This window comes from Lissotriton vulgaris, chromosome 1_1, assembly GCF_964263255.1.
Source record: "Lissotriton vulgaris chromosome 1_1, aLisVul1.2, whole genome shotgun sequence".
Taxonomy (NCBI): domain Eukaryota; kingdom Metazoa; phylum Chordata; class Amphibia; order Caudata; family Salamandridae; genus Lissotriton; species Lissotriton vulgaris.
This window is the reverse complement of record NC_141685.1, coordinates 829,177,240-829,743,919: the sequence shown is the minus strand read 5'-3', so window position 1 is coordinate 829,743,919 and position 566,680 is coordinate 829,177,240. Positions and strand designations below refer to the sequence as shown.

The 566,680-nt window shown below is 45.2% G+C and overlaps 1 protein-coding gene across 2 annotated transcripts; it reads left to right on the top strand.

Moving 5' to 3' along the window:
- Positions 1 to 101,310: 101,310 nt before the first annotated feature.
- On the top strand, positions 101,311 to 390,056 carry TLCD4 (TLC domain containing 4). Of its 2 annotated transcripts, none has more exons than XM_086957321.1 (7): positions 101,311 to 101,756; positions 202,947 to 203,119; positions 205,132 to 205,221; positions 236,172 to 236,230; positions 248,099 to 248,193; positions 260,381 to 260,454; positions 388,557 to 390,056. In XM_086957321.1, exons 2-7 carry the CDS (start codon positions 202,965 to 202,967, stop codon positions 388,870 to 388,872), a joined length of 789 nt encoding a protein of 262 aa, XP_086813447.1. In that variant the 5' UTR covers positions 101,311 to 101,756; positions 202,947 to 202,964; the 3' UTR covers positions 388,873 to 390,056. The 2 variants fall into 2 exon arrangements, with proteins under 2 accessions (XP_086813447.1, XP_086813440.1); XM_086957314.1 differs by lacking the exon at positions 101,311 to 101,756 and adding an exon at positions 123,535 to 123,866.
- Positions 390,057 to 566,680: the final 176,624 nt, after the last annotated feature.

Here is a 566,680-nt window from a genome sequence, read left to right as displayed (position 1 = left end):
TATCTTCTACTTGATACACTGCTACACTTTGTTTGGTGTGTTAAGTGTTCGTATTTAGATTGGGGTAACCCGCTGAGGTAATATATATATTACCTACTGGCGGTCGCCAGTAGGTAGTTATAGTTAGGATTATTTTCAATGCAAAATCTCAACATTCTATTGCTTTGGCGCCGGTTCAGGAATCTGCCTGAAAATGTCCTCAAATTTGCCTCGCGGCGCTCCGGTCCTTCCATGAAAGTTTGGGAGGGATTCGTCAAGCGGGGGCCGAGATAAAAGGGGGGTCCCAAAACGTGTTTTCCCCATGTTAATTTCCATAGGGCAGTCGACCTCACTTTTAGCCCGAACGGCTGAATGGATTTCCACCAAACTTGGCAAAATTGTAGGGACTGGTAGCCCGATGTGCCTTTGCTATGTCTCAAGATATGTGCTCCAGTGGATTATGAGTAATTTAGGTTAAAAAAAATATGTATATCTATGGCAGCGCCCCGGTACGCGCACCGGGGAGCGCTCTGGGCGCGCCACTCGAAGTGCGCACGGAAAGCTGATTGGCTCTCGGGTGTCTGTCAACATTCGAAACATTCCGGAGCGGCCGCCATCTTGTGTCTCGGTAGGATCGAGACACAAGAGGTGGGAAAAACAAAGGGGGAAATGACCATAAGGGGGCAGAGTAGACCCCCCTTGACCCCTAGGTTTGATGTGGGGGCTATAAAAGGGCCCCGCGGGTGAAAAAAAATAATTTTTTTTTGATTTGCGCGGGGGGAGCGCCCGGTACGCGCACCGGGGAGTGGACCGGGGAGCGTGCCATGGGGAAAAATTAATGATAGAGTTTTTAAATAATGTAGCCTTTTTTTAGAAATTGGAGGTAGTTCTAAAAAGAACTGTTTTTTGTCTTCTTTTTGTTGTTTTATATTTTTTTTATGTTTTTTGAACATTTTGTACTTTGTTTGGCTTTTATGAACTATTTTGTATTTTTTTTGGTTATTTTTATGGGGAGAAACACAAAACAGGGAATTGAAAATGGCTCAATGTTAGAAACGGGACCCTGGCCGGCCAAGACTCGCGTCGAGGTCAGTCAGGGATCACCACCTCTAAAGTCAGGGCAAGGGAGTCACACACCAAGGCAACCCCCACTCGCCCTCTAGGTAGCGTGGCGCGAGCAGTCTAGGCTAAACTTGGAGGCGGTATGAGTTAAGTATTTGCGCACGCACCCCAGCAACAACACCCAAGGCCCACCACAAAGAAAGACTCTACACAAGGATATATATCAAAAATAGCCTTTGTATTTATAGAAAACAAAACACATTAGATAACACACAAACTGTACAATGTGCCAGAGGCACGGGCAGAATTTACAAGGGGAATTATGTACAGGACAGGGCCACATGGACCGCTGTCAGGGGTAGGCACTTGTTAGATAATAATACTGGTAGATATACACTTATGTCGTAAACATAGAATGAGTAGCACCAAAATTACAAATGCAACACACATCCAGTAATCACTGGAACAATAAGGACCTCCTACGCAACCCTAACTCACTGTAGGTAAATCACGCAGGGAACTAGGACCTAAGGAAGGAATACCAACACCTAAGCAGTTCACTCTTAGCAAAGGGAAGGAAACCTAAACATAACATGAACCATCAACAATCTACTATGCAGGTCACATTTAGCATAATGGATAAACATAAACAATCCTCTTTGCAGGTCACATTTAGCAAAAGGGGATAACCATAAAAATACCTAATCAGGTCACTTTTAGAAAAGGTACAGGTTAGAACACATGCGCAAGAATTACATAGCAAGAAATAATGCGCGGGGTGCACAAAGCACAACACTCATAAAGGTCCCTCAGGCCAACTGGCCTCGAAAGGGGCGGAATGCCCTGAGTCTCAGTGTCAGGGAAGCTGCGCAGGCAGCACAGCACACAAACCTAAACGTGGCAACTGTCCACTAAGTGCTGGACAGTTGTGAATATGAACTGGGCAAACGTTGGAGCCAGGAGGGCTCAAGAACAAGGTGGGGAGACACAGTGTGGGAGCCTCGGGGCTACAACCAACTAGCTACCTGTGTCCCCCTAGAGCCTCTTAGGGCTCGCTGAACAAAATGTGCAAATTAGAGCTCAGCGCTCTAAATCCATGAAGATGCCCCCAGAGCCTCCCTCAGGGCTCCAACTCGATGTGTGGGCAATGAGCCTCGCTGGGCTCCTAAAACCAAAGTGGGCGCCTCGAACCTTCTCTGGGCTCGCAAGGCACAAATACGGGGTTGTTGGAGTCCCTCACGGGGGACTCAGGAATCAACCAATGCCCCTGGAGCCTCGGGGCTCCCAATCTGCACAAGCGCGAGGTCGCGCTACGGGGGAGGGGCGGACACCGGCAATGTGTCCCGACGCCCCTCTCCCTCTCCAGGCACTCACCGGGTCTCTGGGGCTGGAGGCGTCTCCTCGGCGGCCGGCGCGAGGCTCTCCTTCCCTCGGGGAGCCTCGAGGACAGAGCCGGCTGCTCCTCTCGCCTGGCCTTGTCTCCTCCACACGCCGCCTGACTTCCGCCGGGGCCGCCAATGGCAGCGCGGCCCTGGGGGTCAGGAGGCGGGACTTCCGGGTCGCTGCAGGCAGAGCGGCGGCCCGGCAACAGCGTTCAGTGCGCCCGGGCTGCGGCGGTGATTTCCTGGGCAATGCCGGGTGGGCACCGGCTCAAAAATGAATACAGACCACGGGGCAATGCCGGGTGGCACCGGTCTCGAAAATAAAGGCAAAGCGAGGTGGCACTCGCTAATGCCGAAAATCGGCAAATCTGGGTCCCAATGCCGGGTGGGCACCGGCCATGCAAAATACAGCGCTCCCAAGCGCTCAGGGACACAGGAGAAGCGCGCTCAGCGCTAAAAATACAAGCAAAGCGCTATTGAGCGCTGGGGCACCAGGAAAGCGCTCCTAGCGCTATAAATCAAATCAGGGTGCCTCCAGGCACAGGAAAGCTCCAGCAGGGTCGGGAGGCAGGCAGGGGGGCAAGGCAGGGCCAGAGCCAGCACACTGGGTCTCCAGGCAGGGAGACAGCCCAAGTGGCGGTCCTCTTGGCCCCAGCAGCAGCAGAGCCCCCTCTGGCAGGATCCTAGGCAGAACCAAGAACAGGACAAATTGTATGGGGACACAGCCCCTTCTTATACAGACAAACCCTTTGTCTCAGGGTGCAGGGTGGGGGAAAACCAGTCGCAGCTGGTTCTGAAGTACTCTGTTTACCCCAACCACCCTCTCTATTCACTGGCAGGGCTAGGGCCATCAGTCGCACTACAGGGGGTGGAGCCAGCATTGTCTGGGGAAAGTCCAGGCCCAGCAGGGACCAGGTGCACTCCTCCCAAGCCATCAAGCATGCTGATCTCACACTCACCACCGGGCAGACCCATCCAGCCTTCCTGGAGCCAGGCTCACCAGCCAGCTCCAGCCAATCACACTGCAGACATATTTTACAGTAATATGCCAAGTCCCAGAAATGGCATTTCTACACATGCCACATTCACGCAACATACATCATTGGAAAGCATTCATTCCCACGAACACGCACATACCAAATTCGAGCATGCACTCCCCACACATCAGGAATTACTAGGGACACAGACATTCCCCATGCATCCCTATGGGAGAGCAGGCCAGCCTCACTACATGCACGCACTTTACTCTGGGACACAGAGAAAAAGTGCGCACAGACCAGAAAATCATACATACATATCACAGATTAAAAGCGAAAAGATTAGGGGTGAACCTGCCATAAGGGCCAAGTCCAACACTCAACAGGAGCAAAAAAAATCAGGAAAAAATTAGGGGTTTTTTGGGGCAATTGTGGTTGTCACCAGCAAGGAGGATGAGCTTTAGGCTCTGCTCACCATAGGAGATGGTCTTACCACAAAAAATACAGGTGACCCTAAATTCTCCAAATCGTGGTTGAATGCAAGGGATTGTCTCCCTTGTCTCTGGTCCCGATGGAGTGGGTTGTTTTCGTTTGGAGGTGCTGGGTGTAGATTGGGGAGGGTTGCTGGCCAGTTCTCTCATCTCTGCGGCAGCATAGTTGTTAGGATGTTTGCGCTGCATGTGCCTTATCATGGTATTGTTCCCAAATTAATACTTTTTATTTGGGTTACCCCTTAAGAGTTCCATGTCACAGATAAGGCAAGTCACCTTTGCCACATTCACTTTCTTTTTTCCCTCAGCGATGGAAAAAAACTCCCATACAATGTGTGGCTTGGGTTGGTATGGGGTATTGTGTTCTTCCAGCCACCTCCTCCTCATCCTCTCCTCCTCTTCCTCCTCCTCCTCTTCTTCTTGACCACCAATGTGATGTTGTGGTGGTCCTCTTGGTGGTGGTGGTGGTGCAGATGCTCCAGCTGATGCTGCAACTGTAGCCATTTCAAAGTACAAAATATACCTAAAATATTTCAAAACAGGTCTTCCTCAGTCAAAGGACAAAGTCAGAATAAGGAAAAAAGGTGGGGTCATTCATCATTTGGAGAAAAAAAATGTCCTGAACCAATGAGAATTGTTATTTTCAGGTCACAAGACTAGGGATTTCATCATTATGAAACCAAAACTGTTCTGCACCAATTAAAAGTGTTATTTTCAGGTCACATGACTGGACGCGCTTACGCGGCGCGTAAGCGCGTCGGATGTTTACGTTGCGCGATCGTATTCGCTCGAGTGCTTCCGGGTGCGCGGCAATAGCGCTAACGGGACGCTCTCCGGAGCGCGCCCTGGGGCGCTTCAAAAGACTACGCTTTCCGGGGCGCTCAACGGGGCGCGCCCCGGGAGCGCTCCAGGGCAAAAAAAAAATACAAATATAATATAGGATTCATACATTTTCAAAAATATTAAATTTCATAGCTATAGACATTTGCTATTAACAAAATTTTGAAATTTACTGATAAAAACATAGGTTTGGGGCCTTATATATAGTTAGGAATTAGCATTTAAAAAACCTATGAAATTCACTGAAAAAACCATAGGTTTCACACCAGTTATAGTTAGGAATTAGCATTTAAAAAACCTATTAAATTCACTGAAAAAACCATAGGTTTCACACCAGTTATAGTTAGCTGGAAATTTTACTGACATAAAACCATTGAAATTCCCACGTTATAGTTAGTTGGACTCACTATAACTTGCGCGCCTGCGATGCACTGCTGATGACGTCACATATTACATCACTCATGACATGGTCAGTGACATCACTCATGACATCACTGATGACACCATCCTTGTGACAGACTGACAGACCTTCTTTGGGTGTAATGTAACCCTTGAAACACATATTCAAAAATAGAAACTAACATTTTCAAAAAAATTGAGATACCCAAACCAGTTACAACAACCAATTCAGTAATTCCACCATCTATATACACATCCTCTCATTCAGCAACAGTTCTATATAGTCACTCATACATATACTCACTCATCATATGTAGTGATACACATATACATCCTGTTACACACCGACAGTCATCCAAAAGTTACTCACACACATACTCACACATGCAAATTAACTATTGAACATCCATTTATTTGCATATACAGCTATACACACACTAGTACATTACTTCTAAGGAAACTTACTCTCTTAAACAATCACTGATAGAAACACATACTTATTTAAACAGGAACTCTTTCAATCTCTCACTCTCACATATACTCACTTATATACATCAATACTCACATATACTAGATTAAAACATATGTAGTTACTCATAAAAACACTAGTGAGGCAGGCATTCACTCACTAACACACACATACTCACACTCATCCACCCATACAGTCCTGCACATACGCTGTCTTAAAAACACATACAAACAGTGAGTCAGTCACCAACCCATGCAGCTACTTATACACAAAGTGAAACACTGATACATATATTTAAAATATTTGAAAAGTACTCGCTAATATATGTATTCACTAAGATACTCTTTATAAGCCAGGTAACCAATCAATATTTTATTAAAAATAAACATCCATTTACACACTTATTTAAACATTTATTCGTCCATCGACCTTTACAAATACATATATAAAACATATTGATATTTCAGAAAGACACAAATTCACTGGATGGTGTCATCAGTGATGTCATGAGTGATGTCACTGACCATGTCATGAGTGATGTAATATGTGACGTCATCAGCAGTGCATTGCAGGCGCGCAAGTTATAGTGAGTCCAACTAACTACAACGTGACAATTTCAATGGTTTTATGTCAATAAAATTTCCAGCTAACTATAACTGGTGTGAAACCTATGGTTTTTTCAGTGAATATATATATATATATATATTCAATGAAAAAACCATTGGTTTTAGGCCATATATAGTTAGGGATTTGCATTTACAAAACCTTATTTTACTCGCATAAAACCATTGAAATTCCATATATAGTTAGATGCGCTAACTATATATCGCGCACCCGCAATCCACTGCTGATGATGTCACATATTACATCATTCATGACATGGTCAGTGACATCACTGATGACATCACTGATGACAACATCCAGTGACTGTATGTTTCTGTAAAGTTAAAATAGGTCTTACATATTGAAGAATGAGTGGATGTATAAATGTCTGGATGAAGAATTTAGTAGGTGCAACTGATTGTATGAGGGAGTGATTAAATGTGTCTCACTGAGTGCATGGGTTAGTGATTAAACTGTATTAATTTGTGCATCATTATATCTGTTGTTCTGAAAACTGCTGCATGTGTTGATCAGTAGCTATATGAGTAACTATATGGGTTATTGATTGGTTGCCCAAGTATTTGTAGGGGAGACTGAGTATGTGTGTGAGTGGCTGGGAAATGTGTGACTCTGTGCATAGATGTGTGAACAGCTGATTCACTAGATGTATGGGTTCAAAACTGCATGTGGAAACAGCTGTATGGGTGGTTGACTGTGTGCATGAGTGTATTGGTGAGTGATTGGATATCTCAATGCTACATGTCAAAGTAAGTACATATGTAAAACACAGTACATGCGAGAGTTGACATATATAAATTACTGTGTTTAAGAGCCAGTGAATGTGTGAGTAGCTGCATGGATCATTGAAAACTTGTATCAGTGATTGTATAAGAGAGTAAATATGTGTTAGAATATGTTTCAATAAGTAAGGTGTGTATAACTGTATAGTTGAGGAATTGGAGGTGTGATTGATTCTTTGCATGACTGTCTAGGTGTATGAGTAACTCCATGGATGAGTGACAATCTGTGAGTGTCTGTTTTCACTGAGTGTATCTAAGGTTATATCAGAGTCTGTAGAGGTTCATCGTATTAACACATGAATGATGTCATCTGTGATGTTGTCAGTGATGTCATTTGAGTTGTCATCAGTGATGTCATCAGTGATGTCACTGACCATGTCATGAATGATGTAATATGTGACATCATCAGCAGTGGATTGCGGGTGCGCGATATATAGTTAGCGCATCTAACTATATATGGAATTTCAATGGTTTTATGCGAGTAAAATAAGGTTTTGTAAATGCAAATCCCTAACTATATATGGCCTAAAACCAATGGTTTTTTCATTGAATTTTCAAGGTTTTGTAAATGCAAATTCCTAACTATATATCGACTATAACCTATGGTTTTTTCAGTGAATTTCAATGGTTTTTTAATAGCAAATATGAAAAGCTTTAAAATGTCAAGTACGTGATAGATAAAAACTTTTTCGTGTTTATGCACGCTGATGTGCTTTGAACGCTGCCCCCCTCCCCTCTTTTCTCTTAGTAGTACTCTCTCTTTGCAGATAGTGAAGAGTAGTTAACGCAGGCCTTTACCCCCGTTGTAATCCGTCCTGCCTGCTTGTCTCTCCATTTGATTGATTATTATCCAAGCATTTACTGTTTTACAATTGATTCTCTTTGGTTCATTCTCTATTTACAAACAAGCACAAAGTCGCAATACTCTGTTTAGTCTTTGCAGATCGTGAAAAATCGTGTAAAAAAATAAAAGTAATCGAGCAAAATCAGTAGGCCACTAATTGGATCTCTTTTTGACCTCGCTAAAATAGAAATATTATAAACAACCCTTCATGAGAAATACGAAAATAGTGAGATGAACTGAGCTCCACACCATGAGGGCTGCAAGACAGCTCGGCTCCGTCACCCATCCCGCCCAAAATAACGACAAACCCTATGCAAATATTAAAAATATAGACAACACACCAGCAAAGAAACAGGGTAAAACATTTTATTAAATAACTATTTACATAACGTTGGTTTATAAGATGATGTCAGTAGTGGACCGATGTGTGAATAGGTCGGAAGCAGCACAAGGCGCCAAGATCCAGATGGCAAGTCCTGGATGTTGGGTGCCATAGTTCAGAGTTCTGAGTTTGAGCCTTTTTCAATGCCTGTGCTTTGTTGATTCCCCTCCATCAAAAACAAAAAAAAATATAAAACTGCAAAAATACAAAAAAATCAAAAAATGTTTACAAAAGCAGTGCTTGTAAGACTGTCTGAAGCTTATTTCCACCTACTGCAGCTTCACTATTCTCAAAGTAAGTGAGGGTCGTTTGTGGACCTGACTGCATTTGAAAACAATGTTATATGGTACCTCCCTAAACCGCTTGACGGAGGCCCCCGAGGGGCGGTGTGATGGCACGGACTCGGAGAAGACGCTTGGCTCCGACCCCCTCCCCAAGTCTTATAGCACTGGTGTAGCCTGAGATCGCCCCCGACATAGGCGGCCGGCTCCCGGGGTCCGGCGGAACTTTTTGCCTTTTGATGACTCTTCTATTCTGGACTTTGTCCCACAATCCGTTTGACCTGAAGACACGCTGTAGTGGGGCGCCCCTTTACCGTTTTAGTTGCCATTCCGCCCGCTTTTGCTACACTGTGCCTCTTCCGCCATTCAGCTGTTTTCCGCCCGCTCTTGCAACTACAGCGTCTCGCTCACCATGTAGTTAAGTTGCTCCCGCTCTTGCGGTGCAGCGATAGGCGGCTGCCACAGGACTCTCAAAATGGCGGCCGGCTCTTCGGTTTTGGGCCTGGTCCACTAAAATGGCCCTGGGACACCTTGAAACTCGGACGCTTCCATGATAGGGCTTGGGTCCCATTCTCGAAAGCGTCCCCTCAGCCGTGAAGATTCTACAAAAGTCTTGGGGGCCCCCGACTCCCGCAGGCTTCTGGTGGGGAGCGGCTGCCATGTCTGCTCGTGGAATGGCCACGACGGAGCTACGAGATGGTAGTGCTCTCATGCTGACGCCAGCTTCAGTCTGAAACATCCAGAAACACTGTAGACTACCAATTCGATCAGTTCCGGTAGCGCCCCAACATGACCCGGAAGAGAAGAACTTGCCCTCCCCTCTTTGACTGATGGTTCTTGTTGCCTGTCCCCTCTGTTGTCATTTAACAGAACTTTTTGGACTTCTGAAAGGGGTTGTGTTCCGAACGCTGGTTGGTGGAGACATTTTGACTATATTCTTGACCTACGTTGTCGCGTAATGCGTTATATGACACGCCGCGTTAGCGCACTCGGAAGTGATCCGGGGCGCGGCGCGCAGCGCGTAACGTAAGCATAACAGGTCATGTGACTTGTTAATAAAACTTTTCATTGGTTCATTTTACTTTTGTTATTTTAATGATGAAAAGCTTGATCATATGACCTAAAAATTACGCTTTTTATTGTTTTCGAACATTTTTTTTTTTAAACATATATGTTATAATATTCCAGGCTAATGTACTTTCCCGGAAAATTTACAACTGTCCTGCAAGTAAAATATATTCCTTTTTCGAGAAAAAGGGCGTTTCTTCGTTCCATGACGGAGCCGTTGAGTAAAAGAGACTCGGCCTGCTGTCTTAGTCGCCGATACGCCTGATTATCAGATTCTTATCGATCACTTTATGTTGCAGGAGTGGAAAACACAACTGCCCTTGACCATTTATCTTTACTACGTTCCTACATATTATACCTTTTATCCGTCATGTAATTGGACTGCTTTATTTCACTTGCCTTTTACTGATTCGAAAACAGTGACTAAAAGTAAAAACTTTACCAATGTAAATACTACTACCGTGTTTTGTTTTAAAAACCTTTATTGTGAAAATGTCAGTATACAAATACGGGCCTATAACCACGTGGGCCGGCCACGGAGCAAACTGAAATCGTATATGATGAGGAGACATTTACACTGTAGAGGAACGTAACGAGCGGGCCATTAGGTACAAGAACTAAGGTGTCTAACAGTTGCGGAATCGGTGGACGTACATTTTGTAATTAAAATAAGACAGGGCCACTTACAATAAAATTTTCTAGATATACATTTGCGGGCAAGGAGTTACGAGTCCCATTTATACCGGCGCCATTTTGGGCGAGGCCGGGCAGGTCCAAGATATAGTCAAAATGTCTCCACCAACAATCGGCCAGACCAGAACCCCTTTCGGCCCTTTATGCTACAAGATGGTGTCTTCCATTCAGAAAATATTGTTGGCAGCATTTTGAAAGGAAAGATAAACAGCCGTTCTCCTAGTGAGTCTCACATTGTTACATTTAGGAAGAATGTTGAAGAGTAATATGTGGAAAATCTGAAGCCATTTTTCTACAAACTCTCAATCAGCCTTGGATGGAAAAAAAAATCCTGAAGAATGTACAAACTGAAAAACAATTTTAGTCTGTATAGCATCAACAGCAACGCTTGAGTCAGCTTTGTGTCAAGCCGCCATTTTCATTCAATCAATAGCGTCCCCTGCACACATTCAGGAACCTGGTCGTGTCTTCAGGTGAAACGGATTGTGGGACAAGATGCAGAAAGGAAAAGGAAAAAAGTTCCGCCGGACCTCGGGAGCCGGCCGCCTATGTCATGTGCGACCTTTGGCCACACCAGGGCAATAGTGAAGCTGCAGCAGGTGCAAAAGAGCTTCAGACAGTCTTACAAGCACTGCTTTTCTAAACATTTTTTTGTATTTTTGCACAGTTTTATATATTTTTTTTTGTTTTTGATGGAGGAGAAACAACAAAAAACAGGCATTGAAAAAAGCTCAACAGTGCAGGGCGCCTTGTGCTGGTTCCGACCTATTCACACATCGGTCCACTACTGACATCACCTCATAAGCCAACGGGACACCCCACACTGACTTTCGGCGCAGCATTGTAGGATGGCCACACCAGTGCGGCAACTTGCTGGACACCACCTCGGTGCCATCCGGATCTCGGAGCGTTCGAGTCACTGTACCGCAAGAGTGACCGGAACTCAGCTGGTCACGCCGTCTTTCGGCGCAGCATTGTAGGATGGCCATACCAGTGCGGCAACTTGCTGGACACCACCTCGGTGCCATCCGGATCTCGGCGCGTTCGAGTCACTGTACCGCAAGAGTGACCGGAACTCAGCTGAACACGCCGTCTTTCGGCGCAGCATTGTAGGATGGCCACACCAGTGCAGCAATTTGCTGGACAACACCTTGGGCAATAGTGAAGCTGCAGCAGGTGCAAATAAGCTTCAGATAGTCTTACAAGCACTGCTCAGAACTCTCAACTATGGCACTCAACATCCAGGACTTGCCATTCGAATCTTGGCGCCTTGTGCTGGTTCCGACCTATTCACACATCGGTCCACTACTGACATCACCTCATAAGCCAACGGGGCACCCCACGCCGACTTTCGGCACAGCATTGTAGGATGGCCACACCAGTGCGGCAACTTGCTGGACACAACCTCGGTGCCATCCGGATCTCGGCGCGTTCGACTCACTGTACCACAAGAGTGACCGGAACTCAGCTGGACACGCCGTCTTTCGGCGCAGCATTGTAGGATGGCCACACCAGTGCGGCAATTTGCTGGACACCACCTCGGTGCCATCCGGATCTCGGCGCGTTGTGCTGCCTTCGGCCTATTCGCACATCGGTCCGCTACTGACGCCGCCTCACGTGCCAACGGATTTTCTACGCTTTTTGTAGCCCTATGCCGCATAACAGGTCATGTGACTTGTTTATAAAACTTTTCATTGGTTCATTTTACTTTTGGTTTCCTAAAGATGGAAGGCTTGGTCATATGACCTAAAAATAACACTTTTCATTGGTTTAGAACATTTTTTTTTCCCAAACGATGAAAGCCCCACCTTGTTTCTGGATGATTCAGACTGAAGCTGGCGTCAGCATGAGAGCACCACCATCTCGTGGCTCCGTCGTGGTCATTCCGCGAGCAATCATGGCAGCCGCTCCCCACCGGAAGCCTGCAGGAGTCGAGGGCCCCCAAGACTTTTGTAGAATCTTCACGGCTGAGGGGACGCTTTTCGAGAATGGAGCCCAAGCCCTAGCAGGCAAGCGTCCGAGTTCCAAGGTGTCCCAGGGCCATTTTAGTGGACCAGGCCCAAAACCGAAGAGCCGTCCGCCATTTTAAGAGTCATGTGGCAGCCGCCTATCGCTGCACTGCAAGAGTGGGAGCAACTCAACAACATGGTGAGCGAGACGCTGTAGCCGCAAGAGCGGGCGCAACTCAGCTGGATGGCCGCCACCTGGGGAGGCCCGTTCACGCCGCCTCCCCCACGCCCCCCCCCGGGCCGCCCCACGCCAATTTTCGGAGCAGCATTGTAGGATACCAAAACCAGTGCGGCAGTTTACTGGACATCACCTGGGTGCCATCAACATCTCAGCGCGTTCTGCTGCCTTGGGACTATTCGCACAACAAACCGCTACTGACGAGGCCTCCCTCCGCACCACCCGGGACGCCCCACGCTGTTTTTCTTTGCTGCATTGTAGGATCCCAAAAACCAGTGCGGCACCCAGGCGACATCACCTGGGTGCCGTCCAGAACTCAGCACGTTGTGCTGCCTTGGGACTATTCGCACAAAAGACAGCTTCTGACAATTGTTGCTTTTTTTGGTGAAAAATGTTTAAATGTTTTTACAGTTTTTGTTCCGTTCATTATATTTAAAAGTTAATAAAGTTTTATAATCTTACTTTGTTGGAGTGTTATATATTTTTTTAAAAACGGGTGAATGGGGCCTTGAATCGGGTTATTGTCATGTGTGGGCTTTGCAAGTGTACTGCTACAGGATCGGACATTTCAAACTCAAATGCACGTTCTTTTTCTTACCTTTCCGAAGCATGGAGCGCAATAGCAGGCAGAGAAAGGGTGATGCAAGTGTTGAACACTGCCTAGCCTGGAAGTTGCTGGCATTCCCCCCCCCCCCGCCCGCTCCTGAAAGAGGACACACACTCACCGCCGCCCCGAGTACTTCACAGATCTTTAAAAGACCATGCGCTTGTTTATGAGGCTTAAATGGTTTATCACCCCTTCTAGAACCCCTGCATCGACCCTCTGACGTTTCCTGGACGAATTACCACGTAACACAATACCAAGCCCTGTCAGCTGAAACCCCCGAGGAATCATGGGGCATATTATCAAGGGGGTTTATCTCCGCTTTTTTGGCTTTAAAAGCCAAGAAAGCGGAGACAAAATTATCTCCCTATTACCAAGCTGTCGCTAACACCAGTTAGTGACAGCTAAAAGGAGATAGCGACCATCATGGGCCCCGCTTTGCATGTCAGTGATAGTGCCCTGAGCAGTTCTTAGCCATGTTATCCAATGGGAGGTGGATAACATGGCTAAGAGCATTTGCTCGATAATACATGAATATCGCTGACTTTTCTGCGATATTCATGCATTGCGGCCGTTTTTTATCGCATTTGCGATAAACCTTGCTAATAGCAAGGTTTATCTGCGATAAAAATCGCCGATGTGCGGCGATAATTTTTGTCTCTAAACAAGTTAGAGACAAAAATTATCGCTAGTTGTTGGTAATATGCCCCCGGGTTTTTGCTTGCAGAAATCGGGAGGCGGGAGACTAGCACTGAAATCAGTAGTCTCACGCCTGAATCGGGAGGGTTAGCATGTCTGGATTCTCTACAGCTGGGGCCATAAACTACATCCGCAGGGGTAGGTGATAGCCTGAGACCAGCCTGGCATCTAAAATGGCTGCCGTGCACGACAAAATTGTGGCATTGGAAAAAAGGCAAGATGGCGCAGACAATGTTTATCAATAAGGATTCATTTATAACAAAATATTTTATCGCAGTGACAAATTGGCGGTCAACACTTCCTGATTTCCATCGAATCGAACGTTAACAGACGTCACGCAGCAAAAAAAATAAAAAGCTCACGCACAGCCGCTGGAAGAGATGTATCAACATATATGAGCCTCCTCAGCCACCCTCAGAAAACATAAGGGATCAGGATACGTCTCCCGCACCCCCTTATACCTAGTAATTTAATTAAAACGAAGCACAAAATGGCGAATTCCCGTTTCGCTACCAGTTTGCGGCCCAGTTCGCGGCCCGTGAAGCGCTTCTACCGTGAAAAATCATTTTTTTTTTATTTTCCCCACGGGACCCTTTAATAACCCCAACAACATTCCTAGGGGGTCAAGAGGGGTATACCTTGCCCCCTTTCATTAAATTCCCCCTTCGTTTTTCACCTCTTCTTCTCTCTCGATCCTACCGAGAGATAAGATGGCGGCCGCTCCGGACTGTTTAGAATGTTGACAGACACCGGAGAGCCAATCAGCTTTCTGCGCTCAAAGTTCCGTTTCGCGAAAAGTAAGCGAACCGGAGCGCAGCCTGGAGCGCTGTTACAGATATATATCTTGTTTTAAACGTTAATTTCTCAAAAACTACTGGACCACATATATTGAGACCTAGCATAGGCACATCGGGCTAACAGTCCCTACAATTTTGCCAAGTTTCGTGCAAATCCATTCAGCCGTTCGAGCTAAAAGTGAGTCCAACCGTCCTATGGAAATTAACATGGGAAAAACGCGTTTTGGGACCCCCTTTTTTCTCGGCCCCCCCTTGACAAAACCCCCCCAAATTTTCAAGGGCTGCTCAGAAACAAAATGTGCCATTTTCCTGAAAATTTCAGCCGATTCCGTCCACAAACGCCAAAGTTATTAGACATAGAATTTTCAAAAATCCCATAGGGAATAAATCCTAACTATATATACCTACTGGCGATAGCCAGTAGGTAATATATATATATATATATATATATATATATATATATATATATATATATATATATATATATATATATATAGAGAGAGAGAGAGAGAGAGAGAGAGAGAGATATATATATATATATATATATATATATATATATATATATATGTATGTATGTATGTATGTATGTATGTATGTATATATATATATATATATATATGTATGTATATGTATATATATATATATATAGATACACCAACCTCCGTTCTCCTATCGCAATCGCCTTTATTCTCGATCGCGCTGGAAACAGACACGGACCAAACGTGAGATGCTGGTTTTCAGAGTTTATTCAGCTGTCGCCATAACGTTTCGGCACAAAGCCTTGATCACATATATAGATATATATATATATATAGTCAGATGGTGTGGCCTGTTATCGTTGCTGCAAAAGCGAACGGTTTGTTTCCTGTGTTTTGAGGTGTCTGACACACCTGTAAACAGGCCCACAATCCGCAAGGTAGCGGCGTTCCTGTTGTCAGAAATCTTGGGACAGAAGCTTGGAGCTTATTAAAGGGATGCCCGCCGGCTGTGACATTGAGCAGTAACCGAGCTGCGATGGAAGAGGCTGCTTTGAGAGGCCCGCCTGAACTTGGGAATTGAACTATGAAAACAGCTAGGATTTGCTGTAGGAATCTTTCCAAAGCACTTCGTGACTCCAAATATCTAAATCAAAGCTGACCGGAGACTGCAGGAAAACGTGGTGGTAGTGTAACTCACCTTTGGAAACTGTGCTCGAGGTATGGAACTTTTCCTTTTGATGCAAGTTTGCACTCGCGCACAGTGTAAATGGGGAAGTTGTACCGAAATCGACATGGGAAACCAGCAAAAGAATGAGGACAGTCGTAAAGCATTGTGGGGGATGCAGTCCCTTAAACACTGAGAAGAGCTTTTTGAAATCTACAACGATGGAATACATGAATATGAAGCCAATTGGAGGTTAACTGCTTTAACCTTTATTGAAAATTGTACATTTCCTCGTTGCACTAAAGAGACTGAATAACACTCTATTTAAAATGAAGAAATGCAAATCGACTGGTCCTTTAAATGACTGGATTAATGTCCCTTTTCCATGTCTAATAGTTACGTATTTGAAATCTAAACGAACCCACCGCAAACAGCAGTCAGTGGCATATGATTAAGAGTCATGGGACTCGAAACGCGTAATGCCTGAATCGGCTTTCATTCATGGAATAAAGACCTTTTTGAAGTCAGATGGTGTGGCCTGTTATCGTTGCTGCAAAAGCGAACGGTTTGTTTCATATATATATATATATATATATATATATATATATATATATCGGTTGCTGCTCGAACATTCACCTTCTATTCCTCAAGAAAAGACGAGCGTGGACCCGATGTTATAGCGCAATTTTTATTTTATTTCAGCCACCACTGCTTCTGTCATTACGCGCTTCGGGCGATCCCGCCCTTGATCACATGATATATATATATATATATATATTCACTGAAAAAACATAGGTTTCAGCCACGCTATAGTTAGGAATTAGCATTTAAAAAACCTTAGAAATTCACTGAAAAAAACATAGGTTTCACCCATGTTATAGTTAGCTGGACATTTCTCTCATACAAAACCATTGAAAATTCCCCCGTTATAGTTAGTTCAGCTAACTATAACTCGCGCACCCGCAATGCACTGCTGATGACGTCACATATTACATCACTCATGACATGGTCAGAGACATCACTCATGACATCTCAATTGGCATCACTGATGACAACCACAAATACACACACCTACTTCCTACCATTCTTGCCTAAGCTTATCAATTATTCTTCTTTAATTCAAATTCAAAGTGCAGGCCCTTTATTCAGCCTTCTTGGTAACTACTACCCATGAATAGCAGTGGGTAATTTGCACACTTCTATCCTTTCTTGCGTCTTTTCTACCACACACTGCGGCAGGTTTACAAGACCCTTGCGCCACTTCTGCATCATTTTTCCCAAGACCTTGTAAATCTGCCCAACTGTGTGTACTTTATGCACTAGCTTTCTTCCTTAGTTGTTGTACTAGTTTCTCTTGCTCCCATTGCACAATCCAACACCCTATCTGTGAAATGACCTGGAAATCCAAAGATCCACTTCACTGACAATGCAGTGGGTAGTTTTCATCTCTCCAACCTTTCTTATTTTTCAAATTTTTCATCTTCCACTCAATCTACACATCATCCACACATACACACATCTAATTGCTGCATTCCTTAGCTGTGATTATCAACTATTCTTCTATTTTATATTCATATTCAAAGTGCAAGCCCTTTATCAAGCCTTTTTGTTGTAACTACTGTTCCAGGAATTCTGCTCATACACAGAACTGTGCATAAAGACTTAGGACCTCAGTCAATTACGGTGTACCAAAACCCACCTTACTACACAAACCCCCTACCAAACTAGCAATCAGTGACTCATTGGTTCTTCGCCCTCGAGCAAAAACACCAATGACCAGTCAACCCACAACATCCGACATAGATTACATGAAGTAAAGTGGATAACAAAAACACTCTTTCAATATACTCTTACACCAGTCAAAAACAAGATGTAAATAAAGACATGTGCAACTTTTAAATGTTTACTTCTAATGCCATAATCTCATCCACAGTACCTTAGTAAATACAACCAAACATATTATCAGAAACAAGGTTGTCAGCATTGTTACTATTCTATGAAATACAAACGGGAAAAGCATCCTATAATGCTAGAGGTAAACACATTTAAAATATACCTACATTTCACCCTCCCTACCTAGCAGATTAGGTTATAACTACTGAAAGTCTCATAGGATTACATGGGCAGACCCATACATCTGGTACTCAGCAGTAGTGGATCCCATTCAGTGCTCCACAAACTATCAAGATACGAATGTTCTTCAACTGTGTGTAACTTTGCCTCCACAATGGATTATGAAACGCGCAAGTATCAGAGGTGGCCACAGCTCCATATGTATTATGGCTCAAACGTGCGAGGATCATTCTGAATAACAGACACAGTATTCAAGATAACCTTGATGTTCCGTGCTCTCACTATACACACAAAACTAGAGAGGCAGTTTACAAATCTAGCATACCAAATTATTCTCATATAAAGCAAAATACTCAGCCTTCTCTAAACAATATCACAAGTACGTGTCGTGTGCAAAGGAGAGCGGGAAAGCAAAAATAGCGTGTAAGCTTCTAATAAACCCATACTAATTTAACAGGGTGTGAGTGAAACGCTCAGCCCCACGGCACCCTTTCTTGATCAAAGCAGGTGATATAAACGTGGGCGAATTAGGAACGCAGAGTCCAAGCCTAAAAAGCAGAGTCAAGTTCACATTTCCAAAAAAAAGTTATTCGCTCTTTGATAGAAAGCAGTAACTAAATAATAAAGAATACGTAGAAAAATCAAAGAGCCTTACTCCAACAGCGTATAAGCACAGTATGTAGCAACAGCCTCCAACAGGAAGTCATTGTTCTCATCTGAAAACATCCAATTCAATAGTAGGAACGAACATACATGTTCCTCAACAACCGGAGCCTCTATCACCATCGGAGCAAAACTCGGGTCATCTTCAATGTAACTGCGTGCCAAGAACTTAAGTGCCACTGCAAAAACATTCCAACGTCTCATTATTCCATGTGTCGCTGCTAAAGCCATAATCCCGCAGCCAGAACAGAGCAAGTCATGAACCACTAAGGGGCTCATCAACTGGTCATAATCCGCGTTGGGAGACACCGTACTGCAGAGACACAAATCCAGGGCCCAGTTGAAATCGCAGCTCAGGCAATTGAACACAGTTTGAATGCATGTGAAAAAGGAGAATCATAACGATAATCCATAAACTGCACTCAACGTTGCAAGAGGCAGCGCTCCATAGTAACTAAGCATTCAGTTGCGGAGCAACAACCGGCGAGACATATTATCGTCTGCTGCAGGATGTGCATCTATATTTATGTAACCAAATTAATAAAAGCACACCGGCAACTAATGTGAGTATTAAGCGCAATCCACCAAAGATGCTGGAAAAATCGAATTAAAAATCCCAAAAAGACACCAAATATATATATATATATATATATATATATATATATATATATATATATATATATATATATATATATATATATATATATATCCATACCACGCCCCTCTCCAAAAGAAAAGAACGAGCCACACCTGTAGCAGGTCAGAGACACGCTTTATTAAGCATTCCGGGCATGACGCGTTTCGACGTGTAGACTTTCTCAAATGCCCATATCCATCAGAAGTGCTTGCATAACTCCACCTTTAACCCAGCTTGCCTCATTACGATTGGCTGAAACCTGCTGGCCGGCGCTAGGGAGCATCAAACAAACTCGGACCTCCGAGTCTTGCAGCAGGCAGTCTTGTTACGTCAGTACTCCCCCCAGTGGGCGGTGACTGCCTATCACTCCACTAGCGCTGAGGTCTTGGTGGCAAAAGCGGCTGTCCTGTAACAATCACCCACCCGCAGGGCACATCTGTAACCTAGGAGCGACACATCAGTGTGAGACGCTCCCTCGTGTATTCACGATCCAGTCCATTGGCAGGTCACAGCAGCGCGATGCGGTGGTTCGGCAGCATCCCCAGGCGATGAGGTAAACCAAAACTCATGTTTGTTTGCCACTGCTTGCTCCGAACAACTTGGTTGGGTGGGGGGCTCAGTGTGCTGTGGCCGCACACAATATCTCCATACCACGCCCCTCTCCAAAAGAAAAGAACGAGCCACACCTGTAGCAGGTCAGAAACACGCTTTATTAAGCATTCCGGGCATGACGCGTTTCGTCGTGTAGACTTTCTCAAATGCCCATATCCATCAGAAGTGCTTGCATAACTCCACCTTTAACCCAGCTTGCCTCATTACGATTGGCTGAAACCTGCTGGCCGGCGCTAGGGAGCATCAAACAAACTCGGACCTCCGAGTCTTGCAGCAGGCAGTCTTGTTACGTCAGTACTCCCCCCAGTGGGCGGTGACTGCCTATCACTCCACTAGCGCTGAGGTCTTGGTGGCAAAAGCGGCTATATAAATATATATATATATACATCTATAAATCTCTTCTCACTTGGAAAGGAATTGGATCGCACAACAGAACCTTCTTTTTTGCAATATTTGCTTTTATTTTCAGAAGAAACTCCCAAACGCTTCAAACACCGACGCGTTTCGATCTCCCACTGAGATCTTGTTCACGGTGTCGCCCTTCTCATCTCAATAGGTTATAAAGCATTTGTTTGTCTTAATGCCCTCCCCCTTCCCTCCAGGCAAGGCATTCTGGTCATTGTGGTGCTATTAACAAAAACAGTGAGTATTTACAAGTGGTGAATTATTCAACCTAATTTGCATTTAAAAAACAAAATTGTATACTGTTGTGAAACATTAATTGTAAAGTAACAAATTTATGCTCTAATGTTGATTTCACATTAATTTAAACATATACTTTGCTGACTTAGCTCAAATTATTTTTTGGCAAGTTTATATATATATATTACCTACTGGCGATTGCCAGTAGGTAGATATAGTTAGGACTTAGTTTCCTTAGGAAATCACCAACATTATATTTGAAATAACTTTGGCGACGGTCAACGAATCTTCGTGAAATTCTTCAAGAAAATGGCCTGCTCCGCTCCGCTCCTTCCCTGAATGTTTGGGGGTGATTAGTCAAGCGGGGGCCGAGAAAAAAGGGGGGTCCCAAAACTTGTTTTCCCCAAGCAATTTTCCATAGGACCTTTAAGACGGGCTACAGCCCGAACTGCTGAGCAGGATTACACCAAATTTGGCAAAAAGGTAGAGTTCGGTTCACAGATTACGCTTTTTGTTAAATGGTGTAAATCCGTTCAGTAGTTCCTTAGAAAATGAAAAGTAAAATCATAGATATATCTATAGACGAAGTACTGTACGCGTACCGTCCGAGGACAGTACGCGTACCATTACGAGCACGAGCTGCATGCTAATTGGCTGAAAACTGTGTGTCAACACTCCAAACCAGGAAGTGTTGGCAGCCATCTTGTATCTCGGTAGAACTGAGGCACAAGAAAAGTGATAAACAAGTGCGCAAAAGACGCAAAGGGGGCAGGGTAGAAAGACCCTGACCCCCTAGGCCTGCTTAAAAATCGCGGGATACGCGTAGGGTACGCGTACCCAGCCGACCCCAAAAAAGCAATTAAGGCACCACTCTGCAAACGCGCCAGGGGGCGGGTTTGCAGAGGGGATTGTAGATAAAGGTCTAAAGCTAAGTCAGTCAAACTATTGACTGAAGCGATTCTAGGTCTGAAAAAAATTATTATGTATGCCACACCACTTGATTATCCAAAATTATACCCCATAAACCAAATGTGTAAAACCAAGATATTCAAAATTCATATCATTTTATTTAGTAATAGTATTTTCAATATTTTGTTTGTTTTTAAATCTAAATTACATAGTGTATATCATGATTGAAGATATAAAGCATTGATATTCGATCAAACATTAATTGTATAAAAAATAGAAAACAGAACATAGACAGAAATTAATGGAGGCAAAACGGTAGAGTGCGTTTGCAGAGGGGGAAATATTTCACCTTGAATACTGGGGGTCCCTGGGGACCAAGTAGCCCACCAGGAACCTCCAGTATGCGCCAGGAGGCTGCCTTGCAGAGATGTGTAAAGTGGCCACGCCCCTTTTTACACCTCTCTGCAACGCATACCCCTGGCGCATACTGGAAGTTCCTGGTGGGCTAGTTGGCCCCCAGGGACCCCCAGTATTCAAGGGGAATTAGTTCCCTCTCTGCAAACGCTCCAGGGGGCTGTGTTGCAGAGAGGTGTAATGAGGCCACGCCCCTTTTTACACCTCTCTGCAAGGCAGCCCCCTGGCGCATACTGGAGGTTCCTGCCCCCCTAGGCCTGCTCAGGGGGTCCCACAAAGACCCCTAAGGCCCCAATTTTTTTTTATTTTTTGTTTATCCGCGGGATACGCGTAGGGTATGGTACCCTGCCGACCCCCCCCAAAAAAATTAAGGAACCGCTCTGCAAACGCGCCCCCCCTGGCGCGTTTGCAGAGAGGGAAATAATTCCCCTTGACTACTGGGAGTCCCTGGGGGCCAAGTAGCACACCAGTAACCTCCAGTATGCGCCCGGGGGCTGCCTTGCAGGGACGTGTAAAGAGGACAAGCCCCTTTTTACACCTCTCTGCAAGAGCCCTTCAGTCCAGAGGTCCCCTAAGGGCCAACTAGCCCACCAGGTACCTCCAGTAAGCGCCACAGAGCTGGGTTGCAGAGTGTTGTAAAAAGAGGGCGTTGCCTCTTAACACCTCTCTGCAACGCAGCTCCCTGGCGCATACTGGAGGTACCTGGTGGGCTAATTGGCCCACAGGGGACCTCAGGATTGAAGAGGAATGAATTCCCCAACTTAAAATGCACCACAGGGCGTGTTTGCACACATGTCACCTCAGGCCCCGCCCCTTCCTTCACTATTCAGCAAAATATTCCTCTAAAATGAGGCGAACTACGAATTCCAATTTACTTACCTGTTATCAGGGGAGACCTTGGTGCTGCATCTTTCAGACCACTACTGATCCTGAAAAGTAATTCTAACCATACTTACAGTAACTTGAATTTCCTTCCGTAGGCTAACATTGACTGGTTTCACTTAGAAATTCTTCTAAGTGTGGAGTGTTGGAACTTTAAAAAATTCCTCTAAAATCAGCCGAACTAGGAATTCCGATTTACTCAACTGCTATCAAGAGAGACCTCAGTGCTGCATCTTTCAGCCCAGTACTGATCCTGAAAATTAATTTTAACCGTACTTACCAGTAACTTGAATTACCTTCCATAGGCTAACATTAACTGGTTTCATTTGGAAATTCTTCTAAGTGTGGAGTTTTGGAACTTTAAAAAATGTCTCTAACATCAGCCGAACTACAAATTCTGATTTACTTACCTGTTATCAGGAGAGACCTCAGTGCTAGATCTTTGAGCCCAGTACTGATCCTGAAAAGCAATTCTAAAATTACTTACCAGTAACTTGAATTTCCTTCCATAGGAATCCATTGTCTGGTTTTCACCAGAAAAGTTTCTTAGGGGTCCATTAGGATGGCGGGCGGAAAAAGTCCGCCCGCCACCCTAACGGAGATCGGGACCGCCCGTCTAAAGGGCGGTGGTCCCGACATTGGCATTAGGATGCGCCCGCCATGGTGGCGGGCGCATTCCTCAATTTAACATTGTGGCGGGCGGTGCTCACTGCACCGCCCGCCACAATGTTATAAACAAATGCTATAAACAAATGCACACCCCCCTTTGGCCGTCACTCTGGGGGCCCACAGGGGCCCCCAGAGTGAACACTGCATGCCTTTCCGTGGCGGCATTGCCGCCACGGAAAGGCATCGAAAAATGCCTATTCTAATATGGCTGGCGGTGTCTGATAGACACCGCCACCATGTTATCCCTTTTCCGCCCCGGCCGCAAGGCGACCGGGGCGGAAAACAGGCTGGCAGTGTTTCCCACCGCTGCGGTCCCCTCCGCCATCGTAATATGGCGGGGTGAATGCAGGGAAGGATGTTGGGCGGATTGCCTCCGCCAGGGTGGCGGTGGCCACCGCTATCCTGGCGGAGGCATTCCGCCCGACATTCTAATGGGCCCCTAAGTGTCTATTTTCACAAACTAAAAATATTCCTTAAAATTCGCCTGTATGACTTAAACACATTCTTTCAACTGTTTACAGGAGATGCACCAGTGCTGGAACCAGGATCCACCACTGAGTAAGAAAAAGTAATGATAACACTACTTACCTGCTAAGTGAATTTTCTACCATAGGATAACATTGGTGATTCTATGTGAAGAAATTTCAAAGTGTCAACTTTTAAAATACAATAATATTCCTTAAAAATCACTACTGCAACAAAAACACTTTTACTCAACCGTTTACAGGAGATGTCCAAGAACTGAATCTAGGATTCAGTCCTGTGGTTAGAAAAGTAATCCATAAAGTAAATAATTGCATTTAACTAGAAAACACATTGAGGTCAATGTTGCATTGTGTTTGAAATTGTGTTGCCCGTTGCAACAACTTTAACTACTGTACTTAAAAGTCTATTGCCTATTTGCAAAGTATTTAAACTAAAGTAATTCATTCTGAGAAAGTTTATTTTTTAATGTAATGTATAATGTAATTACAATGTAATTTATAAAATAAAATATCTAAAAATGGTTTAAAAAATGTAGTAAATTAGTATCAAAATAAAATTTTACAATAATACATTTAAAAATGGTCATTTACAAAACCTTCAAAGTTCACTGAAAAAAAACAAAGGTTTCAGGCCTGATATAATTAGGAATTAGCATTTAAAAAACCTTTGAAATTCACTGAAAAAAACGTAGGTTTCAGGCCTGATATAGTCAGGAATTAGCATTTAAAAAACCTTTGAAATTCACTGAAAAACCATAGGTTTCAGGCCTAATTAAGGGCCTCATTACGATTGCGGTGAATCCGCATACTCCGGGCTGGCGGAAGCCACCGCCGGCCCGGAGTATGCGGATTCACCGCGGCGGACACACAAATGACCCCCAGCCCGATTAGGATGGCCGGGGGGTCATTTTTACGCCCTCCGCTTTTCCGCCGCGGTCGCCTTCCAACCGCGGCGGAAAAGCTCTAACATGGCTGGCGGTGTCTATCAGACACCGCCAGCCATATTAGGATGGTGTGACAGACATGCTTTTCCGCGGCAGCTTTTCCGCCGTGGAAAAGCATACAGACTTTTACTTCGGGGGCCCGTTGCAGGCCCCCTGGGTGAAGGGGGTGTGGGGGGTGCACATGGGGGGTACCTATGGTACCCCCCTGCATTTGCGTGCACAAAGCAGCAGGCACTGCGCGGTGCCTGCCGCTTTGTGCATGCAAATGCGATGCATGCATTTTCAGCCTTGCAGCGGGTGCAGCTTGAAGCTGCACCCGCCGCAATGTCAAAGATAGAGGATGTGACCGCCAGGGTGGCGGTCACATCCTAATCTGCATGGAGGGACCGCCGCTGCCCCTGCGGACGGTCCCTCCTACTCTGGGGTGGCGGACAGATGCAGTTCTGTCCGCCATCCTAATGAGGGCCATAGTTAGGAATTAGCATTTAAAAAACCTTAGAAATTCACTGAAAAAACGTAGGTTTTAGGGGTGTTATAGTTAGCTGGACATTTCACTCGTACAAAACCATTGAAATTCTTCCGATATAGTTAGTTGTACTAACAAAGGGGCCGATCAGGATTGCGGTTTTTCCGCATCCTCGGGGCCGGCGGAAGCCACCGCCGGCCCCGAGGATGCGGAAAAACCGCAGCGGACTGACCAAGGACCCACCGCCACATTAGGATGGCTGGTGGGTCCTGGTTTCCGTCCGCAGCTTTTCCGCCGCGGTTGGCTTACAACCGCGGCGGAAAAGCTCTAATATGGTGACGGTGTCTCTCAGACACCGTCCACCATATTAGGATGGGCAGTGAATTATGCTTTTCCGCGGCGCGTTTCCCGCCGTGGAAAAGCATACGGAACTTCACTGCGGGGGCCCGTTGCGGGCCCCCTAGGTGAAGGGGGGGTGGGGGGTGCACATGGGGGGTACCTATGGTACCCCCCTGCATTTGCATGCAGAAAGCGGCAGGCACCGCACGGTGCCTGCCTCTTTCTGCATGCAAAAGCAATGCGTGCATTTTTAACATTGCCGCGGGTGCAGCTTGAAGCTGCACCCGCCGCAATGTTAAAAATAGAGGATGTGACCGCCAGGGTGGCGGTCACATCCTAATTGCACAGGAGGGAACTCCGCATGCCATGCGGAGGTTCCCTCCTGCTCTGGGGTCGCGGACGGACGCAAGTCCGTCCGCGATCCTGATCGGCCCCTATATCTTGCGCGCGCGCAATCCACTGCTGATGATGTCACATATTCATGACATGGTCAGTGACATCACTGATGACATCTCAGAGGGAGCTGAATTGACTTCTGACTGCACCAACTGTTTGACAATACATTGCTTCTGTGTTTTATATGTGGCTGTGTTGATTGTGTGAGATACTGTTGTTTGTGGAGGGTTGGTAAAGAAAATTCTTGAGGGGCGGTTTCTATGTTTCAGATGCTGGTCGGTCCTGTTTAGGTCTCGACTGGCGTACACTGCGCAGCAGTGTTGCGCCGCTCGAGAAATTTTGTTTTCCAATACTGGGGTTGAACCCGCCTCTCTCTTCCATTGGCTAGCTCCATAAATGGAGGCTAGCCATTGGAAGAGAGATGTGGCAATCATTCTAGGAGCAGATTCGTGGGCGTTTCTGTGTTTTTTAAGCCCCGCCCCCTTTGTTTCGTCATTCAGAGGTGGGCCATTGTGGGTGTTTGCTTTTTTTTTTCCAGGGCTGTTTTTTCGTCAGTCTGTGCCAGCTCCGCCGCTCGCTCGCAGCCTCCTCCCTGTGCTCCCACGGGTGCTTCTTATTACTCAAAATGTTGTAATTTCTGATATTGATCCATTTCCATGCACTTTGTTTGCTCGGTTTTACTCGCGAGAAATTATCATATATTTTGGTCCTTGAATGTCACTCATCATAAGTAGACTGCAAGCATGGAAATGTCACACGTAAGCAATCTGAAAACTTGGCACCTAAGTAAAATAGACTAAAATGATGTTTCTTAATGTGTGGGTTGAGGGACTTGGTTGTAATGTACTTCTCATACGTAAAATAGTCACTCGTGACAAATAGTCCACTGTATGTAGAATTATTTTTGGTCCGATAACAATGACGTAGAACCACGCAAAAAAAAGTTTAAACTTGAGAGTAAGTCGGTGAGGTCAGCGCTGTATTTAAACGCATACTGCGATAAATTGGACCACTAGAACCGTTCGAAGATGGCGCTCGCTGCTCTGCTTCTCTACGAACGCCGGTAAAAGGACCCATTTCAAGAGGGACGTTTATCAGATGAACGGACGCAAATCCCTGCTCAGGCATCGGCCCGCCCCCTTCAGCTAGTAGATCTGCTGATTGGTATATGGCCGGCTTTCCTGATGCATGGCGATCTATTATTTGTCACAATTCTTGGAGTTCAACGTGACGTTTCTTCCAATTGGTGGAATCGGCTTGTGAAATAAACACGGACGGTTTCGGTTGGCGGATCCGCGCCCGAGTTGACTACAGCTAGTATCTGCTGCAGGGAAGCGTTTGTGGCAAATTGCCCGCCGTGGCGGCACAGAAACCAGAAGTTAGCAGGTCAAGACCGGAAGTATGGTTAACTAAGGGCACCTGGGGTGCTAAAAGTGGCCGGTGAGGACGTAAAAAAGTTGGATTGGGGACCTTTTATGGTGCAAGTGCCTTTAGAGAATGATCTCTCAGCAGTTGGTACACGAATCAGTCAGCGCAGGACGAGAATATCGGGTCCCTTCATGGAAAAGGGAATAAGCTACCTTCCAAAGCGAGAGGGAGGGGTGGTTAACGGAGGCACTAGAAAGACTTCACACGCGCTGAGCGCAGTATGTGGTGTAGGTTGTAGTCCAATTGAGTAACTCCGGGACCTAAGGGGCGGGCGAGCGGTTAATACGGGCGCGTACTGAAGGGACTCGAGCATATCTGGCAAGTAGACCCATGTCCTGTCTCACACGTTTCACAGTATTGGCTTTTTGCTCCTCTTCATACTGGCACACCAGACAGTGGTTTATAGTGCTACGAGTGAGTCCCAGAAAAAACATAATGTGGGATACGAACAGAGCTGTGAAATTCTCTAGGTTCATGCTGGGGTTGCCTTCATTACACGAACTTTAACACTTTTATAACATTGCATGTTTAAAGCATGCCTTACGTGTAATCCGGAGTACGTAAATATGTATGTCAAGTGCATGTCCCACTATACACTGTCACACACATGGCTACTATGCCTTGTATATAATGCTACAACATTATTCCCGTATTTAAATTTCATTATTTGTGTATATACCTTTAGTCACGTTTGTAAAAACACACACTAAGAGTGATTACTACACACAAACTCGCAGACAAATATAGGCAGCTGTGGGTTACTCTAGGTATAACATGCAGCATGTCTTTACAAAAGTATCTGTTTGCAATATTTCATGAAAGTGCACATTATATATCTGATATATGTATGTGATATTATTATTATTATTATTATTATTATTATTATTATTTGCTGTTTTATAACGCGCTCCAGAGTATCCTGGCGCTAAAAAAGAAAACAAGCAAGTGGCCGGCTAAAGGAACAAGCATTTGCAATGCAATAGGTCTCGCATTAGGAAAGTTTGAGCTATTGGTCTTGTAAATGACAATTTTTTTTATTTCATGTGTTGATTTTGAAAATAGCTAAATTAATAGCTTTGTCATTTACAATGCCAATAGTTATAACTTTCGCAAATGTGACACCTATAGCATTTGTAATGCAACATGTTTTGTATTTACGTGACTTAGCGGTATTAATATTACAAATTACAATGGCTTTTAATTTTTTTAAATAATTAATACTTAAATAAAAGATTTTAATTTATAATGGCAATAGCTTAAACTTTTGTAAATAACTTTTGTGAAGATTATGTTCAGTGTATTTTATTGTGACGAAAATCCAAGAACAGTAGTGAAATATTAACATCTTTTTTGTGACATTTGTAATAAAGTTTGAAACATTGAGACAACATATTTGAACCAGTTGTTGTTGAATGGTTGCACAGATTGATGCTGGGGTGGAAATGTACTATAAAAACACGCTCAGAGCATGCCATAATATAACACACTTTGTGATGTGCTGTAGTGTAGGTGTACTGCGTGTCTGCTTGCGGTTGCATGTGTGTGTTGCAGCATAGATAAACAGCAACCGTTGCTGTTTATCTATGGAATCATATGTCTGTATTTTGTGTTTTCTCTGTTTGTGTCTCCGTTTGTTGTCTGTGCGTGAGTGCTTTTGTGCACGTTATGTCAATTGTTACATGTATCTGTCTGTCTTTGCTTTATTTTTTTTATATCTGTACATGTCTGAATTAGCTCATATGTGCGTGAGTGCTTGTGCGGTCATATATGTAACAGTAATGAATGTAACTGCATGAACGTGTGGGTTTGTGCTTGTGTGTGTGCGTATTGGGGTAACTGTGCATGGTGTGAGTTGCATGTTAGCATCTGTATGACTGTATGTATTTATAATTGCCTGTGTGTGACAAGTCATTGTGTGTGCATGCATTTTACCTGTCTGTGTGTGTCGGTGGATTTGTCGTGGGCGCTGTTTTTATTTTATTTTATAGTCTCAAGCAGTACTGGCTCGAGGGGACTGCTATTTGCTAGTCCTGTAAGCTGAGCAGAAAGGGTGCAGTTTAGGCATGCAGGGTCAATTAGTTCGACTGAAGGAAACCCAGCCTACAGCTCCCACAATGCAACTTGTTGTTACATGAAAATATTGCCCAGGAGCATTGCGTGTCGGTGATATGGAGTCTTCTAGTGTTCTTTCATGATGTAAGGGTTCAGCCTGTGAAAACTAGTTGCACTGTACCCTCATTGAAACTTTGCTTGCGCCTGCCTCAGACACCATTGTAAATATTCAGCAGATTTTTTTGTAGAAACGCACCTTTTGTCAATATCTTCTCTTCTCCACACCATAAATGAAAGTTTGCCTGTTACCTTTAGAACAAAGGGAAACTACTCCTGCAGTACACGTATTTTCTCGGGAACAGATTCTCTTTTTTTTATAGTCTTACATTAAGAACCTCGCATAAATATACAATAATATAATATCAAAAAACAAAATCAATGTAACTAATCTGATTTACTTCAAAATTCCAAAGCTTCAGAAACGACCCTAAGCAAATATAGAACAACTCAACAGCATATTTTATTTCATAAACCGGAGAAATGGAGTTCGTGTCAGTTCCATTAATTTTTGCAGAAACGCCTAAATAAAGGTGACAGGTTCACTTTACATGCACATTGTCTCGGGACACTCCGAGCACGCAAGCAAAAACTGGTACACCGAGGAGCAATTTATCAGTGATCGCTTGATGCTCAGCTTAAAAATATATATATTGTTCAGTGGTTGTAATGGAATGCCTGGACCTGGCTCAACAGCCCATTAGCAGCACACAAGCAAACTCACCGCCGCAGCCCGGCTTCAACAGGAAGCCAGGCAACCTTTGTTGGGACGGGGGCGGGGCCGGACACGCGACCGGAGCTTCCCAGGAGGCAGGCTGCAGTGGCTGGCGCATGGCTCCGGTGCAGAGAGAGGAGAGCCCTGCGTGCAGCCGGCGTCCGCCCGGGAAGCCAAGGAGCGGAGTGCCGGTGTCCCTGTGCTTGTATTACGTCGGAGTGAGCAGCCCCGTAGCGGGACGAGTAGAAGTCCGGGTGAGTTGTGCTCCATGCTTGCGTGTCTGTGTGTATGCAGGGGGGAGGGGGGAGGGGGAGCGTGCGTGTGCGTGTGCGTGTGCGCGTGTGTGTGTGTGTGCGTGCATGCAGAGGGGTGGGGGCTGGCTGTGTGTGAGCAGGGGCTGTGAGTTGATCTGCGCAAGCGCGGCTTAGACGCGCGCTCCCGCGGTCAAAACTGAGACTGCAAAAGCGCTCGTCTGAGTCGTGTCCACTCTCCTAAATACGGGCCACATTAGGTCTGTAGCAGACACTCTCAATGCTCACGCATTGAGAGTACGTCTGCTCGACCTAAAAATGACACAAATAGGCTGTTCTAAAAAGATGAGTTTTTAGTGCTTTCTTAAATGAAACAAAATTTTCAGTCGATCTCAGGGAGAGGGGAAGGGTGTTCCAAGTCCTAGCTGCGACAACAGCGAGCGAGTAGCCTCCTAGTCGTACTCGCTGAAAGCGGGGCACACTCAAGAGATTACAGCCAGCTGAACGTAGCGGCCGTGTGGGGACATAGCGGCTGAATCTTTTTCTTAGATAGGATGGTCCCATGTCATGGACTGCCTTAAATGCTAAAGTAAGGATTTTAAAAGTTATCCTTTGAGCGATCGGCAGCCAATGAAGTTCCTTTAGGTGTGATCGCATGCTTTCTCTGCTTGGAATGTTATACAGCAGCCGTTCTGTCGCATTTTGGATAATCTGCAGTCGGGCAACTAAGAAAGCTGGAGTGCCGCTAAAAAGAGAGTTGGCATAGTCGAGCCTAGATAAAATTAAAGCTCTAGCAACCGACTCTCTAGCTGATGATGCCAGGTACGGGAAGAACTTTCTCATGGCTTTTAGAGAGCCGACGCACACAGCAGTAAGTTTTTTTATGTGTGCCTCGAATCTCAGATCCTCTCCGAACCAGGCTCCCAAATTCTTGGCAGCGATAGTAACTGAGCCTGGCTGGGGGAAATCAGACGGCCACAAGAGTTCTCTGAAGTTGGATGGGAATTGTCCATACAGCAAAATTTCTGTCTTGTCTTCGTTGCACTTCTGCTGTGCAGCTGCTAACCAGTTAAACACAGCGGAAAGGCACGAACGGACAACCTCTGTGTTAGTTGCTGCATCCTTCCAGGTAAATAAAAGCTGCGTATCATCTGCGTACGCTATGATGTTTGCTCCCATTTGTTCAGCCAGCACAATAAGGGGGGTAAGATAAACATTAAAAAGCAGGGGACTCAATGTGGAGCCTTGAGGAACCCCGGTAGTGAGGGGCCTGACCGAGGATGAAAAAGGTGGGATCCAGACCTGCTGAGACCTGTCGATAAAAAAGATTCTACCCATTTCAGTGCTGAGCCCACCACACCAATCTCCGCTAGGCGGGTTAGAAGGAGTGAATGAGGGACAGTATCGAACGCGGCAGAGAGGTCTAATAAAATCAGAGCCGCTCTGCCGCCACTGTCCAGACACTCCCTAATGGCCTCAGTAATCTCCACCAGCGCCGACTCAGTGCTATAAGCTGCACGGAAGCCAGACTGGTCAGGGTGTAAGACCTCCGAGGTTTCTACAAAGGCATTAAGCTGGGCGAAAGCAAGTTTCTCCCCAATTTTTGCCATAGCTGGTAGTAGTGATCTGGGTCTGTAATTACTAGGCACAGTAGGATCTGCACCCACCTTTTTTAACAAAGGAAGCAACTTAGCCTGTTTCCATTCGTTAGGAACCCTGGCTGATGTAAAAGATAGACCCATTATTTGAGAAACCTCAGGTGCCACTGCTTCTGCCACTTCAGCCAACACCCTGGCCGGGCAGGTATCACCAGGGGCACCAGATTTTAACGATTTGATTGTCACTAAGGTGTCCTCCACCGAGGGTGGGACAAAGCTCTCCATGGTGTGTGTGGGTTCAACGTTAGATCCAACCCTATCCTCAGTCCAGCTCCCCCTACCGATAGCTCTGAGACTTTGCTGGATTTTGGCAATTTTAGTCAAGAAAAAGGAGGAAAGGCTTTCGCACCATTCCGTAGAGGGCTTGATAAAAATTTGTTCAGCACATGGAGAAAGGAAACTTTTTACTATAGAAAAGATCTTGCGGCTATTGTTATTCGCCTTCTCAATTCTTCTGGCAAAATATTCAGTTTTGGCCAGCTTGATATTGGCAATATTCCCGCTGAGCAGAGCGGTAAGCTGCCTTTGCTTGTGGGCAATAAGCCACCCTCCAGCTCGCTCAAGCTACTACCTGCACAAACTCATATAGCTACATAAAATATAAAAAATATTGCAAGTACGAGTAAGCACATGAACACGTGCATGTTTCGAATGCATGTGTGTTGAGAGGTGGCGGTAGTAGGATAGATAGTGTGTCTGTGGCTGTGTGTGTGTATGTGACTGTGTGTGTGGCTCTGTGTGTAGCTCTGTAGGTATGTATGTGTGCGGGACTCTGTGTGGGTTTGTGTGTTTGTGAGTGGCGTTTGCGAGAGATTAAGCTATTTGCATTGTAAATGACAATGGCATTTATTTATCTGTTTTCAAAACCAACACATAAATAAAAATGTTGTCATTTACAATGCCAATAGCTCTAACTTTTTCAAAGGCGAGACCGTTGCATTGTAAGTGCTTGTTTGTTCCAGTCTGCCCAGTCTGGGGGCGCACTCTAGTTATCTTGTATATTTCTTTATCTGGGTAACCATGGTCTGTCACAAACATCTGGTCAGTCTGGTCATCCTGTCAACAGCTGGGGTTGGAATTTATGGCACTTTTAACTTCACTGAGGCTAGAGAGATCCTTTTCCAAGTTCTTCATCAACTCTTCTCGATTTGCATTTATTTACTGGGGAGTACAATTTATTTCATGTTGTATTAAAAATGCTTCTGTCCAAGCGGGATATATTTCTCCTTTTCTCACCTCAACTGCGGACTTGTGTTTATGTTTCAGAGAAATAAACGCTCAATGAATGTGTTACATTCTCTCAACCAGGCGAGTTTTTTCACATCTGTTGACTTGTTTTTATTTTATAACAGATGGTCTATGAATTTTGTTTGCATTGCATTCTTTTATCCAGGAGAGTTCCAAAACTGTCTCACCACAATTTTTGCAGTGAGTGTGGGGGGGGGGGGGGGGGGGGTTGTTTATTTATGCTGAAAATACAGAGCTTTTATATAGTTTATGATGATTTTTATTTTATTTCAGTTAACTAAAACCATTTCATATAAAACAACAGTAAAAGAGAGTCTCTTATTTTATTGCGTTCAAGATAAGAAATGAACACAAAAAAGCAATATAATGACTTTAAAAAAAAAAGTTTAGGAAAAGTAGTTTGGAGTTGAGAGTTAAAAGGTAGGATGCCAGAAACGTCGCTGATCCTAGTTTAAAAGATAGCAGGAAGAGAGCACCCATTCACTGCATTAATTGGTTATTAGTGACTTGCCACAAGGGGAGGTAGCAGTCGCTTGGGTAATCTAGCTAGCAACCTGTCTAGTCCCCACTTGAGGATACTGTCCTTGCAGACGAAAAGTAATGGCATGATGGAAAGTGCCGATCCCGAACTGATTGAAAAGAGGCATCACCACAACCTGCTCTCATTGAGTAGGACTGACCAGTTATATAGTGTATGAGCCAAGGTTTCTTGCTGCACGTTACAGAGCCGGCATTCCTGCAAGGCTGTGTGGTCCCCATCCAATAGGGCAGAAAATTAAGAGAAGGGATAGTCCAGAGCATGCTTATATTAACCTTATTTTGTAATACACTTGAAAAGTATCGCTTAGTATTTCTGAGGGTGTGGGGCTTTATAGGAATTGATTTACTGACCATGCGTGGCATCTTTTTCTGAAAGTTGGCTTATCTTTTTGTTTTGCCTGTTTATTCAGGTTCTTGCAAGTGGTGTATGGGAGATCAGATACCCTTCAGATCTTTGGCCCACAAGTATGTTAGGGTGGTGGTCACATAAAGCGTTCTTGAGTTGCTTGTGTTGGCGAGTCCTGGCTTAATTTCCTCCCAGATGTCGTATTTGAGGGAGGGGTTATGAGCATGTCTCGGTTTTTGATAGTATTTTAGAAATTATGTTTTTAAAGCCTTGCATTGGCCTGTCAGGCCTAGTTGTAGCCTAATCTACACTTGACATGAATTTTGCAGTAGTTTCAACACTATGTAAACTTTGCATTGAGAAGTGTTTAAGTAAGAGCCAAGTTTGGCAGTGAACACTTCTGCGACAAATGCGAGAGAAGGGAAGAGCTTTGGTTTTGTCACTTTAAAAATAGGAGTTAGTGGAGGATTTCTGGTTTTGTGCATCAACGTGAAAAGGTAAGGCATAGTGAGGATATTGTTGGTGGCTCTCCAAAGCCTCCAAACCAGATGCCTACAAATCAATATTTAGAGATTTTATTTAGTGCAACGTCCACTGTGTCCAATGACCCCTTGGCCCTGCTTGAAGTTTAAGCATGGTAATCAGTCGACCCAAACTGCGATTAGGTCTCGTAGCCATACATTTCAACCTATGCCAGTGTTCGTACAGCTACTATCAATTCAATGTTATTGTAATTTAGACATTTTTTTATGTAACATCTGACAAAAAAATCACAATTCTCAATATTTCATTAAAATACATATAAAAAACGTTTACTTGTGCGAGCTGATCCTGACCCCATTTTCCCATATTCATCTAACGTGTGTGTCTTGCTCTGTTTGAGACTTGGTAGTTGGTGGTATGGTCTCACACTTGTTCACCATGAGGCTTTCTCCCAGTGGCTGCAGTCTTCTAGTTGTAGGTTATTATAATTGAGATTCCCCTGTGGGCTGATCTTGTGGCTTAGAAGCAAATCAGATGCATGCGTAGAAATCAGAGATTCATATTGTTTCGTAGGTTTTGTCACTGGTATGTGGTGTGCATGTAACTGTACCTGGTTACGTGAAGGCTCTATGAAACCCAGTCTTATTTTGGGATATATTTCTTCCACTGCCTTGAAAGCAGAACATTAGTGGAGTAGTGCATGCTACAGTGTACACATCACCTAAAGAGCTCAAGATACTTCCTCAAAGAACCATGGGAAACAGGTTCAAAATTGATTTGCATATGTCTGGGTCCAAGCTGGGTTGGCATGGTGAGCAAAAGAACAATGGATTTAACCCAGATCTGTTGACTGGGAGTGAGTTTGTTTTTTAAATGTTTCAGCACTCTGTCCTTCATTTTTGTGTGTTTGTTATGTATATATAGAACACGACAAGCAGACACATATTTGGTAAGCTGTGGCAGCATCGACCTGCCATGGGGTATTCTTGAATGTCTCAAAAATATTACTTTCACTAAATGTCACTCAAGTCGGCGATATAATCGTATGTACTTGAGTGACTTGGAAAAATGTTAAAAAATACATTGTTTTCATTCTAAAGTGTTTATAATATACTTTCATGCCATTTGTTGCCTGGTTTATACCTTTTGATGGCTTGGCTCGTTGGCACTTTGAATCAAGCTAGACCGCTGGCTCACCTCTCTGAAAGCCGAACCTGTTACTTCCCCACAAAAATGTAGTGTTTCCAACCCCTTTGGTACGTATGCAGGCGCACAACGCCCATTGGGCTGAAAGGGCTTTAGCCCCCGGTTGTGTGTCTCAGCTTGGGCTGATGCAGCTTGATATGCTGTCGGCTCGGCTGGGCAGTGTCTGGAGTCTTATCTCCAGCACCCCCGAATTTTTCACAGGTCATTAAAGACCATTTGCATATTTACATTCCTTTGTAAAACTGGATACTGAGGCTTCATTTCTTTTCTATGCCTATTCCTTACATTTGTATTTTACATTTACTGCCCATAGTGTGAGAATGGATTTCATGAAAAGAAATATAAAGTAGTGTTGCTAAAAGAAAAATGCCAGCCATGTGTTCTTTAAAGAGCACGCAAAGACCCGTCTTGGCACTAAATAGGATTTTAAATAAAAAAGTATGTATTCATTTGTAATGTGATTTTTCTGTCTTTGTTCCCTGTGATTATCAGTCATGGATCATTCAGGCATTCCTAGAACACAATTAAAAGTGATTTCTATTTATATTTTCGGTTCGAAGTATGCACAGATAAGTAATGAAAATACGGCTTTAGGTGACTACTTATTTTTGTACCGTCTGGGACATCAAAACAATGAGCTGGCAACACTAATCATGAGACTGGAAGTTTGTTCCAGGATCAGCACATTATTTATTTCCTCCACCATTGATCCCTGATTAATGCCAAAATAGCAATAGTTTAACTTTTTTGTTATTGATGCCACCATCAATAACATGCTGAGTTACTTCAAGTGTCTGTTAAGGCATTGTACATTCAGACAACTCACTCCTCATTCAGGCCCTTCACTTTCACGCTTACCATGCACTTGCTGCGATCACAATGCACTCACACTGATCACCATGCACTCACACCATTCATCCGTTCCCCCAGCACTCGCAGTGATCCCTCCACTCACAATGCACTTGGGCTGTTCACCCTGTACCTCACCCTGCAGTCACACTAGCACACTACTTACCAGTTGTGGCCGGCATGGCTCACGGGTGCGGGGGGGGAGGGGAATTACGGGGGGGTTATTATGAAACAAACAAAAAAACATAAAACTTACCTCGATGCTGGGTCTTACGTCTTCTCTGCTCCTACTGTCCTGCCTCAGTTAGGCACAAGAAGCAGGCAGCCAGGCTCCCTCCCCTAAGCCAATCACAATGTTGCAATGTAGCATTGTGATTGGTCTGAGCTCCGTGACATGGCACTCAGCCGGGGTCTGGAGAGGTGGGCATGTTCTCCATGCAGGCTGCAATGCAAACTGCTGCATATAGAAGGGGAAAGTGCGCATTACTGGTTTGGGCCGCCTAGGAGGGTCGACCAAACAGTCATGGCGCACTCAGGAGTGGGCAAACAACTACTCCCCTGCCCTGCTGTGTAGGCAGAGCAGCCCGCCCACCCGCCCTCCGGCAAAGTAAACTTAAAATAGTATTAACTGAAAGTTATTACCATTTTATATTCTCGCTTCTCGCACTGCAAGAAAGCAGTGGGGTGACGCTCCTCCGCCATAGCTTAGGAGCCACCACTGCTACTCACCCTGCACTCATGTGACACTTAACTCACCTGTCCCCCTCACTTCTCAATCTGCAATCTCACTCAAACAAGCCCATTACTAACCATTCATTCATTCGTCCCACTCTGCACATATATCCGCATCCAAATTCATATGGTCACCAAACTCACCCTGCAGTCACTCCTCTTACCCTAATCTCACACTGTCGCATTAACCACTGTGCACTCACTTTTGCACTCCTGCCACCGAAACACAGCTCAGAGGGTTAATATGCCTGCTACAAAGTACATGTACCATGCAGATCACAGAACTGAGTGTGAGTAAACTATGAGTAGCGCTATAAAAAAAAGGAAGTGCTTGTCAGAAAGGTGTTATAGAGAGATGAGGTGCATTGTTGGTGAGTGGCAGTGAGGGAATTCATGGAGAAGGAGGAATTGGGGGAGGGGACGCCAAAAAAGACTGTTGCACCGTGTCTGACCAGTGCTACAGCCCTGGCTGGAAGTGTTAGTGCCACCCCTTCCCTCTCCCCCCCCCCCCCCCCCCCTCCTCCTAAGTAGAGGTATAGCTGCGCCTTTGTACGCATGTAAGTACGGGCAACAAAACTGACACAAGGCACTCTAACGTGAAATCCTGATGGGTGAAAAATCTAGGAGAAAATATTTTTCATTATAATAATTTGGTAAAATACAGATTTAAATTTTATGCAAACGGGTGCTGCCACCCACCGTCTTCCCTATTTTATTTGGTCTGAGCACACCGCTTGCCTGCCAGTGCCATCCTCGTGACAGAACCCAGATGCATTTCACAGCCTCTGTCACAGAGAGAAAACTCTGTACCCAGCTCTGACCATTCTGTTTCCTGACAGACCAGAAGAGTGGCCTGCGCGGACAGACAGGGAGGTTGTCCCTCTTTCTCATCACAGCAGGCCTACTCGGCCACACTGTGTTACCTTGTTCGCCCTGTCCGTGACATCATCGAAGCTTGTGACCGCACTCCTGGTGACGTTCGCGCGCGGCTCCCTGGCAATTCTAATGTCCTCTGGCTCTATGACCTCACGCGACAGCAGCGCCGTTGCCGTGGAGATGGGAGTTTTAGTGGGGGTCTTGGCAGCATAACGCTCCGTGGTTGCGTACAAGCTGCGTCCGCATGGACCGCTCCACCATGGGCCTGGAGAACAAGCTGGAGGCACTGAGGATGGGCCCGAGCAGCGTTCAGGGTAGGAGTGTGAGTGCGGCAGGCGTGGGCGGTGCCAGTGGGACAGAAGCAGGCGTTTGTAGGGTAAGAGGCCCATGACCTTCACGGTAGGTCATGGGAAGCTCTGGGGGCCGAGGTAGAGCCAGGCCCTCCGGTGGGGGAGAGCTAATCCGAGGGGTGGAAATATCCCCCTCCGGTGTTAAAAGAAGGGTTTTCGTACAGGAGCGTGTAGACTAGAGACAGAACTCCATCCAGTGTGGAGCCACAGGTCGAGGTTGCGGTGAACAGAGGCAGTCCATGGTAAAGCTTCAGGTCTGGGGTATATCAAATCCGTATTTCATCGTGCTGAAGAAGATAACGTAAATCATCTCAATGAGTTGCCAAATAAGTAATCCATTTATTTATTAAAGCGACAAAAGGCAATTCACTTGTTGCAAAGTGCCATGGAAACGGCTAATACAGGGAGATGACTGCACCCAAAGTAGTCCCACGGTGACATAACATCTATTCCTTTCCCCTTTTTCTCTCATCTCTGTTAACTCATTTGGTTTCTTCATCCATCCATCCATCCGTGTTCCTCTTTCCTTATCTTCTCCTCCCTTTCCTTTCTCCCTTGCTCTCACCCACTTCTGTAATCTGAACAACTCATCGAAGCAGCAGTTAATGGTTTTGCAGAAGGACCAGGAGGGTAGCTGCCATTCGTGCAGCAGGTTCAGTGGCACCGGGGCCCAAAGCCCTGATATGCACATTGAATCCTGATAAGTGTTGTAGTGGACTACCACAACAGTAGTCAGTGCTTGAACCGGGAGCAAGGTATCCTGCCTATGCTACTGGGAAGGCCTAGGCCATTCACGGGCACACCAGGGCTTCGTCGGCCTAATGAGCACTGCCCAGACTCCTGAGCCTTGGCTGCAGGTTCACGTCGACTCACTAGGTTATTATGGGCTTGCTATAGAAAGCCAGTATCTCACCTTTAGCGTGATCAAGAACGGCCTCGCAGCAATGGGGTGGGAGGGAGTGTCTGTGCGTGGTATCAATGACTCGAAGTACAGGGAGAGAAACAAAACAGACCACGAAAATGGCACAAGCAAGCTAAATAGTAATGGAATAGAATTCACTTGTGAATCAAATGAATGCATCTTTGTTTGCTGCCAAAGTGAGTGCAATTCAGTATATTCTTGCATGTTTCAATATATGGAAACTTTGGAATCAGGCCCCCTTACAAGAACCTCGACACATACAGGCCACTAAGTGGTGTGATATTTATCGCACCTGATTAAATCTGTATCCTTTGAGTTAGAATGTTTTTAGTGTGATTTTTAGTGTGATACTAACAGTCAATTACGACTTCTTTGGGAATAGCTTGTAGATTTTGGTGCTTACTGCACCAGTTTATACTGGGCGTTACCCTAGGGTAGCTATTTAGCCTGTGTGGGAAATACCTCCTCTTTCAAGTTTTTCTAAGCCAGAATTAGGCATAGCGTGTGACATCAGATATTACTGCCCGTATTTCTGTGCGTTTTCCCCATTTTCCAGCTGTTTGCCCGTAGACTTCTTTCGTTATTCGTTTTTCCTGTCAAAATCTGTCAGGGAATAACATGCTTGGAGTGCGATAATTAACTCTTGCAATAAATACCTCAGTCTGTTGTAAATATCCTGTGCGGTAACAACAGGACAAATCAGAATTATAACCCGTCTGTTAACTCCTGTTTGCTATGGCTTTGATTAGGAGCAGCTGGCTGAGGATGAGGTACTTAAAGCACGAGTAAATACTGATACACCAGCCTTTTGTATTTACTGGGTGCAATAAATAACTAATATTCCAATTTATCGGCCTGCAAATGAGGAATACTATGCAGAGGCTGTACTTACAAAGCCACATTCTCACATTTTGCCTTTTTTGCAGACCTGTTTCTCCATCACATTTAGGCAGGTTTCCTCCCTGAATTTGTTTGAGGAAAACTGTCTAAAGTTCTGTAATCGCCTCATGTGGTAAACAACCCACCCTGGGTTAAATAACCCATGTGGTCAAAGTCCCTTTGCTCAAAATTCAGATCCTTGCGGAAGGGACCAGAACTTAGCGTGCACTTATAATCAGGACCTCTGTCTTTCCAGCAATATGCTGCCTCCCTCATTCACTGCCCATTCAGAGGTTGGCACCTTGGCCTCAACAACTGTGCTCTGCAAGTCTGAGATTGGTAATGTCTCAAAACTAATAAACATTGATGAGCAGAAAGTCACATTAAAAAAAATGTTGGGGTGCCATCATGTTTTCGCTTGGAGTCCTAAAATGAGCTGAAGCATTATGCAAAAAAAGTTTGCCACAACTTGAAATACCAGTGCAGGCACTGAAGTTGAGACAATCTGGACCAACCCAATGTGGTGATTCCCTCTGTGGGATGTGATACCGCATAGTGTACCACCACACTGTGTCATGTTGGATAATCTGCATAGTTCCGGCACTCATGACTCAGAGCAGGGAGAGGCCGGGCACTGGGAAGCTCCAACTGATTTTTACTTACTCCCCCAAAGCTGATGAAGAAATCTCTAGGATTTGGAACTCACTACCTAAGGAGCTCGGCTGCCTGCAACCCCTCCTTCTCTTGCTTCAAACGAGACCTCAAACCTCTACTACTCAACAACTACTTCAACACGCTTCCAAACTGAACAGTGTTTCCCAAGGATCCAACCCCAATCGACAAGACCCTTTGATGAGGCCGCCTGACTCGCTTAGTCTCTAATCTGTCACAAACGCCATTACCTTAATGCTGGGTTTTTATATACCTTTGTGATTGTTTTGACTACCTCTGTGTTGTATTGCTCAATACTCTACATAAAATTAAAAAATAAATAAGAGTAAGGGAACAGCGCCCTGCTTCACTTACGTGAAAGGGGAACCATTGGCCCTAATGCTAACATGGTAAATGGGCCCACCACACTGCACGTTATAGAGTAATAAAACAGAGTCATAACTAGGGTGTGGTGGGCAGCACTAACCCGCGTGCCCGGGTACCACTGCACCGTCTGCACCGCTGATAGCTAAATCCTGCCCTGCTTTCCATGTTCTTGAGGTCTTCCCTTAATAGCCTTGGGCCTCTCAGGTGTGACTGCGCCAGGCACTACTCCACCCTGCACGTAGAGCCCTAGAATCACATTTATTTGTCCATGTAATGTCTGAGCCTTGCATTAGACAGTGATTTAGAAAATGGCCAAGGTTTTTGGAATATCCTTTGAAAACTACTTCAATTGGCCGCATTCAGTGGCGGTTTTACCATATGGGCGGTGGGGCGTTGCCCCACTAATAATTATTGGGGGCAATTTAGCGCGCACAGTTGAAGTGACAAGTTTCTATAATAATATTAAAATAATCTAAACTGCGCTCCATCGCGCTGAGGCGCCAACGTCATCAAATCACGTGACACTGAAAGCCTGCATTCACTCTGTGTCTGACTCACTGTCGCACCACTGCGCATGTGGTGTTTGACCGGCTGCCTTTCTTGAGCTACTGAAGCCTGTGGCCTTTGAAAAGCAAGCACCGCTGAGTACGGTGTTTGCTTACTGCCATAGACCCCAGTAGTTGAAAAAGGCGCAACGTTTTTTTCATGCTCAAACCTATCCTGACGCTGCTCTCTTTAGAGAGCAGCTCTCCTCTGAAGAGAGCAGCGTCAGGATTGGCTAGTCAGTGCAGCATCATTTAGTGCTTCTAGTCACTTGTGGTTAGCAGCAGCAGTCTAGTGTTGCACCGTGGGGGTGGGAGTGTCCAGCGTGGCAATGCCCAATCACTGTAATGGCTTAGCGTTAAGCCATTCAGTGATTGGACATTCTCAGTTGCTGGGCAAATCGGGCCGGCCCACGTCCAGTCAGTCACCCTTAGAGCACGTGCAGTCGACTCGAGGACGAGGACGGAGTGTAATCGTTTGAGACTACTCTGGAGATTAATCAGACATCGAGAGTCTGACTGTGTGACCACAGACCACTACACTATGAGTGACGACGCATCAGGTAGGTGTGTCACACGTCTTGCGACATCCACATCAGTCTGTCTTCCCGCAAGCCACCTTGATGTATATCGGCAGCTTTTAGGGCCTTGCTGTGTTTGTTACTATATGCACTTATGCAACGTTTTTCATATCACCTAGGTCTCTCTCTTCAAAGCCTTAGCATCTAACCCATTAGAAGCACAGAATACAACTCGATGTCCATTAAACTGCGCTAGAGCGCCCTTGCATGTGTTCAAGGTGCACCTGTTCTGACGGGCCTGAGGACTTTTCTACTGCCAGGGTCTGGGAACAGGGCCATGCCATTTATATATAATTTTATCGCTCTGCTGGTTTACCATCTGTAGAGCTGGAGAAGTGACGGGCACGTAGAGCGGCCCTGGGTTTTCAAAACCGCCTTTCAAGGTCTCCAGCCCGCCGGTAAAATGCCAGGTGAAATAAAAGTCCTTCGGGCCCTGCCACGGCTTGCCTTCTGCCTTGTAACTCTGGCTTTACATAGCTGCGTCGTGTGGGTTCGTACATAATGCGCCTGTGGTAATAACGCTTCTTTGGCAGTGCCCCGACCACGTGACCCCGGCCACGCCATGTTGGTATCTAGTAGTGCGCGTGTTATTGAGGCCGCAGCGGGGGTACCATCTCGTCCTGCTTTTATCAGAAAAGCACACAGCTCTTTTACAATGGGATCAAAGATGCCTACTCCACTCAGGTGACCCGTGTTTGCTCGGCAAGACATGTAAATAAACTAATACAGAATGAATGGATACATTTTGGCAAAATCGCGTCGTGGGATTAAGGGGCCTGCCTGCTATGTTCTATAAATATCCGGTTCTAAGCTTTGATGTCCGCTGACTTAAGAGGGAGTTTTGGTTGGGCAGTGTTTCTTCACGGGGTGGAAACACACATCTGTCCTGCCACTGTTTTTGGATAACGGGATGGGGCAGAATTGGGCAAGCATGGTTGCATGTAATGACTCGAGGCAGACATGTCCTGTGACTATTGCATGCATCGGATTCTAAAACAGCAAAACAAAGAGGTCAATTGTATTGCGATCCTTTATTTTTGCTATTTCCTATGTCCCTGTCAGACCGACTATTACCTTCAAAAGAACTGCCGTCGAATTTCATAAAGATTGAAAAACGATTTTGCTTCGAAGGCCGACATACCAGTATTTGTCAATCGTGCACAGGTGAACATAAACGGAGTCTGTGTGTGTAACATTCCATATTAAGCTATCAAATACATTTAGCATCAGAGCTCATATAGGGGATGAAGCCTGCAAAATACCTATATAAAAAAAATGTGTAATGTAGAACGTGGTAACCTACAATCCATTTATAAAATGTCCCTGATTTCCTTATTACAGGTGACTTGGGTTTTTATGGGGGGGGGGTGCCTCCGCTGAGGCAGTGAGACATGGTATGTCAAGAGACCATGTTGCTCACCTACTCCTTCTTGGCCGGGTTGCTCTCCTCTGGGATGCTTTGCTTCTTGCAACCTGCGGTAGGGCGCCACGTGCTGCAGTTGGTGGACACTACTCCAATGGTGGGCTCTGTGCCTAATCCAGCACAGCTCTCAATAAAACCCCTTACAAATCCTGTTGTTCTTTCAAGTCATAATCAACATCACCTCAGGTTTTCACAACTGTTCTCTCGCATCTTCCCTGGCTTGTGCCCCTGCCACCACTGTCCATACTAAGATGTTGTTGGCCTGCAATCTGCTTTCTCTTAAGGCTAGATTTTTCTGTCACATGTCCTTATCTGCCCCAAGCTTCCTGAATTGTGCCTCGAGAGACCAAAAGTAATTGCTGAACTTAGTTAAACTGTCACCTCATACTTGCCAGATCAGCTGCCCTACAAACTGTGAGCTAAACATCTATCCGAAGGGTGGGGGATTGCCTAATTTGCTGTAAAATATTTTAATTCATTATGTGTTTTGTGACTCAATATCAACTAAAAAGAAACAATGTCATTGAGAAGTTTGCTTCCATTAAAAACAGACGTGCTGATTTTAAATACAAAAAGTGAACACTCTGTTTGAATGCTGCTGGTTTGCGTTCTGTTTATTTGTTTGTTATTAAAATACATCTGTGAGATACTCAGCAATGCATTGTGTTTCAAAGTCTGTTATGAAGCTCTGTGGTTATGCTGAATAAGCAGCTACCTATGTTATATGACACCACTTTATTAATGTAATAACTGCACTTTCACAATTGCTTTATTAACCTTCCTGCTTTCTCAAATTTGCTTGAAAATGCACCATTTGTCCACTCTTTTTTCAAAATTTTCTCGGGGAAAAATCCCCCTGAACCCTCGTTAGGGGGTTCGGGCTCGCTCACTACGCTCGCTCGCTACCGTGCTGTATGATTATCATTTTACGCCTCACCACTTTCAAATGTCACCAGCCGCCACTGGCCGCACTCGTGAAAATATGGCTCAGGGGTTAGAGGCGGCAGACCCGGAAGCTGAGATCGGCCCTGGACCAGGGTTCAATTCCCCGCCTCGACGGGGGTTGGGCTCAATAATTCCACGGACTCGATAATTCTCGCTCCGGTGCCTACTCGACTCACGGGTTCACACTCTGCGACTCTGGGCAATAGCTTGCTTAATCTCCACAACGGCCCCTCGCGGCGGGATGCCTGGCTTTCACCTTGTGGATACCCTGCTGGGGTATCTCACAGGGGAATACCAGGACGGGTTCCCTAAGCAAGCGCATAGATGCCTGCGATGTGGGCGATTTGCGCTATATAAATACATGTACATTTACATTTACATTTACAAGATTTTGTCTTGTATATATCACTGTTTAATGCTAACAAAATGGTTCTCCCTAACATAACGTGTGTTTGTTGGTGTTCTGTGCAATGCACTGAGCACCGAAAACCTCAGCAAAATGTAAACTTGTAGACAAAAAAGATCCGCATACATTTTCTTGCTCGTGTCGGTTGGATTACAGTGAAAATGATCTCACTAGGCAAAGGTACATTTGAAAATTTGCCTTGGGATTTGACTTTAGCCTACAGTTATAATCTGGGCCTGAGTTTGCAGACAGGAATTTGCGAGTGGATGGTAATTCCAGGTTATGGAATATTTTTCGCACTCTGCTGTTTGCCGCTTTCAGATACTTGCAGTGTAAATGTACTAGTAAAAAGTCAAAACATTTAGGTATTGGTGCAATTAAATATCGAATCCACAGTTAATGCCTCATTTCCAGGGCTAAAAAACTGAGAATACGAAGCATTTTCTATTCATAGTAATACTTTAACCCATGGTATTGAGGTTTAGAGGATGCAGTAAACGACCCATCCTATTCTGTCCCCAGAGTGTAAGAAATATGGCCCAGTTGCTGGAATTTGGTGCCCAATGGGCAGTGCCACAGGAATAATTTGAATTTGTGGCTGCAGCGTTTTCCGCATAATTATAGATTTGTTGTACTTTCCGAATAATCCTGCTGCATAACATGCAGATTTTAATAAAAAAAGAATTTCTAGCTCAAATGGATCTAAAGTTACAAAACGCAGGGGGGCGCTAGAGGGCGCTCTGCAGAATGGCCGCACTGCCGTGAGGCTCCTGCCGCCCGGAGCTTATATCCGAGTATTGATCCTCTTGGCCATCGCTAATCCCTGCTTTGACCCCGGATTCCGACTGTGGTAGCTGCCGGCCACACTCGGTCCAACTCCTGTGGAAATCGGAGCCTGCTGACCGAAGATACGGGGACTTGAAGTTTCCCCCGCCAGACGCTTTGTTATGTTATGTTAATAAAAATTTAATAACGCGCACATACACCAATTGGTTTCTTGGCGCTCAAAGACAGTGGGCTATGGCGTGGGGGGTGTAGGCAGCTAGCCGTGGGCAAGACGAAACAAGTGAGTTTTTAGAGATTTACGGAAGGTGGGGTAGTCAGAGATGAGTCGAATAGGGAGGGGAAGGGAGTTCCAAGTGACTGAGGCAAGAAAGGAAAAGCCAGCACCGCCGTGCTTCTTGCGTCTAAACCTGGGAGTGACCAACAGGTTGTGGGCAGAGGATCTGAGGTGTCGAGGGGGAACATAAGGGTGAAGGCAGAAAGAAATAAAAGCTGGAGCAGAAACAAAAAGAGATTTAAAAACAGTGCAAGCAAGTTTGAAAATGCAGCGTTGCGCAACCGGGAGCCAGTGCAAGGTTTTTAACAGCGGGGAGACATGTTGATATTTGGGTTGCTGGAAGATTAATCTGGCTGCCTGGTTTTGCACCAGTTGAAGCCGTTGAAGATGGTAGGCTGGAATCCCCACGTATAGACAGTTGGCATAGTCTAAACGTGAGGTAACCAGGGCCAAGATGACAAGAATAAGAGCCTCTGGAGAGAGGTACCTTCGGATCTTACCGATCCTGCGAAGGTGGAAAAAGCAGGCCGAGGTAACAGCATTGATATGTGGCCGCATAGAGAGGTCGCTGGAGATGACGACACCTAGGCTCTTCACGGAGTCAACTGGGCAGGGGGGGGGGGCCGAGGGCAGGGGGCCAGAAGTTGGAAGTCCAAGGATGTGAAGGCCCACCGATCAGGACCAGCTCTGTCTTGCTAGGATTGAGCTTCAGCTGGCTGAAGTTCATCCACTCGTAGATGGAGAGCATGGTGGTTTGGAATTTAGAGCAGGAGAGAGGAGAGGAGTCGATAGGGAAAATGAGTTGCAGATCATCTGCATAATTAAAAGTGGTAACAGAAGAGTGGCGGAGGGAGACCAACAGAGGCTGCATATAAAGATTGAACAGAAGGGGAGATAAAGCAGAACCTTGGGGGACACCGCAGGAAAGTGAAGTGCAAGGAGCAGAAAAGGAAGATAAGTGTACAGATTGGGTCCGGAGTTGGAGAAAGGACACAATCCAGGACAGGGCCAGGCCCGAGATCCCAGCATTTCTGACACGGTCAACCAAGATGTCGTGGTCGACCGTGTCGAAAGCGGACGAGAGATCGAGTAACACCAGGGCCTGGGCCAAGTTCTTATCGGCCCCCTGTCTCAGCGAGTCCATAACCGCTATCACCACCGCCTCCGTGGAATGGGAGGGTCTGAATCCGGCCTGTTGGTCATCGAGGAAATGAGGAAGGGTGCTCCGTGGTCCGGCGTCCCTGTCTACTCCAGACCGCGGCTTCGCACGTGGGGTGGAGGCCCTGTCCCCCTCCCCCTCTGAATGTTCCTGGCGGCTGGGCGCTCTGCTGGGCACCCTGCCGCAACGGACGATTGTGGCTGCTGCCTGTGACCCTGGGCGGCTTGTTTGCAGCAGCGGTGCAGGAGCCACACCGGACCCTGAAGGTGGAGCGCGAGGGGGCCACGTCTACAGCCCGAGGTGAGCGGCGGCCGTTACTCAGGCGGGTGTGGCGGGGTGATCACGCCTGCCCCCGGCTGTGGTGACCTTCTGATTGCTGGAAAGCTGCCTGCACCATGAAGCGGTGAGCACGGAGGGGACTGCGGGTGCTGGTGGCTACTGCCTGGACATTTCTTGGCGCCCATTTTCGTCACTGCGGTGGCTGGGTGGCGGAGCTGCCCCGCTTCGACGGCGCCTGTTGTTGGAGCGCTGCGTTTTTTCGTGTGCATGGTGGCACCTTCCTGCTGTCGGGCCTATTGACTGTTGTTTCGTGCCTTGGACCACAGGCCAGGTGGGCCGGGGTGTGCTTTCTACTCTTCTTGGGGGACCTTGCTGGTGCATGCCTGTGCACGCCGCCTTTAGCGCATCATTTGCGTAGCGCTTCTTGCCCTGCACTGTGGAGTGCTATGCTGAATTACTATTGTGCCCCCCCGGCCTGACCCTGCCTACGACTGGGGTGCTCTCCTCTGCCACTACAGGAGCGGCTGGTTTTGTGACTGTTGGAGGGGGTTGACCCCATAGTAGCGCTACATCTCTGTGTGGCTGGCCGGACACTACACGCCGGTTTGGGGCTGGTGAGCACTGTGTACTCTAGCTGTTGGATCACTTCGTTGGTGGCCTGTGGCGTTGGGCCCTGCAATTCCTTGGCCTCTCCCCTGACATCGCGTTGGGCACTGTCCCACGCCAGGAGCGTGTTATCATGGGGAAACCTGACAACAAGCAGCCCAAGCTGTCCTTCGACTCTGTGGCGGCCAGGAGGGGTGCACGTCTGGTGCAGGAGGCCGGGAGTTCGCGTTCCCCCCCACCTGTCGCTGATGCTGTGCTGCAGCCTCCCACCCCAGACTTTCAGCAGATGATGCAGGAGATGAGGCAGGGATTTGCTACTATTGTGGATAAAGTGGACAAATTGTCCTCGCGCATGGACGCAGTGGTGCAGAAACTTGATGTGCATGAGGAACGCCTGACCTCGGCGGAGCAGCGCATCTCTGATCATGACGATACTGCCGCCACTCATACCACCCAGTTGGCGAGAATGGACAATATCCTGCGGGTAATAGCCGCTAAGAACGAGGAGTTGGAAGCGAGGAGTCGGCGTAACAACATACGCGTGGTAGGCGTGCCGGAGACGACGAATGTGGGTAAAATGGAGACGTATGTGGAGAGACTCCTGGTTGGCGCGATTGGCGCGGAGGCGTTCTCTACGCAGTTCATTGTGGAACGAGCGCACAGCTCCCTCGGGCCGCGCCCGGCCACGGGGGCTACACCGCGCTCTATCATTGCCCGTCTCCTGAACTATCGGGACCGAGACGCTGCTCTCCGGGCGGCTCGCACTAATCGTACGCTTTCCTTTGAGGGGGTCAACTTCACCATATACCCTGACTTTACGCCGATGGGGCAAGAGCAACGTCGTAAATTCCTGGCGGTCAAGAAAAAACTACATGATCTGCAGGTAGACTATGCTTTGCTTTATCCTGCTAAGCTGAGGGTGACCCATCAGGTGAAGCAACATTTTTTCACGAACCCGCAGCATGCAGAGGACTTTGTGAAGCGCCTCAGGAGGGAGCGGTCTGCGCATGACCGGCAGGATGTGGAGGAACAGGAGGGCCACAGATCGGCGGGAGAGGAGGAGGACGCTTGATTATGTTTCTTTCAACGCGGCGAATGTGGTGCACGCTGTGCGCAGACACTCGTATTACTGCCCTGGTGGCCTGGGCACTTTCAGCCTTGTACTGATGGAGGTGGACATGAGAGTCACTGGTTTGGTCTGAGTGGCCGCTATTGAGGGTCACTGCGGGGGCGATGGTTGATGACATTGATGTGCTCCGGGCACTCACCCCCACTGCGCCTGGGCTGTGTGTAAGCCCTGTGGGTCGGAGTGCGGCGTAGTGTGTGGGAGTGGTGATGGGCACCCCACCGGGAATGCCCCACTACTTTTCAGTTTCTTAGTGCGATTGACTTGTTGGGTGAATGGACGGATGGATGGGGGGAGGGGGGGAGGGTACCTGGGGGTCCTGATAGTTGGGGGTTGATCAGGTGGGTGGGGGGGGGGGGATGCTGTGTTGGCAGCGCGTGTTCCGCTTGCTCCTTGGGATGCTGGCGAGATTGACTGCGCCTGTGTGTTTGTCCTGGCGTTGCCCTGTGATCGCTGCTCTGTTTTGTCCTCGGCCACACCAGGCCTGTGCTGTTCTACTGCGGGTGGAGGAGGGACTGGTTTGCCCGCTCATTGCGGCCATTGTCGTAAGGGAAGGGATGGAATGTGGCGGGCTACTCTTGGGGCGCTCATGGTCGGTGCGGATGGGTCATGGTATGTGTGCTGCGTGTTACATTTTGTATTATCTGCGTGTCTGTTGCACGGTTGTTGTTGTTTGGGGCTGAGAGGGGGGTATCTGTTTTTTAGGATTGGGGATGGCAGGGATGAATGTGGTGTGAGGTTGTTGGAGAGGCCGTGGTGTGCGATGGTGTCGTTCCGCTGCCTTGAGCCGAGAGAGTGGGATGGTGCACTGCTTGCATATGGCCCGTTGTGCCTTGACCATGGGTAATGTCGATTGATACTGTGGATAAGATATCGCTCTTGTCTTGGAATGTGCGTGGGCTTAATGATGCCAGGAAATGTCGAAACGTACTACAATATTTGGATAGACATGCAATACAAATAGCTTTCCTGCAGGAAACGCATCTGCGGCGTTTGCCTGCTCCTACGTTTGGTGGGAGGTGGGCTACGGTGAGGACATTTGCATCATATTCCTCGTATGCTCGTGGAGTTGTTATACTTGTTAAGAAATCGCTCTCCTTTCAAGAATTGGGGACACGTGTGGATCCTGAGGGGAGATATGTGTTATTGTGGGGGAGGCTTGGGCAGGTCACTGTGCTCTTTGTGAATTGTTATGCACCTAACATTGATACGCCTGCTTTTTTTCTTACACTTTGGGGTCATGTTCTTGCTGTGGAGGCTTCACATATTGTATGGGGGAGGATTTCAATTTAGCGTTTCAGGCTTTGGAGGACAGATCGGAGGGGAGTCCTCAGTACAATACACAAGCCAGGGATGTCTTGCGGGGTATTGTGGAGGAGGCAGGACTGATTGATAGCTGGAGGTATGCTCACCCGGCGGTTAGAGAGGGCACGCACTTCACTGCACAGGCTCGCTCATGGGCGCCACTGGACTATATCTTCCTCTCCAGAGGGTTGGTAGCGGGGTTGCAGGAGGCGGTACACCTGGCCAGAACGTACTCTGATCATTGCCCAGTTAAAGTTGTGTTTTCGGTGCCCGGGCTACATAGGCCGCGCCCGCCCTGGAGGCTCTTCCCCTCTGCCTTATTGGACCCCGTTTTTAAGGCGGAACTGGGCGAGGAGGTGGAAGCTTTCTTTCCAAGGAATAAAGGATCTGTTGATAGTGTGGAGGTGATATGGGAGGCATTTAAGGTTACAATCCGGGGTGTCACTATCTCCAAGAGCTGTGGGGTGCTCAAGTCTATTGTTCGGACTCTCGAGGGTCTAGAGGTTGACTTAAGACAACTGGAACGCAGATTGCAGGCTGATTCGGATCCCGACCTCATTGGTCAGTTCAGGGGTAAGCTCTCAGAGTACGAGGAGGAGGCTGCCAGGGAGGCTAAGCATAGGGGGAAGTACTGGACGGCGAGGAGGTACTGCGAGGGTGAGAGGCCTGGGAAGGTACTTGCTACACTCACGAGACATCAGAGGTATAGTACGGATGTGTTGGAACTGGTCTTGCCGGATGGCACACGCTGTAGAGATACAAAGGAGATTCAGGAGGCATTTATCAATCATTACGCCCACTTGTACACTACTCAGCAATCGGAAGATGTGCGATATGGGGGATTCCTTGATGATTTAGTGCTTTGCTGGCTGTCAGATGATCACAGGGCGTTCTTAGGTAGGCCCCTTGAGGAAGGGGAGATCAGGAGTGCCATCATGTCCCTGAACAACGGGAAGGCTACGGGTCTGGACGGCCTTCCCGCCGAATTCTATAAATGTTATGTGGATATTATGGCTCCTGTTCTTAGTGAGGTTTTTGAAGAGTCCCTTGAGGTGGGGAGACTACCGGGGTCTATGAGGGAAGTTGCTATCACGTCGTTACTCAAACCGGGCAAGGACCCCCTAGACATGGGTTCCTATAGGCCTCTTTCGTTACTTAATTGTGATGTCAAGATTCTGGCAAAAGTGTTGGCGGTTCGGCTTTCGGAGCTCATGCCTGTTCTTGTCTTGCCTGATCAGTCCGGGTTCGTGCCCGGCCGGGCGACGTCTCATAATCTTCGGACATTGTTTTCCCTAATCCCGACTATAGCTCCGGAACTCCCGGTAGCCGCCGTTTTTTTGGATGCTACCAAGGCGTTTGATTCCGTGGAGTGGGGTTACCTCATTGATGTTTTGTGCAGGATGGGGTTTCCTCGGATCTTTATCTCGTGGGTCAAACTATTGTACACTGACCCGGTGGCGAAGGTGGTCGTGAATGGTGTGCTCTCCCCCCAGTTCCCTATTACAAGGGGGACCAGGCAGGGATGTCCCCTTTCTCCCCTCCTGTTTGCCATTGCCATAGAGCCCCTTGCTTGCCGGATTCGCCAGCTGCACCAACAGAGTGCGTTTAATTGTTTTCAGCGCCAAGTGGGAATCTCTTTATATGCGGATGATGTCACTCTTTATGTGAAGGATCCACAAGCGAATCTTAATGCGCTTTTGCGAGAGCTGGTTGCCTTCGGAGGTGTCTCTGGGATACATATCAACTGGCAGAAATCCCAAATCTTCCCGCTCACTGCAGCGGTTCATCGATTTCCGTTGGACTACCCTTTGGAGTGGTGTGACTCGGAGCTGCGATATCTTGGTATTGTGGTCTCTTTGAACAAGGAGGAGACTATTAGGCTCAACTATGGCGTCGCTATCACTAAACTGGCGGATAACATCACGAGATGGATGTCGTTACCTTTATCCATGGCAGGTAGGGCGTCTCTGATTAAAATGGTGGTCTTACCCCGCTTTTTGTATCTTTTTCAAAATATTCCATATCACCCTGGAGCGTATTTTTTTAAACGTCTCTGCTCGGAACTGATTCGTCTGTTCTGGGGGGGTAAAATTCCATGAGTGGCTTGGGCTACCTTAACGTTACCCTATGTCAATGGAGGATTTGATGTTCCTGACTTTGAGCTTTATTATTTGAGCGCTCAAACACACTATGCATATCACTGGATGCGTCCCACGCCGTTTATGCCACAGATCGCGGCTGAACAATGGGTCGCCCATCCTCTCCCGTTGGAAGGCATGGTGCTGGGCAATGTGGGCGATGTGGATACACATCAGACGACGTTGACGTGCGCGGTGGATGCTTGGAAACGTGTGGCGAAATTACTGGGTCTTTCCTTCCTCTACTCACCTGCACTACCCCTAGCGTATCATCCTGCTTTGTCCCTATTGCAGGAGACAGGTTTCCAGCGTCTTTGCAAGCGTCTTGGGACACTTACGTGGGGAAGCCTTTTTCGCGAGGGCACCTTTCGTACCCGGGACCAGTTTTTTGGTGCTGTGAGTTGTTCCCCCTTGGAGATGTTTTATTATGTTCGCTTGCGACAAGGCCTGCGTACCTTACTGCCGGAGTTCCCTAGGGAGCCGGACGTGACCTTACTGCTCCACGTTCTGTTAGTCTCCGATGGGCGTCATTTGGTTTCGAAACTGTATGGTGCCATTAGACGGCAACGGGTTGCGCCGGCTAGTCGGGTACGGGAACAATGGAATGCTGAACTTGGAATTACCATTTCTGACGAACAGTGGGCGTACTGTTGTGGTGTTACGGCTAATATCTCCTCTAGTTGCCGTTTGAAAATCATACACTACAAGTTCATCCAAGGTTTTATTATACCCCAGCCAGGAAACTTAGATTTCGATTGTCGGAGGACGATAGGTGTATCCGTTGCCGGGCAGTGGGTGCCAATTTCCTGCACCTGGCATGGGAATGTGCGACCGTCTTGGAGTACTGGGTGCAGGTTCATGCTGCTCTTCAGACTATGACCGAGGATGGGATGTTGTTCGACCCCGTGGTCCTCCTGTTGGGGTATACTAAGGAGGTGCCAGCCCTCCACCGTAGATTTGTGGATGTGGCCTTATTGTTGGCCAAACGACGAGTGGCTTGCTGTTGGGGAAGGGGCAGAGTACCACAGTTTAAGGACTGGTTGAATGATATCATTTACTGTCAGGACCAATACAATGTATATGCGGAAATGATGCCCGTGCGCTGTAGGCCTAAGGATTTCTGGAGCCCATTGCTGGTGTACCTCCTCACTAGGGCGGTGCAGGACTCTGAACCTGAAAGTGAGGACCGGGTTGGGGTTGGTTGAGTGATACGTTGTTTGTTTGACCACGCTGGCGCCTGCCGGACCCCATACCCTGCTATACATGGGGTTGTTTCTTTCTTCTGGTGCTGTGCTAATTACATGCGTCACACTGAGATGTCCTTGTGGGGGATGTGGTGGGCCAGTGACTGCCTTCCTGTGGTGTTTGAGGGTGTCCCTCCTCTGACCAAGTGTTGCATGGTGGGTGGTCATCCACTGGGTTGCTGGTTGTCTCCCTTCCTTACCGAATGTGAGCTACGGGTCTGTACCCCTACAATCTCCAACTGTTTGTACGGATGCGTTCCACGCAGCCCAATTGCAGATGTTATGAGTTTCTTCACTGATGTCTACACTGTACTATCCCTTGACATGTAGCCTGGCTATTTCAATCCTATTGCTGCATTGCACTGTCTCTGACTATTTGTATGGTTTATGAATGTACCACTGCTGTCTTTTGCTTGTCCCCAAATAAAGGTTTAAAAAAAAAAAAAGTTTCAAAACGCAGATACACATGTTGCTGTGAAGTGGACGCTTTCACAAAGGTTTACTGGTCCTCTTTCTGTTGCTTTTTGCTGCTTTTGGTTGTTAAAGTTAAACTGGCATTGATTGATAAGGTGAAACCTTTGGCCAGAAGTGTTAGCATGTGTAAAAATAACAAAATAATAAAGTAAAGCTATTAGAACATGTGCCACATTACGCCGGATAATTTACCCTTTCCTGACACATAATTTATGCACTGTCCTATTTTGTTGTGGTGTTGCTACAGGTCAATGGCAGCCCTTATAATGTGTGATTTAATTGTTATACCGTGTCACACGGTTTTGTATAGAACATATTGACCAATTAGTGCCCTTTTGGAACTTTCACGTAGAGCTTGTCCAGGGTTGTATAGTTCTTTATTCCTTTATTGAGTTGTTTTGTATAGCACCTACTCATCTTGTGATAGTTTCAAGTGGTACCCTTATAGATAGGAGCAGGAAGAATATACACATAGTGCATGCAGTAGGGAGAAAAATACCAGGGTTGTTAAGGTCCAGTGGAAAGTGATGGGCTTCATACCCAATATTCCTCAGTTTCTTACCCTGGTAATGCCCTAAACAAATGTTGTGGAACCTGAAATAGCTTGGTTTGGAGGAGTTTTCTGAGCTGCAGGTAGTTAGGTTGAGTTCTGAACTGGATGTCCAAGACATTCCATAGAAGTTGACCCCGCACTCCTAAGAAGCATCCTCTTTGCTTATGATGGCCAAAGGCATGGTGAGTAATCAAGTGTGATGTTGTGTGATGTTTCTGACCACATTTTTCTAAAAGGGATAACAGGAGAAGCCAATTTTGTATTATGTGGGCCTTCATTCCAATACATATTTTGGATTATAAACAGTGACTTAAATTTAATCCTCGCATCCACTGGAAGTCAACAGAGCACTTTCAGACACAGCTTGGAATGGTCAGACATACCAAGGCTTAGGCACATCTTGGCGGTTTGAATTTGGAGTCTCAGGAATCTGTCAGACAAACTCTTTGGCAGACCTGCCTAAATCACTTCACAGTAATCCATCTTTCCCAAGACCAGTCATCTTGTTGGTTCCATTTGACAAACGATTTGTAAGAAAGCAATAGTTTTGCAGTTCAAGGAGATGTGCAAATTGACCTATTTGACCAAGGAAAGGGGAATCAGAGGTTTGAGTCAAATCCATTCTCCAGAGTCTTTGTTTTCTGATTTGTTGGAGGCAGCAGGCAGGGTTGGAAGCCTGCAAAGCGGTAAAGATGTGCTGTCTTTTCCTCCTAAGAAAGGATTTATATTTTCTAGGTTTCTTAAGCAATGGACACCTTCTCTCATCCATTGTTGTATGTGGTCTAAACAACTGATTATGTTGTCATGGCAATCTACATTTCCTCCCAGCAGATGTAGATTTATCTGTCATCTCACTCCATCTTAAAGAGTATTTTGCAGTGATGAGAAAGGGCTCACTTGGGAGAATATAGAGCCTTAGGAAACCATGCAAAGAAAGTAGTAGAACCCATACTGACTTGTTGAGTCCTACCATGAAGGAAGGAACTCATCCTTTTCCGAGGTGATGGGAATCTCCTGCCACTTTGTCAGGATAAAAGAAAAAAATAAACAACAGCACTACAGGCTCCCAAAATAGGAACCCAGGTTCATTGCTTGCCTTTGTCAAAAGTTCATGCCATTTTCAGGTCAAAATAGTGACTGGGGGTCATGGAGTAGAGGATTTTGCTCGATATTCACTTGCAATTGATTTATTGCCAGTTTTTTAGGTATCGACCTGCCATGGCTGCGCAAATGCGCAGTCTCGCCGGCGAGACTTAATGACTTATAGTGAGTTTCACTAGCGAGGTTAAGCCCCACCCCTCTTTTCCATTGGCTGGCGTCATCGTTCATGCTAAACGGTGATCAGCTATTGGAAAAGAGGTGTTAGTGACGTACTTCTTTCTCTTTTAGCCCCGTCCCTTTCAGACTGGCTTCCTTGACTTACTGCTGTGGTAAAAGGTTTCTTATCTTCTTTATGGGTCCAAACAGATGGCCCCATGAAGAAAATAATGAACGTTTTACGTCAGCAGCCAGTTAGGCTGAGGCCGCCTGAATGGGATGGCTCTGAAAGAGTAATTTCTTTCATTTTAGTATAATCGCGGCACCCGCGCTTTACTTTTAAAATGTTAGAAGTAAAGTGTGGGTGCCGCGATCATACTAAAATGAAAGAAATAGAAAAAACATCTATTTCTTTAATTTTAGTATAATCGCGGCCCCCTTGATTTACGTGTAACATTTTAAAAGTAAAGCGCTGGTGCCGCGATTATAGCAAATTGAAAGAAATAGATGTTTTTTCTATTTCTTTCATTTTGGTATAATCGCAGCACCTGCGCATTACTTTTAAAATTTTACAAGTAAAGCGCGGGTGCCGCGATTATACCAAAATGAAAGAAATAGACAAAACATCTATTTCTTTCATTTTGGTAAAATCGCGGCACCCAGGCTTTACTAGTAACATTTTAAAGGTAAAGCGCGGGTGCCGCGATTATACCAAAATGAAAGAAATAGATGTTTTTTTCTATCTCTTTCATTTTGGTATAATCGCGGCACCCGTGCTTTACTTGTAACATTTTAAAAGTAAAGCGCGGGTAAATTTGCTTCCATGCTTTGTGAACAGCCTTCTGAAGTAAATCACCATCAATCCTAGTTTTCATGGCCGCCTTTCTGCAAATCACTTTCACCGCTTGTGCCCTTCGTCAGAAGTTCCAGAAACATCATGTCCACTGTTGGGCTATTTCTGTTTTTAGTTAAGTGTGAATTTAGAGGGATTCAGGCACATGGAAGCCACCATCAGAAATGTGATACAACTGCTTCCACTTTCTAAAACCACCTAGCAAATATAAACAGTATACAAGAGAGATGTGGAAACACAACAATCACAAGCCATGGCCCACATTGTCTAATGGCTTACAATGCAGAATGGCTGCTCCAAAGGGGGTTGTCTCCTTGCACCTTGTCAAGAACTTGGAAAAGTTGCTAAAGGAAGAAGTGTGAAAAGTGCACCTTCATAATTGACTTATTTCATGAAATGCACATTACTAATGAATCTTGAACAGGAAGTGTGCCAGAGAAGCCAATATAATGGTCCAAAATGGTGTAACCTATTTGCCGAATGACTGTTAAAGGAAAGAGGACAGCAAAGTAAGGTGTTGAGAGATGCAGGGAAGTAGAACACTGGTGATTGCTTCAGTACTTAAGTGAGACATTTTGATAGCCTTCGAACTTTGAATAAACTCGGAAGAGGGGGTCTGGGAGCATGGAGCGCCGCACCGTGGGAAGGCGAGGATGGGGGACAGCCCTCCTAAGCAGGGCAGAAACCTAAAGGCCGTCTTGCTGCGGGATGCAGGGCTCCCCTTCTCTGCAGGCACTCTGGGGCGTTTTTACGGACCGTCCCGGGGGGTGGGGGGGACTTAATAAAACTGGATTCCAAAGCAGGCTTTTTTTCTTCAATAAGTCCGCTAGCTGCCGGCAGGAGGCCAGGCCCAGAGTCACTGAGATCCAGTTAACAAAGGAGGGCCCCGGAGAGCATGGAAGAAGGGCAAAAGCCTACGCCTTTCAGCAAACAAGCACTGTCCGCTGGCAGCAGAGCCTGGCTTCTCACCCCCCACCCCTGCGTGGCGCTTCCCAACACACTCAAATGTCACACTTGCAAACGGTCGACTGTAACCGGGGAGATCGTACTGCCATAATTGTACCCCCCAAATGCTTTATTTGGTGGAAATTCCAGTCCAGCAATTACAGCTGCATCCAGCGGCGAATTTTCGGAAACTGCATTATGTCTCGCAAAACAGTTCCAGGGTTCAGCACGAGCCAGGAACAACCTTGTGTAACTCGCGAGCTAGCCTTAAAAAAAATGTGAGCTAGCATAAAAAAAAGATAACCCTAGACGAGAAAAGTCCACAGAACAACTTCAAAAATGGCCAACAAAAATGTGGGAGAGCAAGAGTGTTTGCGCTTCTTGGCGTGTTTACGAGGCTTGGATTCCTGAGAGGAGTCAGCCTGCGTCAGTCGTGGTGTCAGGGACAGTGCTCAGTGGGGTGGGAAAGGGAGTCGGGACGTCCTTTGTGGCCTGTTCTTTGGATTTGTATGGAGAGGAGTAAACTTTAACGTGAGGCCAGGGGAAACCCACTGGTTTGGGGTGTGGGAGGGGGGCTGGAGCAGGGCTACCAGAGGGGATGGGCATACCTGTAACTAGTTTTTCTATACGTTGGCATAATGGTAAGAGGGCGGAGGACAGGACCTTGCCCAGCTTAGCATCCACATTTTTATCAATAATCTCCTCCATGGATTCATCATAGTAGTACCCTGCATCCTCAGGGTCATCACAAGCAATTACCTCCTCTTGATAGACTTCACAGTCCAACATATCAGCTCTTTTAGCTAAGAGAAATCACAGGTCCCCAGAGGTAGGCTTAATTATGCAGCCCAATAAGTTCACACGACCAAGGGCGTCAAGTAGGAACAAAAGCTGGAGCAGAGGGGGCCAAAAAGGTACCAAAAGTGCTCCTAGCCGATAGGACAAATGGAGGGTGTGGCCCCTGATTGCCTAATTGGGCTCAGGGCCTCCAAAAATTCTTATATGCCACTCCTGGGCCTGAAAGAGTTAACGTTTAAATGCTTGCAACTGCTGTGAAAAGCGCTATGAAAATCGGGCCCTGGTACCGGCTCCGCCGTCTGCAGGCGTGTGGAGAGCCAAATTCAGCCCGGGAGAAAGGCGTCACACCAGCTAGTATGATCAGGGCCTCATGGGTGCACAGACGTGTGCAGGATCCCGAGACGCACGCACAGATCCCGGCCAGGTCTAAGCGTGCGCCTCGCTCCTTCGCAGGGGGGGTAAGCAATCCCCGATAACACGCAACAAAAAAGGTCGCAAGCGGCAGGGGGCAATATCTTCAGAGGGAAAATGCTAACAGCGCAACACGCACTGTGAAATCAAACTAATTAACACCACGATAGAAAAGCGCCTATGACGCCGTAATAAGGTAAATGAATCATGATACAAATTCGTATGCAATACAAGCATTAAAACTATTACAAATCGTAAATACCAGCAAAAAGGCAATTCGAATCGGAGACAAAATAATAAGGCACTTATCTTGCCTGCGGAGCAGCAAAGAAAGAGGAAGCAAAGATGGTGCCTCATTATTTTGTAGAATGTAATGTGTGATTATTGGTTGTTACAGGAGGCGTGGTTCAAAGCCTCATGGGAAATTAAGTTTTTTACTAATGTTACTGTATTTTCATGGGCTGCTGTGAGTCAGTAAAGAAATTGAGACAGCATAATCTGAAGCCTCCGCTCCTGCTATAGAATTATCAAATGGGAGGCTACGACCAAGACAGCAATATAGTGCACCAGGCACAGTGACGAATGCGGAGACTAGAGTAAGATGAGAACGGAAGTTCTTCTGGTCACCGTGTCAGGGGTTATTACATCATCACCGCATTGCCTAGATCCTGGATTAACATGGCCTGCCGGACGATTTAGCAAGTGATTAATCGAGCGAGTTACATCTTTAATCTTATTTTCAGTTCTGGACCACCACTAGCTGGAGAAAAAAACCTTTAGGCCTGGCCCTTTAAAATAAGTGCTGGTGCTGAACACCAGAAACCACAGGCTCAAATTAACCACTGGCCACACCTAACTTCCTTCCACTCCCTCTCACAATCTCCCCCTTACTCATTCCTACTCACTCACACTGGGTTTTCTCACTCCCCTGCCTTCACTTCTTCATACGTAGTCAGACTCACTCACTGGTTTTCAAGCTTTTTCCCTCTCAAACATGCTAAATTAACACATTACCTTGTGAGTGAACTGCTTCCCTTCCCCACAGCTCTGCCTGGTAGCTGCTACCCTGAGGCCCTTGCAGGTCTGTGTGTTCGACTGCCTCCTCCACCCGCAGGCACCTGCCTGCACCTCATAAGTGGTGGTCCAGTGGGGAGCATCTCTGCTCAGCTGCTGCTCTGCCCTCTGTCTGTCTGCTTTCTGACCTTTCCTCCTCTGATCTCTTTTTTCCTTTCTTTTATCTTTTCAGCTTTTGCCATTTTTTTTCACTTGTGTCACGTTCTCTTTTTTTGGACCTTTTTACTCTAGGTGTCCCTGCGGCCCGCCCCCTCCAACTCCGCATTCCCTCCTCCCAGCTGTCCAACCTTCCTGCTCACACTACTTATTGATGGCTGCTGGCAATGAAAGGAGCAATCTCACTTACCTTGTCAGTGAACTGCTTCCTTTTCTGCACAATTCCGCCTGGTAGCTGCTGGCCCTGACCCGTACAGATCTGTGAATGTTCGAGTCCCTCCTCCACCCGCCAGCACCTCATCCCTGGTGGTCCAGTGGGGAACATCTCTGCTCTGCTGTTACTCTGCCCTCTGTCTGTCTGATTTCTGCCTTTTACTCCTCTGATATCTTTTTTCCTTCCTTTAATATTTTCTGCTTTTTGTCACTTTCTTTCACTTTGGTCACTTTCTCTCTTTTTGCTCCTTTTTTCTCTCCATATCCCTGCCATTGCTCGTCCCCACCTCCCTCCAGCGCAGCTTTCCCACTTTACACTTTGCCACCTCCCAGCTGTCCAGCCCTCCCCTCACACTACTTAACCCCTTCTGTGCTCATGACGAGCTCAGCTCGTCATGAGGCACAGTGCTCGTGTGCTCATGACGAGATGAGCTCGTCATGACCACACCCATTTTCATTGACCTCCAGCACAGGGGAAGGATATCGTGAGCAGCCAAGGTGTTAATGGTGGCCGCTACGCGGTTAAAGTAGTAATCTCACTGACCTTGTCAATTAACTGCTTCCCTTCCTGCACAGCTGCGCCTGGTAGCTGCTGCCCCTGACCCATCTGTGCCTGTCTGCGCCTGGTCCGCACCCAGTGCCTCGGACCATCCACTGGTACGACACCAGCATCCTGCATGCCCTCAACACCAGACGCCACTCCACCTGCCATCTCGCGTCACAGAACGACACCCAGGGCCCCTTCCCCTGCTGCAACTGCACCTTCACCGGACTCTGCACACCAGACCCACCAACCGCACGACCCTCAAGAACTGGATCAGACCACCTCAGATGCATATTACTTAACACCCACTCCCTCAAAAGACATGCTGTGGAGATCTGGGACTTGCTTGACTCCATTTCCCCTGATGTGCTCCAGCTCAGCCCCAGATATTGCAACTGCCATCCGTGACAGATAAAAAACCATCCACAAAGAAAGCGTTAACCGACTGAGAGGAGGCATCATCCTTGTACACAAAGACACCCTCCGCCTTACGACCTGCTCCAACGACCACTCACCCAACATGGAGCACCTCCACTTCCAGATCCAGACCAACCTGAATGCCAGCCTCTGCAGCTCCCTCGTCTACAGGCCTCTCGGACCCCCCCTTCAGCAAAGCCATAATCGACTTCATCGCTCACCGTGCTCTTGCCTCAATGGACTAACTCCTCCTTGGCAACCACAATTTGGACCTGGACAACCTCGAAGACCACAACACCTCATCCCTACTGGAGAACCTCACCACCATCAGACTCAAACAACTGGTCAAAACACCAACACACTCATCAGGACACACGCTCAACCCCATTTTCCCCGCAAGCAACAATATCTCCATCAGCCACACCTCTAAGCCACACTGAACTGACCACCACTGCATCCACTTCTCTTTCGAAGGTTCAATCACATTTCAATCTTTATTTCGATCTATTTAGATCATAAAGACATACAAGCAATTTAAAATAAGCTAAAATAGTATCAAGTATAACAGAGTTTAAAAGCAATACAATTAGCCTGTTTAAAATTAGTTACAGTACATTACATTTAGGAGTCGTCGAAACAATTAATTTATCACAGATCTGTATATGACTTAATGCAGCGGTTACGGGTATGCCACATCGCTGTTAAAAATGTTGCCACTGCAAACACAATTGGGGGTAATAGTTCTGTCTTTAGTATTCTGTAAGCTGGGAGGTAATGCCTGAAACCAAGGTTTTTAAGGAGTGGGACAAGCCAGTACTTCCTAGATCTTTGGTAAGCTTTACAGAAAAATATAATATGCAGGTCATTTTCCTGGGGGTGTGAACATGCCGGGCACTGTGTTGAAGGCTGGGACTTAGCCCAACGATCAGTAAATGCCCTGAGAGGGAGGGTGCCATATCGCCACTGCATAAATAGTTTTCTTGTCAGAACGGGACTGATTCCATCAAGGACAAGCTCTAGATGGTATGAGTCTTTAGATTTAATAAACAAATTTGTTAAAGACCCCTCGCGAGTACTCTCAATTGAGGCAAGTAACTTTTGCTCGTAAAAATCCCTCAAAAGAAGTTTGCGTGGGATCCTACAGCATGCGTTTCCCAGATCAAGCCATAGTTCTGGTCTTCCTAGGGTCTCACATGTTTGTTTAATACATCTCAGCCATGGAATTTGTGTTACATTAGGTAGGCGTAGGATCTCTTCGAGCTCAACCCTATAGTTCATTAGTTCTGGCGTGCTCCAGATTCTGCGCCAAAATATTATTGGTTTAAGTCCCAACTCTTCTGTAATAGGTCTGAGACCCAAGTCTAATCTCAGCGGGAGAAGGGGGGTGCTAGGTGGTAGGGCTGCCAGCTGCCTAATGAAGTTGTTCTCACTAATCTGTAAGTTCTGGGCAATTGTGTTACCCCACAATTCTCCACCATAGGTAACTGCCCCTCTTGCCTGCATTTTATAGATTTGGAGGAGGGGACCAAAAGGCTTGTAGGTCGACCTGCTTGCCATCCTACAGATGCCACCCGTTAACTGAACCAGTTTCATATTGGCCTTGGTCCGATGCGAGCCCCATGTCATGTTCTGGTTGATAGTTACCCCCAGGTATTCGAAAGTGAGGACCCTCTCTAATCTCAGTGGGCCTATGGTAGGATTGGGGTGGGTTGAGGAGGTAGGGTTTAAGATCATATATTTGGTTTTCAGGGCGTTGATCTCTAGCCCACGCTCCACACAAAAAGTCGAGAACCCGTCCAGGACCCGTTGTATACCCATAGGGGACTTGGACAGCAACAGGGTGTCGTCCGCAAACATAATGGCGGGCACCCTGCTGCCGTTGAGCTTGGGAGCGTCAATGTCACCCAACCTATTCAGATGGTCGATTACCCCGTTGACAAAGAGGCAGAACTGGGTCAATGCAAGCACACAACCCTGTCTTACCCCTCTGTCAAAGGGGAATCTTCCTGAAAGTGCCCCGCTTCTGCCACACCTGACCCGAGCGAAGTTCCCCTGGTGTAGTCTTATCAGAATTGACAGAATGTCGGCCGGGATCCCTAGCTCCGCCAAGACGGTCCATAATCTGTCTCTTGGCACTAAATCGAAGGCTGCTCGCAAGTCCACGAATACCGTGTACAAGCTGCTGCCCTCGATTGCCGCAGTCTTCCAGAATAAACGATTCAGACTGAAGATCTGGTCCGTGGTTGAGACCCCCCTTCTGAACCCAGCCTGGTAGGGACTCAAGATGGCGAATTTCTCAATCCAATTTTGGAGGCGATCAAGTATCAGCCTACCAAATATTTTCTGGGGTACATCGATGAGACTGATGGGCCTGTAGTTGGCTGGGAGCAGAGGGGATCCCTTCTTATATATGGGAACAATCTCTGCGCCCAGCCAAGTACCGGGCACCTCCATACCCCTCAGAACTGCGTTGAATATCGTCATCAAGTAGGGCGCCCATACATCAGGCTCCTGTTTGAATAAGTCGCCTGGTAGACCATCCAAACCAGGCGCCTTACCTGATGTCAACCCTGCAATGGCTGCTCGTACCTCCCTTTCTGTGAAGAGTTCCCCTTCTAGTAAAACGCTGGTGGTTGGTGAGGAATTATTTTGGGCCCCATTGCCAACCCTATGAAGGGACTGGAAGTGATCTTGCCAAGCCTTGGCTGAAATATTAGGTTCAATTGCCGAGGCTAGCTCCTCAGACCCCGTATTAACAATACGCCAGAATTTGCGAGAATCCCTAGAAGCTAGTGAAGTAGTGAGGTTTTCCCATTTCTCCTGTTCCCATTCGCTCTTGGCATGGGTAATCAGGCGCTTATAGACCCTTCTCCTGGCCTTAATCACAGATCTCTGTCAGCCTTCCTTGATCGAAGTCAGCAGGTCTGATTTAGCCTTACGGCATGCAACATTATACCAAGTGGGGCAGATATAACGACCACCACCACTCTTTCCTGTCGAGAAGAGAACTTCAGCCACAGACTTGATAAGGTCCTCGTGCGTCAACCACAGCTGTTTATTTGTGCCCTGAGTACTGGGCTGCTCCGTTATTGCACAAACCTTTTCGAGTGTGGGGATGACCCGGGCATAGAGCCCTGAGACCTTCTCTGGATTTGAGGCTAGCTTCTCCCACCTTACTCTTCGTCTATTGTTCGTCAGCGCTAGCCCTTGTGCGGGGGCACCTGCCACCTCCCCTCTATCGTCTAGGCCAGGAAGGGCATATTCCAATTCCAGTGCGTTGTGGTCGCTGTCCTCCCTAGGTGTTACCTGGAAGTCGCTGACCACAAGGAAAGTGGGACCAGAATGTAATCCAGTCTTGACTCCCTACCCACTCTGTTGTATGTACATTTAGGAGGGATGTCAGAATTTATACGTCCATTACAGGCCCGCACGCCATGTTTCAGGGTAGTGGCAGTAATTTGGACAGCCAGAGGAGTCCAGGCTCTGGGCGCGGGCGCTGCCGTTGGAGGTACAGACCATACTGCTTCCTCCTCCTGGGAAAGTCCATCCAGTAAACCTGAAAGGGGCTCAAAGTGGCAATTCAGATCCCCTCCTACCAGGAAGGGAATGCCCTGGGGAATATCGCTGAGAGCGACCGAGAGTTCCTCAATGGTGGGTGACTCTTGTGTAATGCTTACCGGCCTAGAGTATACATTTACCACCACGAGTCTACTCGAGTTCGGCCACTCCAATAAAACACTGTCAGGGGGTCCCCTGCTCGGCCCCGGCTGGGCTAACTGATTGTCGGTCTCCTCAACAGGCGGACTACTACTGGCCCTTTAAGGATAGCCTTTGTGTTCGTGACGAAGGCCTCGCCCCTGGACCACCTGACTTTTTGGACCTATCAGGAGCCACCCCTCGCCATATGGGGGAAGACCCGGAAGACGCTGCGTCTCCGTCGTGGGAGGAGGACGTGAGACGCCAGGAGAACAACGCGACTTGGGAAGCTGAGAGCAACGCTGCAACGGAGTCCTTGGAGAGAGCCGACACCGGGAGCAGAGAAGGTGCCAGGACGGAAGCGGAGGATAAACGGACGGCGGCAGCTGTAAAGCCAGGAAGCCAACGTCACCGCGATTCGCCCAGCCACGCGAAGGAGGACGCGTGGCTTTCCCAGGTGCGTGCTCGTTTGGGTTCAATACTGCGGTTGAAGAAGGGAGGGACCGGGTAGGAGACAGAGCAAGCAACGGGGCACCTCGTTTCTTAAAACGTTATGCGAGTCACTGTATGTGGTGGTGGTTCTTGCTTTCCCCTCACACCCTCCCTATTTCCAAGAGTCTCTAGAAAGTGTCCAGTACACTAAAAGCCTTGTTCTTTTCTTTTCCTTCCATGCGCTGGAGTATCCCGAACCTCGACCCAAGAAGTGTCCCGAGGACCCTAAGCAGGACCCTGGATTCTTGTTAAAGCGGCTGACCCAAGAATTTCTTTTTGTGTTAATTATTCTGAAGTACGCAATAAAAGAGACCAATAGTCGCCCTCTAGTCTTGGCTCCTTCCCTTCTTGTAACCGAAAGGTGACAAACACCAAGAATGTCCTCTGTAGCTAGGGGAAGTACGGTGGCCATGCATCCCAGGTCAACGGCCACCCAGGTTGCAAGACCTCCCGAAGGACACCCCTTGCCCCCCCACTTTGCGGGAATGGAAAATGCTGCAAAACCTGTACGAGAGACATCCTCTCTCGCCCAGGTTTCTTGCAACAGGCATATATCTTTACCCTCAATGAATGAACTCCAGTCCGGGCAGTTCAATTTATTCCCCAGGCCTGCCACGTTCCAAGATAGTATCTTTAGGAGGGGAGGTCTGAAATTCGGGATCGGAGGGGGAGGAGTGCCCATGTTGAGTGGAATCATCAATGGTGTCTTGCTGTGAGATCTTTCACCTTGTTCGACTGTGGGTTCACTCAGACTGGGTGAGGACCCGGCAGTAGTTATGTGAGCCTCCCTGGTGATATGTTGCTCCTCGAAGTGGACCGTCCCCCGTGAGTTGACAGTGGATAGTAACTTTTCTTTCCTTAGAGCCCCTGTATCGACCAACGGCCTCCCCCCTCTTGGTCCCACTCTGTCAGTCCACTGTGTCCAGGGTACTGTACCTGTTGAAAGTTGGAAAATAAACAGGCTGCTGAGGTCTAGGACGAAGGGAGACTCCTCTCTCTCTGTCACCCCAGCTTCCCTCCCTCCTGTGGACTGTTTCCCATCCCTCCTCTTCTCGTGCGTGGGTCAATGGTGGATAGAAAAAGGATAGAGGTAGGGGCAGGATGGATGTCCCCTGATCAGGATATGACCATCTGCATATATGTGAGACGGTCATGGGATCCCTAAAATTAATTAGGTCACAATCTCCGTTGATTGATTTCCTTGTGTTACCTAGCCATGGGTCTCTCCTCACCATAAGGACCTCACTCGATATTCCTTGGGGAAGGGGCCTGTTAATGGAGAGCCAGTTCACCACCTTGTTTTTCAGAGGAGCAACAGGTTCTAGCTGATTTTAGCTCTGGAACACCCGCTAGGATAACTGTATATGGGCTCGCCTCCGGCGGCAAGTTAACTGGCCTATGTTTTTTGATAATGCCCTGTGCTCCCTGTATGGCTACAGCTGTCCTCTCAGGAAGACTGGAAGTTGCAACATAATCAGTCAACTGAGGGTTTGCAGTGTGAGGTGTGGGCTGTTGGATTTGTAATGACTTGGGGGCTAAACCAGCTTCCTTTACTAGTGGCGCTGGTGTAGCCTTCTTGTTCCTGGGCTCCACCCCACCTCTAGCAGCGTTGTTATCTTTTTTAAAAGTGTCTGCTAGATGCACCGTTGCTTTTTCTATGGTCACTAATCTGGCTTCGATCTTAGATAGGCGTGCTTCAAGAGGGTTTAGCAATGTCCTCAGGAGAGCGCCGATGTTAGAGAGAGTAATTTCTTCGTCACCTGTAGTTACACTGGGACGAGAAGGTGTCTGATCTGATGTCTGTGAAGGTGGATTCGCAGAAGGTAATGTTGTGTTTTTATTCGGAGTTGTGCGTCCCTTGTTGCTTGATCCTTGTTTATTACCCTCAGCCATAGGGTTGTGCTTTGCAACCTTGGCCTTACGTCCCCGTGGATTTTGTGCTCCTCTTTTCCTTTTTGGAATGGCTCCTTCCCTTTCCCCCTGAGTTGGGCGGCTATCTTTATTGGTAGTGTCATCCATGTTAGCCAAAGTTACAGTGACAGTGGGTGGGGGAGGAGGAGGCTGGGGTAGGGGTAGTAGGCTTAACTCTTCAGGGGTGCTGGTGTCAATTTCATTATTATAAAAGGTAGAATTGGTTAGATCAGGAAAGTCTAGCGTACCACTGGCCCCATTATCCCCATTATCTGACACTATAGAATCCAAACTCTTTTCTGGGGCCTTTGCATGCGCTATGGGACCCATGGAGGATCTCTTTACCCATTCTATTTCTTGGGAAATACGCCTTTCAAGAATCGTGATTTCATCTATAAGAAGAGACCCCGCTTTTGCAAAATAAGTGTCCAGAGTACCTTTTGCCGTCCCCGCGGCTAGCGTGCTCTTGCTCCTTGTCTCTCTCGTGGCCATAGTTCGAGGATTTGAAGGGAAGAAAAGGAAATTTGGGATAAAGTCAAAGAGCAAGGGGGTGGCCCGGTCCCGGTCTCTACCGTTCTCGAACGGCCTCAAAAGGCCCACCATTTGCCCAGGCTTAGCCCGGCGCCCGCCCGCATCCCGCGATCGCGGTGGTGGGAGTGGTTATATAGTTGCAGCAGGGGGCGGGAAGAGACACCAGGTGCGCTGTGTTGCTAAAGCACGGTGAACCCTGGGTCTCGCAGTCCCGGCCCCTTGCAGCACGCGGCGATAATCCCAAAAGTCAGCAGCTCCACCCGATGTCAGGCTCCTTTGAAGTCCGTGAATGTAAGGATTGTAAAGCCCAGAGTCCTCAGTCCAGCAAGACGGCTGCAAGCGGCACTTCTCTTTCACTAAATCCACCGCATGCCACCATGCCCACCACATTCCTCGCAGAAGCTGGAACAAGATCAGCGAAGACCAGCTCACCACCTCCCTCAGCAAGACCCCACCATAGATATTCACAGACAACAACACCTCTGTACGCAACCTCCACCATAGGATCACCAACTTCACCAACACACTTGCTCCACTTAGGAAACCCTCAGACAAGCCGCCCTCCAAGAAAGCCAGCTGGTTCTCCCCCACCCTCCAAGAGTCCAGGCGCACCTGCAAATGGCGCGAGAAAAGATGGAGGAGTAGAAACATCAAGGCAGACCACATAGCCTTCTAACCCGCCATCACAGCCCACCACCACCTCATTAGAACAACAAAGAAAGCAGCCATCGAGGAATCAATTAATGCCAATGCACCCAACAGGAAAGAACTCTTCGCCACGGTCAAAGAATTTGCTAAACCCAGCAAAGAGATATCCTCCATCTCAAGACCTCTGCAACAACCTCGCCACCTTCTTTCACCGCAAGATCAAGGAAATCTATAACAGCTTCACAATCCAAGACTCACCCTCAACCACCGCACCCAATGTCTCCAGCCCCCAGCAGACCCTGACCAACTTGACAACCCTCACCTCTGACGGCACCCTCAGGGTCATGAAGAGCATCCAATCCAGAGCCTCCTCGGATGCCTGTTCTCACCACATCTTCAACAGAGCCAGCACCTCCATCGCACCAAACTCTGCTGCACCATCAACTGCTCTATCAAGTCTGCAACCTTCCCGGAAGACTGGAAGCATGCAGAGATCAATCCCCTGCCGAAGATACCTTCTGCCGACCCAAATGATCTCGAACTACAGACCCATCTCTCTCTGATCCCCTTCCCAGCCAAAGTCATTGAGAAAGCCATCAACGCCCAACTCTCCGAGTTCATCGAAATGAATAGCATTCTGGACCTCTCCCAATCGGGATTCAGAAGCAACCACAGCACCGAGACCACTCTCCTCATCGCTACAGACGATATCTGCACTCTCCTCAACTGTGGTGAGACTGCTGCACTCATTCTTCTGGACCTCTCAGCCGCCCTGGACATAGTCTCCCACCACACCCTCTAGGCAAGACTCCATCATTCTGGCAACCGTGACAAAGCCCTAGAATGGATTTTTTAAAAATAATATTTTTATTCAGTTTTTTCATTGAACATGACGTCACAAAACAGCATATTCATCAACGAAGCTACATAGGGTAGAGCATGCAGAGCCTGTAGTAATTCAGTGATACAGTACATTGTCAGTATAAACCCAAGTGTTCTATCTTCTGCACGTACACGTCTCAAAAAGCTATGACCTTGGCGTTCAGAAGCCTGTACCGCTGAAAACTCTGTGTCACCTCCATTCATATTGAGGTTATAGTATTTAAGCCACGGGTGCCACCTTTGCCAAACTTCCTAGGACAGCCTCTTGCCTGATATGTAACCCCCTAGGCAGCCATGTACAGGTCCATTCCCAGCTTCCATTCCTGATGGGTGGGTTGTTCAGGGGCTCCCCAGTAACATGGCGCATCCTGTTTTACCACTACCATACCCAGATTTTCAAAGAGGAGCTTTCTTCTGGGTATGTCCACTTCTGTGTGTATTCCTAGGAGGATTAATTTAGAGTTTATCGGTAGGGTGACTTCTAGTATCTTGTTAAGTTCCTCTGCTATCTTGTGCCAGTAGGTGCTTATCTCAGGGCATGACCATATCGTGTGTAAGAAGGAGCCTGTCTCATCTCCACATCTCAAACAGTTGGGTGTGGCAACCCTAGCAAACCTATGCAGTTGGGTCCCAGCATTGTATTTTCTGTAGAGGACTTTAAATTAAATAAGTTACAGTCGGGATTTGATTGCCACCTCACTAGGGTGCATCAGGTCGGCCTCGCAGTCTGTGTAGTCCAATTCTCCCACCTTGTTTTCCCAGGTTTCTTTCAGTTTCGCCAGGGTGTCAGGGACATTATTTAGGATAATCTTATATGTCCAAGATATTGCCTTCTCAGTTAATTCCCCTTGAAGGAGCCTCCCTTCAAGGAGGGTATTTTCCTGGAGGTCCTCTATCACTATATTTTCTGCCTGCTAGGCATGTTTTAATTGCAGATATTTAAAATATTGTGCAGTGTGTTAATAGTATTCCTGCTGCAGGGTGATCAGAAAATCAGTGTACCCTCCTCTATAAGGTCCCCAAGTTTGGAGATGGCAATCCTGTCCTGCCTTCTGAAATCCTTTAACTTTACAAATTCTTTAAAGCGTGTTCCTACCCATAAATGCATTCCTTGTGATAGCCACTTATCCCATTTCATTAGTCTTTCCGCCGCTTTCCATGCTGCTATGGTCACTTGAGTTGTTGTCAATAAACTATTGGACCCCTTACCCCCATAGATGTAATGTAAGTATGAATGCGCCTGAAATTGAGTCCTCTCTAGCACGTAAGTTGGGTGATTTCTGGGCTGATATCCCCACTCCTTGACCACTATTAGATGTGCTGCCAAGTAATAGGCCTATATATTCAGGAGTGAAATGTCCCCAATGCCACCCCAGGATGTTTGCCATTCCACAATAACATTCGAGTTTCACTATCAATCCTAGCAAAAACGTCTTTAGGGAACGTATAATAGGTGTTTTGTAGGACATACAAGAATTTCAGAAGTAATACCATCTAGAACATAGTCGCCTGTCCCAATGTCGTCAATGGCAGCATTCTCCATCTTTCTACATCCTTGTGGAAATCCTGAGTCACTCTCCGAATATTGTGGTCTAGACTGGTTTCAGCATCAGAGGTCACATGGACACCTAGATATTTAAATCCCCACCTGTCAATATGTAGCTGTCTGGGACAGCTCTGTTCGTTGAAGGGACAACTGCTAGGTATAGTCTAGACTTATCCCAATTGATTTGGTATCCTGCATGTCCCCTGTTGCTATCAAAGATATGGAACATAGCTGGGAGAGACACTGATGGTTTAGATACATATAGAAGGATATTGTCCGCATATAGCGATATCCGTTCATCACTTAGGTCATCCTCTGCTTGTCTGAAACCTCTACACACGGGTGGCCCCTGACTATGAGTGCCAGGGGTTCCAACATTAGGGCGAATAAAAAGGATGATAGCATGCACCTCCATCCTGTGCCCCTCTCTATGGAAAACTTAGCAGACATTTCACATTTTACTCTAACTTTGGCCACAGGGTTGTTATAGAGTAGGTCAATCCAGGCTATGAAGTTGTTGCTGAACCGAATTTTACCAGTACTCTTCTCAGGAACGGTCAATGTACAGCATCAAATGCTTTTTCAGCATCTAATGACAGGATTATGTGGGGGCCTTTCCTGTATCAGACAGTCTCAATCCAATTGTACAATCGGCGGAGATTGAGTCTGGTTAAACTCCGGAGCATAAAGCCCGATTGGTCCAAATGTATTAAACCACTGATCAGTGTTATCTGTCTAGTAGCCAGTATAGTGGCTAGTAGTTTGGTCTCTGTATTGAGGAGAGATATTGACTTGTAAGAGCTGCATTGCATCGCCATCCTGCCTGGTTTATGAATCACTACAACAGTGGCACTATGCAGGTCCATAGGTAGAGTTCCCATTTCTTCACAAAACATCTTGAGTAGATGTGGGCCCAGGACTTTCTTTTTAAAAACCTTCCCTGGTATACCATTAGGTCCTGCAGTTTTCCCAGGCTTTAATTGACTAAGAACAATCAATTTAACCCAGATCTTTTGACTGGGGGAGAATTTTTGCATTGTCAGCATTCCGTCCATCATTTGTTTGCTGTAACACTTTTCACCCTAAGTGGGATGGGTATGCCCAGACATGGGTCCCTTGCTCACTGTGCCACTGGAGTCAAGCTAGCCTGGCTGAAGAAGGGTGACATACCCTGAAACCGGTCCCAGGATGCTTGTTTCTGGTCCGGAGAGGACCTGGCCTGGCAGTTCCGTCTGGACTGTTCCCATGGGGCACACGGTAAAGACTGATTTGCATATGGCTGGGTCCAAACTGGGGTTGTTAGCGGGCAAAAGAACGATGGATTTAACCTAGATATTTTGAATGGGGGAGAATGTTTGCATTGTCCGCATTCCGTCCATCATTTGTTTGCTGTAACACTTTAATTGACTAATGGCAGCCAAGACGTCTCCTTCTCTAATGTTTCCCTTTCATCTCATGACCGAGTGGGGGTCCGGACCTCTGCTAGGTATTCCACTATTTAGATATCTGCTGCTAGAAGCTGCATCTTATAGAAGGCTGTGTAATATCTTGTGAACCTGGTTGCAATGACTTGGCTTGTAGTAAAGGATTCTCTAACCTCTCCTATGATCTCAGTAACCCATCTACCCTCAACTGCCTTCCTGTCCTGCCCAGCCATGCCAACAATGTCCTGCTTTATTCCCAGTGTCATACAGACGGTGTTGCTGGGATAGGATCATAGCCCTGGTTTCTTTCTGTGCCAATGCCAGGTATTCCCTACGTGCTATGTCAATCTTACGCAGGACATTTGGGTCTGAGTGGGCTCCGGGCCTCTCTTTTAATTCCTTAAGAGTATGCTAAAATTCCTCAATCTCTTGTTTTTCCTGTTTCTTTTTCTGGGCTACGATATTTTTGTGCCCTGTCCTTAAGCACCAACTTGTAGGCCTCCCAGAAGATCACGACGGACGTTAATGAGTTCTTATTTTCAGTGAAGTACAGTTCTGTGTCCTCTCTAATTTCTCTAGCGACTTTGGCGCCTTTGAGTTACCAAGCATTTAGTCCCCAAGTCGTCACCCTTCTATCTTTCTGCACCCCAAATGTTAACCAGAGTAGGGAGTGGTTGAAGAGACCCGCAGCTGGTTATTCAGTTCTTTCCACCTCTCTTATTTCACCTGCTGTTGCAAAAATGTAGTCCAATCTGGAAAACACTCTAAGGGGTGCTGTCAAGGCCAAAGGTCCGCAAGGCCCATGGTCGTTGCAAAGGTTTCCAGCGATGTTTCTTTCTGCGGTCCCTTTGTAAGGCTAGTGCATCAAGGTTTGGATTGAGCGCATCATTAAAGTCACCCCCAATAATGTGTAAAGAGGAGTCCGCTCCCAACACGATCCTCGCACTGCCTCTCTCTGGTGTCTTGGAGGGGCAAATACATTAATTATCATTACAGCCTTCCGATCCTAGAGACCCTTCACTGCCACGTATGTCCCATTTGTATCAGCCCAAGTTTTCTCTATGTGAAAAGGGGGAGTTTTCTGGATTCAGAGAGCCACCCCACCGGACCCTGTGTTAAAGCTCACAGGTGCCAGAGTCGTGTAGGCCCCCCTCCTTAGGAAACCACACTGAGTGCTTCTTAGATGGGTCTCCTGTAAGAAGAATACACCAGGTTTATGCCTCTAATCTATCTGGTCACCAGCCCTTTCTTGATCTTATTACCAAGACCATTTGCAATCCATGACATTATCGAATACATACGACTATCTAATCGGCTTGGTCCCGCCATTCACGTTTCTTGGTGATATTTGTGCTTCGTACGTTGGGTCTCCCTGTCTCGTCTACATAGCTTCAATGCATACCCCGCTTGTAGCCATAACTTACCCTCCTTAACAAACATTTCCTCTTTCCCCCACCCCAAAATTACTCTCCCCACCTCCTGTACATTCCCCCAACTCGCCAACATGGCAATCATGTTATGGCACAAGCCATAGAGGTCTGTAGCCCCTCCCACAACCCACTTAGTTTCTCCCCCTTACTACTTCAAAACTGTAAAAGTAGTGGAAAACAGTAACAATAACAATACATCTCACCACAGCTGCTCTGAGGAGTCTCTGCAGAGTCTGATGGGGGGAGGTGAAGGCTCAATTATCCCCAACCCTTGCAATATTGTCTCCATGCCACCATTTAGTTGCCAGGTTCATCTTCTTTTGGTGTGTCATTCCTTACCGGGGACTCTGTCCCAGTTTAATCCCCTTCCAGCAATGTAATTGCTTGAGCCAATGAATGTGGCCTATCTGTGTCCGAGGAACAACCCCGTCAGAATCTTGAGAAGGGCCAACTACAACAATCTCTCAATGCTCTGCTCTTTATTTTTTACGTATTAAGGATGCGTCTCCTTCCATGTCCGAGAATATTCCATGTCTTTGTTCCTGTTGGGTCACTGCCAGTGGGATCCCTCTTCTCCACGTCCCCTTCCCCTCTATCTTCCATATCGGTGCGTCATGGGCCTTGCATCTCCCGGGTATGGGATGTCTCCACCTCTCTCCGGCTATCTTCTGTGTTTCGCTGGAGCGGGCGCTCATCCAGCCAGGTCCAAACCTCCTATGGACAGTGATAGAAGAACACTTTACCCTCAAATATTACCTTAGCTTCGCGGGGAACAGCAGCATATATCTAAGTTGTAGGGCTCTCAGTTTGACCTTGACAGAATCACAAGTATGACACTGTCTTTGAATCTCTCGAGAGTAGTCATGAAATAGCATGATTCTGCTGTTCTCATGACATACTTCTCCCAGGCATCTAACCGCTCTTAGTATCATATCCCTGTCCAGGAAGTTTAAGAAGCATGCTATCATTGGACGGGGGAGGTGCCAGGGGGTGGTTTGGGAGTAAAGGCCTTCTGGGTGCATTCTATGATAAAGAATGAGGAGAATTGTTCAGTTGAAAGGGAGGCCCATAACCACTCTGTCTGGAAGGCCCTGGCATTGGATCCCTTGACCCCCTCCGGAAATCCCACGAAGCGGAGGTTGTATCGTCTAGCTCGGTTTTCCAAAGTCCACTCTCCAGCTAAGGGCTTTTACCACCGCTCCAAGTTCCGAAACCTCCTTTCTTAGGCCACAGGTTGTGTTCTCAACCTCAGAGATCCTTCTCTACGCCATGGTCACCCTCTCCGACACCTTCCGCAGATCATGACATAGGAGAGTCACCTCTGACTGGACCTCTCCCATGAACCCCTCATGGGCTTCCTGTGAAGACTGGATTGCCAATAGTAGGGCTGTGTTCTCTGGTAGGGCTGAGGTATTCTTCCCCGCCTCCATTATGGGGGTTAACACTTTCACGTATCGATCCAGCTTATCTGATCTTTCGGGTTTGGGCTCCTTATCTTTAGCCATTTTGATTCACACTATAGGTAGTAAGTATATCAAAAGAAGCCTGATGTTGCCAAATAATGTTGTGTCAACTTCACTTATCGGGTCCACCTTTCCACTTTTTCTGCAGTGTGAACTGCTGTCAATAACTGGGGCTCGGAAAAGACGCAGAGGCTCAGTCACTGTTTTTTGAGACTCAGTTCACCTCGCTCGCCCGCAAAGATACAGGCACCATAGGTTGGCCCTTTTCCCCATCTCTGACAGTAACGAGGTAGTCTAGGCCTCGAGGGTGGGGCTGGACTGGGAACCACAAATGGCCCTGGAAAGTGCTCGGCCAGCCCCCTCCTCCCCACTCGGAGGGGGGGCTTGGGGGACTTGGGTTGCCGCCGAGCTCTTTGCCGGTTTTCGGCCGATTTTGGTACAGGGTCGATTTTGCAGCTATGCTGCAAAAACGCCCCTGTAACAAAAATGGCCCGCAGGGGCCCAAAACTGGCCCCCACCCGTGCGGTGCACCGGGGGATTGCCCGGTGCCCGCTATGGCCAGTCCGGCCCTGCTCGAGGGTGTATCTCTAGCCACCCGTGTAAGAGGGTCTGGTGGGGTCTCCACAGTATTCATAATGCCGCTGAGGTTAGGGGGTGTCGGCCCGTGCTCCAGGTGGGCCGACTCAGTCCATACCTGTGAGGCCTCCTGACAGTATAGTTTACCAGCAGGGTGGCCTACTGACGCTCACCGGTATTGTTGAGCATGTAATGTAGCGTAGCCCCAGGTAGCAAGACTCAGCAGTGTTCCTCCCCTACCAGCAGTAAAGAGTGGTGGGTAATGATTCTTACTTATCCAGAAGTTGTGGATGCGAGAGATGTCCTTGGCCCCAGTGAATGGCAAATTAAAGTACCCTTACTCTGTCAGGTAGTAGAATACCCTGCTGGGGTAGTCCTCTCATACCAGGCACTCCTCATTGGTCACGGACCTGATGAAACCCACCCTGGCCACACAGTCTCAGGCATTGGAGAGGCAGGTCCAACAAGGCCTCCAAACAACCATCTGCTGCACTCCTTTAGTGTGGGTCTCCTGGGGAGTGCTTTTCCCAACGCAGGACTCTAGACCCAGATGGTGTTGTGCCACAATAGGTATTCAAGGGGAGGGTCCTTTCCCTCCTTCGGGCATACCCGCTTCAGCAGACCGCCCTATATGAACAAGGGGCCACCAAGTTGCTGCCTCTCCCTCTGTATGAGTGGCCACCAAGTTGCTGCCTCTCCCTCTGTATGAGTCTCGCATTCATTCCTATGGGCTAAAAGGCCCATAGGAATGAATGAGGATACATTCTCAAATTGCAATTGTCTATGAGAAAATCGCAATTTGAGAATCGCAATTCCAAGAGTGCCAGGGTGTCCAAAGGACACCTGTTGCACCCCTGGAATGTGCTTCGAAGTACATGTGGCGCACATACATGCCCTAAGGGCACTTTCAATTTAAAAAAAAAAAGCATTTTGACAGGAAATCGCAAAATACCATCTACTTGGAGTAGGTGGTATTTTGCGATTCCTTAAGCCACAATCGCATTTTAAAATTCACTCCTACATAGCATTTAAGGAATCGCAAAACAAACAAGCACCATCACTCACCCTGGGGTCACAGCACTCACCCTATACTCCCTCCTCTCACCCTGTACTCATACGGACAGATCTCTCAGCATGCACTCATACAGGTACTCTGTTCACCCTTCCTGAGAACAGGCACAATAGTCTGCCGGAACTCATAGGGACACACCACTCACCCTGCACTACTAACACCTCTCACCATGCACTCACTAGGCACTCTTACAGTTCACCCTTCACTCTTGCAGCTCACTTTACATTCACACCATGGAACACTACTCACCCTGCATTTACACTGCTCACACCATCCTGCACTCACTCCTCTCACTCTGCACACACTCCTCTCACCTGACACTCAACTGGGCCCTCCTCTCATATTGCATTCATGCACCCAGCAGAAGACAAGAGATACCAGGGTGAAGCATGTGTAGTGGCACCAGGGCCCAGAGGCTGGAGGGGCCTACTGAAACCGGATTAATGCTCTATTTCACAGTTCAAACATGGTACCCGTTTTGTTTCTTGCACGTGAGCCTAAGACACACAGGCTATGCCACTGATAGCAGCCAGAGATGAAGGCTCTGGGAGGTGAGGCTTTTTACGTTTGTGTTTCGAGTTTAATATTATAGCCAAATACTGTAACTTCTTCCTTAACTGTTTGAGGCCTTGTGACATGAGAACACAGTGCACCTTTCTTAAGACCGCAGGGGGTCGGCAGATTGGTGTGGGTGGATCGCCCGGACCCTGATGGAGCCAGATCATTCCCAATGGCATAACCTAAAAAGATTAGGGCTCCTTGCAGAATGTGATGAGCGGCCCCTTGGCTGCCCATATCTCGCAGATATTCGTTGGCTTTCGGATGACCAAGGCCCTCTGAAGGGTTGAGGTTCCCCCTAGAGAGTCAGTGGATCCCCCTTTACCGAAAGGCTGCAGAGGCCTGCTTACACCCCTGAGCATTCTATTGTACACTATAACTAGTGTATAAATATGCAGAATTAAGGTGCTCTGGGACACAGCTCTCAAATGTAAATTACAAAAAGAAAATTGGAGTTTATCAATGAAAAGTTTAACATACTGTCATAAGTAGAACATACATGTTTGAATCACCTCTTTAGGACTTTGATTGGTGGAAATGCACAGATCATTTAATGCATTATCTGTGGTCACCATTTGTACTTTATTGTGTATTGGGGTGGTTGTGAACCTGGAAGAAGAAGCCTAGCTCCTGCTTAGGGACATAGGGTTTAATCTCCGCATTAAGTGGCAACCAACTCTTGTGAAAGAGGCAAACACATTAAAGCTGATGTACGCTGACCTGTGAGCCAATTGCAGGCCTGGTGCTTGTGTTGATGAGTTGCTGTTGCTCTACTCGACAGCCAGCATCACTGCAACATTTTTTGTGTAGTTGCACTAATAGACTAAATGAGAGATTAGCCCAGAGAGAGCTACCATGAATCAGAAGGCTGTGTGCTACGCTGACCGCAACCAGCTTCCATTCTGTCTGGGATGAAAGGTGGCATCTTGTTGAACAGCCTAATTTTGAAATTTGATTAAATGGCATCCTGATGAATCCGGAGTCTCTGCTTTGCCACCAGTTCTTGTAGCCGGAAGAAAGAAGGAAAATGAGGTTTCTCCAGGGAGGGGGAGGCACACTGTACAAAATGCTCACCAAAAAACTTTGAAAAAGAAAAACAAATCACAGCACTGGGCGGGGAGCAAATGGGGGCAAAAGGAAAAAGAAAGTCCTAAAGACAAATCTAGAGGAGGCGGAGCGCCCAAATAGAGGAAGAAATTAAAGGAAAAAAGGCAGAATTAAGTGACTTCCTTGAAACAATAGTTAAGGACAAGTGGGAGGCCAGTAAATTATCACAATACGAGTACCGAGAGGGTTGTGGGAGGATCCTGGCATGGAAAACAAAAACCGAACTAACACAGAACAGGGTCACAAGGATACAGAAGGAAGACCAACTTGGATACTGCTTGGAAAATTCCGAAATCAGGCAAGAATTTTCAGAATTTTCGACAAACTTTACAGGGAAGAAGTATTTTGCTCCAAAGAGCAAACACAAGTTTTTTTTGATAGAATATCGATCCCTGCTGCCTCTCCGGAACAGGAAGTAGAGCTCACGAGGAGATTTCCAGAGAAGAAGTTTCAGACGCAATAAAAATCCTAAAGAGAGGAAAAGCGGCAGGCCCAGACGCACTACCAAATGAAATTTATTGGTCTTTAAGGCAAGTACTATTACCTCCCCTTACAGATCTCTTAAAGGAGGTCTTCCTAGGAAAGAAAGATGGAATGAAGCAATAGTGAGTGTTATACTAAACCCAGGAAAGGATCCAGCCAAATGTGAATCATACAGGCCCATTTCTCTTTTAAACTCAGATTATTAGATCTACACACAGGTATTGGTCAAAAGGTTAGGGGCAGTGGCAGGGTCCCTGATCCATTCAAATCAAAAAGGCTTCATTAAAGGCAGACAAATTTACAAACTATCGCACAAGCTCATTAGTACCATAGACATCGCAACCCACTATCTCACACCACTGGCATTTATTACTTTCGATGCTGCAAAAGCGTTCGACAGAGTTAGCTGGCCTTTCCTGAACGCCACCCTAGGCAAGTTTAATCTTGGGGATAATTTTGAGAGCGCAATAATAAATATATATAAAAATCCTGTTGCCAGAATCTTGGTCAACGACGCTCTTACAGACAGCATACAGATTAAGAGAGGTACAAGGCAGGGGTGCCCCCTCTCCCCTCTCCTCTTTAATTTGTACATAGAACCCTTAGCGTATCTCTTGAGAAAGGAATAGGGGATTGCACCTTTTAAACATCAAGATTGGGAAAAAAAAGTCGGCTTGTATGCGGACGACTTAATGATTTTTACTGCTAACCTAAATATCTCACTCCCAAAGATAGAGGAGATTATAGACCAGTTTGGGATAGTCTCTGGATATCTGGTGAACCAAACAAAATCCGATATACTAGAGTGGAACACACTTTCTGGAAACCCTCTGGTGAAGGATAAAATAAAGTACCTGGGAATAAAGTATATAAAAGATATAGAAGGGGAAACACCCGTTACAACGAAAGTACTGCATCACGATGCTATCGCAACGCGACTAGTACATCGCGGCCGGCTGCACAACGCATGCTAGCACGCTGCATGCTACGACGTCGCAATGACATGTACATCGCTAGCGATGACAACGTATGGGATTTAGAACGTGTTCACATAATATATTACATATCAAAGCCAAAACCACACCAATGTAACCACCCACATCAGTGCTTACTGATTTTGCCGACTTTGGTGCAGGAAACGACGTCGCATTGACATGTACAACGTGTGGGATTTAGAACGTGTTCACATAATATATTACATTTCAAAGCCAAATCCACACCATTGTAACCACCCGCATCAGTGCTCAATGATTTTGCAGACTTTGGTGCAGGAAACCAACGTTAATGATTGCTGTAAACTGCGTGGCCCCACAACAGACGCTCACATAATATATAAATATATGAGAAATGCATGTATGTGTTTAGGATTGCTGTAAACTGCGTGGCCCCACAACAGACGCTCACATAATATATAAATATATGAGAAATGCACGATCACAGAACAGGAAACGATGTGGTCTGAGGTGAAGCGCTGCTGACTTTGGTGCAGGAAACTAAGGTTTGAGCCTCGGTTTAGGATTTAGAACTTAATACTTTTTATGTGTTTACTACATTTTAATATATATATATAAAATATATAAATATATGAAAAAAATTGATACCAAAAAAATACACTTACTACTGTTTATGTGTTTACTACATTTTAATATATATATATATTTATTACCTACTGGCGGTCGCCAGTAGGTAGTTATAGTTAGGATTGTTTTCTATAGGAAATCTGCAACATTCTATTGGGAATAACTTTGGCGCCGGTTGAGGAATCTGCCTGTAATTTTCCTTAAATTTGCCTCGCTGCGCTCCGCTCCTTCCCTGAAAGTTTGGGGGGGATTCATCAAGCGGGGGCTGAGATAAAAGGGGGGTCCCAAAACGTGTTTTCCCCATGTTAATTTCCATAGGGCGGTTGGACTCACTTTTAGCCCGAACGGCTGAATGGATTTCCACAAAATTTGGCAAAATTGTAAAGACTGGTAGCCCGATGTGCCTTTGCTATGTCTCAAGATATGTGCTCCAGTGGAGTTTGAGTAATTTAGGTTCAAAAAAATATATATATCTGGGCGGAGCCTGACCACACATCTGATCTGATTGGCTGTCAGCACTTCATCCAAGAAGTGTTGGCAGCCATCTTGGGACCAATATACATGATAGCACCTCATTAAAAAGCATTGTAGTTAATAGAGGGTTTTAGGACTTTAGTTACATTATAAATCATTTGTTGATGGTACCATACTCATTTTAGGAATTGTGGTGTGTTCTAAGGTGATTTTACCATGTGAAAAAGCCTTCTGCTGTGATATCATGAATCATGTTTGAAAGAAAACTAATATCTCATGATTTTCCTACAGTGGTTTGGAAGGGGATCTATAAGCTAAACTGAAAACATATTTTCTGTAAATTCACATTATCTTTCTCAGTCATGTGAGAATGAAGTCTGACATTCTCAGTAAAACATGTACATCCAACAAGGACAGAGACTGTCAGTTGATTCCTTTGTGTTCTACTGCAGCCTCCTAGAGTGTTCTAAAGAACAACTAGAGCACTAACAGTCCTACTTATTACAAAGGTATAGCACACCTGAAGCCATTGTGATGGGAATAAAGTGGTAACTCTTAAAACGTTTAATTTAAAAAGGAACAAAATGAGGGGGTATATTATGTCATAGAAAGTATTATTAGTGCTGCAGAAAGAAAAATTAGGGCACATTTTGAGTGACTTCTCAAATCCTCTTCTATTTCATTAAAAAATTCTGACATGCAGTCTCCCAAGATGGCCAACAGAGACAAAAGAGCCCAAATGTAGCCCAAATATCACCCAGAAGTAGCCCAAGTATAGCTCAATGACAGAATGTCCCAGAGTGCTCTAAAGAACAACTAGAGCGCTAACAGTCCTACTTATTACAAAGGTATGGCACACCTGAAGCCATCTTGATTGGAATAAAGTGGTAACTCTTAAAACATTTAATTTAAAAAGGAACACATTGAGGGGGTATATTTTGCCATAGAAAGTATGATAAGTGCTGCAGAAAGAAAAATTAGGGCACATTTTGAGTGACTTCTCAAATCCTCTTCAATTTCATAAAAAAATTCTGACATGCAGACTGAAACATCAATCAATCAATCAATCACGGCATTTGTAAAGCGCGCTACTCACCCGGGAGGGTCTCAAGGCGCTGGGGGAGAGGGGTATGCTACTGCTCGAACAGCCAGGTCTTGAGCTGCTTCCTGAAGGAGAGATGGTCTTTGGTTCGCCGAAGTTGGGTGGGGAGGGAGTTCCAAGTCTTGGCTGCCAGGTAGGAGAAGGATCTTCCTCCGGCTGTAGCTCTGCGGATGCGTGGTACGGTGGCGAGGGCGTGGCTGGTCGATCGTAGCTGGCGGGTGGGCGTGTAGAAGGTCATGCGGTCGTTGAGGTACTTGGGGCCCAGGTCGTGGAGAGCCTTGTGTGCGTGGGTGAGGAGTCTGAACGTGATTCTCTTGCTGATGGGGAGCCAGTGCAGGTCTCTCAGGTGTCCGGATGAGGCATGCGGAGGTGTTCTGGATGCGTTGGAGTCTTTTTTGAAGTTTGGCTGTGGTTCCGGCGTAAAGGGTGTTCCCGTAGTCCAGTCGGCTGGTGACGAGTGCCTGGGTGACGGTCTTCCTGGTTTCAGTGGGGATCTATCTGAAGATCTTGCGGAGCATGCGCAGGGTGTTGAAGCACGAAGATGAGACGGCGTTGACTTGTCTGGTCATCGACAGGGAGGAGTCCAGGATGAAGCCCAGGTTGCGTGTGTGGTCCGTTGGTTTGGGAGCGGTGCCCAGGGCCGGGGGCCACCAGGAGTCGTCCCAGGCGGAGGGCGATGATCCCAGGATGAGGACTTCAGTCTTGTCTGAGTTCAGTTTAAGGCGGCTGTTCCTCATCCAGTAGGCGACGTCTTTCATCCCTTCGTGTAGGTTGGCTCTGGCGGTGGTGGGGTCGTTGGTGAGGGAGAGGATTAGCTGGGTGTCGTCGGCGTAGGAGATGATGTTGAGGCTGTGTTGGCGTGCGATGGCTGCGAGGGGGCTCATGTAGACGTTGAAGAGGGTTGGACTGAGTGAAGATCCTTGTGGTACGCCGCAGATGACTTCAGTGGCCTCGGACCTGAACGGGGGGAGGCGGACTCTCTGGGTTCTTCCGGCGAGGAACGAGATGATCCACTCCAGCGCTTTCTCTCTGATTCCGATGTTGCTGAGGCGCTTCACTAGGGTGCGGTGGCAGACAGTGTCGAACGCCGCAGAGAGGTCCAGGAGGATGAGGGCCGCTGTTTCCCCGTTGTTGATCAGGGTTCTGATGTCATCGGGGGCTGCGATTAGGGCGGTCTCTGTGCTGTGGTTGGCCCGAAACCCGGACTGCGAGGGGTCGAGGGATCTGTTCGTCTCGAGGAAGGCTGAAGCTGTCTGTCGACGGTCTTCTCGATGACTTTGGCCGGAAAAGGAAGGAGCGAGATGGGCGGTAGTTCTTGAGGTCGGTGGGGTCCGCCGTTGGTTTTTTCAGGAGGGCGGTCAGCTCGGCGTGCTTCCAGCTCTCCGGGAAGGTGGCGGTGTGGAAGGAGGAGTTGATGATGTCTCGGAGATGGGGTGCGATGATGGCGTCGGCTTTGTTGAAAATGTGGTGTGGGCAGGGGTCGGTAGGTGATCCGAAGTGGATGGAGTTCATCGTGCGGGTGGTGTCTTCGGTGCTGATCGGGGTCCAGTTGCAGAGGGTGGTGGTGGCGGGTGTTGGTTTGGTGGTAGGGTGCGTGGTCTGCGCGTTAAAGCTGTTGTGTATGTCGGCGATCTTGCGGTGGAAGAACGTGGCGAGTGAGTTGCAGAGGTCTTGCGAGGGAGTGATGTCGTTGTTTCCGGCGCTGGGGTTGGAGAACTCTTTGACGATGCTGAAGAGTTCCTTGCTGTCGTGGGCGTTGTTGTTCAGTCGTTCTTTGAGTGCCGTCTTCTTGGTGGCGCGGATCAGCTGGTGGTGTTTGCGGGTGGCGTGCTTGAGGGCGGTCCTGTTGTCTGTGGTCTGGTCGAGCCGCCAGGCTTTCTCGAGGGTGCGGCAGTTCTTCTTGGATTCCTTGAGTTCGTCGGTGAACCAGGGGGTTTTCTTGCTGCCGGGTCTGCTGGGAGGGTTCTTTAGTGGTGCAAGGTCATCGGCGCAGGCGGTCAGCCACTTGGTGAGGTTGCTAGCTGCTTCGTTGGGGTCCGTTGTGCTGGTGGGAGTGTTCTGGCTAAGGGAGGCGGTGAGCTGCTCGGCGGTGATCTTGCTCCAGCTTCGGCGGGGAACCTGTTGCGGGTGGTGGTGGGTCGTAGTTCTTCTGAAGCTGAAGTGGACGCAGCTGTGGTCGATCCAGTGGAGTCCGGTGGCGTGGCTGAAGGAGATGTGCTTGCTGGACGAGAAGACGGGGTCAAGCGTGTGGCCGGCGTAGTGGGTGGGGGTGTTCACCAGTTGCTTGAGTCCGAGGTTGGTGAGGTTGTCCAGAAGGGTGGTGGTGTTTCTGTCGTTGTTGTTCTCCAGGTGGAAGTTGAGGTCCCCTAGGAGGATGTAGTCGGCGGAGGGAAGGGTGAGCGGGCTGATGAAGTCTGCGATGTCTTCGCTGAATTCTGTGCGTGGTCCCGGTGGTCTGTAGATGAGGGTGCCTCTGAGGGTGGTCTTGGGGTCAGTGTGTAACTGGAAGTGCAGGTGTTCGGCGGCGGTGAAGGTTTCGTCGGTGTTAGTTGAGATGCGGATGGTGTTCTTGTGTACGATGGCGATGCCTCCTCCCATCAGGTTGACGCGATTCTTCCGGGTGATCTTGTATCCGTTCGGGATGGCTACGGCGATGTCGGGTGCTGAGGAGGCGTTCGTCCAGGTTTCGGTGAGGAAGGCGACGTCCGGTGCTGTCGCGTCGAGCAGGTCCCAGAGTTCCACGGCGTGCTTGTGGATGGAGCGGGTATTGAGCAGGATGCACTTCAGGTGGTTGCTGCTAGTGCTTGACTTGGCGGGGGTGGTGCAGGTCCGGTAGCAGGTGAATCGGCAGGCTTGGCAGGAGAAGGGTCCGTGTGTGCGTCTCTGGGTGGCTCGGTGGCAGGCAGGGTTCCGGCCGGCATTGAGTGCGTTGAGAGTGGCGGCGTCGTAGGTCAGTCGGGTAGTCTTGCATCGGCGGCGGGGGCCAGGGGTTCTGGCGCTGGGCGCGGTCCAGGCGCGGACGGGCGCAGACGGGCTTGCCTTTGGCACGCCTTCGGCGCACAATCGGCACACCCGCTGTGCGTATGCATGGGCGACATAAGAAGGAGCCGGGAGGGAGGAGCAGCTGGTTGGTGGGAGCGGGGCGGCGAATGGGCAGGAGGGGGGCGTGTCCGCCGGGAGGCAGCGGCGGGAAAGGAGGGCAGGGGGCGGCTCAGCGGCGGCTGGGTCGCCCTGTGAAAAACGAAGGAAAACGAAGGCAGCAGAGGGTAAACGAGGGCAAGCTTGAGCAAAACAAAGGCAAGTGAGGCAGTAGCAGGGGTCTGTGGGGGCGACCTCGCCTGGTTACAGGCTCAGCGGTCACTCAACATGCACTTTGAATACCAGCAGCAGACTTCCCTGGTGAGCAGTAGCTTTACTACAGTGATCTAATGAGCAACTAGAGTGCTAACATTCAGAATTTATGGCAAATGTGTGACACATCTGAATGCCTTCTTGATGGAACCAAAGTAAACAAGCATTGAAAATGCAATAGATCTCGCCCTCGTTTAAGTTAAAGCCATTCTGTTTGTAATGAGGTGGCTTTTTAGCTTTGCTTTTATTAGTGTTTTTTAAACTTTCATGTAAATAACATGCATCTGTATGCATATATGTATATGTATGCATGCATTTATATTTGCATTTATATAGATATACAGATTATATATGTTTATATATGTATGTATATTATATATATATATATATATACATACACATACATATATATAAATGCATAAGCATATATAAGCATATATATATGTGTATATGTGTGCGTGTAGAGAGAGGTAGAGAGGTAGAGGTGTAGAGGTAGAGAGGTAGAGGTAGAGGTAGAGAGGTAGCGGTAGAGAGGTAGAGACTAGTAGAGAGAGAAGTAGAGAGAGGTAGAGACGTAGAGAGTAGAGAGAGAGTAATAGAGAGTAGAGAGTGAGTAGTAGAGAGTAGTAGAGAGCAGTAGAGAGAGTAGCAGAGAGTGAGTAGTAGAGAGTAGTAGAGTGAATAGTAGAGTGAGTAGTAGAGAGTGAGTAGTAGAGAGTGAGTAGTAGAGAGTAGTAGAGAGTAAGTAGTAGAGTGAGTAGTAGAGAGCAGTAGAGAGTGAGTAGTAGAGAGTAGTAAAGAGTGAGTAGTAGAGAGTAGTAGAGAGTGAGTAGTAGAGAGTAGTAGAGAGTGAGTAGCAGAGAGAGAGAATAGTAGAGTAGTAGAGAGTGAGTAGTAGAGTGAGTAGTAGAGACTAGTAGAGAGAGAGTAGTAGAGAGTGAGTAGTAGAGAGTAGTAGAGAGTGAGTAGTAGAGTGAGTAGTAGAGAGTGAGTAGTAGAGAGAGAGTAGTAGAGAGTGAGAAGTAGAGAGTGAGTAGTACAGAGTAGTAGAGAGTGAGTAGTAAAGAGTGAGTAGGAGAGAGAGAGTAGTAGAGAGTGAGTAGTAGAGAGTAGTAGATAGTGAGTAGTAGGGAGTGAGTAGTAGAGAGAGAGTAGTAGAGAGTAGTAGAGTAGTAGAGAATGAGTAGTAGAGAGTGAGTATTTGAGAGTAGTGGAGTAGGAGAGAGTAAGTAGTAGAGAGTAGTGGAGAATATTCCAAAGTTTGGCACAGCACCACTTGCACAATAAGTCCAATCAAATCATATCACTTAGAGTCCTTATTGAAGCGCTGAATCTTGGTGTATATTCAAATGCTTTTATTTTCCTTAAGTTTATGTACCACAGCCAGCCGAAACATTTCGTTCTGTACAACAGAACTTCTTCAGGGCGTTCTTATTTCCTTCAAGTTATGTCGGTATCCTATAACTAGATATTTCTTCCAAATGTTAGACGAGACGTAAGTACATTCTTATTCAAAGTGACTAGTTATCAATTTTACCCACACAATTCGGGCAGACTTGAGTAATTTATAGCATCCTCAAAGTCAGTCTTTCAAAAATTACAAAGTATAGGACTTGATAATCCAAATCCGAATGTTTCTCAAGAAAAGTCATTTTCAATCGTTCGGAATATCGGTGTTTGGGCAGATATGACCCAGGGACCCCAGTATGCAAGGGGAATTAGTCCCTCCTCAGCAAACGCGCCAGTGGCCTGCGTTGCAGAGAGGTGTAAAAAGGGGCATAGCCTCATTATACCTTTGTGCAATGCAGCCCCTGGCGCATACTGGAGGTTCCAGGTGGGCTAGTTGGCCCCCAGGGACCCCTAGTATGTAAGGGGAATTAGTTCCCCCTCTTCAAACATGCACGGGGGCTGCGTTGCAGAGAGGTGTAAAAAAGGGTGTGGCCTCATTACACCTCTCTGCAATGCAGCCCCCTGGCTCATACTGGAGGCTCCTGGTGGGCTAGTTGGCCCACAGGGGCCCCCAGTATGCATGGGGAATTAGTTCCCCCTCTTCAAACATGCACGGGGGCTGCGTTGCAGAGAGGTGTAAAAAGGGGCGTGGTTAATCAGTTTAATACTTTGCTCTCCATAGCAAATTGTCCTTCCACAAAATTTGCAAACAATTTTGAAATCTCCAAACTGGGTTGGATGGGTGGGTGGCTGGGTGGTGGATGGATGCATGGGTGGATGGTGGGTGGATGGATGGGGGGCAGCCTAGCATATAAATGGCGACAATGTACTTCCAGCAACACAGCCAGTCTGGGAGACCACCCTGCAACTACAAAGCGGTGATGACTACATATTATATGTTGTTTGGTGTATAAAAACAATAAAAACTATTTTGAAATTTAAAAAAAAAAAAGAGATTTGTAACCAGTTTGCTCAGAAGGGCTAGTAACGGCTAACTCTGAAGCACTACATATGCATTAGAAAATTACAGTTTCGAGTTACAAGCATAACAGGCAGAGCCCCTGGCTCCTAGCTTGATTGCTTTACCTCCTAGGCTCATAACATAAGCATTGAAGAAGCAAATAAACAGGGCTGAGTTTCATTTACTCAAGGGCCCCACAGTTCAGCACCCCAAAAGGAACACAAACGAAGTCCACTTAAAACAAACTGGGTACCCAGCACAGCGTGGCGCTCAGGATTCGGGGGTGGGGGATGGTGGAGGGAGGGGGGATGGAGGGTGGGCTTGCTCAGTGAATAAAGGTATGTTATCAGCACTAGGCCTTATCCCTGGCCTTGAATGGTCCCACTCTGAGGTGAAGTTATCGCATAGCTATGTCAACAATGCAGAGCCGCACCAGGGCGGGATTGAAAGAATAACAATCAGCTGGTGGCTGTGGAATGATCGTTAATCCAACATTCTCCTTAATCTTGAAAACATGACAAATACTTGACATCCAGAGAAGTGCAGTACACCGGGGTTTTTCTTATGTAAATAGGGAGCGGGCGCTGAATTCCCAGCTCAGCCCAGAGTGCCAAGCATGCGGGAAACACCCTTTACAACGAACTGAACAACGAGAATGCAAAGCACGCATTGTGGTGACGTGCGATGTAGGCGCCTACGATATTGCAGCCTTGCCAATAGGAATGCACTCATTCGTGTTGTAAAGCTGTGCGATATAACAGAGGGCGAAGTGTTGCCCTATGTGATGTCTTAGCAGCGGTGTTAAATCCCGCGATGTGTTGGGCACGATGTAGGACCGTACATCCATATAGAAGAGATGGCCAGCATAAACTTTGCTAGAATCCATAAGGATGCAAGGAAACTTCTCAAGGCCTGGTCAGGTTTACAACTATCTTTCTTAGGGAAGTCTAATTTAATTAAAATGAGTACACTGCCAAAATGTACATACCTATTTAGCTCTATCCCGTTAGATTTTAAGACAGAGCAGATATATAAGCTGCAAGGGGAGCTATCTAGCTTCATATGGGCAGCCAAGGGGGTAAGAATTCAATGGATAAAGCTAAAAAGAAACAAGGCCCAGGGAGGTATTGCCAGCCCAGATGTACTTGAGTACTGCAGAGCCTTCCAGTTCAAAAATATAAGGAGACTTCTGGTTAAATGGGAAACATGGCCAACATACTTGAAAGCCCTAACCGGCCCTGACGGGGATCATTATCTCTACAAATTTGGACACCCCAAATACTTCAAAAAGATAAAACTAAAGACTTTGAAATCAGCAGCAAAAACCTGGTATGGAATAAGGACGACTCTAAAAATCCCCTTCTACAGCAAGTGCGCACCAATGTGGGATTCTCCTGGCACTCCCGACTGCCTAAAAGACGCTCTAGTGACCCCCCTGAGGGATGGAAATATAAACTACTGGGGCCAGTTGATAGAAAATAACAAAATCATAGAATGGGAGACCCTAAACGATAGGACTCAGGGATCGCTAGCCAGATTCAAATACTACCAATTAAATAGTTGGATAAAAGACATAAAGGAAATATTGAATGGGGATGACGACATTGAGCAAAGGCTATTGAACACACAAAAAATTTTAGATGAAAATTCCAACTTGGTACTGGGCCCTTATAATAGCTGGCGAAACAGAATACAAAGCCCCACATGCAATCTGGGGAAAAGCCATGCCAGGGCTAGACATTTCACACTACTGGAAAACCTCAATGGAAATTTTTGGGCGTGTAGTAAAATCCGCCCCATTGAAGAAAAAACACTTTTTCACGGTGCATAGATCATATTGGACCCCAAAAAGATTATCAAAGTTCAACAGCAACAATGCAAATAAGTGTCCTAAATGTGGGGATGAAAAGGCAGATTACCTGCACATATTCCGGGACTGCATCCAATTGGAGGAATTCTGGGAACAGATTGGTAAGACTTTCTCGGATGTTTTGGAACAACCCATAGAGGTAAGCATGGAAATGGTTATCTTTGGGATTTATAATAACACACTCATTCCTAGAATGACTAAGGACCAAGAAAACATCACTTTCTTACTAACATTGTTAGCCAGAAGGGAAATATGTATCAACTGGGTAAAACCCTCACCACAATTACACAGTGAATGACTAAACTCCATACTAAGGTTTTATAAACTAGACAAGCAGGGGAAGGATAGTAAGAAAAACAAATTTTGGAATATTTGGGAAAGGTACATCCACTTGAACGTCAGGGCGTCCAATGATTAAGACAAAGGTAACAACGATTTCAAGCTGTGCCTTGAATTGAGTTGTCTGCATGACTTCGCACCCCCCCCCCCTCCCCCCCAAATCGTGTGCCTGAAGATGGACAAAAAGGGCCCCCAGGGGACAAGGATAGTTTTCCCATACTGGCCACCTTATGGTTGCAGGGTATTTGGTATAGAACGGATAAAGGGGCCTCTGACTCCTCCAAACTTCTATACTTACTGCTTGATGAGGACAAAAAAAATATATAGCAATCCAAACTGTAATTGTTGCACCAACTAAGAAAGTTGACAAGTGTCTCAGAGTTTGTGAGCCTACTGGAACCAGGAAGACCTACTTGCCTCCTGGTTCACTGCCGAAATCAGTAGGTGCTTTTCTGAAGTTTGAAGAGTCACTCAATCAAACTGGATCTTTCTTTGACTCTTCAAAGGGGAATCTGGGAAGGTCATCTTCTCGCACTTCACTGTACTGGTCGCTGCCTACATACACTCGACCAGGTACATCTGCCTTGGAACTACTCTAATGGAAAACTATATGAACTCCCGCAGCAATCCTGTAACAAAGAAGAACTCGGAGGAAAATATGGGCATGTTCTCTGTGGGCAGCATCCATCTTACATCTTGTAAACGCCATTCTTTCGCACAGTAAATGTTCACAAATTATGATGGCTTACTCTAATGACAGGTGAACTGGCAATAGTTGTTTTAATGTGTGTTCTTGGTCTAATTATCACAAAGTATGTTGTAGCAGTGCCGTATTCAATGATGAGATGCGTTGCATTTCTTAAAAAATAAACCCCAAGGGTCACCCACCTGCCCCAAAACTCTGGTCGTAATTTATATTGGAAAGCTTGTAGGCATCTCTTGTGGACGCTTCATCCAGCCAGGGCATGTGAAGAGGGAGTTACAGGTGGTTTGGCTTCCATGTTGAGACTACAGGGTGATGAGGGTCACAAGTTTGCGTGGTACCTCTGTGTCAGACAGCCCACAAAACGTTGGTAAACTAAAAAGTCAAAAGGCTTTTTACGGACAGAGTAAAACATGATGGTTATATTTGTCCGTACAAGGAGAGGTACCAATTTGAAAATAATCAAAAAAAGAAGCAGACCAAGGCCAGGAAGCATTTCATTGTAATTTCTGAAACTATAAACCACGATCCGACATTATACAAAAAGCATAGCAAGGATAACTGCTCATGGGGGTTAGCTGGGGCACAGTGGTCTTCCCTATGTATTCAGGTAGAACACTGGGAGCACAAAGGGGGGGATGTCTCCAGAGGCTTCCTGTGTGGCGCTCAAGAGGGTACGCACAGAGGATGGGATAGTATAGGGATTTCAACGCTAGGGAATATCACAGCGAAAGGAAAGTTGAAGACGTTCCCAGCCCTTAGGAGTGAATATCGCATGCGCTCTACGTAATATCTTAAATATGCCCAACTGAGCCATGCGCGGCGAGTGGAGGATATCCAGGTGGACGCACTTCTGGAATATGCGCCTTTAGAGGGCCGTCTACTACAGGAACACATACCTCAGAGAGCGGTGTCGCTTACATACAGGACCCTTATGAATAATATGCCAGAAGATTTGGGAGCACTCAGAAGGAAATGGGAAAGTGAAGTGGGTGACATGGATGAGATAGACTGGGACACGGTCCTCATGCATCCCAGAGAAGTAGCGATTAAATCCCGGTTACGGTTGATTCAACATACTCCATAGAACCTATTTTGACAGGGTGCGCCTGTATAAAATGGAGAGGATAGGAGACACAAATTGTCTGAGATGCGGTAGAGAGGGGGGAGATTTCTTCCACGTACTCTGGCTGTGTTCACAGATACAGGCATACTGGGGAGAGATACTAAGTGAACTAGGTGAGGTACTGGAAACCACTTTACCAGCAGACCCCAAACTAGTACTACTTGGTATAACTAATGATATTGACCTCACCCGCCCATTGTTGATTTTCTTGACCCTGACACTAGTGGTAGCAAAGAGAGATGTGGCAAAATACTGGGGGGCAGCCACGACACCGGGGAGTGAGGAATGGAGAAGAGGCCTCGACCTATACATGACGGCTGAACGGGTGACATACAAGGCGAGGGGCTGCCCGAAAAAGTTTGGCAGGGTTTGGAATAAGTGGAGAAAATATCATGGTCTTGATGGGGGCTTGTGAACGGGGGGAGGGAGAAGGAAGTACACTCAGCTGCGGGGGGGGGGGCATGGGAACAAGGGAGTCATGGAACGACGAGGCCTACAGATTGTGAAGGTGAAAGGGTGTGTGTTAAGCATTGAAACATTGTTTTTCCTGGGTGGGGGGGGGGGGTAGGAAAGTGGAGGGGGGCAGGCGGGGTATTGGGGCCGATGATGACATGACTGTTTTACTATACCATGTTAAAATGCAAATAAAAATGTTTATATAAAAAAAAGAGGGCACGCACAGAGTGAAGGTCATAGGCGGTCTCCACGATAGCTGGTTACACTAGGCAGCAGGGACCAAACAGTCTTGAACCATGGGAACTTGAAGCCGATTACAGCAACTGGCAGAACCAGGGACATACATAGCTGGGACTGGGAGCAGGAACTTCAGGAACTTCACATGGTTACCATTTATGCGACATTAGCAGAAAATAATCTCAACAATGCATCTACCTTAATAAACATCCCTGTTCCTCTAAAATAAATTGTTTGCTATGAACTTAGAAGAGAGTTCAAAAGAATAAAACGGGTACGCTTGAGGTGGGAGATCCTGGAGCAATCATTAGATAAGGGAGGTCTAGCAGTCCCTGACCTAGAAAGAGTTCAAATGGTTGCCCGAGGTTACTTTAAGATATACTGGTACCTGCACCAACCCTCTCTCCCTCACCTGGTAGTGAAAATAGAAACAATTAAAATGGGCTCCCTGAAAACATGCTTAATGCAACCGGCCAGACACCACAGGCAAGTGAACTGGCAGGGCTGATTACTCTCTACTGTCCCTACATTCCTTCGCCAAAAATCCTGCCAATCCAAAAACCTTTAAAGAACTAGCTATGGAAACTTTGCGTAAACATGGAATGGAAACTATGGGTCAGCTTTTTGATAACAGTCAATTAATTTTCCCTGGCTGTCACCGTCCCTTGGAGGCCTCTCAGGATCGGTTTGCTGCTCAAAATGGTCCACCTATTGACACCCTTAATTCCGACATGCTATCATAGCACGGAAGCTTAAGGTGGTCAATCGGGGGAAGGAAAGGAAGGGGACAGCAAGGAGCGAGACCTGAGGAAAGAAGAACACCCTATTACAAAACTATATATTACTATCGCAATGCAGTTCTCATAATTTTACAAACGCTACACTTCTATACCTGTAAAGAAAAATAACACAATCCTTGTAGTGACTTCATAAGCAGAAGGATCAATTTTCCTCCTAGCCTCTAACCTTTGCGCCAGGCTTACTGTGAACATAAACCAAATGATTAGATCTTACTCATAGAAAAAACAACAGGCAAACTCAAATGCCCCCTATCTTTCACTAAGTACCCAACACAGTATTTGCAAGGATCCACGTCACAAGGGAGGGAGGAAGGATTCAATGTTCATCCTCTCACTGTCCCCTTCCTACATAAATAAATAAACACACACATGCACCATAAAACAGAATTCCAGATTAAATTGAAAGATCACTTGTTGTACAATAATGTTCTCATAATGCAATGTGTGTAATCAAGCCGAATATCTTGCTGAAAGGGTATGATTTAAAACATAAATTCCTTATACCACCTGGTAAAAAAAGTTTCTGTGTCCAGTTACCAGAACGGGTATAAATTTGATAAGCCTCTTGGTCGCAACTATAAGCCCAGCAACCCGGAAAGCAAATACAAATGAAATTACCAGACTACATTTTGCTGTTACTGAAATAGGCGGCGGACTCTTTCTATTATGGTGCACTCAAAAAGCAGGAGTTGGTGTCTGCGACACCCTTACCGCACCAGGCGTGGACCCAGCACCCCACTCACGAAGGCCTGGGCGAAATCCTGATACCGGTCAGGAGACTGCAGCATCTTCACGAATAATCTGCCCCGATCGTCTCTGATTCCCAGCATTCATAGCGTCTTCAGCGTGCCGTGTCGTCACTTCCTGTGCGTGCATGCAACGCGCCGCACAGGATTCTGGGGATTGTAGTCCCGCTTCCTATGTTCGCCGCTCCACCATGCCCGTAGCGCCCGACTTGCGGTGGCTTCTGCTGGCTCCTCGCTCTGCTTCCCTGCGGCGCCTGACACCCGCTGCGGTACGAGTGTTTGAGGTAAGTGTGTAACACTGGCATAATTCACAGCCCCCAGACACAAATTCCCCTAGACACATTCACATACAACAGAATCAGAAATGTGGTGAAATACTGGTGTCAGACATTCCCATGGGAACCCATAGAATGTACCTTGTTGTCGAAGGTGATTACAGTGGAATATAGTGGGAGGTGGATTTTGCCATCAAAATATATCCAACAACCTTAGAACCCTGACGAATGTTGCGGCAATGGCTCTATGGGACAAAGACCTTGGGCACCTCTGGTACGTACACAAATGGGCTTACTGCTGTGCGCAGCTGCAAACCATCTCAATAGCCTACAGACAATAAGCTGCTGCACCTTAATTTCTGGGCAAATAATAATAATAGCAGAATTTATAGGAGCGTGAACAGTTACCTCAAGCAGAGGTGTCCCGGCGCTGAGAAAGAAACATGGGTGCGACAGCTAGACCTGCAGGTGTGGTCCTGAACTAAGGATCCAGACTAAAAAGCCACGTCTTCAGGACTTTCCTAAAGACGGGCTCCGATTTGATCTGCCGCAGAAAGTTGGGCAGCGCATTCCAGAGCTTTGAGGCCACGGTCCCAAAGGATCCGCCTTCTTGAACCTAGGGACGCTCAACAGATTCAAGGGTCGTTACATCTCAGGGTCCTATTTTGTTTGTAGCTACACAAATGTAGTTTCAAATAATTAGGGCAGTTTCCATTGAGAGACCGGAAAGCAAGGGTAAGTGCCTTGAATTCTATTCTCCTAGCCACGGGCAGCCAGTGGAGTTTCTTAATATGTGGTGAAATGTGTTGCCGGAAGGGTCCTCTCCTTATCATTCTTGCTACTGCATTTTGGACTATTTGCAGTCTTTTAATCTGGTAGGCTGGCAGACCTACATATAGGCTGTTGGCATAATCCAGTCTTGACGTCACCGTGGCATGTACGATCACCCGGCGGCATTCCTCAGGCAATACTTGGATAACTTTACGCAGGCTTTTTAATTTCCCAGAACAGGCCACAGACACCTGCATAATCTGGGCTGAAAGGGAGAGGTCTGTCTCCCATTTAACCCCTAGATTTTTTTCCGGTGCTGCCGGGGTAGGTGGATGGCCCATTTCCTGGGGCTACTAGAGCTCCGTGGGTGGAGGGCAAATATTCCCAAAGAATAGTACCTCCGTTTTACTGGCATTGAACTTCAGCTTATTATTGTTCATCCAGTGAGAGATGTCTGTCATGCAACCCTTGACGTTTGCTAGGGCTGTGTCTTTTTGTTCTTTAAATAAATAAGATAGACCCCTCCAGATCAGATTAATACCCTAGATATCATGTGACGCAGGCAAATCTTAAGTACTTAGCATGGGAATGTTTACAAAATAAAACCTTCTGGATGGAGGGATTCCAAATACTTGAAAGTGGCGTTGGACAGCGGGCTTGCTCCGTGAACATTGCTTTGCTGGGGTATGTTGAGAAGACTCCGAAAGGAATCCGAATTCTGATGGCAGTACTGTTTCTACTAATCAAAAGAGAAATTCCAATGCACTGGATAAGAGGTCTGGGACCTACTGTCGCCAGATGGCTAAAGAATGTTTCTGTGTGTAATACAACTTAGGAAATATGTGGAGACATGCAGCAGTTGAAATCCAGGGCAAAAGATATTTGGCCCCAACTGAAAATATTTAGCTACTGTAGACAAAGCGAATTGACTCAGCAGACTTTTTCAAATACACGGGCAGAATCTCATGTCAATAAAGATTTATGGACAAGCAACCTCCCTCACTAGATTATCTGGTATGGCTGTAACAATAGGGAATTTTAAATATGAAATGTGCAATGGTATGAAAGACAGATGTTGAACAGATCAATGTAATCACTAGGAGTAATTGAGGCACCTCGAGAAGTGTATCAACTGCAGATGTAATTAGTACTGTATTACTATCATTAAATAAAAGCTTTAAAACAGCCATTGCATCTATAGGAGCAGTGGACAATATGGCACATCAAAATCAACTGGATTCACAAAAGCATTCCGGTACCAGTGCACATTGTTATGGGGGCCAGGATATGGCCTTTGGCCAAGCACTGTAACCAATGCACATTGGGGCCAGCTCAAACTATCAGTGTGTTCAGAGTATGGCCTTAACAGGTGCTCTTCACGCCCTGAAACTAATGGAGTTTATGCTGGAATCAGAGACATATTTTAGGTGTATAGGCCATCAAAATCTCAACTGTAGTGTCTGTTGCAAAGAATGCAAAACATGAACCCTTCACTGCAGATGAGAGACGGAATCGCTTACCAGTAGCAAATCTTAAGTATTTTTTTTTGTTTTAAAAGACCATTCTCCACATCTCTGTGATAAGGCTGGAGCTGGGTGATGAGAAATCTGTAGGCCAGGGAAAGAGAAAGATCAGCTTCATGGTTCTGGGGAGCGCACTCTTGTCTCGAGTTCACAATAGTAACTTTTGCTCTTTAACCTCTGCCTCAGCACATTCTATGATCATGTGTCTGTGCTGGTTAGATTTTAGTGACCAGGATTGAGAACTAGAGCCGAGCTCTCATGCTTGAAGGGGTACATCGTGTACTTTCTCTTTACAAAGTGTCGCTAATGTCAGCTCACCAGGCTGTAGAGGACTGACAATGGACTGGCAGTGGTGACAGCGATACCATTTACATTGGTAAAGGGAGCCTTTATTGTTTTGTCCCTGCCTGACAGAGTTACCTCCTGAGCCATCCCACCTTGTTAAAGTGGTCTGCCAGTCCCATGCCACTGGGTCCTTTGCCTATTCATGGCAGAAATAGATCTTAAATGCGTTTGTGCACCTGTCTGTGTGTGTAAAGGATCTGGGTGTGGAGCAAGTGGAACACAAGTGGGCATATCCTCATAGGAATCAGTTTTGTTACTTGCTTCATTCAAGTGGTGCATAAGATGCTGGGTTGGGGAGAGCCCAGATAGCAGATGTGAATTCAATGGCTCCTCCGGGACATTAGAGGGGCATCTCTCACAGGATTTTTCCAGCTTCACCCCACCTCCTTACTAGTACACTTTGGCAAAGATCTTGGCTGGACTAGTCAGCGTGGAACAAGCAAAATGGTCAGAATTGCTCCGAACCGGTCTCAGAGCACACTGTTGTAATTCACAATTTGTTAGACCTGTCAGCCTTAGGGTGGTGTTCCCCCAAACTCTTTGCCTGCTTACCTCCTCTTTTTGCTGATTCCTTTTGTTGGCCTTAGGACTCTGAGCACTTTACTACTACTGACCAGTGCTAAAGTGCATGTGCTTCTCCCCTAAATGTGGTAACTTTGGTGTATACACAATTGGCATATTTAATTTACTTGTAAGTTCCTTGTAAAGTTGTATACCATATACTCAGGGCCTGAAAATTAAATGCTACTAGTGGGCCTGCAGCAGTGATTATGCCCAACGTGCCACCCACACAAGCAGTCCTTTAAACATGTCTCAGACCTGCAACTGCAAAGCCTGTGTGTGAAGTTTTACTGCCACTTTGACTTGGCATTTAAAACTGTTTGCTGAGCCCTAAACTCCCCTTTTATGACGTATATGTCACCCCTAAGGTAGACCCTAGGTAGCCATAGGGAAGGGTGCCATGTTAGTAAAAAGTAGGACATGTACTATTAAGTTCTGCATGTCCTGGTAGTGAAACCCCCCTGAATTAATTTTTCACTACTGTGAGGGCTACTCCTCTCATAGGTTAACATTGAGAATTTCTTAATGCACTTGTAAGCTGTAATTACTGGTTAGAAAGGAGTAGCTATATCATATGTCATATCATTAGAATGGTAATAAAATCCTCTTTACTGGTCAATTTGGATTTGATATTACTATTTTAGAAATGCCACTTTTATAAATTGGACATTTCTCTGTTCTGTGTGCCTGCAGCCTGTCTCAAATACACATTTGGAGTGAGTGACAGTTACACTTTGTGCATTCCCTCTAGACAGCCACAAAAACAAGAAGGTTAGATGTGTCTGAGTACTCCCTTGTATTGTAATGGCTCTTCCTTGGCAGGAAGGTAGGGAAGGGCTGACGCTTACACCTGAATAGGCAGTCCCAGTCCCCACACAAAGAGCTGATTATCCCCTATAGCTAGTCTGAGGCCAGGGCTGGGAAGAAGGGGCTTCTGTGGACTTCAAAGACCCTTCTTTGAAGTCACCCCACTTCAAAGGTACTACTGAGTATAAGTACTGGATCTCTGACCCCACCAAATCAGACACTTCTGGACCTGTAAAAGAACCTCTGACAGAAGAACTGCAATGCTGCCACATAGACTGTCACTCTGCTGGACTACTTCTCTGGAAGAACTGCTTTTTGTTGTGCTGCCATGCCGCCTGCTGCTCTCTGACTCTTCAGAGGGAGAGCTGGGCTTTGCCTTGAACCCAGAGTGATCTCCAAGGGCTTTTTGGCCTGCCTTCTGTTCTGGAGACTTAGGGCTATCAAGGTTTCTACCCCGGCTCTTGTGCCTGGTTCAATGGAAGTAGACCCAGATACATGCACCAGAGAAATCAATGCATCTCCTGTCTGCACAACGCACTTGGAACAGCCGCATTGCATCCGGAATCACTACTTTGGAACCAACACATCTCTGCCACTGCATGGAGTAGATTGATGCATCGCCCCGCCAGCGTGGATTAACCCGGCTCATTGCCTTCAGAACCGCCACACTTGGAACCAGCACTTCGCTCAATGGACCTGACGCATCGCCGCAGTTGCATGGAGAAATCCGCCGCAACAACTCCAAACCCCACTGCGTGGGGATCATCAGTGCATCTCATACAGCGACAAGGATTAAGGTACTTTTGCTCGCTGGGCCCTGCGTGTGATCCTGTAGCCAGCCTGCTCACCATCGTGTGTGGCCTGAGCTCTTGACTTTATTCCGATTGGGGGGCGACTAGATAACTCAGTTTGGTGCTTATTGCTTCTAAGCCCTAGAACTCTTTTTATTTCTAAAAAACTTCATATATCGACTTCTACTCATTGGATTTCTGTCGTTTTTGTCTTATTTTATTTATATAAGCATAATCTATTTTCTAAACTGATGTAGAGTCTTTATGTGGTGTTTTCATTATGTTGCACAAATACTTTACACATTGCCTGTTAAGTTTAGCCTGACTGCTCTGCTGAAACAACCAGAGGTTGAGCACAGGTTAACTTTCATTGTGTATCTTACTTACCCTGACTAGAACTGTGGTTCCTGTTGGACATGGTACATACCTCTGCCAATCAGAAACCCAATTTCTAACACAACTCATGGCTCAACATTTAGTATAAATATAGGGCAGAAACTTCCAGGCAAGTTGCTAAGTACTGTCAGCGTGGAGCATACTACCTTAAATCCAGCTAATGGGGTGTGCCAACAACTATCACCGGGCGCAGGTCAAGCCTGCAAGAACTACCACCAAGGACAGAAATGCTCTATGTAATTGTGACTCAAAGGGGTTGGGGCGCGAACAATCTCCTTTTTTGGGACAGGAACAATAACTTGTGGGCAGATGGGTGAACTCAGCCGGAGAATCGCCCCCCACCCCCACCGCGCGGGGCCAAAGTTAATGAGGTGGGGATGTGTGTGTGTGTACTTGGTTTTTTCCAATTGAAAATACGAGCATTTCCATACCAGAGTCCTCCCAGTGGGGATTATTTGCGCGTTAGTGAAGCACAATGGATATAAATATTGTTTGCAAACATCAGTGAGCCGCACCAGCGGAGTGTTTTAGGGTTGTCACCTTGTCAATATTTTACTGGCATGGCTGGTATTTTCATGTCAGGTCCAGTAGAAAATAGGAAAAGGAAAGAAAGACTATCTTTTTCCTATATCTAAAATAAAAGAAACGGAACAAAAATATGTAGAAACAACTTCAAAATTATTTTAACGCTGTCTAAAAGAATCTTATTTGAGTATAAAAAGGAACAGAGGAGTAATTACAATGTTAGACATTATTGATGTACCGGGCCCTTCATAATCTTAAACATGAACGAACAGCTGCAACCTTTATCTGACAAAGACGACAACCCTAGTAACAATGTGCAGTATCTGCTACATTAATAATTTAACAGGGTGACTGGCAGGGTATATATGCAGCAGTGCATGCTCGCATCTACAGGCCCCGAGATCAAACCCTTTCCTAATATTTGAGAGAAAAATGAGCGAAAACCATTGCTGACTCACTAGCAGACAGGGGTGGCAGTGGAAGAGGGGGATGCCGGGGCGCAGCCGATGTACAAGCCGCCGGCCCCTTTAAGACGGCAAGCGCCGAGTAACTCAATCTCCTCGCCCAGGAAGAGCAGTGCTGGGGCTCCCTGTAGCCTGGCAGGGGCTCCCTCTCTCTCCAGCGGTAGCAGTCACCGCGCCAAGCATCCCTGTCACTGGTTCACACTGCGGCAGCTGATGAGAGCAGGCGGCGAGGAGGAGAGCCCTTCGCCACCTTCTGCTGCTGCACGCGGCATGCCTACGGGCTGCACGTCGCTGTAGACGAACCCCTCCACTCAGGTAATGCATGGATTCTCCCCAATAGTAAACACTCTTATTTTATCAACAGCGCGATCATATTCCTCGCCCTTCTGGGTAGACCAGCACTGCTCATATCCATGATGCAGTCACCTCTGGGCTGCAGCACTCGTGGTGGGGGCTTAGACTCCCCAAGAACATTTAAGAAGGCCAAACAAGCATTGGCAAAGCTAATAGGTCTCGCCAATACAAGAGCTATTGGCTTTGGCAATGTGTTTTTGCCATGTTGTACACCAGTGTTGCTGCTGTTCAGCATGGCAAAAAGTTAGTGATGTGGAACGTCCTAGTGTGTAGTGTGGGGAGTAGAGTGTCGTAGACTGGATTTGTTTCGGGTAAAGTGTTTGAGAGTGGAGTAGGGGGAGTTGAGTGTCATTGAGTAGACAGGAGTAGATTTTAGTGGCTCAGTGGTAGAGAGTGTCGTAGAGTGCAGTGTCATAGAGTGGAGTAACCTGGAGTGGCGTAAGTACAGTGGGGTTGGGAAGGGTGGAGTGGATTGAGGTAGTGGGCGGATTGGTGTGGGGGAGATTGTTTTGGATTGGAGTGGGGCAGCTTGTTCTTGATAGAGTGGAGCAGGTTGTTTTGGGTTGGAGTGGGGCAGATTATTTTGGATTGGAGTGGGGCATATTGTTATAGACTGGATTAGGGCAGACTGTTTTGGATTGGAGTGAGGCAGGTTGTTGCAGATCGGAGTTGGGCAGATTGTTGCAGATTGGAGTGGAGCAGATTGTTTTGAACTGGAGTAGGACAGATTGTTAGCAGATTCGAGTGGGGCAGATTGATTTAGATTGGAGTGGGGCAGATTGTTGTGGAGTGGGTCAGATTGTTTTGGATTGGAGTGGGGCTGATTGTTTTGGATTGGAGTGGGGCCAATTGCAGTGGAGTAGATTGGAGTTGGTGAGTTGGAAGGATTATAGTGTGGTGGATTTGAATTGGGGTGAGTGGCTTGGATTGGAGTGGGGTGGGTGATTGGATTGGTCAGTGGTGGTTTGGATTGGGTAAGGCGGATTTGTGTGAATTGTATATCTGTATTATGCTGGATTGTCTAACGCGTGGTTGCATCGTTATTCAAGATGAGTTGACTCTAATTGAGTTGACGCTAATTTGTTGGGAGTCGGTAAGAAAAGATAATTCTTTTAATTTCTATTCAGATCTTCCTTCGGGCTTCATAGATTGCGGTTTAAGTCTACTTTATGCCACATCGCTGGTATTAAGTTTAGGTTCTTTTTCTTTTAGTATTGGATACACAGATAGCCCAATGGTTTTGAAGTTTAATAAGAAGGAAGCAAGGCGTATTGTTTTGTATTTTGAATGGATGTAATATAGACATTTTGGATATAGGTCAAATTTGGTGTGTACTAAGTAAGCACATACAGTGTTTTTTCTCCCTTTCTTGCATTTTTAATATGGTGATAGTAACACTCTTGCATGTTTTAGTATACTGGTCACTGGCGATCTATTGTGAGCAGGCAATATATTTAGTCACAGGTTGTATAGATTGTTTTGTTGGATTAGTGTTGACAGGAGTCATTATTCCTTGTGCAGTCCTGAAGATGGTCTTGCGGACCTTTTTGGCCATATAAGACCGAAACATTGACAATGCACTCTTATTTAGTTGAAAGATCTTTAATTTATTGACATTTCATCTGTATAAATATTTGAATGTTTGATCTAATGGACTGTTATAATGCTTACGTCAAAACAATTTGGATGTTTTGTACAATGAATAAAATATAATGAGATAAATGAAGTAAAAACATTTGGGATATTTTGTAAGAAAACATGATTTGTGTTAAAGCATCATTTCAGAAAAGAATCTTTTTTATTTTTTATTTTACTTTTGCATTTAAAAAAATATCTAAAAAAAAACAAGAGATTGGGACATCGACGGTACATGGGCCGTCTGTGTCCCAACACCAACAAAACAATCCCAACTTATTTACCACCAACTTGTAGTTGGTGGTAAATAACGAATCCTTAACCCAAAAATGCACTCACTTGAGTCCTCCCTACATAGGATTTAAGGATTCAGTAATTTACTGATTCCTTAAATTAAGGAATCGGTAAATTACCGAATCCTTAAATCCAACCTTATGCATTGCAAAGGGCTAAATACCGGTCGGTAAAGGGAAATTTACCGATTTTCGGTTGTTACCGAACGGTATTTGCCCACCTACATCTAGCCCTATATTGATAAAGTGCAGAAGAAAGCTCAATTGAATTTTTCTGATGAGCTGAAACATGTCGACCTGACCTAAGGATAATCCAGACACTTAATTATAGTAGTCCTGTAATATTATCCACCTCATTTTTAAACATACCCTGGGCCACTGGGAATAAAATATCATATAGTGAGTTTCCCAGAGGTATTTTTAACATCACCACTTTCACTATATCATCACACAAAAACCAAAAACCAGCTCCACTGTAGTCAGGTGTCGCAGCACAGTTGGGTAGCATTCGGCTACCCAACTGGGAACCCAATGATGAAGCATGACACCAACTAGGCTGGTGTGCGAGGGTTCTTTTAAACAATTCCTGTGGTGTCAGACACTATTTGGTTAACTTGTACCACTTTACGAGACGACACCCGAGGAGACAACACGCAAGACCAACCTGGCGAAGGTGAACACTTTCATCACCTGTGCGGATGCGCATTTGATATCCCTTTGCGCTGGAACATATTCATCTTTCAAAAACCTGTTCAATCTACCACAAAAATAAAAGGATAGCTGCCATCCCAGCATCTGGAGACAGGTGCCATCATAATAGCTGGAGAAATTTGTTCCAACTAATAAAATCCTGTATACTATACTACATCCCATCAATTCGCCCTGAAGAAGTCCTTTGGACGAAACGCGTTGGCTACTTTGTGAAGACTGAAAATAAAGAAAGAAAAGAATACATAATGGCTTACTGATATATTTTTTGACCTCTCTGATATTGCTCATTGAACATTTTATGGTGTGCCGAACTATTTCTTTGAACTATTTGGTTAACTAGTCACTCTCTAGTGGCCCGTCTCTGTTGCATTTAAATAAATACATATAACAGTAGTGCAAAGCACACCACGTTCCCTCCCCCCCAGTGTGACAACATATGTATAGTATATAGTATATTGCTTCATACAGTCAGCCAACATTAATCCACACTATCATACAGTACATTGTTAACATTACTCAGGTGAATCCAGAACTCCAGCTGCATCCTGAGAACTGGACAACAAATTGGCGGTCAAATGTGACAGACATCTTTGGGCCTGGAGGGGGCAGGGAGTTCCTCCGCATGACATGCCAGCTGCTCTCTGCAGAACACCAGGTCTTTAATCCAGTCTTCAAATTTTGGCGCCTGTTTGCCGTCCCATGTTTGAGCCACTTTCCTTTTTGCTAGTAACAGGGCAATCAGGAACAGCCGTCTGTTCTTTGGTTTTAGGGACTTCACCAGCCCCAGAAAGCAGATCCAGGGCAAGCAGTCCATTGTCTCTGTCACCATATTTGTTAAAGCTTGCGTAACCAACACCCAGAAGTCATGTACCTTAAAACAATCCCAAGCCAGATGGCGAAAATCAGCCTCATGTATCCCACACCGCTAACAGCTAGCTATCTCCCCCAGTCCATACCTGTGAAGCTGAAGGGCAGTGTATTACAGTTGTTGGAGGTATTTAAAGTGTATTATGCACAAATTACAGTTAGCTGTTAGATGTCTGGTCATGTCACAGCAGAAGACCCAGTCGTCCTCGTCAAGCGCCTCACCTAGTGTCGTTTCCCAGCGCACACATGCTGGACTGGAAGTGGGCGCCGTATCGGCTTGTAAGGTATTGTACAGCTGCGTGACCAACCTACCCCGTGATGGCCCTGACAATAGTGTATGTAAAGGGGCTAACATGGCTGGTTCAGCAGGGTGCTTCCTGCAGCCTATAATACGCAAAGACTGACATTGGGAGAGAGCCGTGTCGGTCATTTAATTCCGCCATCAAAATAAAGCTACCCTCCGGATAGACATCACTCATTGTAACCATTTTCGCGAGTGTGTCCAGCGTTTGTTTTTCCTGGGTGACCGAGAGTTTAGGATGGTGCGTTACTGGAAGAGCAGGGGCATAAACAAGCTGTCCGCCTGCATGCCTCGCCATTGCCCGCCACGCCTGTGCTGCACAATCTGCAGGACACATGTCTCTAAACGGGTGAGAGAGCTTTGTCTTCGAGATAAGGGCCACCAAGGGTTCATGAGCCATATGATCTGTCTCTACAGCCACATGTGGAATAAACGGGAGAGGAAAGAATCAATAGTGTGCAAATTAGGCTTGTGCACACAAGAAATAGAAGTATAGATCAGGGGCTGAAAATCCTCCCTGCGAATACGGCCTGGTCAGCGTCCCCCAGCTACATCTGGAGGCCTTGTTTGCCCAGATCAAGCGTAGTAATTACGAACTGAGTTGAGAGAAGAAGACCTTTGTTAATTTGATAGGGACATTAGCGAACAGGTACAGAAACCGAGGAAGAATGACACTTTTTATTATTGCTATTCTATCCGCTAGGGAGAGAGGCAATCGCAACCATCTATTCACTTGGTCCTCTGTAGCGGACAGGTCCTTACCAGTATTCTCTTTCAGCACTGTCTCTGGATCCGAGTGCACCCAGACCCCGAGGTACCTCAAGGGCTCCGTCGTCCTTTCTAGAGGATACTCCATAGGGAACTGTAACGTGTTCGGTGTGAGGGGAAAGACAGACGATTTCCCCCAGTTGATTCTAAGCCCAGATAAGTGTTCTTATTTCAGTTATGCCCGGATGAGTGCATGTAAGTTCTCCTCTGGATCGCGAATATATAAAACCTTGCCATCTGCATACATGGAAATGATCAGGAGACGTTGGCTGAACTGCAACGCTGCGCTCGCATATCTCTGTCTCATGACACAAGCCAACGGCTCCATCACGATGGCAAAAAGAATGGGGGACAGCGAGCAACCCTGTCTGGTCCCCTTATGATTTTTAAAGGGTTGCGAGTGGCAATTATTAATTCGAACCCATGCCATTGGTGCCGTGCAAAGAATCTCTATCCATCTTAGAAATGGAAATGGCAGACCCATCCTACGAAGTGTGGCAAGCATATACCCCCATCTGACCAAATCGAAAGCCTTAGCGGTGTCAAGCAGCACCGCCACTGCTCTGTACTCCGGGTCTAGTTGGTGCAAAACCGCAAACAACGTGCGCAGATTGTGGGACGTTGAGCGAGAGGGCACAAAGCCTGATTGGTCTGGTAGAACCATGACCGGCAATAGAGGGAGTAATTTAGTGGCAATCATTTTAGCAATCATTTTAGTATCAATATTCAGCAAAGAAGGGGACGGTACGGCTCGCAACTGTCTGCCCATTTCCCGGGCTTCAGCAACATAGCGATTAACGCTTCTCCGAGTGTGGGTGGGAGCACGCCTTTTTCATACGCTTCACTATACATATTAACCATATGAGGGGCCATTAGATCGACATACTCCTTGTAGAATTTCCCAGGCAGTCCATCAAGACCCGCAGCCTTACTAGACGGCAGCGACACTATGGCATCTTTTACGTCCTCTACTGTGAGTGATTGCATTAGATACTCCTGTTGAGCCTCAGAGAGCCAGACTAGTGCTATCTCCTCAAAAAAATCACAGATTCCTCACTGTCTGTGTCATCCCCTGATCCACAAAGAGAGGCATAGTAGTCTCGGAAGCAGCCCAAGATACCTGGGGAGTGATGATGAATTGTCCCATCAGGCCCTACTATTTCGGTAACATACACCTGAGATCTCCCCCCTTTGAGTTTTGCTGCCAGTGTGTGACCCGGGCGACCACACTCACTATACAATCTACCCTTCCAGCGCCGAGACATGTGCTGTATTTCTTGCTCAGCTGTCTCATTATATGCAGTCACTAGCGGCCTGGTCTCTGCCAGGTTGTATGCGTTCCATGTGTGATTGTACTCCCTTTCATGGCGCATTATGTCACCCTCAAGAAGTTTCATACTGGAGCGTAAAGCCTTTAGAACCCCAGCCTGAAGCCCAATGCAGGTCCCTCTGATGCTCGCCTTGAAGGCTTCCCATAGCGTGCCTGCTTCCTCGACAACCAACATTCTCCTCAAAGAACAGTTCTATGGCTTGTTGTACTCCTTCCCTAAAGATCTGATCCAGTAAGGAAGATGGCTGCAAGCACCACAGCAATGGTTGAAGATGCCTGGTCGGGATGTTGATATCCAACACTACAGGGGCATGATCTGAGAGTGTTTGCGGCATATATTTAACCCCATTTAACCAAGGCGCCAACGACCCAGAGATAATCCAATAGTCCAGCCTGGACCATGATTTGTGTACCGCCGATATAAAGGTGCCCTCACTAGTAGCATTCGGATGTCTATCTCTCCAGATATCTCTCATTTGAAATGTATGCATAATATCATGTATTACTTTACTTGACCGTTTTCCCTGCCAAGGCGTGTCAGCGCTTATGTCAGTATCTGGGTCTAAGTATGTATTCATGTCACTCCCCATAATACTAGGTCGGATTGCATTTGGAATAATTTAGTTTTGAGGCAGCGAAAAAGTCAGCATCATCAACATTGGGGCCATATGTGTTTATAATCGTAAGCACCATTCCCGCCAGGTTCCCAAGCACCAGGGTGAAGCGCCCTAGTTGATTCGATTCCGTCGATAGTACCTTGAATGGACCAGTATCATTACCCTCTAGCATAGTTGGAATAAAAAGCGACCGCTTTTACCATTGCCCATCTGCCTCCTACCCTGCCCTTCCCAACCTATGTCATGTGCATCTCCTGTAGAAGAGCCAACTGGACATGATGTCTGTCTAAATAAGCTCTGTCCATCAACTGTGTTTTTTGCAATGTCTAAATAAGCAAACACCTGCCTGATTTTTTGCGGGTTATTCAGTCCCCTAACGTTCCAGGTCACCAGACCAATATCACTTTCTTTCACCCCCAGTTGTTGTGTAGAGAAAATGTTGCACTTGTACTGTTGCGCGTGCTGTGAACCTCTAAGACATATGTTCCTGCTGTACCTATTGCGTCACACTTTCAAAACAGATAAACCCCACCCACTTCAGCATCTCAATCATGCCAAAGACATGCCCCCAGTAAAAATTTTAAAAACTAGCAACCAGCGTGGGTAATATCCACACGGGGGACAGCCAGGTACCCTTTCCCCACATGCAAAGCAGGCGTGGCTAGGTGAAATCACTGGGAACCCACCGTACTCGTGCGTGTAGCATCACTTAATCCATTTCAACCCATCAGCAGTAATAGACCTCATTGACGTTTATCACACTATTGGTAAGTTTGACCCTGATGCGGAATCCTCTGTGACAGAGTATAGCACTGTTCTATAGGAACCCAAGCTATTTGCACGACCATTCCCTTCTCATAATCTGCTCTGCTGAATAACCGAAGCCTCGCACAGCCACTGCCCAGAACCCTGTTATAAGCATAGAACATATCCCATTGGGTTCATCCCTCTGTAGAAAAATGCCAGGTGCCATGTCCTGAATTGCTAACTATACCACAAACATTAACAGTATATAACATTGTGATAATCAACAGTTATGGCATAACGACATCTAAGAAATAGAACATGATATAGAGCAGAAGTGAACGGTAGTACCCCCCCAGTCCCGGGACAAACCCCTTAAATATTGTAAGGCATTGCGGTAGGGTAGAGCATTGTCCTGACCTCACACAGAAGCACAATCTTTGTGGCACTCACACCCCAACCATGCTGCCCAGAAGGCCATTGCCAAACAGTTAGTAAGAACTTAAGCACTTATAGTCCATGGGGCAGCCCCCCCACTAACACAGACGGAGCCACGACTCCCGCACGTCACCAGTAGGAGCACCCCACTGGCCAGGAAGCGACCAATGATGGAGGTGGCACCGCCACCTCACAGACACCAATCCAATGTCCTATGAGGCAGGAAACACTCTTTAGTCTTTCGTGTCTGATCTTGCTGAATGTGTAGGGGATGTGTCGCTCTTTGACGCTTTCTGTTGAGATGAAATCTGCCTGATGAAATCCTGTGCTGCCTTCTGAGACTGGATGGAACACCTTTACCTTTCCGTCCATCGTGATCTTCAGATTGGCAGGATATAACATTGCGTATGGTATCTTCAGTGCGCGTAGTTTCTTTTTCACTTCAGTACATTCCCTATGACACCACGTTGCCCTGATAACAAGTGCTCTTCTTTTCCCGTGCCAGCCGAAGGATCCCTATAGTTTAGGATCTTTTCAACAATAGAACACAGTGGTGCTCCCTGAGGCGGCTTGGGCGCCAATGAACGGTGTACGCGCTCCACAATTAGCACTTGCGATACATTCTCCGCACCAAACAGTTCTTTTAGCATTGCCTCTACATAGTTCTCGAGGCTGCCCATATTTATACTCTCAGAAACACTAGCTATTCGTAGGTTGCACCGCAGAGAGCACGCCTCCAGGTCCTCATTTTTAGCTCTGATGACCTCCAGGAACTTCTCCATTTCCCAGCATTGGCCCGTCATGGTACAAGATTCATCTTCCACCGTTGATATTCGTTGCTCAGCCGTTGTGAGTCTCTCACCCTGCTTATCCAGAGTGGCCTACATTTTGTCCATCTGAAGGGACAGTTCGTCGATCTTGCCATTAATGGCTTGTAGGCTCTGTTGAATGACCTGCAGCGTGACCTCTAGGGTGGAGGACTGTGGTAGCGGCTGCTCCAGCTCCGTGTCTGAATGCGTGCCTGCCGGACGGGACGACCGACGGGAGTCAAAAGATAGTTTTGTTTGTTGCTTGTCTGTCTTACCCATGCTGGTAGGTAAATGAGCAGGCTCAGGTACCCCACTCTGATGCAGGACTCTGTGCTCAATTAATTTGCCCTAATGGACAATGCCCCGTGATCCTCTTTCTTGGAGGGCTTGTCCAATGTCCGGAGCCGCCACACCGCCTGCAGTTGACTGTCACTGAAACTTGGCTGTAGGTAGATACTACCGTTTCAATGCTTGGCAGTGCACTTCCGATATCTCCCTCCAAGTGCTTCCCTCCAGACTGAGAGGCTCGTCGTTAGGGCAGCGTCAGTGTGTGCAGGCAAGGTGTAGAGCAACAGGCATCTATAACCCACTCACCAGCCAGTTCAAATGTCCCATGCACCCGTCTTCAATGCCTGGTTTCACAACACTCGGGTATCCCGACCAATGTTGAATTGTTGTCTCATATGGTACTGTAAGTGCACACACCATGATCATTTATAGGGCACACTGACACTGCAACAGCATTCTCCACAGCAGTGGCTCAACTCCTTTAACTGTAGAACAAAGGTCGCTGTGGCACTCGTACATTGCCGCCACTCAGCGGAGCTTGAACCCGTACTCGCACCGTCTTGGCACTACTGGAGCACACCAGGACCCGTGCTTAAGGGCTACCACAATGCACAAGCACCTGGACACGACAGGACTGCAGAGATGTCTCGCCGTCTTTTTGTTCTACAAGTCGGCACCTGGTATGGCAATTCCTGCAACTGACCAGTTTTCGCGTGACTGCTAGGCACTGCAATCCACCGCCTTCCCCACACAGTCCACCACGCTCATCACCCCAGGATGTATGCAACAGCAGATGTCTACAGGACTCACTTCTGCAGGTAAATGTAAATGTAATTTGCACTTGTATAGCGCCTATCACACAGGGGTCTCTAAGGGCTGTACGAATACCGCTGTGGAACCCTTCCTGCCCTGCTCTTGTAAGGTGTCCACTCCTGGGCACCCCCAAGGTGAAGCCAGGCATCCTAGCGTTGTTAGGGCCGGTGTGGAGATTAAGCAAGCTATTGCCCAGAGTTGAACCCATGATTAGGGTACGCACTGAGGCGAGAATTATCGGGTCCGCGGACAAGGAGCCCAAGACCCTGCTGCGACGGGGATTGAACCCTGATCCCAGGCCAGACCTCTGCCTCAGGGTCTGCCGCTCTAATCGGTGAGCCACACTTCTCCAGGTGTGCGGCACCCCACGCCATTCACAGTCCTGGCGCTTCTTCAGACTGGCGGGCAGGCGATGTGCACGCTGGAACAGTCCATGGAGCTCCAGTGTAGCGTTACTTCAGCTACGGCGCCTGAATAGACACAGCAGGACAGGCGCAACGTTCAGCGCTCAGAGTTCACTCACCCGTTTAATCAGGCAAGTAGCCACCAACGCAGCCATACCTCGCTCCTGCTGTCGCAGCGCACCGTTTCTCATAAGCCCTGAGTTATGTCGACCAGATGGGGAAGGTCACATATCCGACAGTCCTGCTAGCAAGATTGCGCAGCAATGTCAGTTGCTCCGCGGCCCCAGAGCGCTTGTTATCCTGCTCCTCACCCGCTCAGCAAAGGTTCTTCCCAGCCACCATCTTGGTCTCCCTCGAGGTCGAGGCTGGAGCTTTAGTGGCACAATTTTGGCTCCACATTCATGTAGCCTGGTTCTGCCGCACAGCAGTCTGCTCCCCCGGGCTTTCGACACAGAACGCTGTTGGTGGTGTAGTCCCATGATAAGTGGGTCCGCAGATAATTGATGGATAGTTAGCCCGACCGGCAGAGCCTCACTACAGTGCAGCCATCTTGCCTCAGGCTCTCTAGCACCCCCCAGAAATTACACATTAGACAGAAACAATGTCACTTTGCAGTACAATAATCCCCATCTTTTGAGCAAAAAAAACCCAAAAGAAAACATGAGTTCAAAGTGAGAAAGGAAGACTTGGTAAAATAAAAGATAATTAATCTTTGTATTTATTTTTTTGGTCCTCATTTTTGCCCTTGGTATACCACATAGAAGCACAAGGAGAGAGATATATACTGTCACAGATAGACTGGTGGTGACAACAACCTGATTATTCAGTGCTGCCTCACAGTATTGTCTCAACCCTGCCAAAGCGCTGCCTTAGGGTAACCATAATAGAGTGATATTGCTGCAGTCCAATACCCATCACGAGTAACAAGCCACAATATTGGGTATATCAAGAACAGAGCAGACCAAGCAGCCTAATCATTGGACCATGTTGGGGGGAAAAAAAATTACAAAAATTAAAAAATTAAAAAAAATCAGTCTACACACCGATTATACCAAATTCAAAAGGAACCAAAAATTCCGTTTATCAGGATTACCAGCTCTTGCTAAGTCAACTTTTGAAGTTTGCAGTACTGAAATACGCCAGTCTAGCAAGGTAGGAGGTGATGCATCCTTCCATTTCCTACAGATTTCTCTTCTGGCCAACAGTAAACAATAAAAGAGAAGGTTTTTGGCTGGACCCCGACCTCTGATGATATTCCAAAAATTGCAAGCATTGAGTTTATCGAGATTTGAATACCCAGGTCTGTCGACAGTGAAGCACTTCTTGAATCCCAGTAGGGGAGCAGCAATGGACATTCAAAATTCATATGTATGTCAGAAGCTGCTAACAACCCACACTTGGGACATGCCACGGGAGAGTCCTTTGAGAATTTTGATATTCTCTGCGGTGAATAATAGGCCCTACGCAGGGTAAAAGGATGGTTCCTACGAAGCCAAGCAGGCTTCACAATATCCCACATGATCTTAAAGGATGAATACCACATATTCTCAAGATCGTGGCCAGTAAAGGAGGAGCTCCACAGCGTCTCCGGAAGTTTAAATTCGCCATCGACCTCTTCTAGTAATAGTTTGTACCAAACTGAAACCTCCTTTCTGGCTGGGGGTTTATCCAACATCAGGGTCGCAATGTTGAACTTTTCTACTGTGGCTAGAGATTGCAGAAGACTCATACGATCTTGGTCTTCACTCCCTCTGTCAATTCTGGGCAGAGTAAACCTAGTTAAAATGTCTATCTTACCCAAAATTTCTTTTTTGTTTAATTCTGTTCCCCTGTATTTTGAGCCCTCTGTTATAGCTAAACTTCAAGGTGATATTAGCTCTTTCATTTGGAACGACCGTATACCAAGGATAGCGTGGAAAAAAATCAGGCGCCGTAGAGAAAAAGGGGGCCTGGCAGCTCCCAACTTACAACTATATGCGTGGGCATTTCAATTCTCCCACGCTAGGATGCTGCTTAAAATGCCCACGAATTTTGGAATTGGATGTATGTTTGCAGCTTTACTTAGAGGAGAAGGGGTGGGCCAGCAGGGTTTTTTGTTTAAATTTGGTGACTTTAAGTTTTTTTTTAAAGTGAAGCTGAAGATTTTGCAGGGTATGATAAAAATTTGGGTTAAACTTAGAAGTGCTATAAAGGTGGGTTATTTTGCATGCAGGTCACCACTTTGGGACTCTCCTGGGAGCCCGGGATGGCTTCTCGACAGCCTTGCAACCGTTGAGAGAGGCAGGCCTGGAGGTCTGGGAGGATCTTTTTATAGAAGGCTGTCTACTCCCATGGGATTCTTTGTTAGTTAAAATCGGTTAGGGCCTTTCTAGGTTTAAATATTTGCAGATTGCAGACTGGGCTCACTCACAGATTTCTGTTAGGGGTAGATTCCAATTGGGAGGAGATAGTACTCTAGAGGCCCTGATGTTGGATAAATCTTTGTATTTTTGTTTGTCCTGCAGGTTACGTTTTTGCCAGTCACTTGCCTTCTGTTGGCAGGGCACTAATAGTTAAGAAGAACAAAATAGTACTTCAATCACATCGGGGGCAGCGGACGGGCACTGATTAAGTTGAATCAAATCAGTGCTTGGACCCTGCTCTACAGAGAGTAATGGAAATTATGTTAAACCTGTTTTGACAAATTACGAGACTGTAAAGAAGAGTGCCAAGCGAGCCAAGAAATGGTAAGCAACGGGCGGACTTCAAGTTTTTTGTTAACAACTGTGTCTCTCAAGCGAAACACTAGCGCAAGCTCTAGTAAGTTTGACCATAAAAAGTGATCTTGTCTAGTTGCTGGACCTCTTGTGTGCATTTGGGGCTGGCATGTTTTTGCATGTTCTATCTTTTCTATCAGTTTGTGCTTTAGCCTTTTCCCTGGGTGATTGTCCGATACCCACTTCTCTTGGAGTGCCCCTTCCCTTGTGTGCCCCTCAGAACTCTAGTTCACATTTGCAATGTTTCAGAAGTTATTTTAAGGGTGTTTAGGGGTAAGCATGAATATTTGACAAAGTCTATAAAGCTGTTAAACTGTATCTAAGCACGTGGCGGGAAAAGATCATGAAGTCTTTTCAAAAGTATGCACTGTCTTTCGAAAATCATGTCTAGTGGGGACGCTCCTTGTCAAATATGAGCAGTTCACCCTGTCCAGTTTTTTCTATTTGCCCTTTAGTTCTCCTCCATAGTGCCAAAAGTCATATTGGAGTGTACGCTTCAGAAGAATCCATAACATTGCGTAAAAGTCATCTTTAATGTCCACTCTAATTCAATCCAGTTTTACTTTAACCACATGGCTGCTAGGCGTTTTCCCGTCCTGCGCTGAAGAACCAAAATCACCATTATTCATGACGAGCTGGCCTTGTCATCCGCGCACGGCAGGTAAGCGCCATGACGAGCCCAGCTCGTCATTAGCTTCGAAGGGGTTAAAGTAGCCAAAAATAGATCTCGCAAGTGTCTGTTGTATGTACGAATATGTTTTTCTATAGGACAGTCAATATGTGCGTGAATAACAGTTATATTTAGGAAGTCCGACAAAAATCAAGGCAGTAGTCGGAAATTTAAAATACCCTCAATTTGAACCAAAGCTTTTACGGCATCAAGCAAGCAAAGCAGGTCATTGCAACCATCTAAAGAAGAGCTCTCTTGTCACTTGCAACTATGCATCGATCTATTCATCCTTTCATCCTTCCATCTACTTACTGATATCCACCATTTCACTTTTATATTCTGTCATCCATTCATTCAATCTTTCACCATTCAACAGAATGGTTGAAAGACCGCCCATCCATATTCAAACCAATCCCACAAACCTATCCATCCATTCATCCTTCCACCCTTTCAGTCTTCTGTCCCTCCAGCCACCCTTTGTCATCCATCCTTCCATCTTCCTTACCATCCATCCATCCTTATGCTCCTCTATCTATCCACCCATCCATCCTCCCTTTCACGCATTCATCCATCTTTTCACTCCAGCAACCTTCCTTTCACTCATCCATCTACCCTCCCACCCATTTATTCACCCTTTCACTCATACATCAATGCTTCCACTTATTTATCCATCCACCATCCCTTTCACTCATCCAGTCTTACACCGCCCTGTCGTTCATTCATCCATTCATCTATCCATCCATTGACCCTTTCACTCACACAAACACCCACCCACCCTTTCACATTAATTATGAGCCTTTGTCTGCCAAGTTGCAGTTAGTAAAGGCCATCAAAAACTCCACCACCATTATAGCTGCTAAAAGGGGGTGCACATCGCCCCGTCCAAATCTATCCACCACTCCAAATCTATCAATCAAATCTATCCATCCATCCTTTCGCTTTTTCATCTATCCACCCTTTCAGTCATCTATTCTCCCTTTGATTCATTCATCTTTCTGCCCTTTCACTCAACCCTCTCCTCTTCCATCCACCCTTCTATCATCCATTTATAAATCTATCTATCCATTCACTCATGCATCCATCCACCCTTTCACTCAGCCATCCATCCTTGCACTCATCCATCCTTTCACTCATTCATTCATCCAGCCCTCACCATCCATCCTTATACTCACACATGCATACATCCTTTCACTTACACATCCTTTCACTTACAGATCCATCCATCTATCCACTTAGTTACCCACTCACCTTTTAACGCCGTTGTCTGCTGAGCTACAGACGGAAGACGCCCATCGAGAACTCCACCCCCACTGTAGCTGCTTCCGCAAGGGTTCACAACGCCCCTGCCAACAAGCGTTTGCAATGCAATAGGCCTTGCATTAGGAAAGTTTGAGCTATTGGTATTGTAAAGGACACATTTTTTATTTATGTGTTGGTTTTGAAAATAGCTAAATTAATAGCTTTGTCATATACAATGCCAATATTTTTAACTTTCGCAAATGTGACACCTATAGCATTTGTAATGCAATATGTGTTGTATTTACGTAACTTAGATGTATTGCTATTACAAATAACAATGGGTTTTATTTTTTTTTATAATTAATACTTAAATAAAAGTTATTGTAATTTATAATGGCAATAGCTTAAACTTTTGTAAATAACTTTTGTGAAGATTATGTTCAGTGTATTTTATTGTGACTAAAATCCAAGAACAGAAGTGAAATATTAACATCTTTTTGTGACATTTGTAATAAAGCTTGAAACATTGAGAGAACATATTTTAACCAGTTGTTGTTGAATGGTTGCACAGATTGATGCTGTGGTGGCGCTGAGTGATGTTGTGGTGGCGACGAGTAATGCTGTGGCGTTCAGTGATGCTGTGGTAGCGCATAGTGATGTTGTGGTACCCCTGAGTGATGCTGTGGTGGTGCTGAGTGATGCTCTGGTGATGCGATAGATAGAGTGAGTGCAATAGATAGAGTGAGTGCAATAGATGGATAGAGGGAGGGCGATAGAGTGAGGCCGTTAGATAGATAGAGGGAGGGCAATAGATAGAGTGAGGGTGTTAGATAGTTAGAGGGAGGTAGGACGATAGATAGAGTGAGGGCGATAGATACAGTGAGTGCAATAGATAGACAGATAGAGTGTGGGCGATAAATAGAGTGTGGGCGATAGATAAAGTGTGGGCGATAGATAGAGTGTGGGCGATACAATGAGGGCGATAGATAGAGTAAGGGCGATAGATAGAGTGAGGGCGATAGATTGATAGAGTGAGGGCAATAGATAGATAGAGTGAGGGCGATAGATAGATAGAGTGAGGGCGATAGATAGAGTGAGGGCGATAGATAGATAGAGTGAGGGCGATAGATGGATAGATAGAGTGAGGGCGATAGATAGATAGAGTGTGGGCGATAGATAGATAAAGAGTGTGGGCGATAGATAGAGTGAGGGCGATAGATAGATAGATAGAGTGAGGGCAATAGATAGATAGAGTGAGGGCGATAGGTGGATAGAGTGAGGGCGATAGGTAGATAGAGTGAGGGCGATAGATAGATAGAGAGAGGGCGATAGATAGATAGAGTGAGGGCGATAGATAAATAGAGTGAGGGCGATAGATGGATAGATAGAGTGAGGGCGATAGATAGATAGAGTGAGGGCGATAGATAGATAAAGAGTGTGAATAGAGACATACCCTATGCACACACTTGAAAGGTATAAAAAATGGGCACAATATGTCCAAATGCAAATGTTCAATACAGTGCAGAGAAACAACAATAATATGCAAGTTGATGTAAATAAATAAACAAGTATTTGTAAAGAAATCTTGGTCTCCTTGTTTTAATCAATCACAGCTTGTGAACAACCAGCCGACACGTGTTTCATCGCATCTCGCGAATCTTCAGGGCTCCAATGGTTGTGTTTGGACCAAGCGGTCGCTCTTCCGGTGATACTTCCGACCCGGAAGGGCCCAAAACCATCCAATCTCAATTTCGAAGTGAATTAAATTAGCTTGCAAGCGTAATGCGCTTGTTGTGGGTCGCCCGGGAGAAGGTGTAGAAGTCAATCACTCTATATCTAAACTTTTTCGTATCTCGCGAATGTTAGGGATTGCTCAATGGCCTCGTCCGGACTTGATGTCTTAAAGACGTCTCTTCACTTTCATGTTCTCCCGGGTCTCTGTGTTCGGAGTGCGGACCAGATAGATAGAGTGAGGGCGATAGATAGATAGAGTGAGGGCGATAGATAGATAGAGTGAGGGCGATAGATGGATAGATAGAGTGAGGGCGATAGATAGATAGAGTGTGGGCGATAGATAGATAAAGAGTGTGGGCGATAGATAGAGTGAGGGCGATAGATAGACAGATAGAGTGAGGGCAATAGATAGATAGAGTGAGGGCGATAGGTGGATAGAGTGAGGGCGATAGGTAGATAGATTGAGGGCGATAGATAGATAGAGAGAGGGCGATAGATAGATAGAGTGAGGGCGATAGATAGATAGAGTGAGGGCGATAGATGGATAGATAGAGTGAGGGCGATAGATAGATAGAGTGAGGGCGATAGATAGATAAAGAGTGTGGGCGATAGATATAGTGTGGGCGATAGATAGAGTGTGGGCGATAGATAGAGTGAGGGCAATAGATAGAGTGAGGGTGATAGATAGATAGAGTGAGGGTGATAGATAGATAGAGTGAGGGCGATAGATAGATAGAGTGAGGGCGATAGATGGATAGATAGAGTGAGGGCGATAGATGGATAGAGTGAGGGCGATAGATAGATAAAGAGTGAGGGCAAAAGATAGATAGATAGAGTTAGGGCGATAGATAGAGTGAGGGCGATAGACAGAGTGAGGGCGATCAATAGATAGATAGAGTGATGGCGATAGATAGATAGAGTGAGGGCGATAGATGGATAGATAGAGTGAGGGCGATAGATGGATAGAGTGAGGGCGATAGATAGATAAAGAGTGAGGGCAAAAGATAGATAGATAGAGTTAGGGCGATAGATAGAGTGAGGGCGATAGACAGAGTGAGGGCGATCAATAGATAGATAGAGTGATGGCGATAGATAGATGTGTTGTTTATGCAATCTGTAAGCCCTTTGTATAAAAAAGCTACATGTGGTTGTGCTATTTTTGTGCAAGAATTTGCAGGCACCTTTTGCACTGTGTGCTAATTGAGTACTTTTGTTTGCAGTTTGAGGCTCAGTGACTGCAATAGGTGCGAACTCCATGCACAGTGCTGGCTTCAGCATATACCGTAAAGGTGAATAGTATGCCTTTTGTACAGACTTGACATGCAACAATTTGCACAAAAGTGGCAGCTAAGGCCTTTGCTAATACTGCTAGATGTGTTTTTTGCGCAATGTGTAAGCCCTTTGTAAAAAAAGCAACATATGGTTGTGCTATTTCTGTGCAACATGTTGCAGGTAACTTTTGTGCAAGGTGCTGATTGAGCATTTTGTTTTGCAGTTAATGCTCACTCGAGGTGGTTTGTAGGCATTGCTTATTAGCAGGTAGGTAATGTATGACGCATTGGAGATGCTGCTTTTGATGTATGTACAACAAGTAGCAGTGTGGAATTCCTCTGCAAAAGCACCGCACAGATCCTAACAAGACTGTAAAGGACTGAGTTTAGGTGTAGTTAGTCAATTGAGGAGTGGTGCTAGGTTAGACTACCTTTGCTATGCTAGCGTAGGACGTTAGTGATAGGTATAGCCCTATTGGACGGGTTGCTTGTGTGCGGTTCAGATTTTTAGATGGCGAAAACAGAGTATTTGCTGTCTGTGAGTACATGGTTTGTTGGGGAGTAGAATACAGTTTACAAAGGAATATGACGGTGAGAGCGAGGGGAGGAGACTAAGACAGTTGTTGGGTTGCTGCAGGTCAAAAGGTATGGAGGAGCGCCGGCTTAGTGAATGGCAAATGAAAGAGTATGCTTTTAAAAAGTGAGAACTTACAGCAGAGGCACTAACACTATGAAAGTTTAAGCTCCAACCCTGTACTCCTAGTGCTGTAAAAAGTCCACCGCTCTCCCTCCCCATGTTATGTGCTTGTACAGGCACCCGTTTAAAGTTTATACTGCAGCAGAATGAAATTGTGCTGGGCAACGCTTTACAAGTTTGTTCTTTCACTAAAAAATAAGGTGGTTTCTAACATGGCTATTAACTGTTTATTATTGTTTTGGGTAAGAGTATTTTTTGCTTTCGTCTAGTATGTATGAGTTTTAATAGGAGCATTATACTTTTGTGACTGGCTGGGGATTGGCTCTGTTTTGAACCTGGCTGTGTGCTGGACCGTTTTTTAGCCTAAGATTCTGCTCATGATTTCTTAAACTATCCGTAACTGGTCGTGCAATAGGTGTGCTTTAGATTAAGTCTCAGTATTGTTCTTGTATAATGCATAACTCCCAAAAAAACAGATCAACAGCAAAAGCTATTGTATATAATGACATATATATGAAATGTAATTAAAACTAAACAGTACGCTATAAAGAAAAGAAGACAGACGCCGTATTACAACAGCATACTGTTAAAATACGGTCACATTTCTTATCTGCTTGTTACTGAAGCGCACATGGCGCTAGTAACATAGCCACCGATTCTATTATTAACAGTTCTTGTACTACAAAGCATAAGGCTTAAATGTTTAACAACAAAGCACGAAGCTCATAAGCGTAGTGCCAGGAGCCAGCTAGAAACATGCACATATCCCCCATGGAGGTCAACTAACAACTCACAGCAGATGCTAAAAAGCAATAAATAACTTGCTTTTTAGCACCTAATCCGGCATACCTAAACCAACCACGTGCCAGGCGCCAGATGTGCACATAGAGATTCTCCCATGGAGATAAAGTAACCCTTCAGAGTAGATGCTAAAAAGCTGAAAATAACGTGCTTTTACCAGCTAATTAAACACAACTACGCAAATAGTAGGCAACATTTTTCTGGTTTGTTTTTGTCCTAAAATAAAAGTGGTTTTCAGCATTACTCTTAGATGTGGGGTTTTGCTAAAAGGTTAAAAGTATGCTTCACTTGTTAAGTGTAACTACGGCCTCCATACACCGCAATGGCTGCGAACTCTGTGCAGGATGCTGGCTGAGCACGTAATATAAAAGTGATCGGTGCGCCCTCTGCACAGACATGTAACAAAAATTTGCACAAAAGTGCTCACTGAGCCCTCCCTTAAAAGTGCTAAATGTGTTGTTTATGCAATGTGAAAGCCCTTTGTGTAAAAAAAACACATGTGGTTGTGCTATTTTTGTGGAACATGTTGCAGGCAACTTTTGTGCTGTGTGCTAATTGAGCACTTTTGTTTGCAGTTTGAGGCTCAGTGTTCCTGCCTTTAGATTTTTATTTGACTGTGGTAAAAAAGATCTGAAGCAGCTAAGCTCTACAAACAGAAGATTGAGGTGGTTTGTAGGCATTGGTTATTAGCAGGTAAACTATTAATGACATTTAAAAATACGCCGCTTTTGAAGCACGTGCAACAACCATTAACGTAAGTTAACAAGGAGGGGAGAGAGAGATTACAGGTGGATTCGTTCTCCCTAGTCAATAGTTAATAAACAAAAGGAATCCACTGAGGAAGGGCTTCCCTACTAAGGTGGGGAACACCCTGTGTTGTAAAATACCCCTCACACACCAAAAGGACCCTTGGTTTCATGCTTCATCATTGGGGTCTTCGCACCCCTCTACGGGATGCGGCGTGTTACAACCAGAGACTACGCGGGAGCACTTAATTGGACTATGTGTGGTGTGTGTGAAGGAATATTTATGTGCGTGAGTGGTGAGGTTATACAGTAAGTAAGGTTTAAAAAGGGCCTGGCTGGTGGGGTGAAAGATAATTTTAATCTGCCCCCGAGCTGGCACTATTAAAAACGTGCAGTAAATGGAGGTGTATTATGCAGGACTATGTGCACTACCTCCCATGGCAAGCCTGGAATGGGTCTTATATTAAAGGAAACCCTTCATGAAGGCCAGTACTATGCATGTATTATCTGCAACGTACATTGCAGGTTTGTCCATTGAAAACAAAGTAGCATCTCGGAAACCAGTTTTTTTTAAAAACACATGCAGTACCTGAGTGTGTCAAGAAATTGGGACTTCTCACCATGACACAAAGACTCGTAAACTCTCTTAGTGAAAAAAAAGCAGCCGCGAAATGAAATCTAAAGCGGCCGCAAAATGAAATTAAAAGCGGCAGCAAAATAAAATCAAAAGCGGCCGCGGAATGAAATTAAAAGCGGCAGCAAAATGAAAAATAAAAGCGGCCGGGAAATAAAATTAAACAAGCTCACGGCATTGCGTGGTGGGAGGCGGTGGAGCGGCATTGGTTGGTGGGGGCAGGGGAGCGACTTGCGAGCGGATTCCTTTGAAGTGTGATGGTGGTGTGCTATGTGCAACGTGGCTGGCATTTGTGCACGCGAGACGATAAACAGACCAAAAGAGAAAACTAGCGACCGCATGCTGGCAAATGGTGACCTGCAGAGCGCGTGAATGGGAAGAGTGGCCGGCCGTGCGAGGTGGGAGGGGAAGTAGGAGAGTGCTGGTGTGCGCACGCGGGGGGCGGGGAGTGGCAGCCTTTGAAGTGTGATGTGAGGCACAGACAAATGGTGGTTTGTGACGTGGCTGGTATGTGCACCCGCATAGATCACATGAACTGTGGCTAATCCGCCGTTGGTAGACTGTTCTTTTGCCCTTACTATAATCTCTGCCAGCAATGCGCAAGCGCATTGGCAGGCCGAGACCTAAAAATCATAGAAGGATAAGGTGGAGGAACGTTGTGGTTTGTCGATATATATTCTGTTAGTAGGGATGCTGGGAAATATTTTATTGTATTTCGTATGTGCTCTTAACTTAAACTTTATGGACTCCTTAACCTTTTTTTTTTATCTCTTGAATATGTTTAGTTTCAGTGTTGTAATTTTTTCTATAGATAGTCGTCCTGGTTTTATATGAATTATACGATTCTAAATGTAAATGTTTATTTTTTATTTAATATTCCTCTTATTAATTTAGCTTTTTATGCGTATCTGTGACCGCGAAACAAAGAATCAAATGTTTGTTTTCTGAAAAGTATTTACAAACGGAAAAATGTGTATTTCTTTGGGGAGGGCTATCCAAATTAAGGCTGCAGCTCTCGAACCAGAGTTCAACCGAATTAAATGTGGAAATCCTCCAATTTATTATTTCGAGAGCAATTTGTTTTCCTTCCTTTTCAGTTTCATCCAGTGCAATTGCAAATACCTCCTAGTATTTACCACGTTTTTAAAGGAGTTCCACTTCCTGGATTGAAGCCAGCGAAGGTGGTTTCTTAAAGGGGCAAGCACTGGTTTAGTGTTTCCTTTCAGAAGTCATATTGGAATGAATGAATGTTCGTGGACACCACACATAATTCAGTGCACAGAAATGCGCCGTGACGTGGGTTTACGTTAGGCAGTCAATGGGGCCCTCACGGAAACATGGTAGGGCGGAGTACCACCCCACCCACCCCACATTGCAGCGTGCACTGCAAGTGCTCGGACGGCTGAAGTGTACTCCAGGCTGCTGACTGCAGCGGGGCTGCATTCCTTATCTGCAGTCCTCGATGACCACGTCTCCGCCCTCGTAACGTGCTTGCAGTATTTCACGTAAGTCACTTTTCATGTTTTTAAACACAGAAACAGGTACAAACTTCCAAAAACATGAGCTCGGAAAGGCGAACGCATCCATAGTTAGTATGAACTGCGTTTAAATTAAGATTTCCAAAATTGGAGCCCCAGAAGCATTTTTAAACGGGCGGAAGTCCAAAGTTTTGTATTCCATTGTTCGTGGTCGCAGACTCCCGCTGTACACAGAGCGCCCCGATTAGGGCTTAAAAAAAATAAAACCCATTAGATGTGTCTCTTTCCGTTTTTTGTTCCTAGACTGAATGAAACACATCGAAAAGAGAGATCAGTCAGTACCTTTCTTTAATTTGTTTGTTGCGGAGGTCATATATTCACATAATTTATTTAGTCATGTGTTGTGGAAATGTTTAGACTTCCAGAAAGTGGAATTACTTAAAAAAATTTAGGATTTGGGCTTTAGGATTTTATCTCGAAAAAAGGTTGTGGATTTTATGTGGTAACCGTAACCCCAGTCAAAAGTCCCATTGAGCACTTCTAAATAGAGCCTCTCAGTTTTGATAATCAATGAAATACTTGTTAATGACAGTGTCGCTTCCAAGTGATGCCACATTTCTTTCTCCTATCCCTGACTTGTTAGGCAACATTTTCATTCAAGGCGGAATTTCTGGGTCATAATCAATGGTAAAGGCACAATTAAGAGTTTAAGAATAATATAAAGCAAAAGAGATTGATTTATAACAAAGGTTTGATATCTGCAGGTTTATAAATGCTGAATTCTATTGTTTAATGACACTGTTAAACATTCATCAACTCCAGTAAACTTCATTCATTGAACACGTATATGACTATGTATGCATGAAATGTTAAATTAATTGAGGTATAAGAAGTAAATGACAATAGAAAGGAATGGAAAAATTACTACGAGGCAAAAAATTCAACATCCAGAGGACTAAAAATCTACGACTGACTGAGTCCCACACAAGACAAATGGGCCATATGGGCCAAATGGGCTAGCATTTACCGATAGTGAAACGCTGCTTGCAGACGTGCTCCTGGACCACGCTAGCACGCTATTGCTGCTTACCTGTATTTTAGCTGCAAATCTCAATTTTTTAAAATCGCCGTTCTACTGATGTGAATGACCTGTATTTGCACGGTATAATTTTAAACAATTGTGGGCACATTAGCAAAGTTACCTTTCTGTGTGGTCATCACCGCTTACCTCCCCGTTCCACCGCAGCTTGTGCTGTTTGTTGTGGAGGGAGTGTCTAACGCGGTACAGAGGGAGTCCTTCCACCCTCACTTCCGGGGGCCATCTTGGAGAGCTGACGGTCTAGTGGTTGGACTAGGACCATCAGCAGCCTCCTATTTAAAGCTCACATGGAGCATACGCGCAGCGGTTACGCGCAGCGGTTACGCGCAGCGGGCGCGCCATAGGTGCGCCATAGGTGAGCCCATCTTTGCCCATCCGTGACCATCCGGGGCCTGGGGCCGGAACCCCTGGCCAGAATGGGGTTTATTCAAGGGGCGACCTATTACAGCTTAACTTGGGTAAGTCCCTTTTGGAGCCGGCTACCTTACATCGGCTGGGTTGCGAGGGTCTGCTAATTTCACCTAGGAGTGTTAGAGGGCGACAGCGCACTCCCAACACACATACCCTGAGCTACGGTCTATTGAATACTCGCTCTTTGCAGAGCCATAGGTTAGAGGTCTTCACACTTCTGGAAGACGGGGAGTTAGATGTCCTCGCGCTTACTGAAACATGGCTGGAGGATTGCTCAGCGCCTGATCTAGTGGCGGCCCTTCCAGATAACTATCTGGCTATTCATTTTAACAGGGAGGGAGCCAAGAGAGGAGGAGGAGTAGCCCTTCTATATCAGTCATGCCTCCGTGCCAATAGGTTCCTCTCTGAAACCCTTGGAGGAGCTGAGGTTATGGGGGTTAAGCTTAGGAGGGGAGCGGTCTGTGTGGTGTTCTTGGTGGTTTATCGGCCACCCTGGGCGTCGTCTGACTTCCCCACTCTCTTTGTAAGATTGGTCCAGGACCTGTGTACAAGATATGATAAAATGGTGATCGTTGGGGACTTCAACTATCATTGGGAAAAATCCCCTAAAGAAGGACAAGCATTACAGATCGAGGAGGCGGTCTCCTCCTTAGGTCTTACCCAACAGGTCAAGGGACCGACACATGAGAAAGGTCATATGCTCGACTTAGTCTGGACCACCATGCCAGCCCAGGGTATCACGGAAATTCTTCCCTGTGCTTGGTCCGACCATTTTCTAATAAAGGGTAGACTCATATTGAGGGGCCCCCTGTCCAAACCTGGGGAGGGCTGGAAAACGGCCTGTAAATGGAGAAACCTTGATGGGGAAAAACTGGTCCATCTCCTAGAACACCACCCTTCAGCCAAAGAGCAGGATGCCAACGTTGATGCTCTATGCGGACACCTCCAGCATAAACTGGGGAGTGCCATTGATGTGGTGGCACCTCTTCGCAGGATGAAGAAGGTGGCGAGAGGAGCCGGGGCGCCTTGGTATAATGATTCCCTTAGGGAGATGAAACGCGGGGTGAGGAAGAAAGAACGGGCATGGCGTAAAAAGTACAACGCCATCTCCAAACAAGAATATGTTTCATCCTTAGCCCAGTACAAACTAGCCATACAATCAAGGAAGGCTGCTTTCTTTGAGGAAAGAATAACTACTGCAAGAAATCCACAAAAAGAAATTTTTCGGGTCCTGGCGGAGCTCAGAGTGAACAAGGAGCAAAGTCCCGAGTTCACCCAGGAGGACTGTCAGAGGTTCCAGGATTTCTTCGTAAAGAAGATATCCGATATCTTGGACGAAATTGCGGATACCGCACCCCTCGAATGTCCGCGCATACCGGACCTTACTGCCCCGCTAAACATTCCACCTTTAGCTGAATTATCCCCTATTTCCAAACAGGAATTACTTAAAATCATAGGCCGAGTTAAATCAGGTTCCTTGGTGGACCCTTGCCCTCCTGACATATTCAAGATGGCAATGCCAGGAATAGAGGAAGAGGTTTTGCACCTATTGAACACCTCTCTTTGTACAGGACAGATCCCTTTAGCTTTTAAAGAGGCTCGCCTGATCCCCTTACTGAAGAAACCTGGAGCAGACACAAAATGTCTGAAAAATTTCCGGCCCATCTCCCAGCTGCCTTTCCTGGCTAAGGTAATTGAGCAGCATGTGTTAGCTCTATTATCGGGCCATCTAGAGAGTAATAACCTGCTGGAGACCAATCAGGCAGGGTTCCGTGCTAATCACAGCACGGAACTAGTTATGCTATCCATTCTAGATGAGCTAAGGATGCGAGCTGATGTAAAAACACCGAGCGCCCTGGTACTACTGGATCTCTCCGCGGCGTTTGACACCGTGTGTCATAAACAGCTTCTGTCGCGGTTGAGATCCTTTGGCGTCGCGGGTACAGCACATGCATGGCTCACATCATTTCTGCAGGGTAGGACACAACGAGTGCAGCTGGGGGATCTACTTTCCACCCCTGCTCCGATAACCTGCGGGGTCCCACAGGGCTCTGCCTTGTCCCCCCTACTTTTTAACATCTACCTGCAGCCACTAATTGCTCTCCTGAACAGGATGGACTGCCTAGTGTACAACTATGCCGATGACACCCAGATAATCATCCGGCTGGATGATGGTCCTGGAGCATCCACTAGGTTACAGGACATATTGAAAACTACAGTCAATTGGATGTCCGAGAACTCCTTGAAAGTTAATCCGGATAAGACGGAAGTATTACCCATTTCCATCTCGGGTAACCCTTGGAGTGAGAAATTTTGGCCTAGGGAGCTGGGTGCACCTCCAAAGCCGGCAGTTGTAGTCAAAAGCTTATAATAAATTATCCATGGAAAAACAAGTTGCCACCGTAGTAGGCACCAGTATAGGCCTCTTAAGACAACTAAGGAAGATCTCGGCCCTACTCTCATTCCCTACTTTGAGACACGTGGTCTCAGCCACAATTCTGGCTAGGCTGGACTACGGGAACTCCCTTTATTTAGGTTTGCCACAGCGGCTGCTGGACAAACTACAGGGAGTTATGAATGATGCAGCTAGGCTGATATTTAAAAAACCCAGGTCTGCCCATGCCTCTCCCCTGATGCAGGAGCTGCACTGGCTGCCAATTCGTCAGAGAATTGTCTTCAAAGGACTGTGTATCGCTCACAAGGCTCAGTATGGCAAAGCACCAAAATACCTGAAATCCCGACTATCCCCCTACACACCGGGTAGGACTTTGCGTTCGTCGGACGCCACTCTTCTGTCTCAGTCCCGCTTCAAATTGACCACGGTGGGGGGCCGTGCTTTTTCCAACACGCTCCCAGCTTTATGGAACAAATTGGATCCAGAGCTCAGGAAGGAAAGTAATTTACTTTCCTTCAGAAAAAAACTAAAAACTGTACTGTTTAAACAAGCATGGAGCAGATCTTAGGTGCACAGCTGGTTTCAAGTGAATGTAACATCTATCACGTAAATCTGGTCAGACAGCGCTTAGAGACCCCTGTGGTTATAACGCGCCATATAAATTAAATAAATAAATATGGCAGCTTTCGTTCGTTTGGTTTTATTTAAAAGACTTTTCTGTGTTAATTTTTCGGGTTTTATGTAATCCAGTGCCCCCACATAAATAAATGTATATACATACCACAATTGGATCCTGTAGAAACTGTTTAACTGGTCAACTGGAATTTCCACTAGTGGACTAAAAAACATAAATAGAATTGGCTAAAATGGTAACACGGGGGAGGACTCATTGGTATTAATGACCCTTTTATGAAGTAAATCAATCGGATTTTTAAAGTGCGCTACTCACCCGTGAGGGTCTCAAGGTGGCGGGGGAGGGGTGGGGGTTCGAGCAGCTCCGTGGTCATCCGAAGAGCCAGGTCTTGAGATCCTTTCTGAATAGGTGCAGTATCAGGCTTTATCTGATGAGGAGGGGAAGTTTGTTCCAGGTCATGGCATAGACTTAGGAGAAGGATCTGGAACCCGCTCTGGTCCTGTGGATGCAGGGGACCGTGGCTAGGGCTAGGTTGGCAGAGCGGAGGTTTCCCTTGGGGGAGTGGAAGTAGATTCTTTTGTTGTGGTATTGGAGTTCGGTGTTGTGGAGGGCTTTGTAGGCGTTGGTGAGCAGTTTGAAGGTTATTCTTTTTTCGATAGAGAGCCAGTGGAGGTTGCAGAGGTGTTAGGTGATGTGGTCATCTCGTGGGATGTCGAGGACGAGTCTGGCATCCACATTCTGGGCGGTCTGGCATTTGCTGAGCAGTGTTTTGTTGATCCCGGCGTGGAGCGCATTTCTGTAGTCCAGTCTGCTGGTGATGAGTGCGTGGGTAACGGTCTTCCTGGAGTCCGGGGGAATCCATTTGAAGGTCTTGCGGAGTATGCGGAGGGTGTTGAAGCATGTGGAGGACACAGCATTGATCTGGTGGTTCATGGTGAGTAAAGAGTCAAGTATGATGCTGAGGTTTTGAGCGTGGTCCTTAGGGGTGGGTGGGTTTCCGAGGGCTGGGGACCACCAGGTGTTGGCCCAAGCGGAGGGGGTGGACCATAGGATGAGGAGTTCTGTTTTCTCAGAGTTGAGCTTCAGGCAGCTGCTGCTTATCCAGGATGCGACATCCTTCATCCCTTCTTGGAAACTGTGCCTGGTGATGTCAGGTTCCTTGGTGAGGGAGAGGATGTGTTGGGTGTCGTCTGCGTTTGAGACTATGTTGGGTACGTGTTTTCTGACGATGGTTGCGAGGGGGGCCATGTAGTGGGACTGCTTTTCACTTACTCTGGAGAAAGGTGCAACTGTTTTTATTCATCAGACTTTGAAAGACATTATCCATACAGCTATATATTTGTAAATGTAAGGAATGTTTTAGAATATTGCAAGGATGGTTTGGAAGGATGCCTTAAGCACCATGGATCCAGAAGCACTTCCCGTCCACCTGCCAGCAGACGCAGCCAAGATATTCTGCCAACCAGAATAAATCTAATCCCAGTTCAAGGGCGGTCTTTGAGCCTGGGACCATTCATGATCAGCACCAGTGAACAAACACCAAAGGTCATACCTGACTGACTCTGCCACTTTGGCAAATAACCTAAGGGCTTGGCTGGAAGAGCTGAGAGTGTCCGCGCCTCCTGAAAAGGAAACCGGAAACGGTATTCATCGCCGCTGCTCCCCATAACTTTTGGAGGGCTTTGCAAATGGAACATGGTAAAAGCTCATAGCTAGAAGTCCAACCTTTCCAGCAGGCCTGCACTTTTGAGGAATACCACCAGCACGGCCACGGCCCATATAGTAACCCAGATAAAGCCACTGCTCAAAAATAACATGGTGTTGGTTGATGGTGCCAGTGTAATACTTTTTTCTTTAAGATCTTCTGGCACTAGCTACTGTAAAGGAAATGCACAATAAAGCTCATACCTACATAAGTAGTGCTGTAAAAACCCTAGTCCTTTATTTGATTTGGTTGAATTCTACCACACAGGGTTTATGGAGTGTCCATATGTACCAATAGGGCCATGTTCACAGAGCCATTTGTGCTTGTAAATCGGTGTTCCACGCACAAATGACTTGACGCTTACTCTGCAACTCGCAGCAACCCTTTGGACTGAGTAATTCTAAAAACTTCAAGACCTCTGCCTACCTCTCGCGGAACCCGCTGCGCGGGTCCCGCTTCGTGTGGGGTGAATCCAGGATCTTCGAGGACCACGACGGTGTCCCTGTGAAGGCGAGTGACAGGCGGGGCTGCGAGCGAGAGCAGGCGCTGGACCGGGACTACTGTTCCCAGGAGCGCTTGCCAGCCCCAATTCAGAACACCTGGGCCGCTCTCCCTGTCTGCTCCTCCCCTTCCCCTGTGCTTTAAGACTCCTGTGCTTGGGATCTCCTTTGGGACGCTTACTCTGCAACTCGCAGCAACCCTTTGGACGGAGTAATTCTAAAAACTTCAAGACCTCTGCCTACCTCTCGCGGAACCCGCTGCGCGGGTCCCGCTTCGTGTGGGGTGAATCCAGGATCTTCGAGGACCACGACGGTGTCCCTGTGAAGGCGAGTGACAGGCGGGGCTGCGAGCGAGAGCAGGCACTGGACCGGGACTACTGTTCCCAGGAGCGCTTGCCAGCCCCAATTCAGAACACCTGGGCCGCTCTCCCTGTCTGCTCCTCTCCTTCCCCTATAGATATAAATTGACACTACCAGCACCGCTCCGCGGAAGCGCCAGGAGAAGCCCGGGACAAGGGCGGGACCGTCTGTGGCCGTCAGGGGCCGAAGGAGGCCGGGCTGGGCCAGTCCCCTGATATTTTCCCTAACGGATTGCATTGAAGTAAGTGATATCTAAGTGCTTCACTTTGTTGGCGTCCACTAGATCAATGTCTGCCTCCACAAGTAGTACCATTCCGACAACTCCTTCTGTTGAGACTGGACCACTAGCAATTGGTCCACTGGACAAATTCTTTTTTAACCGCCCATCCCTATCCATTGACAAAGAGATAACTCTTGCAGAGAGGCGCGCCGAGCGCAGATTGTCTATTGAACTTCTTAAAAACTCTACAGATAAGCACCCTGCCCAAATATTTCCTGCTTTGGTAACACCGTTATCCTCAGTAAATCTCCCAGTTGTAAATGAGCGACATGATGTACCTTCAAATGTAACAAATAAGGACAATGTTACTAAACTTATTTCATCTGGTGCGAGTCATATTGATCCCATGATGCTTCCTGATTCAGGTGCCCAGGCTATCTTGGCCCAACCCAAGCATGGATCTAAAAGAAAAAGGACTACCATACCAAGAAAATGTAAACTTGTTAAACCCCCACAAAAGCATAGAAAGTTACATAAAAGTATGTGTACTAAAGTGGTAGCCACTGAACCTAGTTGTAGCATGGGAAGTGTACAGGATGGGGATGTTGTTTTATTAAACAGCCCGGTTCCTGGAAGGAATATTTCTCCAGAGATAGATCCCCCAATTGATGACAAGCTATCACCATTCGTAAACTTGATCCCTGAGTTAGAAAAGCTGCTTAGATTACTCCTTTTTCCGATTGAGGACCGAATTGGTAAGCTTTCTGATCGATTAGACCATTTTGAGCAGGTAACGCTAGACAACTTTTATTCCACAAAAACGTTGATTAAAACCCACGCAAGGGCAGATGTAAGTAGCAAGCCTCAGAGCAACACCCACTGTCCTACTCAGGAAAAGGGAAGAAGGCAACAAACCAACCCTCCACTGCCGCCCAAGTCAGGTAGTGCGATTGCAAAAATACCTTCCAAGCCTGTTGAACTAGTCCATCCAGGCCCTGCTGCAAACCCCACTAATACTGTAAATCCAGCCCAGACTGAAGCGCAGCAAACAACTACAATACCGAATCCTCCCTCTACTGCTGGGCCAGGGGGCAACGTGTGTCCTTCAGTGGGCAATGTTACAGTACCTACCCAACCAATTAATACTCAGCTAGTACCAAACAAACCTGCACCCCGCCCTGTTCCTACAGCTACTAATCCAATCACAACACCCTTGACAAAGCCACCACATAGGAAACCCCCCGTGAACCTTACCCCAGATTCCTTCCCCTACGTAGCAGTCCTCATAAATGTTCCACCATTACCTGTAGGACAGAGAGAAACCTTCCAGATGCTTAAAAACAAGATCATGCACTGGTTAAGGGTGAATCGGCCTCTACCTGGTGACGTCGATGGGTTAATCCTGGGGGTAAGGAGAATAGATTGTATAGGCTATACAACCAAAAGCCTGGGTGGGGATTGCATTGTGGTTAACTTCCAAGATCCAAGGGTGGCAGGATGGATAACTAGACAGGGATGGGCATAAACAAGGGAGGAATTGGAATTGTCGACCTCACCTTTTTTTATCCTCGTCCAACCAGTGTATTGACTAGCCTGCTCAATGAACACACACATCCCCCCAACCTACCATGGCCGATGATTCCCACACCAGCTCCACCTCCACTGTGCCAAAATTACACCACCTGCACGAATTATAACCCTCCGGTTGGATGGCAAGATCAAGGGTGGGGATGTTGACAAACCCCTCAACATTTGTCCAGTAGTGGAGGAGGAAGTAATAGTGACTTACAAGGTACTTGCGAAGAACTCGATGTCAAATCTGGTACAATTCCAAATGCTAAGAACACTGGAAATGGGAATTTGATTGTGGTGGATGGAGGTGGGATAGCAAATATCAACGCTGGAGTAGGGGAACCATCCACACCTACAGTAAATGAGGATGACGACATCGATGGTGGGTTTGTGAGGGTTACTAACAACATTGAAAACCCAATGACTTCTCAACCATGTTCCAATAACAACAATCCTAATGGGGGCGAGCTTAGCCTTGGTATGTTTCTATCCTGGAATATTGCTGGGTGGGAAGCAAGTTAGATTCTCAAACGTGGGTAGAATTCATTAATGGGTTTGATGTGTGTTGCTTCCAAGAAACTTGGGCTTGTGACCCCGTTTTCCTCTGTGGCTATTTAAACTTTTCTATACCGGCCTTTAAAGGAGGTAGGGGTCGGCCAATGGGAGGACTCACTGTATGGATAAAGCAGGACCTGGACATTTCCATCAAAGTGTTGGATTTGGGTACTAGTGATTTACAACTGCTAAGAATTTCATCAAAAAAGGCGGTTTTAATCGATCTGTATAATGTTTATGCAAGAGGTAGCAACTCAACTAACTCTCCCACCCTAGAGGTGCTGTCTGCCTCCCTAGAAACTAAGTGCCGAGATAGTAGGGTATTAGTAGCCGGGGATCTTAACAGGACCTTCGAACCTCTTGACAGTACAAACGATCCCTTAGGGAAGGATGAGGACACTCTTTGGGGAGTACCATCTTTATGTTTAAATCCTGTCAAGCGGTGGACAAAGGATATTCTGTTATTAAATGCTATTTGTATGGAGCACGGTCTAAGGGCCCTCAATGGGAGAACACCAGGGGACAAGGAGGGCAGTTGCACTTTTGACAATGGCCATAGCAGGAGTAGAATTAATTACGTAATATGTAGTCTTCAGCTGTGGCAGGGAGTAACTGATATGGTCATTAAGTCCAGAATAGAAAGTGACCACAACCCCCTTTGTGTGACCCATAGCTGGTGGAATGTTGGATTCCAAAATATGCATTTAAGAAACAACCAGTTCCCAGTAATGGCCAATGACGCACGTAGGTTAAAATGGCCAAGGGTATTGGCTAATGATGAAGCAATGACCTATATTAACCATGAGGTGGATAAGGCAATTTCTACTATGGAAGCGGCAGATACCATAACTCCCGGGGCTAGGGATATTACAGATATCCATGATAAGCTATTTTCCCTCCTTAAACCATGTTTCATACAGCCGAAGAGCAACAAAGGGAAAAAAAACACGGACGTTGGTAGGTGGTTTAATTGCCAGTGCAGATCTGCCCGATTGAAATTGGGCCAAGCCATAAGAGATACGGATAGTGCTGAAATTAGAGCAGCTAGGAAATTGTATAAAATAGCCATCTCCCAGGCCAAGAGGAAATGGGATGAAGACCATTGGGCAGTTAAAGGAGGCCTCTAGTAGTAAGGACTCTAGGCTTTTTTGGAAAATTATTAAGTGGGGCAGAGGAGGCATCCCCGCAAGGCCTGACAACAATGTAGCCGAAGAAGCCTGGGTTGAGTACTTCAGACCACAATACGCTGAAGTAAAGCATCCTGGGATGGGGGAGGCCATACTGCCAGTCTTTGCTACTGACAGTTTGTTCTCCCTCAAAGAAGTAGAGAATGCAATTAGCTCTGTACAATGCGGGAGGGCACCGGGGTTAGACGGGATACCCTCGGATGTCTTCAAGCATGACATGAAGAGATGGGCGAGATATATTTTTCTGTTAGGAAATGCTCTAGCCAAGGGGGGGGTGGTACCCGAGCTATGGCAAGGAGCAATTATCATTCCCATTTACAAAAAGGGAGATCGTTCTCTCCCCGCCAACTACAGGCCCATAAGTCTGATAGCAACCATACAAAAAGTAATGGGGAAAATGGTTACAAATCAGCTTATGGATTGGGTGGATGATAACGCTCTTTCCCCCTACCAGGCATGATTCAGGCGGGCAACCAGCACAATTGACCAGGTCTTCCGTTTCACTATACTTCGGTGGAGGACGGTTCTGCTTGCCAGGGGCTGCCTGTATGTCGCATTTGTCGACCTGCGGGCAGCATTTGATTTGGTCCCCAGGTTTAAGTTATAGCTGGTCCTGCAAAAACTAGGCATCCCGGTTGAATTGCTCACCCTAATCATGCGCCTCCATGAATCCAATTTTGCAAGAGTTCAGTGGGGTGGGAATGGTGAGTCAACATCGGACTTCCCGGTGGAAAGGGGGGTCCGCCAAGGCTGCGCCATGGCACCCTTACTCTTTTCATTATTCATCAATGGGATTGTTGAGCGAATGTTAGAAGCGAGTATAGATGCACCATCGTTAGCGGGTGCCAGGGTCCCGATCCTGATGTTCGCTGACGACACCCTGATTATGTCAAAGACTCCAGCAGGGTTACAACGTGCATTAAACATATTTGATGTTTTTTGCAAAGAGCACGGCTTAAAAGTAAATGTGGGTAAGACGAAATTAATGGTCTTCTCCCCACGCCGTAAAACTCATCCCAAGGTAACCCTGAACAACAGTAAGCTAGAGATTGTCAAGGAGTTTACGTATCTAGGGGTCCAAATAGCAGAGGGCTCGGGTTGGTCCCATCACCTGGAAAAAACGGCCTTAAAACATCAACAATTATCAGGTGCATTGCGGGGGGAACACAGAAAATCTAAGACCAAACCGATCAAACCTGTCCTCATAGTCTACGATGCAAAGGTCCTAGGTGCGACCTTATACGGTGCAGAGTTATGGGCTTGGGACAACCTCTTGACCCTACAGATATCTTAAAACAGGTTCCTTAGAGGGATCACAGGCCTTCCACAGAGCACCCCCCTAATACCATTGTTCCTGGAGTTGGGTAGACGGACAATTAGCGATAGAGCGCGTCTGCGCCCTGTTCTCTACTGGAGACGTCTTTGGACAACTCCTGAGATTAGGCAATATGCTGATGGTTTCCTTTCAATAATCAAGGAAGACAATTTCCACAAGATAAAGTGGCTAAAAAATTTAAGGGCCATGTTAGGTAACCTGGGGTTTTCTAATCTTTGGACCAACCCGCAGGGGGAAGTCTTCCCAAGCAAGGAAGCCCTTAAATCCCAATATTGGGATTGGGTGGACAACAATCTCCTGAGAGGCGCTAGGTCTGATTCCATGGCGGGTCGCTTCTTGGAGGCCAAAATCTACCCTATCCTAGAAAATTATTGGGACAATATTACGGTCCCACTGGACAGAAAGTTAGTTTTTCAGTTAAGATCTGGATCCATCCCGCTAAAAAAACTAACTGCAGGTTGGCAGAGGTCGACCAATATGTTATGTCCAGTGTGTGAAGCAGCTGTTGAAAGCCTAGGTCACTTTCTATTTGTCTGCAAAGCCTATTCATCACCTAGGAGGGTATGGCTTACCCCTCTATGCAAAAACCTTGGGACACGACATAGTGCAGTGGCATTGAGAATTTTATGTACATCTACCCAGGAGTCGATAGTTCTCGGGGTAGCCAAATACCTGGGGTGGGCCTGGGCAATCAGGCGGCGATCTAAGGGTGCGCTTAGTTAATCTGGTTTTTTAATTGTCTCATAAATCCCAATCTAATTTGTTATACATGTGTACTTTTTATATGTTGGTATTGCATGAGCTTGCACAAATTGTCTTATATGAATTTGTATATGTTAAATGATCTAAATTTTTTATATACTTGTTATGTTTGATTTTATGCTGTGCTTTTATGAGAAATTATCTCGAATAAAGCTTGTTCAAACCAGACTTGATTTGCAAGTGCTGTGTATTGATCATCAGTAACGTCAATAAAACTGTATTCGGCCAACTCGACCATGAAAGAGAATAAAACAAATTAAAAAGCATGTTACAATACAGACATTAATAAAATAAAATTCAGATGCCAGGGCTAACAAGAAGCCCATATCCAGAGTAATATGCATATCAAATCACAGATCTAATTGTCACAATGTAACAATAGCGTATGTACAAAAAATACAGTTTAAGAACAACATAGGGTGCAATAAAAACAGTTCAAAGCTGACAATTCGCCGATATTCTAATATCTCTCTAAGGAATTACGAAAAAAACAATTATAGCATTGCAGATAAGTTCAAAAGTCAAACATTGAAAAAAATGTTAGGCTTTGCCAAGCCTATCTACAATTGGTCAGTCATAGGATGGAAAGTAAAAGTTGGATTCTAGGAACTGTGTGAAAACTACAAAAAAACATAAAGTGCATTGTAGATTCCAGACTAGTTTTGTCACAGGGACAACGGGGCAAAATTGGAAACAAACTGCCCTACTGAGGAAAAGCAACCAGGAAATAGACATTGCACAACCTAAAGCGTGTTAAATAAAAAAGCATACAGTAATCATCAACCGGGTCTTGTTAAACCTTTTCAGTGCACTATTTGAAATAGGTAACAGATCAAGGTCTTCTTAGTTATCTCGATGGGTGAGTGAAAAGGCGTGGGAATCCAAGATCTGTGAAGGAATTCCTGTTGTATGCCAACCAAGCAATTTTATCACCATAATCTAAATTAATGCAATGTGATAATTCAAGATGGGAGAAATTAGTGAAAGGCGAACTCCAATCGCATCTTCAATATATAACAAACCAACCTCGATATGGGTAATGATAGCTGTGGTGCTGTTGGGGACTACCAACAATCTTGAGAGAAATTTTTTTTCAGAAGCTTGAATACAGTCACAATTTACATACCCCCAGACACCGCCAGTAGGTAGGTAGGTATGTATAGAGGGAGATGACGTCTTTAATAGTTTTTTAGGTCGAGCCTAGAGCAGCGCATACCCTGCTTGCTCGACTTTTAGTAAGGGGGTTTCCAAAGTGCTACCCACAAGCTTTTCCTGGCCTAAAGCTTGCGGGCATGTGCGTGTGAACGCGCGCAGCTGCCATCTGCCTTTCTTATCTCATTAAGCCTTGTTTTACAGTTACGAGCCGGCATGGCTCATTAAGTACTTTCCCGAGCACACAACTTTCTCCGCCTCTCTCTCTCCCGCTGCAGCCCCCATCTATGCATTCCGCACGGCCAATGCTTGTTTAAATCACATTAGCGCTGGTTGCGTCATGACACTTTTAAAAAAAAACATTTCACACCATGCTTCGCAACAGCTCCTGTGCGCTACGTGACCAAAAAACGTTGCTAAAGCTAATACTTGCAGTATAGTGCTGACTCCTGCAGTGCTGGGAAGCAGCTGATTCTGTTGAAAGCGCTACAGAAACAAATCACCCTGAAATGAACAGCTCCTCCGGGTCAGAGTTCAAACAGTACTTAAATAAGCACTGGGTTCATACCTCAGTAAGCTGCACAGATCAAACAATTGTAATTTAGGACTTCAGATAACACAAACATGATTCTCAGCAACAGAATCGGTGACCCACTGAGCTATCTACATGCAATACAAGTCCCAGTCCAGCTTGTTAATTCTGTGCTTTGCAGCACTCACGCTGCCTCTCTATGGAGCATTGTGACACTGCACGTCTCTGCAGCAGGCGCATTAACCTGCGGGGCTACCTTGCTGCTGTGGTACGGTAGACCTGGTGAGTACACACAGAACTCTGGCAGCAGCCATAGCCCCATAACATAGGTTTACTTGTCGTGCCTTTTGCCTAATTTGGTTATTCCCAGCAGATTTACATCACATGTGTCCGTGCAGTCGGTTTCTTTGGGGCAGAGATGTTTTATTTTAATGTACATGTTGGGTAGGAGACTGGCTCGTTATAGCCCCCCTCACTTTCTATCAGCACCCCCCGATTCTGAGCTCCCATTACTTGGGTTACTTTCGGCAGTGGGTGATGAAGTTTTTGAAGCTGTGTCTCCCCCACTTCCACTAGCCCGCACACACGCAGTGTCCTCCTCCCCACCCCCCCCCGCCACTCACCCGCACCCACCTGCCACGTGCAGTCCGGGGTATTATCCGCGCCGGGGATATCCCCGTGGCCAGCCCAGGTCTGTCACCACACAGCCTGCCTGCCCCGTTCTCTTCCCTCTACTGCCTTAAACACCCACCCTCCCAACATTTCATATAAACCAGCCATTTCCGAGAAATCGCTGCTTGTTCTGCGGGGGAGGGGGAGCCTGCCCAAGCCCACCCTAGACTATGAGCAGGTGTCCGAAAATGAAAGTGCTGGGCCAGGAGAATCTAGCACCCCTGCCCCCCCACCATGCCCTCCTCCGCATGTGTCTCAGCCCATCTGCTGCTGCAGCTCAAGCTGCTGTTTCCGGCATCTTATCTCCTACAGACACAAGTTTCACAGGTCTTCAAAAGAGCATTTACATTCCTTTGGAAATGGTTAAGGAGGTTTTGTTCACTGATTCCAGTATCCCATGTGTACCCACTCTGCCTATTTGCTATTTATTTCTTTTTTTTTCATTTTTACTGCCACGGTGGGGGAATGCATGTAGTGAAAAGGCATCTCACAAGTAGGAAACATACATTTCCCACCCCAAAAAACAAGCATTGGCATAGCCAATAGGTCTCGCCTTTGGGACATATAAGTATTTAGTTATGCAGCACAATATCCTTCCTGCAACAACATTAACTGTTGCGTGGCTAAACACTTATAAGGTCCCAAAGGCGAGACCTATTGGCTATGCCAATGCTTGTTGCTTGAGTTTCCTTGATAAACTAAACATGGCCTTGACTGGGCTGTTCATTGTATAACCTCTCTGGTACAGAATTTTAGCCCAATTAAAATGTATCAATCAGGCGTTTGTTAAGAGCGACTACTCCCCTGTAAGGGTCTCAAGGCGCTGGGGGTTGGCAGGCTCCAGTTCATCAAGGAGGGGGTTCTGTCGAAGAGCCAGGTTTTGAGGTTTCTTACGAAGATTGGGAGTAATGTTGTCCGTCTGAGGTGGAGCAGCAGGAAGTTGCAGACTGGGGCCGCGAGGAAGGAGAACAAGTTACTCCTGATCTGGTCTTTCCGGTGCGACGACCACAGCGTAGGAGAGCTTGGCAGATCGTAGGGTCCTCTGGGGTGCGTGGAATTTGAGTTGGTTGTTCAGGTATGCTGGTCCGGTGTCGTGGAGGGCCTTGTGGGTGTGGGTGAGCATCTTGAAGGTGACTCTATCTTCGATGGGGAGCCAGTAGAGTGTGCGCAGGTGCAGGGAGATGTGGCAGTGTCTGGGTAGGTCGTGATAATGTCATCAATCAAATTTGAGCCCCAACCGGATTTGGACATGAGCCAGTGGGCAGCTCTTCGTTTGAGGGAGAACCAATCTTCCTGGCTATCATTACATAATGGAGGCACACCGGTGACAACACTGATGTATAGGGTGCACTCAGGAGGTAATTAAAGGCGATCAGGGTGGCGGACATCAATAGTATAAGGGCCCCTTATTTTCACTTGTTGCTGTTTATCGCTGGATACAGGACCCCGAAAGTTGTTGGTTTCAATAGGATGAACAGTCGAAGAGGTAAATTGAGCTTCAAGACCCCTGCAGTTTTTATGTTACAAGTTGACCTTGGGCTAGAAACCCTGTGAATTGTTGATCTCAGTGTGATGAACAGTCGGCGGAATAGTTTATGCCAGCAATGGAGGATTTGATTAACTGGGATTTGTAGGTAATTCCACTTGGTTAAAATAGGGTTTGCACACTATATGAATGGCTGTATCAAAAACGTGGCCAGGGGCATATGATGAAGACCATGAGGCAGATGAAAAAGCTGCTTTAGAAATAGTGTTACGGCTCCTAAACCTCTCCCTTTCTTGCTTTATCAGTAGGTTTGTGTTTTTGGGGGAAGGGGGTGATTTAGTGGCATTTAAAGGCTATCCAGTTGGGCAAGCACTGATTATATCATCCGCGGTGACGTGCACAACACAGGAGTTTGCATAGGAAATAGAAGTAGCTTGTTGTTAAGCTATCAAGGTGGTACCTGGTAAGTCGGCAATTCTCTCCAATAATGAGAGAGATAATAGACGTGACAGGACATTAATCATCCTTTGCATGGCTTCTGTACTGGTTTCGATCAGTTCAAGATCTGTAGAAATAGCACCTATCATGTTGCATAAATAAGAATTTATTAAGGGAGACAAGACTACACACGTGGAGCCCTTAGAGGAAGGTTGGGGGAGTCTTTTCCTCCTCATAGTTGATAAGTTGGATGGTGATAGCAAAAATCATTTGAAATTTTCAGAAGAAGGACAAGACGAAATGGAGCCAACCTTGAGGACAGTAGGAGAAACAAAATACCAAGAGGGTGAACCTAATCTGGCCGCGGACGCTATGCCCGGACACGTCCCCTGCTGTGGGACTGCCGTGCGCTTTAGTAGTGCTTGATGAATGCCAGGTGGAGCTGCAGGTGGGGATTGTGGGACACGTAGCCCCATCAGCTGTTGTTTGCAGTGGCTCCCCCTGCAAGTGAAGACAGGTCTCCCTTGGTGCCAACAATGAGTTTCCCAACATTGTAAAACCAATAAGATCAGTACAATGTGCTCAAGTGATGAACAGATAGGCACAGCAGCCCCCTACAGTGTATTCACAAAGATGACCATGCGATTGTAAGTCTTTTCACTCATACAAAATTACCCCTCAATAGACTAATATTGGGCATATGTAAATCCAAGGGGTGCTGGAGAGGGGGTATTCCAGGGTGGGATTTCCTCAGAAGGTTTGGTATTCGCAGACTCTTCTCTGGCTCCCTTCCCCATCCTGTAAGTGATCAAAGATTTACTCCTGCTAAAGCAGAAGTGAATAATTTTCAGCCTGGTAAGGATAAGCTAACGCCCTCAAAATAGCAATGTCTAATGGAAGAGGAAAATCAAAAAATGTCACTGCACATAACCAATAGCATCTCATTGCATGTAAATGCTGCGGCGGCATCGCAAACAGGAACTTTCCATGAGAACTATTTTGTGAATTTTTGAATGTTTATAAAATCTTTTTTTTTTTTTTTTTACAAGTGTCTAATTCGTACATTTGACTGTGCCCGATTCACAAAGAAAGTCATATATCTGCACAGAGTACCTATTTCTTTTTTATAATTAGATTTCTAATTTACTTCTTCACATCACCTTTAGGCCACTTCAAAGCACAACAGTAATCAGGCCAAAAAATAAATTGTCAGGGAGGGAATGCATGGCGGAGACTGAAGAACATAGTATAATATTATCAGTGAAGGCTCCTCCGTTTGAGTGGAGTAGGGTCGCCCCATCTAGAAAGCCCCAGGCCAGAGCTGAAAAATAAAACTGTAATAAACTTTATCAGTCAGTCAAGAAAACTTTATTATCGGCCCTAGGGCCATAAAAGCGATACAAAAACTTCAATAAAAGGCGATTCTCAAAATTCTATGACCAACAAGGATAAAAATGACGTTAGATCCCAAAAAATATCACAATTATTTTCTGACAAATTATTTGTAAAATTATAAAACCATCAGATAAAACGTGCTAAAATACGGTAAAACCCTACAAAACAGTACATATAAATAATCGGGAGTTTTACAATATGGTCAGCTTTACACAATAAGCATAGGTAAGAAAAAGGAGCGTCCCAAGATTCAGGTCTGCAAGCAGGGAATGGATTCAATACATTTCCCTTTTTCGACTTTTTTAATCTTTGCACACCTAGTACACCACATGGAGTATAGAAACCTGGAAGTGGCAAATGTCGTCAAAAAGGATGAATCGTATTTTAAAAGTCTAAACACCTCGAGGTAATTCTTGTAGCCCAAGTTCTTACATAGTTGGACAATCCATTTCACTCTGGCCTTTTTGTATAAGGGACAAAATAGCAAAACATGCAAATCAAACTCTACACTGGTGTCGCACCCTGGACAGCCCTGGACAGGGGGTTAATGCGCTTTTCCACTTATTAGTGTAAGCCCTGAGAGGAAGTGTTCCGTATCTGAATTGCAGATATAGATTCTTGGCCAGCAGAGGCTGGATTTGGTCGAAGAACTGCTCAAAGTGATAAACATATTTTACCTCCAGGAATCTAAGACTCAAAGTACCTAATGAGCTATAACGTAGTAGACCAGCCAAACAATGTTCCTTAAGGGCAAATGCAAGGGATTTTTTTGAAATAGTAGGGCAAGTCTGTTCTGGTAAGAGCCAGATCTCTGGCCTCCCTAATGCATAGCAGAGGTTTCTAACATGCATGATCCAGGGGATCTTCCCCACCCCCAAAATAGAAAGCAGGTCCTTGAGTTCTCCTCTATAGCTGGAGAGCTCAGGCGTACTCCAAAGCCGTCTCCAGAAGAGAAGGGGGCGATTAGCAATTCTGACCGAAATGGGGACCCTGCCCAAGTTGAGTCGCAAGGGGAGGATAGGGGTGCTCTGGGGGAGTCTTAAGATACGTCTGAAGAACTCATTCTCGGTCAGAGCAAGGGAGTTAGTGCTTGCGTGACCCCAGAGTTCAACCCCGTAAAGTGCTCCTTCTCTGGCTTGGGTCTTATAAATTTTTATCGGGGGGCCTAGGGTTTTGTGGGAGCAATTGTTGTTTACCTTAAGAATACCCCCAGCTGCTTGGGCCAGCTTTAAATTAGCTTTGGCCACGTGGGTCCCCCAATTCATCCGATCATTCAAAGTCACCCCAAGGTATTCAAATGTTGAAGTTCTCTCAAGGGCCGTTCCATCTATGTGGGGGTGAGGGCAGTCAGCTGTGTTAGGTCCAAAGACCATATACTTGGGTTTGGAACAATTGATCTCCAAATTTCTATTTTTACACAAAAACGCTTCCAATGTTCGCTGAATGACCATTGGTGATTTTGACAAAAGAAGCGTGTCAGCCGGGAACATGAGAGCAGATATTTTACAATCTGCCAATCGTGGAGAATCTAAATATTTCTTACCCTGGAGGTCAGCAATCAGGCCATTCAAAAAGAAGGAAAAAGTGTAGGGGCCAGGACACACCCTTGCCTGACCCCCTTTCCACTGGAAAAGGCACTGAAAGTTCCCCCCTTTTTTCCCATATCATACCCTTGCAAAGATGTTTTGGTGCAATCATTGTAGAAGGGAGCAGATATATAGGGGAATACCCATATCTTTCAATAGGGCCCAGAGCTTGTCTCTTTGGACCAGATCGAATGCAGCTCGTAAGTCTGGAAATATCAGATACAAACTACCCCCCCCCCCCCCCAAACCACAGATTTCCAGGGTATTAATTGAAGTCTAAATAATTGGTCGATGGTAGAGACCTTAGCACAGAAACCAGCTTGTAGGGGGGTTAATATCCGAGATTCGTCCATCCAAGTCTGGAGCCGTACTAATAGGAAACAGGCAAACAGTATTTGGAGGACATCAATTAGGCTGATCGGGCGATAATTCGCCGGGTCCAAAGGGGAGCCCTTTTTAAATATGGGAATAATTTCTGCCCCTAACCACGTGTGCGGGACCTCCATGCCCTGGAGGATAGCATTGAACAAAAGGCTAATGTAGGGAGCCCATACCTTCGGTTCACTACGGAATAAATCTCCCGGAATTCTATCCAAGCCAGGGGCTTTTCCTGATGGTATACCCTTCAGAACCGCTACTACTTCTTGCAACGTACAAGGCGGAGCTATCATATTAGGGCTAGCAGGGTCAGAGGGGAAGATTATCTCGTTAGATATAAGGGTGGGGGTGTCGGTTAGAGGCCTGATTGTATAAGAATACAGGTTTTTAAAGTGTGTGTTCCAAACCTCTTCGCTTAGGTTGCGCACTATAGCATCACAGCCCTCAACCTTGCCCGTTTTGACCAGGTTCCAAAAGGCCCTGTAGTCACGGCTATCGAGTGCAGTCTTGATGGACGCCCATCTAGCGTCCTCCCACTCTTGCTTAGCATGGGCAATTAAATTCTTATAAAAGCTCCTAGCTAGTCTAATATTAGTATCTGTTCCACTTTTTATCTGATTTAAAAGGGCACTTTTCGCCTGTCTGCAAGAAGAATTAAACCAAGGATTAGAACAAGTTGATCGTACCTTAGAGTTCCCAGTTGTATAAAAAAAAGGTTGCTATTTTGCTAAAAAGATCTTGATTGATGTTTTTTATAGCAAGTTGGTGTGTTGAATCAAGATTTTCCACTGGGAGTCTAGAAGCATTCTCTAGGAGAGGGATAGCATGTAGATTCAATGCGGCTAGCTGTCATCTGATTGAATGAGTTTACCCCATCTGACTAGTCTGCCACCAGCTGTACTAATCAAATTTGGTAGAGACGAGGGCTCTTCAGAGGGGACGTTTGACTGTTACCCACCAGGAGGTTTAATTCCAGTACTAAAAGGTTATGGTCACTATTGTGTCTGGTAATTACGTTGAAATCCTTGATGTAGGTCCAAAATTCAATGTCTACCATTATATAATCTATTGTTGTGCCTCTACCCGGTCTGTTGAATGTAGGTTTGCCTGGTATGTCAGATGGAAATTTTCCATTACAGGCTCTGAGAGAGTGGGAGATTGTGAGCTTGTTTAGCTGGAGAGCTAGTGGGGTCCAGCTGTTTGATGGATACATGGTGCATTCTGGAAAGGACCATGCAGAATCCTCATCCAGGGTGACTGTGTCGATACCATCTAGGGGTTCATAGTGGCAGTTGAAGTCGCCACCAAGAAGTTTAAATGATGAGGCAGGAAGAGTAGAAAGGAACTGATCTAAATTGTCTACAGTAGGGGATGGGTGGGAAGAGGGAGTTGGCCAGGAGTAGACATTAACCACTGCCACTTTTGGGCCAGCTGTAAAAGAGAGAAGCATACAGAGGATGTCTAAGGAATGGGTATCAATCACTTTTACTGTACAACCCATGTGGGAACCCACCCATATACACAATCCCCAGGATGAAAGTCCCCTCAACCCCTGAGTTGCGGGAATGGAGTAGGAAGCAAAACCAGTTCTATGTGGGGGTGACAAGGCCCAGGTTTCTTGGAATAAACAAAGGTCATACTGGTCGATTAGCGCCCCTCACTCTGGATGATCTCATTTGGAGGTGATGCCTGCTATATTCCAAGAAGTAAACACAATCCTGTTATCCTCCTCTACAGGAACAACAGTGGGTGCAAGTAGACTCCTAGTCATGCAAAAACTAGTATGAGTTTGGCCAGTGAATCATTGGGGCTAAGGGGGCATTTGATGCCCATATGTGAGATCTGTGCCTTCCACCCAGCGTGTCCATTATTTTCTAGGGGAGTGGTCTCCGACTTAAACCCCTGCAGGTCCCTATCGCCATCAACTATGGCACATATTGTCAACTACTGGGGTTTTGTTAGAGTGCTTGCCTTTCTTAGGTTTTAGTTGGCGCTTATAGCTCTTAACGGTAGCTTTTGCAGTAGTAGGCATGGGTTTTGATAAAGGATCAATTTGAAGCTGTGCACTAGGAAGCTCACTATTAGCTAGATCATAGGTAGTGCCCGAAGATTTAGGGGATGATGGAAGTGTGAGTCCTTATGTCAGCGGTGCGATGGAAATTGATGGAGTGATTGAGAGGCGGCGTTCGGTACTCTCAATAGCGCTTGAAACAGCTCCAATAGCTTGTTGTAACATTTTATCAATGGCAGTAGGATTGGTGGTTAAGCCATTTGAGGTGGATTTTTGCCGTGTCTGTATGCGTGTGGTTATGGGGTTTGGTTTGCCCATCTTGCTAATTGGACTTGGGTTCTTCAAAAAAGAATAAAAGGGAAATGTAAGCAAAACAATTTTAGAAAGTTGAAAATGGTTAAAATTATCTAACTTTCAAGCTACAACTAACCCCAGTCCTGATCCAATGTTGAAATGCCCACATAGATTGTTCAGAACTTGTAGCAATAGCGTAAATGTTACCGTGATCAAAATAGGTTGGCCCAGTCCAGTCTTGCCCAGTCACGGACAGGCACAGACAGGCCCGCCCTTGGTCCCGGGCTTAGTCCCGGCTTCGTCCCGTGCAGCGTCCCGCGCCGCCGAGGAAACAAAGTGCCTTTTAGGTGCGATGTGAGCGCCTCCGCCTGAGTCTCAATAGCTGAGTGTGCAGGGATGCACCTTGGGGGCTGTAGTCCTAGGCAGGGTGAATGCGGTCAGATGCTCGTACTTCGGAGCGGCGGCTGCCCTCCTTCTCCTCGCAGCCTGCTTTCACCTCCACACAGGTCACACGATAGTCAGTGTAGGAGAGTAGGGTCTGCTTCCTATGGTCACCCCCACTTTTTACTCTGATATACTGGTTTCTCGACTTTAGTGTGGCTGTGGGCCTGCTAATCAGACCCACAGCCCAGCTGTTCTCTCTCTAAATTCATACCATGTACTTTAGGTACATACCTAAATGGGTATTGGGTCACCTTTGTGAGCCCCTGTATAGTGTACCATAGGTACCCAGGTCATAGGTGCATCCAAGGCCTACCAGGGGCTCCAGCATGTATTATGCCATCCCTGGCTGGCCATCCTCATTGACACAACTGGCTGATCACTCAGCTGGGGCAAGGTCGTGTAATCACCCCTTGCTTAGGTATAATATCCCTATACCTACCATTACATATAGACACATATATACCTAGAAGTCACTCCTATGGCAGGCCTTGACAATCCTGAAGGCAGAGTGCTTGGTTTTATGTGAGATGGTGCTCTAGCATGAGCTGAGCCTGTCTGCAGCTTTCGGAACCCTGTCCTTATAGCTGTTCTATGATATAGCCATACCATATACTCTTAAGTGCATTATAATCCTCGCGGTTAATGCTAACTTTGGTTTGGCTTTATCAAAACATGTCGTGTAAGGCGTCATACGCTTTGGAATACTACCCCCTCACCAGTTCTGGCGACGGGGGTAGCACTCCACCCTTCTAGAGGGAGAAGACATGTAGTTGTAGCTTTACCCGGTAAAAGTTAAACCGAGCTTCAGCATCACAAAATGGATGCTGCTGCCACAGACACAAGTCTGACCTCCTGCAGCTGGGAGCCCTTCCAGCGAGGGAGGCCTGGACAATAGATTTCCTGCCTTGGGAGGTGCTAGCACCTCCCCAGACAGGCTATAGTGTATTGGGGCAGGGTGGGTTGAATAAAATGAGACACTGCCTAGGGCACACAAGGTGCTCCATGCATAGCCCGGTTCAAACCAGTTGCTGGGGCACTCCAGCCCCAGCTCTGGCGCGAAACTGGACAAAGGGAAAGGGGTGTAACCACCCCCTTCCCTGGTCCCACCCATAGGAAGGACCTAGCAGGTAATCCAGCCCCTTTAATCAGTATAAAGCTAGGAGCTGAGTCTAGAGACTTTAGATTATCCTGAACTGAAACTCTGAAACGAAACTCTGGACCTTTGACTTTCTACTGCAACTAGAAGACTGAAGAATCTCCCTTGTGGTCAAGGAGTGACCACCCTGTGCAAACAGGCACCAACTAGTGAATTGCCTTGTCGACGCTCCCGAAGGATCCCGACGACTCTGCTTCACAGGACTGAACTTCCAGACTTCTCGGACCCCGACCCACACCTCCAGTAAAGCTGAGACCCGTGGCGGACACGAGAGACGTGGGACCGGACACCTAGCCATTTTGCTCTTTGCTAAACTGTGCAGCTTCTGAGGCGTCCTCGAAGTTGTGCATTGGGACTTGAGAAGCCCCAACCCCGAGCCGTAAGTGCACCGAAGCTCAGCCCCCCACACTCAATGAATGCCGCGTGGGGCCTGCTCTTGCATTTCTCCTCGACACGTCTTTGCGGTTGCTAGCCCATTGGCTAGTGGCCATCTTGAAGACACCATTTTAAAACAATGCTGCTTGCCTGGTTGCTCTGGGCTTGCTCTTACTTTCCTGTAAAGGGGAAGCTCCACAGACCTTGCTGGTCTGCACAAGAAGCAGATCTTCACTTCCTGCGTGGGTTGCCTTTGCCAAGGCCTGTTGACTCCAACCCGGAAGCCGACACCGCCAACAGCGAGAGCCTTCGTGGGACAGTCCGTATCCAGCTCCTGGTCGTCGTTGACTGCTCCTAGTCCACGTGGCTGCAGAGACAAGCTTCACTTGTTCACCTGTTTGCAGCTCGACATCGCCTGGTTCCTTCCTGTTCAATGGCTAGTGACCCAGACTCTGTCGCCTCTGCTTTCAGGTTTTTAACTTCTTCGATCCACCCTTGGATCCATCCGGACATCTTCCTCCTGGTCGCCTGCAGCATCTTCTTGTTGCTCTCCTTAGGATTCAACGACGAAACCCGACACGACTTCACACCTATGCACCAGGCTTCCCTATGTGAGGTAACTCGAGTACTCCGGTGCTCCCGTGGGTAATAACTATCCAAATGTCCTACTTTAACTGAGTTTTCCCGTAATCCACCCGGAAGTGTCCGAAATCGACTACTTTGTTAACTTTACACTCCCGTTGAAAGTCTGAAAACTTGCGTGTGTGTTTAGACACTGCACACGCATCCTGTGAGACTCCTAATTCCTAACCTGTGGTTGTTAAGTGTAGTCCCAGCGATTCCCTAGGCCTATTCACCTGTTCTGAAGGGGTTCTTATACCACTTACTTAGTATATGGCTCATGAAGCCCCTAGGGCAGAATTATATTTGTGCAACTTATAGTATGCTTATTGAGTCACTTGTGCTGTATCTCGAACTCTGACCTCATAAAGAGTGCAGAGGGGTTGTGTTAGTAATAAATACATATATATTTTATATATACCTTGTGTGGTGACCTTTCATTTGGTATTCAAGTGGTTATTATTGGTAAAACAATTGGCTTCACATGCTCTCTGAAGTATTAGCCTAAGACTGCTTTGTCCATGCTACCACTAGGATAGCTGGTCTATAAGGTTGACTTTACAACCATCACCATAAGGGTTGTTTGGACTGATACAGGGTGCCCACTAGAAAAGTGGACATCACATATCCGGCGAACTTCTCACAGTCAGCTCACCAAAAGACTCCAAACAGGGGCAGAGGCAGCGCTTTTAGGCGCGATGTGAGCGCCTACCCCTGAGTCTCAACAGCTGAGTGTGCAGGGATGCACCCTGGGGGCTGTAGTCTAGCCCGGGGGAATGCAGTCAGATGCTCGTACTTCGGGGCGTCGGCTGCCCTCCTCTTTTCCTCGCAGCCTGCTTTCACCTCCACACAGGTCACACGATAGTCCGCTCACCAAAAGACTCCCACCAAACGGGGGCAGAGGCAACACTTTTAGGCGCGATTTGAGCACCTCCCCCTGAGTCTCAACAGCTGAGTGTGCAGAGATGTACCCTGGGGGCTGTAGTCCTAGCCCAGGTGAATGCGGTCAGATGCTCGTACTTTGGGGCGGCAGCTGCCCTCCTCTTCTCCTCGCAGCCTGCTTTCACCTCCCCACAGGTCACACGATAGTCAGCTCACCAAAAGACTCTAAAAGAAACTTTATTACAGTTTTATTTTTCATCAACCAACCTGTCCTGGACTGAGTGACCGGATGGGGCGGGTCCAGTGCTGCCGTGCCGTGTGGCAACAGCAAGGACCTGTGCGCTTTAAAATGTGGGTGTGTGTTTGGCCAGCCGTCTTGCGACAGCCAGCCAGGCATGTGCATCTAACCTACCTGCTAGAGATAGCTGGGTTAGAGAAAGAGCAGGCCTCCAGTGCTCTTAGGAACGCTGAATAAGGCCGCCCCTTCCAGTCCTGGCGCTGCTCTCATGCTGGTGAGAGCAGCCCAGGATTGGTGAGGGGAGTTTGCTGCAGGGTCCCACGTTGGAGTCTGTGTTATTTATTGATTTTATTTTATTCGGCCCCCCCCCCCCCACCCCCTTTCCCCCCCCCCCCCCCCCCCCAATTCCGCCCCCGTACATGGTAGCCACCACTGAATATTATGCCATGTTGGTTGGTTTGATAGCGATTCAAAAGCCTACAAAGTGTATAGAAAGAAACAACTTTGCGTTTCAGTGACCATTAGTGTGTCACACACTACAGTGCTCATTTTATCAACATGAGAAAGATGAGTCTGAATTTACTTTGCCTGAACTGTGAGCTGTTTCCACCAGGTCTCTGCAGATTTCTACAGGAGGCTCTTAAATAACTGAGCCATCAAATAGCACATGGATTCTCCCATATTTTCTTCCACCTAAGACTCCAGTGGGCAAAGTCCTTTGGAAACGGAGGGTTAGTGACACTGAACTGTCACCGGGTGATGGCTGGTCATGTGCCAAGTGACCAAGATCTTTCTTTGGCATAGTCAGTAGTCTTCTGCAGACTGCCAGTTGCCAACTTCATTGTAATGTATTGAAGCTGCATTTTGTTTGCATGTCCTATTCCTTTCAAAGTGCCAAAAGGAAATTTGCATATGGGTAGCGTGTTACTTCTTGAGAGTGCTACAGATGCGAGTGTTTGCCTGTCACAAGGCTTTTATGGGTGGTTATGAGAAATCTCACCACGGTTGGTGTGTACTCTGCCTGTTTTTTTTTTTTGACTGGGTGGCTAGGATCTTGGCTTTGCACATTGAGAGTTCACCAGTTGGGTTCTTGTTGCAGGTACTTCCTGTAAGTTGTGAAGGGAGATTGAAAGAATCCATATAGAAGGGCTTGTAGATGTCGGTAAAAACATACATTCTGTTTAGTGTTGCAGGTGGCAAACCTACCTATTTTTCGTACTAAGAAAGCATCTCCCTGGGGGAGTAGGGCTAGGGGGGGGGTGCATGTTTGCTCCCTTTGCAAAACTCGTGAATAGGAGCACACAGATAGATATACATTTTAGAGGATTGTGTGGGAGACGGCTGGGCAGCCTTGCGTAACCGTGTAGCTTCCAAGGGTTCCCTGAAGAGAATAGGGAAGACAAGATATTTATCCTGGGCCTGGTCTTCTAAGGAGTTTGGTTTAAGAGAACAGCATTGACTTACTAGTGGAGGAAAGTCATGTAAATAACTTTTCTTAGGGGGTATCCCACTTTTTACTGCTAAGAGCTGTGACATTTGAACTCTTTGAATTGATTTTGACCATAAGTGAAAAACCTGTTGGAAACTAGAGAGTGGCAGGAGGTAGAGGATCCGTGAAGAGACATCCTAACTGCTGCTAGATTTGTTATATTATATGGTGTTGGAGAACTAAGAATGGGAATCACACCTTCGAACTTCTGTGGTTAAGTCTGCTAGGGTGCAGGGAAGGAATCGTACATACATCCCTGACTGGACGCAAATAGTTGAAGGTTGTGCAAAGCCCATCGGTCACTGGAGGCAAATCTTCTGCATGCTTCAAAGAGAACAGAATATGGCTGAGAATCTGAACACTCCAGGAGATAGCTAGATCATGAACCTATGAGGTACACAACTTGGAAGCAGACGCAAAACTGCTGAACTGTGGCTGAAGTTTGTTATCGCCCAAATCAATAACTGTCAGCTCCAGAAGAGCCTCTGATTCAACTGATTTCAGGCAGGCCCAACAAAAGGGCACCATAGAGCAGTGGTCCCCAAACTTTTTTAGGCGGGGGCCACATCAACTTTTCTTTCTGTGATGAGGGGCCAGGGTCAGTCTTATAACAGGAAATTATATGGGCCAAAAAGTGACAACCAATTTCATTGTGGAGATTACAATGACATTTTTTGCAGCTGCCCTTCGCTTGTCTCCATGGACCCCCACCCCCCCAGCTAATCACAGCTATGCTTCGGGTAAAGGCCGCGCTACATAAAAAGCGCCCATTAATAAAACAAGTCTCCACCATGGACCCCCCCCCCCCAGCTAATCACACCTCTGCTTCGGGTAAACTGGGGTAAAGGCCGCGCTACATAAAAAACGCACATTAATAAAACAAGTCTCCATGGACCCCCACCCCCCCCCCCCCCAGCTAATCACAGCTTTGCTTCGGGTAAAGGCCGCGCTACAATCATAAAAAACGCACATTAATAAAACAAGTCTTTATGGACCCCCACCCCCCAGCTAATCACACCTCTGCTTCGGGTAAAGACCGCGCTACAATCATAAAAAACGCACATTAATAAAACAAGTCTCCATGGACCCCCCCCCCGCTAATCACACCTTTGCTTTGGGTAAAGTCCGCGCTATATAAACCCCCCAGCCTCCATGGACCTCTCATTCTCATTCATTCACTGCTGCCCGCTCCATCCATAGTCCCACTCACCGGCTAACAAGGCTCACAAGTCTCCCGCGCCACCGGTCTCCGCGCCTGTCCCTGACACCGGACTCTTCGCGCGCATCCTCCTCCACGCACAGATACGCGTGACGTAAGACCCCCACCCCACCCAGCTAATCACACCTCTGCTTCGGGTAAACTGGGGTAAAGGCCGCGCTACATAAAAAACGCACATTAATAAAACAAGTCTCCATGGACCCCCAGCTAATCACAGCTTTGCTTCGGGTAAAGGCCGCGCTACTTAAAAAAACGCACATTAATAAAACAAGTCTCCACCATGGACCCCCACCCCCCCAGCTAATCACACCTCTGCTTCGGGTAAAGGCCGCGCTACAATCATAAAAACACACATTAATAAAACAAGTCTCCATGGACCCCCCCCAGCTAATTACACCTCTGCTTCGGGTAAAGGCCGCGCTACAATCATAGAAAACGCACATTAATAAAACAAGTCTCCTGAACTTGCACTGAGTGACCAAGGAATCTGCTTGCATTAAGGACCCACGCCAGAGACCCTCTCAAAGGAAATCTGTGAATAGGCAAGACTGTATAAAGGAATAGTTTTCCTAACTAGGAGGTAGTTTTGTGTGTTGATGGGAGAGTTCACCCCGCTAAAACTCTAGATCTTACAGTGATGTTTTGATATGCAAGAAGACCGGAGAGGCATTCACATTGTGCTTTTGTGTTGTTGCATCTATGTATGAATTTAAAGTGAAAAGGTGTGAGATATAGGATGTGTATGGATTAAATACTAATGTATGTATGAATAGAAAGTGTGTGAGTGCAGTGTAGCCTGTGTGGAAGTGTGTTGGTGTCATGCATGTGAGTCAGTAACTGTGCAGTCTGTCACAGCACGCCTTTACCTGTTTATATACATGATGAAAAAGAAAGTGTGAGGAAAAAATATGATCACGTATGCCCTTACCTACTATTTTGGAACCTAACATCTTGAGTTGTCTATATTGTAAGGTTTACACCACATTAAATTTTGTACACAGTTAAGAGCTTGAAGATGAAGGGTGCAATCCTATTGAATGCAATTCTCAATCAATAGAGCATAGAAAAAGTAATGAATGGGATGCTAAAATTAACCTCCGCCACTGGTAATTACTCTGAACTGCATCCCAGTCCATCGTTATTATGCTCACCATGTCACCTCAGTTTGGACCCAGCCAAATCAGCCGTTACCCCTCTCCATAGGGAATTCTCCATCCCGAACTGCCAGGTCCTTCCTGAACTGGAACACAAGCTAGGACCGGTTTCACTCTGATTAGGGTTCATCAGCCAAGTATAGCCCGGTTCCTGTGACACAGTGTGCACGCGACCCATGTCTGGGCATGCCTATCCTACATACGGTGACATACTTATTGTGTTTCAATGCCGGGAAGACCTGGCTTGGCAGTTCGCCCTGGACTGTTCCCATTGGGGCTTGGTCAAGACTGATTAGCACATGGCTGGGTCCAAACTTAAGGTGGCATGGTTCCTAATTAATAATGTACTGGGTTGCAATCCTGAATAATTACCAGTGGCTGAGATTAATCCAACCATTCCACCTATCCCCTTTTTGTATACTTAAGTCAATCTATAGGAGCAGCAGCGGGTCCATCTGTAGAAATTGGAGATATGCAACCATCCACGTTGCTTTAAGCCCCGAGGAATTCACCAAGAAGCGTAAGGGAGCAACACATCAGAATGGGCATTATACTAACAGCCATAGCTTATGCTTTGATGGTTCCACTATGTAGTGACGGAGAAGCTGTCATTGTATGACCAACCTTAGTAAATGCCTGAACAATTCAACCAGGAGTGGGTTGGATTCTTCCTTCAGGAGTGGACATTGTCATTAGCTGCAGCACGTGTTTTGCCAAGTGTACCCAGCCATGGCACAGATTAGCTATTATGCAATTAGAACTACTTTATGCTCAGAATAGTCAACCCTGGTGGGTTAGGGACCATCCTGCACATATAGGCATTATGCAACAGGCTATAGCATATTCTCTGATGGGTCCACCCAGAAGTAACAGAGGTGCAACTGTTGTACAACCAGTTCTAGTATGCTTGAAGAGTCTACCATGGGATAACAGGAAGCAATGCATAGGACTGAGCATTATGCAGTCCAGAATAGTATATTGTCTCGGGACTACACCAGTGAGTGGCAGAGGTGCAACCAAGGAATCAAGAGACTGTGAATGAAGGAAATCGATCAGACACACGGAAAAGTAAAACACGGACTGTACATGGGTCTGCAGGTCTACTCAATAGCAGTGGTGTGTGACCCAGGAAACCTGTAACCACGAGCGTGTGCATGATAGGAAGATTATAAGGGCAGATGCCACGTGGTCCTAGTAAGCCCAAACAGGTAAGTCACCTATTAATGTTGCCCTTAATATGTTTTCCCTGTACCTTGAAACCAAGGCTGGTTTGAGTTTGAGGTGCGATTAGATAATGGAGCTCATCATGGGAGAAGGGGCAACAAAGGCAGGTAGACGGGACGAATGGGCAACAGCCCTGCCCAGCCAGGAAAGAAACCTGTGCAGAAAAGGCTGACTGCCTCTCTGTGAAGGAGTTCCAAAAAGTAGTAGTAAATGCAAACCAGATACAAACACAGTTTATACTTGGCAGATGCCAGGGGGGTGAAAACGTCTTTCTAAATGATACAGAAAATTGGCACAGCCCTTTCCCCACATGTTTAAAATACAATAGTATGCTTTTGACAGTTGCAATGGGTGATTACAGTTTGCTACAACTCTGAAAACAGATGCAAGGAGTGACTACAACCTGCTCCAACTCTGAACCAGACAGAAAGTGCTGTTTCTCAGACAGCTTGAGTACACATTTGTTGTTTTACACTGCAGTCATGGTGGCCTGGCCCACTACAGAATAACCCAACTAATTGTGCAGCATTGTTAAGTTATGATAGAAATATCATGTGTGGATTGTGTGGCCAGGTGATTATTGAGCATTGCACTTCGAGGTGGTGACTCTGTATTTTAATTATTCCTTTTTTGATGTATTTTATGTTATTATGCTTATTTGGTTAGTGTACGCTTGTATTCTAATTTAACCTCCCCACCCTTTCCCACGCATGACTAACAAACAGGTACATAGTTTGAAATGGTCATAGCTCCACTACGCAAGTTGCATGTGTAAGTGGGAATTTTATTCCTCTCTGATCCACCTGCGCCATGCCCACACCCCTCCGGTTGAAACAATTGTTCTTAAGGAATACACTTAATGGATGTATCTTGATTAGGTCCAGGTAGAAACACTAACCACAGTGCAGATGTGTATTTCGAACAGTGCCCTCGTGTCCCCCGGCACGTACATGTGGCTTAGTATATTCATGTTCCCAGACATTGTAAACATTAGTGGTGTTCACACGACATAAAAAGTTGTTTTATCACAATGTAGCATGTTGTTCTATTTAAGAATTGGGATGAGATGACAATGTTTTTAACTTTCTCCCAAATGGTAAAAGCAAAACGGATGGTTGACCCATCAGAGTCAGACATCGAGGATTATTTTGTTGGTGCCACAGTTTAGCCTAAGCTGAGGTCTCTGCTCTCAGATGGAATTGCATTGTAGCTGGACTGGATCTTGACGGCAGATTGAAGATGATGTCAGTCTTGCCAACTTTCAAGTGTGAGAGGAGGGGTCTGTTAGTTAGGTCTAGAAATTTGCAGGTGGCTGAAGGGCTCTGGCAAGTATCACGATCTACTTTATCATGATACTGAAAGTTGCTTCACAAAACTTCAATGACTCGCAGCACAGCCCGCCGTGATTAATTTATACTGATTGCGATCCACCCCCCCCCCACACAATTGGTGTGTGCTTGTGCTAATTTGTCCCTACCCCTTATTAATTTGTACATGTGTCAGTTGCCCCACCCAGCCATTCCTGTAGTCATTTCACAATTGACCCCCATTGAGTTGTAAACAGGGTGCTTCTTTCCATTAATTTTGTTTAAATGGTGATTGCCCCATTTCATCATTGATTTGACACTGTGCTATCTGTCTGAATTGACTCATACACCTGGTGATCGTCCACATCCCTAATTTGGTTTATATGCTTGATGAACCTGCTTAAACCTTTGCATGTTATTGGTAACACACCTCTGTCTCACTCCTTTAGCATATCAGAAACCATACGAAATATAAAGTTAGCATAAGAACGCATGTTTATAAAAACATAGTACAGTCTGTAATGTGGGCCAAGGACTACAATTTTAGATGATCATCCCTATGCGGATAGTTCTAAGGAATTGAAACATCTGCCCTATAACTAGGCTTTCCTGTTTTCAGTTTCTATTTTTGGTAATTCTGGTGTTATCTTTAGTGTTTTCAATTGATTTCAGTACCTTTAAAAAAACAGTGATTATCAGTAGTTACACATTTTCGCTCCATTAAAAACCACAGAAACAGTGTTTTTCCGGTGTTTGTGGAACGTTTTGCATTTATTATTGCTTGCTTTCTGCATTGATAGTGCATGGTATATAGACTGTAACTGTGCATTGTAAATGAGGTCCAAATACATTTTTACAAATCAAACTTATCATAGTACAACATACAATTCTTCTTCAGTGAGTCTTTGGTCATGCACTCTCGCTTTTTCCTTCCCATGTAAACTTTTATCTGTGAAAAGGCCCGCTCAACATTGGCACTTGAGACAGGCAACGCGAAAATAACCAGTATACAATTTGCTTACTCTGGCCACTGACATCGCTTTCCATGCTAATACTGGTGCACCTGAAGATTGTGATTCTCTGTGACAGGTTCAGCAACATATACATTGAACTGGGCGCATATGCCTTCAGAGTTATTGAAGCAGTCATTAATGAGGCAGCACTTTTGAAACTCAGGAGGAAATTTCCTTTACGGAAGGGATCTCTAACTTGTGCAGAATACCACAGTGAGGCTTCATTGACTTTAAATGCCATGGTTGGTGAAGGGCTATTTCTCATACATTGTAAAATAAAAGTTCCCGAATGGCTCCTCAACATTTCTTTGCTTACCAAGTGGCAAGCACTCTAACATAGAATATGTTGCAGTGCCAAAGTCACTAAAAGTGTCGCCCAGCCTACTCTCAAGGACATGTTTCACATCTACACCAATTATTCTGAACACTTGGTAGACAAGGGTGTTTTCAGACTCTAGTTTTTTAGGTTTTGCCTGGGGCACGGAGCTTTAGCTCCGCCCCCAGGAGAAATCTGTAGTTTTCAGTAAGGGACACTTGAATACGCCCTCTGTTCCATTGGCTAGCTCCATAAATGGAGGCTAGCCATTGGAACAGAGATCTGTCCGTCAAGGCCGGACCAGATTCGGGGGCGTTCCTGAGATTTTTTCCATGGGCGTGGTTTCACTCTCCGTGGCGTGGTTTCACTCTCCATTGAGCGCTTGTGCCCCCAGGGTTAAGTAACCCTATGTGCAAGTTCTGAAGAAGCTATCCTGCCCTGTGACCCAGGGCGCTGTAAATTTCCGTGGCCGGACTTCACCGCCGCAGCCTGGGGTCCGCGAAACCAACCTGCAGCTGTTCGGCATCTTGGCCGATGCACGAAGGGGCCGCGACCGCATTGGTTGCTTCCTGGAGGCTCGTCGGCAGAGGCGCGCTCTGATTGGCCGCTGCAGTGGGCCTGTCCCCGTGAGCTGCGCCACCATTGGTTGAAGTATCGCCGCGTCATCAGGATCTGCCCCGGGAGCCACGCTGTGAGTGGCTGACTCCGGGGAACCCCTCGACGTCATCGGAGGCCAGTGGAAGCTGCGACCGGATTGGACCGCCGCTCGGGAGCAGAGAAGCCGCGACGGAGGCCGTGCCTGCGGGGGTGAGTCTCCGACCCAGAAGCAGAGTGAGATCGCCGGCCGCCCAGCAACCGGTATTGACACCGGCTGAAGAGAGCCGCCGACCGGTGAGTGAGCACACGAAAGGGAGGGGCGCCGGGACACATTGTCGGTGTCCGCCCCTCCCCCGCAGTAGCGCGAGCTCGCGCTCCTTGTGCGTATGAAGCCACGAGGGCTTCAAGGGCAGCCCCAGTTGGCAGTGGGTCGCCCCAACGCGAGTCAAGCATGAGGGCTTCAAGGGCGGCCCCGGTTGGCAGTGGGTCGCCCCAACGTGTGTAGAGCCATGAGAGGCTCTAGGGGGCCATTTCTTGTTTTTCGAGCCCGGCGAGGCTCGAGGGCCCTTTTGTTGTTGCTGGTCAGGGCGGCCCCGCTTGGCAGCGGGTCGCCCCAACGTTAGAGAGCCTGTGTGGAATCAAGGTAAGCAGAGGACAAGTTTGCCTTCTGGTGTTGTGCATGCTTCGTGTGTATCTCTGATTGCAGAATGTGTGCGCGATTTGCAGCGGCTGGGGCAGACCCTGAGAAGGAGGGATACTTCGACAATGTGTTGAAATCTTGCATACATTCACTTGCACCCCAGTAATAATTATTCTGAAGTCTCTTCTTGAGCGTTCCCATGTCCATTGGATTTTTAATTATTTTATGATAATCGGGTAAATTTAATTTCACAGAATCTACAGGTTGATAGAAGGGCCATGCAAACTGGTGTTTCCACAGAGTCTTCACAACCACATTTTGCATGTACTGCAGCTGGTTTGTCTTCCGACCGGGTTTGTTGGGGTTGGGGACTTCAGGAGGAGGAAGGTTGAAGGGGCCAAGCATGAGGCTATCGAGCCGCCTGGGCAGAGTTTTATGACATGTCAATTCCCGGGACCTATTGACGTTAATCTACTTGACTTGCAAATGTACCGAGAGAGAAAGGCGTGCTGCTGTTTTGCCCGAGCGCCTCGTTTTGACACGGCTCTTGTTAGGTCCAGACACTAGAAGTTGTTTAAGTGACAGCACAGCTGCACAACGTGAGGGGGGCGTGTTTGGGTTCAAACAAGGGGCATGCTCAGTCTTCGCCTTTTAGAAAGCTGTGTTTGGATATAAACGGGGAAGTGCAATGTTATATGTAGAAAGCATGCGTTTTGTGTTATATAATATTGTTTTGATTGTAACTGCTCATATTTTGTCAGCCTCTGTTTACATGATCATTGCCGCTCGTGTGGTGCTACTCCCTCGAATAGCCCTGCTGCAAAAAGTGATTTTCCAGAAACTTTCTGGGTAGTTTGAGGAGCCTGATGCATTGACTACCTCTGTGTATATTTATTGAATGTCTGCCACTTAGGCCAGATCACCCTCAACAGGGTCCAGCTTGTCTCTTTTTATTGATTTTTTTTTTGAACAATCTAGTTAATTTAACAGCTACTAAATGTGCAGGCAGTCGGACTTTTAGTGTGTGTGTGTGTGTGCGTTTTTTTTGTTGAAGGGTCGTACCTCATCAGCTGGGATGGGTCGGTGCTAGATGCTACGAATGAGGTGTGTGGAGCTTGCAGTGTGTGGGGCTTGTTGTGTCCTTCTTCCCTCGGTCTGCCTGGTGTTTTGTGCCGTTCCTCCACCTGAACTGAGCCCTTTAAAATAAGACCATGCTCCAAAAAGTACCGCAGCCCCCTGCCCTGAACAATAAAAAACTGCCCCCTACCTCCGTGAAGTACTCTGACTCTGCTCCCTACCCTCCCTTGGCGCCTAAAACTGTCCCCTGCCATGCACCCTACAAAGCCTCGACTTAGTAAACTGTCCCTTCTCTGTGTGCTTCGAGGCCGTAAAATGTAGGCCTAGGCACAAATGGATGGTTGGATTTGTGGGGTAAAGTTTTATTTAATGTGATTTTATGTAGCGCGAACTTTACCCGAAGGTGTCAGAGCGCTTTACATAAGAACCAGTTGCCAAACCTAAGGACTTTGATTTACATGCGTTAAGTAAAAGATACAGACAGGAAAACAATTGAAATGTACTAGATGTAGTCACACAAAGAAGAGACTGTTGATTCTCGTTATAGTTCTATATACATATGGAAGGGATATGAATAGATGTACTGCAAGAGTCACATAAGAATGTTAGAGTAGAATTGTCTACTGCATATACTAGTGAATACAGTCATCTCTATATACAGAAAAAAATGAGTTATATTTAGAGGGGTCGGAGTGGGACACAGTGGGTGGATGGATGCATGATGGATGGATGTATGCATGATGTATGGGTGGATGCATGGATGGGTTATTGGTTGGATGGGTTGGTGGATTGCATAAATTGTTGAGGGATTGGCTGTATATATGCATCTATCCATCCACCTATCCATGCATCTATCCATACACCCATCCATGCATCTATCCATACACCCATCCATACACCCATCCATTCATGCACCCATGCATGCATCCACCAACTCATCCATGCAAGCATTACAACAAGAGCCCGCAGATCTCCTTCGTCTCTCCTCGCCCCCCCCCCCCCCCTTCCCTGAGCCCGCAGCTCTCCTTCCTCTCTCCTTGCCCCCCTTCCCTGTGCCCTGCCCTGCTATTGTAAATGGCAATGCCATTTATTTATGTTAAAAAAAAACATAAATAAAAAAAATGTCAAGAGCAATGCCAATAGCTCTAACTTTAACAAAGGCAAAACCATTGCATTGTAAATGCTTGTTTTATTATGTCAACTACAGCAGTCATGCTTTCCTGTAAAAATCTAAGAAAGCAGTAGAGTGTACTTTTTTTCAAATCACTATCAATATGTGATCAAAGTTCCTCACATTTCTTGCCTTTGGCTTCATCACTCAGCAAAAGTACTGTAAACGGTTGCCACATGGATAACATAGGATTCATGGCCTCTAGGACTGAGAACCACCAGCTAAGTGACACGGTTGGGATGACTCTTTCTTTGATGCCACACAAAGCACAAAATGAGAAATATTTGTGTTTTAGGTTCTGTGCATAACAAAACAGTTCACCAGAATCTTCATTAACTCTGAAAATTGAAAAGTTGCTTTCATCATACCATCTAACAAGTGGCAAGGATCTATTACAGGGAAACACTTCAGCTCAGGTATCGATTTTGATAGGTCATCACACAACCTTTTCATATACGTAGCTGAATCACTGCAAATACAAACAAAATCACTCCTATTTATGTTGAACTTGGGAAGAACTTTTTGCAGAAGCATTCCAAGTGACACTGTGTTCCAAAAGTCCGGTGTCATGTTTTCACCAGTATCCTAGATGCTTTGTGACTGCACTCTTTTCACATATACCTGTTACTATACCTTGCATTGAATGTTTAAAGTCTGGGGCGTTTGGCAATTCACCTACTATCAATACTGACTCACTAGAAAAGGGGGCTGATGTATCAATGGGTATTACTCATTCTCTGTGGGTAAATGTGATGGAACATATTGGGAAAGATTCTTATGAAACCTACCTTTTTCCTGTCTGCGAAAGACTCGAACATAGCCCAAACATCAAATAGGATTTTGATATTGCCTGATTCTTTACAATTTTTAAAATAAATAAACAACACCTAAAACATTCTTCTGACCACTGTATCTTTAGATCAAAACTGAAAAAAGTAAGAAGAAACAATATTTTAGTGACATCCCTAAACCAAACTCAAGCAAAATAATGTTAACCCTGTCTTTCCTTACTGCTACCTTATATAACAAAGTTACATTGTATTGGCCCCTTCAGGAAGAAATAAAAGGGACTCTTTCACTCTCCTTTTCCTTTCTTTGAATGGCACTTAGCTTGTGGTTGTGCAGGTTTTGTTCAGTGTTCATATGTTTACACTGGGGAGGGCTATTTCCCTTCCGGTGAGGTTTTATCAGTTATTATAGGTTTAAACCTAAAACCGGACAGCCTACTATAACACATTCATGTGCACTTGCAATCCCCTTTTTTGATTAGACCAAAATCATTTCAAAGGTTGAGAATTAACTGATGAAGCATGTGGCACACCCTAAATGTGGTTATTGTGGAAAAGGTGTATATATGGTGGGTGGTTAAAAAAAAGTTTCTCAGATGATTCATAGCTTAGTTTCAAGTGAGCTCCCAGAATATTTAATCATTTCAAGTAAGCAATTCTTTGAACATCTGATTTTCTAAATGCATTAGAACATAGGTGATAACAAAATCAGGGGGTTGAGGGGCGGAAGGGGTTGAGAAATCCATAGAGACCTGCTGAAGTCTTCCTCTCACTAGCTATAAACATAACCCTAGTCCAAAACACTGCTCTTGAGCCTAAACACAAAGTCAAAATTAATAGGTAATCTCAACCTCTATGTTAGACTTGGCATCCTTGGCGTGGTTTTCCCCCCTAACCTTTTAGCTTCAGACCAGTTTTACCGACTTTGTATTTTTCTGGCTTTACGATTCTGCAGACTTTTCCACTGCTAACCAGTGCTAATGTGTTTTTTTCCTCTCCCCTTGAAAACATGAAAGAATTGGCTTACACCCCATTGGCATATTTAATTTACTTCTGAGTCCCTAGTAAAGTGGCACTACCTATGCCAAGGGCCTGTAATTTAAATGCTACTACTGGGCCGCAGAACTGATTGCACCACACACTTAAGTAGCACTTTAAACATGTCTCAGGCCTGCCAGTACAGCTTGTGTGTGCAGTCTTAAACTGCCATTTCAAACCATTTGCCAGGTCCAAACCTTCCTTTTTAATACATATAAACCAACCCTAGGGTAGGCACTGGACCAGGTTTCTCCAACAAGTAGCTCAGGAGCTGCTGATAGCTCTCCAGCTACCTAGAAGTACCTCTCCTGTGTGCCTCCCAGCTCCTAAATACAAAGCTGTACTTTGGTTGAATTAATAGATGCATCTCAGAATTGAAAAGACTATTTTTCAAGATGAAAATCTGTACATCTTTAGAACTCATAAGCTGATGATAAATCATGCAATAATAGTAATATTGTTACCTGGGTGCTAGCAGCATTGCAGCTATTGCTGTCATGTACTTCCCATGCCGAGGCATTCCAAATTGAAAAAGCCTTTTTATATTACTGCTGGCAACACTGCCCAATGGCATTGAGGTGAACACTGCTGGTAATATCTCATGGGTGACTAATGTAATCTTTCCTGACATGGTCACTATTAAAACTAATAATATTAGTAGCTCAGGATGATTTCCATTGAGCATAAGTAGCTTTTATTATGGAAAAGGTTGGAGACCCTTGCACTGGACAGACCAGAGGGCAGGGTGCATTGTATTTAAATTTGGACATATACTTACAAACTCTTAAATTCATTTTTCACTACTGCAAGGCCTACCTCTCTTATATGATAACAGAAGGGTTACCATATTACATCTAATAAGTGATCATTTTCAAACCAGTTAATGTTTGATATCTTTCTAATTGTAATAAAAAACTCTCTCTCGCTGTGACTTTTGATTTCAAATTTTGAAAATGCCTCTCTTAGAAAAGTCATACAAAACAGCGAAAAAGAGTACGCAGGAAATGCTATCCAATTTATTTTCAATGAAGGGCACAATTAATTGCCCTAACATGAGTATGTAATTCTACACGGACCATTTATCAAAATTAATTCAATACACATACATGCCATGGGACCGATCTCTGACCTTAAAGTTAATTTCCCAACAAGCAATGCACAGAACTCATTCAGAGCTGTCCAATGACTGGAGTGCGATAGCGCTTATAAGGAAGGTGTGGTCCAATCAAGCGCTCCTTGGCTGCATTCCCTACGAAAAAGAGGTTAGCTCGAAACGCGTCAGGGCTGTGGTCAGATGCCTTGATTTACTGACAGGAAGGACTGTTTTATCGAAAATAAAAGCTTCTGGGGAAAGCTTTCTTGTGCTCAAGTGAGACTCATTTCTAGGACCACCCCCACGGATATCTATCTATCTATCTATCTATCTATCTATCTATCTATCTATCTATCTATCTATCTATCTATCTATCTATCTATCTCCAATACCCCAGCTGGTTATTTGATAGCTAGTGTTCACTCATTAGATCTGGGTGATACACTCCGAGGCAGTCCTTACAACACCTGAGGTGAAACACCTCTCTATCCTTTCCACTCTATGTGCTGCTGCACTCAGGGATTGCGATCTGACAGAAGAAGGTTTTCAGTGTGAATTTAACTGCGCATTCCAGCATTGTAGATTTGTTTTAATTGCCCTTGTCCTGAGGAGGCCAGAAAAAATTGACGGCTGAAATACGTCCGCGTCGACAGCTTGTTGTAGAGGAGTCTCTATTAATTCAGAACTTTATTGTATTAGCAGCAGCACATTGAGTGGAAGGGATAGAGAGGTGTTTCACCTCGGGTACTGTAAGTACTACCGCTAAGTGTATCACCCAGATCTAATGAGTGAACACTAGCTATCAAATAACCTATGTGTGTGTATATATATATATATATATATATATATATATATATATATATATATATATGCAAAAACCTCCGTTCTCCTGCTACAACCACACTCGATATCGATTGCGCTGGAAACAGACACGGACCACGTTGGATGCTGGTTATTTTCGTTTATTCAGCTGTCGCTGAATAAACGTTGTAATGGCATGCGTTGTAATAGCATCTGCTATGAAATGACATGCGTTGTAAAGGCCTGCATTGTAATGGATCCTGCGTTGTAAAAGTTGCGATGTAATGGTAGTGCGTTGTAAAAGTTGCGTTGTAACGGGTGTTTCCCGTTTTGCACTTGGTTTTGAATATGTGTGGCGCCATCATCAGAACAAGCGCAATCCTCAGTATTGTCAAGTGAGCTTGCTAAACATCACTCAGTCAGTCTCAGTGGAAAGACCTCTGTCATTTTCAGCATGCATTTAGCAGTTCATGAATAGCTGATGATCTAAAATCTCGTTGGATCCTCAATGTGTATCTGACTATTGTCTGCGTACATTAGGTGACTTAAGTTATAGCGGTGTCCAGGATGCTCATGTACGCATTACAGAGGGTCGGCGATCAGTTGGATGTGCGGTAGGAGTGTTTAAAGTTACTATGTTTACTTTTTATTACAGTATTCAGGGAGTTCTATATAAAACTTTGCAACTTCACACATGTAAAAAAGGTTTTGGCTTTGTAACTTGAGTACAGAAACACCCTCCAAACTGTAAATTTGCAGAGAAAATGTTTGTAAATATTTGACCTTCTGCATAGAAAAGGTCTTTGATAAATATAGCATTCTTGGAAATATTCAGCATCCATTTTACAGCTTGTCATTGTTTAATAGAAGTAAATATGTTAGAAACAAACTTTGGTCAAGTAAAGGTACATTGGGAAACTTCACAACTTTCCCGAAGTATAACAACTGGGAACTTGGCCAAAAAAAAGCCTTGAGAAAAACTCTTGCCTATACTTATTTTGTAGAAAGCAGTAGTGAAGGGTGATCGATAGGTGCCACTTTGAGCCGGTGAGATCTGTTTCAAAGAGGTCACTGCCAGAGTGCTATGCTTCCCACGCTGCAAGTTGGCGCAAGTTTGTTGAAAAGTTCATTGCAGTCAAACATGTATAATAAGACAATGATCAAAGAGCAGTCCTGGCATTGGTCTAAATGAGGTAAGTAAACATCTCTTAATTCACAGTTTCTACTTTTCTTCGTGCTAAATTTAGAATCGAACTTGAAGACAGAGGGAAGGTCTTCTGTTTACCAAAACTTAAGAACAAGAAGAGACTGATGATTGGCCAGTTTTTAGCCAGGGTCTCTCTGTCAGCATTTGTCTACTTCAGCAATCAAGAAATCAGTGCACTTATGAAATGCTGGAGCACCTCTTACAATCACTGTCATTGAACTGTTTAATCAGGTTTGTTAGGTTGGCTGGCACAGTTGTGATAACCTTAATGTTCAAGGTTTAATTTGAGGGGGCAGTGGAATTTAGTGAGCTATTGATCTTGTATTCTTGAACCACGTGGACAGTAGAAAAATATGTAAATAAGGAAAGGCACGGTGTTCCCCTGTTATTTTCTGGCTGAGGTGTGTCAATGGCGAAGATTTTGAATGAACTGGAGGGAATACATTTTATATTGGATATATATTATCCAAGATGTTTCAATACGTATAGTGGCTTTAGGCTTTAAATAGTTCTGTGGAGGAGATAGTGCTTCGGGTGATCAGTTCCTAGTCTATCAACCATCATAACCCCGTGGTCACTCTCAACATTTCAGTAATCGTCCCTAGTACCACTCTTGTGGTAGGGCCATAGTGCCTATCCCTCCCGGCCCCTCCACTATATAGGAACTTTTATTTTTCACTTCAATGTCAATGTTTTATTGTTTTCAGCCAAACTGGCCATAACAAATAAAATTCAATATACAACACAATTTTTTCATAAGCGTTCCCACAAGTAAAATACTACAATACAATTAATAATTCTTTGAAAACTATGTGATTGCTTTAAAATCATCATGATTCCTGTGCTAAGAATTGATCACCTGTTTCTCATGCTGAACGAGCAGTAGGTTTTAGAGGCAAGGTTTCTTAACGCTAAGCCAATTGTTTTCATTGCACATGCTTTCAACAATAGTACCGGTGGCTTTGCTCGCTATACTTGCCGGTCAAGCTAATAAATCATGCATAAGGGCTTGTGTGCCAGTCTAATCTGATGCAACTACATTAGACATTGTCCAGATTTGCCTATAAATGTTCAATTTAGAGTGCTTCTGCTCTTTGTTTCCATGCTGCATGAATCCATCGTGCATCGTAGAGATAGCTCTATTATCAGTTCCCATACAGAAAGCCTCCGCCTCTTTGCAGGTTCTGAGCTTCAATGTTAGAAAAAATGGTCACAAGTATTATCTACGAATGCGGTACGTAAAGTGGCACAACAGAAGAAAATGAGATAGCGTCTTTCAGCCTCACAGGGGGCAGGGGCACTGCTCCGATTTGTCACCTGATGATTTCAGCCATCTTTTGGTCACGGAAGACACTGGTAGTGTTCCTAATCTAAATTTTAAATAGAGAACTCTTCTTCCTGCCGGTGAAATATAATCGAGACCATCAGTAGGGGCCAGGTCTTGGTTATAGGAAAAGTAACGATTTGATGAAGCCCCACATCATGGCTATCCTTCATGATCATTTCAGGATGGTTCCAATATTTTTTTAGGCCAATGCTGATTAAAGCATCTGACAAATGAACAAACCATGGTAACTTATGATAGTCTTGCTAATTCATAATGTCTTGTAAAGTGAGTCTATATGATACCAGTTCGTCCCTGGACCATATGCGAAGGCAATATTCTAGTGGAGCCAGGCAATATAGTCCTCAATTTTTGCTAGATGTAGATCAGTCCTCAAAGCCAGCATTGGCGTAGCAGGCCCCCGATGTAGTAACCTTAGAATGAAGTTGTTATCAGTGGTTTGTATTTTTGTTATTTTCTTGTATCCGCAGAGCTAAGTGCAGTATATACAAGCAGCCCTTACTTTCATTTTGTAAGCCAGCATTGCTGACTTCACTGAGTGATTCCCAGATGAATTTGCAAATCTCAGTACTGCTCCAGGTTGCTGGGCCAATGTGATGGATCTTTTTATTCGCTGTTGAGACCACTTACGTTTGTCATTCAGTTGTATACTAAAATAGTCGTAGGTGGATACTTGATTCAGGGGTGTTTTGTATACCTTGAAAGTGTCTCACAGCTTTTGGTTTAAGATCATATATTTAGTTTTCTCAATGTTAATGGACAATTTCTTGCTTCTTTTTTTACTTCATTCAGTACCATGGCTTTGTAACACGATTGTGCCCAATTTGTCAGGCATCCTCCAGGAAGATCCATTAGTTTTCCTTTACACATAGAGAACATTTAAATGCTCGTAAACCCCTTCAGTGCCATATTGATGTATACATATGTCATAAAAATGTATCCAATGCGTCTTTGTGTATATACCTTGTCTTTAACTTGTCTTTTGTTACTGTCCAGCTCCACCATTCCAAAATTACCCTTCTTCAGTATTTCTCCTGACAACAGAAATGTTGATTATTATTGGGTTTGATCAATATCCCTCCTTTAACATCAACGTAATGAATCTCGTCAATTGGTAAGGTATCTCTGAGAAGAATGGTTTGATGTTATGCCGCTCTTCTTTTCGGATACTCTGTGGCAGACCAGGGCGTTTGGAGTTCTGTGAGGTTTCTTGTGTATTTGTTCTCAGTTTGATTTTCTTTTCTTGCCTTTCCCCCAGATAAGCCTGACGTTCCCTTGGCAGACCTACTTATTGATGATGGTGTCTGTTTCCTTATTAGTTGGTTCGTCTGTCACCTTCTGCTCTTTTGTCTCTAGTGAAAGTAAATCCTGTCCCCTTGATCAGTATGCATCAATCTGTGGCTTAGTGCTTACTTATTTTGGTGGGGAACTTGCCGTGGGAGTGAAGAGCTTGGTGTATTCTCTGGAAACATAAGTGCTTTTCATTTTACTTGAAATGCTACTTTTTAACTTTTTAACTTCTGTACTCTGGATTGAAGCCATATCCGACTCGAAAGTCTTCCTCCTTTCATGATTTTCTCACAGAGAGCTGTTTAAAAACCTTAATGCCTGTAAGGAGAAGCTGCTGAATGGAGCTCCATCTAGGAGAACTAACTGGAAAATTCTGCTGCGCCAATCTGAGGTTCTTGCATACTTTGCCATCTGCTTGCACTTTAGTTGATATGAAACTTCTGACACAGATTGTGATTCACTCCAGTTTGATTTCCTTTTTCTGTAGACAACCACCCATGTTAGAAGAACCATCTGGTAGAAAGCCACCATGTAGGTCAAGCAGCTGTGTAACCCCCATTGGCCTCAGCTGATTTCACTTACAGCTTTTTCTTTAGCTACAGGTGCCTGTTCCTGTCCAGTCATGGGAATTATGCATACTGCTCTGGAATCCGTGCATCATAAACTGAATGACCTTCGATACTGGTATAGTACATACTCTTGGCCTTATTTAAAGTTTGGTGGATGGCGTACTCTGCCTAAAATGGCAGATATTATGCCTGCTATGTTGCAAGTGCCATAGGCTTCAATGCACGTGTAATATGGTAGACCGTACATCCATCATTTTTGTGACAGAGTATCCTGTCCGCCAAACTTTAAATGCGGCCCCTGTTTATTATTTATACTGGCCCAGGGAGCTTGCTTTAAATACTGGAGCTGTGTGGGAGCTGATGCAGGATGATCATTTACGTTCTCTGCCTTTGTGGATACTAGACTTAAATGGTGCTTCAGGAATTGTAGATTCTAGCCTGGCTGTGGTGTTTTACATGATTGGCATTATTAAAGCTGGCCTGAGACCGACGTTTTATGACGTGGAGCCAAACAGGTTTGCCTATTATGCTTTACATACCTGGGAAATAAGGGCATCTCTGCATACTGGCACATTGTGGATAATGGCCCAAAGATGCTGCTTTACATACTGCAAATTTTGGGAACTGGGATGTCTAGCATACTTTTTGTAGTGGGACTGTAGAGACTGGCTTGCCAATAGATCTTTATATAAGCAAAATTGTGGAAACTGGCCTGGCTGTGGTGCATTACATGCTGTGAAAAGTGGGGAGCAGTGAAGGTCTGAACAAGGGTAAGAGCTCAGGGTTACAAATCAGGCTCATGTATAGAGAAGCGATTAATAGCTGAGTTCTGTTGTGTATGCAATAGTGACCCTTGAAGCGATGAGTCTTTAGCTTCTTCTGAACTGCAGGAGGGATGCTGAACTAGTTCAAATGTACTCCTTCCGGAACGACTGTATAATCTGCTGCTTTAGAACCAATCTATTTAATACATAGAGATGTAAAATGCATTGTTAGTCAAAAATTTCAAAATTGTTATTGGGTGGAGTAATCCCCAAGTGCTTGTAGGTCAGGAGTACTAGAAAAACAAACCCACCCCTGACGAATGCCCAGGACCTTGAACGGGGAGGAGTATAGGGCAGAAACATGTTGGCGCTATAAGGGTCATAGGACCATAGTATCCTCTTTGCCCCTTTCACAGTTAATTTTTAATATTTCCCATTCACCCCGTGAATAAAGGGATATCCTTGGAGTGGATTTGGGATTTTTATTTACACGTTCCGTCCCCCTATACAGTAATATTCAAAGAGCTCCCTGGAACCTGGAACATGGTTGGGCCCACCCTGACTTAAAGCGTTCAGGGTGAACCCGATGATGAAGCCTGCCACTATTAGGGTGGGTGAGGGTTATTTCTAAAAAAATGATTATTTTTCCTTTTTACCGCCTCCTATTGAGGTGGTGTATAGGCGTGGCATGCACCAATCACCCTCCTTTCGTTTATCTCTTCAAACAGAGGGATACATTGATGTTTATTGTGTAGGTCAGGTGCCGCCATTGCTTTTGCTAGCTTGGTGCAGCCTGGGGCTGGTTCTAACATGTATTCCAGGTCTTTTTTGCTTCCTAGTCCACTACGTGAGTAACTGGAATAAAATGGCGATGGAGGCACCAGAAAGCATTTAGTTAAAACTGTTTGTAAGTAACATTGATCTTATCTTGACAATAAGATGAACCTGCATTTGTATTCTCTACCTAGAGTAGCAAGCTAAAAGATGAAGTCCAGGACTGTTGGGGAGCGTCTAGAAGCCAAGGAAACCAAATGATGGTAATTTCAGCCTAGAACCTGTGTGCTGTGACCTGCAGCTGCTTAAATACAGAGCTTATTTGAGCTGAAAAGCGAGAGATGCTGCAACTGTCAACTAGATAAGAACACTGAGAACTGTGTGCTGTGGTAATAAAATGTGTAGTAAGCGGCAGTGTTCCGCTCTCAATTCTGACATAAGGAAATTAGCTTTGGTGCTTTGACAAATCCAGTTAGTAGGGCCGGGAGAAACGGTTGCAAAGTTATTTGGGGAAATTACTGGAGACGCATGTTTATCATGTGTGATTGTCATGCTTCTGCATGCAGTCAAGCTCATCCGACACCCTATAGAGGAAAGTCAACCTGCCACATAATAACCAGACAGGAATGATGGTGCTACCGGTACCTAACTAGAAACCAAAGGCCAACCAAGTTAAGATGGATCGTATCTTACAAGTTCATAGGTCACCTCGTATGGAAGTGTGGGACTGAAGAGTACCAGATTCAGGTTCTAAACTATAGACACCTATGTTCATCCATGTGCCCAAGGGAGTTCAAAGGTCATCTAGTTCACAACAGTAGAGCTCAGAAAAATCTATGATAGGCTAAGTTGGTACTAGGGTCCACATAAGTAATCCAACCGAGGTAAGCAAGACATTCTAAATAAGAAATGCTCTAGCCAACGGCTTATGTAGAAATATCAAATGATGAATTAAAGTTGCATAGGTCTAAATTGTTGGTTGCCAGATGCACAATAGCACAACACAAACCAGTGATAAAGGTAGACAGTCCTGATGGATGAGCATAGCAGATCTAGTGCAGGTTAAATCAGTGACGCAACTGCTCACAGCTAGAACTGTACCAATTCTGAGGACTGCGTGCTATTGAGGGGTAGCTATTACTGTCCCTTTGTGATTAAACAACTCTGACAATTGATATTTTGAAAGTAAAAATGCCTTTAATTTTTGCTAAATGTAAAAGTAGTCGTCTGTGCCCGTCATCTTTCACTTCTAACCAGGCCACAGCAACAAGTTAATACTAATAATAAAAAAAAGGCGTCATCTAAACCTGCTACCCCTGTGATTTTTTTTGGCCAACATTACTGGGTCTTGCCCGTCTCTTGTGTTAGCATATCAATTAGTTGACTCATACTCACTCTAACTACAAATCATACAAGTCCCAGAGTCTTTTACAACGGGATATGCATTTCTAGGTTAATATGATGGTTATGCGGGCAGGAAAAATTCATGGTGAGTTTTTACCTTCTCAATAAAAGTGGTTGAGTGTTCTTCCCTATTTAAAAAAAAGAAATGAATGCTGGTTCAGAGCTGGGCCTCTTGCCGCCTTTTTCAGTGGGCCCCCATATTATATTAAAAAAGTCTGCAATTGATAATTTCTTTCGTTTTGTTGTCTTCTGAGATGCCTCTGCTTTCTGCATCTTTTACAGTTCAGGAGCAAGATCTTCTATTTCTTTGGGGTGGAGGAGCTAGATTGTACGCTGCACTGCTGCTATATGTAGGTGCGGAGGATACCCAAACAAGTGACTCAAACATTTTGGATTTGTTTTGTTGGATGCTGCCTACTCCTGCAAATGTCATCACTACACCACCAATGATGCCACCATATGCACAGCACAAGGCACTCACCACTTGCTTTTCTTAGACATTACAGCCAGCTCACTATTTCAGAATCTCGTCTTTGATCTCTTTTTTGTGTACCCCTTCTCGTTTTTCTACTTTTAAAATGTCAGCAACTTTACTAGTGTGGATGCATGCGCCCAGATTTCACTCTCTTGCCATTCCACCAATCCAGATTTCACTCTCTTGCCATTTCACCAATCCAGATTTCACTCTCTTGCCATTTCACCAAAATTCACACTATTTAAAAAAATACTAAATTGGGAGGCTCTTTTACTGTTTTAGTGACCCATTTATATTTTAAATGGTCTCAACTAAAAATTAAAAAATGACTTTGAAGTCAGTGCTGCAGCGGGAAAACCTCCAGCCATCTGGCTGGAAAGAATAGAAAGATTGCCGCTTATAACATTGAGTGCATTTTGACAATAACCTATGTTGGTTGATTTTTAGGTCTCAACACGTTTTTATAAATTATTTGTGATTTTTAGGTCGAAGCCTACCAGACAGTCCTCTGTTTGGTTTGCTAAAGACATCTTGTTGACATTTGAAAAGCTTCCCTGTGGATGCATTCCTCTCATTGCTTACCATTGGCTTTGTGGTTCGTAACTCACATTTGGTTGCTTTCTATTTGCTGGCTTTATTTGTTTTAGGATATATCCAGCTTGAGTTTGTCCCTCCCATGGAGCATTGACTTTTTACAAGAGTTCCTTGTATTCTTCCATCAGTGCTCCTTTTATATAGAGGCCTTTAGATCTTGTTCTTATCTTGTTGCATTTGCTGTGTATTCAGAGACAGAGGTCAAATGTCAGGCTCAGTCTTCTGAGGGAGCTTGGTGTTTTCTTTTCATTCTCTGACTTTAAAGTGAGAGAATGTATGTGACTATTCTGCTGTAACTGGGGGTGTGCTCGAGAAAGGCTGTACAATGTTATTTCTTTCTAGTACACAACAAAAATTGTATTTCTGTAAATGAACTGTGCAAAAATTACATAACCTATCCGAATTAGGAAATCACAAATGAAGCAGTTTTTGGTCATTCTGATGGTGGAAATTAATATATTAATACGATCAAAACAAATCGATACACTAGGTGATGTCATTTCCATACATTGTTTGTCGGCTGTGTAGTTTTATCAGTAGAACTGTATGGCTGTACAAATGTAATGGTCATTTCAATTGAAAGTATGTAATCTGTAATGGCAGATTGCTACCATGCTCCACTTTGCGCCACTCTACTCTGCACCATGCCAACCTACTGCACTCTACTCTGCAGCACGCAACTCTACGGCACTGCACTCAAACTGCTTTCTACACCACTCTACACTACGCCAATGCAGTCTATGCCACTCTACTCTGCACCACTGCATTCTTCGCCACTGCGCTCTATACCACTCTACTCTGCCACACTGCACTCTATGCCACTGCACTCTGCACCAAAGCACTAACTTTGTGCCAGTCCACTCTACACCAACACACTGTATGCCACTCTAATCTACTCTGCACCACTGCACTGTATGCCATTGCAGTGTGTTACTCTACTCTATGCCATTGCACTCTATGCCACTCTACGCCACTGCATTCTACCCTGCACTGCTCCACTATATACTGCACCACTTCACACTACGCCCCTTCACTCAACTCTGTAACAATCTACTCTACCCCTCTACACTCGACGTCATTGCACTATACGCCACTTTGCTCCACTCTGTAACACTCCACTCTGCACAATTCTTCACCACTGCACTCTCAGTCTTCCCTAACCACTGCACTGTACACCAATGCACTCTACACCATTTCACAATATGCCAATCTACTTCGCACCACTGCACTCTACGTCACTATTCTCTTCTCTACATTACTCTACATCCCTGAACTCCATGCCTCTCTACACCATTATCCTTACCTCACTGCACTCTGGGCCACCCTATTCTATTTTGCAACACTGTACTTTAGGCCACCGCTCTCCATGCGACTTTATTCTTCTCTGCACCACTCTACTCTACACTATGGCATTCTGCGCCAATGCACTTTATGTCACTGAACTCTACACCTCTGAACTCTACATTACTCCACTCTACGCCACTCTATTCCACTCTGCAACACTGCGCTCTCCTCCACTGAACTCTACACCAATCTACTTTGTAAAACTGCACTCTGCAACTGCACCCTACTCTGCACTACTGCAATTTATGCCACTCTACTACACTCTACACCAAGGCACAGCACTCTACTATGCATCACTCCTCTCAGTATCACTCAACTCCACCCTACTGCACTCTACACCAATCCACTCTAAGCCACTATGCACCACAGCATACTACAACACTGCACTCTTCTATACTCTAATTCCCTGCAATCCACTCTGCCCTGCACCACTCCACTCTACCCTGCGCCACTCCACTCCACTCTGCACCACTCCACTGTACACCAATTCACTCTACTCTGAGATAGTCTACTCTCTGCCACTACACTCTGCGCTGAATCACTCTACTCTGCACTCTCGTCTCTGCACCACTGCTCTCTAAGCAACTGCACTCAACGCCACTTTACTAAAAACCAATGCACTCTATGCCACTGCACTCAATGCCAATCTTCTCTGTACCACTGCACTCTATTCCACTATTCTCTACTCTGCAATATTCTCCTCTACTGCACTGTCTGCCACTTCACTATCCTCCACTGCATTGTATACCACTCAACGTCACTCTATTTTACACCACTGCACTCTACGATAATGAACTCTACACCTCTGCACTTCATGATACTCTACTTTGCAACACTGCACTCTCCACCGCTGAACTCTCCGCCAATCTACTCTCCACGACTGCACTCTATGCCACTTTACTCTACTCTGCACCACTCTACTATATGCCTCTCTTCTGCATGCTACACTAATGCAAGTTCACCACTACACACTACACCACTGCGCTATACGCAGATCCACTGTATGCTACTCTAATCGACTGTGTACCACTGCACACTATGCCACTGAACTTTGCACCACTCCATTCTACACACACTGCACTCTACCCTGCACAACTCCACACCAATTCACTCTACATTGAAACAATCTACTCTCCCACTCTGCTCCACTATATGCCAATCCACGCTACGCCACTACATTCTTCTCTGTCCCATTCTACTCTGCACTACTCTATGTCAGTGCACTCTACGTCAATGCACTCTACGCCACTCTACGCCAATGCACTCTAGGCCTCTGTACTCCACTCTACGACACTGCACGATGCTCTGTGACTCTTCCACTCTACACCTCTCCACTTGATACTTTACTCTAGATCACTGTACTCTATGCAACTCCACTCTAACACTTTCCTCCACTCTATGCCACTCTACGACACTTCATGCTACTCTGCAACACTTTATGCTACTCTTCGCTGCTCCACTCTACCCTGTGCCATGCCACTCCACCCTACACCACTCCATTCTACACCAATTCACTCTACTCTGAAACTATCTACTCTGCACCACTGCACTGTGCGCCACTGCCCTCTCCACTCAATTCCACTCTACACCATTGCACTCTTCACCACTGCGCACTACACCACTGCAGTCTATGCCGCTGCAATCTATGCTATGCCACTGTACTGTACTCTGAGACACTCTACTCTATGCTAGTGAACTCTACGCCAGTGCACTCTATGCCACTGTACTCCACTCTTCTACACTCCGCTCTAAGACACTCTACACCATTCTACTTTCTGACACTTTACTCTAGGCCACTCTCCTCTATGATACTCCATGACGCTTTACTCTGGCACTTTACTCCTCTCTACGCCACTCTTCTCTACACCGCTGCACACTACGCTGCTCCACTGTACAACACTACTCCATTCTGCGATGCTCTACGCAACTCCCTCCACGCCAGTCTGCTCCACTCTCCGCCACTGTACTCCACTCTATGCTACTTCACTCTACAACACTCTACTCCACTCTGTGGCATTCTACTGTACTACACTCCACCACTCTATGCTACACTACTCTACGACACTCTAAGACACTCTACTCCACGCAACTCCCTCTACGCCACTCCCCATTACTCCCCCCCCCCTCTGTGACGCGATTACCAGCAGACAGAGAGGGAAACAGGGTAGATCAGGGATTACACGGCATCGTTCCCGCTGGCTGTTACAGACAGGTTAGTGGCGTACCTCTTACCTGGAGCTGCTGACAACCTCGACACTCTGTGCCTCTCCACTCCATGACACTAGCACTCTATTCGACTCCATACCACTCAACTCTACAACACTTTACCCCACTCCATGCCCTTCCACTCTACGATATTCAGTCTCCTCTGTTGAGCCCATGCGATAGCGAGGCTCTGTGTTTGCAAAGATTCGAGGTATCTTCAAGTGTCTGTTGTGGGTGTGGGTCTTTTTGTGATTGGCCCTGAGCTCAAGGAGATATGTTTGAGATTAACCAATTCTACTTGCAGCGTCGGACTGGGCCAGTAAATAGACCCGGGCTTCAAAAAAATGCTCCGCAGTAGCTACTCAAATGGCTGAGAAAGTGGCCCACATTTGCAAGTTGGGGTAGTTTTGAAGTTGTAAAGCCAACCTGTATAGGTGTTTTGCAAGGTATGGGAGACTGAAGTTATCTGTGGTTGCTGCAGGCAATGTTTGTGGTAATACTAGAGGAATCAACCATAGAAACCGTCCCACCAGACTATAAAACAGGCACACAAACAGCCAAAAATGACCTATACACTATCTTGTCAGACCAGCCATTCTGGCAGTTGCAGATTGCTGTGTGCGCCAGTCTAACCCCCGACTACGTGTTAAGGGTGGAATGCAGAGCAATTTCAATGCATGGGCATAGTGGGCTATTGGCCAGGGCCCCATCTTCCAAGGAGTCCAGCTGGAAAGTGATTGTTCTATATCAACCTCTCTATAGCACCTCTATTTCTCTATCTCAACCCTCTTGCTTACCTCTACCACAGACTCTGTCTCTACCCAGTGTTAGCGTAAGGATTTTTGGTGCCCAGCCAAGACCTATTTCAGCAGTTTTTAGGTGACACCTTTTATGAAAATCTAAGGTATGAGCCAATACTGTATGGCGTTGTGTTCTTGAATTAGCAAGAAATGGGCAATAAAATTCAAAATAGTTGTGAACATGGGGCCTCCAAAAATGCCTTTCCTGAGGCCTCAAAAATCGTTCAGGTTACCCTGTTGACATAATCTCGGCCTTAACGTTCAAAATTTATTAGTTAGTCTATCCAAACCACAGAGAATGAAAGGAGAATGGTGTCTGAGTACAGACCTGGCTCTCAGAGAACTCCTGCGTATCGTATAGGCAGTTAAGATCTGCCCAAAAAATTAAAATCGGTTTGTTTTTTAAGTGTTTTTAATTTCTGCTGGAAAAATCTGTAGAGCCAACAGTAGAAAATATTGTAAATATCTTGTAGACAAATGCTAGAAATAATGAGAATTGTGCGTCAAAGTGACCTCTGCATTTATTTCAACATTCCTGAATGTTCAGAAAACAAGCTTATTGAAATATGAGGATGTTCCGTCCCACTCGTTCACATAAAGGTCTCTTTGGCCTGCACACATAGAAGTCGGTCTCCCACTCATATCTCCCCCTCATATCTTCCCCATAAAATTCTCAGCAACCTCTCTGTGTTCTGATGCCAAAATATCTGCCACAATATCTACACCATCGCACACCATGCCTCATACACACCTTTGTAGGTTTGTACACCAAGCAGTGTATGCGGAACAGGAGTCACTGGGTGACTAAATGAATGGAGCAAAGTGACTCACGAGGGAAAGACTTACTATATAGGGGCCCTGGGGAGCAGAAATCACTAGTCCTACCAGTTTTAAATTTTGGTCAATAAATAGGGAGTAGATGATTTATTTGGCAAAAAAGATGGAGGTGTGCGATTGAACGAAGAGCCTGGAAAAATCCGCCTGCCTTCTTACATTTGAGACTGAGAACAATGTGGAAAGCAGAGCAGCCAATCAGAATCGTAAGCGATGCAATCAGGGCACAGTGAGTGGTGGGAGGATCTCGGACCCTGCAGATGTTAAGGTTCCTCATCTGGGAGTGCACATCCTAAACTTTATGGTAATCTTTGACCTTTCGGCTCCTACTGTTCACATTTTATTCTGACGTTTTAAATGAGGGTTGATTGAAACCATCACCTACTCATGGTCTATCTGTTTGGCTCCAGATAACCTGCAATAGACATCTGTTTACTCAGTAGCCTCTTTTGAGCTTGAGCCTAGCTCAGAAAGGAGAATGCTCTCCCCAAAGGTCCAATTTTAAATGAGGAAGAATTCTCAGAGCAGAATAAATGTGTGCCAATCGGGTTACCCTTAACAAACCATCTCCTTTAATAAAGGAATAGGCAAATGTAATATCTGTATAGGACAAGGTAATGCCAAACAGTTCTCAGAAATGTCTCCAGCAGCTTTATGCTGCGGGACATTACCTGTAGAATAATTGTTGAAACAATGTTTCTGCTGGTTAATCCTCAAATTACTACACCAAATCCAAGTATGGCGGACAGGACAGTATTACTGGCTAAATCCTCTACACCTTATTTACTAAACAATATATTTTTTTACACTTCTTTTTTATTAAATACACGTCAGTAGTATAATACAGCATTACAACAAGCAATGGTTGATAAGACATAAATATCATCCTATTTCACACTTCTTGGTATATTGAGATTTGTGAAGAAACCAACCAAACAATATTTCAATCGTGGTTATGTTATGTTATGTAAAGGGGACTTATTTAGAGCAACGATTACCCGGAGATGTCCTGGCGCTGATTATTATTCCTAAATAAGAGACGGTGAACTACTATTACAGGTTAAAAAGCCAGGTCTTAAGACTCTTCCTAAAAGTGAGGCGGTCTGGGCTTTTTCTTAGGTAGAGCGGAAGGGCATTCCAGGCCTTTGTGGCCGGCACAAAAAAACTTCTTCCGCCCCAGGAGGCTTTTCTTATAAGTGGTACCGTAACCAACTTGGCATCCATTGAGCGCTGCGCCCTTTTAGGCCAGTACCATCGAATGTTTTGTTTCAGAAACTCAGGGCCTGTACCCTGAAGAGGCTTGAACACAATACACAAGGCCTTAAAACATACCTGTTTTCTGACCGGCAACCAGTGAAGTTTACTGATTTCCTTGGAGATGGACACAAATTTGGATGTGTCCGACAACGACCGTGCTGCTGAATTTTGCAGCATTCGGATTCTATTCATAAAGCCTTCCTGTAGGCTAAGATAGAGGCCATTAAAATAATCGGTCTTAGACAGGACAAGCGCTGTGACCACTGTTTTTTGACTGTCCGGTAAGAAGGGGAGAATCTTTTTAATCATCGTAAGTACATGGAAGGTGGCAGATGAAATTGAGTTGATCTGATCTCCAAAATTGAGCTTATCATCTATCAGGATGCCTACGTTTTTTACCTTGCTTGACGGTATGGGAAGAGTGCCGAGTGTTAATGGCCACAAATTTGGGGTCCAAAAATTATCATCATTCCTAAAAAGGATAACCGCCGTCTTGCCTGAGTTTAATTTAAGGCAATTTTTTGTCATCCACCTCCCCACAGCTTCCATGTAATCGTGGAACTGATTATCTAGTTCAGTATCCTGGCCTGGCTGCAGTGACACAACAATCTGTGGGTCATCAGCGTAAGATATACATTTAAAACCAAAGAAGCTAATCAATGGAGCAAGTGATGAAACATGAACATTGAAAAGTAGGGGGCTAAGCGAAGACCCCGGGGGCACTCCGCAGGGCAGGGTAAAAGGATTGGAGGGAAAATTATCCAATGCAACTATTTGTGAGCGCTCTGATAAGAAAGACTTTAGGAGCATCCAGGCTTTACCTTGAACCCCGCAAGCCAACAAACGATCCATCAGTAAGCCATGATGGACCGTATCAAAGGCTACTGATGGGTCAAGCAAGACCAGGGCAGCCTTACCTCCCCTATCTAAAGCTTCCCTGATCTCTTCTGTCGATTTTATTAATGCTGACTCAGTGCTGTGAACCTCTCTAAAACTGTATTGCGTGGGGTCCAACACGTGGTTGTCCCTTAGGAAGACACTGAGTTGCATATTCATTTCCTTCTCAATGATCTTCGCTGGTAGTGGGAGGCGAGAGATCGGTCGAAAATTGTTTGGGTCCTTGGGATCGAGTCTAGGCTTCTTTAGCAGTGGTAGAACTGAAGCGAATTTCCACAATTTTGGGAAATGCCCAGTATCGAAAATACCTATAAAAGGGAAGTAAGCGACTGCGCTACAGGAGTCGGGCGAGTTTAGTCACCGGAACCGGGCAGGGATTGAAGGGCGAGCCTGATCTCGCTGTCATGAGAAGTTTTTTGGTATCCATTAGAGATATATCTGTAAATTTATTAAAGACATGGGGAGGGTCCCTTAACGGCTCAACTCCTTCCTGCAAAACCGCGAAATCTGACGCACTTAAAGATTAAATGCAGAAAAACTGACCTCCACCTTGTTCAGGAATAACCTTGCGATGTCCTTGCATAGTTCCTGACTAGATTCAATTTTTACTGGACGTGGAGAGACCAGATTAGATAAAGTTTTAAAATGTTCTTTTGCCGAGTTTTTGCCAAGTTGATTTGATTTGCAAAGAAACTTTTCTTAGCATTGAAAATAAAAACCTTATATGCCACAAGACTCTGTTTGTATCTCTTTCTACCTGACTCCTCATATTTTGTTCCGCTCAAGGGATTTACATATGAGTTTCTGATTTTTCAGCTCCTCCATATACCAGGGGGCTGTTGGATGAGATCTTTTAGGGAATCGGAGTTATATAGGGGCTAGTTTATTAAAAGCTGATCCCAACCAGTTTGTGTAAGAAGTAGTTGCCTCATCTATTCCTGTGGGAAGCGGACCCGAAGTTGCTTCAAGTGCCACCTCTAGTTCCTTGCCCTCAATTCTGTTCTATGACCTACTCTCAATTTGTCTTAGTGCCCCCCTTGCTGGCGTCGTGACTTGGACAGGTCAGTTTAAAAAGTACGGCTGAATGATCAGTCCATGTAAGAGGAAGCACGCCCATACATGTCAATTGAGGGTGATTACAAAAAATACCATCCAAAGTGTGGCCTGCTATGTGCGTAGGTCCTGTCACCTTTTGATTTAGATCCCCGCTCTTCATTGTATCAATAAGAGCCAGTGTATCGGGATCCAAGAGTGCCTCCAAATGGTAATTAAAATCACCTAAGATTGTGAAGGAGTCAGAGCATAAACCTACTTCCAACAAATTCCCAATGGACTCAATGAAGTTGTTTCTGGGCCCAGGGGTCTGTAAAGTTGGATGCCCTTAAAAGTGTGGTGATCAGACAAAGAGAGGCTAAAGGAAAGCGCCTCACAGGCTGAGTTCGAAGCAATGCAAAAACCCGCCTTCAAAGAGTTGTGATAAATTATGGCTACCCCCCCCACCTTTCCTGACTGGTCTATTTAAGGTGTGGCAGAGAAACCCTGGATGTGTTGCCTTGACAATATCAGGCCGAGGCTTCGTCAGCCCATGTTTCAGTGATAAACGCCATTTTAATGTCTCTTTCCTCAATTAAGTCCACGCATTCTATACTGTGCTTAACTAAAGATCTGGCGATCAGCAAAATACATTTAAATGCTATATTCTCCGGTACCATATCGATTTGCTTCTTTGTTGCTATAGGGTTAGCATTTTGGTACAGAATTCAGGGTAATGTGCAAAAACAGTTCGTACAGGTGATCAAGGAAATGGGAGGACTTGGGGCCAGATGTAGGTAGCCCTTTACCGATCGGAATCGGCCGAAAATACCGATTTTCGGCCGTTTCCGATCGGTAAAGGGCTATTGAGATGTAGGGGCACATTTTCAGTAATTTTACCGAATCGGTAAATTTACCGATTCGGTAATATGTACCGAATCGGTAAAATAATTACCGATTCGGTAATATTTACCGATTCGGTAAAATTACCGAAAATGCAATGTAGGTAGGCAATGTACCTCCTGCACATGGCTTACAGAATCGGTATTTTACCATGGAAAACAAATCCATGGTAAAATACCGATTCCGGTGTGCATGCACATGTGTGCATGCACACCTATGCCATGTGACAGGCAGACCTGCCCTTAGGGCAGGTATGCCTGCCACATGGCACCCACGCCTGTTTAGGGGGTGCCAGGGGGTGTCAAAGTGACACCCCCTGCACCCTTGTGAAATTCGGTATTTACCGATTCGGTAAATACCGAATCGGTAAAGCCTATTGATTCCTATGGGCTTTGAAGCCCATAGGAATCAATAGGCTTTACCGATTCGGTATTTACCGAATCGGTAAATACCGAATTTTACCGATTCGGTAAAAGGGAACATCTGGATTCCCTACATACCAACCCCTCACATTTACCGAATCTTAATTACCGAATCGGTAAAATTCGGTAATTTTCGGTAATTAAGATTCGGTAAATGTTACTTACCTACATCTGGCCCTTGATTCCCATGTCAGACACAAACACCTAGGAAATTTATAAATTGGTCTCTCCTTTTAATAACTGTACTTTAGTGTAACTTAGGACGGGGGCCACTACTGATTTGGAAAATACAGGGGGACTGGCGCTGAGCGTGATCGGAGCGCGAACGGGCGCAGACAGGCTTGCCTTTGGCGCACCCACTGCGCACGTCTGCTGCGCAGTCACCTGAGCAAGCGCATTTGTAGGTAGACGGGGCGAAGAGCTGGCCCCTAACCTAGTGTTCCCCCAAGATGACGGCGCCGCTTAGTCTCACAGGGCCAGAACGAGCCCAACGTGAACAATTAAGCGTGAGGGCATCCTGCGACCATGCAGTTTAGCGGAGATCCCTTAGTGCCCAGGTAAGTTTTTAAGAGCCCCACAAAACCAGATTCCCAAATTAAAACAACACAATTTCAATACGTAACTGGAATAAGCACGAGTTAAAATACAGTGAAAGTACAAGTTAAAAAGCACCTAAAATCAGGGCATTCCAGGCAGTCCTAAAAACAATGATTTGTGCAAATTTGCAAATAACGCGGATTCACGCTATAGCAGTCTCCCGGCTCAAGCCTCAGGAGTCTGGTCGCCTGAGCAAGGGCATTTGTAGGTAGACCGGGTGAAGAGCTGGCCCGCCAACCTAGTGTTCCCCCAAGATGGCGACTCCGCTTACTACCACAGGGCCGGAAGGAGCCCAACATGAACAATTAAGAATGAGGGCAGCCTGCAACTGTGGTCAATTTTGCAACCTGCAGAACCACAATTATTTACAACGCTTGCCTGTATAATCCAGACGTAAATGGAGGATATGTAGTCAGGAGGCCTAGTTGCTTATTTTGGACCGCAGAGATCTGGATTCGAATCCCTACATCAGCACTTGACCACATTTCTTGTTATTTGGGCTAATCACTTAATTTGTCTGTTCTTCAATTACAAGGTCAAACAAAATAGGACAGTAATCGCCTCACCCACAGACTTCACCTGCTATTAGCAGGCAGTCTCTGGGTGAAATACTCCCAATCTGTAGATCTTGTAATCCTAGTTCACCAGTAACTCCCATTTCCTGCAAATTTGGATTTATGAGGGACTTTAAAATGCGGCCATGGTTGTTCAAGGTGGCGCCTGCTACAATGCAAATATTCTATGCATTACTTTAAGAACATCAAGCTCATGCTCTACCAAATTATAAAAATACAAAATGTACTGCTAGCCCTCGTACAGTAATGCTCATTTGTATTTAAATATTACCATTTTTGTCTGAAGAGATGTAGACTGTGCTTTAAACCATGGACCTTTGCCAGGGTTTACTTGAGTTGATTTTGTTGTTCTATTTTCAATCAAGCCAGCATCTTCGAGTGCGCATTCAGCAGTTCTAGCCGCAGCCCCGCATCACTATGAATTGATAAATGTGTAAACGCTCTTGGGTGCTGTTAAGCTTCTAGATTGCTTCCCTTCGGTCGGCTGAACTACTCTTTCTCACTCTAAAATGCATTATCAAGCAAGAAGCTTTCAGTGTTATTATTCCCAAAAGAAGCCCTTGATATTTTAGTTTTTATATTTTGCCATTACAGTGGCTGGATGATTTTGAAAGCCACCCGATTTGGTGAGTTTGGGTGCATTCATCTTGGTTTGTGGTGTCCGTTGCTGGTTTCCGGTCCAGGGAAGACCTGGCTTGGCAGTTCGGGCTGGACTTTTCCCATGAGGAACAGGGCCAAGAATGATTTGCATATGGCTGAGTCTGCACTGGGGTGGCCAAGTGAGCTAAAGAACGATGATTGATTCAACCCAGGGCTGTGACTTGGAGTGAGTATCTGAAAAGTTTCAGCTCTCCGTCCATCATCTCCCTGTGTTTGCTTTGTGGTGTACGTAATTTTCATATCATACATTGGGCGTAATTATATAATTATACTACTAGTTTTTTTTTTTTTGGGTGCCAGATTATTTTTACCTTTTATTGTTGCAGTTTTTTTGCGCATGTTACAGCCTGCATCAACATTCATTTGAACCGACCGACCGCTATCCACCTTGGCTTCACAAAATATATGAATCCCTCTTGCATCTATTGCCAAATGTCTGTTTAGTTAGTGTGATGTGGATGCATTAACATGAGCTGCAATTCACTTGCTGAAACAGTTGCATATAGGAAGGTTCTTAGGCACGTCCTTCAACTTAATGTAAAAAATGAACGGAGAACTATCGATAGAGAAAATGGGCCTTCAACATTGTTGGGTAGCAGTGGTGTCAGTGCCGGGAGACTTGCCAACTCATTACTTAGCCCATTGTTCCTCAGAATGCGGTTCACCTCACATTTGCTAGGATACCTCTTTGTTAATGTAATAATGCCGATGATGACAACAATTGTCATAATAATAATAGTAAATTATAATCTTATTATTTCTTTTCATTGAATTTCAAAAACAAAGGATTTTTGTTACAATTTCACATTGCCAAGTTTTACTATGTCCAAGTACATAGCATATGGTTGCATTGTGCAATGCAATGGCAAATATTTTCCATAAACAAACAATAACAGTAATAACAATCTCCATTTTGCATAACTCTTTGGTTTGAGCATAGTCAATTTCGCTATCGTGGGCTGCCGTAATAGCATTATATTTAACAATAGACCGAGATAAAAACATGCGCTACCCCTCACAGTACATTATATGATCCCCGCATTTTACGTCTTAGCTCGTTAGATCTGAGTTTGCGGTCATCGTGTAAACAAAATATGGGACCCAGATATCTAAAGATCGTGAGGCTTCAGGTAGCTCTTGTGCATAGGTTTTCAGCTGTATTTTACTGTAGGCCACATCCCGTAACTAGTCTTTTTTCTGCTGCACCTTTTTCCCGGCCCAGCAAATTGATGTTCAGCGTTTAGCCAATAGCAGGGCCACCGCTACTAACTTACGATGCGCCCCAGGTATTGTTTTCAGCAGGCCTAATAGCCATAATTCTGGTGTACATGTGATCTTCACCCCTATCATCTCAGCCAGTATGCCTGTTCTCTGTAACCAGTATGTTGCTATAGGTTGCACAGCCAAGTGAGGTGGATAAAATCTGCATCATCCACTTTACAACGTTTACATATTGCATCCTGCTGCAGCTCAAACTTATGTAATTGTTGTGGGGTGTAATAAGCCTGCTGTAGGTATTTAAAATGTATAATCTTTTAGTAATTTAAGTTACAGTTAGACGTACGTTTATCTAATAACCTGTAGCATGTCTCCCAGTCATCAGGCGTGAGTTGTGTGTTCCGTACTGTATTCCATTTTTCTCTGGGGCTGTCTATTGGGGTAGACATTTCTTTTTGTGAAGTTCTGTACAGATTAGTTATCAAGTTTTCCCTCTCTTTACACCCCAACATGGTTCTCAGCGACAGTAGCTCCGGCGATTCCTGCGGGAAGCTGGGATATAGTGTTTTCATGGCCAGTCTTAATCTATGGTATACGAAGTGTCCGGTCACCTTGGCGGCCGTTGGTGAATGTCTCTAGTGATAGGAACTCCCCCTTGGTGAAGACATCTCCTATATTGTAAAGACCTGCCTCTTGTAATATCGCTAATTCTCTTGCTTCACTCGTAACCCATAATGAAGTTTGATACAGTAACAGTAAATTATGTGCGTATATTGGCAATTTCCCAGCTTGTGCTGCTAGCGAGTTCCGGGCTCTGATTGTGCTCTCCATTGGACTGGCAGCCTTGAGGTTCGACACCTTGCGCTCGTGAAGAAGCACTTCGTTGATGTGAATGGGGTGAGCGTCATCAGCCTCCACCGCCACATGTGCAATAAAGTTGTGAGGTTGAACCAATATTGAGCAAAGTGGGCTTGGGCACATAAGTAATATAAAAATAGATCCGGCGCGTTAAATCGTCTGCGGGCGTATGAACGAGTGAGGGAAGGCCAGCTAATTCTAGATTGTTTGCCTGCCCATTTTGGATTTTTTTTCCCTTTCTGTTCTATGGCCTTCATTTTTCTTGTTAAATTTTGGCTTTTCTTTCCTTTCTTCCTTTTCTTCTTTCTTTGCGTGACTGATTAGAGGTAACTCTCTGTGCGTTTTACTAGTTCAGAAAAAAGGGTGTATGCTTTTTAATGCTTTATGACACGGCGGACGGACACTGTTTGTTTGGGTGGGGACATGTAATGTTTATTGAATATCCTGATTCTACGTACTGACACAAATATCCTGCCTACGGTGGTCCTGACTGTGAATATCCTGTTTCATGTGTAACCCTGGCTTTGGTTAGGTCTAATTGTGCGGCATCAGATCCTGCTCTTCCTTAATTTAAAAAACAAACCTTCTCTAATCCTGTGGCCATGTTGGTACTAAGCTCTCCTGAGTTATAACATAGATTTTGTGAGGTGTACTTTTGCATTGCTCCTGTTTTATATTTTTTGCTTCGACCACCTCTATACCTATGTTCAACCGTGATGGTTGGTAGACTCTGAATGTAACTCATTAATGTACCAATAAAGGTTTACCAAATTGTTTTTAAAAAAAACAAATTCTTTCACCTTATTCGGGTCCCCATATAAAAATATGTGGAGCGGATGGGGAGACAGCTGGGAGGTCCACAGTCTTGTAGTTAGGACCTCTCTTAAAGGCAAATTCTCATCTTGCAAGAGTTGTAATTTCGGGGATTGTTGTTGAATGGGCGTAGGCTTGAGAAGGATCCATCTCTTTTTCAGATCTGTGGTGCTGCATTTGTCAGGGTTTGAATTAAGATGAGTCCTCTCCTGACCCAACTACTTGGTCCAGGTCTGTTTGTAACCACGATGCTGCTGGTACTGGGAAACATAAGGCCAAGTGCTATAGGAATGAGCCCCGGGGAGGAAAACCCAGTTGGTATAAGTCTTCCAAGTGAATACCCAGCAGGAGCTTGTAGGCTGAATTTGGCTGACAACTAGAACTGAATCCTGGGACAGCAGACTGGATCTGAGGACTGATGCAGGACTGGAGCAGAACTAGTGTAAGGGCAGGAGCAATAGTGATGCAAGGACTGAGAGCGGAACTGGAACATTCCACGGAGAAATGCAGTTCAGGGATGAGCGTGGAGTTTAGACCGGGAGGCCCAGCATCACAGAGCCTTACTTTCCCCCTTGGATGTTTGTGTGCATGTGCACATGCAATTGCATGCTGGTTTGGTACATACAGAAGGTTCAGGATTTAAATTCTGAATTCCCCTACCACATAATTTGTAGGTTTACTTCTAATGTGTGATATTCTCTCAACTGCAGTCTTATCTGGAGATTTTCCAATCTAAAACGTAATAAAGTTCTCCTAACTTCACTGAAATATTTCACCATATTCGGTATGGTTGTCATCAGTAACCTTTATACTGTGATTTATCTCATTGGTCCACTATTTTAATGTCAACAGTATTTTAGCATTACTCGCATTACCAGCTCTTTCAATTTTGAAAGTTTATCTATTTTCTGTAAAGAAATTTTGAAATAAGAAGGATTTAGTGTAATTCTCCCCATTTCTTTGGAACAAATCTGTTTTTTCTTTGACTCTCTGCCCTGCGACACTGCTAACTAGGCCCCGGTGGATGCTCTTTGACCCCTGAAGCATGTCTAAATGTCAGGATTCCTGCCACAGCTCACCTCTCTTGATTATCACAATATACCAGCATGACTCATATCATTCCTCCCAACACTTATGAATCAACAAACTTTTGACCATATTACTTGCTGTTGATAATAGCTAGCTGCTGCTGGTGTTCCCGGTTTGTTTAAAAAGGTTTAATAACTTTTACAAATGTTTTACCATGCATATTCAAGGTCAGGTTTCAGGCACGATGGAAATATCCAGAAAATCCTCCAGAATAAGCATCAAGCAACCCGCATAAATGACCTCAACGTGAACCTTCCGGTAGATAGCCCTCATCAAATTAATCCCCTGCACCTGTTCCTTGCTTTAAGCAATTAGAGTGCAACCTCTGTGAACATTCTAAAATACCTTCTAGAAGACAGCCTCATCAAATTATTCATCTGCACCTGTTCCTTGCTATAAGCAATAAGAACGCGACTTTTGTGAACATTCTAAAGCAGTCTTGTTAAAAGACTATCCACACTTCTCCCCTTCGCTTAGTCTCTTTGCCTGCCACTACCTGTGTTTCCTGGCTTCCAGGAGTCTGTCTTACCAGCTCCCTTGTTCCATCCACTTAGACCTCACCCCAAAGGACGTCTTGCACCCGGATGAAAAACTAGAAGAAAAGGAGAGATGCATTAACAGACTTGTTTTTGTTAAGTGCTTAGTACCAACATCGTGCTTGCAGACAAGGTAACCAGTGTTTTTGTTCAACTTGTACTATTTGTTGGCAGGGCTTTGCCAGAAAGGACTTGGGTGAAGCTAACCCCATCCAAATTAGCTTGTTAGTTTGATGCTGGAATCATACTTCAGTTTCCAAACTTTGATGAAGGAACCTCTATGGGCTATCTAAAAGTAATTGACAACAAAACTAAAGGTTGGTTGAGATAGAAAAAGATTTTGTGAGGTGATGCCTTAAAAGATCTAGCTAATGCAAGACTAAAGGCTTATTATTTGCTCGTTTATAGATGACATATCTGCCTGTACCATTCATCAGACTGATGTAAATGTCTGCTGCTGTATTACAGTTGAGTAGATGAGCCACAGCATCTTTTGACTCCACAGACTCTCCATCCCAACCCGCTTCCCCCTGGAATATGCCACTGGATCAGTGTCTCCTTCTGTACACTGGGGGCATGTCTTGAGGGGATTTGAGAACTAGGATTGCCGCCCCATTGGACCCACCTGGGATCCAGCTAGGTGGCTTACAACACTAATGTGGCTACAGTCCTGAATAGCATATTTAATTTGCCTATAATCCCTAATATACAGTAGGAAAGTGTACTTAGGCATGTAAGTTAAATATCACTGTAAGTTAAATGTAATTCGTGGAATGCAGCACATATTGTGCCTTCACAATAGTGACAATAGAGTGCATGTCTCCAGACCTGCCCCTGCAGTCTGGGTATGCAGTTTTAAAACTGCCACTTCGACATGCCAAAATTAACCTCTTGCCATGAAGTGGCTCCCAGAGATGAGACAAAGGGAGAGGAGTTGACATTCCCTCAACAGAATGGCCATCTGGGCTGTGCCCAGTAACTTATTTCAACTTCAAAGGATGACTACTGTGTCTCTGGCAGATGTAGGTCACACCTTGACCTTCTCCCTCTATTATCTAGCAATGCACCGCTCCGAGTGGGAGAGGAGCTGCCCCCAGAACTGGTTTTCATTGACCACAAGTGAGGATTTGTCCATTATCATAGCTTGGGAAGAAAGGTTCTACCATGTTGGTTATAGGTGAAGAGGGGCACTCCGTGAAATTTTACAGTAAGACACACAGGAAGTGCTTCTAAAGTGGGTAATAACATCCCTGGGAACTTCTACCTAATTGGTTAGGGAGTGGCCAGGATTTTCCCACCCACTGGCTGGCACTGGGCATACATGTGGCACTCCCAGTACCCACTTCACTGCTGGACCTATGGAAGGCAGAGGACTGCACCTTTTGTTGTGACATGTGTGAATAACCCTAAGTTCCGCATCTCCTCCCACTAGCACCCGGGGCCAAGAAGTGGGTTCCAAGGGCCAGTTAGCTGTCCTCTTGTTAAGCTACATGGACACTAAAGCTGCAAGAAGCCCCCTTTTCTGTAGAGCTCAACTGGTCAGTTCTAACTGGACTTTCCCTAGGCCTTGATTGTGGCTTCTCCTGGAGTGGGTCCTGACCCATAAGTGTTGTCACTTAGGTCCCCGGGCCCTTAGATATGTATTCGAGTATTCTCTTTTTGGCCGAACTGCAAATGAGGGGACTTAAAAACATTTGGCCAATTTTTCTCTGACAAACCATCCGGGGACACCAGGTCCACAGTTGAATCGCCAGTCAGATTAAACTTGCTGGTTTGTCCCACGTAAGGAAATTTGAGTTCTAGAAAAGTTTCTAAGTCCGAATGTAGAGCACTTCACCGAAAGTGACACCAAGACCTGCCAATGCATGGATGTCGGAATTCGCCTGCTTGAAACTTTCCCGCCTTCGTTTCAAACTTTAAAAATTCAAATCTCCGGTTCTCATTATTGGATTTTTGTCATCTTGGTGTATTTTATTCAGTAAAATGTCTATATTTTTATAAATTGGAGTGGGATTTTTATTGTGTTTTTGCTCTGAGCCATACTTACCAAGAGTTAAGCCTTGGCGTAAGTTACTGAAACCTATTTTTGGGCTTAATAATAATAGGGACATTATTACTTGAAGAGCATTACCATCCTCTCAGAGCATTAAGTGGTTCGGGTCCCTCCGGGTCTCCGGTCCGGGAGTGATTTGAAACGGTCATTGAAACGGGTCACTTTCGGGCCCTGTATTCATGTCTTTAACTTTTCATGCAAAGACACTGATTGTTTTCCTAACAATGAGTGCAAAAAAACTTTATGCTAATCCATGTCGTTCCCATTCATGGTTTACTTATCTTGCATCCCCTATGAGTGTTTGCTTTTTCCAGGATGTTTTTTTAATTTTTTTTTATACATGCAGTATATTATTCCTGTCTAGTGCATAACTTAAATATATACCAAGGCACATTTGAAATGTGGCTGAAGGCAGCGCACGTTTCTCTCAGTGGCGAAAAGGTGTTCTGAATACCTGGTCATCCAATCCTTGGCCCCTCTGCAAAGCACACATACCAATGGTCATGTATGCCAGTTACAGCTGTGACTCTAGGCAAATGTGTGGGTAGGGTGGTACTATATGCACATTTTAGTGTATATGCTTAAGCCACACCCTTTATTATATAGGCCCTGCCCCTTTTAGGTACCCCTCACTTTTTCCATCCCCCTTAAAGCCCAGCATGAACTGCCAAGTAATCCTCTACTCACATTTAGTTAAAAGATTCTGTCTCTGAAGTATTGCTGGGTTCCATTGTGATGGCATGTTAATTGAGCTCAGTTTCAATTTAGGGACGTAATTCCATGAGCTAGATTTCTGAAACTATAAATACTACTACTCTGACAACCAAATGTAGGGTGTCATTTTGAACAACAGTATGTTATAGAAAGGACCACTTTTAGAGATTAGGGACTGTACTTTAGATCTCATGCTTGCTTTGCAATTAAGTGTCAGTAGTGGATTGTATAGCAGTACTATAGAATAGCTTGCTGTGGAATAAGCACCAGGTTAAATCAGTGGACATTTGTATATCAAAAACTAATGCAGGTAGCAAGTTGCAATTTTGATATGTATAGCAATTGTTTGCCACTTTGCCATAGACAATTTCGATGTGTGTAACACCTTTTACCAGACTTATATCAGATGTATGTGTTTGCTATTAAGGGAGTGGGGTTCTCTAAATACAAATCTTCAAGTGTAATCATTAATTAATCCCTGCAACTGGTTGCATGGACCTTTGCTCATTAACAAGGAGAAGTAAGGACCAATCGTCTATATAGCAATAAATCATTAAAGACATTTAGTTCTGTCAATAAAGAGAATTAGTGTGAGTTAATGGGTTTTATTTTCACATCTTTTAATCTTTCATCTGTTTATCCATTAGGTATTAAGATTTCAGCATTAAACGTTAATATAATCCATTAATTGGTATTTGATTATAAAATAGAACAAACTTAGTTAGAATCACAGTTAATAAAGTAGTAATACAGCAATCATGTTCCATAATGAAAAAATCCCTATTCCAAATTAAGTTGGAATATTGAGAGAGAAAAATGTGTCAGTTCAGGTACCCATAAGGAGTACTGATGAGCGAATCAGTGCACAAGCATAAAACCTTTGCATAATAATCTGAAAAGTATTCTCAGTTTGAGTTGTTAGCAGACAGTTCTCTATAATCGAAGTAAGGCATCCTCTCAAAGAAAAATCATCAGAAACTCCGGATAGGATTATATTGTGTGCCAAGCATCCTCTAGCTTTAGAGCTGCAACAGATTGAGCAAGTCAGTTTATTTATTTTTAAAACAATCTGGATTGCTTTTCAACCTCCAGCCAGCAGTAGTGTGCTAGAGTGTCTTCCTCCGCTGCCCTCATTCTCCAATAGTATTTAACAAAGGCCCCTTGTCTTGTTGGTATCTGTTTTTTAACCCAAACTCCAATCTGATCAGGGCTTGTGAGATGTGGCGCGAAATCCAAAATAGATGTTTAAGAAGTCTAGTTTGCGCGGTGTTTAAGACTGTTGAGCCCTTTGTATTTAGGAGTTCCGATCCATACTTGATTGATGGCAAGAATTTTGCTTCCACGACCTTTAGTAAATGAGTTGTTGAGCAGTCACTGAGGTTTTTCCAATAGTAGCTGTTTTGCTTTTACTTTCCGTAGTTATAGAAGTTGCCTGTAGTTAAGGTGTCGATCTAATAGTACACCCAGATATTTATATGTTTCCACCTGATCCAGGGTGTTGCTGTTAATTGTCCAGGTGAATTTCGGTTGGTTTTTTTGTGAGCTAGAAAAACACATAACCTTGGTTTTTTTGAAAGTTTATTACTAATTGAGCTGAGGCTGTGTATTCTGCTAGTTGGTTTAATAATCGCTGTGGGCCTCGAGGCATTTGAGAGAGCAGCACAATGTCATTGGCGTATTGAAGGCTTGCTATTCGGACGTTGCCCAATTTTGGAGGGTCCCCTTGTATTAGGCGAAGGTTATTATCTAGGTCAGCTGTATAGATGTTGAATAAACAAGGGGCCATGACGCACCCCTGTTTAAAGCTGTTGATTGTCATAATTTTGTTTGTAAGGCTTCGACCATCCCCATTTTTATTTGGCCTATGTTTTTGAGTAGAGATTGGTAATTGCATCTAACAATTTTGTGGGAGCTCCCAAAGATTTCATTTTATCCCATAACATGGATCTGGGAACCTTGTCGAAAGCTGCTTTGAGGTCTACAAAACAGACGTGCAAAAGATTTGAGTTAGCAATGGGTTTATTGGCCAGGAGTGTGACAGCAGATAAGTTTGAAAGGGTGCCTATCCCGGCTCAAAATCCTGTTTGTGTGTGGATTTGCCTCAACATCAATAAGGTCTATCAATCTAGAATTAGATGGATCTAAACGAGCCTCTAATTTATGTATTGGTTGTAGGATACTTCCTCGCCACGAGTCTGGAATAGTACAAGTCTTCAATGTGTGAGCAAACAGCGAGGTTAGATGATTAGACAGAAAGCTGGGTCTTTTTTAAACAAGGCATTTAGCAGTCCTTTAGGACCAAGGGCCCCATCTGATCTTTGGTTTTTTATGGCATGCAATACCTGCTTTTGTGTAATCTGTAGATGGTTGTCTAGTGGGTCGCACTCTGTTATTTCTAATGGGTCGGACCCTGATGTTTCAAATGGACCCGACTTGCGTTTGCCTTCTGGCTGTTTAATTTGGGGATAGACGCGGTTTATCAATTTTGATGTGCGGGCCGTAAAAATCTTTTTTATAGTTATTTTTGGACTTTGATGTTTCATTATTAACAGGTGTGCTAGAGACACTCTTCGTGTTAAATGTGGCTACTATGCGAGCTCTCCATGTATGTACAGTTATGTCGGAATTATAGTGCAGTTTTTTACCGTTTGATAGGAGATTAATGTGTGCCCAAAACTGCTTGAGTTTAGTTGCTGGCTGGCATAGAGCATTTTCTTCCAGAATTGCTCTTTGTGTTTTCGCTTCGCCGCTCTAGTTTCCTTTCTTAGATCTCTTTTCATTTGTTCAATTATTGTCAGGGACTGGCGGGATGGTTGTGGGCCCTGGTTTTAATTTCTCTGAAAGCTTTATTTAGTTGTCTTTTTTTTATCCTTTAGGTTTGTGTGAACCAGGTTGCCCAGGTTATCTTAGTTGGTTTTTGGCTTTTGAGGTTATTTGAGACTTTTTTGTTTCGATTTTTAACAAAAGACTCCCAGACCTCTGTCCCTAATGGCTTTTCATCGGTAGAGGCCAGTAAGGCAAAGCATGACTCCATGATTGCATCTACGTTATTTTTATTCCATGTTAGTCGTTTGAGATTATAAATTTGAGTTGATGTACGGGCCCTGGTTGGCCGAGACCTTTCCTGAATATTGATTAGTAGAAAGCTTTGAGGATAATGGTCGCTGTCTGTTCTTTCCTTTATTTGGAAGTTCGATATAAAAGAGAATGTCCGGATCCGCCAAGGTGAAATCAATGATTGCTCCTGATTTGGCTGTCACTCTTGTAAAAGCTGCTGGGCTATCCAGCAGACCTCATCTGTTTAAAGTGAACAATGAAAGTTTGTCCAATAATGCAGCGCATCTCTTGCCCAAAGTATCACGTCTGGGTGTATTTTTGTAAATTTTTGTAAATTTTTTGTGTCATCATTTAAATATAATATGCTCCAAAAAGCTCAAGAGAGAAGGTTGTTTCTGACCCCTTCAAGTGCCTGAAGGCTAGAATTAGATTACCGTTCCGATTTCACCCCCACAGAGGAGAAAGGATACTTTGTATCTCCAGAACCGCACCTTCGATTACTTTTATGGACATTCAACCTCAATCTTGAAAAGCAGACGGCCAATGTAGTCTCACTTTCTAGTGAGTGGCCAAATTAGACCACTCCCCAGGACTATGTCTAAAGCATATTATTAATCATAGGACCCAGAAACATATGAATCTACTTCAGAAACCATAAACCATAAACTAGGAGATTTAAAACCCATGACATACATTATAAATGACGTGCCCCTATCTCGACCCAATTGTCCAAAATGTCCCAATATTTAGTCTTTTTTTGTGAAATTGCCTGCTTGATCCAACCGGGTACCCTCTGAATGGAGTGAATCCATTCACTCTCCGTGGGGGGACATGATAATATCCATTTAATACAGAGTTCCCTACGGGCTAGGAGAATCAAGGTAAAAAATAGAGCTTTGTGATTCTTTGTTAGTTCTCGTTCACCCACTTCACTAGGAGGTTACCCAAATATTACGGATATAGTAGTTAGTTTAATTTCTATCCCCATAACATCTGATATGGTCTTACCCACTTTGTTCCAATATTCGGAAATTACCGGACAGCTCCAGAACATGTGAACCTCATTAGCACTATCTTCTCCACATTTGGGACATTTCCTGTTCTCCCGATTTCCCATCTTCGAGATTTTCTGGGGGGTCCAATAGGCATTATGATCTGTGAAAAGGTGATTCTTTTTTAATGGTGCAGCATTTATACAAGACCAAAGAAGTGACATTGATACTTGCCCATTAGTTTTGAGCTCTTCATCTAGCAGGTCCTTATTCCATATTTCCATAAATGAGGCCTGCTCCTCTTCTCCATTTTGTGCAATTAACCAGTACCAGATTGAGACCTCTTTTTCTTTAGTGCCGCCAAAACAGATCTTCAGTGCTAAATTCAAATTTCCTTTCAGTTCTTTTTCTAATGCTTTTGTCCAACTTATTAGTTGATAGTATTTAAACTTTGAAATCAAGTTCCCAGTTAAAGCTAATAAGTGCGGCCAGGAGATGAGGTCTCCCTCAATTACCAGTTGCCCCTAGGAGATTATTCTACATTTTCTCAGGGGTAGCGCCAATGCGTTTGTCAAGCTTAATGGTGTCCCAGGAGAGTCCCAGATCGGGGTAATGTCGTTATAATACGGAATTTTTAGAAGACGGAGCACTTGTGACCAGAGTTTTACTGATGTTAGCAGAATCTTCAATTACATTTTTTTTAAATTTAGGGTTACCAAATTTTAAAAGAAAACCCCCGGCTTGTTGGGAAAAACCCAGTGTTAGAGCTTTAAAGAGGGGGGAGAACATACAGTCTTCCAGCATCAATTGTCGGAAATGTTTTAACTGAAATGCACACATATACAAGTAAAGATCCGGACTAGCGATCCCACCATATTCATTTTTCTTTCTACGTTTTTTTGGGCAATCCTAGGGCACTTATTTCCCCAAATAAACCTTGTAAAAAGCCCCTGCGCCTTCCTGAACCAAATTTTCGGAAACTCCAAGGGAAAAGTATTGCCTGTTTAGCCCTAGTCTAAATCCAATCCCTAGAGACACCAGATCCTGTCTTACCGGTGCCTCACTAGCTCCCCGGCCAAACCCCTTCTAGACATGATTGGTCAGCACCAAGATGCTCCGTGGAGTGTACGTCTCGCTTTACAAAAATAAAATTACATTACATTACATTACATTACATTAAATAAAAAGGTGAATTTAGGGAGAAGCAACGTTTTTATTAAATTGGATTTGCCCAAGAAGGAAAGAGATATCGCTCCCCAAGATTGTAAGTGGGAGCTTACTTGTTTTATTACCTTATCAAAATTAACTTGTGCAATTTTGTCGATTTATTATGGACTATTTGAATTACCAAGTATCTTATCTCCTTCTTTTCATAGATACTCTCAAAGTCTGTATTCCACTTCATTAGCTCTGTTTTTTGTTGGTTAATCAGGTACCCTGAAACCTTTCTGAAATTCTCTATTTCTAGCCATATTTCTGGGTAAGATTTTTCTACATTCCCTGTGTGCGCGACAAGATCGTCGGCATACAGACCTATTTTTTTCTCCCATCCGTTGTATTTAAAAGGGATAATTTTCTGCGACGCTCTTAATTTAAAGGCTAAGGCCTCAATATACATGTTAGAGTATTGGAGAAAGGAGGCACCCTTGTCTCGTCCCTCTTTTGATCTGTATCGCTCTTTTCAAATTTCCATTAACTAGGATTTTAGCAGAAGGATTTTTACAGATGTTTTTAATTGCTGCTAAGTATTTTCCACCAAGGTCAAAACGTTGTATTACTTTAAATAAAAAGTTCCAATTAACTCGGTCAAAACCTTGGAGGCATTGAATGTCATTAACGACAAGGGAGACTTGTACGTCTGAGCCATATCTAAGGCTCCAATAAGATCATGAGTCAACTCACTTAATTGTCTCCCCTTCATAAATCCTTTTTGGTCTGGATGAATAAGTGCGCCTATTACTTTGTCCAATCGTCTGGTTATAATCTGCGTATAGATTTTATGGTCGCAGTTTAAAAGTGAGATTGGGCGATAAGACTCACAGTCTTGCGGGTTTTAGTTAAGTTTTAAAAGGATTGTAATAGCTGCTTCTTCCCAGGATGTTGGGGGACTATTACCTTCTGTGAAAGAGGAGTTAAATAATTGTAGTAGAAAGCGTGTTAATTCATCTTTTAAGGTGTTGTAGATCTCATTTGGAATAGAGTCTGGGCCCGCAGCTTTTCCCTTTTTTAAGGAGTTAATTACTTGAAATATTTCCTCTAATAGTATAGGACCGTTTATAAGTTCTCTATCTTCTTGTTGGAGAGTGAGAAAATCTATTTCTGATAAAAATTCTTCCATGCAAGCTTCGTCAATTATCTCATCTTCTGTATATAGATTTTTTTAAAACTGGATGAAAGCTGCTTCCATTTCGTCGTTTTCTGTGACTATACTACCATTATTAGGAAGTCGTATATCTTTTATCCAGTTTCTCGTCTGTTCTGTCTTTATTTTCTAGGCGAGGAGCTTACTGCACCCTTGCCCGTACTCATGGTGTGCCAGTTTACTAGCGTCCCATTTTTTCAAAAATGTGTAGCTTCCAGATAGTCCGTTAAGTTACATTTGACCGATGTTGAGTTATTTATAATGATCACATTCTCCTTATCCCTTTCAAGACTTTCAGTCAGTCTCTGTATCTCATTTTTAAGCTTTTTAGTCTCTGCTCTTATTTTCTTTGTTTGTGCACAGGATATACTCGTTAACATTCCCCTCAGAAATGCTTTATATGTATCCCACACTGTTTGAATTGAAGCAGAGTTTAAATTAATATCCAAAAACTCTTTAGTTTCTGCTTTAAGTTTTTCAATTACAGTTTGCTCCAAAAGTAGTGTTCGATTGATAGTGTACCTTCTAGGTGATTGGGCCTTACAGATAGCTACCTTCAGAGTTACGGCAAAGTGATCAGACATATGTTCAGGGGCATGACTTACTTGATTCATGTTTTGTCTAGCTCTTACCCCGACCAAAAAGAAGTAAATCCTCGACCTATGTCCGCATTTTGTTATTGTGAAAAGTACATTTCCCACCTTTACTTTTAGATTTAGTAGCTAAATCACTCCAAATGTCCGTTAGGCCTTAATCGAACATTAATTGCTTTAAGGTCTTTCAAATTTTTTGTGTATTAGATACAGCTCTGAGAGAAGTCGAGTCCCTACTTGGATTAAGCACTAGGTTAAAGTCCCCTCCTAGAATTATATAGTAATCAGCTTCTACTAAGTGAGGTAACAATGAATACAGAGGAGCAGGGCCGTGTATATTGGGACCAAATTAGCTTGCTAAAGTAATTCCAACTCCACTAATCTTTAATTTAGCAACAGCCCATCTTCCCCCTGGGTCCACTATACACTCTTCCAATACTGCAGCAGCCGTTTTTTTTTATTAAGATAGCGACTCCTTTTGTTATTCATGTTTGATTTGTGCAGATATAGTGCTCAGCCCATCTCTGGTACTTTAAAATCGAGACCCATTCTTCTTTTAGTAAATGCGATTCTCGAATAAGGAAGATCTTACTTTCTGATAGTCTCAAATATTCCAGAATCTTATTTCTTCTGCGGGGAACCCTCAGACCATTTACATTCCAAGTCGTTATTTCTAGGTCATTTACTCGGACTTTAGACATAGATAATTAATTGTTTTTTGTGAACTATGTTTATTAAAAAGGCCAGAGAGATTTTTTACATCTTCAAATGAGGACTTTTTTTAAAATGTATGTCTGATTGTATTACCATGCCTAGCCTGTTTGTGTGTTGGTAGGTTCTTTTCCTGGGCTTGCATTAAATTCATATTGAAATTCTCGGACAGTTGGCATGTGGGTAGGTGAGTTTTAACGTTCTGAGTGTGGCAGTCAATTGTTGGATGTTTCTCCCCTTGTGCTTGTAGGCGGGATGAATATAGGTATTCAAGATTAGCAAAATGCGGGAAGGCGAAGCTGCAAATTTAATGCATTGCATCCAAGGGAAGTCTAGGTCGATGTATTCTGCTAACCAAAGCATGTCTGTTGATATATAAGTGGATAAGCTGCCTTTCGCTCTTCCATAATTTGCCTACCTAATGGCTGGATTGAAGTATTCTTTATATCCCACTGTTGGGGATGAATTCTGGGAAGTCCGTTTCTTCTAGTTTGGAGGCTAAACCATTCACATTCCATGACCAGATATTGGAGCCCAGGACTGTTGTTGGATTTTTATGTGTTTTTTTTCATGCTGGTCCTTGATTCTTTTTTAACCTTGCCTTGCATGCTGGTGACGGCTCCCGTCCGTCATGGCACACAGTGCCCGTGTGCTGATGACTGCCGGGAGCCGTCACGACCACGCCCGCAATCGGAATGTGCCGCACAGGAGCGGAATTCCGACCGCAGGCAAGGGGTTAATAGTCTCAACTGCGGATTATCCTCGAAGCTAGCTGTTTCTGGGTGTGAAATAGTAATCGTAATTAGTCGTATTATTTGGCAGTCACCTTTCATGGGATCAGGATTTTCAGGGACCTTTTGCTCCTTTTAATACACCCTCTGTACAATAGGACTGTTGTAATGGGCTTGGGCAGCGGGGGGAGGGGGTCCACCTTTTTTTGGTTCTATACCCCAAGTTGCAAAGGTCTCCTTGTGCCTCAGAATCTGTTAGAGTGATCTATCCAAGTTGCTGTTGTAATTTCAGACCCTGTTCGATTGGGATTAGGTTTGAAATCCTTTCTTTCCAGGTCTCTGGATGTAATGTGTCTCTGGGCTAGGAGACTTTCTAGTAGCCTTAATATTGCGCTTCTGTTTAATACGTCGTGGGCTCCCCTCGAGATATAATGTGGGACCAGCTCTATCTATTCATGACATTTGGTATAAGAAGCAATCTGTTGTGTTTTTGTTCGGTCAATTGGGGTTCTCTTTGATGATTTCATTGGACCTTCTTGATATGATGCCACTCGATGGAGTTGTTCAACTTGATCCTGTTCAGCGTGTTCAACTGCCTCTCTGCCTCTCAGGGATTGTAAACTTGTTTTGGATTCTTTGTTGCTCCGGTGTTCCTTTGTTGCTCCAATCCCACTGATATCAGCATCCTGAGTGCTGATTACACTTGTTTTTGTCTTTAGTTCATGTGAAGTTTGAATTGTGCTAATTATTTGAATATTGTTGCCTATTATGTTACTAGGTTCCTGCCTAACCGAAGGTTTGAATATATATATTTTACTTGTTGGTTGGGTTTCATTTTTTTGAGGTTAAGGATTTCTTGGAACGACGGCCTGTTTTGTTATGGTGTTATGGTAAAATGTGCTGGCTGAACCCCAGAAACCTTCTTCTTCTATGTCATGTTCTTTCTGGATGGGTATCAATGATGTTTGTGGGCAGGATTTATTTAATTTACTTTTCCTTGCTTTCCTCAAGCGTTTTCGTTCCCTCTTTGTAAGGGGGGTTTTCGAACTCCTGGGAATAAGTCATCTCCCCATATTTTCAGGGGTGCACAATAGGCTTTCAGATATTAAAACTTAAAAAGTTACATCCTTTTTTTTGCAGTCCAGACAGCTCTTCCCATTAGTCATTCCTCCAGTCACCTCTTCTCTCGGTGAGAACTCACTATCAGTTGTCTAATACAAACAAACACTTAATCACTAGTTAATAGAAGGCTGATGGAAAATTACAGCATTAGAAAAAAAGAGAAACCCATTGTGCACAAGCAACTATTCAATGTGAAAAACAGGCCTTTCAATGGTAATGTATTATTCATCTAGCATGGTGCGATATTTAGGCTAACTTAAATGAGCACTTTAATTCATTTTTAGGCCTACATTTAAGTATGATCGCATACTACAAATTTTGCATTTAGCATGTTTTACTTAAACATAAGCTTTGCACATTATTAGTAAAAGCATTTTGTATGCAAATAAAATTTGCATATTAAACGCCACATATAAAGCACCGCATCCCCACACTTCCAGATCAAATCTGCTGAAATTTGATAGAGGACACATGTTTGGTACATACAGGGACATGAGAATTTTGGTCTGGAAAGCACCAATATCTGCTTGTTATTCCCCAAACCCAGGAATAGGGGCTGTTTATTGCACCAAATTAATGCCTGGGCTCGGATTTTATTCGGTGTGATAAAAATGTCACCTTCCTCCAGGGCGCTCTTAATTGGGTCTTAGTAAAGACAAATATTGTGGGACTAAAATCTGTTAAAAAGACTTCAGTCTAAGAGTTAGAGAAGTAACATAGTAAAAGTGACTTAAGCTGACACGAAAATTCATTATATTTTTTAAGATGGATAGAAATAGACAACCATTAAAGTTAAACTTTGGGTTCTCATGTCAACAACATTCCTCTATAAAACAAAATATTCATGGTTGAGCTAGAGAATCATTAATGTTGCATAGTAAAGAAGGTTGTGACTATGACTCGCTTGCTGACACAATCTTCTTACGTTAATTCAAAAGTGAGCTTGTAATTGACTTCAAACAATTGATGAGTATATCTTCTCTTCAGTTTCAGATCTTGTGAATCATGCCGACCTTCAGCAAGCTTACAATTGGCATTTCAGTAACAAGCTTTGTGGTGTTTCAGCTACTGTTCCATGTCGTTAGCACTTGGATTTCATCTCGTTTAACGTCTGGATTTAAGAGGCTGGACTCTAAGCAGAAAATTGAATGGAATTCACGGTAAATTCTTACTTGGTGGTGAACCTGCAATGTATTCTTTTTACCATTGGTTTTTTTTTTACATTTTACTGCTCAGTGCTGTAGGTTTGTTTTGTTTACTGTGCAACCCAACACAAAACAACACAAAGATTTCTCCAGACATGAGCTATTCAATTGACTGGGCAAGTCATATATGAGCAGCATTAAAGTAAAAAAAGAAAGTCACAATGATTGCAAGATTACAGACAAGATTCAAACGGGAACAGAAAGAGGTTTGATTTGCAAGCTGCTGCATTCTCCGCAAGAATCTTGCGGATTGTGCTTGAAGGGCAGCCTGGCCTGGGAAGTTGCTGGGCGTTGAGTGAGGGCTATCCAGAACTGTTTGACCAGAGGACAGTTACTTGAAAGAGCATCCCATTACTCAGACATTTCTGTCTCAAAGCTGCTAATTGTGAAACATGCATGGTGCGTTGGGGATTGGGGAATGCTGGTGATAAGGTAGGTAGAGTTACATGGGCTTGGGGGCAGTGGTGGGCTGCTCACTCTATGAAGGGGCGTATCTCCTCCTTCAACACCATGGGCCTCCATACCCTGTTAGATCCTGCACATCATTTCTTTGCCTCTGACCTTTCCTGTGCTCTCCGGAGAATGGACACCACATTACCTGAAAGAGAATGTGACAAATCCATGAGGGTGGAATGTGACCTCAATTAGGGTGCTGCTTGAGAAATAGCAGCCATCCCATCGCGGGGAGAACTGAGGAATCTGTGCTATTGTGCTCATTAGGAATATTTTGTGAACAGACTACCAGAGTTTGTGGGTTTGACTGGCATGATTTTTCTCCCTGGAGAGAAAATGTTTTTCCTCATGACAGTGCCCCTTCCAGCTGGACACTGCGACCCAGAGAGCATGAAGTGAAAATAATTCAGACAAGAAGGCTTGAGTATAGAATTTGAATATTTTAGTGACAAATTTGTGTCAGCATGTCTTGGAAAACCAGAAGAGGAAAACATTAAGAAGGAGGGCAGAGAGGATGTCTGTCATGAGAGGCCAGAAGCAAACACTGAAGATAGATGACCATGTGTCGTTAGGCACACATCACCTGAGTGGCTAGGGTATTACCTTCAGAGAATTGAGAACAATTAGGTAAGAAATCAAAATGGTGAATGAGAGGACAATACATTTAGAATAGTAGACTTCTAGCACAGATGACAAAAACTGAGAACGGAACATCAGATTTTGAAAAAGCTGAGCAAAAAGAGAAGTCAATAGGCAAGGGAGGGCGGGGATAATATTAGTCACAGTTGCTCCCCATCTAAGAGTGATGATCTCTCAGCAGACCATGTGCAACACATCTACGAATGGAAATCCTTATAGACTGTTCTGGCTGAAGGCTAATACCATGTCCTTAATCTATGAGAGACCTTGTGGTATATCCATTGATTGTAATATTACCGTCACATTAGCGGTTTTATGTTAGTACCCAATTGCACATGTGTATATAAAGGGGAAGTTAGTCTAAATTAGGAGAACAAGTCACAGAAAGGAAAATAGTAAAAAGAAATCAAAAAGGAGAGGAAACAGGAAAAAAGAAAAAAAAAAGGAAGAGGTACCTCAGTAGCTTTGCAGAGAAATCTGTTCAGACTCTTGTACAGGATCTGTCAGCGTGTCGTCATACGCACATTTTCCACGGGGACCAGCGGAAAAAGGATAACTGTTTGTGATGTGGATGTTGCGCCTATCTCTGGGTCCCTACTGCGAACTACTGATCAAGTATAGGGAGACAACACAAGCCACCTGTTTGAAACTTAGGTGCAGTGGTTTCAGGGGCAAGCATGAGGGACAGCTCTTCATTGATATGGTGTGAGTAATATTGGCTTACAAGTATATAGGCCACAGTAGATTAGCTTCAGGGCCACTAATGCATAGGTTCTTTCTAACTTGTGACTTTAATATTTATGCAGAAATTCTATGCACACATTACTTGTAATACTTCAAATTACATTAGTCCTAACCACTGCATTTTTTTTCAGCACTGTGTCCTCATTCCATGCATTGGTGGTTGGATGCTTCTGTTTATATATTTTATGCTTTGATGATGCTGTGAATGCTGACCCGGTATGGTAAGAAATGCTACTTCAATTTATATTTTTATATTGTGTCTTCTTTTAATGTTATCCTCTTTGTTATTGTTATTTTGTTATTGTTATTTTTGATTTATAGCGCGCTCAATCACCTACAGGCCTCTAAGCGCTCGGGAAAGATGGTAAAACAACAACTTTGACAATACAGAGGGTATCCACTAGCCTAAGTGGCTCATAGGGCTCTCCTGAATAACAGCGTTTTCAACCCCTTTCTGAAACGTAGGAGGTTTCCTTCCTTACGTAGTGGCTCAGGTAATGTGTTCCATAGGTGGGGGACCAGCACCGAAAAGGCTCTACCGCCCTTGGTGGCAAGTTTGTACCGAGGGCAGACTAGTAGCTGAGAGTCTGAGGATCTGAGAGCCGATCTTTGGTCGGTGTCCCAGTGATGGAATAATCATACTATTTGATGGATTTGGCTTTTGTAATGACTTGCTTTTTTTTATTAACTACGATCTTTAATACGCCACTCCTGCCACCAATACCAAATGTGGTTTGGAAATAAATATCACAACTGTACAGTGAAATATAATTTTTTAACCACAGATTATCAATAATGTCTTGATGTTCAGATAGGTATACAATATGTTACTATAGTAGTCTTATTACTGTGACATTGCTTATTTTCCTGGTACTCATGTGCTGTTGTCTGTTAATGTCCTAAAACCCATCTACCAGTTACAAATTTACTAGTTCTTTGCAGTAGTTCTCCTGTGAGGTACCCTATGTAGTTGCACAAACTTGAACCCGTAAGCCTTCTGCCTACCAGTTTCCCACTGTTTATCCTAGGCATTAACACTCAGCACTTCATGTGGTGTTAAGGCTAATTAATCACTGTAGACCCTTGTAAGCAACCTTCTTGAAAAAGGAGGACCTCTTAATCCTGCCTCTTCTTCTTTAGTTCATTTTCTGGCTCCTTGGAGACTTACTATGATGCAGTACCATTGCCCAAGAATTCCCTCTTGATTACCTTTTCCCAGGCAGAGATATTTAAGTCTGGGTGACCATGTTTTTTCGCCTTTTTTAAAAAGTTTATTAAGCTTTATTGAATCATAAAAAATCAATAACATACATTAAAGGCCTAGAGAATACCAATTTAAGAATATCTTTTAAGCAAAATAGAGTAGGCAGTAAATCCTAGTAGAAAGCTATTTATATTTTGGGAAAAAAGGGAAAGGAAAGAAGGGGAAAGTAAAAGACAGGGTATAAAATATATTTATAATCATAAACACTAAAATAGACGTCCATACTATGCTCTTATGAATTGTAAAATGTGAAGAACAAATAACTGTTGAGTAAAAACTTTGCTAAATAGTAAAAGAAGAGGAGAGATAATACTAAGAGGAAGGAATTCAAGGGGGTTGGACATTTTCAGAACGATACTGAGAGACATTATTGTTTGAAACCATATTTAAATAAGTAGTTAAAGGCAACCAAAAACATCTCTATTTACATGTACATTGCATTGAAAGGCATATGCCACATCTAACCTATGGTATTGACACACAGTATTCCACCATGACTTAGTTGAAAGTTTGGTCAAACATTTCCAGTTCATTGTAATTTGTTGAAACGCTAAAGCCAACATAAGATCAAACAACCCTCTTTCATAGGAAGGTAAAGGAATGGATTCTGATAGACTTCCCATAAAGAGAAGAATATTGGAAAGTGGTGTGTGGATCCGAAAAATTTTAGACAAACAATCCCAGATTTGTGTCCAAAAAGAATGAACCGGGGGACATGAAAAAAGGAGATGTGGGAGATCTGCTGATGGAAAATCACAGGACCAACATTTCTTGCTGTCTATGTGTGTGAAAGTAGCTAAAGAAATGGGAGTGAAATATAATCTGTGATATAGAAAAAACATAGATTGAGTGGTGGAAGCGGACCTCGAAATCTTCAGTTACCGAGCCCAAATTTTATTCAATATGTCACTGCTCCACGGAAAACCTAAATCTGATTCCCAAACCAGTTCCAACTTGGTCTTGTCTCATTCTAGATTTGTGGTGTAAAAGAATGTATAAATTAAGGAGGCTTTTGGAACAGATGCTAAGATTTTAAGGAGTGAGTCCTGAGTGATAGAAGCTTCATCAGAAGGGAGGGAATAAAAAATGCTTAAAAGTAATTCCATAAGTATGGAAAATGTATGTAAAAAAGAAAGAGGGCAATTGAATTTAGCTTGAAAATCAGGAAAAGATCTAGGAGAAGTGCCATCAAATAAATTGTTACCCCTGGCGAAACCCCCTAACTCTCCATGAGGCCCAATACAGAGGTCTATTATTAATGGTTATAAGATGATTATGCCACAAAGGACAATGTAGAAAGGTATATTTCTAGATATAAATTTTGGCTGAAAATTGGGTTTTAACAAAGAGCAAGTGTGTTTAAATAGTGGGAGGGATGTGAGAGCATTTTTGGCAGTAAAAGAAAGAACTTCATTGGTCGAGAAAAGAGTAAACGTACAACGTTCAATAGTGAGAAGCCAATGAGAAGCTTGTTTTAAACTAAAAGCTTTAAGATATAATCAAAAATCTGGAAAGTTTACCCCTCCTACAATTCTTGGTTTTCTGAGATGAAGTAAAGAAATTCTAGATTTTTTGTTCTTCCATAGAAATTGAGATAGAAGAGAGTCTCATTTTTTTTAAAAAAGGTTACAGGGATACGAATAGGAATCATTGAAAAATAATATAATAAAATAGGAGTAATCATCATCTTAATGGAGTCAAGACGACCCCACCAGGAGAGAAAAAGAGGATTCCAGGATGAGAAGAGTTTGGAGATACGATCTAGGGCTACATTCATGTTCAGTGTAATAGAGATGGAAATCCAAATAAAAAGATACTTGATTTTAGAACTGTTCCAATGGAAGCCAGTAGATTCAAATTGTTTGAGGCAAAATGTTGTAATTGGTAAAACTTCTGTTTTATCAGAGTTGATCTTATAGCCTGATACCGCTGAGAAATCAGAGATTTCTTGTAATAACGAAGGGATAGAAGAATCTGGATTGGAAATGAAAAGCAAAATATCATCATCATAGGCAGATAATTTCAGATAGTGATCTCCATATGGAAATCCAAAAATAGAGGGATTTTGACGAATACCGGAAAGAAAAGGTTCAAGAGTAAGAGCAAACAAAAGGGATAATGGACAACCCTGTCTAACACCTAAATGGAGTGAAAAATGTTGCGAAATTTGACCATTCATGATAGTAGAAGCAGAGTGAGTAGAGTACAGAAAAGAGATAAGAGAGGAACATTTAGTACCAAAACCGTGCCATTGAAGAGATTTAAACAAAAAGGACCAATCTACCCTGTCAAAAGCTTTTTCCGCATCGATGGAAATCGCTGCGAGAGGAAAAGATAAAGAAGGAGATTTATTAAGAACATTGAAAAATAGACAAGAGTTATCAGAGATTAGTCTACCTTTAACAAATCCACTTTGTTCGGGCCTATCAAATGAGGGAGGGAGGATTCAAGGCGCAATGCTAAGAGTTTAGCAAAGATGTTAAAATCAACGTTTATCAAAGAGATGGGGCTATAGTGTTTACAACATTTTGGATCCGTGCCTTTCTTATGAATAAGACAAATAGAAGCTTCTAGAAAAGTACCACTTGCTGCACCTGTGAGACAAAAATGTTGGAAAAGGATAAAGAGTTTTTGTAATAACAGATTGGAAAAATTAAGATAAAATTCTACGGAGAAACCATCAGGGATAAGGGATTTATTCTTCTTTAAAGAATTCAAGGAGGGGGAGATTTCCTGTAATGAAAGATCCATATCTAGAGAGGTGAAATCCAGAAGAGGAAGGAGGAGGAATTGTACTAAGATAATCATTAATGAGTGTATCAGTTGGGGGCAACTCAGGAGTGTATAGAACGGTATAAAATGTTGTAAATTCGGCTGATATCTCTTTATCTTTGAAAAGGTGTTTACCGTCAGTAGATTAAGTGGATTTAATTAATGTTTTCTCTTTTCTAGATTTTAAATAATTAGCAAGAAGTGAGCCAACTTTCAGAAACGAATGCTGGCCATTAGTGCCTGGATGGCAAACAACTCGCTCAGACTGAACTCTAGCAAGACGGAAGTAATGATCTTTGGTAATCTTACACCTTCCTGGTCCTCCCTATGGTGGGCAGCAGAATTAGGCCCACGCCCATCACCAGTCAAAAAAGTCAGAAACTTTGGAGTAATCTTTGACACTAAACTATCTTTGATGCACCACGCCATCTCAATAGTCTCATCAGCCTTCTACATTATCAAGATCATAAAAAAACTTCTCCCATACCTCCCTTCGGCGGCCGCCAAAACACTGATTAGTACTTTGGTCATGTCCAAAGTAGACTATTGCAACAGTCTATTCATCAAAGCGCAAGAAAGAGTTCTCAACAAACTACAATAATACAAAACGCTGCAGCCAGGCTCCTGACACGCACGCCCAAATTCAAGCCCATCTCCAAAGTCGTTCGCCAACTCCACTGGCTACCTGTCAGAAGTAGATCCAAGTTTAAAGCGCTTTGCATTGCTCATAAGGCCATTCATTCCATGACTTTCTTAGGCAATCCTCTCGCCCATTCAATCCGCCCAGACAACTACGTTCCTCCTCCGCTAATCTTCTCATTGTTCCCTGAACAAAAAAAGTATCTTGGGGGGACAAATCTTTTTTGTGTCCCACTACCAAACTTTGGAACACTCTTCCCCCCCATATCAAAGCCAGTCCTACCCTGCTTACCTTTAGGAAGCAGATAAAGACATGGCTTTTTAATCAATAATTCACCTTCATGCCCGATTGCCGTCAGTCCTCAGCGCCGAGACACCCACAGGTATTTGTCCGCTTTATAAAATGCATAAATAAATAAACCTTGTTTCGACCACCATAGTATCTGGCACTGCTACGAAGCATAGTGAAAGAGGCCTTATCAGTAGAAATTTTATTATATTCCATCTTAGCATGGATAAGTTGTTGCAGAGTAGAGTCCGGTGAAGAAGTATAAAACTGATGTTCTAAGTGTTTAATGGAAGATAATAAAGCTTTATGTTTATTAGGGGACTGTTTCTTTTCCTTAGAAACAAAATCTATAATAAAACCTCGAGCAGAAGCTTTAAAACTATCCCACACCGAAACTGGAGATATAGAGGCATCTTCATTAATAGAGAACATTTCTTCAGCAAAGGAGGTGAAAGAGGAAGAAAAAACTGGATCTTGTGAAAGATAATTATTGAATCTCCACCTAGACATTTTAGAGTGAGGAGGAAGTAAATCGAAGTCAGCGACCACTGGAGCATGATCAGAAATCAAAATGAGCTCAATCGAGGAGGAAAGAAGGTTTTGGGCCAAGGATTTGGAAAGAAATATGTATTCAATCCGGGATAGGCATCCATGTGGAGGGGGAAAAAAAGAAAATTCTGATTGGTCTGGATTGCATAGCCTCCAGGCATTGACCAATTGAGTCTGTGTGATAGGGTTTAGAAATTGTTGTGGGTTTTGTGGGGGATAAAACATACCTGAGATTTGCGATCAATAAAAGGGTCTGTAACTTGATTGCAATCACCTCCAAGTATAAAAAAGGTCATCTTTATTTTGAAAAAACTTGTCTGTGATAGTGGGCCAAAAGGAAGAATCGGGTTGATATGGACCATAGAGGTTAAACACAGTGAGAGGGATATTATTAATAGTTTAACCAGAATCCACCTTCCATCGGAGTCAGTATCTTGTGTAACAACAGTGCATTTCAATTTTTTATGGCATAAAATAACAACCCCATTCTTTTTGTGTGTTGGTAGGAGAGACTAATACTGAGCCAACCCAATTACGCTTGTTACGCTAGTTTGAGAGCTTCAGCCTCAGATAAGTGAGTTTCTTGTAACAGAACTAAATCAGGTTTATATGAGGCTTGATGTGAGAGAATTCTCTGCCTCTTTATTGGATAATTGAAACCTTTTACATTTCATGTAATACTTCTGAATGGAAAAGATTAACATCGTAAAAACAACAGTATAATATTAAACATTGAAAATAAGCATATAATGCAGAATGAGCAATTGAAAAATTGGAAAAAATAGGTAATAGTAATAAGATGAAATGGTAAAGAGTAAATAAGTGAAATGAGAATGGTGGAAAATAAAGGAAAGTTAAGAAAATAGCAAAATCTTCCACATCAGTAAAAGAAAAAACAGAAGGTAGTTAGAAAGAAGAAGACAGGATATGAAGGAGAGAGAATCAGGCAAGAAAAGAAAAAAGATTATAAGGAAAAAGGGAAAAGGAAAAAGAATACCGAACAAGAAGAAGAAGAGACAGTACATATCCAAAAAGGACGAATGAAAGAACATACCTGAAGGGAAAAAAAGCAAAAGAAAACTGGGGTATGAACGACACATGAAAAGATGGGACACCCGAACAAAGGGAATCTGAACCACATCCGTGCAAGGAAGAGAAGAGAAACTGAACCATGTTATGGAACACGAACGAACGGACTGTAGTGTAGCTCCTATATCCATGATAGGCTCTTCGCATTGGAATAATATACACTATAGTTTTGACATAGGACTGAGGTCAGTATGTATCTATTGATTACATTAAACTTAATTACTTGTGAATGCCAGCAAGCTCAGAGGTCACTAGAAACTTCTCGAATAAACAAGAAGGGATTCGTTTTTGACAACCGCATAAACATGACAACTTTGTTTCTCTTAGAATGGGAACAGTTTCAGAATCGTGGAAACAATAGATAAGTTTCACTCAGTCAATTGTGCATGCTTCGTTTCTACAGAGTTACACAGAAATAGATAGACGGGCGTTTCAATAAAAAGGGTTTATTGAACAGTCTTATTTCTCGTGCAAGAGATATGAACTGCTACAATACTAAGACAGAATGCGAAGTATAATACCTACAGCGTTAGCAGTAAGATAAAATAATACTGCAATAACATGGTTTGTAGCTATGACATATATTCATAAAAATACATACATAAATAACAGGTTAAAATGTGAATACTCATTTGGCGCTTCTAGCTAGGTCTACCCCAGTGTACCTAATTTACGTATGGTATGAAGTAAGAAGTAGGTGCTGTTTGTCTATGGTCTAGTTTAGCTATAGTTTAGATTGGTGATGCCAAGATTTTCCAAAAGTCCCTCTAGGTTCTAGTCTGCTCCATACCTTAGAGATCGAGCCCTGGAAAGAGATTCCAGCCTCTCTCATTCTAACACCCCGCAAATGAAGTCAGAAACACTGGAGCTGGATTCTCTGCGAGGAGGTTGACAGCGTCTGGTCAGTGCGTCAGGCGGGGACTCAACTTCTTTCGGAACTTGAAGTGGCAAGTCGTGTCGTGCAAGTATGCAGCCGAACCGTACTGTGGTTTGCCATGGCAAGTGAAAGTATATTTATACCTTGCAGATGTTTAGGAATGCCAGTATTGACGTAAAAGTTGGGAGGAGGAACGTCATGAATGAACCCCTAAGGAATAGATGTTCATGCATAATAAATGAGTTCTTGGAGAAATCAATAAAATCAATAAGCAAGGGGAAGTCCTAAAGGCTTAAGAGTCTAGTTTTCCAAGTACTCGTTGTGACGTGGATGGACGGATGTAGGTGGCCATGTCTGTATTTGGTTAGCATGGATAATGCCTAAATAACGGTAGGATTTCTATGCCTAAATAAGGGTAATGTGAATTGTGCCTTTTATAAGTGCATAAATCAGAAAACCTATATACGGTATCTAAATCGACATACAACAGGACCTATAGGGGGAAACAAAAGAAAAACGGTAAACATCATATATATAGGCAAGTAAAACAAACATAAGCAACAGGTAAAATCTTAATTGTACAATATCGGAAGAGATACAACAAATAAAGACACAAATAGAAACACAGAGAACAGCGAAGAAACAACTAATGGATCCTGGGAAGGATCGGCACCATCCATTAGGAAACCAGAATTTTTTTCTTCCAAAAATTACATGACTAAGTCAACAGAATGAACCATTTCATAAAACATTTAAAATGTATTGAAAATGTACCATTACAATTAAAGAAGTAAAAACTAATCAACCATTAGAAGGGCCAGCAGTGTCCGTGTTGCTTGTAGTGTGAGATTGAAGAACATTTTTAAGTTCTGCGGGCTCTTTAAAGGACCAAGTTCGATTTTGAAACGTCACCTTAAATATGCAGGGATGAAAAAGGCCATATCTGGCTCCAATAGATCGAAGAGGCGGACAAAGACTTAGGAACTCCTTCCTCCTAGCTGCTGTAGCGTTAGAGAAATTTTGAGAAAGAAACACCTTCTGACCAAATCAAGAAATTTGTTGTTTGGCTCTAGCTGCAGAGAGGACTGAAAGCAGATCTGTGAATTTTATGAAAAGGATGCTGACTCCTCTTGGTCTGACAGGAAACTGAGAGAGTGGAGGACGAGGACCAAGTCTGTGTGTTCGCTGAATGCTGAGGGATGTGGTAGAAGGCATGTCTAAGGGTTTCGGCAAGAAGGTTGTAAAAAAGGAGACAGGATCGTCACCCTCCAGAGCTTCAGGCAGACCATGAATGTGTAGATTATTCCTCCTTTTTCGGTTTTCCAAATCTTCGGTATGTTGTTTCAAATTACGGACCTCCTTTTCTAAAGAAGAGAGTCTCTGGGAGTCGCCTTGGACCGCAAAAAGTTGCTGTTCCATTGAAGATACTCTAGTTTCCATTGTAGACAATTGTAGACCATTTCTCCTCCAGGAATTGCACTTGCTGTTTGTTTCCTCTACAAACGGACGCAAGGCGCAAATTTCCTCCAACAGCAGCTCCATGGAGATGGGAGGGGACACCTTGTCGGGAGGAGGACCCTGCTTCAGATTTTAGAAGCTGAAGATGGTGGAGATGATTTAGATAAAGACTGTGATGAGGAAGAGCGATTGGAAGACACCCCATCCATCGATCCTGTGGTAAATGGTGAGTCCAGAGTAGAAGCAGGAAGAGAAGATGTTGATAAGGTACGTCTTTTAGGCACAAAGACAAAATGCGGCTTAAGCAGTATACTCATATATAGGAGTCGCCAGAGTAGTGCAGAGTTCGGTGCACGAACTAACAAAAGTCGTGATATTTAAACATTCACAAGAGATGACCAATGGAAATAACTGAAATGCTGCTTACACTTGTCATAAGATGGAAGGCATGGTTTGACTTGTAGCTGGGGAAAAAAAAAACCTGACTGAAGAGCGCCAAAAAGTTATGCAAGCAAAATTATAACATGAAATGTAAAGCAGCAAAACTCCAGTCAGACAAGTCATATAAGAATGACAGAATCCTTGAAAAAAGGAGAGATATCTTGAAAAACGCAGCGCTGCATATCCTTCAATAAAGCAGCTGATAGAACATTGAGGACAAAATGGAGGGTGCTCTGAGGTGAATAAAACAACAGGGTAGATGTCAGCCAACGCTGTGAGTCAGAAGGTATAATTCATTTTCCCCAGGCATGAGGGCTATGATTCAGGGTCAGAGCCCTGAAAAAGGGGTAAAACATAGGCAATTCATATGAAGAAATGTTGAGGAGCCGGTGAACGCCTAAAATGGCGGAAGCATTGTAGAAAAGCCATCCATGGCTATAAATAATGAAAGCGCAGGTTTCCGGGAAGAAAGGGTGTGAAATAACTCACCAGCGGGTCTTCAGAAGTTCCGATGGAACAGAGCTTCCCCCTTAAGCAGAGATGTTTCGGGAGGTCGTTTCAGGTCTCGGCTATGAGGCAGGAGAAGGAACGTCCTCCGCTTCTGGTCTTCTTAATGCAAGGTCTTCTTAATGCAAGGAAGGTGTGCTTTTGCTTGAAACACAAATAAAAGGTGTCTGGTGGATTGGTAGAAGTTGAGGCAGTGTTTGAGATAAGCTGGACTGGTCAATCAATCAATCATTACATTTGTAAAGCGCGCTACACACCCGTGAGGGTCTCAAGGCGCTGACTGGTGTTGTGGGGCGCTTTGTAGGCGTGGGTGAGTAGCTTGAACTTATATCTTTCCTGTGCTGGGAGCCAGTGGAGATTGTGAAGGTGTGGAGAGACGTGGTTATTTTGCGGGATGTTCAGGATGAGTCTGGCGGCTTTCTGGGTGGTTTGGAGTTGGTGTTGTACATGGACTGAGATTCCGATGTAGAGGGTTGTTCTGTAATCAACTCTACTTGTGATAAGAGCCTTGGTGATGGTTTGTATGGTGTTCAGTGGGATCCACTTCAAAATCTTGTGTAGCATTTGCAGGATGTGGAAGCATAATGAGGACACAGCGTTTATCTGTCTAATCATGGAGAGGTTGGTGTCCAGGATGATCCCTATGGTTCTTGGCATGGTCCGTAGGGGTGAGTGGTATGTCAAGCTCGGAGGGCCACCAAGATCTGTGCTAGGGGGAGATTAGGACTTTGGTTTTGTCTGTGTTGAGCTGGAGGTAGTTGGTTTTCATCCATGCAGTGAAGTTGTTTATGCTGTTGAAGAAGTTTTCTTTGCGGATGCTGGTTGAGTCAGTAATGGAGAGGGTGAGCTTTGTGTCATCAGCGTAGGATACTATGTTGATACCATGGGCTCTGACAATGTCCACGAGGGGCATCATGTAGACGTTGAAGAGTGTTGGGCTGAGCGACAATCCTTGAGAATCTCCGTAGATTGGTTTCCTGGGTTCTGAGGTGTAGGGGGGCATCTAACTCATTGAGTTCAGTATGTGAGGAAGGACGATATTCACTTGAGAGCTAGTACGCAAATACCCGAGTACTAAAGGTTTCTGATTTAGTGACTTGAAAAAGACCATATAGAAAGCAGCGGAGAGGTCCAGGAGGATGAGTGTGGCCGTTTCTCCTCAGTCGAGGATGCTTCTGATGTCATCGATGGCTACAAGGAGGTGCAAAAGCCTGATTGAGAGATGTCGATGGGTTAATGCCGTTCTAGGTGGATTGCGAGTTGGATATTGATGGCTTTCCCCATGACTTTAGCTGAGAAAGGCAAGAGCGAGATGGGTCTGTAGCTCCTGAGGGTGTTGGGGGTCCGCTGTTGGTTTCTTCAATATGGTGTTCACTTCTGCATTTTTCCAGCAAGATGGGAAGGTGTCAGTGGTTATGGAGGTGTTAATGATAGCAGTAAGCACAGGGAACATAATGGTTCTTCCACGTTGTATATGAAGTGGGGGCATGGGTCTGAGGGGGTCTCCTGAGTAGATGGTATTCCTTAGGGTTGTGTTTTTTTCGTTCAGGAGGGGCTTCTAGTGGCTTCGCTGCTGATTGGTGTTGAAGAAGGTGTCCGGCTGGTTGGGGGAGTTTTTATTGGTATGCTGTGGGTCGAATGTGTTTTAGATCTTTGCAATTTTCTGTCGAATAAGTTTGAGAGGTTGTTGCAGACTGCTTCGGATGGGAGGATGTTGTTTTCTTTGTGTCTTGTAGTTGTTGGTGGAAGAGGTTAAGAGCAGCTCTGTATGTGGATTTTGCGGTGGTGTTTTTTCATGTGTCCATATTCTTTCGAGTTGTTTGCAGTGGCCCTTGGACTCCCTGAGGTTTTCCATGTGCCAGCTGGGTTGTTTGTTCTTTTTGTAGGTCTTCTTTCTGGTAGGAGCAGTGTGGTTGGTTCAGTTGGTGAGCCATTTATTGAAATGCTTAGTGTCGACATCGAGGTTCCAGGTATGGTTGGGTGGGCTTTCCTGTAGGGTCTTGGTCCAGTTTTCTTTGGATATTTTTCCCCAGTGTCCTGATGGTGCTTTAGGTTTTTCTGGTAGGGTGGCTTGGTGGTTGGGTCTTTTGAAATGTATGATGCAGCAGTCGGACTATGAGAGTGGGGTTGTGTTGCTAGTGGTGATCCTGTTGTTGGAAGAAAACATAGGGTCAAGGATGTAGCCTGCTGTGTGGGTTGGTCCTTAGATGAGCTGGGTGAGTCAGAGTTAGGATCTTGAGGAGGGCAGTGGAGTGGCAAGCCAGGTGCCCAGCTGCCTACTAATGGGGTTGCGCTACAGCCTACTTTTAAGTAGGTCCTGCCGTAGGTGGGGCTTCTGTGGGCGGGAAGAACGGTGATCGGAAAAACTCAGGCAGGAAAACCCAGACAGCGACAGTGTCACTCGGTCAAAAGGCGGTGACTGAATCAGGATGGAACAAGCAGGAACTTCAGGCCACTGGCAAGAGGCAAGCTAGGTGCCCAGGTGCCTCCAGGTGTCCTAAGACATTTACCGCAATACCAGCATCTCAGACGAGTCTGTGTTAACCTTAAATATGGATGCTTTTCCAAACTGCTTAAAGAGTGATTGTCAGATTAGTTAAATACACTAGAACATTGTCTGTAAACAGTGAAATCTTATGTTCCATCCCATCAAACCCTAATCCTTCTATTTCTGAATATTGTCTTGCTCCTAGCACCACAGTATCTATTGCAGTATCAAATAGCAGTGGCTACCTCAGAAACACTTGTCTGTTCCGCTTCATATCAGAAACTATCGAAAAAGATTATACATAATTCTTGCTCTTGGGTGTGCATAAGGAGCCATTACCATACTGAGCCAGTGCTCTGCCAGCCTGAACCTCCGCATTACTTATTGTAGGAAAGACCCGCTCACCCTGTCTAAGGCCTTCTTGGTAGCTAATAGTAACAAGATCTGTGGTATTCATCTTTTCCTGGAGTTTCTGACTAATTGCACCGTTCTTCTGATACCAGTAAATGTTTGTTCGTCTTGCGTAAAGCCTGATTGACCTTCATGTGTCAAGTATAGTAAGACCCATGCTAATCAGTTAGCTAATATCTCCATATATAGCTTAATGTCAATATTCATTAATGCAGTCGACATACACTTTGAGCAGTCTTTACCTGGCTTGAGTAGCAGTACCACGTCTGCCACAAAAATAGAATCAGTTTGCGCTCCCCTTCCTGAAATCTGCCATTGACTGGAAACCCTGTGTCGGGTAGTTTGCAGAGGTTTTGCAGAATTTTCCTGTAAAACCATTGGGGCCATAAGATTTTTTGGCATTTAACCGCATTAGCATCTGTCAGCGCCTCTTCAATCATGAAAGGGTTGGAGAGGCAACTTTGTTGTTTCTCTGTCAGAGTAGGGTACCATAGTCCTGTGAGGATTGCCAGTTGACCCTCTGATTTCTCTCCATCGCACATATAAAGCTTTTGGTAGATTTCATGAAAAACTGCTCCCTTTTCCCTTTCACTGAAGATTTTTTTTTACCCTTCTAGTTCACAATACCCAGAATAGATTCCCTATTGTGTTTTGTTTGCGGGGGATGAACGAAAAGAATATGGGCTAGATGTATGAAGCCTATTTGTGGTCATAAACTGCCTGATTTTCCGAATCAGGCTGTTTGCGAACGCAGAAAAGCATTTTCAAATGTACAAAGCCCTAATTACAATGTTACCGAATCTCAGTTTCGGTTTGTGAATCGGTATTTGGAGGCGCGTATTTGGGGGCGTCCCTTCCAAATACCGATCCACACCGTTACAATTCACGCTGGTATATATGAATGTTTTGAGGCCGAAATATGGTCGCAGAATATTCGCACCTTACTGCCAACTCAAAGTTGGTGGTAACCCATTCGCAAATGGGAAGCGGTCCCCGAGGGACAACTGCCTGCTCTTAAAAAATGAAACTTAAACTTATCATTATTTCTTTTTCAACACATCCCGGTCTCTTTTTAGGAAAACGGTCTGCGTTTTGAAAAAAGATTGCTTTATTTAAAAACAATCACAGACATAGTGCTCTGCTGACCCCAGCCGGCACCATATATGTGATGGCAGCCATTTGTAGTGGGTCACAGATCGAGACCTATATCATTAATATTCCAGAGGTAGGTCTATTTGCAACCCACTACGAATCGCTAATTAAATATCAAGAGTTTTGTACATTAGGAATAGCGATTTCCTAATTGCGATTTGTAGGGAATTACAATTAAGAAATCACTTTTCCTAACTTTTGTACATCAAGCCCTATGTCCTTTATTGCTGTATTCATAGGTTTTCCGGCTCAATAATAATAGGGCCCTTTTAGATTTGTTCGCTATAACTCTACTCAATTAAGGACCGTTTCTCTACAAAGGTAAGATCTAGCCCTCATCATGTTGTATTTTTCTTCTGCAGCTTTGAGTTATTTTTCTAATTGTACTGCACCAGCGCCTTATTCATCTTACCAACGACAGGCAGTGCAATCAGTTTTCCTAATACAAAACTCTCTAGCAGAAAGACCTTCCCAGTTGTCAAATAAAACAGGTGAAAACAACATAAGTAATAATGAAACACTCAAGAGAAAGCAGATAAAAGTAGTATGAAATGTGTACACAGAATAATGAAAATTATAGTTTATATACATGAGGTAAATAAAACTTATGCATCACCTAAAGATTGTAGTGGGGCTGAGCCTTGCATTCATACAGTGTCAAGTTAGCATGAGCTTATTAGAAGTTTAAACGCCATTTTACCTTTTGCTTTCTTTTGCACATGGCACACACGTTAGATATGGTTTCACGTTAGGCTGAGTGTTTTGCTTCACATGAGAATAACTTGTTTTAATACATTGCTAGACTTGCTTCGTAAGCTTAGTCTGAACAGTGAGTGCCGAGACCTTCAAGGTTATCAACACTGTTGCTGTTATTCGAACTGATCAGCGCACATTCTAGACATAACATCTATGCAGCTGTGGACAGCTCAGATGCTGGCGCCTTTAATAATACACTGTGTAGGCATGATTTAACACACTTGGAGAACATTCGTATGCTGAGAGCTTGTGCAGAACTCGATGTGATTCACTCCTGCTAATCTCTGAGGAATGGGTTCGCCTATGCAAGCCTAAGAGACCTTCTTTAGTTATAAAATAACCTACTAGCAAGGGAGGGTGAAATATGGGTATATATTTAACCTGTTTCCATTTAGCATTATAACATGTTTTCTCCCTTTGTATTTTATGGAATAGTAACTATGCTGACAATCTTATTTCTTATAATATGTCTGCTTGTATTAGCTAAGATGCTGCACCTGAGATCACGGTGTAAACATTTTAAACTTGCTTGTGTCTCCCTTTACTCCCTGTTCTGGACTGATATGAGATTATAACAAAAGAGTGCTCATGTTTCCCACTTTACCTGAGGTATCCTAAGTTGCATGTTCTAGGTTGTCTAATCATTGGTGACTTTGCTATAGGACGAAGAACTAATGAGACACTGATGCTAGTCTGGTAGGGGATGTTGGGTACTAAGGTGAGTTTTTGGTACACCCTAATTCACTGAGGTTCTGAGTCTCTGTGCACAGTTCTGTGACTGAGCAGAATCCCTGCAACATGGCGCCCATACGTTGGTGGTCTTATTTCATGATGCTTGAGTAGTGCTTATATCAGTACTTAACCCTTCACTATTGTTTCTGGTTAACAGTGGTGACGGATAAACCTACCTATAATTAAATAGGTCTTTCCAAGCTTGAATCTTTCAAAACGGTTTCCTTTTGAATTACTACCCAGTTGTGCTACATTGTTTTGCATTGTACCTTTCTTAACGGCGTCTTTATGGCTGACGTTGACCTACCGCAGCATAGACGCATTGCAGTCCGCAATCATTTGCAGGCTGATAACGTTGGCTTGGAGGGCATGGCGGTTATTTTAGTGGTGAGTGCTGAGGTAGCTTACCCATTTGAGATTTTCCAATCATGAGTGACATTTCCAGCTGTGGATGAGGCTACTCAGGTGTTTCACACTTACACTCACACAGTCGTGCCCGGGGAATATTTTCCTTATAGGACACAGGAAATTCCGATTTCTGCATGGCAGCACCGTGTTAGGTTTAATGGCGCCCTTCCCCACAGTTTAACGGCGATTAGATTAGGTCCTTTGTCCATTCCAGGCGCTTCTTGGCCTGTTTCGGCTGGATTTACCCCGCATCCTCGAGCGGGGGTAGTCCCCGTTGCTGACTTCAGGGCCCTATACAACTTTGTGATTGAAGTTATTAGGGCCTTGGTTCAATATATTACCCGCAATTTCCAGGGCGGGGCCCCTGGTGTTGCAGCGCTCCCAACTGGACCGAGCGGGATGAAGCTTAGTCCTGTCATGGTTAATGCGATTCTGGGCAAGCATCCCCAGGATAAGGATGATATGCCTTTCAGGCTTGCCGAGAAATTTGACCAGCTGGAAGCAGTTTTTCCTAATTCGAGTCCTGTAGAAAAACACAGGATTCTTACCATTAGTTTACCCAAGGACGTGGTACCTGAAGCCGGTGACTGCGAGTCATGGGGTAGAATCTTTGTGGCAGTGTACACGAGGTGCTTCGGCACTCCATCAATGGCTGTCCTGTTGACGGTCATTAAACGCGTTCAGGATGAACACTGACCTGAGGCTGCGGTTGAATTGGGAATGAGACTCGTTGGCTCATTTGATGTAGTTTCCGATCTCGTCCTTTCTAATATAAAGGGAGATGTGTGAACTTCCAAGTGTCTAATGCCTTGCGCGTAGTTCCCGATGCTGATAAACCCAGTAAGTTACCGAGAATTATTACGGCAGCTTATAAGACCATAGGCCGTAATAGTTTAGGTGTCAAGCCCTTTTCTGCTAAAGATAAAAAACAGACTCAGGGGTCGAAGTCTGAGAAAGACGATCAACCCAAAGCTCCAAAGCAAAATTGGAACAAAAACAAAAAACAGGAAAAACAACAACCGAAACAGGAGTCCCGTCCCACATCACCTGTGCCTGCGTCTACTGAGCGCTCTTATGACTTGCGCAACCGCGCTACGAGTAAGTCACCTTTACAGCACACATCAGCCTCATCGTCCGGTGGTGGAGGCGGCGGCAGAGGAAGGGGTGGCCAGCAGAATCGCAACCAACTCCGCCCGAAAGACAGAAAAGGCAAGCAGGACGATTCTTCACAGAAAAGACCCCAGTTTCAGAAAAAGAATGTTGCCACTTTGACAGCGAGATATGCCACAGATAGTGAGAACGCAGCTTCGGAATCAGACGTGGGCGCTGACGCTGTTAGACAGCACGGCGGAGATTGCCATTGTGCAAGAGGCCCTGCGTCCACTACTGAAGGTGAGAGCAACTGACAAATTTGTTGTTGTTGAGACAGCTGATACTAGAGCAGCTCCCCCTGATAGGTTATTTGAAATCGGCCTTTTAATTGAAGGTGACATACAACGTACCATAAAAGGGGTATTTTGGGAAAATCTTACTACTACTTATGACATTTTGTTAGCGGAGCTGACTGGCCCCCACCTTTTGTTCTCGCAGCTCCGAGAGGGGAGGAGGTAATCCTCCCTAGTTTTATGCACAACGTGTCAAAGGAGCATGCGCTGAATTTTGCAGAAGAGTGGGCTAAGGCCCTTGCGCCTGCTTTGTACCGTACTCACTGTGGTTGGGATACATTTTCCCCCCAGCATGAGATTCCTTCGCGGTCTATGTAACAGCCTCAACCCCAATATCCCATGCGGCCTTAAGCGAAGGCTTCGGTCGCAAGAATCCTTGAACAATTGGAATATCAAGGTGTGATAGAAACCTGTGTGTCTCCGATGAATAACCCTCTTTTTACTGTGACCAACCCTGATGGTTCTTACCATTTGGTATTGGATTACCGGCATCTAAACTCACATTGCCGTACTTGTGCGGTACAGAATACCCACGGCTCTGCCCTGGTGGATCGTCTTGTGCGTAAAGGGTTTAAAACCACACTTGACATATCCAATGCTTTTTTTGCCCACAATCTTTCCGATTTAGGTAGTCAATGGACCGCTTTCACCAGTGGTGGCACACAGAAAAAATTCAAAAGTTTGGCAATGGGCTATAAGAATAGTCCAGTTGTGTTTGCTGCCCGTATAGTTTCTCTTTTAGAGAGAATCGACCCAGATGCGTGTTCGTATGTGGATGACATTTATCTCACAGACGGGATATGGGCGCATCTGTGTCGCGTTGACTGCATAATTTGTAATTTTGCGGACTTCGGTTACAAATTTAACTTTGCAAAGTCTCACATTGCAGAGTACACAGTGTTGTTACTGGGCTATGAGCTCAACAATGAAGGTCGAGGATTGACTCCTCACTTCTTGGAGAAATGCGCACAATTGCACGCTCCTACAACACTGAAAAAATTGCAATCCTTGCTGGGATTTCTTAATTTCGGGCGTACTTATATTCCCGAATATACCCAGTGTATCAAGCCATTATTTGCTTTGATACAACCAACTTTTACCAAATCGTGCTGGCTGCCTGAACATTCAGCCATTTTGCAATCTTTGCAGGCTGATCTGCTACAATCTAAATTCTTACTGACTCGTGATAACCACACTAACCTGGTGATAAGAATCGTTCCTGGGGCAGTGGGTTTCACGTACCTTTCTTTTAACGAAGATGACACAGTACCCATCGCTTACAAGTCACACTTGTACACTTCGGCTGAAATGCGGTTTTCCACTGTGGAAAAAGTTTTAACAGCAGTGCAAATGGCGATTGTGAAGGAACGCGCACTGTCGCCGGGAAAACGCATGTTGGTTGTTACCCCATATCCTGCCTTGGAGGCAGTGACGAAAGCCAGTGTAGCAAATTCTAAAGCTTTGCACCCCCCGGTGGATACAATGGGCAACATCATTGACGTCTCCGGATGTCACGTTAATTTTTGATGCCTCCTTACGGTCGCAGGAGTATTTGCAGTATGAGTTTGTTCATCCTACCCCTTTGACTATGCATCCTTTGGAGGATTTCCAATGTATCATTTACACTGATGGTTCGGCGCAAGTCGCGCCTGGGTCTAAGCACGCATATTTCTCAGCTTGCGCAATTGTGGTTGGTACCATGGTGGATGGAGAATTCAAGTCCGATGTCGTACATACACAGACATTAGAGCACTGCACCGCCCAGTTAGCGGAGCTTCGTGCTCTGATGCTTGCATTGGAGTACCCAGACCCTGGTGTGACTACTCTTATTTTGAGTGACTCTTATTACTGTGTCCAGTCTTACAATGGAGTCACGATAGTCGTTTTGAGTCCAAAAGAACAGATTGTCAAAGGTAGCACAATAAAACACTAAATGATCTGAGTTCGAGTGGCTGAACTTAAAGAGCAACTGCCACTCGTGTATGTAATTCATACTCTTGGTCATCAGCGTGTGAGAGTTCACACTGTTGGCAATAGTTTGGCCGATGAGGCCGCGAAGACAGCAGTTTCGACATATTTGGTTGCAGCAGTTACATGTTCCAAAATTAATATTGATGATGACATCTTGGCAGCAATTGTCGCTACTGAGAAGGGATGTAAATCACCTACTGGATTTCCTTCAAATTATTCTTATCATTTAAGTCCTGTTAAAGTTCCTTATGTGAAAATACCAGACATTGGTGACCGATTGATTCCCAACACGGACCACAGGTCAGCGCTGATTACAGCTGCCCACGAGGGTGTTGCGTCCGCACATGCGGGCGTTTCGGCTTCTGAATCTCAGCAATAACTTCCCTTTTGGTGGCGGGAACTCTATAAACAGACGCGTGATTATGTCCTTCAATGTGACATTTGTCAGCAGATCAAGCCTTCGTCTGCTGCACGTCGGCCCCAGACACAGTTGTACATTTCCAATAAACCACTCGGTTGCATTTATTTGGATCACTGCTGTCCTTTTTCTTCAGATACTGCGTATAAGTACATCTTATTAACAGTTGATTCTTGCACGCGCTTTGTATGGGTGTGGCCCCACCGAAGTACTGATTCACGAACTGTCATAAGAGATTTGCGTATCTTTGTGGGAATTTTTGCGTGTGGCACCTTCCATTCGGACCAGGGTCCAGCGTTCGCCTCTAAGGCGTACAAGGATGCAATGAGTTCATTGAGGGTCCAAGTCAAATTATCGTCTCCATACCGACCTGAGGGTAATAATGTTGTGGAGCGGATGAACCATGACTTAAAGCAATCATTGACAGCTAGGGTTATAGGTACTGGTCGGAACTGGCTAGCCCACCTCAATAGCGAACAGGGTGCACATAATAATCTCCCTAGAAGGTCTCTGGGTGGGTGGACCCCATACGAGATGCTCTTTGGTATCAAAATGTTTGTCCCTGACCTTGAAGGTCTAGACAAGGCGGCGGCTGCTGCCCCCTTTGACGTAGATGAGCATTGTAATGTTTTACAGAATCTACAAGAGACAAGAGACAGTCTTGCATTGAAACACTTGCCCTCCACATCTGATGCTGCGTTGCAGACTCAGGGAGTTGGCTGGCTACCCCGAGTTGGAGAACTGGTCCGAGAGAAGATCGAGAACAAGAAAGAATTTGGTCCCTCATATCGAGCTCCAGTTGCTGTACTTGGCGTGCAGGGCACAAGAACAGTCATTTTACCTCCACTTCCAGGTCAAAAGGAAAAAAGGTACATCTCCATTGACAATGTCAAATTACATAGAGTGGCCGATTTTTCTTAGTATAACACCTGCTTTCTCCTGTCCTGAGAAATTCTGTTTTGGCTCCGGCTCCTAACAGGCCTTCGAAATGCCTGCAGTTTCTAGTCCTTTGCTGAGTACCCAACCTGATGCTCATCCTGATAAGACTGAGTATACTTACCCCACAGACTTGTCGATGCCCGATTTACAAACATGTTTGGCCACTGAGTCCAGATTTTCATTTGACACTAACTCTACCACATCGAGTCCCCTTCAAAACTTTCTGTTTTTGCAACATGGTTTAAAAAACATTTTTTGATCCCTCCTTGGACTTACATTTGGTTGGTACTTTTTTCATTTTTTTTTGTTTGTCAATTGGATTTGTGGTTTATTTTTTCCGTCTTGTGAATGGACACTACTTTGAAGAGAGGACAGCTATTGGACATATTAATGGAACATTGGCACCCCATTCCTCCTCACACAGATTGAAGAGGGACCAGAGTTTTGTAAACATTACTGCATGGCCCGTTTTAGATGGGATTGTATGGGATGCTGTTAACACCTTAGCTGCGTATAAACATCCCTCCCCAGTGCTGCGCTGTCCATTGGAACCAGTGCTGAATGGACGTCCAATGGTCGTGCGCAGCACTGGGGAGGTAGCGCTGCTGACGACCGTTGGCCGTCAGCAGCACTTAAGGGGTTAAATTTCAAATACATGGTCCCACAGAGGTTATAAACGTCCCAAACGTACTAAGTGTTTCTATGGGGGATGTGGTAAACAAAATATACACTCTGATGATTGGGATGTTCAAGCCGTAGAGGCTTTGTTTTCAGATTTGAAGTATTCTGCTGCTTTTGATACTGAGGATTTATATTTAGATTCAGCTAATTATGGTGATTTGTTTTGTTATCAACACTATGCCAATCACTACCTGCATAAGGCTAACACAAGGAGGAATATGGTTAATTATATGGAATTGGAACATTTCCCAGCTCCTGTGGAAGGCAGCTCACATTCTTTTCTAAAGAGATTCACTTATTTTACTGATTTCAATCAGTCAAATCCTAATGCATTTTATTTTAAGAGGACTGAAAAGTCCTCTTCCAAAGTTAGACTGACGCACACAAAATTATTATATTCTAAGTCCTTTCTTGACCAATTGGCTATTGGGGGCTATGAACTGTGGAAAGATACTATTGATCTTAAATCAGTTTGGAGTTCTAAAAGTTGGCAAGTGCAGGGCACATAGGCTTTGCATTGTGCAGGTCTCATCCCGAACCATATGTTGTTTTTGAATTCAACTATTTGACAAATCATCTGCTTTGGATTGGCTACAACTAAAAAATTAAATGCTCCTTTTTTTCCAGAATTGGAAGAATACCCCGTTTGGGATAATAATACCAGTATTACTATCTGAGAATTACAGACCTTGTTGCTGAATTCTACCTTTAACATATCCAGTTTGGATCCTAAGGGTTGGCTGTTGTGGCACAGAAGTGCAGATTCTTGCCAGCATCGTTTCCTGGGTTTAGCCCCTGGCTTCACACAGGTTAGGGTGGATCCCCGTTTTGAGAGTGACCATTCTGTAACTACCTATTCCGTAGGCAAGCAGTGTCAGAATTGGCTCAAACACTCCACTTTAGCGTCAGTTAAGCTTCATTTGTCTAAATTGAATGACGATGTTGATCTGGATGACTTTGACAAGGGCCCTGCTTCTGGCAGATCCAAAAGGTGGATATATGCTATTTACAACGAAGTTTGGAAACTGTCCCAAATTGAAGCTGCTTCCCTCTTAAGAGCTATAGATCAAGCTAATTTAGAAAAAGTGCTAGCAGTCGTAGATAACAGCATTAACACGCTCTCTTCCCGCATTTACACATTAGATAATATTTGTTAGACCTGGCACCCATTGGCGTGGGTCTCCCTTCCATTTTTTTGCTGTTGCCTCATGTATTTTTGCTGGTGTTAGATGCGTTGGGCACTGTGCCACTGCTATTCAGTGCCACAGTGCAAGTGCTCCCTATTGTAAATTGATGTATGGATTAGTGATTCCATGTTTGGCTACTTTGATTTACTTGTCAGGCCCTAGTCTAGTGCACTGAGTGTTCCAGGGCGTGTAATCCAAATACTGCTGGTTGGCCTGCACCACTGGTTGTGCCACCCACAGAAGCAGCCTTGTAAAATGTGTCTAAGGTGTGCCATTGCAGAGCCTGCATGCAGTCTGGTACTGTCATGCTGACTGGGCACCTGCACCTACTTACCAGTCCCTAAACCTTCCCTTTTCTTCATATCAGTCACCCCTATGATAGGCCCAAGGGCAGGGTGCATTGTAAGTATAAGATAGGACAAGCCCTGGTGTGTGTGGCATATCCTCATAGTGAATTACAGCCATTTTCGTTTTTCACTATTGCAAAGCTACCTGTTCTCCATAGGCCAGAATGGGCTGTTAAAATTGTTACGTTTTATAATCCTAACAGGCTCAGAGAACATAGTAGAAATTCGAGTTTAGTATGCCTGAACTCAGAATAATAAAATACATCTTTTAGTAAAGTTTATTTTAATATTCTGCGTTTGCAAATACCACTTTTAGAAAGTAGGTATTTGCTTGTCTAACTATTTAAACCGGCCTCTGCTAGTTTGTGTATTCCTATGTGTGGTTTCTGTGAGTGACAGGTCTGGGGAATTCCAGGAGACAGGCTGAGTCACCCAGTGGTGAATAGAGAGATCTGCATCTAGATGGGAGGGAGGAGTACACCTGAACTCTGAATGGGGCTGTGCCTGCTTTCCACAATGCTGGCTCCACCCCCTGGGGAGCGGCTGATGTCTGCCCTGCACACTGAAAGAAGAGGAGGAGTCCTGTCAACAAAGTGCTCCATAACTGTACTTGTCTTCCACAATGCTGGCTCCTCCTCCTGTGGGGTGTCTGATGTCTCTGCCCTGCACTGTGAAAGGAAAGGAGAGGTCTGGTACACAAACTGCTCAGGAACTAGTTTGGACTAGGCACAGACCCCTCTCCCCTCAGAGAACAAAGGATTTTGGGGTATAAATATTGGGACCCTGCGCCCAAGAAATTAGATCTCTTTTGGACAACAAGAAGAAACCTTTACTGAGGAGAGGAACCTGAAGAAACTGAGGAGAGACTATTCCCAAGCTGAAGTGCTGCTTGGGGGATTGGCCTGCAGTGGTTGCCTTACTGCCAAAGGATGGAGAAAGGAACTTTGTGTACTTTGCTTTCAACTTGTGAAGGATCTCCAAGGGCTTGGAGAAGAGCTTGCATCCTGCTGAAGTCTCAGGGACAACAGACGTCACCCCCCAGCTCCCCAGAGTTCTTTTGGAAGTGATTGATGCTGTTTTGGGCCTTCTGAGGAACTGCGTGTCGCAAGGAGCTGAAAGCGCGACTCAACGAGAAGAAGCGCGTCGCCGTCGCTGTGCCTGCCGTCGCAACTCCGGAGAAAGGAGGGTGTCACCGCTGGAACTGTCACACTGCACCGCATCGGAGAGAAGCGTGCCACAACGAAGAGGAAGTGTGACGCCGTCGCTGCTGCTGCCGTCGCAATTCCGAAAAAGGAGGGTGTCACCACTGGAGCTGTCGCACTGCACCGGATCAGGAGAAGAATCTTGCAACGAGGTCGGAGCGTGTCGCCGTCGCTGTGCCTGCCGTTGCAACTCAGGAGAAGGAGTGTGTCGCTGCTGGAACTGTCGTACTGCACCGCATTGATCAAGAGCACCTCGCATCCCCGAGAAGCGCGCCGCAGTCGAAGCTGCTGCCATCGCATCTTGGATGTTGCCGCTGTAGTTGTCGCATCGAGCAGAAGCTTCACGCATCGCGGGAGAAGAGCGTCGCCGCTGGAGCTGCTGCCGTCGCATCTTGGATGTCGCCGCTGTAGTCCACGCATCAGACCGAGAACTTCTCGCATCCCAGAGAAGCGTGCCGCATCTGGAATATTATAATCTACCATCTTAAAGTAATCATAGTGTGTATTTTTGTCGTTTATGGTCTTGTGGTAACTCTATATAAAGTCTACTTATTTTTAATATAAAACCTGTGTGCTGTGTGATGTCCATTTTTAGTGTTGTCACTGGGTTACTGTATGTGGTCACAACTGCTTGACTTACAGCGCCTCTGAAATAAGCCTTGTATGCTCGCGCCAAGCAACCTAGAGGGTGAGCAGGGGTTATTTTAGGAGTGTAATCCCCTTGTCCTGACTAGAGGAGAGGGTCCCTATTTGTCACAACTACATACCTGTGCCAACCAGAGACCCCTAAATCTAACAGTATCGTTTCGTCTGTTGTTGATATTGTGCAAGAAGATGTCTCTGTTTTGTACCATGGGCAAAATCAATTGCGTTCTATTATGCAGTTTGCATGGACTTTACAAACGTTAAAGGCTGGGAAAGTGCCTTGGGATTACATGAAAACGTCCTCAATATTTGCCCATTTTAATTTGACTGACAGACAGCAATTTATGTCTATGAAAGATGCAACTTTTTCTATGTTACATATTGAAAAGTTAGAACCTTTGCAGTTTTCTGTGTCCGAGACAAATTCTGCTGTGTGGCTCGTACACGGGCTAATAACGTTACCTTTCCCTCTGTTCAAGTTTGAGGCTTGCATGAAGTACTATGCTATAGGCAGGTATGAACCTCTGGGTACCGCTTATCTCCATGAAGCTTGGTCACTGCCATTTACCTATAGGTGCCTGAGGGAGGAAAAAGAGGTTTATTTGAATGGTGAAGATTGCACAACAACACCTGATCACTCGTTAGTGTTTGGAAGATCCAAATGCATGGCTTGTGTAATCAGAATGCGCCGAATTTGGCCTGTGTCTTAAAAGGTACACTGACAACTGCTATCACACCCACATTCACATTACTAGCAAACAGGAGTTATTTACTTTTAAATAATGAAGATTGTTGTGGGATTCTGGCAGGAATTCCTTACATCGTTACGGTCTCCCAACGTGTAGTTCCTTGTAAAAATGTAATGTTTCCACCTCCACATGGGAAGCTGGATGTTTCCATCTGGCCGTCAATTCCGACCTTGAAGGCAGAGTTCAACAAGATGAGTCGAGTAAGAGCTCTTTTGTCCCAGAAAGAAGTCGCCCTTCTGCCCGTGAAACATTTGTCCTTCACGTGGCAAACACCCGCACAGAAGTGCATGCCTTATTAAATACAAATCTGCCCCTGCATTTCGGGGAGTTAATTCACACTATCTTTAATGCTTCATCGACCACGGGGCTGGCTCACTTTTTTAAAGTTGTTAGTAGTGGCCTTGTGACTTCTTTCCAAACTATATTCGGTGTGTTCCCGGCATTTTTTCATTCGATTTTCTCCAGCCTTTTTGGTGGATTTCCGTTGATGCTCGCGTTGGTTGCCGGAGTGCTTCTACTACTTTGTTTATTTCAGAATGGATGCACATCCTGTGCCACGAGACAATTTGCCCCGGCTGTTGCTGCTCTGCAACCAAATGCTTAATTTCTTTGGAGCACTGCGTCTTGCTAGATTGAGTGCAGTTTATGGATTATCTTTTCAATGTTTTCTTTTTCACATGCGTACAGCCTGTCTTTCATTGCCTGAGCTGCGATTTCGAATGGGCTCTGGATTTGTGTCTCTGCAGTACGGTGTCTCCAACGCAGATTATGATCAACTGATGAGCCCCTTAGTTGCTCATGAATTGCTTTGTCTTGGCGGCAGGATTATGGCTTTTGCAGCGATGCATGGAGTCCTGGGACATTGGAATATTTTTGCAGTGGCGCATGAATTCTTGGCACGCAGTTATATTGAAGTAAATCCGAGTTGTCCTCTGATGGTACTAGAGGCTCCGGTTCTTGAGGAACATGTATGTTCATTCCCGTTATTAAATTGGATGGCTGAAATGTTTTCAGATAAGAACAATGACTTCCTGTTGGAGGCTGTTGCAACGTACTGTGCATATACACTATTGTAGTGAGGTGATTTTCCTGCTCTCTCTTATTGACGACTGAAGTCACATGTTGGACATCAGATTTTTTATACTATTTTTATTTTTGTAGGCCTATTGGATTTACTGTACTCAAAAGCAATTACTAATGTGGAGTTTTTTCAAAATTCGAAATTTGCTCCAGTTTTTCCATTATGGCAAATTTGAACTTGATTCTATCTCTCAAACTTGAACTCTGCGTTCCTGCTTTGCCCACATTTCTTATCCATGCTCCGATCAAGGGAGGGTGTAGTGGGGCTGAGCCTTGTATTCATACAGTGTTAAGTTAGCATGAGCTTATTAGAAGTTTAAACGCCATTTTACCTTCTGCTTTCTTTTGCACACAGCACACACGTAAGATATTGTTTCGCGTTAGGCTGAGTGTTTTGCTTCACATGAGAATAACTTGTTTTTCTACATTGCTAGTCTTGCTCCGTAAGCTTAGTCTGAACACAGGGGCGTAACACAGGCCCCCGTAGCCCACGCGGTTCGGGGGGGCCGAAGCTCCAGGGGGCCCCCTCGGCACTGCACTCTGTCCGGAGAGCTCCATATTGAGCCTGGAGGGGGCCCCTCTACATACCTTGCAGGGAGGCCCCCTCAATTTTCGTTATGCCAGTGTCTGAACAGTGAGTGCCGAGGACTTCAAGGTTATCAACACTGTTGCTGTTGTTCGAACTGATCAGCGCACGTTCTAGACATAACATATATGCAGCTGTGGACAGCTCAGATGCTGGCGCCTTTAATAATACACTGTGTAGGCATGATTGAACACACTTGGAGAACATTCGTATGCTGAGAGCTTGTGCAGAACTCAATGTGATTTATTCCTGCTATTCTCTGGGGTATGGGGTCGCCTATGCAAGCCTAAGAGACCTTCTTTAGTTATAAAATAACCTACTAGCAAGGGAGGGTGAAATATAGGTATATATTTAACCTGTTTCTATTTAGCATTATAACATTATTTCTCCCTTTGTTTTTTATGGAATAGTAACTATGCTTACAATCTTATTTCTTATAATATGTCTGCTTGTATTAGCTAAGATGCTGCACTTGAGATCACAGCGTTAAAATAAACATTTTAAACTTGCTTGTGTCTCCCTTTACTCCCTGTTCTGGACTGGTATGAGAGTATAACAAAAGAGTCCTCATGTTTCCCACCTCACCTGGAGTATCCTAAGTCGCATGTTCTGGGTTGTCTAATCATCATTGGTGACTTTGCTATAGATCGAAGAACTAATGAGACACTGATGCTAGTCAGGTGGGGGATGTTGGGTACTAAGGTTAGTTTTTGGTAGACCCTAATTCACTGAGGTCCTGAGTATCTGTGTGCACAGTTCTGTGACTGAGCAGAATCCCTGCAACAAGATCAGTCAGCATTCTGGCCAAGGACTGGAGGAGACCTTGACAGTCAAGCAGATGATTGATCAGGACCTTTAATGTTCCCTGCAGCAACACGTCTGTTCCACATCGAGCTCCTGTTAAAGCGCCACGGTTTCCCACCTCTAATACCTTTTACTAATACCTAGAGAAACTTCTATAAATTCCCTCTCCCTTCATCTATTGCAAAACCAAGGCTGACCTTACCAGTCTGTGTCGAGGTCAAGACGGAAGCTGCCCACACCTCTGTGTTTTGAATCCGAGACAGAGCTGTACATTCAGTACATTTCTCTTTCAAAAACAGTATAAACCCTGTGAAAAGCACCAAGCGCTCATCCCACACAACATGTACCTGCTCACTCTGCACGGTGAATAGCGAAAACAGGTAAAGAGCAAAAACATCTCCTTCCCACACTGCAACTGCGTTAGAGCACAGAAAATGGAATCAGTTATACAAAATAATCGATGGTCAATGTACTGTTTCTAATAGCATCACATGCATACACAAGTTCATGTGGTCTGGAATGAGGGCAGTGTGTTTCTTTGTCTCAAACTTTGTTTCCTACTAAATTGACAACCGGTTTGAAGTCCATCTAATGCAATCATACTCCTCATAATTTACAACTTACTGATGCATTTTGCCATCTGAAGGGACAACGTTCAAATGAGCTGTACCTCATGGCAAAAAAAGAGTTACCTTTTAGGACACTGTGCAAAAACACGTAATTAACGGTTTTGTCCATTAATATTACTTTATGAACATATATGATCAAGTAATTAACCATTAATAACATTGACCTTGCTTTGACGTTGAACATTGTGGGGAGAAGATAGATTGGTGTCTTAATTAGCAAACACTTTTTTATTTAAATCTTTTATGGTGTGAGACCCTTCAAGGTGCAACACGTGTGATTCCCTATGGTAGTCTCACCTGGACAGCTGCTAAGACTCAAAATGGCTGAAAATTTTGCATATTGTAGAAGTGTATTGAAACTGACATGGGGAGACTGCCATGTGTACTTGTACAAGTTGTGAAATTCTACTGGCCTCTGTTCTTTTTACGATTCAGAAAAGGGGGTGGTGATGAACAGAGTGTCTGAATTAAGCAGACCACTCTTACCCAGTCCAAAGATCAGGGCTTGATCCATCACCGTTATTTATCTCACTGCACCATCCCAGCTCAGAACCTGGCTGTTCTTTTTACAGCAGCAGATGACTAGGGCCCCATATCCCATTGCGAGAGGCTGGTGTTCTGCGTCCATAGTGTAGGAAACCCACCAATGAGCTGAGTTATGACACATAATCTTTCAGAAGATACTCCCTGGCCAAACGTCACTGGCATACCTCACCAAGTGGAATGATGCACAAGTATTATCACATTGGACGTCCACAAACAGTAACGTAGACTGGCACTGGTACGCAATATGTGACAACTTTCAATGCTGAGGCACTCTGTCCACACCCTTGACTAAGAGGACTGTGACGGGCAACTGAGCTTTACTCTGTTCACCCCAAACACAGAACACAACTGACTGCACATTGGGCAACGGACTCTGACCACTCACAAAGGAACGTGGGGGCCTTTCCGTCTGTTGCGGCTTTAGAAGAACAGAGGCCTGTAGAAGTTTGCAAGTAGTACAGGTAGACATGATAGCACTCCCACATTGGGAACATTGTATTCATTTTATGTAAGTTCCAGTATACATATACAGTATGTTATATTTCAGCCATTTCAATTCTGAGTCTTAAAAAGTGCCCAGGTAAGACTAAGAAAGGGAATTACAAGTGTTGCACGTGGTGGGTCTCGCACCTTAAAATATTTACAGAAAGTTGGTTGCTAATTAAGGCATTATTTTTGCTTCTCTCCACAGTGGTCCATCCAAAGGATGGTTACCGGTATGAATGATTAGTTACTTGACCACATATGTTCTTAGAGTAGTTCTAATGAACAAAAGCATTGATTAGATTTAGTTTCGCACAAAATGTCCTGAAAGGTAACTTTATCTTGGCCTGAGGAAGACTTCATTTGAACGTTGTCCCTTACATCGAAGGTTGAAATGCATTGCACATTATAATTTGTGAGGAGCATGATTTCATTAGATGGACTTTATATCTGTTGTCAATTTAGTAGGAAATGGTGTTCGAGTCAAAGAAATACATTGCCCTCAATAGGTACCACACGAACTGTATCTTTATTTTTTGAATGCAACATTTTCCTGTATTAATACTGTTCATACATTCCTGTGGCTGAATCCATTAATATGTATTATTAATGCATATTGTATCACTTTTTTCATTATATGTTAAGTTTGCACATATCCGTTAAGAAATCTATTGTGCCTTTAATTGCTTTTTACTTAGAAAGGTGCTAATTTGGAAAGAATACTCAAAGATAATACAATAAAAATGATCAAGTGTAACACATTGAATAAAGTTTTTGTGTTACTTTCATTTTATTGCTTATGAATTTATGGCTGCAACGGTTTTTTATTTTTTATACACTACAAACATTTCCTCTCACATTGAGCTTGCACCATCATTCCTACCATTCAGATAGGAACTTAAAATTCACTTCTTGATGGAACACTGCATTGACTCTCAAGCAGGGCCACCCAGCTCCTCTGGCACGTGGCCCATCAACAGAAATCCTCTTTATTATATAAAATTCTGAAACATACCCAACCCAGAGACCTGTCCTCGTGCCCTGTTATCAAATCACTGCATGGTTTCCAGTATATAAAATACATAAACACAGATGCAGCTTCATTCTAACATGGTCGGAATTATCATGTGGTAAAACCACCTGGGTGTTTCCTGGTGCTTTCAAGTAATACCTAATGAAAATGTTTCCAGAGGCCTAAGGTAATCTGTCTCCAATTTTACATTCCTCTACACACTTGGAATAAAAGGAAGTAGTGTTATAAACACGTAGATGACTGTGCATTGAATTAACATCTGCTCTTCAAAGCTAGCCTCACCTTTCTTGTTTTCCTATTTTAACACGTTTGTCCACAAAAGTATGTCATTTATGCTGTTAAGGATAGGTGTAATGATCTGATATTTGTGAAAAGCTGCAAACGTCTCAAGTTCTCCTTTATGGGTCATGGACCACGTAGCTACAATGAGAATTAGATCCTGCTGTGGAAATGTGAGTCCTTCCATTTTTTCATGCCATTGTTTTACTGTCTGTCAAATTCTCTGTGTTGTGTAATGTATATGTGTAATACATACTGTATGTTTAGATCGATATCACTCCATATAATTGCCCTTCTGTGTTAATATATTTTTAGGGGGGACCCCTTCCTGGTAAAACTGAACGTCGCTGTAACCTCAGGCTACCTCATTTCAGGTATTATAATTGATATTTTATTTGAATTTTGTAACAACATGATTATGGTAAAAGGCCAACAAAATATGTTGTAATAAGTTACCATAGCATTTGAAATAGGGGGTAAAGCTAAAGGTTACAACTCTGACGAAGGTGCTGGGGCAAAAGCAAAAAAAAAGTGATATTGTTGGTAGAAGGAAAGGGAAGGCCAAGAAGGGTTCGCCTCCTAAGATAAAAGTTACCCCCTCACTTAAAACCTACTATAAAGTTATGGCTACTAGTACCGCCTCAATAACCCCATCTCAATTAAATCTTGGTGACGTAGCCAAAGAGAAAGTAGTCCAGGGGGTTCCTATCATTGCTAATACAGGTAATAACATAAAGTCAGTAAATAAAACCACTAGTGATCAGCAAGCAGTCGATGCCCCGATGACGATACACCCAGCGGTAAATTTGTCAAATAAATATTCAGTTTTGGCAATTAACAACCCAGAAAGCTGTGCCACGGATCTATTTTGTGCTGGCGATCGAGAACAACAAGGAGCGGCATGAGCGGTGGAAGATAACGGCACCACCATTGATGAAGCTGCAGAAATAACCAGTAAATCTGATGTAACTTCGTCCACATTGGCGGATATTCTTTTGGCAATGAAGGAAGAAATAACTAGCAGATTCATTGTCTGAGAATAATCAAGCTGAGATTAACTTCAGAGGCAAATCAGGCAGCAATTCAAGCCTCCTGCGAAGCACTAACTAAACGACTAGACGAAGTCACATTAAGAACCGAAGCCTTGGAAAAAGGAATCCCGATGATTAAGGACTCGATGCGATCAACTGAAGCGGAGGTAGCTAAATTGTTCGTTCAGAACAGAGAGCTGAAAGAAGACATTGAACGCTTAGAAAATCATTCACGGCGGAACAACTTAAAATTGTTAAATGTGCCTGAAGCTTTGGAGGGGCCCGATTTTAAGGAATATGTGAACTCGTTGCTGAAGGGAAAAATCCTGAAAGGTGTGGAATAAGTGGACCTAGGTTCACGAAATCCACCGGGTGCATCGTGACCCCTTTCGAAGGAATCCAGCTAAGCAAAAGCCAAGAAAGATTCTGGTCAATTTTTTAACGTATTTAGTTAAGGAGCAGATTCTGTCCTTGGCCCTAAAAGAAAGGTCTATCGCATTCAATAGCTCTAATCCTTTCTCCTTTCAAATTAGATCAGACATCTCCCATGTTACTGCCACTAGACAGTGGGAGTTGGGAAAAAGGTTGGAGGAGCTAAATGGTATGGGGGCTAAGACGCAGCTTAAGTTCCCAGCACTGCTTTGGGTGATGTGGAATAACCGCATGAATCAGATAAAATCAGGAGAGGAGGCTGGCGCTCTCATTGTAAAGATCAGGGAGGAGCAGGGGGTGAAGAAGTAGGGGGAAGTCTCTAAAAGAGATAAGTTAAAAAAAAAAAGAAATTTAGTAAAGCACATTTGATTGTTAAACGGAGATATTAGCAGGAACTTAGTTTAATTAAGATTTCGCATCTTAAGTGCGGAGGAGGAGCGAAATAGGCTCAGCCTTTTTGAAGGGAGGGTTCCTCATGGGAAAAAGGGGCACAGGAGTTTGGGGAGGGGGGGTGGGGGGCGCCACCAGGGTGGGAAGCATAAAAACAAAAAGCAATCTCATCTCACCTTAGATTATAACATGCTATGCCAAGTCGAGGAGTTAGACATGCAGGCTATACAGGTTGACAGAGAAGTTGGCAGGAAACCCAGGATTAAGAGATAGACGGACCATTTTTACCTCATGGAATGTAAACGGAATGAGGTGCCCTCGAAGACAAAGGTTAATTCTTACATATTTGGAATTTTCCAGTGCCCATGTCTGGATTTTTGCAGGAGACACACTTGAGTCTAACAGAAAGCTGTTCAATCTTTTCCAAAGTACATTGGATAAAATGTTTTAGTGTATCCCATCAGACTTCACATAGTAGGGGCGTAGGAATATTGGTGAAACAAGGTGCTCTTTGTTCTATTAAGAGAACTCAAACAGACTCATCTGGGAGATGGTTAGTGGCCCAAATGACATTAAATAATACAGACCTAGTGTGTGCCTCCTTTTATGGTCCTAATGTAGATGGCTCTACCTATTTACTTAACTTGCAATCAATATTGACATTGGAGTCAACGCCTTACATTCTTGGTGGAGATTTTAATGTCTTATTGGATCCTATAAAAGATAGGTCCAACTTGAGCCATTATATAGGCGCCCGATACGTCTTACACTTTTAAACATGATTTAAATCTGAGAGATGTGTGGAGAGCTATGAAAGGTATGCAACAGGGTTTTTCGTTTTATAGTAAGAAATTTGGCCATTCCTCCAGGATTGATTATGGGGGAACATCCTTTACGACGAAACTTTAACAACACGGTTCTGTTACCACGCTACTTTTACAACGCAAGTCGTTACAACGACTTGCGCTGGGGGGCGCTCCAGCATAGTAAATAGTTTCATTTACTATCCAACTCCTTTCCTAGAGTCCACGGGGACTGGAGTTGGAATAGTAAATAAAACTATTTACTATCCAGCGCCCCCCAACGCAAGTCGTTGTAACGACTTGCGTTGTAAAAGCAGCGTTGTAACGGTACGCGTTGTCAAAGTATGCGTCGTAACGTCATACATCCTTGATTATGTCTTTATAGATAGACAGTTTTTAAACGACATAGAGGAGATTACCGTTATGCCAAGTCATCTTTCAGACCATGCTCCATTGCAGTTTTGAGTAAAGGTTTGCAGGTACAGTCGAGATGGACGAGGGCCATGCTCCTTAACCCTGAGGTTATTGAGTCCATTAAGTCCTTTTCTCTAGAATTTTTCCTGCTGAATATCGGTTCTTCAACTATGGACTTTATTTGGGATGCCTACAAAGCCTGTCTAAGGGGAAGATTGCATGGCATTATATGTGCCAAGAATAGGGCAGAGACCAAGGTACTAGAAGATATTGAGGGAAGAATAAGTCGGTTAGAGTAGGAGAGGATGGGCTTGAACAGCGAAGACTCAGAGCGTCTCTTGCAGGTTCTGCAGGACCTGGACGAGGCACGACAGGAGTACAGAGGGAAACTGGATGTGAGGTGTAGAGCACAATGGGATACTAGAAATATGAAAATATTTTAGTACGGGGAAAAAACAGGAGCATTACTGGCTTGGAAAGCTAGAGCAGACCGTGCCATAAACGATATTAAAGAACTTCTCGTTAATGGCAATGGGGATACATCGAGTAAAAATGAGGATATGCAAACCTGTCTTCTTTCGCTGTTCTCAGACCTTTATAAAGAGGATCTTGCTCCATCCCGCACACTATCCGTTTATGGTTGAGCAATAAAATACTGCCAACTTTGTCTGAGGAGGGCAGGAACCGCTTAGATGCTCCCATTACATTGGAGGAAATTATAGAGCAGATTAAGAAATCGAAAAACAAAAAAGCTGCTGGCTCGGACTCACTTCCAAGTGAAGTTTATAAACATCTTGTAGAAGAGTTGTCTCCTGTTCTGGGCACTATTTTCAATTTGGTCTATTGCCCTGCTGGCAGAGTTCCTAATTCATGGAAGGAGGCTATAATTGTCTTAATCTTGAAGCCAGGCAAGGACCCTTCAAGGGCAGACTCATATCGGCCAATCTCCCTGCTGAATGCAGACTATAAGATCTTCATGGGCATTTTAGCAGGGAGATTGGCTAAACTGGCACCCAAGCCGATTCATACAGACCAGAAGGGGTTTGTGACTGGAAGGCACATCGAGGATCAGACTCATCTTCTAATTGGTAATATAGATCTTGCCACTCAAATATCTGAACCCTTGGCCGTAGTCGGATTAGACGCGGCCAAGGCATTTGATAGTCTGCTGGGTGTACCTTTGGGAGGTTCTGGAGGTAATGTGGTTTGGTCCCACTTTTATTCAGACCCTACGGAATTGTTATCAGGGAGCCTCTGGTTCCTCGCTGAATACTGATGCTTGATGTTAACAAACCATTTAAGAGGATCTGCGCAGTCAGGGGTGCCCCATCTTCCCTTTATTATTCAATATCTATATAGAACCCCTGGCACAAGCTATAAGGTTAAATGAATCAATCGCCCCTTTATAGCTCTAAATTAGCCCTCTATGCAGATGACCTAATACTATATACAAGAGAACCGGAGGCGGCGATTCCTCGGGTTGAGGAGTTGTTGGTCGAATTTGGGTCCATATCAGGCTATGCGGTAAATCGTCTAAAAACACAGGTTATGTGTTGGAACCTGGAGCAATGTAGGGGTCCAGTGAGTTCAGAGTTCATATATCTGGGGATTTATATAGTGAAAGATCTGGAAAAAATTCCTCCGTTAAATTTGAATAGAGTGACTAAAGAAATAGATAGTCTTTTCAGTAGATGGAGAAATCTTCCCTTAACCATCTATGGGAAAATCCACCTGGTAAAGATGGTCATTCTCCCCAAGCTCTCCTATCTATTTTCTACTATACCTCTAACCTTTCCGAAAAAGAGTATCAGTAAGGTGCAGAGCAAGATAGGGAGCTTTGTATGGGGGGACAAGGGGGTCTGACTGACGTGGAAAAAACTCAGACGAAGGCTAATTAAAGGAGGGATGTCTCTCCCTGATATCAGCCTGTATGCAGTAGCATTCCAGTTTAAGAGCATTTGGATGCTACTTGTGAAACCCGAGGAGTCAGCCTGGGGTAGACTGCTGGGAAAAATGGTGAGAGTGGAAGGGGTAGGAGGAGGCGAGGCTTTCTTGTACAAGTTTGGGTCCCCCAGAGTCTTTAAGTGGGTCTGTTTGAAGGTCTTGAGGGCAGCTCTGGAGTTGTGGCACAGGGTGAGGCTCAGTTGGGGGATAGGCTACTATTCAGATCTGGCTCCTGTCTGGGGTTCGCCCTGAACTCCGGAATGCCTGAGAGATACCCTAGCATTGCCAATAAAGAGGGTGGGAATCACCACCTGGTTGGATTGGCAGACACTGAAGGAGTACATCCTTGGGAATATCTGAGAGATAAGATGGGGATTGGACTATCCAGGTTCAAATATCTTCAGCTAGCATCCTGGTATGGATCGGAAAGGGAGGAGGTATGGGGAAACAGAGAGGCTAGCATCCTGGTATGGATCGGAAAGGGAGGAGGTAAGGGGAATCAGAGAGATTGAGAGGCTGTGTCAATCCGCCCTCCCAATCAAAATGGAAATTTCGATAAGGTACCATCATATATTAGAAGCTGAAGACCTTGTAATTCCTCCCTCAGAGGCGGTATGGAACCAAACCTCCATTGGATCTTCCGTAGAGTCCCTTTTTGAGCCATCTTTAAAGACACCATACAAGTCTATAAAACCGGCCTGTTTTAAAAATAATCTTTTTTTTGTCATCAATAGACTCTACTATACCCCTGCTTAGATAACAAAATACGCCCCAGCTCCTCCACCCAAATGTCCAAGATGTCATACTCCACTAGCAAATGACATCCACATCTTTTTTGAATGTACAGAATTGAAACTTTTTTGGAAAGAGGTGGGGGATACTCTTTTGGATGTTTTTAAAACTAGGGTTGAGGTCAATCTCTCCTTAGTCCTATTTGGAGATGATGGTCTCTTTTGTCAGACAGCTTCACAGCGAGACAGAGGTTTTTTACTATACATGATCCTATTGGCAGGGAGAGAGATCTGTAGGAAATGGAAAGACCCCCTCCCACCACAAAGAGAGGACTGGCTCAAAGCCTCGTTTGTTATGGCCCGGCTAGAATTTGAAGGTGCAGAGGATAAGCTGATTAACATCTGGCATCCTCTAATGAGTTAGGGGCGAAGCCTAAGACTGATCTAGCTGGTCCAATGATTACACCATATCCCGTACAAAAAAGGGATGGGTCAGGTGATACAAGCGGGTGCGGTAAGTCGAGAGGTTCACAGTTAGCGAAAATGGCTGTACAAGTTCCGGAGAGTTTTGAAAGGTGAGATGAGGATAAAAAACAAAAAAAAAGCATTTGAAATAAAATTATAGTCACTTCAAGCATTGAGCTTACAATACAATTGTTACTGATGTAGTATAGAACACATCTAGACCTTATTTGCTTCCCGTTCAAATAAAGACATTACATGAATCATAAAATTTACAGCACATTATTGGACATTATTCTGGTGTCCATATTACCAGACATCAAACATGAATACCAATCTAGGTTTGTAGTAAATGGACAACCCTTTACAACATCAGAAGGGCAGTTCACCTTGTCCAAAAAATTAACAAAAAAGATAGCATAGCTGCTGGTGCCATCGGATGCAAAGAAAGCATTTGAAAAGGTGAGCTGGTCATTCCTCAGGAAAGTGCATGAAAGATATGGTATGGGAGAAATCTGGATAAAGATGGTAATAGCAGTGGGGCCAGAATATTCAAAAGATTTTAAAATCCAAATTGGAGCGAGGCAGAGACACCCAATGTCACCCTTACTATTCATTCTAGCGATGCAATCTCTAGCGATAACTACGAGAAGGCAAAAAGAAATCAAGGCGTTAGACTTTGGCAGTATTCAAAATAAGCTCTCTGTTTTTGCAGGCAGCATACTCTTATACATAACTAACCCATAGCAGTTGAGATACCACCAAGTGACACTACTAGGAATATTTGTCAAAATATTAAAGCATTAGATGGCCACCGATAAATCAGTATTATTGCCTCTGGGGTAGAAGCAGCCAAAAGAGAATTTATAAAGATCCAGACTCCCATCAGGATGTATCATTGATTCATGAGGAACTTTGGGCTAAATATCATATCCAAAATAATAGATCTCCAGCAGCTAACATTGTTTCTTTTTTTGAGGATAGAAAAAAAGATTGGAACAAATGTAAACATTTGCTTGTTTGATGGTTAAGTTGAATCACAGCAATAAAAAGTATGATGGTTCCTAAATTATTATGAGTATTCCAGGACCTTCTGATTAGTATAGATAGTCCAGTCTCTCAATATCTGTAAACAACATTATCACTGGCCGCATGAGTTGGGGAGCAGAGTGGTTGGAGTTTCCAGATGGCAGGCCAATTGATAATTGTAGGTGAATACTTGATGAGGGGCAAAATAAACACTGGGTGCATATGGATGGAGCAGTGGCAGGATCAATGCAATGGAGGAAAATGTAGCAATAAAAAAGAAACTGACCAAAGAGGCAAGCATATGAATTAGCTGTGCTTTCTTCATGAGTGTGGGGGAACGTCCACCCCTTTCCACCCCCCACGTCCGCTGTGAGCCATGCAGGAAAAAATAAAATGGCAAAGAAAAGATTTAATTGCACTTTTTTTACCGATGTGCGCACTGCAGCAGCCAGTCTACCCTGAGGCCAGAGAAATGTTGGATGTGCCCTCAGCTGCCATTTGGCAACATGGTGGACTGAGCAGTGGCTGGCCATACACTGCAAATTGCTCATTTCACTTTGGCTGACTGTGTTGCGCCTAACAAAGTGACATGTGCACTTTAAAGCTCTCTACCCAGCTGCTTAAGGCAGCTGTGTGGAGACCAAGCACAGGTCTCCAGGGCCTGAAGGAGCATCCAACCAGCCCGCTCCATCCGATCCAGGTGCTGGTCAGTAGCATGAGAGCAGCGTCTGGATTGGTTAGGGAAGTTCGACTTAGACAGGAAATTAAAGATTCAGAAGTGGAGCACCAAGTTGGACGTGCATCTATGGTTCAGTACCATTTATTTAATTTATTTAAAATGTTATTGTAGTTGTTTTTACAGTTTTTGGAGGGATTGGTTTTATTTTGGGCTTTTCGAGGTAGGGGGTATTTTATTTTAGGCTTTTGGAGGAAAGGTGTTTTACTTTGTGATTTTGGAGGGGGGTTGATTTTTATTTTGTTTTTCGGGAAGTGGTAAGGCACTCCACTTGCCCCCACCTCATTGGAAGTGTACCAGCTGCCCCTGATATGAGTCCTGAAGATTTAGATTGCAGAGGCCATCTGGATTGGATCATTGACATTCCTAACCCCATTTACCATCAATAGATGGCAACCCAGACTTCATACTGTCAATAATAGGTGAACTAGTTCAACCTTGAAGGAAGTAAATTGTAGAATACTAGCAGATCTGTGTAAAGAAGACCAGATTACTCATTTGAGAGCTGTAAAAAGAATTTAAGATTGCAGAGAAGGTAAGATTCTAAAATTATCAGCTTAGATACTGGGTGCTGCACCCATAAAATTGAAGAGCAATAGTAAGCAGTAAATCACCCTGGTAACCAGCCTCCTAGACTCTACACTAGCACCCTTAAGGGCATCCTACATGCTGCATAATGTCTCATCCAGGGCCTGCACCTAATATGATCACACCACTTCCATCCTGATGGAATTCCATTGGCTCTCCTTTCCAGCCTGCATCATTTACAGATCCATCATGACCAGCATCCTTCTTCATCTTACAGTCAAGCTCACCATCTCTGCTGGTTCTCAGTACACCCACAGCCAGGACCCCATCAGACTGCACCCATAAGAAGTCTAAAAAAGAAAAAAGAAACCAGCAAGCCTTTTTCATCTATTTACCCAGGATCTGAAACATCTATGTATTGATCAGGGCCGGCCAACACTGCTCCAAGTTAGGAAAAATGTTGAAGACTTACCTCTTTAAAAGAAAAACGATGTCACAATTCAGCATCTACAACTCAGTTACCTCTACGATCACTCGCTGATTTTATGTTTAGGTTTGACTCCTCGCAGTGGTTAGCCACCCTTTGGCTAGATTTGCGCTACTGAACATCATGTACAACCTACGCCAACGACACCCAGCTCATCCTCTCCCTCACCAAGGACCCCCACACCACCAGACTCCGCTTCCAGGAAGGAAGGAAGGATGTCCCATCCTGGATGAGCAGCAGCTACCTGAAGCTCAACTCAGAGAAGACAGACGTCCTTGTCCTCAGACCCTCCACCGCCCTGCATGGGATAACACCTGGTGGTCCATCCCCTCGGCAGCCCCCACACCTCCACGGACCACGTCCAGAACCTCAGTATCATACTCTACTCCACTCTCACCATGAACTGACAGATCAACGACGTCGCCGACACCTATTTCACACCCTCCAGACCTTCAAATGGACCCCCCCCCCCCGTCATCCACGCTCTCAGAACCAGCAGGCTGGACTGTGGAAATGCCCACTACGCCAGACTCAATAAATCCCTGCTCCGCAAGCTTTAGACCATTCAGAACACCGCAGCCAGACTCATCCTCAGCATCCTTCGACATGAACACATCAGCCAGCATCTGCAACACCTCCACTGGCTCCCCGTCGAGAAGAGAGTAACCTTCAAGTTACCCACCCACACCCACAAATGCCTCCACAACACCGGACCCCAATAACTCAACAAAAGAATCTCTTTCCACGTAACAAAGTGAAACCTCCGATCCACCTACCTCGCCCTCGCCGAAACCCTGTGCATACGCAGAGCACGAATGGATGGAAGAGCCTTTTTCTACATTGCAGCAAAGACCTGGAACGAGAGCCCTATCAACATTAGAAGCGCCCCCACTCTGCACACCTTCAGTAAGAGCCTCAAGACCTGGCTCTCCGACTGACCCGGAGCTGCACTCCCTCCCAGCGACTTGAAACTCTCACGGGTGAGTAACACGCTTCACAATTCCCTGATTGATATACATAGATACATACATACATACATCACAGACATTTAAGGGTTAGTTCAAACAATATATAAACTAATATTTACAACAAAGGAGCAAAAGTAATGGAAATACAAAAGCAAGTGGGACCCCACAGTGGGGAAATAAAAACGACAAGAAGCATTGGAAAGACTGGCATAACATATTTACTAACAACAAATCAATGCTACATAGAGAATAGTTCATTAAGTTGATGACAGGCTGGTACAATACCCCGGATAGGCTACAAAAATATCCCCAGATTGTCTTGGTAGATGCTGGAAGGATTCAGGAAAAAGGAGACTCGGTGCATAATTTGGTAGCCATATCCTAGGAGGTCCTTCTTTTAGAAAGAGGGGTGAGCCCCCATCAATGAGGTAGTCTTCTTAACACCAGATACCCCAAAAGTAACAATTATGGGCATGAGACGTGACACCTGGGAGTCAATGGTGAGAGAATGTAAGCACATCTTTCAGTTAATGGAAGAGACCAAAATTGGAGGAGAATGAGGCCTCCATTGGTAACACACTTGCACACAACAATTTGCCAAACCATGGCAATGGAGAAATTGCAAAGCCATCTGGTGAAAGAGATAATTTTACAGACATTTTGCAGCCAGACTTATTACACATGGAGAATGAATGCAGATAAGTTACATGCTCTGAAATTAAGAGCAGTGTACTTATTTGACTAGAGTTGAATCCTTTATACCATCATTTACTAAATTGTGTGTTGTCGCAAGCTGATTTGTGGCGAGTTGGGAAAATCCCAGCAATAAATATAGATGCGTTTAAATTCTGTGTTTATCTCGTCACATTTGCCAGTGCTTCAGAGACAGAGGTCAAATGTTAGGCTACGTCTTCTGACGAATTGCTGATGGAGATTGGTGTCCTCTTTATTTTCTCTGACTGCAAGTGAATAGAGCTTTTAAAGTGAATTATGTGACAATCTTGCTGGAGTACAGGGAGTGTGAAAGGAAAGGCTGTAGGATGTCCTTTCTTCGCCACACCGACAAAATAAAAATACCTATAAATAATTGTATGCATTCAGCAGTTAGAACAGCAAAAAAGTACTACATTTATTGTAATTCTGAATTGTGCTGGAAACAGAGATTTTAATAAAATCAAAACAAATAAAGAAACTCTACTTGATGATGCACAGATGATTAATATTCACAGAAACCCAATGTCCAAATATTATCTTTTGTGTGCTATTTAGTTTAATCAGTAAGGCTGTATGTCTGCAGAGCTAGTGGTCATTTCAATGAAAATGTAATGTCTGTAAATAACAATGTGCTACCACGCAATGCTTTAGTTACATTCCAAAATCGGCCCTCCTCTTATGCATTAAAGGTAAGTGGTTCACAAAAGTTTGCCGTTTTAAAAAGTGGATTGTGGTTTTGTGAATTTCTGGAACCACTGCTTTATAGAATGATGAAACGTAATGGAAACAGACCAAATTCTGGATAAAGAGTTAGGACCATATATGTGAGTATTTGGAGGCACAGTAGAGACGGTCACCCTGGAGAGGGGAGGGGGTTGAAGTTTTGGGCTTTTTAATCAGTAGTTAAGTTCTAGTAAAGATTGTTGTTTCTGTTGTAAGTCTTCTAATATTAAGAGATGAAGGGAGGAGCAACCCTATGTTAATACGTACCGTAAGGGGTACAAACTGCTATTGTAAATTACTGTTTAATGTAAAAATTGTTGACACTTTTTCACTAAGGTTGGTAATAGTTGATGCATGATAAAATGTATAGTGCATGAGGATACATGTTTATGTGAAAGTACTAAAATACAAACAGCAGAAACAGAAAGAAATCAAATATAATTAACACGTGATTGTTAGTTCCCTGCTTTTCCTTTTGTTTTTTTTTCTTTCGTACCAGGAATAATGCTCTCTCAGAAACAGGCAGTATTCTCCTTTTCTGTTCAAAAGTCTTTGCCAAAACATCCTCAGACATTATGTCCTTTAACAAATAAGTTATGTGGCACATGGAAGTTTATGAGATGAGAATCATGAATTGATGTAATAAATATGTACTCTTAAGAGATTTGTTTCAAACAAATCATGCTTGTATTACAACCATGCTCTATTTCAATTGGCCATATATCAAATCTGTTATGTAAACTGTGATATTATATCATTTGGATTGGCTTATTTTAGAGGGGGCAAAAAATGCACTTTCTTTTCACTTTCCTCCCTTTATGATATTGACTTTATATCCTTTTTTTCACAGATTTGGTACTTATTGTTTACTACTGGAAAGCGATTGGTGATAAATATTTTATAACTCATCACTTGGCAGCTCTATATGCTTACTACTATGTACTGGTGAGTGCTGTGTTTATGATAGCAAAACAAGCAGACAAGACGGGACTCAGTGACCAAGGGTGAACTGACTATAAAAATAGGAAAAACAGACAAGGACGGAAAGAAGTTGAACATACCATAAAAACATCATACAATTGTGTAGGTAGAGTTGATAGCAAGTGTCTAGAACTTGTTAAAATTAACAAGAGAATACTCTCTTTGAAAGATCCATATTCCCCTAAAACCTTGCATTATTTATTGAATTATAATTAATATATGTTAACTGTGCAGCTAACAACAGCCTATGCAGACTCTACAAAGTTGAATACTGAGAGAAATTCAGGCCACGTTGAGTGGCAGATTTCCATTTATGGAGAGGGCTAGAAAGAGAAACTCGTAGATTGGAAGTGATTTAATGTAGAAACACAGTATGGATGAGCAAGTGTTAAAAAGTGATTCAACAGAGATCAAAACGGCACAATGAAATGACAGAGAAGTGAATATAGGTGGAATAAGAAGGTAATAAAGTAACTGGTTATTGACGACATCAGTGTAAATGTGTATTGCTTGGTCAGTGTGAGGTAGAACTGGAGAAACTGTGAGCACAAAGAGTAGTTGATTGCCATGAAAGCAAAAAGAACTTGGGTAATGAACTTACCCTTGTGTAGATTCTTAATTTGAAAAATTCAGTATACAGCCAAATAGTGTAGATATTGTTTGACACTTTGTGTGCAATACCTATGTAAGAACCTGATTTCAACAAAAGGTGATGCCTCATTCTAGAGAAGTTTTGCGAGAGGCCTAGCTCCATGGAAGAAAGGAATTTATTTTATCATGAAATTGTTTACAAAACACTTGACTGGACAAACACAGTCCAGGACATACCATCTGTGGGTCCCAGTTTCCAGTCCGGGACAAACCAGCTGTGTGCCCCTGTTGTATTACTCATTCAACTGCCACAGCTTCTAAATGAATGCTGCACAGCTTCATATGGTGTCTTCATAGAAAGGAGCGAACTTTTACATTCATCAAGCACAAAGTACAAGACGTTCCCTTTGAACACACACCAAAACAGATTGCTAATACTAATACATTTTACAATGAACATATGCACGAAGAGCATCAATTAAAAAGTTCAAATGAGGAGAGAGAACCACTTTCTAAGTTTTTTTTTTAAAGTATTCAATTAATCTAACCTGCCCACACACTGTCCCGCCTTGTGTACCTTCACAAGCCTGTCTATTTTCCAAGGTACTTCTTTCTGTGACACCATTTACCCCTTCCCATTTTTATGTATCCCCCAACCTTACAAACGTACTGACTGGCCCTTTGGCACCTTCTCAGGTTTCAGCACTTACTCAATATCACCCTGTTTGTAATGCACTTCTTTCACACACTCATTGTAGTAGTCTGTGTATCCAATTTGCTTTCTTTCATTTTCATCTTCTCTGCATCCTGGTCCATTTCCTCAACTAAACATCCAGGATTCAACCATGGCTTAGCTTTCTTCTTTCTGGTCATGGCCTCACACTTAGCAGAAGGTGAGCAACTGTAGAACACGCCCCCAGTATCTCTTACACCCACATTTTACTTGACAATCTACTTGCCCTCACCAGTTGCACACAGTCTTTGATCATTCTGTATGCTCTCTTCTTCAACCCATTAGGTGCACTTTTTATAGCATCATAACCCTTTATGAATGCCCCTGCACATATTTCGAATGGTACTGCGCTAGTGCCCACGCATAATTCAGTTCTTCTCCAAAATCTGTGCAATAGCCCTGAAATGGCCAAGACTGACTTGTACCACGCCTTTACTGGAAGCCCGATTTAGTGGCCGCTATCTTGTCACCTTATAACTTCTTCCATTAACTTCACAATCATTTAGCACATGCTCAATCTTCCGAGCCACAAATGTAACTCATAGCTTTCTTTTCATGACATTCGTTGCTATATACGCTTCGTGTAATAACCGCATTAGATTTTCAAGTAGGGGCACTGCAGGCACTGCCTGCTCTCCTGACATTGAGCCTATTAACACCTTTCACAATTTCACCTACCACACCTTTGAACGCCAAACCATCTATTCTTGCTGCCTCAATTTATATTTCCCAGTTTCTCATAATTGTTTAACTTTCACCAGCTCCTCATCCGGTACTTTCCTACACCCATTATTGTGCTCTAACTAAACATATCAGTGCTACTGCTACCCATGTTATGCCTATACAGTTATTGTTTCCTCTCATTTAGTTTGATCTCTGTGATCTCTGTTACTAAAACGTTTGACCCCAACCAATCCACCTGACAACTGCCTCTTCTTGAGATATACAGGATTCAAAGATGTGACTTAAAAAACACAAAATATTCTGTAACTAATTTGTTGGTCTTCTACCCTCAGGTCACTGCATGTAAAACAATGCATACCCCTCTAATGAAAAATAAATCCAATTTAAAGTAATTGGGTGAAAATGCACTGTTTTATGAAACCTCAGTTAGTTAATGCAATAACTGCAGATGTCTATATGTGTGAACGGAGACTCACTGAATTGAATCCTGGTTGGCACACTAAGGTACACTGACTTGTGTATTTATAGTGCCACCCGGTCCCAGCCTGTGACAGAAAGCACTGCCTTTATTTAAAAATTGTATTCACACAGTATAAGATAGGCTGCCACAAAATGTGCAAACATATTTTGTGCTTAAGGCAAAACATTCGCTTTCAAAATATATATTTTTGTAATACACAATTAGACTATACTTATACTACCATTAAAATGACACACTCCAGAGCTCAGCTGGTATCGCCCTCCCAAAGGAATACATCTTTGTCACTGCAAAGCTTCAGGAGATATATTTGCTGATTAACCAGTTGCACACCATTGCATATCTTTTTAGGTAGCATGCACCACGTGAGAACGTTTTTTGCTCTTTAGCTCTCTGTCTCTTACTCGGCTTCACAGTGTTGCAGACACTCCTTTCCCTTTTCATTCGAAAACACCAGAGGGTCATCATTAACTATTAAGCATCAATGTTTCTAGCAAAAAAATACAGGGACTGGCAAAGGCATATCAATCCCCATAGATCCTGTCTACTTAAAATTCTGCCCAGAGGACTTAATAGGCAGGATGCTTTTGCTGCTATATGTTATATGTCATATTAGTGACCGAGCTCTTTCTTTGACACAACAGGGACATAGGTGAATTGTAAATTCATATAATTACCCTTTGCACTTATCTCTGGTCAGAAGTGTCTACTTTCAATCAATGTAATTTCTGCTTTTGTAAAGCATACTACCTCCAAAACATTTCATGGCACTGACATAATTACAAATAAATAGATTAGATATCTTGAGAGACTTCTAAGTTCCGAGGAACATCAACCCGTGGAATTTTCGGCAACATGCCATGGTGACTTATAGGCCACCAATGCAATTTTGCCAGATTAATCGTTTCCACCAAAAATGAAAGGATTTTCCCTCATTATCAAGCTCTAAGTGAGGATTTGTCTAAAGTAATCATGTGTTATATTTTCCCCTTAAATCAGAGGGTACACTTCTCCAGGACACGTGGCAAACTATTCCCGGCTTGTTGTGCCTATACTAAGAAAAAGTACCCACCAATGCACATCCAACATTATCTCTACATTAGGGTTACTAAGAAATGTAAGAAGAGTAACAACTCAATTAGAATTTTGGAAAAAGATACCAAATTCGTATACAATTAGTGATGAGTAGTGAACATAAATTGGCCTTGAAATAAGTATGAAGTTTGTATTGGTACATGAAACTGGTATTGGTACTGTCTCGGTATGAGGAGTGAGTTGTGGCTGCAAAAGACTCTCTGTTCCCTCAGTGTCCTTGGCTAATCTTTTCAAATAGGGGTTAGCTTCGAACCCCACACTCCTTCAACTAAATCACTCTCCCCTTACAAGCTTCTGTTTTTCGATGTCCTTTCTTGTGCTCTAGAGGCTTCCTTGTTTTCGTTTTCCTTTATTGTTTCCCTATAACATCCTACAGTCTAGAATAGCTCATGCTGCTTCTTAAAATAGATCACAGCTACCACTGCTCCTCTTGCTGTCACATTAGTTCCTGCCCGTTTTTAAAAGAATCAGTCACGTTTTTCCTGACAAGTAGCAATGAGTAGGAAGTCCATGTCTGCCATAATAGCACTTAACATACCTGTGAGCGTTTCTATGCTTCCTGAGGATTTAAACTCACACAGACAGACTCCTACCTTAGGTCGCCAAGTAACGTTTGCACTTTTTTTAACCTGACTAAAATATGTTTGTATGATTTGATTAAACAAAGGAATCAACTCTTGATTCACACTTCTCTAATTTATGGTTGAAGTAAGGTTGATGATGCCAATGGTGATCTTGTACATACATTTATGGGAAATCATGCCCATATTGTTCTTGTACATGCATTTACGGGGAAGTGAGCTTTCATAGAGTTTAACATGTTAACATTCTCCACTGTTCACTCTTGGTCACTTACAGACTTGGCATGTGCTATGACTGCATGGAGTACTATATTGGCCTGAGCCACTAGCATCCCGTAAAACGAATGCATGTGTTTTATGTGCCATAGCCTTTCTTTATGCATGTCACTCCTTCCACGATAACAGCATGCTGCATTTATGTTTTATAAACTAATAGTTTATATATGTTGGACAGAGCCACAAATGAAAAAAATAGCAACACTTTCAATCAGTAGTACATTTTCTTTAGGGTGTATTCCCTAAAAGAAACGTTGTTAAATATGTCTTGAGCATAATCAATGTAGTTCATAAAAAGTATTTCATATGTTGTTTTCCAAGTATTAATTCTAATCCTGATGTGTTGCTTTCAAGTGGAATGTACAGGCAGGAAATATAATATGTGTAAGGTTAGCGATTTCTGTGCAAAAGAGAATTTGTATAATCCCCAAAACAGGTATTGTTTCATGGAACAGTACCTCACTTCTGTTTTAGTAAGCCATTTCCACTATTAGTGTTTCCATTGCCAAGTTAAAATAGCAGACCTAATGTTTGTTTCTGTAGACCTTTTGGCTTGTTTTTAATTGTGTTCTATTTAACATTGTTATTATTGTTATTGCTGTTATTGTATGCTAGGTGAAATTATACTATAAACGTTATAAAGGTGGAGGCTGCCTCAATGAAGGTGTGCATATAGCATAGTTACCACTGTCAGATCAGCAAACATCCACAGAGATTATGTTTGTACCTCGAAAAGATGGCAGTTGCCATCATGTCCTTAAGCAGGCCGGTTTCTGTCTGGACTCACCCTGCACCCACACAAATTATGTTGAGAAATGGAACACCCTACACATTTTTCATTTTTAGGTCGAGCTGGAGAAAGCAATGCGAAGCATTGCGTCCAGCTCGACAACTAATGTTGCCCGCCTCCTGGGAATCTGAGACAGGGGTCGGGAACGCACGGCGATTGGTTTCTGTGGACGCGCACATCCAGGCCGGCGCCGTGCACATCTCCTGCCTCACATTTCCCGAAGTGCGCAAACACACACATGCATGCACACACACACACACACACACACACATTCGCAGCCACGCACGCACCCCCCTCAACCCCCCACCACTTACGTGCTCACGCGCACCCCCCACCACTCACGGGCTCACGCGCACACACACGCGTGCAGGCACACACACACGCTCCTCACCGCTGCTGTTGGGGCCGCTGCTGTTGGGGACAATCTCCGGGTTCTCGGCTCCCGATGGATGAGTGGGCGGGGGCGACACGGCCCGGGGCTACATACCAGGGACAGGCTGACAACTTCCAGCCTGCTAACTTTCTGCTGCTCCGGCGGGACCTGCGGTGTGCTGCGGGAACGGCGGCTGCGGGGCAGGACGGCGGCTGCGCAGGATTCGTAGCCCCTGCCCTTCGGCCGCCTCCAGGGCTCTGCCCTGATAGCGCACCATTGGCTGCTGCTCCGGTGTTGGTGATGTCACCGATCCCAATGTTGCAATGCAGATGACAGGCATTCACTGGGCAGAATTATCCATTTGGAATTCTGCATGTACATTTTACATTCTCGTCAAAATCCAGGACTGTTCTCCAAGCTCCTAGAAGCAGTTCATTTTATTGTGCGTGCTCTGAAAGTTATCACGAGGGTGGGAAGCTCACGAGTCTATCAGGAGGCAAAACCAGAAGAAAGCACAGACACTTCACAAGCGCTAATTGACCGCCTATAGCCTCAAATTCTATCAGGAGGCACTAGTTCCAAGAAGACAACAAATGCCTACTTGGAACTAGCGCCTCCTGAAAGACTTGGAGGATCTAGGCGGTGAACTAGCGCTTGCGCAGTGTCCGTACTTTCTTCTGGTTTTGCCCAGGGTGCTATCTGAGCAGAGGCCAGCTCTGTACCGGGGTCTGGGCGGGGCCGAGTCACCCCGGCCCTCTCTTGGGGTGGGGGCAGGGCACGGGCCATTGAGGCGGTGGGCCCTCCCGGCAGCACGGGGGTCTCACAGAGCATCTAAGCACATCGTTCAATGATCTCCACCCTTGTGTCGCGTGTGAGATCACGGTACTGCACATCTCGACCCCTTTCCACGAGCGTGCTGGTGACTTCACTGATGTGCTTTACAAGCGCCACACAACTGCAGGAAATGCTTGGCGCTAGGGCTGCCTGGCTGGTGCATTCGGCATGTTTGGAGCTGGAGACAGACTGAACCTGGCGACAGTCTCAAGGTGTGAGTACATCTAGAGGTCCTTGTGGCCTCGCACAGTATTACGTTGTAAATACATGTGTGTACGTCACTGACCGCCTCGCACCTTTATGGCTCGGTCATATGGCCGGTGTTTTCCGTACAAAGAACATGGAAGGCCTCCCCGTTACAATGTTAGGAGAGGGAACCCGCCGCCCCTGTGGCTGTTGCATAAACATGCGTGACACCTGTAACTTCACACCCAACGCTGCACAGAAGTGCAAATGAGTCGTTGACGAGCTGCTGTTCTTGTGTAGGTGTCGCCACCGGAAGCATGGGACGCTTGCCCAGTACCAATGTACCTTGAATGCTCTGCATTTGCCACCCTTGTGTAGGTGTCGCCAACGGAAGCATGGGACGCTTGCCCAGTACCAATGCTTGTCCGTGCCTTGAATGCTCTGCATTTATCACTCTTTTGTCTTTCAGAGCCCGCCTTTGTCAGGGTAGCACCCTGGGCGGAGATGCATTTGGCGCCCTCCTGCTGGTGAATAAAACGAGGCAGCGGGAGCCCCTGGGTTCAGAGGTCAGCCCCTGGAGGATTGCATTAGTAGTGTCTGGCCTCTGAACAGATCCCTGCGCCACCCCACTCACCTAAATTATGCACCGATTTGCATCTCGCCCTGGTGCCAAGTTGTTGGTTGGAGGGGGGTTAATAGTGCGTGGCAGCAGGGGGTGTAAGGAGATAGAAGGGCAAGAAAACAGGCTGATGGGGTGTTAAAAAAAAAAACAGGTCTGCAGCCCTGGAGCCAGAGGCAGGGTCTCTGTTGACATTAATGTAGACAGCTCCTTATGCCCCTCTGAAGCCTGCGCCCTGGGCATGGAGCCCGCTCGCCCATGCCAAAAGCTGGCCCTGGGTGGCACAAACAGAATGGCCTCTCTGCAGTGATGTAACTCCTTTCCTGCCATCCCCTTCTGCCTCGATGTTTACAGAGGCCTACTAATGTTGAGGGCAACCATGGGCAGTGCCACTCCAAGGCTGGCGGTGGGCATGGTGTATGCGAGCTGTTATTGTTCCTACTTTATCCCCAACAAGCACTAGGAAATTCCGGGGATCAAGCGCTCCTAAACAGAGGATATATTTTCCAACATTTGATATTTTCTTCATATGTGCAATGAATTAAATTGTTAATATGGATGGCCAGTTTATATGGCCAACCGGAGCTCAGTTAGCTGCTAGAACCAGTAGTGGCCTCGTGGCACTGGATGCTCAAACTAAAGATTGTAGTTGACTGACTGCTGTGATGTACTCAGCTACTCCCATGTTGTCTTCATGACTTTGCTGGTACTTTCCAATCTGTGCAACCATTCAACAACTGGTTCAAATATGTTCTCTCAATTTTTCAAGCTTTATTACAAATGTCACAAAAAGATGTTAATATTTCACTTCTGTTCCTGGATTTTCGTCACAATAAAATACAATGAACAGAATCTTCACAAAATTTATTTACCAAAGTTTAAGCTATTGTCATTATAAATTACAATAACTTTTAGTTAAAGTATTAATTCTTTTAAAAAATTAAAGCTATTGCTATTTGTAATATCAATACATCTAAGTCACATAAATACAACACATTGCATACAAATACTATAGGTGTCACATTTGCAAAGGTTAAAACTATTGACATTGTAAATCACAAAGCTATTAAATTCCCTATTTTCAAAACCAACACAAATAAAAAAATTGTCATTTACAAAACCAATAGCTCAAACTTTCCTAATGCGAGACCTATTGTATTGCAAATGCTTGTTTAATGGGCTGTTAAACGGTGCCACACAATAAACCTTCCTCTGTTCATCCAAAGGAACTGCTGCTGTAAGACTTCATGGGTGTTATTATTGCTCAATCGGGCCGGACAGGGAACCAAACCCGGCCCTGGCAAAGTGCTCGGCCGCCGCTCCACCCCCCCCCCCCCCACCCACCCCCACCTCCCCACTTGGGGGGGTTGGAGGCCCTGTAACAAAATCGGCCCCCAGGGGCTCAAAAAACCCACCCTTGCGGCGTACCGGGGGATTGCCCGGTGCCACTATGGCCAGTCCGGGCCTGTGCTCAATCAGTGGAAACCTTAAAGTAAGTTTATCTTCTGAGTACGATTGTGAATGATCACCTATCTGATCTGACACCTCATTCTCTAACATATTTGGCGGGAGGTGACTTTTGAATTATTACCGGAAAGTAAGGCTATGGCACCAAGGGACACATATCAAGAGGTGAGAAGAAGAGTACTCTGAGTACAGGCGATTAATAAGTCCCCCATTACAAGTTGGTAGGTACTCACAGTTTGGCTGGTTACTAGAGTTACAGGTCAAATCAAAATCACAAAACGTGCAGGACTACCACATTCCTGACTGTTACCCTCTACACACATTTAATATGTGAAGGGAAATAGGGCTAGAACTAGGGAAAGACACTCTGGAATTGGACCATAAACACCAGTACCTACGGTTATTTTCTGTATTTCCTGGTTTGGAGTTATTGATGTGATTTTACTGCAGCACTCACAACAAGGCCCTTAAAAAAGGTTAATGTGAATCTAGAGGCTAAAGGAAGTTAGTAAGGAAAGTGTGTGAATAAAGATTTACCAGGGCATGGTCTAAAGAGTCCATGTTAAGGAGGCTAATTATGGTAATTCCTTTAGGAAGTAACTCCAGTTGGGGAGACTTACATCTATGTTTGGTCTAGGTTTGCTTTTTTGTAAATTAACAGAATTCCAGTGGATTGCGCTCACAACTGTATGACATGTACATTTCCAAATATAAACTTTACATCCACACTCTAATCTTAACCAGTTCCTGGACCAGGTTTACAGTATGTTTGTAAAAACTAAAACTTTATTCTGTTAAGCCTAGCTTTCTCCATGTGAAACATATTTTTCCTTAAGCACCAACTCCTTCCCTATCTCCCCTGTACAATTTGGAGGTGTTACATTGTCTCCCCTACCCTGGAAGTCCAGCTGTGCATTCATTTGCAGGAGTATATTTTTCGATGTGCTTCGGGGGTGGGAAACCTCAGAGAAAACCTTTTGTGAGTGTGTCAGTGTTCACTAAACTTTTCACAGCTGGAGCATCCCCCACCAACCCTTTCATTTTCATTTCCTTCTCTGTTAGTGATACATTATTCTTCAGTATCAACCAGATTTTATCTTCACACGCCTGTCACTTGACATAAGAATATCTTTCATAAAGTAAAACATTTAAGGTTCTGGGTCACGAATATTTGTAGGTTAAACTTACTTCAGGAGACAGTCCTGTTTAATTGCAGAAATATTTGGCAATTCTTTGCAAAACTAATTGCACTCACTATTGTGTATTTTACTCTTGACGATGATGCCCCTGTTTTCAGCAAAATAGAAGTGCAAATTACGTGTGTAAGTGTGTTGTACATAACCAGAGTCCTGTTATTTTATATCATACATAATTTAGACTTACTACACGAGACAACACGTAAAATATGAATAAAATAGTAAATTGCACATATGTACAACTGTCCAGTAAGTGTCTTCTCTAGAACTACTGTCTGCCATCAAATATTCTTCACATTGTTTTGCAGCAAACAAATCTACATGCTTTGTGTATAGAACAAGTGACAGTCACTGTAAAAATATATCGAGAGGCACATCTGCAACTGTAACACATTTCACTAGGTTGCAGCAAAAATCTATATCAATCAACATCTAGCACATACAAGGAATGGGACTTGGGCGGATTATTGAAATGTGAGTTTAAGTAAATTATTCAGATGTCCCTGCAACTCTTTAACTTCAGGAATTTGCTAATTTGCATATCCACGTAGACAACATACCCTATCATGTAATGTTGTAAGATGCCATGTACAAAATCTTCTTTTCTTAAATCATTTGTATACACGTATGTTCTAAACTTTTATGGACTGATTTTCAAAACATCTCTCCTAAAAGCAAAACAAAGTCAATGTAATGATTCAGTTGAACCACTATAACTCCTGTCTTGTCTCTTGTTGATGCTGTTGGTTTATGCTGGGCAATTATAATTTCTCAGTTAGAATGCGGACTTACCAGTATGTAGAAGTACAAGCAAATTGAACTGGCCTTGTGGTATGTTGTGTTAAATGATTATTTCATAGACCTTAATGCACCAGAAGAGATGTAAGTATGATTGAGAGTTGTTCTCTTGCAAATGCACTCGCCAGGTAAGACGTTTTATTCATTTTGCTATTTTCTCCCAAACTGCACTGATTTTTATATAAGTGATTGTATTATTGCTTCTTATGAAGTGTTTTGTTGTGACCTTGTTTTTCTGTTGACGTTTTGAACAACTAATTCAAGAATCTTGATTACTTCTTCTTGCTTTTCTTCACCTTCAATGTAATTTGTGTACTGTAAAACCGTTTTCCTACTAAAGCTAATGCTAAATTAGTTCAATGTTTAACAAGAGAAGATTATGGAAGAGAACAGGGAACCACAACTCCTCCAGTCTGGGCTCTGATTTTGCCGACCTGCAATTTCCAATATCTAATTGAAAACTAATATAGCAAATTGCTTTCAGCATTGTCAGAGTATTTATAACAATGACATTTAAAAAAACAACAACACTAAGTTCTTTCATCCTTGAAAGTATAACTCAAAACCTGCGTGGGGCAGGTTTGCAATCCAATACAAATTAGAGCAGTTTAATGCACAAAGCAGAAATGTGTATGTTTTCGAAGGTTAACATTGTTACCACCCTCAAGTAGAGAGAATGCCATTTTTATAGATTTGATAAATTTCTGTATTACTTGTGTGCAGCCTGAATATATTTAATGTAATGGAATGTTCTACCACATCTTGAATATGTTCCCAGTTAGAAAGTGGATTTACAAGTATGTAGAAGTACAAGTAAATTGAACTGCAAATGTGTGTAAAATGCTGACACACATAACATAAATTTGATTTATATGCATCATCGTAAGTTGTTAACTTTCCACTTACAATGCTCAAACGTATTATCTGGAGGGAAAATAGCCACATGTTAATCATGCCTTCGCTTGTGGTTTTACTAAGAGTTCTTCCACTGGAAGCTTCATGAAGATCTTTCAAAGCTTTGAAAGATTTGCAAAGTTCATAAAGCTTGCAAAATAACCGTGTGGAAAGAAATCTCAGCAAAAAGCCACCTTTATTGGAAGGTGTCTCAATAGAAAATTGTTTTTCTGGAAGATCATGTGCAATGTCTGATTTGTTTTTGCAGACATTTTAGCCCAAAGGAATGGTTTCCCATTACGTAAATTAATCTGCAGCCAAAGCAAAATGCAAGGTGTGTTCAAACATTGCATCTGAAATTACCATATCACCCAATCCTACAACTCAACAACTTTATGTTGTTTTCTTTTATAACAAGAGCTGAGAGTTTGTGGGTCCCTATGTCAATAAAGTGTAGTGTGCCTGAAGTAGACATGGTGCTGTATCCCTAGATGGAATGCTAATGACTATTCTCAACTCATCCAAATCATGCCTTGTTGTGCACTTTTCTTTTCAGGGAGAAGGGATGTTGCCATATTTTGGGAATTTCCGCCTCCTGGCAGAGTTCTCCACACCTTTTGTAAACCAACGGTAGGTGGATACCTAAGGAAGTGTAAGATATTCCTAAATTTATTTTTGTTTAATGTATTTAAATGCATCTGAATATTTGAAGCATTTTTATAAACCCATATTGATCTACTGGAACAAAGAGCATTTTTTTTCACAGTCAGTGGGTGATTGCTTATCCTACTCATTTTAGGTGGACTATCTCATTGACCTCCTATAGCGGAAGGAGAATTAGAGCGGTTTGTAGTAGAGTGTAATCGCACAGAACTATTGTGAGCTCCAGGTGAATGAGGGGTCTGATCTCAGTGGACCACTGTGCTGCCTAGTGGTGAGGTCAGTTCCTCCCGCCCTATGCTATTCTGCATGACATCCCCCTGGGAAGGGGTCTCAGGGGAGAGGCCAGTAGCTCCCCACACCCTACTACGCACACCCGTCACCTAAGGGAGATATTTCAGCAGAGATGCCAGTTTCTCCCCACACCCTACTACGGACATCCGTTTCCCAGGGGAGAGGTCTCAATGAGGAGGCCAGTCTATTCCCACACCCTACTGTGTACCCTTGCCACTTAGGGAGGGGTGTTAGTGGAGATGTTAAGTCATGCATGCCCATTATCCTGGGGAGGGGTGTCAGTGGAGAGGGCAGTCTCCTCTCATATACTACTATGTACAACCTTCAGTGTGGGCTGGGGTATTAGTGGAGAAGCCAGTCTCTCCCCCATACCCTACTACACATGTCCACTGACCGGTCTCAGTAAAGAGGCCAGTAGCACCCTACTACACTTGACTGCAACCCTGGGAGGGGGATCTCAGCGGAGAAGTCAGTCTGTTCTCACACCATATTATGCAGATTTGTCACCTGGGGGAAAGGTGTCACTGGAGAGTTGAGTCCCTTGCCGCACCCTACTACACATGCCTGTTATTCTTGGGAGGAGTGTCAGGGGAAAGGGCAGTTACTCACCACAACCTATTACGCACACCCATCAGCTATGGAGTGGAGTCTCAGTAGAGAGGTCCGACCCTCTCCACACTCTAGTATGCACAGCTGTCACCCTAGGGAGAGGTCTCAGCGGAGACGTCCGTCCCTCTCCACACCCTACTAGGCTCACCTATTTCTCAGGGGAGAGGTCTAAGCTAGGCGTGTATTCCCTCCCAACTCTCTACGGTGCATGTCTGTCATACTGGGAAAAGGTCTCTGCAGAGAGGCCAGCCGATTCCCACACTGTACTTTGTACTATGCTTAGCCAGTTACTAGAGATGAGATGTATGAGCTTGCAAGACTCTTGCAGGTGTTGGACAAATATATGCAGGAGGGGGCCGTTTGGGTACTCACTCTCCTGCAGGTGTTATTTTTTACATAAAATTGGAGAAGAGAGTTGTAACATAAAAGTCAGATATTGCGCATGTAGGATAGCTCTAAAAAGGAGCCTTTTTTGTTTTGTAGAATTGTTTTGTAATGTTTTTGTTGTTTTTGGTTTTATGGGGAGAAATCTAAAAAATAGAACTTCTTAAAACGCAGTAGCTCTCAACTTAGAGGCAAAAGATCCTACACCAGTTTCTCTCATGCAGCGCAGCTTAGTTTAGAGGCAAACATAATAGTGCTGCACAGGCGGCAGTACAGCCCTTTGTTTACGTAGGCAGGATTACAGTCTGACTCCCAAGCTTGTACTTGTGGAGGTACTTGATTGCCTGCTTGTGCAAAAGTTGTTCCACTAGAAGTCAATACCACCGTTTCACTTTTTTGCATTTTGGCATGAGGTAACTGTGCTGAATGCACTGCCTTCATATGGCGCCGCATACCATTAGTGTCAAAGCTGTAATGTGTTTTTGTGCCTCTTAATAATTCTTTATGGCACAGCTTGCGGGTGCTAACTTTTGCAGACACCTTTTTGGCTCCAGCAAGAATATCGAAAATTTGCCAAGCAAGGAATGCCTTGTTGGGTTTGGTAGGCTCTGCTGTACTTGCTCGTTAGAATCTGACAAAGATGACATGTTCAACAATGTCCTCCAGGAGATAGATAGAAAAGATAATGATTGGTCCCAGTAGTAGCTATGAGTGAAGCTAAAAACCTTTCTCAAATGAGGAAAGGAGAAGAGGGTACTTTGTGTTAAAATCATAACATTAATATTAATCAAAAGGGTACTTTGCGTAAAAATCATAACATTCATATTTTTTGTTTTGTTTTTGTTTTCCAGTGTGGTTGATGTTTATTTTTGTGAATTGCCACCCCCTTTGTTTGCATCATACATCAATATGGGCCTAGTACACACAGTAAACCATATATCTGCACCAGCAGGGTTCCTTGTAGGAATTCACAAAGCTTTCCAAAAATATGTTTGCAAAACTGCTACAATCGTAGGTTTTCCAGGTTTGTGTATTCTATTTTGCAATAGTGCGGAGGCAGAGTACATATTTTACAATGACTCAGGATCGTCAACAATTGGACACTGAAACGGTCTGTTGAGTTCCCTTCTTGGTTGCCTGAGGAAAGGGCGGGTCCTACCAGTAGCCAGTGCACCATCCTGCACAGAATAGTATACAGGAAAGGTGTTAGGTGTCATCTTAAGAAACTATAGAGACTTCCAGTTCAGAGAAAACCCCACAAAAGGGAAAAAAACTACTTGGCCACCTTCTAGCTCCTGGTTGAACATGAAGATTCATTTTTTTTAATTTCAAAAACCTTTATTAAAATTGAGACCCAACGGAATTACAGAGTTCCACCATAGCAAACTATTATGCACTGCGATCCAACAGAAAAGTTCCAAAGATAGCATATACGTACACCATAATCAAAGACATTATAATAGGTTGAGGAGTCACCAATACCTATGCTGAGAAATTGACATGCACTGCACCATGTGTGACAGAGAGGGCGGGACACTGAGATACAGGAAAGGAAAGGGAGCAGAGAGGAGGGGACTCATTGACCTTCACCGGCAGGGAGCACTGGAGAGGTCGCAGGGTGCTGGGAATTGTGACTTAGGAGGTAGGAGATTAGCTGACCCCAAATATCCAATGGGCGGGATCTAGCAGGCATAAGGTCACAGAATTTGGACAAGAGGTTTTGGCATCAGGAGGTGTCATCAAGCCAATGGGCCACCTTCGGCGCAGACCGGCGACCCCAGCACATAGAAATCCTGCGAATCGCAAGAACCAAAAGCATAGTGAAGAGTTTGCGGGAGGCATTTGGACAAAATTTGACGAAGCCTAAAAGGCAATACAGAGGGTCACGTTGGAACGGGAAGAAGGTGATCTCAGAGATGATAGCGCATACGTCACGCCAGAAAGCAAAAACCTTGGGGCAAAGCCATGTGAGGTGGGAAAAGTCGGCTGCGGGTGCAGAGCAGCGCAGGCACCTGTTGTTAGCAATGAGTCCCATCTTGTGTAATTGTACAGGGGGCCGATAGAGCCTGTGTAAGTACTTAAAGTGGATAAGGCGCGGGCGGTAGTTGGGGGAGATGCGTTTGATCTGTGTACTGCAGTACAGCCAGTTGGCCTGGGACTTACCAATGCCTAGGTCCATCTCCCACACCACGCGCGCCCTGTCAGTGTAGATGGGGGCAGCTGCCAGTGTGGAGGCGTACATTTTGAAGACCACTTTCTGAGGGGAAGGGGGTGTATAAAGAAAATTTAGAGTGGCCATCGAGGGGGGAGATTGGGGAAAGGAGGAGTGGAGCCTCCTGTAGACCGCCCGGAACTGATAATACAGCAAAGTGTCCAAAGGGCCAGAGTCCGGAGCAAGTGTATAGAACGTGTTCTCAGGATAGAGGTCAGACACGGAGGAGAGCCCAAGAAGAGCGCGTGTTTCGCCATCCCTGAAGATTGGAGAGGAGGAAAAGCTGGTCGGTGAGCCATGGGCATCGCAGCTGCGGAGAGCGTGTCTGAACCCGAAAATTTCTGGCGACCATCCCAGGCCCAGTGAAAGGTCTCGACTATGTCGACCTCAGCACGCGGGCGACGCGCCGGAGCAAACAGGGTGGTGGCAAGTGGCCACGGGGTGGCCAGGTCAGTCTTGACCGCAACATGGGGCTGGAACAGAGTGGGGTGAAGCCAGAAGTGAAGAAAGCTAGCCTGGCCGCTGGGGGTAAAAGTTTATGGTCAGGGGCGCCGAGACCACTGCGTGACATCCGAACAGTTAAGACATTATATGCAATTCTGGGTTGTCTGCCAGCCCAAATTAGATTAATCACAAGGGAGCGGAGTTTGCAAAAAAAGTGAGCGTGAGGAGGATGGGAATATTGAGGAATAAATATAGAAACTTCGGGAGCACCACTATCTTGACAATGGCTATGCGACTGGCTAACTCCAGAGGCGGATTTTAGATTCCAACCAATCCACCGCACGTCCAAAGTTGGCTCTTCATAGCTCGTCAAGGTCCCTACTCAACCAGATCCCAAGGTATCTGGGGACTCAGTAGCTCATAAAAAAGAAAAATTCAGGTCAAAGGGCAATGTAGCATCGGTGAGAGGAAACAGCACAGACTTGTTCCAGCTCACCTGGATGACGGAGTATCCACCAAAGCGTATCACCTCATGGACTAGAGGGCTAAGATTCTCCTGTGGGTGACGGACGTAAAAGTAACATCATCGGCAAACATATAAACCATAAGAGCGCGAGACGCAAAGCTGATGCCCCTCCGGGTTTGATGTTGGCGCAGATGAGCATTTGCGATGGCGAAGAGCATTGGCGACAACAGGCAGCCGTGCAGCGTGCCGCGCATGATAGGGATAGGATCGGAGATTTAGCTGTTGAGTCGAAGACGGGCGGTTGGAAGAGTATAAAGGAGCATAACTTTACGTATGAAGACCGAACTGAAACCCTCATAACATTGATTTTAACCAATCAAATGTGTTTTATGGGTGTGTCTAAACTCTTGCAGTCTTCTTGCGTGTGTCTCACGGGATGCTTGCGGCATTGTAGATCAACTAAATTAGTAATATTTTGTTTATAATGTATCTTTTTTTTAATTATCTGTTTATTAATTTTAACAATAGAAACAAAACAATCGTCATTTCACATAAAAATACACAAAACATTAGTTAACATGGCATTTCATTGGGATTCGTAATCAATGACAGTTGTATAGCGTTTGGATGCAGAAAGTGGTTAAGGGGACACAGGCTCATCCTCACTGTAGTCGCTGGTGGAACACAAATATCTCCCCTATATGCATTCCATTTGGTCCACACGCGGGCCCACTTTTGGAGGCAGCCTCTTGCCACGTAAACTGATTTTTCCCTAAACATGCACCAATCAAGATTGGTCTTCCACCTTACAAGAGTAGGGGCCGAGGTCCCTCCCCAGAGCTGAGCGATATCTCTTTTAGCGACACCGGCTCCCAGGGGGACCCACAATATCTCCGCCCCTGTCAAGTCAGTGGGTTCCCACTCGTTTGGCAAACATCTCTTAGCTTCCGGGTGGATATTTTTGTGAAGGACGTCCCTCATGACTATGTGTATCTCCCTCCAATATCTTTGTATCTGCTCACACTCCCAGAGAATATGCAAGAGGGTGACGACCTGCCCACATTATCTTCTGCTCTCTGCACTCTCCCTGTCTCCTGCGGAACAACTGAGGCCTGGTGATGTATGTTCTAGGGAGTATTTTTAATTGCACCAGTCGAAGACAAGCGGAAATTGCCACCTCTCGAGGGCAGTCCAATGCCTACCTCCACTCCTCATCGTCAAGCCGCAAGCCATCCCTCTCCCAAGACACACGGAATGCAACTAGGGGGTCAGGTGTGTTGTTGACAAGTTTTTGTATGTGAGCGAGATGGCTCTCTGCGGGAGCAGCCCATCTAATAATTTGTACTAGTGGGGATGATTCAGGAAGGGGGGAGCCTGTCTCAAAGGTCGTGATGAGGGCATGCCGGACCTGCAGATAGCGGAAGTATACAGTACCCGCGAGCTCGTACTGTTTTTGTAGCTGGCCAAAGCTAAGCACATCACCCTTCACCCAGGGATCACCAATTCTAGAGATACCAATAAGGTACCATTTATCAAACCCCTTGGAGGAATATAAGTTACCAAGTTTCTCTGAGTCAAACAGTGGGGTAGCTAGCGTCAGTTTACGGTCCCAACCCAAACTCTTATTTACCGAATGCCACACCCAGGCCGAAGAAGGGTCCCAGTAGAGCTGCTATACATTTTGCTTGCATTTATTATAGAAAATTCAAAAAGAATGGCATACAGTGTCAATTAATCACAATGCATGATCCATATTATTTGGTCAAATAAAAGTGCCCCAAGAAAGGAAACAGAAATAGTGTCAGTGTCAACAGAAATAGTCCTTAACTTTTGGGATATGTTATAATCCCCCAACTTCTCTGGCTCAGGGATCTGAAGCCTTAAATTGTATTGCATTCAAAATTAATATTGCAATATATAAGTTTGTCACGAACTTTATTCCCTCACTGTCCTGTTTCCTGCACATCATCACGCTATCCCCCCTTCCCTTTCCTTTCTTGGGGCACTTTTATTTGACCAAATAATATGGATCATGCATTGTGATTAATTGACACTGTATGCCATTCTTTTTGAATTTTCTATAATAAATGCAAGCAAAATGTATAGCAGCTCTACTGGGACCCTTCTTTCCTACACCGTATAGTACCCAGGTCCCATGTGGATTCCCCGGGTTGAACCCCCCTCTTAGATCAACACCCAGGCCGAATGCATGGCGGGGCCGGTTAAGGGGAGCTTCTTGGGATGTGCATAGAGAGCTCTGCTGTATGTTCCGCTCGGCGGCAGCCACTTCTCCATGGCATAGCCCGGATCTCCCGGGGTGCGATATGTGCCCTGGTTAATGGCGGCAAGGTGGGCCTCCCAATAGTACTTTTTAACATCTGGGAGGCTAATACCACCATCATACCAGTTAAGGACTAGTTTATGAAGCGCTATTCTCGGTCTCCCCTACCATAACAACTGCCTCAGTAACTTCAATGTCTTTGAAGTACCTCGCCGGAGCAGGAACAGGATAGTTTTGTAAGGCGTACAGGAAGCGGGGTATGGACATCATTTTAAAAAGAACGGCTCGACCCAGCAGCGAGAGAGGGAGCGCTTTCCAGCTGGCTACGTCTCGACGCAGGCGCTGTTGGGGCGGGAGCAGATTCTTTTCATGACGGAGCTTGGGGTCTGCTGTGACAAAGATCTCGAAGTATCGAAACCCATCTTTTACAACCTGTATTGGACAGCCATGTGGGAGAGCCGGAGCTTCGCCACTCAGTTTGTAGAGCAGGGATTTATTCCAGTTGATAGAATAACCTGAAAACCTACCGAAGGATGTGAAGATGTCTAAGACACATATGAGCGATTTCCTTGGGGAGGTCAGGTACAGAAGGATGTCATCCGCATAAAGCGAGATGCGATCGTCCCATTCCGCCGACCACCGCAGTCCTCTTATGGCAGAGTCACGCCGGATCCAGGCAGCGAGGGGGTCCAAGGATAGGGCGAATAGCAGTGGTGACAGTGGGCACCCCTGTCTGGTACCTCGACCAAGAGTAAAGGGGGCGGAACGTTTGTTATTTACGATCACCTGTGCTAGCGGGGCGGAATAAAGGAGTCTGATCCATGATATAAATTTAGGCCCCAAACCCCAATTTGAGAAGGACAGCAAAGAGATAGGGCCACTCAATAGTGTCAAAAGCCATAGAGGCATCTAAGGATAAGGTCACTGTGTCTTCTCTGATAGTGTCAGCCCGCCGTATCACTCCATGCACTCGCCGCAAGTTCAGGACCTTAATACGGTGGGGTATAAAGCCCGACTGGTCCGGGTGTACCAAGGCATTAATCTGATGCGAGAGGCGGGTGGCCAAGAGCATGGAGAGGATTTTCGGGTCTGCATTTAGCAGGGAGATGGGCCGATAAGAAACACATCTATCTTTAGGCTTCCCCTCCTTTGGAATGACCACTATCGACGTTAGTCGTTGGTCAGGCGGTAACTCTCCCTTTCTCCTACTCTCCTCCTACATAACCCCCAGGTACGGGGCAAGCTTGTCAGGGCGCAGTTTATAGAGCTCAATGGGTAACCTGTTGGGGCCCAACGCCTTTCCCGGTCGAAGCTGCCTGAGTGCCTTCGCAATTTCGTCGTTGGTGATGTCACTATCTAAAAAACTCCTGTCTTCCTCAGAGAGTATTGGGAGCTGGATGTCTTGAAGGAGGTCAGCAGAGTTCGATTCCAAGAGGGACGACAGCGACCGATAAGCGGTTCTGTAGTGTGCAGCGAACTCCTCGGCAATGTGGACAGGATCTGTTAACCTTGCACCTAAGTCAGCCTTCAGTTCGGGCACCAGGCGACTGACCCTTTCCTTCTTGTCCAACCCGGCGATTAGTTTGCCTGCTTTGTCGCCCCATTCATGGACTCTACCATCTCTCTCCTTTTCCCAGGTTTTGGCCCGTTCTGTAACAATGGCTTTATACTCATCTGTTTTCAGTTGCAAGAGGTGAATTGTTTCCGGGGTATCTCTCTTCCCAGTATCAGCCTCTAATTGGATGATCTCCTGTTCAATCTCGTCTAGCTCTTAGGAGTTTTCCTTCCTGACTCCCGCTATAAGAGAGAGGGCTGCCCCTCTAATCACCGATTTGAACGCTTCCCAAAGGGTCTGGGGGAGTCAACGGAGCCAGGGTTCCCTTGGAAATAAAAGTTAATCGCCTTCAACAGGTCCTTGCGAACACTCAGGTGTTGCAAGAACTAGGGTTGATGGGCGCCACCATGTAAATTCTTTGGTCTCCTAGAACCAGCCGGGCCCACACCGGAGAGTGGTCAGATATGTCACGTGCAAGGTGGCGAATTTCAGTGATGTGTGTAAGTTGAGAGGCGGGCAGGAGAAGGTAAGCAATCCGGGAGAAGCTACGATGAGCGCCAGAGAAAAAGGTGTATTGTGAGTCCCCGGGGTGGAATGTCCGCCAAGAGTCTCAAAGGCCGAATGCCTCCAGGAAGTTGGGAAGCCAATTACCTGAAGGGCCCATCGCACGGGGGGGTTGTCGGTGCAGCATACCAGATGCCACAGCGTTAAAGTACCTCCCACCAGCAGTAAGCCTTTCATTAGGGAAAGAAGCTGAGCCCCCAGATCTGCAAAAGTCGGACTCTGCAGCCCAGGTGGGACATACACCGATACCAATGTCAATGCCCTTCCCTCCCATTGTCCTGTGGTTGCGACATAACTCCCACGATAGTCAGTGTGTGTGGACTGAACCGAAAAGGGAAAGGAGTGTTTAGCCATGATTCCCACTCCCCTAGACCCAGAGGTAAAGCCAAAATGCGCAAGGAACCTGTACCCCACCTATTTAAAACCTTGCACGTATTTCCAATGAGGTGCGTCTCCTGGAGGAAGACTACATCTGTGGAGTGCCGCCTTATATATTGCAGGACAATAGTGCGTTTTACCTTGTCCCCCAGCTCCCTAACATTCCAACTGATTAAGGTAAAACTTTTGTCCCAGTGCGTAACCATGATTGTGAGTAGCTGGAATTCCATAACCCAAAGCCATATTCATCAGTGAAGCCGATAACAAAACAACGAACCACCCCTTACCACCAACCCCCAATGCAACACCCCCCTCCCTGCACCCAGCAGTTTCCTCCCGGGAGGGGCGTTCCCCTGGGACAGGTATATTTATCCAGTTTACTTTGTTGCGATGTTTGAGGAACCTTGCCGCTCACCATTACGACTGATTCTGGGAGATTCAGGCAGCACAGTATCTCTCTCAACCACCAGGCTCCCCCCAAATCTATGAATGGAGGACTTGCCACGATCAGGTGGGGACAGGGCCCCACTCAGGCGGCAAGTGTATCCCCCAGAAAGCCAAGAGGCCCGCAGTTCCTGATCATAACCCCCTCCCAGGTCCTTCAGGGTCATATCACATCACTTCAGGCATCATAAGTGCTTGGCACCCCAGGATCCACTGCCTTCTCTGCACCGCGTCATCTGCCCCGGGGTGGGGGGGGCAATTATGGAGGTGTAGGGCCCGAGTTGCGTTAATCCTTCCCCCCGGGCAACTGGACTCACTTCACTAAATATAGGCACCTCCGACTTCCAGGAAGGGGAGAGACAGCCCCCGCTGTCTCCGCACTCCGTCTGGGATCTTGCGGACCAGGTCGCCAGCCGCGGCGATGATTTTCCGTGTGCCCGCACTCCCGCGCGGTCACAGCGGCACCAGCAATCACCTCAGGACGCGGCCTGCAGCTGCAGGAAGGCCCCAGGCCGTGGCAGACAGCGCTCTGCAAGGCAGCATTCGGCAGGATCAAAAAGCAGGTCTGCTGGGTCCCAGTCACTTCTGGCAGCCAGTCCCAACTTCGGAACCCGGATATTTATTGCGGATGGAAGGGGTTTAAGCCGGAGGGCTTGGAGCTACATCAAAACGCAGCCATCACGCTGTGGCACGTAACCACGCCCCCCCTCCCCCCCCCCCCCACATAATGTATTGTGATAATCTATTATTTATGTTTTTTGGGAAAACATATGTAGTCACTGTATAATTAAAAGGACTTGTTTGTATTAAGTTTAGCTACCACAGCAAAGCATCCCCTTGCGGGTAGGCCACAAGAGTGAATGACGAAAGTTTTGACCTTTTGGAGTGCACACAGGGGATGTGTGACTGGCTCGTATGGGCCTTTGGTGAGACTTTTCATTTTACACAAAGTAGAAATTACTTCAATACAGTCATTCCATGTAAACTTGCCTGTATATGTTTTGCAAAAACAATCATACATATGCATCATACATTTAGACCACCTCAATACTTGAATCATTCTTCTACGATTTTGCTTGTGGCTTGTGAGAGTCTTGCGACCTAAGGTGCACCCCCATGAAAGAATATTCATTGGATGACATCAGGGTCAAATTTATTCTAGGAAGTAACCACCTTCTTTTTTAGGTCGAGCAGACAGAGTCTGCGCGAGACCTATTGTTGCCCGTATTTGGGAATGTAGACACGAGAGGGGCACGAGCGCAGATTTCACCTCGTGGGCATGCACGGCGCCGTGCCCCTCTCGTGCCTCATATTCCCGTGCGCAAACACTCACACAGCCACACTCACGCATGCGCACATACACAGCCACACACATACACAGACACTCACACACTGCATACACACACGCACACCCCCTTAAACAGACCCACGCGCACACAGACAGACACACGCACAGACACACTCGAATACACAGAGACACACGAGCGTACACTCCCTCCCACCCCCTCCACCACTCACCGGGCTCTTTCGGCGTGTTCTGTGTCTCCTCCGCAGCGCTTGTCTTCACCCGGGCCCCCTCCTGACACCCGGGACTTCAGATGCTGCACTCCGCTTTGGCGCCGGGGCTCGGAGCGCGCATGCGCGGGCAGCCCGCTCCCTCTCACTCAGCCGGGGCTGCTTTCTGTTTCTGTTCTGTGTTGCTGGTTTTACAAGCACCCCGTTCGGTGCTTTAACATAATGGCAGCAGCGCCACTGTCTATAGAGGCAGGTCGTCAAAGAAATAAGTGGACGTTATTTAAAATGAAAAGGCGAAATGAGGCGCTTGTTTTTTTATCGCGGATTCCCGTCCCGTCCGTCCGCCCTGGCTCTTTCCTGCTCCTTTTTCACGCCGCGTTTTAGAGCGTTTTGTTTCACAGCAGTTCCAGAGCCTACTCCAGCTGAATGTCTTTCCCCGTTCCGACCTGCCAGTCACAGCCCCAGCTCATCTGTCAGAGGGGTGATAGGGAAGAGCAGCCGGGTCCTTGCCGGGGCACATCCCCAGCAGAGACCGAGAGGCCTTCAGAAATCCAGGTGGCGAAGTGAGAAAGTCAGCCAGTCAGAAACATTCATGAGGTACGGAACGCCGAGGCACCGAGGTCTGCAATCAACTGAGCGAAGTTTGGGCGAACTCTCAGCAGAAGCCTAACTCTTAAACCTTCCCAGCAGCCAGCCATTCAAAGTGCGCAGCGTCTAGGTGCACGGCTTTAAAAGTGCTTTTGATGTCTTCGGTTAAAGCATTGGGACATTAATTCCAAGAAGGAAATGCCTTCCGCCGTCACTGATGTGTCAGCTTACTCCTGCTAATAAAATGCTACAGTCACATGTTTCGAAACTGAAATAATTCGAAAAAATAGACCTTTTGGTCAGAAAAGCCACCGATGTTTTGAAATAACTCTGTACTGCACTTACTTCTGGCACTATGTTTAACCTTAACCAGCAGAGCTACCTTTGCATCTGGAGTTTCCGATTTGCTGTTTGGTTCACGTTTCTTATCTTTTTTTCATTCCTCAGCACGACACAATATCAATTTCAACTGCAACATGTTAGAAATCAGCAATATGTTCCTTAACCTAGTGAACACACACTGCATCAATTATCCCTACAAACAAAACCCCCTCTCTTCCAGCAGGGTAGCTTTCCTAAAAATGCAAGACCCCAGGTGTTCCTCGATTTTCCTCAGTGTTAGGAGCCATACTCACTGCCCGAGGCCTTTTAACTTCGTTTCAGCCACAGATTCCATATCGATCCCAGTGGCTTCATTTCCTCTTGGAATATTGTTTTTCCTTCCAGAGTGTGACCACATGCAGGTTTCCCCAACACACTCTTCCACCCTCACACACCCTCTCACCCTCACACACTCTCTCACCCTCACCCTCACCCACCCTCTCACCCTCTCACCATCACACCCCCTCACCCACCCTACAACACCCTCACTCACCCTCACCCCCACAACCCTCACTCATCATCACACCCCCTCACCCTCATACACCTCCTCCCCTCATACCCCCTCACTCTCACACCCCCTCACCCTCACACATCCACACCCCCACACACCCTCACCCTCACACACCCTCTCACACTACTTCGGACCCTCACCCTCACACCTCTTCACCCTCACACACCCTCTCTCACCCCTCACACCTCCACACACCCTCACACCCACCCTCACACCCACCCTCACACCCACCCTCACACACACCCTCGCACACACCCTCACCATCACACACCCTCACCCTCACACACCCTCATCCTCACTCACCCTCATCCTCACTCACCCTCATCCTCACTCACCCTCACACCCTCACACACCCTTACCCTCACACCCCCTCACCCTCACACCCCCACACACCCACAAACTCCCTCACCCTTACACCCTCCCCTCATTCTCACACACCCTCACCCTCACACACCCACACCTCCTCCCACACCCCCTCACCCTTACACCCTCACACACACACCCTCACACCCACCCTCACACCCCCCTCACCCTCACACACCCTCACTGTTACACACCCTCACTCACCCTCTCACCCTCACTCACCCTCTCACCCTCACTCACCCTCCCACCCTCTCACCCTCTCTCACCCTCTCAACCTCACACACCCCCTCACACATCACACCCCCTCACACCCTCACACCCTCGCAACCCTCACCCTCACCCACCCCCTCACCCTCACACCCCCTCACCCTCACACCCCCTCACACACCCTCAACCTCACACACCCTCACCCCCCACACCGCCTCACCCTCATACCCCCTCACCCTCACACACCCTCACTCATCCTCACATCCCCTAAACCTCACACACCCTCACTCACCCTCACACACCCTCAATCCCCTCACCCTCACACCCCCACATCCCCTCACCCCTCACTCACCCTCACTCAGCCTCACACACCCTGACCCGCACACCTCCTCACCCTCACACCCCCTCACCCTCACACCCCCTCACCCCCCCTCATTCACCCTCACACACACTCCCACACCCTCACCAGCATAGCATAACAAACATAGCATAACAAAACACAGCATAGCATAGAATAACAAAAAAAGCATAGGATAGCAAAACATAGCATATCATAACAAAGCAAAGCATAGGATAGCAAAACAAAACGTAGCATAACAAAACATAGCATAGCAAAACACAACAAAGCATAGCATAACAAAACACAACAAAACATAGCATAGCACAACAAAACAGCATAACAAAACAAAGCATAGCATAACATATCAAAGCATAGCAAAACAAAACACAGCATAGTATAACATAGCATAGCATAACAAAACACAACAAAACATAGCAGAACAAAACATAGCATAACATCATAAAACATTACATAACATAACATAAAACAAAGCATAGCATAACAAAACATAGCAAAACACAACAAAAACATAGCATAGCATAACAAAACACAACAAAACCTAGCATACATAACAAAATATAGCATTGCAAAGCATAGCAAAACATAGCGTAGCCTAACAAACCACAACATAGCATAGCATACCAAAACCAAGCTTAGCATGGCATATCAAAACATAGCATAACAAAACATAGCATAGCATAACAAAACATAGCATAACAAAACAAAGCATAGGATAGCAAAACTAAGCATAGCATAACAAAACACAACAAAACATAGCGGAACAAAACATAGCATAACATAACAAAACAGCATAACAAAACATAGCTTAACAAAACATAGCATAGCATAACAAAACAAAGAATAGGATGGCAAAACAAAACAGCTAATATAACAAAACATAGCGTAACATAATAAAACATAGCATAACAAAACATTGCAAAACACAACAAAACATAGCATAGCTTAACAAAACACAATAAAACATAGTATAGCAAAACAAAACATATAATAGCATACCAAACACAACACAACAAAACATAGCATAGCATAACAAAACATAGCATAGCATAGCAAAACATAGCATAACAAAACACAGCATAGCATATTAAAACAAAACATAGGATAGCAAAAATAAACATAGCATATGGCATCACTTTTCACCACCACAGCATCACTCAGGTGCACCACAGCATAACTATGCGCTCCCACAGCATAACTGAACGCCACATCATCACTTGTTCGCCATCACAACATCACTCAGCGCCACCACAGCATCAATCTGTGCAACCATTCAACAACACCTGGTTCAAATATATTCTCTCAATGTTTCAAGCTTTATTACAAATGTAACAAAAACATGTTAATATTTCACTTCTGTTCTTGGATTTTCGGCACAATAAAATACACTGAACATAATCTTCACAAAAGTTATTTACAAAACTTTAAGCTATTGCCATTATAAATGACACTAACTTTTATTTAAGTATTAATTATTGAAATTAAAAAGCCATTGTTATTTGTAATATCAATACTTGTAACTCACGTAAATACAACACATGTTGCATTACAAATGCTATACATGTCACATTTGCGAAAGTTATAACTATTGGCACTGTAAATGACTAAGCTATTAATTTCGCTATTTTCAAAAACAAAACCTAAATAAAAAAATGTGTCATTTACAATACCAATAGCTCAAACTTCCCTAATGCGAGACATATTGCATTGCAAATGCTTGTTTAATTTGAGAGCAGGACGTTGATATCTATAAATCTGCTCCTGAGCTCACCCAGCATCTTTCTTCAAGATTTATTAGGACTGTTGAGGGGAACTCCACAATATGTCACCTTCAGATTCTGAGCAGCAAACGGGCACTTCAACATCTAAGTGTCCCTTGTCTGAAATTTTTTTGATTTTGCTCCAAGAACAAAGAAACTCACTGTCAAGCATGTAGTATGCAAGCTACACCATTGAGAGTTTTCCTGTGGCACAAAAACACAGTACAGCTTTGGCACCACTGGAATGTGGCGCCATATGGACTGTGTGCACTCAGCATGCTTAGCTTGTGCTTAATTGCAGAGAAGCGAGTATCCAGTTCTGGAACACCAGCAGTAGCACAACCTGCCCTACACCACCACAGGTTGAAACAAAGAAAGCTGATACCAGCCTAGCTTACTTTAATAAAGTAATATAATGCTGCCTGCGCAGCACAATAATTATTTTTACGTGAGCTCAGCCGAACAGTTTGTGACCATTTTGATCTGGAACATAAATGTCCTCCCAAACAGTTTTTTTCTCCAAGTTCGTTGTTTCTGGTTTAACTTAGTTGTTTATTCCGAGTTTCCTGCTGCACTTCCATTGTTTTCAATGAAGCTCTCAGAATTTCTAGGTGCTTCTAGCTGTTGCGTTTGATAATAAAATGGTACTTTACTTTAAAAAAAGTTATAAATCCCAGTCGCATCAGCTGGGATATGGACCGCACAATGATAACTGAGAAATCCGTATATGTTCACCGGGGTTGTCTCAAAAAATGGGTTCGGTATGGGGAAAATGGAATCAAATTCCGCAGTGATATTTGTGAACCCCCTCTAGAAGAACAGGTATCAGAAGATGGCGATTAACCAGTAAAGTAAGGGTTGACAGGACATGTGCCACAACGTATAACACTACAACAAACACCAAGGGGTTCGTGAAACCCATAAGTTGATGTACAAGATATACCACTGCTAAATATGTCTATATCATCTATAGTATACGCCTTTGAATAATCCACTGATGCAGTGCTTGATTGTCTACATATATCTTAAATGCCAATAAAATATTTAACACAAAAAAGTTAGAAATTCACAGAGAAAAACAAAGTTTAAAGCAACGTTATAGTTTTTATTTTTCTAATTTTTATTGGAAAAAAGAGAGAATTACAGTGATACATTAGCATCGCAGTGTACAAAATCATGAGCTAGTTACAGAACATCTATCCAGCTTATAACACAGGAATATAACAACACTTCCAGGGCGTAATAGTTAAGCTGACCTTGCAGCCATATGTACTAGAACTCCAACCAATGTAACATTGAACATTAATAATTTCAAACCATACAGCAGTCAGCCAGCCAGCCCGGCGACAACCCAGAATGTGGTGCAATACATCAGTCAAATTAACAAGATTAAGCAGGATCATTACTTTCAGCTTCTTCCGTTCCCTTCCCAATCAGGTAGTCCTGATAGAGACCCCAGAAGCGTTTGGGGGGGGGGGGGGTAATGGGCCATTTCACAGTTCAGATTGTGTATTACAATTAGGGCTCCCGGTTTTATGTTATTTTTTACATTTCCGTCTGTATTTATCCATATTTATTTTTTGTCAACTTTATCTGTATTTATCCGTATTTATTATGAGTATTGTGAAAACAATAACGCTGAAACTGATATATTTCCACATTTATTTAACCAATAAATATGCAGTCAAGCTTGAATGCCTGCCAGGTTTCAGTGATATGAACACCCGCAGAAGATAAATCAATGCACATTGTTTTCTTTTTTAACCTCCTTACCTATCAATCCACAAAGTTATTGGCCTGGCATTCATGGCAAAGTGTATTAAGAATCACTCAAAAAGCACCCAATTTCCGTTTTTATCCACATTAAAAAATATATACAGTCAAGAAAATAAATGGTTTTCTGTCTGTATTTATCTGTACAAATCAGTAAAAACGGAAAACAGGGAGCCTTAATTACAATACACCATATATTTGGACCAGTCTGCAACAGACGGCGCCAGTCCGCAGGCCCATGGCATCGCAATCCTACACTTAGCAAGCAGCAAACCCATATCTATTAATCGCTGCATGTCTTTTTGCAATTGCCCAGTGTAACCCAGTAGGGGAGCTGCGGGTCCAGGGGCAGCGAAAGGCCTGTTATTATGCTCAATGTTTGAAGAATCTAGTCCCAGTACTTCGCATTCTCTGGGCATGACCAGGCAATATGCAAGCACCCAGCCGACCCAGTTCTACAGCGCTCACAATCCGCAGTGTCCCGCACGCCATTGTGATGCCAACTTTCCGGTGTGTAATAAACTCTATTAAGAAATTTAAAGTGGATAAGGCGATGCCTCCCTTTCAAGAAGACTTAATATGTAACCTCACAACAGTACCGGCAAGTGGCATTATCGAGAGCCACCCCCAGATCATTCTGCCATTCCAATTTAGCCTTGGTAAAATTATTCCTTCTGTAGTCTTGTGACATGTCATAAATAATTGAAACAATCCTTCTGGGGGAGGCGGAGTGCAGAAGGAAAGAAAAGGAAGCCAAACTCAGGTGGCTCCAACATATCCTCACCAAGCATCTTGCGAAGAGCATGCCTCAACCTGTGAAAATTAAACTGAGCAAGTGGTTTATAGCGTGCCCCTCAACCTCAATCTTGGCCCACCCGCGGGCTCTGCCCTCCGAAAACAGATCGCTGACCTTAGTGATATTAAATGTCGCAAGAGCATGTACCTTTTCCCTTTCCGTACCGACCGGCAACCAGTGACACCACTCTACTGGAGTCAAGGGAAAAACAGGACAGTGCCCGCCTGTCTCTTCAATAGGTTAACAGAGTCCAGAATACCGGACGGCCTAGAGGGGGCAGGAAACAACAGTAGTGGTAGAGGAGAGGGCGCCACCGTCGCCTTTTCGATCTGCAAGTGTGAGAGGCCTAGCTGGTCATGAATCCACTGATATACGTGTGAGCTTCGCGCCACTCTGTAATATCATTCAAAATCCGGGGCCCCAAGACCTCCCCAAGGAGTAGGGTAATGTGAGAATATCCCATTTGACGTGTGGATGTTTCCAGGCCCAGGCCAGTCTCGCTAATAGAGAATGAATAACCTTGAACATGTGCCTGGGGAGCACCTTCGGGATGTTTAAAAACTAGAATAAAAACCTGGAAGTACCACCATTTTCATAAGGGATATGCACCCCAATAATGACAAAGGCAGGTGAATCCATCGATCCACATCCTCTCCTAGCAATTGCCTTGCCATAGTTCTCACTGAAAACCAGCTCTGAATCCATATGGACCTGCACGCCCAGATAGCATACCGGGTCGGAAGCCACAGGAGGGGGTTATCTAATTCAATAGGCATCCTGGCCGGAGACCAGGAAATGATAGTTGACTTAGCCCAATTGATCTTTAGGCCAGAGAGGTTCCCATACCTCACCCAGGACCGGGGACAGATTGGTCTCTGGGTCTCTGACATACAAGAGCGTATCGTCAGCATAGGCCTACACAAGTACCGTTCTGGTTAAAAAAAAAAAAATACTTCACATTTTTTTTATAAACCGTAAAAATACACAGCAAAAACAAAGGTTAAACTATGAACATTTCAGAGACAATGTAAGCTTTTAAACTAAGAAAAGAACACTTACATTCACCAGTTATAGTTATTAGTGCTAGCTATAACTTGTGCTGTGCCATGCACTGCTTATTACCTCACATATTACATCACTCATGACACGTTCTATGACCTACTTAATGCCATCTCAAATTGATCCAGTGACATTATCCAGCGAGTGTGTTAGTTTTTCAAAAACTGCTGACGGAATTACACCAAATTTGGCATAAAGCAAGATCTTTACTCAGAAGGTGTACTTTTTTGTGATTTTTGTGCTAATACATTCATCCGTTTTTTGATAAATTAAGGTTTTTAAAATAGAGATGTCTGGGTCACATCTGTTCTGATTGGCCACTTTAAAAGGGACTCGTCAATCCGATTAGTTGGTTACAGCCTAAACAATATGTTGTGGCAGTCACTCTAGGACTCTGGACTGGGTCCCCGTGTCCTGAAAATTAATTCAATGAACACATAAGGGGTAGAGTGGGCATACCCTGACCCTAAAGGGCACATGGGGGACCCCCACCCTTGATTAGCTGCCCACAAAATGGACAGCATGTTGTGCCAACCTTTACAAGGCTCTCGGGCAGGGTCCTCATTGAAATACATTGTAGAGAAATCCTGTTTGCCATGGTAGCACAAAGTAGCACATATAAAAGGTGATAACATATTTTAGTCATAATATACGTCATTTGTTAGTGGTACTGTACTAATATTAGAAATTATGGTGTACTCTAAGGTGATGTAAGGCAATTTTCCCCTGGCTAAAATACTGATCCTCTGCTGGGATTTGATGAACCAGGTTTGAACTAAAACCGTTTTCTGTAAATGTACACTATTTTCCTCAGCCATGTGAGAATAAAGTCTGAAATCCTGAGTAAAACACAAATCCACCAGAAGTAGCAGCCTATCAGTTGATTCCTAGTGTTCTCTTGCAGCATCCTACAGTGTGAAAATGAACAAGGAAAGTGCTCACATTCTTATTTATGACAAAAGTATTGCAAACCTGGAGCATTTGAACTTAAACAGTAAAACATGAAACATTTCCTTTACAAATAAACAAAATGAGGGGGTTTATTTTGTCATATAAATTATGGTTAGTGCTGTAGAAAGATAAATTAGGACACATTTTCGCTTCGTTCTCCAATATCTTCCTCATCCAATTCATTAAAATATTCTGACATGCAAAGTGGAACATACACTTTCAACACCAACAGCAGCCCAACAGTTAACTCACTGGTGATTAACTGCACTTTTACCACTGTGTTCTAATGAGCAACTAGAGTGCTAAGATTCTGAATTTTCAACAAAAGTGTGGTACACCTGAAGACAATCTTGATGGAATTAAAGCTGTAAAACTGAACTCATTTCCTACAGAGGATAATAAAGTAAATGAAGAAATGAGGGAGGTTGATAACAAATAAATGCCCAAGATGGTGACCCCATGCAAAAGGCCCAATTGTACCCCAAATATAGCTCAGTGATAGAGTGCTCACAAAACTATAGTAACTTGTGCAGCAAATAATTAAGTTATAACTTGGCTAATAAACATAAAAATAGCATCCAGTTTAAGAGCGCTTTGTCGCTCTTTAAAAAAAACTCCGAAAATGTGTCTTCATTTGAGCTGTCTAGAATACTAAGCTATGAGGAAAAGAGCCACTTATTTTGTTGCTTTTCAAAGGGCATGCTTTAAGTTTTACAGTTTTGATTCCATCCAGATGATCTTGGTTGTGCCAAATGTATGACATGAATATAGAATGTTAACACTCCAGTTGCCCCTGGGACAGGGAGAGCAAGCTGGCCATGTATAGCAGTCCAGCATGAGCTGCTCGGTGGACCACAAAAGCATGCGAGTGGGGGCAGGGACATGGGGCAACAGCAAGCTGACCTCTGAGGGCAGGTAGGAGAGGCTGGGCCAAGCAGACCGAGAACAAAGGGCGGGCTAGAGGGGAGGAGTGGTAGCAAGCTAGCAAACAAGGGCAGGAGATGCAAGCAAGGTCACACAGATAGAAAACAGAAGGAAAGCATTATGGGATCAGCAGTAACAAGCTAGCCAAAGAGGGCAGGCTGCGGTGGGTTGGCCACCAACACTGGGCGGTTTGTGCCACCCACCTATTGGGAATGAACAGTGCAGTGAAGGTGTTGACTGAATATGTCAAACTAGAAATTTGTGAAAAAGCAAAAGATAAATAGACGTTGTAGTCGGGTATAGTAAATGATCTTCCCTAACATAAAAACAAATGTTCACTGAAAAAAATATGGCTAAAGTGACATTATAGTTAGTTATGGTAATAAAATCAAGGCTTACGTTAAGAAAAAACCTACAAATTTGCCCAAAAAACTAAGTATAAAGTAATATTATAATTGGGTGTTAAAGAGAGTTGAAACCAAACAGTTAATCGAAAAACACTGAAATTTGCCAGTTGCAGTTCAGTGAGATAACTGTTACTTGCTACCCCTCCATGTACAACATATGACTTCACATATTACAACACTCATGACAAATTAAATGGCATCATTGAGTAGTTCTCAAATGACATAATTGATGACATCACTAATGACTCCATCCAAGTTACTGCTCCTCCAATTACTCAATAAACTGATTGATCAGTGTAGAAAAAGTAAGTAATAAAGCACCCACAAATATATACAGCTACATTGACTATATATGTACATGTGTTCATCTATGAAATATAAATAGCATAGTCCTGGAGACAAGCGTGATTCAGTATCATCAAATTTATATGATGCACAGCTAAACTACTAGCACAATTTTAAGTGTACGCGGTACTTCATTTAAACAAGGTAGAGACTGAGCGCAACTAGTTTGAGTTGCAGATGTATAATAGTATAGAGGCTATCAGGTGTTCATTCTAAATAAACAATACAAAACAAGTGGTTTTAAAGTACGCTTCAAAACCAGTTGTTTTCAATGTTTATTTGAAGCTCGCAAGTAGGGATGTGGCTAGCAGGTCCCCAGCAACAAAACAGGCCCCTACTCTGCCACCCCTCTGAAACGCTTGGTAGTCTGTCCAGCCCTGTGCAAGAGGGTTTTACTTCCTACCTGCCAAAAAACTTAAAATATTGTGTTTAATAGGAAAGACTGATTATTATTTTACTTTGGGCCCAGAGGTTTTTTAACTGGATCAGATTGTGTCATTCAGCCAAAAACGTTACATCGGTTACACAAGTAACGATAAAAGTGCATCAAAATCACATCGTTGATATGCTCATAACAGTCTATTGTGCAAAATACGACACGTAAACACACCAGGAGCAAATACATAGCATATGCTCAGTAAGAGACAAAATCTAAAAAACCTCTTGGGTCTGCCATCATATCTAGTTGAAACCAAGAACAATCCTTATGGAATCCTTCCTTCTTCCAAATAGCGTAATAATAAAGTGCAAGCAGCGAGTAGCAATGAGTTTCCAAAGGCTCAATGTGAACTTATATATAAAACAAAGACATAAAATCCATGAAACCTACACAAAATAATTTCATAGGTAAAAAGCAGCCACAAGATGTCCCTAATGTGCTAATGTGCTAGTGCCCACCCAACAGAAAAATCCCAACTATTTAGAACAACATAGTTTTTCTTCTGTTGATGGCACCTTTTATAAAGGCAATGAATGACCAGGGTGGTGAGATGCACACCGACGTACTCCATGTAAACTATGCTCCACTTTAAAGAACTGTAAAGGCGTGCTCGCTTGTTTCCCGCTTCGCCAAATTGCGCTTTGTATTGAACGAGTACGAAGGGACCTCATGTGATCCCTATCAAGCTGCGCAACCAAGTCCATGACTCAATGAATCAAATTGGGTCCCATTAAACTTACTTTCTCACACCACACGCTGCCTGTTTGCTAGCTGTCTGCTAGCTGTCTGCACGGTCCGGGAGAGACCGCAACGCCCTAGTCTTTACTGCTTTCGCCGCTGCTGTCCCAGTCTACTCGGCTGGAAATTTAAATTTCCCAGTATCCCCGGCGTGGCGCATGATCATCTGCGTCACTGGGAAGCGCCAGGAGGCGCTCAAAAGATGGCGCGGGTTCCCGCAGTCCGGGACGCGTGCGGGCGTGCCCAGGCCAAGGTCGGGCCCGTCCTAGACCGAAGGAGTCCAGGCTGGCCAGAATACCCCCACCCCCCTGGGATCTGAATCATAGGAAGGTACAGTGGATGTTTCCTCTACTTTATATATCACCTCTAAGACAACTGAGTTATCAGCACCGACTCCTTGTTCGCTATATTCTTGTTACAGTGACATATCACGAAGATGAACAAGCGAGAGGGGAAGGGAAAGGGCGTGCAGCCGGGTGGGAGTATTGTGGGGACACTTGATCAATTTCTGATTAGGGCTACCTCCGTACTTGAACACGAGATAGTGAGGACGGAACGAAGTCGATATCAAGATCCTTTTTCTAATAAAAGATCTTCCTTTGGGGGTATGGCTCCCCTCACTAGTCACGATTGTGGACTTAGCACTGATCAAGTGAGCGAAATAGCATCAGATGTAGTCTCTGATACAGTCCCCGAAATACTCACTGGTTCAACACCCTGTGAGTGTGTGCCCAAGCTAGAGCCAATCTTTACCATCCAAAGAGCTTCAACCAGGGCATCAGGAATGACTAAAACCTCGAGCTTGGGACTAATTCCTGACCCCGTTGTGAAGAGGAAAGGGGGGGGGCCGCAGAGACCCAAACATGGAAAATATGCAAGGATGTCTAGAAGAGGGGGGGGAGGATAGAGCTGACTATGTTAGAAGAGTCCCAAGTTTCGCGGAAATACCGAACATTGACATTCCCCAAGCATCCTGTCTGGCCACAGACTAAGTTTTGTGGCAGAGACTGGAAACCCTGGTTTTTACTATGCTAAACCCCATTACATTGAGATTGGCTCAGATTGAAGATAAATGGTCTTGAATCACAGGCTAAGTCAAACTTTCGCACTACAGAGGCATTACTAATTAAAATCAGGGCCTTTTCACTGCCTAATGAAAATGTCCAGATCACTGAAGAGACTACCCAAGAGATAAGTAAACAGGCACTTATTGCGAAACCATCTATACCCACAAGGACGAAGTCTGTACCCCATAGCTCGGCACTCCCCTCAGATACCAATTCAGCCAAGACTATGGATGAAGTTAACATCATAGCTGATACATCCGGCGAATTTGCCCACATCTTTACAAGTCCAACCAATGCCAACAAATTAAATAAAGTGGCTGATGTAAATAATCCACCAATGGCCAATACTGACTACGTAACTACCGGGCAGAGTATAGTACCTACAGGGCAGGGAAGCTCAGGAGTTAAGACGAAGTTTGAAAGATCAAACCGAGGCACACTAAAGACTGGTACTCAGACTGTGACTCTGCATCTGCCACCGGCAGCTGCCCCCGTGGTGGTGGTGGTACTGGGAAATGTGCCTTTATTGCGGGAGGGTCAGGCTGAATCCACAGTTCAACTAATGACTAAAGCCATGCACTGGGTGGACCAAAAGTTGAGGGGGGCGGGGTGTGGGATGGGGATATACAAAGTTAATTGATTATGGCTAGGAGAGTGACTTGGATAGGGCCTACAAGGAAAGAAAAGTGGGGAAACTGTGTGATTTTAAATTTTAATAATGGTTTTATTGTAAAATTCCCTTTGGATATTTTGGGTACCGATTTAGACAGGAATCCTAATAATATCACTGTGCTACCACTGGGCCTTTTGTATAGACCATCCCTCCGACAATTACCAGAGTCCCTCCAACAACGTTTGACATTGGAGAGACAGACCTGGGCGGCCTCAAGAGATTTAACCAGGGTATTTAATCTAAGCTGTGTAAATAGATTTGCCCCTCTTTCTGGTTTAGAAGCCTGTGACTGACTACAGCCAGCACAACTATATTGTATTACATTGAGAGCAGCATAAGCCAGTCTCCAGTAGCCCCGTTCACTGGGGATAGTGCACAAGGTAGTACCATCAAATCAATCAGAGAGTAGAGGGAATCAGCCCTTTCCAGTCTCTATCGTTGGTGATAGCTTACAGTCACCTAATAAACTACAGGGGTCTTAAAATGTGGCATTCAAAGTAGACCTTAGGAATATAATGGGAAATTACTCGAAACAGTGTGATAAAAATCGTGTATACACACAGCAAAACCACGATTGTTTAGTGTCCCTTTCCCCTCAGTTGCCGCCTGGGGGTGCTGAAGTAAAGGGGATGAAATTGAGCAACCCTTCTACTATGCAGGGAATTGTAAATCAGGAGGGCATTGACTCGCCCAAATGGTGATCCAGTAAGCCAACCATTAACTATTGCACCATGGAACATTGCTGGCCTACAATCTAACAATTCATCCTCAGATTGGTAATCTTTTATGGAGGGGCATGATATCTGGGTCTTTCAGGAAACATGGACACAAAATAAAAATTTTCGCCCAGGTTTCCTGAACTTTGCAAAACCCGCTATTACTGGTCAAAAGGGGAGACCCTCGGGGGGGGGGGGGGCGGGGCTCACTATCTGGGTGTAAGGAGCCAAGAGCCGTTTCCGCAGGAGTGCCAGGAACCGAAGTCAGACCCAACCCTTCCCCCCTACACCTATTGTGTCTATCAAACACTAGAACACAATGGTGATGTGTAGGGAAAGGAGGGAACAGAACAAGGAAAGAAGGGTAAGAGACGCTGGACTTCTTGGACGGATCTCCCTCTCTGGCGGAAGCTGGCACTGAAAGGAATGGCTTGGTTAGTACAACAACAATCAACAAGCATGTAAAACCTTTCTCCACAAGTATTGTTTATGTACCTGGTTCTGACAAGATGTGATCGATATTCTTGTGAGAACAGTATTGCTGAACCTTCAATGCGTCTAGGTACCATAAACGGCCTGTTGTAATATAAAGCTTATATCTACCAGGTGTCCAAAGTACCAATGAGTAAGAATAGGTATCTGCACCAGGCTTACCCCTAAAAGCAACAGGCTGAACTGCGTGGTAGAATAGCAGCACTATACGAACACAGCAAATAGAGTATTTGCAATAACAGTAGGCATAAGAATCAACACCATCAGTATAAACGGGGAAAAAATGGTAAATGATAATAGTGCTCTACAACCGCATTACCAGATCTTCTCTCCCTTGCACTGTGACGAATGCCAGCGTCCAGGAAAACCAGCAACACAACGGATATAATGAAACAAAAAATAAGGGGAATGGTCCTGTCAAGCAAACCACAACTCCCACAATCCCACAGGAAGCCCCAATAACCACTCCCAACAAGTCCGGTCGTTCGACGGAACCGTAGTCCGGCCGAAAGGCGGAACCGCAGGAGAGCGGAAAAGGTGCCCCCCTTAAGGAATCTGAGAGAAGACAGCTGGCCACGGCAAAGGACTTTCAAAATAAAAAAAAGGGGGAGCCTCGAAACTTCCCGTAAAGGGGGAAGGAGGAATGCCGAGGGGAAAGCCTCCATGGAATAGAGGCTCAAATCAGAAGAACAGGAATCGTAGGCTAGCAGATCAAGTCGGCAAGCCTCACAGGGATTCGTAGGCAGAAAGCTAACAGTAGACTCTGGAACGATGCCCACATCAGGAAGCAAACATAGGTGAGAGCGAAGCGTATCGAGGCGGAAGTGACGCATCGAAAAAGGAGACGAGAACACTAGAGCATGAAGCGTGGTGTAGTGGGGTGGTCTGGCTTTAATGTCCTGCCCGATCCCCTCCCACATGCGCCGTTGTGCTAAACCATTTCGGAATGGGCTCGCATTGTCTGTGTGCTCTCTGGCGGACTGGCAGGCGTGACACTACGATCACAACATGATTTAGACATAATAGTGATTAATGTCAGAGCAAGAGGGATGGCGGGCGGAAAACTCCCAAATACTGTCTCCGTATTAGATACCCTTATTGAGAACCTTAGGGAAAATAACTGTATGTTTATCGCAGGCGACTTTAACTTTACCACCGATAAAAAAAAAAATGGACAGAGGCTGCACTCCAGTTAAAAAGCCTGTGTCTGGAGCAGGGTATTAGAGCCGCAAATGGAAGGACTTTATCAGATTGCGAGGGCCAGCATACTTACAATAATGGGTTAAGAAGTAGTCAAATTGACTATTGTCTTATTAATGTGGAGTTATGGCCCCGACTTATCGATATGGCAATACAACCGAGAATTGAGAGTGACCACAACCCCTTACTGCTAACTTTACAGTTAATGGGTTTGGGTAACCAGGCAGAGCAGACTGAGATTGTGACTGCAGATGTAATTCTGACAAACGAAATGCGAAGGGTAAAATGGGTAACAGTACTGGGAAATGATTATAACTTAGAGCAGAAGAGGATTGCAGTGGAAACACACTGTTAGCTATTTCAGCATTAGATTCCAAGGTAGACCGCGATATTGCGATTACAAAGGCGCATGAAGAGCTTTTTGTTAAGCTCAAAAGTTTCTTCATTACCATTGAAAAACCTAGCAGCCGCGTTCTTAAAAAATCAGCCAAGTGGTACAATAAGGACTGTAGAGCTGCGTATAGGCATTTGTCTCAGGCTATAAGGGGGAAAGCACTAGAGGAGGTTAAAACTGCGTATAAAAAAGCCCAATACGTGGCTAAAAAGTAGTTTGACGAATTAAGATGGAATGAACTATTGAAAGCAAGTATTGGGAAAAACATGTTGAAATTCTGGCAGATAGTAAAATGGGGAAGTGGTGAAATTATGCAAACCTGGTCAACAATGTACCACCAGAACAGTGGGTTTCCTTTTTCCAGGCACAATTTGCCGCCCCGCCAGATAACTCCAATACAAATTTCGAAATAGTCCCAGAGACGAGGTTGACCTTTGGGATCAGGGAAGTTGAAATTGCCCTGGATGCAACCCAAAACCGGACGGGTGCCCGGTCCGGATTATATTCCGGCTGACAAAGCCAACTGGCTTAAATATATTCATATATTAGCCAATGCTATAGCCAGAGAGGCTCCTATCCCTGATTCAGGCTTTGGCCCCGACGCCGCCGGGTGCTTCGGCCGCGGCGCCGCCTGTGACTTCGGTCCCGGCGCCGCAGGACCTCGCCGGATCCGGTTCCGGATCCGGGTCGTCGCCGGTCGACCTTATGAACTCACCGGCGCAGGCCCCGAGGGTGCCGCCCCCGGCGCCCGCTGTGGACGCCGTCCCTAATGTTCCTTCCGGTCCGACTCTGGCGCCGCTGGGCGCCGCTTCCGACGGCCTTTGGAGATTTTTATTTCCACAAGGAGGCCCCGTCTGTTTAACCTGTTTTGCAGGTAACGGGTGACGAGGAAGATTGGGAGGGGTCTGAGGACCCTCTGGCACTGGAGTGCCAGTCTCAGCAGGACTGGGCATATGAGCTTGGGGAGGCCAGTGGTCTTGACACTTCGCCAGACACTGGATTTGTCTCCCCTCCAACTGTGGCTTCGGAGGACGGGGCATCATATAGTGTAGTGTTGACACGGGCAGCCAAGGCCTTAAACCTTGAGCTCCCTGTCGCGGCTGTGAGGACTAACCTCCTCACTGAGGTCCTCAAACCGCAGTCAAGCTCCAGTGAGCCTCTGCTGCCGTTCAATGAGGCCTTATGTGACGTTCTTGTGAGCACTTGGTCCAAGCCTGCCACAGGTCCGCCTGTGGATAGGAATGTGGCCAGACGCTACCGCCCGGCCCCGGGCGACCCTTGCTTTTTGTCCACCCACCCCACCCCGAGAGCCTGGTCATCCAGGCCGCCAACTCCCAGACCGCATTTCCGACGCCTCCGCCCGATCGGGAATCCAAGAGACATGAACAGTTCGGGAAGAAGGTGTTCTCGTCCCTAAGCTTAGGGCTGCGGTCTGTCAATACCGCCTGTCTCTTGGGCCGCTACACCCACACTCTGTGGGACGCGGACGTGCTGCAGCAATGCCCAGAGGAGGTCCGGGCTAAACTCGCCCAAACCCTTGCGGAGGGCCGAGATGCAGCGCGTTATTCCATCCGGTGTGGACTGGATACCACAGACTCACTGGGCAGGGCTATGGCAACGACGGTGGCGGTCCGACGCCACGCCTGGTTGAGGTCCGCCAACTTTTCGGCCGATGTCCAGGCCACTCTGCTGGACATGCCGTTTGATGGCCGTCGCCTATTTGGCGACAAGGCAGACCATGCACTGGAACGTTTTAAGGACTCCAGGGCTACGGCCAAGTCCTTGAGCCTCTCGGCCCCACGCCAGCAAACGGGTGCCTTTCGCTCCTTTCGTGGCCAAGGAAGGGGCACCCCCACACGTGCTGCCAGCCACGCACCGCAGAATGTTCAACAGCGCGGTGGCGGCTGTGGAAACCGCCGTGGCGGCGGTCGGGGACAACGGCGAGGCCAGTCCACACCTCCCTCCGCAGCTCCCGCCTCAAAACCTTCCTAGTCCGAGTTTTCAGGCCCATGTGACGCCAGTGGGGTAAGGGTTCGCCATCACCTCTCCCACTGGCGCACTGTCACATCGGACAGGTGGGTGCTGCAAATCGCCCGAAGGGGCTACTCCCTCCCCTTCGAGGCGACCCCTCCAGCCATGCCACCGCAATTCCACTGCGTGTCGGGGGGATCACTTGCAACTTCTGCAAGAGGAAGACACGGCCTCTTGGCCAAGGGGGGCCATCGAGCGCGTTCCTGGGCCGGAAGTAGGGTGTGGTTGTTACTCCCACTACTTTCTGGTACCCAAGAAGGGCAAAGGGGGCCTACGCCCTATCTTGGATCTACGGATCGTCAACGGCTTCCTCCGGAAGGAGAAGTTTAAGATGCTGACTTTGGCTCAGGTCTTAGCTGCCCTAGACCCTGGAGACTGGCTGGTAGCGTTGGACTTGCAGGACGCCTATTGTCACATCCCTGTGTTGCCGGCCCAACGGCGTTACCTGCTGTTCACGGTAGGCCACGAGCACTTTCAGTTTACCGTGCTCCCCTTCGGCCTTACCAGCGCCCCACGGGTGTTCATGAAGGTGATGGCGGTGGTCGCAGCTCATCTGCGCAGGTTAGGGGTGTCAGTCTTCCCCTACCTCGACGACTGGTTGTTGAAGGCGGGCTCGCCCAGACAGTCGTCAGCCACCTCCAGACTACGGCCGACCTCCTGCACTTGCTGGGGTTCTCCATCAACGTGCCGAAGTCGCACCTGTGTCCCTCTCAGAACCTCCTCTTCATCGGAGCGGTTCTCGACTCGGCGCAGTTTCGGGTTTACCCACCCGAGCAGCGGGTTTGGGATATACAGGCTCTGATTCCAATATTTCAGCCTTTATCCCGAGTCTCGGTCATGTTGACGCTGCGGCTTCTGGGGCTGATGGCCTCCTGCATCGTTCTGGTGCATCACGCCCGGTGGCGGATGCGGGCTCTGCAGTGGGACCTGAAGTTTCAGTGGGCCCAGCATCGGGGCAACTTGTCCGATCATGTCTTGATCTCGGAGGGCACTGCGAGACAGCTGCAGTGGTGGCTCACGGACCGCGATTGGGTCAGTGGCAGATCCCTCTCCCTACCCCACCCGGAGCACATGGTTGTGACGGACGCGTCCCTCTAGGGCTGGGGAGGCCACATGGGAGAGGCGGAGATCAGAGGCCTCTGGTCTCAGGCGGAGTCCCGGCTCCATATCAACCTTTTGGAGCTGCTGGCGATTCGTCTAGCACTGAAGGCATTCCTCCCCTCTGTCCGGGGGTTGTAGTGCAAGTGTTCACGGACAACACCACCGCCATGTGGTACTGCAACAAACAGGGCGGGGTGGGGTCGTCGACCCTATGCCAGGAGGCTCTGCGCCTCTGGAAGTGGCTGGAACATCAGGGCGTGACCCTGGTGGTTCAACACCTGGCAGGCTCTCTGAATGCCAGGGCGGACAAACTCAGCCGTCGGTGCATGATGGATCACGAATGGCGTCTGAACTCGGACGTGGCGCAAGGCCTCTTTCAGCAGTGGGGAGAGCCTTGGTGAGATCTATTCGCCACAGAAGAGAACGCGCAATGTCATCAGTTCTGCGCGTTGGAATTTCCAAGGCGGCACTCGCTCGGAGACGCTTTTCGTCGCGAGTGGAGTTGTGGTCTAATCTACGCCTTTCCGCCTATACCACTTCTGCCCACAGTGCTGAAGAAGATCAGGCGCGACCGGGCCCAGGTTATCCTTGTGGCTCCGGACTGGGCACGAAGATACTGGTATCCCGAGCTACTCAGCATGTCAGTCGATCCCCCGATTCGTCTGCCTCTTCGGGAGGACCTTCTGTCGCAGCAGAAGAGGACAGTCCTCCACCCAAACCTGTCCAGTCTCCACCTACAAGCTTGGAGATTGAGCGGCGGCAGTTGAGGCCATTTGACTTGCCTCCCGAAGTCTGTGACATCATTCTGGCAGCCAGGCGTCCCTCCACAAAGTCGGTATACGCCTGTAGGTGGAACAGTTTTGTGGCATGGTGCACAGCAAAGGCTGTGGACCCACTCTCTGCACCCCTTTCTGAGGTTCTCCTCTTTCTTCTTTCTCTTGCCCAGCAGGGCTCTGCTCTGGGCACTCTCAAGGGGTTCCTTTCTGCCCTTTCCGCCTTCTTGAGGCTACCTGATCAGCCTTCCTTGTTCAAGTCCCCCATTGTAAATAGATTTTTGAAGGGCATCACACACATGTTTCCTCCTGTTCCCTTCGTGATGCCCCAGTGGGACTTGAATCTTGTGCTTACTTACCTTATTTTTTTTTTTTTTTTTTTTTTTTTTTTTAAATAATTTTTATTTCAGTCATGCCTGTACAGGCCCATACATGTGCAAGTAGCTTCATAAAATCGAGTAGCCATACAATATTAATTGGTGGTCAGTACACAGCCGTTATGCCCACAACCCGGGGGTCGGGCGGCGATGATATCTCTGTGCTCACATGCCTGACGGTCAGTTCAAAGGAGTAATCGGTGTCCGGATCGTGTGCATGACTACTTTTACAGTCCTACTTAACTTATGCGCTAACCCCCCAACTCTCACCCCCTGCGCAAAAACTAGAACTCCCCCCCTTATCCCACCCCATTCACCACCACCCGTCTAAGGCACTTATAGCGTTCGTTCCTGGAGTACTAGTGCCCGTTCCCCTGTTTATCTGATATTCTCGGGGCCTCAGCTAGTCTCTGTCGCCCTTCCCGCCTCGGGGGCCTCTTCATCCTCATCCTCCTCGCTGTCCCTGAGTGCCTGTACCATCACTTCCCATGAGGTCGCTGTATCTGCCGCTGTCTGGCTAGGGGACCTGCGCGCAAGCTGGTACCTGTAAGAGCTGTCAGCCGCCGCCCACTTCAAGAATTCCTGCCGCCACCTCCGTGGAGTTGGCCCCACTCTCGCCTTCCAGTTCCTAGTGATCTCCCTCTTAGCCACCATCAGTCCCATATCAATGAACTTGCTCGTGAGTTTGTTTTTGGGGGTATGGGGAAACCAGTGCAGGATGCATTCCGCTGGGCCATAGTCTATGGTCCTTTCAGTCACCTCGTTCAGTACCACCCCTATTTCCTGCCAGTAGCCCCGCAGGGCCGGGCACGCCCACAGCATGTGCACTAATTCGGCCCCCTCATCTCGGCACCGGGGACAGGACGCTGTGTCCGCGCCAAAATATCGCCTGATCCTACCCGGGGTCATGTATGCTCTATGTAATATGTAGTAATGGATTAGTTGGAATCTAGCGTTTCTTGTGCTGTTGCGGGCCCTCCGGATCAACTGTGCCCATGTCGTGTCTGGGATGTCCTTGCCCAGGTCCGCCTCCCACTTGGCTTTCAGAGATGCAAGAGGAGGAATGTTGTCTCTTATCATCCGGTTGTAAAGGCAAGTTACCCCCTTGAGTGTTCCCGCCGCCATCATAGTGTACTGGCACGCTGCTGCCGTCTCAGGCTCCTCAAGTCCCGTGCCCCAGTGGGCCTGCATTGCCCTGGTTACCGCTGCATGAAGCAAAAATCCCCCTCTTGGGATGTCAAAGCGCTCCATTAACTCCTGAAACGGGAGCAGCGCGCCATTTTCGTATAGGTCCCCCACCACCTGCACTCCCGCTTCTTCCCATCCTTGCAGATGCGACCAGTCCCCGCCATGCGGTAGGGCTGTTAACATGCCCAGAGGGATCTCCGGTGCATACGGGCGCCGAATTCCGGCTCTCCTCTGTGCCCGGTTCCAGCATTGGCGGTACGTGCGCTGCTCCAGCGATAAGTCCCTATTGTCCAGCCGCTGTTGGAGAGTGATATACGCCAGGACGTGCCTGGGCGTTCCCCGCAAGATGTCGTCTTCCGGACCCCGAAACACCCTTGCCACCTCCTGCGTGAAGATCTGCAGTTGGGCCGCTAGGTAATAAAGCTCGAAGTCCGGAACCGCTAATCCCCCCTCATCTTTCGGGCGAGAGAGCGTGGCCAGCGCCACTCTACATCGTCCCGCTCCCCAAATAAACGTCGTGATCAGAGATTGAAGTAGTCTAAAGAAGGAGCTAGGTAGCCAGATCGGGAGCGTCAGGAAGTAATATAATAATCTTGGCAGTGCAACCATCTTCAGCAAGGAGATCCGGCCAGCCACCGATAACGGCAACGTGGCCCAGAAGGTCATGCAGCCCCTCAATCCACGCACACATCGCCCCAGGTTGCCCTCAAGCAAGTCTTCCGCCTTATGGTAAATTTGGACCCCCAGGTACTTAATACAGGCAGGCTCCCAAGCTGCCTCCGATCGGTGTTGCGGCTGGGCAGCGCCCTCCTGCAGCGGGAACAAGCTCGTCTTTGGCCAGTTAACTTTCAGGCCCGACATCTTCCCGAAGCTCTCTAGTAGTGCTTCCGCTCCCTGCAAGTCCTCTACGCCGTCATGGAGGAATAGCAGTAAATCATCGGCATATAGCGAGATGAAGTGTTGCCCGTCTCGGGCCCGCACTCCACGGAAGTGCCGCCCAGTCCGGGCCTGCGCCGCTAGCGGTTCTATAGCCAGTGCAAATAGCAGCGGCGAGAGAGAGCAACCCTGTCGGGTGCCTCGCTCAACCGGGTATCGGAGGGACACCGATGATCCCACCCTCACTCTTGCTATCGCCTCCGCATAAAGGACCTTCGTCCAATGAATATAGCCAGCCCCCAGCCCAAACCGTTCCATTACTGCATAGAGGTAGTCCCACTCTAGACTGTCGAAGGCTTTTTCAATGTCAACCGAAAGGACCAGTTCCGCCCCAGCTCCGCCGTTCAACCCGTCCATGATACGGACAAGCCTTCTGATATTGATTGTGGTGTTGCGCGATGGTATAAAACCATTCTGGTCCTCGTGCACGAGGTCCGTCATGTGTGGTAGGAGCCTTGCTGCTAGTATGGAGCTCAAAATCTTATAGTCTGCGGTGAGCATAGAGAGTGGTCGATAGGATGCCGGGTCACTGCTCTCTCTACCGGGCTTCAGCAGTGGAACCACCAATGCCTCCCGCATGGACTGCGGTAATTGGCCTGCTGCCTTGGCCTCTTTATAGACTGTCAACAGTCTTGGCGCCAGGATATCTAGATATTTGCCATAGAATTCTATGGGAGTCCGTCTATTCCGGGCGACTTGTTACGTGCCATGCGTCGCACCGCCGACCTGATCTCTCCTAACTCAATGTCTGAGCCCAGGTCTTTCGCCTGCTCTGCCTCCAGCCGTTGTAGGGGTAGACCTGTCAAGAAGGGTTCTGCTAGTTCCGGCCGATCTCCCAGGGCACTCTTATATAGGCCCTCGTAATACTCCCGGAAGCCGTCAACTATGCCCAACTGAGTGTGCTGTACTACGCCCGACGTATCTCTCAGTTGGAGTATGGGAGTGTACCGTCTAGTGGGGTTCGAAAGCCACGCCAGAAGGGTGCCCGCCTTGTCGCCGTCCACATGGGAGCGCAGCACATACCTCTTGAAGTCAAAGGCTCGAAGCCTCTCCACCTCAACCGCTACCGCCTCCCTAGCCGCGCAGAGTGTCTCCTGGAGTTCAGGGTGTCCGGGCCGCTCCCTTTCCGCTTCCCTCAGCTTGGTGTCCGCCTTAGCCAGATCGCCCAGCAACACTTTTCGCACGCCTACATAGTCTTTGATGCAGATACCCCTCACCACTACCTTAAAGGCGTCCCATTCCATCGCCCTGGAGGTCGCCGTTCCTTCATTCTCCGCGAAATATGAGGCCACCCCCTCCGCCAGGGCCGCCTCGAATAGGGGGTCTTCTAAGGTCTCAGGCCGCAGTTTCCAGATCGGGATCCTGGGTTTCTCCGCCACCCAAGCTAACCGGATCAGGAGTGGATTATGGTCAGAGATCGTTCTCGACAGGTACTCCGATTCCGTGACGTACGGCAGCACCCCCCGGGAGCAGAGTATCGTGTCCAACCGGACATGCAAGTCATGCAGTCCGGAGAAGAATGAGTAATCTCGGTCAGCCGGGTGTTGCCCTCTCCAGATATCCGTCAGTTCCCAACTCTCTTGCCACTCCCTTCTACCCCTAGACAGCCTGTGTACCGGGGAATCGTGTAGGGGGGGGTGGGACCTATCCAGCAAGGGGTCCGCAATGGAGTTGAAGTCACCCCCCAGCAGGACCGGGCCCGCCAGGGAGTGAGCCAGCGTTCCTGATAGTGTCGCGAGGAAAGCCAGCTGGTCCGAATTCGGGGCATAAATGCTAGCTAAGACGATATCTCTACCTTCCAGCTTCCCCTCCGCCACCACATACCTCCCTTCCTGGTCCACCCATTGGCACGTGAGCTGGAAAGGTGTGCCTGCCCTAACCCATATTAGTACCCCCCTAGCATATGCTGAGTAGCTGGTATGGAAAACCTGTCCCCGCCACCTTCTCTGTAGCGCCGCCCCCTCCTGCCGTGTGAGATGCGTCTCCTGCAGCATGGCGATGTGCACTCCCCTCCGCACTAAATAGGCATGTACTTTATGTCTGCGCTGCATGGTATGTAGGCCCCGCACATTCCAGGTAATACAGTTCAATTTATTCACATTAGCCATTGTCCCATTGATCCGGTCGACACATTTCCTCCAGTTCCCGCCCTTCAATGGTGGTGGTGCCCCCCCTTAACAAAACAAAGCATCTCAACAGTCCTACCAGTGGTATACCCTGGGTCAATAACTTCAAAAAGGGTAAACAATCCCCAACTGTGGAACCCCGCCCCCCCCCACCCCCAGAACAGGCCCCAATACCAAGATATCAGTCCCCATCCAAACTCCCGCACCTGATTGACCCAGGTCTTAACTACACAGCCGCAGCCGTGGGTGCCTTAAGGGCCTACGGAGCGCGGCCTTGTCCAGAGGGGGGCTGCGCCGCCTAGCTCCTCGCTCCCTCCCCAATTTCCCATGTCCTCCCTGCTATGAGCACCCCGGTGTGCCCCGGCCCCCGCTATATACTTAGGCATGGGTCTCCCTCCCAGCTTTCCAAACATTACCCATAGTCTTCTGCCAGCAGTTCAAACATTCAGGGTCTCGTCCGCCGTCTGCGGTGTCACCAGCGGCCCTCCGGTCCGAAGAATCCCAGAAAGGTCCGATTCTGAGCCTGAAGCCGATACAAGAGTGTCCGAGTCTGTGGCCCCCCCAGAGCCGGGGCCCTCCGCTCGACTCAGCTTCCCCACTTCCAGTAGTGCGGCCTGCCGTTCTGCCTCAGTCTGGGAGGCCGTTGGTCCCAGCTTCCCCTGCCCACGTTTCCTCAGCCTCTTCGACTTCCGTGGCCGCTGCGGCGAACGCTCCCGCTCCTTCTCCCGCTCCTCCTGCGCCCTGGCGCCGTCCGTTCCAGCTCTGTATGTCTCCCACCAGTCCCAGGCCTCTGCTGATGTGTTAAAGAAGCTTGCCTTGTCGTCCACCACCACTCGGTGCCTGGCCGGGAAAAGCAACGAGTAGGCTATCCCCTCATTCCGCAGTTCTTTTTTGAGTGTAAGGAAGGAGGCCCGCTGCTTCTGTGTCTCGAAGGTGAAATCTGGTAAAAGTGTGACCTTGCTGTTCGCAATCTGGAAGGGGCCATCCTCTCGAGCCTTCCGCAGGAGCAAATCCCTATCCTTGTGATGAAGCAACTTGGCTATGATCGGTCTGGGTGGAAGCCCGGGCTTGGGAGGCCCCGAGGGGACTCTATGTGCACGCTCCAGTGTGAAGAATGACGAGAGCCCTTCCGGCGCCACCACTGTTTTCAGCCATTCCTCCATGTAGGCAACCATGTCCCTCGTCCCCTCCGTCTCCGGTACGCCTACGATCCGCACATTGCTGCGCCGGCTTCTATTTTCCGCGTCCTCCGCCCGCCTTTCCAGGGTGCGTATGCGGTCAAGGGCTTCCGTTAGCTTCCCTTCCATCACCTTGTGAGCTGGCGCCAGGTCCTTGATCACCGTTTCAGCGTCCTTGACCCTGTCTTTTAATTTATCGTGGTCCGCCCGGAGCAAGCCCAGTCCTGACGCCACTTGCGCTATGTCGTTGTGGAGCGCGTCTCGAGTGGCCGTTATGGCTTCCAGTATCCGGTCCTGCAATCGCTGCAGGTCCGACTGCCCGGTGGGGCCCCCCTCCGCCGCATCAGACGTCGCTGCCTCCTCCGCCTTGGTCCTCGGCTTCCCCATTGTGGCTGACCTCGTCCTGCTCGGCCAGCCCGGTTGGCTGAGACCCCCCCGGGCCACAGCCTCGCAGCCTGTCCCTGTGCGCTATGGGGTTGCGCTTCGCAGATGTCGCGTCCCAGACGTGGCGCCTGTCGTGATTCTCGGCCCCCGGGATCTGTGGATGATCGCTCTTTCTCCCCTCGGGCCCCAGCCACGTGGCCGGCTCCTATGCGCCAGGGGTACCCGCTGCGCTGTTGCCGCACTCCAGAAGTAGCGCCTGCCGTGCTGCTTGCCCCCTGGGGACTGAGGTATACCGTCTTCCCTCTCCTGGGCTAGCGGCTCAGGTGTGCCGCGCTATCGGATGGTTGGCGCTGCCGGGGGACCTCCGCTGGCCTGCAGGGCGCCTCCGTTATGTCTTCATCCACCATTCAAGCCTCCGCGGCGGGGGGGCGACAGGAGATGGGGGGCGGGGGGGGGCCCGGGCCGTGCTGCACCAGTTCCCGTCCCCCGTGGTCCACCTCTCAGGGCTGTTCCCGCTCACCCGTCATCAAGTTCGGTGCCCAGGGCTGGGTCGCAGTTCGTCCCACCGCACTCCTGGCTATCGAAGCCGCCTGGGAGCTCCGCCTGCAGTGGCGTACCTGGCGGCCCTTTCTTCTGGCGGTCGCGGTCGCCGCGCACCACAGCCGAGGGTCACGGAGCTGCTCCCGCTGCGGGGGGATCGCCGTCGGAATCGTCCGTGACGGCGGCCGCGCCCCTTCGGTGTGCTTCGGGTGTGTGGACCGCTGCGCAGCCCTCGAGCAGTCAAGGCTCCGTCGCGGCCGCCATCTTGTGCGCCGCCGTCTCTCCCTCCGCTCAGGCGGCCGCAGCGATCGGCGGCCGATCTCGGCGCTGCAGTGCCGCCAGCAGCTCAGATCACGCCCAGCCAGTCTCCTTCAGATCCGCTACCGGTGCCGGGGCACTTGCGGGTTCTCTGGCCCCGTTTTCAGGAGTATTGTGGGGAATAGGCGCGGAGCTCCGGGCTCACGCCGCCATCTCCCTCGGCGCTCAAGCCACGCCCCATCTGCTTACTTACCTTATGTGTGCTCCCTTTGAGCCGCTCCATAACTGTCCTCTCCGTCTTCTTACTCAGAAGACTGCTTTCCTGGTTGCCATCACCTCTGCCAGGAGAGTGAGTGAGCTCCAGGCTCTTTCTTCTACACCTCCTTTCCTCTCTGTTGATCCGGACAAGGTGGTTTTGCGTACAAGACCTTCCTTCTTGCCCAAGGTTGTCACGGCCTTCCACATCGGGCAGTCCATTACCTTGCCCACCTTCTTTCCGCCTCCGCATCCCTCGAAAGAGGAAGAGAGGCTCCACTGTCTGGACCCAAAACGTGTGCTCTCTTATTACTTAGATCGCACACGCCAGTTCCGGGTGGATGACCAACTCATCGTTGGTTACGTGGGTGCTAAGAAGGGAAAGGCTGTGCACAAGAAGACCATCTCGCGGTGTATCATCTTGTGTATTCAGGCATGTTACTCCATGGCCAAAAAGGAGCCCCCTGCTGGATTGCGGGCTCATTCTACTCGGGCCACGGCGACTACAACTGCTCTGGGGCATGGTGTGCCCTTGCAGGACATATGCCAGGCAGCTACGTGGGCCTCGCTGCACACGTTTGCACAACAGTACTGCCTGGACAGCCAAGTATTTGGCCGTTCCGTCCTCCAGGACTTTCCGGTGTGATATTTGGTTCGCAGACCCACCACCGGCGTTGGTATTGCTGGGGTATCTATTCTAAGGTAAGGAATCTATCTCTAACGTGTCTCTTTCAGATGCACAAGTTACTACTTGTGTAACGATATATCTGTAAGAGACATTAGTTAGTGATAGATTCCTTACCGACCCACCCATCCTCCCCGTTCTGCGAACCGATATCTAGGGTTAAGGTCAACCCCTTTCAGGGCCCTAGTTTCATGGCACCAGTGTTGGTTCTATCATGGCTCTGCATATCTGGCGCGGAAAAGCTGTGTATCAGAACTGACGTCAGCGCGCATGGGCGGCGTCTAAGTACTCCGACGACGTCATCCGGCGCTAACGACGCCGACGACGGACGCGGAGCCGCGGACGACGCCTACCGACGCGCAGGGGTATTGCTACGCAAAAATTTCCGGATCCAGTCTGACGCCTGGTGATATTCTAAGGTAAGGAATCTATCACTAACTAATGTCTCTTACAGATATATCATTACACAAGTAGTAACTTGTACTTTAGGCATTGCTCCACGGTGCCAAGTCCCTCACACAACCCGTACTGCACATTGGACTTGTCTGTTTCCCTGACCCAATTCAAGACGAACTCCAAAACAGCTCTTCCTGCCAGTTTCACTGCTGAATCAAACAGGGATATTGACCGATAGCCACCTCTTGATTAGCGGTTGCCCCTTTTGACGATTGACATAATGATGGCAGTGTGCCAAGATTCTGGGAGTACTGATCTGGAGACGACATTAAAACAATTGCACAAGAAGGGTGCGTGCAGTTCCAAGAGGGATTTATACAGGTTTATGGGCACCTCACCTGGTCCTGGTGCCTTGTTTGATGGGCTCTTAATGATAGCATCTGTGATTTCATCAAGGGTGAATTCCAAGGCAAGGGGAAATATCTCCTCCTTCTCCTTATCGTGCTGATTGGGGTTGTCAGAACCATATACTTCTTTGAAATGATTGGCCCAGTCCTCAGGTCTATGGTGGTGATAAAATAATTGTTTTTTACACTCACAGATTTAATATCATTAGCCACAGCTCAAAAAGCCGATTTCTTTCATTCTACTTGCCATGAACAGCTTCTCGCAAGATTCATTTTGTATCTCTTTACGCCTATTTCGTTGGGCAGCCTGATACTCTGCTTTGCAATTTTGGATTATTGCAGATATCCTTATTTTATTTTTTTGATAATCAACTTTATTGGCTTTTTTAAAAACAAAGAAATTCATTAGTAGCAGTTAAAGCGTTACAATTAAGGAAATTCGATCATATGCATTCGACAAACATTGCAGTTGGCCTAGTTGAACTGGATGCGGCAATCCCAAAACATTAGCCATGCACAAGTGCTGATGGACCCTCACACAGGCAGCATATTGAACCATTTACCCCACACCTTACCGAATAGTTCAGGCTCTTCCTGCTCCCCACAGCAATCCATGCCCCTCCTCCACCTCCGCACAGTCGGCACCTTAGCCTGAGACCATAGCGCGGCTATATCTCTCTTCGTCACCGCTGTCCCCAGGAAGCGCTTGGCAGCCCTGGAGCCATCAAGGCCATCAAACACTCCCAACAGCAAGCGCTTCGGGTCATGGGGAACCTCCCATCCGAGGGCCTGTGTAAGTTCAAGTTCTACACCTCTCCAGAACGGCTCCAGGGCCGGGCACAGCCATACCATGTGATAAAAATCTGCTGAGACAGACTCGCAGCGCGCGCAGGTTGGGGAAGGTCCCATACGGGCCTGGGAAAGGCGTGCCGGAGTGAGGTACGCTGCATGGAGGAAGTATAGTTGGACCAGGCGTAACTTGGAGGATGTTGTCAAGGTTTTGGGTGCCATAAGGGCATCCCGCCAATCCGCCTCATCCAAGGGACCCACCATCCCACCCAGCGATCCCGGAGCCGGTTCAGGGACGCAGTACCCGTTACTCACCAGTGACCGGTATATTCGGGAGCCCCCCTCCCCAGGTTCCCCATCATCACCTGGGGCTCCAAGGGACTGAACTCCGGGAGAGAGGTGGGGGATGGAATGTGAGGGTGGAGGGCGTGTCTGAGTTAGAAGTACTTATAGAATTGGGAAGCAAGAAGGGCGTGACGTTGTTGCAGGTCAGCAAAGAACGGAATGTGTTCTCCCACCCACACGTCTCCCAATAATGAGATCCCAACTAGGTCCCAACGACGGAAAGCCAGCAAGGACAAGACCTCCCGCAGCCATGCACCACTCCACAGCGGCATTTGCCTAGTAGGCCTCCGGTCCCATTGCACATGACGAAGGGCTGTACGCCAGGCCGTGAGCACCGTCCTGGTGACAGGGGGAAGAGCCTGCGGCACCGGGCTACCATATAGAAATAGATGGATCTGCATGAATTCCATTTCCACCACCCGGTATGCTGGGTCGGACCAGCCGCCTGCAAACCAATCATGGATCACGATGAGTTTCGTGGCCAGGTAGTAGAGGTGGAGATTGGTCACCCCCATGCCCCTGTCAAACGGGGGAATATGAAAGTGTGTCAGGGACAGTCGCGGCCTTCATCCTCCCCACTAGAATCGGGTAAGAGTGCCATCCAAGTCCCGGAACCAGCTACCCGGGAGGTGGACGGTGACATTCTGTAGAATGTAGAGAAATTGGGGGAGGATCATCATTTTAAAGAGCGCACTCCTGCCCAGGGTGTTAAGGGGAAGGGTCTGCCATTTCCTAAGGTCTGCCTTCATCCTAGTGACCAAGGGTGTAATGTTCAGGGCCCACTCAAGCTCCGGCAGGGGGGTAACCCATACACCAAGGTATTTGAAGGATTGCCTCCGAAGAGGGATAGTTGTCTGCCAATCAAAGCATGCCCGAGAGGGATGCAATGGGACCAGTGTTGATTTGGCCGGGTTAAGTCGTAGCCCAGAAACCCGCTCGAAGGCAGAAAGGGCCTCCAGACATCTGGGGCCAGAACGATTCGGCTAGAAAAAGCAGGACATCGTCCACATAGAGGGCTATCTTGTCAATCTGACTCTGGTCCCAGGCCCAGCACCAGATGAGAGGGTCTTGGCAGATGAGCGCCGCCAGGGGCTCCATCGCCAACGTGAATAAGAGTGGTGATAGCAGACACCCCTGACGGGTACCTCTCCGGATTGGGAACGCCTCGGAAAGCTTGCCGTTAATGAGGACACGGGCCCTGGGGTTGCTGTAGAGGACCTTGACCAGGCTGCAGACGGGAAGGCCAAATCCCATCAGTTCCAGCACCTCCTCAAGGTAGCTCCAATCCACCATATCAAAGGCTTTTCCAAAGTCGATGAATACGAGTGCCAGATACGGGGTCAGGTGGTGACGGTGAGCCGACGGTGAGCCATAGCCAGATGGAGACGCCGAATGCAATGACGGGTACCCCTGGCGGGCATAAATCTGCACTGATCAGGATGGACCAAGTCTTGCAGGAGTGGGCGGAGCCGCTGGGCTATCGCAATGGCAAAAATCTTAACCTCAGTATTGATCAAGGAGATTGGGCGGTAGTCCGCACAATCCAGGGAGGGCGGTTGTGTCTTTGGGATGACCACGATAGTGGCCATGTCGGTTTCAGGTGGGAAGGACCCTTCTTCCACCACATGATTAAATAGCTCTACTAAATGGGGAACCAAATCATCGCGGAAGGCCGCATAGTATTCTTGGGGGTAGCCGTTAGGCCCGGGCGTCTTGCCTGGGTTTAGCATTGAGATCGCCCTGTGTATTTCTTCCGGGGTAAAGGGGTGATCCAAGGTTTCGGCGATCTCCTGTGGGAGACACAGCAACCGAGTACCGGTCTCCTCCAACAAGTCCGCCAGGGAGGTACCCGGAGGGCGTGCGTCGTGTAGGGTCTCGTAGTATCCAGCAAAGGTCTGCGCAATGGCAGCGGATGTCACCTGGTGGACCCCAGTGTCCGTCCGAACTTCGGGAATAATGCGGTTAACTTTGGGATAGGACACTAGGTCATGGAGAAGCTTGCCATTTTTATCACCCCATCCATAAATACATGCCACCGAAGAGCGCCAGAGCATTTTAACGGACTCCAGCGAGATCTGGCAAATCTCTTTGCGGACCATCGCAAGTTGCCGAGAGGAGTCATCACCATCGTCGGTGAATTTGCAGTCTTTCCAACCGTTCTGCCTGAGCCTCCAGCTGCGCGAGCTGGGCGGACTGCTCCACCCGTTTCTCGTGAACCAGCCCTTTGGCCACACCCCGCACGACCGCCTTGCCGGCCTCCCACAGCGTCCCCAGTGAGGGAACAGAGCCCGTATTAGTTGAGAAGTAGTGGCGTAGTTCCTGCCCAAGCGACTCCACCAGCGCCGAGTCCTGCAGGAACCATGTGTTCAGCCGCCAGGTCGCCTGTGGGCCAACACTGGAGGATCCAATGCGGAGGGAGACGGGGGAGTGGTCCGAGACCCCCATGGCAATGTAATAGCCCCGGGCATCAGCTGGCAATCAGTTGCGGGTATCAGGATTAGGTCTATACGGGAGTGGGTATGGTGAGCCGCAGAGGTGTGGGTGTAGTGTTCTTCGCAAAGGGTTCCACACCCTCCAGACGTCACACAGGCCCAGGGCCGACGACCAACCTGTTAGGCTGTTGGCAGAGGCAAACCAGTGAACCAATGGAGCGCCCGTCGCGTCACATGAAGGCTGCATGACGGCATTAAAGTCCCCCCCAACAACAGTCAGGCCCTGTGGAAAGGAGGAAATAACCAGCGTGAGGCGACAAAGGGTGGAGGTCAGGAGCACGTGGGGAACATAAGTGCACAGGAGGTTCAGAGGGTGTCCCTCAATCATCCCCGACATAGCCACTTGGAGGCCCTGCGCATCGGTGTCAGCCATAGTCAGGGTAAAGGGAAGCCCCTTCTAAGTATAATGGCCACCCCTCGGGAGCCCCGCGTGAAACCAGAATGCCGGACCCTGTCAAACCCGTAGCGGGCAAGGAAATTGCATTGTGAGCCCATGAGGTGCGTCTCCTGGAGAAGCAGAATGTCCGGTGTATGGCGGAGGACAGCCGCGCGCTTGATTCGGTCGAGGATGCCGTTGACATTCCAGGAGAGGATGTGGAGAGGTCTATTGAGGGTATAGGACATCTAGAGGAGCGGTATGTGGAAGTGCGGATGCATGCACAGGGTGGTACTCAACCCCAGGGAAACACCCACCTGGGCCCGGGGCCTTGAAATGAAGGTATGAGGTGTAGTGATCCTATCCTTAGGTTTTTACTTCAGTGCCTCATGTAAATTCGCCAAAACCTTCCTGCAGGGTTGATCAAATCACTTAACCTTGTGATCCCTGACTCTAATGGGTTACATGAGAAATCTACTCACTTCTAAGCCCAACTGGGCAAAGTAGTTGGCCATAACCCAATGGTCATCGGTAGGAGAAAGGCAATTTGGGTCAGTGTTTCTCCATACCAGGCGGAGACCTTGAGTCTTAACAACCTAAAGATTGTGTGTCCACTCTCTCATCACCTCTCCCCATCCTTGAGATACATTAGCCAATACCTAAAGGGTTATGATCACTGTATATACTTTCTACAATTTTGCCTCTAGGAATCCCAGCCAACAGATCTTGGTTACCAAAAGTATACTCAATGACTGAGCAGCACTCCCCCCTTTCAAATGTGGCCTTAGCTGAATAGAATGGGTGAAAGAGTTCACTAACATTAGTGAGATCAAACAATTTAATTCGTTGAAAATGAGCATGGCTGCTGTGGTCCCTGGGCTGGCTTTCGCAGCCTAAATTAATGCTTTGAAACATAGTGCATTCACTGTCCTGCTGTGTTTTGAGTGATAAACTAGTTTGTATTGTTCTATTTGCAAAACAACAGGTCATGGTCGAGGTCCTTATAAAAAAGGGGAAACAACCCCCTAACCAAGTCACTTATAAACAGTAGCAGCACCAACTTGGTATTATGCACTTCACACAAGGAAATAATAATCAGTATTCATACAATTCAGTTATAATGCACAATTGCTCCCCTCTGTGGCCTCCAGCCATTTACGCAAGAACCTGGCATCTTTGGTAGGGCAACCCATGGCTCATACACTGGTTTCTCCTGCTGGGTGCACCAGTCTCCTGGGTTAAATCATGTTTAGCATGAAAATCTCCACCTAGAACAATTTGGTACCCTTTGTGCATGGAAGCAAGGTTGAATTCAAGACCTAAGATAAAATCAGATAACATATTAAAATTAGCATTAAAATCAGACTCAAAATACCCATTGTTGAAATTGATTAGTACAATGTTCAGGCCATTAGGTCATATAGATATTAAGGATTGGATTAGATCACTACTGGTAGGGACTTAGTTTATTTTGCACTCCAAGGTTACTTTGAACCAGGCCCCTAGTCCTGCCCTTGCCCTGTCAGACTGAGATGGAATCGCTGGGACCATATGTGAAATATAGCCATCCAAACGGATAAGTTTAGTTCCCCAAGACTCTTGGAAAAAGATGATATATTTGCGTAAAAAATTGCCCCAGTTCTCGCTACCCACTTTACTAGCAAGACCAGCGTTCTTCCATAAAAGTATGTTAACCTCTTGGGCAGTGTAATCTGGATTGGCTAAATTCACTGCTCCTGTTACTAAGGTACATGCTTTGGATTTAGTACTGGTTAGGCACCCACTGTTTGCTGAATCATGAGGAGGGCTGAGCCAGACAACCGGTTAGCCCACTCCACAACTGGCATACGGACAAGAGTCACCTCAGTCGCCTCGCAAACACTTTGTCAATCATTATCTGGCAGGTCACCCAAAGGACTAAAGCAATTCTGAGTGGGAATGTGCAGGAGTGACCGGGCTGAAACAGAACAATGAAGGCCCTCCCGTACTTGAACGTTATTAACCAAATCTCTATAGAAATAACTTTATGTTGCCAAGCTTATTCTGAGTTTTGTAGGAGTCCCGAATAAAGTCTCCTGCAACCCTGGGGCTTCTAAAGGTGACAATAACACAAACCCTCGTAAATTCTTTGTGCATAGTTCCAATCCAACCCACTTTTCTCACCATGAGGACTTCAGTGATTATTTTGCCCTGACACCTAATGTTTTCTTGAATCCAGTATGTAGTTTTATTACTTAACTTCACTGCAGTCCCAGTTACATTGGGCATAGGATTGGGACGGTTGCCATAACTATAACATAAGGGCAAGCTGCTGATGGAAGGTCACATCTAGAGGCGTACCCTATATCCGATCCCACCTGCTTAGAAGGTAATTGGGTGTTTCTCTAAATCCTAGGGGCCCCAGCTTTTAATCCGGGTTTTTCAGAGACTCTCAGGAAGCTGGGTGTAGCTGGACTGTCCACAAGGGCTCTACCTAGCACACAAACAGGCTGCTGCCTCCTCCTCCCATCCAGGGGCTGTGGCTCCTGGACGAGACTTGTCAGCCTCCACTCCCTACTATTCTTCTCAATTACCCCAGACATTCATACAGCCCCTGTAACTTGTAATCCAGGAGATCTGCAACATCATTGCTAAAGTGAGCGAGCATAACCCTCAATGGTCTCTTGATTAGAAGTGAGTATCAGACGTTTGGAAACCTGGGGGTTTGCTTAAATTGGCTGTTTGTTTATGGTTTGCCCCTCATTGCTGTTTGATGTGAGGTGACTTAACTGATTTAACAGCTTGCAGATTAGGGTGAGAGACGCATTTGTCAGTGGTGGCTCCATCCACACATTTCTGACCTAGCATATAGTGAGTCAAGGTTAGCCCACCCAAATCGGGATTGTCAGCCTTCTGGCTCATGGGTACAGCTTATGAAATAGATGACGTTCGAAAGTCATTGGGCAATCAGCCTTTCTTTATTGATGACACCCACAACCTTTTCAGTATACCCATCTAACGTACTGATTTTTCTTTTGCAGCTATACCCTCCATATTAGGACCATGCTGTCACTTAAATACCCCACTATACTTGTGGGCAAACAGGGAGGTCCTGGTACAAAACAAAAATGGATTTAGATAGTTTTGGCAGTCAATTACAGGCACAGATGATACTTAAAAAATCTCGCTGTTGAAGTTAACAGTATACCTTTAGGAGTTAAACTAAGGGGGTGGGCGTGCCTAGCCTCCACCGGGTGTGGGCGGGCTTGCCCTTGGCCTGGGATCGGCCCGTATGTGCCCCATGTTGTGTAAGTATGAGGCGCGCTTTAAATCGCAAGGCGGTGGGAGCAAGTGAATGTGTGCCGAAGTCCCCTGGGATTTGGAGTACTCCTGAATACACATCCAGCTGCTGCCAATATGCCAGTGAGTCCCTTGCTGCAGGAGTATGAGGTGCGCTTAAAGCGCAAGGCAGAGGGGGAATGTCCTGGAGCCCCAAATTCCCCTGGGACTTAAGAGTGCTCCTGAATACACTGCCAGCTGCTGCCGAAATGCTGGTGAGTCCCGAGAGTTTGAGGATCCCTTCAGTTTTTCTGTATAAAAATAATTTTATGTACATGATATTGTGAGACTACAGTGAGATCGATGACCCGCATGAAAGACTTCTGATTGGTTGTAATCCCTGTCTTCCTTTATTTACAGGAATATCCCATCCTTTGAAGCTCATTTCGTAGAAACACTTATATGTAGTCACTTGCTATGCTAAGCCCTGCCAGTGTTTTTTTGTTGATTGCTTCCACATGTTGAGGGGTTTTCAATTAATGAAAACCTTTGCATTACAACAGGAGTGGCCAGAGGATACAGAGGAAGAGGAGGAGACTCCAAAAAACACTGAAGTAGTCTGAATTTTTTCAACATCCACCTGGTCAAAAATAAAAGGTGTCTGCCAGGTTTGCCACCTATACTTAGTGCAACAAAAAGTATAGCAGAAGGCTGCCAAGAAGTAATCTTTGGCACATCAAGTTTGAGAAAACACACAAGGGTAATGCATCCCTGGCATTTTGCTCATGCTGAGCTCTGAGATCAGGAGGACGAGGAACTGGTATCCACATCTGGCACAGGACCATCAGCTGGACCAGTGGACACTGTATTATCTCAAGTCCTCCAACAGGAGTAGGGCATGTTTCTATATCATAATAGTCTGCTACAGCAGTCTATTTTTAATAATAGAAGATAGATTTATCTTACATTTTGAAAAATAGTTTGGGTTACTGCTTTAATGCAAATTTCTATTTCTATTTATAACACATTAGTTGGTTTATAACATAGTGGTCCGTCAGCCAGTATAAACCATATTCGGTTTAAAAGAAACAATAAAAATGTAGCCATTGTACTACTTTAATAAAAAACGTACAAATTGCCAAAACATCCGAGTGTTTATATGCCAGTTGATTACAACTATTAAAATAACAGATGCATTGATTGCCACGCACCAATAATACCATCATAAAGCACCACCCTGGCTCACAGTTCGATCTCCGTCAACTAACGTATCTATAACAAGCAGGTTCTGAAAGAGCAAGGAAAAAAGTATCTCAAAACTTTCCTTAATTTAATAGCATTCTTGCGATATTTCGCTACTGCCCAGCAGACATGTATTGATAATAAAGTTTGTATAAATATCAAGGATTTCCTGCTTTGCCTAAGAGTAGCATGTCTCAAGACAGGAATCAAGAAACAGTGTCTTAAATATACATAGAATTTGCAGAATAACGAAAGGTGCATCGTAGATTGGAGAGAACACTAGTCGCAAAGACAGATGAGTAAAGTCTCAAAGTAAGAAACCGGCATAGGAAAAGTAACCATAAAGTGCACAGTGTTGAACCTTAATAGTGGCAGTACATATATATGGCAGCTCTACGGAATCCAAATAAGATATGAATCAGTCCAAGAACTGGTGGTGAGTGAAATATAATTACTCACAGTAATATTTTTTATCTCAGTCTGTAATCTCTGGATTTGAAATTGATCTAAAATGTATCTTTTAAAACGTTCTTGTAAAAACCAACCAAAATATCTGGGTTATCAAAAGGTTCTGATATATTCAAGCTGAAACTTGATTTTGCAATATACGCTAGCCACAGAATTTTCATAGCTTTATCCAGACCCACACAATCTTTCAGTATCAGCCATGTGAAAGACATTTGTGTATCAGTCCAGATAGATAGCCACAAAAGAGCTGGCAGAAGCCTGATAATATCATAAATCTAATTGAGCTCTTGGAGACTGCCAGCAATCTTCTCAAATCTATTTTCCACTAGATGACGTCATAATCCTGGTTGCCCAATAGTCCTACACCATCGATTGTGATAGAGAGGCACTTGGATTTGAAACAGTAATCAGTTCTCAAATGGGTTTACAGCCCAGCTTTGATGCAAATATAAATAGTTTCTATACTTCCCCCAAACGCACCCACCCTGATGCGGCCCAAAGGGGACCACCGACAAGTATCGTGCAATAAAAAAAAAAATAAGAAAAGGTGGAAACTGGGCTGGTCTTAATTTGCAACGAAGAAGTTATGTTTTGGGCTGAAGACCATGATATTGGTCTGTGACTGATTTATAGTAAGATCAAGGTCCAACATAAAATTAGAAAATCTGCCCTGCAATCTCTGAAGCCCGAGTGGGGTCTGGTCTTTGAGCAAAACTCCATCAGCATAAATCAGAGCGTGTATGGGAAGAGTACTGATACATAATGCGTGAATGGTAGAATTCAGTAAAAAAAAAATCGTTAATCTACAAAATAAACAAAAATGGACCGCTTCACAGTTCTGTCTAACTTCCCTTGAGATCTGAAAAAGTTTGTCTCCCCATTTCAGCCTTATCTAACACAGGCTGTTGCATTGCTATCCAATTGTCTCATAAAGTTTATAGTATCAGCTTCCACCTCTAAATTTATCATAATGTTCTAGAATTTATTGCGATTCACATGGTCAAAGACTGAGCTAAGATCCATTAATGCATTGTAACCTGATCCTACTTACATGACTCTATATTTGTTAATTAGAAAACAAAAACTGACACACTGCTCAATTATGCCACTGACCAAGGTAAAACCATATTGTAAATCAGACATAATCTGGTTATTGTTGGCCCAAGTCGTTCCAATACAATTCTATCCATTTAGCTTTGCTGTGGTATCAGTCAAAGATATGGGACAATAGCACTTTGGATCTGCTCTAGAGCCCTTTCTCATATCAGCGCAATAATCGCATGTGACCAGGACCTTGGTGGGCTAGAGCCGGCAACGGCCCTCAAAGTGTTGTTAAGAAGAAGTGCCCCACAGATCTGTATTTTACTTAAAAAGATGTGCGGGGACACCATCAGGACCAGGGCTTTGCTCATGGGACATTGGCTAATAGCTTTAAGTAATCCTTTAAATCAATAGCAAGACCACCAGGCTTTACTGCCTCCCTGCTAGAAGATATGACTGGAAGACTGGCAACACTGAAAAACCTCAGAAATATGAGTGAACTAATTATCTGGGGAGATGATAACATCAAACCCCATGTTAGAGGAATCATTAAAAAAACGGGAGGTTGATTACCTTCCCAAATGCCCCACTGTCTACTAGAGCTGTCCTCTAAGAGAATTTCATAAGCCTCCTCACTTATTTGTTGTTTCCTCCTGGCAGCTGCTTTTTTACAGGCTAATCAAGCGCAAACATGCCCCCAATTCCTAGGGTGTGACTACAAGGCTTGGGACTGGAAAAGCCTTCTGGCGGCTTGGGACTGAGCAAGCCGCACATCAGTGCCCCAAAAGCACCGTCGGCACCAAAAGCAGGACCATATCCCACTGTCTCTGAAAAGGCCTTTGCGCCAAGTACTTCAGCACCGAAAGCCCAAAAGGCCTCGGACCCAAAGACACCTCAAAAACCTTCGGATCCAAAAAAGAATTTGGACTCGACACCGAAGCCGAAGGACCTAAAAAACCCTTCAAAGGCTCCAGAGCACAAATCTAAATCATGTTCAGATCCGAAAAAATCGGTGCCGAAATCACACAATGAGGAGGAACTGTTTCTACCAGATCCCATCGTTCCAAAACAGAAAACACTGCATGTGGACCCTAAAACAGGCCATATTATCAGTATCCCCACGAACAAGAGAAAATTGGACACCCCACACATTCCTGAGGTGCCTGTGAAGAAAAAGGAGTGTGCAACTTCACCATTTACACCCTCTTCTCCTGTTTTTCCTACTAAGCCTTTCTCTCCTCCAAAGTCTCCTATACTTCCTCCATACTCACCACCACCACAGAATGATGACCTAGGAGGTGGAGGTGGAAATAATGACCCCTTCAATGATCCTGATGATGACACTGGCATACTACATGATGACTACAATCACCCTGTAGATGCTTCAGACCTTCCTGATCCAGAGACATACCCAACCAGACCATCTGCCACAGAGGACAACATTGGCTTAGTCAGCTCATTGATAGGGCTGCCCAATATCATGATGTGCATTCAGACCCTACAGATGAGGACATCCTCGTAGACACTTTTGCACAGTCACAAAGGACAGTACAAACATTACCCATGCTAAAAGGTGTCCTCAAACATGCTCCAGACATCTTCAGAGACCTCGTCAGGGCCAGGATTCTCAATCCTTGGATTGATAAAAAATAGAAACCCGCCCCTAATGATCCCACCTACATTAAAGGTCAACTCCCCTTAGATTCCCTGGTAGTGACCAATGCTAGGAAGCGAGCCAACTCCCAAACCTCCTGTGATGCTCCACCTCCAGACAAACAGTCAAAATTGCTAGACGCTTCCGACAAACGGGTTGCCTCCCAAGCAGCTAATCACTGGAGGATAGCTAATGCACAAGCATTACTTGCCAGATACGATAGGGCTCACTACGGCGAGCTTGAGGGCCTAATGCAGCATTTGCCTGACCAATATAAGACCAAAGCAAATGATTTGATTCAGGAGGGCAAATTAATAACAAACACATCTATTAAATATGCCCTCGATGCAGCAGATGCTGCATCTAGATCAATCAACACTAGTGTATTATTGCGAAGGCATGCATGGTTGCGCATTTCGGGTTTCAAACAAGATGTGCAGACTACTATCCTCAATCAGCCGTGCAATCAGGAACAACTTTTTGCCCCAGCTGTAGACACAACATTAGAGAAAATGAAAAAAGACACAGACTGCAAAATCTATGGGAGCATTACAGACTCCATCTACTCAAGGCTCCTTTTGTCGCTCCTTTTATAGGGTTGCATCAAAAGCATCAGTACAGATACTGCTTCCTCCTCCTACAAAAGTCCCACACAAACATCCCCCAACAAGGGATATTTCAGAGGTGGGTACAGGGGAAATAACTACAAGGGGAGAGGCTGAGGTAACAGTACTCGCACCTCTCTCACTAACAAACAGTGACTTTCCTCCACTACCTCCAGAACATTCCATTCTGGCCGAAGGGAGACTCTCACAGTTCCCACCTGTCTGGATTTCCATCACTACAGACAAGTGGGTAAGACAAATGATCCAGTATGGTTACTGCCTAGAACTTACTGCAACTCCCCCGAACATACCGCCCAAACAACGTCCCGGGTCCACAGAACATCTAACGCTCCTCAAACAGGAAGTTATCTCACTGCTTCAAAAGCATGCAATAGAACCAGTTCCCCTAGAGCATCAAAGGACAGGAATTTACTCCCTATATTTTTTAATCCCCCAAAAGGACGGTACTCTCAGACCAATACTGGACTTCAGACCTCTCAATTTCTACATACAGTCAGATCACTTTCACATAATCACTCTTCAACAAGTCCTTCCACTACTTCAACAAGGCGACTTCCTTTCAACATTAGATCTCAAGGACGCCTACTTCCATATTCCCATACACCCTGCTCACTGGTAATATCTAAGATTTACAGTGGACTTCCAACACTATCAGTGCAAGGTTCTCCCATTCGGGGTAACCACAGCACCCAGGGACTTCACAAAATGTCTTGCAGTAGTAGCTGCACACTTGCGAAGACAGCAGATCCATGTGTTTCCATACCTGGACGACTGGCTGATAAAAGCCAAGTCACACAGTCAGTGTGTTCATCACACTCACTAAACGATTCTACTGCTACACCACTTGGGGTTCACAATCAACCACGCCAAGTTACATCTACAGCCCTCCATCAGTATCTAAGGGCCACGATAAACACTTCCAAAGCTCTAGCATACCCCAATCCAGCCAGGATAGCAAGTATGCAAACCTTCATCACAACATTTCAACCACAACACTCCCTTCCAGCTCGAGTGTTTATGCAGCTCATAGGAACCTTGGCCTCTTGCATTTTCAAGGAGCTCATGCAAGACTTCAGATGCGCCCCTTAAAAGAATGCTTAGCATGTCAGAGGAATCAGGCTCAAGGTCAACTTACAGATCTGGTGTTGGTAGACAGCCGCACACATCGCTCTCTGCAGTGGAGGAACACACAAAACCTTTCCAAAGGGCGGCCGTTCCTAGAGCCAGTTCCACAGATAGTGCTAACAGCGGACGCATCACTCATCGGATGGGGAACCCATCTCCTAAAAGCATACAATTCAGGGCAAGTGGACCACCCAACAAAAACTGCTCCACATTAATCACCTAGAATCACTAGGAATATTTCTAAAGTTAAAATCGTTCCAAGCACATCTTCTCAACAAGACTGTCCTGGTCCGCACAGACAATATGACAGCAATGTATTACATACAAAAACAAGGAGGAACACACTCTTTACTGCTGTCTGAGCAGGCACAAACTATATGGAGATGGGCCATTCCACAAAATATATATCTTCTGGCAGAACATCTTCCAGGAGTGCACAATCAGATTGCAGATCTGCTAAGTCGTCCGACACAGCAGATCCATGAATGGGAACTTCATTCTCAAGTTCTTCAACCATTTTTCCACATGTGGGGCCACCCAGACATAGATCTGTTTGCCACACACGCAACCTTCGCTGCCAGGTTTCCACACCCGTTATCCAAGGGAAATGCGATACAGATGAACTGGTCAGGCAGATTTGCGTACGCTTTTCTGCCACTGCCACTCATTCCGCTAGTAATATGTAAGCTCAAGCAACAGTCTCTCAAGATGATCCTAGTTGCTCCCACATGGGCACGGCAACCATGGTTCACAACACTCTTCGAACTCTCAGTAGTTCCACACCAAAAATGACATCTCTCCCCAACAGTGCTAACGCAGAACCATGGAGAGTTAAGGCACCCAGATCCAGCACAACTAAATCTAGTGATCTGGCTCCTGAAGTCCTAGAGTTTGGTTACCTTAAGCTCCCACCGAACTATATGAACATTATCAAAGAAGCTAGACGCCCTACTACTAGAGCATGCTATGCAGCCAAATGGAAACGATTTGTCATTTACTGCAGTCACAACACAATTGACAGCATACTCATCCATAAGACTCCATCTGGCTGCCCTTGCCGCCTACCTCCAAAACAGACAACATTTGTCATTGTTCAGAGTACCTGTTGTCAAAGCTTTTATGGAAGGCCTTAAAAGGATAATTCCTCCCACACTGCCACCCTCTCCGGTGTGAAATCTAAACATTGTACTTACTAGGCTCATGGGTCCTCCCTTTGAACCTTTACACAAATGCGAACTGCAGTTCCTTCCATGGAAAGTAGCTTTCCTTGTTGCAATCACCTCTCTCAGGAGAGTAAGTGAGATCCAGGCTTTAACCATACAAGAACCATTTTTACAAATACATCGTAACAAAGTGGTTCTTCGTACCAATCCAAAATTCCTTCCCAAAGTAATCTCTGCTTTTCATTTTAATCAATCTGTAGAGTTACCAGTGTTTTTTCAGAACCCAGATTCTGTAGCAGAGAGAGCTCCTCACACATTAGACATAAGAGAGCTATACTTTATTACAGTGACAAGAATAAACCTTTTGAAAAAGACAAACCAACTGTTAGTAGCCTTCTCTCCACCGCATAACGAAAAAACCCCATCTCTAAAGCTGGAATTGCTAGGTGGATGGTCAAATGCATTCAAATATGCTACCAAAAGGCAAAGCGCATATTAACAATCCCCCCTAGAGCACACTCAACACGCAAACTAGGGGCATCAATGGCATTCTTAGGAAATATTCCCCTAGAGGACATTTGTAAAGCAGCCACATGGTCTACTACACACACCTTCACCTAACACTATTGTGTAGACTTGCAGGCAAAGCAACACGCTTCTGTAGGTCAAGCTGTTCTTAAGACACTTTTCCAAACCACTGCAACAGATACAGGTGGCCACCGCTAAGGGAGACACTGCTGTACAGTCTTTGCAAAAGTATGAATCCTGCAGCTCATATGCCTCAAACGGAAAATACTACTTACCAGTATGCATCTGTTTTTTGGCATGTAGAGCTGCAGAATATCAGACGCTCACCCGTCAGTCCTCTATCTCGTGATTACAAAGACTTCTTCCAAGACAACTGAAGTACCGAAACATTTTTACCACCACCCAATTAGAGTTATACTTACAACCAATCCCATTACCAATAATCAGTCGGTTGGCAGTGTAGAAGGTCCAATCGTTTATGATAACAAACCCAACTCTGCCAGAGGAGCTCCTTGCGACCTAACCCCACGAGGTCCGTCAAAAAGACTGCTGGCACATTGTCAGAACATCACATATAAACTGTTACATTCTCGAAACCGTTACCTAAGATGGAAAAATACAAGTTGGTACAGGTTGGTGCAGAGGGAAAGACCATATATGGGAGACAAAGCGCTCTTGGTTTAGCTCATCCTAGATGAGCAAGGTCGTACGGGTGACTCCCTTCTGCTAACTCCGAGAGAGTCCTCCCCGCACCCCTCCCGGAATGTGCCTATTGGGCCTCCTCCTGCTACCTATAACCTTGATAGGCCTAACGAGCAGAGACAGCAGTTTTGCAACAGTTGGGCTATTTCTCAGGGGAACGATTTTGGTGAAAGAATTGAATAAGGTCTGCTAATGTAGGGCTTCGAGCGAGGCCACAAAATGCGTCGGTCAAGTCAAGCAAATGTAAAACGTGCAATGTAGTGTATGTTAGAACCCTAAATTACTGCAATTCGGGTGTATGCTAATGTTTGCGTACTTGCGGTGAGTAATCTAGATACATCATGGTAATTATTAATAATCGATTATATGCATTACACTACCGGAAATCATTTCCGGTTCCTCAAACCCTCCTTTTAGTGTGATGTAGCTAAAGAAAAAGTGAACGCTAATCTTGGAAAACCTCCTCATCTATAGCCATTAATTCACGGATCTCCTGTTGGAGCATCTGAATCTTAGTAGAAACTGGAGCAGGGACGCACATGGTCGCTACTCTGGAAGCACAATAGGAGCAACAAGCCGGACCACATTGTATTAGGACGCAACAGGTGAAAATGACACCGGCCGCTCCACCCAATATTAACAACAATTTCCATCCCCAGGTGGTCAGAAGCCCCCAGAACCAGCCGGACAGTGACCAGGATCCATTTTCGGTGTGCATTTCAGCCGCTATGCGATGCAGCCTCTGGATAGCCAAATGAACAGTGGGGCCGGAGTCTGGAATATATACGCAGCAATAACTGCCGATCACTTGGCATGCTCCGCCTCGATCAGCCAAGATAACGTCCAAAACCATACGGTTTTGGAGCGAAACGAGCCTGGTCGCCTGAAGCTCAACCGTAATATTGGTCAGGATATCAGTAGTGATGTTAATGACATTTTCTACTATTCTTCTTATTTCTTTGCTATTAAATATAGGTCCCCAGAATGGGACCAAACCTTTGCTAAAATCCGTGAACTGCTGCAAGGAGGTGTCAGTCTGATCGACTTCTGTTGCTATGAGCTGTCTACGTTTCCTATTGGGTACTGCTCTCGCTGAGTGTAGCTGGTGTGTTCTATGATAGTCGGACGGTGCTATGTATACAGGCGTGTACAGGAAGGACAGATAGCAGTGCCCAGGCCAACCACGGGGTAACCAAGTGTAAGCATTTTCCCCGCATAAGAAATATACATTGGGTAGCGTTAACAATGGTGGACTGCTAAGTATCTTCATACAATAGGTATAATTACAGACACTGTCACCAACCTGTACATGCCCCATCCCCTGTACACAGAAATCGGAGGAGGTATTTAAAATAGGAATGGGTACAACGCGTTCGCTTGTAACATTTCGATCAACAAAAGCTGGAAATATTGGGAAGCATTAAAATGGTTAAAATCATAGAGTTCATCCTGCAACCAGGTACTATTCTTAACCTTAGTATACAGATTCATACAAGCCTGAGGGTCTAACAATCCCCGTCCCCCATTACCTTTTGGGTCAAATCCCTGATGCTCTTCGATGTATGCTAAAATCATATTATAATCCTTCTCGATGTACTGTTTCTTATTTTCTATATAATGATTGTACATGGTGGAAAACATTTTGAACCATGCTTCACAACTCCCTAAATAGGACAGGGGTAGCGAGAGGAACAGATCATGATTGTGCACAATAGAAGGCAGAAGCCCACAAACCCAGCAGTCAGTAGTGTTGGAAGCACTGTGCATCTGATGAAGCATTTCTACAAATACATTTTTCGCATAGGTCTGGCGATGTCGTTCTTTGTGGGGTGCTAAGGTGAACATAAAATGCTCAGGCGGTGCAACAGTAGAGGGTAAAAGAGTTTGCAAAGGGTATTTATGCTCTAGATATACGAATAAGCCCATAAAAATAGCTATTATAACAGTTATAACCAACACAAAGGCTACCTTGACCCTCGTGGTCCAGGTTGAAAACATTGGTTCATAGAACAGCACGTATCGAGGTGCAATGGGGAGTTCTTCTTAAAGTACAATACGACCAAAAGGGTACATTCCTAGCTAAAAGTCCAAAAATAAACTCGGGCCTAGCAGTCCGTTCTGCCAGAGGGTTCTTCTCCCTGTGTCCGTCAGAGTCTCACAGGTAGACTCCTATCGTTCATCTCAAGAAAACAAAGAATTGTGGTCTGAATGATCCCGTTGTACAACCTGGCCGTTCACAAGAGTCAGTCTTTCTTTCTGAACAGAGCACAGTAATCAAAGTTCCAGCTCTCAACAGGTTCAGTCCAGTGTCTCGCTCAGTACCGCAGACCTGCAAACTAGCAAACCCTATCTATTCAATCGAGTCTTTCCTTATCTCCTAGTGGTGGGGTCTGAGGCACCGTGATGTTTTCTCGGCCGCAGGTTGTATCGCACATGACCCGGAACTTCCAGATCAGAAAACAGCACTGTAGGTATCTCTTTCTCATTAGAACTTTCGCTTGCCGGGGTTCAAAACAGGATTCAGAGCAATTGCAGATTCAACAGAAACCGGTTCACCCGATCTCGGCACTCCCTCCTCTTGCCTTTGTTCTGTCTCGCAGGCGTCAGAGAAGGGTACGAATGCAGTAGCTCTCTCGGTCTCCTGGGTCAGAATTCCCCCTGGGCGTCGCTGATCATATGGAAGTGGAAGCGGCAGCTTTTTCAGATGGGAGACATGGATCCAGTGATTTCTCCCATCCACTTTGACAGCTGTTCGGGTTGCGAGCAGGATCTGGCGCGGCTCAGACCACTTTGGAGCCAGGCTGGAGTCTCGTTCGAATTTCTTGACCAACACCTACTGTCCGGGGTGTAGTCAATGTCCAGGGCCCTCTGGCAGAGGCTGCAGTACAGATGCTACCTGCTGATGAATAGAACAGAGATCTTTAGTCAGGGCATACAGATAATCGATCAACATAGGATATTCTATATCAGAAAAGGATCGTGGTCTGGGCACCCCCCATATATTAGCGGGCCGGCCGAAGGTAATCTCATAAGGAGAGAGACCAGAGCGAGAATGAGGGGTGACCCGTAATGACATGAGGGCCAAGGGCAAGGTGTCGGGCCATTTCAACCCCGTGCGTTCCTGGATCTTGGCCATTTTAAGCTTTAGGATCCCCGTTATATTTTTCCACGAGCCCTGCCGATTGTGGATGTCGGACCGCATGGAACTTTTGTTTGATTTGTAAGCCATCACAAATGTGCTTAACAAAGGCCCCATGAAAGTGCCCCCCATTGTCCGACCAAATCAAGCGGGGCAAACCATAGCGTGGTATAAATTCTTTGAGAAGGGCCTTTGCTGTGGCCAGAGCAGTATTCTCCTTGGTAGGGTAGTCCTCAACCCATTTGCTAAAAGCACAAACTACTACCAGAACGTATTTTTAATTATTAACACGCTCCATGTGGATGTAATCCATCTGGAGTACTGCAAAAGGTAACGCTGGAGGTGCAATGTTCCCACTCAGGACATTTTCTCCCGTCCCCGGATTGTGTTGCAAACGACCATGCAGTATTGGACTAACCGGACAGCTGTCCTTTGTATATTAAAGCGCAAGGCAGAGGGGGAATGTCCTGGAGCCCCAAATTCCCCTGGGACTTAAGAGTGCTCCTGAATACACTGCCAGCTGCTGCCGAAATGCTGGTGAGTCCCAAGAGTTTGAGGATCCCTTCAGTTTTTCTGTATAAAAATAATTTTATGTACATGATATTGTGAGACTACAGTGAGATCGATGACCCGCATGAAAGACTTCTGATTGGTTGTAATCCCTGTCTTCCTTTATTTACAGGAATATCCCACCCTTTGAAGCTCATTTCGTAGAAACACTTATATGTGGTCACTTGCTATGCTAAGCCCTGCCAGTGTTTTTTTGTTGATTGCTTCCAAATGTTGAGGGGTTTTCAATTAATGAAAACCTTCGCATTACAACAGGAGTGGCCAGAGGATACAGAGGAAGAGGAGGAGACTCCAAAAAACACTGAAGTAGTCGAATTTTTTCAACATCCACCTGGTCAAAAATAAAAGGTGTCTGCCAGGTTTGCCATCTATACTTAGTGCAACAAAAAGTATAGCAGAAGGCTGCCAAGAAGTAATCTTTGGCACATCAAGTTTGAGAAAACACACAAGGGTAATGCATCCCTGGCATTTTGCTCATGCTGAGCTCTGAGAGCAGGAGGACGAGGAACTGGTATCCACATCTGGCACAGGACCATCAGCTGGACCAGTGGACACTGTATTATCTCAAGTCCTCCAACAGGAGTAGGGCATGTTTCTATATCATAAAAGTCTGCTACAGCAGTCTATTTTTAATAATAGAAGATAGATTTATCTTACATTTTGAAAAATAGTTTGGGTTACTGCTTTAATGCAAATTTCTATTTCTATTTATAACACATTAGTTGGTTTATAACATATTGGTCCGTCAGCGAGTATAAACCATATTCGGTTTAAAAGAACCAATAAAAATGTAGCCATTGTACTACTTTAATAAAAAACGTACAAATTGCCAAAACATCCGAGTGTTTATATGCCAGTTGATTACCACTATTAAAATAACAGATGCATTGATTGCCACGCACCAATAATACCATCATAAAGCACCACCCTGGCTCACAGTTCGATCTCCGTCAACTAACGTATCTATAACAAGCAGGTTCTGAAAGAGCAAGGAAAAAAGTATCTCAAAACTTTCCTTAATTTAATAGCATTCTTGCGATATTTCGCTACTGCCCAGCAGACATGTATTGATAATAAAGTTTGTATAAATATCAAGGATTTCCTGCTTTGCCTAAGAGTAGCATGTCTCAAGACAGGAATCAAGAAACAGTGTCTTAAATATACATAGAATTTGCAGAACAACAAAAGGTGCATCGTAGATTGGAGAGAACACTAGTCGCAAAGACAGATGAGTAAAGTCTCAAAGTAAGAAACTGGCATTGGAAAAGTAACCATAAAGTGCACAGTGTTGAACCTTAATAGTGGCAGTACATATATATGGCAGCTCTACGGAATCCAAATAAGATATGAATCAGTCCAAGAACTGGTGGTGAGTGAAATATAATTACTCACAGTAATATTTTTATCTCAGTCTGTAATCTCTGGATTTGAAATTGATCTAAAATGTATCTTTTAAAACGTTCTTGTAAAAACCAACCAAAATATCTGGGTTATCAAAAGGTTCTGATATATTCAAGCTGAAACTTGATTTTGCAATATACGCTAGCCACAGAATTTTCATAGCTTTATCCAGACCCACACAATCTTTCAGTATCAGCCATGTGAAAGACATTTGTGTATCAGTCCAGATAGATAGCCACAGAAGAGCTGGCAGAAGCCTGATAATATCATAAATCTAATTGAGCTCTTGGAGACTGCCAGCAATCTTCTCAAATCTATTTTCCACTAGATGACGTCATAATCCTGGTTGCCCAATAGTCCTACACCATCGATTGTGATAGAGAGGCACTTGGATTTGAAACAGTAATCAGTTCTCAAATGGGTTTACAGCCCAGCTTTGATGCAAATATAAATAGTTTCTATACTTCCCCCAAACGCACCCACCCTGATGCGGCCCAAAGGGGACCACCGACAAGTATCGTGCAATAAAAAAAATAAATAAGAAAAGGTGGAAACTGGGCTGGTCTTCATTTGCAACGAAGAAGTTATGTTTTGGGCTGAAGACCATGATATTGGTCTGTGACTGATTTATAGTAAGATCAAGGTCCAACATAAAATTAGAAAATCTGCCCTGCAATCTCTGAAGCCCGAGTGGGGTCTGGTCTTTGAGCAAAACTTCATCAGCATAAATCAGAGCGTGTATGGGAAGAGTACTGATACATAATGCGTGAATGGTAGAATTCAGTAAAAAAAAATCGTTAATCTACAAAATAAACAAAAATGGACCGCTTCACAGTTCTGTCTAACTTCCCTTGAGATCTGAAAAAGTTTGTCTCCCCATTTCAGCCTTATCTAACCCAGGCTGTTGCATTGCTATCCAATTGTCTCAGAAAGTTTATAGTATCAGCTTCCACCTCTAAATTTATCATAATGTTCTAGAATTTATTGAGATTCACATGGTCAAAGACTGAGCTAAGATCCATTAATGCATTGTAACCTGATCCTACTTACATGACTCTATATTTGTTAATTAGAAAACAAAAACTGACACACTGCTCAATTATGCCACTGCCCAAGGTAAAACCATATTGTAAATCAGACATAATCTGGTTATTGTTGGCCCAAGTCGTTCCAATACAATTCTATCCATTTAGCTTTGCTGTGGTATCAGTCAAAGATATGGGACAATAGCACTTTGGATCTGCTCTAGAGCCCTTTCTCATATCAGCGCAATAATCGCATGTGACCAGGACCTTGGTGGGCTAGAGCCGGCAACGGCCCTCAAAGTGTTGTTAAGAAGAGGTGCCCCACAGATCTGTATTTTACTTAAAAAGATGTGCGGGGACACCATCAGGACCAGGGCTTTGCTCATGGGACATTGGCTAATAGCTTTAAGTAATCCTTTAAATCAATAGCAAGACCACCGGGCTTTACTGCCTCCCTGCTAGAAGATATGACTGGAAGACTGCCAACACTGAAAAAACCTCAGAAATATGAGTGAACTAATTATCTGGGGAGATGATAACATCAAACCCCATGTTAAAGGAATCATTAAAAAAACGGGAGGTTGATTACCTTCCCAAATGCCCCACTGTCTACTAGAGCTGTCCTCTAAGAGAATTTCATAAGCCTCCTCACTTATTTGTTGTTTCCTCCTGGCAGCTGCTTTTTTACAGGCTAATCAAGCGCAAACATGCCCCCAATTCCTAGGGTGTGACTACAAGGCTTGGGACTGGAAAAGCCTTCTGGCGGCTTGGGACTGAGCAAGCCGCACATCAGTGCCCCAAAAGCACCGTCGGCACCAAAAGCAGGACCATATCCCACTGTCTCTGAAAAGGCCTTTGCGCCAAGTACTTCAGCACCGAAAGCCCAAAAGGCCTCGGACCCAAAGACACCTCAAAAACCTTCGGATCCAAAAAAGAATTTGGACTCGACACCGAAGCCGAAGGACCTAAAAAACCCTTCAAAGGCTCCAGAGCACAAATCTAAATCATGTTCAGATCCGAAAAAATCGGTGCCGAAATCACACAATGAGGAGGAACTGTTTCTACCAGATCCCATCGTTCCAAAACAGAAAACACTGCATGTGGACCCTAAAACAGGCCATATTATCAGTATCCCCACGAACAAGAGAAAATTGGACACCCCACACATTCCTGAGGTGCCTGTGAAGAAAAAGGAGTGTGCAACTTCACCATTTACACCCTCTTCTCCTGGTTTTCCTACTAAGCCTTTCTCTCCTCCAAAGTCTCCTATACTTCCTCCATACTCACCACCACCACAGAATGATGACCTAGGAGGTGGAGGTGGAAATAATGACCCCTTCAATGATCCTGATGTTGACACTGGCATACTACATGATGACTACAATCACCCTGTAGATGCTTCAGACCTTCCTGATCCAGAGACATACCCAACCAGACCATCTGCCACAGAGGACAACATTGGCTTAGTCAGCTCATTGATAGGGCTGCCCAATATCATGATGTGCATTCAGACCCTACAGATGAGGACATCCTCGTAGACACTTTTGCACAGTCACAAAGGACAGTACAAACATTACCCATGCTAAAAGGTGTCCTCAAACATGCTCCAGACATCTTCAAAGACCTCGTCAGGGCCAGGATTCTCAATCCTCGGATTGATAAAAAATAGAAACCCGCCCCTAATGATCCCACCTACATTAAAGGTCAACTCCCCTTAGATTCCCTGGTAGTGACCAATGCTAGGAAGCGAGCCAACTCCCAAACCTCCTGTGATGCTCCACCTCCAGACAAACAGTCAAAATTGCTAGACGCTTCCGACAAACGGGTTGCCTCCCAAGCAGCTAATCACTGGAGGATAGCTAATGCACAAGCATTACTTGCCAGATACGATAGGGCTCACTACGGCGAGCTTGAGGGCCTAATGCAGCATTTGCCTGACCAATATAAGACCAAAGCAAATGATTTGATTCAGGAGGGCAAATTAATAACAAACACATCTATTAAATATGCCCTCGATGCAGCAGATGCTGCATCTAGATCAATCAACACTAGTGTATTATTGCGAAGGCATGCATGGTTGCGCATTTCTGGTTTCAAACAAGATGTGCAGACTACTATCCTCAATCAGCCGTTCAATCAGGAACAACTTTTTGCCCCAGCTGTAGACACAACATTAGAGAAAATGAAAAAAGACACAGACTGCAAAATCTATGGGAGCATTACAGTCTCCATCTACTCAAGGCTCCTTTTGTCGCTCCTTTTATAGGGTTGCATCAAAAGCATCAGTACAGATACTGCTTCCTCCTCCTACAAAAGTCCCACACAAACATCCCCCAACAAGGGATATTTCAGAGGTGGGTACAGGGGAAATAACTACAAGGGGAGAGGCCGAGGTAACAGTACTCGCACCTCTCTCACTAACAAACAGTGACTTTCCTCCACTACCTCCAGAACATTCCATTCTGGCCGAAGGGAAACTCTCACAGTTCCCACCTGTCTGGAATTCCATCACTACAGACAAGTGGGTAAGACAAATGATCCAGTATGGTTACTGCCTAGAACTTACTGCAACTCCCCCGAACATACCGCCCAAACAACGTCCCGGGTCCACAGAACATCTAACGCTCCTCAAACAGGAAGTTATCTCACTGCTTCAAAAGCATGCAATAGAACCAGTTCCCCTAGAGCATCAAAGGACAGGAATTTACTCCCTATATTTTTTAATCCCCAAAAAGGACGGTACTCTCAGACCAATACTGGACTTCAGACCTCTCAATTTCTACATACAGTCAGATCACTTTCACATAATCACTCTTCAACAAGTCCTTCCACTACTTCAACAAGGCAACTTCCTTTCAACATTAGATCTCAAGGACGCCTACTTCCATATTCCCATACACCCTGCTCACTGGCAATATCTAAGATTTACAGTGGACGGCCAACACTATCAGTGCAAGGTTCACCCATTCGGGGTAACCACAGCACCCAGGGACTTCACAAAATGTCTTGCAGTAGTAGCTGCACACTTGCGAAGACAGCAGATCCATGTGTTTCCATACCTGGACGACTGGCTGATAAAAGCCAAGTCACACAGTCAGTGTGTTCATCACACTCACTAAACGATTCTACTGCTACACCACTTGGGGTTCACAATCAACCACGCCAAGTTACATCTACAGCCCTCCATCAGTATCTAAGGGCCACGATAAACACTTCCAAAGCTCTAGCATACCCCAATCCAGCCAGGATAGCAAGTATGCAAACCTTCATCACAACATTTCAACCACAACACTCCCTTCCAGCTCGAGTGTTTATGCAGCTCATAGGAACCTTGGCCTCTTGCATTTTCAAGGAGCTCATGCAAGACTTCAGATGCGCCCCTTAAAAGAATGCTTAGCATGTCAGAGGAATCAGGCTCAAGGTCAACTTACAGATCTGGTGTTGGTAGACAGCCGCACACATCGCTCTCTGCAGTGGAGGAACACACAAAACCTTTCCAAAGGGCGGCCGTTCCTAGAGCCAGTTCCACAGATAGTGCTAACAGCGGACGCATCACTCATCGGATGGGGAACCCATCTCCTAAAAGCATACAATTCAGGGCAAGTGGACCACCCAACAAAAACTGCTCCACATTAATCACCTAGAATCACTAGGAATATTTCTAAAGTTAAAATCGTTCCAAGCACATCTTCTCAACAAGACTGTCCTGGTCCGCACAGACAATATAACAGCAATGTATTACATACAAAAACAAGGAGGAACACACTCTTTACTGCTGTCTGAGCAGGCACAAACTATATGGAGATGGGCCATTCCACAAAATATATATCTTCTGGCAGAACATCTTCCAGGAGTGCACAATCAGATTGCAGATCTGCTAAGTCGTCCGACACAGCAGATCCATGAATGGGAACTTCATTCTCAAGTTCTTCAACCATTTTTCCACATGTGGGGCCACCCAGACATAGATCTGTTTGCCACACACGCAACCTTCGCTGCCAGGTTTCCACACCCGTTATCCAAGGGAAATGCGATACAGATGAACTGGTCAGGCAGATTTGCGTACGCTTTTCTGCCACTGCCACTCATTCCGCTAGTAATATGTTTACAACAAGGGGTGGTGAGGGACAGAGTCTCTGAATTAAACAGAATACTCTCACCCAGTCAAGAGATCAGGGCTAGATCCAACACCGTTTTTTAGCTCACTGCACCATCCCAGTTTCAGAACCTGGCTGTATGCAAATTAGTCTGTTCCTGTCCCAGTGCATGATGGGAACAGGGCAAACCAAACTACAAAAGCCAATTCTTACACTGGGAAGGAAACAAGCTACCGGGTCCCTTTCTCACTGCTCCATCAGGATTCAAGCAAGCCGGGCCGAAGAGGCTGAAATGCCAGAAACCGGTCCCCGGTAGCTTGTCTCCTTTCTGGTAAAGAATTGGCTTGGTAGTTTAGTCTGCCCTGTTCCCATGATGCACTGGGCCAGGGACAGACTGATTTGCATATAGCCAGGTTCTGAGCTGGGATGGGGCAGTGAGATAAATAACGGTGATGGATCAAGCCCTGATCTTTGGACTGGGTAAGAGTGGTCTGCTCAATTCAGACACTCTGTTCATCACCACCCCCTTTTGTAAATCGATTTTGGCCACTATAGGTGTGGCAGGGTATACTCAGACATGAGTCCCTTTCTCACTGCTCCATCAGGATTCAAGCAAGCCGGGCCGAAGAGGCTGAAATGCCAGAAACCGGTCCCCGGTAGCTTGTCTCCTTTCTGGTAAAGAATTGGCTTGGTAGTTTAGTCTGCCCTGTTCCCATGATGCACTGGGCCAGGGACAGACTGATTTGCATATAGCCAGGTTCTGAGCTGGGATGGGGCAGTGAGATAAATAACGGTGATGGATCAAGCCCTGATCTTTGGACTGGGTAAGAGTGGTCTGCTCAATTCAGACACTCTGTTCATCACCACCCCCTTTTGTAAATCGCTAGTAATATGTTAGCTCAAGCAACAGTCTCTCAAGATGATCCTAGTTGCTCCCACATGGGCACGGCAACCATGGTTCACAACACTCCTCGAACTCTCAGTAGTTCCACACCAAAAATGACATCTCTCCCCAACAGTGCTAACGCAGAACCATGGAGAGTTAAGGCACCCAGATCCAGCACAACTAAATCTAGTGATCTGGCTCCTGAAGTCCTAGAGTTTGGTTACCTTAAGCTCCCACCGAACTATATGAACATTATCAAAGAAGCTAGACGCCCTACTACTAGAGCATGCTATGCAGCCAAATGGAAACGATTTGTCATTTACTGCAGTCACAACACAATTGACAGCATACTCATCCATAAGACTCCATCTGGCTGCCCTTGCCGCCTACCTCCAAAACAGACAACATTTGTCATTGTTCAGAGTACCTGTTGTCAAAGCTTTTATGGAAGGCCTTAAAAGGATAATTCCTCCCACACTGCCACCCTCTCCGGTGTGAAATCTAAACATTGTACTTACTAGGCTCATGGGTCCTCCCTTTGAACCTTTACACAAATGCGAACTGCAGTTCCTTCCATGGAAAGTAGCTTTCCTTGTTGCAATCACCTCTCTCAGGAGAGTAAGTGAGATCCAGGCTTTAACCATACAAGAACCATTTTTACAAATACATCGTAACAAAGTGGTTCTTCGTACCAATCCAAAATTCCTTCCCAAAGTAATCTCTGCTTTTCATTTTAATCAATCTGTAGAGTTACCAGTGTTTTTTCAGAACCCAGATTCTGTAGCAGAGAGAGCTCCTCACACATTAGACATAAGAGAGCTATACTTTATTACAGTGACAAGAATAAACCTTTTGAAAAAGACAAACCAACTGTTAGTAGCCTTCTCTCCACCGCATAACGAAAAAACCCCATCTCTAAAGCTGGAATTGCTAGGTGGATGGTCAAATGCATTCAAATATGCTACCAAAAGGCAAAGCGCATATTAACAATCCCCCCTAGAGCACACTCAACACGCAAACTAGGGGCATCAATGGCATTCTTAGGAAATATTCCCCTAGAGGACATTTGTAAAGCAGCCACATGGTCTACTACACACACCTTCACCTAACACTATTGTGTAGACTTGCAGGCAAAGCAACACGCTTCTGTAGGTCAAGCTGTTCTTAAGACACTTTTCCAAACCACTGCAACAGATACAGGTGGCCACCGCTAAGGGAGACACTGCTGTACAGTCTTTGCAAAAGTATGAATCCTGCAGCTCATATGCCTCAAACGGAAAATACTACTTACCAGTATGCATCTGTTTTTTGGCATGTAGAGCTGCAGAATATCAGACGCTCACCCGTCAGTCCTCTATCTCGTGATTACAAAGACTTCTTCCAAGACAACTGAAGTACCGAAAAATATTTACCACCACCCAATTAGAGTTATACTTACAACCAATCCCATTACCAATAATCAGTCGGTTGGCAGTGTAGAAGGTCCAATCGTTTATGATAACAAACCCAACTCTGCCAGAGGAGCTCCTTGCGACCTAACCCCACGAGGTCCGTCAAAAAGACTGCTGGCACATTGTCAGAACATCACATATATACTGTTACATTCTCGAAACCGTTACCTAAGATGGAAAAATACAAGTTGGTACAGGTTGGTGCAGAGGGAAAGACCATATATGGGAGACAAAGCGCTCTTGGTTTAGCTCATCCTAGATGAGCAAGGTCGTACGGGTGACTCCCTTCTGCTAACTCCGAGAGAGTCCTCCCCGCACCCCTCCCGGAATGTGCCTATTGGGCCTCCTCCTGCTACCTATAACCTTGATAGGCCTAACGAGCAGAGACAGCAGTTTTGCAACAGTTGGGCTATTTCTCAGGGGAAAGATTTTGGTGAAAGAATTGAATAAGGTCTGCTAATGTAGGGCTTCGAGCGAGGCCACAAAATGCGTCTGTCAAGTCAAGCAAATGTAAAACGTGCAATGTAGTGTATGTTAGAACCCTAAATTACTGCAATTCGGGTGTATGCTAATGTTTGCGTACTTGCGGTGAGTAATCTAGATACATCATGGTAATTATTAATAATCGATTATATGCATTACACTACCGGAAATCATTTCCGGTTCCTCAAACCCTCCTTTTAGTGTGATGTAGCTAAAGAAAAAGTGAACGCTAATCTTGGAAAACCTCCTCATCTATAGCCATTAATTCACGGATCTCCTGTTGGAGCATCTGAATCTTAGTAGAAACTGGAGCAGGGACGCACATGGTCGCTACTCTGGAAGCACAATAGGAGCAACAAGCCGGACCACATTGTATTAGGACGCAACAGGTGAAAATGACACCGGCCGCTCCACCCAATATTAACAACAATTTCCATCCCCAGGTGGTCAGAAGCCCCCAGAACCAGCCGGACAGTGACCAGGATCCATTTTCGGTGTGCATTTCAGCCGCTATGCGATGCAGCTTCTGGATAGCCAAATGAACAGTGGGGCCGGAGTCTGGAATATATACGCAGCAATAACTGCCGATCACTTGGCATGCTCTGCCTCGATCAGCCAAGATAACGTCCAAAACCATACGGTTTTGGAGCGAAACGAGCCTGGTCGCCTGAAGCTCAACCGTAATATTGGTCAGGATATCAGTAGTGATGTTAATGACATTTTCTACTATTCTTCTTATTTCTTTGCTATTAAATATAGGTCCCCAGAATGGGACCAAACCTTTGCTAAAATCCGTGAACTGCTGCAAGGAGGTGTCAGTCTGATCGACTTCTGTTGCTATGAGCTGTCTACGTTTCCTATTGGGTACTGCTCTCGCTGAGTGTAGCTGGTGTGTTCTATGATAGTCGGACGGTGCTATGTATACAGGCGTGTACAGGAAGGACAGATAGCAGTGCCCAGGCCAACCACGGGGTAACCAAGTGTAAGCATTTTCCCCGCATAAGAAATATACATTGGGTAGCGTTAACAATGGTGGACTGCTAAGTATCTTCATACAATAGGTATAATTACAGACACTGTCACCAACCTGTACATGCCCCATCCCCTGTACACAGAAATCGGAGGAGGTATTTAGAATAGGAATGGGTACAACGCGTTCGCTTGTAACATTTCGATCAACAAAAGCTGGAAATATTGGGAAGCATTAAAATGGTTAAAATCATAGAGTTCATCCTGCAACCAGGTACTATTCTTAACCTTAGTATACAGATTCATACAAGCCTGAGGGTCTAACAATCCCCGTCCCCCATTACCTTTTGGGTCAAATCCCTGATGCTCTTCGATGTATGCTAAAATCATATTATAATCCTTCTCGATGTACTGTTTCTTATTTTCTATATAATGATTGTACATGGTGGAAAACATTTTGAACCATGCTTCACAACTCCCTAAATAGGACAGGGGTAGCGAGAGGAACAGATCATGATTGTGCACAATAGAAGGCAGAAGCCCACAAACCCAGCAGTCAGTAGTGTTGGAAGCACTGTGCATCTGATGAAGCATTTCTACAAATACATTTTTCGCATAGGTCTGGCGATGTCGTTCTTTGTGGGGTGCTAAGGTGAACATAAAATGCTCAGGCGGTGCAACAGTAGAGGGTAAAAGAGTTTGCAAAGGGTATTTATGCTCTAGATATACGAATAAGCCCATAAAAATAGCTATTATAACAGTTATAACCAACACAAAGGCTACCTTGACCCTCGTGGTCCAGGTTGAAGACATTGGTTCATAGAACAGCACGTATCGAGGTACAATGGGGAGTTCTTCTTCAAGTACAATACGACCAAAAGGGTACATTCCTAGCTAAAAGTCCAAAAATAAACTCGGGCCTAGCAGTCCGTTCTGCCAGAGGGTTCTTCTCCCTGTGTCCGTCAGAGTCTCACAGGTAGACTCCTATCGTTCATCTCAAGAAAACAAAGAATTGTGGTCTGAATGATCCCGTTGTACAACCTGGCCGTTCACAAGAGTCAGTCTTTCTTTCTGAACAGAGCACAGTAATCAAAGTTCCAGCTCTCAACAGGTTCAGTCCAGTGTCTCGCTCAGTACCGCAGACCTGCAAACTAGCAAACCCTATCTATTCAATCGAGTCTTTCCTTATCTCCTAGTGGTGGGGTCTGAGGCACCGTGATGTTTTCTCGGCCGCAGGTTGTATCGCACATGACCCGGAACTTCCAGATCAGAAAACAGCACTGTAGGTATCTCTTTCTCATTAGAACTTTCGCTTGCCGGGGTTCAAAACAGGATTCAGAGCAATTGCAGATTCAACAGAAACCGGTTCACCCGATCTCGCCACTCCCTCCTCTTGCCTTTGTTCTGTCTCGCAGGCGTCAGAGAAGGGTACGAATGCAGTAGCTCTCTCGGTCTCCTGGGTCAGAATTCCCCCTGGGCGTCGCTGATCATATGGAAGTGGAAGCGGCAGCTTTTTCAGATGGGAGACATGGATCCAGTGATTTCTCCCATCCACTTTGACAGCTGTTCGGGTTGCGAGCAGGATCTGGCGCGGCTCAGACCACTTTGGAGCCAGGCTGGAGTCTTGTTCGAATTTCTTGACCAACACCCACTGTCCGGGGTGTAGTCAATGTCCAGGGCCCTCTGGCAGAGGCTGCAGTACAGATGCTACCTGCTGATGAATAGAACAGAGATCTTTAGTCAGGGCATACAGATAATCTATCAACCTAGGATATTCTATATCAGAAAAGGATCGTGGTCTGGGCACCCCCCATATATTAGCGGCCAGCCGAAGGTAATCTCATAAGGAGAGAGACCAGAGCGAGAATGAGGGGTGACCCGTAATGACATGAGGGCCAAGGGCAAGGTGTCGGGCCATTTCAACCCCGTGCGTTCCTGGATCTTGGCCATTTTAAGCTTTAGGATCCTGTTATATTTTTGCACGAGCCCTGCCGATTGTGGATGTCGGACCGCATGGAACTTTTGTTTGATTTGTAAGCCATCACAAATGTGCTTAACAAGGGCCCCATGAAAGTGCCCCCCATTGTCCGACCAAATCAAGCGGGGCAAACCATAGCGTGGTATAAATTCTTTGAGAAGGGCCTTTGCTGTGGCCAGAGCAGTATTCTCCTTGGTAGGGTAGTCCTCAACCCATTTGCTAAAAGCACAAACTACTACCAGAACGTATTTTAAATTATTAACACGCTCCATGTAGATGTAATCCATCTGGAGTACTTCAAAAGGTAACGCTGGAGGTGCAATGTTCCCACTCAGGACATTTTCTCCCGTCACCGGATTGTGTTGCAAACGACCATGCAGTATTGGACTAACCGGACAGCTGTCCTTTGTATATTAGGGTTATTCCATATTGGGTCTAGGAGTCCACAAATACCTTTGGCTCCCACGTGGGCAGGGCCGTGGGCCATAGTTACAACGGCCTGCACTAATGCATTGGGTAGCAACCACCTCTGTTTTTCTGTCAAATCAACCCAACAATTGTTCTCATCCAGTCTCCACCCTTCTGTTTCCCACTTCTCTAATTCGGCAGGGGTGGCTTCCTTCTGTAATTCTCTCACACTTTCCATGGTATTATCAAACAATTCGGATTCCTCCGCCCATCTTGCGGAGGACATCACAAACATAGCTGACATTGGGGATTGAGCTGTCTGTTTGACCACCTGATCTTCAAAAGCATTCCCTTCCCCACTTCATCCACTATTGCCTTGCGTGCACTGCATTTAATTATGGCTAATTTCTTGGGCAGAGTGAGGGCATCTAACAACCGTAATACCAGGGGGCCGTTCTGTATTTTCTGGCCATGGGAAGTAAGAAAACCCCGCTCCCTCCACAGCCGCCCAAAACTATGGGCCACGCCGAAGGCGTATTGGCTGTCTGTATAGATGTTAACTTAGAGTCCTTCACTCAATTCACAGGCTCGCAGTAAAGCCACTAGTTCAGCAGCTTGGGCTGACCGGTGGGGTACTCGAAATGTTTCGACTACTGTCTTCAAAGTCGTAATTGCATATGCAGCTGTTGTTGTTCCATCTGCTAATTTAAAACCGGACCTATCCACATATAACTCCCCCCTGAGGGTCAGATAGAGGAATGTCGGTAAGGTCAATTCTTCCTTTTTTTTTTTCTTCCTCGGTACGGTAAATGCAATCATGTGTATCATTGGTAGTTTCACTCGGAGGGAGTGGTAGCAGTGTAGCTGGATTTAGTGTTGCACATCGCGTGATTGTGATGTGTGGTGCAAACAATGTCAATTCATACCCAGTGAGGCGTGCACTTGTGAGATGCTGTGTTTTTGGGTTTTTTAGCAATGTGTCCACAGCATGCGGCACCATCACTGTCAGGTTGGAATTTAGAACGAGTCCTTCCGACTGCCAGATGGCCACCGCAACAGCTGCGGTGGCCCTCAGACAGCTAGGAAGTGCTCTGGCGACATTATCCAATGTGGCTGAGAAATAAGTGCAAGGGCTTTGCTTACCACCAAATTCCTGCGTTAACACAGAGTGAGCAACCGTCGACCTTATGCACGTATAGTACAAAATATTTACGGTAGTCAGGGGTGCCCAAGACAGGAGCAGAACATAAAGCAGTTTTTAAAGAGTCAAAAGAGTGCTGACATTCATCCGTCCAGGGGAGGGGAGGGGTTCATGCACGTCCTTAGTAGTTAGATGCAACAAAGGTTTAGCTAGTAGTGAAAAGTTAGGTGACAGTAAGAAGTAATGCCAAGAAAAGCACGAACTTCGCGCTGCGTGCAAGGAACAGACATATTAGAGATGGTAGTAATACGTTCAGGTGTTAGTCGCCTACCCTCCTTCGACAGTAGATGACCTAGGTAGGTTACTTCCTGTCGACAGTATTGGAACTTAGACAAGGACACCTTATTCCCTTTTGCTGCCAAATGGTGTAATAATTTAACAGTGGCAGCCTTGCAGCCTTCTTCTGTGTCCGAAGCAAGATCATCCACATATTGCAACAGTACGTTGCCTTCTGGCAATGCCAGGTCGTCCAACAGAGCCTTAAGGGCTTGGCTATAGATGCTCGGACTTTCAGTATAGCCTTGAGGTGTGCGACAGAAGCGGAAGCTTCGGCAAGATAACGAGAATCCGAAGATCTGCCTGCTATCGGGATGGATAGGTATACTGAAGAAGGCATTCTTCAGGTCTATGACAGAAAAATACCGGGCCGTTGGTGGAATCATCGTGAGGATAGTGGTGATGTCCGTTACCAAAGGATACTGTGGCACAACAATTTTATTAACGGCTCTGAGATCAATCACAAAACGGTAAGCATCAACATGTCCCTGTGTACCGGAGTCCGAATTCTTCTTCAAAATCGGGAGGATCGGGCTATTACAAATATTAGCAGCAGTTTCTTCCACTACCCCTTTGTCAATGAGATCTTGAATAATGGCCGGCAGAGCCCGTTCACCGGCTGGTGCAATTTTATACTGCGGGATGCGTGATAATTTCGCGCCATTCTTCAACGTAATATGAACCGGGGGGGATATCCAACTTACCCACGTCCGCGCCCCCCGGTTGCCGATCAGGCCGCGGGAATGTCAGCAAACTCAGGGGGAAGAGGTTCGTTTTTAGCAAAATATTGTTTCATGCAGTCAGTGTAGGGTTGTATCGTTAAATAAACCCCATCAGCGGAGCAATGTATTTTGGCATTCAACTTTTTCAGCATATCCAAGCCCAGCAAATTTTCCCCACAATGCGAAGTTAGCAGAAAAGGTGTTTCAACAGTGGCGGGAACGATCGTAAAGGGGAGGGGTTTTGAGATGGGACTGACAACCGGGACTCCCGAGAATCCCACAGAAACATTATTTTGCCCGGACAGAGCCGCCCCTGGAACCAATGATCGAGCAACTGAACTATTCATTGCTCCTGTGTCAATTAGGAAATTCTCAGAAGTCCCCATCAATTCCCCTTTTACATAAGGTTCCTGTTGATTGACCGGGATCGACACTTCGCCCCTACTCTGTCCCTGGCTGTCCTATGTGTGGACATACGCATCCTGATCTTCAAATGCGTAATTATCATGATAATATTGCCTGACTTGCTGACCATCGAAATGATTTCGTTCCGACTGGCCTGATCCTTCCTCTCTGCGCATATCACTCCGATCGGAGACGCCTCGTCCTCGTCCCCGCCCTCGGACCGCACCGTTCTGGGCAAGCAACAACGGACACTGCGCTTTCCAATGCTCTTCCTCTTTACAATATGAACATTGGTTCATCCCTACCGTCGGAGCCCCGCCTGTGCCCGCCCCTCTGGACACGGGCCCTCTGGCTCCTCTCCCCCCTCCTTGTCCTCGGACAACTTGCTGAAGCAGCACCCGAGTTTTGAGGTCTTTGGCTTTTTTCTCTACTTTATCTTTACTTTCATTTTCTCAATGTTCATAGTACTGAGCCATACTCAAAATCACGGAAGGGGTGGAGGTAGTCCAGGTACTTTCTGCAGCCTGTAACCGCGCAGAAATTTCCGGGGCCAAGTTTGTTACAAACCTAATTCCACCCTCCGTGGCCAAATCCTGCCCACTAAAGTCTATGAAGACTCCTTCGAATCTAGTGAAGAAGTCGGATACACTTTCATCCTTTTTCTGCCTACAAGCTGTCGGTTTGTCCCAGTCTACTTTTCGCGGAGGTATCAAGGTGTGCATATATGCTATTATTTTTGCCGGCAAAGAAGTTATTTCATTCCTAGGCTTATCCCCTGGTTTACGATCTCGGTCCCAACCTCTCAAGTCTTCCCAGGTCCCCCCTAGTTCAGCATCATGCACCTGCCGCCATATATCAACCGGGACTAGTAACCCAAAAAATAATTCTACATCAGCCAGGGTCATTACGGTGGAGGCCGCAACCTCGGTCAGTTCTTTGTAGTAGGCGGTGGGATTTTTACGAGGATCAGGTAATTGCGATTTCAGGGCTAGAACTTCACTCCTTTTCCACGGAGTGTACACCCATTGCTCCTGGAACCGTGCCTCCACTCGAGGCCGTATTACTTGTTGGGCATTATCGCGTGCTTCAGGAATTTCGGGATGATAAATAGGGTGTACTTCTCGCATGGGATGTTGGAACGTCCAATTGGGACTCTTTAAAAACATCCTGCCTCGATACTTAACCAATGTATCTACGTTCTTATATACCTCCTGCAAATCCATATTAAATTTATGAGTCCAGTCTCGGATGTTATATAGTATCTGAGGGGCACTTCCATCTCGGAAGCTCACCTCCCAAGCCCCTATGAGGAAATTAGACATTTGGTACAGTGTGTGTTGCTGCATTACCGGCTCTAAATCCTTAAGAGTACTCCATATATCGGCTACTGTATAGACATACTTCCGCATCCATTGGGCAGCCTGATCTGCTAATGCTTCCTTTTCGCCATACTCCACAAATGCTCTAGTGAATAGTCGTTTACCGTCCAAACCTCCCGGTCCCCCTTTTGGCGTCTGTCCCGATTCTCCGGGCGTTGTGCTGGCTGATTGGGAAGTCCATACAGGACTCGGGACACTTAACAGTACATGGGGTGTTTTCAGGGCATGCCTGGAGTCAGGGACGAGGGTGGCCAGGTCTCTCACTGAGGTAGATGGGGCACTGATATTCCCCTGAAGGGTGAGAGACCCACGCTCCTCCGGTGCAGAGGATTGGGGCGCGGCCACCACTTGAAGGGGTACCGCAGGGTATATGCGCTGTGGAGCATACGGTGGGGGAGGTCTTTTATCTAACAGATCCTCGATCTCATCTTCTGTCTCATTTCGTGTTACATAACTCTTATCCACCTGTAACCTAAACTGTCTATCCGCGTACTCAATATTTTTCTCTGTCTTATTTTTGTCATGTGCAATGGCTTTCTGGGTTACAGTTTGCCCTTGCTGTATCTTTAGAAGTTTTTCGGACCGAATGCGTCTCCTCTTTGCCTCTTTCTGCCATTTATTAAGGGTGTCAAACATAACCTGTCTACTGCGCTTAGCAAAGAGACGCTCTTGTAAATACTGAATCTTTTTCTCATCAAAAGACCCAGTCTTCGGCCACTGTAGTTCTACATTATCTTTGGTGTATTTATACCATAAGGTATTGAAAAGAAGGGGACCTATCCCGTGCTTGCAATACATATCATGGCTGGGTGTTCCTTCCGGAGGGGCTGGCTGGCTTTCGTCCAACCTCGTGCTCCCTCGGTGAACACAGCCAAAGCTTCATTTACTAAAGCACGGCATTGCCCCTTTTTACCTAATTTGAGCTGAAAAAGAATCAAGAGTTATTGTTCATATAAAAAAATCAATGATCATTAATCATAACTCTCATATACACATGGCCATGTTTCATTCAAAGTCACGCATCAAAAAACAAATCTTCAATTCGACATCAACAAACGGAAACACAGATATTTGCAAATAAGAGGTGGAGCCCGTCGACTCCCACCTATGGAGAACCCTTTCCAAAATTTCAAAAGCTGCAAAACGTCTTCTTATAACAGTCTTGTCCTTAGACTGCCTAGAAATAGCTACACAAGTTTCTAAACCACAGACAGACCTACGGGCCATCCGAAAGCATTCATGGTTCACCTCCCGAACTATTCTGGCTTAGCCCGCTTTTTCAAGCGCCGCTCCAGATCTGTCCGAGTGCTACCCAATCTCAACTGCCGGCATTCCCGAGACCAGTCCGGCCGAGTGAAAACAGCGATTCCCACAAAGGCGTCTTTATCTCTAGTTATCCCTCTATCTCTAGTTATCCCTCACAGACCAAACCAGAGGCATCTGCACGTGCAATTTCATTGTTGCCCCGTCAGACCCCTATTTCCAAAGTTTCTCTGTGACCACAGGTCACCAAATGCCAAGTTCCAAGTCCAAAATTGCAAAAACGTTATCCAACACAAAACGAGACAAGACACTCACCTGGTGCACGCAGGTCAGATTGTACGTTCTTCACGGCCAACTCCTGCTAAGGCTAACGTGGCTGGTTCTCGGGTTACACCCGAAGGACTCCGGTGTGGGGCCACTAGCAGCTGGGGTTCTCGCGATCGGGAGAGCGGAGCAGACCCCGAATTCTTTTTGGTCTATTCTTCAACCCCCCCGATCAAGATCACCCCTTTCAATGTCCCGCTTCTCTTCTGATTACAGAGGGACGACCCCAACGCGGAGTCCCGTCAGAGTTCCCAACTGAAGTACCGAAAAATATTTACCACCACCCAATTAGAGTTATACTTACAACCAATCCCATTCCCATTACCAATAATCAGTCGGTTGGCAGTGTAGAAGGTCCAATTGTTTATTATAGCAAACAAAACTCTGCCAGAGGAGCTCCTTGCGACCTAACCCCACGAGGTCCGCCAAGAAGACTGCTGGCACATTGTCAGAACATCACATATATACTGTTACATTCTCGAAACCATTACCTAAGATGGAAAAATACAGGTTGGTACAGGTTGGTGCAGAGGGAAAGACCATATATGGGAGACAAAGTGCTCTTGGTTTAGCTCATCCTAGATTAGCATGGTCGTACGGGTGACTCCCTTCTGCTAACTCCGAGAGAGTCCTCCGCCCACCCCTCCCGGAATGTGCCTATCTGGCCTCCTCCTGCTACCTATAACCTTGACAGGCCTAACGAGCAGAGACAGCAGTTTTGCAACAGTTGGGCTATTTCTCAGGGGAACGATTTCGGTGAAAGAATTGAATAAGGTCTGCTAATGTAGGGCTTCGAGCGAGGCCATAAAATGGCGTCGGTCAAGTCAAGCAAATGTAAAACGTGCAATGTAGTGTTGTTAGAACCCTAAATTACTGCAATGTATGATATTCTGCAGCTCTGCATGCTAAGAACAGAGGCATACTGGTAAGTAGCAATTTCCTAAAGCTTCCATCAAATGGTCCACCAGCCCATAGAAGGCTTAACTTGAGAACGGTCAATTTTTAAGATTAAGATCTCTATAAGTGCTTCAGGGCTGTTTTGACTGTCTACAAACCCAGCTATTTCATTCATAAGTGAGTTAGCAATATCTATATTATGTGAATCATTTCATTTCAATAAGCTTTATTTTGACAAAACATGTCATAAAACATTTACAAAACAGCTCAATTAAGAATATAAATAGTTAAATGTACAATAAGCATCAAATCTTCGTAGTATGAGAGCCTAAGCATCGCAGCATACATGGTTAAATAAAAATATGTACAACGTATACCTTTATGTAATTATTATCACTAGATACTAAATACATCCAAGATGGCGGATTGACACCGCCAGGAGTGGAGACGCTGAGCCGGGTTCCAGGTCTGAGTATCTGTGCCACGCTATGACCCGACACAGTACACAACGCTGATCTGAATCTTTAAAGATCACACTACGGAGCAACCAGCGGACTCGAGAGGACTCGAGAGGACTCACCTCAATCAGTTGATGAACACACAGACGGAGGCTGATGTGGAAATTACGGCAAGTCAGGAGCCGCTTCCAAAACTTATTCTTTTCCGCTGGTGTTAAAAGAGCGGAGACACCGCAACTACCCCGTGTAACTTCAAGGACTCGGCGGGGTTGGGAGAGCCTGCTAGAGTGGATCAGGCTGGGATCAGCATCGGCATCAGCAGCGATCCGCTGGCCAGGTCTGCGTTCCTCCATAGCACCGGCAGGAACCCAGCAGGATGGCGCCGAAACCTCCCACACGGACAACGCGCAACACAACAGCGAGCGGGAGAGCAGGAGCCTCGACGGTTTCACTATCGGTGACGGCGATTAACGAGATACTGGCAAATAAGAAACCCATCGTGGGCACGGCTCAGAGCTTGGTTCAGAGCACCGGGCAGGAGATACAACTTGGAGTAAACGGGGGAACAGGAGCGGCTGAGGCAGCGGCAGCAGAGAACATTGCTGAAATGGTGTTAAAAAACAATCAAGGTAATACAGTCGATATGGGTCAGATGGGAGGCAGTGCTGCAAATATAGAGGAAGGGGAGCAGAGTAACTTAAAAGACCCTGTGAAATCTCAAAATGTCGATATTACAGCTCCCACAGCTCAGGATAATATTGAGGTACAGTCCTTAGACACAGCTTTACTGGGAAGCGGAGCTGCAGCAGCAGCGGTAACGGAGGACACTGCTGATCTAACTCCTATCACTAGCACTAGCATTACCATTACCACTATTAACAATATTGGTAGCACTGTTGTCCATCATATCAATCCTCAAGCAATTCAACCTCCAATACTGAACTCACCTAGTACAGATACCAACGCTAAAACTCCCTCTAACACCACTAATGCCACTAATGTTATTAGTCTATCCCTCGATAAAGGCTCTGCTATGGAGGTGACAGAGACTGTAGGAGCTGAAAATGATGTTAACATTGATATAGGTGAAACAGATGAAGAATATGTGGATGTCAACGAGCAGGGGAGTAACACACCCTTATGTTTGATCAAAGACAAAAATAAAACTGTACCTAAAAAGTCAAAGGGGAAAAATAAGAATAAGATGGTTAAAATGGCGGGCAAAACGAAGACAAATGTCTTGAAGGCTATCGCTGAAAACAGTCCTATCAGACAATGGGTACAGGCTAAGGGTGGTGTGAAAACCATGGCTTTGCGACTATCTGGCAATAGCCCCAACGATGTGATCACTGTATCCGCAGACAAAACAAAAGCTGATGCTCCATTGATATTTACCGGAGATAATCCTGCTTCAACTTCTGTGCTAATCGACTGCAGCAATATCAGCAGTAACAATGGGAATAGTGGCAATAATGGTAGTGACAGCATAACTGAGGACATGTGTGACATGCCTAAGGCTACTACTCCGGAGGTTGTAAGGACCCCATTAAATGAATCTATACAAGAGATACATTTGGGTGACAATACCTCAACTTCATCAACTGGGGCAACTGAGTGGATACCGCAGGGGGAAGTGACCGCCTCTTTTCAGACAATCTTGCATCTTTTAAATGAACAGAAACAAGAGGCCAAAACTCACTATCAGCAAATGAGAGAAGATAACAACAAGACTCAAATTTCTTTACAAGAGATGGCATGTAAATTGGGAGCAGTATCGCAGGACGTAGAAGAATTGCAACAGAGAGTGGCTGCTACAGAAGAGAAATCGCAAAGTTCTGAGGCAGAATTGAATAGGCATGATTCACAAATAACCCAGATGCAGGCCAAATTGGAAGATTTGGAGAACAGGAATAGAAGGCAGAATCTTCGTGTTTTTGGTATTGCGGAAGGAGCAGAGGGGACAGATCCGAGGGCATACATTACTCACTTGTTTCAAAAAGCCTTCCCTGATCTCTCAGACTGGGACTGGGACTCACAGATCCAGCGTGCGCACCGATTACCCTTAGTCCAGAGAGATAGGAGCGGGAAATTTCCTAGACCTATTCTGATTTACATTGGCAACTACTTGCTGCGACAAGCCATTTCCTTGAAAGCACGCCCTAATACCCCAGTTACTATTGAGTCAGTTACCTTTTTTGTGAGATCGGATCTAAGTAAACTGTCGCTAGAGAAAAGATGGAAGCTAAAACAATTTATAGATCCAATCAAAGAACTCGGATTTCAAGCTTATCTGCAGGAACCTGCAAAGCTAAAAGTGATAAAAAATGGTCACTCATATTTTTTTTTGGATGCAAATGAGGTCGAAAAAGCAATCGCCTCCTGGAAAACTGGGAAATGATTGAGCTCAGGATTATTGTTAAGTTAATGCGGGCGTAAAAGGGGTGCTATGTTTCTTTGTCCTTCTGGTCCTAATGGCCTTATTAGTCATTGATAGATATAGTGAAGTCTATATTTTTCTTTCTTTTTTTTGGACATTTTTTTGAATTTCTCGCCACTCACAAAATTTTCACAGGATTTCAAATGATTGTTTATATGACAGTGAAGAGGGTAAAATTGAGATAATGAGAAAAATGCGTAGTACTGTGTCGAATAGACTAATTATAAATACCTGGTCCCGATCAGCGTCCTATCCACTTACCTACTGCCAGGAGAACGGCAGTTAACGGGAAGGGGGGGTCCACAGGTAAACACGGGGTGGGGGGAGGTAATATTAAAGTGTGGGGTGGGTTAAGGGAAGTAATGGTTTGGGGTAAAAGTTGCATCAAAGGACACAAAAATTACAAAGAAAAAAGTAAGACACTTTGCAAGGCACTGACTGTGATTATTTTTTGTTACATAGGTAAGGAAATATATAATTTAAAATGCATTTAATAAAGTGCTTAACCTGGAATGTTTCAGGATTAAACAATAAAATGAAGCGCCGTCTGGTCTATGAGGAACTTAGGATGTATAGTCCGCAAATTGCAGTTCTAACTGAAACACATATTGCCTACAAAGACAAACAACTGGTCAAACAATTAGGTTTTGACCCAATAGTTTGCACTGAATTTAATGCCTCAATTAGGGGAGTAGCGATTTTAAAACATAAAGGATTGAAATGTGAAATAATCAAGACTCTAACCGATAAAGCTGGCAGATGGGCGATAGCGCAGATAAAGTTAGGAAATCTCAAACTTACAATTTGTGGAGTTTATGCTTCTAATCAAGATGAGCCTATAATCTTTGACCAAATTAATATGGAACTACTGGGATGGGGGGGAGAGATTATTGTGTTAGGTGATTTCAATTGCATAATGAATTATAAAATGGATATTACAAGAAAAAATGCTTTTCAAAGGATGAGGAAAACTAGAGCTGCAATTGTGGATCTAGCAGCAATTCATCTCTTAAAAGATGCATGGAGATCTTTAAATCCTGATATAGCGGGATATACTTTTTATTCTGCTGCACATAAGGTATGCTCACGCATTGATATGATATGGGCCTCTGGCTCAATTCTTGATAAATGCAAATGTTCAATGGATATATATCCAAGGGTGACATCTGATCATAACCCGATCTCTATAACGTTTACACTTACAACTGAGGAAAAAACTACTCGCTCCTTCTCTTTTCCTCGCTACCTATTTTCTGATGTAGTGTTTATAAACCGGCTCAAAGAGCATATAAAAGAATTCATTGATATTAACAGACAAACGAGTTTACCATGGATAGTCTGGGACTCGTGTAAAGCTAGCATACGGGGATTTACCCAACAATACATTTGGTCCCAAAATAAAGAACTTCGAACTATAAATCAGCAAAGGTTAAATGAAATCAGGGATATTGAACTCCAGATATCTGATGCAATCTGTAACAACGCTTTAAGCTTAGAAGGTTTAAACTTTAAATTAATTGAGCTTAAAGCAGCAATTAAAAACCTTCTAAGGGACAAAAGCGTTAATAAACTCAAAAAATATCATCTAGAACAGTATGAAAATGGAGATAAAAGTGGGAAATTATTGGCTTATAAAGTTGCGGAAGATCGCTCCATTAATATGGTTAAAGAAATTAAAGGGGACAATAATCAACTATTTAGTGATCCAAAATCGATTCTTCAACAGTTTGCTTCTTTTTATCAAAATCTTTATACACCGGAAGATGCTATTTTAGATGCCAGTATTAATAATTATATTGCTGTTAATAAAGTAAATAATTTAGACCCAGATCAATCGGCTCAATTAGATGCCGAGATCACGCCTTTAGAAATCAGGGGCGCAATTAAATCTCTTGCAATGGGTAAAGCTGTTGGGGAAGATCTTATCCCTTTGGAGCTGTATAAATATTGCACTGAAGAATTATTACCACTATTTGTTGATGTGATTAATGCCATTGGTAAAGGGCAACAAGCACCCAGATCATGGAATCTTACTCAAATTATTTTTTTTTTGAAAAAAGGTAAAGTGCCACAAGAGAGGGGATCTTACAGGCCTATCTCACTTATTAACAGCGATGCAAAAATCTTTGCTAAAATACTGGCTACTAGATTAGCTCCGTATATGTCCCAACTTGTCTCTCCCCAACAACATGGATTCATCCCTAAGCGAGACACCACAGCACATATTAACATGGCTATATCAGCTTTCGATGCAGCACGGATTAAACACACCCCACTCGGTATGATTTTATTAGACGCTGAAAAAGCATTTGACCGGGTGGGGTGGGGTTTTCTGTGGGCCGCATTACAGGCATTCGGTATTAAAGGAAAACATCTGCGATGGATTCAATCTTTATATGATAATCCGATGGGTAAGATTTCATATATGGGAAAATGCTCTTCTTCGTTTTCTATTAAAAGAGGGACAAGGCAAGGGTGCCCTTTATCACCATTACTTTTTGCTCTTGCAATAGAGCCTTTCTTAATTGCCCTAACACATCAAACTTTAATTTGCCCTTTTTTTAATGGAGTAGAGAAATTAGATATAACTGTATATGCCGATGATATCGCAGTTTTTTCCCCAGATGTCGCTAAAACTATGAAAGGCATTTTAATAGAAGCTGGTATCTATGGCTCAGTTTCTGGTTATAAACTTAATACCACCAAAACTCAAGTAGTCATGAACTATCAATCTACTACTCCTGTCCCTGGAATTAGCAATGCAGCCACTTATTTAGGTGTTAAAATATGTTCAGATATTGATTCCATCATAGGACTAAATTACGAACCTCTATTAAAAGAAACGGCCATGCAACTTAAGAAATGGCATAAACTTCCTATTAATTTGATTGGTCGAATAAATTTAATAAAAATGAAAATTCTGCCTAAATTTTTGTATTTGTTTCGAACAATCCCTTTGCGGGTCAATAATTCCTTCTTCACCAGACTAGAAGGCATTATTGGCAGCTTTGTATGGGGATATAAAAAAGCCCGGCGTGCTGTATCACTGCTTAAACTTCCCTTTAGTCAAGGAGGATTGCTTTTTCTGGACTTTAAATTTTACTACTGGTCAGCATTCATGACTCGGATCTGCAGTCTGGCAGTTCTGGATAAATGTTTATATTTTCACAAGTTTTTACTAGGATTAGATGTCAATATGTTTTTGTATAGGATGAATGACCCCAATTACTTTAAAAGGGTTAAATTCAAGACCATAAGGGACACTGTGAGTATCTGGCGATCTATTATGGCTAAATACAATACATCTCTCTTTCACTGTCAAACACCTTTATGGGGCAATCCCGGCTTTCCCACTATTTTTCATGACACAGCCTGTCAAATGTTTTTAAACTCTGGTATTAGATTGCTGGGGGATTTATATGATCATCTTGGCTTTATGGCATTTGATAAAATGAAACTTTGCTATAACTTACCAGAAACGGCTAGATTTAAATACTATCAGATTAGAGATTACTTAGTGAAAGAAATAGAACTCACTACAGTCTCAGAATCTGAGATATGGGACTGTATCTATAGGGATTCTGATAGATCTATTATAAGCCTGGGGTATAAGCTCTTTTCTGACCTTAAGACCGGGGATGCTACTATGTTAACAGAGAAATGGAATAGGAAATTAGCAATGAGCATCCCTACAGATTTAATTGTCACATCATTTAAAAGCCTAAATACATCAGTTCAATCCTCCAGCTTAAAATTGCAGATGTTTAAAACAATCTGCCAATTATATTACACGCCTGAAAGGATACTTAAATGGGCAACGAACAACATTCAATCAGATAAAACGAAATGCCCTAAATGTGATTTGAGCGGTGCGGACATTGTCCACATGTTTTTCACTTGTTCTCACCTCCAGGAATACTGGGAAGGAATAACTAAGGTTATTACTGAGAGGTTGGAGCAACCTTTCGTATTCTCAAACATTGATGTTTGCATAGGCGTCAATGGGGGTGAAAGGTTTAAAGATCTGTTGAATGTCCTAATCACTTGTGGAAGGTTAAGTGTTGCCAGAGCATGGATTCAAAAGAACCCACCAACAGTTCTAGAATGGTGGAGTTTAGTAAAGGAGATCCATAGTATGGAAGTCGCTATTGCAGATTCAAGGGGATTGCAGGCCAGACGAAAAATCGATAGAATATGGGGGTTATTCATGTCTTAGCAAACATTTTTTATAATACATGTTTATTGATCCTTTCTTTTTCAATAATGTTATATACTTGTCTAACTGCCCTTATGAAATACTGTCATATCTCTGCTTTTTTCGTTTTTTTTGGAAAAAATGAATTGTTTATTGCCTATGTGATTCTTTGATGCAAATAAAAAAAAATAAAAAAAAAAAAAAATTTTGGCTACTGGCTGGCAAAAAAAAAAAAAAAAAAAAAAAAAGATACTAAATACACGACATCAAGGGTGCAAATTATATAGTGAATTCATACTGATGAGCACTTGGTAGAGCAAATAGAAAGAAATATAGCGGGGCTGCTCCGTCAAAGGTAGATTATGTCTAGAGAGGTTCTTGTGCTCAACACAAAGATAACTTCTTGGATCTTAAAACCCACATCCAGCCCAGGAACTTGGTGACTGAGCATGCAAACAGTGGCCGGGAGTCTGATCTTCGAATTCTCAGAGCTGTGATGTTACTTCTTGTCCCCAGGCATTTGCTTATAGGTTTGATACATTGTTTACGTTGGCCTCTGTGAGCAGGGCAAACCAACAAGACATGGGCTGTGGTTTCCATAGAGTCAATACAGGTGAGGCATATTCGCCACCCATTCCTGAGGGCCATTTGTCTGCGTAGGATTTGAATGATCCTACCCTAAATTGGAAGTAAAGCTTCCTATCAAGTGGGACAGATATAATGCCCCAAAATGCTTCCAAGGAACAGTATGATTTGAATTCCAGGAACCTCCCAGTCAAAGTTGGGCTCGCCACCCCTCGTAGATTACTGAGCGATATCCATAGCAAATACTGATTTTTCAGTTGTTCTGTGGAAGGTATAAGAGCGTCAGGTGGATTGTCCCATAGTTCCCACATTCCTATGTCAATCAGTGTTTTTTTGACTTGTTGGAGCTAGTCAATTTTGTGAGATCGATCAGCTTCTATGATATCTTTTAGGGCTGTAGCATAATGGGCCAGCTAAGGGGTAGACCACAGCCTGCGCCAATATAGTATTGAGTGGAGTCTTGCTGTGTTGGCTATCACCTTCCTTCTTAAGGCCAACATCAGGGGTTATAGAGGTGTACTTGGTGGGAGGTGTATCACGTTTCTCATGAATTTATTTTCTGCGGTAGTGAGGGTGGATATGTTCGAAAAGCCCCATAATTCTGAGCCATAGAAAACTGAGTCCAAGGTCATAACATCATAGATCTATGGGACCGGGCTAACTGGCTTGGAGTAAGAAGTACTGAGCTCTTTATTTAGTGTCCCGGTAATTTGTCGGTTTTAATGGTCATTGTTTCCACTTGGGGTTTCCATGACATATTCAAGCCGAGTGTGATACCCAGGGAGTTCTCTCTATTGGCTTGTCCCTCAACATTACGGTGCCCTTAAAGGTTTTATGCTGCTTAAACAACATGTACTTGGTCTTTTCAGTATTCATCACAAGGCCTCGCACTCCACAGAATTCCTCATTGGAGGAGCGAGCACTACAGACCGCTGGGGATTTTTTTAAAAATGTATAGGCTGTCTTCCGCAAACTTAGTATAGGAATTTTCAGACCATCCAGTATCGGGGCATCGGGGGTGTAAGAGGAATGAAACATAACTACACAATTTAGAAACAATCGCTCGCCCTTGATAGCCTATTGCATCTGGGCAGAATTATCTGTGTGCAGTGGAATTACCAGGGATAGCAAGTCCAAGGGCATACCCAGCTCATGCAATACTAGCCAAAGCTTTTTGCAGGAGACCAGGTAGAAGCTGATTTAAGGTTGACAAACACAGCATACATGCTGTACTTGCCGATAACTACTATCTGCCAGTAGAGGAACAAAAAATGAAAGACCTGGTTGATGGTGCTCACTCACGAAAGCCTGTCTGAAGGGCAGAGAGGATATAATTGTCTGTGATCCATTCCTGGATTTTTGCTTTTATAAGACGTACAAACGTTTTTTTTTATTAAACCGTTTAAGCTAATTGGTCTGTAATTCCTGAACAAGAGATCGGTCTCCTTTTTGAATATCAAATTACTTCCGCCCCACGCCAAGAGTCCATTATCGGGGCGCCACTAACTACAACATTGGGCAGTGCAAGGATGTATCATTGGCAACTATCTCTATCCTCAAGGAAAAGATCAATAGGTATACTATCTGGGCATTGTGCTCTACCACCTGTGACTGCGTCAAGTGCAGAAAGGACAGAGACCATCTTTAATGAAATTCTGTCAGGCTGAGGGGGTGGGGGGCAAATGTCAGTTAGTCCATATGGCTCGTCCCAGAGTATATGTGTGAGAAATGGTCAACCCATGTTTTGGGGGCAATTAAGTTTTTGAGGGGAGGCACTTGCCCTTCACTACCCCACTTTACTAAAGACCAGAAAGTAACTGAGTATTTGGCAGAGCAAGCCATTTTGAGCTCTAGCCACTTCTCATCATCCCAGGCACTTTTTGCCTGATCCTGAGTTGATTTGTTAGCTATCCTTGCTGAATGGATTTGTGATATGCCTTTGACTTTTATTGCCATTACTAATAAATTGCATGCAGGTCTACATTCGTTTTTGAACCAGGTTTTTTGGGCAGGGGGTCACTTGCGGCCTGCTGATACAGGGATACGGAAATATGTTTTCTTTATCTTGAAAGGCTGTCCTGTAAATCTGTAACTGACCCTTGATTTTCAGGACTTTATGGCCATGAACTCTTCTCTACTAAGCATGGCAAGTATAGTGTCTGTTGAGTCAATGGCCTGAGTCCACTTAACATGCCACATATCAATTGATAGATGTAAGTCCCTGGTTGTGGTTAAGGTGTGAGGGTTTGCTTCAGTTTTAACACAACTTGATTCCATGGAGAGGCACAAGGGATTGTGATCACCCTCCAGCCTTTCCTTGACATTAGTATCTTCAAGGAATGGCCACAGCCTCGGGTTCAATAAGATATAGACAATGTGACAGGCGCGATGGCTATTGTTATTAGCCCTACTTCTATCAGATTTGGACCTTACATTGACTGCCCTAAGTTCCCACTTGAGGGAAAATGCCTTAAATTGTAATGCTGCCTCTGTACATTTTTTATGGCTGGCATTTCTAAACATGGGACACCCCACTTCTCATCCTCCTCTGAAGCTAGATTGATGTCCTCTACATCCAGGGGCTCAAATGTGGAGTTGAAACCCCCTGCAATTATTAGATAGGGATGGTCATGATGATTTCCTAAGTATTCTTCCAAAAACATAATTGTTTTGGATTTCAGTCCTCCTCTTATTCTTCTGGCATAAATGTTGTAAATGTCGATGTTGTTGAAGTTATTGATGACTAGGCATATCGCCATGACATCAGGACAACTGATGTGTAGCTCGTGAATCTTGTAACCTATCCCTTGCCTGATCCACATTGCCATTCCTCCTGCAGGATGACCCACAGAGTCGCTTATCGCAGGGACGAAAACATTTAAATATCCAGGTTTGAATAGTGGGTCAGTGTACCAGGTTTCCTGGAACAAACAGATAACATCTAGATCAATAAAGGTGTTCCAGTCCAGTAGGGCAACCTTTGATCTGAGTCCAACTGCAATCCTTGAGATCATGGATGTCAGGGGTTTGACTTGGGATAGAATAGAAGGTTGAGGGATGTTAGCAGGGGCTTGGAGGTCCTGGATGTTACACAAACACATTTGGCCATTGGCAAACAAATCCATGCTATAGGTGAGCATGTAATTTGTTGGCGATGTGTCAACAGGGGCTCGCTGGCGATAGAAGATGGAAGTCATTCAAGCAGGTGCCACAGTGGTTGTCAGTCAATATCTCTGATGGGTGAACCTATGTTAACTTGACCCAGAGGAGCGTATGGGCCAGATTGGAGTACATACTCAAGGCAACTATATTTAAAGCATATGTTGGTACTAACCAAGTGTAAGGTTTGAGCATCAAAGGCCACAAAGTTGTCAACTAGGTCCCTCGCTCCAACTAATAATTCAATGCTATCGAACTTGGAACCATGTGGCGAGTGCCGTCAAGCCTCCCGAATGTCCTCCCTTATTACTGAGTGGCATTCCCTCACATGACAGATTTAATGAATGGATTCATTTATCAACACTTCTGCATCTTCAATATACAAGGACTGCTTAGATATAGGAATATTATCCAAAAATATGGAGCAGCTAGAATCTGTGGCCAATGGCTCCGACCGTCGTGGAACACTTCACCTGAGGGAAGGGGGGTACTGGTCCCCGCAGTGCTGCTTAATTGAATGGGTTGGTGGCTGCAACAAGCTAGGTAGTATAGCGTGCCTAGGAGCAACAACATGGTCAGGTCCCCCCCATTATTCTGTGTTTTCCATCAGGAGGGGTCACAAGTGATGTCACCACATGCTTTCCAACTCCTGACCTCAATGGCATTCTGTTACCCAGAGGAGGACCAGTCATTCACTGAATCAGTGGAACCTGAGTGTTTGTCTACAAAATGGGGTGCATTTACTTTTACTCTATTTAGTGTGACAGATAAGCATAAAACCAGTGTCTTAAGATCCTCAACCTCCCCTCTGAGTTTCTTAATGTGCTCGCACAGAAGATCTATGTCTCCTGATTCATGAGGGGATGTTAGTGTGAGCTTGATAGCTGGCTCTGGGTGTGCCATAGTCTGGATCAAATTGGCTAAGGATGAATATCGGTTGCTACAGGAAATTGGAAGGAAGCCTGGTAGCTGACTGGGCGTAGCGTTACTTGGGTCTTTGGCACAGTTAGGGGCAATATTAGGACTAACTTTGTTGAACAACCAAAATATCTTGAGATTGTATTGGACTTTTTCCCCTGTTAAGGTGAGGACTCTTTTGTCCTGTGATTTCTTATGGCTCTTCTTTTTAGGAATTGCCCCTGTGGGAGTACGTGGCTTAGCAACGTTTTTGGTTTTAGTGTCAGCCATAGATTTATTAAGTGTGAGAGGATCAGGACCAATTAGGGATTCAACATCATCTATTAAGTGATCAGTTTCTTTGAGGGTACTATCATCTGACTTTCCTGCATTTTTAGAATGCTTAGCAGTACCCTAGACCTGGTCCATGGCCTAACGTTTCCCATGGTGCGAGGAACTGATCTCAACTAACTCACAAAGGTTACACCGAAATATACAGTGGAAATACAAAAATAACAGCACAAAGTGCCCACGTCTCTCAGTCTTGTAACACACAAGCAGAAGGTTCACAAATGCATCAAAGCACGTCTTGCAACCAGTCACTAACTGAACTTATGCCCATTGAAAGAACCTTTAAGATGCTAATTACTGTTCCCTGTGTTGTTCCAGTGCTTGGGCTAAGAAGGGGGCGGGGGCAGCCTCTGGTGGTTTCTGATGGGCGCGGATGGGCTCGCCCTGGCTTCACCAAGGTGCAGCCCACACAGTGAGGCTGTTTATTAGACAATATTGCAGACAGCTGGTGGTGCAACAGGGGATTCTGGGAGTAGGACCCCCCAGTTGCCGTATAATGCAGCGGCTCACCCCCTGTTGGTCTGATATGATCCTGGGCGATGAGACAAAACAGTTCCCCAGCATTGGCGGGAGCAGAGTTATGGCAGGCTCCCCGGCACACTGTTGTAACAGAGTTGAGGTCTGAGCACTCCCATTCCCCCCTCCCCTCCCCCCTTTATGTGAATCGAAATTATTATAATAAAAATTGGTTAATAGAAAATTAATTGGTCTGCAAATAAACCACAACTATTGAAAATATGCTGCCTCTGTACATTTTCATAGTTAAGACCATACAACATTCCCAGAGAACTTTAGACATCATTGTTAACAGACCTCCTTTTGTTCTGCTCGCTTGTAAGGGGGGCACAGGTGTAAAGAACGAGCTGTATCCATCTGTATATTGTGTTTCTAGAGTACCAGTTTTCTGACAGCGGATACTATCATGACCTTTCATGAGGAACAACCAATCTGGGTTATTCAGATTTGACCCTAAACCTGAAATATTCCATGTTGCAAATTTAAAAACAGTGTCACACCACATGCGCCCAGTGTCCGAACAAGTTATAGGCCTATTAATACCAGATGTCAAAGCGGGAGGCAGACCGTCTTTTGGCCTAACCCTTGTAAAGTCCTTCCCCGGGACATATTACATACATTTAATACCTTGGGGATGAAGCTGCCACCATACTTTATTGTCAATCTAGAGATACACACTGGACTAAGGCTGCAAACCACACAACTGGGATTCTGAAGTGGGGCAATATGTTGACTGTTCCCTACATATTTTGTGCATTATCAGGTCCCACCACTAGTTATGTGAGACAATAAAATACCGAAGGGGCGGAGTGCTTCAATTCTACTACAGATTCGGGGAATGTAATAAAGAAGCTCATATAATAAGACACGGACAACAAGTTTATTTCTAAAACTGATCACCATGCAGTCATGGGTGTTGTGTTTCGGCATGTTTCCAACTCATGCAATCCTTTGCACCATGGATATTTCAGTATGTAGCACCATTTCTTCCCAATAACTGAAGGTGCCACCGTTTTGACCAGCTGGTCCTGTATCTCAACCTGAAACGGTCTCAGTTTGAAATCCTTACAAGATGATGGTATATGGGGTTGCTTCAGGCGGAAGATGTAATATTTGAGATTTTTTAGGTGGGGAGAGCTAGAGGGCAGAAGATGGATTGTTCCCAGTTCAAAAGCTGAGAGCAGAGAAGACTAACGCATTCTAAATATGCAAGCTCTGAGTAGAGGATTCTTTATTTTGTCCATGGAGATTAGTCCAATCCATAGGTGTTGAAGTAGAAGGGTCAGATTTATTTATAGTGATAGAATGTACCTTGTTTGTCTGCAGCTTCAATATTTGAGATCCAGTAGAGCTTGACGGGCTGCTAATACAGTCCATGAAAGCTATTAACTAGCCCTCTAAAGATTCCAATCTGGTACTGACTGAAGTGAGATCCTTAGCCCCCTCATAGTCTCTTGACCTGAGCTTCCTATTCCCCTGCTGGGTGTGTTTAGTGTTATTTTTTTTATTTGTCTGTTGGAGAAGAACAGGCCAAATCACACCTTCCCTTAAGACCGGAACTCAAATTTCTGGCCTCTACGATGGTCACGGAACAGTCAGGGGGCTGGCAGGAGGCTCACTTTTCAAACCTCTACTCTTCTGTAGAAGAAATGGGTATAAAAGCTGTAGATCAACAAGTTTGCTGTTAGCTTTAGCAGATGTTTTTTCAGGGGCTGACTTAATGGCTGTATATCAACATTCCTCCACAGAGTCAATTTCCAGATCTATTGCACCCATAGGATTTGGTAGAAAATTCACTATAGAATTGTAAATAGATGAGTCCTTACCTCCAGAGGCTGTGGATTACCCTCTTTACCATGGTCTTTATTTATGGAGAATTAATCCAATCATCAAAACTCAAACAACACAGATGGTCAGCTCTGCCTCAGGCAGGCATACATGGCCTGCTCTTGACCCAGGTGCGCTCTGTGGCATGGGTGCATCACCCTGCTAATATAGCACCAGTCGATGGACCCTCCTCCCATAAGTGACTGACATCTGCTTGAAGAGCAGTCTACAAGATGAAGACTGTGTGTAGTAGGGACTTGCTCACATGTTATACTTTGAATTGCTTGAGAAACTGGTCTCTGTGAAGAGTTTTGTACAGACCAAAGTCTCTAATGCAGGCGCTTACCCACTTAATAGAGCTCTGTTCAGGCTGTATCATGTTCATAGTAGGGGTTCACACACGTAACTGGGTTTAGGTGTGATGAGGAAATTGCCTGCATATACAGAGCAAATTCTGTGTGTAGTTAGGGCTACAGCGCCTCAAGGAGTTAAAGTGTGCTTTATTAATTACTGTGGCTATGATTACCTTCAACCTAGAGAAATCAACAGCTTAATGATCTTAATATTATCTAAAAATATCAGGCAGGTTTTTAAAAAGTGTGTAACTTTATTATCAACAAGTATTATATTTAAACCTTAGAAATACTTTAAAGGGTTTTGTTTGTGTTCCCAAACTGTGCTGTTTGCAAGAACCCAAGTGTGCTTAGCACTGTCAACATTGCAAAGAAATTGTCAACCCTGAACTATTGGGGAAGAAATTGTTTGGATTTTGAAGGAAAAACTGGATATATCAGAATAGAAACTAGAAAGAGCAGATCCTCCGCATCACTTTTAGCCACACATCATTTTCTCTACAAGTTTGCTTATTTCTAAGTAGCTAAAAGGACATCATTTCTTGAACAGCTCTATATGCAGTGTCCTAACTTAACACTGAAAAGTAATTGAGGTGTTTCTCAAAACAAATTTAAGACCTAAAGGGATTGTCATGCTTCCGAGGTTGCATTACAATGTATATCCACAATATTTAAAATATGTTTTATTATAAAGCCACCTCTGGCTGTACATTTTCTAGAGCTTTGGTTCCAGAAATAGAAGGTATGAGTTTGGTATATTCCCTGCAAAATCTCTTTGAATGTAAGGCAAGTGTTGTTACATTCAGACAATCCATAACTGTGCATCAAGTAGACTGTGTAGTGAGTGACCTGATCTAATACTCTCTCCCTCGTGGAAAATGATGGCGGCAGTAGTGCATGTTTTTCTATATCATAATATCTGACCTGCTTAAATGTTGGTGATATCACTATTTATTTTTGTGACATATGCTCTACATTTTTGTGCAGTGTACATGAAAAGGTGCCTCTGTGACCATGAATTAGAAGGCATATTTCAAGACCTAGGCTTAAATGTATTACCTACACCCATTTTCTATAAATGAACACAATACTTATATCAATTTGACAACTGTGGTTGATAGACATCACCTACAGCTCTCTACTTATGTGGCAATGATCAGCACACCACATGAATACTGCAGTCTGTACCTTTTCACGGATGGACTTTACTTCATATTCTCAAAATTGTTAAAATCAATTGTACAAATCATTATACATTACTTTTTTTTATTTAATACAAACTGCTCTATACATCCATTTTTTATGAAGGTTATACAAATATCAAAAACCGGTGCAAAACATATATCAGAATTCTTCTTGTTAAGAAATCATGAATTATGTACGTCCTACTCAATTTTGTTGCTGTATCGGGATAAACTGAACTCTAATTATCCTCGATAGTCTTTAACTGGGTGGTCCTAAAAAAATTGCTCAGAGTAATTTACAAGGACTCTTCTACTGTTTAGACCATCTTTTGTTTGCTAAACTTATATGTTACTTCAACTTTCCGATTTTGTGTGGTGATACTTTGAGTCACGTGAAAAAGCTGTGAGTTGGGTTGGTGGTGCCGACGTGTTTCGACCTTCGTGCAAGGGACCAAGAGGGTTTCTAGGAAGGTCTTCCTCAGGGCTGGGGCTGTGAGTGTAGGACTCTGTGATCTCCAAGAAAATGGAAAGGGGGGGATTTCATTTTCTGCCAAATATTGAATGAATCTGGTACTATTACACATAATCTGGGTGTGCTTCTTGTTTCATACCTAATGTGCAGGGAAAACCTTTTGGAACTTGTCCTGTTGTCCAATTCTTCTGACATCATGCCTCAAAACCCCAGCATACAAGTTCAAGCAGTCAAACTATGGAATTCATTACTCACAAACATGAGATCAACGGATACCGATCTTATCCGCAGAAGGCAATTCAAGAGTTGGCTCTTTCCTACATGACCACCATACTCAAACACAAATGTACAGCATATGCCTGTGCATGTAAATATGTATATTGAAAAATGTCCTATCTATCGTATCAGAAAGTTTCATTTCTATTACGGACTCGGAGTAGAGGATTATGCATTTTTTCTTCACTTTTATTAATAGCAGTCATCATTTAAAGATAACTACGTTTCCCATGAACACTTGGGAGACCGTAGTAAACAAACAAAGAAACAACCAATCAGAACATGGCTGGTAATATCCAGTCAGGGAACACATAGCCCCAACATAGTCCTCTCTCACTGGCCCTTCGACCTTCGTCCTCTTTCGTTGCGCGAAGTCAGCCGTTGGGTCACCTTCATGAATCCTGTTTATTCGCATCAGAGCCTACAAAGATATAGTAAATAGTTACCAGCTGGGCACAGACTACCAAAGCCTGTAAAGAAAACGCAGAGGAACTAGTTACCAAGCACACACAGGCAATGCGTGAATCAAAACTCAATTCAAGCATGATTACTTACTTTCATACGGGGAGGGCGATCATCCTCTGGAATCCCTAGGGTGGGATAATCCTTGACTCCGAGTCCTTAATAGAATTGAAACTTTCCGTTACGATAGCTAGGAAACTTTACGTTCTATGTCAGGAATATTGGCGGGGATCATGCTAGTTTATGTCAGGGACTGTGTGGGACTATGTCGGGAACACAGTCAGAGACTTGAGCAAGGACTGAGAATTGGGTAGAAAACTTACAGTGCACAGAAAGAGTAGTACAGCGCTGCCCCGGATCACACAGGGAGTCAGAGGAGAAAAAGGGATCCCATGGGGAAGCCTGTACAAGTAAACAAGATGGCTAAGACTCAGAAAAAGGCACTCATTTTTTTTCTCGAAATAATTTTTATTGTAGTCATACCTGTACAGGCCATTACATATATAGAAGTAGCATCATAAAATTTAGCAGATATATAATATACCTCGTCAATCAGTACTCAGCCGTCCGGCCCACAACCCGGGGGTTGGGCGGCGATGAAGTCTCTGCTCTTCCATGCCTGAGGTTCAGTACAGAGGAGTGGTTAGTGTCCGGATTAAGTGTATGACTACTTTTATAGCCCTACTGAACTACGCGCTAATCCCCAACTCCCCTTCCCTGCGCCAACCCAAAAACTCCCCCCCCATCCCATCCCGCACACCACCACCCGCCTAAGGCCACGCTGCTACCATCCCTGGATTGCTGGCTTCAGTCTCCCTACATTCCTGCTGCTCCTAGGGCCTCAACTCGCCTCCTCCGTCCCCTCTACCCCGGGAATCTCCTCCTCTGCGTCAGCTTCGCTATCCCTGAGTGCCTGCACCATTACTTCCCATGCGGTCGCAGTGTCAGCTGCTGTCTGGCTAGGGGTCCTGCGCGCAAGTTGGTATCTATGTGTGCTGTCAGCCGTAGCCCATTTTAGAAACTCCTGCCGCCACCTCCGTGGAGTTGGCCCCATCCTCGCCTTCCAGTTCCTGGTGATCTCCCTCTTAGCCACCATCAGTCCCATGTCGATAAACTTACTCGTGAGTTTATTTTTGGGGGTATGGGGGAACCAGTGCAAAAGACATTCCGCCGGTCCGTATTCTATAGATCTTTCAGTCACCTCATTCAGCACCTCCCCAACGTCCTGCCAATAATCCCGCAGGGCCGGGCATGCCCACAGCATGTGCACTAACTCAGCCCCCTCTTCCGGGCACCGGGGGCAGGCTACCGTTCCATCGCCAAAATACCGCCTGATTCTACCTGGGGTCATGTACGCCCTATGCAACACATAGTAGTGGATCAGCTGGAACCTGGCGTTTCTCGTGCTGTTGCGAGCCCTACGGACAAGTTGTGCCCACATCGTGTCAGGTATGTCCCTACTCAGATCCGCCTCCCATTTGGTTTTTAGGGATGTGAGAGGAGGGATATTCTCCCTAATCATCCGATTATATAGGCACGTAACCGCCTTGATCGTGCCCGCCGCCATCATGGTGTACTGGCACGCCGCTGCCGTCCCGGGTTCCTCAAGTCCCGTGCCCCAGTGGGCCTGCATCGCCCTGGTTACTGCTGCATGCAGCAGAAATCCCCCTCTCGGGATGCCGAAGCGTTCTATTAACTCCTGGAACGGGAGCAGTGCGCCATTTTCAAAGAGGTCCCCAACTACCTGTATCCCCGCTTCCTCCCACTCCTGTAGTTGCGACCAGTCGCCGCCATGCGGTAAGGCCGTTAGCATGCCCAGTAGTATCTCAGGCGCATATGGGCGCTGGGTACCCGCTCTCTTCTGGGTCCGGTTCCAGCATTGGCGGTACGTGCGCTGCTCCAGCGACAAATCCCAACTGTCCAGCCGTTGTTGGAGGGCTATATACGCCAGGACGTGTTAGGCGTCCCCCGTGAGCTTTCGTCCTCTGGGCCCCGAAACACCCTCGCTACCTCCTGCGTGAAGACTTGCAGTTGGGCCGCTAGGTAATAGAGCTCAAAGTCTGGCACCGCCAAACCCCCCTCATCTTTCGGGCGAGAGAGCGTGGCCAGCGCTACTCTGCACCGCCCCGCTCCCCAAATGAACGTTGTGATTTGAGATTTAAGGAGCCTAAAGAAGGAGCCAGGTATCCAGATTGGGAGCGTCCGGAAATAATACAGTAATCTCGGTAGGGCAACCATCTTCAGTAGGGAAATCCGGCCCGCTACCGATAGTGGTAATGTGGCCCAGAAGGACATATAGCCCTTCAGTCCACGTATCAGAAAAAGGCACTCATGAGGCAATTTAGCATTCAGACTACATCCAGGACGGACGTGCAAGACATATGTTATGTTATGGTATGTTTTATATAGTGCTCAGCTACTCTGAGGAGTGTCCCGGCGCTTTTAACCCAAAACGAACAGGGGACAGAGACAAGGAGGGGAAGAACCTACTGAAGGAACAACCAGGATTTCAAATCCTTCCTAAAGGCCAACAGGTTAGGATTCCTTTGAAGAGTGACCGGCAGAGTGTTCCACAGCTGAGGCGCTAAGCGCCTGAAAGACCGGCCGCCAACCCACACTCTTCTTATGTCCGGGACCGAGGCCAGAGCCAACGACTCTGACCTCAGTGATCTGGCAGGCTGGTAGAAAGCCAGCCGCCTTTGGATGTATTTGGCTCCGGACACATGAAGAGCTTTAAAGGCCAAGGTGAGAGCCTTGAAAACAATACGTTTTCAGATGGGCAGCCAGTGCAGAGTCTGCAAAAGATCAGAAACTCTGGTGCGCCGATGGAGTCCAAAGATGGTACACGCAGCCGAGTTCTGAACTACTTGCAGGCGCTGGAGAAGGTATTCTGGCAAACCCAAATACAGAATGTTCACGTAATCAAGGCGTGATCCAATAAGCGCCTGCACCGTGATTTTCCTGTGTGTCAGCGAAAGAAGTGGGAGACATTTACGAAGGATCTTGAGAAGGCCAAAGCATCTTCCTGTTAGGCCGAGAATTTGGGGCTTCATGGACAGATCGTTATCAATCTTTATCCCAAGGTTCTTGGCTGTCGTGGAGGCACCCGAGGGAGGAAACATATTCTCAGGCCACCAGGACTGCCAGATGGGGTCCAAACGGCAGCCCAAGAAAAGCACCTCGGATTTATCAGAGTTACACTTGAGGCTGTGCTGATGGAACCATTTAAACACAGCCCCAAGGCAGCCTCTAATGCTCTCCCCATCGGAATCAGCCACTTTCCCACACGTGAAGAGAAGCTGAGTGTCTTCGGCATATGACAAGATCTGGGCCCCAAAAGACTCCGCCAGTGCCGCCAAAGGTGTCATAAAGATATTAAATAATACAACATTGACAATAAAGGGAATGTGGGGTAAAGCACTTAGGAGCTCCACACGGTAAGACTGAAGCTCAGTAAGTTTCTCACCCACAATTGCTGTTACAGATACTGACTGCAAATACCCACATATAGGATATGCATGCGAAGGCTCGGTCTGTGGAGCTTATACCTATGGTGATGTTATAAATGTAACTCAAAGACAATACTGGCAGTGAACAAGAAACACCACCTAGGTAGTCAGCTGTGCCCACAGATCCTGGTGATCAAACAGGAACAGACAAGGCAGTAAAGCAAGGGGGTAGATCTAAACACAAGTACAATAGACGAGGAGCTAGCAAGGAGGAGTTCTTAACAGGAAAGGAAGGAAATCACAGGGCACAGTTGGCAGAAAACAGTTAAAACATCCAAGGCAACAGAAGCAAGACAGCAGAATAGAAAGCCAGCAAATTAGGAACTGGAACCAAGGAAATGGGAATAAAGGCTTGGACTGGAAAAGGATATACAGAAGGGAAGGCTTCAAGAGTATACTAGAATAATGCAGGCGCAGGAATCACGAAAACAAAGTAGTACAGAAGGCATTTCTGGGGCAGGAACAACAATTGAGCTAATGCTCAGGAGTCAAGGTAGGACTGCAGGCAGTGCTAGTTCAAGAAAGCAGGAATTAGCTACAGTTCAGGAAACAAGGAGTCAAGAGAGCACTGCAAGCAGTGCAAATTGGGAATAAGAAATAGCTGCAGCTCAGAAACAGGAATAAAGAGTGCTAATGCTCAGGAGTCAAGGCGGCAGCACTGCAGGCAGTGCTAATTCAGGAATAAGGAAAACAGCAGGAGCTCAGGAAAAAGGAATAACTAAATCTCAGGAAACACTGGAAACAAGGATATCAAAAGCTCAGGAAACACTGGAAACAAGGATCGGTCTCACCGGTATACAGCTACAATGACCAACCTTGGCCTGAAGGGAGCTGGGGCTTAAAAGAGCTCACAGTAATCACATGCATCAGGTGTGAGAAGGCTAGCAGCAGACAGCCACAGGTGAGCTGATGAATTCCTCCACCCATACTTGGCCTGCAGGGGTGGAGACAAAGCTGTGAGCCGGGAGTTCTAGGTAATGGAGTTTCCGGCATGAGCAGGTTGGCTTCCACAAAACACGGCATGGATTGGGAAGGGATGTCCATTTCCAAGTAAAGTCCAGATGACTTGAAGCCAGTATGTGCATGAAGGGGAGGGTCTAGAAGCTTATTAGAACACTGGATAGTCCCACAGTTGAGCCTGCTGGTGGTGGACACAAGAACGCAGGGAGCAAGTCGTGACAGTTCAATCCGGGCGACATGGCTCACCTCGAGCAAGCATTGAAGTAAAACCTTTTAAACGTAGAGTCCAAAGACCATTCTGCCGCGTCCAGGATATCCTCCAAACGGGCACCCAAGCCAAATGCTTTAGAAGCCATTGCCCCCTGTGCCGAGTGGGCCCCAAAGTCCCGGGGGCTAATGCCGGCCTCCTGCATCACCCATCTAACCCACCTAGCTATAGTGGGTGAGGAAACTACCTTAAAGGACGTTCACAGTGCAATGAGTAGTTGTCGTTCACCCGGAGGTCGGAACTCCTCTGTCATCTCCTAATAAGCCTTTAGGCATCTTACAATACATAACTTAGGAGAGTCCGAGAACGCAGGATAAGGAATAACCCGTGTGTGACATTTCGTTCTTCCTTGTAGAGTAAACGTCACCCCATTAGGGGAGAACATTCTGCTTGTGATGTCCATCGCCCTCACGTCCATGAAGCGGCAGCAAGAGATGAGGCAAAGTAACATGGCTGGCTTAGCAGACAACTCTTCTGGAGAGAAAACGGTTTGATTGCCAGTAGAAGAACAGGTTGAGCACCTGGTTCACGTCCCAAAGGGCAGAGTAGCGCGGTTCCGGTGGAAGCGAGAGCCCAATACCCTACAGAAGCCTACAGACTAGGGGGTATTTGCCCACCGCCACCTCCTTAACCGGCAAATGGCCAGCTGAAATGGGTGTCCGGAAGGTGTTTATTGACCTGTAAGCCATACCAATAGAGGCCAGCTGTGCTAAGAAATTTAACACATGTACTACATCTGCATCCAGGGGATTAAGACCCCGTCGCATACACCAACAGGACCATTGTCCCCAAGCGGATCTGTATCTCTTGACAGTGCTCTCTGCCCATGCCTTTTACATGAAGTTTTCAGCCGTTTCCGAAAGGCCTGGGACCTCCCTTCATCCCCTGTAATCCGCCACGCCATGAGCCACAACGAGTTCTCTTGAATCAGAGGATGAGGAACGTTGTCAGGACTCAGGAGGAGAGTTGGAAACTGGGGGAGTAGGATCGGAGAATCCCAGGATAGTTCCAGAAGAACTGGGAACCAGACTTGTGATCTCCAAAAGGGAGTGATCAACACCACTTCCGCCTGTTGCCTCCGGACCTGCGCAGCCATTCTCGTGATCATTGCGAAGGGGGAAGGGAGTACCCCCGCTCCTGGCCCCAGTCCTGAAGGAAGGCATCCGTAGTCAACGCAAGGGGGTCCGGCCTCCAGCTGCAAAAACGGAGCAGTTGGTGGTACAGCCGCAAGGCAAACACATCCACCGAGAACTGACCCCAATGGTTGTTCTACATCACAGAAATCCCTGGAGCCAGTTTCCAAAGACTAGAATCTCTAAAGTTCCCGGACTGGAAATCCGCTTCCTGATTTTCTCGTCCGGGCAAGTACTCCGCTGTGACCGATACCTGATGGTTCAGGCAATACTGCCAAAACCCTGTGGCGAGGTCCGATGGTGCTTTGGAACGAGTGCCCCCTAAATGATTGATATAGCGAATTGCTGACATGTTGTCCATCTTCAGCAGGACACAAGACTGAGTAGAGTCTCTTGTCCAGCAGCAGACTGCAAAGGTTGATATGTAGTTTTCGTTCCTCTGGAGCCTCCCGTAGAGAAAGCTCTGCATCTGGCCCCCAGCCGGATCTGCTGGCGTCGTACTCTATGGCCAGGTCTGGGGCCGATCCGAAAATCGCCCAGCAGTTCCAGACTTCCATGTGGTCCAACCACCACTGGATTTCTTCTTGAGCCTCGTCAGATGGAAAGACCTTGAGTAAATAAGGGTACCCTCTGCGTAGGTAGGACGTCTTCAGGTGCTGCAGTGCTCAATAATGGAGCAGGCCTGGGAAGATGGCCTGAATCAACGCCGAGAGGAGATTCTCCACCCAAGCCAGCTGCCTTAGGGATACTTCATGCTTGGCTAGGGTACGCCTCTACTCGTGTCTAATCTTTGACACCTTTCTGGATGGAAGGCTGAAAGTGGATGAAGTGGAATCTATTCCGAACCCCAGAAAGGTCAAGCTCTGAGATGGAGTTGAGAGTGACTTTGTCTCATTGACCACAAAAACCCAAGCTCTGAAGAAGATCCACCACCATCCGTAGATGAGACAACAGCTGGTGAGGGCATGGACCCATCAAGAGCAGATCGTCCAAGTACACGACTTTGAGAAGGTGAACGCATGGGTCACCTTTGTACCTGCATTCGAAGACCTTCCCCGTAGAGACCTTGGCTCCCTCGACACCCTATCCCCAAGAGGTGCATTTTGGAATACAGATCCCAACGCAAAACTATGAAATCCACCCACCTATCATGTCTCTCCACAGCGGGACTACAACCTGAGAACGGAAGTTGGCGGAGACAATCCCGGAAGTCTTTCCCCAAGTCCAATGAAAGGGGGGCAGCACGAAGTGGAAGGGCTTTGACTGGCTATGGAGTGGAAACAAGTGAGAAGTCAGACGAGAGAGTACTAAGAAGAGAAGATGGTGACCACGGAGGAAAGGAGGAGGACGACGCGAGGAATGAAGCCGGCCTGAGAGTGGATGAGGAAAAGGACGAGCGGTGGAGCGAGGAGTGGTGGTGCCCACCGGAGGAGGCTGGAGAGCGGCCGCAAATCAGGAGAGTTGCGGCAGAGCTGGTGAGTGACAGCGTCTCTGGGAACAGCGGGGAGGGTGCGAGGGAGGTGAGCACGAAAAAGGCCACTGGTAGAGGAATTAAGAATCGCACAATCTCCTTTATTTTTTTTCAGTATCAACACACCTCCTGAATATCGGGATCTATGACGTTACAATGCAGGCTATTACAACGCCTGCTGTTACAACGCGGTTTTTACATCGCATACCATTACAACGCATAGTGCTTTTAGGCGCTGGATAGTGAATTATTTAATTTACTATTCCAACTCCAGTCCCCGTGGATAGTAGGGAAGGTGTTGGATAGTAAATTAAATATATTCCCTATCCTAGAGCGCCCCCCAGCGCAATGCGTTGTAATGGTTGCGATGTAATGGTAGTGCGTTGTAATGCTTGCGTTGTAAGTGATGTTTACCGAATATCGTCATCCTCACTAAGTCCTGATTTTTCCTTTGTAGCACTACTCCTGATCAAAGGTCCAATTGCGTTTGCTTTTTCCCTCACATGCCTAGAGACAACATCCCCTGAACCCGTGGTTTTTGGAAAGAGTTGTTGAACCAAGACAAAGCGAGCACACCCTGGTGTGGTGACGGTTAGACTTTAAATACATTCCTCAACACAGTGACTGACATCTCCCTTTTTCTCCTCTATTATGAGCCTCCGGGGTGACACCGAGGAGCCAGGACCAACCTCCTCAAACTCCCAGCCAAGCTCAAGAAGGACAGAGAAGAGAGAAGAGAAGGAAGAAACACCAGCCAAACCATCTACCACCCTTATCACTGATAATAAAAAACACACCTTTGGGAAATATATTCAGCCTCCGCATCTGTTTATCCGACCTGCCCTCCCATAACAATCATTCGCACCACTCAAGACCTCAGTTACCAGCTTGAGGACCCTGATGAAGGACCAGGAAGCCGAGGATAAGCCGAAAGGAAGCGCCCAAAACTCGTACGTTTGTTGCAGCCAAATGAACTGGAGGAAACACAGGTGAGGCGAAAAACCTGGGATCACCAGGTAAACGTCCTTGTGGTCCAGCCGGACCATCCAATCCAAGGGTTGTAGGACATCCCTGAGGAGGTGGATGCCTTCCATCTTGAACTCGCTGATGTTTATCATTTGACTTTGGCCGCATCGGTCTTGTCGACCAGAAAAATATTTCTGATGAAGCCTCTGGTATGTGGGGAGGAAAAGGAGATAGCCCCCTTGGAGAGGAGGGATGCAACTTCCTCGTCTACCAGGGCGGCCTCCGGTTGAGAAAATTGCAGGGATGTGGCCAGTTGGGATGGCTTCCCCAGATACTTTATGTGGAATCCCTGAACTGTCTGAATGACCCACGCATCCCCCATGATAGAAGTCCAAGCCTGGAAAAAACTTGCAAGCCACCCCCCTATTTTTAGCTGGGAAGAAGAGAGAACACTCACTGGGTCTTGAGTAGGATGCTGCTCCTCGGAATCCTGTGCCTTTACCTCAACATCCTCTCGTGGGGTAAAATTTCCGAACCAGGTCTGATCTTGGTACCTCCCTTGTTTGGAACCTTGCTTTTTTTGAGGATTCTGATGGGACGGGCGACCGGTAAATGGCCCCTACCTCAACCGGCCCCGTGAAAAACACGAGGGAACACTTTCTTAATGGATGTTTGGGATTATCAAGAGTGGCAAAAGCGTTGACAAACTTGCCTAACTCCTTAATAAAGGGCTCCCCGAAGAGTCGTCCTTGCGCAATCGCACCTACCTCAAAGTCCACCAGGTTCCCCAGCTTGGGGTCCACCTTAATGAGAAGGGAGTGGCAGTGGTCCATGGACAGGGCACAATTCGTATTGCCCAGGAAAATACCAGCTCTTTGTGCCAACCCGACAGTGTCTCAGGGGAAATTAGGGTGCTTGTCAATTTTGCCTCTTCGGCCATATCTAGAATTTTGGTGGGCGGGCCTAAAGTATCCAGGAGTTTGTCAGGACCTATCATTCCCCTTTTTGGGATCCCTTATAAACTTTTACGAAAAGGTGGCCATCCGTGGATCAATCAACGGGATGAGGGCCGCCTTCCCCTCCAGGGAGGGACGAGGAAGCTCCAGGCCTCTCTCTCCAGCAGCCTGCGGATGCACACCGCCACATAGCTGGTGACCTTGTCGGCTGGGGCCCGTTCTTAGGACCGAGGGTGAATGATGTTGTTGGGGCCTAGCATATCTGATGTGCTCTGGGCGGTGTGGATGTGCCGGGAGGGGATCCATGGCCTGGAAGGGCTGGGATCACCATCAGCATCCCCGCAGCTTTGAAGGGGTCCGTCCCAGCGGGGGTGGGAGCTACAGTATCCCCCACAGGTAGGACAGGTTGGCTGTTCACGAAGGCCTGCTTGAGTCTATCGAAGGCATCTAAATCCACCCACAACTCATGGGGTCGTTTAGGCGGAGGGGGTGCTGTTTCTTCCATCGGTGACACCTGAGACCTCGGGAAGCGGGAAAGGAGCTGTGGGGTGAGGTTGCATTTTCTCAAAGATCTGAGCAATCTGGCGTGAGACCCTCTCAACTAACTGAGTAATGGCCTCCGCCACCGCTCGGGAAATGGAGTTGTCTACCGCCTCGTAAAAATAATCATCCCAAGAGAGGTCTGCCAGAGGGTCTTCCATCCCTTGGGACTTGTCTTCGAAGTCCATTTTAAGTGTTGGACTAGTCCAGCAGTCAGGGACCAATAAAGGGGGGCTGGGTGACAGACTACGAGGCCCAAATCAAAGTCACAGGCCTTCATTTTTATGGGGACTGGGGGTCAACCTAAATCTAGTGGGGCGAGTGTGTTGCCAAATCAGGGGTTTCTCAGCCCCTGGACACTGTAGCTGGTGCAAATATTTTTCAAAAGGCAGAACTGGTCTGGAAAGTTTCCCTGCAGGCCTCTGGGACCCTAATATACTGACCCAAAGGGCGTCTTTTTTCCACAATACTGAGTCTGCTGACAACATTCGTTGTGCTTCAGGCAGAAGAGCGTCAATTTCAAGGTCCAATCGGCCTTGATCTTGAAAGTGGCACGATCGGAGTACAGACGCCAGCAGGGCGTCCACCTCAGACCGGGTTCGGGAAGCAATGTGCACCGAGAGAATTCATCTGGGAGGAATTCAAACGTGCGCGCCTCTGCTTCGCGCCACCTCCAGCGCCCTCTTGCGGCAGGACGTTGGCACCACGAGCCGCATCAAGAAGACCGCGTAGGAGTTGAAAACGCTCCCGCGGTTGATCGCTGACAGAAAAGCAGCAGAATGAGCCCGGCAGCTCCGCACCAACAAATTAAAACAAGACAATTCAAAGGTTAAGAGGCAAGTACAATTAAAGCACAGTAAAGCCAAAAACAGCGTAACGCTGAAGAAAGGGTACTTAGCATAGCTGCAAAGCAGCGAAGAAAGAGGATAGTGCAAAGCGTTGCAGAAACAGCTCGTAACTTATACTTCCGCATCATGTGATTCTTTGTGATCGCGCAAATAAGGACTCTCACACAACTCTGAATATAGTATAAAAGGTCACCTTTATTACCAGGACAGCCAAAGACAGACCCGCAACATAACTTTTCCAACAAAACTTTATCTTTCTTTTTTCTCCAAACCTTTTCCATATAACCATTTCCTTTTTCCAATTCTTTCTTTTCCGATAACATAACTTGTTTTGATACCATCCTTGAGTTTTCCTTCTTCTTTTTCCATCTCTTCCCCACCTACCCTCCCAAGCCCTCCCCCTTAGAGAAAGGATGAATCCGCTCTAGATTATCCAATCCCCATCACACACGCCGACAAGACAACAAAAGAATCTGCCCGAGGTGTCCTGAGGTGACATCTTGAACTATGACCTGAATCAAGAGGTAGACCTGCATACTTGACTTATTATCAAGCTGTGAAAACCTTCCATTGCAGCTTGTTATTTATTTATTTATTTATTTATTTTTTTTTTTTTTTATCTGAACAACACAAAGACACGACAGACAACACAAACAAAACACCTACCCTTGATTTGTTGAAATCAGGGCGGGTGGGTGGGTCAAAAAGCGACTCCACCGTTCCTCTCACTCGCTCAGAGTGACGTCCCCTCCCTCCCCACCCTTCATTTGACCCTAACCCCTCCCACCACCCAATCAGGTCGCGTGAGGTCGTCCCTCGCGCGAAATCCCCCAGGGGGACATTGGCTTTGCCAAGTGCCCCTGGGGGCCCATCGCGCAAATAAGGACTCTCACACAACTCTGAATATAGTATAAAAGGTCACCTTTATTACCAGGACAGCCAAAGACAGACCCGCAACATAACTTTTCCAACAAAACTTTATCTTTCTTTTTTCTCCAAACCTTTTCCATATAACCATTTCCTTTTTCCAATTCTTTCTTTTCCGATAACATAACTTGTTTTGATACCATCCTTGAGTTTTCCTTCTTCTTTTTCCATCTCTTCCCCACCTACCCTCCCAAGCCCTCCCCCTTAGAGAAAGGATGAATCCGCTCTAGATTATCCAATCCCCATCACACACGCCACCCAGGAAAACCCTTGAGTTTTCCTGCCCCACCCACACAAACCCTCCCTTAATGCAGAAATAGTCCGCTCAAGACGATACCTAATGTCTGTGAAGGAAAACTTTTATCCTCAAATTCTTCCTTTCACTTCTTTGTTTTGGAGCACCACAAATCGACACACCAAAGATTGGCCCAAGTATCTCGGAGTTCCATCAAGTAATAGGACTGCCCCATTTGTGAGAGATGAACCCCCATCCTCCCTTAACAAGTGAAGAATTTCACCGTTAAAATGCTTGTGGGCAATGACCGTAATGCCCATTGCCATACAGTATGCCTTCAATGCTTTATTAACTTTCTTGCGGGCCCTCTTCAACAGCTGCCTGAACCCTAGCACCCTTCCACTGGCTCCTGTACAGAAATTCTGTCCACACAACCCTGGCCCCGTGCTATCCGACCAATGCGCTGTAACTCCTCTGCCCCCCAACCCAACTTCGCAGCTTCTGTAACCGCACCTATTCTGAATGAATGCGTCCAAACAGTGCGCATGTTCACCCACGAAAGTCAATGCTTACCGTAAGACCGCTAAGAATTGGAAACAAGTTAACTGTGTTTTGTTTTTTTATGGCAAAATATCCCACCCTCTCGAAATACCCCTGAAACCACAAATGCCTCCCATTCCCCAACCGGGCAGCAACCCTTCACCCCACTCCTGCCCAGGCGCACCAAACTCCCTTTTCCTGCCGGGTCTGTCTTTGACCTTCTCAAGTGATTTGCAACACACCCTTGCCCAAAAGAACAATATCAGATGAACGGATCCCTTCCTGATTTCGTAACCCCAATAATTCTGATATCCGAAATGCACCAAAAAATAACCATATCATGCATAACTTGAACCGAAACCTTCCCACTCATCATAACAGCAGGAGGGCAACACACCCAACAATTTTTGTGTAACAAGTCGAACGCAATGGGGTCCCTCAACTTCTTTACCTGCCCAAAGGAAAATCAACCTAAGTGTTTTAAGCTATTCTTGCTAAGTTCACTGCAATCCACTAAAGGAAAGGGAAAAACGGGAACATGCCATGGTTTTATAAAATCAATGAATTTCTAAAGGAGAGGGGGAGAGAAGGAACCAACTAAAATTTAGACACATATAATTGCAATGGCAATAAAGCAATAACACAGGTAAGAATGCTTTAACAGATCCGACAAGAGAGAGAGAGAGAGAGAGATACGCAAACCCACAATCCATAATTACCTAGTTCAGATTGAAGACCAACCCTGGCCACGGGTCAGTTGGGAAGACGGGGACAGGGACCCTCAGAAAAGGAATGCCAGAATGCGAGCAGGTACAGCTCACGGACAGTAAGGACAGGATACCCCTCAGGTTCAGGTCAAGGGCTGGGCCTCCCAGGGTACGACCAACACCCACAGCTTCGGACAGCAACGCCTGCGTTACCCCCTCCTGCAAGTAATCCGCCAGAAACCCCGATTGGATTTTCGAATTCCCCAGCAAAGTGCTTCGCCAGCACTTAGGATTTTCCACCCCTTAGGAGATTGTGGAAAGTATGGACAAAGTGCTCCGCAGCACTTTCAGAATGAGCACCTATTGAGATCGTAGGGTCAGTGACAGGTCTGCTACTCGGACAAGTCGGACAATTTTCCTAAGCTAAACTAGGGCAATTATACGGTTTTGGGGACCCTTAGACCACCCACTAATGTTGCAAGTGACAGTTTCCCACATTGTGATTGGTTAGGAGAGGTGGTGCGGTCATTACCACCTCCTAGAATTCAAGAAGAATATGAGAATAATAATTATTATATATATTTATTAATTTATAATTCATTTAACACCTTTAAATCCTTTGCCCGCTGCCCGTCCACCAGAAAAACCACCGCCATGTTGTCGATATGAAACACAACGCAGCGGTCCTTGAACTCTTCACCCCAAATCTGCAGCGCCACCAACAAGGGAAAGAATTCTAAAAAAGCAATGCTGCGGCCCTGCTGCAACCACTGTGCCGGCCACTGCTCTGCGCACCACCTTCCGTCCCAGAAACCCGCCGAAACCTAAGGCCCCGGCCGCGTCCGAGAATATCTGCACTGGCCAGACCGTGTCCTCTGACACAAAATTGATGGACACGCCATTGAAATCGTCCGAAAATCGCAGCCAAATGCTCAAATCCTCCTTGATTTTTGCCGTCAAACGTATGTGGTGGTGTGGCATGTACGCCCCAGCCATAGCAAAGCCCAGCCGCCTGCAGAACGTCCTGCCTGCCCTGACAACTCGCCAAGCAAAGTTTAAATAACCCAGAAACCTCTGGACTTGCCTCGGCTGCACTCTTTTAGCTCCCAGGATTTCTTGCGAAAAAGACCTGAATTCTTGTACTTTTGTTCTGGGCAAACGGGCCACCATCTCTATTGTGTCTATTTCTATGCCCAGGAAGGTCAACCTATGCGTTGGCCCTTCCGTTTTGTCCTCTGCCAAAGGCACACCAAACACTTTAGCCAAGTCCTGAAACAAGCCAAGACTTTAGTACATTGATCCGTATCCGCTTTGCCCACAAACAAAAATTCCTCCAGGTAATGGCATACAGCTGCGTGATCTGAGCGCTGGACTACACACCACTCCAAAAATGTACTAAAGTTTCGAAAAGTGAGCAAGAGATAGCACAGCCCATGGGTAATACCCGGTCTACGTAATATTCTCCTGCAAAGTACATACCCAGCAAACCAAAGTCGGCTGGATGAATAGGCAAAAGGCGAAAAGCGGTCTGTATGTCCATTTTGCAAGGTCAGCTCCTACCCCTGCCTTGCGCACCAATTCCAAAGCGTCATCCAATGCGCTCAACATGGCCTGTAACCTAATTGGAGTAGGCGCCTTTTGGCATAAGAGGCGGCACAGATCCTCTCCCCCCCCCCTCTGACCCCTCCCTTGATCTCCCGGGGGTTGGTTGGGGAAGCATTGGAAGACAGCATGACTGTCCCCACACTGGGAGCATTCATGTTTAAATGTACAATACTGGCGCACGCAGGAACCTCTGTTGAAGCTCCAACATGCTCCAGTTGTGGGCAACTGTCCACGTCCAACGCCATTTGCCCCTTGTGTGGCGGGACGCTGAGAAAAGGGGCCGGTAAGGAATCGGCAACCCACTGGCTGTGTGGATCGTGTTGGCCGAAGAATGACCTGACATCCACTGCAACCACAACTCCTGATCAACCTCCCCCCATGGCTTATCGTGGAATAAACTCATTCGCGCCCGAAATTCTTCATCGTAGTTCAGCCAAGCGTAACCCCTTGCCTGCAAATGTGCCCTTCTTATGACATCTAAATATTTGAACAGCGAAACCGCCCTCTCAGGGTATCGTTCACTGTATACGCTGGCATATATCAAAAAGGCCGCTGTCCAGTTTTCTATTGTTTTAGGAACTTTGGGACGGCGGGACAATTCAGCCTCCTCCTCTTTAGCACCTTCCTTTGCCTGCAATTCCCCTATGAAAGGAGCCTAAACACGTCTACGTACTCATGGTCCCAAATACGCTGCCTAGTTCTGTGTGACAAATGCATGCCCAATGGCATTGATACCCCCATGTAAGGCAGTCTCGTACCACTCATTCTATGCGTCCCACTCTGTTCTGAACTAGTAGCCGATGAACCTGGGCTGACATTCCCCGGCCTCCCACCATGCCCCCGACGCTGCCTTTACACTTTCACCTTGGTTTGACCCCATTCCATCCCCAACCTCCGCCCTCCCCTGACCACCCTCTGCAGGCGCTCCACCTGAAACACCAGCCAACGGCCGTGTCCAAGCAGCCCACCAGTCTGCCTTACCTGCTGGTAACTGCGCAGCCCGTTGCCGAAAGTCCTCAAGACCATCACGCCGATGATGTCCACTCTGATTCCCCTGTGCCGGTGAGAGAACCGCTCCAGAACTCTGTAACACACTGGCAGAAGTTAATCTCCTCTCCCCCCTCCCAGCCCCGAATCCACCACCATGAGACAGACCACCTCTTGTCTCATAAACATTCTCTTTGTCACAATCACCATAATCACCTTCAAAGTGTTTCTCATTTTCCGACATAACAAAACTTGTACCTGGCCTAGTGCCAGACGCCAAGTTAAGAAACCTACTTTGAACCTCTGACTCGGGCCTCCGCGAAAAGCGCCCAGTCGCAGGTACTAAATCCGCACCAGATCCGCTTCTTGAACTAACCCCCCCCCCAGTCACCGCACTCTGCGGCGCCGTCTGAAAGAAAAAGAACTGCTCATCCGTTACCAGACCAGCAGCCTCCGTAAGGTACTCGCCGCTCGAGCGAGGACCCATTCCATACTTACCTGATACCTGTGTAGCAGACATACCATACCTGTGCTTCACTGGCAAATCCGCATGCTCCACCCATGCCCATTGGCCCTGCTGGGACTCGGGCCCCGAGTCAAAACCACTTGAGGATGCCTAGGTGGAGGCCTCGCCTCTGGAAACAATGCACCTTCTCCCCTTATTTGCCCCACACAACCCCTACCACCCTTAACCCCCCTCCTCCCACCCCTGTACTGCCCAACTTGATGCTTCCCCCCCCGCGCACCCAACCATTCGATTATCTTGTTGAAAATAAGTATTGTATGCTCCATCCTCATCTAATCCCTCACCCCAAACTTGCATTGGGGGGCCTATAGGCTGAGGAACAATAACGTCTTGGCAGTCCATAAACTCCTCATGCTGTAGTAGGTCCTGTAACTCCTGTTCACAGCCCCTGTCATCTTCTCCTTCCTCCGCTCCTGACTGTCCAAAGTTTTCAGTCTCACTAGCACTGGAATAGTCTACCAACAGCTGTTTGTTCCCTGCAAATGATACTTCAGGCGCTATTTCAAGTCTATCGCCAGTCTGCGCTAAAACTCCCGACCTTATTGGCATATCTGCTGACCCTGCCATACTGGACTGCATCTTTGCTACTCTTGACTCCTGCGGCGCAGCCTCCATGCCTTCATTGAACACCCTGTCGGCATCCTTCTCCGCTATGTCAAACTGCGCCACACGCGTGTCAAACACGCCTCCAGCTCTGCCCCCGCGCCTGCCTGCACGTCTTCTGTCGTGTGATGTAACTAACCTTCAGTTTGCTGGCAACACACCCAGGGCCGATGCTGAGCGCAGGGGTGGGGGCTTCTTACCCCGGTCACCTCTGCTCACGGAACGCGCTCTTCTGGCTCTCCCAGCCGGCACCTTGTCACCGCCTGCCTCTTCAGAAACCACACTCGGGACCGACCTGCAGGCAGCACAGCTCGCAGGACTCCTTCTGCCGCTAGGCGGCGGGGGCGCTTCACTGCCACCGAAGTGTCGACCACAGCGCCAGGCCTCCGCAAGTCACAACGTCTCCGCCACAAACGCTCTAATTGCCTCTCTTGCCATTTCAACTGCCGCCATTCTCTCGACAATGACTAGAAAAAACGTCGAAAAAGCCCAGAGAAACGAATGCCAGCACTGACAGGATTACCTCAGCTGATCCTGTCAAAAAGCGACTCCACCGTTCCTCTCACTCGCTCAGAGTGACGTCCCCTCCCTCCCCACCCTTCATTTGACCCTAACCCCTCCCACCACCCAATCAGGTCGCGTGAGGTCGTCCCTCGCGCGAAATCCCCCAGGGGGACATTGGCTTTGCCAAGTGCCCCTGGGGGCCCATTAGAGCAATGAAAGAAAGACTGCTGGTAGCGTATTCATGGATATAGTGTAAACAACCAACAATAATATGTGAAGTTGGAAATGTCCTATGGTAATCCTATGCAAACTAATATAAAATCACCAAAACAATATATTTGTTATAGCACCTGAAATTCCCAATATATATATAATGATATAATGTTTAACATGTATGTAGGTCACTTCAAAGTTTACATAGAAGTTATTTGATTGCATGCATTTGGGTCTCAGTTTTATTTTTTATCTATCGCAATGTCTGATAAATTATTGGATTATATGCTTATAACCTGTAAATATGAGCATAACAATTGCATCTATAAGTACTTCACTATTTAAATACTGGGGCGAAATCTATAATAAAAATAAATAAAAAACATAAGTATTATAACAACTTTTTTAAATAAAAAATACATCAATAAATTAGCTTTATGTACAGCTCCATTTGAAAGACTTTTTGTAAATACATTATATCTGTTTATTATTTTCCATATAGACATATATCTTTCTATGTAGTTAAGTATCTCTATATATTTATTACTTTACTCCTACTGTAGGGAAAAAAAACCTTCAACTCTCTCCAATTCACTACTCAATTCATACCAAATACTTTATTTCGGCATACATGCCATAAAAGTGTTCTCATACGCAGCACTTAGAAAATAATTCATCATTAGTAATACATTCTCATGGATAAAAATGCTTTTTTCACAATTTTGACTTTAAATGAGTAATAATAAGATGGTAAAATTGGATTGTGACATCTATGGGGTTAAAATGGTTTACGACATAGAAAATGCATAAATACAAAAAATAATACAGTCATGTTGCCAGGTTTACACATTTAAACCTCCTTGGTTGATAGCATTTTTTTGTCAGAGCCAACGTCTTTGCTAGGTTAAATACACTGATTTAATCAGCACTACCTAATACTCCATGTAGGACTCTCACTTGTGTCCTAGTTCTGTTACTAATGGTTTTTTCAGGGTTATATCAGAGACACAATGATGCAAAATAAAATATATAAACAAGAAACGCCGACCCCCGTCATGATATTCCTTTTTGAGCCTTTTTCCTAGTGCCCCACATATGACCAAGAAACTTGGCGACTGCACAGACAAACAACGGTCTAGTATCTGTTTGAAGAATTTGCATGGCCTCCCGACAGTTGTATGTGCCCATTTGTTTACAAGTTGTTTTTAGCCATTTCGATGTGGGACAAGCGTAGGCCAGACAGGCAAAAATAACATGAGCCACGGATTCCGTAAATGCCTTGCAGCCAGGACAATTTCGAAATGTTGGTGCTTTACTATGCCATCTTCCTAGGAAGTCGTTCAAAGGGAGAGGGACAATCCTGAACTGAATATATTGCTTTCTGTTGTGTGGTGTCTGTATTAAGTCGAGGTAGGGCTCCAATGAGCTGACCTGTTTGTGAAGCATAAATTCTGTTGTTAGCTTCCTCCAAGAGGACCTGCAGCAATCTACTTGTGTGACACAATCCCAATAGTGCCTCTTTACTATATTTCTTTGGAGCAGGGATGGATTTGAGTTTTCCCAGGGGCTCCCCGAAGCCCTATGCCTGAAAGAAGCTGCCTTATGTTATTTAACCACCCAATCTTGTTACAATTATCTAGACTGGTTACTTCCGCCATGGCATCAGCATATGGCGAAAGTTCTGGGGTCCTCCTGATTCTAGCCTAGAATAGCAATTGGCGGAGCTTAGATATATCTGTAATGGATTGTCGTCCTATGTCTAACATTAAGGGCTGAAGTCGGGTGCTCTGGGGCAACATCACTAGACTTCTAAGGAATGTGTGCTCTGATCGAGTAAACTCCTCTATTTTGTTGAAACCCCACAATTCTGACCTGTACAAAGTATAACTAACTGCTTTTAAGTCGTAGACTTACAGGACAGCGGCAAACGGTCTGCTAGAAGAGGAGTGGTGTTCTTTCCCAAGGCCCCTGTTATTTGCTTGTGTTTCTGTGTCATCTTTGTTACGTGGGGTTTCCACCACATTTTCTCTGATGGCTTTACACCTAGGTAGTCAAGTGTGCTTACTCTTGCCAGAGGGCCCTCCCAGTGCCTGTCTGCCCCTATAGGATTTGTGTGGATTTAGGATCATGAATTTAGTTTTCGACGTATTTATCTCAAGACCCCCGCATGCAGCAGAAGTTTTTGAATCACTTAAGGAGTAACTCTAACTCCCCCCGGGGTTTTTTACTCCAACGGGGTGTCATCTGCGAAAAGTAGGTTCACAATCTTTTCACCGCTTAAGGTTGGAGCATCGGCCGGCTCTTCGGAGACAATTTGCACTACTCCATTCATATATTTGGAAAAGAACAATGGCGCCTGTACACATCCTTTACATACTCCCCTGCTGACTGGAATTCGGGCTGTGAGTTGCCCCTGTAAGCCTCACCTCAACCAGGCGAAGTTGTCTTCATGAAGCTGTACACCAGATAGAGCAGTTTGATTGGAATTCCCATGTCTTTAAGGACAGATTCTTTCAGTATGTCCTCTACCACCACTCTCTGACTAATCCAAACCTCATTTTACTACTATGATCTCCTGAATAACCATTTCTAGACTCTTCCCACCTATAATCCCTCCTTTGACTCATCCCAAACCTCATTTACTGCTCTGATCTCCCAAATAACACTTTCGATTCTATTCCGGGAGTCTTCTTATAATGCATAGCTGCCCAGAAGCCTCCCAGCCCTAGAGCAGTCAACATGCTAAATTAGATCTCAGATAATCTCAGACAAGACTAGACTTTTCTTTCCTCCATCCCTACTTTGATGCATACTAAACCTCATTTTACTATTATGATCTCCCAAATAACACTTTCTAGACTCTTCCCTTCTCTATCCCTCCTTTAACTCATCCCTAACCTCATTTTACTACTGTGAGCTCCCTAGTAACACTTTCTAGATTCTTACCTCCTCTATCCCCCATTTATCCTATACAATCCAACTAACAAACTAACATGTCCACCACTCAAATTAAAAATGTATTTTTTTTTTCCGAAGGTTAAAGTGACGTTATTGTTGGGTGAAAATGTCAGTTTAAACATAACGTTTATTACTAAAAAACACAGATATTCAACAGTTATGGTTATTTCAAGACACTTTAACTTTAACCCTCTCCATGCGCAGTGCTGTTGGCTGTGATGTCGCCTGTGATGTCAGTTCAGTTACAATCAGTAATGTTATCATTGGTGTCACAGAACATGTCATGAGTGTTGTAAGCAGGGCATGGTGAGGGCGCAAATTATAGTTACCTTGAATTTCAAGCGTTTAAAAATAAAATGGAAAGTGATATTTTATTACCGTATGCTAGGCTAACCCCCTGCCTTTAGCTATGCATGGCGTGGGTCACCCACCTGCGGCAATCAGCCCCCCACTGCGCATGGTTTTCTCCTGTTCATGGCAACCAACTGTAGATGCTCAGTCCCTTAACCCCCCTTTTTTTAAAATTACATTTATATTATCTCGCGAGACAAACCAGACCCAGTGCTCCTACGGGACTCCTGCGCCCATGCGGTATGATTGAAACCACCGAAACATATTTTTTTTTATTTGGCCCAGGGGGGATCTCTCTGGGACCCCTCCACAAGGTCCTGTGGGATCAGGGTACTCCTACCCTGCACCTTATACCATTTTCTTTTTTTAATTCAGCCCCTCTGTTTTGAAATGGAGGTTGCATTATTTCCCCTTGTTGCGGTCAGCTAATCAGAGGGCAAGCTTTCATGGGATTTCGGAGTGAGACTGCAGATGATGGATAAAAGGCCCCCGTGGCAAAGAAGATTGATCTATTCATTGAAGTTGCATGATTGCGTGACTCTCACAAACTTCCCGGGAACCAGACCTTCCAGATATACAAAGCTTTGGAACCTTAAGTTATAAAAAATGACAGAACAGATCAACACCATATCACAACAAGCATTTGCAATGCAATAGGTCTCGCATTACGAAAGTTTGAGCCATTGGTCTTGTAGTAAATGACAATTATTTTATTTATGTGTTGGTTTTGAAAATAACGAAATTAATAGCTTTGTCATTTACAATGCCAACACTTTTAACTTTTGCAAATGTGACATCTATAGCATTTGTAATGCAACATGTTTTGTATTTACGTGACTTAGATGTATTGATATTACAAATAACAATGGCTTTTATTTTTTTCAAATAATTAATACTTAAATAAAAGTTATTGTAATTTATAATGGCAATAGCTTAAACTTCACTAAATAACTTTTGTGAAGATTATGTTCAGTGTATTTTATTGTGGCGAAAATCCAAGAACAGAAGTGAAATATTAACATATTTTTGTGACATTTGTAATAAAGCTTTACACATTGAGAGAACATATTTGAATCAGTTCTTGTTGAATAGTTGCACAGATTGATGCTGTGGTAGCGCTGAGTGATGTGGTGGCGACGGGTGATGCTGTGGCGTTCAGTGATGCTGTAGTAGCGCATAGTGATGTTGTGGTGCCCCTGAGTGATGTTGTGGTGCCCCTGAGTGATGCTGTGGTGCCCCTGAGTGATGCTGTGGTGCCCCTGAGTGATGCTGTGGTGCCCCTGAGTGATGCTGTGGTGCCCCTGAGTGATGCTGTGGTGGTGCAATAGAGTTAGGGCGATAGATAGATAGATAGAGTGAGGGAGATAGATAGATAGAGTGAGGGCGATACATAGATAGATAGATAAATAGAGTGAGGACGATAGATAGAGTGGGGGCGATAGATAGAGTGAGGGCGATAGATAGAGTGAGGACGATAGATAGACAGATAGATAGATAGATAGTGAGGACGATAGATAGAGTGAGGACGATAGATAGATAGATAGATAGATAGATAGATAGATAGATAGATTGATAAATAGAGAGTGAGGGCGATAGATAGAGTGAGCACAATAGATAAATAGAGTGAGGGCAATAGATAGAGTGAGGGCGATAGATAGATAGATAGATAAATAGAGTGAGGGCGATAGATAGATAGAGTGAGGCGATAGATAGAGTGAGGGCGATAGATAGAGTGAGGGCGATAGATAGACAGATAGATAGATAGAGTGAGTGAGGACGATAGATAGAGTGAAGGCGATAGGTAGATTGATAAATAGAGAGTGAGGGCGATAGATAGATAGAGTGATGACGATAGATAGAGTGAGGGCGTTAGATAGAGTGAGGGCGATAGATAGACAGATAGATAAAGTGAGTGAGGACGATAGATAGAGTGAGGGCGATAGATAGATAGATAGAGTGAGGGCGATAGATAGATAGAGTGAGGGCGATAGATAGACAGATAGAGTGAGGACGATAGATAGATAGATAGATAGATAGATAGATAGATAGATAGATAGATAGATAGATAGATTGATAAATAGAGAGTGAGGGCGATAGATAGATAGACAGAGTGAGGGCGATAGATAGATAGATAGATAGAGTGAGGACGATAGATAGATAGATAGATAGATAGATAGATAGATAGATAGATAGATAGGGCGATAGATAGAGTGAGGGCAATAGATAGAGTGAGGGCGATAGATAGAGTGAGGGCAATAGATAAATAGAGTGAGGGCAATAGATAAATAGAGTGAGGGCAATAGATAAATAGAGTGAGGGCAATAGATAAATAGAGTGAGGGCAATAGATAAATAGAGTGAGGGCGATAGATAGATAGAGTGAGGACGATATATAGAGTGAGGACGATATATAGAGTGAGGACGATATATAGAGTGAGGACGATAGATAGAGTGAGGACGATAGATAGAGTGAGGGCGATAGATAGAGTGAGGACGATAGAGTGAGATCGATAGATAGATAGAGTGAGGGCGATAGATAGATAAATAGAGTGAGGGCGATAGATAGATAAATAGAGTGAGGGCGATAGATAGAGTGAGGGCGATAGATAGAGTGAAGGCGATAGATAGATTGATAAATAGATAGAGTGAGGGCGATAGATAGAGAGTGAGGGCGATAGATAGAGAGTGAGGGCGATAGATAGAGAGTGAGGGCGATAGATAGAGAGTGAGGGCGATAGATAGAGAGTGAGGGCGATAGATAGAGTGAGGGCGACCGATAGAGTGAGGGCGACCGATAGAGTGAGGGCGACCGATAGAGTGAGGGCGACCGATAGAGTGAGGGCGACCGATAGAGTGAGGGCGACCGATAGAGTGAGGGCGACCGATAGAGTGAGGGCGACAGATAGAGTGAGGGCGACAGATAGAGTGAGGGCGACAGATAGATAGAGTGAGGGTGATAGATAGAGTGAGGGCGATAGAGTGTGTGTGATTGTGTGTGTGTGGTTGTGTGTGTGGTTTGGTGTGATTGTGTGTGTGTGGTTGTGTGTGCAATTGTGTGTGTGGTGTAGTTGTGTGTGTTCTTATGGTTGTTTGTGTGGTTGTATGTGTGTGTGTGCGTGGTTGTATGTATGTGTGTGTGCGGTTAGAGAAGGATGCATGTGGAAGAGAGCAGCAGATCAGCACAGCAGACGAGAACAGGGAGTTAAAGAAGGAGGCAGGTGGAAGAGAGCAGCAGATCAGCACAGGAGAAGAGAACAGGGAGTTATAGAAAGAGGTGGGTGGAAGAGAGCAGCAGATCAGCACGGGAGAAGAAAACAGGGAGTTGGAGAAGGGGCGGGTGGAAGAGAGCTGCAGATCAGCATGGGAGAAAAGAACAGGGAGTTAAAGGAGGAGGCGGGTGGAAGAGAACAGCAGATCAGCACGGGAGAAGAGAACAGGGAATTAGAGAAGGAGGTGGGTGGAAGAGAGGGAGGGCGATAGATGGAGGGAGGGCGATAGAGTGAGGGCGATAGATAGACAGAGGGAAGGGGATAGATAGATAGAGGGAGGGCGATAGATAGATAGAGGGAGGGCGATAGATAGATAGAGGGAGGGCGATAGATAGAGTGAGGGAGGGCGATAGATAGTGAGTGAGGGCGATAGAGTGAGTGAGGGCGGTAGAGTGGTAGAGTGAGGGTGGTAGAGTGAGGGCGGTAGAGTGAGGCCGATAGAGTGAGGGCAGTAGAGTGGTAGAGTGAGGGCAGTAGAGTGAGGGTGGTAGAGTGAGGACGGTAGAGTGAGGGCGGTAGAGTGTTAGAGTGAGGGTGGTAGAGTGAGTGCGGTAGAGTGAAGGCGTGAGGACGGTAGAGTGAGGGTGGTAGAGTGAGGGCAGTAGAGTCAAGTCAAGTCAAGTCAAAAAATTTGTATAGCGCACTACATACCCAGAGGGTTTCAAGGCGCTTAGGGAGGGGAGGGGGATTATTTGTCAAATATCCACGTTTTAAGCTGCTTTCTGAACGCTAGGTGATTCTGGGTGAGGCGAAGGTAAACGGGGAGTGAGTTCCAAGTTTTGGCAGCCAGGTATGAAAAGGATCTGCCTCCCATGGTGGTCTTGTTGATGCGAGGTACAGTGGCGAGGGCTTGGCTGGAAGAGCGAAGTTGGCGGGAGGGGGTGTAGAAGGACAGTCGAGAGTTGAGGCAATCTGGTCCGATGTCGTAGAGTGATTTGTGTGCGTGGGTAAGCAGTCTGAAAGTGATCCTCTTATTGACGGGTAGCCAGTGGAGGTCTTTAAGGTGACCAGAGATGTGTTCGTTGCGTGGGATGTCCAATATGAGCCTGGCTGAGGCGTTTTGGATTCGTTGTAGTTTCTTCTGGAGTTTAGCGGTGGTACCTGCGTAGAGGGTGTTTCCGTAGTCCAGTCGGCTCGTGACTAGAGCGTGGGTGACTGTTTTCCTTGTTTCGGAGGGGATCCAGCGAAATGTTTTTCTGAGCATGCGAAGAATGTTAAAGCAGGAAGAGGATACGGCGCTGACTTGTCTGTTCATTGAGAGTGAAGAATCCAGGATGACGCCAAGGTTCCGTGCGTGGTCTGTCGGGATGGGTGCTTTTCCGAGGGCTTCCGGCCACCAGGAGTCGTCCTATGCAGAGGGGGATTTACCTAAGATGAGGACTTCTGTTTTGTCTGAGTTCAGTTTCAGACGGCTTTGTTTCATCCATTCGGCGACTTCTTTCATTCCTTCGTGTAGGTTAGTTTTGGCGGTGCTGGGGTCCTTGGTGAGAGAAAGGATCAGTTGAGTGTCATCCGCGTAAGAGATGATGTTGAGGTTGTGTTGGCGGGCGATGGCCGCGAGGGGGCTCATGTATACGTTGAAGAGGGTGGGGCTGAGTGAGGATCCTTGTGGTACGCCGCAGATGATTTCAGAGGCCTCGGACTTGAATGGTGGGAGGCGGACTCTCTGGGTTCTTCCGGTGAGGAACGAGGTGATCCATTCCAGTGCTTTTCCTTGGATTCCGATGTTTCTGAGGCGTTGTAAAAGGGTGCTGTGGCAGACTGTGTCGAAGGCTGCAGAGAGGTCGAGGAGGATGAGGGCGACTGTGTCTCCATTGTCCAGTAGAGTTCGAATGTCGTCTGTTGCTGCGATGAGGGCGGTCTCAGTGCTGTGTTTGGCTCGGAAGCCAGATTGTGAGGGGTCGAGTGATTTGTTGGCTTCGAGGAAGGCGGCGAGCTGGTTGTTGACGGCTTTCTCGATGACTTTGGCCGGGAATGGAAGAAGCGAGATGGGGCGGTAGTTTTTGAGTTCAGTGGGGTCTGCTGTTGGTTTTTTCAGAAGGGCGTGAGTTCAGCGTGTTTCCAGTCTTCAGGGAAGGTAGCGGAGTTGAAGGAGCAGTTGATGACGTCTCGGAGGTGCGGAGCTATGACGGAGTCTGCTTTGTTGAAGATGTGGTGAGGGCATGGGTCAGTGGGGGATCCAGAGTGGATGGAATTCATCAGGCGGATGGTGTCCTCAGTGGAGATTGGGTTCCAGGCGTTAAGGGTGTTTACGGGGGAAGGATGGTCAGCAGATGGTAGGGTGGGTTGGCTTCCGGGTTGGTTGTCAAAGCTGTTGTGGATGTCAGCAATCTTGTTGTGGAAAAAAGAGGGCGGTAGAGTGAGGAAGTGAGGGCGGAAGCGTGGTAAAGTGAGGGTGGTAGAGTGAGTGTGGTAGAGTGAGGGCAGTAGAGTTAGGGCGTGAGGGCAGTAGAGTGAGGGCGTGTGGTGGCAGAGTTAGGGCGGTAGAGTGAGGGCGTGAGGGCAGTAGAGTGGTAGAGTGAGGGCGGTAGACTGAGTGCGAGCATCAGAACAAACTCGAATTGCAAAAAATAACTGGTGGTTGCCGAATAATCAGCGGTGGTTTTGCTGCCCTTCTATGGACACTGGAGGTGAGGGTTTGTGGTGGGCGGTCTGGTTGTTCTTTCTTGCGAGTGCTTGACTCTGTAGACCTGAATTTGGAGTTACCTCTAAAACAGATATACCTTCTACAAATCATAATATGTTGGCAGGAGCAGGGTGCATTTGGGGTTTCTGGAGGCAAAGGGGTGTGGGCATGACACGATCTGTAATTTACGACTGTTTGCGAGCATTATACAAATCTATCCACATACATACATAAAATTGTATTTGTGTGGAGCTTGAAAAATAGAAATTACACTAAAGTGCCTGATGCGCAGCACTTTTCGAGCTGAAAAATAAGTGAAGCCGCTCCAGATTCAAAGCAACCCGGCTTCTACCAAAAAGTATAATATTGAAAGATAAAAAATGGAACAAGGAATCCTGTCTTAGGTACAATTGTTGAATATCGTCTAAATGAGGCGCGAATATTTGAAGATATGTTCTTCTCGGCGTTGTGTGACTATCTTTAAGTTTCTTTTTTAACTTTCACGACAGCTCCGGGGTCTTCCCCACCTGTCATACAACAGGTTTGTCTTCTTGTTATTATAAATGATTTTTCGTATTCCTTCGTCCCTTCAGTTCACTGCAGCAGCCTGTTGGATTTGCTGCTCGCTTGCCAGTCACCCAGCACATCTGCTCTTCAGGCGAGCTGCTGTTGTAAATATGTAACTACAAACTGCAAGTGGCGCCCATAAAAATTCTAAGGAATACTCATTTAGGGCATCAAACCCCCCTCTTTGGAGCTGGCACTCGGAGACAGGCTGGCTGGGAGGCCGGCGTGTGAAGGGCAGGCTGCTGCTGCTTGAAGGTGTTCGAGGCCAGACAGATCCTTATCTGATGCTTATCCGCCGTGTGCGGCTTCAGGGTGGCTCCTGGGCGCACCAGAGGGCCACCGGCTGCCGGAGAGGGCTGCAGATGACAGATTACTGCTCATAAATGGCTGCCTCGTCTGCGCTGTCCAGCGATAATTCATCTGTGCGGCCTGTGGGGCCAAAAGCAATACGTAACTGGAAAACCGGGGGCACGCACCCACAAACAAGCCTGCCAAGGCACACGCGCGGTCATAGGTATACGCGCACTGAAACAGCCACGCTCAAGGGTGCATACGCTCTAAAGTAGTCTTGCAGTCTGGCTCACACATACATGCACTCCAAGAAACACAAACACACACTGATGAGTAAGAACATAGGCAAGCGCCCACAAAAACACGCAGGCAGAAAAATGGACAGGAGCAGAGAAAGACGCAAACATCCAGAAACACACAGACACACATAATGACAAGCAACTGCACAGCCAGGCTCACTATGCCCAATGTGAGGTACCAGTATGGCTCACTTTACCACACCCAAGGGCCAAACAGGCTCCCCACCGTAACCACCGCGGTAAATGTGTTCTCATCGCATGTACACCGGTGCAGGTGAGGTTTTTGCCACAATGTACCGGAGCTGCAGTATAAGGTTATTAAAACACGATTGTCCAGAATAAACAGACAGTGCGATTCCCTATCTCATGCTGCCTATACCCAGATCTCTCTGTGTGTCAGGGTCACGAAATGTGCCCCCTTCATAGGTGGTTTGTAACAGTCCCTGTGAAGTGATCACACAGGCCCTCTTTACTGCTTGCCTCTGCGTGCGTGCTTAGGTAAGTGTGCATCAGTGACTGGTGCGTGCTTTACTCACGCAGCTCCATTGTCTCTGCAGTGAAATATGTGCGGCATTACACTGTCTGCCGGCGCACGCACTTTCCTTTTGGTACTTTTTTAAAGGTGGAACTATGGCATGGGAGAGTGGTCGCTTGTGCAGATGAGGTGGTTGTAACGCAGTATATATGTGATTCTGTTGGTGAGTGTGGGCAAGGCCTTGAGTAAATTACTAGGAAAGCAGGCGAGATAAGCCTGTTAATGTCAGCGCGCTGGATGGAAAGTACGTGCAGCAGGGGGCGGAGCGGAGCCTTTGAAGTGTCGGTTAGAGTTGCATCAGGAAAGCTAAACCAGCAGGCGGATGCGCGTTCACGATCACATGCACTTGTGGAAATCCGCCGGCTGGTTTAGCTTTCCTGATGCAACCCTAAAATTCTCCCCTATCCATTCCTGTGGAATGGGATAGGCTCGACCTTAAAAGCACTTTTTCTGGACTAAGACCTTGCTTTCTGCCAAATTTCCTTTAGAAAATGGCACGAGGAAATTGCATTTTAGGACCTCCTTTTTTCTCGATCGCTGCTTGACGGATCATCCTGAAAATTTCCAGGAAGAAGCTGAGGCGGAAAGACTTATTTTTTGGGCATTTTTCATGAAGATTAGTCAAACTGTGCCAAAGTTATTAGTAAACTAACAAATCAATTACCGATGGTAAGTTGGTCCTAACTTAAACAACAGAGTGGCAACCGGCACAGAGTAAACAGAAGTGTGTCTTGCCCTCTATTTGTTTCCCACAGAGTTCTTGCCGTCTGTTTATGTGCAAAAAATTGCAATAACCCACTTAAAAAGAATTTACGAAAATAACCCAGGAACATTCCCTAGTCTCCTTAGTACTTGATACTGGAACCATGTAAGGTTCTTCCTGATCTTTTAAAAGTGTTCACACTTCCTGTGTTTCAATTCATAAACCATAAGGTTACGAAATACATCTGTAGAATCAAGGGGCACTTTAGGAACTGTATGGGATCTGAGTTTAAAGCCACTCCTACAATGTATAATAGATTTTATGCCCATACTATTTAAAGTATCAAAAATGTGGCTTTCATTCTTTAAATCAGTAAAAACAAACATATCAAGGTTTTCATTTTCTTTCAATTTAAATCTTAAGGAGTGCAATGGCCCTCTTTGTACCCATCTTTCCAACGTCCTTCATCCTCAGTCACAAGAGAAATCTCAGATTTGTTTAGGTCAGACACTTTTGTGTACTTTTAGCAGTTTGAGTTTAAGTATAAAATTGAAAGAGGTCTATCCTTGTATTTACATAGTTCAAGTCATTGTTTTGACAGTGATTGATCCGGGTAACTCCTCTTTTGTCATACAAACCCATGCACAAAACACTTGCAGTTTACCACCCACTTCAAGTAGGTGGTAAACCACTCGCACCCTTTGTGACGATGTGAGAAAATATTTTTCCCAAGGGACGACTGGCTGTCCTAAAAAAAAAAATGAAACTGAAAAGTTTAATTTTTCTTTTTAAATGCATCCCATTTTCCTTTAGGGAAAACGGGCTGCATTAAAAAAAAAAATTGCTTTATTAAAAAAGCAGTCACAGACATGGCGGTCTGCTGACCACAGCAGCCCACAATCCCTGTGAGTGCTAGCCATTCCTAATGGGGTCGCAAATTGCGCCTCCCTCATTAATATTAATAAGGCATGCAAAGTGCGACCCCATTAGGAATTGCAAACAGTGTCTGAGACACTGTTGTGCATCCCAATTTGCAAGCCGCAAATTGCGAGTCGCAAATGCGACACAATTTGCGAGTCGCATATTGGTGGGTCGTACATCAGGCCCTTAACCGTTGAAACTTAACCTTGTACTTTTACTTGCCCACTTAGGCCTGAACCCATTTGGCTCATAAATTCTGTCTCATGTTCAAACTTCCGTTTGTACCTCAATTGGCATTTCAGTTCATGCATTTCCCTCTGGATTTACTCAAGGTAAAATCTAGAACAAAACACTAGGGCATACAGTGTAAAATACCTGTTTATGCATCTTTTTTGCAAGTCGGGAGGTGGGCATACCTGCTAATTAGCACGCCCTGTGTAACTGTTAATTAGTGGGTTATAATGTACACTGAATTTTAATGAAGCTGTTATTTTCCTTCACGTCCTATCTTTCTCACTGTTTCAACCAAAAGCACTTGCTGTTGCCAGACAGACCGCTGCATTATGCACACATTTCTTATATGAACGTAAACTGCTAATACAAAGCCCAACACTGCCATATGTGATGAAGATCACCATCAAGCACCTGAGCAGGAACTTGATTTTCACTTTAACTGCCTTGACGTTTGGGTTCCTTTAATGTCCGCATTCGTCATTTAAAGAGATCCTTTATATGGTGTGCTCTGTAAGAGCCCAGTGCAGACGTTAATTACAGAATATGTTGCTGCCCAGGTGTGCATCTTCTGTTATAATCAGTACATACATAATCATAAGATTTCAAATACCGGTGTACAGATTGCTGCCACTGCACCTTTATTGTACCCACCACCCATGTTATTTTAGAATGGGTAATACTTTCCAGTTTACTCTTAATATATAATCAATAGCAACACAAGCTGCTCATAGAATATGTCACTTTCCTGTAGCAATCAGTGTGATGCTTTAAGTATTGTAGATTCTCATGCAACCTCCATCCTCTCTGGAGGTTGCAGGGGAATCAAACACCTAGTCATTGCAAGCTGCCAAGTTTGGAACATTACAGCAATGTCAAGCTCCGAATCAATTAGGCGAAATAATATTCTGACAATACTATAGGCAGCAGAGATTCTACAGCTTTATGCCATGAGGCAGTCAACATTCTGACACTCTCATTTTTAACATTAGACTTGGGAACTGATTACGAGGTCACAGAAGCCCGTGGTGACAGTCCCTAGAACTCCAGACTGGTGGTCCACCCACCATATTAAAATTACAGTAGTGGGACCACCACAGGCCTGCCTTTACCACCGTGGATCATGGATCACGCTGCGGTGGCGCGGCAGTGAGAGGACCTAATATGCTGGCTGTGGAGCTGTAGCACCGCCTAGCATGTTAGGAGTTTCCTCACCGCCAGAGTTTTCATGGCGGTGAGGCCACCATGAAAACTGTGGCAGTGAGGAAACAAAGTAGAGCCCCCTGTTTCCTCAAGGCCATGAGGTGCCTGCAGGGGGATACATGCTGCACGGCATAGACTTTACAGTGACTGCCCTGGGAACACTAAAGGACCACCTGCCAGACCACAAGATAACTCGTACTCTGCTGAAGGCCAGCAGTGAGGTTCGGCGGTGTGAGAGCGGGTGGTGGCCTGGCAGCCCGCTCCCACACCATCAAACATATAATCAGGCCCATAGACATTTGAGAAGAGCAAGTTGTATTCCCTCCCCACACCTACAGACACAGTAAGTGTTGCACAGCATGTGACTGAACAAGATCGAAACCAAATGTTACAGCTCCGTATCATTTTCTTTCCTTCTTTATTTCTTGACTGAGTTAATAAATCAGTGCTACAGAGCACAAAATTCACTGAAACAAACTTATGTTTTCCTACAGAATACTTTCATTTCTTTTATATTCAACACCTTTTGTTATCAAACTGTTGCACTATAATAATATTCAAGAGCAATGAGTGGTCATTGTTTCCCCCAGGCCACAGCTCCTGAACTACTGAAAAAGTCTTCATGTTTTCTGAGGCTAGCAGGACAATAGTTCCTATGACATCCTACTTAAATGAAGTTAAGATGATTTCTCAAAGCAGGCAGTTACTAAGGCCTCTGGCCTTGACTACACTTTTATTATGAATTTAATTCACCAAGAGGTCTTTTATTTATATATACTACCATAACATAGTAAATATCCATATCAACAGTATTAATGTCCTGTAAATGCTTTTTTCTTCCAGGTGGTTTCTTGAAGTGCTGGGGTATGCAAAATCCTCCAAATCAAACATCATTAATGGCGTATTGATGACGATCGCCTTCTTCGTCGTGAGGATAGCAGTCATGCCCATGTATTACTGGCGAGTGTATTCCACCTTTGGGACAGAGGCTTTCATCAGACTGGGTCTCGGTGCCCAGTGTGCCTGGATCATCTCCAGCATTTTGTTGGACATCATGAATATTATGTGGATGATTAAAATGGCTAAGGGCTGCCTTAAGGTTTTGCAGCTCATTGGAGAGCAGCCAACCAAAACGGAGGAGAACGGAAAGCTTGACTAGAACCTGCGCTGGAATAAGTACCTTTGCTTATAACAATCACATACCTGTGGAACGCATGCACTGTTTTGCCATAAAATTGTACTTCGCAGGATATAATTTATCCTTTACTCCACAGCTGGCCTTTCTTTTAATCCAGGGCAAGAAAACAAGCGCCATTCTTGTCCTGCTTACTAACTTCAAAAGAAATAGTCCACCTCTTGTTTACCACTCCTCTCGTTTACCACTTTAATGGTATTGAACACCTTTTTTTTAAAGTGATACCTTCATCTGGTTGATGTTTTTTGGTGTAATATACTGCAGCTCTTTCTTACCTCACCATTGTCTGGCACATGTGGCCTATGGATAAAAGTGGCATACAGCGAGAATGTACCCATCTATGAAAATGCATTGTTGCTGAAACAACTTTTGTAGTTTGGCGGATACTTGCTTGAAATTTTCTACAGTAATGCACATGTTCATCTTCTGCAAACAGTTGCCCGAATTATTTTCTAATTTGTCCAAGTCTTATCATGAAGTGATCGTCCTTGCAGAATCAAGTTTTTTTTCCTGATCTGAAGAGTAATTACTCCAATTATGAGTTGATTTGCATTTTGAAAGTTTTGTTTGAGTATTAACTTGCACAGTTGTTTTTAATCTGAAATTGATTTTAGAGGTCTTCTGTCCTCAAAAATACCGAAATAATTTCTGCAGATTGTTAAGAGTATTTTTTCACCATTCTATGTATGCCTTTCAAAAATATTCAGCTTAACAGAAGCATTTACCTCTTACCATATTACTAAACCTCCTTCATATATAGTAATTCTACATATCTGCAAACTGTTGCTGTTATGGCAAATAGCAGTGGTTCATCTGGTTTTCAAATTGATGCTAACCACATAATTCGGCTTACAAACGAAACTGCGGTTTCTATCTACACACTCATTGAATGTTTGAAGTCTGGATCCCAGGTAAAAGTGCAGTATATGATTAGAACAAAGACGGACAGTTACACAATACCTATCTGTTAATCCAATTTCAGCTTTAATTTCTTTTCTTTTTTTACAACTTTATTGAGTACCAAAAAGTGACTGCAATGTATTTTCCAGATACATTACGGCATTTTCCGTTTTTGTTTTGCCATCTTAAACAAATTTCTTCTTCTTTGCAGACTAGTTCGTCTGGGTGTGGATATCAATACATCATGGTACAATCAATACAATTGTAAGACAAGTAATGTGTGCTTACAAGGTACAATGCTATCACTTGGAATGATTGCATTTCAAAATACATTTTGAACAGTTCTGTTAACTAGAACCCCCCTTCCCCTCTCTCCACCCTTCCTCCTGGTCTGCCATTTCGTGTATGACTTTCAGCCGAATACAGTACAACTAACTAGATAACTTTTGCTACCAGTTGCTGGTTATGTGCGGTTTCTGTGCTGATTTGCCCTATAAGAAGTCTGTGTCGCGTGTTATGTAATGAAATGAAACGTATACGTTATGGAGTAGGGGTGACATGTCCAAGTATAAGGTCTATCTTTCTAAAATCCTCTAGCATGCGGTCCCATTCCATGGAAATAGGGTGTTTCCTTAGTCCTCTCACCTCCTCACATCTAATTGCCGCACTCTGCCCCACACCATCTGATCACATCTTCCTGCCACATAATTAATGGGGGCATCTAGGAGATTTCCATCTCATGGTGATCTCTCTTATGGCAAATGTAAGGGCGAGGTCTAGGAAGCGCAATTGGACCCACAGGGCGCTGGTACGTTTGCGGAGACCCAGCAGACATTCCAGGGTGTTGTCATGGATCGTTAAATGTGTAACCTCTCCGAGTGCACTCCGGACCTCTCCCCAGTAGTCACCGAGGTGGGGGCAGGCCCATAGCATATGGATAAAGACCGTCTCCTCTGTCCTGCCTCGAGGGCAGCAGTGCTGGGCCTCTGGGAACCTATGCTATATTCTCTTTGGGGTTAAGTAGGACCTATGTAGTACCATCATTTGTATAAATTTAAGCCTGGCAATACTGGATACCCGTTTAGGATGTTCTATGATGCTCGCCCAGGCTTTGTCAGTTATATCCGTGTCAGTGGCTTTTGCCCATTTTGCTCGGAGGTCAGTGAGTGTGGCATATGCTTGTGCCCTAATACCAGTGTACAGCCATTTAACTAGATGGCCACCCTTTCCCATATAATAAAGCAAGTGTACTAGCTCATGTTGTGTAGGTTCAATGTGCTGGGGTGCCCATGTCTCCCTAGTATATGGGCGACTGCAGCATATAGTAAATAATGGCGATCTGGTGCTCCCGTGGTCTGCACAAAAGTGTCATCGTCTAGTAGTGTGCCATCGCAGAAGAGCGATCCAACCTCCTCCACTCCAGCCTCCGCCCAATCCTGTACCCGTACCTTCCTTAGCCCTCCCCCGGGAAGTGGTATTCCCAATAACGGGATATTCCTTGCATACGGGATAGCCCCCGAGGTATAGTGTAAGGCCTTCTTCCAACAATGAAGCGCGGTTTTTAGCAAGGGAGGCCCATGCAGCGGAATTTTAATTTTGTGGATCAGTATCCTGTGCAGGGTTCCACGCTTTAGGTCACGGGTTTTGTAGCCTATTTCTTGTAGGTTCCTGCCTGCTGTCCAGAAGGATAGCCTTTGCAGCTGGCATGCATAGTAATAGGCCCTGAAGTCTGGGACCCCTAGTCCACCAGTGTGGGGCTCTAGTTGTAATTTCTTGAGGCTAACCCTGCGTCGGCCCTTCCCCCCCATATAAGCTCCAGGAGAAGTACTTCTAATGTACGAAATATGGATTGTGGGACTACCAGGGATAAATTTACAAAGAAATATAAAAGACGGGGGAGCATCACCATCTTAGAAAGGGCAATCCGCCCCATTGCTGTAAATGGTAGGGATGTCTAGAAAGATACACTTGATCGTATAGTGGTGATTGCCCTCATTAAATTACCATCAAGTTGAACAGATTGCGCCCTATATACTTGGATCCACAAATATTTATAAGTGTTGTGCGCTACAGGCAGGTTGTAGGTGTCGAAAGGAAGCGTGTCTGGACGTGGTCCGTCACGAAAATAAGAGGCGTTTGACTTTCCCTCATTGATGGCTAGGCCAGAGATACGCTCAAAGGTGGAGAATATACTGGGAAGAGGTTCCGCCCCGGCTGTCATGTCATGTAGATAAATGAGGATGCCATCGGCATATATTGAAATTAAATGCACGGTGACAGCTATCGGTATCCCCAGTCTCTTAGCCGATTGACTCAAGGCTATCCCTAGGGGCTCTAGCGCCAAGACAAACAGCAAGGGGGGCGGGGGGATAGAGGGCACCCCTGTACATTGCCCCTATGTATAGTGTATTCATGGGAACTATGCTTCCCAGTGCATGCTCTGGCGGTGGGATTGGTGTAGAGCAGGTGCACCCATTGGATGTAACCTGAAGGAAGGCCAAATCTTCGTAAGGCTGCAAACATATATATCTCCAAGTGATAGAGTCAAAGGCCTTGTGTAGATCCAATGCCAGACTACCCGCATTGGTATATTCCGCCGGAGTAGCCACCATGACATGGTGTAACCGTCTAGTGTTTAGGAAAGTGTTGCGTGCAGGGAGAAATCCGCATTGGTCTCTGTGTATAAGGGTATTTAGGACGGGCAGTAGACGGTTAGCCAAGGCTTTACTGAGGATTTTGTATTCAGTCGCTAGTTGCGATAAGGGTCGATAACTAGATAAATCAGTGCCATCTCGTCCCAGTTTGGGGGGGGAGATGACCAGTGCTTGCATGGTGGATTGTGGTAGATGACTGATATCTAGGGCCATCTTATATAGTTCCTCTAATTTAGGGACAAGGGTGTCACTGACTCTGAGTGCTGCGTTTTTGTGGTTTTGTGGGACTACGTCGTGATGATACCGCTAGTCTGTCTTGACTTGATTCCAGACCCATCACTTCCAGCCATTTGTCTGCATCATTGGGGCTGTCGAAAAAATAGGTTTTCCGGTTGCGAATGATTTTTAAACGGCTGGGAATAAAAGTGCGTATTTGAGTTGAGCTGCATGTAGTTTCTTGACTACTTGAAAAGAGGACAGTTGGCGCTGCACCATTATGGTGTTATCAGGGTAGAGCGAGATCTTCTGGTTCTCAAATTGGATCTGTTGTTTTTCTCTCGCTTTTTGTAGGAGTACATCGCGGTCCCTTTAATTAAGGATTTTAACAATCATTGGGCGTGGGGGCATTCCAGTTTTTGGCGCCCCAGTAGGAATCCTGTGTGCCCTCTCCACACAGAAGTATGGGTATAATCCATCTTGGGCCACATATTATCGGAACCATGTTTCCATAAAGTCTGCGGGCTTGGTGCCTTCGATACGTTCCGGAAGTCCAATGACGCGTATAATATTTCGATGATTTCTGCCCTCCGATTCTTCGACTCTGTCCTAAAGGCCGGTGACTTGCTGCTGCAGCTGCTTTATTTGTGTATTGTGTTCCGCAAGTTTAGATTCCATGCTGGATAATGCTTTCTCCTGCTCGTATATAGTGTAAGCAAGTTTCCCATTATCCGCTTGGAGGGTGAGGCCAGTTGTGAGGAGAGTCCCAATTTGCTGCTCGATGGCTTTGCGGGAATCTCTGACCTCTTTTAGGACCAGGTCGAGTTTGTCAGTGGGTAATTCGCCTGACGCGGAGGCGCCAGTCGATAGGGGCCTGGCTGTTCCCTTTGGGCGCCCAGGACCTTCCCCTTAAGTCTTCCCATGATGGCTGCCCGCGGCTGGTGGGTACAGCTAGTAAGTGTGGGGTGGCAGCGGCAGAGGGGATGCCTCTCAACACCGCACCAACTACGTCATACAGTTCGAGATGACTTTTATTATAGTTAGTATTGCCCTACATGCCTGCCAGACGGTCCCATCCTCCGAGGTAGCGGGTCTGCCACGTGTCGCTCCTCCTGCAGCTCTACCCATCAATGGTAGATCCTCAGTGGCGCTTGATGGCTGGCCCATTATGCTTGAATGTGTCTGTGTTGCAGGTCCGCAGGGTGTAATGCTGCCCAATACTCTCTGTGACCCACTATCGCTCCAGCACCCTGAGTTCCCAAAGAAGACCAACCCTTGGGGCCTACTCGATTCCTGGAAGCAATCACACCGCTTGGTAAGACTGGAATAGGTAATTCACTCTCTCTGCCGCCCGAGGACCCAGAGGCCCTCGCTCCTCCGCCCACGGTGTACTCGATGACCAACGGTATCAAGGCAGTGCGCTGGGCACCATGCAGAGTGAGTCAGCGGGTGCAAAATGGAGACAGCCGGTCTATCGAGGCCTCTTCACCCTCTTCGCAATAAACGAGAGCAGCATCCAGGGGGGGGCACCACCGTTCCACACTCCTCAGTGCATAAGCATCAACATGGCGGGGGAGAGAGACAGAACCCCATGTAGTTCAGTGCTACAGCGCTCGGTACCCCCTCTCACTGTCTATCTGCAGCCTTCAACGTTGCAGGCCCATCCACTCCGCTGCACGGGCCCTGTCTCGCAGTTCTCAGCACTGCAGGGACTTCAATGCTGGTAAGATCCGCCCTCTGAACAAGGCCAGACTTATCTCGCGGCGAGAGGCACAAAACCCTCGGCTGCCGGAGGTAGGTGGGATTTGCGGCGCGCGGCGTCCCCTTACTGTCTGTCTGGAGCTCCCTTCCGCCGCAGGTCGATAAGCTCTGTCACTCAGGCCCCGCCATGGCAGTCCGGCAGTTCCACAATGCTGGCACAATCCGCTGTTCAGGTAGAGCCAGCCGGGGTTCGCAGTGAGAGGCACAGAGTCGCAGAGCGCAGGCAGGAAGTGCGTCCCTCCAGCTCCGGCACACACGGCGGGTAGGCCGCAATCCCCGCGGTCTCAAGTCGGTGAAGATATCGATTGTACAGCCGCGACTCAGACGGGCAGAAATCGCAGGAGCTCTTCCGGAGGCTGCAACGGCAGTATCTCAGTGCTTAGGGCGTCCGCCATCTTAGGTGGTTAGTCACGCCCCCCAAATTTCAGCTTTCATAATGATTGTGAAAAATGTTCAAAGTCTTGGCAGGATATTGATCTGGATTACTGCTGCAAGCAAACAAGTTGAACAAGTATGCACTATGTTGAAAACGTGATGAGAAACTTATGGACAATGTGTGATACAATTGTATTTTTACATGTCATTGAATGCTTTGGGTAATCAATGGCCACTTGATCTCAGCTGAAGGCTATCAAGCTTAGTGCAGAAATACTTGGTCCATATCAGGACTGATAGTTGTTGAGCATCTATTAAGGACAGATGGAAAATATAATGGAGGCAAAATAATAAATAAGGTCAATTGTTCCTTCACAATGGTTCTGGTCTGTCTAGCATAGCTGTTTTTTTAATGTAAAAAATGCGAGAGGGTCATACAATAATATTATGAGTCTCTGGAAAAGGGGGACCGATCTTATATTTTAAAATAGGACCAATTAAGAATGAATGAAACATCGTCAAATTATGGAAAAAACATGATTTTCAAATAGAATAGTAAAATAAACTGAAAAAGGTGTTTTTATTCCACAGTGGAAAACCGTGGTAATTTGTACAGAATGGCAGTGGTAAAATGATTTCTCATCGGACTGGTTCACAAAGAAGTATGTCTATTCAAAAACCTGTAATGCTATTCGAGAAACATTTCAAAAGGGCAGTGTTTGATGTCAAAAGAATAAGGGTGGAAATATCATTAGTTACTATGAGTTATAGAAAGACGTCAGTAAAGATTCACAGTGGTGCAACATACGAATGAGGCTGATACAAACCTGGCATGTTTGTCAGTTAAAATATCTACAAAATGAAAATAATAAGTTGGCACTCTTACCACCATTATCCACTGATATACAGTGGCTATTGAGTCCCCAAACCTTTCAGTAATGTGTCAAAAATACAAATGCATTGCACACAGTATATAATTGTGTCGCCAGTTATTTTTACCAATGTGTATCAATGCTCTATCTTGTTTGCTTGTACCAGCACTTCAAAGCACAGTGCTATTTTCACTTTGTGACTTTTTTACTTAACCTAAGTAATCTAAAATATAAGTTTAATACATACAATGGGCCTGATTTAGAGAATGGCGGACACAGCACTCTGTTGCAAATGTGACAGAGTACCTTGCCCACCAGACACTCTGTCCACCAGCTTCATTTATAGATGGGTGGACACAAGGTTTCTGTTGACGGTGCCCTCATTGGCTCTGTTGAAGGTAAACCTCCTCCAACAGCCCAACAGAGTATGGACCGTCTAAGGGAGAACATTACACCTCCTGCCCTATTTAGGGTGGTGTAATTTATTTTTCTGTCCGTCATCTCCAGGAAAAACGTGGCAGTGAGGGACAGAAAAGCCTTCCACTTTTGGAGTTTGTTTCTGAAAACATAAAAATTTAAAATATTTGGGGAACAGCGGTCTAACCCGATGGAGACAATTCACCAAACTTTGTGTACATTGTAAGGAACCGCTGTGACTATTGTATTTACAGCTTGAGCCCAGCCGTCACATATTCAGTGATTAAGGATATAAAGGCACTACAGATGAAACATTGGTATTTAACATAACCTTCCTTAACCAGATTCATTTCCTTAACCAGATTCATTTCAGCGTGCCATGGTAGCCCTGTTTCAGTTACATTGGTGCTTTTTTGGGAGAAATTGTAATAAGCATAAAAGTACAAAATAAATCAGTCTTCTGATCCTATGCTTGTAAGGCTCAATATGACATAAAATACCTAAAATTACTAATTGGGTTAAGGGTTATTAACTAGTAGGTAATGCTGAACCAAATACTGTGAATTCTCTGTAATGGGCTAAGAAATGTATGGGTATAATGCATCTCACAGATCCATGTGCTCTAGGGTAGCTTTAGGACAAATATGCATGTTTCATTAGAAAGAAAATGAATAAACATGGCGCTAATGTGCAATATTAAGGCTTCACAGGAAGATCAAATGATCACATCTCTCCATGGTTACTCTGTACCCACATTGTGCTCTCCATTTCCAGGCAGAGCCACTCCTTTTTATGGATGCCATTTTGTAGTTGCCTGTTATCGCAGAGAAGACCATGTTGTAGCTGAGACCTTGTAAAATCCCTACGGCTTGGTACATGTCTTAGACTGTCAACTTTCATATAAGCAGTCTTCTTACAGTCAGTCAAACACATGAGCAGAAATGTGTGTCCATTTTTGCACATAGTCCGGAAGCACCAAATAAGGAACTGATGTCCAACCTTACAGTTTCAGATGGTAGTGACTTCCGTGGTGACCAGGAGTTGCAACGGAGAACCCTAGGATTCTCCTTGTGCCCTTGATTATTGACACCAGTTTCTGTGAGATTTGAAAGTTCTATATAGATTTTATTTTGCTTTTAACATATATTTGTCCACTAGCTACAATGCCAAAGGTCATGTCTTATAGCCCCCATAATGCTTTCAGGGGGGCTCAAAGATCATGTTATGTCACACAAGTCACCTCAATAGTTGTAATCAAATGGCTTAAGTGCTCTCTTTACAAGGAGATTCTTCCCCCTTCCTCTCCAAGCAGAACTCCTTGTATTCTCTGAATCTCCTTGTGGTAAATTAAGTTAGTGACCATTTGTTTTCTGCCACGTTCCTGTTAGTATTGATATTTTGGCAGCAGTGTAAGGTTAATAAATTATTGCAGTAGCAAAACTAACATCACACACTGCCACTTGATGGCATCAGTGGAAATGGTATTACATGTCATATGGTGATCTTGACAAAGGACCATATTTTCTAAAAGAATAAAAAATATATTTGAAAAAACTGGAAGCTACAGCATAATAATAAACAACGATTGAGTACTAGCATAATCATACAAAGCCTTATTTCGGCGGCGATTGCCATAAAAGCAAAATCATTAGGTTACAACTATAAAGATCATGAAATAAAAACACAACATGTACAATCTAAAATAGTTAAGATGTTTATAAAACCCACAATTAGAACTAGCAGCATATAGGGTGAACATGACATGTAAGTAAAATCATTGAAATACATTAAAAAAAAACACAGTTAAAACTAGCAGCAAATAGGGGAACATCGCAACAATTTTAAGATGCAAAAATTAATTCCATCCAACAATTCCTATGCTGATTATCTACTGTTACACAGACTATGTGATAGGCAACAGTGAGGCAGTCTTTTTCTGTCTGTGTCTCCACATGTATAGAAGAAACCAGAAGACAGCAAATACAATTGGTTGAGCTGTGTTTGCCCTGAATACCCTAGTTCCTAATTTGTAGTCCCTGGTGCTCAAGTTACAGCATAAAGGCTGGATCCATTTCCTCCAATGCACATTATACTGTGGGCAAAAGTACAGGACATGATCTATAGTTTCCTTAACCTCTGGGCAAAACGGGCAGCTGAGGTCAAGTTCAGCATCAACGAGGGTGCACTGTCACTTTGCAGTAAATGATCTAAGTGGCAAAGTCCCAATTCGGAACTTGATATAAAGTGTCTTAGCACCGGAGGCTCAATTATGTCCTTATACCTTTCCAGGAGATAAGTATCTTTAAAATCCCAAAAAGGTAGAGAATAAAGTACCTGCCCCCATTCTGGTGCAATGTACCGTCTATGTGTCTTCAATACTGTTCCTTGAGCATAGACTTGGATGTGCCAGTGAACGTTTCTGGATGAGCCCACATTTTGCGGCACCCGATCTCTTCGAGTGAATTCTTATTATACCCCAACCATGGAATTCTAATGGCCCTGGGTATTTTCGTGATCTGCCCCAAGCTCTGCCGATAGGGTAATAGATCTACTGAAGACCAGATCCTCCTCCAGTGCATCAAAAGTCTACGTTTTACTTCATGGATAAGTGCGCGAGCGCCAAGATCTAAATTAAGTGTTACCAAAGGAGTACTGCGGGCCATTGGTGAGGAGTCGGAGAAAACGATTTTACGGCAACTCCAAATCGTTGACATAACATGCCCCGAGAGGTCCCCACCATATAGAGACCCCCTCCCCACCCCCAAGGCTTGCAGGTTGTAAATTTGCAATGCATGTGACATCAGGCAAAAGCTGGATCCCTTTAAGAAAGCCACCACTATAATGTTCTAATCTAAGTTTGGACTTGGTAATCCTGGTGTTACCAGCTAAATTGCTCATTGAGATTAAGCCCCAGATATTCAAAGGTGTGGCCTCTCTCCAGTTGGATACCATTGAGGACTGGGTGCGATCTGGCCATCTTGTAAGGCTTCAATACCATGTATGTAGTCTTGCTCGTACTGATTTTCAGCCCTCTCTGTCAGCAGAAGACTCCAAACTGATTGAGTACTAGCACAAAATAAAGATAGGCTTACCTATACAACAGAGCTGACTTCATGTCTGCAATTACGGAAGTAGTAAAAGAGGGCTGAAAAAATTATTTGGAAACATATCGGACTCTGTAACATGGGTGGGTAGCATATGATAACAATGCTCCACCAGCATGATTTGTTTGTGACTGGAGATTGGCAAAACATTACCTCCTATAGTTTCTAAACCTATTTAATTTCAAATATTCATTGATTGATTCCACTTATACACAGACCTATAGGGCTAGCAATAAAAATAATGAACATCAGAAGTGGAGGTTCTTAACTTTGCAGAATGTACTAAATGTCAGAAATTGTTACGGAAGTGTGCTGCTGTGGGTGGCATGGCAGCTGTTTTATTACCAGAAACATATTACAGGCCAGGTTTGATTATTTATCATCACTTTACAGCCCGTTTGGTCCTGATTCAGAGCTAAGGTGTCCATCGTAGTTCCAGAAGTTTGGATCCAAGACAGATTTTAATAGTATACACTAACTATGTAAATAATTACCATTTGCCAGTATTCCTTAAATGTATATTATGTAGATTTCCTGAAAGTGTCCATGGATCTGGCTCTCCTGAACCTAGACTGGACACACCTGATTAAGAGCTTTCCTAGGTGTTGAGTCATGAAATCAGCACAGTTGTGGACCCTTGTACTTAGGGGAAGCTGGACATTTATTTAGAGCTCAGAAACGTACTTACACCCCTGGTGTGACTGCAATGCTATATGATGTATCTTTAGGTGAACCAGACACATGAGACCCATAACATCAAAAACCGTGAAAGTGGATCCTGAGGGGGAAAAATACTGGAAACATGTAATGGTGCACAAATCGTCTGGCCTGTAAAAAGGATCCGAGCAGCATCTGCCCCATATTCCAAGTGTTGTGAAGCATTATAATTAAGGAATGTTGAGATGTGGCTGTAGATGGCTGCTTTTCCAATAGATTGCATTCTCAATTTTGCAAAGGCATTGGAACCATCAATATAGCCTCTTGGCTGCATCTACTACAGTGGGGAATATGTCAAGTTATTGAAGCATACCCTTGTATATTTCATTTGTCGGATTATAATCCACTTTTGGTTGCGTTATGAAGTGTTTGTTTTGGATTTCTGAGAAAGTATGAATGAGCAACTAGTTAGGTGACTCAAGATTTCTAGTAACTCAGTGTGCTGACAGTATTGTGTTTCTCCCCACAGCTTGTTTATTATTAGCACACGTTATGGAATGCTGAGATAAGCTCTGTAAACCAGAATGCCTAAAATGCTGTTCTTCTTCATTCTAAGCACAGTGAGACTGTGAAGAAGAGGCACAAACAGTTGGCTCATTTGCCTCTTTTGGTTGTGGTTGGGGGATTGGTGCTAAAATGCACCAGGTGATAATTGCCCTTCTCCTGAATACGTGCCATGGCCTTAGCCCCATAATTAAAGTTCATCAAATTACTAGGAGTTCGCGAGCTCTGCGAAAGGTGTTAACCATATTTAAAACCTGAGCAGTGGGTATTTAAGACTAATGAATACTATGATAACAGAACTCTTACAACTCTCTCTGATCTTTCCAATGCAGACACATTAAACTTCCCAGTGTCAAACATGAGCAAGTACTAGAGATTGCAGTGGACAGTCCAGTCTGTACTAAACAAAACTGCACAAGGCCTTTTCTGTGGTCAGTGGCAATCTCTAAAACATATAGCACCCTCAGACTTAAAAAGCAGAATGGGACCATCGTGTTGGTATAAATGTGCTATACAACTGTTGGCAATATAAGATCATGAATAGACAACAAAATTCCAACTTGCTGTTAATGCAACATTTGTCTCTCAACATTCTGAGGTGCCTTCAACAGCTGCCTATTTTCTTTTTAGGTCTCTGCTAGCGTGGCTGCGCACAAGCGCAGCTCGCTCTGCGAGATTTTATGTTTCTGAGGAGTTTCAGTCAAGGGCTTTAAGCACCGCCCTCTTTTCCACGGTGGCCAGCCATTGGAAAAGAACTCTTTGTGACGTGTTCTTTTCTCTGTTTGAGACGGCCCACTTGGACAGGCTCGTCTGCCTTCCGTGTGTCGTGAAAGGTTTCTTATCTTTATGGGTCCATGTGTTCAAAAAACATGGCCCCATAAAGACAAGAAATCGGATGCAGCGCGTTCCTCCTTTTACCAGTTTGTCATCTCCAGTTTCTTTTCTCTCCACCTCTCTAACTCACTCCAATCCTCTTCCTCCCTCTCCCCTCTGTAACTGCCTTCCAGTGCAGCCCTGCCTCCTTCCCTCCTCGCCTCTTGCCTCTCCCATAACTTGGAGGAGCTTCCCAGCCCGCCAGCCGCCATGGCCCTCCAACCTAGCCTTGCCTCTTTGTTGCCTGGCATGCCGTCTGCAGCCATGGGTGCCCCCCTCGCTGTGCCTCATCACGCCGTTTGTCAGGGAGCAGTGTCATTGATTTTACGGTGAGTCCAAGTCGACTGCGGCGTGCCCATTGTTCTGGCATTTTGCGCCGCAGCCTGTGTGGGATCAGCTCTTGAGACTCCGTGCTGCTTTGAAGGTTCTGCTGTTTCCGCTCTGTGCATCTGCTGTAACTCTGCCCGCCTGCTTCACCTCAGCCCGCCTTGCTCCTTAGACTCTGTCGCTGGGATGTTTTCAGAAACGGTTGTTACTTGCCACTCTGAGGGAACACAGTAGTCTGAGTTAGAGAGAGTGACTGCTTGGGCGAACACTCTAGTTTCCAAGGTCTACGAGTGAGTACCTCATCGAACCCAGGCTTTTGCTGTGCATTCTGGAACTTTTAGTGCTGCCATATTCCGTTACAAAATCAGAATTACGAGTACCTGGAGTGCAAAGCAAAAACCTGAACTGAAATGACTTACTCACTCATTGACCCTTGAAAATGTCGAGATTAGGTACTTAGCCAAGCTCAATTCAAATGTAGATATAATGCCATTGTTTTTGCTGCTGCAGTTATGAACAGTGGCACTCAAAAGCTGGAAGTAGCTTGGTGCTCTCCACACTTCTGAAAATAATTTTCTATGACAGCACCATATTAGGGCCCTTTAGCATCTTATCAACAATATATTTGCTCCACCCTTTACGATAGATTTTACAACTGACGGGGACAAAAAGGCTAAAGATACATAATGGCAATGGAAACACGATTCAATGACGTGTATTTTGGATGAGATGATAGGCCTATATATTTGTTTAACCTTTACTCCTAATAATGCTGTGTGCTCATTATCATGATTCTACCTCAATTTACCTTCCATCTTTTATATGTTTTCGCTGAGTTCTGACTACAGAGGTTTGACTACAATCCATGAAATGCATTGTAAGCAATTACTCCAACCTCATAATGGAACCCCCTCGCCCCCACCCCCCCTTCAGCGTGCTTTCTTCAGAAGGCTAGGGGATTTGGGGAAAGCAAGTAAGGGGGTTTAACGGGCATATTATGAATAGATTGTGGATAGGATTTTAAGTGTTGCATACAACGGTTAACTGGTCAGGTCATGTACATCATCAACAGTTTGTGTGCTGCACATCCACATACTTGTGTGTGCACGTATATATTCACTGAAAAAACACAAAGGTTAAAGTAACAAAGTTATGTGAATGTCAGTGACCACATTAACCTCTTAAAGTAAACAAGCATTAAAAATGCAATAGGTCTCGCCTTTCATTAAGTTAAAGCCATTTGCTTTGCTATACAATACCATTAGCAAAGCAAATGGCTTTAACTTAAAGGCGAGACGTACTGCATTTTCAATGCTTGTTTGGGTATTGCCAACATAGAGGTTTGAAGATCAGAACTTCTAAGACTAAGGTAACACACAAACAGGTTTCTCTAGGCAGTCTAACAGAAAACCATTGGAAAGGTCTAATCCCTGTGATTAGTCGATCATGGTGATGGAAGCTAAGATTCGGGTGGCTGCCCAGTTGGAGAAGGCTGCTTTAAATTTGACCCATTAGCAGGACTAGTGCTACTTTAAGGGAGTTCAATTGGTTGGATGTCAGAATATCCCTACAGAAATATTATCTGACATAAATATCATGTCCTACATATTGTTTACGAAAATAAAATATTATCCTGTTTGGTATGGACTCTTGATTACTAAATCCAATGGGGAGCTACTTTATAGGAAATATTTAGGGCATGATATTTATCTCAAATGATATTCTGGCACCATACCACTCTGGCAGCTTCTTACAGTGCCCCCACAGGAGTTAGAAAGAGTGCTCCAAACTGTAATAAATGGACTGAAAAATCACCTTGTTGCTAGGGAAGGGGGCAGTGGCTAAACAGTGGTTATTTCACCTGGTACTCCGAAAACTCCTTTTTTTTCCCAAGTTGCTGCTAAATCACCAAGAGTTACTTCTCTGTAATATATTTTATGTGAATTATGTTTAAATTGCATTCCACGGTTACCATCCATGGGCTCTCTTCTGCACTACAGGTGGGGTGGAAATCTGGGTTATATAAACCTTTGTAAAGGTCTTGTAAACGAAATAAAATGCCTTATTAAAAATATAAGTATATGTATCCTGCCCCAGGCCCACTAATGCTCCATCTTCATTTAGAATGGACTACCAAAGGAATAGGTCACAGTGCAACATTCAGGCCACTCATATCAGTCCAGGATTTGACTACCGAGTGCCTAGCGCTCTACTGTGCTGTATACTCAGATGTTCTTCATACTTAGGGTGCATCCTTCCTTTGTGAGTTACTGTATTTCTCCTCCCAAAGTTTTCATTGGGCTAGAGAAGGTTTGGTTCTGACTAAAAATAGTCAATAGAACATCTGGGTAAGGCTCTAAATTTGCATTTGTTTTCAAGTAAAGAAAGGTGCCTTACAAAGTTCAAATACAAAAACTATTTCATTGGACTGTTTGGATCATCAACTTTAACGAGGGAAAGAAAAGAATACTAACATGACGTTCTAGAACCAACAAATATCAATGTCTTACTCTTGAACTTTAGACTTAGCAAGTTTCCTTTGGCCATATTTTAATTAATCCTTGATGAGTCTTAATAACCCTCACAGAAGATGTTCCTGTTACGTAGCCGAGAAGTCAAATATATTAATGTCCTGTTACTTTGTTATATGAAACACCTAGAAAGCTTTGGCTGGTGCCTACACAGATTAGTGCTTTTACAAATGATTCTACCAGTAATTGCTCGAGGGCGAATGTGCGCATGTGTAATGTAGCTTCTGCTCATGTAGTGCCCTCCAAAGCCGTCGGATGTGTGCAATGTTGCAGAATTCAAGGAATCAGTGGGCCCGACTGGCAGGAGGCACCGCAGTATGGCCGGAATTGGCTTCCAGTTCATTTCTAGAGCTGAAATGTGCTGCCGCCATGACTCCGCCGCCCACCCAGCGCCAGCCTCACTGGAAACTCGTAATACAGCGGTCAGGAGGCCACCGGCTTGACAGTGGTTTCTCAACCTCCACTGCTGTGGGCTGGTGGTAAAACACCTATTTCATAATCAGGCCCCAAGTTTAAGATGATTTTTAAAAGCCATTGCTGTTGAACATTCATTATAAAGTATTTGCTTTGCTATTTGTCATTTCATAGTTCTAGAATAGGTTTATATTTTTTAACGTGAGAGGTTTTTAGGTCGAGCCTTCGTAGCGCATGGGCTGCAAAGGAAAACAACCTTTTCCGAGTGCTTAGGCTTTTCAGCCAAGCACATGCACGTGTTCCATTGCCATCAATGGCAACGCGTGCATGTCCAGAGATTCACTCGCGGGAGCGCGCGGCCCATCTGGTCGCAATTATCGCTCCCGCGATTTAATCGCACCTGCCCCCCTCCTCTCACACCAGGTTTACTCACACTTTCCATCATTACATTATTACCCAAGTGACGCATTCTGGTTCAAAATATTTGGGGGGATTTTCTTTGTACTTTACGGCTACTTTGCAGCACAACTACGTTTTTTTGCAGTAAAGTAGGTCCAACGTAATGAAAATTAGCGCTTTGGGTTACTTTTGTCAAATGTGTTGGTTCCTTTCGCCAACAAGGCATCTTCGGGTGGCAGAAACTTCCACTGCTCGTCTTTGGAACCATTTGCCTTGGAATTTGAGGAATCAACCTGATCTCTTGGCCTTTAGGAAATCATTAAAAACTTGGTAATTTACCCGTCCATGGTGAAAATTTCCACAGGCCACTCTCACTCTCTTAACTACGTAGGTAGCATGAAGACACCCTTGGGCATCTGCCACGCTTTATAAAATGTAATCAAATCAAAGGGTGCCTACTATTTTTAGTACATGGGCATTCTCATGCAACTAGAAATAACTTTAGATGCAAAGCCCTATCTGCTAAAACTGATAGCCTTTTGTCCCAAAACACGACACAGCTTTCTGGCAGGTGTAAGTTTGGAGCTTTGTTTAATGTCTCAAACTTTTCAAACCTTGGTTGTGTGCTGCACTGTAAGGCACACATAGAATGTGGGAACAAGTGTAAGTATGTCAAAAAAGCATGGCATTTAGCATTGGAAGGGTGTACTTTCATCAAAAACCCTTCCTAGGCTCGTGCAGACATTCTTGCAAAATGGTGCAAAGGGGTGTGTGTGGTGCTAAGCAGCCTGATAGAGCACCAGCTTAGGGGAAGACATCAGCAGCAACATATCTTAATAGCTATGCCAGTACCTTGCTCTTCTTCTAGGGCTGCAGAGGAAATTTCCTTCCTGTTCTGCGATGCACTTATAAATTAGTAAAACCCCCTTTCAGTGTTTTTAAAAATTCCAAATGTTTTACATGTAAGTAAAGTCCCACGTTTTGGATTTTTAAGCGCCTCTTAGTGGGACAGTTGCAGCGGAGTTGATTTAATTTCTTTTTAGCACAACTCAGTGCAACAACCAATGTTGGCCCAGGGGACAAAGCAGCACAGTCACATTTATTAACAAGCATTGGCATAGCCAATAGGTCTCGCCTGTGGGACCTTATATGTGTTTGGTTATCCAGCACAATATCCTTGGTGCAACAACATCAACTGTTGCATGGCTGAACACTTATAAGTTCTCAAAGGCGAGACCTATTGGCTATGCCAATGCTTATTATTATGAGTGATGCTTCTGGTTTTTAAGTTGTATAACTCCTAGTACATGACATGCCCACATTTCAGGCCAACTCTTCACATAAAATAAATGTACAACAAATTATTCGGAATAGACATCAGTTTAATTGTCAGTGGTTACCTTGAACATCTTACGTGGATCTTGCAGAGTGGACGAAAAACTGGACACCCCTGTTTTAAAACATCATTATTTATTTGTTAAATAAAATAAGCTGTAAAGTATTCAGGGGGTTTGCATACGGTAAAATGGGGGTAGCAGTTATCCAAAATGTAAGCTCTGCTTTTAGAAGGAGGACCAATCCCAACTGTCCTTTGTGTTTGAAATTGTATGAGCACAGGAGAGTTGTGGTTTTAAGCACAGGGATTGAAAAAGGGAAACGAACAAGCTGCGGTTTTAACATGTAAATAATTGAGAGTGAAAACGTTGAAAGTGCTTCTCTCTGCTTCAATTTATGCACTGTGCAAGGGGATTTTGTTTTTTTACTTTGTCTCTTACCTCAAAGGCAAATTTCAAACGTGTATTATATTTGTGTACAAAGTTTTGGTTTTGAAATGCAATAAAATATGTTTTTGATGATCATGACTCGAATACTGTGCATGCTTTCTGTCCAAGCATTTACTCTGAACCTTACACCCGCGCTTTACTATGGCATTCATTTAGAGATGCGCTCTCATGAAAGAAACGTGCGGTAACCAAATTTGAAATAGCGTAAATTTGAAATAGCATTACGTTTTCGCTCATCAATTTGCTATCGCACAATTAGAGTCTACTTTAGAACTATCTGCCAAAGTGAGAGTTTGCGGTATGTTTTACTGCTTATTTTTTCAGTTTTCTCAAAATTAGAGTCACGCCGTAAAAATGCATGTCATGAAACAAAACCGCATAACTAATATAGGGTAGAAATTATGTTTCTGGTTATTAAGAGCCTTAGGCTAACCGCTATACCAAGCCAATAAAAGTGCAAACATATGTAATATCATTGTTACCGCGTTTTAGTCCACATATGTTTGCATGAAGTCAAAGTAGTCACATACTTATTGCCCCTGGGGTCGCCTCCCTTTTTTGCGCCAAATGCCTAGCGAATATGTTTGTGTATGGTATAGTAGATGCCATCACTATTAGTAGTTTGCCCTAATAACAGGGGAGTTATTTATCAGGTGCGTTAAATATCACCCATTACCTGTTTTTACCCTAAACTAGGGCATAACATGAAGATTGTTGCTTGTAGCGCTAACATCCACATGTCTCTGTATTTTCCGGGCTTCTTTTTGTCTTTAAATTCTGCCAGGTTTGATCTGCCGAATTTTAATGAGGGGTGGGGTTTTCATCACACAGAGTATGTACCAGGTGTCATAAGGACCTCTAAATGTATAATCCCAATATATGCACTAACAGGAGTAACCAAACGTTTTGGAAATAATCGGGCTACTTATAGTGAGTGTCGTTGTCCTTTTCTCTGGTTCATCCTCACAAACATGTTGCCAAAAATCAGGCATAGAATGGCAAAAACGCGTATGTACCTTTTTAAAGACGAGTCGCCTACATGCCACACAGAGAGCAGAAAGAAAGGGAAGTGTTCAAATGTTGTCAAAAATCAATAACTTAAAGTAGGCATACTTAAACGAACATGTTTGATACACTGATCACTAGGACATATTTGTCAAATATTTTTTGACGAACTGTAAAAGTATATAGACTGCATTTATACATAAAATCAACATCTGAGAATATAAATATTTCATAAATGTTTAGACTCACATATAAAGTTGTGCAGTGAATGGTAAATATTGTACTTTACTACTTTGATTTGCTCATAACACTAGCCAGAGCAATGGTGATTGCAAACATTAAAAATGGCTGCCCTGTTTAGTCAATTATGTGGTTATCCTGATCTCACCAGATGCTCAAGTGATCATTGGGAGTGTTAATTCAGCGTGAAAGGGAGAGGTCTGTGGAATTGAAAAAGGGTCTTTTATTTGGAAATGGTTTACGGGATATTGGGTGAGATTTCTTATGGCACAGGCAACTTTTTTAACAAATTAAGTTTGTTAAAGCAGGGAAAACAGAACAAAACAATATATACAATAGATTAAGCAAAAAATAATAAAAGGATAGATTACGTGTGAACACAACAATGTAAACCTCTAGTTCACAGTAAAGACAGCGATGGGTATAATAACATGTTTTGGCTGGTGTGTATACAAAACAGAATATGTTAAATACCACTACAATTCAAGCCCATATTAGCACAAGGGTTAGGTGTACAATCTAATGCAGATTCGTATATTTGTGCCATGCGGTGTTAAATGGGGATTCACCATCTTGGAGGCCATGGGATATTCTCTCTAGAGCTACTTCTTTGGTTAATCATTAGCCTAATCATCTACATGCAACTGTTATAATGTTTCCATATTATTAAGATAATTGTCTTGACCTCAACCAGACATTTGGGAATTTAGCAATTACGAAATTTATAATCATTGGTAACCTAGGAGAGGTCTTTCAGCATTAAGGTAGGAGGACAAAGCTGTGCCTCTATATAAATGATCTTTTTCTTCCGGATTCTAATGTACACATTTTAACAAATATGTAGAAATGCCCTGCGTTTCTTTTTTTACACTTCCAACTCTGAGAATTATGTTTCAGATGTAGCCAGCGGAGTTTGAGTGGTGACTGCTGTGCTCTTTTCACTTCAAAGCAAAGTTATGAATTCAGGTGGTTTATTTATTTGAAAAGTTTTATAAAGCGCGAACAAACCTGATAGGGTATCAGAGTGCCGTACATATAGGCAAAACCGTAGAGGAAGTTAAACAATCATATTAGGTTTATGGAGTCAAAGCATTACGTAGTTGAGAGGTAGATCAATGCTGAACAAGAAGCAAAAGTTAGTTTGGTGACTTCAGATCTATAGTTGCAAGAAGTTTTTCAGGAATAGACCTTTGACTTGGTTTTTTAATGCGGCGGTCGAAGGTTTAGCTCTGATTTCAGGCAGAAGAGCATTCCAAATACTTGGAGCAAGACCAAAGAAGGTGCGGTTGTAAGTTTATTTACTTCGAATTTTTGTGGTTAGAGCGTCTTATGGTCCTTTTCAGACCAGATAGTTCGAGTTTTTTTGCCTGGTAAGTTGGAGTGTTGTAATGAAGTGCTTTGTGCACCAGGCAGACTTTCTTGAACCGGATCCTAGCTTCGAGAGAAAGCCAATTTAGTTCAGTTAGATCTGGTGTAATGTGATAGCGTTTTTCTGACCCCGTTATGAGCGTGGCGGCTGAGTTCAGAGTAGCTCTGAGGGGGCCAGATGGACTTTAGGTAGCCAACCAGGGTCACAGTTCCATAGTCTAGGCGGGAAATGACTAGTGATTGGACTACTAGCTGCATGTCATCAGGCGGCAGGAAAGGTTTAATTTTCCTTAATGTGTTGAGTTGGTTATTGGCTCCTCTGGTGGTTGCACTAATGTGGTCTAGCATATTTAGGTGTTTGTCCAAAGTCAGGCCTAAAGAATCCAATCCAAACTTCAAATCCAATCCTCCCTAGCAATAGTTGAGAATATTGTTTTAGCTGAAAACATTTTAAGTTATGTTTTGGTCTCTCATAACGGACTTGGGGCCAGATTTTTGACCCTTCCATCTGGGGACAGATGTATGACTCATGGAGATGTGGGAGCACTTTTTGTGAGAAATACTATGTATTTTGCAATTGTTAATATTGCACAGTGAAAACAATAGTGGCGTGAGGGACTATGCGAGCAAACAATAAGCATTCAATCTTTACTTTTGGTTATGTTTGTTCTAATGTTGACTACATTAGGTCTGTGTTTGCATGTTCTGTGTATATGCCCCTGTATAGAGAAGAACGTATAGGCAGGCACAAAATGTACTCGCATATACAGGGGCAGCTATAAACAAAGAGACACAAAGACAGAGACACACTCTGACAAACAAACATACACAGAAGCAGACATATACACACGCACAGGCTACTCATCGTTTTCCCCGGCTATGTTCCATGCATGCCACCTTTAAGGGTAATGGATTACTCAGCACCACCTCTGCTATGCCCCGTACATGCCACCTGTACGGGTAATGGTCTACTTGCCAGCACCTGTGCTATGGCCTATACATGCCACTTCTAAGGGTAATTGTGTATTCGACACCACCTGTGCTATGCCCCATACATGCCACTTCTAAGTGTAATTGTCTACTTGCCACCACCTGCAGTCATTACCTTCAGCTGTACTTGCGTCGTGTATTTTAAATACCCTATTCCCATAAGTGCACTATTCACTGCCATGTGGTCACAATGCCTGCACATTATGTAAAATGAAAGAAATAGATGCACACACAGTGACACAGACACCTACAGAAATGTATATACAAAGACACACACATAAACAGGAAGGTATACTGAAGCACCCAACGTACTCACATATACAGGTGCAGCTACAAACCAAGGGACACAAAACCAAACTCAGACTCTGAAAAATAAACATACATAGAGGCTGACACAGAAGTGCAATGTTCAATAAGACACATTGTGTTTGTAGAATACCCCTCACACACGAAATACTCATTTGATGACATGCTTCATCATTGGGTTCTTCCCGTTCTTGCTACAGGACGGGGCATGCTGCGACTCACGGAGACGTGGGAGCACTTTTTATGAGAAATACTATGTGTTTTGCTATTGTTATTATTGCACGGTGAAAAGAATATTGGTGTGAGGGACTATGCGAGCGCAAAATAAGCATGCAAATCTTACTTTTGGTTGTTTGTTCTAATGTGGACTACATCAGGTCTGTGTTTGCAAGTTCTTCTGTGTATATGCCCCTGTCTAAAGAGGAACGTATAGTCAGGCACAAAATGTACTCACATATACAGGGGAATCTATAAACAAAGAGACACAAAGACAGAGACACACTCTGACAAACAAACATACACAGAGGCAGACATATACACACGCACAGGCTACTCAACGTTTTCCCCGGCTATGTTCCATACAGGCTACTTGTAAGGGTAATGGTCTACTCGCCACCACCTCTGCTATGCCCCATACATGCCACTTCTAAGGGTAATGGTCTACTCAGCACTACCTCTGCTATGTCCCATACATGCCGCCTCTAAAGGTCATGTTCTACTCAACACCACCTCTGCTATGCCCCATACATGCCACCTCTAAGGGTAATGCTCTACTCTGCACCACCTATGCTATGCCCCATACATGCCACCTCTAAGGGTAATGCTCTACTCGGCACCACCTCTGCTATGCCCCATACATGCCACCTCTAAGGGTAATGGTGTACTCTGCACCACCTATGCTATGCCCCATACATGCCACCTCTAAGGGTAATGCTCTACTCGGCACCACCTCTGCTATGCCCCATACATGCTACCTCTAAGGGTAATGGTGTACTTGGTACTACCTGTGCTATGCCCCATACAAGCCATCTCTAACGATAATGGTGTACTTAGCACTACCTTTGCTATGTCCCATACATGCTGCCTCAAAGGGTCATGTTCTACTCAGCACCACCTCTGCTATGCCCCATACATGTCACATCTAAGGTTAATGCTCTACTCGGCACCACCTCTGCTATGCCACATACATGCCACCTCTAAGGGTAATGGTCTATTATGCAGCACCTCTGCTATGACCCATACATGCCACCTGTAACGGTAATCGTCTACTTGGCACCACCTGCATTCATCACCTTAAGCTATTTTGCACACAATAGTAATTAAATAGTTAAAAACAAAATGCTAAACATCGACAATCATGAACAAGAACAACAAGTGCAAAAGGCTCCAATTTAGTCATTGTGGAAGTAATAACGGTATTGGTTTCACTTTTACTTCTCTAACCTCTTCTGTGATCTGGATGTCTTTAATTACCATTCTCCTACTCAGCCCAGCCGCTATTATTTGTTTCTTTTTCTAATCTTCTTTGTACTTCCAATGTATTAAATTGCCATCCTCAAGATGCGTCTAATTACCGTTTTTCCTACTATGCCGGTCCATTATTATTATTTTTTTTTAAATATATCCTTTATTGGGTTCACAGGATAAAAGAAAACATGAATTGCACATTATACAGTATCTCGCAGCTCGAGAATGTATAGGTTTGTCTCGGAGCAAAGCACATAGTACACTGTTACATCACATTGAATACAATGGTGGAATTGTAGCTCAATCATGTCAGCCTCATTAGCATTGAGTAAAGGAAAAGTAAAAATAGAAAGAAGGGGGGGGGGTGTGGGGTTGCTAAACTTGGAGGTGTGTGTTGCGTGGTGTGGTGGATGTATGTCGATGCAGTTGGGGGCTCAGAGGTGATATCGTAGCCTGCCCATGGTTGCTCTACCAGCTCGGGGAGGGCGGCGCGTCATCAGCGGTGGGTGTATGCCGTGGATGGGGCGGGGGGGTTGCGGGTGGATCCCGTCCTGCCGGTCAGGTGGGATTGTCATCAGCGGGACCACCATCAGCAGTGCCTGGTGTTGCGTGTCCGTCTCCGTGTTCTCTGCTTGGGGAGGTGTCGCTTGTGGGGGCTCCCGGCGTCTGGCATTCTCTATGGAAGGAGTTAAGCATCTCGTCCCAGAGTGTCGCAATGGGGAACTGCCGCAGTCCTGCCGTCACCTCATTGTGGAGGGAAATGCTTTCCGCTTTTGCCCAGTTGTCCAGGGAGGTGCGCACTATGCTGGTCCATTATTACTTGTTCCTTTTATATTTGCAACAATGTTTTAAGGTTTCCTTCCGTAGTGTTAGGAACTGTTGCTAGTTAACACACTACTAGCAGTTTCGGGGTCAAATGCTAACACGTACACTATTGCTGCCAAATAAACAAGTACTAATATACACTGCAGCACGTAAATAAATACATGTCATCCTAAAAAAAATATATATATTACAAAATTCTCAAAATGTTGTATATATAATATATAATATATATATACAAAACGAAAGCTACCTTATAAAAAAATGAAATGCTTTACTTAAAATTTGCTCTGGTGTTTCTGTCACTGTGTATGCATCTATATATGTGCATCTCAGTCTGTGCATTTTTAAAATGGATTAGTCAATGCATGGCTGTACGTATCTGGCTGTATATTTCTGTTTCTGCGTCTCCATATAAGACCTATCAAATAATTAGACGATGCAATCTACATATTCTTTGATGTAGGAAAAAAAAATCTGACCTTCAAAATCAATACGTCTTAAAATGCAAAGCATTATCGCAAAACTGAAAGTAAAGTAAAACTAATGACATTCAAGCTTTGTCTGAGCAAAAAATAAAGTAAAAGTGTTGCAAACAGTAACTTTACGCGCCCATTTGTGCATCATGTGATTTCGTCTTATATTTTTTTTTATTTCTCTTTGCTACCATTGGCTATTTGTTACTATGCAACTCCTTCTACAGCAAATTAATTCCTTTTCATCTATATAACCTCCCTAAAATACATCTTTCCTAAAAGCTGAGTTTATACAGATCTTCAAGTGTGTCGTGGCAGTTCTGCAAATCCTACTTCGACTAGAACATCATACTTCGAGAATTTCAGTAAGTGGATCTTATCTTTACAAGCATCTGTTTATATAGTTATAGCATTTTCCATAACTTTTCTTTTTAACGTTAGCTAGCTAACAATTCTATACTGTTTTGTGCATTTGTCCATGTATATTAACATTATCATTTTACATTGATCAAATAATGTTGACAGCATTTCTATAATTATTTTTTACTTTCTGATATATAAACACTGTTTATTTATCTAAATCTACAGCTCAAGAAACTATCGACAGACAGCACTACGGTGTCGTTCCCGATAACTATTGAAACTCTGGTAAGTATATTACTGGCTAAAGTTATCTTATGTATGTATAGCAATGTTTTAGCAAGATTAAAAAACTTGCAAGTAAATTGGTAACATATACACACACACATGTAACTCAACATCCCCCCCCCCCCCAACTATGCTCATACATGACACCTCTAAGGGTAATGGTGTACTCGGCACCACCTCTTCTATGCTCCATACATGCCACCTCTAACAGGAATAGTTTAGCTGCACCACCTCTGCTATGCCCCATACATGCCATCTGTAACGGTAATTACCTACTCTACACGACCTGCACTCATCACCTTTAGTTCTCTGCATTTATGTTTCTTTTTCAGAGTGTGTCTCTGTCTTTGTGTCTCTTGGTTTGTAGCTGCTCCTCTACATATACAGAAACATAGACACACACTCTGAAAAAGAAACATCCAGAGATGCTAACAAATACATACACACAAGTTACTGAAGGTCTTCCCAGCTATGCTCCATACATGTCACGTCTAAGGGTAATAGTCTACTTGGTACCATCTATGCTATGCCTCATACATGCTAGGTCTAAGGGTAATAATGTACTCAGTAGGCATGGGCGGAAAATCCGTTCCGCTCGCGGATTTTGCGGATTTTCGGGAAATCCGCAATCCGCGAGATTTGCGAATTTCCTGCAAAATCCGCAAATCCGCGAGCAGCGGATTTTGCTCGCACTGCTCGCACTGTTCGCGTGAGTTCGCGCCCCGCGAATAAGTGCGAAATTGCAGAAATATGATCTAAGCAAAACTGAAAGTAACTACTTACCAGGTTCAAAAGTTCAGGCACATCATTAGTAGCCATTTCCTGTAGTGCTTCCTGAGGGGCCCCTCCAGAGTTCAGTTGCCAGTTGAAACTATTATGTGACCCTGCTCTGAACCTCAGAATAGTTACACATATGCCACAAAGGTCATGAATTACAGCTAAGGGAGACAAGCAGGAGCCAGGCTGGAAGTTAAAATCCATTAATCAGCCCCTAATTCATTATTGTCAGTTGGGGCAGGGCAGGTGTTGTAACTAATTTTGCAACAATGAAAGCACTTAGCAAGTGCAAAAGATCACTAATCAGGGCGCACTAAGGAAGCAGGTGCCAGCTAAAAAAATATTCTGTGACACATTAATCAGCCCCAAATTAATTCAGGTCACTTGAGGCAGGGAAGGTGTGCTTTGCTTTGCCGAAAATAATGTACACTGGACAACCAGAGGGTGTGGTGATGAAACAGAGGGTGGCATGGGTGGGCCAGAGGGTGGCATGAGTAGTCAGAGAGTGGCAGTGGTGACAGAGAGTGGCAGTGATGAAGAAGAGTGTCCCAAACAGGTTGGACACGTAGAAACAACAAGTTCGCAAAACTTGCGACCCGACAGGTAAGTTCGCAAATTGCGAAATTGTAAAAACCCTCGCGAACTGGCAGAAACACGGGCGAACACAAAAAAAAAAAAAATTCGCGGGAATTCGCGGATTTTGCGGATTGCGAGTTCGCAAATCCGCAAATTCGCGGATTGCCAATCCGCAAAATCCGCTCATGCCTAGTACTCAGCACTATCTCTGCTATGCCGCATACATGCCACCTCTAAGGGTAATAATGTACTTGTCACCATCTCTGCTATGCACTATACATGCCACCTTTAAGGGGTAATAATGTATTTGGCATCATCTCTGCTATGTCTTATACATGCTACATCTAACGATCATAATGTACTTGGCACCATCTCTGCTATGCCCAAACATTCCACCTGTACAAGTAATAATGTACTCGGCACTATCTCTGCTATGCCTCATACATTCTGCCTTCTATATGTAATAATGTACTCAGCAGTATATCTGCTATGTTCCATACATGTCACCTCTAAGGGTAATAATGTACTCGTCACCATCTGTGCTATACCTCATACATGCTGCCTCTAAGGGTAATAATGTACTTGGCACCATCTCTGCTATGCCCCATACATGCAATATCTAAGGTTAATTGTCTACTCTGCACAACCTGCATTATCACCTTCAGTTTTCTGCATTTATGTTTATTTTTCAGATTGTGTCTCTGTCTTTCTGTGTCTTAGTTTGTAGCTGCTCCTCTGGGGTACAATCTATATATAGAGGAGCACCTACAAAGAAAAACACACAAACACTATGAAAAAGAAACATACAGAGAGGCAAACAAATACATACACACAAGTTATTCAAGGTATACCCAGATATACTCCATACATGTCACCTCTAAGGGTAATCGTCTACTTGGCACCATCTCTGCAATGCCTCATACATGCTACGTGTAAGGTTAATAATGTACTCGGCAACATCTCTGCTATGTCCCATACATGCCACCTTTAAGGGTAATAATGTACTTGGCACCATCTCTGCTATGGCCTATACATGCCACTTCTAACGGTAATAATGTACTCAGCACCATCTCTGCTATGCCTCATACATGCTGCCTCTAAATGTAATAATGTACTCTGCACCATCTCTACTATGCCCCATACATGCCACCTCTAAGAGTAATAATGTACTCGGCACCATCTCTGCTATGCCCCATACATGCCACCTCTAAGGGGTAATAATGTACTCCGCACCATCTCTGCTATGCCTTATACATGCTTACTCTTAAGGTAATAATTTAATTGGCACCATCTCGCTATACCCATACATGCCACCTCTAAGGGTAATAACGTACTCTGCACTATCTCTGCTATGCCACATACATGCTGCCTCTAAGGGTCAAAATTGTACTTGGCATCATGTCTGCTATGCCCCATATATGCCACATCTAAATGTAATAATGTACTCTGCAGTATCTCTGCTATGTTCCATACATGTCACCTCTAAGGGTAATAACGTACTCGTCACCATCTCTGCTATACCTCATACATGCTGCCTCTAAGGGTCATAATGTACTTGGCACCATCTCTGCTATGCCCTATACATGCAATATCTAATGTCTACTCTTCACCACCTGAATTATCACCTTCAGTTTTCTGCATTTATGTTTATTTTTCAGATTGTGTCTGTCTTTTTGTGTCTTCGTTTGTAGCTGCTCCTCTATATGTGAGTACAACTTATATTTAGAGGAGCACTTACAAAGAAAAACACAGACACACACTCTGAAAAATAAACATACAGAGAGGCAAACAAACAGATACACACAAGTTACTGAAGGTCTCCCCAGCTATGCTCCATACATGTCACCTCCAAGGGTAATCTTCTACTTGACACCATCTCTGCTATGCCCCATACATGCCACCTCTAAGGGTAATAATGTATTCGGCACCACCTCTGCTATGCTCCGTACATGCCACCTCTAAAGGTATTAATGTACTGGCACCACCTCTGCTATGCCCTGTACATGCAACATCTAAGGGTAATTTTGTACTCAACACCACCTCTGTTATATCTATACATGCAACCTGTAAGAGTAGTCGTATATTTGGCAATATCTCTGCTATTCTCTATACATGCTACTTGTAAGGGTATTGGTGCACTTAGCACCACTTCTGCTATGCCCTATACATGCCACATTTAAGTGTAATCGTCTATTCAACACCACCTTCCGATGCCCCATACATGCCACCTGTAAGGCTAATCGTCTACTTTGCACCACCTGCACTCATCACATTCAACTTTACTTGCATACTCTATTTTAAATACCCTCTTCCTATCAGTGCAGTAGTCACTGCCATGTGTTCACAATGCCTGCACAGTGATGTATACTCAAAAAAATAGATGCACACACACTGACACAGACACCTACAGAAATGTATATACAAAGACACACACATAAACAGAAATGTATAATGAAGCACACAACATACTTACATATACAGGTGCACCTACAAACCAAGGGACATAAACCCAAACACAGACTCTGAAAAATAAACGTACACACAGGCTGACACAGAAGTGCAATGTTCAATAAGACACATTGTGTTTATTGGATACCCCTCACACACCAAATACTCATTTGATGTCATGCTTCATCATTGGAGTCTTCCCGTTCTGGCTACAGGACAGGGCGTGCTGCGACTCACAGAGACATGGGAGCACTTTTTATGAGAAATACTGTGTTTTGCAATTGTTATTATTGCACGGTGAAAACAATAGTGTTTTGAGGGACTATGCTAGCGCACAATAAGTATGTAAATGTTACTTTTGGTTATGTTTGTTCTAATGTGGACTACATTAGGTCTGTGTTTGCATGTTCTTTTGTGTATATGCCCCTGTCTTGAGGAAATATAAATTTTATGGTCAAGTTGTGTTCCCTACCGTGTACCCCACCGTCTCCATGTACCAGCTTAAAGTGCATGTAACTTCCCTCCTGTGCCAGCTATGAAGACGCAAATACATTTGCGTCCACCGTTAACATGTCCTCTTTCAGACCCACCCTGAATGGGTTGAATGCTCCGTTCCTAAGTATGCTATGCCAACGTCTTTTTGTGGTGTATTTTACACGTTTTTCAGCTCTGGCAAAGTAGGCCCTGAATTCTGCCATCAAGCCTTTTTTCTGTTTTCTGACTCCGAAAGCCTCAGCCCAGGCTGTCTCTGTACCCGTGACCTCTGCCTTACTCCCTGTGCGGCTCATGGCGCTTAGCTCAGCCTGCTGCCTGCCAAGACTGACTTCAACCTTCGAATTATCTGTTCCGCTCCTCGAAAATGCATTCCTGCCTACTAGTTTAAGTAAACATCCCCCCAGCTGCAGAGCAAAGGGCCCGGCCTCACTGTCTCCGTGCAAGTAATTCATAGCCTCTGTTACCATGGTAGGCCCATGCCCCTCGCATTCTCATGTAGACACTTAGGCGCTTATACACGCACTCACAGTCAGTATAGAATAGCTTCTGCCCCAGAGACCTTTTCCGTTTAGATAATATGGTTCCCAAACATCAGATATCAGATATGATAGAGTACGAGTTGATCTGACATGCCAGACTTCTGTCTCTTTCCGTCAGTGTAAATGTCAAGTCCCCTGCACCCTCCAGTTTCACGTCAATCTCACGTCATGCAGCTGCGCGCGCATCCAAGCCTCAGATTTCTGCTGACATTACAAGATTCTGCTTTGTTGCCACCCACTTGTGACACCTATCTGTGACGTTTCTAGCACACACCTCTATGTTCACGCCTAGTTCACGCCTAGTTCACGCCTTCTAATTACGTATCACTACCACGTGGATGCTGTTATCTTGTTTCTCTCAGCTGTTACGCCTACTGTATTGGTTTCTATAATGTAACTTAAGTATATAAGCTATGTATTGTCAATAAAATATTTCTCTATCCCTTCCTGAACCCCTGTGGTTGCAGGAACATGATTTCCAGTTCTAGAACCATTCCTTTTTAAGGAATAAAACCCCAAAGAACTCTAACACCACGGACTCTGCCTCTTTCTTTCCGATTGAGTTATTATTGACTAAGTACTTACCTGCATAGAAATTAGGACGGTAAATCAAATATTTACCACAGTCTAAAGAGGAACGTATAGTCAGGCACAAAATGTACTCACATATCAGGGGCAGCTATAAACAAAGACACACAAAGGCAGACACACACTCTGACAAACAAACATACACAGAGGCAGACGTATACATACGTACAGGCTACTGAATGTTTACCCCGGCTATGCTCCATACATGCCACTGTAAAGTTAATGGTCTACTCGCCACCACCTCTGCTGTGCACCATGCATACCATCTCTAAGGGTCATGTTCTACTCGGCACTACCTCTGCTATGCCCCATACATGCCATCTCTAAAGTTAATGGTGTACTCAGCACTACCTTTGCTATGCCCCAGACATGCCATCTCTAAGGGTAATAGTGTACTCAGCACTACCTCTACTATTCCCATACATGCCATCCCTAAGGTTAATGGTGTACTCAGCACTACCTTTGCTATGCCATCTCTAAGGGCAATAGTGTACTCAGCACTACCTCTGCTATGCGCCATACATACCATCTCTAAGGGTCATGTTCTACTCGGCACCACCTTCACTTTGCACCAAACAAGTAACCTCTAAAGGCAATGCTCTGCTCGGTACCACCTTTGCTATGCCCCATACATGCCACCTCTAAAGGTAATAGTCTACTCACTACCACCTGCACTGATCACCTTCAGTTCTCTTCATTTACGTTTCTTTTTCAGAGTGTGTCTCTGTATTTGTATCTCATAGTTTGTAGCTGCTCCTCTATTTATGGATACAACCTATATATATATATATATATATATATATATATATATATATATATATATATATATATATATATATATATATATATATAGGAGTAACTACAAAGAAAAATACATACAAATTCTTACACACAAGTTACTGAAAGTCTCCCCAGCTATGCTCAATACATTTAACCTCTAAGGGTAATCGCCTACTTGGCACTATCTCTGCTATGCCTCATACATGCCACCTCTAAGGGTAATTGTGTACTCAAAATCACCTCTCTATGCCCCATACATGCCACCTCTAAGGATAATTGTGTACTCGACATCACCTCCCTATGTTCCATTCATGGTACCTCTAAGGGTAATTGTGTACTCCATATCACTTTCCTATGCCCCATACATGCCACCTGTGAGTCTAATCGTCTACTTGGCACCACTTCAGTCATTACTTTCAGCTGTACTTGCATCCTCTATTTTAAATACTCCTTTCCAAAGAGCGACCTGTACCCTGCCATGTGTTCACAATACCCGCACAGTGATGTATACTCAAAGAAATAGATGCACACACACGGATAGCCACCTACAGAAATGTATATACAAAGACACACACATAAACAGGAATGTATAATGAAGCGCACAAACTAGTCACTTCTCCTGAGGCACAGCCGGGAGCTACGATCTTTTGTCTTTTTAAAACTGTTTGATTCTGCGTTTTTAAAATTGTACACTTGCCTGCTCTTGGCATAGCGAATTCCCTTGGCTCTTAGACACCCCTGCACAGCGGATTTAGTGCTGCAGCGGGCGAGGTGGTTCTGATTACTATTGCCGCCATTTCCGCGTTGAGCAGGACACGCCCGCCTGCGTTGGCCACGCCCCTTTCGCCAAGCCTACTTAAGCGCTGAGCACTAGCGCCGCCCTGATTCACTCACTTCTCCTGAGGCACAGCCTGGAGCTACGATCTTTTGTCTTTTTAAAACTGTTTGATTCTGTGTTTTTAAAATTGTACACTTGCCTGCTTTTGGCATAGCGAATTCCCTTGGCTCTTAGACACCCCTGCACAGCGGATTTAGCGCTGCAGCGGGCGAGGTGGTTCTGATTACTATTGCCGCCATTTCCGCGTTGAGCAGGACACGCCCACCTGCATTGGCCACGCCCCTTTCGCCAAGCCTACTTAAGCGCTGAGCACTAGCGCCGCCCTGATTCACTCACTTCTCCTGAGGCCCAGCCGGGAGCTACGATCTTTTGTCTTTTTAAAACTGTTTGATTCTGTGGTTTTAAAATTGTACACTTGCCTGCTCTTGGCATAGCGAATTCCCTTGGCTCTTAGACACCCCTGCACAGCGGATTTAGCGCTGCAGCGGGCGAGGTGGTTCTGATTACTATTGCCGCCATTTCCGCGTTGAGCAGGACACGCCCACCTGCGTTGGCCATGCCCCCTTCCAACCCTCTCCCCCACTTGTATATAGGATGTGTCCCTACCGGAAGCGCAGCGGGCGCGACGATTGCGCGCCGAAGGCGCGCCTAAGGCAAGCCCGTCTGCTCCCGTCCGCGGCCGGCCGGGGCCTGGGGCCCGTCACTCTGCCCAATTCACATCTTTTGCCCCTAGGGACTTGATCGCTCTACACTCACTCTGGCCACTGGAATCCACCAACTACTTAAAACTACAACAACTAGGCATTTTTCAAGCCCGCAGTACTTTTCTAGAGTTCTGGACCCTCCCGTCCTCCCTCACCCCGAGCACCCAGTCCCCTCCCCTCTTTCTAAACCCCTGTCCGCTCAGGCACCTGCTAATATGGAATTAGCAATCACATACCTTAACACCCGGTCGTTAGTCAGCCACCAACTTGACATATGCCACCTCCTGGACTCAGACCGACCTGACATTCTTCTCTTAACGGAGACCTGGCTGAATGAGGATTCCCCCCCTGACATCTTGGCAGCCATTCCACCAGGGTACTACATTCTCCAAGCCAACCGGCCAGCTGGTAAACCTGGAGGTGGCGTAGCCGCCATTATCAAACTCTCCCTCAGGTTCACTTCCCTCTCTCTACTCACCATCCCCCAGGTCGACTGCCTGGCAATCAGATTTGAATCCTCTGTGTCCCGTCTTACCTGCATCCTGGTATACCGCCCCCCTCAACACATGCCTAACTTCCCCTCTCTCTTTGGCGATCTACTCTCTCAGCTCACAATCAATAACTCCAAACTCCTGGTCCTGGGAGATTTCAATTACTGGCCGTCAGATGTACACGAAAGCTCCCACTCCTTGGCTTTCACCGACCTATTAAGTGGGCTCAATGGCCTTCAACACGTCCACACAGCCACTCATTCCAAGGGCCACATCCTAGACCAGGTGTGGACCTACAATCTTGAAATCAAGTCGCTCACGATCTCACCTTGCCACTGGTCGGACCACTTCTTAATCTCCTTTCTTCTCCTGGTCCCTCCACCGCCCCCCCCGTAGCCGAGGCCTTGGCCTCCTGGCCCGTAACTGGAAGAATGCAGACCTCGACCTATTTCTTACCTCTTTAACATCTTCGGTTCCGCCCAGCTCAGGCTCCATAGACTCCCAGGAAGCCGCACTTGTCAAATGGCTAGAGTCCGCTAGCGACAAGGTCGCCTCCCTTAAGTTAATTAGAACTAAGCGTCCCCATGACGCACATCGATGGTTCTCAGATAGCCTTAAATCTTTAAAACTAGGACTTCGCCAAGCCGAGCGTCGCTGGCGCAGAAACTATGACCCTTCAGAAAAATCACACTTTCTAAAACTGTCTGGAGAATACAAACAGGCAATCTCAGCCGCCAAAACTGCCTACTTCTTCACAAAAATTCTTAACTCTGCGCAAAAATCTAAAGAAATCTTTGCCATTGTGGAGGAGCTCTCACACCCGGATAGGGTGACCATCAAACCCCTCCCATCTCAGGCACTTCGTGATTCCCTTAACCGTTTCTTTATAGAAAAAATCAGCAAAATTAAAAACAGTATTTCCTCTGGATCCCCGGCGACGTCCCTCACAGAGGCTACTCCCTCTTTTAATTCTCATTCCTTGACCCAGCTTCCCCCCTTACTAGAAGAAGACTTTCTCTCTCTGCTTAATAAAGTTTCATCTGGCTCCCCCACAGATTGCTGCCCTCCTGCGATTCTCCGGGCCGCCTTTTCGGCTTGCCCCGCCCCTCCGCTGGCCCTCCTGAACAATTCTCTCCTGGTCGGTGAGGTCCCCAGCCAGTTCAAGAACGCGGAGGTGGTTCCCATACTAAAAAAAAACAACGCTGACCCCGCGGTTATGGGCAACTTCCGTCCCATCTCCCTTCTCCCTTACCTGAGTACGGTACTTGAGACACATGTGACCAGCGTCCTCAGTTCCTTTATTGAAGACTCCAACTTCCTAGGCTCCCAGCAAGTCGGGTTTAGACCTGCCCATTCGACAGAGGCGGTCATCCTCTCTGTCATGGAGGAACTCCGTAGAGGCGCCGATTCCAACACTAGCCAAGCCTTGATTCTCCTGGATCTGTCGGCGGCCTTTGACACGGTCGACCACACCATCTTGGTCGACCGTGTCAAAGAGGCGGGCATCAGTGGGACGGCCCTTAGCTGGGTCCGCTCCTTCCTGACGAACCGCCACCAATCTGTCCGACTCTCCCAATTTTCGGCTGACAGGATGAAGCTCACCTGCGCCGTCCCGCAGGGTTCGTCCTTGTCCCCACTCCTTTTTAACTTGTACCTCACCCCCCTGATCTGCTCCCTCCGGGGAAGGAATGTCACTGCATTTAATTATGCTTGTCTACAATCTCGACTCCTCGGATGAAGCGGCCCAAGACTTTCAGTCCACCCTTTGCCATATCAGTAATTGGATGGGCGCTCACCATCTTAAACTTAACCCCGACAAGACTGAGCTTGTTCTTGTCGGAGGCCCATCCAACTCCTGGAATTCCACCTTCTGGACCCTTTCCTTCGGCCCCTCTCCTTGCCCTGCTGACAAGGTGAAAAGCCTGGGGGTTTACATCTCCCATGATCTCTCAATGAAGCACCAGGTCAGTGCCACTGTGTCCTCCTGCTTTTTCCAGCTTAGGAAGATCCGGAAAATAGCCCATTTTCTGACCACCGAAGCCCTCACCTTGGCACTGCTGGCATTAGTCATCTCCCGGATCGACTATGCCAACGCCCTGTATGCAGGCATCCCACAATATCAAATCAAAAGATTACAGCTGATACAGAATCAGGCAGCTCGCCTGATCTACCATCAATCTAAACATCACCACGTCCGCCCTCTGCTCAAAGCCCTTCATTGGCTTCCTGTATCGGAGCGTTGCAAGTTCAAACTAGGCTGCTTGACCCACAAATCTCTGGCCAGCATCGGTCCCTCCTTCATCTCCTCCCTCCTGCACCCTTACGCCCCCTCCAGGCACCTCCGATCTTCTCACCATGCGCTCCTCCAGACACCTAGGTTCAGGCGCAAAAACACGGAGGTCTCAGATTCTCTTTCCTGGCCCCCTCATTCTGGAACTCTCTCCCGCTGGAACTTAGTCTCTCCCCTTCCTACCCTCACTTTAGGTCTCTCCTCAAAACTCACCTCTTCCGCAGCATCTACACATAAGCACTTCTCGCCTCCCCCTTATGCCTCTTACCGAATAAGTGAACAGCGCCAAGAAACCGTCCAGTGTAAGCCGCGCTTTATAAGAATTTTTTACATTACATTACATGACATTACTCACATATAGAGGTGCAGCTAACAACCAAGGGACACAAACACAGACTCTGAAAAATAAAGGTACACAAAGACAGACACAGAAGTGAAATGTTCAATAAGACACAGTTTGTTTGAATGATACCCCGTACACACCAAATACTCATTTGCTGTCATGCTTCATCATTGGGGTCTTCCCGTTCTTGCTACAGGACGATGCGTGCTGCGACTCACAGAGACGTGGGAGCACTTTTTATGAGAAATACTATGTGTTTTGCAATTGTTATTATTGCACGGTGAAACGAATGTTGGTGTGAGGGACTATGCGAGTGCAAAATAAGCATGCCAATGCTACTTTTGGTTATGTTTGTTCTAATGTGGACTACATTAGGTCTGTGTTTGCATGTTCTTCTGTGTATATGCCCCTGTCTAAAGAGGAAAGTATAGTCCGGTATAAAATGTACTCGCATATACAGGGGCAGCTATAAAGAAAAATACACAAAGACAGAGACACACTCTGACTAACAAACATACATAGAGGCAGACATATACACACGTGCAGGCTACTCAACGTTTCCCCTGGCTATGTTCCATACATGCCACCTGTAAGGGTAATGGTCTACTCACCACCACCTCTGCTATGCCCCATAAATGCCATCTCTAAGGGTAATGGTGTACTCAGCACTACCTCTGCTATGCCTCATACATACCATCTCTAAGGGTAATGGTGTACTCAGCACTACTTCTGCTATGCCCCATACATGTCGCTTCAAAAGGTAATGCTCTGCTCGTCACCACCTCTGCAATGCCTCATACATGCCACCTCTAAGGGTAATTGTCTACTCTGCACCACCTTTGCTATGCTCCATACATAACACGTGTAAAGGTAATAATCTACTCAGCATCACCTGCACTCATCACTTTAAGTTCTCTGCATTCATGTTTCTTTTTCAGAGTGTGTCTCTGTCTTTGTGTCCCTTACTTTGTAGCTGCTCCTCTATATATGGGTACAACCTATATATATAGGCGTAATTACAAAGAAAAATACATAAAAACAGGCATACACTCTGACAAAGAAACATACAGAGAGGTAAACAAATACATACACACAAGTTACTGAAGATCTCCCCAGCTATGCTCCATACATGTCCCCTCTAAGGGTAATCATCTACTTGGCACCATCTGTGCTATGCCTCATACCTCTACCTGTAAGGGTAATAAAGTACTCAACACCATCTCTGCTATGCCCCGTACATGCCACCTCTACGGGTAATAATGTACTCTGCACCATCTCTGCTATGCCCCATATATGCCACCTCTAAGGGTAATAATGTACTCAGCACCATCTGTGTTATAACTATACATGCCACCTTTAAATGGTAGTCGTATACTTGGCAACAGCTGTGCTATTCTCCATACATGCTACTTTTAAGGATAATGTTGCACATTTAGTATTACTTCTGCTATGCCCTATACATGCCACATTTAAGGGTAGTAGTCTATTTGACACCACCTCCCGATGCTCCATACATGCCACCTGTAAGGCAAATAGTCTACTTTCACCACCTGCAGTGATTACCTTCAGCTGTACTTGCGCCGTGTATTTTAAATACCCCCTTCCCATTAGTGCACTATTCACTGCCATGTGCTCACAGTACCTGCACAGTGATGTATATTCCAAGAAATAGATGCACAAACACTGACACTGACACCTACAGAAAGGTATATACAAAGACACACACATAAACAGGAATGTATAATGAAGCACACAACCTACTTACATATAGAGGTGCAGCTACAAACCAAGGGACACAAACACAAACACAGACTTTGAAAAAAAAACATACACAGAGGCAGACACAGTAGTGCAATGTTCAGTAATACACAGTGTATTTGTAGGATACCCCTCACACACCAAATACTCATTTGATGTCATGATTCCTCATTGTGGTCTTCCCGTTCTTGCTACAAGACGGGGCGTGCTGCAACTCACGGAGACGTAGGAGCACTTTTCTTCAAACATACTATGTGTTTAGCAATTGTTATTATTGCATGGTTAAAACAATAATGGTGTGAGGGAGTATGTGGGCGCACAATGAACATGCATATGTTACTTTAGGTTATGTTTGTTCTTATGGGCACTAAATTAGGTCTGTGTTTGCATGTTCTTCTGTGTGTCTGCCCCTGAGGGAAGAGAAACGTATAGCTAGGCATCAAATGTAGTTATATATACAGGGGCAGCTACACATTAACCCAGAGAAAGACAGACTCACACTCTGAAGAAAAAACATACAGAGGTAGATGTATACAAACACACAAGCTGCTCAACGTCCTCCCTATCTATGCTCCATACATGCCACCTCTAAAGGTGATAGTCTACTTAGCACCATCTACACTCATCACCTTTAGTTCTCTGCATGTATGTTTCTTTTTCAAAGTGCTCCTCTGTCTTTGTGTCTCTTTGATTTGTAAATGGTCTTCTATATGTGGGTACAATGTACATATAGATAGGCAACTACAAACTAACAGACACAAATACACACACTCACTCTGAAAAAGAAACATAGACAAAAGCAGACATTTATAAACACAGTCTACTCAAGGTCCCTCTAGCTAAGTCCTATACATTTCACTTCTAAGGGTAATGGTCTACTCAGAACCATCTCTGCTATGCCCCATAAATGCCACCTCGAAGGGTAATGCTCTACTTGCCACCACCATGCTATGCCCCATACATGCCACCTCTAAATGTAATAGTCTATTCAGCATCATGTGCACTCATCACCTTCAATTCTTTGCAGGTATGTTTCTTTTTCAAAGTGTGTCTCTGTCTTTGTGTCTCTTCGATTGTAGGTGCTTGTCTATATGTGGGTAAACCCTATATATAAAGGAGGAGCTACAAACAAAAAATCACAAACACAGACACACATTTTGAAAAAGAAACATAAACAGAGGCAAACAAATCACACAGACAGGCCACGAAAGTCCACCCAGCTATGCCCCATACATGCCACCTCTAAAGGTCATCGTATACTTGCTACCATCTCTCTGCTATGGCTTATATATGCTATCTCTAAGGGTAATATTCTACTAGACACCACCTCTGCTATGCCCCATACATAGCACCTTTAAGGGTAATGGTGTACTCAGCACCACGTTTGTTATATCTATACATGCAACCTCTAAGAGTAATCGTCTACTTAGCAACAGTTCTGCTATTTTACATACATGCTACTCCTTTACTATAAATATTTAATGTGATTTTTCCAATAGGTCAAGTTACTTTACTAACTGATAGCTAAAAACACACTGCTTCGTAACAGCAGTTAGGAATCGCCTACTATAATAATGCTTACAAAAAAATCTACCATATAAAGTACTTTACTTTTACATATGCATACTATACTACTTTGCAATTCTAAATACAATAACAATGTCTATTTCTCACAAAATAGACATACATAAACTACAGCTTTAGTACTGTACAAATACAAAAAAATCATATACAATCCCTACTAAAAATGTAAAAATTACTGACAGTACCTTACTCAAAGTTCACTACCTAACATGCATCATAACTTACTAAACACATATAGATATAACAAACACATATTAGCATATTATTGCTTTTTATAGTATTAAAGTACATGCTCTGTGCAATAAATGTTTACTGAGATTGTGGACACAATTATAGTAAATGTAAAGAAAATGTTGCAGCTACCTATTACTTTTGCACTAAAGAAAATCTAATTTTTACTGTGAACATTCATAATGTACATAGCCACTCACTACAACTCCTTACTCATTTAAGCACAAACACTCAATAGTGACCACATTATAAAGTACGAAATACATAGCATTGCCTACTCATAACACACTAAACAACATACTAAATACATCCTTTACAGTGCATACATGTAGCACTTAAACTTAACATCCAGTTATTACATTATAAAGTTGTAGTCTAAATCAGCATTCCTACAGCCACATATTATAATAAAAACACACAGTAATTCAATTCTACAAACTTATCATGCTTATCATGCCTAGTTAGTCCTAACATCCTTCCAGTTACCATTCATAACAATATGCCTTCTACCTCAATACTCCTTCTGTCTCAATAATTAACGTCACTTCCTTTAACCAGCGACAGTGTATAGTTACTGTTTGTGTAAAACAAAGTATTCTATAAAACCTCCTAGCAAACATCATCTAATCAAATATTTTTAGTAATAAGTTTCACAAATAGCAGTTTATTACTTAAAACATACAAATTAACATGCACTATATTCTATCCAACATATAAACGTATTACTAACACACCTCAGTCTATAATTACATGCATTATTATTGTATTAGTTCATCTAAATGATACTTGGAACACATTAGTGGTTTTTAGTAAAAGTAGCTCCTCAGCAGTAAGGTAGGGAGAAACAATAGTAGGATAGGAGGTAATAATCTATTACCTACAAAGAATTACAGGTAAGTAAACATATACAAATAAATACATCAAATTTCAATGCATGCACTGCATGGCATTGGAGTATGCAGTACACGTAATAAAATTAATTGTATTTATTAATATGTTTACTTACTTGTCACCCTCCATAATACAAACATTACTATCCTCCACCTTATTCTTTCTTATTCCTACATCACTACTCAACAGCTAAGCCCACCACCAATTGCTACTATTTGTAAACTGTATTTGTAACACGTTCACACTATAGTATAAAAAATACACTCAGCTCTGTGTGTTAAAAGTAACAAAGTATTGTAAATTAATTAAAATATCACACAAAAAAAGCATTGCAGTGTTTATCTCAAAAACACACACTAATATTCATAACGAATTGTTTACCATATAAATATAAATATCTCTTTTCACATGTAACAATTTTATACATATGAACACATTTTTGATCTCAGCCGTAAGATATTTTGCAATGTAAAAACATACTTTTTAGACTGCAAATTCATACTTTGTAGAAACCAAAACAGTATAGCCTCTACCCTTACAAAACACAAATAAAACAGTGATATCCATATTCACAGGTACAAATTAAAATATTGTTGCTGTAAAAGCAAACACCATAGTAAATACCCCTTTTAAGATACATGCAAGTCACATTTATGGTCACAGCGAGTTATCTCTGCATCCCTCTTTGCCACACAATATAATGCAAACACAAACCAAGTATATTCTAGTAATTATAATTCGCAAACCTATTGCACTCTTTGTTCAATTCAAAACTGTTGTCATCGTATCTGCTTATGTCCATTATACAATCAACTTCCACTTAATTCCTCCTTCCTTTTTCAACAATGTATGCCACTCCCCTAAACAACCTCTATACCTTTCTCCCTCTTTATCCAAAAACACTGCTTTATAACACCTTTTCTCAAACATCAGCTATACTCACAGTACTAACTAAGTTTACACCAAACCACAATACCTTTATAACATACCCTAATATTTTACAATTTCTTAAGCAATCCTATATGTCTTCTTTTAATAAATACTTCTACGCTAAATTTTTCATACAGTACCACTAAAGCAATTACACTACATTACATTACATTACACTACTCATTAGTTACCTTAACAATATTCTGGACATTCATTCTTTTCTAACTCTTGTATTACATAGATACAAATAACTTTTCTAAGCGTACTTTAGTAATTCAGTCAAAATACAATTGTTATGCTTTTAATAACATATTACAATAATACACGCCTTAAAACAACAATTCATATTGTACATGCAAAATACATATAGGTGAATTCAGGATACTTTTTTTTTTAAAACAGATTTTGTCTGAAAACACATGTTATCAAATGCTCTGCCATCCAGAGTCTACTACCATCATCTATAAATCAATCATAGCTTCAGCAATTTTAAGAAGGAAAGAGACAATAAAATAAAAAGGAAAACACCCCCCCCACCCCCCCAAAAAGTTCCAACCCCTCTTGCGCCACTGCTTGTTCTGTTAACAACCTAGTGTCCATATACAGAATTTGCCATGTCCACTAACTCACCAACTATGGTATCACGTAGTCAGCATATCAGAGAGTCGGGAGGATAGCCTCCTCGGGCGGCGGGTCCAGTTCCAGACCCCTATAGTCTGCCCACCGCTTCCAGATTTTATAATGCTTTAGAGTACATCCCCTGGCTGTAAATATGGGCTGTTCCAGTCCCATACAGAAGTCCATCTCATTTTTTCAGGTGGCTAGTGATGGGGCCTGGGGTGCCTTCCACGCCTTGGCGATATCGCGTTTCGCCAATGTAAAGCCTAGTAACATTAAGTGACGCTTGTACCTGTTGCCTCCTACTCCAGCCATAACATGCAATAAAGCTAACTTAGGGTCCCTCTGGAGCTCCCAGGCCAGAACCTCGTCCAGGCATCGATGCACCCCATCCCAGAATCTACGCAGCGCTTAACACTCCCATATCGTGTGCAGCAGTGTACCGACATCCAACTCGCATCGGAGGCATTCGGGGGACGCCACAATACCCGCCCTCCACATGTCAGGTGAAGTATGTGCGATGTAAGTAGCTGAACTGAATCAGTCGCAGGCGAGTGGAGATTGCCGCCCACCTGTATTCCTCGTCCAGGTCCTCCACGTCCCGTTCTCACGCAGTCTTAAGTCTAAGCAGGTCAGAGGAGCAATGACGTACAAGTTTCTGGTAGATACGTGATAGCTTCTTGTCAGGCAGTTCCCCCATGAAGAGCTTGGCTTCCAGAGGGCTGAACTCGGGGAGGTGCTCCAGACCCGCCAAAGAAGGTGTCAGAGCATGGCGGAACTGGAGATATTTAAAGAACTGGGTGCAGGGCATCCCGAATTCCTCCCATAGATCTTCAAAAGATTTGAGGGTGCATCCCGACACAACATCACAGATGGTAGAGATGCCAATCGCATCCCATCCCCGAAAGCCCATCAATGTATCCATCTGGGGCAATCAACCGTTGCGCCACAGGCGGGTTTCCTGGGTGAGCACATTCCACCAACCCATTCTACGCAGCGCCTGCCTCCACACACTAAAGACTACCTGCGTGACCAGGGGCAGGGCTCTCCGAAGCGGCGCCGAGTACAGCAGTGTAAGCAAGGACGCCGTGCCCATCAAGAACCTCTCAACAGCATAGGTCGTGTCACCCCTATCGCCATACCACCAGTCGTTCAAAGTCAAAAAATCTTTATTCGATTTTCATTATTCGAAGAAAACCATAAAAGTACAAAGTTTACATTTTCACAATTTTAAAAAGAAAATACATGATTATGACTTGAGGAATAAAACAGTAAATAATTAGTTAAGATTAAGGCGATGGTTTACACAGAATTTAAAAAAACAGACCATGGATTTTGCATATAATTCATTTTCTAACATCTGTAGTGCTAGGAAAGCTGGACGGCAAGTTCGAAGAACCATTTGCCTCAGTATTGGAACAATCCAACATCTACGTGGAGCCTCATAGAACTTACAGAACAATAAAACATGAATTGAGGAATGCAGAGGATTACAATCACATGGGCATGATGGTAAGTTTTTAGTCCAGTCATTCTGTTTTGGGAACGAGATCAGCCTATAGAATGTATTGAATCTCAATCGAGTAAGCAAGAATTTCTCATAATGAGTCAGGCTATATTTCAGATATGGCTGGATCGATGAGGTAGTTTGAATAGTCAGCAGGTGTTGCGCTGAGGATTTTCCTATTTCTTAGGCTAAATGAAGGTTGCCCAAATGGAGGAGAGAGATCCTTTTTAACTCTTAAAGTTATCAAGAAGAAGAATTTCCGCTATGAGGAAGCGGGTTAGCGTACACTGTTCTGTGGTCCAAATGCGCCGCCACAACATTATTGGCTGGATCTTTAGAATATCAGATATATGATCCAGTCCAAGTTCTAAGTGGCAGCCATATATCGTTGTACTCTGGGGGACCGACAGAAAGTAACGGAGGAAGGAATTCTCTACTCTCTGTAAGATTTCAGTGTTTAGATACCCCCATAGACCCGAACCATAGATGGCAACACTGGTACATTTAGAATAGTAGATCTTTAACATTTCCTCTGGCGACCTCTTGCCTAACTTTTGGGCAAAAGCCACAAGTGCCTTCGTGGTCCTCAAAAAAGCTAGCTTCCTAGCTTGGATTGCCTGTACCCAATTTAGCTTATTGTCTATCAAGATCCCTAGATAGGGATAGGATGTTGTGGACTCTAAGCTTGAATTGTTAACAAGTATATCTTTTATTTATTTATTTATTTTTATACTTGAACCAATGTGCATGGTAAACGTCTTTTTTATGTTAATTTTAACATTTATGGAGCTCATAAAATTGCAATAGCTTGTTAATGAGCGTTGGAGCTGTACTGGGGTTCTTGCCAAGAAAAGGCGTCGTCGGCATACAGGAGTGCCGGTATCGGTCGACGCTGTATTGCTGGTAGATCTTGGCCCGCTCTTATCAACTCAGACTCCAGCCCATTTGTGTACAATGTGAATAGGAATGGGGCCACAACACACCCCTGTCTGACCCCCCTCTCTATCCTGAAGGACTCAGTCAGCTCTCCCTCTACCCCATATCTCACCCTGGCAGATGCGTCGGAATAGAGTTTTCTTAAGAAGTTTACCAGCGGGGGATCTACCCCCATCTCTAGAATTATAGCCCACACTTTTGAGTGACTGACACAGTCGAAGGCTGCTGTCTGGTCTACGTAGACCATATGTAGGGATCCTCCCTTAGCTGAGACGTATTTCCCTATTAAGAGGGCAAGATTCAGAGCTTGATTGACCGTGCCCAGGCCTTCTCGAAAGCCGTATTGTAAATCTGATAATATACTGTTATCAGCCGCCCAGACCTGGAGACGGTCTAACAATATACGTCCAGCAATTTTACCAAGGGAATCCGAAAGCGATATAGGCCGATAACAGGCCGGGCTATGGCGATCGCCTTTTTTAAAGATTGGCATCAGAATTGACCTGGACCATGACTCGACTAAGCCTATGCTACTAGCTGCTTCCAATACTCTCATTAAAATAGGGGACCACAAATCCGAAATGTATTCAAAAAGGTCCACTGGGACACCGTCGGGACCTGAGGCTTTACCAGATTTCGACGTTTTAAGAGCAGTATTGACTTCTTGGTGAGTGAATGCTAACTTTAAAGGATAGTTAGTTTGCTTCAAAGGCTCCGATGGGCCTGATGGACTACATAGGCTATCATCATCTTTTCTAAAGATGTTTGAAAAATGTTCAACCCAGGCAGCGGCTTCTACCGCCACCCCCAACATCGGGGTGGTCATTACCATCACTGAGGAAAGGAGATTTAACTATCCTCCAAAATGTAGTATTATCTCTTATGGTACAGCTCTCATGCAGCTGCTTCCATAAGGTATCCTTTATCTGGTTTTTACAATTTTTTTGTGATAGCTTATAGGTTTTCCTTAGTTCCGCTATTTCTACTCTGTCCCTATTTCCCTTTGTTATGGCTACCTTTAATTTTGTGTACGCTTTTGTGCACGCTGTATTAAACCAACCCCTCGTAGCGGATCCTTTTATTTTCTTCTTACTTAGTAATTCATCTCTGATGGTTTTTGTAATGACATAAAAACTAGTCAATATCATCTTAGGGGTAGCAGATAGATCTAAACAAGTAAGCACAAAAGGCAAAGCTTTCTTTAGTATATTCCTTTGTGACAATTCTTTGTCTACCTTACCCCATTTTAAGGAAAAACCATTAAGTCTATCTAAAGTTAGAGATTGCTGAACCAAGATACTCCCGTAAGTTTTCTTAGTCATAACAGAGGGGATACTTATTTGGACTCTGTCCGGAAAATGGTCACTGACTGTGTTCACAATTGTCTCAAAAAAGTGCCTACTCTTGGTGCACTACTTTTTAGGGTGAGAACAAAGTCAATTATGCTATTAGAACCTCTCCCATTAAAGGTTGTTGAAAAGGAGACAGGAGGGGAAATTATTTCATTAGCAAAACCTAAATTCGTAAGCTGCCATTATTTCATTCATGAGGTCTCCACTGGTCGTATGAGCGAAATGTGTCAGGTTATTACCGCCCTCATCCTCAAATCCACAGTTTTTAGTGCCGCTATCTTTACACAATGTCAGGTTAAAATCACCGCCCCATACTAAAGTTACAGACTTTTTACTGTATTTTTGAGATGGATCCTGAATTAGAATAGAGATTTTATTTAAAACGTCGGTTAAATCCAATGTATTCAAATTGTTATAAAAATCTATGATAATAGAAAGGGACACAGTGTTCTGGCTATCATGAGGACCTGAAAATTGGAAAGGGGCGACCATTCGGTCCCCCCGAACGTATGGCGGAGTACCACGATCCCCCCGGGAAGCCATCTTGGGCGGGAGGCGAGTCTCGGCTGGTATGCCCGAAGCGGCGTAGCCGGGGCGCGCTTTTTCCCGCCCTGGAGTGGGCTGGCCTAGACACTGACGCGGCCGGCCACGCCCTTTGGGGCAGGCAGGGGCGGGTTTACGCCCGCCCTGAAGACGGATAAAAGGAGCAACAAGCCAAGAAAGCATCCTCTTGTTCCTGTGCTCTGAAGCTGCACCTCCTCGCTACACGTGAGCTCGAGACGGAACGAAGAGCCAATTTTGAGCGTGGTAATCTTTCTTTTTTGTCTTCTTGTTTTTGTCTGTCTGAGAAATGCCTAAGAAAGTCGGAAAGCGAGTTACTACCGATCAGATGCTCCGTATGCTCATGAAAGAAGTAACTGATCTGAAGAAGCAGATGGCGGCTAAAGACGGGGAAGGGGGACCGAAACGACCTTTGGCGGGAGCAGCTCCCGGAGGAAAAGGCAAGAGGCCCAGAAGGGGGGCATCTGGGGGGGACATCCCGGTTCCCGATACCCCACTGGAGGAGCCAACTCCGGTGCCGAAGGAGGGGAATCCGATTCCCGTGGTGGTCACTCCCGTGTCCGGTGAGGACATGCCGCCTGAGTTAGCAGCACAATTGGCAGCGTGGTTGGGGAAAGATTGCGAGGGCGCCACGGCTGACGACGCACGGGTGTTGATGAAGCAACTGCGGGAAACTAGGGAGGCGGCGAAGGCACCATCGCCAGTTACCCCGCTGTCTCCGGCGGTGGATAAGGCAACAGGAGCAGGTCCAGCGGCGAATGCAGCTTCTGGTTCAGGTAAGCGGCCATTGCCGATTGCGAGGGAGGAGTCTGCACCTTCACGAAGGGAAAAGTTAGGTCAGCATGTCCCTCTGGCAATTAAGGAAAAGATGTGGGCGGACGAGTATGTGAACATATTTTCGTTGCTTACCGACCATTATTAGATGGAGCATGTTAAGAGCCAAAAGGAGCTCATGCATCCGAGTGTTTGGCGCGCAAAGATGGCCGCCTTTAAGGTTGACGAAAACATTGGCACTTGGGGCAGGGCATGGGGAATCTTTACCTCCATCATGGGCGAACGTAGGCCCGAGTTGCTGACCGAATTGCCTATTTATCAGTCACGGATCATGGAATATTATGGATCATATGGGGGCAATCAGTGGTTCTGTTACGATAATATTTTTAGAAAAGCGAAAGAACATGACAAAAACTTGACTTGGGATTGTTACGACTCTGTTTCATGGTCAAAAATGGAGAGTACTGGTATGTTGAAGTTACCATTGGTAGGGAGTAGCGGGGGTGAATCCTCCCGCCAGTATGCTGGGACATCTTTTCGATCAAGTACAGGTAATGACTACCACTCGAAGCCGAACGGCAACACAGGTAAAAGGGGGATTTGTTGGAACTTTAACAGGGGTAAATGTACGAGGCCCCAGGGCTCATGCAAGTTTAGACATGAATGTGGAGGGTGTGGGCAGCCATCCCATCCTGAGTCCATGTGCAGAGCCAAAACGGGTGATAACGGTGGTAGGGGAGGCGCCAAACAGGTCTGAAATAGTCCGAGGGGCGCCTTTACCTACTCCGATTGATACCATAGCAATGATTCCTTGGCTCAGCGAATACCCGGATCATGCTTCCGCTGGGGTGTTGCGGAACGGGTTTTCATATGGTTTCCGCATCCCAGTGGGGGATTTTCAGGGTGTAGCAAAATGCAAAAACCAACTGTCGGTCTTGCAACATACGACCGTGGTACAGGAGAAGATTGGGAAGGAGGTTGCTCGAGGTCGAGTCGCCGGTCCATTTGATGAGCCACCATGTGCTAACTTTGTTTGTTCCCCTTTGGGGGTGGTCCCTAAGAAGGACCCGGGTGAGTTCCGACTGATACATAATCTATCAGCCCCACGTGGTCTTTCCGTGAATGATGCGATAGACCCGGAAGTGTGTTCGGTGCGGTACGCATCTTTCGATGAGGCCGTCGCCATGTTGAATCGCCTAGGGCCCGGTGGGCTGATGGCAAAATCAGATATTGAGTCAGCGTTCCGGTTGCTCCCGGTACACCCAGACGATCAGCGTCTCCTTGGTTTCATGTTTCAGGGTCACTATTACATGGATAGATGTATGCCGATGGGATGTTCTATATCTTGTGCCTATTTTGAAAAGTTCAGTTGTTTTCTGCAATGGGTCTTCACAAAGAGGACGGGTTTTCAACATGTCATGCATTATCTCGATGACTTTTTGTTTCTGGGGGCGGCCGGGGATCCGGAATGTGGACAGGCTTTGAATTAATTTTGTGTCTTAATGAAGCATTTTGGTGTGCCACTGGCACCAGGTAAGACTGTGGGTCCCTCGACTTGCCTCGAGTTCCTGGGGATCGAGCTCGATTCAGAGGAAGGTTGTTTTCGATTACCAAGAGAAAAGGTGTTAAGATTCAGGGCTTCCCTGGAAACGTGTATTAGTGAGTCTAAAGTCAGATTGCATCAATTACAACAATTGGTGGGCCAGCTGAATTTTGCCCTGAGAGTAATGCCGATGGCCCGCCCCTTTTCCCGCTCGATCGCTCAAGCCATGGTCGGACTGAAGGAGGGTCATCATCGCACGAGGCTATCGGCAGAGGTTCGCCAGGACATGCGCATTTGGTTGGCATTTCTGGCGGAGTTCAATGGTCGAATTGTCTGGAATAAACCGCCGGTGTCCTCCGAAGAGCTGGGGCTGTGGACAGATTCGGCTGGGAGCATTGGTTTTGGTGCCATATTCGGCACACAATGGTCGGCTCAAAAATGGCCGTTATGGTGGCATGAGTGTGGGCTGACAAGTAACATTGCCTTTCTTGAACTTTTTCCCATTCTGGTGGCCCTGAAAACTTGGCCTGAGGGATTCAGAGACTACTCTGTGGTGTTTTGGTCTGATAACATGACCGTGGTTGAGTGTATCAATAGCCAGGCAGCACGATGCAAATGGATTCTGAGATTGCTCAAGGAAATTGTGTTATTGTGTATGCAATTGAACGTGCTATTTAGGGCGAGACATGTACCGGGGGTAATGAATCAAGCGGCTGATGCGCTTTCTCGTTTTCGTATGCAGGCCTTCTGGGGTTTTCTGCCCACAGCGGACCCGGTGGCGGCACCCTTTCCCGAAGCTCTCTGGTCTCTCGGTGCCCCGAACTACAGAACCTCGTGGGAGAGAGTTTAGCACCCAGGACAAGGAAGGCATATGAAGGGGCGTTCCGATCCTATTGGGCCTTTTTGGGGACTGCTAGGGGAGAGCTTTGGGGCCAGGAAGAGCTAGTAGTAAAATTTCTGCTCTCTTTACATCAGGCAGGCAAATCAGCGGCTACGGCCCAGAGGCATCGGGCCGCCATTTCCTTTATGGCAAGGGCTCATGGGATCCAGGACCCGACTGCGTCTTTTGTTGTGCAAAAAGCGCTACGTGGGTGGCAACGCCTTGAGGGTCGCAGAGTAGATGAAAGGCGCCCGATAGGTCTGGATAGGTTGGCTCTGTTGTTATCTGTACTTCCTGCAACGTGTTCATCCCAGTACGAATCAGTGTTATTCCGAGCCGCTTTTATGCTAGCATTTCATGGGGCTATGCGGGTAAGCGAACTAGTGGCAAAGAACAAGCAGGATACCATGGGGGGACTGTGCCGAGAGCACGTTCAGGTCAAGGGGGAGACAATGACTGTCTCGTTTGTCAGGTCCAAGACCGATCAGGGTGCGATTGGGGACGGAATAATCATACAAAGGATTCCCGGGTCTTCCATGTGCCCTGTGATGTGCGTAGAGGAATATTTAACGCAAAGGGTGGCATCATGGGGGGGGGACCTTGTTGAGACACGCTGACGCCACCCCACTGACGAGGTTTCAGTTTCAGCGGGTGCTTGCAATGTCGATTTCGGCCGCGGGCTTGAACCCCGGCGAGTTTGGGACCCATTCCTTTCGGATAGGGGCTGCTACGGAGGCTACAGCCAGGGGTCTGAATGTTGAACAAGTAAAACGTGTGGGACGTTGGTCCTCAAACTGTTATAAGAGGTATGTGCGGTTGCACATGTTGTGAAGCTGTAATGATGTACTCACGCTTCTTGTTTTGTTTGGTTTTCAGTTGCGCAAGCCTACGAGGCGGGGCGGACTGTGCAGTCGACCCGACACCGGGGGGCCAGCGGTCAGACATCACCGGCTGTGAAAAAGGAGGTGTGGGTCGTGGGCCACTCATACGTGAGGCGTGCCGGGGACGTATTCAAAGCAGGTGACATGATTCACGTGGCTGGGGAATAGGGGTACAGTGTGTCCTTCTACGGAAAGGGCGGGCTCTGTATTGACCAGTTTCGATCATTTTTTGAGGGTCTGTTAGGGCGGACGAGGTCACCGCCGTCTGTAGTCATAGTACATCTTGGGGGCAATGATTTGGTGACCACTGGTAGACGACTTCTTCTTGAGGCAATGCTTTCCACGGTAAGTTGGTTGGCAAGAAGAGTTCCAGGGTGCACAATTGCATGGTCCCATATGATCCCACGAAAGTGTGGCGGGGGGCTATTTCGATTCCTGCTCTGAACCATTCAGTAAGGAAAATTAATAATAAAGTGAGTAGATTGTTCCGTTCAAGTACACTGCATTCTATTTCGCATGGTTGTATTAAAGGGGACAGTATGTATTTGGGGGATGGTGTTCATTTATCCCGGATGGGGAACGAATTACTCATAGGAGACCTGATAGCTTGGCTAAAGACTTTATGACATGACCTTTAGGCAGGAGTGTTGTGGGGGGGTCCGGATAGCCGGTCAACTATCCGGCCTGTGGCGGTAAGGTCATGATCGGTGAGCAGTAATTGGAAGATCCCTATGGGTGGGCGTCAGCCATTACGGATGGGAGCGCTCGAGGGAGGTGGCCATTGGCCCCTCAACGGGGAGGCGGTCCCTTCTAAGGATGGGCCGCCGAAAGGAAAGGAAAGGCGGTCAAGGCCCCTTCCTGGGTAGGAGGGGCTACAGCCCCCTCCTGGGGAATTTCCCGGGGCCTGGACATCTGCGACGGCAGATGTGGTAAGTTGTGTGGGGTTTGGGAGGGGGTCTACGCTACCTTCTAGATACCTCACACGAGTCCTCGGACGACCTTTAAATGGCGTCGAGTTTATTGGGGCCCCCGTCAAGTCAAGGGAAATTGGTAAATGCACTTGAGGTACACCTCTGTGCGGTCGCCCCTCACAAGTGGGGGGGATATGTCTGGTTTAGGGATCTTGACACCGGTTACGACCTTGCCGTTGGCCCTTAAACGTTAGGATGTACAATTTCAAGTTAAACGTTTTGTAGGATGTTAGTTCGGCTAGGAGAACCTTTGTATTAGAGAATATGTTAAGGTTAGCCAAACATCGCAATGTGGAAATGAAATTGTACATTAATATGAAACTGTTATTTTAATGTTTTATTTTGTTTCATATTTTAATAAATACGGCCGGGAGGGTCACTCCCTCCCGTCTTCCAAAAGTTCAGAACCGTTTCCGGTATCCCATTCTTGGGGATTGTGTTGAGAGGGGGTGGCGGGTATCTCAGCCATATGGAAAGGGGCGACCATTCGGTCCCCCCGAACGTATGGCGGAGTACCACGATCCCCCCGGGAAGCCATCTTGGGCGGGAGGCGAGTCTCGGCTGGTATGCCCGAAGCGGCGTAGCCGGGGCGCGCTTTTTCCCGCCCTGGAGTGGGCTGGCCTAGACACTGACGCGGCCGGCCACGCCCTTTGGGGCAGGCAGGGGCGGGTTTACGCCCGCCCCGAAGACGGATAAAAGGAGCAACAAGCCAAGAAAGCATCCTCTTGTTCCTGTGCCCTGAAGCTGCACCTCCTCGCTACACGTGAGCTCGAGACGGAACGAAGAGCCAATTTTGACCCACCCACCAGCCCCTGAGGACAGCAAGTGGTTTTGAATAAAGTTTGATGTGGTAACACTATTTTTTGCAGGTTGTGATGATTATCGTGATAACTTTGAATATGCAATAAAGAATGGTCAAATTGTAGTATGTTTTGCAAATAAAGTGATTATGCACTAGTGTTGATCAGTAATCATGCCTTTTTATAAGTTGTAATTATTACTGTCTTTTAGTAATTTAGTGATTTAGTAATTTAGTTAGAATTGTCGTATTTATTTTGGTCGGGCGGTAAGGTCATGATCGGTGAGCAGTAATTGGAAGATCCCTATGGGTGGGCGTCAGCCATTACGGATGGGAGCGCTCGAGGGAGGTGGCCATTGGCCCCTCAACGGGGAGGCGGTCCCTTCTAAGGATGGGCCGCCGAAAGGAAAGGAAAGGCGGTCAAGGCCCCTTCCTGGGTAGGAGGGGCTACAGCCCCCTCCTGGGGAATTTCCCGGGGCCTGGACATCTGCGACGGCAGATGTGGTAAGTTGTGTGGGGTTTGGGAGGGGGTCTACGCTACCTTCTAGATACCTCACACGAGTCCTCGGACGACCTTTAAATGGCGTCGAGTTTATTGGGGCCCCCGTCAAGTCAAGGGAAATTGGTAAATGCACTTGAGGTACACCTCTGTGCGGTCGCCCCTCACAAGTGGGGGGGATATGTCTGGTTTAGGGATCTTGACACCGGTTACGACCTTGCCGTTGGCCCTTAAACGTTAGGATGTACAATTTCAAGTTAAACGTTTTGTAGGATGTTAGTTCGGCTAGGAGAACCTTTGTATTAGAGAATATGTTAAGGTTAGCCAAACATCGCAATGTGGAAATGAAATTGTACATTAATATGAAACTGTTATTTTAATGTTTTATTTTGTTTCATATTTTAATAAATACGGCCGGGAGGGTCACTCCCTCCCGTCTTCCAAAAGTTCAGAACCGTTTCCGGTATCCCATTCTTGGGGATTGTGTTGAGAGGGGGTGGCGGGTATCTCAGCCATATTGTTTCTAGCCTTAAGACCTCTATTTTATCAACAGGCATTTAATTGGATATGTGTGTTATCAGGCCCCCCTTTGCTCTCCCATAGGGGGAACGGAACAGCTTCTGAGAAATAAGTTTTGTATCCCAACAGATGTAATGGGGTACATAGCCACGTTTCCTGTAATCCGATAATATTGTGTGTTGTTACTTGTGCTCTCCAGTTATAATTTGTAAATGTATTCTGTAGTCCGGCCACATTCCTAAAAATTATGTCTAATATAAATTTCTTATTAACTATTCCCGGAAGACTTAACTATCTGGGGGATTATATATGAGGAGGACTGTTCAATGGTTCTCATCTCAGATACAGCTACCGCACCTCCTATAGGTCTCAAGCTCATTGGGGCATGGATACTAGGTGAAAGGCCTTCAATGACATTAATTAAATCTACAGGGTTTGGTACGCATGGGACCGTGGGCGATATGTTATTAAATCAATCTACCCCATCTAAACCCGTGAATGCAGCAAATCGGTTTGAGGTATGGATGTTGAAGATTGGGCCCCTCAGACTATTCTGGTGTGTGTATAACGATCTTGGTTGCTGGGGTAGTAGGGACCTAGGATAAAAGTAACTCGGATCATGTACCCTAATTCCAATCCCTCCACCCTCTTGGTACCAGTCATTAAGATATGTAATTACTCTACGGTCCCTAAAATTGATGATTATGATATCACCCTGAATGTCTTTAGGACTCTGTCCTACTCAGCTAAGCCTTCTTACATGGAGTATTTCCCCGTTAATATTGGGGGGTAATGGCCTATTGTTCCTGAGCCAATGCATGGCTTTATTTTTGAGTTCGGAATACCCCTCGATTTTCCCTGTCGTCAATTCTGGGACTCCCGACAATTTCGCAACGTAAGGAGCTGCTTCTGGCGGGAGGTCTATTTGTAAATTGGAACCATTGGGATTCCTGATGTTTAACTTCTCCCTGGAACTGTTTCCCTTGCTATCCACTGGCTTATTTACGTGTTCGACCGACCCTCTCGTCTTGGATGTTTTTAGCTCACTGCTTATTTTCTTTGGAGCTGATGTTTTATCATGCCGTGGATTTGGGGTTTCTGAAGTTTTATTCACCTTACTTAGATCACGCATCCCAGATTTCGGTGACTGTGTTTTTTTAATTTATTGATTCCTTTAATAGGGCTGTGTTTGAGCTAATAGCTGTTTCTAAGATGATTAGCTAGCCTTTTAACTCTTTCCACCACAGGAAGCAGTAAAGATTTCACCAAAACTTCGATGTTCCCCATTAGCTCTACATTTAGGGGTGAGGGGGTCGGTGTCTGAGCAGAAGCTATATTGATACCTGTAATGCACGTGGTAGGAGGGTGTCTAGATGTTTTGGATAATTTTGCCTGCCTACCCTTCAGTCTAGGTCCCCCCCTCTTTCTCTTTAATGTATGCCCTTTAGGTTGTGCTTGTAGATTGTTTTTTGGATGAGATATTTCGTGATTAGGTAGCAAGGATTCTTCAAATATTATTTCTAGTACGGAATCTATACTAGGATCCTTGTTACTAGGAGACCTACTGCCCTCGAATGATGATGTAACATCTCGGAGTAGGGAGGGAATGCTGATGTCATCATGTAAAAGTTTTTCCTTCCCTAATGATGGAATCGGGCTAGTCACTAGTTGGAGGGGTCCCAACGACGAGCGTCTGTTCTGAAGTTCAGTGGAGAGGCGGCGCTCAGTGATGGCTATTTCCTTTTCCAGCATTGAGGCCGCCCTCGTGATGAACTGATCGAGGGTTCCCCTCACATAACCACCCACTAGGGAATTTCTTCCCTTAGCCCCTCTTAAAGTCATGATCCCTGGTACTTTTGCCCCAGTTCACTGTGTTAGCAGTGGTGTGGTCAATAGTAGTGGAACCAGACCCTTAACTACATAGCGGAGGGTTGGTTACTTACATAGACTACAGATCAGGTACCTTAAAGTTGTAGAGTCGCAGATGGCATATATTTCAGGGAAGAAGAGAAAAAGGGTATGCCCAGCTCAGCCTCTTCTAGCCTCTGAGGGCCACAGAGGGCCCGCCCTTGTCCCGGCTTCTCCCGCGTCGTGGGGAATGAAGTGAATATTTATGCGCTTCCTGGCGCGATGACACTGTGTGCGGCTTCCGGCCGTTGGCGCTGCTGGGGATGGTAGTCTCCCCGGGCTCTCCCCCACACAGCGGCCGCAATGGTCTGTCTAGGCTTGCGGTGGCGGGGGGTGAGCAGGGACAGCGGCAGTGAGGCAGCGGGTCCGGTAAAGATGCGGGCTCAAGGTTCAATGCCCCCAGGGAAGCAGGTAAGCTGTAGCAGACTCGCCAATATTACAAGGTTGTCCCCCGCTCCGCCGGAATGAAGCGAATATTTATGCGCCTCCTGGCGCGATGACACTATGTGCGGCTTCCGGCCGCGGGCGCTGCTAGGGATGGTTGGCCCTTCCGGGCTCTCCCCACACAGTGGCCACAATGGTGTGTCTAGGCTTGCGGCGGCAGGGGATGAGCAGGGACAGCGGCAGTGAGGCAGCGGGTCCGGTAAAGATGCGGGCTCAAGGTTCAAAGCCCCCAGGGAAGCAGGTAAGATGTAGCAGACTTGCCAATATTACAAGGTTGTCCCCCGCTCCGCTGGAATGAAGCGAATATTTATGCGCCTCCTGGCGCGATGACACTGTGTGCAGCTTCCGACCGCGGGCGCTGCTGGTGATGGTAATCTCCCCGGGCTCTCCCCCACACAGCGGCCGCAATGGTGTGTCTAGGCTTGCGGCGGCGGGGGGTGAGCAGGGACAGCGTCAGTGAGGCAGCGGGTCCGGTAATGATGCGGGCTCAAGGTTCAAAGCCCCAGGGAAGCAGGTAAGCTGTAGGAAACTCGCCAATATTACAAGGTTGTCCCCCGCTCCGCCGGAATGAAGCGAATATTTATGCGCCTCCTGGCGTGATGACACTGTGTGCGGCTTCCGGCCGCGGGCGCTGCTGGGGATGGTAGTCTCCCCGGGCTCTCCCTCACACAGCGGCCGCAATGGTGTGTCTAGGCTTGCGGGGGTGAGCAGGGACAGCGGCAGTGAGGCAGTGGGTCCGGTAAAGATGCGGGCTCAGGGTTCAAAGCCCCCAGGGAAGCAGGTAAGCTGTAGCAGACTCGCCAATATTACAAGGTTGTCCCACTAGTCATTCAGCACCAACAGGTGTGCCGCTTGATAGTATGATAGCACATCCGACGTGGCTAGCCCCCCGTATATGTCGATAGAAAGCACGTCCGCAATGCCACCCGCGCAATGCCCCCCTCCCACAAGAACCCACTCAGCGCCGAAGTAAGTTGCTGGAACCAGCGGGGTGAGATCCCATGCGGGTGATTCTGCAGTTGGTACACCAGGCGCGGGAGTGCCACCATCTTAAAAAGGGCAGACTTGCCGAGTATAGACAGCGGCATCCCAGTCCATACCTTCATGTCTTCGCGTGTGCGATCCCAGACCGGGTTACGGTTGCCATCGCGAGAGACAGCCGCATCCTCAGATAAATAAACTCCTAAATTTTTCACCCCGTCAGTTGTCAACTGGAGGCCCGATGCCCATTCTCCAATGCTCTGGCGACCGCCTAGCGTCCGAAGCGTGGATTTGCCTGGGTTCATAAATAGGCCAGAGGTTTCACCAAACATTTGTAGAATGCGCAGCAGCCGTGGCCCAGAGCGGTTCAGGTCAGTAAGAAAAAATAAAACATCGTCCCCGTTTAGCGCAATTTTGTCGGCGAGGCCCGTTGACCACCGAAACCCCTTTAGTTGGGCGTCTATGCGCACCCACGCTGCAAGAGGCTCCATAGCGAGCGGGAATAAATACGGGGACAGGGGACAGCCCTGCCGTGTCCCACGTTGGACTGGAAACGAGCGCGAGACCGCACCCCTGAAGCGCACCGAGGCCATGAGGTCCGTATACAGCAATTGGACATAAGCCAAAAAGCGTGGGCCAAGGTTAAGATGTCGCAATAAGGCAAGCAAATATGTCCAGCTCAGGGAGTCAAAGGCCCTGTCCATGTCCGCTAGGAACAACGCCGCCGGCTCTCCCAAACACCCCCAGGCTGATATCGCGACCTGGGCCCGCCTGATATTATGGCGAGTAGCCCTCCGTGGCATAAATCCCACCTGGTCCGGATGGACCAGGTCCGTGATATACTGCTTAAGCCTAGTGGCCAGGGCCATAGCCAGGATCTTGGCCTCCGTATTCAGTAAGGAAATCGGACGATACGACTCATGGCTCTCCGGGGGCCTCCCGGGCTTAAGGAAAACCACCACCTCGGCATGTCGCTTGTCCGGCACGCCTCCTCCACAACTGGTTTGAGACACGGGCCCAGCTGCACCGAAAACCGCCAGAAAAAGTCACTAGGAAACCCGTTAGGGCCCGGTGCCTTGCCCGGATTCAGCTCGCCCAATACCTCGCCTAATTAGTCATCTGCTATGGGGCGATCCAAGAGGTCCTGCACCTCGTCCGAGACAGCTCTCGGGGGGAGATCATCTATAAAGAGCTGGACAACCTCGGCCTCCAGGCACTCCCGGGGCGCGTACAGCCCCTCATATTACCCTGCCAAGCTCTCTGCAATCGCAGCGGGTTCAAGTATGACGTCCCCGCTGGGGTCCAGGATCTGGGGCAACTGCTGGGCGTGCAGGTAGCCTTGACACAGGCGGCGTAGCATCTTACACGATTTGTCGCCCCACTGGTAGATCCGACTATGGGTGGCCAGCCAGGCCTGCCTCGCTTCGTCCATCAGCACTGTGGCGTACTGCTGTTGTGCCAGTGCTAGCTGTCGTCTGGCAGGTCCACCACCCTCCTCCCGACCTCTGCATTCCAAAGCCTCCAGTTCCACCTCGCACCGCACCAGGTCCCTCCGCTTCTCCTTCCGAGCCGCCGCGCACCAGGAAATATCCACACCTCGCAACGTGGCCTTTAGGGCCTCCCAAAGGATGCCCGGCGAGTCAACCGAGCCTATATTGGAGGTCATGTAATCTATTTCGACAGTCATGTGCGCCCTGTAGTCATCCTGCATCAAGTGCCAGGCCGACATACGCCACAGAAACAGCTGTTTTGCCGGACCTACACTAAATGTGACAGTTACTGGCGAGTGGTCCGAGAACGCCTGCGGCAGAATCTCCACCGACAACACTCTACGGGCTTGTACCCTCGGGACAAAAATGTAATCCAGTCTGGAGAAGGAATCCCGTGCTGTGGAAAAGTACGTGTAGTCCCTACGTAGCCCATGTTTGTATCTCCAAGTGTCCACCCAGTCAAGGCCCGTGACTAATGCATGCAGTCTGGTGGCAGGTCCCCACGCCCCCCGTCCTGAGCAGCTGCCCCACCCCGCCACCTATCGCAGCTCCTCTCCATCATGTCATTCCAGTCCCCCCTATAATGGACAGAGTATCGTGCATAGCTCCCCAAAGGGACAAGAGCCTCTCCACCAGTGACCACTGTAGAGGCGGTGGGGCGTATACACTACCAAGAGTCACTTTGTCACCTCCAACCTCACCCTGCACAAAGATGTATCTGCTCTGTGTGTCCGCCCAAATGCGTTGGTGTACATAGGGAACCCTACGATGTATTAGTACCGCAACTCCCCTGGAGCACCTCGTAAAGCCTGCGTGATATGCGTGCGTAAACCCAGAGCGCTGGAGACACAGTGCCTTCGTACCAAGCAGATGAGTTTCCTGCAGTAACAGGACATCCACCCCGCCCTTCTGGTGTACTGAAAGACCGCCCCACGTTTCACCTTGTCCAACATCCCCCTCACATTCCAGCTCAAAACTCGTAACGATCCAGGGCCTACCCGCCCTCCCTCCCCAACAGCTGACATTTGAGCGATATAGCATAGAAAGAACATGCGTCTTCAAGGCACAGCCGGTGCAGTACATGGCAATCAGCAAGCAGCGAAACATGCGCAAACAAACCCCCCACTTCCCTTCCCCAACATCCACCCCCACACTTCCCCCCGCCCCGTACCTCCCAAACATGGAAGCACCTGTTGCGGTCGGATCGTAGCCAAGTCCCCAACGGGGGAACAAGAACCACCCCCTCCAATGGATCCCCCTGCGCCAGCCCATATTACCTAGGCTGTCACTCCCTCCCACCCATTTAGACCGGGTTGGGCTCCCAGCCTTGATCAACAGTGCACCTGAGCATCCGCTCCAACCATCCACAGAAACCTATGTCCAAATCCCCCAGGAGTCAAGGCGCTCAGTTTGCTGTTCCTGCGCCGGTTCATCCCCGCGAGAGGCCGAGCCAGGGCGCGAGCCACGGCTCGAGCGCGATCCCCTGCGGCGCCGACTCTTGACTTCTGAGGCGCTCCCAGGCTGTTCCACTCGAGGATGAGTCCGACTCTCCATCCCTGGCTGTGTTGACCCGAATCTTCACTGTTTCATCCGTCCACTGGAAGACCTCCTCCGGTGTGTCAAAGAACAGAGTGCGGGACTTGTACACAACCTGCAGCCGCGCCGGGTAGAGCAACGCGTACTGGAGCTTGAGCCACAGAGGCGGGCCTTGGCCGCGAGGAACGACTGGCGTTGTTGCTGCACCAGCCTCGTGTAGTCCCGAAAGATGAGGATATTTGCATTCTCATGTGTGAGTGTGCCCTTCATTCTCGCTTGCCGCAGGATGGTATCCCAATCCGAGTAATTTAGGAATTTGGCTATGATCAGCCTTGGGTGCGCTCCAACTGGGGGTTTCTGCATGAGCGCCTGATGGGCCCTCTCCACCACGAAGCACCCGGACAAAGCGTCCGCCGGGATCCAGCCCTCCAACCATTGAGCTAGGAAGCGCTCCGCGTTGTCCCCCTCGCAACTCTCCTGGAAACCAACAAAGTGTAGATTGTTCCGCCGAACGCGCCCTTCCGCAACCTCGACCCTCATAGCCAGGCCCTTTTGTATCTTCTCCATGGCTGCAACTTTTTTCTTTAGAATGGACACACCACCTTCCACCTCTAAAATGCGGGTCTCCGCACCTGGCGGAGGAGGGTGACATCAGACCCAACCACCCCAATTTTAGCGTCTAGCATGGCCCTTGATTGCGTGATTGCTGCCAACAATGCTGCGTTGTCGGGTACGGGCGCCTGCGACCCTCCAGAACCGACCGCAGCCGTAAAATTGTCCATCGTCCCCTGCTTGCCCTGACCTCCTCCGGCTCCACCTCGCGTCATCTTCCACGCAGAGAACGCTCCAAGCCGCCCGTCTAATCTTGCAGACCCAGAGTTAGCAGCGCCAGCCAGCCAGTTGGCACAGTTGTCGTGAGGCGTTGATCGGGGGCCCGGGGTCCGCTCACACCCGTTGCTAGTGCTGACTCCCCACTCCGTTGGTCCGGCCACCAGCAAGGCCACAGGCGGGAACGCGCGAACGGAGCCCACACCCAGCAATGCACAGGCTACTCCAGGGGCCCCCCGCACATACCCCCTCATCCGGGCTCCAGGCGTCGCAGGATGGCCCCCACCGGGGCCCGATTCAGCCCCCGAGACTCCAAGCCACCAGGCACATTCGACTCACAGCCACAGCGATGTCCCCCGCTGTATGGGCCGCCTTCGCCAGGTCCCACTCACTCTCCGCTCAACCGGGGTGCCCTCTGCTGCCTAGGATGTCCGCCCGGCTGCGTCCCGCCGCGGGCCCACTCAAGGGTGGCAGGGGCGCCTCAAGATGGCGGCCGCTTTCGCCTGTCTCCCCATGGTTCCGGCTCCGCTCCTCCAGGCTGGGCACCGCTGTCCACTTAGCGGCCCCCCAGCGGGGGAGCACAGGGCCAGGTCTCTCTCTGCCCCCCAGATGGGTGCACCAGCCGCACTCCGGGAAACGACCGCCGCCGACAGCCGCTCTCCGCCCGGGTCACTGCTAAAATCGAGGTACCGGCTTTGTAGGCCCCGTAGGCCTCACCACAGCATTGGATCACAGTTCGTCCCCCGGAGCCGCCACAAGGCTACAGCCACCACCGGACGCGGCCGCCAGACCCGGCAGCAGTACAGGATCAACGTGTGCCCTCGTGAATGCTCAGGGCCAGGATCAATGGTCAGGATAGAGTCAGGATGGTCGGAGCTCGCGCTCTACACGACCGCCATGATCGCCGGATAAGCCACGCTCCCCGAATTCAGGATACTTACATTAAATATCATCACATACTAAAAAGTATATTATACAACACTTATTTACATTTTTCAGAAGATCTAATTACCATCCAATATATCAAAATACTTAAATAAAAACTCTCCTACCTTACTCTTCATACACTGGTTTCTTCTCTCTTTTCTGTTTACACAGGGCAGGGGCCTAAATTTAATTCTGTAAATAATAACACTGCATTACTAATTATTATAACACAAATCAATTACAGCCATTCTTAAAAACAATGCAAAGGGGAAGCAATATTTTCAAAGTGCAATTACCTTACTTGCAATGGCTTCTTCCTTTACTTTTGTAAACCTCTTGTAAAATCTTCATAGTACTGTAAATAAATTGTTACAATAATATATTATAACCACATTCACAGAACAGTACTTTAACTTTTGTTAAAAAATAACATATAACACACCAGCCACTTACCTTTCTATTAGCTTGCTGCTCCATGTTTTTCACTCCACTTAGCGAAGTAAGGCATCAGAAAAATAAATAATCTTTCACAGGTCCCTAAATTGCAAGCAGTTAGTAACAAACAATACAAAAGAGATGCCAAGCATAATAAAATACACAATTACTAAAAATAATAGCACATAATACTTTTTGTTCAAATATATATAATACACTAAAATTTATTCATCAAACAGAGTTAACATTAAATATCAAACCATAACTTCCTGCTCGCATGTTATCCTTTCTTCCTAACTCTAAACAAACAGGTAAACATATACAAAACAAAAGCTCAACTGCATCAATTTTAGACAACATTCAATATCATAGCATACCTTTATGGTTGCATGCTGTCCTCTGTTGTCACCTCCCTACGAAAGACTGGACATATAGAAAGTGATAAAATACATTAAATAAAAGCAACTTTAAATATTAAAGCGTATCTTTATGCTTGCATGCTGTCCAGTCTTCTCAACTCCGTACAAAGAGGTGCACATATACAAAAATATATAAAATAGTAAATACATTACAGTAAACACATAAAGTCAAGCCAATGTTCAACACCAAAATTTACCTTCCTCTTCTCTTGTTGCTATGTCTTTTCTACAGCTGTTAATGATATAAGCATCGCAAAAACACAATCAATATTGTTAGTTGCAATGTTATTCTATTTTCGCAGTGCATTAAAAAAAACTTACCTTTTTAGTTCACTCACTGTTACATCTTCTTCAGTCAGGTCTTTGGGGTAGGTCATTAATTCAATAATGTCTATATCAGCATGTACCACAAATAACACTTGCGTATTAATAAACAGTACACAGCACATTTGCAAAATGCTGCACCGTACACTATTAATAAATACCGTATGAAGTGGATACGATACAGCATAACAATAACAGAAACAACTAAAAACGGAAATAGCACAAATACATTAACAGTATTCACATACCTAATACATAACTAGAGGCAACATAAAATATATTTTTTTTACTTTTCTCTTCTTACTGGTCCATCTTCTTTTCAGCTCTGTTCAGTCAAGTTAAGCATCATAACAATTAAATCACCGTTGACAGTTATGGTAAATAACATTCATGTATTATCAAACACTACGCAGCAGATTCGTAACGCAATAAAATACTACATTCATAAATAGTAAAATCTATATGTATTGTCTACCAATAACATTTACAATAGGAAAAATAATTAACACACAAAGTTGTAACAACCAAAGAAAACAAAACGTACCTTTTGCTTCCCTCACAGCGCCTTCTTTCGCGCTACCGATTAAGTAGGTGTGGCATCAGAAAATTAGCATAAACATTGGAAATCCCCATACAGTACACGTGTGCATAGCATCAACATTGGAAATCCCCCTACAGTACACGTGCGCATAAATTCTCATTAGCACTTTCAACAAAGTACACACGCGTATTAAAAACAAAAAGCATCACAATCAAAACATATAAAATACACAATTATAAAAGATTAATAAGAAATGTAATTAATTATACCATTTATTTACTATTAACAGACTACCACACATAGAGTTAAAGATTTTTTTGTTATCAACTTACCTTTGCTGTCTCTCGCTGTTCCATTTTCTCTACTCTGTAAAACACAATAACAAGCATAAACAAACTTAGCATAAAGCATTACTACAATACAAAACTTACCTTTACTTTCCTTCAATGCTCCATCTTGCCGCATCTCCTCACTTCTCAGGTCCAGTCAGGAGGCAACAACAAAAAAGTACAATTCTCATTAGCACTTTCAACAAAGTACACATACGTTTAAAAAACAAATAGCATTTCAATCAACACATATAAAATACACAGTATTACAAAAATATATAACCCATTTAATTAATTATACCATTCATTTACCATTAACAGACTACCACACATATTGTAAACTAAATTTTTTTTCAAATTTTGCCTTTCTCCGACGATAGCTATTCCATTTTCTTTACTCTGTAAAACACAAGAAGCATAAACCAAATTTAGCTTAAAACAATCAAAAAATGATATTTACATTTTATAGCAACAGAAAAAGTAGCACAAACTTAAATATTTTATATCAACAAAAGTTACCCTTACCTTCCCCTAATGCTCCTTCATGCCGTGTCTCTGGTCCAGTCAAGAGGCTAGAACAAGAAAACAAAATGTCATTAGCACTTTTAACAAATTACAAGTGCATTTAAAAAACAAATAGCATTACATCCAAAACATATAAAATACTCAGTAGTAAAAAAGATATAACGCATTTAAGTAATTATACCATTTATTTAGTATTAACAGAGTACTACACATAAAGTAAACTAAACTTTTTTTAACTTACCTTTGCCGTCATTTGCTGCTCCGTTTTCTTTATTTTGTAAAACACAAGAAAAAGCATAAACAAATTTAGCATGAAACATTACTAAAATACAAACCTTACCTTTACCTTCCCTCAATACTCTCCTTTGTGCTGCGTCTACTTCTCCGGTCCACTCAAAATGCATGAACAAAACAATAGAATTCTCTTTAGCACTTTCAACAAATTACATGCACGTTTAAAAAACAAATAGCATTACATTCAAAACATATAAAATACACAGTATTAACAAATATGTAACACATTTAATTAATTATACCATTTATTTACTAATAACAGACTACCACATAAAACAATACAACAATTATATTAATATTTTATATAGGCTAGAACAAAACAAAAACATTCTCATTCGCACTTTCAACAAATTACACGCACGTTAAAAAATAAATAGCATTACATTTAAAACATTTAAAATAGACAGTATTAACAAATATATAACACATTAAATTAATTATACCATTTATTTACTATTAACAGACTACCACACATAAAGGAAACACAACTTTTTTTTTACAACTTACCTATGCTGTCCCTCTCTGCTCCATTTACTTTACTCGGTTAACGAAAAGAAGAAACATCAAACCAAACTTAGCATAAATCAATTATAAAATAACACAGAGATTTTATATAGCTAAAGAAACAAAATAGCACAAAGTGAAAAATGTTATAATGGCCAAACTTACCTTAACCTTCGGTCAATGCTCCTTCATGTTGCATCACTACAATCAGGAAGCTAGGACAGAAAAAAATAGAATTGTTGTTCGCAGTTTCAACAAAATACATGCACATATTGAAAACAAATAGCATCACATTCGCAATACATGAAATATACAGGATTGAAAAAAACTAGGTACATTTATTTAGTTATAGTTTCCATTTAATATTAGCATACTGCCACACATAAAGTAAAGTTAAACTTTTTTAGAAACTTACCATGTTTTACTCGCTCGCTATCCATATTCTGTAATGTATACGGTCATTGCAAGGACAAGCATAAAACACAAGATAGTACAAAACAATGCAAAGTACATCTCTAGCGCAAAATATAAATTAAAAAATACAAACATAGGAGGATGCATTTGCTAATTTGTGTTCAAAAATAAAATGTGATTCCTCAAAAAAATATGTTACCCAATATGAAATCCTTTTCTGTGCTCTGTCTCATATCCTGTCTCCACTTTTATTATATTCTTACCCTTTATAGACATAAACTGTCAACTGTTTTAAAATAGGTTCACCTACATGCAGATTTTTCCCAAGTACCCTTGGATCTGCCTTTTCACAGCATATCTAAATACTAGCATCTAATAAATCTAAAACATTTCTAACCAATCAATTTACAGGAGCAAATACACTACATTCCTAATTCTATAATCATTAACAGCTATATTCATCAAGGTAAATTGCGCTCGCAAAGGGCCAGATTCTGAGAATCTGGCCCTTTGCGAGTGCAATATTTGCATTTGGGATTCATCATCTCAAATGCAAAAATCGCTATTTGCAAAATCGCATATTTGCGAGGAATTGGATTTAAGGAATCTCTATTAGAGATTCCTTAAATGCAATTCATTAACCAATTTGAAATTGCGAATTCGCAATATTTGGTCGCTATTTACCACGAAGTCTGACTTCGTGGTAAATAGCGAAAAAATTGTAAAAAGCACTTTAGTGCATTTTTCTCTGTAGCATGTTACACACACACATGTCCTTTGGACATGTGTGTGCGCAACACCTGTGTAAATTTGCATTTCAGGGGTGCTACAGGGTGTCCTTTGGACACCCCTGGCACCCTTGAAATCGCTATCTTATTTGCGATTAGCAAATTGCTAATCGCAAATAAGGAATACTCCCCATTCATTCCTATGGGCCTTTAGGCCCATAGGAATGAATGGGGAGTTATTCCTTATTTGCGATTAGCAATTTGCTAATCGCAAATAAGGAATGTGTAGGAATCGCAATTTATTTTGCGATTCCTACATGAATCCCGTTTTGCGCGTCTGTAATAGCGATTCCTTATGAATCGATATTAAAGACTCGCAAATACGGGTCTTTGATGAATCTACATGTTTGTATCCATAATTGAAGGTGTTAACACCTAACACGCATTACATATGCAAACATATTTTGCCAAATTACCCACTTTTAGCTGTTTTTATTATTACAATATAAAACAATAATTTGTTAAATTTGTTATACATTCCTTACACTAGTAAGATCTGAATCTTAGTTGTTCATATGACATATTCTAAACAAAACATATTGCATTTACATTTTATTTAATAATCTTAGTACACTGCTTGTTTTGATATATAAAAGTGAACAGTTGGAACACATGAACATGTACCTACTTAAAAAGTTTGAAAATAGTTATATTGTTTATTGCCATTAGTAATCTTTTCTGTGTGTATGCATAGTTGTTGCTGTTCTTAAATCTGATCATGTAATTGTGTAGGACTCAGGATTTCACAGTTCTCAAATTACTGTAGAACACTAAAGTGTATGTCTTCTTTTCTCTCTCTAACACATACGCTTGTCCCCATAGTCATTGTGCCTTCTGTTATTCCCAATTGGTCACCTCTTGTGCAGTATGTCATATTTTAATGCATGTATACATTCAAAAACTTTCCCAATGGCTACAAGGTTAGCGTGTGATGTAACCAATGCCTACATTAATGCCAGCTGGTTCATGTTCAGAGTTTGTCAGTAAGGTGGTTGTATTTAAAGCAAAGCATATACATCTAGCTCCAGACTGTACAATGTGAAACTAAAAGCTTTGAAGTAATCCTAGATTCTCAACTGTAATTCTAAGCAAATGTTCTATTTCAGTTTTCTTCCTTTTTCTTAAATTATCACATACGAGGACCTTCAAATACATACCTTCAATATGTATCCTATATAAAATCTTCTCCTATGTTTAATTTAATAAACTATAAGTGTTTAAACTTATACTTTGCAGTTCCCATGATTGCTTGCATTTCACAGATTAAATTGTAAAATGTATTATTTAAACACTGTACTTTATTCCAGTCATTACTAGTAAAAATTCACTTTGACCTAAAATGTTCTTCTTTACTCTGTACCAAAACTAGTACACTAAAACACTGCACCTCCAGTTTCTATTTATTTTTCGCAAGCCAATAAAACTAGCCCCATAACTGCCACCCCATTCCCTATAAAACAACAATAATAATTAACATCACAAGATGCTTCTGTGATATGGTTACACAGTGTTTATTACAGTCTAAACACTTTGTTTTTTACTGCTACATAAAGTAAAGTATTATTAAACCATTACTGTACAATTTCACTTTCCAAAGCTTTTACCTGCACAAGTACAAAATGTACATTAATTCTGTCCGTTGGTCTCCTTAAAAAATCTCCAAATAAAACAACTCTCCAGCCTTTATGACCACGCAAACATTCACAAGCTAAAAAGGAATACATCAACAGCTAGGAATCAAAAGTCACATCTCTCCTCACACCTTTTAAGTCCCTTAAAGCTTTCCAATTTACATTGTAAATAGCTCTAATTCACTTTGAGTTTGAACCTGCCACTACCTACATTGCAGTGAGCACAGTCCAAAAAGTAATAATAAGACAAAGTACTGCTACTTTTTCCAGAAAACTAGTCACTAAAATGCTTAATCTTTTGTATAAGTACTATCTTTACAGACACTCGTTACAGTTTAATATTAATTAATTTAACTAACAAGTTAACAGTTTATATATATATATATCCCTTTTTTGTCTCCTTTCATACAGATTACTCTACTAATCAAGGCAACGAAATACAAAAAAGGTGAGAAATTGTTGTACAAATTACTTAACACTAGATATCACCTGTATATACAGTACAAGACGCTATTAGACAGCAATAGCCATTTCAACAAGAATATAATATAATACTTAACACATAGAAGCAATTACATATAATATGGATAGAATACTACAAGTTAGGCATCACCAAGGGCATTCACAATTTAATAGTATATCTCGAGGAAAACAATGCTTACGAAATAGTACTTTTGCTATTATACATATTATTTGTAAACCAGTGAATACATGGAATTCCAATGATTTGCATGTTATTATGGAGTTAGGATGCTTTATATGCTGAAATGCATTCCAATAATAAAGAAATATTTATGCATCCCGATGACTTACCTAAATACATAGAGCATAATAATTACATATACTCTCTATCACTAAAAGAACCTTATTATGGTGACGTACTACATTGTATGACTCCTTCCTACCATGATATCCAAAATGCACTAAATATATGTATACATCGTTATACTGGCAATTTACTCTGTATGAATGCATATGTCATTGCTCTTAAAAAAAAATCAAGAAGCATACTTTGTCTTTGATTCGCATAGCCGAGATAACAAGGGAATGCCTTACCCTAATGGAGCATGCATTACTATTGAAAGAAATACTTTTAAAGACCTAGTAGAGTATATTATAGATCCTGCAAACAATTTAAAAGCACCACATGAAAATCATGTAGCATTTGAATTAACTCCAATACACATAAAAACAATAGCTAAAAAACTCTCCAAAATGCAGTTAGAGAAAGCCAAAAAAGTTGTACAATTAAAAGAAGCCAAAGCACTGTATGTCCATAAACAGAAAAGACTATAGACATAATACCTGATATTACCATGCCTTTTTATAATAGATGGCAAATAAGTACTGCAAACTCTAGCACTAACGGCATTCACAGCTTAAGCAAACCATCAAGTGCAATGCCTGCACAAACAACAAATATTCTTGCCACAACAATTAATAGTGTAGACAGTAATAGATGCTTAAACCAACAAAAAAAACATGCACAACTACTGTAAATGAAACAATACCATTAGCCAAAAAACAATGTGTACAACACAAAAGACAGAATGAAGTAACAATAGTATAGATATAGAAACAAATATACTTATCATGGAAGTCATAAGTGCTTTCCACAAAGAAGTTTTGTATGTACCAGAATACATTTGTACTATTTGCAACCAATTATGGCATAAGCAATCACTAAAAATACTAACAGTATTGCTGAAACTCCAAGATTTTTGCAATGTAACATTATTGTAAATAAAACTATATATGTAGCACTTGCTATAGACATATTAGCAATGATAAAATACCACCATGCTCTTATATAAATGGAATGAAATTTGAACATATACCGATGCAATTACTATTGCACAATTTAGAAGAAAGTTTAGTTTCTCCACGGATTCCTTTTGAGCAAATTAGTACATTACCTTGTGGCTCTCAAAAGTCATTATAAGGGGCTGTTGTTATTGTACCTGCAGATGTTAATACAACAGTCACAATTGTCGCAAGAACCAGATTTAGAGAAATTACTACCTCTACAAAAGCATGCACACAACAAAAATTGCAGAAGAAAAAACCAACACACATGCAAATATCGATATCCAAGATATCCAATATCACAAACTATGATACTTGACTCTTTACTAAATGATCCTGCAGACAAACAGATGCAAACAAATATTGAAACTATTAATAAAGCAATGAATAGTCCACAGTTTCATACACTAGATTTTACTCAGTTCTTAGAACTAATTCAAATGGATAATAAGCAATATATTACATGTCTAAGATGTTTCATAGATAAAAAAACTATTTTTTTGAAAGGATTACCAGCAGAATGCTTTATTAATAGCTATAATACAATACTTCTTAAAGCATAGAGAGCAAACATAGATTTGCAGTACATATTAGATGCATATTCTTGTGCTGTCGACATCATTTCCTATATCAGTAAATCACAAAGAGGAATGACCAAAATAATAGCACAAGCTGCAAAAGAAGTAAATCATAATACCAATGTCAAAGAACAACTGAGGCACATAGTCAATAAATTCCTAAACTGTTCAGAAATAAGTGCTCAAGAAGCAGCTTATCTGAGACTTCAAATTCCATTACGGAAAAGTTCTTGGTCATTTGTATTTATTAATACTAGCCTCCCTGAAAAAAGAACTCATTTACTAAAAGATGTAGATACTATAAATTAAGTACCAGATACATCCACTAATATCCAATGCGAAAATATCATAGCAAAATATTGCAAGCGACCAAAGTCATTAGAACAGTGTACATTGACTGACTTTGTTGCTACTTATAATTACAAACCCCACAAAAATGTACAGCAGAGTAAAAATGACAATGACGATTTACTCACTGAACCACATTTTTATAGTTGAGATGAAGAGGAAGTTGAAATAAAAACCATACAGCAAAACACAAAAAGTATCTACACAGATACAAATGATACTTTCGCTAAACGCTCATCGAGAAAAATTATACGATACAGCAGATTTAACAAACACAATGATTCTGAAAACTATTACCGCAAATTATTTATGCTTCACTACCCATGGAGAGAAGAGAGCAAAATAATCTTAAATCGTCCTACATATTATGAAAGATATATGCAAGTGAAAGAAATTGAAGATAACCATTATAATAATTATAATACTAACAGTGAAATTATTGCTGAACGTACTGATAATACCGAACATGAAATACTAAATAGAAATCTAGACTCGACAATAATATCTTCAGAATCAGCAAGCATTGAAATTGAAAATAATGAAGACCAACTACAATATGACTTCTCTCTAGATATAGGTATTAGAAGCATAGCTGAAAATGAAACATTATCTCGATGTATCCTAATAGATGACAAATATTATGAGATCATGCATAATTTAACAGAAGAATAACTCAATTTTGTTCATCATCATTTGCACTGGATAAAAACAAAAGAAACACCATGCTATACATTTTGCACTGGTGGTGCAGGTGTAGGAAAAAGCTTTCTAATTACTGCACTTTATCAAACATTGCTACAGTATTACAATACCACATCTGGTGAAAATCCTAACAATATTTATGTATTACTTACAGCTCCAACAGGAAAAGCAGCATACAATATTAATGGCAAAACACTGCATAGCACTTTCAAAATACCCGTGTCACTGAATTTGACTTATAAACCACTAACACATGAACACAGAAGTAATCTGCAAACTCAATTAATGCATTTGAAAGTACTAATAATTGATGAAATATCAATGGTTGGAAGAAATATTTTCAATTTTATACATAACAGACTGCAAGAAATAAAATCATCTAACCAGCCTTTTGGAGGAATTACAATCATAGCTATGGGAGACTTTTATCAATTAAAACCAGTGTTTGACAGCTATATCTTTGAAAATACTAAACACTTATATGGACCTTTAGGAACTAACTTATGGGTAACACATTTCAACATTTTTGAACGAACTAAAATAATGCGCCAACAACATGACCTAGTATTTGCAGAAATATTAAACAGACTGAGAGAAGGGAAACATACAAGTGATGACATATCACACATAAAACAGCGTGAAAAACAACCAGATGATAGCATGGCAAAATATATACCATATATAATGTCAACTAACAAAGAGGTAAATGCAGTAAATCAAAAAGTTTTAATGCAACATAGCCAGCAATATCAAGTTTGTAGTACAATAGCAAAAGATACTGATAGTCCAGATGTAGCGCAAAAAGTTAAAGAAACAATATTACAACAATTACCAAAAGATCCAACAAAAACTATGGGGCTTGCCCACACATTACACATAGCTTTAAAGCTATGCTATGATTTAACTTGTAATGTTGATGTTAATGACGGCCTAACTAATGGAGCTACAGGTTTAGTAGAATTAGTAGAAACTATTAATGGTTTACCATATATAGACGTCGATTACGATGGCGGACGGAAACTGGTCCGACCGCCATGGTCACGGCAAATATACTCCCGACCGCACCGCGGAAAAACCGCGGGTGTGATTAGGATATTTCTGTCATCACACAACGACTGCGGCGGACAGATCACATCAAAGACCGCCGCACGTGGACAGAACCACAGAAACACCGTCCGCCGCAGACGCAATGACCGCGGAAACAGGGCCAACCGCAGCCAGACCTGTGGAGGGTCCGGGCGCACGATTAGGATAGCCCCGCCATCCCAACGGAACTCACCACCGTCCTCGACCGCCGCGGAAAAAAAGCATCGACAAACGGAGCATGACTGCAGAAGGACCAAACGAACATCACCCCTGCCGTCAAACCAAAACAAAAATGCTGGATGGAAGTAAATAGAAAACTTAAAGAACAGGACACCCACCCACCTGGAACACCCACCCCTAACAACTACACGCCCCAATGACACCCCTCCCAGCACAAACAAGAGCACCCAAGTCTCCACACCCACAGAACACCTGACTGCTAAAAACCATTGGGATACAACCACCACACAGAGTATAAAAGGAATCCCTCCCATTACCACAATCCTTTGCATCACAGCACAGCTGGAAGAAAGAGGCAGCACATCACACACAACAGACACACACAAACACACATACAACCTGCACACCAACACACCCACCACACAAACCCTCACAACACCATCTCTACATACCACACACCTGCATTCCCCACACCACCAACACCTTGCACATCACACACCATGGCCCCCAAGAAAAATCCCAAGTTCACAGAGAGTGAGTTGAAGGTCATGGTGGATGAAATCATCTGTGTCGAACCACATCTCTTCGGTACCCTAGTGCAGCAGACCACCTTTGTAACTAATACCACTATGTGGGACAGGATAGTGACCAGAGTCAATGCTTCAGGGACCGTGCCACGCACCAAACACGACATCCAGAGGCGGTGGCACGAACTCAAGGCAAGGGTGAAAGGCATCAGGTCCAAGAACCACCTGCGGGCACACGACACTGGTGGTGGCGGTCCCGCGGAGCAAATACCATACGCCGAATGGGAGGAGAAGGTGCTAGGCATACTGCACCCTGAGAGTCTGGAAGGAATAGAAGAGGGAGTTGAGGCTGGTAAGTACAAACCAATGACCACTATCACACTGTCATGTTCTGCCTTGCACAACTGCTAAGACACATCTCCCAGGCTCAAATCCATGCATGTGGACCACCCAGTCACCCAATTGTGAAGGCCAGGGCTCAAATGCACCCACCATGATCACCTACAAATATAGCCTCCTACGTTCCCAGGCTTGCATGTGGTCAAGCAGCTAAAACCACAACTCCCAACAGGCCCCCATGGCTACAGGGAGGGTGGTTGTGGGTCCAGCACGACAATTCCCAACAGGCCCCCATGTCTACAGGGAGGGTGGGGGTGGGTCCAGCACTACAACTCCCAACAGGCCATGTCTACAGGGAGGGTGGGTGTGGGGGTGGGTCCAGCACTACAACTCCCAACAGGCCCCCATGGCAACAGGGAGGGTGGGTTGTGGGGGTGGGTCCATCACTACAACTCCCAACAGGCCCCCATGTCTACAGGGAGGGTGGGGGTGGGTCCAGCACTACAACTCCCAACAGGCCCCCATGTCTACAGGGAGGGTGGGGGTGGGTCCAGCACTACAACTCCCAACAGGCCCCCATGGCTACAGGGAGGGTGGGGGTGGGTGTGGGTCCAGCGTGACAACTCCCAACAGGCCCCCATGTCTACAGGGAGGGTGGGGGTGGGTCCAGCAGTACAACTCCCAACAGGCCCCCATGGCAACAAGGAGGGTGGGTGTGGGGGTGGTTCCAGCACTACAACTCCCAACAGGCCCCCATGGCAACAGGGAGGGTAGGTGTGGTTCCAGCACTACAACTCCCAACAGGCCACCATGGCTACAGGCAGGGTGGGGGTGGGTCCAGCACTACAACTCCCAACAGGCCCCCATGGCAACAGGGAGGGTAGGTGTGGGTCTAGCACTACAACTCCCAACAGGCCCCCATGTCTACAGGGAGGGTGGGGGCGGGTCCAGCACGACAACTCCCAACAAGCCCCCATGGCTACAGGGAGGGTGGGTGTGGGGGTGGGTCCAGCACTACAACTCCCAACAGGCCCCCGTGGCTACAGGGAGGGTGGGTGTGGGGGTGGGTCCAGCACTACAACTCCCAACAGGCCCCCATGGCTACAGGGAGGGTGGGTGTGGGTGTGGGTCCAGCACGACAACTCCCAACAGGCCCCCATGGCTACAGGGAGGGTGAGTGTGGGTGTGGGTGCGAGTCCAGCACTACAACTCCCAACAGGCCCCCATGGCTACAGGGAGGGTGGGGGTAGGTCCAGCACTACAACTCCCAACAGGCCCCATGGCTACAGGGAAGGTGGGGGTGGGTGTGGGTCCAGCACTACAACTCCCAACAGGCACCCATGTCCCATCCCAGAGCAAGATGGAGTCCGCCTACCATGTGCTGACAAATGCATCCCCCTCTTCAAACTTACATGTAGGCACCATCCAATAGCAGGACAGGACCACACATATCCAAGTATTGTCTCCCCACCTCCACACCACCATAATGCCCAGTACTGTGTACCACACCAATTTGATGTCACCAACTACCATGTCCTGATTCCCTAGAAAATTGAAATGTAACAATAACAAACCTGTCATGTCCACAGCATTGATTCTTAAATTCTTGTCCCTCAGGTGACCGAGACTTGACAGGAGAAACCAGCAACCGCCAGCACCTGTCTCCCCCCTCACAGCCTGGACTCTCCTTTGATGAGCCCCTGGACACCTCGGGTGCGGAGGACGATGCCGGTCCAACTACACTCCCAGGGCCTTCAGGCTCCCAGGACATCCCTGCCTCCACCACCTTGGACAGTGGAACAACAGCAACTACTGCCATTGTGACCTGTGCAGCTACCACCAGCACCACCACCACCACCACCACTCCTGCCAGTGTCATCCTGCCTGACCCATCTGACGATGATGGACCATCAACATCACATGCTGGCAGGGAGAGTGGATGGGGGAGGACACAAGTGAGGCCTCAGCTCACGAACACAAGGGCAGGTGCATGGCGAGGTCGGGGACAAGACCCACACAATCCTGGGACCGAGACCCTGGATGCCATTGCAAAAGTGCAAGCGTCGTATGAGCAGTCGCATGCACAGGCGGTTCGTGCGCGCCAAGACTCACTTGACACCTGCCAGCTGTTGCGGTCCATGGACAACCGTATGGGACAAATGGTGGACCTCATGGGGCAGCAAATAACTCTTTGGAGGAAGTGGTTATCCAACGCCACACCACCTCCCCCTCCACCAAGTGGCCAGCGGGACAGGACACCACCACCACCACCAACATCACCTGAGGCCACTGACAGGGAGGTTTCCCCCGAACAACCTGCCCCCACAGATGGGTCCACTCAGGCTCCAAGACGGAGGGGCCGTCCGAGGCTGGATCCAGGACAGAGCAGTGGCAAAGCACCAGCCACCCCCACGAAGAGGGGCCGGCACTGACTACACCCTTCCTTGAGCCTGGCATTCACTCTGTGAACTATCTTGCCCCACATTGCCAAGCATTGTCACACATCTGATGTACTAGGTGTACATCACACAATGTGTGGTCCCCACGGTGATGTCATCTGACATGACCTTCAACTCACACTTCCCCTCCACCACCTATTGGTAAATATGTACTAACACTAATCCACACCCTGTAAATAAAAATCACGGAAACACTCAAGGCTATGTGATCATGTTTAAACACATGTTTGTCTCAGGTGTTGTCATCAGCAGGTGCAGGGATCAATGTTGTTTGGAATCATGGTTCTGTGTGAGTGACCTAGGGACAATCAGAGAACAACAAGCACAGGTCAGGAAACTGAATCATACCCATCACACAAGAACGTACTGCAACATCCCACAAACCCCAATCATCACAAAGTAAGCAGATCACAGGACACACATCAGGGAGCATTGCTTGTACACCATGTCCCACACCCATGTGCAAACTGAACATAACAGAACAGGCAGCATTCACACACCACATCCACCCATCACCAGCAGACCTACATCACGCATTGAACAGCAGCACAAGAGGTAGTTACTCATATTCAAGGAAAGTAGCGATCAATGAGCTGACGCCTCTGGTCCACACCTTCTTCCTCCCCACTATCCTCATCACTGGACATGGGTGGGATGGGAGGCGGAGCAACCTGTTGGTCTGCAGGGTCCATGATTAGTTCAATATCCTTGCGCAAGGCCAGGTTGTGGAGCATGCAGCAGGCAACCATGATTTTGCATACTTTGCCGGGTGAGTATGGCAGGGTCCATCCGGTTTTATCCAGGCAGCAAAACCTAGACTTCAGCAGTCCAAATGTACGTTCCACCACCCGACGTGTCTTCCCATGGGCCTCATTATAGCGCATTTCATCTTGGGTAGTAGGATGCCGTAGGGGGCTTAGCAGCCACGGGCGGTTTGGGTATGCAGAGTCACCTAGGTGGGGGATTGACAGACACATACATCATTACCAGGACTGGTTGGAACAGCATGGCACACATACAACACAGTAGTCATCACATCACACTCACCTACAAGCCACGCACGTTCTTGAGGCAGATTCGCCATCAGTTGGGGGACAATGCTGCTCCGCAGGATGTGGGAGTCATGTGCGGACCCGGGAAATCTGGCACACACATGGGAAATGATGTTGTCAGCCAGGCACACCACTTGCACATTGATTGAATGGTAGTGCTTCCGATTGCGATAGATGAGTTCACGTGCCTGGGGTGGAACCAGACGAATATGTGTGCCATTGATGGAACCCACTACGTGTGGAATCTGGCCCAGGGCATAGAAGTCCCCTTTCACTGCAGCCAGCTCTGCCGGACATGGGAAATGGATGTAATCATCCTTGTAACGCATCATGGCTTCCCGCACATCCCGCAGTACCATGCTGAACATGGATTGGGACATCCCCCCCCGGCATGACCAACTGTGTACTGGAATGTGCCTGTCACGAAGAAGTGAAGTGCCGCCATCACCTTTGCTGTGGGTGTAATTGCTCCAGGATATGGCCTGCGTGGCTGCAGATGAGGTGCCAATTGTGGTACAAGGTCCTGCAAAGTCGATCGGTCAAGCCGGAATTTGCGGATCACCTCCTCTTCAACCATGTCCTCCAGCACAGTGTATGGTTGATGCACATTTGGAGCCCTCCTGTGTGGGAGTAGATGGTAGCAGATGTAAATTGTCCAACACCGCACTGCTGTGCCACACTATCACATCTTGACCAACACAATACAAATAATACATGTTGCAGACACTGATTGTATGTGTGACATGACAGAAATATAAGGGCTGGTTTGATCACGTATGTACGGCACTCCATGTACAACTCAAACGTGCCTTATCACAAAGACCGAGGGATCAAAATGAAGTTTCACTCCTGAGAAAGGACTATAAAATGGGTCTTTCTAATAGGAAGAGGGAGCTGCAACAGGAAGCATGGGATAACTTATCCCGTGCTGCAGAAACCTCTGATTGTTGCCTGTTTTGGCCAACGGTCAATTCACCTTTTTTAAAGGAGGACAAAGCACCACATCTTGCATCCAATGTTAGCAGTGAGGCCTGGGTGTCTCACTTCTCGGCTATATTTAATGCCAATGGTCTTACCGTAGAAGAACAAAACAGTTGGCCTATACTCCCATTAGATATCTCACTTGGAGAAGTTGAAGGGTGTATCAGGGCCAGCAAGGGGGGCAAGGCACAAGGGCCTGACGGAGTCCCCATCGATGTGTATCGGGCCGTTCCACTAATGTGGGGACCTATCCTCACTCTGGTCCTTAATGCGGCTGTAGTAACTATGATTCCGCCCACCTGGGCTGACTCTATTATCGTCCCAATTTATAAAAAGGGAGATAGGTCAGTAGCTAGTAACTATCGCCCGATCAGTCTGTTAGACTCGTCGGTAAAGGTTATGAGCAGAGTGTTATTGTCCAGGTTGGAAGTTTGGGCAGAAGATGAAGGGATCCTCGCAAGCTCACAGTATGGTTTTAGGAAGGGCCGAGGGACACTAGATCAGTGCCTGAATTTAGAACTTTTAATTGGTAAGTACACTTCGGCAAAGCAGGGTACTTTGTATCTCTGTTTTGCCGATTTGAGTAGCGCTTTTGATCTAGTTGATCATTCAATCTTGTGGCCAGTCCTATTAGAAATGGGTGCACCGAAACCCATTTTCTTTTTTTTAGCAAGACTTTACGAAAAGATGCAAACATGTGTAGGCTATGGGACAAACGGAGAGTGCACCCCTAATTTTAACGTAAAACGTGGTATTCGACAGGGTTGCGTCCTTTCCCCCATGTTGTTTACTCTTTTTATTAATGCTATGGATGCTGTTTTGAACAAAGTCTAAGCTGATGCCCCACGGGTCAATGGATTAAGTGTGTGTAATGGCAGAGTTTTTGGCTTTATTTAGCAGTGATATAGATCATTAATCTTGCTCACATCTAGTATAGGTATTCTTAGCCTGTGTTGGCCCTTTTAAGCCCTTTTTCCAGACCTAGAAGAGGATAGCTGCTTAATATGCCTTTATTCTTGACTTTAACCTGTCTATTGCCTATTGGCTTTGACATATTAGACACATTGGTATGGTTTATGTAGGTATTCTGACAGAGCTAAGGAGCATTTCACCCCTTTCAGGCCTACAGGCCTAGAGCTAGAGGGACTCCATCTTGATGAAGCTGAGAGGCTTTTCAGGGCAAAGGCAAAGTTTATAGTTAAGGCTGTTGTTCGCTTGGAGAGAACCAGCTCGGGCTGGCCCCTATCGAAGGAATGTATTTTTCTCCACTCCGAAGACACAACTTCAGGCTGGCCAGCTGGGAACGTGTCCTTGGTACGGGGAGGTACCAGAATTTGGTGGGCGGCAGGTTACTGGCCGTAACTTTCCATGAAAGGACAAGCTTCCATATTAGTGAGCTACAGGAGAGGAGGAGTGGTCAGTTCAGTTTGGAGTTCAGTTCAGTTTGGAGTGCAGTTCAGCGTGGTGCTCAGAACAGCTTGGAGCACAGAACAGCTGGGAGCTCAGTCAGCTTGGAGCTCAGAACAGCTTGCAGAGAGAGAGAGAATGTCTGCTGGAGCTGCAGAATAGAGTGCAGTTCTTAAATGGAGAAAGAAGGCAGACGATTGCTGAAGAGGAGAGAGAAAGCAGTGCAGAGAGCATCAAAGAAGGCTGTCAGCTGGAGCAACTGAACCAGAGGCGTGGTGATGTGGTGAAGGAGGGAGAGACAGAGAGAGCCCTAATCCCACCAGAGGCAGAGAGAGAGCCCTAATCCCACCAGAGGCAGAGAGAGAAATCTTCCTTCTAATAGGTGAGGTAGTCTGAATTAGTTACACTTACAACACCTTAATCTTGTTCTTATTCCCTAGGATGTCTAACTAATCCTTTCCCTTTCAGCGGAGTGTTCCTGTTCTGTTTAATCCTTCTCTTTCAGCGGTGTGTTAAAGTTACTGCTAGTTATAGAGACCCCCCATAGTTTTGTATATGTATGTTTTATTATTGATAAAATAAATGACCCCATTAATTAGTGAATTAGTGTGCATGAGTTCTTTTATGATAAAGTTATCCTGGCTTCTAGCCAGTTGCTGTTGAGCCACTGATGGATCAGAAGGGAGTAGGAGCGCTTAAATCAAGAAATAACTCAATCACATAGTGTGTATATCTTTGTCCCCATACAGTGAGGGTAATCTTTCCTGGTAGGTATTACTGTTTGAACAGATGCTACCCCTGATCAGGTAAGTAATAGTGAGGGAGAGAGGAGACTTTCAACTAAGGGACTAAGTTAGTACACCATCCCATAATATTATTGTAGTAGCAGACCTTTAGTGAAGAGACTTCCCAATATATATATATATATAGGTGTTCATAGGAATGTGGTCGTCGTTGATATACGGCGTTAGTGAGAACACTGGGGAGGATTACCAGTGCCTATACCCACAGGATTGTGGCTTGAATAAGTGAGAGCACTAGGAGGTCGAACTAGTGTGTAGTTTTGCAGGATTGCAAACAGTTTGGAAAAGGGAGCATTGGGTTCTGCAGGCCCGTGTGTAGACACACCGGATTGTGTGTCATATCTGCCCTAGGGTAGAACGGTCTGGGTCAGGGTGGCCGCGAGACCAACTGATGTGAATAAGTGTGGTGTAGGGTATGGATATCCCTAGTAATCAGTGAGTATTCTTAGTATACCTATAGATTTAGTGGTGTTTTTAATAATATGAGCTTGTATATTGCGAGTTCCCCATCCTCAGGTAGGTACCAGGTGCCTGGATAGTTGGTCCTGAGGAGGGATGTGATTGCGTTCTGGCTGGGTTGGAGGGGCCCCTGGGGGCTGATCCCACCTACTCAGAAAATCCAGCCATAACAGTGTGTCAGTACTGCTTTATGCAGATGACTCTGTGCTTCTCTCAAGGACCCCTATAGGTCTACAACGTTTGATGGACAAGTTCTCTGTTTTCATCAGTGAGAGAAAGCTGATGATTAATAAGAGTAAAACGCTTGTCATGACTTGTGGAGCCAAATGTAATAAAAGGACCGCCTTTTTTATTGAAGGGGTGAAAGTGCAGCAGGTGGAAACTTTCTGTTACCTGGGTGTCACTTTTACGCACAAAAATAGCTGGTCAGAAGAACTTTCAAACGTCAGGTCCAAAATGGTAAAGTGTGCCCACGGTATCTTCAAGTTCGCATCTAAGATCGGAGATAGACGGATTAGAGATATGTTGTCAATTTACAAGGCTGGGAGTGTCTCAATCGCATTATATGGAGCTGGGATATGGGGTTATACTAATGTAGATGTAGTACAAAGAGAAGAAAATAATTTCCTCAAAAGACTCCTTTGTCTACCTACTTCAGCCCCAAATGAACTGATTCATAGAGAATTGGATGTCGCCTATTTAAGCGACCTCATCTCGCTGAAACCCCTGATGATATGGCGTGCGATCTGGGGGAAAGATGAAACGGCTTTTAACCAAAGCGTCATCAAGGATTGCCTTGACCTAGACAATTATACCAAAATACCGTGGCTTAAGTATGTTCTAGAGCGCTTCAGGAATATTTTTGGGCTCAATGTACTAGCAGAACCATGTTCTGCAGGGAATATCACTAAAGTAGACATGAAAAACATCTTTTTGCAGTACAGAGCACAGAAAAGCCTGGAAGCAAACAGCCGCCTCACTACAGTCTGTCTTTACAATAAATACATTGAAGGTGATTAACCACAGCTATACTTGAGTATGGTAACTAGACCTGCCCACAGGTTTCTCTTAACCAGACTAAGATTTGGTGCGGCTCCTGTTTTGGTTGCTTTTCCCCAACCTAAGAAGCAACCTGTTGGGCCGTGCCTTTGTGATGGGCATTCCAAGCAAAGCACTTTGCACTTTATGTTAATTTGTACTCTCTTCTTGCATGTTAGGGTGGCCTACCTGAAACCGATTTTTGTAAAATATGGTGTTAGAAATGTGGAGGATGCGATGAAGTTAGTTTATAATATGAATTCTCTGGATAAATGTTTTTATATTGCCACTTTTATCTCCAAATCAATCCAGATGAGAAATAGCATGCTGTTTTAATTATTTATTTCTTTTAACCTGCCTCGTTTTTATTATCTACCTTTTTAAATTGTATTGTATTGTCCTATGCATTTTGCCTATGTGCTTTTATGGTCATTGTATTCTATGAACCGAATAAAGCTTCATGAAGTGAATTGAAATTGACAGAAATATAAGGCACTACAGATAACTACACACACACTGTTCACCCACAAACAACATCCTGTGTGCAAACATGTCCAATGGTACGCGCACACATGTTGAAAGAACAGCCAATATCACATGACTGAGGGCCCATGTGTGGACAAGCAACCCCACAGACACACATGGATGTGCACTCACAATACGAACATGGAACACACCCTCCTTATCTTCATGCACCCATGACCCCACCAACAATGCTGTGCATCCTCACATGACAGGCATGGACATACCGCAGACAACACACAGACGCATACACAGAAAGCATGTATACCCCCATCATTGCTACTTGCACACACAAAACACACACGACTGCTTCAAAATGTTGGTACACAGCCTTAATGGACTGTGTAGATGTGTACAATTACAAACGTGTGACCTCAAAACCAATATGTCACCACATTGCCATGCACATCTGACGCAACTTGGGCTCACATCACTGTGCTTTATAAAGCACTGGCAAGGTCATTAGTATGATCACACATGCAACAAATGGACATTAATGTGACATGTGGACAGGGGCCATTTACATGACATAACGAGTATTGTCGTTTTCCAGACATGGCCTGACACACATGTACACCTACAATCATTACATGTGTGCGGAGACATGCAGTGTGTATACACACGGCATCAGGGTACGCCTTCCGCCAAAACAGAACATGATCCTTGATACTGCAATTCTGCGTACCATTGGTTACATGGTCAAGGTCCATCACGGTCACACACCGCCAACCGTATGTGCGCGCTACCGCGATGGTGCATCATTTGAAATTCATCATTCACTGGCATCGCAATGGCGGAGCATGCATTCCGCGGGGGCAGGCTAACACATACATTTGAATGTGCATGTGCTGCAGGGACACTACAAAGGACAGGGCACCTCCCAAGGACAGGGCACCTCCCAAGGACAGGGACACTCCAAAGGACAGGGACACTCCAAAGGACAGGGATACTCCCAAGGACAGGGACACTCCCAAGGACAGGGCACCTCCCAAGGACAGGGACACTAAAAAGGAAATGGACACTAAAAAGGACAGGGACACTACAAAGGACAGGGACACTGCAAAGGACAGGGCACCTCCCAAGGACAGGGACACTCCCAAGGACAGGGACACTGCAAAGGACAAGCCAACTCCCAGGGACAGAGAACCGCCCACAGATAAGGCACATTCCAAAGACAGGACACCTCCTAAGGCCAAGGCGTCTCCCACGGCCAAGGCACCTCCCAGGGACCAGGCACCTCCCAGGGCCAAGGGTTCTCCCATGGACATGACATCCACCAAGGACAGGCATACATCACCCCTGCGTCCCCTGAAGCTGGTGTTGTTGAAGGAACGTAAACCACATGTGTCAGAGGTGGAGTCCCCCCATACCTCTACTCCCATCCACACCCCGGTGACGCAGAGTAAGGAGTACACTGTTGTTGCATCCCCCATTACACATGATGCAGAGGGCAGAAGGCAGGGCCACAGCAAACGTCAATCAGGGTCCAGCACGTCCCCAGAGAGCAGACCCCTACCAGCACATGATCCACCTTTGATGGGTGATGTTTCTGATGAGGCCGCAGCACTTACCAGTCCAGTCATGTCCAGGGTGCCCTTACATATCCCAAAGAAACGGAAACACACACCGGTGACAGCTGACCACCCCAATGTCACTCCAGTACAGCTGTCCCCAGCTCCCAGAGCCACCCTGCCTCCTTGCCCATACAGCCCTGTGGCTCATCATTTCAGTGGTCCTAGTGGGTCAGCTGCAGTTCACTCTCATGTGTCAGATAGTGGCACTGTGTCAGTTGTGCCCTCTCCTGTTTCAGGTACTGCCACTGTGTGTGTCCGCCACTCTCATGTCTCAGATGCTGGCATGGTATTTGTTGGTCACTGTACAGGGACATGTCCTGGCAGTGTGTCTGGGTCTATGGCTCATGTGTCAGTCACTACAGCTGTGGCTGTGTCTCACACTCCTGTATCTGGTGCTGCCAGTGTGTCTGGGTCTATGGCTCATGTGTCAGTCACTACAGCTGTGGCTGTGTACAACACACCTGTATCTGGTGCTGCCAGTGTGTCTGGGTCTTTGGCTCATGTGTCAGTCACTAGATCTGTGGATGTGTCTCACACTCCTGTATCTGGTGCTGCTAGTGTGTCTGGGTCTATGGCTCAAGTGTCAGTCACTAGATCTGTGGCGGTGTCTCACACTCCTGTATCTGGTGCTGCCAGTGTGTCTGGGTCTATGGCTCATGTGTCAGTCACTAGTATTGGGCCTGTATCTCCTATTCCTGTATCAGATCCTGCAACTGTGTCCAAAGCTACGAGCTCACACAGTCCACCTGATTCTGTGCTGTGAGGTGCAGTTCCCATCACTGAAATGTGATTGTAATTGATGTCAGGAATGTCCATTGTAACCACCCTTGCATTATTATTGTCCATGGGACGGTGCGCATGACACACGTCCTTGTGCTGCCTCAGATGTACCTGTTCTGTACCATGGACTGTTGATGCACTTAGCCCCTCTCATGTGCTGCCTCAGATGTACCTGTTCTGTGCCATGAACTGTTGATGTTCGTTGCCCCTCTCATGTGCTGCCTCAGATGTACCTGCTTTGTGCCATGGACTGTTGATGCACTTAACCCCTCTCATGTGCTGCCTCAGATGTACCTGTTCTATGCCATGGACTGTTGATGCGCGTTGCCCCTCTCATGTGCTGCCTCAGATGTACCTGTTCTGTGCCATGGACTGTTGATGATCGTTGCCCCTCTCATGTGCTGCCTCAGATGTACCTGCTCTGTGCCATGGACTGTTGATGCACTTAGCCCCTCTCATGTGCTGCCTCAGGTGTACCTGCTCTGTTGTATCCAGTGGCCATGCTCCTGGCTACTCTAGGAGTCAACCTCTATTATGTGCATTAAAGCTAGTTACTCCTGCGTAGTGGTTTATCTGTGTCATTCCTGGTTGTCTCCTTGTATTGTTGATATATTGGTGCTATCGTAAATGCTGTGTCTGCCACTTTCACATTACCATTGCCCAGTACTGTTTCCTTTCGTTTGGCTGGGGGGATAGTCATTACAATGAGGCTGTGGACTGTGTGAGGGTGGTGGAGGCACTCTGAGGCTTATTTTGGGACAACAGTGGCTTCCCATGCAATGCAGGCTATGTGGATGTTTTTCATTTGGTGCATGATTTGTGGGTACACAGTAGGTTGTTCAGTGTTGACTTTGTCAGTGTACATGTCAGGGCTCATTGTGTGTGTGTTGTTTATGTGTGTGCAGCAGTGTTGTTTTTTGTGGTGTGTGGTGTATGGGCCCCTGTCTGTTAGTGGGGTAGTTGTGGGGTTGGCCTGAGGGTGGGCCAGCATGTCTCCTTATGTGTGGTGTACCTTGTGTTTTGGTGTGTGTATGTGGGCCTGTGAGCTGTGTGGCCTAGCCATTCCTGCCTGCCTGCCTAGTTGATTGTGGGCATGGTTTCCGTCGTCTGCTGTGCTCCGTTGCGTTGTCCGTGGTGTGGCGGTTTGTTGGCGGTGCGTGTGTGTTCTGGGTGAGTGGGGTCAGAATCGTTCTATTTATTTATATGTTGACTTACCTGCATACATCTGTTTCCCATACATTATTGACCCCCAACATGCTCCTCCCCCACCCCACGTCACAGCCCCGGCAGGTGCTCCCCTTCCGACAGTGGTTGTTGTGCTTGCGTACCTGCGTCGGCGACGGTCCATGGCTTGCTGGTGGTGGAGCACGAAGAGTAGCGGAAATGTGTGTAGAGCTGGGTCCATGACGGCGGTCTGCCTGTGGTGGGTATCTCTGCAATGTTTTGCCTCTCTGCTGTGGTGAATCCGCCGTGTTCAGGATGGTGGTTTCTCCGCAGCGATTTGCTGTGTCATTTCTGCTATTGTGATTTCGAGGACGGTCGGAGACGTCATTCCGTACGGCGGTGTCTCTGGATTGGTTACGTCCACCGCGGGGTCGGGTGTATTTACGCGGCGGTGCATGTTCTTCCGTGGCGTACAGTAATTTGACAGTGCTTCCCATCCTAATATGGCGGACGGACTAGCTGTGGCTGGCGGACTGTAAAAGGCATTTTCCACATACTCCAGGCCGGCGGTCGTCCTTCCGTCCGCCATCATAATCGACCCGTTAGTTTGGGTTGCATTTGATAATAAAACAGTTGGTAAAAACACCCGTCCGCAGAACAAACACTTATATCAGTCACATATTTCCGAAGAATGGACACCCATTCGAGGCAATTCCAATTTACAAAAAAATGAATTACAATTATACGCCAGCAATTTCCATTACGGTAAGCATCAGCAAGAACTATACATAGAACACAATGTGAAACAATAGAACCCCTTTATATTTACTTTAATAACAGCAAAATACATCACTTGCATTATGTTGCTTTAAGCAGAGCTAAGTCTATATCAAACATATACATTCAAACACAAAATTGTAGAACATCCACAAGTTACAGAAGAAATGCATAGATTAAGAACACACATGCCATTAGAAATATCTACCACAACTAAGAATATATAACACACATTTTAATATCATTGTACAAAATATACGTTCACTACAGAACCATTTTAAATCTTTAACATCAGATACAAACATTATTAACGCTGACATTATTTAACAGAAATAAACACTACAACAAAAGCAGCACAGAATGCATTTCTTATTGAACAATATAATTATATGATTTTTGATAAATACCATCATCAACAAACAACTCATGGCATTATATTTTACTACAAAAAAACATTTTCATTCTACCAATTTATGAAACACAACAATGTATTGATATTCTACATTTCACACTACACATTAATGATAAAAACTACTTAGTGATAATATTATAAAAACCACCACAAGTATTATTACAGACATTATTAGGAGCAATATCAAGCATAACTCAGTTCTACCCAGGATCTCTATATAATATTATGGGAGACTTCAATATAGACTTAAACCATAAATGCACAAAACAACTTCAGTGTATGAAAACATAATGTCAATGCAAGCAACTTATAAAGACGTACACAACAAACTAACAATCATTATTAGACAACGTATACCCAAATGCACAGCTAGAAGCCTTTGGAACTATAGAATCCTATTATAGTTATCACAAAGCATTATGGGTTTCAACTTAAAATGTTACTATTTTTTTCATATTGCAGATGCTTACTATTAAAGACATCATAAATAAACCAACAGAAGACAGCAAGCCATACCAAAAACCGCTAAAAAATCAACATTGTCAAATGCTCCAAAAAAACTTATTACAGAAATGCTAAGGAAGACGAGAAAGTCTTGTATCATTTAGCATTGGCGGATCCAACAGGGACTATTAAAGCAACATGCTATAATGAAGAGTTTGAGGACCAAACAAAAGACAAGAATGGATTGCTAATTAGGGATTTTGTGCTAAAAATCAGCGCGGTTATAATTACGAAGCAGACGAAAATTACAAAGATTACTCCAATGACATTATCAGATTTTATCATCAAAGAAGCAGAAAAGATTTTACAACCACCACCACCTCCAGCATCACCCTTAAAAGAAATAAAAGGAGCGCAATTGAAGTCCATGATGACTGCGGAATAATAACAGAGGTACATATATACACATACGTGTATGATGCTGTGGTAAATATAATTTACCGTACAAGTTTTTCCATATAATTACTGACAAGTAAAAGAATAGCTCAATCAAATGAGAGTCAGAGTCCGGGGTGTCTGAGTCATACGGGCTTTAATCAGGATGGCTCGAGCCATGGAAATCAATTCCATCAATACAAGGGTTCGGGGGATATGCAATGATGGCAAAAAGATGTCCACGATTTATTAACAGTACATGACATATATAGTAAAACTGTACAATGGCAATGGATACAGTAGGCGTGACAAGTGAAAAGAATATGATAAGAACACATGTGCGTAGCAAAAAGGCGTGTACAAAGGTGTGCACAGAGGCGTGTGCTGGAAACGTCACAGAAACGTGTCATAAGTGGGTGGGTGCATAGAGGATTCTGCAGAGTCAGCAGGAAGTGCGGATGCGCGCGCAACTAGCATGACGTGACATAGACGTGTAACTGGGGAGAACTTTAACACTAGTAAAGGAGACAGAAGTCTGGGATGTCAGAACGACCTGGACCTATAACATATCTGGTATCTTATGTTTGGAGGATGTATTATCTGGAGTAAAAGGTCTCTCGGGCAGAGGCTATACTATACTGAATGCTAGTGCGTGCATATGTGTCTACGTGTCTACGTGCGGGGCCATGGGCCTACTATGGCAACGGGAACTGTAAATTACTTGCATGGAGACAGGAAGACTTGCTCTTTGCTCTGCAGCCGGGGATATGTTTACCTAAATCACTAGACAGGAATGTGTTTTCGAGGAGGCTGAACAGATAACTTGAAGGCAAAATACTGTTTTGGCAGGCAGGCCAGGTTGAGCCAGGCACCGCTTCGCTTGGCAGGAAGTAAGGCAGAGGTCAGGGATGCATCTCCACGCTGCAGCTTTCAGAGGCAGAGACAGAAGTGGTTCGAAGGCAGAAATCAGGGCCTAGCTCTGCAGAGCCAGGAAAAACGTGAAAGTGCACCATGTAAAGACGTTGGCATGGCATAGTTAGGAACTGAATTATCAATCCATTCATGGTGGATCTGATAGAGGACATGTTGACGTTGGACGCAAATGTATTTGCGTCTTCAGATTCGGTTGCGGAGGGAAGTTACATGCACTTAAAACTCGTACATGGAGACGTTGGGGTACACGTTAGGGGACATACTTGACCATAAAAATTTCAATTACCTCATTCCCTCCTTGTCCCCTACGGACCCTTCAAGATATATCTATTTTCATGAGACCATTTATTTGTTCATATAACATCATCTGTTCTTCTTTCTTTATTCGGGAATGGGAACGTGAACTTGGGCGGGGAATACAAGCTGTGGCGCACAAGCCGCAAATCGCTGGCCCACATTGAAGACACAGACAGCAACTGAATACTATGGCCAATATAATCCCTAGGAATGACAGTAGCTTCCATCCCCAGGCTGTTATTACACTCCAGAGCCAACCGGACCAAGTCCAGGAGCCTGGGTTCTGATGTATCTGATGGGCGATTTCGTGAAGTCTGGTGATGGCCTTATAGACTGATGGCGCGTTATTGGGAATAAACACGCAACAACTGGATCCGATGACTCTACAAGCTCCGCCCCTATCAGCCAGGATGACATCAAGGACAAGGCGGTTCTGAAGAACAACAAGTCTCATAGCAGACTGCTCCTCTGTTAAGTTGCCCAAAGCGGAAGTAGTCTCATTCACTACTGCTTCGAGGATTCTGGTTAATTTGCGTATCAGTTTACTATTTGAGACAGTGCCTAAATAAGGAAAGAATCCTTTATTGAAATCTGTATATTGTTCCCATGTAGTTTCAGTCTGATCAACTATTGGGAGACCTCTCCTTTGTCTAACGTGAGTGAGGCGGGAATTCCTGTGATAATCAGATGGGGCTAGAAAAACTGGTGGCAGTAGGAATGCAATGAAACAAGTACCATCCCAATCTAGAGGTAATCGTACATAGGCCGTCTGACCACAAATAAAATAGGAATGTCGGGAAGCTTTGAATGTAGACTTACCTTCATCACTGAATTCGACCACAGTAGTACAGTCACTATGGCCTAGATGTACTGAACCATTCTTTCTGACGCATAATACACCTTTTACTGGCAAAACTGATATAGATGGCAAGTCTGGACTAGTTTCTGACTGAACATTTAGAATCATGAGGTCAAGTGTAAAATTACCTAATCCATACACTTCATTTTCTAGATCGGTCCCTGTCATTTGTGGAAGACATTCTTCGTCTGGGAAACATGCTTTGTTCATGACTGTGTTCAGATTTCCCCATATCCATTTGCCTTGGGAAACACGGGATTCAGTGTCTAAAGAGGATATTAAACTAAACCATGCACCACAGGAACCATTATGTGTAAACGGGTAAGGAAAGAGGGGCAGAGCTCCCTTGTAGTCCTGATAGGGAGGGAGTCGGCCACATATCCAACAATTCGTAGCATTGTTGATCTGGTGAGAATGGTGTAACATACGAATGAATGTATTGTTGCGCAGTGCAAGGCGATAAGACAATTCATGTGGGGGTAGTTCACTAAACGTGTGCTCTGCAGTGATATTAGAAAAAGAATGTGCAATGGGAAAGTACATATATAACATCCAACTGATGCATATTAACGTAAGACTCAGAAAAAACATAAAAAGTAACGTACAGATACAACGGCTTCGGAGATTTTTACAATAACATCTTTTCTTGATCTCCTGTCTATCTCTCTCTCTATTGGGGTCTAACTTATACATGTCAAGAAACTGTCTAACCGCTTCACCCAGGAGGGGACTTAAACAATTAAACTGTCTGACTTACTAGACCTCAATTTCAATCTGTACTCCTGCTGAGGAGTTTTCTCTACCAGGGGGAGTTTAGTATCAGTGTCTGGAATGCGAAAGTCCTGGGAATCAGTCTTTGGCGGAAGTCCATAAAATTTTTTCACATGGCTGGAGTGGATCCAGCCCTTCCTTCCCTCGATCTTGACTGCAGTCCCCGTGGTCAACAAAACGATCTTCGGCTCTTTCCAGCGGGGCTCCAGAGGGCTTGACCGATCGAAGTTGCGGACTACGACGACATCTCCTGGGACCAGCTCATGCGGCTTCACCTCGGTGTTGTCTGGAAAGGCTGCCGTGACCTGTGAACGACATGATAGTAGTGCAGACATCAAGGAAGCAAGGTAATCTGTCAGCATAGTACTGTCAACATCTGTTATTTTACGCGGCATAGGCGTCCGCCACATATTAGGAGGTCTACCGAAGACCACCTCATACGGGGATAGCCCTGTCCTAGAATGGGCTACCATTCGCATATAAAAGAGGGCAACTGGTAAAGCTACGATCCAATCTACTCCTTTCTCTTTACACACTTTGGCAAGACGGGTTTTCAGAGTCCGATTGTGTCTCTCCACTAATCCAGCTGCTTCGGGATGCCGAACACAGTGGAACTTCCATTGATAACCTAACAGAAGTGAAACCTGCTTCATGAGTTCAGACGAGAATGGCTGACCATTATCTGAATACACGACACGGGGCAAGCCGTACCGTGGGAAAAATTCACGAACCAACTGCCTGGCAGTGGTCGGGGCAGTGTAATCTGGGACGGGATATGCTTCTGTCCATCGGGATAGGGCACATACAACTACGAGGACATATTTGAATCCTCGGCATCTGTCCATCTGGATATAATCCATCTGGAGGACTTCAAAAGGATGGTCGGGAGGATGAAATCCACCTCGTTCCACGGGAATACCTTTTCCTGGATTGAACTGACAACAGATCATGCAGGTACGCACTTTCTGTTTTGCTGCTGCTCGTAAGTGCTTGTTGAACCAGAGGTTCTGTAAACTGTCTAACATGGCTTTCTCTCCTAAATGTGCTGGACTGTGTGCAGTGTTGATAATAACTTGAACCATAGAGTCGGGGAGAAACCATGTGGTCTTTCCCTTCGTCATCCATCCCTGTTCTGTCTGGACCCCTCCTTGTTCAGTCCATTTCTTTATTTCATCTGGAGTAGCATGTGTCTGTATGTCAATGACATCTTGTGTGGGGTCCCTAACTGTCATGCAATGTGTCAGTGAAGATACGTCAGTCTTTATCATATCAGTCGTATGAGTATGAGTCTGGGCTGTATGTTTCGCTGTTCGATCTGCCAGGTCGTTACCCTGGGAAATAGTGTCTGTGACTTTTGTATGTGCTTTGCACTTCATGATGGCTATTGCTGTAGGCAAATGAATTGCTTCCAACAGAGCTTGGATGAGGGGACCATGCTGGATTTTGGCTCCGTGAGTGATCAGGAAACCCCTCTCTTGCCAGAGAACACCGAAGTCGTGTACGACTCCAAATGCATAGCGTGAATCTGTATATATGTTTACTTTCAGGTTCTTGGCTCGTATACAGGCTTGGGTCAGAGCAATGAGCTCTGCTGCTTGAGCTGACAGGGTGTCAATGCGATGGGTTTCTAAGACTTTAGTTTCAGTGGTCACTGCATATGCGGCCACTAGCTCTCCTGTACTTGTTCTCATACATGAACCATCCACATAAAGTGTCAGGTCTGGATTGGGTAATGCAACATCTGTCAAGTCTTGTCTGGGCTTCGTGATTGTGTTAATGACATCCACGCAATCATGTGGAGTAGGATCTGTTGTGCTCGATGGTAAAAGTGTAGCAGGATTTAGTGTATTGCAGCGTCTGATTTCTATGTGTGGTTGGAATAATGTCAATTCATAACCTGTCAGTCGTGCTATGGTCAAGTGCTGGGTCTGTGTCCTATTTAGGAGAACTTCCACAGAGTGTGGAACATGTACTGTCAATTGATGGCCCAATACAATGGAGTCACTTTGTCTGATTGCTAGAGCTGTTGCTGCAACTGATTTTAAGCACGCAGGCAAGGCCTGTGCTACTGGATCCAATGTACTCGAAAAATAAGCACACGGTCTGTGTTTGTCTGCTTGAACCTGAGTGAGAACCGATAACGCTGTGCCATCGCGTTCTGTGACAAAAAGTGTAAAAGGTTTGCTGTAACATGGTGTCGCTAAAACAGGTGCTTGACATAAGGCTTTCTTTAATTCGTCAAAAGCTTGTGTATGTTCCTGAGTCCAAGGGAGAACAGTCGAAGACGCTGCCTCCTGTGTTGTCAACTGTATGAGTGGTTTAGCTAGAAATGCATATTGGGGAATCCATTGTCTGCAATAAGAAGTGAGTCCAATAAAGGCTCGTACTTCCTTCTGTGTCTTGGGTTGCGGTAGATGTGCAATTAACTGGATGCGATCAGGTGTCAGCTGCCTACCCCACTTGGACGGTGATGGATCAAGCCCTGATCTTTGGACTGGGTAAGAGTGGTCTGCTCAATTCAGACACTCTGTTCATCACCACCCCCTTTTGTAAATCGATTTTGGCCACTATAGGTGTGGCAGGGTATACTCAGACATGAGTCCCTTTCTCACTGCTCCATCAGGATTCAAGCAAGCCGGGCCGAAGAGGCTGAAATGCCAGAAACCGGTCCCCGGTAGCTTGTCTCCTTTCTGGTAAAGAATTGGCTTGGTAGTTTAGTCTGCCCTGTTCCCATGATGCACTGGGCCAGGGACAGACTGATTTGCATATAGCCAGGTTCTGAGCTGGGATGGGGCAGTGAGATAAATAACGGTGATGGATCAAGCCCTGATCTTTGGACTGGGTAAGAGTGGTCTGCTCAATTCAGACACTCTGTTCATCACCACCCCCTTTTGTAAATCGATTTTGGCCACTATAGGTGTGGCAGGGTATACTCAGACATGAGTCCCTTTCTCACTGCTCCATCAGGATTCAAGCAAGCCGGGCCGAAGAGGCTGAAATGCCAGAAACCGGTCCCCGGTAGCTTGTCTCCTTTCTGGTAAAGAATTGGCTTGGTAGTTTAGTCTGCCCTGTTCCCATGATGCACTGGGCCAGGGACAGACTGATTTGCATATAGCCAGGTTCTGAGCTGGGATGGGGCAGTGAGATAAATAACGGTGATGGATCAAGCCCTGATCTTTGGACTGGGTAAGAGTGGTCTGCTCAATTCAGACACTCTGTTCATCACCACCCCCTTTTGTAAATCGATTTTGGCCACTATAGGTGTGGCAGGGTATACTCAGACATGAGTCCCTTTCTCACTGCTCCATCAGGATTCAAGCAAGCCGGGCCGAAGAGGCTGAAATGCCAGAAACCGGTCCCCGGTAGCTTGTCTCCTTTCTGGTAAAGAATTGGCTTGGTAGTTTAGTCTGCCCTGTTCCCATGATGCACTGGGCCAGGGACAGACTGATTTGCATATAGCCAGGTTCTGAGCTGGGATAGGGCAGTGAGATAAATAACGGTGATGGATCAAGCCCTGATCTTTGGACTGGGTAAGAGTGGTCTGCTCAATTCAGACACTCTGTTCATCACCACCCCCTTTTGTAAATCGATTTTGGCCACTATAGGTGTGGCAGGGTATACTCAGACATGAGTCCCTTTCTCACTGCTCCATCAGGATTCAAGCAAGCCGGGCCGAAGAGGCTGAAATGCCAGAAACCGGTCCCCGGTAGCTTGTCTCCTTTCTGGTAAAGAATTGGCTTGGTAGTTTAGTCTGTCCTGTTCCCATGATGCACTGGGCCAGGGACAGACTGATTTGCATATAGCCAGGTTCTGAGCTGGGATGGGGCAGTGAGATAAATAACGGTGATGGATCAAGCCCTGATCTTTGGACTGGGTAAGAGTGGTCTGCTCAATTCAGACACTCTGTTCATCACCACCCCCTTTTGTAAATCGATTTTGGCCACTATAGGTGTGGCAGGGTATACTCAGACATGAGTCCCTTTCTCACTGCTCCATCAGGATTCAAGCAAGCCGGGCCGAAGAGGCTGAAATGCCAGAAACCGGTCCCCGGTAGCTTGTCTCCTTTCTGGTAAAGAATTGGCTTGGTAGTTTAGTCTGCCCTGTTCCCATGATGCACTGGGCCAGGGACAGACTGATTTGCATATAGCCAGGTTCTGAGCTGGGATGGGGCAGTGAGATAAATAACGGTGATGGATCAAGCCCTGATCTTTGGACTGGGTAAGAGTGGTCTGCTCAATTCAGACACTCTGTTCATCACCACCCCCTTTTGTAAATCGATTTTGGCCACTATAGGTGTGGCAGGGTATACTCAGACATGAGTCCCTTTCTCACTGCTCCATCAGGATTCAAGCAAGCCGGGCCGAAGAGGCTGAAATGCCAGAAACCGGTCCCCGGTAGCTTGTCTCCTTTCTGGTAAAGAATTGGCTTGGTAGTTTAGTCTGCCCTGTTCCCATGATGCACTGGGCCAGGGACAGACTGATTTGCATATAGCCAGGTTCTGAGCTGGGATGGGGCAGTGAGATAAATAACGGTGATGGATCAAGCCCTGATCTTTGGACTGGGTAAGAGTGGTCTGCTCAATTCAGACACTCTGTTCATCACCACCCCCTTTTGTAAATCGATTTTGGCCACTATAGGTGTGGCAGGGTATACTCAGACATGAGTCCCTTTCTCACTGCTCCATCAGGATTCAAGCAAGCCGGGCCGAAGAGGCTGAAATGCCAGAAACCGGTCCCCGGTAGCTTGTCTCCTTTCTGGTAAAGAATTGGCTTGGTAGTTTAGTCTGCCCTGTTCCCATGATGCACTGGGCCAGGGACAGACTGATTTGCATATAGCCAGGTTCTGAGCTGGGATAGGGCAGTGAGATAAATAACGGTGATGGATCAAGCCCTGATCTTTGGACTGGGTAAGAGTGGTCTGCTCAATTCAGACACTCTGTTCATCACCACCCCCTTTTGTAAATCGATTTTGGCCACTATAGGTGTGGCAGGGTATACTCAGACATGAGTCCCTTTCTCACTGCTCCATCAGGATTCAAGCAAGCCGGGCCGAAGAGGCTGAAATGCCAGAAACCGGTCCCCGGTAGCTTGTCTCCTTTCTGGTAAAGAATTGGCTTGGTAGTTTAGTCTGCCCTGTTCCCATGATGCACTGGGCCAGGGACAGACTGATTTGCATATAGCCAGGTTCTGAGCTGGGATGGGGCAGTGAGATAAATAACGGTGATGGATCAAGCCCTGATCTTTGGACTGGGTAAGAGTGGTCTGCTCAATTCAGACACTCTGTTCATCACCACCCCCTTTTGTAAATCGATTTTGGCCACTATAGGTGTGGCAGGGTATACTCAGACATGAGTCCCTTTCTCACTGCTCCATCAGGATTCAAGCAAGCCGGGCCGAAGAGGCTGAAATGCCAGAAACCGGTCCCCGGTAGCTTGTCTCCTTTCTGGTAAAGAATTGGCTTGGTAGTTTAGTCTGCCCTGTTCCCATGATGCACTGGGCCAGGGACAGACTGATTTGCATATAGCCAGGTTCTGAGCTGGGATGGGGCAGTGAGATAAATAACGGTGATGGATCAAGCCCTGATCTTTGGACTGGGTAAGAGTGGTCTGCTCAATTCAGACACTCTGTTCATCACCACCCCCTTTTGTAAATCGATTTTGGCCACTATAGGTGTGGCAGGGTATACTCAGACATGAGTCCCTTTCTCACTGCTCCATCAGGATTCAAGCAAGCCGGGCCGAAGAGGCTGAAATGCCAGAAACCGGTCCCCGGTAGCTTGTCTCCTTTCTGGTAAAGAATTGGCTTGGTAGTTTAGTCTGCCCTGTTCCCATGATGCACTGGGCCAGGGACAGACTGATTTGCATATAGCCAGGTTCTGAGCTGGGATGGGGCAGTGAGATAAATAACGGTGATGGATCAAGCCCTGATCTTTGGACTGGGTAAGAGTGGTCTGCTCAATTCAGACACTCTGTTCATCACCACCCCCTTTTGTAAATCGATTTTGGCCACTATAGGTGTGGCAGGGTATACTCAGACATGAGTCCCTTTCTCACTGCTCCATCAGGATTCAAGCAAGCCGGGCCGAAGAGGCTGAAATGCCAGAAACCGGTCCCCGGTAGCTTGTCTCCTTTCTGGTAAAGAATTGGCTTGGTAGTTTAGTCTGCCCTGTTCCCATGATGCACTGGGCCAGGGACAGACTGATTTGCATATAGCCAGGTTCTGAGCTGGGATGGGGCAGTGAGATAAATAACGGTCATGGATCAAGCCCTGATCTTTGGACTGGGTAAGAGTGGTCTGCTCAATTCAGACACTCTGTTCATCACCACCCCCTTTTGTAAATCTACCCCACTTGGACAGCAAGTGCCCAAGGTACACCACTTGCTGGGCACAGAATTGTAACTTCGAAGGAGACACCTTGTGTCCCTTGTCCGCCAGGAAATACAAAACTGTCAGTGATGCATGTTCACATTCTTGTTCACTCCGGGCGGTGATCAATAGATCATCGACGTATTGGAGTAGGGCAGTGTTAGCAGGCATGTGGATACTGTCAAGTTGTCGTTTCAATGCTTGGCTGTAGATGCTGGGGCTTTCTGTGAATCCTTGAGGGGCACGTGCAAATTTGAAGCTACGGCCATTTAAACAGAATCCGAAAAGGTATTGGCTTTCCGGATCAATGGGGACACTAAAGAAGGCGTTCTTGAGATCGATTACAGTAAAGAACGTCGCCTCTGAATCAATAGCTGTCAATAGTAAAGAGATGTCTGGGACCACTGGATACTGTGGTACAATACATTTATTCAATTCTCGTAAATCGATCACCAGACGATAAACTGGAGGTGCATTCGGATCAGTGCGTTTAAGAATCGGAATGATAGGGGAATTACAAACATTGGAGTCGGTTTCTACAACCACTCCTTGTGCAATGAGCTCGTCAATGATTTTCAGTAAAGCCACTACAGCATCAGGTGGTAACTTGTATTGTCGGATTCGGGGCAGTACAACTCCTGGCTTGAGTGTGACACGGTATGGTGTAATGTGCATACAACCTACATCAGTGGGGCCTTGTGCCCATAAATGTGCAGGAACATTCTGTAACCTGGGATCAAAATCTCTCAACACATAATGACCCTTAAAATCACGAAGGAACAGCCTTACTCCTTCCGGAGAACAACAAATTACAGCTCCTAGAGCTTTTAGCGTTTTAATACCAAGCAGGTTTTCTGGACATGATTTCGTAAGCAATAAATCTGTAGTACGGGATAATGGACCAACTGCAAGAGGAACTGGTTTCGATACTTCATTAACAATAGGCTTTCCTGAAAATCCAAGGGAAACATTCTGTGAGCCTGAGAGGGGTGCCCCTGGAACCTCGCCATGACTAATGGTAGTTCTGCTTGCCCCTGTGTCAATCAAAAATTTTCTATCCTTTCCTAATACCTGACTATGTACATAAGGACCTTCTTGATCTACAGGAACCTCAATAAGAGGCAAGCCAACCTCCCTCTCTAGGCTGTTTCATGTGTACTGCTGATAATCAGGATAATCGGATTGGGCATACTGGTACATCTGCTGTGTGGCATGTTGTGTTGCGGCAATGGGCTGGGGCTGTGGTACCGCTACGGTCTGTTGTGGAACCTGCATAGGCTGCATATTCTGCGGAATATGTTGTTGGACCTGGTCCTGTCTAGGTGGACGTGGTCTCTCTTTAGTTTTACCTGTGGCTATATTGTGTTTCAGAACTGCACAATCGTTTACATAGTGACCTGGCTGTTTACAATAGTTGCATGTCCCTTTAACAGGAGTCGCCGAATTATTGGACTGTGTCGTACCCCTTTTCTGACCATCAGCTGGAACTGACTGAGCAACTAGCACTTTCATTTTCGTGTCTTTCATACATCTCTGTTCGTGATCATGTTCCTCCCTAATTCTGTTCTGGTGGTACTGTAACATTTGTAACATTTGGGAAGGCGTATTTGCTTGCCATGTGCTCTCGACTTTCAATACACGGTTCTTAACCTGGGGTAATGAATTCTCGACTAATTTGGTCACAAACAGGTGTGGGTAAGACTCGCTACTTGTTTTCAGGCCACTATTAATAATAAAACATTTCTCGAATCTAGAATAAAAATCACTAGTGTCTTCGTCGTGTTTCTGTTTGCAGGCTGAGATTGCATCCCAGTCCTCCTTTTTAGTTGTCAATAATCTTGGCAAAACCTGTACTAATAATCCTGGTAATGCTTTAGTTTTATCCCCAAGACCTAGACCTGGGGTTCGTCCGGTTTCTTCGTTTTCCAATTCAGCCCAATTAATCTTTTTATCTCCCACTTCCCATTCTTTTTCTTTGAGTTTCTCGTAAATACCGGCAGGCAATAACACTTTTAATATTTTCATAATATCGGGATATGTATAATCTCCCATGAGTAACATGTCTTTTATTTCACGGTGAAACCCTGCTGGATCTTTATCATGACTCGGCACTATTTTCTTCATTTCCAATAATTCCATTTTAGTTATGGGCGTGTATACAAATACGCGTTCAAGTGTATCATCTGGTTTCCGGATTGGATGTACTTCTCGTAAAGGGTTCTGTCTATCTAGGTGATATGGTTGTCTTACTGGGGGTGGAACGGAAACAAGACGTGGAGTCAGAAAAGTTCTGTATTTGTGACGTTGTTCTAAAATGATGTCAATTAAATCGGTACCTAGACCTCTCCATCTTCTCAGGAGTAAGTCTTGCAATAGATTATACAACGGACCTGGGTCAGATTGTTGGTTTTCATACTGTACAATAAGATGTTGAGTCATGTATATACCAGCTAGTCGCTGTTCTTCTGGAGTAAGACTTAAAAATGTTTGCACTACTAAATCATCTTCATATATACTGTCATTCCCGGCCCATTGGACTGCTGACCGGGCTAGTTCCTGATCACGTAAGGTATTGAGTTCATGATAACCTACTCTTTCTTTCAGGATTTTATCAGTAACTTGGAAAATATGTTCAAGGGAACATTGCTCTGGTATCGGGGAAAGGTAACGTTTCTTGCTTTCTGGACGAATGGGTCTATCGAAAGGTCTATCAAGAGAATACTGTCTAGGGAGTTTTTCTCTACCTACGTACGCCATCAGGTCTTGAGTCGCTGCGGTATTCTCTGGTTCTTCCTCCTCTGAGGATTCCCTTTCGTCTGACTCGGGTGTTTTATCAGCTTTGCGTCGGGCATGTATGGCCACTATTTCTTTACGGATCTTTCTGGACATGGCATCTATACATTTCTCTTTGTCATGCTTACAATCTGCAATATTCTGACTCCATTTTGTCAATCCTTCCATTTCTTTTTGAGAATAACCTGGCTGATCTTGTTCCCTTATCAAACAATTAATCAAAAATCGCAATATTAACCCTTGAGTCTCGACTTTCTGATATGCCATGGCTTCACGAACACATTCTGGACCCTCCCCCGATCGAATAAAGTGATATATTTTGTCTAGATGTTCTGGCATTTCTGGCAATGTCATCAAATAATCTGTAACACGTCTTAAACGTAATGATGCTAACAACAGGTCCCCTTGCTTGCCAGGAACAGGATCGTATCTACAATCTCCAATTATTTGTTTGAGCTTTGCAGCTGGGCTTGTTTTAGGTGTACGCTGCATTGCTAATTCTCTCATTGTCAATCGATGTAATTGTGGCGGAGTGTGGTAGGGACCTCCTGAGGCACCGCCTGAGGCATGAGCATGACTGGACGTCATTGGGTGTGGGAAAGGTACATTTAACGGGGACGACTGACTCTGAGTCGCATCTGTAGCAAAAGGGTTAAGAGGACCAATAGTAGGGGGACCAGTAGGGGAAGTGACAACAGGTGCGGGAATTTGCTGACGTGGAGGGGTCGTGGCTTGATCAGCAGGAATATGCTGTGGCAGATTATTATTAGCGGGTTGTACGGGTACATTGGTATATGCGGGAGCCACATCATCTAAATAGGAAGAAAGGAAAATGTCTGCTGCGGTCTTTTTATGACTTACTTTAGTCGGAACCAATGGAGGTGGCAGATCATTTGGTATTTCCGGGGTCGCCCTGGGCAGGCCCTCGGCCAGAACTGGATACAGTCCTGTAATAAGGGCATTTCTCTGTCGGTCTTGTTGTTCTATTCTGACTCGTTCTCCTTCTTCTAGTAGTTCCTTTTCTCTAGCTTTTTCGGAATCCTCTCTACTTCTCTCTGCTTTTCTGAGTTCTTTCTCTGTCCGTCTATGTGATTCTTTACGCCACAATTCTATGGCATCTTTCTGTGATTGTCTGGCTTTCTTTTTCCATAACGCTTCTTCTACTCTCATGATGCACTCGGCATCCCATGTCCCTGTAACGGGCCATCTCTGATTCTCTTCCAAGTCCTTCGTATAGTCCACCCATAAGTCTAAGTACAGTATGGCATCTAAGCCATGCTTATGGTACATAAAATGTCCTGGAGTGTCCCTAGGTGGGATGGGAACTGCTTCTTCAAGTATCCCTTTCCTAGTTCCTATCTGTCGTAATTTCGAAAACAAAGGCATTGCTACCTCTATCCAGACGCAAACACGATAAACACAGTAAAGAAATGCAAACAATCATTCATACCACGACATTAAACACATTGAAACATTTCGAACAGATACTGACTAATAAGTACTATAACAAGAATACTGAATCACTGAATAACTGAATTACTAGATGTACTGCTAAACAGTACAGATACACTGCTAAAACAGTGCAGACCGGATCTGTGTACCCAAACCCGTCTTGACCGGATACAAATTAATGCACCCGTCTTGATGCGTCCCCAGCAACGGTACTCACCGGGAAGCACGGAACGAAAGGCCTCGGAAACTCGACTCGACTGAACTGCTACGACGTCACTGCTGCTGCGCACTACGCATGCGCCTCGACGCTTCGGACAGGTGGGCCTCTGGACACCTCGGACACTGCACTCTCGGCTGGGCTCTGGTCGGGATCCTCCGCACTCCTCACCGCCTCGTCTGGATGCTGTCCCGCAGTCTCCGTCTCCACCGTAGGCCTGAGGGAGATACAGGAAAACCTGCAGATGCGCATAGAAGTCCGTCACGGCTGTGGTAGGGGGCACGGCCTGCGACGCATCGCCGGCGCGTGGGGTGGGGGAGGGGTCCCTATTCGGGCGCCAACTTATGTGGTAAATATAATTTACCGTACAAGTTTTTCCATATAATTACTGACAAGTAAAAGAATAGCTCAATCAAATGAGAGTCAGAGTCCGGGGTGTCTGAGTCATACGGGCTTTAATCAGGATGGCTCGAGCCATGGAAATCAATTCCATCAATACAAGGGTTCGGGGGATATGCAATGATGGCAAAAAGATGTCCAAGATTTATTAACACTACATGACATATATAGTAAAACTGTACAATGGCAATGGATACAGTAGGCGTGACAAGTGAAAAGAATATGATAAAAACACATGTGCGTAGCAAAAAGGCGTGTACAAAGGTGTGCACAGAGGCGTGTGCTGGAAACGTCACAGAAACGTGTCATAAGTGGGTGGGTGCATAGAGGATTCTGCAGAGTCAGCAGGAAGTGCGGATGCGCGCGCAACTAGCATGACGTGACATAGATGTGTAACTGGGGAGAACTTTAACACTAGTAAAGGAGACAGAAGTCTGGGATGTCAGAACGACCTGGACCTATAACATATCTGGTATCTTATGTTTGGAGGATGTATTATCTGGAGTAAAAGGTCTCTCGGGCAGAGGCTATACTATACTGAATGCTAGTGCGTGCATATGTGTCTACGTGCGGGGCCATGGGCCTACTATGGCAACGGGAACTGTAAATTACTTGCATGGAGACAGGAAGACTTGCTCTTTGCTCTGCAGCCGGGGATATGTTTACCTAAATCACTAGACAGGAATGTGTTTTCGAGGAGGCTGAACAGATAACTTGAAGGCAAAATACTGTTTTGGCAGGCAGGCCAGGTTGAGCTAGGCACCGCTTCGCTTGGCAGGAAGTAAGGCAGAGGTCAGGGATGCATCTCCACGCTGCAGCTTTCAGAGGCAGAGACAGAAGTGGTTCGAAGGCAGAAATCAGGGCCTAGCTCTGCAGAGCCAGGAAAAACGTGAAAGTGCACCATGTAAAGACGTTGGCATGGCATAGTTAGGAACTGAATTATCAATCCATTCATGGTGGATCTGATAGAGGACATGTTGACGTTGGATGCAAATGTATTTGCGTCTTCAGATTCGGTTGCGGAGGGAAGTTACATGCACTTAAAACTCGTACATGGAGACGTTGGGGTACACGTTAGGGGACATACTTGACCATAAAAATTTCAATTACCTCAATGCTTACAACACTTTGCACCTTACATGGATCTTACATCCGCCATCCCTCCTTACAAACATATCACTTTTATACATATCACCTAATACACACAAACAAAACCTACCTGTTATACAAACAAAAGCAACTATAGCAAACACAGCTCACATATCTTTGCACATAACAATACCTATCCTTAACTGTCTTCCAAACTAAGTTAATAAGTTAAAATGCCTTCTACAAATAAGAAAAGTCTTAAAGTTAACATTTTTCTCAGTTTACAAATAGTAACGTTAAAAGTTTTAACTTTAAAACTCCTAAATGCCTTCTGTGAATACCAAAAGTCCTAAACTTATCATTTTTCTCACTTTAACAGTAGTAAACTTAATACTCCTAACTTTACTACTCCTAAACTGATAAAATCCTAACTTTAACACTTTCAATATACACAGAAAGCATTTAAAAGTCCGAAATTTCAAACTCCTAACTTTAGTACTCCTAATCTAACAACAATCCTAACTTTAAACTGTCAATGTTCGCTGAAAGCATTTATTACTCCTAACTTAAAACTCCTACCTTACTACTCTGAACCTAAAAATGATCCTTCCTTTAATAACTACTGTGTTTACAGTCGTAAAGTTACAACTTCAAACGACTACTCTATATACTAGCCCTACCCATACACTACAACCCACAATTTTAGCCTACTTTTATCAAACATTCTATTATCATTTTCTCAACTACTCTCAATTATATTCCTTATTACACAAAGGATTCATACTTTCTTTTGTGGTGTTTAAACATTGTGCTGTACACTTTTCTAAAACACTATTCATCTTTAGTTACACTTCCCATAAATTACACTACAAACATAACTTCTAACCTTTTTTTTACTTGCAATATGTAAAGCAAATACACTCCATGATGTTCAGATAAGTACTGCAGCAACAATTACTCTAAAAGGTATTCCTCTGTGTAATGCATACTTCAATGTTTTATTTTAATACACATCTTCTCATTTCTATCTTTAGTTCAACATTGCGATCTTCTGTTACTATCTTGCAGTACTTTAACCAAAACTCTGTATATCAAAACTCTTTATCATTCTAAAAAACTTCTTATTAACTCCTGCCTTTAAAATACATTTATAGGTTCTTAATAGCCAATTTTGCATTCCCCACTCTATGCCACCTCAATACATTACTTTTTCAAAATACATATTGGACAATATGTGAAAATAACTCACATGAATGTACATGAGTTCAACGGTGAAAAAGTTTTGAACACAACGAGACACAGTCAATGCGAAGTAAGTAATATTTAACCTATATATTTTCTTAAGAGCCTATTTACAATCACAGCATTAAAATTATCCCCAGTATAACGGCAAAAAAGTGCCACTAAAACAGCAATAACGGACTTCAAAATTTGCTCTTCAAAATTCCACACAATTCAAATAGAACCCAAGGTTCCAGTGTAAAACTGAGCTTCTGTTTAAATTGTGTACAATTCTCAAGAGACTATTTACAAGCCTGTTATCACTTTAGCAGCAGTTACCTGCCACCAAAGCAGCAATAATTTTAACGCTATTCTTGTAAATATGCCCTATGTACTAGATGTTGCAGTAATTGAAATACTTCAGTCTCTTAAGTACTTTCTCTTTGTTTTGCACGCCATTATTGATTTCATTTATGTATTTTCTCCTGATCAACACATTGTTAAACTATATTGCTGTATTTGATAATCTTTCAAAGAAAAGTATACCTTTAAGCTAACTTTAGCCGACTCTAAAAAAACTTTCATCTACCTAAAACCAAAAAAAGCGATAAGCTAGAAAAATCGAGAATGTATATTCTAACATTCTATTTTGCTAGTCAAATGACAATATCAGCAAAAAAGTTAAGCTTTTGGTACATTACAATGTCACCTTCCTTTATAATACTACTTACAAAGTAAAAACGTATAGAAACGTTATTACCACACTGTTGATGGTACATGCAAATAATCTTGCCTTTAAAATCTATTCACAGGTAACAGAACCTCCTTCGAAAACTATTCAACTTGAAATATATGGCATTGAGAGGACCGACCATGAAACCTGCACAAGTATTACATAGTGATAATTATCAGTCAATGACGATAAACAATGACACTTTGATGGACTACTTTGGGATAAGTACAGATTCAGAAGCATTATCGTATGAACTATTACCATTTCTTCCAAGAACTTTAGAAGTCATTTTCTGCAATGATGTAATTACAGAAATTACTGAAGACATCACATTCAACTAACATTTTTATTGTGAAAAGTATAACCATGTGATATTTACTACTCCATTGAATGTAACATTACGTTTTCCAATGACAAATTTAACCGTGTTACGGTTACTACTTCTTTGAACATTACAGTAATGTTATCCGAATAAAAATGTAAACTTTTGCTTAGCAATGAAAATGTAATCTGGCATGGCGCAATGACAGAAACTACAAAAGAAATCACACCACAATAACGCTGTTATGGTGAAGACTATAACCATATCATAGTTACTACTTTATTGAATGTAGCAGTAATATCGTGCTAATAAAAAATAAAAGTTTTTCTAACAAATACAAATTTAATCTACAATAATGTAATTGCAAACATTACAAGATAAATCACAGTAGACTAACAGTTTTTACTGTGAAACCTTTAACCATGTCATATTCACTATTTTATGGAATGTAACAGCGATATCATGCTAATAAAAATTAAAGTTTTGTTTAGCAATAAAAATGTCATCACTTTATATATTGTTTAGTCCCTTTCGTCCTTTTAACAACTTTATATATCATATATTCCATGTCATCTGCATGAATGGATATCATTTTTTACAATAACACTCAGTTTCAAACCCAACAACTATAGCTTTAATAATGCGAGACCTATTGCATTGTAAATGCTTGTTTTTTAAGGCAGCCCGTTTTACTTAAAGGAAAACGTGATGCATTTAAAAAAGAAAAAAGAAACATTACTGTTTCATTTTTTAAGAGAAGGCAGTGGTTGGTGGACCACTGACTGCTCTTAAAAAATATTTTCAAGGCCAGTCACAAAGGGTAAGCGTTCCCCTATGGACCCCTTCCCATTTGCGAGTGGCTTACCACCCATTTGAAATGGGTGGTAAACTGCGAGTGTTTTGCAGCTGCCAATCGATGTTACATTGAAGTATGAGTCGCTATTAGAAAGGGATGCCCTTAGCACTCCCCTTCCAAATAGCAAGTCGCAAACCCGGTTTTGTGAGTCGGTAATAGGCTACCGACTTGCAAAATAGGGTTTGTAAATAGGGCAGACCTATTTTACGGTTGCAAAAGACCTGATTTCCGGTTTGCATCCGCAAAAAACGGTCTTACATCCGGTCCTTATTTACCAATGTTTTCTTGGTACTCGGACAACAAATAGAAGAGCTGCCAATCAAACTCCTATGCTAGATTAGATGGCAAATAAACCACTTGTTGAAAGGCCTCACAAGCATGTCAGATTTTAAAGACTCCTAAACGGATATATTACGTTACAACGCGTACTATTACAACGCATACCATTACAACGCATTTTTTACAACGCAAAAACTATTACAACGCATGTTTTTACAACGAGTACTATAACAACGCAAAATAGTAAATTAAATGTAAAAATACCATTACAACGCAACAAATAACATCGCATACCATTACAATGCAAAAAATATAAATATATATATTTTTTTTTGTATAATAAAACCTGGCACGGGATGCAGGGAAAATAGGGGTTTTGGGTGGGGAAGTGTATTAAATAATGAGAAAAGAAACTACCATATTATAAACAAACCTGCGCGGAAAAAAAACTAATACTCGAGTATGAAAATTAATACTCGGGTACTTAAATTAATACTCTTTCTGCTAAAAATAATCTAATTTTACCAGACTACATTCCGAAATCTAAAACAATAAAACATATACTTAGATACATTTATTTATAAATAATTTACACGATATTTAACACAAAACAAATTCTTACATATATAAAATGAAACGTAGACGCCATTTTGAGACAGTATTTCATACATTAGTCCTACTATTATTTTTATCAATTAATACCAGAACACATTATCCAAAATGGATGCCAAAACGGCAGAATAAACGCTAAGCAAATATCTTTTAAGTAATTTTTAAAATAAACGTTTACAGAGAAATAAAACAAAGAAAAAAAGCAGATCTAACGCATATTTTAAAAATTAAAATAGAGTCAGTAACCCAAACTTATAAATACGAGACAGACACCATTTTAGCACCAGTTGATCCTCAACTACCCGAGTGACCAGACGTCAAACCTGAGTCTCTGACCTATTCACCTTTTGAAATCCGTTATCAGAACTGAGCAAAATTATTAATCAATTAACAAGTGAGTAACGTTATTAGTAAACGACATAACGAAGAAAGTAGTTTGTTTTAAACAAATTTACAAAAATGTAAAAAATTATTAATAATATTACTTAAAAATGTAATTACTTTTCAAAATATATTTCTGATTAATAAAAACAGATAAACGTGATGAAAACCCGTAATTTTTGAAAATGCGAAATATATATTTCAAAATGCAACTATTTTACTAAACAATAAATTGTGAACACAATGATATATTTTTTGGGATAACATATGGTAAACATTTGTTTAAATTAATAGTCGAGGAATTCACGACTTGGACGAAAAAAACGTGTAACCACACAGAATATTCTTCAGAACACTACCAACAGTACTGCGCAAAAATAAATAAAAGGTACATATTCATATTTATTTCGAGTACTCTAAAATAAAAAAGCCGAAATAAATCAGTTAATAAATACATGTTTTTAATTACTTTGACAGAAAACCTCACTTCATAAATAAATACAATTTGATAACTGACTGAATAAAGTGAACCGACATCTTTAGAAAAAGGTAAAAAAATGTATTTTTAATCACAAGTAATACAGAAATTAGATTAAACATTCCTAGTGTAATTACTGACCCATATTATAAAATGTTGTTACCATATCCAAAATGTTGTAAATAATAACAGTGAAATATATATATATAATATTTTTACAAATATGGTTTTTATATTTTTATTACAATAAATAAACCTGAACATTTCTAAAATATAAAAATCATGTAAACTAAAAACGTGAAAATTAATATTATATTTTTCAATGTTTTAGATACGTAAACAGAGCTTTGCACACAGTAAAGAAAAAATCATCCATTTAAACGAAAATCAGACAGCGAAACTTCGTTTCAAAAGGTAAATTAATTAAAATGCATATTAATGAAAATGATCAGGAATGTATATCACTTTATATAGAAGACAGTAATTACGAGTGTTTTTAAAGGATATAATAAAAATGTATTAATGTCTATTCAAAATAAATGTATATGTTGCAGTGTGAAATAGAAACAGAAAAATTAAAAGAAACTCAATTCTAGCCCTACTTTTGATAACTACTGCAGTAGTCAAAGTGTAGGATACTTTACATATATAAATTACTATTCCAACTCCGGATAAGTGCTACAGTAGGGAAAGTGCTGGATAGTCTAGAGGTATAAATTACTATTCCAACTCCAGATAATTGCTGCAGTAGGGAAAGTGCTGGATAGTATAGAGGTATAAGTTACTATTCCACTACAGTAGGGAAAGTGCTGGATAGTCTATAGGTATAAATTACTATTCCAACTCCGGGTAAGTGCTACAGTAGGGAAAGTGCTGGATAGTCTATAGGTATAAATTACCATTCCAACTCCGGGTAAGTGCTGCAGTAGGGAAAGTGCTGGATAGTATAGAGGTATAAATTACTATTCCAACTCCGGGTAAGTGGTATAGTAGGGAAAGTGCTGGATAGTCTAGAGGTATAAATTACTATTCCAACTCCGGGTAAGTGGTAAAGTAGGGAAAGTGCTGGATAGTTTAGAGGTATAAATTACTATTCCAACTCTGGATAAGTGGTAAAGTAGGGAAAGTGCTGGATAGTCTACAGGAATAAATTACTATTCCAACTCCGGGTAAGTGGTACAGTAGGGAAAGTGCTGGATAGTCTAGAGGTATAAATTACTATTCCAACTCCAGGTAAGTGCTACAGTAGGGAAAGTCCTGGATAGTATAGAGGTATAAATTACTATTCCAACTCCGGGTAAGTGGTATAGTAGGGAAAGTGCTGGATAGTATAGAGGTATAAATTACTATTCCAACTCCGGGTAAGTGGTATAGTAGGGAAAGTGCTGGATAGTCTAGAGGTATAAAATACTATTCCAACAGCATTGAAGTGCTACAATAGAGAACTTGAGGTTAATTGTAAAAATGTCTACTATTTTATCTAACTGTATCACTATACACCAATGAAATGAATAATAAATAGATACACATGTTAACATTGTAATTTAAAATACTCTCTTTTTGTTCGAAAATCATAATTGACATATTATTTTTCATATATTATTTCCAGAATCCTATCCACGAATATCAACATCTAGAAAAAGAACAACCAAAGAAAACATCTACATCAATAACACCTTTCCGGTGATAAAAGCTCCAATCTCATAGGTAAATAAAAGTCATAACAATTGATACACATAACAAAAGTACATCAAAAGCAATATTTAATTTTTTATTGTAACTGTAAATAAGTGCAGCTGTACAGAAAGTGCTCAATTAAGTGCTACAGTAGGGAAAGTGCTGGATAGTATAGAGGTATAAATTACTATTCCAACTCCAGGTAAGTGCTACAGTAGGGAAAGTGGTGGATAGTCTAGAGGAATAAATTACTATTCCAACTCCGGGTAAGTGCTACAGTAGGGAAAGTGCTTGATAGTCTAGAGGTATAAATTACTATTCCAACTCCGGGTAAGTGGTACAGTAGGGAAAGTGCTGGATAGTCTACAGGAATAAATTACTATTCCTACTCCAAGTAAGTGCTGCAGTAGGGAAAGTGCTGGATAGTATAGAGGTATAAATTACTATTCCAACTCCGGGTAAGTGGTATAGTCGAGAAAGTGCTGGATAGTCTAGAGGTATAAATTACTATTCCAACTCCGGATAAGTGGTACAGTAGGGAAAGTGCTGGATAGTGTAGAAGAATAAATTACTATTCCAACTCCAAGTAAGTGCTGCACTAGGGAAAGTGCTGGATAGTATATAGTTATAAATTACTATTCCAACTCCGGGTAAGTGCTACAGTAGGGAAAGTGCTGGATAGTCTAGAGGTATAAATTACTATTCCAACTCCAGATAATTGCTGCAGTATGGAAAGTGCTGGATAGTATAGAGGTATAAATAACTATTCCAACTCAGGGTAAGTGCTACAGTAGGGAAAGTGCTGGATAGTATAGAGGTATAAATAACTATTCCAACTCAGGGTAAGTGCTACAGTAGGGAAAGTGCTGGATAGTATAGAGGTATAAATTACTATTCCAACTCCGGATAAGTGCTGCAGTAAGGAAAGTGCTGGATAGTATAGAGGTAAAAATTACTATTCCTACTCGAAGTAAGTGCTGCAGTAGGGAAAGTGCTGGATAGTATAGAGGTATAAAACACTATTCCAACTCCAGGTAAGTGCTGCAGTAGGGAAAGTGCTGAATAATCTAGAGGTATAAATTACTATTCCAACTCCGTGTAAGTGCTGCAGTAGGGAAAGTGCTGGATAGTATAGAGGTATAAATTACTATTCAAACTCCGGGTAAGTGGTACAGTAGGGAAAGTGCTGGGCAGTCTAGAGGTATAAATTACTATTCCAACTCCGGATAAGTGCTGCAGTAGGGAAAATACCAGAAAGTGTAGGAGTATATTTTGCAATAATCCAACACAAAGAACCATATGCTAAACACAAAATGTTAGTTATTTTTGCAGAAAATAAAATAAAGAAATGTACAAGAAAATAAAATACCAACTTTTTATCTTTTCAGGAAATGTCTACACATCCTACTGCCAAATACATCAACTCCAGGAAAGGAAACCGACTCCTTAATCATGCAGGTTACATTTATTGTAAGGAAAGGATAAGTTTTCCAAGGAATCATTGGAGATGCGTGCAATACTTTACAACCCGTTGCAGCGGCAGAGCGGTTACGGTCGATGACATTATTGTAAGAACAACCGACCATAACCACTCTGCCTCTGCAATGGAAGTTGATGTAAGAGAAACAGTCAATGAGATGAAAGTAATTGCAAGCACCTCCAATGATTCCACAGGATCCATTTTGAGAGAGGTTGCTCATCATGTCCCTACCCATGTAGCTAGTAATATGCCTACCATTCATAATTTGCGTAGAATTATACAACGTCAAAAGCAGGCAAGTAATACTCAAACTAATACACCACATACCTTTTCTGACATAATTATACCACACAAACTTACTATTTCTTTTGCTAATGAACCTTTCCTTCTGCATGATAATGAAAACCCTCAAAAGCGTATCTTAATTTTTAGTACACCCCGCAACCTTTTAAAGCTAGAAAGTAGTGAAATTTGGATGATGGATGGGACGTTTAAAAGCACGCCCCATCCATTCTGCCAAATTTATACTATACACGCTAAAATTAACAATAGTGTAATTCCCCTAGTGTATAGATTGCTGCCTGATAAGTCTTCTGCAACTTACACAGAATTTTTAACTGTGATAAAATTAAAAACTAACCAAAGCCCTAGGAAAATAATAATGGATTTTGAATTGAGCATGATCAATGTGATCAACAAAATGTACACGGATACCCAAATTCAGGGGTGTTTTTTCCATTTTTCCCAGGCATTCTGGCGTAAGTTACAAAAAACACCCTTGGTTACAGAATACTCAACAGACAGCAAACTTCAAGTCGAATTAAAAAAACTAACAGCTCTTTGTTTTGTCCCTCCCGAAAGTGTAGACGAGTACTACACTGCCATTACAGAATCAGAATATTATTTAACAAATGAGGATAAATGGGCACCAATTCTAAATTATATGGAAGACACATGGATTGGACACCTAGGCAGATCGGGTCGCAGGAGGAAGCCACGTTTCCATGTGGAGTGGTGGAACTGTTATTCGAGTTGCCTACAGGGAGAGGCTAAAACAAATAATGCCATTGAGGGATGGCATAACTCCTTCAATCATGTAATTGGAAAACCCCACCCGAATTTCTACTCATTTCTGGAAACTTTGAAGAAGGAGCAAAGTTTCCAAGAAATGAGAATATCTCAAACTCTCACAGGTAGTCTAAACTCACGGATTACTCAAAAAACTAAAGAAATGTCTGAACGACTATTGGGACTTATACAACAGTTTTCGTTGTGTGTGGCTCTAGATTACCTTGAAAATCTAGCTAACATCCTGTCTTTTTAAATACATATACACATTACTTTCCTGCTTTGCTCTAAATTTACTTCCTCTCTAATTTAAATTGGCAAAATAAATATTTTTTTTTCAAAAATTTACTAAATTGTATGTTTGGTCACCTATCTTTTTTTTAATTTTTTTAAAAATAACTAATTTATATAATTTTTTTAAAACACCCCTTACATTGAAAACATTATTTGAAATACTAAATAATCAACCTATCTTTTTTCAAATGACTATTAACCAAAAATATTTTTTTTGTTCAACAAAACATTTCCAAAATATCTTTCAAAATAAGAAAATGCATTTTTGATAATAAAAAACTCTTCTTCTTTACACTCTCCTCCTTTAAATTGTTGGTAAAAGTATTTGTCAACGAAGTAAGCTGATATTTTATTAATATATCCAAAATTGTCATCTATTTTTCAATTATTTCGCAAAACATAGTTACCAAAATTCTTCTATCTGCTTTAACAAATACTCTATTTTTTGTGTCCTAAAGCAAAATTTATCAAACTTGTAAATAATAAAAAATATTTTTCAAAATATGTTATTTAAAAAAAAAAATGATCTATTTCTAATTTGGGAAAACAACACATCCAATATTTTTTTAAACATAAATAAATTCACACTTTTGAAATCAAACGAAAATAACTTTTTGATTGTCCTTAAAAAACAAGTACAATTTCACAAGATCAATTCTGTTGTCTATATTTAAATAATCTAGATATATTTTGAATAAAATATATCAAGTACAATGTATTTTCCTTTTTTTTTACTACTCTAGGTATTCATCCGAACAAGAAATTTGCAAAATTAGTATATTTTTTACTAAATTTAATAACACAAAAATAAACCATAAATGTAAGCTTGACCCTATTTTTCATAAATTGATAAAAAACATTTCACCCTTCATAATCTATTTTAACCGTATTAAACAAGACATCCAAACTAAGAAACAGATACCTTTAACACAAACAAAGAAAACAACAATGGAAATATCAAAGTTTACTATCGATTCATCTTTTATCAACAATTATGTAACATCAATTTTCAAAATCTTTTTTTCTCAAAACTTTCGATACTATCAAAAATGCATTTTAATACATTGCTTTGAAAACGATTACTAATGTATGATACATTAACAGAAAATCACTTCTTCTCCTTAAAATACAACTATTTCAACAAACATTTAAGTTTCCGATCTTCCCCCACCCACAGACCCAACATAGGCATATTCTAGTTATACGAGTAGCGACATGTCTTCATATTTTACATTATTTACTATTTGAGCAACCTCAACTTATCCTTTCCTTACAATAAATGTTAATCTTTTTAACAATATTTAGTTAAAAGAAGGTTTAAAGTGTTTTCTACCTGGACGTAGATCAGCTTCCAGCTGCTTCCTGCTCCGATGCTCCGCAAAATGGCCGCTTACGCTCACGTAAACGTCATGACGTCAAAGAATGCTGCAACGATAAAGAAAGGACTACTGTATATTTGTATATATTTCGAATATTCGAATAAACTTATTTTTATATAAAATATTACGTTATGTAATAAAATAAGCAAAAATATGCATTAAAACAATAAAAAATCGTACTTATTTTCAATATATTTTTCATAAATACAATTTTAACTAAATTTATTTTATCATATGTTTATTGTTTTTATTTTCTAAAGCATTATATCGTAAAATTTACATTTCTCTTCTAAATTAACTTCTTTCACAACTTACCTGTTTTCTACTATCATCTCCCTTATTTTCCTTTTCTTTCTTTTTCTTTACTTTATTCTAATTCCGTACCGCTATACACATATCCAGAATCCCGGAAATAAAAGAAGGACAAATTCACCCATAGCAAACAATGTTAAACCGTGGGAACCAAAAAAATAATTAATAATTTTATTTCCCTTAAAAGTATAATTTTCATAAATTTAATACCAAGCTATTTAACTTCCAAAAAATGTTATATTATAAATATTATTTTTATTTTTTTTTATAAATTTTTATTTTTTATAAAAAAATAATTTTAATAATTATTTTACACATATTATAAATACCTTTAAAAAGAAATATGTATACTAAATAATAATAATAAATAATTTTTTTAATCAATATAAAATAATTAATTTTTTTTATAATAAAAAAAAAAATCCATACATTAGGACTCTAGTATATTTTTTATTAATCTTATTGATTTAACATTATTTACATTAGTTTTATGTAATACTCAAATATTAAAAACAAGTTTAAATTAAATTCATTAGATTAATTCTCTACTAGTCTAATAAGAAATTATTTTAAAATTTGAATTAAATTACATTACTTTTAACTAATACTCAAGTATTAAAAAGAAATATTTTAATTAATATATGATTTTAAACAATATAAAATATTTTTAAAAACAAATTAATACTCTATTTTATAAATGTATAAAAAATAATAAAGAAATATTTACTTATTAAAAATTAATACTTTAGTACCCTTTTAATTAAATACATAAATACTCTATTAGTCTAATAAGAATTTTTGAATTAATAAAAATATTATGAGTATTAAGTAATAAGTATTAAGAGCAAGTATTTAAATTTATAAATTTAAAAATAATATTAAAAAAGAAAATACTCAAATACAAAGGAAATAAATACAATAATATATATACAATAATATATATATATTAAAAATAAATTAATACTCTTCAAACTTAAAAAAAAATTAATACTCTTCAAACTTAAATACAATAAATAAATACAATAATATATATACAATAATATATATATATAAAAAATAAATTAATACTCTTCAAACTTAAAAAATAAATTAATACTCTTCAAACGTAAAAAAAAATAAAAAAAATTTAAAAAAACAAATTCAAATAAACACATATTAATAAGAAATGCGTTGTAAAAGTACCTGCGTTGTAAAAGTACTTGCGTTGTAACAGTATACGTTATAAAAGTATGCGTGGTAAAAGTATTTGCGTTGTAAAAGATGCGTTGTTATGGTATTGCGTTGTAAAAAATGTGTTGTAACAGTTGTATACCCTCCTAAACACACTCTGACATTCAGTGGATCTCAACACAATGGGTAACCCTTTCTCTCCTGTGGTATCCTACATAGAAAATCTGCTTCTGCCTTTACTGGTCTTGCTAGATCTGGGGATAACCAGTATATCTGCTGAAGAGAAGCGCAAGGCTTGGCAAGGAAGGATACAATGCTGTCAGAAAGCACTAACCTTGTGCTCAGGATAAACCTTGAACAATGCACTCTTTCGTCTCTCACTACTCCGTGCACTATTTAGTCTCCCATGTCCTATGTGATAAATTTTCTACTTAGTTTTTTAATAAAGTCCAATTAGCATATAATAATGTCAAAAATAACTTGGGACTATAAGAAGGCTTGGTAGATCCAGCTAGTGTTCTGCAGAAAGTGCCCATAGTTGCAACTATTCACTTTGTTCAAGGCTCTTACTTTGCAAATGTCAATTAAGTCATGATCTCCCAAAAATATTTGCTCTCTCAGTTAAAATGATTTAGCCCCTATTGTTATTTCTGCACTTAAGTTCTCCTTAAATAATTCATTCTCTTCTGGTAAAGTCACTAATGACTGCAAAAAGTGTTGTGGAGCCTGTACTGCAGACACTCAATCTCGATCCATGTTTGGAATGAAATTATAGTCTTAATCACTGCTTCCCTCCATCCATCCATTACGAAAATAGAGGAAAATATCTGGCTATCCAATCACTGTGTCTAGTATATATAGTGGCTATAGCTCATGCTGGGTTTTGCCCTGGTGACAGGCAAAGAGACTGCAGTTGTATCTGTCTCAGAGAGCTTAGAGTGAGCCTAGACAGTGGCCATTTCATGGGTCTCATTTTCCTTGACCTCTATGCTGTCTTTAATATGGTTGACCACTCCATCTTGGTTGACAGTCAGGCCACCTTGGGACTTGGAGGCACCGCTCTGGTAGGGTCCTCCTCTTTTTCGACAGATTGTTGTTGATGCTTAACTAGGGTCTCCTTTTCATTTATATTTAATGAAGAGATTGCTGAATCCTCCAAGGAGGATTACTGTCCATAATCTTAATCAACATCGATATGCAACCTCTTTTTAATTGTATTCGATCCTTTGATCTGGATTGCACTGCCTATGCATAGAACATCCAGTTTTTTATCAAATTGACTGTGCAATGGAGATCAAACAAGTCCCGAATAGTAATCTAATCTTGGAAGAGCTGAAATATGCTAAAACTGAACCCTGACACAAAAAGAGATGCTTATCTGTGGGTAAAATTATTTTTGTAGTGTTGCTTTTTGCTCTAGTAAACTGTGGGCCCCTCCTTCACTGTCAACATGATAAAAGGTCTTGGGTTCAGACTGGACAAGGAGCTTCGACTTGAAGTGAGAGTAAATTCTGTTGTGTCCGCATGTTTCCATCAAATATAGCTTTTTAAGGACAATTTTGATGGTGATTTTCCCAAGAACACTGAAAGACTTTGGTGGCAGCTATTATCCTCTCTAGGCTGGATTATGTGAACGTTTGCTACATAGGCCTGTCTGCAAAGTAGTTTTCTAAAGTGCAGTTATTCCAGAACATTTTGGGATGCATACATTTGGGCACTTCACTGAAGTCCAACATAAATGTATTTGCCTTTCAATGGTTACACAAACATCCAAATAAGACCCAGAGCACCAGTTGGGTTGCTACAGTTGACATTTCCTTGCTAGAGTCTGATCAATTTGATTGATTTCTATAAACTTCATTCAACATGTCCTTTGTATATGGACTCTCGCTTAACACAATAACGAGATGGAGTTAACAATAATTTGATGCAATCTGACTAATAATGCCTATCATGCATGCCTAAAATGTCAGACTTAGTTGTTACAGCTTTTATTTAGTCTTCCTATTGACTATGAAATTGAAGAATGATTGTGATTAGCGTATGTGGACATTTGTCTGTCACAGATTCATCACCTGTGACAGCTGCTTCTCCCTTCTACTTTCTTTCTAATTCTGTGAATGAATCAGTACATTGTGTACTTTAAAATTTATTTTTTGCTTTATCGCTGGCATTGATAAAGAATGGCTTTAACGTAAGTGTTGTGATTTATTCACATTCAGTTTCCTAATTTAAAGCAAGTGACTGTCTTAAACAGTTTATAAAGGAGATTTGCAGGTTTGAATTACTAGGTATGTCCTATCTATCCTCCTTTCCTTTGGTCTTCAGGTCATGGCTTCAGTTCATCATTTTAAGCAATCTTGTAGGATGAAAATCACTCTCTGTTTTGGCTTGCAAAGCTTTTAACCAACTTCCTATGGATCTCTGTAATATTTCAGACCATACAGCATTTCCCAAAAATCTGAAATGTATCTGTTGAGTGAGTATATGAGCTCTTTCTTGTAGTTAATATGGATTTTGTCTGAGATTATACCTATCTTTAATACTTTTATCATCTTTATTAGTGCCAAAATGCCTTCTGGAGAACGTTGTGCGTACACATTTTTTGTTTCCATTCTTTCATTCACAACACCCACCAGTGACCACATACCACAATAAAATATGGGCAAATAGTGGGAAAGGCAAATGAGATAAGAAACACTGAACACACCACACTGACTAATTGCTTCTGCTGGGCACTGATATCTGCAGGTTGAAGTGGGTATTTAAGAAGAAAGGAGTCCTCTTAGCAATAAGCTGTTGAAGCCGCCCATCTAACCATCAGTGTGGAAGCATATATTTTAGCTATATATCTCTATGTTTTGGTATGAATCTAGTTATTCCAGAAACTAAAACATACAAGAGAGGACAATCTCATAAATATGCTCACCAACATTCTCCCTAAAGTACACAACAACCTCAGACTTCGCAATTCTTAGCTTTCTTAAGAAGATAAGCTCAGTTACTACCGATGAGCTCAGTCTTTGTAGAACTGGCTTAACATGTAGTATGTGAGTTCCCAAAGAGTCTGAAAATATCTGAATAGACAAGGAGATGATGGCTGGAGCTCTGAAACTTAACAAACACTCACCCCCAGTCACAGATCTGGGTTGAATCCCTCATCATTCTTTAGCTCACTCCGCCACCCCAGTTCAGACCTAGCCATATGCAAATCAGTCTTGAACCTGTCCCTCATGAGAACAGTCCAGCCCGAACTGCCAAGCCATGTCTTCCCTGGACTGGAAACAGGCATCCTGGGAACGGTTTCGGAGTAATACCCCTTATCAGCCAAGCTAGCTTGAATCCAGTGGCAAGGTGAGCAAGGGACCCACATCTGGGCATACCCTTCCAACATAGGGCGAACAAAGCAAACACAAGGAGATGATAGACGGAGCTCTGAAACAGTTCAGACACTCACCACCAGTCACAGATCTGAATATGCCTGTAAGCCATGGTGCTCAGTAAAAGCGAGAAAATTAAATAAATTGTTTTAAAATTCCAATTTTGGTTGTTTTGGAAAAAAGGCTAAATTCTTCCCAGCACACGGAGAGCCCAATGTTTATGTATCCTTCGTGGGAGACGTAACATCACTGCTGCTTGTCTTTGCCGACAATGGTCCCTATAACACATCACAGATCAGGTCAATCGGGCAAAGGTGATCTTCTTCAGTCCCCACAGTGATGCTGAGGAAGCATTTGAAACATCCAAAGCCTGTGTGCCTGTAGTAGAGCCGGTGTCCAATCCAACAGGAGCGGAAGCATCCGTGGTTGCTCCAAAAATGCAGACACGAACATGGAAATACACTGAGAACACTGCACTACGTAGGCTTTTAAAGGGTCCAGCAATACATCCACGTCCAGAGGCGCAACCAATGGAAGTGTCAGACACTTGTGTGCAGCTAGAATTAAACCTAATCTGTGATCCATGTTTGGTATTACTCAATCCCCCACCCCTTGAATTTGAGCATATGGAATATTTTGTGCATCTAACTTGTAGGAGTATTTAAGTTGAAAGCCTTTTGGCACGGCTGAGCAATTAGAGACCGGCAAGGTAAACTGATCACACATCCGACTGCTATTGTCAATTCCTGAGGAATTTATCTAGTGTAGAAACAGTAGCCAATCCACTTTCTGCAAATATGTTCATGGCAAAAATTCCTCTACCAACATTGTCGGAGAATCGTAGGCAGTTATTAGCGGGTGAGATTAATGAAGAGGAGACTGTACTGCAATTTCAACCATGTCTTGCCACAAAGCATGGCTTTCCTGCTGAGTTTGATAAATTAAACAAATCTATACTGGTACCACTGTTCTACCATGTCTACACAGAGGCGGAAACCACAGACTTCACCCAGAATTTAACTGGGCTCTTATTAGCCTCATCTTGAGGCCCAATAAAGACCCAATACAATGGGAAAGATACCGCCCAATATCCTTATTAATCAATAGGGACATGAAAATATTGGACAAAGTGCTAGGCATGGATTTTAAAAAGTCCTCACGGGACTTATACAAGACTGTCAGGTCAGTTTTGTCACCGGTCGCTCCTCCAGGAATCACTTGCAACTTTTATTGAATATCCTCTGGAAAGTAAAAGATGACAAGCTATTATTGCCCTTGGACACAGAAACAGAGTTTTATAGGATTGAATATTTCCATTACTATTTCACTATGCACCTATCACCTTCATCAGTTAGATTATAAAAGAAACTCTTTTACCAAAGTCATGAAGGAAGAACTGCACAATAAGCAGTCATTGTTTTTTTTGTTCTTTATTTGGTATTTTTTCTTTTCAGATACATTTCGCAATTCAAACACAATAAAGACTTCTCACCCTTCCTAAAAAATAACCCCCCCCCCCTCCCCACCCTTGATCCACATTAGAATTGTAGTTGGGAATCTCTTTTTGACAGCATACATATTTGGGCAACAAAAGAAAACATGCCTACACTTAACGCATCATTCCCTAATACTCAAGCAAGAGATATAAAAAGATAGCAAAAGATAAGAATGAGCGAGCACCCATCCTTCTTATCCAAAACAGGGTTCGGTAGCTCCCTCAATCTTAATCTACAGCCTGATAGGGGCCCAGATTTTAGCACCTCTCTTCCGGGCTCTCTGTCCCCTTCGCTCAGAGAGCGCCATCTCCCATCGGTATACCGCAAGGAGTCTACCCAACCATTGGTACTCAGAAGGGGGCTCAGGGTCTAACTAGACAGTAGCCAAACAGAGTCTTAATACAGTCATGGCTGTGAATAAAAATATTTGGGTCGGCCAAGGCACTACCAGGTCGGTCACTCCTAAGACTATCAACTGGGGGTCAGATCAATTTCTAATCCCCACTGATCTCCCAGACATTTAACAATCTCTTCTTTGAGAGTATTGAGCTTGGGACAGGTCACAAAACATATGGACACTATCAGCGGCAAAATACCTACAGCATGGATAGTGATGACTAGAAGTGTCCCCCCCCCCCCCATTTGGATATCCTTGCCGGTGTGATATACAAGTTCAACCAGGTTTTAAAACATTGTACCTGCAAATTGACTGCGAAAAATGCTGTTTGAGCCAAATGGAGCGAGTCTTCACACTCTCCTGTCCCAGGCTGTAACAGGTCTTGCCAACGGTCCATGTGTTTCGTAAGATCGTCCAACATTTCCTTACTTAACATAGTAGTCAGTGTAGGTAGAGACCTCACCGAAATATCTATCAGAGTGACTCTAGAGAAACCGTCCAATCCCCCTGACTTTTTTTAGCTAAAAAGTCCCTTATTTGTAAGTATTTAAAAAATGTATTGTTCCCTATCCCGTATTTATCCTTGATTGCATCGAAAGAAGTATACCCCCCTCGGCAACTAGGTCCCCAATTTTCTTCAATCCCCTCTGTTAGAAGGTGGTTCTGACACTATAGGCCGCCCGGATTTTTCGCTTTTTGGGCACTTAATTGTTGAGCTTTTACTGTGGGGGAGCCTCATAATCTGGGCCTCACCCACAGTGGACTCGTAATGAAGGAGACTGCATGGAGATTTTACTGGTGTACCTTGGCTTGACTAGGCCGCTGCGCAGCAGCTGGAGTATGGGACACCGTGCTAGTTACATGAAGACATGGGTGTACATGCGTGTGCACACATGTAGGGGCTGCGCAGGGGAGATTCCTAGCATGCACAGTCAAGGAGCAGCTACAGAGTGAATGGTGTGGCAGGACTTATGCAGAATTGGGTGGTGACATGGAATAGGCTTTATACCCTGGGAAGGAACATGCCAGGGAAAGTCAGTGTGTTTTACTGTGTTTTCACTTCATTATTCCCCTATGGGGATGTGGGGCCCATGGCTAAAATGACTTCCACAAGGCCTAAAGATTCCAGACACGCACTAAAGTCCAGTGTAGCAGATGTCAAAATGAATATTCTGCAGAGTCCAAAGTCATATTTGTACTGCTTTTGGGTCGTTCAGAAATGTCATATTTCTCTGAGTCCCTGGCTGGAGTCTGGCCCTGGCAGGTTAGATTAATGACTTTTCTTCCCAGAGCAAAGATCTTCCCTCCAAGGAGAAAAGATAGGTGGAGCTACAAGCCAATCCATCAACTGCTGTCGCTGGGTGCCAGGCATCAAGCTTAACCACAGAGAGGGCAGGGAGGGGGGAAGGAGTTGGGTTTCAGAGGCCATGTGTCCAGAGATACTGGATGACACCATTTTGAACAAACCCAGGGGCCTGGACAAGAAGGAGGGAGCAGGGGCAGGGAAGTGATGTGTCGCTGTTTGATAGGACACCAGAGACTTCCTGCCAGCCCCCTACTCAACTTTTAAAAAGTACTTGCAAAGGAACAGAAGCTCTCTCTGGGGTGTGGTCTGCTGAGGCGAAAAGTGCTGGAGCCTGGCGGAATTGGCAGTTGGAAGGAGGACACCCCTGGCTGCCCCCCAGGCCCCTAACCGCGCCAGAAGAAGAGCCCAGGACCGGTGCTCAGAAGAAGAGGCGCAGGGAGCCAGTGAAGACTGCTTCCTACAGAATGCACCCGCTGGGAGACCCGGAGGAAGGAGAGTGCTCCCAGTGGCTGGGGAGCGCCACCAGGAGCAAGAAGGCGTGAAAATGGGGCAGATCGGACCCCCAGTGGCTGAGATGTGGCCCCCAGAAGGTAGACGACCTTTGACCCCTAAGTAGACAGTCAACGAAGCGCGTGAGACTCCGCCGCCAGTCTCATAGATGCCCCTGGGGTGGGTTAGGTCCCTGGGGCTGCCCCCCCCAAAGAAGTAAAGCTGGGGTGCGCCGTTGCACACCCTGTGAAGATGCCCCCGCGGGGTACCAGGAGCCCACCCTGGCCCCCCTGAATCCTGCGCCAGGGGGCGCCGTCACGCTCCCTGTGAAGAGATGCGGGAGGGAGGGAGCCCAACTCCGGGCCCCGTGTGAGGAGGCGGGGTGGGAGGAGCCGTCGCGCCCCCCCCACAAAGAAGACGGGAGGAGGCGCCCGGGACCCCATCTCTGGGCCCCACAGTGTCTAGGATGGGGGGGTGCACCGGTGCCCCCCCCCCCCAAAGATGTCCAGGTGCCGGGACCCCATCCCTGGGCCCCAAAACGGAGGAGGGGGCCGGAAGAGTGCCGCCGCATTCCCCCGAGGGCCGGAGAAGCCTTGCGCATCTGCCCGCCAGAGCAGGCAGACCAGAACTGAGTGGCCAGCTCCCGCGGCAGCACGCAAGGGTGCTGGCCGGGCGGGGAGCCGGCGAGGGCAGCCGGGAATGGGCTCCCCAGGTTGCCCCCCAATGATTGGGCACACGGGGTCCCGGAGGGAACCGGGCCCCCCCCCTAGAGGAGCAAGAGAGGTGCCAGTGGCCCGGGTGGGACCGAGCCCCAGAAAATCGGCGGATCGGCCGGGGTGGGCTCCCCGAACCGAATGACTCACCTAAGGGTCAGGGTGGGGCCAAACCCTCCCACCAACATCCGCAGCAGCGTAGGGCACACATCGCGGCTCTCCCCGGCACAGCACGAGAGCCGCTCATCTATTATGCAGAAATAGGAGCACAATCGCCCCATAATGCCTTGCCAGGCATTTGGAAGTCTGCTGTTCTGGTGCTGGTGGCCCCCAGAGGATGGGGGTCACCCTCACTTGTTGAAAGAGGGGGAGCTGCAGGAGCAATGCAGCCTCCCCCAGCCCAAAGAAGAAAAGTCCCACCCCAAGTGTCTTGGGGAATTGGAGAGAATAACCCCTCAAGGGCTCAGCATGCATTTTAAACCTTCTGGGCTGGAACTTTTGTTCTTCAGCTGAGGGTGATTGAAAAGTGCTTTTGGAAGTGAAAGGCTGAGGCGGTGGATGTCTGGAAGAAGGCATCCGCTGGAGGTGAAGAGGTACAATTGCACGACAAATGCTTTTACTAACAATCTTTTATAGGGACTGGCTTCAATGTGAAGTATTGGTGTAAGGTGATGTCATAATTAAAGTGGATTTAAGTGGCTAGACACTCCTGCTAGGGTGTCTGACTGTATTTATAACTTAATCCTGTGATCATCTGTGATGCCTGTAGGGGCTGTAATTGCACTGCATTTTTAATGATATCCAAAGGAGTACTGTCATTCTAAAGTGTGTGTAAACATGTATTCTTCCTGCTGCGCTTAGGTGAAGACCCCAGACTGTTAGCCCTTAAGATGAAGAGGTGCATACTGTATGGTCAGTAGAAGATGCTCAGTCAGGGTCATGTGTCACCAAGGCAGGTGTACCCCTGTTTGAGGCTCGTTGAGGTAATGGTGGGGGTCGCTACTAGGATGGTGCCAGTACGCAGGGCTCTCGCTCCATGTTAAGTCTAATTCACTGCATTGGGGGCAAGATGATGTGCATACATGGGAGTCGTGGTACTAGACCCCGCCCCCCACGGGAGGGTTGGAGATGTCATACATTGTCACAAAGTAATTCCAACAGCTTATGTACATTTGTAAATTGGTGCATAGTATAGAGTAGTGTGTGTGTTTAATAAATGTACTCTTACTTTTATAAGCAAAGTACAGACTGGACAATCCATTATTGAGTGTTATTTTTGCGCACCTGCAAATGGCGATTACTAGCCCACACCACCTCCCTTGAGTAAGCCTCATACTGCTCTGCAACTCTATCCTCTGCGAGTCAGGCGCTTCAATTGGGTGTTTGGTTCTCAGTGAAGGACAAATGTAGTCATGTTATTTGTGCAGGCCTCACAGATGCAGCCTCGTTTTCCAACACCCTCCCATCCCAATATTTCATATACCCATCATGAAAGATAGCTGGGAGTGAGTCATATTATACATGGGAGTCTATCTGTGAATCTAGACCAATCCAAGTTTCTTACGGACTGCTGTCCATTCTTTAAATGGGCCTATCAAAATCTTAAACCTAACCCTCGTAAAATAAGCAAGGTCAATATGACGTGTGAGACACCCTCTAACCTCTGTTCCTAATAATAATTTGTATATGGAGATAGAAGGTTCTTCTTCTAGTTCTGCTCTTCCCCTGTTAATCGGCCTGTCATCTGCTGCAGCATTGCTGCCCAAAAATATATTTGGAAATTGGGAACGGCCCATCCTCCGTGATCTCTTGGGAGGGTCAGAAATTTTAGGGCTCTTCGGGGTGTTGGCCGGCCCATAAAACTTTGAATCAAGAGTTGTCAATCTCTATGGGAATGGCTCTGAAGAAGTATAAGGTTTTTGGTAGGAAGATCATCTAAATAGCATTGCTTCTCCCCATCAATGTAAGCTTCAAATTGTCCGATCTGGCAAAGTCAGCTTTGAATTTCCAGAGCACTTTGTCCAACTACTATTTTCTCCATGTTTGCCGTGCTCTCAACGCCAGGGTACTTGGCATTCTGGACAACTCGATCTTCATTTAATTGTATCATGCCATTAATCACAATTTGCGTCTTACTTTGATTAAGTTGATAACTTGAGATATATCCAAAGTTGGTAGCTTCCCTTATGATTTCTATAAGGGCTTCCCTCGGGTTAGGGGTAGTAATCGCCAAGTCATCTGCATAAGCTAAGAGGTTTGTGTTCCTTCCGATTTTCTGCATTGCCAGAATGTCGATGTTTCTCTCGATCTTCCGAATTAAGGGATCGATATAGAGAGCAAACAACAAGGGCAGCAGGGACATCCTTGACATGTACCTCGAGTGATCTTGAGTAAATCAAACATACTGCCCATTGCCACTACTCGAGCAACTGGATTCCAGTACATGGTTTGTATTGCGCAGATTAAACCTCTACCCCGACCTTTCCTCTTCAAAATTACACACAAAAATGGCCAGGAGACCCTATCGAAGGCCTTTTCTGCGTCCAACAGAATTAACGCCATAGGATCTCCGGCAGTCTTTGAAGAGTCAAATAAAGCAATGGTTCTCCGGAGATGGTCAACTGTACCACGACCAGGGACAAATCCATGTTAGACTGGGGAAACCAGCCTATTAATTACTTTAGCCAAAGGCTAGCTGAAATTTTAGCATATATCTTCATATTGCTGTTGACCAGCGTAATCAGGCGATAAGATCCCAGTTCATTATTGCGTTTGCCCTTTTTTAGGAACACTACTATGTTGGCCGATTTCCTTGATTCGGGGCAACCCCCTAATTGTGCACTTAAAAATATTTCCCTCATAAATTCATGTAGGCAGGGTGCAAATTTTTTATAAAACTCCCCCGGGATTGAGTCCGTTCCAACCACTATCCCTACAGGAAGTGAATTGATTGCCCTCCTAACCTCATCCTCCATTATAGGTGCCTCTAAAACCTCCTTCTCCACAAGAGACCGATGTTCCCCTGGCAGGCCCATTAGCTATTCCTCTATTGCTTTGTCCTCATAGTAAGTGTCATCGGTGTATAGCAGCTGGTGGAACCTCTTAAATGAGGAGCGCACTGCGGCAGGCTCAGAGATTAAGCCATCAATCAGGTCTCTAATTACTGCAATGCCCCTTTGTACTATCTTTTCCCTGCTGTGTACAGCCAATAAATGACCTACCTTTTTATTTTCGTATACTTTGCAACGCCAGGCCATTTATCTCCCCGCAGATTTTTGAGCTGCAATATCAATAATTGCAGACTGTGTAGATACTGGCACTAACTTTATTCTCCTCTATAAACCTAGGGATCCAAACTTTTATATGTGAAATAAATCCTTCATCACAGAGCATAGCCCTATCAAATGTCCATCGTACCACTGGAGAGATATTAGCTCGATGCACGATAAACCCCCAGCTGCTACATACATAGGTCATAATACAAACTCAACTCTGGACTACACAGTGATATCATTGCCCCTATTGAGCCTGGTCAAAAAATTTCAAATAATCAGCACACTAGATAGTGATAATTCCATGCAACATATTGAAATGAAATTAAGCTCCCCTAGGTATACAATGGTTCCAAAAATACCAGGATAATTATCATCCTTCAACCTGAAGCGGCTTAAGTGGACAAGCAAAACACTATTCCAAATAGCGTTGGATGCCAAGAACATATTACAAATGGTCATGGCAGAGAAAGATCTTTGTTCAGAATCCTGGGCTGACTTCCTGGAAAGATTGCCAAAATCAAACAGCAAGGCCAGGAGGCAGACCAGTCCGACGACCAAAACCAAATTCTCAATAACCACTCTAGCTATGAAAAAACATCTTCAAAAGCTCACAAGACGGGTACAAGGTTCAACGACAAAGCAAAGCACCTGGCAAGAAGTTCGGTTGATTAGGAAAGAATACAAAAAGCTAGTATGGATGGAAAAAAGGAACAAATACAATGACTTTTGGGCCAAATTGATGCTTAATACTAAAAAAGCAGACTCCAGGGTGTTCTGGATGCAAATCAATGCAATCAACAGAGCAGCACAACCCACAAGCATGACATGCGTCCCGGAAAACGTCTGGGTCCAACACATTGTTGACACATTCGCGGTAAAACCAGTGGAGCTGTGGTAAATTAAATTTACTTATTACCTCATTTCTGAATTTCTATGCTTAATAAATCCTAATTTCTTGTCAATGCAAAGCGAGGAGTCCGTGGTGCTCAAATGAAGGAGGAGGAGACCAATAACTCGAGTTAAGGGGAGCACTTCCAGCACCAAGCGGGCACAGGAGCAATCTCTCAAGTCCCTCTCTTGAAGTGGGGGTGTTTATTTTTAACAGCAGAACATTTTATACAGTCTTGGTCACGAGGCCAAATAGAGGAACAAACAGGTCGTGGCAGATAGAGGAACAAAGATCAGCAAGAGGAGCAGTGTGAAGAAATGGGGGCGTGTCTTAGGCTTCGTGAGGGGACTTGCGATGTGAAATAGTCTGACAGTTGGAAGGGGGAGGCTTCCTCATTTGGGGTTTGTGCTCGTGCTTCATGTCAGAAACATGAACCATCTCTGCGGGGGGGGGGCCAGGAACTCATGTACTGGTTTCCCGGACTTGGCAGAAACCACAGAGACAGATGGTGAAAATGAGGAAGGCCAGGTGCAGGGGTGTCGTGCTCGTGCTTCATGTCTTGGGACACCACAGGGTGAATTAAAAACAAAATGGTGCCAGGTTTTAATGTGGGCAATTATTAATCGCGCAAAGGGGATCGCGCAAAGGGGCATAATTAGATCGCGCAGAGGGCAGCGAAGGGGCATAATTATAGATTATATTTCCACATTCCCTCCTTGCCCCAGAGTGTACCTACATTATATCTCAATTTGCATGAGATCATTTATACATTCTTGTAACATGATTCTTTCCCTTTCTCTCTGCTGGACAAGTGGTTTAGGAATGCATTTTGCAGCGCATAGACCGCACAGGGCAGGGCCACATTGGATGCAAAGGCAGCATCCAGTTATTATCAGGAATATTATACCTGCTGCTGACAGCATTTGCCATCCCCAGGACGATATCATCTTCCAGAACCAGTCAGACCACGTCCAAGTGCCAGGTTCTTGATGTAAACTTACGGCTATCTTGTGTAATTTTGTTATGGCCGTGTATACAGATGGGGAATTATCAGGAATAAATATACAGCAGCTAGAGCCTATAATTTTACAGGCTCCGCCTCTGTCGGCCAAGATGATGTCAAGGACAAGGCGATTTTGGAGAGCAACCAATCGTATGGCAGACTGCTCCTGGGTTAAGCTCCCCAGGGCAGACGCCATCTGGTTTACAACAGCCTCTAAGGTCCTTGTCAACCTGCGTATAAGCTTGCTGTTCTGTACAGGGCCAACAAAGCAGAAGAACCCTTTGTTAAAATCTGTATACTGTTCCCATGAGGTTTCCGTTTGGTCAACCAAGGAGGTATCGATCGTTCTTTTATGTCTGACATGGGGCACTAGGAGGTCTCGGTGGTCAGTGGATGGGGCCACAAAGACAGGGGGTAACAGAAATGCTATATAGCAAGTTCCCCCCCCAGTTCAAGGGCAGCTGCACATAGGCCGTTTGGCCACAGACGAAATAAGTATGGCGAGATGCTAGAAATGAGGACTTTACTCTGTCTTCAAAACTTATAGTGGTATGACAGTCACTGTGTCCTAATGGAACAGAGCCATTTTTCTGGATGCACAGGTGTCCTTTTACTGGTGAGACCGAGATGGAAGGGGGACCAGCATTCTTTTTAGGTTTGGTATTTAACATCTTGTAGGACATGGTCATGTTCCCTTGCTTGTATTCTTCACTTTCTAGGACTGTACCTGTCGCCTGAGGATCTCCCTCCTTATTAGGGTAACAGGCAGTATTGAGTACCTGGTTTAAATCCCCCGAGGCCACCCATTCTTGCATGAATTATTTCCGTCAGATCAGGAGGTGGGGGTAGTATCGTCAGCTGCTATTAGGGCGAACCAGGCTTCACAAGTTCCATTATAAGAGAATGGGAAAGGAAAAAGAGGCATCCCTCCCTTTTTCTGATGAGGTGGGATGCGGCCACATATCCAACAATTGGTGCTATTACTGGCCTGCTGAGTGTGGTGTAGCATCAGTTTGAAGGTATTGTTTCGCAAGGCTAGTCTATGGGCTTGTTCATGAGGGGGTAGGTCGTGATAGGTGTGTTCCTGAGTGCTGTTGGGTGTATGAGAGGTGTGTTGTGTTGGAGGAAAAACAGTGTGGAGGATCCAACCAAGACACGTCATAATGGTTATGAAGAAAAACAATATCATTAAACATAGGATAGAACCACTACGCAATTTCTTAAAGTTCTTGTTTCTGCTTTTCATTCTATCTTTTTCCCACATAGTCAAGGTGTTTAAATCCATCCGCATCCTCCAACCGCTTCACCACTGGACCTGCGCCCAGTGGACTTAATTAGCCAGAGTCCGGATGGCAGACCTCAACTTTGATTTATATTCTTGTTGTGGGGTCAGTTCCAAGGGCACAAAAGATTGTTCTGTTACAATGTCACTAGGGTTGGCAGTGTCGCCGGCAACAGTGTCTCTTTGTCCAAAATATTTCCGGCAGTGGCTCGCGTGTAGCCAGCCCTTCCTGCCTTCGACCTTCACCACCGTCTGCGTGGTTAGGAGCGCGAGCTTCGGAGTCTTCCACCTGGGCTGAAGAGGACTGGTCCTGTTGAAGTTTCTTATCATCACCCAGTCGCCGGATCGGATGCTGTGTTCTCCAGGGGCGGTTTTGTCAGGGAAGGCTGCAGCGACCTGTGAACGACAAGATTGGAGTGCAGACATCAAGGAAGCCAGGTAATCAGTCAATATTCTGCTGTCTACATCAGTAATTCTTTTAGGCATTAGCGTACCCCACATATTTGGTGGTCTGCCAAAGACCACCTCATACGGAGATAGACCAGTTCTGGAATGTGCTACCATACGCATGTAGAAGAGGGCAACCGGTAAGGCTACCATCCAGTCCTCGCCTTTGTCTGTACATATCTTGGCCAATTTTGTCTTCAAAGTCTGGTTGTGTCTCTCTACTAGACCTACTGCTTGAGGATGTCTTACACAGTGAAATTTCCAAGTGTACCCTAACAGAAGAGACACTTGCTTCATGAGTTCAGAGGAGAAGGGCTGGCCGTTGTCTGAGTAGATGACGCGGGGCAACCCATATCTCGGGAAATATTCTCTTACTAGTTGCTTAGCAGTTGTCGTTGCAGTGTAATCTGGGACGGGATAGGTTTCTGTCCATCTGGTCAGAGCACATACTACAACTAGCACATACTTGTGACCTCTACATCTCTCCATCTGGATATAGTCCATTTGGAGAACTTCAAATGGATGGTCAGGGGGTTGGAATCCACCCTGCTCCACCTTTGTGCCTTTACCTGGGTTGAACTGATTACAAATCATGCACGTTTTAACTTTTTGTTTGGCTGCAGCTCTCAAATGTTTGTTGTGCCATATGTTCTGTATGCTGTCTAACATTGCTTTTTCTCCCAGATGCGCTGGTCCATGTATGGTGTTTATTATAACCTGTACCATAGCATCCGGCAGAAACCATACTGCTCTTTCAGGTGTCATCCAACCCTGATCTGTAAGGACCCCTCCTTTTTCCTTCCATTCTAGCAGTTCCTGTGGTGTGGTGTGACTTTGGACATCCTGGATGTCAGAAAAGGGGTCTCGTATTGCATATTGGCGGTGTGGTATACTTAATTTTGTGTTTGCTGCTAACTTGGCTGCACTGTCTGCAGAATCATTTCCTTTTGATATTTCATCTGTTCCTTTTGTGTGCGCTTTACATTTTAGCACTGCTATTTTCTCTGGTAACTGACTGGCCTCTAAGAGGGCAGTGATGATTGTAGCATGCTGTATTCTGGACCCATGTGATGTGAGAAATCCTCTCTCTTTCCACAATGTACCGAAGTTGTGTACAACTCCAAAGGCATATTGTGAATCAGTGTAGATGTTAACTGACTTTCCTTTTGCTAAGTGACATGCTCGTGCTAGGGCTATGAGTTCTGCTGCCTGTGCCGACAGTATCTCTATCTTGTGTGCTTCTAAAGTGTCTGTACCATTTGTGACGGCATAGGCTGGTGCTAATTCTCCTGTGGGGAGTCTTATACATGAACCATCAACAAAGAGTGTCATTTCTGCCTTAGCAAGGGGAGTATCTTGTAAATCTGGTCTTGGTTTGGTCACTAAATCAATTATGTCAATACAATCGTGAATTTCTTCAGTAGGAGAGGTCAGTGGCAACAGTGTTGCTGGGTTTAAAATGTTGCAGCGTCTAATCTCAATGTGTGGCTGAAAAAGTGTCATCTCATATCTGGTGAGTCTGGCTATTGTCAGATGCTGTGTTTGTGTTCTGTTTAACAGAAGTTCTACAGCGTGTGGGACCTGAACTATCAGATGATGTCCCAATACAATAGAATCGGTTTGTCTAATAGCTTGTGCAGTAGCTGCTACTGATTTTAGACATGCAGGCAATGCTTGTGCTACTGGATCTAATGTGCTTGAAAAATAACCACATGGTTTATGTTTGTCTGCTTGAAGTTGGGTCAGAACTGATAGTGCTGTACCTGAGTTTTCTGTTACAAATAATGTAAAATCTTTGGTGTAATTAGGTGTTACCAGCACTGGGGCTTGACACATAGCTTTTTTAAAAGACTGAAAGGCTTGCGTGTGTTCATCTGTCCAGGGTAATTGTGGAGTAGCGCCAGCTTTGAGTGTTGTCAGCTGCACTAACGGTTTGGAAATGAGTGCAAATTGTGGGATCCACTGTCTACAATATGAGGTGAGACCAACAAAGGCTCGAACTTGTTTCTGTGTTGTTGGTTGTGGTATTTGTAGTATGAGCTGGATGCGTTCCTGTGTAAGCGGCCTACCCTCCTTTGACAGCAAGTGCCCTAAGTATGCCACTTGCTGTAAACAAAATTGGAGCTTACCAGGGGAATCTTTATGGCCATTTGCAGCTAGGAATTCTAGTACTAGTAGTGATGCTTCAGCACATGCTGCGTCAGATCTGGCCGTAATGAGGATATCATCAACATATTGTATTATGGCTGTATCCGTGGGCATTTGAACAGTATCTAGTTGTCTTTTTAATGCTTGGCTATATACGCTTGGACTCTCTGTGAAACCTTGAGGAGCTCTTGTGAATTGGAAACTTCGTCCTTGTAAGGAGAAGCCAAAAAGGTATTGACTGTCTGGGTGAATAGGTATGCTAAAGAATGCGTTTTTCAAGTCAATGACTGAAAAATGTGTTGCTTCCGCATCTATGGCTGTAAGTAGGGTGGAGATGTCTGGAACCACAGGGTGTTGTGGAACGACACATTTATTGAGCTCTCTCAAATCCACCACTAGTCTGTAGACAGGTGGTGTTCCTGGTTCCACTTTTTTATGGACTTGTAAAAGAGGGGAATTGCAAATGTTAGAAGTTGTTTCTTTAATCACACCTGACTGTATTAGGTCCTGAATAATTAACATTAATGCTTGTTCAGCCTGAGGTGGAATTTTGTATTGCCTTATGCGTGGTAGTTGGGCTCCCTCTTTCAGTGTAACCTTGTGAGATGTTATTTCCATACATCCTACTGTGGTGGAATCAGTGGCCCAAAGAGGTGTGTGGCAAATCTTTCAAACGCTCGTCTAATTCTCTACTTGTGTAGTGGCCCTTGAAATCTCGCAGAAATAGTCTGACATCTGTAGGTGAGCAAACAATGACAGCTCCTACTTCTTTCAATGTTTTTATACCAAGCAAGTTTTCTGGACATGATTTTGTCAATATAAGATCTGTAGTTGTTGTGAGGGGACCAACCTGCAAGGGCAGTGGTTTTGACATGGCGTTTGTCACAGGTTGTCCTGAGAAACCCAGAGAAATACTTTTTGGACCCGAGAGAGGAGCCTCTGGGACCTCTTGATGGCTTATTGTTGTTTTACTGGCCCCAGTGTCTAGTAGAAACTTTCTATCCTCCTCAAGAAGTCGGACCTCTATAAATGGGCCTTTCTGATCTACTGGGATGGGGATTAGGGGCAGTTTGTCTTCTTCTCTCCCTGGGCAACATCATGAAAAATCTGGGTAGTATTCAGTGTAGTTGCTGTCTATAATGTTCATTTGGGCCATTTGTGTTGTCGGTGGAACTGAAGGTGTTGAACTGTCTTGGGAAACATTCTGTTTTGGCTGATATGGGCGAGGCTGGGTCTTACCAGTAGCCAAATTGCGCTTTAAGACTGGACAATCTGTAACAAAGTGTCCCATCTTCTTGCAATAATTACAAGTGCTTTTTATATTTGTCTGGCTACTTGGTGTCTGTTGACGCTGGGGTGCAGTTTGGGCTACTAATGCTTTCATCTTTGTGTCTTTCATGCGTTTCTTATCATTTTCTTCTTCATCCCTAATGCGATTCTGATGATATTGTAGCATTTGTAACACCTGTGGAGGTGTATGTGCTTGCCAGGTACTTTCTACTTTTAGTACTCTGTCCTTAATGGCTGGCAAGGCGTTATCTACAAACAGATGCGGGTAAGCTTCACTTGTCGGTGTAAGGCCGCTATTTACCGCAAAACATTTTTCAAGTCTGGTGTAATAATCTCCCATGTCTTCACCATGTTTCTGTTTGCAGGAGGAAATGGTATACCAGTCCTCCTTTTTCACTGTCAGTAACTGTGGTAGCACCTTTAAAATAGTGCCAGGAAGTGCTTTTAGTCTGTCTCCTATACCTTGACCTGCTACTCTAGTATTTTCGTCATTCTGAAGTTCAGTCCATCTAATGTGTTCACTTGCTACTTCCCAATCCTTTTCTCTTAGTTTGTCATAAATACCTGATGGCAACAATAATTTCAGAATTGCTGTGATATCAGAAAGAGTATATGTTCCCATCATTAATACATCTCCTAATTCCCACCCAGCAGGATCCTTTGAGTGGGAGGGAACCATCTCTTTCATCCTTAGTAACTCAAGTTTTGTCAAGGGTACATAAATGAAGACGCGTTGTAGCGCTCCATTTGTGTCAGTTCTGGGGTGGACCTCTCTCATGGGGAACTGGCGTGTTTGAGGAAGTCTATTAGTTGATCCACACGTATTATGGGGAGATCTATATCCAGTCACTTTTTTGGTATTTCTGTCTGAAATCTATAAATGTGTTGAGAAAAACTGAACTATTGTGGAGGAACATGCTATCAGCGCAGTCAGACAGAAAATCTTCGAGTCTTGGATCATGTTTAAAATGAGTGTCATTGAGTGTGATGAGATGTTGTACCATGTAGAGACTTGCTAATCTTTGATGTGAGCGTGGTAATGCTAGAAAAAGCTGGGCTATGAGATCATTGTCATATATCTTATATTGAGAGACCCATAGGGTCGCAGTTCTGGCTATTTCCTCCTCCTCCGGTGTAAGCGGAGGTTCCTGGTCTAACCAGTAGTCTAATGCATTGGATGTATTTTCAAATAACTCATCTGGAGATGACCGTTCAGAGTGACCTTGGAGGAATGTAGGTGATCCTCTCCCTCACCAACGACCCCACCACCGCCAGAGCCAACCTACACGAAGGGATGAAAGACGTCACCGACTGGATGAGGAACAGCCGCCTTAAACTGAACTCAGACAAGATGGAAGTCCTCATCCTGGGATCATCACCTCCCGCCTGGGACGACTCCTGGTGGCCCCCGGCCCTGGGCACCGCTCCCAAACCAACGGACCACGCACGCAACCTGGGCTTCATCCTGGACTCCTCCCTGTCGATGACCAGACAAGTCAACGCCGTCTCATCTTCATGCTTCAACACCCTGCGCATGCTCCGCAAGATCTTCAGATGGATCTCCACTGAAACCAGGAAGACCGTCACCCAGGCACTCGTCACCAGCCGACTGGACTACGGGAACACCCTCTATGCCGGAACCACAGCCAAACTTAAAAAAAGACTCCAACGCATCCAGAACGCCTCCGCACGACTCATCCTGAACATCCCCCGACACAGCTACTTCCCAATCCTTTTCTCTTAGTTTGTCATAAATACCTGATGGCAACAATAATTTCAGAATTGCTGTGATATCAGAAAGAGTATATGTTCCCATCATTAATACATCTCCTAATTCCCACCCAGCAGGATCCTTTGAGTGGGAGGGAACCATCTCTTTCATCCTTAGTAACTCAAGTTTTGTCAAGGGTACATAAATGAAGACGCGTTGTAGCGCTCCATTTGTGTCAGTTCTGGGGTGGACCTCTCTCATGGGGAACTGGCGTGTTTGAGGAAGTCTATTAGTTGATCCACACGTATTATGGGGAGATCTATATCCAGTCACTTTTTTGGTATTTCTGTCTGAAATCTATAAATGTGTTGAGAAAAACTGAACTATTGTGGAGGAACATGCTATCAGCGCAGTCAGACAGAAAATCTTCGAGTCTTGGATCATGTTTAAAATGAGTGTCATTGAGTGTGATGAGATGTTGTACCATGTAGAGACTTGCTAATCTTTGATGTGAGCGTGGTAATGCTAGAAAAAGCTGGGCTATGAGATCATTGTCATATATCTTATATTGAGAGACCCATAGGGTCGCAGTTCTGGCTATTTCCTCCTCCTCCGGTGTAAGCGGAGGTTCCTGGTCTAACCAGTAGTCTAATGCATTGGATGTATTTTCAAATAACTCATCTGGAGATGACCGTTCAGAGTGACCTTGGAGGAATGTAGGTGATCCTCTCCCTCACCAACGACCCCACCACCGCCAGAGCCAACCTACACGAAGGGATGAAAGACGTCACCGACTGGATGAGGAACAGCCGCCTTAAACTGAACTCAGACAAGATGGAAGTCCTCATCCTGGGATCATCACCTCCCGCCTGGGACGACTCCTGGTGGCCCCCGGCCCTGGGCACCGCTCCCAAACCAACGGACCACGCACGCAACCTGGGCTTCATCCTGGACTCCTCCCTGTCGATGACCAGACAAGTCAACGCCGTCTCATCTTCATGCTTCAACACCCTGCGCATGCTCCGCAAGATCTTCAGATGGATCTCCACTGAAACCAGGAAGACCGTCACCCAGGCACTCGTCACCAGCCGACTGGACTACGGGAACACCCTCTATGCCGGAACCACAGCCAAACTTAAAAAAAGACTCCAACGCATCCAGAACGCCTCCGCACGACTCATCCTGAACATCCCCCGACACAGCTACTTCCCAATCCTTTTCTCTTAGTTTGTCATAAATACCTGATGGCAACAATAATTTCAGAATTGCTGTGATATCAGAAAGAGTATATGTTCCCATCATTAATACATCTCCTAATTCCCACCCAGCAGGATCCTTTGAGTGGGAGGGAACCATCTCTTTCATCCTTAGTAACTCAAGTTTTGTCAAGGGTACATAAATGAAGACGCGTTGTAGCGCTCCATTTGTGTCAGTTCTGGGGTGGACCTCTCTCATGGGGAACTGGCGTGTTTGAGGAAGTCTATTAGTTGATCCACACGTATTATGGGGAGATCTATATCCAGTCACTTTTCTGGTATTTCTGTCTGAAATCTATAAATGTGTTGAGAAAAACTGAACTATTGTGGAGGAACATGCTATCAGCGCAGTCAGACAGAAAATCTTCGAGTCTTGGATCATGTTTAAAATGAGTGTCATTGAGTGTGATGAGATGTTGTACCATGTAGAGACTTGCTAATCTTTGATGTGAGCGTGGTAATGCTAGAAAAAGCTGGGCTATGAGATCATTGTCATATATCTTATATTGAGAGACCCATAGGGTCGCAGTTCTGGCTATTTCCTCCTCCTCCGGTGTAAGCGGAGGTTCCTGGTCTAACCAGTAGTCTAATGCATTGGATGTATTTTCAAATAACTCATCTGGAGATGACCGTTCAGAGTGACCTTGGAGGAATGTAGGTGATCCTCTCCCTCACCAACGACCCCACCACCGCCAGAGCCAACCTACACGAAGGGATGAAAGACGTCACCGACTGGATGAGGAACAGCCGCCTTAAACTGAACTCAGACAAGATGGAAGTCCTCATCCTGGGATCATCACCTCCCGCCTGGGACGACTCCTGGTGGCCCCCGGCCCTGGGCACCGCTCCCAAACCAACGGACCACGCACGCAACCTGGGCTTCATCCTGGACTCCTCCCTGTCGATGACCAGACAAGTCAACGCCGTCTCATCTTCATGCTTCAACACCCTGCGCATGCTCCGCAAGATCTTCAGATGGATCTCCACTGAAACCAGGAAGACCGTCACCCAGGCACTCGTCACCAGCCGACTGGACTACGGGAACACCCTCTATGCCGGAACCACAGCCAAACTTAAAAAAAGACTCCAACGCATCCAGAACGCCTCCGCACGACTCATCCTGAACATCCCCCGACACAGCTACATCACTGGACACCTGAGAGACCTGCACTGGCTCCCCGTCAGCAAGAGAATCACGTTCAGACTCCTCACCCACGCACACAAGGCTCTCCACGACCTGGGCCCCAAGTACCTCAACGACCGCCTGACCTTCTACACGCCCACCCGCCAGCTACGATCGACGAGCCACGCCCTCGCCACCGTACCACGCATCCGCAGAGCCACCGCCGGAGGAAGATCCTTCTCCTACCTGGCAGCCAAGACTTGGAACTCCCTCCCTACCCACCTTCGGCGAACCCAAGTCCATCTCTCCTTCAGGAAGCAACTCAAGACCTGGCTGTTCGAGCAGGAACATACCCCTCTCCCCCAGCACCTTGAGACCCTCCCGGGTGAGTAGCGCGCCTTACAAATGCCGTGATTGATTGGTTGATTGGGGGTGTTCGTGAATTAGGGGCGGAAGAACGAACGGGTAGGACTTTTTCAGTAGGCTCAAGTTTCTTATTCTCTTCATTTCTTTGCAAGTTGTGCAGAATACGGGTCAACTTACGGGTGAACCTGTCTAGTGCATCATTTATAAGTTCTAGACTAGTGTGGTCGGATGCGGAATCTAATAATTCAAAAAGTGAAACTGGTACATTTCTTTCCTCTGCTTGTATGTGTTTTATGAAACAGCAAAGGAGGAACCTATACATGTGCATTTTTACAGGGTGTGATCTTCTTGTAGTCATAGCGTTAATGGCTCGTGAGTTCTCTCCAGTACGAAGAAACTCAGAGGCCGCTTGAAGAAACGTGTCAATTGCTGGTAGATGTCTTATTTCTTCCCAGGAGTCATGAAGTATTTTACTTATTTGGCCCGCCTCCCCTGTGTTGCTCGGAGTCGGGTCATAGGGGCAGTCGGGAATTGTTTTACCTGGGTCTGGACCTACGGCACCCCCTTCTGGAGTGAGAGGTGGTGCGTTATGTTGTAAAAGGGGTGGCGGAGGCAGAGGGTGTTGAATTACTGGAACCTCATATGGAGGTGGAGTATCTAAGAGGAAATTGGTGAAAGTATCCTCTGGTAGTGGGGCTGTAGGCTGTGCTGATGCAATGTTAAGGTTTTCAGGTGCAGATGGCAATACAGGATAAAAACCAGTAGAAATGGCTGATTGTTCCCTTTTATTCCTTTCACTAACTACTTCTTTCCCTATTTCTTGTAACTGTTCTTTCTTGGCCTGCTCTGACATTCTCTTACCCTTTTCAACTTTATGCAATTCCTTCTGTTGCCTCCTATGGGCTTCTTTTCTCCATAACTCTACTGAGTCACTCTGTGACTGGTGGACTCCTTTTTTCTTCCACAACTGTTCCTCTAATGTTATAATACATTCCCTGTCAAAAGTACCATTTTCAGGCCATCTATATCTGTGTTCTAGGTCTTTAGTATAATCCACCCATAAATCACAATAAATAATTGCACCGACACCATGTTTTGCATACATGAAGTGTACTGGAGTATCCCGAGGAGGAAGGGGAATTTCCTTCTCAAGAATACTCCTTTTGGTTGCTATCTTACGTATTTTCGAGAAAATAGGCATGATGGCAAGACTTTTCAAAGATTTAGAATTGAGAGAATAAAGAAAAACAGACAGAACATATATCTTTACCGTACCCACGAAAGTGGTGAGTCCGTCTTTTATACTAGTTTAGCAGTCCTCACAAAATAAGTGAGAAACCAACAAAAACATGTATCTTTACCGCACCAACAAAGTGGTGAGTCCGTCTTTTATACTAGTTTAGCAGTCCTCACCAAAGATAGGTGAGAAACCAACAAAAACATGTATCTTTACCGCACCCACAAAAGCTGTGGGTTCGTCTTTATACTTTTCAGCAGTACTCACCGAAAAAATAACTGGAAGGCCTCTTGTAGATCATGAAATGCGCGCAACTTCTAAGGTGGGGCTCGCAGAACCTCGGACTCGTCTCTTCACAGGTTGGGCTCTGGTTCAGGACGTTCCGCAATTTTCCTCACCGCCTCGTGTGGATGCCGGGCCGCAGTCGGTCCCCCTCTTCGCCTCGAGGGAGTTAGCGGGAATTCCCCGCGTTGTGCACTTTTGAAGTCCGTCAAGGGTCAGGAGGGGACAGTACCGGGTCCAATATCGCCGGCCCGTGGGGGAAAGGGAATGTCCCTGTTCCGGGCGCCAATTAATGTGGTAAATTAAATTTACTTATTACCTCATTTCTGAATTTCTATGCTTAATAAATCATAATTTCTTGTCAATGCAAAGCGAGGAGTCCAAGGTGATCAAATGAAGGAGGAGGAGACCAATAACTCGAGTTAAGGGGAGCGCTTCCAGCACCAAGCGGGCACAGGAGCAATCTCTCAAGTCCCTCTCTTGAAGTGGAGGTGTTTATTTTTAACAGCAGAACATTTTATACAGTCTTGGTCACGAGGCAAAATAGAGGAACAAACAGGTCGTGGCAGATAGAGGAACAAAGATCAGCAAGAGGAGCAGAGTGTGAAGAAATGGGGGCGTGTCTTAGGCTTCGTGAGGGGACTTGCGATGTGAAATAGTCTGACAGTTGGAAGGGGGAGGCTTCCTCATTTGGGGTTTGTGCTTGTGCTTCATGTCAGAAACATGAACCATCTCTGCGGGGGGGGGGCAGGAACTCATGTACTGGTTTCCCGGACCTGGCAGAAACCACAGAGACAGATGGTGAAAATGAGGAAGGCCAGGTGCAGGGGTGTCGTGCTCGTGCTTCATGTCTTGGGACACCAAAGGGTGAATTAAAAACAAAATGGTGCCGGCTTTTAATGTGGGCAATTATTAATCGCACAAAGGGGATCGCGCAAAGGGGCATAATTAGATCGCGCAGAGGGCAGCGAAGGGGCATAATTATAGATTTTATTTCCACAGAGCTCCAGGCCATGATGACTACAACAGCACCAGAAACTACAAGAACTAGGATCAAGGAAAGCAAATCCTTTTCCAATCCCAGAGCCACGCGTGGAGGGTTTGGACCAATCAATCTGGTCAGCTGACGATCAACGAATATGTTCTATAATAAAGAAAGGCAAGCAAGAGAGTACACCGGGCCAAATGGCATCCCGCAGGCGATCTATAAAGAGGACCCTGAATTCTGGGCATGCAAATTTAATCTCCTATTCCAGTCAATTGGTAATTCTGGTCGGGTCCCAGAAAGTTGGAGGGGTGCCATCATCAACCCCATCTATAAAGGCGGAGATCGCAAAAATCCAGCAAATTACCACTTAATTACCCTGATTGATGCAGAGGCAAAATACTATGCATCCCTGGTACTAGCCGATCTAATACAGTGGTCGGACTTGAACAGCAAGGTCCCGTTAAATCAGACAGGGTTTCGTCAAGGAACTGGTACAATGGCCAATGCAATGGCGCTGTGCATGATTGGCGAAAGCAGTCTACTTAACCACCGGGAACTATTTACCTGTTTTGTCGACTTTAAAGCGGCATTCGACCGTGTTAATAGGAATTTGCTATGGGCCCAATTGAAAGAGCAGGGTCTGCCGGAGTCGATCCTAATGCCGATCATCGACCTGTATAGCAACACCTGGATGCAGGTAAAAATCAGCAATGGGCAAAGGCTAACCATGAAGATATACACCTTTGATGGGTTGAATCAAGGTTGTGTGCTGGCTCCCCACCTTTTCAATTTATTCATGGCCGATTTAACACCAAGGCTCGATCTGATCAATGCCCATCCTCCTCGGCTGGGCATGCTTCGTAAAACAAACCTATCCTACGCCGATGATGTGGTCCTGTTAAGCTAGACTCGAATAGGCCTGCATCGGCTACTACAGGAGCTGACCCGCTACACAAAACAGAACATGATAGAAATAAATAGCGCGAAAACAAAAACCATGGTCATAACCCGACACCATAAACCACCACCAACATTTACCATAGACAATGTCAAACTGAAAGCGGTTGGAAATTACAAGTATCTCTGGATACTGCTGGATAAGCGTCTCAACTTCCAGGCACAATTCAACAGCATGAAAAAGAAGGGCATGGCCCTAATGCACGCCTTTACGAGCTTAGCTACCGAACTCAAAGGTCCTTTGGTCTCACCACTGTTAACAATAATGAAAGCTAAACTTATTCCAACTATAGCTTACGGGAGCATACTGCACCATGGCAAGAGTGCACAACTTTTGGATAGGGTGCAAATGAAAATTTACAAGCGCATCTTCGCGCTACCAAGTAAAGCATCCCCGGCCCAGGTAAGACTGGAACTTGGCCTGAAATCTCAAGTACTACTGAAGAAGTATGAGACCATAAAATTCTGGTATAATGTCTGGATGCACCAAGAGATCATGATTTATCGTGCTTTGTGGGAAACCATCATTAAATGTCCAAACTCAAACTATGCCAAGTACCTCAAAATGTCATTGGAATCAACAAATCTGGCTGGACTCTGGGAAACCATGCTACAAGTACCTTTATTCAAACAGGTGGTCAGGAAGGCAGCCATCAAACACTCATTGTTGGATGACAAAATAGCTTTCAGTCTCCGGTCACATGCCTGGATGACTATCCAATCGTACAAAAAACTAGTGCCGGAGCACTTCCTGGACCTGACTTTTTCGCATTATATCAAACATAAATATCTTAATATAAGGTTGGGTAGTTTGCCAACGAACACATAGCATCCTAAGTGGAAGTCCCAAGAAAGTGAAGGGTGCGGTCTATGCGGTGCAGCAAGACAAGACTTCATCCACCTGATGTGCATCTGCCCGGCTCTCATACAGGAACGTCGAAATTGGTTGAAAGCCAAGTTCAAGCAGTTTGGAATACGTACCTGTAGGTCTGCGATTATACAAACATTATGTACCACAGACCCACAATTCATTTGTAGATCAATCAAATTTATTGAATATTTTGAGAAAAAGCAAAGAACATTGGCAAAATCTTGAACTTGGAAATTGTTATTCTTTACCCCAGAAAGACACTTGTTTTTACCCCCAATTTTAAATTTTATTATTCTCACATTAGTGTACATTTTCAGTGTGTTTTTACCATATTATCATATCTGTATCTTTGTAATGGTTTTAATTAACTATACAATAATGTTTTTCATTCATTCATTCATTCAACTGGTGTTTAATTGCTCTGCTATTACAGTATATGAAAATGTATATGTTCTTTTCTTTTGAAATGTCCATATAAAAAGAATATGGTTACGAACAAATAGTCAAATTAATTTGGCTTACAGTCTTAAATTTTGTGTATATACAAATGTGAAGACGACAGATTGTCGTCCGTTAAGCTGTGCACCGTGTTTAGACTTTGGTAGTCCAGAGCCTCCTTTTTGATTTACACACTCTGAGTGATAGGGGTCTAATCACTCTACGCATCGGTAGCACGCATACAGAACAAACATTAGGATTACTGGTAACCAGTAAGGTTTACATTGAAAAAGTAAGGTGTGCAGTTACACTCAGTATTATGAACGGCAGGAGTTAGAAGCGAAGGGTAGTGAGGATAAGAAGTCTAAGGAGTTAAAAACGAAGGTTATGATGGCTCAGGTTTATGGTCCGCCTTCTAGAGGTAATGATAGAGGTGGACGTAGATCTTATGGTTCGTCTTTTGCTTCTTCTACTCGTTCGAATGTGTCTGTTGACCAGTGTGCGTACTGCAGGAAATTTGGGCATTGGACTTCTGATTGTCCAGCATTGCGTGCTCAGCAGTATCCTTGTGCACGGGGACAAATGAGAAATCGCTTAGGCTATTCAGGGCCTAGAGGAAGCACGGACAATCGTACTAGGTTTGATGCTAATACACGTGGACAGGATGGGTTTAACACTTTTGATAGACGAAATCAATATCAAATGTTTGATTATGTGTGTCTGATTTGGAAGATTCTGCTTATGCATAGGATTGCCTAGGATGGGGTAAGGAATAAGTTGACGTTCCAGTAGATCAGAAGGGTTCCTATGTTACAGCACATGTTTTGGGTTCTACTGATCAGTTTCTGGTTGATACAGGAGCTACTCGTAGCACCTTATTTAAACAATTGGTTCCAGAGGCTCCCCTGTCTGGCTTAACCATTACATCGATAGGTTTCCATGGAACACCTTCCCTTAGCCCGCTATCACAGCCACTTGCATTCCATGTTTATAAATTTACTGCTCCATGTCTATTTTTGCTCTCTCCAAACACACCTGACAATATTGTGGATCTTGATATGCTTAAATATTTCAGGGCTACGATACAATGTTCTCCTGAAGGTGTACGTGTTATTTTGAATGACAAATATCCCCGTGATTGAGAGATCTTGTCTTGTTAAAGAGGATATTGCATTAGCTTCACTCCCTAGTACTTTGTGGGCTACTTCAGACACAGATATAGGGCAAATGGTTATCCCACCAGTGCATATTAGTGTCAAGGAGGGCGCTTCATTGCCACGATTGCCACAATATAAAATTTCTCAAGAAGGGAAAGAAGCACTAATACGCATTGTCCATGATTTGATTAAAGTGGGGGTGTGGAGGAAGTTCCTTACAATGTTTGCAACAGTCCTATTGTTCCTATCTTGAAAAAAGACACTGGCACTAGGATTTACAGATTCATCATTGATTTGCGACAAGTCAACAAGATTGTAGTACCGCAGTACCCTGTGGTTTCGGACATAACAACAATACTTACCCTAGTTCCTCCAACAGCAACTACATTTTCTGTAATCGATTTGAAGAAAGCTTTCTTCTCGATTCCTATTCATCCTGATAGCCGATATTTGTTCGGCTTCACTTTGAATAATCAATCGTATAGATTTTGTAGAATTCCTCAAGGCTACACTGAGAGTCCTAGCATTTACAGTCAAGCATTGAAATAAAATTTGATTCCTTTACTTTGTCTGAAGGAGTGGCTCTCATACAATATTTCGATGACATTTTGTTGGCAGCAGATACGCCTGAGCAGTGTGAAAAATGTACTTTGTCTCTACTTTCTTTTCTTGCTGCACACAACCATAAAGTGCCATGGAAGAAATTGCAATATTGTAGACAGAAGGTAACCTATTTAGGTCACCTTCTGTCTAAGGAGGGTCGTGCACTTAGCACCAGATCACATACAAGCAATTTTAGACATACCAGTACCTTCTACTCAGAAAGATGTCCGTGCATTCATTGGTTTGACTTCATTCTGCAGGCAATGGATATTAGGATTTTCACACATTGTTAAACCCCTGTTAGCACTTTTGACTAAAGACACTCCAATGCCCCTTCCATGGACAGATGAATCTCCGAATGCTTTTCATCAGTTACGTCAAGCTCTTTGTTCTGCACCAGTGTTAGGCACGCCAGATTACATGAAGGCATTTACACTCTATGTACACAAGAAAGATGGGTGTGCATTGTCAGTTTTAGTACAGGCACCCAGTGACAAGCAGCGTCCCTGTGCATATTTTTCAGCAGTTCTTGATCCTGTTTCTCGTGCATTGCCTGGGTGCTTCCGTTCAGTTGCAGCAACAGCTGTGTCCTTACGTCCGAGTGAAGGGATAGTTTTGTCACATAAACTGTTGGTGCTAGGCTAGTACCCCATGCAGTAGATGCACTTAACTAGTGTTTGCCTGACAGAATACTAATTGACACTTTTGGCCCCTCACATTACCCTAAAGAGGTGTGCGACTCTAAACCCAGCTACTTTGTTGCCATATCCAGCGACTCAGGCTCAGTCACATGAATCTCACGATTGTATATTCCTTACAAAGAGTTGCGTTGATTTGCAAGATAATCCCCTTTCAGATGTAGATGGGGAACTGTGGGTTGATGGGTCCTGTTTGAAGTTACCAGATCGCATGACCTCAGCTGCATATGCAATTACGACACTTAGGACAGTAGTGGAGACAGCTCATATACCACAGAACTCAGCTCAAGCAGCTGAGCTAATAGCTTTAACACGAGCGTGTGAACTTAGCACTGACTTGAGTGTGAACATCTATACAGACAGCTGCTATGCTTTTGGAGTGGCCCATGATTTTTGCCTACTCTGGAAGGAAAGAGGCTTTCTTACTTCCCACGGCATGCAGATAATGCACGGAGAACTAGTGCATAATCTTTTGACTGTACTTACATATCCAAAGAAAATTGCTTTTATTAAGTGTAGCGCGCACAAGAAAGTAATTGATAATATAGGACAAGGCAACGCCTTTGCAGATTGCGTAGCTCATGAGACAGTGATGCAATGAAGCACTACATCCATGTACGTAGTGAAATCACAAGCTGAACGTTGGCATGATGCTAGAGAAGAAGTATTAGATATACAGAGATCTGCCTCTATGAAAGAGCTGGAGCAATGGTCTAAAGAAGGAATGTTAGACGATGAGGGCTGTTGGCATAACAAAGCAATATATAAGTAGAAATTGCTTGCTGCTTATTTACAACCTATGGTTCAAATGGCACATGGGCTGGCACATGTTGGAGCTCTAGCAATAACGTAATTGCTTATGTGAACTTGGGAGCATCCTGAAATTGCCAGCACAGCTAAGAGAGTTGTACAGTTCTGTTTGATCTGTTGGCAGTATACTCCTGGTAAAGGGTCACAAACTCCTACAGGAGGGTTTGCTACACCGACTGCACCTTTTGAAGTTTTGCAGATGGATTACATCCAACTTGAAAGCTGCAATAACTTAAAGTATGTCCTAGTGTTGGTATGTGCCTTCAGTAAATGGATAGAGGCATACCCTACAAAGGATAATACAGCTCTCACTACAGCGAAGGTGCTTCTAAAGGAGTTTTTCCCTATATATGGTGTTTGCAAACTTTTGAGGATTGACAACGGACCTCATTTTATTGGGCAAGTTGTTGATTATGTCCTGAAAGGATTAGGGATCAAGCAGAAATTCCATGCAGTTTCCATCCACAATCAGCAGGATTAGTGGAGAGGTACAACGCTACTTTGAAACTGAAATTAGCGAAAATACTGGCTTCCACGTCTCTGAAATGGCCTGATACACTACCTCTGGCATTGTTGTCCATAAGATCGGTGCCACATTCACGATCTGGACTTACACCATATGAAGTGGTGTTTGGGAGACCGATGAACATTTGGGGAGTTCCTAAGCCACACCCCATACATGATGTACCTTGTGTTCTGATGAATGATTATTTGGCACAGTTAACCGACAGTTTGATCTCTATTCATCAACAGGTTCGAGAAGCCCTTCCTGACAGATCTACAAGTGAGGCCCACGATCTCCGGCCTGGAGACCATGTTATGGTCAGAATTTTTTGAGAGGCCGGACAGCTTGGAGCCGAGGTGGTAAGGACCAGAGCAAGTGCTTTTGGCTACGAGGACAGCAGTTTGAATGACGAACAGAAAGAATTGGATCCATTGCACACACTGCAAACGTGTGTCGCCTACCTTGGTGGAACCTGCTGTGCTGACCGACCATCGAGAGATCCTGGATACAGAGAAAAACAAAGCCATCTCACCTGACGAATCCGAGGAAGTCTTCCCGGACCACACGAATTCTGGAGTATCGCGATACCAATTGAGACCACGGAAAGAGCCTGCATTGTCGAAAAGGACTGGTTGAGCTTTCGCCCTGGGTTGGTGAAACGGAGTGCTGATGTGGCAAGGAGGGGGTTGATCAGTACTGCGAAGTGACACCCGTCTTGACCCTAGGTGAAGAAATCAACGGCTGCCCAGGGATAAGAGCTCCAACTGTTGTTTTTTTTATGACGAAGTGATCATGTCTGAAAGATCAAAAGTTGCTAAGATCTGCACTAAGAAAATAATTTGTGCTGTAGGGTTTCTTGGTGCTATGGTGGTTATGGCAGCAATTACCTGGTACGTTGTGAAAGTGGCTCCTGTTCAAGAGCTTTTTATCGCCACTACTCCAGTACCAGTTGAGCACCACTACTTTACTATTCCCCACCAAGAGCAGAAGCATCGACAATCCTACCTGTATAATGCATTCATCCAGATGTTGGATCATACACATAATGCCACGAATACTACCAACTGTTGGGTGTGTGGGATGATACCTGCGCACCAAAAGAAAGGAGGTACACCTTTCATTCCTCTTCCATTCTCTCATAATAGTTCTTGTCAAGCATGGTTTGCACTCTTGTTTGCCTCTGAAAGGGCCAACATTACAGAAATGACAGTAGGACAGATTAAGTATCACCTTAATAAAGAATGTTATCCTGATGAGAATGGGTACCCTCAAGCTAGAGGAACAAAATGGGAATGGGAGCAGTACCAACCTGACAATATTTCTATGCCACATGTGTTCATAAATACAAGGACTATGAAGAACAATGGACCTTTTGTAATTTCAGTGACGAGAGCTAAAGGAGACCTATGTATTAGTAGTGTTGGGAGAATTCCAGTGGGGAGAAGTGAATGTACTGTATTTCTGACAATTGAAGGTACCAATAATAGCAGCTTTATTTCATCTCATAATACATACTTTGTTTGCGGTAATAAGGGATACTACCAACTACCTGTGGGGTGGTCTGGGGTCTGCTACGTGTCCTTTCTGTTGCCCCCTGTGTTTCTGGCACCTACATTGTATCATAAGGACTATAGACTGTACAATGACATTTCCAGAAATAAGAGGACAATAAGTATGGATGAAGTTGACCAAACTGACACCGCTTTGCAACAATATGTCGACTTTAACTTAGGCTTATTATTTTTCGGGGTGCTGCATTGAACAGTAGAAAAAAAAGGAGATTGACTTGTGTTGTGGAAGCTGTTACCAATCAGACTGCAATGGCACTTGGGAACATGACAGAAGAGCTGTAAGTTGTGAGGATTGTATCACTCCAGAATCGTATTGTGCTTGATGTGATTTTGGCTGATCGAGGTGGTGCATGTTACATCATCGGTAGCAGTTGTTGTGTCTTTATACCTGATCACTCACATTCAGTATATGATGCAATCTCTAAACTGCATGAGATTACTGCAGAGATTCACCCAGAGACTGGTACATTGACTTTTTTAAACTGGATGTGGACACTCCTTATTACTTGGGGCTGGAGGCTACTGACTGTTCTATGTATACTACTGGTGATACTATTTACATGTTGTATATGTATACAATGTGGTCCGATGCTGTGCTCCATTTGCATCACTGCTTGTACACCTGCCTAGAGAAATACTGCAAAAATGAAAGCTCAACAAATGCTAAATAAAGAGGTCACTGAACTGATGAGCATCAATGTACAGGATGCATATCTAGATTACCCCAGATGAGCGAATGTCTTCAGCTAATGCTAAAAGGGTCGTCTGTTGTAATTTTGCAGCGATTGGGTTAGCATTAGCAGAAGCCATCCTGTATTTAGAAGTTATCGTGTCCGTTTTGTGGAATCCATTTTGTATTTCTGGCAGCCATCTTGTTTGCCATGTTCTACCACGGGCGTGCCTTTTGCTCTGTCCTACCTTGCTGTTGTCTGCTCTTGAAATCTGCCTAGAGACAGGTTATATGTAGCCTCTTCTGCTTCGCACATGCTCATTTGAGCTTGCAGCTGTCCTAGCAGCTGTCCCTAGTCTGTAAATGTCATGATGTGTTCACCAGAATTAGCAACTGTTAGCTACTCCCACTTGTTGACTGTGCATTTTCTGTATGACCTTATATGTACCTGAAACCTTCTCTTGTACTTGTACCGCCTTCTTTTGAGCCCCTGTTTGGGTATAAAAGGACTAAGCTTCTTCCATTCAGTGTGCTACTTCATACATTGCCGAAGGGTGTTGGGTGAATGTAGTTCCACTTCATGAGGTTTAATGAATTTTGTATTTTCTATTCCAGTTTCTGTGTCAACCTCTTCCTATTGGTCTGTGGACTTGTGCAGAGAAGGGCAAACCCCTTGCACTGGTAGGCCTTGCTGAGGCTCACCACCACACCACGACCTAGATCCCACTTCGATGCTGCGCCCAGCTCTCTCCGACTCGGACCTCTCTCGAAGCCCGGCACTCTGGGAATCCGATGACGATGCTGGACTCTGAGTGGGAGGTCCCATGGCAACAACATTGGCCTGAAACTCATGAGCCTTGTGGCAGTGTGATTTAAAGGTTGACAATACACTATCCGATTGAATGGAGGGGTCCACCGCCGTCGTCACAACTTGCCCTCCTAGCCGTTTTAGGATAGCTTCTTGTTTTAGTTTTAGTTTGGGGCGACAGATGCTTCGGGTTTGGAAATATAGAGTGGGGCTGTTGGGAGGAGCTCAGGGGGGGGGGTTGCCCTCCATCTTTTGTTTCATTTGGCTCCGTTTGAGTCACTGTAAGCAGCTCTGCATCTCTGTTGTTATTTTTCATTTTTCAAAACAGCCCACTCTACACACACCATCTTCATCAGTGGGAGTTACATAGCCAGACACCAGCCCGTCCTTCTCTTATGGCCATGATGCGTTCTCTTACCCGGGACCTAGACCTCCTCCGGCCCTTTTCACTGCACGCCAGCAATTCCCTAGATGCACCTTCAAGGTAGGTCCCTCCATGTCCAATCCTGGAACGTAAATGGTTTGCTAGACCGCATTAAGCGTACTGCCGTCCTTAGGAGCGCTATGCTGATAAGGCATGGATTCCCATTCACACCCCTCCATGTCTCGACTGACACACAGGGACGCTACGTATTCCACTCCGGCAGGCTCGAGGGAAAGGTCTTTCATTTCCTCTAACTATACATTCTCCTTGCTACGCTTTCTTCCACCCTCCACTGTCTAACAGAGGTGATCACCGCCCTGCCACACCATAATCGGCGGGGACTTTAATGCGGTATTGCAGCCAACTCTTGATGCCACAGGGACCCCCTCCTCCTCATGCCTCACCTGTTCAAAACGACTCTCGGACTGGGCACTCAGGCTTTGTGATGCCTGGAGGCTATGGTACCCCCGGGAGACACAGTACACTCATACCTCCGCATCTCACCACACCCACTCTTTTATTGATTTGCTTTTTTTCCCCGCCACCGACTGCCAACTAATCTCTGGATTTTCTATCCTTCCACTGGGAATTTCGGACAACTCTGCTATTTCTCTCTGCTTTGGTACCCCTTCCGGGGGGACACGCCCGGTCTGGCAGTTTAATGCTTGGTTTCTGCAGGACACAGAGACTAGGGATGCGCTCAAGCTAGAGTTGAGGCAATATTTCTTGGCTAACACAGGCTCAGTCCCCTCCGTCAGCACGCTGTGGGAGGCTAGAAAAGCCATCATACGTGGGGTGGCCAGAGGCCTAGTCCAATCAAAACCGGTGGATCAGACCGCCTGCTTGACCCAGCTCGAGGCGCAGGCAGGAGGATGCCCATTCTGACAGACAACTTGCGCTGCTTCGCGTGGAGATCTGCCAAATCTCTCTCAACTTGGCCAAGATGCTGTGGTGTTCCTCAGTGGCCCGTGTCTATGGATGGGAAGACAGAAATGGTAAACTACTTCATAATTTGGTCTCCTTCCCTAGAGCTAACAGAATTGTCCCAGAGGCCCAGGATGCCGACGGTGCCCACCACTGTACCTCTGCAGCCATAGCCCAGACCTTCTAGGGGTAATATGCCCAGCTCTACTCAGCTCGACCCCCCACGACATCTCTGGCCGAGGTACTGGACCGTGCGGAGGTCCGACTCCCCTGCCTTCCACAGTCTGACACGGTGGACCTTGACCGTCCCTTTACTCCGGAGGAGATCCAAGGTGCCATTTCCTTGTTACACTCCGGGAAGACACCTGGGCCTGTTGGTTTCCCACGGGAATACTATGTGGTGTATCGTGACCTACTGGTTCCCCACCTCACTGATCTCTTCCAACACATGGCCGCTTTCGGAGCTTCATTCAGGGCTTGTACTCAAACCCTCAGGCAAGGGTCCTGATTAATGGTGCCCTTTCTGAGGCGTTCTCCACCCGAAGAGGCACCTGCCACAATTCCCTCTTTCACCACTTTTATTCGCACTGGCGATGGAGCCGTTGGCATGCCTCAAATGCACAGAGCCACAGATTCAAGGGTGGTCTTGGGGTTCCCAGCAGACCGACAAAATTGCCTTGTATGCAGATGACGTTCTGCTTTTCTTGGCCGATCCAGACAGCGCAGGCCGGAATTCTCCGGAGGTGCTCTGGCCCTTCAGGGATGTCTCAGGCCTGCGACTCAAACCTGTGAAGTCCACTTTGGTCCCCCTGCACCTCTCACGATCCTGCTTTGACTGTCAGTCTACAATCCCTCTGTGGAGGCAGTCATTTAAATACTTGGGGATTTGGATAACCCTGCTCCCTGAACTGGAGTCGGCTCTCAATCTTACCCCCTTGCTCACAAAAGCCAAATCCGATCTCAAACGTTGGCAGTCCCTCCCGCTGAACCCTCTTGGCAGGGGAGCACTTTTTGAAATGATGATCCTTCCCTGCAAACCACCAAGAGAAGGGCATTTTGGCTGCTCCTGGCAGAATTCCTCCCTGGAGGGGGCCCTCTTCCTGCTGCCAATGGGTCAGCTCAGGCAGGTCCCCCAGTTTGGCTGCTTGCTCCCCTGTAGGCTCCAGGGCATCCCCCTCAAGGTTTGCTCCCTCCTGAACTGTGGGAACTACGATGGGCCATTTTTCGTGCCTCCTGCCTCTTCTCCATCTGGCAGGCACCTGGGCCACTGTTTCAGGCTCCAGGTCCTCTTGAATGCCCTCACCCGCTGCCATAGATTGAGTAGTCACATACGTCCACTCAGGCAGACCCAACATCTCCAAATGAGACGTATGCTTCACCTTCTCCCTTGTGGGACTCTCCAAATCGTTGCCTAGCAGACAGTCAACAGGCATGGCTGGCCTCACAGCTACTCTCAAGGTGCCTGGTAACCCCCCACATTCATAGGGAACCTGTGCCACTTTGCAGAGGCACTCAGAGTTGTCAGCTGCAAGTACTGGGAGGAATGTGTTGGGGACCACCTGCTCCTCAGACAGTAGCTGACAACTGACAGCTGTCCCACAGACTCCACTGCGTCTCAGAGCTTCCACACTATGGCCATTAATGGTCACCCACTGCCAGTATTTTTTAGTGTTATCAAGCAGATGAGCTCTTGAGACCATCTCATTGTCTCCTAAAGAGACATGGGTCATCTCTGCGGACCCCTACCCCTTCTGGGAACCCGACTCCTCCCCCAAGGCTACACTAGCCTACTCACGAGCGGAGCACAGGTGGGTGCAGTAGTGGCTTTTTTGAGACACCTAGTATCTCCAATGAAGTGGCCCACCTGACCACAAGCAAAACATGTCCTGTGGGCCTTCTGGGCAAGCTTACCTCCCAGGACCCATTGCTTCTTCTCAATGGGGGACTGGGAACCTTTCCCTTGGTGTCCTTGGAAATTACAATGGGGCCCTTTTTGGAACTCCTTCTGTTTACCCTTGTCCCCACCACTCTTCTGCTGGGGACTCTGACCACCTTTGTTGGAGTCTCCCACACACCCTTTTTGGACCCTGGTATTGACAAAGTTGTCCGCCTCCACAGCAAGCTTCCTGGGGTCAGTTAGCCTCCTTCAATCAAGTGCTGGCGTACTTCTGGAAAACAATTATCGGACAAGTGCTCCCTTGCAACCAAATCATAGAGCCCCTGAAAATCATTCACCTGGCTACCCTTCCCCCATCCATCCAGCTCTCTGCAATAATATGACACGCTCCACCAAAATGCTTGACTCCAGTTTCGTGCAGGCCCTCAACTTCTGCCTGTCTTGTTCTGGAGTCAACTCATACCTCTTTACCAAGGCTACCTTCATGGGGGCATAAGACATCTGATTCTCAGTGGGCAATGCTAACAACGTTTCCCTCCCCTCAGTCAGGAAGTAATTCAACAACCCCGCTCCCCAGACTCTCTCCCAGGGACTCTGTAGGACCTCATTGCTACCTCATTTGCTTTGAACCACTGACCAATTTCCTCAGGCTTCATGAAATCCTTAATAACCTCCTTAGGGATATAAAACCCTCCCTTCTCCAGGCACTGGTGGTGCGCTGCCACCATGAGGATTGGACTCTATAAAAATGTTTTCTTTTTTTATAAATCTTTTTATTGAAAACAACGTAATTGTATGGGTACAAATTGTTGAGCCATTCTTACATAAAACATTAGCGTAAGCAGGTTCTAAATAGCACATTATTCACTTGCATTTCTGTATATATAGGTTTCACATTAATCAGTTTGCACAGGTTCGTCGGGTATGAGAATGGCAGGGAGACAAGGGGGAGTAAATATATCTCTGCTATATATATATATATTCCATTTCTTTGGGCTCCCTCTGGAAACATATACTGTTGTTTCTCTAAACATGCACCAATCCATGTCCCGCTTCCATGATGGCAAATCAGGGGCCTCTATAACCCCCCCACATTCTGGCAATGTTGCACTTAGCTATCATGTGCCCCAAGGCTGCCCACAGTCTCTCTTTGCTACTCATGTCTGTTGGCCCCTACACATTAAGCGGACACGTCCTCACCTCAAGGATCAGTTCTTGACCCAGCACCTCTGTCATATATCTCAGCACACTCATCCAGTATTTACGAATTAGATCACATTCCCACAGAGCATGCAGGAACGTGCCCTTCTTTCCACAGTTTACCCTACCACTTGAGTCATCTCCATACCCCATTTGGACCAGAGCTGTCCTTGAACAGTATATTCTGTGCAAAACCTTTAGTTGTACAAGCTTAAGTTCCGATGCAATTGCCAGTTCCCTTGGAGAGGCGAGTGCCTCAGTCCAAACCTCATCATCTAACTCTAACAGGCCATCCGTCCATTTCTCCTGAAGCTGTATAAGGGGATCAGCTATGTGGTTAATTTGTTTACAATAGGTGGGGGATATTGATTTGCTAGGCATGTAGCCGTCGAGGAGTCTATTATCCAGTGGTGTTGCTTCTGGAAGGGTCTCCCCTATTGGGATACCTGCATTCAGGGCATGCCTCACTTGATAATATCTGAATAGCTCCGAGTCTTACCAAGTCATATCCTCGTTGCAGCATGGAAAACTCTATCACCTTCCCATCCTTCAATATATCGCCTACCCTAGATATCCCAATGAGATCCCATCTATCGAAGCCCCTGGTGTTTCTGAGGGTACCCAACAAATACGAATCCCACAGTGGAGTTGATTGCGTAAATTTCAAATCCCAGCAAAGACTTCTGTGTGTTGTGTGCCATAGGCCCCATGAGACTTTACTTGGCAGGTCTGGTGTAAGAGCCTCCCGGTAGGAGCCATCTATTTATCAAATATCCTGGGTCGTTATGTGGACGATATATACCCTGGTTTAATGGCCGTCAGTTGCGCCACCCAGTAGTATCTTTAAATATCTGGAAGTCCGATTCCCCCACCGTACCAACCCCTTACCAATTTGGTAAATGAAATTCAAGACGTTCCCTTTACCCAAAGGAGGGCTCTTTACTCACTTTCTATTTCCGCAAAATAGGTTGTGGGAACAGGAGCAGGCGAGTTTTACATAGCATACAAATAGCGGGGCAGGGACATCATTTTAAAAAGAGCTGCCCTACCCAACAGGGACTGCGGGAGAGTCTTCCAGTGTTCCACATCACTTCGTAGTCTCCGCAGAGGTGGCAAAACGTTGTGTTCATAATACAACCTGGGTTCTTCAGTGATGTAGATGCCAAGATATTTGAAACCATCTACTGCCTCTGTAACTCTACATTCCCTGGGTAGGGATGGAAATCCCCCCTAAGCACATAAATCACCGACTTAGTCCAGTTGAAGACTTAGCCGGCATATCTGCCAAAGGTGGTAAATATATCAAGGACTCTGTTTATTGAGGCCCGTGATGATGGCAAGTATAACAGGATATCATTAGCATGAAGGGAGATACCATCTTCCCACTCCTCTGACCATTTCCGACCCCTAACGATCGGGTCCCGATGAATCCAGGTTGCCAGAGGCTCAAGTGCCAGGGCAAAGAGCAGCGGGGACAGGGGGTACCCCTGCCTCGTCCCGATACCAAGGGTGAATATTCGCGATATTCTGTTATTCACTACCACCTGCGCCAATGGTTCTGAGCACAGTAGTTTCACCCATCCAATAAATACCGGGCCAAACCCCATCTTCTCCAGCACTGCGAAGAGATAGGGCCATTCAATCATGTTAAATGCCATAGCAGCATCCAATGACATCACCACTGCGTCCTTCCTGATCATAGCCACTCTCCCAAGTGCTCTATGGAGTCGATGAAGAATTAGGGAAGTATTTCTGGATTGCATTAACCCAGATTGGTCCGGATGGACCAGGTCAGAAATCACTCCAACCAACCGAGTAGCCAACAGTTTGGCTAAGATCTTCACCTCTGTGTTTAACAGGTCTATATGATGAGTAGTGGTTCCTAGGTTTACCTTCCTTGTGTATGACTACCGCTGTGGCGATCTGTTGATCCTGGGGGAGCAGGCCAGCCTCTTGGCTTTCATTGTACATAACTTTGAGGTATCAGCTATTTTGTCTGGCTTTCATTTATGGAGTTCTATCAGGAGACCATTGGCGCCCATGGCTTTCCCGGATTGCAGGTCCCTGATGGCCCGTGCTATGTCATCATTCATGAGTTTGCTGTCAAGGAATTCACAGTATGTCTCCGAAAGTGTCGGTAGCCGAATGTCTGTTAATAGGGCCCTTCACTCATCCATCGGGTAAAAAGATCGAGATTTATATATCCGAGTGTAATATTCGGCAAATTCATCTGCAATCAGTTGTGTATCTGAAAGTGTCACTCCACCTTCAGTTGTTAGCTCCGTGACCAGGCGATTGGTGTACTCATGCTGGTCTAGCCTCACAAGTAGTTTGCATGCTCTGTCCCCAAGCTCGTACACCCTATAGAGTTTGTCCCATTGTTGTGTTTTGGCTCGATCTGTGACTACACTTTTGTATTCTTCCTTTTTTAGGTTAAGTTTGTGTCGTGTTTGGGTTCCAGGCCACCAGCAATTCCCCTTCTAGCACTAGGATCTCTTCTTCCAATTGTGTTAGTTCCGCAGTGACTCTATACTTTTTGCTTTCAGATGCAATTCCCTCAAACCTCTTTCATGCTCTAAATGCATCTTCTTTTCCTCCATGGCCAATCTCTGCTTTTCTAACTCAAACTCTTACTCTCAATGCCACTGTCCTTCCCCAGCCTGCGCTTAACAAGCTCCCCCTTATGGAACCTATTTCTTTCTCTGTCCTCCAACTCCTCTGGAGACAGACCTCTTGAAGAGACACAGCTGCCATCTCTGGAAGGTACCTCCCCTTGCAGATTCAATTTTAAAAGATGCATCTTAACATTCTGAGCTCAGGGATATCAAACTTTATTTTCCTATCTTGTTCCCATGGGCAGTAATGCCCCTTAGATGTTATAGGCAAACTCCCCATTCAATCCAATGGGGACAGATAGCCTTACAACAGTGAAAAACGAAATTGGCAGTATTTCACTATCAGGACATGCCACATACATCAGGACATGTCCTACGTTTCACATACACTGCACACTGCCCACAGGGGTACCTTGGACCTACGTTAGGGGTGACTGCATGTAATAAAGGTAAAGGTTAGGGCCTGGCAGGTGGGTGCACTTTACAGGTCGACATGGCAGTACCAGACTGCACACAGGATCTGCAATGGCAGGCCTGAGGTACATTTACAGGCTGCTTAGGTGGGTGGCACAATCAGTGCAGCAGGCCCACTAGCAGCATTTGATTTACTGGCTCTGGGCACAAACCGTGTACTGTACTAGGGACTAACTAGTAAATCAAATATGCCAATCGTTGAATCACTAATCCATAACAATAATTTACAAAGGAAGCACTTGCACTTTAGCACTGAACAGCAGTGGCAAAGTGCCCAAAGCATCTAGACCAGCAAAACAAAGTCCAACACACTGCAAAACACAGGAAGGAAAGGCAATAAATTCAGGGGAAACCCAAGCCAATGATGACAGGTCTAACACGTGTTCCTTCCAGCTGAAATGTGGGGAGAACTACCCACCCTCTTGGGAGTTTTCTTCACTAAGGTGGAAAAATCTGGACAGACAATCAGCATTGGCGTGTTCTGTACCAGGTAGGAGTTCCACCGTGAAGTCCATCCCCTGTATTGAAATGGACCACCTCAACAACTTTGGGTTTTCACCCCTTGTTGGAAATGGCTCTTTTTGCCAGGTTATCCCCAAACTTTTTGCTTCTTCCTCCCTTGTTTTTCCTGGCCTGTGGTTGTTGGCTATAGGACTCTGGGCACTTTACCACTGCTGATCTGTGCTAAAGTGCATGTGCGATCCCTGTAAATTGGTATTGTGATATCCATGATTGGCATATTTGTTTTACCAGTAGGTCCCTAGTAAAGTGCACTGAGTGTGCCAGGGCTGGTAATTCAAATGCTACTAGTGGGCCTGCAGCACTGATTGTGCCACCCACGTGAGTAGCCCTAAAGTGGTGTCTCAGTCCTGCCACTGCAGTGCCTGTGTGCAGTTGCTAACAGCCAAGTTGTCCTGGCCAGTGTACAAACTTGCCAGGCCTGACCCTTCCCTTTACTTACACATTGGAAACTTTCTGCACCGCTACTCTTTGGGGGACACCACCATTTGCGAAGGGGGCTTACCTGTGGCGTCTTGCCACTCGCGTCGGAGGATGCTGCTGCTCACTGGTCCCCCCCGCTGCCGCTTCCTGGAGCATCGCGGCCGCCGAGTGAGGGGACCACACCCTCCACAATCCTTTGCTGCTTGACCCCGCCCACCCCCGCACATTGACGTGTCCGGAAGGCACTTAAATCATAGACGCTCCTCCAGTGGAGCGGGAGACTTTCTGCACCGCTACTCTTTGGGGACATCACCATTTGCGAAGGGGGCTTACCTGTGGCGTCTTGCCACTCACGTCGGAGGCTGCTGCTGCTTCCTGGTCCCCCCTGCTGCTGTTTCCTGGAACATCGAGGCCGCCGAGTGGGGGGACCACACCCTCCACAATCCTTTGCTGCTTGACCCCGCACACCCACGCACATTGATGCGCCCGGAAGGTGCTTAAATCATAGATGCTCCTCCCGCGTCGTGGGACATGCGCGGGCGAAGCCCGGGCAAAGGACAGGCCGTCTGTGGCCGTCCGGGGCCGGACAAGGCTGGGCTGGGCCACCCCCCTGTGACTTCGTGCTTCTGATAAGGTACTGCAAGCGGGTGTGTGACTTTCCATTGTACCACTGAACTATTGAACACAATCTGGGAATTTTGAACTGCTCGTTCCCCATTTCATGTGGGCTTAGGGGCTATTGATTATACAGGACACAATGGGCAAAAGGAAAGCAATGGAAGGGGGGGCATGTGGCCAATAAGAAAGGGAAAAAGGTTAAAAAAAAGTACTCACGGGGCGAGTAACTGTGTAATGGATAGAATAGAGGTGTTAGTCTCAGAATGTGAAGTGATTTTAGGGGCCAATACAGTAGGTGTTGAAGCCGGCGTAGAACAACAAAAAAATTAAGTATTGAATGATAACCAACGTAGAATCCCTTGAATGTTCAGGAAGCAGGCCCAATCGACCACAAATCCAATTGTGCATACCGCCCCTGTAGATGACACTGTAAATACTCAACAGGTCCCTCCGCCGCTGCCATCATCCAATCCTGATACTGCTAGGGCTGTGAGTGGCAATCAGGATACGCATAATGTCTCCCCTATCCTCTGTGCCAATAGATTTGCGGTACTTGAGCATATGTCTGAGGGATCTATCTTCCAGGAGGCGCAGGGTTGTAATAGCTCGGGGGCTGATCCCTTGGCAAGTAGATGTTGTTGTAAGGAATCAAACTTGGGGTTACTGCCGAAAGTAGAAATTCTACAAAATGAGGTGGAACTGAAGAAAATGGTGACAATCCTAAACTCTAGGGCCATATCCCCGGCAGTTCAGCCTAGCATACCACCCAACTCTTTCCCTTTAGTATCCTCCTCTTACAAGGGTGCTCTAGTTAATAATCCACCAAGTAAACGACAAGGTAGTGGTGATATCCTCTCACAGAGGGTGCGAGATATAAGGAAAACAACATCACCAGCGGCCCCGGATCTTAGGGTGGGAAAAGCCGACGCTGACCCGACCAAAACATCCACAGTACCTACAGTACTAGGGGGGCGACATACTTCTTATAACCAGAAGCCCCTTAGCCAACCAACTTGCAATCCACCTAGGGACTTAACCAGGGACCCAAGGGCAATAGTTTATATGGTGAAAGTGCCAAAAATCAATGACAGTCAGAACCATGAAACTAGCAACTCCCTTTGCAATAAAGCAATACATTGGCTTCGCCACGTAAGAGGCTGCAGGTCCATAATTTGCGATGACATACAGGACGTAAGGAGAATTACTTCGCAAAACTCCGTTTTAGACTGTATTGAGTTAAGGCTTAAAGACCGTGTCCTTGCTGAAAATTTCCTGGTGTTGGAGTTTCGCACCTCTGCTCCAGATCACTCAACAATCCAAATTAGACACATGCCTCTTTGGATGGAAGCTAGCATTGTAGATAGAGTGGTTGCGGGGAATAGGGGAGGTGGGTCGGGGCTAAATAAGGTTGACTGACTATCTCTCAGGGACACCGAGATCAATATCACTACAGCAACACCAATAAACCCAAGTGACTTTGACACATTAGCACAAATTGTAAACCCTGGAACCATATCGGGACACTGTGCTGACATGGATAGCGCCCAGCCTGGACCTGGTGTCTCTAACCCTTCTCCTGTAGTGGAATCAACGAATAATAGATCTAATACAGTAATCCTGAATATTCTTTCATGGAATATAGCAGGGCTAGAGAAGAAACTCAAACTCCCGGAAGGGCAAAGATTTGTGGGAAAATACGAAGTATGCCTCTTCCAAGAAACATGGAGTTTAACTCCTCTGCATAAATCAGGTTATACATCTTATTGCATTCCCGCTATTAGCTCTGGTAAAGGACGGCCATCGGGGGTTACAAATTTGGATAAGAACTGCCCTCAATGGGCCGTCACTCCCCATATTGGTCATTCTAGCGATATTCTACACTTGACCATTAAAGGTTCACACAATGGCCTGGTACTTGAGCTATTTAATATTTATGCTAGAGGCTCTCCTGGTGCCCAGACATCTCCTGTTATATCTGCCCTATAGAGTATGCAAGCAACTACACTCCCCCAATCTAATACAATTGTAGCTGGGGATTTTAATGTAACCTTCGAACATCTGAGTGCGGGTGATCTAGTAGGAATCGCTGAAGAGGATGCTAAATGGGACATCCCGCCCCTTAGTTTAGATCTGATTAAAAAATTGTCTCAGTGTGCCATCCAAATCAATGCCCTTGGTTTGGAATATGACTTAAGAGCTGTGAATGGGAGAACGCGCTCTGATCAAAATGGTGCAAATACCTTTAATCGACTATGTTCCCCTTCCAGGATAGATTACATTTTTCTGGATGTCCGATTATGGCAGAATCTGATTGACATGATAATCGTGCCCTCTATAGATAGTGATCATAATCCACTCTGCCTACAGTTAAATAATATTTGGCAGCAGTTGGATTCAAGGCACGCAATCGTCCCACAATGGCAAGTAGAGCGGTAACCCCTTCTTATTGTAAGTGTCACCTGAAATGGCACAAAGTCTCCCAACATGAAGATAAATTACTAAGTATTAGGGAGGAGGTTGTTGCCAAGAATAGAGTATTGACTACACTTTACAGTGCTACGGGGGATCAACCTAATTTTAATTTCAATAGTTTTTATCAAGATGTGATAGATAAGCTGAGCTCGTTTTTCCTTCTAGAAGGGAATTCTGCTTGGAAACTTGACCAACCAAAGACTAGCAATCCTTGGTTCTCTAACAAATGCAGGGAAAAAGGGTGGCTATAGGACTCAGTATTAGATTGAACGACCCAACTGTAGTCAAGATAGCGAGGAAAAAATATGCGACAGCCTTGGTGGAGGCCAAACAAATCTGGGAGGAGGCTCATTGGCAGGAATTGAAGGAGGAATCGACGCAGAGGGATCCCACTCGATTCTGGAACATAATTAACCGTAGGGATAGGAAAATAGTGGACCCAATGCCCAATTACATTACATGCCTACAATGACAGGAGCACTTCTCGAATCTCTACTCAGGGGAAGATTGCTCAGAGCCCCTATCCATGGAAACCGCTCTATTCATTCGAGAAGACTATGAAATAATGGACAGGTTTGATCTCCATGAGGTGGAGCAAGCAATACATAGCATTGCCCCAGGGAAGGCAGTAGGCCCGGATGGTCTCCCCGGGAACCTGGTAGATTTCAGGGCATCAAAAGCTTTTTGGAAGGCATCAGTCCAGTTCACCTTCCTCGGCTGCTTCCTGGAAGTCAGCTATATCAAGGGGGCAACAATGGTGCCATACCCCTCAACAAATCTCCAGTAATTTCCAGTGAGGCCTAAAAAGGCTATCACCTCTGTCTGGGTCTTTGGGGGGTTCTCAAGCCAGAATGGTATCAATCTGGGGCTGTACGGGCGCCACCTGACCGCTCCCTACCTGCTGTCCCAAGTACACCATTGAACCCTGCCCGATCTGGCACTTGCTTGCGTTGATCGCGAGGGCTGCCCTCTGCAGCGCCTCCAACACTTCCCATAGGTGGTGCAGTTGTTCCTCCCAAGTGGCACTGAACACTGTGATGTCATCCAGGTGGGTGCAATTGCAAAAACAACAAGTGATGGACAGAATGTGGATCAATGTCACACATTCACCCCAGTCAAAAGATCTGGGCCCAAATCCATCGTTTTTTTGCACTCCACACCACCCTGGGTTAGACAATGGCGATATGCAAATCAGCTCTGGCCCTGTTGCCCCATGGGAACAGTCCAGTTCGAACTACAAAAGCCATGTCCTTCCCAGAACGGAATCAAGCATCCGAGGACCGGACCGGTTTCGAGGTAACACCTCTCATCAGCCCGGCTAGCTTGACTCCAAGTGGTGTGAAGTGCCTGGGACCCACGTCTGGGCATCCCCAGCGCACTTAGGGCGGCAATTGCAAAAACAACAAGTGATGGACAGAATGTGGATCAATGTCACACATTCACCCCAGTCAAAAGATCTGGGCCCAAATCCATCGTTTTTTTGCACTCCACACCACCCTGGGTTAGACAATGGCGATATGCAAATCAGCTCTGACCCTGTTGCCCCATGGGAACAGTCCAGTCCGAACTACAAAAGCCATGTCCTTCCCAGAACGGAATCAAGCATCCGAGGACCGGAGGTTTTTTGTAATTTTCTCCCTGAGTGTACTGGGGTAGCCCAGATGTGGGTCCCAGAGCCTCCACACCACTGGAGTCAAGCTAGCCGGGCTGATGAGAGGTGTTACATCGAAACCGGTCCGGTCCTCGGATGCTTGATTCCGGTCTGGGAAAGATATGGCTGTTGTAGTTCGGACTGGACTGTTCCCATGGGGCACAGGGTCAGAGCTGATTTGCATAAAGCCATTATCTGACCCAGGGTGGTGTGGAGTGCAAAAAACGATGGATTTAGGCCCAGATCCTTGTACTGGGGTGAATGTAAGACATTGATCTACATTCTGTCCATCACATTGTTTTTTGTAATTTTCTCCCTGAGTGTACTGGGGTAGCCCAGACGTGGGTCCCAGAGCCTCCACACCACTGGAGTCAAGCTAGCCGGGCTGATGAGAGGTGTTACCTCGAAACCGGTCCGGTCCTCGGATGCTTGATTCCGGTCTGGGAAAGATATGGCTGTTGTAGTTCGGACCGGACTGTTCCCATGGGGCACAGGGTCAGAGCTGATTTGCATAAAGCCATTATCTGACCCAGGGTGGTGTGGAGTGCAAAAAACGATGGATTTAGGCCCAGATCCTTGTACTGGGGTGAATGTAAGACATTGATCTACATTCTGTCCATCAAATTGTTTTTTGTAATTTTCTCCCTGAGTGTACTGGGGTAGCCCAGACGTGGGTCCCAGAGCCTCCACACCACTGGAGTCAAGCTAGCCGGGCTGATGAGAGGTGTTACCTCGAAACCGGTCCGGTCCTCGGATGCTTGATTCCGGTCTGGGAAAGATATGGCTGTTGTAGTTCGGACTGGACTGTTCCCATGGGGCACAGGGTCAGAGCTGATTTGCATAAAGCCATTATCTGACCCAGGGTGATGTGGAGTGCAAAAAACGATGGATTTAGGCCCAGATCCTTGTACTGGGGTGAATGTAAGACATTGATCTACATTCTGTCCATCAAATTGTTTTTTGTTTTTTGTAATTTTCTCCCTGAGTGTACTGGGGTAGCCCAGACATGGGTCCCAGAGCCTCCACACCACTGGAGTCAAGCTAGCCGGGCTGATGAGAGGTGTTACCTCGAAACCGGTCCGGTCCTCGGATGCTTGATTCCGGTCTGGGAAAGATATGGCTGTTGTAGTTCGGACTGGACTGTTCCCATGGGGCACAGGGTCAGAGCTGATTTGCATAAAGCCATTATCTGACCCAGGGTGGTGTGGAGTGCAAAAAACGATGGATTTAGGCCCAGATCCTTGTACTGGGGTGAATGTAAGACATTGATCTACATTCTGTCCATCAAATTGTTTTTTGTAATTTTCTCCCTGAGTGTACTGGGGTAGCCCAGACGTGGGTCCCAGAGCCTCCACACCACTGGAGTCAAGCTAGCCGGGCTGATGAGAGGTGTTACCTCGAAACCGGTCCGGTCCTCGGATGCTTGATTCCGGTCTGGGAAAGATATGGCTGTTGTAGTTCGGACTGGACTGTTCCCATGGGGCACAGGGTCAGAGCTGATTTGCATAAAGCCATTATCTGACCCAGGGTGGTGTGGAGTGCAATAAACGATGGATTTAGGCCCAGATCCTTGTACTGGGGTGAATGTAAGACATTTATCTACATTCTGTCCATCAAATTGTTTTTTGTTTTTTGTAATTTTCTCCCTGAGTGTACTGGGGTAGCCCAGACGTGGGTCCCAGAGCCTCCACACCACTGGAGTCAAGCTAGCCGGGCTGATGAGAGGTGTTACCTCGAAACCGGTCCGGTCCTCGGATGCTTGATTCCGGTCTGGGAAAGATATGGCTGTTGTAGTTCGGACTGGACTGTTCCCATGGGGCACAGGGTCAGAGCTGATTTGCATAAAGCCATTATCTGACCCAGGGTGGTGTGGAGTGCAAAAAACGATGGATTTAGGCCCAGATCCTTGTACTGGGGTGAATGTAAGACATTGATCTACATTCTGTCCATCAAATTGTTTTTTGTAATTGTCATCCAGGTGGGTGGCACTGAAATCCTCCAGTCCAGCCAACACCTGGTTGAACAACCTCTGAAAGGTGGCAGGGGAGTTTTTCCACCCAAATTACATGACCCGGAATTGGTAGTGCCCCTCTGGTTTTTAAAATGCTGACCTCTCCTTTGCCCCATCAGTTAAGGCAATCTACAAGTACCCAGACATTAAGTCAAACATACTGGGGTACTGGGCAGCTCCCAACCGATCTATGAGATCATCAGCTCTGGGGATAGGGTGTGCATCAGTCCTGGTGACTGAATTGAGCCATCGGTAGTCCACACAGAACCAGAGTTCTGGTGTGGCACCGGGTGCGGCAGCCTTTGGGACCAAGACCACTGGGCTGGCCCAAGGGCTGCTTGAGGGCTCAATCTCCCCATCTGTAACATCTTGGAGACTTCCTCCTTGATGCAATCTTTGACCCTGTCAGTCACTCTGTAAATGTTGTGCTTCACATGATGACTGTCCCTAGTGTAAACATCATGGACACACCACTGAGTGATACCAGGGGTAGGGGAGAACCGAGCAGCAAAGTGTCCCAACAGTTGGCGGCAGTCACTCTGCTGTTCAGGAGTCAGGGCGGGGAGAGGGTTACACAGTCCACTGACCCATCATGTATCTTAGCAGACAGGAGGTCAGGAAGAGGCTCAGTCTCCTCTTCTATTCCAGCATCTGTCGCCAGGTGCATGCCCACTTCGGACCTCTCCAAATGGGGCTTAAGGTGGTTCACGTGCAGGACCTGCAGAGAGTTCCCTGGAGACTGCAAGTCCACGAGGTAGGTGACTTTACTCTTGCGCTCCACCACCTCAAATGACCCATTCCACTTATCCTGGAACGCGCAAGGCTCCACTGGGGCCATTACCCACACTTTTTGACCAGGCTGAAACTCAATCAGCGTGGCATTCTGATCATACTACTCTTTCATTCCTTCCTGACTGGCTTCCAGATTCACCTGAGCGAGTTGCCTGAAGTGCTTAGTCTGGTTCCTGAAGGCAATCACGTAGCTATATACATATTGGGGAGGTGTACTGGGAGCTTTATCCCAGCCTTCTTTGACCAGACTCCGAGTTCCTCCTACAGGATGCCCATACAGGAGCTTAAAGGGACTGATCCCTAAGGACTTCTGTAGTACCACTCTGTAAGAAAACAGGCATGGTAAGAGGACATCACACTTACGCCTCATGGGTTCACCAAGACCCATAATAATGCCCTTCAGGGTCCAGTTGAATCTCTCAACCAGCCCATTACCTTTAGGTGGTAAGGAGTGGTGAAGTTGTAGGTAACACTGCACTCCTGCCACAGGGACTTCATATACTTGGATATGAAGTTGGTACCCCAGTCGGACACCACCTCTCTTGGGAACTCCACACAAGGAAAAATCCCCATCAACGCACAACCCTTTACGGAGGCTGTCACAGTCTAGAGAGGGATGGCTTCCGGGTACTCGGTGGCATGGTCCACCAAGACCAGGAGGAACCTGTTGCCCATTTGTGCATGCACACATTAACACAGTGAAAACACTACAAATGGACACCACACCAGTTTAGCAAAATAAGTAACATTTTATCTAAACCAAATAAGACCAAAAACGACAAGAATCCAACATACAATACTGTAAAAGCAGTTACTGTGCAAAAGAACCTTTAAATTGCAGAAATAGCTGAAAAACACAGTTCTTCCGAGTCGGTAGCTCTGTCCAGGGCTACCTCGATGCTGAAAAGGATAGAGTCTAAAAAATCCCAGCTGACCGCGTCAGTGCAGGGTCAGCTAAAGCGAAGACAGACTTGAAAACAGCACCTTTCTCATTGCTGCCGACACGTTGGTACGAGCCGGTCGTGGTAACCGTCGCAGTGTCGTTGCAAAATGGAAGTGGTGCAGGGTACGGTGCCCTCTCGATGTGGTGCAAGCAGTGGCTCGGTGACGATCATCCAGATGGCATCAGTGAGGCCAAGGCTTACGCCACAAGGTGAGGCTTTGCTCAATGCAGCGCTGGCAGGCTGCGGTGCAGGTGACAGAGCTGGTCGATATACTGGTCGGGCTGCGATGGAGTCGGTGACATCTGTGCAGTGTGTAGCGAAGCGGTGCGGAAGTGCGGTGCCCACAGGACGCAGTGCAAGCAGCGGCTTGTTAACAGAGTCGGTGAGACCAGGGTTGCGCTGCAAAACGAGGTGGAGCTCTCTGCGGTGCCTTCAGGACACAGAATCCTGTGACAGAGTCAGTTGCCCTTTTCTTCTACGGCGACTGAAACCAGCGGTTCCGGAGACGGTGCCCAGAAGGATGGTGAGGTCTTTGATGTTCCTGAGACCTCTTAAACAGGGGGCAAGCTCCACTTCAAGCCCTTGCAGGAACTTGCCCAACACTTTGCAAGCAGTATACACACAAAGTTCCTCTCCTTGGCAGAAACAGCAACTATAGGCCAACCACAGAGAGCACACAGCAAAGGGGCAGCACTCCTCCTCCAGTTTCTCCCAGCTCTTCTCCTTGGCAGAGGTTCCTCTTGATTTCCAGAAGTAGTCTAAAGTTCTGGGGTCTGGGCCCCAATATTTATACAGCACAAATCATTTGGTCTCTGGTGGCAGAGAAGCCCTGTGCTCAGCCAAAACCAGTTCTGTCCTCTCTGGTGCAGCGTCCTGGCAGGGGGTGGAGAGAGCATTGTCCTTGGCATCCCAGGCCCATTCAAGTGTGAAAGGAATCTCCTCCCCTACTCTAAATGCAGCCCATGTCTATTCAGCCCAGCCCTGATCATCCTGGAAAGGCAGGACACACCGCAACCCCCCCCCCAAGTGGCTGTCTGAACAGAATGCACATCCCCTGCCCCTCTGAAACCAGACAGTCAATACACAACCTAGCAGAGGCACACTGGATGGCTAATAAAGAAAATACCTACTTTCTAAAAGTGGTATTTTCAACCCAGAATGTAGGCCTATAGGAATGAATGGAGTCACATTAGCTAATGGGGATTAGCAATTTTCGAATCGCTATTAGCTAATGTAAAGGAATCGCACATTTTATTGCGATTCCTACATGCATAGGCATTTTCGATCACCAAATAGCATTTGGTCACTGCAAATGAGAAGTTTGATGCATGTGCCCCTAAGTGCTTAGTATTGTGTGGGTCTAGGAGGCGGTTTCATGCATACAATGCTCTCCTTAAATGCTCAATGATTCTCAAATTAAATGTCCGATAATGAGGAAATGTCAAAGGACCATCTTTCTCAGTGATCTTATGCCATTGTAGGAGCCAAACACATGTGAAGACCCACGTCTATCGCCATAGTAGAACCTGGCGTAACTTTGGGTGGTGCATCTTCTTCCTTTTTAACAGGCATTGTCACATCTCCCTTCACTAGGCTCTGTAATGCTTTAAAGAATTTCCTTTTCGATCAAATATGCAATATTCACAAATGGCTTTTTGTTGAATCAAGGAAATTACTTTTCACCCACAATTCTCTGTTATTTGATGGCAACCAATAGCAGTGAGGCTCTCTATGAAGTATGCAACCCATACCAGCACAGCTTTACACCAACTGAAATATACCCGCGTGGCACATTGTGATGTCATTCTCACTCCTTGCAGCAGCTCACCTTCCTTTATCATTTTTACAAGCGTGATCTCTAAGCAATTTATGCAAATCATATTAATGCAATTTCAACAACTAACGGCTCCTCTAAAGAAACTACAGATGTTCATACACAAAAGAGATAGTTTGGCGCAACACTTCCCGACCTATCCTGACATTTGCTTCAAATGAAACCTTGAACAAAGTGGTCTCACTCGGATTGGTACATTTCCTCCCTTTGCACTGAGATCAACTATACCAATCACATCTGACAACCACACAAAGGTAAGGTCTTTGCCCAATAATGCTGTTGACGTCTCACAATCAGCATCACAATGCAGCAGACAACAACACCCAGTGTCATCTGCACTAACAACTCCTACCAATTAGGTATGTATCCCGGGATTTTAAACCACAATGGACCTGAAGACCACATCAACTTCTTTGCATTAAGCGCCACATTCACACATCAACTTAAATTATCTCTGCAGAACACCACACAGCCACTGCAAATACTGCAATCTAAGCATAAGCAATTGCAGCGAGGAACCCTATTAATTCTCACACTCCGCTGCTACAATTCATTTCCAAACATCTGGAACTCCATCAATCCTTCATTCGAACCATGGGTTTTTGGAGTTTGGAGAGGGCTTGGGCAATTTCTAAATAGGATATTTGAACTCCCTCACGTCAGTAGAAAACCATCCTCTGCTACCGGGCTGGCAGAGAGTTGGTGGTCGTCCGGTGCAACTTTGACTATGGCGCAGAAGCTAAATGAGCGTTCTCTCTGCCTTTACCCGAGGAGGCCTGAGAGCCACCTAACTTGGGTCAACATTTTATAAGGTACACCACATTTAGGTTTTATTTGTGATTGGATTACCCGTTATACTAATCTGCATTCCAAGCACTGTGTAGATGAAACAATTTTCTTTGGTCCTGCTGAATTTCCATTTGATAATTTTTTGGTAGACTAGGCAAGAAACATGTTGACCTCTGACTTGTTAGAGCTGCCACAGAGCATTATCTCTACGGTTACAACCTTTAGAAGCCTCACGCATCAGCGAGTCATATGAAGCAGAGTCCGTGATGACGGGGCTGGGAGAGCTCCACTCAGTAGGCGCCACTCAATGGCTCTGCTGAAATTATCCTGAGGAGGGATAAAGCTGGCAAATGAAATGTTACAGGAGATACCCAAGTGGGTAAAGTCCTTCCTCAGTGCTGCAGTGCCGCAACAAAGAAAACAACAGCCCCCCAACTTTGCTCCGCTCCGCTCCCTTCCCCAGGTCCCCCCCCCCCCAGGTGGTGGCGCCAACACACAGTCATATTCCTCAGTACGCACTCAGCATTCATACAATTCGACTTGGAAGAGGTGAAGTGCTCTCAGTGCCGATGGACAGACAGCAGATGGCAGACCTTTCGACAAAAATCTAACTAAGGGTCCCCAGCGGAACATAAAGTTCTTAAAGTTGCCCAGGAAGATGTCCTCCATTCTCTCCATGCTCCATCAGTCTCCATAACTTTGCGTGCCATAATGATATTGCCGGGGCCGTTGGTTTTTTCCAAGCTGCAGCTAGCGTTAATTTAGCTGCCCCTAAGCACAGCCACATAATTTGTTTATCTGCTTTTGTCTGGTGTTCCAATAGTGGGTCTCGGAGACCCAGGACCACAAAGGACAGTGAATCAGGAATTGGATACCCCAACATGTCCTTGATGTGAGACAGAATTTCGGTCCAAAAAGGTCTAATGATCGGACAGTCCCACCAGATGTGGCGAAAGTCACCCAATAGGCCACAGCCCCTCCAGCAGCGATCCGAAGTTGCCGGAAATATGCGATGAAGTTTCGAGGGGTAGAGGTACCAATCAAACATGGTTTTGAAATGGGCGTCCCTCAAGTCCGCCGAGTGGTTGTGGCTCTTAATGTCTCGCCAGAGACCCTTCCATTCAGTCTCCGCTATGTCCCTACCCAGCTGACTTTCCCAATGGTCCATATAGCGGGGACGAGGAGAGATCACAGTGTCAAGCAGAAGTTTATATAAGAAGGAGATCGTTCCCTTCATTGTGGCAGTCCGCAGTAAAAAGGCTTCGAACCGCGACAGTGGTCTCGTAGCAGCTTCTCTTAGCCCGGGCGAGGTTGCCCAATGGATCAGCTGGGCATACCGGAAGTGCTCCGTGGGTGGCAGGCCGTAATCCTGCATGCAGGTAGCGAAGGTGAGGGGCTCCGTGCCATGAAAGAGATGCGTAAGGGCCCTACAGCCGCCCTCTCTCCAAGGCCTAAAAGGTCCATCCTGCCGGGCCGGTGGGAAAGCAGGATTAAAATGCAAAGGAGTGAAGGGGGAGGGGAACGACGTCCAGCGTTCGTCCCCTGTTACTGTGTCCCAAACTTTAAGGACCGTGCTTGTGGAGGTGCTGATGTACGCATTTTTAGGTCTATCGGGCTTGGGTTTCCATGCCAGATCCCAAATCGACCGCCCAGCCACACTCCTGTCCATGTGCAGCCAGTGTTTTTCAGACTCTTGCTGCGACCACTCCACCAAGACCCTCAGCTGTGCGGCCTTATAGTACAGGTGTAGGTCCGGGAGGCCCACTCCTCCCTCCTCCCTGGGGCGCCTCAGAGTCGCAAAGGAGAGGCGTGCCCGCCCACCCTGCCAGATGAATTTCAGGAGGAGGGTCTTCAGTCGTCGAAAGAAATCCACTGCTACTTGTATAGGGAAGGCCTGGAAAAGGTACAGAAATTTCGGAAGGAGGACCATCTTGATGGCATGGATCCGGCCCAGCCAAGTAATGTATTTCGGCTTCCACTTGTCTAGTTCCCCTCGTACAGCCTGTAACATAGGCGGGAAGTTCGCTGCGAATAGGGAGCCTACAGACGGTGTCAGGCGGACCCCTAGATAGAGCAGAGAGGACGTCGCCCATGCCAATGGCGTAAGCGACCGCAGGCGCCCGGCCTCGGTCGGCGGGAGCGTCAAGTTCAGGATATAAGCTTTATCAAAATTGACCTTGAAGCCGGCCACGGCTTCATATTCAGACAACAAAGATTGTATGTGCAGCAGCGAGTGTGCCGGGTCCCCAACTGAGAGGAGCACATCGTCCGCAAAAAGGGAGATCTTGTGTTGTTTCCCCGAAAAGGGGAGTCCCTTGATCTGCTCCTGGTCTCGCAACGCGATGGCTAGAGGCTCAATGCTTAAGGCAAAGAGCAGCGGCGAGAGAGGGCAGCCCTGACTCGTACCTCTGGTGTGAGCGAAACTAGCGGAGCGATGTCCATTTACCATCACTCTGGAGCAAGGATTGCTATAGTCGGCGCGGATCATGGTAATGAATTGGTGCGAGAAACCAAAGGCCTCCAAGGTGCGGAACATAAAGGTCCAGTCCACCCGATCGAAGGCCTTCTCCGCATCCAACCCCACCAACACTGCCGGGAGGCGAAACCTTGTAGCCTTCTCAATGAGGTGAATCACCCTCCTCAGGTTATCGTGTGTTTGACGCCCCTTGATAAACCCTGATTGATCCGGGTGGATGATGGCCGGCATCAGATCCCGAAGTCTATGAGCAAGGATCGCGGAATACAACTTGGCATCTATGTTAAGGAGCGCTATCGGGCGGTAGGACGAGCAGCGAGACGGGTCCTTCCCTGGCTTAGGGATCACCGAAATCCTGGCCTCGGCCATGGAGCTCGTGGTACACCCCGTGGTCGCCATTTCGTTAAAGAGGGGCACCAAACACTCGCAGAGCTCCGTAGCAAAAGACTTGTAGAATAGCGCCGTGTAGCCATCCGGCCCAGGAGCTTTGTGAAGCTTAAGGTCTCTGATGGCCTCCAGCACCTCGTCTCTAGAAATAGGGGCCGCTAGGAGCTCGTTCCACTCGTTCGATACCGTTGGGATGGAGAGGTCAGCCAAAAAGCGATCCTGGGCTGCGTGGTCAAGGGAGTCACCCCTGTATAGCGCCTCATAGAACCGGCCAAAAAGGCGCGCCTTGTCGGCATCACTGTGGTGAAGCGTTCCGGAGGGGTCCAGGATGCCACCCACATATTCCCTTTCCCGCTTATCACGCAATTGGCGTGCCAGGTGTCTACCTATCTTATTTCCCTGAGAGTAGGAGGTGCGGCGAAGCGGGAGCAGAGTAATCTCCGCGCGGTTAGCGTAGTGTGCCTTCAACTTACCCCTCACCGCAGTCAATGGTCTCAGAGTAAGTCTAGACGGATTAGCTTTGTGGGCTTGCTCTAATGTGGCCAGCTCCGTTTCCAGTTCCTCCCGTTCCTTCCGCCGCAACCGATTAAGGTTGGCGTTAAGATGAAGGCACGTGCCCCTTATGGAGGCCTTACACGCATCCCAGGTGTTAAAGAGGGAGGTATCCAAGGCCGGGTTGAGAGTCCGAAACTCCCCAATGGCTTTGCGTAGTTCGTTACAAGAAGTGTCATCCCTGACAAGCGCCGGCGGAAAATACCAAGTCTTCACGCCATCCCCCCCGGACGGCCAGTGCAACCCCAGTACCAGTAAGCTGTGATCCAAGACAGACAGGGGAAAAACACTAGAAGTTCGGATATCCCCTCGAAGTGCCTGGCTCGCAAAGATATGGTCAAGCCTAGAGTAGGAGTGATGAACATGGGAGAAGAACGTGTAATCGCGTGAATGGGGATGCAGGAATCTCCAGCAATCAACCAAACCAAGGTCACCAATCAGTCCCTGAGTCTCCGTGGAAAATACTCCAGCTCCCGCCCTCTGCGACCTCGAGCTGTCTATGTCACTATCCCAAACCATATTAAAATCACCCATCAGCACCATGAGGCCCTCAGCAAAGTTCCCTGCCTTGTCCAACAGGTCCCGGAGAAAGGCATTCTGCCCCGAGTTGGGAACATACACCACCACAAATGTACATGACACTCCGCCAAGCACCCCCTTGACCATAAGCCACCTCCCTTCCTTGTCACAGCTAATCCCCAAAGGCTGAAAGTGCAGAGATGCTCGGAAGAGAAGCGCTACCCCTCTATGTTTGGTGGAGGCAGAAACCCTATAGATCAGCGGGAATTGCCTATGGCGCAGCCGAAGCTCATCCTTACGTGCTAGGTGGGTCTCCTGGAGCCCCACAATATCCAGGTGATGATCAATAAGATACTTCCAAACCTTTTGGTGCTTCTGGGGGGAGTTAAGGCCCTTGACATTCCACGTCCCAATACTAAGCGGCATAAGGGGATTCCAACACCCTCCCCCGGCTAAACATTGCTAATACCTCCTTCCCCAGCATCCCTCAAGAAGCACTATTGCATGGTCCGTCAGTCCCCCCACCACTGTGTCCCCACAGAATCCAGTAATCCTGTCAGAGGCCAACATCTCAGGAGCAAAAACAACAGCCACCCATTCTGCCCTCTCCCGGACAAGCCCACTCTTCAAGAACCCCAGGAAGCTAGTCAAAGAGAGGAAAAGGCACATCACACAGTCACACCAGGCGCCACCACCCCCGCTCCACCCGACCCCCTCCCAACAAGGCCCCCCCAACAGCCCCTGTAACCCACCCCCCAAGCCAAACCCCAGGTCAAAAACAAACAGAGATACTTAACAGTCTCAGCGAAGAGTCCCAGAACAGTGCTATGCACCGTGAAGTCACTGGGAGGGGGGTGGAAGACCTCAGGTGGGTCTCCCAGGGCCTCGGTCCGGGGTGTCTTCTCACAAAGTACCTGCATACCCACGGAACCAGAGAACGCGGGCCCCTCCGATGCCCTCAGGCCCGCAGTCTACCAGTTAGGCTGCCCCGGAGCTCTGCTTTGAAGACATTAACGTCACCGAAACAACGGAGGCAACCGCATCTCCCCTCTCCTGTAAGCTGGTTGCCCGATCGGGCCGCCCACGACCCGATGCTGACCCCACTCTGTGCCAAGAGGAGGATCGATGTCGCTGTCTTGGTGATGGGCTGCCTTCCCTTGAAGTTGGAGATTCATCCTCGATACCCAGTAGTTCCTTTGCCACCTGCAGCGAACGTATTTGCGCCAGCTTATTCTGCTAACGGAAAACTATGCGGAAGGGATGACCCCATGAGTAAGGGATGTTATGGTTTCGCAGAAATGCCGTCACTGGCCTGAACTCCCGCCGCTTCTGAAGAGTCGTTGCCGCCAGGTCTTAATAGAGCTGCGGACGGTGTTCACGAAACTGCAAATTAGGAGTGTCTTGTGCCTTCCGAAGGATCTTCTCCTTGAGTTGAAAATCGTGGACACACACTAGGATGTCCGGGGGCGGTCCTCCTCCCCTCCTCGGCAGACCAACTCGGTGGACCCGGTCCATCCGAATTTCACACACATCTTCGTCGCCCAGAATCTGAAGGAAGAGGTCCTGCACGTAGCCACGTAGATCACCCGCTTCGCCATCCTACGGCACCGCTCGTATGCGAATGTTATTCCTCCGAGAGCGGTTCTCTAAGTCTTCCGCATGGGATTGCAAGTCCAAGTTCTGTTCAGTGAGCCTCAGCACGTCCTGCTGCAGCTGGTGGACGTTGTTCACCATGCTGAGATCGTGGTCCTCTAGCGTGGCTACTCTCTCTCCCACAGCGTCCACGTCCCTTCGCACCTCCCGAAGATCAGACGTCAGTTGCGCTCGGAGGTCCGAGATATCTTCTTTGATAGACTTGAAAAGGTCAGTCATGAAGGCTTTGGTGACCGGAGCTTCGTCATCGGAGCGCTTAGGAGAAGAGCTTGGGCCAGGGGACGCTGGCTGCTGGGTGTTCTTCGATTGGCCATCCTTTCTGTTCTTCCCCTTGCGCAAAACGGTAGACATTGCGGCCCCTCGTGACTTCTTGGGAGGCACCACGAACAGCGTCCCTCTACCACCAGATAGAATCCTCACAAGGACCCAGCCGGGCACCCTCACACTAGGTCCAGGTCACCAATTACAGCTCCAGTTCGTCACACTGGTGGAGGTAGCCAAGTCCAGTAGAGGCGGCCTCTGTCGCTCCGGCCCAACACCAACAGCCAGGGGTGGCAACAGCTCAGTCACCATGCAGCCAGGAAAACAGGAGGCTAGGAGCTCGTCCAACCCCCGTGGCCCACTATGCTGGCTAGTGCACCGGCGTGCCAGGTCACATATCTCGGGGGACCCCGAGGATTGCAGTCCGACCTTGCTTGCTCCCTCGGCGTACCAGCGACTCAGTGCCCGCGCCGAGAGAAGGTGGGGGAGGGGAACCTAGCCAGAATGGAGGCCTCCTGAGTGGTGCCGGTACAGCGCCTTCGCAGCAATTCCTCCTCAGCAGTACCCTCCGGCCCCCCCAATCAGTCGTGGCCGTGGTCGCGCTCACTCGCTGCCCGCTCCGACACTCCCCCGCAGCATTGCACTCCTCTGAGGGCCTAGATCCTCATGCCGTCTCAAGCCCCAGCTGCCGGCCCCAGCCAATGACCCAGCCAGCCACGTGTTCGGGGCCTAGTCAACAGCCTCCGCACTCACAACCGCAGTCCAGGTGCACTCAGTCCTATGGGGGTCGGGCCGCTTCCCTCCAGTTCCGCTCAGTTGTAATGCGCAATCCAGGGCTCCTCTCCGATGCGCGAGTCCGGGGAGCATCGCCAGGCGCTCCCCCAGCTAGGCCTCAGACCACGACCTCAGGTAGGAAGCGAGCCGCGCCGCGGCTCCGGGCACTCGCAGATGTGAGGCTCCGCCCCCGCCGGGAAATCCAGGAACACAGCGCCTGTCCGGCTCCCCCTCGTCGCTGATCGGCCCCCGCGGCACCTCACCACAGTGCCTGGGTGAGCTCGCCGGCCTTCGCTCTCCACACCAGGAGTTCCTGGGCTGCCTCCGCGCGCCGCCTCTCTCCTCGCCGCTCCTGCACCTCCTCTGATACGGGTGCCGCAAAGGCGGGCTCCTGCGTCTCCGGGGCGCACACCACTGCTGGCTACCGCTTCGCTGGGTCGCCCGATCGGCCAGTTGCCCAAAAAGAGCTCCTGGGGCCGTGCTATACAATGCTTCGTAGGGCCTGGGGCCGGAGGGGACTCAAAACATGTCCTAATCCGCCGCCATCTTGGCCACGCCCCCCCACCACCATTTTTTAACAAGACAAGTAGACTCACTTATTAAAACTTACTTTAGAAAACTACTTAGTCGATTCTAACAACACCATTCATAGGAACTTACACCTCACAGCACACATCTACACAGCACTGCCCTACACCCCACCTTCATATAACAGCTTTGGAATAAAAGATCTCCAATAAAGATCCCCTTTACGGGCGCCTGTCGGGAATTGCAGCACTGGCCCAACAAGGAGCTAGACCTATGATGAAGCATGACACCCAACTGGGTGTGTGACGGCCCAAGTTCCAAAAGGAGCTGACCCCTCGTCTGTTCACTCAGCTATCTGACCAACCACATATTCTCTTTCCTACTTCTCTTAATGAACTACATACCCAGTTGATATACTTAATCCTTTGTTCGAACCATGGGTTTTTGGAGTTTGGACTGGGCTTGGGCAATTTCTAAATAGGACACCCAAACTCCCTCACGTCAGTGTAAAACCATACTCTGCTACCAATTTTGATCCAGCGTTTTCTGGGCCCACGTTCTTACCATTCGTCCTCCCATGGACCTTTTATTTAACGCAGAGAGGTGATGGGCGATAGCATTTACATCAATCAATATAAATTAACAGTGTAACCCATTTGGCTACACAATAAGGACCAGGAATCAATAGCTAGAGTTAAGAAGGTTTATTACGAATTAAGAATCAAGTTAAGATAGATGACTCTTAACGCCATGCTATAAAGATATAGAATGATAACGGGGAAGCCTAATCTCCGGAAGAAGTTCAGTCAAAGCAATACAAAAGATTAACACCTTAGATGCGGCGCAAATATCCCTCCCTAGTGCTGCGCTGTCCATTGGAACTAGTGCTGAATGGACGTCCAATGGTCGTGCGCAGCACTGGGGAGGTAGTGCTGCCGTCGGCCAACGCCCCGACGCAGCACTTAAGAGGTTAATTCTCAGAGAAGAGTCTTGAGTGTTCTTGTCTATACATGGGTAAACCTAACTCATCTAAAAGTCCAAGCTAAAAGAATGGTACTAAAGTCTAAAAAAAATTTAAAAATCAGGGAAATCCATAAAGGAAAATAGTACTAGGCAGGAAAATAAGTAGGAAGGTTTCAGAATTTCAGAATCTCGGTCAGGAGTCTTCTTGCCTCAGGGAATAAGTGTTAGCCTACGCCACACTCAGTAAAGAATCAAGGAAAGCGTAGAGGTCTAAAAGTCTCAAAGTCTAGGGAAGAGTGCTCTATCATCAGATACTCTAGGCTCCAGTTATTTACACCAAAATTGCTCAGGTAACATCCCTCTATTCGCATCATCAGACATCTATTGTCTTTCTCTATTTCTCAAGCTGTAGACTGCAACATCTGCAAAGTATCCCACCCTGAACATGGGAACGACATTGTCTTCTTACACACAGGCTAAGTTGCAACATTGCTGAATAAGGTCCTTTAGTTAGCGCTCCGACGGTCCTTGTTCTTTTGTCAAGGTCTTCTTCTCTGGCTCTTTCCCTCTATCACTAGTACAATAATGTATCTATTCTTCAACTACCAAAGTGTGTAAATACCTGCAAGTAATAGCATGTAAGCTGAAAATGGAAATCAATATTTTATGCAGTACATTAATAAGGCCTACTAAAGACAACTTAAAGTATTACTCAGTGAGGCACATTTAATCTGTGTAGTGAATATGAATAGTAAGTACATTATATTCATATTACATGTGGCATACAGTACATCCTTTGGATAATAGCTAAGATCTACATTTAAACAAATGAATATGAATAGTCAGTACATTAGATTCATATTACATATGTGTAGTATGGAAATTAGCATGAAACAGCCAAACGAAGTGTAGTTTTCCACAAAGAAGTTTATTCTGTAAACAGGGCCCACGACAGCCAGCCACAGCAGCAGAGCAGTCAATGAGACAATATTCCTACAATCTAGA

Bases quoted from the DNA above. Each gene is read 5' to 3' on its own strand.
- TLCD4 (XM_086957321.1), top strand. From the start codon at position 202,965: ATGCCGACCTTCAGCAAGCTTACAATTGGCATTTCAGTAACAAGCTTT. The intron at 203,120-205,131 runs GTAAATTCTTAC...ATTTTTTTTCAG, and splicing joins AAAATTGAATGGAATTCACG to CACTGTGTCCTCATTCCATG. The intron at 205,222-236,171 runs GTAAGAAATGCT...ATATATTTTTAG, and splicing joins GTGAATGCTGACCCGGTATG to GGGGGACCCCTTCCTGGTAA.